At 38.8% G+C, this 576,716-nt stretch overlaps 9 protein-coding genes and 1 pseudogene across 14 annotated transcripts; 8 read left to right on the top strand and 2 right to left on the bottom strand.

Moving 5' to 3' along the window:
* Window positions 1-32,771: 32,771 nt before the first annotated feature.
* On the top strand, window positions 32,772-161,717 carry PRTG (protogenin; the record flags this gene model as incomplete). Its single annotated transcript, XM_082846412.1, has 20 exons — window positions 32,772-32,865; window positions 35,086-35,388; window positions 90,413-90,557; window positions 92,215-92,348; window positions 93,871-94,008; window positions 94,271-94,429; window positions 95,035-95,194; window positions 96,007-96,254; window positions 98,337-98,501; window positions 101,742-102,047; window positions 102,782-102,970; window positions 142,799-142,894; window positions 143,919-144,105; window positions 144,790-144,917; window positions 147,999-148,169; window positions 155,676-155,858; window positions 157,280-157,400; window positions 158,680-158,845; window positions 160,725-160,829; window positions 161,313-161,717. 20 exons carry the CDS (start codon window positions 32,772-32,774, stop codon window positions 161,715-161,717), a joined length of 3,603 nt encoding a protein of 1,200 aa, XP_082702538.1.
* Window positions 161,718-184,836: 23,119 nt separating this feature from the next.
* On the top strand, window positions 184,837-210,796 carry PYGO1 (pygopus family PHD finger 1). Its single transcript, XM_082846609.1, has 3 exons — window positions 184,837-184,982; window positions 201,244-201,329; window positions 202,380-210,796. The coding sequence occupies exons 1-3, from the start codon at window positions 184,934-184,936 to the stop codon at window positions 203,502-203,504; spliced, it is 1,260 nt and encodes a 419-aa protein (XP_082702735.1). The 5' UTR covers window positions 184,837-184,933; the 3' UTR covers window positions 203,505-210,796.
* Window positions 210,797-219,242: 8,446 nt separating this feature from the next.
* Window positions 219,243-293,698, top strand: DNAAF4 (dynein axonemal assembly factor 4). Its single transcript, XM_082846641.1, has 9 exons — window positions 219,243-219,380; window positions 219,774-219,921; window positions 227,300-227,433; window positions 258,589-258,820; window positions 276,630-276,775; window positions 278,074-278,183; window positions 290,239-290,392; window positions 291,800-291,905; window positions 293,464-293,698. Exons 1-9 carry the CDS (start codon window positions 219,258-219,260, stop codon window positions 293,571-293,573), a joined length of 1,263 nt encoding a protein of 420 aa, XP_082702767.1. The 5' UTR covers window positions 219,243-219,257; the 3' UTR covers window positions 293,574-293,698.
* An 11,814-nt stretch (window positions 293,699-305,512) lies between these two features.
* On the bottom strand, window positions 305,513-311,730 carry PIERCE2 (piercer of microtubule wall 2; the record flags this gene model as incomplete). 2 transcript variants are annotated; one of them, XM_082835185.1, is made up of 2 exons in its annotated part: window positions 305,513-305,860; window positions 311,713-311,730. In XM_082835185.1, 2 exons carry the CDS (start codon window positions 311,728-311,730, stop codon window positions 305,513-305,515), a joined length of 366 nt encoding a protein of 121 aa, XP_082691311.1. The 2 variants fall into 2 exon arrangements, with proteins under 2 accessions (XP_082691311.1, XP_082691310.1); XM_082835184.1 differs by lacking the exon at window positions 311,713-311,730 and adding an exon at window positions 311,540-311,572.
* A 445-nt stretch (window positions 311,731-312,175) lies between these two features.
* On the top strand, window positions 312,176-350,732 carry CCPG1 (cell cycle progression 1). Of its 3 annotated transcripts, XM_082846502.1 has the most exons (10): window positions 312,176-312,616; window positions 328,377-328,445; window positions 331,225-331,345; window positions 333,041-333,117; window positions 334,081-334,285; window positions 338,405-338,656; window positions 343,059-343,180; window positions 345,880-347,288; window positions 349,773-349,870; window positions 350,424-350,732. In XM_082846502.1, the coding sequence occupies exons 2-10, from the start codon at window positions 328,386-328,388 to the stop codon at window positions 350,438-350,440; spliced, it is 2,361 nt and encodes a 786-aa protein (XP_082702628.1). In that variant the 5' UTR covers window positions 312,176-312,616; window positions 328,377-328,385; the 3' UTR covers window positions 350,441-350,732. The 3 variants fall into 3 exon arrangements, with proteins under 3 accessions (XP_082702628.1, XP_082702626.1, XP_082702627.1); XM_082846500.1 differs by having other exon boundaries at window positions 349,773-350,732; XM_082846501.1 differs by having other exon boundaries at window positions 312,185-312,273; window positions 349,773-350,732.
* Window positions 350,733-350,754: 22 nt separating this feature from the next.
* Window positions 350,755-374,852, bottom strand: PIGB (phosphatidylinositol glycan anchor biosynthesis class B). Its single transcript, XM_082846691.1, has 12 exons — window positions 374,667-374,852; window positions 372,903-373,030; window positions 372,350-372,499; window positions 368,593-368,697; window positions 366,872-367,002; window positions 364,185-364,325; window positions 362,844-362,895; window positions 357,548-357,759; window positions 356,864-356,928; window positions 354,270-354,483; window positions 351,246-351,426; window positions 350,755-350,917 (listed from the first exon to the last, which is right to left on the bottom strand). Exons 1-12 carry the CDS (start codon window positions 374,797-374,799, stop codon window positions 350,780-350,782), a joined length of 1,650 nt encoding a protein of 549 aa, XP_082702817.1. The 5' UTR covers window positions 374,800-374,852; the 3' UTR covers window positions 350,755-350,779.
* A 133-nt stretch (window positions 374,853-374,985) lies between these two features.
* On the top strand, window positions 374,986-378,210 carry PIGBOS1 (PIGB opposite strand 1). The gene is made up of 2 exons (XM_082833065.1): window positions 374,986-375,217; window positions 377,316-378,210. The coding sequence occupies exon 2, from the start codon at window positions 377,371-377,373 to the stop codon at window positions 377,533-377,535; it is 165 nt and encodes a 54-aa protein (XP_082689191.1). The 5' UTR covers window positions 374,986-375,217; window positions 377,316-377,370; the 3' UTR covers window positions 377,536-378,210.
* LOC309968919 (methyltransferase-like 26) lies at window positions 376,025-377,309 on the top strand (annotated as a pseudogene). The gene is made up of 2 exons: window positions 376,025-376,031; window positions 376,141-377,309. The product of its transcript is annotated as a methyltransferase-like 26 (transcript).
* An 11,189-nt stretch (window positions 378,211-389,399) lies between the features above and the next one.
* RAB27A (RAB27A, member RAS oncogene family) lies at window positions 389,400-461,679 on the top strand. Of its 2 annotated transcripts, XM_082846672.1 has the most exons (7): window positions 389,457-389,503; window positions 431,586-431,625; window positions 435,923-436,097; window positions 444,274-444,359; window positions 446,548-446,651; window positions 451,791-451,914; window positions 460,853-461,679. In XM_082846672.1, the coding sequence occupies exons 3-7, from the start codon at window positions 435,945-435,947 to the stop codon at window positions 461,049-461,051; spliced, it is 666 nt and encodes a 221-aa protein (XP_082702798.1). In that variant the 5' UTR covers window positions 389,457-389,503; window positions 431,586-431,625; window positions 435,923-435,944; the 3' UTR covers window positions 461,052-461,679. The 2 variants fall into 2 exon arrangements, with proteins under 2 accessions (XP_082702797.1, XP_082702798.1); XM_082846671.1 differs by lacking the exon at window positions 431,586-431,625 and having other exon boundaries at window positions 389,400-389,503.
* A 7,867-nt stretch (window positions 461,680-469,546) lies between these two features.
* Window positions 469,547-494,308, top strand: RSL24D1 (ribosomal L24 domain containing 1). Its single transcript, XM_082839298.1, has 6 exons — window positions 469,547-469,668; window positions 486,387-486,500; window positions 488,202-488,274; window positions 490,962-491,025; window positions 492,747-492,832; window positions 493,801-494,308. Exons 1-6 carry the CDS (start codon window positions 469,588-469,590, stop codon window positions 493,872-493,874), a joined length of 492 nt encoding a protein of 163 aa, XP_082695424.1. The 5' UTR covers window positions 469,547-469,587; the 3' UTR covers window positions 493,875-494,308.
* The last annotated feature ends 82,408 nt before the right edge of the window (window positions 494,309-576,716 follow it).

The raw sequence follows: 576,716 nt of genomic DNA, 5'->3' as shown, positions 1-576,716 counted from the left end.
AGAGAAGCCACTGCAATGAGAAGCCCGCGCACCGCAACAAATTTTCAGATATATATTTTACTGAAAATTCAGGAAGTGATTTTAAAAAAAACATAAGGATTTAAAACTAGTTAAAAAAAACTTAAGGATTTAAAACTAGTTAAAAGCTAACCCAAGGATTCCTTAAGCATGTAGACCATAGTACCCCTTCAACCTGTTAGGTGTTCTACCAGCCTGAGGGGCACTGGTTTCCATTGACTAGCTTCAAACCCTGATGTGGACAGCAAGGCCCTTCACCGTCAGGCTCCCAATAGCCTTTCTAACCTCTTTTTCTTTCTCACCATCATCTTTCTCTACTCTCTCTCCCCAAAATACCCCATATCATAACCTCAACAGACTGGATTTCCTTAATGTTAGTGGGCTATTGCCCACATCTAGACCTAATGCTTTTCCTTCTGCCTTGAATGCCTTTTCCTGGCCCTCCACCATCAGCTACTTCTACACTTATAGTGCAGTCTGTACCTATGGACACCTCTTCATCTCTTAAGGCCTAGTTCAGATGTCTCTTTCTCCAGGAAGACTTCCTGGAGGATCCAGCCCAGCCCCTCCCCCAGAGTGAGCCCTCCATCCTGTGCTTGCGCAGCTAATAGACATTCCTCTGCTAGCACACTGGTCCAGCTGGATTGCAGCTATTTGCTTATACGCCTGTCTCCTTGACCAGTCTAAGAGATCACACAGGGCAGGAATGGGCTTATTCATCATGCTGATACCTGTGACTACAGTTTTGTTAAACTGAATGAATAACTGAATATACATTCCTTAGTTCAAAAACTTCCAAAGTTTTTCAGAGGCTCAACAGAGCATTTAAACTTCCCTGACTGTTAAGACCCTCCATTCACTAGCCCACCTATCCATCCAGAGTTCTTCCTCACACTGCCCAGCCTGCAGTGTCTACTCCCACCCTCACCCCAAGGGTAATACCTGATCGCTCCTACAGCCATCCATTTGTTAGCACAATTTTCTGAGAGGAGAAGATGCTCCTGTCTTTTTTCATATTTATCCAATCATAGGGTTGTTCATGGGGATGCTACTGAAAAATAAAGGTGAATCCTTTGCAGAAAGTATAAAAGGTCAGACCCTGTTAGGGAGCCCCACTGGGAAGGGGGCATCTGTAGACTGGGTCCCCTTTGTGACGAATTGCAGGATGGTCTGAGGGCCCGGGGAGAAAAGCCCTCTGTTACCCACCCACCCCCGCCCTCTGGTTCTCCTGTAACTGCAGCCGGAGTCTGCAGATGCCTATCTGTATAGCCCCGGGCAGCTGTCTCTCATCCCACAGCCTGCTGAAGTTCTTCAGAGGCTCTTTTGTGTCAACAAGCTCCTTTCTAGAAGTTAAGAGGGTATATTAAGCCATTCGCCTTTTAAATCTTAATGCGAATTGTCATAAACTTTGCCTTTCTCTCAATAGTAAAGTCTGAGGGGAGGGGACTTCTGAAGGGGGCTACTCAGGCTATTTGCCATTCTGACTATGACACCCTGCTAACCAGAGGTGGGAACCAGCCTTTCCAAGCAGATGGGTATATTTTTCTCTAAAATTTCCTTGCTGGTCTAGTAGTGCTTCCACTGGAGCCCCTCAAGCCTCTGAACATACCCTTTATGGAGGAGCCCCCACTGCCTGCTAGAGAGTGATTGACAGTATAACCGGGGTGTGGGCTCTGCAGAGGGACTCCCAGGGTCCTAGTCCTGCCTCTGCCACCTACTAGCTCTGTGATCTCAGGCAAGTCACAGAAACTCAGTTTCCTTCTCTGGAAAATGGGGATTGTAATAATGATGCTTGTTTCACAGAGTTGTGAGGTCTAGACAAGTCAATCAAAAGTGCTTAGCAGAGAGACCAGCCCTTGGTGGGCATTATACTTGTTAACGTGTATTCCCTGTGTCCTTCACTAAGGCACCAGATGCCTAGAAGACCCTCTGTGAACGTTAGCTGAAAAGGAGGGAAGCATTTTGGAACAATGGAAGGGGCACTTTGGAGAGAGGTCCTGGGTGTGAGCCGTTCATTTCTCCCTTCCCTCACGCTGGCTGAGTACGTAGCACACAGGCCAGCCAGACAGACATCCTCCCAACCCCAGGGGCCCTCAGGTCTAGAGGAGACAAGTATACAGACAGATCACAGATCCGACTAAGCATAGCAAGGGGTTGAGATTAAAGTAGAAAAGGGCAAGTGGGAGGGAGCAGCTTCACATGGGTGCCTCAGAAAGGAGGTGAATTCAAGGATGGGTACCAGTGGGATGCGGGATGTGGAAAAGCTGGTGGGAAGGAGAGGAGACACACATGTGGATGCCAGCACTGAGCTTTCACGCCTGCAACTTTGGCTCCTGGGTGGGCATGCTCCTCTCCTGCCTGAGATCTGACAGAAAGCTGCTCCTTTCTTAGGAGCCCAAGGAGAAGGGGTCCCAGGCCCCCCAAAGCCCACTATCCTTCCTGCCCTGGGGAGCTGAGTTGAGGGTACTAAATCTCCCTCTTCCTTGGGGACAGCCATTCGCCCATGGCCCAGAGACCCAGCTCCAAGGACAGAGTCAGACCCACCTTCTTCCCCTGCTCCTCCTGTTTCCTCCCTGCAGCCGCTTTCCTGCTGCAACGGGAGAGGAAAGCCCTTCTTCTCTCCCTCCCTGCCTCCCTCCCTCCCTCACCTGCCTGGAGAGCTGGCGCCAGAAGGGAACCCACAGGGCCTGGAAAGGTTTTTCTGGGACAAAAGCACAAAGACACCAGGGAACGTACTTCTGACCATTAGGGGCCTCTGGCGGGGAGCCCTGTCTGCAACTCATCAAGCAGCCTTTTGTTACCTGCTGCTGGGGGATTATTGACCCAATTGGCTATTCTGAGAGGTCATGGTTTAACATTCCTACCTGGCCCGGGGGCTGTGCTTTTCTGAGTTTCATTCCTACACCCGACATGAGAGTTGCATGTGTGAATCCATTAGGGGACACTGTTTATTTCTTTGATTAATGTGGGGCCTTCACGTTAAAAAGCTAAATCCAGGCTTGCAAATCATGCTAGTAGGTCACTGTCACTGTCCGGACAACAAAGCCTATTGCTTTTGCCCTGAAAAGGAAGAAGAGTTTAGAGAGCAGGCCCGTCCTTGGCTTCTGCTGACCAAACTGCTCCCTGCCTACTCCACCCCCACCCCCAATTACTCACTGATGGGAATACTCACACGTTGGGTTGTGTACTGACTATTGTAAGCGTATAGTTGCATGACTACTTGCATCCCTTCCAGAAGTAATCGCTCTCCACTCCCACCCCCACTACTGAATTACAGACAGCAAATAAACAAGATGCACTGGGGCTTCAGACACATTCATCCTCTGGTGGAGGAGGAGGTGGCTGCTGTGAAGAACTGTGCGCACAGCCAGCGCAATATTTATTTCGTTGTTTATTGGGCTGCGTCGGATCTTAGTTGTGGCATGCGGCATCTTTCATGGCGGCATGTGGGCTTCTCTCTAGTTGTGGTGCCTGGGCTCCAGAGGCGCAGGCTCCACAGCGTGCAGGCTTAGTTGCTCCGCAGCATGTGGGATCTTAGTTCCCCAACCAGGGATCGAACCCCTGTCCCCTGCATTGGAAGGTGGATTCTTAACCACTGTACCACCAGGAAAGTCCCCACAGCCAGCTTAAAGAGGACAGGAACAGGAGTTCCCGGAGACATACTGACAATATCCATACAAGCCCCTGGAAAGAAATTCGATCAGCTGTTCTCAGGTGGCAACTGTAAAATCAGAGAATAATAACTGATTAATAATAACTGATTAATTAATTAATAATAACTGATTAATAATAACTAATTAATAACTCTCAGTTCCCCATTTCTCTATTTATTCACCTATTTTTTTTTATAAATTTATTTATTTTTGGCTGTGTTGGGTCTTCGTTTCTGAGCGTGGGCTTTCTCTAGTTGCGGCGAGCGGGGGCCACTCTTCATCGCGGTGTGCGGGCCTCTCACTGTCGCGGCCTCTCTTGTTGCGGAGCACAGGCTCCAGACGCGCAGGCTCAGTAGTTGTGGCTCATGGGCCCAGTTGCTCCGCGGCACGTGGGATCTTCCCAGACCAGGGCTCGAACCCGTGTCCCCTGCATTGGCAGGCAGATTCTCAGCCACTGTGCCACCAGGGGAACCCCCACCTATTGTTAAACCAGTTTATCTTGGCATTGCCGCCTCCTAAAAGCCGGAGTTGAGCTAACCCCCCCTCCTCCCCAGCGATCCGGAGATGACAAGAACATGTGACCTCTGCAGAGCAGTCATATTTGGGGTTGTTTTTAAAGCAGGGGGATGGCCAGAAGGGTCCTTCCAGAGCAGGGGTGGGTAGGTGGTGTTGGGAACAAGCGTTGCAGACAGAGAAATCTGTTTATCTTCACACTCCAGAGAGGCAATCCCTCTTCCCGTGACAGCGGAGAGTACTGTAGCAAGCACATTCCAGGAGCGGAGAAGTGTGGACTCCCCGGCCAAGTGGCCTTCTCCTAATCAGCAGTGGGTCTCAATGAGATAAAATGGGGCGAGAGCAGCAGGAAGCCTGTTCCATCTTTCTCTCTAGGTCTTCAGAAGAAACTTTGATCAAAGGAGAAGTGGTATTTGTGAAGAGCCGAGAAAACTTGAAAGAAAATCGCAAGGGGCATTGGATATTTGTTTATATTTGTCTGGGTTTCTGGGGCAGTCTGGCCTGCAGCTATTCAGCAGCTCTGCCCTGGCTTCATCTCTCCACCCCTCACCCCATCAATTCCCCCCGACAGAGAGCTTTTCTGAAAGGTAAAACATTTCTTACAATTCTGTCATTTTTCCAAGTACCTGATCCATCCAAAATGTTATAGGCTAAGAAGGAGCTGTGAGGGTTCAATTGGATTTTACAATTTTTATTATGTATAAGAGTAGAAACCCTCAGGAATGCTCTTATCTTTGTCTCCAAGGCCTCAGAAAGGAAGGCTTGTGGACGCAGACTGGACAGAGAGAAACCAAATGCGTGTGTGTGTGTGTGTGTGTGTGTGTGTGTGCTGGGGGGGCATTTTTTTCCGATCAAAGAGTTTCATTTGGTGTCCTTCTTTCTCTCCTCTTCCCTTCCCCTCCCCCCTTCATCTCAGATCAGTTTGAAAAGGACTCAGATCTCTTTTCCCATACACACATACTGACCTGATAGTGGAGGAATGAGTGGGGGAGGGGTCTGTTCTGGTGTGGAGTAGAGCCAACTGAGCATCATCAGACTCTGTTGTAAAGACGATCCTGGGGCTTCCCTGGCGGCGCAGTGGTTAGGAATCCGCCTGCCAATGCAGGGGACATGGGTTCGAGCCCTGGTCGCGGAAGATCCCACGTGCCACGAAGCAACTAAGCCCGTGTGCCACAACTACTGAGCCTGCGCTCTAGAGCCCGCGGGCCACAACTGCTGAGCCCTCGTGCCGCAACTGCTGAAGCCCGCGCGCCTAGAGCCCGTGCTCCGCAACGGGAGAAGCCACCGCAGTGAGGAGCCCGCGCACCGCAGCGAGGAGTAGCCCCCGCTCGCCGCAACTAGAGAAAGACTGTGTGCAGCAACGAAGACCCAACACAGCCAAAAATAAAAAAGTAAATAAAATAAATAAATTTATAAAAAATAAAATGAAAAAGACGACCCTGGTAAAAGGAGACTGTGTATGATTGCTGGACAGCTTGGAGGTGCAAAAAGTAAAAACAAATGCCCCCAGACCAGACAGTAGTAGTGTTGCTCTTACTGCTTCACCCAGGACTCCTGATACTTGCCATGGCCTGAGTGTTTATGTTCCAGGCATTGTGTTCAGTACTGTGCACGAAGTGGCTCATTTCATGCTACTGACAACACTCCGTAATAGATTCGACCCCTGACTTCCAGATGGGGAAACTGAGGTTAAGGGACAGGAACTGGCCCAAGGCTGCCTGGCTGGCAGAGCCAGTGTTCACACCCAGGTCTGTCTCACTTCAAACCTTGGTCACTCTGCAATAAATGGTGCTGAATGGTGTTGCAGAGCATGGGCTCTAGGCGCCCAGGCTTCAGTAGTTGTGGCACACGGGCTCAGTACTTGTGGCTCGCGGGCTCTATAGAGCGCAGGCTCAGTAGTTGTGGCGCACGGGCTTAGTTGCCCCTCAGCGTGTGGGATCTTCCCGGACCAGGGATCGAACCCGTGTCCCCTCTGCAAAATGTGTTGATGTGCTTCTGCCACCACCTAAAAAACTGGAATCATCTGTCACTTCTTCAATAAAGCCTGATTCACATCTGGGACAAATATATTCTGGTAGTTTGGGGCTGACCTCGCCCTTGCACGAGTGTCAGAAAAACCAGTGCACAGCAACCGCGTTGGCCGCGCTGGCCCCGGCCGCCGAGGCGTCCGCCATTTTTGTCTTTTGCCACAGCCCTTGGTCAGTCTGCAATAAATGGTACTGAATGGTGATGTAGATATAAATCCAGGGCAGGGACTCCTCTGACAAGCGTTAGGCAATATACTGTCCACTACAATGCAATGAAATGAATAACATATGTTAGTAAACATGGAAGCCTTTGTGGGAGCAGAAGGACTATGGCTCGGCTGACAGATGGAGACGTTATTGTATTCCTCATGGACTGTGGCACATCTGGAAACAGAGGCCAGCCTTGAAATCAGATGTATTCCAGACATGTACAGGTCCCCCTGCCTCCCCCCTGGAAAAACCTTTGCTGGGCCCTGCTGTGCCCTCCAGCTACGAGCCTGTTCTCTCCTCCCTTGCCCTGCCAAACTTTCTGAATGAAAAATGGAGCCACTCAGCATCCTGCTTCCTCTTCCCCAGCCCCTGCACTCCAGCTTCCTCCCACTGCTCTCCTGAAACCTTGAAGAGGTCACCAGTGAACTACTCATTTCCAAATGCTACGACATTTGCAAATGCTCTGATGCTGCTTATCACGTTTTTTTCTCCCTTGATTCTGTGATTCTGTCCTGGGCGAATCCAATTCTGCCTTTGTCTCTTCTGTGATGTCAAAACACGGTCTTGGTGGACCAGGCTTTCTCCCTCTTCTCTTTTTTCTCCACCCTGTGCTCTCTTGGTGATGTCTCTGCTTCAGCTATCATCTGTGAAAAAGACATCCGAGGGGATTCTGTCGAAAGAGAACAGGATAGAACACTGGCCACTCCTCCCACACCGTCTGGGAGGTTTTTGGGAAGCCACATAATTACTTTCCTGTGCCTCACTTTCCTCATCAGTAAATTAAGGATGGCCATAGGTACTGCACAGGATCATCCTATATAAACTGTAAAGCACTGTGAAGATACTAATTATTGTGATTGTCATTATCTTTCTTTTCTCACCTTCTGCTCTAAAAATAGCACTCAGCAGCTTTTCTCCAGAAGTTGGAGCAGGACTTCTCAACTCCCAAAACTGCCATTCCCATCCCAAGGTGTATAAATATGGTGAGATATTAAAATGTACCAAGTGACATTTAACTGTGCAGACCCGCCACGAGAATTGTATGTCCTCCAGCTCGACTGAGCCCTGGCCACTTGCCAATAGCCCTCCCACAACTTCTGAAGCTCAATGCCCACACTGACTGCTGCTAACCTTCTCTCAGCTGAACTTTCCATTTTCTCTTCATCAACCCTCAGTTCGCAGAGAAGACGAGAGCACCTCAGTCTTGGAATTAGACGTGGGTTTCAATTCTAACTGACTCTCGTAAGCTGGATGACCACGGCAATGCATTTAGCTTCTCTGAGCCCCAGCCTGCTGGTTTATAAGGAGGAAACTGTAATTGGTTGAATGGTGTCCCCCCGCCCAAAGCAAATACGTGCGTGACTCAGAATGTAACCCGATAACTCAGGATATGACCTTATATGGAAATAGAGTAGTTGCAAATGTAAGTAATTAGGATGCTGTCATACTAGAGTAGGAAGGACCCCTAATCCATTTTTAGTGTCCTTATAAGAAGACGGCCATGTGAAGGCTGAGGGAAAACACCATGTGAAGGTGAAAGCAGAGATTGGTGTGATGCACCTACAAGCCAGGAACACCAAAGACTGTCAGCAAACCACCAGAAGCCAGGAGAGAGACGTGGAACAGACTCTCCCTCAGAGCCGTTAGAAGGAACCAACCCTGCCAACACCTTGATTTCAGGTTTCTAGCCTCCAGAATTGTGAGGCAATGAATTTCTGTTGTTTGTGATACTTTGTTACAGCAACCCTGGGAAACTAATACAGGCACAATACTCATCAGGGAAGAGAGAACAGATTAAAGTGTTAGGCTGCTAGTGTGGGATCAACCCTGCCCCACCCTTCTGGGCTCCATGCTGCCTGCCTTTGCAGTCAAACTCTATCTTCCCTGTGGTCCCAAAGGGAGGGCGATGTCTTTCCTCTGCTTGAACACATAATAACCACCACCCCAGCTCTAGCCCTGATTCTTCCTTTACGCCATAAAATCCCGCCAGCTGTGGATCTGCTTTCAGAAGCTGCCATGATGGCCAGAGCCATGCCCCAGCCCCAGGCATGTGCCCCTCCATGCCATCCCCCACCCCTTCTTACTTGACCCCCCTCCTTCCGCCTTCCATCCTACTGACTTAACTTCAATCACACCCTCACGTTTCCACCAAGATGAAAAGAGAACAATCCCTGGAATTTACAGCCTCCTTCCAACAGTCACCCTATTTTCTCTTTCCATGACAACTGATTCTTCAGTTATGTCATCCAAATCAGCAGCGGGTTTACGATCAACTTCTTTGTTGTGTATACTTTTGCCCCCTCCAGCCTTTACCTCTCCAGCCTACAAAACACGGTAGACTGAGTTACTAAGAATGAGAGCAACATTTTTTTTAATTTTTAAAACAAAGACTTGTTTTCATTCTCCAACTTTTGGAGATTGGTCAGTAATAGCTCTTCTCTTACGCAACATTTGCCTACTCTAGAGGTTAATTTATTCTTTCCCCTTTCTGCGGGGACCTCTGGCTGTGAGGTAGATGCTGCTTATGATTCTGCATAGCTCACAAAGATTCCTCCTTCTCTGAGGAGGGGCCCCGCCCCACAGGGCGGGCCCCAGAGGCCACATCCATACCATGTGACCCAGTGACCTTGGACGTAGCTGATTAATCCAGGGGTGCTCATCCCCCCTTGGGTCCCTCCCTAGAACCAGAGGTATGGAAGAGAGAGGCAAGGGATCCTTGGCCTTGTTGAGGCTAAGTCATGTCAGTAGCAGGACTCCACTGCACAAGCACCCAGAGATGTCCTGGATCCTTTCCTTCCTTTCATCTTAGTCTTTTTTTTTTGTTTGTTTCATTTTTTTATTGAAGTATGGTTGATTTACAATGGTCTGTTAATTTCTGCTGTGCAGCAAAGTGATTCAGTTATACATATATATATACATTCTTTTTTTAAATATTCTTTTCCATTATGGTTTATCACAGGATATTGAATATAGTTTCCTGTGATATAGAGTAGGATCTTGTCGTTTATCCATTCTATATATATTAGAGCTTACATCTGCTAACCCCAGACTCCCACTCCATCCCTCCCCCAACCCCCATCCCCTTGGCAACCACAAGTTTGTTCTCTATGTCTGTGAGTCTGTTTCGTATATAGGTTCATTTGTGTGGTACATATATACAATGGAATACTACTCAGCCATAAAAAAGAACGAAATAATGCCATTTGCAGCAACATGGATGCAACTAGAGATTATCATACCAAGTGAATGAAAAGTCAGAAAGAAAGGCAAATACCATATAATATCACATGTGGAATCTAAAATATGACACAAATGAACCTATCATCCGATTCTTTCCTATTCCAAAATAGACCCCACGGAGACTTCCCGGTCTCCTGTCCCACGTGTAAGGAGTCCTCTTTCCCGTCCACACAAAAAAGAAGAATGCTGAACAAACCGAAAATCAAGAACTCTTCTTAAATCCATCAGAGAACTGAGGTCACAGGGCAAACCCTTGCCCCCAAAGTTGAAGAGATAGACAGGAGGATACATAGAAACACGAGTAATTGGAGTAGAAGCCCAGGAGCATAAGGTTCTGCAGGAACAACGGCCAGTTTCCTTTTACCCAGCACTGACGTCTGGCTTTCAGCAAAACAGACCCTCTCCATTCTCGTTCTTAGTTTAACATACACAGTGTTGGCTCCTGTTGTTCAGCGCCGATGAACACAGCCTAGACATTTCTACATTCTTTCACATGGTCAATAACCACCAAGTGCCCACTAGGTGAAAAGTGGGTGCCAGCCTCGGTGAGAAATGTGAAAATGGGGGATTCCTCCTTTCCTGGGACTCACGACCAGTCGAAAGCAGATTTACAAAAATAATGTTCAATACACATTTGGTTGAGATCTTCCGCTAAAGCAGAGGCATCAGCCAGTGCTATGGGAAATTCAGCTTGTGGGTATTCAGGAAAGCTTCAGGAAAGCAAATTACAGTGAACTGGGTCTAAGAGGGTTTCAACAGACACAGGTGGGGTGGGGGGGTGGTCCTGTACATGGATGGAAATGAGGATGTGGAGAGTTTGGGACCAGAACGTGAAGGATAAAGAATGGGAAGGGACCGAAAGGGGTGGGGGATGGCCTGCCGTTGTGGGACCAGACTGTGATGAACATAATAAATTTGACAGCTTGGTGTAAGATGAACTAGAAAGAAGAGAGACGGTTAGGGAGGTCACTGAAGCAGATCAAAGAAGTTCTTAAAACCCAGACTAGATGGAGGTAGTGGGAGGGAGGAGAGAGACACAAGCTGTGTGGCAGGTAGGATGGTTGAGACTCACTAACTGGATGTATGTACATTAAGGGGACAAAAGGAGACAGAGATGGAGTCTACCTCCGCTGATCCGTTTCTTCACCCCTTACCCTGCCTAGACCTGGCGAGCTTCTGCACTTTGCCGTCTCGGAGGGCACCACCTCTTCTCTGAGCCACCATGGCCGGCCTGGCCTGTGTACAGGAAGATGTGGGTCCTGAGACCATCTTAGGGGGTGCATCCTTAGCAGAACCTCGCTGGCACAGGTCAGCATCAAGGGCAAGGCACCTGTCACTGTTCCACCATTTACGTGCCTTGCATTTTAATCCTATCCCTATTAAGTCACAGATTTTCCAAACTGTAGGTGATCTTGCAGATCACAGCATCTAATGCTCTCATTCACATCTGAGGAGACTGGAGTGCGGAGGAATTAAGAAGCCTGCCCGAGACTAGCAACTAACTGTTCTTAGGGTTGGGCAAGGAACCCCAAGCAGGTAACGTGACCGCTCTGGTTCTGAGCATCTTCATCTGTAAATGGAAATAAAAGTGGTGCTTATTTCACAGGGTTGTAGCTCGAATGAAATAAGACTGTAAAGGTAAAGTGCTGAGAGCAGTATCTGGAATATACAACAGATGTGGGCTATTACTATTGTTGGCTGCTCAGACATCATTATTGCTGTGTGTCACTTACAGCTTTGAACATATAAGTAATTCCCCCATTCAGTCAGCACCTATTTACTGAGTATCCACCATGTGCCAAGCACTATGCTAGGTGCTGAGGATAGAGTCAGAGCCTGCCCTCAGCTATTTTACAGGTCACTGGTTGCTGGTACAAAGCAGGTCAGGAGAGAGAGCTCCAGGAGAAGAGTGCTGCAGACAGCAGGAAAGTTTTCAAGAGAAGGCATTGGATCTCCTTAAAGAATAAGTCTGCAGCCTGGGGAAGAGGAGGAAGAGAGCCTCACAGGCATTGCAGCCTCAGGGATATCCTGGCAGAGGCATAGAGCTGAGAAGCGAGGGAGGCAGTGGTAAGAAAGGAGGCTGCAGAGGGAGCCTGGGGCCACAATGTGGAAGGTTCTTATAGGTAAATTGCAAGCTTCCGGTCTATCCCTTGGGGTAGTTAGCACAGTGCTTAATTCAAAAAATGACTTGATGGATTTCTCTTTCTCCCTTAGACACATATGGAGAAAAATGGATTCCTTCTCAGCTTCTGTTATCACCACTCTACATTTTTGATTCCCAAATCTGCATTTCCACTTCTCTTTTCTCTACCAGGAGCCCCACATGGCCAGATGGCTTTGTAGTTGAAATGTTTAATATTCCTACACCCCACTATTTCCCATTACGCCCTTACTCTTCCCTTAATCAGGCAGCTAGACCAGAGGATATTCAGTGCCTTAGTCTGTGGAGGAAAAACTTTTGACACTTAAAAGTTCAGGCCTTGGATGCACCCTCGGAACACAGAAAACAACAACAGCAACAGAAGTCCTGATGCATGCACCAGAGCTGGCTTGGAAGAGAAACAGTGATAAAAATCATTAGCAGGAGTGGGAAGCAGCCGCATAGCCCAGGGAGATCAGCTCGGTGCTTTTGTGACCACCTAGAGGGGTGGGATAGGGAGGGTGGAGGGAGACGCAAGAGGGAGGGGCTATGGGGATATATGTGTACATAGAGCTGATTCACTTTGTTATACAGCAGAAACTAACACACCATTGTAAAGCAATTATACTCCAATAAAGATGCTAAAATATAAATAAATAAATAAAGCTCAGGCTGCCCTCTCTCCAAAAACAATCATTAGCAAGGAGCTCTCTGAGAAAGGAGGCCTGCGCCCTGCCTGCCTCTTCTAACTTGGCCTGGGGTGTGTCGGTGGGAAATGGGGAGGAAAAGCGCAGATGGGTTTGGGCAGGCTGAAAGCAGAGGACACCCGTCCCCTTGTCCTTGGAAGATCCCAGAGGCAGCACAGCTCAGAGTGTATATGGTTGTGTGAGTATCTGAGCAGCTGGCACCAGGGTGGTAGAACAAGTTCCCTTGAGCCTCAGAGGCAGAGAAGAGTCAGGAACAAGAGACAGCTCAGCTCTGAGTTGTATAGAAGGGAGACTGAGCACAAGGTGGCTGTGTATGAGCCCTCCAGGGCTTATGCCCAGCCCTAAGGGAAAGTGGCAGAGTCCCCCTAAATTTCTGTCACCCTGAGGGAACAGGACTCATAGAAAAGTAAATTTACTTTTTTTTTTTTCTTTACACACCTGGGGTTTGGGGGATATCCCCAACACCCACCTAAAAAATTTAAATTTTAAACTCACTCTGTGTAATTTATTTCAATAAATGCTTCTTGGGCAGCCACTAATTGCAAGGCACCCAAAGGAGTCCAGTGGTGGGGACAGACACCCAAACATGTGCAGACTCAAAGTACAAGCAACATACTGTGAGTGCACGGAGGAAACACTCCTGCGTTCTGGCTGGCGGGAGGGCAAAGCCTTGAGGAAGCGGCTGGCATTGGCCTGGGGCCTAGAGACAGGGGTAGGAAATTGATAGGGAAACAGCAGTGGTTTCCTACTGTTGAAGAAGTTGGCAGAGCTTAGAGCACAAGGCTGGAGTAAGGGTCCACAGGGCACAAATCCCCATTGAGGGATTTGGCATAATACTAAGCTTTTAACCTAAATTCTCTTCTTTATCGTTACAATAATCCTAAATATCAAAATTATTATCCCATATGGGAGTATTGTCTTCCCACTTCTACTCTAATCCTAATAGTGTCTAAATAATTAGGATTTTTTTCCAAGATGTTCTGTATCATCCAAGGTGGGGTTTTTTTGGTCATGTACATATTGTTTTCTTAATGAAAACAATTTTATTTCTTTTTTTTTTAACAAAAATAATTTTAAACCAAGCCTCTGAAGTGATCTTGTCTTTAAATTTTCTTCCTGATCTTCATCCAGCTATTATAATTTCGTATTTCTTTTCCTCAATACAATTTCACACTAATATTTAATGGTTCAGGAACCAACTGACTCATTCCTACCTGTATGCCTCTCACCATTTGCTTCCTCCTCTAGGATTTCATTCAAGCTGTTTTCTCTTTCCTCCCCTGGAATATCCACCCTGACCTTGGTCACCCTAGCCACACCTGTGCATTAAATCATACCCATTCTTCAAGACCAGGCTAACACGCTGCCTCCTACATGAAGCCTTCAGGAAGTCTTCCCATCAGAATAACTCCCTTTCTCTTTGCTATCCCCGTGAGCATCGCTTCTGTGTCTTTACGTGGTTGTATTTAAGTTCTACATGCGCATATTTTTCTTCCTCTTTCACTAGATTGTGGGCCCGTGTCTTATATTACGTGTGTGTCCTCTGCATCCCCGTTGTTCACATTACAGATTTTTAATCATATAAATAAATATTTTTTTGAATTGAATCAGAGAGAAACAAACCCAAGTTTCTCCATCAGGTGTTCCAGGCCTTCCCTTCCCATATTCTGTTCCTCCAGCCTATACACTAGATTTTTGTGAGGCCATGATCATTAACGCAATCATTTCCTCTTCCCCTGGTCATTTTCTCCAAAAACGGAGGCAGAAGGAACTAGATGAACATCTGGCAGCCAGAACTGCCCTAGTCCTGCTCCGAGTCCTCAACAGGCAAACACCAGGGGGTGTGCGTGTGGGGTGAGGGGGAGGCTCTGGACTTCTAACCTTTGGAACCGCCTTCTCTGGGGGGACCCTGATGCTGGGGGCAACTGTGGTTTCAGGGAGCTGAGATCACTGCGACTGGAAGCCTGGAAAATACCCAAAAGTCAGACCTAAATTCCAGAAGATTTTTGAAAGAAAGGAAACGAAGTGCAGAGGTAGAGAGGACTCATGGTGAGGTCTTGCCGATTCCCTTTTGAAATTGATGGAGAGAGGTTAATGAGCAGGAAACGTCCCTGTGTCAGTTAAGTTATAGTGAGCAAGTCCATGAATTTCTCTTTGAAAGATGTCTGTCCAAATGTGCTTTAAAATGTTCACCAGGGGAAAAGACAAAGTTCTTTTAGTAAGAAATCGTTGTCCAAAGTGCAACATAAGCAATGGACGAGTTAGATGCCAGAGAAACCAAATACAACCATATGCTGAGCGTATCTTGTGTGCAAAGTCTTAGAAGCTTATATTAAAGTCCTTAAGTAGTTTGGGGCTGAAGGCAAAAGGTTAGCACTTGGGAAAGGTGCTCAAAATGTCTTACTCCACCTTCTAGAATACAAACAATTATACATAAAGAATAGTTTGCAAGAACAAGAGTAATCCAATGTCTTCATTCCTAGAGAGAGATTATGGAAAACAGAATGTGGCCTGTCTTTAATTCTTTATTTATCAGGAACAAAAAAAGCATAGGCATTTTAACTATCCAGACTAACAAAATAAAAGCAAGAATAACAAACAAAAAGCAAGAATGTATCATGCAGGGACTTCCTTGGTGGTCCAGTGATTAAGAATTCATCTTGCAATGCAGGGAACGATCCCTTGTCGAGGAATTAAGATCCCACACACCACAACTACTGAGCCCATGAGCCTCAACTAGAGAGCCTGCGTGCTGCAAACTACAGAGCCCACGCTGTCTGGAGACCATGTGCCACAACTAGAGAGCATGGGTACCACAACTAATGAGCCTGCATGCTCTAGAGAGGAGCCCGCGCACTGCAACGAAGAGCCCACGCGCTGCAACGAAAGATCCCATGTGCCTCAACTAAGACCCGAAGCAGCCAAAAAATAAATATTAAAAAAAAAAAGAATATATCTTACAGTCCAGGCTTCTCATATTGTTGATGAGAAAAAAATGAGTCCCCAAATGGTTGAATGACTTGCTCAAGACCATCAAAGACAGATTTAAACTCATCAACTCAGAGAAGCCAAAGGGAAATAATGCCAAGATATAAAATGATTTTTATATCAATAGCATGAGGGATGGGAGATCACCCCTGTCCAGTCTCCATGGCTTTGGCTACCCTGCTAAACGGGAAGAGGTTTGAATGCCAGCATCTGGTTGTCCATGTGCCCCTAGGCTGGGGAGGTCAGCCAGTGAGTCAGTTTCCAAATCATGCTGGTTTTTAGAAAATGGACAAGCAGGGAGAGACTAGAAAGAACGGAGGGAGGGACAGAAAGTTGAAGCCTTTTAAAAGCTCTCCACAAAAGGCAAAGAGTTCTCCTTGACCAATTCTGACCCCAACTGACCTCGTGACCTTGTTACCCAAGGTCAGCTTAACACTTTAGAAATGGTCCTGGCTGGCTCTGTAACCTCTGTCACTCACAACTAACAAATATGTCTTTACAGGGGTCACCTCTTGGCCAGAAACTGGCAGATTCTTTCCTTTCAATTCACATATTACCCCCAAAGTCTCTTTGGTTTCTATCAGGAAATTCAGGCTGTCTAATTTGAAACCTTTTTCGCTAACACAGGATGCTGCAGTAATTGTCACTAACACAGAATTCTCTAGAGAGTCTACATTAATACACAGTTTGGAAAGTTGAGTACATTTCATAGCGATACTCAGAGAACAAACATAGTGTATGTCCCTATGTATGTTCATGCTGCTACTCAAGATGGAGAGAGCGCTGAAAACTTAAATTTGAGGGGTCCAAATAAATCTTGTCTTTGGAGGAATTGTCAACAGTCTCTCTGATGCATAGAGATGCTTAGAGAAAAAGAATGGGGGCCTAAGTAAACAATCATCAGTTATTCTCATCACATTATCTCATGTTGAAAGATCAAGGACAACTTGTTTAGAGTGAGGGGCCTCCATGTGCAATTAGACAGTTTAAAAGACTGCAGGTACTGTATGCAACACGGTTTAGTTTTACTCAAGTTTCGATTTTATTCAAGGCAGGAGAGCAATCAAAAGTTATAACTAGTCCCCAGCCTTCAAGTTCCCTATAGTTACTGTAAAGATATCTTATTACTCAAGGGATTTACCATCGCAAGATTCTCTCTGGCTTGTCTTCCAATTCATGTAAGGTGCCTTCCAAATTCAGAAAGGGGCATGAGAACAGGAACATGGCCATCTCTAGAAGCTGGAAAGTGCAAGAAACGAGATTCTTGCTAGAGCCTCCAGAAAGGAAGGCAACCCAGCTGACACCCTGATGTTAGCCTAGGGAGACCTGTGTCACACTTCTGACCCACAGAGCTGTAAGATAATAAATCTGTTGTTTTAAGCCACTGTGTTTGTGGGAATTTGTTACAACAGCCATCCAAAAATAATACATTGACAAAAATCTAAGGATAAAAAACGTTTACTGTTATTTTCAGACACTAAATTGGGGGGGCGGGTAATTTGTTACGCACCAATAGATAACCAATACAGATGTTGATGCCTCAAAGTGGGCTGCTGACAAAATAAAAAACTTAAAATGTGAGAGAAATTTGGAGTCAGATAATGGGAAGAACCTTTAAGGACTTTAAGGAGAGCATTAGTAAAAGACTAAAGGGCTCTGAAGAGACTGTCTTTTGAAGCCTGGTGGCCTTTGAGAAAGCTGACACTGAGGTCTTACAGGCAAGTTGGGAAATTGTTATTAGAAACTGGAGGAAAGGTGTTCCTTGTTACGCAGCGGCAGAAATTTTAGCAATCCTGTTGCCTGCGGTAACAGGAAAGTAATAAATGTATCTAAGGAACTAGGTGCTCTAGCTAAAGAGGTTTCCAGACTAAGGGTTGCAGGTGCCTCTGGTTTCCCTTTGCTACTTCAGGTAAAATGTGAGAGAAGAGAGAAGGCAAAGAAAGGACTGTTCAACAGAAAGATCCCAGGAATTATTGGGTTTGAAAATGCACAGCCTTTCCAGGTGACGGCACATGATACTAAAATTAAGAAAACTAGTTTCCAGAGGAAAATAAAATCCAAGGCATTTGCGGGAAAACATGGTATATACAAAGATAAAGTTCGCTGTAGAATCCTTTGTTAAGACCTCATAAAAATTCAGGATGGTGCCTCAGAGAACCTTTCAGTTTAAAAAAAATGGGCTCCTAAGAAACTTAAGGGTGCTGCCCTTTTCCAATGGGATGAGACTTTGGGGGGCCTTAGATGGTGGTGAACATATTTTGCATGTGAGAGAGAAAGGAAACCCTGGAGGCCAGGAAGTCAGGCCATGGATAGCCACCTTGCAAGATGAACTCCCAATTATTCTTGTTTCTGTGTATTCAAGTCTTTGTGTAGTACCATCTTACAGTATGTCAGGGTTAGTCTACATGCCAAATACAATATGGCAGAAGTAATGGTGTGTGACTTCTTTAGCTGGGTCATTAAAGACATAATCACTTTTGCCTTGTTCTCTTGGATCATTCTGTTGTTAAATCAAAAAGTAAATACGGAGCCTGTGCTCCACAACGGGAGAGACAACAGCAGTGAGAGGCCCGTGTACCGCAAAAAAAAAAAAAAAGTAAATAAAACTAATAGACATGAGGCAATTGTTATTTGATAAGCAGAAGGGAAAGAGATTGGATGGCACTAGGTACTGGCTGCAAAAGGAGCAAAGGAAAGAAAACAAAAATACATTTTAACTATGTAGCAATTTTTTTCCTGGTACTTAAAAATGTCCTAATAGTAGTAATAATGATAGCTAACATTTTTATAATAATGATAGCTAATATTTGTTGAGTGTTTATTATGTTCCAGGAATTGTACATACATTCTCTTACTAATCCTTGCAACCCTAAAAGATAAATACTACTACTATCCCTATTTTACTGACCAAGACAGCTCAGGTTCAGAAAGTTGAAGGAACATAACCATGTCACCCGGCAGGTAAGCATACTGCCCCTGATAACCATTTTTCCTGTTTGCAGATACCAAAACTTTTTCTCTGACCAGACCATGATGTCTTGTGGACTTCTTACTCTCTGATAGCTTCCCAGGGTATTTGTTGGCTTTCTTTCTGAACTGGGCTATGGCAGAGACTATATGTTCATTAAAACCCATTTCATTTACTACTGGGAAACCATCTACTACATCTTCCCACCCACCCCCAGTTAGAAAGGTTTGGTCATGGCATTGAGTTCTGACCAATGGAAAAATGGGCTGCAGTGATGTACCATACTTCCAAAACTGGCCCATAAATACCTTCTGCACAGTCCTCTACTCTCTCTCCTTCTCAGTCTGCTGTCCAGATGTAGAATCCTCAGCAGAGGATTGTGAAGCCCTATCTGATGGTGGGTCCACAGGATGAAAGGATCCTGGGTCCCTGAATGACCACGTGGATCTTCATCCACTAACCAGGAATATTTACACTGGACATAGCTTAGCGTGAAATAAACTTTTATTGTGTTAAACTGTGGAGTTTTACAGCAGCTGTTGTTCTTTATTATACATAAAACATGGGCCTACCAAAATGGTATGCAGAAACAAAATTTGATCAATTCATATCATAAATTGCTCAGCACCTTCCTTATATGAAGCGCCTTCCTGTCTGGTAACAGTTGCTACAAATATCTAACAAATTATTTTAGAGTCAAATTCTTATAACCTAAGGTGACTGTTATATGCAACATCAATATCTAGAAGAGATGCATATAAGTATACCCTACAAATCAGTGAGTAACCCTATTTGTTAGGCCAGGTGGATTTGAAGCTTCCTGGTCATTATAGACATGGAATTGGATACCTGTGCGTTGATTCCAATAGTTCACAGGGAGGAAAGCTTGCATCAGATATTTTTCTGACGCTTTATAAGACAAGAATCCTCATTATATTCATTGAGAACAAAATCTGAGCTCTTTTGGAGTATTAAATGCTTGACTGAACGTGGAGCTCAGTTGCACATTATGTATGCAAATATAATATGGTTAACATTTATTGAGAATTTATTTGCTGTGTGCCAGGCACTCTGCCAAGCTGTTTATATGTATTATCTCATTGAGTCTTTGTAACAACTCTGTGATATAGGTACTAATTACTATCTACCTATCACAAGCAGGGAAACTGTAGTTCAGGGGATTAAACAACTTGCTCAATATCTGAAGGAAAAAAATTTGAAATCAAGTGGTCAGATTCAAGATTAGAGAATTCACTCTTGATAACTACAATGACTATAAAAATAAAAATGAAAATTTGGAAAGAACTTCACGTATATAGTTAATTTCATTTCAAATCAGGTGAAGTTTAGTAGTTAACATGAACTTTTTTTTTTTTTTGCCAAGTGTAGTCTAAGACTTGGATTTCTGTTGAACTAAAATGAACAAACAAACACAACCATTAGGCAAAAACAATTTAGTGAAAGAGACATAAGTCCAATAAAAGTTTGAATTTTTGTTTTGCTCTTATGAGTGTTCACATAATAACTTAGAAAACCATGGATGGTAGTCTTAAACCTAAGAGTGAGGCAAGAAATATATTTCTATTCTCAGAGTGGTTGGGAGACCAAAAGGTATTTATTTGGTGGTGAAATCAGAGACTGGCATCAAAAGTGGAGAATTCGTTGCTTAATCCTCTCTCAGCAAGTTGGGACCTTACAAACCCATGAAGTTAGACCTGTTTATCACCTTAGAACATAAAGTATAACATTTTGTTTTAATTTCTATGTCTTCTAAAACATTATCCTGTTTCCTCTCAAAGATTACTCATTCTTTGTCTTTTTTCTCTCTTTGGATTTTCCATTTCCACATCTAATTTATTTATCTCACTTTTTACATTCTTCAACAGACAGACATTTTTCATTAACCTGTTCTTTTAATTTATCTAGAGCAAAGAAAATGCTAAACTGATCCCTGATCAAAGAAAATCAGACTTCTACCCATCATTTCTTTAAGAAATAGGAAAAAGAAAATGTCCAATAAGTTTTTATTCACTGTTTTGTGATGAAAATTTTAAAAAGTACTACAGAATAGCTGGTAAATATTGTATGAGATCAAGTTTGTGAAAACATTTGGTAAACTATAGAAATTATATAAATGGAAGGCATTATTATATGGTATTTGTTTTACTTTTTAGAAAAAAACTCTTGAAATTTCTTTCATATTACAAAAATTTTAAGTTGAGATAAGTTAGTCAAAACTGAAAATAACTGTTCAAAACACAGTTTTCTCTCTAATTTTTTTAGTCACAATCAGAGAATCTTACAAGCTGATAAAAGTTAGTAAAATTGTTTTTTTCTCTTGAGAAATTTGCAACGCAGAAAGACCCCACTAGTTTTTGGAACGACAGATGAAAAATAACACACACCGAATGTAAACTGGTATAGCCACTATGGAAAGCAGTATGGAGTTTCCTTAAAAAACTAAAAATAGAGTTATCATATGACCTAGAAATTCTACTCCTGAGTATATATTTGGAAAAGACAAAAACTCTAATTCAAAAAGATACATGCACCCCACTGTTCATAGCTGCACTATTTACAATAGCCAAGACATGGAAGTAACCTAAATGTCCATTGATAGGTGAATGGATAAAGAAGATGTGGTATATATAAACAATGGAATATTACTCAGCCATAAAAAAGAATGAACTATTGCCATTTGCAGCAACATGATGGACCTAGAGATTATCATACTAAAGAAATAAACCAGTGAGAGAAAGACAAATATTATATGACATCACTTATTTGTGGAATCTGAAAAAATAATACAAATGAACTTATTTATAAAACAGAAGCAGACTCACAGACATAGGGGAAGGGGGGGATAAATTAGGAGTATGGGATTAACAGATACACACTACTACATATAAAATAAACAACAAGGATTTACTGTATAGCACCAGGAACTAATTATATTCAATATCTTGTAATAACCTATAATGGAAGAGAATCTGAAAAAGAATATATATGTATATATATGTAACTGAATCACTTTGCTGTACACCTGAAACTAATACAATATTGTAAATCAACTATACTTCAATTAAAAAAAAATCCACACCAAGTCCCATGATGAAATTTCAGAGCATCTTGGATAAAGAGATAATCCTAAAAACATCCAGAGGGAAAAATCAAGCCATATTCAAAGAATTAGGAATCACAATAATTTAAAGGACTCTTCGACACAAAATAATGCCAGAAGACAGTGACTGTCTTTAAAATTTTGAAGAATGATGATTTTCGGTGGAGAATTCTGTATCTTGCCACACTGCCAGTCAAGCATGAGAGTGAAACAAAAGCATTTTCAGGTATTCAAGGACTCAAATAATACCTCCCAAGCACCCTTTCGTGGAGATCTACTACAGGATATACTTTAGCAAAATAAAGGAATAAGCAAGAAAGAAGACATGGGATGCAGGAAACACAACTCCAACTCTGGAGAATTAGAGAGGAAAGTCCCAGGACAAGAGCTATACAGCAGCTGATAGAGTCATCAGCCCAGACTGGAGGAGGGAGATGGAGGCTCTGATTGGGGGATGGGGAGGGGTACACAGAACTGCTTGTTCTCATCATGAATCTTTATGTTCATGTGTTACTCTGATAACTTTTAACTTATATCCTGTCTTGGATTATCCTCTCTGCCACTTAAGCACATTCCTCCCCAGCCCAGTCCCGGCAGCACTGTTACAGCACATATCACAGAGCCTTATCAGCATTTGTTTATACGTCTGTCTCCACAGTTATGATGTGAGTTCAATGAGGGTTGGGGCTGTGTCATTTCACCTTGATTTTCTCAGCCTCCAACAGAGTGCCTGAGTATGTGTTTGCCCAATTAAACCAAATACTGATTAAGATAGTTGCCTGTAAGAAATTCTTCAAAAAGAGCATTTTATATTGACATGATAGGATTTCAAATCAGAGAAAAAAGTCTATTTCAAACAATTAACATTCTCCTGACATTAATATTAAACTCTCAACAGATGAAATGATTATGTCTACAAAATGCACTAATTCATTCATCGAATAGATACTGTGTCCACTTTATGCCAGAAAATCTTCAGCTTGCTGTAAGCGAGATAAAGTCCTCTAGTGGGAGAGAGAGGAAATAAATACAGCACGAATAAATATATGCAATAATGCTGTGCTAGGAACAGAGAATGACAGTGAGGGAGAATGGGGTTTTCCCTTAGATGGGGTAGCCAGGGAAGTCCTCCTTTTTCCCCTGTTCTTCCTTCCTCTCCTTCCCTCCACCCTATTAGAAAATGGGGCAGCCTTAGAAAACACACAGTGAGATTTTAATCTGGACTCCCGTGAGCTGAGCCAGATTCTTCAAGTAGAGATGGACAAAAAGAGGGCAGCTCCTCTCTCCTTCCCTCCATTTAAGGTGATAAAACAAAACAACCTTTATGGGACTCAGAAAAGGATTTCTTGCACCCTCAAAGGCTGTGAAGAGGCCACTGCGAAATCTTTTAAAAATTTAACACTCCACTAGTACAAAAGCTTTGAACTGAAAGCAGGTAGCCAGGGTACCACTCCACATTAGCTGCTGCCATTCAGTGATAAATGGGATTTGACTGGTATAAATGGGAATATGATTGCTTAGCGGACATCAAGCCTAAGTGAAACTTTAGGAGTCAAGCTTTATAATTAAAATCTCTTCTAATTCCTGAAACATTCACAATTAAGGGGGATCAATTTTTGTCAGTGCTTGTAGTAAGTCATACCTACCACTCCCAAAATATATAATCATACATATTCATTTTGGAAAATGAAAACATATCAGACTTTTCAGTCTTTGTTCACAGTTATGTTATCACTAAAAATGCTACAAGAGGGCTTCCCTGGTGGCGCAGCGATTGGGAGTCTGCCTGCTGATGCAGGGGACATGGGTTCGTACCCAGGTCTGGGAAGATCCCACATGCTGCGGAGTGGCTGGGCCCGTGAGCCATGGCCGCTGAGCCTGCGCGTCCGGAGCCTGTGCTCCACAACGGGAGAGGCCCCAACAGTGACAGGCCCGCATACCGCAAAAAAAAAAAAAAAAAAAAAAAAATGCTACAAGAGAAAGTTGCTCTACATGACTAAGTTAATCTTATTGGTAGACTATTTTAAAAATAATAAATATAAGGCAACTGCTAACCTGTTAAGTCATCAGTCATAGTTATTTTAATAAGAAGTTTGAACTTGCAGAATATAAATTATCTGAAAAATGCTAGCCAAAGCAAACAAATTATAATCTTTTTGTATGGTTATATATGTTCCTGCATTTATCTACCTTTTCTTCTCTAACTCTTATAGACAAGAGGTCTAGAAAACACCTTGCAGGGATTCAAAAATGTTTAAAAATCTTATACTAACTTTAAAGATTCTATGTCTACAATTACAATTATGAAAACTATTCTCCCCAGTCACCTTCACATAGCATCTATCCCTTGCCAATGATAGCCATACAATCTGCAAACTAGAGAAATATATCTGCACCTTTGTTAGCTGAAAGAATGTGTGCTTAGTGTCAAGGGTCTACAGGTTTATGAGCTCCTAGATAGAGCTGGTGAACGATTTAGCTACAGCCACACAGCAGACAGTAAACAGAAATTACTAAATACCACTAGTACTATTATTTATGGTAGATAGGAGAAGGAGTAACAGCAAACCAATATAGAGTGATGGGCTTGAAATTTCCCATTGATACAAAATGCGTTTTCAATGTGACATTAAATACTTACCAATTGATAGAGGTCTTTGAGGGGGTGCTCAAGAAAATTTTTGGTTCATAAAGTGTAACTCATTAAATGATGGGCTAGAAGTTGCCACTATATCTCTCTCTTTATGTGGGTCATCAACATTTCCCCTGGCAGGGAGGAGAGAGAGCTTGGTGTTTCTCGAAGCTTGAGGCTTGAAACACTGGCCAGGTGAGTTAGGGTGGGGTGGACACAATTCAGAAGCTTTTAATTGTGAACTACATTCCTTTCCCTACTTCCACATCAGCCCCACCACGAACATACCAGCCGCTGACTAGAGACTATCAGCACCATTCCACTTATCAGGAGACAGAGTGAAAAGCAGTTTATTCCTCCCTTGGAAAATGTGGGGACCCCCTGGTCCACTGTGTGCAAAGCACTTTGCTAGGTGCTATGTAAAGGTGTTCAGGCATGGTGCACTATTTGAGGACAGTCATAAAAGATTTATGAATGTACTAAATAAAAGCTTAGCATGGGTGTGTCTAGAAATGGAGTGCTGAAGTCCCTTTAGACCCCTGGCGTGCCTCTAATGAAGCATGAAGGTGTTGGGGCCAATATCTTAGTACACAGTGTTCCTTCCCACCAGCACCACTTTTCTCTTTTTCTCATCCACCAAACAGAGCATGAGTAAGAACACGCACCTCTTTAGTGGTTTAGGAGACCTGCAGCAGGCCTGGCTGGAAGATGTGGAATTTCTAAATCCCACAATTAGGCTGTGAATTTATTCCCCAACTTTTACTTCTTTGGTCTAAACCTTTTTTTCACCTCTTCCTTTACAGATCTCACTTCACAGATCTTCACTACACTTCCCTTCAGCATCCTCAAACTTTTCATTTTCTGATTGTTTTTCTTTCTTCCCCTGAAGTTGTGTCAGGCAGAGCTGGACATAGAACTCTTACATGAAGATAAGCTCCTTGCTGAAGAGGAGGGAATGATTAACTTTCAGGTGCCAGAAGTTATACTAGGCATCCCACTGCCATGTGTTCATGCACGTGCGTATTTTGCTTGTTATTTCTTAGACGCGTTGCCGTAAAACCCCTGAAATAAAAGTTCAGTTGACATTAAATCTTGTCTACTATAGATTTTTGAATATGATCAAAGACAAATATGAATCCAATGATAAAGCCACTCTTGGTATGTCTAAGGAAACAGACACACACAAAGCAATAAAGCATGGATGAGACAAGCCCATCTTTGAATTCTGCATTGTCATTGACTTGTTGTGAGGCCCTGAGTAAGTTTTTTAATCTCTCCAAGCCAAGTTTTTTAACCTCTGTAGAACGGATTAGCTATTGCTATGGCTGATATTACTTTGGCCTCCAAACATTTACCCTCTTGGTTATTCACTGCCTGCATTCTAGGTCTTGACTCTTAAAATGTGGAATTCAAAGATGATTATAATATGCTAGACCTAGGAGGACCAAAGTGACATATAATGAGACTAAACCTTCCTTGTCCTGGACAGTATGCATCTACGAACACAACACAGGTTTGCATTAGCACGACTGCAAACACACACATCGTCATCTCAGTTGTGATCAATATCTGCAGGTCATTTTCTCACAAACTGCAGATAAGTCAGTTTTCCCATGAGCAGCCCTGACTCCTGTCCATCAGGAGTTTGGTTAATTAAATTTGGTTAATTAACCATTTAATTAACCATTTGGTTAATTAAATTAACCAAAAAGTACGAGTTTATGTTTATCTCAGTTAAATTCCATACTATTTGATAAACAAGGGAGATGTTTCTCACCTATCACACAGTCCAGCTGTACCAGTTGTCTAAGGTTTACTGGTCCAAGTAAAGCAGAAAAAAAAAAAGGTGGTCTCAGGTAGACTGCGATAGGTGAAGGGAGTGCGCCAGCAAGAACCAGTGAGTTGTGTTATTTCAGAGCTTAAGAAATATGGACAGAAATCTTGGCTAGTAAAAAGGACCTTGTTAGATCTGTCTGTAGTTCTAACCATCAACCTCCAGCTATTACTCCTCTCTCCCTTCTACTTTTCACAGGACACTCAGAGCTCTAAGAACAAGGACTCTGAGTCAAGTAGACTTGGAGGAGAATCATGCTTTTGTCATGTATCTGCTGTGTGAAGCCCACTAAGCTACTTAGCCTCTCTGAGCCTCTGCTCATCTGTAAAATGAGGACAGTAATATTATACCTAGCCTATCTGGTTGTGAGGATTGAGTGAGATAAAATTGCTACAGCGCCTGGCACAGGGCACACAGAAGACAGTGCACCACAGGCCACTTGTCCAAAGGGCAGCTTTTTGGGAAATTATGGCCCCCTGGACAAAGTTCAAGCTCCTTAGCATGGCATGAGGCCTCTTTTGACGTGGTCCTGCCTCTTTTCCCTCCACTCTCCAATGTGGCCTGTACTCCAGCTGTACTGACCTAGAGCTACAGGTCAGTATCCTGAATATGCCTTGATCTTTTGTACTTCAGTGCCATATTCATACCGTTCTATCTGGAAGGCTCGCCCCAACCCAGTCCAACTAGAAAACTTCCACTCACCCTCAAGATTCACTGCAGATATCAGCTCCACAGTCAAGCATGTATTAGGAGACAGGTCTTCATGGTTCTCTTGCATTTCTGCACATCTTGAAAGAGAGACACAAGCTGCACTTTGTGCTGGACTATCTCTTCAAGGATATTTGTATAGCAAATAGCCATGGAAGACAGAGATAGTGTCTCCCTCTGGAGCAAAGGACAGGCATGCCTACTACCTATTATAAAAGGTTTGGGTTCCTAAAGCTTAGGGCTCCTCTCCTGTAATACAACCCACTGGGCAGGTGACATCTGGTCCTCTTTGTGCTGCTCTGTGGAATTTGAGGCTTAGGGAACTGATGCAAAATTGCTGGTATTCTGGCTACTGTTATTGCTATGTGTAATATACTGCTCTTCATCTCTGACACAGGAGTTTTGTGTCTTCCACCAGCATCCACAAAATGGTGGCAGGATAATTTGTTAGCTTGCAAGCAGGGTAAGATCTGAGACCCTTCATACTTCTTGGTAGCATGCTCCCTCCCTTCCCATTTCATTCCTCTGTAGGAGTGTAAATTGCTCCTTAAATTCCATTCTCAAATTATCATGAACATTGCAGACTTATCACAAAATTCAGTATCTGCGCCATTTTCTGATAACTGTATCTGCAATATCTATCACTGTCTATAACACACTGGATGCTCAGTACTTTGCTGAGTGAATGAATGTGGCTAGCTCTCAGCAGTTCCTCAGGACTCTTCCCATTGTTGGTGTGTATCCAAGGGGTTGCCCAGTGCTCGTGGCCTCAGTTCTAAATGTCCTGTGTTCGCTTCTGCTACAAACACTTGATCACCTCCTTCTTCCTGCCCTGGAATGGCCCATTCAGTTCTGGTGGCTGATGAGTTACTTCTGGCTCCCCTTTCCCGACTCTCTTCAGTTTCCTTGTAAATTGTGTACTAGTAACAAATCCTCACTTGAAGAGTCCCCCAGCACCTCTCTTTGAATTTCCACCTTCCAGAACAACTACCAGGACTGGAAAAAAATTCTATCATGCAACATATTAGTTATGCATCGTGTTACATGCAAATTAAGATAAATGTGTCCACTGCATTTTTTAACCAAGCCAATAGTAATAAATGTAGAATATATATGATCTATATATTCTTAGCAAACATGGGCTTCTGCTTTGTTGTTATCATCACTGCCTTTACTATACATTTACAACCTGCTTTTTAAAAACTGGTTAAAAAAAAAGAGAACACACAATGTGAATTTACTCGACAGTTTTAAGTGTGCAATACAGTATTAACTATATGCACATTATTGTACAACAGATTTCTAGAACTTTTTCACATTGTGTAACAAACTCCATAATCATGGAACCTCAACTCCCCATTTTCTCCTCCCTCCAGCCCCTGGCAACCACCATTCTATTTTCTGTTTCTATGAATTTGATTACCTTAGATACCTCATATTAGTGGAATCATGCATTATTTATCTTTTAGCAATTGACTTAACTTCACTTAGCATAACTCCCTCCAGGTTTATCCATGTTCTGGAATATGACAGGACTTCATTCTTTTTTTAGGGCTGAATAATATTTCATCATACGTGTTGTGAGATATATATATATTATTTTCCTTTATCCATTCATCCATTGATGAACATTTAGATTGCTTCCACATCTTGGCTATATGAATAATGTTGCAATGAACACAGGTGTGCAAATATCTCTTCAAGATCCTATTTTCAATTATTTTAGATGTATACCCAGAGTGGGATTGCTGGATCGTATTGTAGTTCTGTTTTAATTTTTTGAGGAACCGCCACACTGTTTTCCATAGCAGCCACACCATTTTTCAGTCCCATGAAGAGTTACCACCACTTTTAAAATAATCCATTTCAGAATGTTTCTGATGGCAAATATTAAGCTCATCAGTGAGTGATTTCTTTTCTTGTTTTAATTAATTAATTATTTTATTTATTTTTGGCTGCATCAGGTCTTTGTTGCTGCGTGCGGGCTTTTTCTAGTTGCGGTGAGCAGGGGCTACTCTTTGTTGCGGTGTGCGGGCTTCTCATTGCGGTGGTTTCTCTTGTTGCGGAGCACGGGCTCTAGGTGCGTGGACTTCAGTAGTTGTGGCACATGGGCCTAGCTGCTCCACAGCATGTGGGATCTTCCTGGACCAGGGCTTGAACCCATGTCCCCTACATTGGCAGGTGGATTCTTAACCACTGAGCCCACCACCAGGGAAGTCCCTAGTGAGTGATTTCTTAAATCACATGAAGATCATAGCATGTGATCCTCATCCAGGGCCTGGCCACCTAACCAACATAGTAGGAGCTCAACTCCAGAAAAATAAAATTGAACAACTCAGACTTTTGCTGCGTTTTCTCATTCTCTATGCTTCATAAGCATATACAAATGGTCCTATGAGTCCATAGAACCAGATAATGTTTAGAGGCCAGAGGGCTGTAAGATCATTTTGTACAGCTCCATAATTTGGTGGGAGAAGTTATGTCATTTTTCCCTCCGAAGGCTAGGAGTCTTGAATTTATTTAGAGAAAACTGATTCCTTTTTTTTTCGTTTTTTAACCTACCATCGTCAGATTTCAGTTCTCTTTTAACTATATAGGCTCTACCCTTTTTGGCTTGAACATAATTGTCCTTGTTTTAGAATATAGAATAGCCCTAAGCAAAATAGGGCTTAGGTAGTTGTTTATATCAATGAGATTTTTTCCTTCAAGGGGGTAACTTTGGGAGGTTAAACACCTAGGCTTTTCTTACCTCTTTCAGGACCAGCTTAGGAACTATTCCAGTAAGTCATTATTGTCACCATCAGTGTAATCACCAAACAAATTAATCAGATTTGACTCTTAAAAACCTGAGTATTGCAAAATTAAACCCACTCTAAAAGGACACAGATTTGGCACTAGTGGGAATATTTACTCACAAAATAATAATAGCAATTATTTATAGAGCTATGCACCAGGTACTTTCCATGCATTCTATCACAGTGCCCAATTGGTATTATACCTATTCCCATTAAACAGATGAGGTTTGAGAGCATAACTAACTTGTCTACATAAGACTGAGATTGGAACTCTAGTCTGTCAGACACTCAAAACTATGCTCTTGGGCTTCCCTGGTGGTGCGGTGGTTGAGAATCGGCCTGCCAATGCAGGGGACACGGGTTCGAGCCCTGGTCCGGGAAGATCCCTCGTGCCGCGGAGCAACTAGGCCTGTGAGCCACAACTACTGAGCCTGCGCATCTGGAGCCTGTGCTCTGCAACAAGAGAGGCCGCGACAGTGAGAGGCCTGCGCACCACGATGAAGAGTGGCCCCCGCTTGCCGCAACTAGAGAAAGCCCTCACACAGAAACAAAGACCCAACACAGCAAAAATAAATAAATAAAAGAGACTTAAAAGATACAAGTTTAAAAAAAAACAAAAAAAAAACTATGCTCTTAGCCATTGCAGTGTTACTTACTATACGCAAGGCACTGCAGTGGAATCTGTGGGGCATTGGAGAACTAGGTAACAAGTCCTTAGGTAGCTTATGCAGCCTACTACATGACATAAGACAAGTATTATACATGAAAGAAAGTGTAACCGTCCAAGAAGACATGTACTGTGTTATTTAAAGAAGTATGCTATAAATTCTGAAGCCGACAGGAATAGGAGGGAAGGGAGGGAGGGATGGAGGGGGAGAGGAAGAGAGGAAGGATGGAAAGAAGGAAGGAAGGAGAAAGAAGGAAAAAAGGAAAGAAAAAAAGAAGTTTAAATTTAAAGACATAAAGGATTATACAGTAGAAAGGGCAACAAATCAGAAGCCATGGATTCTGGTTTCTAGTTACCACTTACTAATAAGTGACCTAGGGTATACTGTAAATTTTATATAATATGGTATAACTACATCATCAGGGGAAATTTATTGCTGCCCAACATGGGACAGTAAATATATCAGAAAAGTTTAATCTCATCACACTATATATATGTATCATATATATCATATATATTGTTTTCACATTAGATGCAATGCTATGTTCTTCCCCAATACAAGTCAAGGTCCAAAGCCATCTTAAAAGAATCAAAGGCTCCTATGATTAATTGAAATGTTAAAGAAAAGGCAAAGTGGCAGTTTAAAAGAAGTTCTTCCCTTGCTTTTTAGCTTATCTCTCCCCTCCCCCAGCCTTTATTCTTCTGATTTACTCAAAAAGGAGAGCATAAAAGCATCTTATTAGCAATTCTTATCCAGGAAATATAAGCACTTAGGATCAATTGAAAGGGAACTGGGAGAAGGGGGAGTTAAGAGGGAGAAGACTGTCATACAATAAAAAAAATCTAGTTTAGTAGGCACACAGTTAAGAATATCACTTTGTGTATATCTGATTTATCAGATGTTTAAAACATCCCTGCAAATGTTTTATTACCTCTAAACATTTCCCCTTTCCATGAACCTTTACTCTGCTGCTTAGAAATACTTGAAATTCATCTTAATTATAAGTCAGCTTTTGGAAGCAATAGAGCTCAGGGTATTACATGCAGTTAAGTTGAAATTGTTAAGTAGACTGATCCCTATTATAGTAAGCTTCCGGGGGAAGGTTACTCCCAGCAGATGTACTAAAACTGTTGATTCCTCCTTTTTTTTTTTTCTCATAAGGAGGATTTTTGGAACATGCTAAAGGCAGCGAGTGTGTTGATGTCCTAGTGACAAAAGCTAGATTTCTGTCAGCTGCTTTCATTAAGGTTAGCTTTTAGCCTGTGCCCTCATCATGGCCATAGATTTAGTTTTGGGTTAGGAAACGCTAATCCACATGTAAATGCTCTCCATGATCCACACATGTTTAGCAGTCTGATTACATTTTTAATGTACCTTTTAACTCCTCTTGTTATCCTTCATTAATTTTAAGAGATGTGAACACATTCACATTTGTGTCTTTCCTAGTCAGTTTAACTTCTAACCAGGTAGTATCAACGCCTAGTTCCCTAGACCCAGCTCGGATAATCTAGAAATCTCATCTGGCCTCAACTCTCAGCACAGGGCCTTTTATGTGCACAGCTCTCACGAATTAAAGAACTTTAGGTTGAGAAAGAGATAACAAAACGTCTCCCCAAATGGTAATTGTTCATTTCAGGGCACTCTTCAGAGATGTTTTTATTTAAGCCAGGGCTGCATCTCACGGGGGCAGGGAGGACAGAAACCGTCTCCAAATGTCGGGGCTTATCTCCCGGAGATGCCTCCAGTGTAGCTGACAAATCTCCGAAGTGGGAAATAGTTTTCCCTCCACAGGGCCTCGGCGTGTGAGCGAAGGAGGGGGATGGGCAGGGGCCATCAGGGGAGAAGTCTCCGGCCTTTTCACGTCTCTCAACACCATCCCTCCCTCACCCCGCCTTCTCCTTCCCCAAATCCTAAACAAGCCCGGGGGTGGAGGGGAGTGGTCTGGGGCGGGTGGGGGGGGAAGAGGGGCCCGGGGGCAGGCCAGGCCGGGCCAGGAGGCTCGGCCTTTGTGGCTCTGTCCTCGACGGCGAGGGAGGGGGGGCGGGGAGGGGAGCCAGAGGGGGTGGGGAAGCGGGCCGGAGACCCTCAGCCGGGGCTTGACCCCCAGGTGCATTGTCCGGCGGGGCCCGCCCCCTCCCCCCGGGGCCGCGACCCGGCCGCCACTGGGCCTCCTCCCAGCGTCTCCCTCCGCGGCCGCGCCGACCTCGCGGTCCCCAGACCAGGGGCCAGATGTAGAAAGTAGTCCCGAGGCCGGCAGCGCCGGCGCTGTCCACTCCGCCGCCCCCGCCCTCTCCAGCCGCCGCCTCACTCCGCCCCCTGGCCGGACGCTCGCGCCCCCCGCCTCCTGCGAGCGGGTGTCCGTGCGCCGGCCTTGCTGCGCCCGAAGAGACCAGCCGCCGGCCGCGCCGTGCCACGCCACGCCGGTGCCCGAGCGGGAAGCCCAGGCTGCGTGCGTCCAGCCGCTGCGCGGAGAGCGCCCGGAGGAGGGAGTAGGCAGGCGGACAGCGGCTGCGGGGCGGCCGGGGAGCATGCCCACCCAACCCTGCTGAATGGCGCCTTCCCTGCGACCCCTCGCCCGGCCGCGGCCGCCAGGGATGCTGCTCGGCGCGCTCCTGCTCCTGCCGGTCCTCGGCCCCGTTCCAGGTGGGCGCGCTTTCTTCTGTGCCGGTGGGGCGTGAGAGAGCGCGCGTGAGCAGGGGAAGGAGGCAACTGGGTGTGTGTTGTGGGGGGCGGCGGGTCCTTCGCGGGGGCGCTGACCCCCAGTCTCTGCCCCTTCCCAGCAGCTAGTCGGGAGCTGCCGCTGGAGCGCGAGGTACCGGCGGGCTCTGCGGGGGCGCCGGTGGCGGTGGGCGCCTCTCGCAGCGCCCGCCCCTCCCCGCTGCGCTCCCCCGGCCGCGCGCTGCGGGCCGGCGCCCGCCGTCCACTCTCGCCCCTTTCTCCTCGCGCCATTGTCCGCGCTCCGGCCGCGTACTCGCCTTCGGGGCCAGCCTGGGCTCCGCGCAGCCCGCCCTCCAGCCGGGGCCGCCGCGGCCGCACGTGGCTTTATTTATATTGTTTCCTTAGTGGCAGCCTCGCGGCGCAGGGGGCGCCGCGTTTCCGCGCGGCTTCCCCTGTTTGCAGTGGGGGCTTCCCCACGTTTTAGGGCGGGGGAGAGAATAGGTGAACTCAGCGCCCAGGTCAGACCCCTAAGTGCCCTCACTTTCCCGGATCCGGATCGAACGAGGAGGAGACGGGAGGGGTGGAATTGGAAAGAGAAGAGGAGTGGAAGTTTTGTGGCCCATTTGTGCCCCGGAGGGGAGGGAGAAGAGTCCCGAAGCTGAGAAGGAAGGTATCTAAGTAGGGTTTATTTCTAACAGCTAGGGATTTGGGGGCAGGGCCTGAGATATGTGCAAATCTGAAGATCCCTCCAAACTCCAGGCTAGCCTTGAGCAAACTTGGATGAACTATTTTTCTCTTTTGACGTGTTGCTTTATTCTTAAAGAGTTAAAAATTGTAAAGTGGATGCGCGGTGCGGGGTGCGCGGGGAGAAGAGGTGTTAAGAATTGGTTGTTTTATTTGTTTACAAGTTACAAACCCCAGACTTTCGTGGGTTTTTTGTTTTGTTTGTTTGTTTCCTGGAGGAGTTAGTTTTCTATTAGCAAGAGAAAAGGATCAAAGTCAGATGTGACTCGGAAACACAATGGGCGCCTTCCGGAGTGGTCCTCGCTGCGCGGGGCTATTAGGGTCGCTCGTGTCGCCCTGGGCATCCATTAGGAGAAGTCGGCAGCCGGGGCGTGGGAGCGTGACTAGTGTGTGAGGTTTGGAGGACCTGCCTTGATGAGAAACAGAGATCAGTCCCGGGGATTGGTACTCATGAATTCAAGACAATCAGAAGGAAGATGAAATGCCCTCCGCCCCTAAACCCCTCATACTCTACTCGGCCCCAATCAATATGCAAGACTTAAGCTAACCTTTGCGCTAAATGCAGGAGGTGACAGGGTATTAGTTGGTCATCGGATGCTTTTTCCTGACGGGGACCCGGGACGATGTGTATGCCTAGCATAAAGCCTTTACTCTGCTCTGATAAAAATGTGTATTGGTTGATTAAGCAATCTCCCATCCCTGTTAGACAGTAAGGACCAATTAGTCACACATTTTTTTCCAACAGTTGGTAGTTCTAAAAAAAATGAAATAGAAGTTTCCTAATCCGATCACCCACTGAGTACAAGCAGCAAGAGTTAGCAACTTTTCAAAGTCAAATGTTTGTCTTTTAAATACCTACCATACTCTGCAGAAATTAAGTAAATGGGTCTCTTTCAAGGAGCAGAGACGAGAGTCCTTGCTATAAAAGGGCAGATATAAAAGTGCAAACTTGTCATCTGTCACAAAAGATAAACGCACTTCCCAAAGGAGTAGGTACCAGGGGTTTCAAAAACTCTTCAAGGGACAAGGAAATAAACTTGCTTGTTCACAGAGTCGGAATTTTGCTAATGATTTCTTGTAAAATTAGACTTTTACGACTTAACTCTGTTCAAGATCTTTTTGACAAGCTTGTAAAAGTAAGCAAACAGCTTGTGCTCAAGAGTTTTCCTGATGATTTTGAAACTCTAGCAAGGTACTTGAGGACAGAATTCTTAAAAGGGGTAAAAGTTATTGAAATCTTCCCTATGCTTTTTAGTATAAGATGTTGTAAAAAGATTTCTCTGATTTGTTGAGAAGGTTAGCTGAAACTTAGATTGGTTTATTAAGGTGTTTGTAAGTTAATTAATATGGTTTGTTAAACTTTGTCTCATTACACTCTGAATATGTGTTTTACAATTGTGTGTTAAGAAATGATTTTACACTTATAATTCTGGGTATGCCTTTCCCCCCTTTTCCTTGTAGGAGTATGGTGCTTTAGCGAACTGTTTTTTATCAAAGAGCCACAGGATATAACTGTCACAAGAAAGGACCCAGTCGTTTTAGATTGCCAGGCTCATGGAGAAGTTCCTATTAAGGTCACTTGGTTGAAAAATGGAGCAAAAGTGTCTGAAAATAAGCGGATCCAGGTTCTGTCCAATGGCTCTTTATACATCAGTGAGGTGGAAGGCAAGCGAGGAGAGCAGTCTGATGAAGGATTTTATCAGTGCTTGGCCATGAACAAACATGGAGCCATTCTTAGTCAAAAAGCTCATCTGACCTTATCAAGTAAGTGTTTAAGTTCTTGGTTGTTTGACGTTTTTCACTGCTACATTTTGATGACTTCTCAATTCATTAGCATGCTAACCTGAAAAATCACACAAACATTAAGAATTTTCCTGGAGACAGTAGTTGATGCTAACTAAGGCATGCAGAAAAATCTGAGGAAAAAAATATCTAAATTCGAATGAGTGATTTAGAACAGAAGTCCCATTAGGTTTAGAACACCAAAACCTGTAGAGGTGGCTTTGTATAAATTTGTTTCAAACTGTGAAAAAAGTTGGATGAAAAGTTTGACCAACACAACAAAAGTTGTTCTAAAATCTCATTTTTGTAAATTAGTAATTAAATTTTGAAAATCACAAGCAACTTTTTCTGCTTTGTAGATGGCCCTTAAGTGCTAAATCTTTCGTATAGCCCAAGCTTCCATTTCTCTGACTGCTTTAAGATCACCCATGTTGCTTTTTAATTGAAAGAGAGGGCATTGGTCAGTAACTCTCAAGCCTTTGAAGTATTCCTAGGCTTTTCCTGCTGGGAGAGAAAGAGATTAAGGCCATTTCCATATTATGCCTAATGGACTTAAACCAGATCTGCCCACTTTTTTCCAGTTGTCATAAAGTTTGCTGTCTAATGATTTCCTTTGTATTAACAACCCAGTCAGATCAACCATTTGTCCAAGTGACCCACTGCTTGGTGGTTGCCCTGGTAACTGTTGAGTGTAAACACGGGCCTAGGATAGTTAGAGAACTCCTTGTTTTCACTGAGGCTTTCCACCTCTTCAGGTGATCAAATACCCCACACTCAAGATTACAAAAGACAATGTAAATCTTAAGACAAAACAAAACACAGCACAACTGTATTTTAAAAATAGTTTTACGGGCATCCTAGCTACAAGCTTTTGTTAATCCACAAAAGATAGATTTTGCACTATACCTACAAATTGATCATTTACGAGATGAACAATAGGAGGAGGGAGCTCTTGAGATAAAGTCATAATCTTTAAGAAATAGTTTCTTCAGGGTCTCCACAGTTGAAATTCAGCTCTTGGTGGGGGTTTCCTAGGTGACTTTATTGTAGCAGTCCATGGCCATATTCATGCCATCCTCATTTCAGTAATATATTTTATTTGTACAATAATAATTAATAGTGGAAAATAAATTGCAAGCAAATATATTTTTGTATTGAAAAATGTCAGAAAAGTAGAGGTTTCCAATTCTAGTCCCCCTCCCCCAGAATAGTATAAACCTGAGAGAGTGTCTGATAAACTCCTTTTTTTTTGCTGTGAACATTGGCCAATAATCATCTTTTTGTGTTGTTGTTGAGTAGTGGTTTTTCAGTACAGTATTGTTTTCAGGATAGTGTGCTTTTTATGCTTATGTCCTGTTCATTTAATTTTTGTCTAATGTAAAATTGTTCTATAGAGTTGTAATTTTTCTACCTTTTTGGGTTTGTGGAATATTGTGTTTTCATATCCAGGAACTGTAACTTGTATTACCTTGCCAGAGAGGAGAGGGGCAGGATGGAAAGGTGGAGGGGGGCAGATGGGCTTTGAAAGATGAAGCATTTGTCATGACCACACGGTATTTCCAGGACCTCCTTAGAAGCCTGACAATTCTAAGGCACTCAGAAATACTTTGAAAATACACAGAGCTTTCAGTTTTCATAAATAAAGTCTGAACAGTATTAACATAGTAATAGTGAAACAATGTTAATATTGGCTTTTTGAGTAGCGTTAGATTTTGTATCTTTATAAAAATTATTAATGACAAATATTTTATTAGATGTGAATCATTTTGAAGGCTTTTGTAGTGAAGTATTCATATTTTAAGTATCAAAAACTTTCCAGTTAAACTATGTAGAACATTGCTTTGCTGTTAAATATCAACTGTAGTATGTTAGTTATAGGAACCACACTTTTCATATGCACACATTTTATTTAACTTGGAGGAGGTGCTTTGCTAGGAAATTGCATTCAGTATTGTAGATTTAAAATAAGAAATGCATAGTGGGTTTAGATTTTTCTTTAGAAATGAAATTTCTTAGAGATTTGAAATTCACCAAGTTAGTTCTGATATCTGAGAAGCGATGTCCAATGACATTGTCGTCTCAGATGACTTTATTCTGTGTTCAGGGTAAGATGTTATACGTATTAAACAGGAAGAGAATAGGCATTAAGTGGACATTCTGTTTTTGTGGGGTTTTTTTAAAAGGTTAGTTCTCTCCTAGTTAGAGAAAGCAGCAGGGTGCAGGTATGTTCTTTTTATTTTCTGGTCAAGGATTTTGTCAGCAAACATATCTTTTAGTTCTGAAGTGTAATAAGTAGATCTGCACCTGGAAATCTAAAACTTTAATCTGTGCAAGTTTTAGATTTTTAACACAGGCAATCAAGTCTTGGTTTCTAAACTTAGGAACTAGAAGCTGAAAGTTGCACTCTAGGCAAGAATTCCATTATTCATGTGTAAATTAGGAATTCACAGGGTTAAAAGGTTAGAAACTGGCCAGGATGAGGTTTACCCTTGTGATAAAGAGCAGATGACCCTCATTCATTGGCCGAAGCTTTCATGTAGCTCTTCTGCAAAGTTAGTTATTGCCATGAATTGTTCTTGAGGAATGCAGAAATTCAAATGTGAACAGGCCTTTCCTTAAGTGTCACTATGGAGCCTTATCTCCCAGGCACATCAGAGCTGGCTGTGGGGACAAGGTTCCTCCCCAAAGGCCTGGAGGCTTTGCTTTCCTGTTGTTCATCCAAGCACAAAAGGATTTGTCTAACTTAGTTTTTCTAAGGCATCCCATTTTTAAAGGAAAGTATAGGGTTAAAGTAATATTTAGTTTTTTTAAAAAGTTAATCCTTTTTATTGATAGCCATTTTACATTTTCATGTAATGGAATAGAAAGGGGAGTAATGTGGGAGGCTCTTTTTCTAGTTGTATACAATAGTAAGAACAGAATATTAAACCATTTCCCATAAATTTCAGTATTTTTAACTGAGAATCAAATTTTCACTTTCATAGGTGCTAAGTCTTCACTACATAAATAATCTAATTTAAATATTTTAGGAGTGAGAAGTAATCTATGACATCTTGACATTTCTTGCATTCTAATTGTTGAAGTAAGATAAATTTCATAGGAAAGCATTAGTGTGGTAAAACGGTCTCATATTTCAACAAGTTTAAATTAAGATGAGACATTTGAGAGAAGTAAAGGAGGAGGCAGGTTGTGTTGTGTGATGTGTAGAAGACTGGCCAGTAAGCTAGTGATTGAACAGGAAGCTGGTTGTTTATTTCCTTTCCATAAAAGGTGGAAATTGAAGTCTTAGGATAGAGGGAAAGGGAACATAAAGCTGGCTTATATTTGTTGGGTTTTTCAGGACTGTTTGCTTGGGTGCAAAATAATTTTTTAAATGAGCATTTGTAGCTGGAAGACCATAGGAATTATTATAACTTTATGATGGATTTTTTTCTCCGAAATTTTGAGATTAGTTTTAGCATCCATAAAATTGTTTTTTTGGGGGGTGTCTATTTCTGTAATTTTATGTAGCAGTAGTTGTTTCCTGTAAAAGGATGTAGGTTGTTTTCCATGAATAAAATGTTTATTACTTCAGTTTAAGTTGAGATGAAACTTGAGGTTTTTTGATGAGATTAATGAAAAACTGTTCTGTGAGTGTGGTTCCTAGCTTAAAGAGTAGTACATAAATTATAGCTCAAAGCTCATCTTGAAATGTGAAGCTGAAATATATTGAAAACATTTAGAGTCATGTTCGAAAGAAAAGAGGGTGGGTGGTATATTGAAAAGAGAAAGGTAAGAGCTATGAGACCATTAGCCTAGATTTTGAATTTTATTAATGATCCTGGACCCAAGATGGGCAGGAGTTTGCTTCATTGTCACTTTTTATTGAGATTTGTAGATGCTGTAAAGGACATTGTCTCTTACCTGTGTGCATGTTCACTTCAAATCAAGCTGTTAACAGTTACTTGCCCTAACTTAAGAGTGCTAACACAAAAGTAAAAGTTTTTTGATTTTGGAAAAATAAGACAGACTGAGATATTTAGAGAAACCAATCTGCCAACATTGTAGATAAGATTCAGATGGTGCTTTCTGGGTCTAAGAAAAATCATCTTTAAAGAGAAGGGGGTATGGTTCAAAAGTACATATTTAAATTAAAAATCTACTAGCTTAAAACTGCATAAGTTAAATCAGGGAAGTAAGAGCACATGTAGTTCTACAGGCTTATTTACAATGATACTTGGTTCTTAAAGTCTGTCTACCTAAAAGGTTTATCAGGTACCTGGTGATCGCTGGGTAATGGAACCAGTTTTTCCCACTTTGCACTTGATTAGTGAGGATCATTTCTCATCTGCAGAAACCTGTAACGCTATCTCACTGTTTTTCAAAGTTGTTGGATTTTTTATTTTTCAATGAAGCAGGGTCCACTGAGGGGTAGAATTATAATTTGCTTTAAGATGTATAAATGTGTTTGTTTATTTTATTTTTGTCCAGCTTCTTAATGGAATTTTGAAAGGGCATTTGGTATGGCCCTCTTGTGTCAACTATCTCTGATTATTCTAAAGAAAGGCCCTAACTCTCAGCACTTGTTTGCCCAGGCATTTGTTGTCATTGCTCCTGAATTTAACAGCTGGGCCTATTGATGAAGTCCAGAGCAGTTTAAAAGAATAGCAGAAAACAAATCTCTTAAGCAGGGTGTTAGGTTGAAGGAGTATTTCAATTCATAAGTACATGCATTTGAGGTTACTTTTTTGAAAACCCTAATATTCTTGACTACAATTTTGAGAGATGATTTTTATTTCTCCTAGGCAGAGGTGCTCAGTTAGGGTTGATTACTTTCAGCTTTTAAACTGGCAATTACTATTTTTTTAATGGGGATTTTATTTTTCTTTAATTTTTAAATTTTTAATTTATTTTTGGCTGTGTTGGGTCTTTGTTGCTGCATGCGGGCTTTCTCTAGTTGCCGCGAGCAGGGGCTACTCTTCCTTGAGGTGTACGGGCTTCTCATTGCAGTGGCTTCTCTTGTTGTGGAGCACGGGCTCTAGGAGTGCCGGCTTCAGTAGCTGTGGCTCAGAGGCTCTAGAGCGCAGGCTCAGTAGTTGTGGCGCACGGGCTTAGTTGCTCCGTGGCACATGGGATCTTCCCGGACAGGGCTTGAACCCGTGTCCCCTGCATTGGCAGGCGGATTCTTATCCACTGCGCCACCAGGGAAGCCCGGCAATTACTATTAATATGAAAATAATAATGTGAAGTCAGGCATTTTGCTGAGGATTATAGTTGAATTTGAAAAACAGCACTGATTATTGATATGTTTTAAGAGAAATTCTAAAAGTTGTACCCCAAATAAAGTTTTTGTTGTCAGGGCTATTTTATTTTTTAATTTATTTTAAAAATATATTAATTTATTTCTTTGGTTGTGCCAGGTCTTAGTTGCAGCACGTGGGATCTCTTAGTCACGGCATGTGGGATCTTAGTTCCCTAACCAGGGATTGAACCTTGGCTCCCTGCATTGGGAGCACAGAGTCTTAATCACCGGACCACCAGGGAAGTCCCAGTCAGGGCTGTTTTAGTACTTCTGAGAGTTTATAGTGTTCAGACTCTTTATTAAAACATTTTTAAAACTCTCATTTGGTAAAAAATCTTGGTAAATGAGAGGAAGAAGAAGATATGGTTGTAATCATTGAAGCAGTATTGGAAGTTGTCCTAACATGGTAATCTGCACAGAGCAAGTTCACAGTCAACAGTTGACAATGATGTACAAAAAAGGTAAAAGTGTTCCAAATTACCTTCAGCAGCTATAATTCTGAAGCCAAGTGAACTGCTTTAGGGATATGTATTGCAGAGGATAAAGGTGTCATCCTCACAAAGGTCTCTGACACTAATCTGACAAATACTTTCCTGACTTTTACATTCCTTGGTTTTTTTCTTTTTTTAACCTCTGGTTCTCAGAAACTGCTTTTGATGAGCTTTAAAAGCCAAATTCTTATAGACTGAGCAGAAGGCATGAATTTAAAAGGTTTGGGAATTTTTTTTTAAGTTTCTGGAGGGTTTGCCTTTTTCTTGTGTTCGTATATATATATTTTACAGCTTTAGCGTTTGTAGTGGCTAGATTAATCAAGTAACTATTGGAGAATGCAATCATTGTTCAGGGTCCTGGTTTCAAACTTGTATCCTCATTGGATTTGTTGTTAGGACTGATGGAAAGAAAATTTTCTTTAAAATTTTTGCTTTATGAAACTATAGTAAATCCCTGTTTAGAACAGTGTGACAGTTTTTTTTAAATGATATTGCTTTATATAGACTACTTTCTCTAAATAAATCATATTCCTTTGGAATAGTCCTCCAAAATGACCTGTTTATTGTTTTGTAGTCTTTTTAGTACTACTCAGAATGGATCTTCCACTCCACCAACATCTACCAAAAGAGTAAATAAAAAAATAATTTTTTTTTTCTTTCGGCTGTGGATTACATTTCTTAGGGTTTCTCAGCCTTGGGGCAATTGACATTTTGGACTAGGTAATTGTTCATTGCAGAGGCTGACTTTTGCAATGTAGCATGTGTAGCAGCATCTCTGGCCTCTATACACCAGATGCCAATAGCACCCCTTCCTAGTTGTGGTGACCAAAGAATGTGTTTTGGGAGGCAAAATCACCCCTGGTTGAGAACCACTGATGTTTCTGAGAGTAGTGCAAAACTTCTTTCCAAGTGTCACTAGGCTATTAGTATTTTAACTGTTTCTGCGTTAACTCGATATTCAACTTTTTTTGGTTTTAGCAGTGTTAAATTTATTGATTGGAGACTACTTACTATTTTTAGGTACTGTCAAGGAAGCTTGATAAAGAAATGTATTTGGATTGTTGTTTGTCTAATTTGGAGTGATGCCTTTCCATCCCTTTTCACACATAGTTCATTGAAAACTGCTACTAAGAGTTTACCCTTCTGTAGGTTCATTCATTTTGATTTCAATATTTCAGATCTTTTTGGGGGGATATCTAGTCTAAGAGTACATGCAAATTTCATTTAACTGTGTTTATGTAGCACCTTTTTTTCCTTGATGTGATGGACACCATAGTTGAAGAGATATGAGAAATCTCCATGTGTGGTTAATGTTAGAGAACATCTTTTGTGATGCTCTGCATGGTGAGAAGTAAAACTGTATGAGATTAACAGCCCAGAGAATAACATTTGCTGTGTGGTACGTTTTTCATTGGGTGAATGGTTAACCGAAATATTTTCAGCTAATTCAGTGGTACCATAGACTTATTTTGGGCAGAAGCAATTTCACTTCTGCAGATAATTATGCAAAGATGGTAGCATCTTGTGAGGGCATCAAGGGGCGACAGAAAGGAAAAGAATTAGACACTAAAGTATATTAACTAGTACCTAGAAAGTCACAGGCAAATTGAGTGGTTATTATTGAAATATTTGTTTTAGATTACTTAGTAGTAGTGGGCAGGGACTTCATAGTTTTTATCTTTCCCAGGATATCACTCTATGTGTGTGCTTCCGTTTTGATTAAGCTGTTTATGCTAGTAAAAGTTATGATTGTTGCTACATGCAGTTAGTCACCCGTAGAGGCCAGTAGCCACTGGTGGCTCAAGTGGGCAAGTTGAGATAGATGAAGGAGGAAGCAGAATATTTTAATGAGTGATTCTAGTGCTGAGCAAGTGTGGCTAAACGTTTTTGGCACCATGTGTTCTATGCCAAAAACGTTACTTGGAGTAGAACAAATCATCAGTTAGTTCAAAATAGAAGAGAAGAATGCACATTTTCATTATATTTGAGGAAAATAGTGTTTGAGTCAAAACAGAATTTTAATATTCTTGAGTGCTTATTTTCCTGTCCTTGTAGTCATTTCATAAAGAAATTATGAAGTTGACAATTTCCAACAGCTGGTAAATACTCTTCATGCTGCTAAATTTTTACTGAGTTGCTGGGAGGGGTGAGGTCGGAAAGCAGAAAGAATGACTAAAAGGCAGAAGAGCCAAGCATTAGTGCCTTCTCCGTTGTTGGTGACTTATACGACTTTAGACAAATCACTTAATCATTCTCATCCTTGTCAGATCCTTGTCTTATCTGTAAAAATAGGTACCTGGGGGGGGGGGGAAGGGAGGGATGGATATTGAGCAACACAGTGCCCTTAGTTTTTTAATTCTGTTATTGTAATTCTAAGTAAATGGCCAATAAATTATATTTTTTGTGAGGCTGAGCCCAATCACATTGCAAGAGAACCATTTAAGTCATTGAGAAAAAATTTTTAAAAGCTAGTCAGTTATTTAACTTTGTACTTTAAAGGATTCATACTCTTGCAGTGGACCTTAGGAAGATCTGCTTTTGGAGATGGGGAGGCCTTAAACCAATACTGATAATTTGAACTAGTACTGTTTTTAAGAGTCTAGAAAAATAAATTACTTTGTCTGGGATTGGACAATTCAGAATAGTTGTGCTGCTTTGAAGGTTGATGTAGTGTAGGAGAGGTATAACTTTACGAATATGTATCTGGTTCTGCTAATAATTAATAGTGTATTCTAATGTTTATTGACTCGGTGTTTAAAAGAATAGTGCTGGTTTCATCTTAAGAGAGTTTTGCTAATGTTATTAGTGTTTTAATAGAAATAGATTATACTGGCTTCCCCACTATGACCGCCAATTCCTGTTAAGAATGATAAGGTTTAATTTTTCCTCCAGCTTTCAAACTGAATTAGCTTGAGTCCCTCTGATTGGATTTAAAGTAATTTCGATTAAAGTACTGACCTCAAACTGGACACATAACAAGAAAAAAATGCTTTGATGTTGGTATTGCATTTTGGTATTTTTTTTAAAAAGGAGTTCACAAATTTTCTTAAATAATTTTATCAGCTAAATGTGTTCACTGTTTTCTTAATAAAAATAATTCACTTTTTGTATATTTAAGAAAGCCATATTTTCATGCCCTGACTTAGTAGTACTTTTAACATAATTTTAACTGAGGGACCAACTTCAGTAAAGCAGTAAGATTACCAAAAGTTTCACCAAAAGCATTATGAATGTTATCCCAGTGATGGAATATGATTTCTTCAAAGCCTATAAGTATCTTTACCTGGATGATTTACTGCATTTTTAGAAATCTGTGATAATTAATACTTGAAAGAAAGTACACAGACAGAAGAAACTTTGTGAAATTTAAGTTTAATTTTCAGTCTACCAGTTGTCAACTTGGAAGCTCTGATATGTAAGGAAAAAATTTTACTGCTTAGCACATGGTACAATGAGAAATTATAAGTGGATCCACAGTTGGTCAGTAGAAAGGTGATAATTTTCTTACCATACTAGAATCGACTCCACCATTCTTTTTATTTTTTTAATTGAGATATAGTTAATGTACAATATTATGTAACTTACAGGTGAACAACATAGTGATTCACAAATTTTAAAAGTTATACTCCATTTATAGTTATTATAAAATATCACCTATATTCCCTGTGTTTACAATATATCCTTGTAGTTTATTTATTTTATACGTAGTAGTTTGTACCTCTTAATCCCTTACCCTTATTTTACCACTCCCTGCTTCCCTCTCCCCACTGGTAACCACTAGTTCTCTATATCTGTAACACTGTTTCTTTTTGTTATATTCACTAGTTTGTTGTAGTTTTTAGATTCCACAAATAAATGATATCGTATAGTATTTATCTTTCTCTGACTTATTTCACTTAGCATAATATCCTCCAAGTCCATCCATGTTGTTGCAAATGGGAAAATTTCATTCTTTTTTATGGATGAGTAGAATTGTACGTATATGTATACCACATATTCTTTATCCATTCATCTGTTGACAGACACTTAGGTTGCCTCCATATCTTGGCTATTGTAAATAATGCTGCTATGAATGTTAGGGTTCATCATGTATCTTTTTGAATTAGTGTTTTGGTTTTTTTGGGGGGGGGATATATATATGCAGGAGTGGAATTGCTGGGTCATATGGTTTTTAGTTTTTTGAGAAACCTCCATACTGTTTTCCGTAGTGGCTGCACCAATTTACATTCCCACCAGTAGTGTACAACAGTGCCCTTTTCTCCACATCATCACCAACATTGTTCTTTTTGTTCTTTTTGATGATAGCCATTCTGACAGGTGTGTGGTGATAGCTCATTGTGGTTTTAATTTGCATTTCTCTGATGATTAACAATATTGAGCATCTTTTCATGTGCCTGTTAGCCATCTGTATGTCTTCTTTGGAATAATGTCTATTCAGGTCTTTTGCCAATTTTTTAATCAGGTTGTTTTTTTTGATATTAAGTTGTATGAGCTGTTTATATATTTTGGATATTAACCCCTTATCAGTCATATCATTTGTAAATATTTTCTCCCATTCAGTAGGTTACCTTTTCATTTTGTTGATGGTTTCCTTTGCTGCTCAAAAGCTTTTAAGTTTAATTAGATCCCATTTGTTTATTTTTGCTTTTATTTCCTTTACTTTAGGAGACAGATCCAAAAAACCACTGCTACAGTTTATGTCAGAGTGTTCTGCCTATGTTCTCCTCTAGGAGTTTTATGGTTTCCACTCTACCATTCTTTATCAGAACAGAAGGAAAGTGATTAATCAAAGTTTTTTCCTATTAGACAGCTTTCCAAAGGGAATGACATTTTTAGAAAATAAAAGACAAAGAAAATACATTATTATTTTCCACTGATCTCCAAACTTTTAAAGACTTGTTTAGATACTGGCTATGAACATTTTGAAGAGAGAACTTAAGATCTGTAAAACTTATCCTATAGTCAGTAGAGAGTCCTTGCTTCCTAATTTGACTTGCAGTATCATTCTGCCTTTCTCTAACATGAGTAAAGAGCACAATTTGTAGTCTTAGAAATTTCTATTTTGCAAATAATAAAGATGAAGCTGGAAGGAGTTAACTGCCTTATCCAAGGGCACAGCTGCTAGATCTGAGACCAGAGCTCAGGTTTGCTAATTCTTGTCATGAATTTGAAATGCTTAAATGAAGATTTTGTCCTGTGTATTGTGTGGAAGTGTGTCTTATTATATTCAAATATCTCCTCACACCCAGAATATAGAAAAGTGAATGTAATGGGATTGACCCTGAGGTTAAAGATACTTCTTACATTTCTTTTTTTTTTTTTTTTTTTTTTTGCGGTATGCGAGCTTCTCACTGTTGTGGTCTCTCCCATTGCGGAGCGCAGGCTCAGTGGCCATGGCTCACGGGCCCAGCCGCTCTGCGGCATGTGGGATCTTCCCGGACTGGGGCACGAACCCGTGTCCCCTGCATCAGCAGGCGGACTCTCAACCACTGTGCCACCAGGGAAGCCCTACATTTCTTAATATTTATGTTAAAAATATTTTATCATTGTGCAACTTACCCTTTACTGTACTTATATAAGGTTTTGATGTTGTTTTTGTTGATGTAGTGAAAATCACTAATGTGTTTATATTTTTACTGGTCCTGTAACACTTCATGGAACTTCTTTTCTTGTGGATAACTTCAATGTGGGGAGATTGAGCTCTTGTCCCTTTAGAGGCTCAGTGTTTGTTGATACATCTGTCCAAATGGAAGTTTCATCTAAAGCAGTGATTTTCAGTGTGTGTTTGAAGAACCTCCGATGGAGTGAGACTCTTTTGTAATTAAAAGGTTGGTTTTTTGTTTTTTTTCTTTTAATGAAAACTACTATTTATTTATTTATTTGCTTGCTTGCTTGCCATGCCGCACAGCTTGCGGGATCTTAGTTCCCTGACCAGGGATCCAACTCAGGCCCTCAGCACTGAAAGGGCAGAGTTGTAACCACTGGGCCACCGGGAATTACCCAAAAGGTTGAGTTTTAAATAAATGGTTGAGCATGTGTCATTATTATCTTATGGGAAGAGGGGCATAGTGACAGCCTATATCTAGCTTGAAAATGGTTTTTATAATGACAGTTTTATTGAGATAGAATTCACATACCACAAAGTTCACCCTCTCAAAGTGTACAAGTCAGTAGGTTTTGTGCATCTGTCACCACTGTCTAATTCTAGATTATATCCATCACCCCAGAAAGAAACCCCACACCTCCCAACTCTCCCCTCCCCTATTCCCTGGAACCACTAATCCAGTTTTTGTCTCTGTAGATTTGCCTTTTCTGGATATATTATAAAAATGGAATCATACAGTATGTGGACTTTTGTGTCTGGCTTCTTTCACTTAGCATAATATTTTCAAGGTTCCTCCATGTTTTAGCATGTGTCAGTACTTCATTCCTTTTTTGGGGCTGAATAAGAATCTGTTGTGTGATATACCATCTAGTCATCTGTTGATGGACACTTAACTTGGATTGTTTCCATCTTTAGGCTATTCTGAATAATTCTGCAATGAACATTGGCACATAAATATTTGTTTGAGTCCCTCTTTTCAGTTCTTTTGGGCATATACCTAGTAGTGGAATTGCTAGGTCATCTGATAATTCTACATTTAACCTTTTGAGGAGACACCAAACATCTTTTCATGTGCATATTGGCCATTTGTATATTTTCTTTGGAGAAATATCTATTCAAGTTTTTGGTCCATTTTAAAAAATTGGGTTGTTGATCATTGTGTTGTTGAGTTGTAGGAGTTCTTTATGTATTCCAGACAGTAAACCCTTATAAATTATATGATTTACAAATATTTTCTCCAATTCTGTATTTTTTTCATTTCACTTTCTTGATAATATTCTTTGATGCACAAAAGTTTTTAATTTCGATGAGGTCCAGTTGATTTTTTCTATTGTTGCTTGTGGTGCTATATCTAAGAATCCATTACCACATCCAGTGGTAGGAGTCCAAACTCACACTTTTGCATATGGAAATCCAGTTGTCCTACCACCACTTGTTAAAGAGAATATTGATTCCCCATTGAATAAACTTGACATCCTTGTTGAAATCAATTTGCCATAGGTACATAGGGTGTGTTTCTAAACTCTAAATTCTGTTCCATTGGCCTATATGCCTGTCTTTATGCCAGTACCATGCTATTTTGATTATTGTAGCTTTGTAGTAAGTTTTTAAATCAGGAAATGTAAGTCATCCAACTTTGTTCTTCTTTCCTAAGACTGTTTTGGCTATTCATGGCTCTTTGCAATTCCATATGAATTTTAGGATTGGCTTTTCCATTTCTGTTGGGTTGGCCAAAAAGTTCCTTCTGTTTTTAAATAAAAATAAAAGACACATTTTTCATTTTCACCAAGAACTTTATTGAACAAAATATTCACTGTTTTTGTTCCACTACCTTCTACCATTTTTCAGGCAACTTCATAATTCTGTCTTCCCAAAACTTTTAATCTTTTTTGAGCAAAGAACTGTTCCAGGTGCCTTTTACAGGGAATTGAAATTTTTTCCATTAACAGAATTTTGTAAAGACGAAAATAAATGGAAATCTGAAGGTGCAATGTCTGGTGAGTATGACAGATGAATCAGAACTTCCCAGCCAAGATGTAACAATTTTTGCCTGGTCATCAAAGAAACATCCAGTCTTGCATTATCCTGATGGAAAATTATACATTTTCTGTTGACTAACTCTGGATGCTTTTTGTCGAATGCTGCTTTCAGTTGGTCTAATTGGAAGCAGTACTTGTTGGAATTAATCATTTGGTTTTCTGGAAGGAGCTCATCATAGAGGACTCCCTTCCAATCCCACCATATACACAACATCACCTTCTTTGGTTGAAGACCGGCCTTTGTTGTAGTTGGTGGTGGTTCATTTCACTTGCCCCATGAATTCTTCCGTTCCACATTATTGTACAGTATCCACTTTTCATTGCCTGTCACAATTTGTTTTAAAAACAATGTTTTCATTACGTTTAAGTAGAGAATCGCATACGGAAATACAGTCAAGAAGGTTTTTTTGCTTCACTTATGTGGAACCCAAACATTAAAGCAATTCACATAACCAAGCTGGTGCAGATGATTTTCAGCGCTTGATTTGGAAATTTGAGTGTGTTGGCTATATTTTGCCTGGTATAATGTTTATTGTTCTCAATTAATGTCTCGATTTGATCTCTATCAACTTCAGCTGGTCCACCCGACCAAAGAGCATTGTCCAGCGAGAAATCTCCAACACGAAACTTCGCAAACCACTTTTGACATGTTCAATCAGTCACAGCACCTTCTCCATACACTGCACAAATCTTTTTTTGTGTTTCAGTTGCATTTTTACCTTTCTTGAAATAATAAAGCATAATAGGCTGAAAATATTGGTTTTCTCTTCCATCTTCAATATTAAAATGGCTACACAAAAATTCACCAGTTTGGTCAGTCTTTTTTTTTTTTTGCGGTACGCGGGCCTCTCACTGTTGTGGCCTCTTCCGTTGCGGAGCACAGGCTCCGGACGTGCAGGCTCAGCGGCCATGGCTTATGGGCCCAGCCGCTCCACAGCATGTGGGATCTTCCCGGACCGGGGCACGAACCCGTGTCCCCTGCATCGGCAGGCGGACTCTCAGCCACTGTGCCACCAGGGAAGCCCTGGTAAGTCTTTTTTTAAATGCAAGCTGATATGACAGCTGTCACATACAACCTAACAAAATTGTTTCGAATGAAGTTAAAGACAACTAAGTGCTACTAGAGCCATCTTTCGGAAAACAACCGAACAAACCTTTTGGCCATCCCAATACATAAATGAATGTGGCGTGTTGATATGGATTGCATTAAATATGTAGATTGCTTTGGGTAGTATTGATATATTAACAATATGAAGTCTTCCATTTCACAAACAGCATATCTTTCTGTTTATTTAGGTCTTTATTTTCTTTCAGCAATATTTCACAGTTCTCATTGTACAAATATTTCATCTTTTTGGTGAAATTTATTTGTCACTATTTTATTCTTTCAGATGCTTTTGTAAATAGAATAGTTTATTATGGGTGTATATACACACAATGGCTTTATGTGTATCATAAAGCCATTGTGTCAATCTTGTATCCTGAAATTCTTCTGAATTGATTTATTAGCTTTAGTAGCTTTCTTACAGATTCTTTGGAGTCATATATATATACATGTATATATAAAATCATGTCATCTGTGAATGATACAGTTTTACTTATTTTTCTCCGTTGGATGCCTTTTATATCTTTTTATTATCTAATTGCCCTGGCTAGAACTTCTATGTTGAATAACCTCTGTTTCCGGTTCTCAGAGCAGAAATATGGCTATTATTACTGCAAAGACTGCAGCATATGATGGGAAAATACTTATGTGTTGTACCTACAGGGTACCAACAAGGTTTACTTCAAGGAGTTTTGCAGAACTTGCAGAAGTCTTATAACCCTTACCAAGTGAAGAATATCACCTATCAAGTAAATCAGATGTTTGCATTTTGTGTCTGAATTCGGTGGCGGTAGAGTTTTAGTGTGTTTTCTTGAGTGTATTTTCTAAAAGAGGCTAGGTTCCCAATGACCTTAGGTTTTGATTGCTTTTTAGTAGGAGTTGTAGAAATAATACTCAACTAGGAAATGGGGCTTCAGTGAATGTTTCCTTCTGCCCTTGCAAATCTTGGTCTTATTAACCTCTTTTGAAACTTACCTCACGTGCATTATGGAAGAATATTTGCTTTACCTGCTATTCAGAGTCTACTGTAAATAAAAGAAGCAAACTGAAAAATAGACTACTTTTCTACCAAAAATGTGTGTGTATGTGTATGTGTATGAGAAGCTTTCTGTCTTTCACCATTGAGTGTGATGTTAGCTGTGGGGTTTTCATAAATGCCCTTTATCATGTTGAGAAAGTTCCCTTCTACTCCTAGGTTTCTGAATGTTTATTCATGAAAAGATGTTGGATTTTTTCACATGCCTTTTCTGTATCAGTTGAGATCATATAGGTTTTTTTCCTATGTTCTGTTAATGTTATATATTACATTGATTAATTTTTTTCTATTGAACCACTTTTGTGTTAAGATAAATCCTACTTGGTCAGTACAGTCCTTTTAATATGATGTTGAATTCAGTTTGCTAGTAGTTTGTTGAGATTCTGCATCTATATACATAAGGGTATTAGTCTGTAATTTTCTTTTCTTGTGATGTCTGCCTGGCTTTGGTATTAGAGTTGGCCTCATAGAATGAGTTATGAAGTATTCCTTTCTCTTCTGTTTTTTGGAAGAATTTGGGAAGGATTGGTGTTCATTTTAATTTAAATGTTTGGTAGAATTCACCAATGAAGCCATCTCGTCCTGGACTTTTATTTGTTGAGAGGTTTTTATTACTGATTCAGTCTCTTTGCTTAGTATAAGTCTGTTGTGATTTTTGATTTCTGAGTCATTTAGGTAATTTGTATGTTTTTGGAATTTATCCATTTCATCTAAGTTATCTAATTTGTTGGTGTACAATTATTTATAGTATTCTCTTATAATCTTTTTAAAAAAAATTTTTGTAAGGTCGATAATAATGCTCCTACTTTCATTTCTTATTTTAGTTATTTATGTCTTCTCTCCTTTTTTTTTCCTTTGTCAGTCTAACTAAAGATTTGTCAATTCTGTTCATCTTTTCAAAGAACCAATTTTTGGCTTTGTTGATATTATATATGTGTGTGTGTGTGTGTGTTGTATGTATGTGTGTGTGTGTGTGTGTGTGTGTGTGTATATATGTTTTGCTATCCTGTATTTCATTGATCTCTACTTCAATCTTTATTATTTTCCTCTTTATACTAGCTAGATTTAGTGTTTACTTTTTTTTCTATTTCCTCAAGGTATAGTTTAGGTTATTATTTTGAAAGCTTTCTTCTTTTTTAATGTACACATTTATAGGTGCATATCTCCCTCTGAGCACTGTCATAAATTTTGGTATGTTTTATTTTCATTTGTCTCAAAATACTTTCTAACTTTTATTTTGGTAATTTCTTCCTTGACCCATTGGTTAAGAATGTGTTGTTTAATTTCCACATATGTGTGTTTTCCAGTTTTCCTTCTGTGCTTTTACTTCTAGCTTCATTCCACTGTGATTGGAGAAAATATTTTGTATCAACTTAATACTTAAAAATGTATTGAGGGCTTCCCTGGTGGCGCAGTGGTTGAGAGTCCGCCTGCTGATGCAGGGGACACGGGTTCGTGCCCCGGTCCAGGAAGATCCCACATGCCGCGGAGCGGCTGGGCCTGTGAGCCATGGCCGCTGAGCCTGCGCGTCTGGAGACTGTGCTCCGTAACGGGAGAGGCCACAGCAGTGAGAGGCCCGCGTACCACACATACAAAAAAATGTATTGAGACTTGTTTTGTGGCCCAGCATATAGCCTATCTTGGAGAATGTCCCATGTGTACTTGAGGAAAATGTATCTTCTACTCTTGTTGGCTAGAGTGTCTTTATATGTCTTATTAGGTCTAGTTGGTTTATAGTGTTCTTTAAATCCTCTATTTCCCTACAGATCTTCTGTCTGGATGTTCTGTCCATTATCAAATGTCTTGTATTGAAGCCTCTAAATGTTATTGTAGAACTCTCTATTTCTCCCTTCAATTCTGTCAGTGTTTGCCTCATATATTTTGGGATTTTGTTGTTCGGTGCACATATATTTATAATTGTTATTTTTCTTGATAAATTGACCGTTTAGCTGTATATAATGTCCTCCCTTGTCTCTTGTAACAGTTTTTGACTTAAAGTCTATTTTGTCTGATACTAGCATAACCCCTCAGCTCTCTTTTAGTTACCATTTGCATGGAATACCTTTGACCATTTTTTCACTTTCAACCTGTTTGTTTCTTTGGATGTAAAGTGATTCTCTTGAAGACAGCATATAGTTAATAAATCATTTTTTAATCCATTGCACCAACCTCTGCCTTTTGATGGAGAGTTTAATCCACTTATATTTAATGTAATTACTGATAAAGAAGGATTTCTGCCATTTGATTTTTTTTTAATATGTCTTGCATGTTTTTTTGTCCCTCATTTTCTCCACTACTGTATTCTTTTGTGTTTAGTTGATTTTTTCATGGTGAACCATTTTGACTCCCTTCTCATTTCCCTTTGTGTATATTTTTTAGATAGTTCTTTGTGGTTACCATAGGGATTATATTTAACATTCTAAATTTATAACAATCTAGTTTGAATTGATACCATCCTAACTTTAGTAGCATGCAAAACTCTGCTTCTATGCAGCTCAGTCTCCCCTTTTATGTTATTGTGATATGTTACATCTTTCTATCATATGTGCCCAGTAATATAGATTTATAATTATTTTTATGCTTTTGTCTTTTAAATTATGTAGGAAATAAAAAGTGGAGGTGCAAACCAAAAATATGTTAGTTCTGACTTTAATATTTTCCTATTTAGTTACATTTACTGGAGATCTTTATTTCTTCATATGCCTTTGAGTTACTGTCTAGCATCCTTTCTTTTCAACATGAAGGATTTCCTTTAGCATTTCCTGTAGGGCCAGTCTAGTAATGAGCTTCCTTAGCTTTCGTTTATCTAGAAATGTGTTAATTTCTGCCTCATTTCTGAAGGACAGTTTTATTGGATATACAATACTTGGTTTATAGTTTTTTCTGTCACTTCATGTCATTCCACTGTCTTCTGGCCTCCATGGTCTCTGAGGAGAAACCAACTGTTAATTTTATTGAGGAATGATAAGTACACGACAAGTCTCTTCTCTCTTGCTGTTTTCAAGATTTTCTATTTGCCTTTGTCTTACAACAGTTTGGTTATAAGTATATTTATGTGCATACCTCTCTTAATTCATCCTCTTGGAGTTCATAGAACTTGGGTTTTCATCAAACTTGGAAAGTTTTCAGCCATTATTTCCTCAAATATTCTTTGTAGCCCATTCTCTCTTTCTTCTTCTTCTGGAACTCCCACAGTGCATGTGATGATCTGTTCAGTGGTGTCCCTTAGGTTCTTTCACCCATCTTTGTTTTTGCAGATCATTATGTTCTTCCCTTATGGCTTTATTTTGTTTTCTTTCATGTTTTTAAACATTCTAAATCGTTATCTTGCAGTTTTCTTCAACTTTACTGTTATCTCAAGTTCTCGAGGTGCCAACCTCCTTGTTTTCTATGTCTGGTGATTTTCCTTAGGGCAGATGGTTTCCTTATGTGACTTGTAATCTTTTATTATGAGCTCATCTTCACTAAGGCTTAATATATCCTATATTATGGAAGTGTTTTTTTCTGTTTGGTGCCCCACAGTTTCACTGGTCATGGACCAATTTGGGGACTACTTCTTGGCTGCTTTACATTATTTATATAATTTTATAATCTACACCAGTGTGTAGTAAAGGCCAGGGGTTTATGTTTGTCATGGGAAACATTTCTTCTCATCTAGAATAAACCCTCCTTGTTGCTAATCTTACTGGTGGGTGAGTTTTTCTACTGACTCTTTCTTCAGGTGCTTCTGGGATTTCAGCTTCAGGTCTCAGTTATTTATGTTGTGATGGAACAAAACTACTTTCTCTTCCTAGAAGCCTCCAGTGCCTGTAGCCACCTCTGGACCATCATGGCACCAGGCCAAAGTTTACTATTCTGTCCTTGCCCTTAAATTTTTGTTGGTGCTGGTGATGTTGTTTTGAATATGTTCTGTACAGCATTTCTACGTGGTTTCAGTGGGAGAGGGCATCTGTATTTACTCAGCCTACTGTTTTGTAGGAAATGAAAAGGATGGCATCTTGAAGAATCTCTTCCTACCTCAGAAACTACATGCCTGATCTTTGAGGACTTAGTTCCTAACTTCTTAACTTCACATCTCTGCATAATCCTAACTCTCTTCGTTTTATTTCTCATCATCCCTCCCAGCTACATTTCTGTCTTTCCTTCCTTGTTGTTTCAGCCCAGTCCTAGTTAGTGGGATTTTTCAGTGACCTTGACTTATATTCCCTTCCACTGGCAGAGCACCCAGGAAAATGCTTCGCACATTGTAGACATTAAAGCACTTACTGGTGTGTTGAGAATTGTGTGTTTAGGCTTATTTCTGACTTGGCACTGTCATTCATTGCTTCAACAAATAGTGATTGAAAGCCTACTCTGCTAGGTCCTGAGAATACCACAATTAATTAAAAAAAACAGTCCCTGACCTCAGTGATAGGTGAGTGGGAGCAAGGAATTCATAAAGAAATAATATTTAGAACAGTATTGTTGTGCAGTAGTAGAGTGTATTTTTGGTAGAGCTGCATATGTAATATTATTTTTTCCAACTTTATGTTGAAAAATTTTAAATCTATAGAAAAGTGGCAGGATAGTATAATGAACACCTGAATACGTTTCACTTAGATTCTTAGCTGTTTATTAAAATGTTGCCACATTTACTTCATCCTTCTCACTCTCTCTAAAAATGTAAGCTGCAGACATCATAACATTTCACCTCTAAATACTTCCCTATGCATCTCCAAGTCTGGGGTGGGAGGTGGGAGGTACTTAGGGAGAGATACTTGTGGTAGTGATGCCTAAGCTAAATTTTAAAGGAAAACTAGATTTTAGTTAGATGAGGGAGGTGATTAGTCCAGTAAGGTACAATAGTAAGAAACAACATGTTATGTGTGGAATAATAAGCTTTTTGGTGTTGCTAGAGAATATATTTCAGGGAAGTGAGACCCAGAAATGGAGTTGGAGATGTGGGCAGGATCCACTCAAAGAAAGGGCATTATATACCAATGCCCTTTTAAGGAACGTGGAATTTAACCATGTTCCTTAAAAGGAACCAGGTGAATGATGAAGAGCTGCAGGGGACTGGACTGGTCAGTTTGTGTTTTAGATTGATCACGCTGGAGTCTTGAGGACAGAACTCAGGTGCACAGGGATGGAGGCTGTGCCTGGTGAGTAGCATGGTGAGAGTTCCTAAGGGCCTGGACTGGAGCACCAGTAAGGGGGTGAAGGGAAGTCAGATTTAGGTTATAATTAGGATTAAAAATTGGCGGTACTCGTTAGATTTGGGGAATAAGGGAAAGGGAGAAGTTCAGGATAATGTTGATATTTCTAGTTTGGGTGACTTGGTGAATGGTGGTGTCACCAGCTGAAATGGAACACAGGAGGAGGAGCTAATACAGGGAACAAGATGATGAGTTTTGCTTGGAATGTGTTCATTTTAGGAATCTGTGAGATACCTGTGTGGAGCTGTCTAGCAAGTGGTCCAACAGAGCAGTTGGGAGTCAAGAGAGGCCTGGCCTAAAGACAGTGAGTTGAGCATCACCAGGACTTAGGTGGAGTTTAAGTGATAGGTAATTTTGAGCAGGATGGGTGTGCAGTGCAAGGAGCATGGGCAACCAGCAGAGACAAAAACAGTCCTCAGGCAGGTAGGTGGAAAACCAGGAGAATACAGAATCACAGAAGCCAAGGGAGAAGTTTCAAAGAGTTTATGAAGCAACATCAGATGCAACAAAGAGTTTCAATAAGACAAGACTTGAAAAGTACCCTTTGTTCCAGGCTATTAATAGGTCATTAAAGTCTTAGAGCAGTTTTGGAACAGTGAAAACAAGCACAGTTTTTTGGGGACACAGAATTTTTCCTAAACCTTATCAGTGGGATAATTTCTCATTGTTTTAATATTGTCCAACATTATTTTCAAATTATAAATAATACTTTTATGCTATGATTTAGCAAAATAGTACCATTTTATACTTTCCTGAAACTTTTATCAATGTCATGGTTATTATCAGAAAATTAAGTTATTTAACTAGTATAAATGGTTAGATTGCTATTGTATTTTATCTGAAATAACTATTACACATATACAGTTCTGCCTTGGGGGACATGCTCTTTAAAAATAATGATCAGTGAGTATATGAAACCGTTAATAGCAGTTCATCATTCGTTAAAGTTCTCTGTGACATCCATTAAATTGATGTTTGCTCAAAATATACACTTCTAAAATTTTAGCATACCAAGTCTTTAACTTGAGAAGGAAAGCTTGATTTTTAAACAAACTTCCCTGTTCTATATCTTCTAATATCAACTTTGCAGATAATGTTCATGTGGTATAACAAATGTAGCCATTTCTCAGTAACCTGTAAATATTTGAAATATTTTAGAAAGCCAACCGAGACAAGGAAAGCAATCAATCCCACAATCCCTGTACTATTATGTACCCTGTACTATGGCTTTTCTAAACAATTCAGTTATTCATTTTTAATAAGCAGCCCAACTAAGATACTGGTTTGAAAGTGTGTATATTTATAAAACCAGTTACATATGTATAATATGTGTTTGAGAAACTATTAATGAAAAGTAATTTGAGTCTTAAAAGGCCTATCATTATAAACATGGTATATCCGTAATATTTGAGAAGGCCAAATGAAAATGTTACATTAAAACTTGAAGAAATTTTTACAAGGAGTTTTTCTTTTAAGAAAAGGATTTCATGTTAACTTTAAAATGCTGGACACTTTACATATATGATAGTGAAAATTACAGTGATTTTTAAAAATACAAAACAGGGAAACAAAACTTTCATCTTAACGAAACAGCAGCATAGGTGTTAATAAGAGAAGGTCATTAGGCTCTTCAAACATATTGTGTCCCACTACGTAATAGTTCACTAGATTAAATGAAATTATTGATTTCTGCCTCATTACTGACATATATATATGAGCAGTTTCTTTGGCACCATAGCACAATGTCAAAGGTCTTTGGTCTTTTCTTTCTTTGGAAGAATAAAAGCTTTCAGATGGCAAATCCCAGAAACCTTCACTTTGTGGCCTGTCGCATAGAATTACTAGAGAGGCATGCTTGAAAGAAACGTCTCATAAATCAGCAGGAAAGAGCCTTTACCCTGTAAGTCTTCTTAAAATCATCGACTACTAGTAGAATTCCACTAGAGGATAATATTCTGCTTTACCCAAATTTTGATAGTTTTCAGTAGGAAACAGTTTGTTGTAACATGCCTCTTTGTGTCCTCTATTTTATGGGAAATATCATTTATATTTTTAGTTAAAGCATTCAGTTTGAAATGTTAGAATATTTCACCTGTGTTAAATATATACATTTTCTACTTTCCTGTAAAAACCAGGTCTCCATGACATCAGGATGGACCGGTAAAGAGTTAGGGATTTGGGAATTCCCTGGCGGTCCAGTGGTTAGGACTCAGTGCTTTCACTGCAGGGGGCCCAGGTTCAATCCCTGGTCGAAGAACTAAGATCCCACAAGCTGCGAGGCAGAGCCAAAAAAAAAAAGTTAGGGATTTGGATGTTTCCATCACTTAATTGGGTCATGTAACTAAAGCCCTTGCATCAATGACTGGATTTTCCACCTTTCATCAAGATGTTTTGGTATCATGTAGCTAAAACCACAATTTTTACTGTAGCTGGCACACCACTGTGCGCATGAGGATGTTACGAGACATGAATCCTATTGGAGAATAAAAACTCCTTTCAGTTTCATAATGGCAGCTTGAGTTTTAGGGATTAGCAAGTTTTATAAATATACACAGGCATACCTTGGCGATATTGCAGGCTCATTTCCAGACCACTGCAATGAAGTGAATATCGCAATAAAGTGAATCACATTAATTTTTTGGTTTCCCAGTGCAAAGTTCTTCTTACACTGTACTGCAGTCTGTTAAGTGTGCAGTAACATTGTGTCAAAAAAAAGTGTATATCATAATTAAATACCTTGCTGCTAAGGTATTGTTAGCTAAGAGTTCTTCATATCTTTGTATGTTTTGTCTAAATAGATACCAAAAAAAAAGAGAGAAAGGCGAAAGAAATGATTTTTTTCCTCCTAGTAGTATGGTCATTTAGAAAAAAAAAAAACTAGATTATACTCTTTTCTTCAAAAGTAGATCCTCTCAGCTCTTGACTTTAAGATGATTTCCATATTATGAAGATTTTGCAACACCCTATTGAAATGCTCTTGAAATTTCAAAACTTCTCCAGTGAATCCTTGCCTCCCATGCAACTAAGGGTTAAATACTAGTTTAGTCACATGGATTAAGGAGGTAGGAAAAGCTTATGTATTTGGCAAAGGAACTGTCATTCTTCAGCCCATGGGTTGTTTATTCTGAATAAAAGCTTGGTTTTGGCTAACAACAAATAGGGCTATTACGATTGATATAAAATTTTATTTGGAGAATCAGCTAATTGTCAGTCCAAATTCATTTACACATTGGTGGCAAATAATTTTTATTTTCAAGCAGAGTGCTATATTCTAATTATATGATAGCTTTTGGGTATATCTGAAAAAGCAAGATAGTGTGAACAAGTGTTGAGCATTTTAATAGCCATGCACTTGCTGAATAATTTACCTATGCCTTCTTCTTCAACTTGTGCCAGTTGAGATAGAAATAAATTGCTCATCTAAATGTTTTATCACAAAGTTTCCCTCTTAGTTTTTCTCTCACTTGGAGTTAGTGTTAATTGATATACCAAGCAGTTAAATTGCTTTTTGAGTTTCTTTCACTGCCTTTTTGGTGTAAAGATGAGCACTTCTTGACCTTAAAAACGTTATTTTTCCAGTTTGAATCCCCAATACTCAAGAGTTTTTTGGATAATTCCAGAGGACCCTGATGTTGGAATCCCAAATCAAAGACATTTATCCCCCTTTCTAAAGAAAAAGGGATTAGGAACTTCCTGTGGCTTTTGTAAACACTAAAAGCATCCTTTAGGGCTTGGAGTTGCCCTAAGGTCACTTTTACAAATGCTTCAAATACTCACAAGGCCCCAGGTCAGCTCTCAACTTCAGGCTCTTGCTTTCAGGGATAAGGGATAAAATTCCTAATAGTCTAATAGATTTGTGTATAGAATCAATGAATCAATCAGATTAAAAACATAGTTGGGATTATCTAAAGAGAGTGTTCTTATCCCTGAAGGCCAGTGGAAAATAGACTGAAAATTCAGGTTTATTTTCCTATGATTTTGCCACAGATGTGGTGGAAACTAATTCATTAGACAGGAAACAAATGTGAAAGCTTTGGCACTGAGATCTTAGGATGAAAATATTTTGTTTTAACGCATAGCCTGTCATTGTAGCCTCAATTAAACAATAGATACATTACTTAAAAGTTCATTTTTACATAATGTAAATATATAAAGACAGCTGATATGTAATTAAATGTTTTCGGTGTTAGATAATATGAAAAATATTCTATTTGAATAAATAAAAATAAATTATTAGATTAAAAATTACAATTGTATTCAGTGTTATCATTATAGTGTCTTGTCTGTGTATTATAAAGCTCTGCTCAGAAGAAGTTAAGGAACTCTCTAAATGGATTTTCCTCAGTAGTCTCCATTGTGGGGTTGTCATTTGAATTCATTAAACAGAAATTTTTTTTTTTCCTTGGCTGCATCGCGTGTCGCTTGCAGGATCTTAGTTCCCCCACCAGTGATTGAACCCTGGCCACAGCAATGAACGCCCCGAGTCCTAACCACTGGACTGCCAGGAAACTCCCTAAGCACAGAGATTTTTAAAGATTGCTTCCAGGTTTAAACTTTAGCAACATCAAAAGATGTTTATATATTTCTTTAAGGGGCTGCTGCTCAATTTTGATGCATAAAGACATGTTTTAGATAGGAAAGAAAAAAATGTATATCATTTCTTAAAGCTATTTTGTGTAGCTTTATTTTTTAAGTGTAAGTGGTTAAGAGATTTGAATAGTTGCAGTCTGAACTAGATCATGACACCTGAAACAACTTAATATTTCAAAGCTTATGTGATGCATAAGCAGGGGAAATAGTCTTTATTTAGAAACTTTAAGCTTTTTTCTCTACATAAAAAAAAAAAGAAGAGTAACTTTTTGTCATCATGGGGCAGTGAGCTCATGCTTTGGCATATTCTCTCTGCTCCATATACATAGCAATGATAGGTTAAATATAAGAATAGAAAATTGAAAGACATATCCTGGCTCAAAAACAAGAGAAACATCTACAGAGACCAAAACAGAAGAGAAGTGTAGCGGGTTATGTGGCCTGAAGTTTTAGGCTTGGCCTTAGTTCTGGATACAGAACGATTTAAAAATAATTTGCAAAAAACCTAAACTATGAAGAAAAAATTAATAAATTTTATTAAATTTTTAAAAATTTAAAACTTCTGAATTTTGAAAAGACAGTATAAACCAGGAGTAAAATGAGAAACCACAACCAAGATATGTGCAGTGAATCTAAATGACAAAGGATTTGTAACCAAAATATATGAATAACTCATATAAATCAATAAAAAAAGAGACAAACATCATAGTGGAAAAAATATGAACAGGAGGCAGTTCACAGATCGCTGATAAACATGAAACTATGCTTAGCTCACTTGAAATCGGGGAAATGAAAATAAGTTTTTAAATTATAATGTTTTATATCTAGATTAACAAAAATCAAAACACATGGTATTTTCAAATGATAGCAAAGTAAGCTGATGGTAATCTAAATTGGTAGAACTATTTTAGAGAACAATTTGGCAATATCTGGAAAATTTGAATATGTTATATGCCCTTTGAATCACCAATTTCATTTCCAGGTAAATATCATAGGAAAACTCTTGCCCGTGTAGGTAAAAAGACTTACATAAGAATGCTCCTTGAAGCATCCTTTGTAATAATAAAAAGTTGGAAATAACTTACATGTCCATCAATAAGAAAATGGTTAATAAATCGTGGCATACTATATACAGTGAAATAAATCTGTTAAAATGATTAATTATATATACATCTCAATATGGATAAATGGCAAAAAAAAGTTGAGCATAGAAATGAATTACAGAATAGGGTATGATGCCTTTGTATACAGATTGAAAATATGCAGAACAGTACAAACTTTGTTTATGAATACACAGATATTTAGTGATAGTGTAAAATATCCGTGGACTAATAAACACTAAATTCATGTTAGTGGTTACTTCTGGGGAGGGAAGGAAGAAGATCAGATCAGAGAAAGGTATACAAGGGGCTTCAACCAAATCTGTAATGTTTTATATTCTTTAAGAAAATTCTGGAACAAATAAAATAAAGTTAATATTTGATAAAGCTTGGTGGAATGTATATCAGTGCTTGTTGTTTTATAAGCACTTATATTACTCATTTTTTTTTTTTTTTTTTGCGGTACGCGAGCCTCTCACTGTTGTGGCCTCTTCCGTTGCGGAGCACAGGCTCCGGACGCGCAGGCTCAGCGGCCATGGCTCACGGGCCCAGCCGCTCCGCGGCATGTGGGATCTTCCCGGACCAGGGCACGAACCCGTGTCCCCTGCATCGGCAGGCGGACTCTCAACCACTGCACCACCAGGGAAGCCCACATTACTCTTTTATATGTATGAAATATTTTGAATAAACAATCTTTAGATGAGTGGTTTTAACTACATTTCCTTGTTTTGTCAGAGATAAAGTGTCCTATTAGTGGCCATCTGAAATTAGATTATCTTTTTTTTTTAAAGGATCAGTCTTTTTCTTTTTAATGTATTTATTTATTTGGCTGCATTGGGTCTTCGTTGCTGCACGCAGGCTTTTTCTAGTTGCGGCAAGCGGGGGCTAATCTTCATTGCGGTGCATAGGCCTCTCATTGCGGTAGCTTCTCGCTGCATAGCACTGGATGTAGGTGCTCGGGCTTCAGTAGTTGTGGCATACAGTCTCAGTAGTTGTGGCTCGCAGGCTCTAGAGCACAGGCTCAGTAGTTGTGGCACATGGGCTTAGTTGCTCCGCAGTATGTGGGATCTTCCCGGACCAGGGCTCGAACCCACGTCCCCTGCATTGGCAGGCGGATTCTTAACCACTGCGACACCAGGGAAGTCCTAGATTATCTTATATTGCTGTAAATATTTTGTTTGCTTAAGTTATTTGACAGCTTATCTTAAAATTTTATCTTTACTGTCTTTTTTACTATCTTCTAAGTCTTGAAAGTACCTTGAATTTGCTTTAAAATGTATGAAAGGATAAAAGGATACTAATAATCTGAAATAACATCTACTCTGATATATGTTGAAAAATTAAAGCCATAACTGTGCTTGGCACCAAATTGTCTTAAGTTGATTCAGCATGGCCTTTGAGTTATCAATCAGGTTGCCACACGTTTAATTCATTTTGGGAGGTAGCGCAAGTATAATAACCAGACCATGAACTATTATTTTGGTTGCCTTAATGATCAAATTGGATCAACAATTAGGGGTTGAATCAGCTACCTTTAAGTTGGCTGTTATAATATCCAAAGAAAGCAAATCCACCTGAGGTTTGTGTATTTGGTTGAAACGTATAGCAAAGCTGCATTCTGGAAAATCTTTGCTGGTACAGAAAACAACCGCCTATCTCTGAAGACTAAAGCTATTATTTGAGACAGGGGTCTTTGTCTGTCTTTGACCAATGGTCAGTGAACTCTAACCAAGCATTTCATTTCACCATCTTGACCATAGTCGGGGTTGCTAGTGATTGATTCATTAACTCTCTAGCGTTCACATTCTTATGTCAAAGACTTATCAGTATAGGGAAAAAAGGTTCGATGTGAGGTTATTCCTTTGATTTAAATGCCTAGGGTGAGTTGTGTGATTAGAGGTTACTCTGAGGCCTGAGAATGCCTTCATTGCTCCATTTTAGTTTGACCCAATTCAAGTCTTATATCCAGAATTATCTACCTTTTTCTTAACAGTTTCATCTCACTGTGATCTCTTCCTTCTCTCAACCTCTGTCTGTGTAACATTCATCTGAGAGCTGTCATCTACTTTTTACGTATCACTTATATCTGCATTCATTAAGCGGATGTTTTTTGTGTATATACACATAGATACATAGATAAACACATACATATACATAGATATACACACAATTACTAAAATTATTTTTATAATATATATACACATGTATATATATGAATGATTATAGGGTGAAAGATGGAACAAGGAAACCAATTATGGCAGGTTTCCAGTAGCCAGCTCAGAGATGGATGCATGCGTAACCATGAGAGCAAAAAAGAAAGTTTATCAGTTAGATTCACTACATAACAAACTATTCCTAACATGGTGGCTTAAAACTGTAAATATCTATTATTACCTACAAGTCTACCGATCAGGTGGATGGCTCTGCTGGCATGAGCCATGATTGGCTGATCTCAGCTGGGCTCACTCATGTGTTTACAATCAGCTGGCTGCTGGGAGGAGTGGTGCTGGTTTGTTCAGGATGATCTCAGCCTGTGTGGTTGCCTATTGGTTGGAATGATGGGAGAGATAGGACCACATGTTTTTCATCACCCACCAAACTATCCTGAGTTTGTTCACATATCTTGGCAAGTTCCAAGAGAGTGGGGGGAATCACAGAAAGCTTCTCAAGGCTCTGGCATGTAATTAGCATGCTGTTAACTTCTATTCCATTCTGCTGGCCAAAGCAGGTCTCAGGGGCAGCCCAGATTCTAGAGGCGGGAAAGGAGCTCTTTCTTTACAATGGAAAGAGCATGGATTTGGAAAAGTGAAGAATTTCAGGTACTTTCACAATCAGTATACTACAGATGGAAGGGATATAAGAGAAAGTGTGGGAAGGAAGATTTGTTGATCTCTACCCTTGAAGATGAAGATTTAGGGCTTTGTTTTTAGATGGTGACATCATTAAATCGGATTGGAAAGAAAGATGAGATTGGTAGCCAGAAAGAAAGTGTTAGGGGGTGGGGAGAGGTAGAAAGCGGAAAGAATAGGAAAGAATATGAATGAGTGAGAAAGAGAATGAATTTAGTCCTGTCATTCCAAGCTTTAGGTGTCTTTGGGACACCTTGATGGAGACATTTAGCCATATTGTTGGTAGAAGTGAAGATTTTCTAAGAGAAAAGTTGAAGTCCAGAAATACATAGGTTTAGCAGTCATTAACACATTAGGTGCCAGAGGTTGATGGGGTTGCTAAGGAAAAGAGTAGTGTACAAAGATAAAGATAAGAGAGCTGAAGACACAGTCTTATGTTTAAGGAGTGGGTGAAAGAAAAAGAGTCATCAACGTGTGTAAGGAAGTAGGAAAGAAAATAGTGATGTGGGTGTCAGACAAGGAGGGAGTCTGAAGGTGAGGGAATTCCACTGTTGTAGATGGTGTGGAGTCCGAATCAGCTGAGGATTGAGGAGAAGCCATTTGGTTCATCACTGATGGTCATGGTGGGGTTGAGCATTGAGTAGGAGATGTAGTGGTAGAGGAGTGAAGTGAGAAAAAGGCAAAGGGCTTGAGATGGAAGCAAGCCCAAGAGACCATCCGTATGGGATAGGAAAGACATGAGTATATTTGTAAGCTTATGGTACCTAGGGATGAGGAAGAGGTGGAAGACAGAAGTTGTAAACAAATCAGTATTATGGAGGAATGGGAAGGGAGGGACAGACTGAAATCCTTTATGTAGAATATTTCATTGAATCCTCACCATGACTCTATGAAATAAATTTCTCACCCTTTGATTAAGAAACTAAGACATAAAGCCATTAAGTAATTTACAGAGTCACAGCTGTTAATCAGTAGATTTAAATTCAGTTTCTTTCTGAGCTTCTGCTCCTTTTGTTTTGGTTTTGGTTTTGGTTTTGGTGTATTTATACATGTTTAAAAAAGCATATCTACTATATACCCTTTTAGAGGGGAAGAGGCAAGTCTACTGAGGGCAGGTATAAGGTTTCACTTTTTCTTCTATCTCCCACTGTGTCATAGATAAAATTTGAGGGTTTACTATATTTTTGATTGACAATTTTGATTAGATAATCCGTATGTTTAAATTGATCAGGAATTGAGTGAATGCATTGAAAGAGGTGTAACGTTTTAGCTTATAGGTCTTTAGAGAAGACCTTTACATCTGTTAAAAATCGAATGATTTAAGGACAAATTAAAAGTATTTAAACATCCTGTGGTAAATATCCTAGATCAAGAAAACATTAAATTCTAGATACTGTAATCACAACCTAAATTTTCAGAAAGAGAGGCCTTTAAAGTCAGAGCTCTAGATCCACATCCTCCAGAAAAAGACACAAACTGAATGAGTAATTTTAGTGGTTTGGAGTTAGCAAACATTGTTCCATGGGGGAAAATGTCCTACGAATAACAGTTTGCAAGTAGACCTGTTTAATTCATGTAGTAGCTAATAAATTATACACGTATGATGAAAAATATAGAATAACATTGCTATGGTAAGTGTAATTAAGTAGATTATTAACATTAAAACTAATAAGAAATAGTGTTTGACCATTGAGAATGAAGAAACTGGTGGAAATGTTTATGATTTTGAATAGGGCTTTCTGGAACTTTAAAAGGCTTTTGAGTATGCGGACTGATTTCTGTTTTTATTTTTGACATTACAGAAATAATACATGCTTACCATAAATATTGAAATAATAGAGAAAATTTAAGTTCTTAGTTCCTCCAGAGGTAGTCATTGTTAATGGTTATGTAGATTCTTCTCTAAGATCCCATAAGCTGCGTGGTATGGCAAAAAAAAAAAAAAAAATTTAGGACTTTTTTCTGTGTATTTACAAACATGTATGTATGTCCACACATGCAGGGGTTTTTTTCCCTTCAGTTTTTAAAAATTTTATTGAAATATGATTAATACAAAATAAGCTGTACATATTTAAAGTACACAATTTAGTGAATTTGACATCTCCGTGTACTGATGACAGCATCACCACAGTGAAGATAATGAATGTACTCGTCACTCCCAAAAGTTGCTTTGAACTTTTGTCATTCATGCCTCCCCCCATCTGCAGACAACCACTGATCTGCTTTCTGTTACTATTCATTAGTTTGCCTCTTCTAGAATGTTACGTAAATAGAATCATGTAATATGTATCCTTCTGTTTGTCTGGATTCTGTCATTCAACATAAATATTTTGAGATTCATCCATGTTATGTGTATAGTTCATTTTTTGTTGAGTAGTATTCCATTGTATAATATACCACTGTTTCTTTATCCATTCACTTGTTAACGGACGTTTGGGCTGTTTTCCAACAGTTTGGGGCTGTTGTACATAAAGCTGCTATGAACATTCATGTACAAATCTTTTTGTGGACGAGTTCATTTCTCCTGGTTAGATACCTAGGAGTGAAATGGCTGGGCTGTATTTTAGGTATATGTTTAACTTTTTAAGAAACTGCCAATGGTTGTAATCCCATTAAATGCGCATGAATTGTTCCTTTAACTTTTTTTCCCACATAATACACAAACATTTTATTTTTGTTATTGGCCTCCTTGATACTGTTGAATCATTACCGTGTCCTTACATCCATAACTACAGCCATAAAGAAATTTGATTAAACTATCTTTAGGGTCTCTTAGAGCTTAAAAAATTTCTGTAATTCTGTTAACTACTCATTTTCCCAGATAACCAAGGATTTAAAAAAAATCTTATTTCATAGCCCCAGCAGTGATCACTTTGAAGTAATCCTGGCTAGGCATATTTACTAGTATAGTCAGCTCCAGTACTTTGTCACCAAATTAAAATGTACTAGAAGCTATTGTCGTAATTGTTTAGCAGTGATTGGCAGAGCCATGATTTATCCCTTTGTTTTTAAATTTTGTTTCCCTTTATTTGCACCATTCATTCCTGATCTGTTCCTTCTCGTTGTCTTTTTACTTGTCTTATCTCTTGTCATGGAGTATTTTCCCCTGTACTTTTTCCATTTTGTTCTTTCTCTTTCCCCTCTTTCTCACTAATTCTTTTGCCTCCGTTTTCTTTGCCGTCTTACTCCAACTTTCCATAGATATACACACAGACTCCTATCAGCAAGTTCGTATTTGTGGGAAAGGAAACTTCTAAAGGGCCTCCTGGGCAGGAATAAAGACGCAGACGTAGAGAACGGACTTGACACAGTGGGGAGGGGAAGCTGGGACGAAGTGAGAGAGTGGCATAGACATATATACATATATACACTACCAAATGTAACATAGATAGCTAGTGGGAAGCTGCTGCATAGCACAGGGAGATCAGCTCGGTGCTTTGTGACCACCTAGAGGGGAGGGAAAGGGAGGGTGGGAGGGAGGCTCAAGAAGGAGGGGATATGGGAATATATGTATACATATAGCTGATTCACTTTGTTGTATAGCAGAAACTAACACAACATTATAAAGCAATTATACTCCAATGAAGACAAAAAAATAAAATTAAAAATAAAATTAAAAAAAATAAAGGGCTGCCTATCATGAAATAGAAGGGGTTGAAGAACACTGTCTTAGTGACCTCTGAGCACTGGTATATGTCCAAAAATCATTCAAATTACCTGATGCCACTGATGGTCATTTCTTTAAAAGAAACTCAGTGTTTCTATTAAGCCACGTGGAAAATTTGCATTAGGCTATGAATAGCACTCCACACCAAGTTGGGGGATCCAGCTTTACAACTGGCTCTGAATGTGGTTGTATTTATATCAGGGTCACGGTCCTATTGGGATATCAGTCTTGGACCAGAGGGCTGTGAGGACTGAATGTGGGTAGCAGTATCATAATTTTTCTGTCTCTATAAAAGATGCATTGCATAGTCAGACACATATAACTACATTTTTCCTGTTGTTATTAAGAAAATCAGTTTTATTGTCTTTTTCAGCAGGGTCATGTTTAAGTACAAAATCTTCTCTGTGACATTCACTGTAAGCCATCAAAGAAGAAATCGGGCTCTCTGGCTCTCTCCACTGTCAATAACAGGCATTTAAAAGCAGATTTTTATCAGTTAACTTTGCTGGAATGAATGTGACAGTTGACAACAGATGAGATATGAGCTGCAAGTTTCTTTGACCCCATTTCTATAAACTATGCATTGTTTTGAGTTGGCTTATTGAACATATTATAGGGGATTTCCATATGATTGTGGTCCAGAATTCTGTGCTTTTATTCTTCTTAGCTTAAGGTTGCATATAATTAACAAAAAAATATTCTGAAAGAATATATGCTTTCTTCATTTAAAAAATGGTTTGTGAACAGCAAATACAGACTGTATCTCCCCTACCCAAATAATTCAAAGGCTGTTAACAGGCCAGATAAGAGTTTGGGTTAAAGAAACTGTTTAGGGAGCATGGTTGCATAAACTTGATTTAAATCACTAGTTGGATATGGTTAGACATGGATATGGTGCTTTTGTCCTAAAGAAGGTGCATTCTTGGTGTTTGAGATAACGTTAAATGTTCCTTCTATCATTGGGAGCCTCTGTATAGGTAAGGAAGCACTTCTTAAAACATTTCAGCTTTATTGAGGTATAATTGACATATAAATTGTAAGATATCTAAAGTGTATGTCATGGTGATTTGATGTACATTATGAAAGAACTCCCTTCATCTAGTTAATTAACACCTCTATCACCTCACATATTTATCTTTTGTGTGTGTGTGTGAGAACATTAAGTTCTCCCCTCTTAGCAAATTTCAGTTATACAGCTTAGTGTTACTAACTAGAGCCACCATGTTCTAAATTAGATCTTCAGACCTTATTAATTGTATAGCTGAAAGTTTGTGTTCTTTCACCAGCCTCTCCCTTATCTCCCTCACTCCCCAGCTCTTGGCAAACATAGAAAAAGAGAGTAGAAAAGTGGGAAGCATTTTTATGAAACAATCATTCTCAAACATCAGAATCCAATAGGAAGTACACCATAAAAAGACCACATTGCATTTTTGGCTACTCATAGTTAATTTCTCATATTGCTTTCAAATCCAATCGTGTATATCTTTTGCTTAGAATATTTCAGTGGCTTCCAGTTGCCTTCAAAATGCAACCCAAATGCTTAGAGCCGTGCTTCTCAAATTTTAAAGTGTATGTAAGTCACCTGAGCATCTTTAAAAAATGCTGATTGGCATTTGGTAGGTCTGAAGTGGGGCTTCATATTCTGTATTTCAAACAAATTCTAAGGCTTTTCCAAGGACCACACTTTGAGTAGCAAAGCATTAGAGCATAAATTGGCAAGGTTCTTCATTATCTGGTCCCCCCCTGCTCGGCATCTACATCCTTTACTACTCTGTCGCTCCATATCTCCACCCTACCTCACCCTCTGACTCTTCTTCACGCCTTAAGTTCCTATCGCATGGAATTTCTGTTCTCTGAATGCGTTATGCTCTCTTGTTGCTCTGTGCCTTTGCCTACTCTCTACCCTTCGCTGGGACTACTCTTGATAATCCCTTGCTGCTTACTAGGTCTTCAACCCTCAACCACACGTCACCTCCTCTTCAAAGCCTTCCCTGATTCTCAATCTTGATTTGATGGCTGGGGGATGTTAGAGCATCCTGTGGGTTGTACTTTTTTTTTTTTTTTTTTTTTTTTGCGGTACGCGGGCCTCTCACTGTTGTGGCCTCTCCCGTTGCGGAGCACAGGCTCCGGACACGGAGGCTCAACGGTCATGGCTCACGGGCCCAGCCGCTCCGCGGCATGTGGGATCTTCCCGGACTGGGGCACGAACCCGCATCCCTTGCATCGGCAGGCGGACTCTCAACCACTGCGCCACCAGGGAAGCCCAGGGTTGTACTTTTATGGAGGGCTTTAACAGTGTAATGTTCTTAGATTCTGAGTGTTCTTTAAAGAATGGCAAGTGGATTTACTTGGAATAGACAAGATAAGTCTGTATTGGAGAATAATGTGGAAAGTAGGATAAATAATTGTACAATTAAATTGATGTTGCTGAAAAGTAAGTAGAGGGAGAAAGAATTGCTGATAGAAGATCCTAAAAGTCCTCACTGATGATTCTGAGAGTGATGTAATAGCCAATCAACTGAAAGGTTGGGGAAATATGTTTTTGCTGTTATTTCTTGGAAGTTTTAAAGGAGAACAAATTGGAGGAAGGGAAACTGCTTGTCTTCTGTGCATCAGTGTCTGTTTCCTACTGGGGAATAGACTCACAAGGCCAGATTTGTGTTACTTCTCTGAAGTGCTATGGTGGACTCCTTGTGTGGACTCCTTATGTCTCTCGGGCTGCAGGCTGGGTGTAATTCAAAAAAACAAAAAGGGCTTCCCTGGTGGCGCAGTGGTTGAGAGTCCGCCTGCCGATGCAGGGGACACGGGTTCGTGCCCCGGTCCGGGAAGATCCCACATGCCGCGAAGCGGCTGGGCCCGTGAGCCATGGCCGCTGAGCCTGCGCGTCCGGAGCCTGTGCTCCGCAACGGGAGAGGCCACAACAGTGAGAGGCCCGCGTACCACAAAAAAAAAACAAAACAAAAAAAAACACCATTTTGACTCATGTCTCCACTATTTACTAATTCTGTGACCCTGAGCAAGTGGATTAACCTCTCAGAAGGTATTTCTCTACTTGTATGTAGAAGTAATATTACTTATCTGTTAAGGTTTTCCTGAATATTGAGTTGATGTATATAAAATGTATAGTAGATTAATTCTCTCTTCTCTCCCTTTTAGTACTGTGTGGTCAAGCCTAATAAAAAAGTGAGCTACTGTGTCATTAAAAGACTCCATTGTGGGGACTTCTCTGTTGGTCCAGTGGGTAAGACTCCATGCTCCCAATGCAGGGGACTGGGGTTCGATCCCTAGTCAGAGAACTAGGTCCCACATGCATGCTGCAACTAAGACCTGGCGCAGCCAAAATAAAAAAAAATAATCAAAAGAAAGACTCCATTTTGTTATACACAGGTAGCTTAGAACTCAAGGTCCATTTTATGAATTCACTTTAACAAGATCATCTCGTGTGTGTATACATTTTTTTCTGTTATCAGCTAAATAGGCTTCGTCTTTAACAGCTCTTAGAAAATGAAAGAGATACCCAGACATTTCATAGTGATTGATTCCCGGTTTATGAATTGAGTTTCATATGTAGACCATTTAATTAATCTAATAAATTATGATTATGTAAACTTTAATGAATTGTATTGTTAAACAGGCATTTACTAAATATCCACTGAATGCCAGTTTATTATGTGAAAGAGAAAGGAAAACCAGGCCTTTTATAATCTGAGAAAGCAACATATAAAACAACAGTGGACAAGAATATTGTAAGGTTTATCAACAAATAATTTAATACACTGCAGTTCTTGAATTGTTGTAAATGTCCTTTAGATAATCACTTGGAAAAGCAAAACTAGCCCTAGTAGGAATATTTTTCCTTTAATTTTGGTGGATTTTGTGATTTTTTTCCCCCATTATAAATTTGTAAACAGATGAAGTTGCTAAGTGACATGAATTTTGTTACAAAACCTCACTCTTCTTAATGCTTTTTTGATCCTTCTGTTTCTCTGACTGATGCAAAGTGTAAAATTGCATGGAATGTTCTTCCTGCACAGTTGAGCTATTAAGCAGAACTAATTCTTTATGGAATGACAACAAGGCATAAGAAAGGCATTTCTTGGATTAGGCAATATAAGGCAATCACTTGGCAAACGCTGAAGGGGAAGTGGTATCGGAGAAGACAAAGCAACAGCACTTTTTCTCTTCCCCTTGAATTCATACGAGCCACACAAGTTGAACGGCTTTGAAGCTGGTTAATGTGGCTTACTATGCATGTTTTTTCTGTACCATTTCCTGCTTGTTTTTGCCAGCAGAGGGGCCAAGAATAATCACTTGATAAATGCATTAGCATGTCTCATACACTTCTGTGACCACACACTGTTGCTGGGAAGACAGATAATTTGAGAAGAGGAAAATCCCAGTTGGGGATGTCTTTCAAAGTGAGATCGGACTTTACTCCCAAACTAACAGGATTCTGTCTAGATTATGAGAGTACCATATGGAGACTGATTATTTTAAAAAAAACTTTTTTTAACTCAAGATTAAGTAACAGTTGGGAAATGTGAAAGGCAAAGTGAATAGTGGTTTATTTTCATTTTATCAGTTCTAGAATGGAAGACAAGGAATGTTGGTAGTAATTTTATGATGGTTAAACAATTATAGAAAACTGATTTTATTTCCTTGGATTTTTCCTGTCGACAGCATGCTCCTATTTATTTGCTTAGATGTGTGATTTTTCCTTCTTCCTAATCTCTTCGTTAAATTCCTACCAAGACAAACTCTTTCTCTTATAGCATCACATTTCCACATCTGCTTATGGTGTTCTTTATGATTCGGTCCTGAGAAGCCACCCTAATGGCCTGTTATTCTCTACTTACTGCTGATCTCTTTAGGGGGAAACACCATCAATTCAGCAGAACATAAGTCCAGGTGCAGCTAAAGAGAACTGTATATTAGCTGTAGGTGAAGATGCCAGAAGTGGTTGTGACTTCAACATTGAAAATCTTCATTCAAATAACCCTTTTCACCTTTGCTTTAGGAGAGTGGAAGTGCAAATGTGGCACAGATGCGTGTGCAGAACAACACACCTTTATTTTAGCATGCAGTGGGACAGTTTAATACTGAAGGAGGTCTCAGATGTTCAGCTGTCTTGGTCAAACAAGAATTCCAAAACCCTGTAGCTAATCTAGAAAATCTGTTTCTCATGTGAGATACTTTGGATCAAACCAGTTGGTTCCAGGACCAAATTCTAAACAATTTCAAGCCTGGCCTGATGGCATCTGTGTCAGGTTGAATACTATGAGATTCTCCAGGATGGGCTCAGAGTGCCAGGGGGCCTAGAGCTGACAAGTGTCTGCAGGATATGCTGGGTCATCAGCCTGTGAAAAAGGTCTGTGCAGGAGTTGCAGTCCTGCAGTGTGCTGCTGACATCAAGAGGCAGGGAGCTGGGCTGGGATACTTGGAAAAGGCTGGTTGTTCAGGTGTATGCCTGTGTGTGTGTGTGTGCGTGTGCGTGTGCGTGTGTGTGTGTGTGTGTGTGTGTGTGTGTGTGTGTGTGTGTATTGCCTTACTGACTCCCCACTCTTTTGGCCTCTCAGCAGAGGTGTGACTGCTCTCCCACCACTTCAGTAGGTGAAGGGATAGGAGGACTGTAGGTTCCTTATTCGTCCTGTTCCTCAGGAACATAGATTCATTTCTAGTTATTAGGATACATATTTTTCTATATACTTTTCATGTATAGTATTCTAAAGATAATGTAAACTTAGGTTCACCATGTTAGTCCTTCAGATTATTATTGTGTGCACATTATACTGAATGCACTCCAGATGAAGGGGGTGATGACCGAACTGAATGTATATGTACCCTAGGACATATTTTATTCGTGTGTTTCTCAGGGCCTTTTGTATCTATGGTGTTATGCCAGGAATATGAAGATGAAAAGACAGATTCTGCCTTGTGGTGGAAGCAGAAAGTAGAGCTTATAAAACAGTGAGACAAACAGGATACTCCAGGCTCCTGGGAGTGTGTAAGAGTTCTGTAGTTTTATTTGGGAAAATCAGGTGCGTCCTCATAGAAGAAGTGAAGATGGTCTGCAGGACTTGACATTTAAAATTGATGTGTACTGTCAACTTGCTTAATTTATAATTCTTTATTAAGAGTGATGAGAAAATTAAAAGTCTCTGTTTTATAAGGAACATAGCCTTTTTGAAATTTATTTTTTAATTTACATACAGTGAAAATTATTTGGGTCCACAGTTCTATGAGTTTTAGCATATGCACAGTTGTGTAACCTTCACCAAGCTCAGGATACGGAATGGTTTCATTGCCCCAAACCTTCTCTCATGTTGCCCATGTCGTCATACCCTTCCCTCCTCCTGACTCCTAGAAGCCACTGTATTTTGCATTTTCCAGTATGTCATATAAATGAGATTATACATTATGTTACCTTTCGGGTCTTGCTTCTTCCACTTAGCACAGTGCCTTGAGATTTAACTATTGAATATGTTGTTGAGTGTTTCAGTAGTTCTTTCCTTTTTATTGCTGAGTAGGGTTCCATAGTATAGATTTACTGCAGTTTATCCATTCACCAGTTGAAGTTGAAGGACATTTCGGTTATTTATGTTTGGGGCAATTATGTGAATGCACCTTTGATCAATTTTCTCGTACAGGTTTTTGCATAAACATAAATTTTCATTTCTATTGAGTAAATATTTAAGGTAAGAATGCAGTAAGTGTGTATATAATTTTATAAGAAATTGCCAAGTTATTTGCCAAAGTGACTGTACCAATTTGCATTCCCATCGGCAGTGTTTGAGAGTTCCAGGTACCCCACATCCTCATCAGTTTATGGCTTGTCTTTTCGTTCTCTTAGCAGTTTTTTTTTTCAAGAGCAGAAGTTTTTTTGTTTTGATGGAAGCCAATTTACAATTTTTTTCCTTGACGGATTGTGTTTTTTATGTCCTATCTAAGAACTCTTTGCCTAACCCAGGTCACAAAGATTTTTCTATATTTTCTTCTAAAGGTTTTATAGTTTTGTGTTTCACATTTAGTTCTGTGACCCATTTTGAGTTAATTTTTACATAAGGTATTAGGTGTAGGTCAAGGTGCTTTTAATGTTACAGGCACTGTCCTAAGTGCTTTACACTCAATACCTGATGAATTCATAAAAACTCTTTTAAGAATCCTATTTGACATAACAGAATGTGTTTATGAAGAATAAGTAGGGAATTCCCTGGCAGTCCAGTGGTTAGGACTTAGCGCTTTCACTGACGTGGGCCCAGGTTCAATCCATGCTCGGGGAACAGGCTGCACGTGCAAGCTGCCTGGTGAGGCCAAAAAAAAAAAAAAAAAGGTAACTTGCTCTGGGTTATACAGTAAGGAGTGATACAGCCAAAATCACGTTAATCTTCTCAGGGAGATAAGAGGCAGAGTTTTTTTGATGTAATTAAGGGGTAGGTGGTGATGTGGTTCACTGAGTTTACTTAGGAAACCTTTATCAAGTGCCTGTTGTATACAGGCCACTGTTCTAGCAATATACAGACGAGTAAGACATGTCTCTAAACTCAGGTAATTTACAGTTTAGGTTAAAAGTGACTGGGGACTTGAATAAATTGGAAGGGTAGAGCATTTCTGAAACCAATTCTTTTTTTTTTTTTTGGCGGTACAGGGCCTTTCACTGTTGTGGCCTCTCCCATTGCGGAGCACAGGCTCCAGACGTGCAGGCTCAGCGGTCATGGCTTACGGGCCCAGCCGCCTCGCGGCATGTGGGCTCTTCCTGGACCGGGGCATGAACCCGTGTCCCCTGCATCGGCAGGCGCACTCTCAACCACTGCGCCACCAGGGAAGCCCCTGAAACCAATTCTTAATATGAGTTAAGAGAATTGTTGAACAGTACTGAGTGGCCCAGATGACAGTGGGGACTTGATGAGCTTTGTGTCATTCTTTCCAGACAAAGAAATTGAGTTTGGGGAGTGCCAAGTCTGGCATTTGCCAGGATAGGCTTGATAAAATATCAAAGAAGCAAAGAATTCTCAGATGTTATTAAAGGTATCTTTCAATATGAATACAGTAGGAATAGACAGAAAAATAATCTAGTCTGTGGGAAGTTTGCATATAGCAGCTATTTCTGAAAGTCCCTGTTCCCAACTTTGTTACAGAGTTTCCAGCCTTCATTTTGTTTATATTTATTTGGAAACATTTTGATTTAAACATTTCCTTTGAAAAGCAAATGTATACGTCTTAGCACCTGGTTGTCAGAATTGCCATAGATTCAAGCAGGATACTAAATTCACCAGAAGTCAGATAATAAACCACTTATACAATAGCTGTTGCATACTCAGTATGGATTTTAAAAAACAGGTCGATATGCAAGATGTAGTGATCGCATTACATTATTTTTATTAAACAGATGAATTGTTTTCTGTAAAATAACTTTTAAAAAGTTCAGATAGCTTCTTGCCTAGTCTTAAGGCTATAATAAGTTTTCAACTTCTGTTTGAAACTTGTACCTTGGTTGATTTTTATCTCAGTAGGTAAAGCATCAGTTACCCTGGTTTGATTAAATGCTGGATCAGATCTCTTGTTTACTTCCTGTTAGTTGCAGGTCAGTCTTCAAGTTTGAAGACTCAAAGTGAATTGAACCTGATGAGGTAACAAGTTATAACTATGTTTTGATTAGTAAATCCTGGAGTAGACAAATGCATGATTTGAAAGACCAGTTTCATAGAAATGAACTTTAAGCTAATATACATAAAACTCCATAACTAACTCTGAAATTGTGGACATTTGAGTGTTTGAGATAGAAATCTCGTTTCCTTGATGAGCTATTTGTAGATTTCTCCAGAGCTACTGATTGGTGACTTAGAGCCATGGAAACAGCACAGAAGTATTGGAACATGACTACTGGCTACTTAGGACTCCCCCAGGAGGGGTGGGGTGGTAGCAACTGGTATAGTCCTTGACCAGCTGAGGCCTCCAGATCCCCTGGCTGATGTGCAGCGTTAAGACCACCAGTGTAAACCCTGCGTTCAGGTTCTCACCAACTGAAGTTTTTTCTGTTTAGTGAAAGAATATTTTAAATGTAATTTACAAAAGAGAATTATGTTTTCTTACATTAGGGAATAGTTTGTGAACTTATTTTAAATTACTGGAAGGCTTGTCATTTCAGATTGTGTATTCATAATTTTTAGTTGGTTTTAACATCAACATGTATCAAGTATTTTATTCATTGCAACTTGTAAGAAGCATGAATGGCGCATTAGTTTAATATTACAGTCATACATTTCCAAGGTGGAAACATTAATATGTTGGTTTCTGATCAAATAAAAGTTGGGAGAACATTTTCTTCTTAGCATTTTTTTTCCTCTTAGCGTTTTGATCCTTTTTTTTTTCTGACTGTAAATCATAGAAGCAGATGATTAAGTAGGCAGGTGAAGAGGTGGAAGTCACAAATAAAATAGGCACTTACGTTTATTGTGTTTGCAAGGTTGTTTCTGAGGACGGGTGCATGTTTCTTGAGATCTTGTTTCTCGCCTATTTTATAGAGCTCTGGCCTCTTAACAGCACTGCTTTAATGACTTCTTGTGGGGCTCTTGGTTTATGTTAGCACTGACTGGGGAGGGAAGAAAGAGGTCAGGTTTCACGAGAAGGCTGTAGACTTGTAAAATCATACCTAACTGGCAGAAATGAAGTCGACATCAAGGAGAAATCAAGATTTGCATAAGAATACAAGATGTTTTGCCTTGTAAATAAGTACGGAATGTTTTGATAATGCTGAAAATAGTTTGTCTAAAGTTTTAGGGGGGACTTAAGACTCATTGTAAAGGATGTATTCATTTACTCAGTTTAACACCACACTTAAAAAAATTAAAATAGAAAAACAAATACTTGCCGAGAAACAAAGTTTAAGACTGTCATGATATATCATATTTGTGCATGCTTTTCTGAAGTTTCTAAGTTTTGATGCACATTTTTAAGTAATTAATTTTTTTATTGAAAAGTGGGTTTTATTCAGATGGTTTTTTTCTCATCATTTTTCACATTGAAGGCACTGACTGGGGAGGGAATCAAGCATCCATAGATCATGGGTGATAGCTACCCAAAGAATGATAAGCTCAAATTACTAAAAAGGCAGATAAAAATTAAGGATGAAGGATTTTTTTTTTTTGGCCTCGTTGCGCAGCATGTGGGATCTTAGTTCCCTGACCAGAAATCAAGCCTATGCCCCCTGCAATGGAAGCACGGAGTCTTTACCACTGGACTGCCAGGGAAGTCCCAGAATGAGGGATTTTATCAGGTAGTGGAGCAATGGTAGAAAATTTATGCAGACTCTTCCTTCAGTCTATGCCCCGTAAGGCATATAAAATTTATTTTTAAATGTCATTAATTTTTCTTAATTATGTTGTTTTGTAGGAAAGAATATAAGTACGAAATACATAATTCCACAGCTAGAGATCCTCTTGTAATCTAGCCCCTTATTATTTCATCATCGAAGTAGGGGATTTTATCCTCTTCAAATAATTTATCTATTCACGTTAAAAATGGGAAAATTATTTCTGTTTCTTTACATTTAAAAAAATTGTATTTATTTATTTAGGCTGCATTAGGTCTTAGTTGCGGCATGAGATCTCTGTTGCATCTTGTGGGACCTTTCATCGCGGCACTTGGGCTTCTCTCTCGTTGTGGCACACGGGCTCCAGAGTACATGGGTTTTATAGCTGCGGTATGCAGGCTCTCTAGTTGTGGCGCACGGGCTTAGTTGCCCCGACCATGCATTGAACTGCGTCCCCTGCATTGGAAGGCAGATTGTTAACCACTGGACCACCAGGGAAGTCCCTGTTTCTCTACACTTTATGTACCTTTATGTAAAAGCTACATAGTCTGGCTTAGTAGAAAAAAAAGAAACTTTAAAATCTTAGAGTACCTCTACCTTTGTTAGGACTTTAAAATTTATTTTTACTGTAGAGTGGTCACTAACATCCTTTGTTTGACTTTCTTTAAGTTATCGTTCTGAAAGCAAAACCAGTGTATTCATAGCAAGATATCCTATAACTATTAACTACTTCTGGTACCACTGCTAGGAGTTTACTAGGTGCCAAGCAGTGCCTTAGTACCTGCTTATATTATTGTGTGTGTGTGTGTGTGTGTGTGTGTGTACACACATGTTTATGTATATATAATTTAATGTTATTCTTAAAATATTCTTATAAAGTATTATTATTATCCCCATTTTACTGGGGAATACTGAGGCATGGAGTTGGGTAACTTCTCAGGGGCACACAGCTCATGCATGCAAAGCTGTGATTCTAACCCAGATCTTTAGATTTTAATACCTGCACTCTTAACCTCAAGGCTATGCTGCTGCCCCACCTCCATAAATGCCCTGTATTGTACTGGACTTTTTCCTGATTTTCTTTAAACCAGCTAAGATTAAATTTTACCATAGTTTTAATATCATTTACCTCAGTTTTCTAATGCCTTAATTTCTGTCATCAAGAAATGAAAATAAGTTAAGATTGGAAAAACAGTAAACACTTTCTCCTAATCTCATTGCAACAGAGCCTCAGAAGTAGGAAATCCTTTTCTCCACTAATTTTACATGTTATACATTCTTATTTTCATAGGCCACTATTATAAAAACTTATGCATATCTTTCTTTAAATCTTAACCACAGCCTAACATGTGAACCATTAGTTTAAAAATCAGGATGGGGGGCTTCCCTGGTGGTGCAGTGGTTGAGAGTCCACCTGCTGATGCAGGGGACGCGGGTTTGTGCCCCAGTCCAGGAAGATCCCACATGCCGCGGAGTGGCTGGGCCCGTGAGCCATGGCCGCTGAGCCTGCGCATCCGGAGCCTGTGCTCCGCAATGGGAGAGGCCACAACAGTGAGAGGCCCGTGTACCGCAAAAAAAAAAAAAAAAAAAATCAGGATGGGAACTTTCCTGGTAGTCCAGTGGTAAGGAATCCACCTTCCAATGCAGGGGACGCGGGTTCAATCCCTGGTCAGTGAACTAAGATCACACATGCTGTGGGGCAACTAAGCCCACACGCCACAACTACTAAGCTCGTGCACCACAATTACTGAGCTCGTACGCCTCAACGAGAGAGCCCACATGCCACAAACTACAGAGCACACGTGCCCTGAAGCCCTCACGCCACAACTAGAAAGAGAAAACCTGCACGCCACAACTAGAGGTAAGCCCGAGAGCTGCAACGAAGAGACCGTGTGCCACAACGAAAGGTCCCACATGCCTCAACAAAAGATCCTGTGTGCTGCAACTAAGACCCGATGCAGCCAAAAAAAATAATAAATATTTTTTAAAATTTAAAATAAAAGTAAAAATCAGGATGAATAGATATTTGAAACTGTTGGCATTATTAATCTCTGGCCTCATTTTATAGTTTCCCAGTCTTCCTTAGCATGGCCATTTTCTTTTCGTTCTCATCAAATGAGGATCTGTGATGCAGATTCATCAGTCCATCCGATCTCTCTTCCTACATTCTCTGTTCAGGCACCATAGTATCCCCCAACCTTCCAGGTGTGTAGGCCGGAAACCTCAGAACCACTCGGGTCTTTCCTCCTGTTTCCCTTGAACACCTTGTGGCCACATCGTGTTGTTCAATGCACAGCATCTTTTGTATGTGCCCTGCCTTCCATTCCGGTCATCTCTGCCATCATTGAAACCCACAGCTGGTCTCTCCTCCTCTTTCTAATGGCCTTTTAACAGGTCTCCCTGCCTCTAAGCAGTATCTCTGTATAGGTATTTGACTGTTTGATGATCAAATGTACATGGGCTTAGAACTAGGAGAATAATAATAAAGGAATAGCTAATATTCCCATGAGGTAAACTAGTTTTTTTAAAATAGATTTAAAAGAAATGCTTGATTCCTCCACGGGTTCGATCCCTGGTCAGGGAAGATCCCACATGCTGCGGAGCAACTAAGCTCATGTGCCACAATTACTGAGCCTGCGCTCGAGAGCCCACAAGCCACAACTACTGAGCCCGCCTGCCACAACTACTGAAGCCCGTGCACCTAGAGCCCGCGCTCTGCAACAAGAGAAGCCACCGCAATGAGAAGCCCGTGCACCACAATGAAGAGTAGCCCCTGCTCGCCACAACTAGAGAAAGCCTGTGCACAGCAATGAAGACCCAACGTTGTCAAAAATAAATAATAAATAAATAAAAGATCTAAAATACTTAAAAAGAAATACTTGATTCCTAAATAAATTTTAGACTGATTCAATTTACATGCATATATCTATATTTCCTATCTTTAACAGATTCCTAGAAATGGAAATAATACTACTTGAGATGAGACCCATAGTTTCAAAATCCTAGTACACCAGAGTTTAAAGGTGTTATTTGTTTTGGAAATTTGGGAATTTAACACATATTCTTACCCAGCTAGAAAGCCAGTGCATATGAACCTCTATTTGAGTAGCAGAATTGCTTGGATGTAGAACCAGTAAGTTTTGCCTTCCACAGAAAGTTTGAGAATCTCAAGCTTTTACTGAGAGAATTCACATGGGATCTTTGGAGATTACCTGGATTCAGATCACACCCTCACCTCACTGGCTGCAGAACCTTAAGGAGGTTGCTAATCTCCTTGTGTCTCAGTTTCCTGAACTGACAACTAGGGTAATAATAGTTGTGAGGATTAAATAAACTAGAATATGTAATGTACTTAGCTTGCTGCCTTGCAATAAAGTATATGTTAGCCTATAGTTATTTCTGTCATCATTATAACCTCTGTTCTGTGCTTTCATAATATTCCATAATTTTCCTTCATAGCATTTATCACAGTTTGAAATTACTATATACTTGCATAGTCATTTAGTTAAATGCCTTTCTCCATTGCTAGACAAAGATCCCTGAGGGTAGAGCCTCTGTTAGTTTTGTTCATCATTGGATCCTTGACATCTTGAACATACTAGGCACTGAATAAACAATTGTTGCATGAATAAACTTAGAAGAGATTACTGTAGTCGAGAATTGTTCTAAAATAAGTGTGATTAAAATCCTTTTCTGGAATAGGGAGACAGTTAATCTGGCCCATTATTTTATGAATAATTGCTTGATTCAAAGCCTGTCAGCAAGGGTTAACTACACATTAAATGAATGGTTTGATTATAAAATAGTGAGATTGATGTTAATATATGACTCATGGAGATTAACTTGTGTCATAGTTACAATGTATACCTTTAATAGCATAAATACTCACTTTTTAATATAACTATTTTACACTGACTATTTAAATACTGTTGCATGCTTACCATATAAATAGTTTGGGAGTAATTGATGCCAGACTACTTCTTTCTTTGGTGAGGTGGGGTTGTTAAAAGCCTGCTGACAAATCTCATGTATTGAGAATGTACCCAGTGAAAAAGAGTTAAAAATACATAGTTAGTAGAAAGAAAGATATCAGTTCCTTTCGATGTAACAAAGATATATACGTACATTCAGTTTTGCTAGTAATTAGGCTAAGCAGTTTAAAGATTTAGAAGGAGGGTGACTAAGACAATGCTTTTGGACAGCATTTAAAATTGAATCACATTCTTTGTGAGATTGTGTTGTTCATGGTGGTTTTAGCAGTAATGGTTTGACTTACAAGAGCATTTGAATTGATAGATGGAGGCCACTTACGAGTCAAATGCAGCCCATATCAAACACTGTTGTATGTCTGGAGGATGTTTGTGAAAGGGGAAGAGGGAAAATGAGAGCAGGGAGACCAGACAAGAGACTGTTATAGTGATTCCATTGAGATATGTTGGGACAGGGATACAGGAATGGGTTTAATATATGTTTAGGAGTTAAAATCAATGGAAAGTGGTGATTGATGGAAGAGAGTGCAGGGTGAGTCACTGCACAGTGGTGTGACCAACTGAGGTAGAGATACAGGCTGGGAGGAAAGAAGATGATTTCATTTGGAACACGATGAGTTTGAAGTACGTTTTATAACTTCCAGGTGAAGAAGTCCAGTAGACAGTAGGAGCTATGGGTATGAAGCTCTGAGCGTGGTGATCTAAGCTGGAGATGTATTCTGGGGACTCTGAAGCAACAGGCGAATGTAGTTGAAAACTGAAAGTGGATGAGATCACCCAAGGAGAATATGGAGAGAGAAAAGAACAGAGAACTCTAGAAGGGAGGGCAGGAGGAGGAAGGAGAGCCTCAGAGGGAGTGAGAGAAATAGGAGTGCACAGTGTCATAGACACTGTTTCAATAAAATAATAGGGGAAGAAGGCAGATTAAATGTTTGAGGCATCACATCAGAGAGAAAGAAGGGGAGACAGCTAGAATTGACTATTCTTTAGGGAAGTTTTGATGCCGTGGGGAAGAGAGAGAGTGGGTAGCTGCTCGAGGGGTTTGTGTTGTAAAGAGAGGCCTGGAGTTTTGTTCTCTTTGTGTTTTGAGTTTGGGAGAGAATCACTTTTTTAAAAAATATTCATTCATTCATTCATTCTGCTCTGGGTCTTAATTGCGGCACGCGGGATCTTCCCTGTGGCATGTGGGCTCTTAGTTGCGACACGCATGCGGGATCTAGTTCCCCACCAGGGATGGAACCTGGGACCCCTCTGCATTGGGAGCGCAGAGTCTTACCCACTGGACCACCAGGGAAGTCCTTAATCACTTTTATAAGCTGAAGGAAGGAGTCAGGAGAAGAAGATTTTAAATATGCAGGAGAGAGAAATAAAAAACACAGATATATCAGGTTCCCAGAGGCGAGGGCAGAGGAAGCGGGTGGCACCCAGATGGAGGAGTTACAAAAGGAAAAAAGGAACTTATTTTTAAGGTTGAGACATGTTTGCCTCTTTCTCTTCAGTCTCAGAGGTACTGATGAAAATCCCAAGGAATATCTGGCTTGGTCTTCTCTGGGCAAAATCATTTTGCCAGCAGGTTGGTTCAGAAGAGACCAAGAAGTTAGAAATGTTAAGTATAAAGGTGTTTTTGAGGATTAAAAAAAAATCTTTATACAGTACTTGCTTCATAACTTGCTGAAAACCAGAGTGGGATCAAGAAATAGTCTTACTTGATGGATGTATTAACTAACTTTATGGTGGTCGTCATTTCCCAATATATACATGTATCAGACCTCAGACTTACACAGTGTTGTACACCTTAAACTTACACAATGCTATTTATCAATTATATCTCAATAAAGCTGGAAGGAGGGGGAAAGAAACTAGGTGAAAGATTGCCTAGGGCTGGGGTGGGGAGGGGGTGGGAAGATTAGGGAGTGATAACTGAAGGATATGGGATTTCTTTCTGAAGTGATGAAAATATTCTAGAATTGATTATGGGGATGGTCACAAGCTCTGTGAATATACCAAAATCCATCGAATTGTATACTTTCAGTGGGTGAATTATGGAATGTAAATCACATGCAATGTGAATTATATCTCAGTAAAGTTGTTTCATACACACACACACACACACACACACCCCACCAAAAGTAAATAAATATCCTTGCTGTATTATAGGATACATCCATTTATGTTTTAGTTCTCAGACTTTTGTGACTCCAAAGTTCTATCCCATTTGACCTAAAGTGACCTAAAGTGCAAAATTAGTTTAGTTTTTGTAGTAAAAACGCTTAGGTGGCATTTTTCACAGAACTAGAACAAAAAATTTTGCAATTTGTATGGAAACACAAAAGACCCCGAATAGCCAAAGCAATCTTGAGAACGAAAGAAGGAACTGGAGGAATCAGGCTCCCAGACTTCAGACTATACTACAAAGCTACAGTTATCAAGACGGTATGGTACTGGCACAAAAACAGAAAGATAGATCAATGGAACAGGATAGAAAGCCCAGAGATAAATCCACGCACATATGGTCACCTTATCTTTGACAAAGGAGGCAGAAATGTACAGTGGAGAAAGGACAGCCTATTCAATAAGTGGTGCTGGGAAAACTGGACAGCTACATGTAAAAGTATGAAATTAGATCACTCCCTAACACCATACACAAAAATAAGCTCAAAATGGATTAAAGACCTAAATGTAAGGCCAGAAACTATCAAACTCTTAGAGGAAAACATAGGCAGAACACTCTATGACATAAATCACAGCAGGGTCCTTTTTGACCCACCTCCTAGAGAAATGGAAATAAAAACAAGAGTAAACAAATGGGACCTAATGAAACTTAAAAGCTTTTGCGCAGCAAAGGAAACCATAAAGAAGACCAAAAGACAACCCTCAGAATGGGAGAAAATATTTGCAAATGAAGCAACTGACAAAGGATTGATCTCCAAAATTTATAAGCAGCTCATGCAGCTTAATAACAAAAAAACAAACAACCCAATCCAAAAATGGGCAGAAGACCTAAATAGACATTTCTCCAAAGAAGATATACAGAGTGCCAACAAACACATGAAAGAATGCTCAACATCACTAATCATGAGAGAAATGCAAATCAAAACTACAATGAGATATCATCTCACACCAGTCAGAATGGCCATCATCAAAAAATCTAGAAACAATAAATGCTGGAGAGGGTGTGGAGAAAAGGGAACCCTCTTACACTGTTGGTGGGAATGTGAATTGATACAGCCACTGTGGAGAACAGTATGGAGGTTCCTTAAAAAGCTACAAATAGAACTACCATATGACCCAGCAATCCCACTACTGGGCATATACCCTGAGAAAACCATAATTCAAAAAGAGTCATGTACCAAAATGTTCATTGCAGCTCTATTTACAATAGCCCAGAGATGGAAACAACCTAAGTGTCCATCATCGGATGAATGGATAAAGAAGATGTGGCACATATATACAATGGAATATTACTCAGCCATAAAAAGAGACGAAATTGAGCTATTTGTAATGAGGTGGATAGACCTAGAGTCTGTCATACAGAGTGAAGTAAGTCAGAAAGAGAGAGACAAATACCGTATGCTAACACATATATATGGAATTTAAAAAAAAATGTCATGAAAAACCTAGGGGTGAACCAGGAATAAAGACGCAGACTTACTAGAGAATGGACTTGAGGCTATGGGGAGGGGGAAGGGTAAACGGTGACAAAGCGATAAAGAGGCATGGACATATATATACTACCAAACGTAAGGTAGATAGCTAGTGGGAAGCAGCCGCATAGCACAGGGAGATCAGCTCGGTGCTTTGTGACCGCATGGAGGGGTGGGATAGGGAGGGTGGGAGGGAGGGAGACGCAAGCGGGAAGAGATATGGGAATATATGTATATATATAACTGATTCATTTTGTTGTGAAGCTGAAACTAACATACCATTGTAAAGCAATTATACTCCAATAAGGACGTTAAAAAAAAAAAAACGCTTAGGGGTTTCATAGACTTATTTGTCTGGGAAAGAGAGGGAATTGCTCAAAGGTAGTGGTTCAGAGACATCATATTGTTTGGTTGATTAGATGAGATTCAGAGTGAAAACAACTCTCAAGTGCCTAAGTGGTTGGAGGGAAATTACTCAAGGTAACAGAGTGATTATATTGTTCTTAGTAATCACAGCACTGATAAAAAGTTGTATAATATATAAAAAGCCCTCACTGTGTTGGTTTATTTAATCTTTATAAAAATCCTTTAAGAGAGGAGGGACAGATATTTGTCTCTAAAAATAATACACTGAAGTATGGGGGGCTGTTTAGAGTTATAGCAAACAAAATAATAAAAAGCATTATTTTCTTCTCATCCCAAGCCTTGGTATTTATACCTGGGAAACTCCCTACATTCCTGGTTACTTTGTTTAAAGACCTAATAGAATTGGAAAACAGTTTTTAAATTTCAGTTTAATTCAACAAGTATTGTTTTAGTGCCGAGTCTGTGCCATTCATTGACTTAAGGGATCCTGCAAAGAATATGGCCCACTACTCAGCCTCATTGAGCTCGGAGTATAGAATGGGAGAAAGACTTGTGAATAAGTGACTATAATACTGTGGGATAAAAGTAGCAATAAAGGTCTTCATTTTACAGAAGTAGAGAAGAAGGTCAGGAACAGCTTCCCAAAGGTTCAGACAAGAGAACTAGGCTTTAAATGATGATAGGATTTCACCAGCTGGACAAAGAGACCTAGGATATTTGAAAGAGAAGCAAAGCTCATATAAATGCTCAGAAGTGTGAAATATGGTATATTCAGAGAATTAGAAATAGTTGTGTCTGTGGAACATAATTTCAAGTGGTTGAATACAAAGTGACAGAGTTTTGCAGGGACTAAAAAATTCATCAGTAACACAAATCAAATCTGTATTTTATGACCATCACTCTGGAAGGTAACTCTGTTGTCAGGACAGATGTCACCTAAGACACTCCAGCAAGACTTCCAGGCAGTAGGTGATAAGGACCTGAATAAAAAAAGTACTATTAGGGATGGAGAGAAGTCAGATATGAGATGTATATTGATAGATAGAGATATGTCTCATATGTATGTGTATCAGATAAAACATACTGAATTAGGTGCTTGATTCATTGTAATGGGATAAAGGAAGAAGAAATTGTTCAAATAGATGGGGTTGGAGGAACTGCTGCTTTATGAAGAAAATTTAAACTATATTAGATATTTCAATCTGGGGAGGTAAATGCTGGGAAAGAGTAAGATAAAAATTCCCACTTTGAAGTCTGTAAATTGAATATAGATGGGATTATCAATGACAACTAAAGCTAAAGGTCACGTCCTCACACATGGAAAAAATAAATATGGAATCAAGAGCAATTAATAATTCATAAAGCAGGCATTAAACTTTTCAAAACTTAGGTCTTAATTCCCCCGAAATATGAATATATTCGACAAAAGTTTAGTTAATTAAATGAAAGAGAAGCTTACATTGTTATTTGTAAATAGATTAATATCCTAGAAAGTGATTACAGAAAAATTAAAAAGAAAAACTGTATTGATTTTGAGAGTTTGGTGTTCTTGAATAGTGATTCTTAAACATTTTACTCTCAGTCTTTTTTTTTTTTTTGAGGTACGCGGGCCTCTCACTGTTGTGGCCTATCCCGTTGCGGAGCACAGGCTCCGGACGCGCAGCCCCAACGGCCATGGCTCACAGGCCCAGCCGCTCCGCGGCATGTGGGATCTTCCTGGACCGGGGCACGAACCCGTGTCCCCTGCATCGGCAGGCGGACTCTCAACCACTGAGCCACCAGGGAAGCCCAGTCTCACTGTTTATATGCTTAAAACTTCTTGAGGACCTCAGAGCTTTTATTTATATGGGTTATATCTATTGATACTTTATTATTAGAAATCGAAACTTAGAAATTTTAAAAATATTCATTCATTAATTTTGAAATTAAAACATTGATCAATTATATATTAACATACACATTTAATGAAAAATAACTATTTTCCAAAACATTTTAGTGAGAGGAGTGACATTGTTTTGCATTTGTCCAAATCTCTTTAATTAGCTTAATAGAAGACAGCTGGATTCTCACACTGCATTAGGTCTGTTGCTTTGTCATCCATCATGTAGCTTCTGGAAACACTATATACTCAACAGAAATGAAAGTGAAAAAGGCAAAGGATGATTATCATAAAAATGCTTTTGACCTTGTGGGTCCACTGACAGCAGCAGTTTGAAAACCAGTGTTCTTAAAGAAGTAGGAATTTTCTGTTACCTACATAAATAAAGTATTAATTTACCCCCACTCCACCCTTCTTGGAAGTTGATACTCCTAAGAATATTTTCACTTTTATTCACTGACTTTGTTCCATACCTCTAAAGGCCCATGATTCATTTACAGATTAATGAAGTCAAGTCCAAGGCAGAGTTTGTTAGTCTTCTGTGACCTTTTACCCTTCCCAGTCTAATGAAGCATAAGGCATCTAGCCCTTATTCCTTCTATTTTTCTTCAGAATTTCTCATTTTATTGGTAAATTGTAAAGGCATATATATTTTTTGAACTGGAGTTTGAGGATGGGGAGTAAGACTATCATTGGGGCCCTTTCTTTATATCCTGGAAGACTTAGAGGGAAGGCAAGCTACACTATTACCTGGAGTCTGGACTCCATCAAAATGTGAAACCATGGACATGATGGCCAGTTCCTAGAGGCTTGTCTAGAATACTAAAGAAGAATTATCTAGAAAATATCAACACTTAAGACATATTTAAGTCTAAAGATAGTCTCTCGAGTCTGTGTACCTTTTTATTCATCAGGCACATCATTTGTCTTCACTCTTTCCTCTCTCATTCTGCTCCAGCAATACCAACCTCATTTGATTCCAGACATGGAGTGACATGTCTGTCTAATAAGAACCAAGTCTCAGTTTTCATTATACCTGTAGAATCTCTCCATTCTCACTGCCACCACCCAGTTCTTTCATTTTGATTTAAAGAGCCTGTTGGTCTTTTGATTTAAGGCTCTTTTTCTTCAATCCATCCTATCTAACAATACCTGATTAATTTTTCCCAGACACTACTGTTTTCATGACACTCCTTTGCTCAAAACTTTTCAGTAAGGCCTTAATTTGTACCATGATACAAATCTGTTTTATCTCTACTCTCCTTCCACTTTTCCATGAACCCTTTATCTGATTTATTCTACAATAGTTAGTCCTGGCTGTTACCGTAGAATCTTGTGAACGCAGGCTGCACATTTCTTACTTCTGTGCTTGCCTTCATGTTGCTCCTTTAACCTGGAATGTCCTTTTTTTCTCCTTCCATCTAAACCCAAAGGGTTCTTCAAACCTCAATTCACAACCAATCCCTGTAAAAGATTTTTACCTGACTAATCTGTCTTTATTGATTTCCCTCTCCTCTGAAATACAATAGTGTTTGAGATTTGTACTACACAGCTTAGTATATCATTACATACCATTGGTAATTGCTTATTTTTGTTTCAGTTATATTAATTTTTTTCTGAAATAGATCTGAGTTTCTTGAGAATTTCATTTTGGGAAAGACCAAACTCCTTTAGCTGGACAACTGCCCAGTGGTATTTCTAAAATTATTCCTTAATTTGTCTTTGTGCTTGTTAAGTTGAGTTGGCCTTATGTCTGGGCAGGAGTTCAAGTTTGATAAATAATATCTAGCATAATGTTATTTCCAAGTATAATATGGTAGTGCAGGTACTTATTCTGAATTTGACGAACTTTATCTTATAGCTATTTCTGCATTTGAAGTTCAGCCAATTTCTACTGAGGTCCAAGAAGGTGGAGTTGCTAGATTTGCATGCAAGATTTCATCAAACCCTCCTGCAGTCATAACGTGGGAATTAAATCGGACAACTCTACCTGTAACTATGGACAGGTAAATACAGCTTTTGTCTTTGAATATGATACAGGAATGACAAGGACTTCATCATAAAACTGTATATGGGGAAAGACCACTGTGGAGCTTATTTTCGTTTATGGTAACAATAACCAATTTCTTAAAGACATTTCAAACTTAGGCAAAGAATTAGATCATCAGTCTCTGGTACATGGGGCATAGTTCCTGGTTTTTTTGGTCCAGATCAGAATTCAGATACTCTACCTTAGTGCTTTGTTCCTTTCCTCAAACATCTTTTCCAATCATGGGACCACCTGAGTACCTGGATGGCAGCCCAAGGATTTAGGAAGCTGAATTACACTTTTAGTGCTGGGGATAATAGTGCTGGTGTAAGGGTCTCCCATATACGCAGTGGTGGTTGCCCACTTCTATCTCTGCCTTCTGCTTACCAACCCCCTCTACACTACATACACACACACGTGCACACGCTCGCGCGCATACACACACCTAGTTTGATTCCAATCCTGATGAGTAGTAATATTCCTTAGGAGGCAAAAATCCCTTGCTGAAATGGTAGAGAGAACTAAGATGGACAAAGTTATTCAAGGAAGAGCTTAAAAAAAAAAAACTTACATTCAGGTATATCTTGCAGAGTACATAGATATTAATATGCAAAAAATCAGGTATTTGAAAAATATCATACTAAACTCTAGACCACCAGTTAGCTATAATGTCAAGTGAGATTCTGTGTAAAATTACACTGATAGATTTCACAAATCACATACAGCGGGGGTCCCCAACCCCCGGGCCATGGACTGTTACCTGCCCATGGCCTGTTAGGAACCAGGCTGCACAGCAGGAGGTGAGCGGCAGGTGAGCAGCAAAGCTTCATCTGTATTTACAGCCGCTCCCCATCGCTCACATTACCGCCTGAATTCCGTCTCCTGAGCAGCATTAAATTCCCATAGGAGTGCAAACCCTACTGTGAACTGCACATGCGAGGGATATAGGTTGGACGTTCCTTATGAGAATCTACTGCCTGATGATATGAGGTGGAGCCGAGGTGGTGATGCTGGCACTGGGGAGCGGCTGCAAATACAGATTATCATTAGCAGAGAGGTTTGGCTCCACAGAGACCATAATAAATCAGTTGCCTGCAGACTCATATCAGAACCCTATCAGTGGTAAGTGACAATTAAGTTGCGTCTTACAGAGTAGACAGGACATAAGCAACACACTTCAGGTGTCGCTGTCTCCCACCATCCCCAGATGGGTCCATCTAGTTGCAGGAAAACAAGCTCAGGGCTCCCACTGATTTTGCATTATGGTGTGTTGTATAATTATTTAATTATATATTACAATGTAATAATAATAGAAATAAAGCACACAATAAATGTAACGTGCTTGAATCATCCCTGGGGGGACCGGGGAAAAAATTGTCTTCCACGAAACCCATCCTTGGTGCCAAAAAGGTTGAGGACTGCTGAGGTACAGCATAATTACTTATGTTTTAGAGAGTTGTAGTAACCCAAATGAAAACAATTGAATCAAGCTAATATTTTTAAAAGTCTTTAAAGTATTATTGCATCTGGCATTTTTAAAAGGTTGAGTATATGAATTCTTATCATAGAATATATGTTAAGATAAAATATAAAATCTACTACAGAGAGTTTAATCATCTTTCCTCTCATGACAGGGTAACTGCATTACCAACAGGAGTATTGCAGATCTATGATGTTGACCAAAAGGATGCTGGAAATTACCGTTGTGTTGCTGCTACTGTAGCCCACAGACGTAAAAGTATGGAGGCCTTGCTCACGGTGATTCCAGGTACCACACGTAAGTTGATTTTTCAGTTTTTAATGGGACCAGCTATTAATTTGCCTTCTCTGGCTATAATAGTATACCATAAAGTAGTACTTCAATTACATTTAAATTTTATTGTAATCTATTTGGAAAATGATCATTTTTATCTATTTAAGCAACCTTCTTCTCAAACTAACTTGTTTTATATGTCAATGTCAACATCTTTAAGAAAGATCGAATTTTTGTTTTGTAAATACTTCATTTTTGTTTTTAAAATATAAAATACAGAAAATCTCAAAAAAGAATAATAATCATCTATTTCCACTAAAATTGTCCATTGTCAATAAAAATACATTTGTTTCCAGTTTGGGTTTTTCTGTTTGTTGTTTTAAGGAAAATTATAATTTGCATTTGTAGAAATGATGCATGTTTTATTTTAAAGAGTAATGTCTGTTAAAGTAAAATAACTTCTTTTACATTAAACAGTGTAAAAAGTACAAAGATATATTTTAAAAATGTCCCTAGTTCCATATCCAGAGATTATCACTGTTAATATTAAGTGAACATAATTTCATATATTTTACCGTTCATAAATATAGTTAGAAGGGAAACTGGCTTGAGAGATGATATGAAGAAAGAAATATTTATTTTATTAAAATGGAATTATACATAGATGCTAGTTTTTTATTTTTAAATAATTAAATTTACTTGAATGTAGTGGAAGAAAACCAGACCTAAAGACATTGTTGAACTTCACATGAGTGTTTACTCTTCACAAGAGATATTACTTCCTAAAGATCCTTTAAGACTAAAAATTTTTTCACAGAAACATTGAGACTTAAATTAAATTTTTAATGCCATGTTTTAATTTTAGGTGGTATCTATTAGCTTCTTGGTATGAAGCATAAAGACAAAAGCACTCTCACACTTCTTTGTTCTCCCCACTGTCACATAAATTCCTAACAAGATTAGTGAAAGCATTAAGTCAGTGTTTGAACCTCAATTAAAAGTGGATGATATGGAAACAACCTAAGTGTCCATCAACCAGTGAATGGATAAATAAAATGTGTCTTATCCATTTAATTAAGTATTAATCTATTATTATTACTCAATAAAAGAAATGAAGTACTGGTACATGCTACAGCTTAGATCAACCTTGAACATTATGTTAAGTGAAAAGCCAGTCCCAAAAGACCACATAACGTATGGTTCCTTTTTTCTGAAATGTCTGGATTAGGCAAATCCAGAGACACAAAGTAGTTGTCAGGCTATGGGGAGAGGAGATTGGGGAGCGATTGCTGATGGGATGGAGTTTCTTTTTGGGGTGATGAAAATGTTTTAAAATTGATTATGGTAATAGTTGTATAACTCTGAAAGTACTAAAAACCATTGGATTATATACTTCAAATGGGTGAGCTATATCTCAATAAAGTTGTTTTTTAAAAAAGAAAAAAGTGAAAAACTTCAGAATAGATATTTTAACTCATTTCATTCATTATATCTTATTTATAATTTTTTCTTATATCCTGCCTTTTCCATCTCAAAGGTAAGGAGTCTAAATCCTTCCACACACCAACCATTATAGCAGGTCCACAGAACATAACAACGTCTCTTCATCAGACTGTTGTTTTAGAATGTGCGGCCACAGGAAATCCCAAACCAATCATTTCTTGGAGCCGTCTTGGTAAGTCTTAGGAAAAAAAAAAAGTCTTTTCCTTCAACTTTGTTCATACGGGTGAAACTGATAACATGTTTATTTTATATACAGCACACATGTTTGGCAATTATGTGGCTTTTAACTTTCTGGTATTTCAGTGTGTAGAGGAAAAGTTTTAGCATAGAAAATTTTAGACTTTTTATAATAATGATTGTTTGAATAGTGATCTTTTGACAAATTTTAGATCACATGTTACATTGTTTTAACTGAACTGTTCTCTTTGAAATAGATCACAAGTCCATTGATGTCTTCAATACTCGGGTACTTGGAAATGGTAATCTCATGATATCTGACATCAGGCTGCAACACGCTGGAGTATATGTTTGTCGGGCCACTACCCCGGGCACACGCAACTTTACAGTTGCCATGGCAACTTTAACTGTATTAGGTATGTTTTCTTTCCTTCTGCAATCAGGAGAATCTTACATCTTAACATTTGCTGTTTTATCTCGTAGCTTACTTCCACTTTTCTTGAATTTTGTAGTGTTGATATAAAATTGTAAACCAGTGATGAATTTTAGGAGGAAATTAAAGCCCTACGTTAAAATATAACTAGAATCACTGAAGTTACCATCCTGTTTGCTTTTATAACATTATGGTCCTTCTTAGTTAATTTAAGCTTCCTTTTTAATTTCCTTCTCACCCACCTACAAATTCATATACCCATTGACCAGTCTAAGATTTTAATCTATTGTCTCCATGCATTCACAAGTGGCTGTATATTGGGCTTGGTTAAGTTAGGATTATGGCACACATATTTTTAGTGTGTTTGTATAGATGGTGTCAATGGGGAAAGCCTGGGGAAAGTGGACATTAACTGAGCAATGCAGAGAAAAGACATCTGGAGAGATAGATAAATGTAGAGTGTAGACAGGAAGCTCAGAATGTCAAATATTTTCAGGGGTGGGACTTGCGTCACTTGCTGTACTCTTCCTTGACTCTATATCATTCCTGTTTGGACCACAAAAATATTTTCTTTTTTTTTAAAAATAGCTCCTCCTTCATTTGTCGAATGGCCAGAAAGTTTAACGAGGCCTCGAGCTGGTACTGCTCGATTTGTATGTCAGGCAGAAGGAATCCCCTCACCCAAAATGTCATGGTTGAAAAACGGAAGGAAGATACATTCAAATGGTAGAATTAAAATGTACAACAGGTGGGCTAAGTCACTTTGCTACTATTTTAGATAAGATATAATGGCTTTAGTAATTCTTATGTGAAACGGTTATAGTTATAATATCAAATACCTAAATTATCCTGGTATTTTAAACTGAAGTAAAATCAGTAAGAAATAAACTTAAGAGTGTAATATCAGCATGTCAAAAATCCTTTTGTATTTTATACGTGGATCGTGGAAGTGGTAGATTATAATGAAGTGAATGTTGAAACAGTTCCCCAGACCTGGGTTCTGGTCCTGGTAAGCCACCAGCTAAGTTATTAGCAAGCATGTTAACCCTTTGGAGTCTCAGTTCCTTGTTCCATAAAGTGAGGAATTTAGAAGGAAATAATTAAGTCTCTAAGAGTTCCTCCACAGTTCAAACTTAATGATTTTAAGAACTCATTTTTATTAGTATAAATATGAATCTTCTTGTATCACTCTTGTATGTTGAACAAAACTTTTGAACATTTTTGTTGACCTGAATTTTATGTAGCATTGCAATGTTACAGAAATTTAGATGCTACTACAGATTAATATATTTTCTTAGTAAAAGCCAAATTTTAAAAAAGAGATTAAGCTGTCACCTAAAGCAAACAGGATTTGGATATCTCAAGTACTTCTTTATATAGACTCAGAAAATAAGAGTAATTTTAAGCAATTCATATAGATTTTTTTCATAGGGCTGGTCACTCAGTTTTTTGTTCTTAATAACTTGTTTTTTAAAATTAAGAGTGCACTTAGTAATAGCTTAACTTTATTTTTATGTCATCCTTAGAATTTTCATTGAAATAATTTTTTTCTTTCCTCAGTAAATTGGTAATTAACCAGATTATTCCTGAAGATGATGCTATTTATCAGTGCATGGCTGAGAACAGCCAAGGATCTATTTTATCTAGAGCCAGACTGACTGTAGTAATGTCAGAAGACAGACCCAGTGCTCCCTATAACGTGCATGCTGAAACCATGTCAAGTTCAGCCATCCTTTTAGCTTGGGAGAGGCCGCTTTATAATTCAGACAAAGTTATCGCTTATTCTGTGCACTACATGAAAGCAGAAGGTAAGCAATTTGAGTACTGTTTATTTTTATGTGCTATTTACTGTCAGGGATTTGTTTTCAATATAAATGATGTCTCACATAATCCACAAAATATTTTTGAAGTTCTATGGCATTTACCTCTTTTAATAAAGTAATTACTATATCACCTGTGTATAAATTTTTTTGTTAAATTTTGTATTGTTGTGTACTTTATGTATATAAGTATAGTTTAAGATTTTCTGTCTAGAAATAAGTACCAACTCTGCATGCTAAAAGTTACAGAGTGGTGTACTTAGGAATTTCGTTTCAGCCGAGATGTAAATTCCTTCCCTAAGACTTAAATATATCAATTTAAGTATGCAGTTACATAGGAACAATGGTGTAACTGCTTAATAAAATAATAAGGTGAACTGTAGTCACTATAGCATGTTATTTTTAAAGGGGAAAGTAAACATTTTCAGATTCCCCGTAATATGATTTTATATATTTTGATTATTTTTCTGAAATCTCATAGAACTTTCTAAAAACTGAGCAGGATACTCTTTATTGATATCTCATTTATTATGTAAAAGTAGATATCAAATCTTTCTTAAAATTTTTATTCAGTTCCATTTCTGGAATCTTTTTTATCCTCATATTTTCTTTTGGCAAAAATTTAGAGGAAAAACTAGTTATAAATCCTAGAGATTTCACTATTGATTTCTCATGGAAACAATGGCAGAGGTTTACACATTTTAGTTATATACAAAACAGCCTACTTTTTATGTGATAGACATTCCAAACAAATTCAGATACCCAAAGAATGGTGATATAATAAAATTGTCTGTACAAACAGGTGGTTTGTTGTTGTTTGTTTTTTGTACTTTGAAGTAGTATTTTGAAAAGGAGTATTTTGAATTTAAATCAGGGGTCATGGTAGCAAGAAGAATGAAAGTCTGTTAACTGAGCATGTTGGAGTATGTTAATTCCCTTTTTAATGACTTAAGAAGGTAAAAGGAATGCTGGTTTTGGTGGAGACCACTCTTGTTCGCTATTATGGTTGTTTCATTAGAGCCCTCCACATGCGGCTCAGTGGTCTATTCAAAGGCAGAACAAGGCTTTTTAATTCGAACTCAAGGACCTTGTTTGGTAGGTCAGAAATCGTACTATGCAGTTCCTAATTAACGAACCATTAGCTAGTCTGTTGTGAAATGCCTGTAATCTTGTCTAATTAAAATGCTATCAAGTTAATTCAGAAATGTGGGAAAACTTAATAGTGGAATTTGCCTTCTGTTTTGTTTATAAATCCAGTGTGGAGAGAAGGGGCTCCATCCTTAGAGAGTTTTGATTAAGTTGACGTGCATTTACTGTGAATTGTTCGCAAAGCACAGTAGCTGCCAGTGCTCTTGTTCCACTTTACAAGTTTACTCTGTAGGAATTAAATCCCACAAAGACAAATCCTCTTCTATACCTTGCTATGCATATTTTATTAAGAATTGCTGAGAATTTTTTTCCTCTCTAGGGGGGGAAAAAAACCCTCATTGTGGAACAAAACATTTTGAAGCACATTCTGTGCCTCCCAGTTCTTTTGCTTTCAATATAAGTAAAAAGAACAACTTGTGTCAGTCAAATTTAATAGAATCTCTAGGGGCAAAATGAGATCTTTTGCAGGACAACTTTTGGTTTGGTTTGTTTTTATAAAGAGTAGAGCCATTACATTCCCTACTGTCTCTCCATTTATGTTTAAAAGAAAAAGGAAACCATGAGTTTAAGCAATTAAAATATACACTGTTAATGAGCTACAGTATTCTGTAGCATTAAACTCTGTTGTGTTACTGCTGTACATTGTCTCTGCTCTGGGTTTTGACTAGATGTTAAATGATGTTTAGAGAAGATTAATTGTTTTCAGTTTGATTTATTCAGGAAAAATTCAAACTAGTAATTTGTAACAAGACATGGTTACTTTTAGAAAATAAAAACCTTCCTATTCACATGTTTTAAAGGGTCACAAAAGATAACAGAGAGATCCAAGGACCAGTGTTTCATAGTGGAAGAAAATGGTAATGGTCTTGTTAATTTTATTTTGAATATTCATAATTTTTAGACACTGATTCCTTAACCTAGGTTTAAACAATGAAGAGTATCAAGTAGTCATCGGAAATGACACAACTCATTATCTTATTGATGACTTGGAACCTGCCAGCAATTATACTTTCTACATTGTGGCTTATATGCCAATGGGAGCCAGCCAGATGTCCGACCACGTGACGCAGAACACTTTAGAGGATGGTAAGAAAACGTGACTCTAGGTCATCTCAGCATGAATAGTAATATGCTTTATCATTTTCAATGAATATGTGTTCTAACTCAGAGAAAATATCCTGGTTTTGGTTTAAAAACAAAAACAAATGTGATAACCAGCAGGCTAATTTACCATTTCAAATCTTACTCTCAGTTTTTGGCAGTAACATGATGAAGAGCAGTTTCATTTATAATTCGTAATACAAATTTTAATAACAAAATTGTCCTTCTGTTTCTTCAGGTTCCTGGTTTAAATTGTAAATGCGTTGCAGGGTTTTTGGTTTGTTTTCTTTTCTTTACTGAGGAGAACAAAATGTGAGATTCTCTAGGTGGGAAAAAATATAATGACAGTTACATATTGAGTGTATGTAATGACTGGAGGTCAGAGGCATTGGACTTCTGAAACTGGGAGTTTAAGAAGTTTAGTACTTGCCAGCTAAAAAAATTCTTATAAAATCAGATAGCAGTTAGTTTATTTTTAGATACATTGTGCTTATTCTGCATAAGCAGGAAAGTATTGCCTGTTCAGTTTGTTACCTGGGGTTGGAAATTGAGTTGCTGTCCTTTTGAGGGCAGGCCTCCATATACTCTTACAATGGTGGGAAATTCTATCCATTAAAATAGTCCTGGAGAACTGTTTCTCTTCCTCTGACTCTTCATCTCTCTCTTCAGGGCCTCTCCATGGCCCATTTTTGTACTCTGCAGTGTGAAAGGGGGATTGTTTAACATATACTTAATTATACTATTCTTCCTTTACACATGTTTTCGCATCCTCAGGAAATGGTCCACCTTTAGTTTTCAAAACATTTTTATATAAATGATTCTCACATCTTTTTCTTTGTCCATTTGGTCCCAGATCTATTATATCTCTATACTACTACTTGTGTAAATGTTTATAAATTCAGACTTTTACTAAATGAAAAAATTGTCATTGATCTGGATGATGAATTCCACATTTCAGTTTTCGTTTAAGAGTCTGTTCCATTTTAGAGTGAACCATGACCTCTCTTGTTACCTAATTACATTTAACAACTTCTGACATGCATATCTAAGGTGAAACACAGGCTGGTGTTTGTTGTAGTTGTTTTGGGTTTGTTTGGTATATGAGGTGTATTCCCCCATACCCTTCAAGAAAATGTGTCTTAGTATAGCAAGCTACTGGTTAAAGCTTGCCAATTCTAATTAAGCTGTGATCTCAAAGTTTTTCTCCTTTTAAACCTTTCCTTAATTCTGCAACTTTTTTGTTTAATTTTCATTTTGTTTTCTGGATAACATACGGACTTCTGACACTGCTTTTCAATTTTCTGCATCAGTATTCCCCCATTTCCTCAGCCTGTACTTCTCAGACTGAGATGTGTGGGTCTCCTAGTATGCCCGTCAGATACAACTAACACTTTTGGAGTGTCTAACACTGCGTGTTCTAAAAACGTTCCCTCCATTTATATCCTTTAATCCCCACATAACCCTATGATAGAAGAACCATTGTTATATAAGAGATAGTAGGGTGTTGGGGATAAGAATATAGGCTCTAGATCTACTTCTTCACTTACAAGCTGTGTGACCTTGGGTAAGTGATTTGACTTCTTTGTACCTCAGTGTCCTCAGCTATAAAGTAGAAATGATAATGGCACTTTCTTCATTGGGTCTTTGTGAGAATTCATGAGTTCATACACATAAAGGACTCAGAAATGCTTGATTGGTTTTCCCTTTCCTACCTATTATTTCATTCATTCAACAAATATTTATTGAGTACGTGCTGTGTGTTATTCAGTATTTAGTAGTGAATGAAAGAGACAAAAAATTGTCCCATACCTTGTGGAGCTTACTTTCTGTTGTGGGAGAAGGGACAGAGGAACAATAAATAAGATAAACAATCAATGATATGCTCTGTTAGATAGTAATAAGTGTTGAGGAGAAGGGGAAAAAAGCAGAGAAAGGGATAAGGCTTTAGACAGAGATACCTCATGTAATAGGTGACATTTGAAGACCTGAAGGAAATGAAAATGAGGGAGCTGGCTAGGCAGATGACTGGGGGACGTGAATTCTAGGAAAGGACATGGAAATTGCTACGGGCCTGAAGCACAAGCACGGCTGGACTGGAGGGAACAAGCAGAAAGCAGTAGGAGATGAGGCACAGAATGAATGAGGAACCAGCCATATAAGTAGGTAGGGCTGTGTATGAATCCATAATGAGGACTCTGGCTTTTACTGTGAATGAAATGGGAGCTATTTTGAGCAGAAGAGAGACAAGATCTGACTTGCAATTTAACAGCAAATGTATTGGAGACTAGGTGGTGAACAAGAGGGCAGAGGCAGGGAAATCTGTCAGGAGGCTGTTGCAACAAAACAGGCCAAGGGTGATGGTGCAGGGACCAAGGGGGTGGCCGTGTGAGTAGTAGAGTCGTAGGATTGAACGTGGAGAGTGTATGGAGGAGTCAAGGGTGACACCAAGGTTTTTGTCTTGAGCAGTTGGACAAATAATTGCCATTACTTGAGGTAGGAAAGCCTGTAGAAGAAGCTATTCTTTTCATCCCCATTTTGTATATGAAGAAACCTAGACACAGAGAAATTAATTTGGCCAAGATCACACACAGACAGTAGTAATTGATATAACAGGGATTCAGTTACACAGAGACTAACTCCAGAACCCATCTTAGCTCTTAATATTAGACTGCCTCCCAGTTTACCTGGCTCATTTTCCTGGACTGCCTGTTGTATTCGAATTATTTACAGGGAAAAAACATTGTTTTCATATTAAGTGCCATATATTATAATTAGGAATACAAAATTCACACTAATTTTTAAGATACAACTCTTACTAAACACTTAAAATTATTTGTCAGGTTATAACCCTGGTGTCCTAAGCTTCTCCATTCTTCTGTAATTCTCTCTTCCTTGTTTTAAGGCATTTTGGTTAGGGTTACTGAGAAGTATTCTCATATTAAGTAAGCTCCTATTAATCCCAAAGAACATCAGAACAGTCACAACAACAGCAGTGAAAGCCTTGCTTTCTTTGGTTCTCTATATCGGATCCTCCCTCATTATTTTTTCCTTCCTCTTTCTGGTTTGTACTCTGCTTGACTGGAAACCTCAGCTAGGGCTGAAAGTATCTCTCTCTCCTTTATTATGTGATGTGTTGCTGTTAAGATACTTCAGTAAATACTGGTGTGCTAGTTGACAATTTTGATGCTAAATATTTATAAGCAACCTGTTTTCTTGTATGACTAGTTCCCCTGAGACCTCCTGAAATTAGTTTGACAAGTCGAAGTCCCACCGATATTCTCGTCTCCTGGCTGCCAATCCCAGCCAAGTATAGGCGGGGCCAGGTGGTCCTCTACCGCCTGTCCTTCCGCCTGAGTACTGACAACTCCATCCAAGTTCTGGAGCTCCCAGGGACCACTCATGAGCACCTGTTAGAGGGCCTGAAACCTGATAGTGTCTACCTGGTGAGGATTACTGCTGCCACCAGAGTGGGGCTGGGAGAGTCTTCAGTATGGACCTCACACAGGACACCCAAAGCTACAAGCGTGAAAGGTAAATGTTGACTACTGAGGAAGAATAACACAGTATTTTTCTTTTTTTTCTTATCTAACTTATGTTTATATTTTAAAATTTTGTCTTATGAATTGAAGTATTCCATCGATCATGGGCTTAATTGAAAAAAATTTTAAAGTTTCTATTGAGTAGTTTTTTGCATGGAGCTCATTAGTGTGTAAAACTTTTGGTTACTCTATGTTTACTTAGCAGATCCTTCAAAGACAGATGGGTCCAAATCAAATTGAATTACCAGAAGTTATATATTAATAGAGACCTAATTAATATCATTGCCATATATATTTTTTTAAATTATCATTTTAATAGAAAAACCATAATACTAGGAAGTTCCAGACCCGCCTCCTCTTTTACTAATGTGGAATGTAACATGACTGGGCTTTTTCTTGTTAATTGATTAATAATAATGCCTGTTCTATCACAGGGGAATATTGGATGGTCAAAATTAGGAAACACATACTGCTTCTTTGAAAACACTTAAAATACACATGTAATTTTGTTCTTATTTATATACCTTAGTTTTTTAGGTAGTATTTTATATTTTTAAGTCTGTCTCAAAATTTAATATCATTGTGGAATTTTTAATATTAAGGTAAAGTATAATTGTTGGAATTGAATTTTTATGCAGTTGTTGGTTTAAAACAGAGAGAGCTATATACTATTCTGTGTTTTCATGTGCATTACGAGTTTCTTATTCATCTGGTGAATTTTTCTAGCCCCTAAGTCTCCAGAGTTACATTTGGAGCCTCTGAATTGTACCACCATTTCTGTAAAGTGGCAACAAGATGCTGAGAACACAGCAACCATTCAGGGCTACAAGCTGTACTACAAAGAAGAAGGGCAGCAGGAGAATGGACCCATTTTCTTAGCTACCAATGACCTTCTCTATACTCTCAGTGGTTTAGGTGAGTGAACCTGTACTGTTTTTCCTTTTTTCCTTCCTCCCTGACCAATTGGGAATAAAGTTATAGGATATAAGGCAGAAGTAATGACTTAATGGTAAAAAGAAAAGAATTGACCCTGCTACATCATTGTGCATATTCTACTGCTTAAGTCAGTGAATGGTCCTTGACTCACCACTGTGAGTGAATCGGTACAATGTCAGATAACCAGGTTATCTTTCTATCTTCTCCCCACCTTTGGGCATCGATTTTCTTTCTAAAGTTTACTTCTGGTGGAGTGAGATCCTGATCAATTCTTGTGACTGTGTGGTGGATGTAGAATAGAAATGTAAAATTAGGAATATCACCAAATGATCAGATAATACACAATAATTTAAGTTTAACTTAGAAATTGCCTGAGAGTGCCAGGTAGGTGTATTATTTTGCATGTGTGAAAGATATGTAAATTATGTACAAAATAATGCTCTTACATATGACCCATGTAACTGTAAATATTTACTTTATGTAGTTCTAACCCAGGAACACTAAAGAAAAAGCACTTAATTTTGTGTTTGGGGTCACCAGAGTTCTGAAAGACACTTTTATTCCCTATTCATCCTCTCTTTGCACAGTGAGAGGATTTCATGATGAAAACATGTTTAGTAGAAAGTAAAGACACTTATAACTACAGTAAATGTGTGAGTATAAACGTACTCAAGGTGTAGAATGCACACTTAGCTATTTGTTGCTTGTGAGTAGATTTTTACCCGTAAGCACAAAGCAGCATCAACTAAATTCCTACTGGATTGTTATCACACCTTCTGCACATAATGGAAATTTTCAAGCACTCTGGCTTTCCCTGTAACAGACTGCCCTTTGGAGTGCAGGAAGGGAAGAGGCATAGGGGTCCCACAGGGGACTGCTTCATTATTTTCCCCTGGCCTCACAGCACAAGCTGTGAGAACAGCATTAGACCCAAATCCCTGTGCAGTAAGAAGCAGTGGTGGGAATCTGTTTTCAGATCCAGGGACGCAGAACCCCATCTTCCAGTTCTTTGCCGTAATTTTTCAGGTGCCGTTTTGCTCGTAATCTTGTGTTGGATTTTAATTGAATCTGCATTAGGTTAAATAAGTTTCACAGTTGATCCCTGTCACACAGCTTTATAAAGGACGAGGAGAAGTTACATATGTTCCAGGGTGACCTTCCTTAAGCCATTGATACTCAGATGACGTTAGCCCAACCTACTGTCAGCCATTCAGCAGCATTTATTTCTAGCCATGCCTTCTCAGGGTGCCCTCCCTTTCCACATGCATGTCATTTAGTCAAGAAAATTTTAGTCAGTATCAAGTTAAGAAACAGGATTTGAGACAATTTTTAATGAAAAATCAAACTCAGTACCTCCAATTTCTTCACTGATAAGGAAGTGTACGTACATTGAAGATAAAACAGTAGATTGTTAGACAAGTCTTATTGAACATATAGGTAGCTTATTCTAAACAGATGAATAATTTATTAGAAAAAAACAAAAGACTGCTGTGCTTGTGAAAAGTTTAGAGAAACATTTTATTAAAACTTAGCCAATTAAAAACAATTCTTTAAAATTTTTCTGCAGGTGGCATATATATGAAGAAGATCCATTGATTTTTGTTGAAATTTTTTGTAATCTCTGAATAATGGCTTTCCATCCTATATACCTTTATTTCTTCCTATGTTTTGAAAATAAATCGCATATATTTACTGCCTGTGTTTTTATGTCATAAAATCCTTTGCATGTGCCATTTGCAAAGGATTTAAAATCACTTTATAGTGCATAAAAGTAGGAAATGATTTTGTTATACTCAATATACCTCATCTATTAAAATAGCCGCGTGTCTCCTGACTGGAGTCAGACTGGGTGGCTGGAGTAATTGCAGTGCAGGGTTGCAGAGTACTCTCTCATAGCTGTAGGGCTTTCTTGTTAGATGGCCCGTTCCATACCCCTGGAGTTGCCGTGTCCAGGGCTGGATCGGCTGACTGGCAGGGATGCAGTTGTGTGGATTCAAGCACTGTGCAGCTGTTGACTGGATCACCTTTAAGATGCCTTCTAATCTTGAGAGCCCTAAGGTCTCATCTTCCTTTTCTACAAAGTCACTCTTGGGGCCTAGCCAAGCTTACAGCAAGCTGATGGATTTAACCCACTAAGCAGGCAAGTGTTAACAGCTCTCACTCCTTTCCGTCTTACTTTTGGCTGTTGGGAGAGCAGTATGTTCTATTAACTGGACAACTGACCATCTGTGACCATTTTTAGCGAGAGCATCTGGCGGTAGCTGCCTGTTTAACAGAGTGTGATATGTCTAGAGGGCAGTAGGTTAAGGGAACCCTATCTGTGTCTTACATGGTGAATACTTGCTTTTACTGAGCTTTTGCACATTAAAGATACTCTAACCGGAACTAGATTTACTAAGTGGTCTTGGAAATGAAATTTAAATGCTTTTGTTTGCTGATTCAGTGTCAATTTGAGTAGGAAACTGATGTCTCAAAATTTCATTTTCATGCTAATCCCCTTTCTGATTGCCCTTTTTGTTTCCACTTCAGGTAATGAAGTTTTCAATAAAAAAGTATGTTTTGGGGACACATTCTCCTTAGTAGTACATACAGTTCTTTGTTTCTGAAAGAAAGAAAGAGGTGAATGAGTTCATATATTTCAATTCATTTAACAAGCATTTTAAATTCTTTTTAAAGTAAGGCATTATAGCACTGGATTAAAAAAATGTAACAGATGTGACCACTGCTAAAAACAAGGATTAAACCAAAAGATTAAGTTGAATCACTTGTCCAATTTTCTCCCAAATTTCTGATTAACTAAATTTAATTGTACTTAGTAATGAAAGTTATTTTAGAACATTTTACTGTAAACCCTCAAAGCTCAATTCCCTGAGATATAGAATGTTTTGTTTTATAAAGTGGCTAAAAAAGGCTCTCGTGTCTTTATTAGTATAATATAAATATTGGCAGAGCAGTGGAAGTATTTTTGACGTTGTTAGTTTGTTTTAGTTTAATGATTTTAATATATACAGTTTGATTTTATTGGAAGTGGTTTACTTTGGGGGAGTTGGATAAAAAGCACTAGGCTTGTGATTTAATGTTTATTTGATTTGTTCTAAATTGTGGTTTGTGGTTTTCTTCAAGATTTTGCATCTTCGTAGTAATTATTTTCACTTAGTTTTTTTTCCTTGGCACTTTCAGTGTTTAGTTCAGTTTTAAATAGCATTTTTAAATGTTTCATTCATCACATAATAAACAGAAGCAAAATTAATAGCACACTTGTGTTCCCTGATAATAGACTGATTGAAATAATTTGTTCCTCCTTTTTTGGTCTGTTTATTTCAGAAATTGGCTTCAAATTCTGAAGTTAGAGTTTCTAATTGCAAGAGGACTGTTTTCATAAGCTGATTGTCAGAAACTGTTCTTAATTGTTTTGTCTGTGTAGAATAGAGTGAAAAGGGGGGGATTATTTAGATAGTGCTGTTGTTTAGCATTTAGGACACTGATGTTAGATAATCTTTAGCTTCTTCTTTGTCAAAGAATTTGTGCTATTAAATTTCACAGCGAGCATGATTAATGAGCATTTTATTTAGCACCAATTGTAAAGATCCAAAATATTTAAAATCACACCTTCAAAACTCAGATCGTTTTTTGAGAAATCTAAAGTTGTAACTCCCAGTTTCTGCTGGGAGTAGGAGTCTGAGGAAACAGTCCCTAGTTAATGATGTAATTTTAGAGTCCCTTAGCCAGTTTGTATAGAAGCATGGTAAAATCAAGTCAGATTTCTGGGTGTTATCTTTCACTATAGTAGAATAGGATTTGGTTGTGTGGCTACATATCTCAAGAAAGAAAACAACTAGCACTGGTGAGCCAAGTTGATATAGCTGGAGAAAGTTGTAAGCTTTCCTTTAGTCGAGGCAGAACAAGATTTTGTGGCATAAAAGAGACCACTTTGAGACCACTTCGAGCAGAGAGGGGTCATTGTGAACCTTACTATAATAGCGATTTTGTTTCGAAGAGAATTAGAATCACTCAGTTTACGAAATATGGAAGTCACGTTTTAAAGCAAGCTGAGGTCTTTTCAGAGACTGTCTTCCCTCACCCCTCTCACACAAGGAAGCCTTAGATAACACTCAGAAAATCTTTGGAAACATGCTACAGGTGAAAATCCTTATAATGTGGTTGGTCTGCAAATTTCACATAAGACGGAGTAAAAAATACACTATATTTTATAACAAAATCTTCCTAATTGTGAATAATTTCAAGTGTATAGTTCCATACTGACTTAGCCTATAAATTCATTTCAGATAATCTGGTGCTTTGATATTGACTACCAGTTTAAATGTCATTATAGATGCCAGGAGTCTTCCATGCTGAAGTAATGTATAGTCGACAACATAAATATCATTAAGCATTCTGTCCAGATGAGCTTTGACTTCATAAAGCAGCATTGGTTTCTGTGAGATCACTTTGCATTTATTTGTTAACAGACCATTTTTAGGCTTGGTGTAAAAATTCCATTAACATTATTGCTGTCGTTTACCACAGGAAAGATCTTTGGGGACATAACCTCACATTTTTTGCCTCTCTTCAGTTCTTCCTGTGCTTTACCACAGTTAATTTTCACTTTTAGTAGAAATAGTTGCTCTGAACAGTATCTGATTGTATTCTTTCATTCTTTTCAAATAATTACAAAATAAGTTCATTTAACTGAAGTCAGTAGACTTCTTAAAGAAATGATTTTGGAAACCATCTACTATGTAGGCCATAAAATTGACTGTGAGTACAAATTATAACATAACAAAGGGAACATTTAAAAAGTACTGTATTTCACTTCCTTCACTGTTAAATATCTTTTAAGTTATTATGTTGTGTTTAATCTTTTATCAAGACAAAACATGCTGAAACTTAAACACAGACTTTAGGGAACACTGAACTATTTATTCCTAATTTATCAAGAGAGTAAAAATTTTTGAAAATTCCCTTCTCTGCAATATCCAACAATGCCAAATATGATTGATATTCAAATCACATTTTAGAACCTTAATACTTAAAATTAAAAAAAAAATACTTAAAAAACCAATACCTCAAAAGAAATGGAGCATCCACTTCTAAAAATCCCATTACTAAAAACGTACTGCTACATAAAGACAATAAAAAGATTTTCATTTGCCAATTTGCAACTACCTCTAGTTAAAAACAGAATGTTTGCAGGTTGATGAAACTTTAAGAACTATACAAAATTTACAGTTAATCATCTGTTTATCTTTCCTTAAATTCTTCTTCTAGGATGAAAAGTAATCTTCCATTTTAAAATATTTTTAATGCTCTCTGGACAAAATTGGAGACCTATCTCTTCTCTCTGGAAAAAATCTTGCTCAACTTTTAAGTCTTAACTCTTCTGGGAATCCTCTTGTAACCCCAAATGGTGTCGGTCATTCCCATGGTGCGTCATCTACAGTGCTTTGTTATGGGAGGCACGTGGCACTGATAGTTAAAAGAAAAACATCAGTTGACTAAGCTTCATGTCTGCTGCCTAGGTTTAACTTACAAGCTCCACAGCTTATTAACAAATTAAATCCTCATTTTTTGCCTAATCTTTTAAATAGGGATAATAATAATAGTTATTTTAGAATGTTAGGAAGATTTAATGACATAATACACATAAGGGTTAACATTGCATTGTAAATTGCATTGTAAGTCTTCAACAAATGTTAGCTGTTGTAGTTGTTTTTACAATAACATAGTTCTCTTCCCAGGGTAGAGTCTGAAATTCTGTATTTAAAAAAATTTTTTTCCCATATAACTTACCATGATCATTAGATATGGAAACCACTACTTCTTGAGCTTTAATATGTGTATGAATTTACCCAGGGACCTTGTTAAAATTTAGTAGGTCTGGGTGAAGCCTGAAATTTTTGCATTTCTGCTCACTTTGAGAAACAAGGGTCTAGACCAGGGCCAGGCAAATTTTTTCTGTAATGAGTCAGATAGTAAATATTTTAGGCTTTGTGGGCTTTATGAACTGAATGTTTATGTTCCCACCAAATTCATATGGTGAAGCCCTAACCCCTAATGTGACTGTATTTGAAGATAGAGCCTTTGAGAGAGTGACAAATGTTAAATGAGGTCATAAGGGTGGGACCCTAATCCAATAGGGCTAGTGCCCTTAGAAGAAGAGGAAGAAATACCAGAGCTCTCTCCACCGTATGAGGCAATGAGAAGGTGACTGTCTACAAGCCAGGAAGAGAGCTCTTACCAGAAACGGACTGCTGCCAGACCTTGATCTTGGACTTCCCAGTCTCCAGAACTATGAGAAGTTAATTTCTGTTGTTTAAGCCATCCAGTCTATGGTGTTTTGGCATGGTAGCCTAAGCAGACTAATACAGTGGGCTATATGGTCTCTTCCACTGCCACTGTAGCACAGAGCAGCATAGAAAATTCATAAATGCATGGGTGTTGGTTATGTTCCAGTAAAAAGCCTTACTGTATTTATGGAGACTAAAATTTGAGTTTCATATAATTTGGACGTGTCACAAAATATTGCTTAAAATTTTTTCTGACCACTCAAAAATATAAAACCATTTTTAGTTGGCAGGTAACCCAAAGACAGTAGACCATATTACTATGGTTTGCCAATTCCAGTTGTAGACTTTATAGTCCTTATACTCTTTAAAGTGTGGTCCCAGGATCAGCAGCATAATCTGGAATTTTATTTAAATGCTGAACTTCAGGCTCGCCCTGTCCCTTCCCCAGACCCACTGAATCAGTCTCCATTTTAATATAATTACTAGGTGGCTAGTATGCACATAGAAGTGGAAACACTGGTCTAGATGACCTAGTAATATTTTTCCTAAATAGCCAGTGTTAATTCTTTATAACTTAATAACTCTTAGCTCTAGTTTGTTATTCTTGTTGGAAATCTTTCAGAAATTTGTTATTGTGCCTTCTAGGTTCCTGTATTTCTGACTCTCTTAATTGTCAAGCCAATTATAGTTTTTAATTATTGTTCCTACTAAACCTTTCTTTAGTCCATGTTTACTGTACTTCTTACTGCTTATCTTGCTTCTAGTCACACTTCCCCATACTTCTCAGCTTACACATGGAGAAAAACATGGCCTTTCATGAGTATCATCATTCAGTCAGTACATTTCTTCCCAAACATCCAAGGAGTGGATGAATCACAGGCTTTCAGGTATAATCTTCTCATTTGGGCCCTTCGTTTCTATATTTTGTTTGCCACTGATACTCATTCACAGATTCATTCTCAGGTATTTACCAAACTCACTATGTCGTAGTCCCTACATTAGAACACAGCCATATTTAATGTAGGCATAATCATAGCATTTGGGGAACTTAGGAGGAAGAATGATAATTAAATAAGCAATTAAAATAAGGTGTGATGAACTCCTTGCTAGTAGATGTCAGATTGCTGTTACGGCACTTGGCAGGGGCCTCTGACCTATTTTAGGGCTAAAATGGGGATAGCTTTCAAGAAGAAATAACATTTATGTTGAGATCTAAAGGAAGATTAGTATTAGGCAGGCAAAGGGGCAGGGGCAGATACAGGTTATGTGGAGCCTGATAAAATAATATATAATAAAATAAAGTAAAATAATATAAAAATACACTGTAGTACAGTGTCTTTAATAGACCCCATGCAGGTCAGGGGCTCTGAAAGTTAAGCTTCATAGCTTCAGGGTAAATCTGCCTTTACAAAGAGGGAATGGCAGAACCCAGGAAATACTCAGGGAATGCTGGAATTTATGTGGGACGGCCAGGAGGTGAGGGAGACCATGTTCTGGAGGAACTAAGTGTTTCTATGACCAGAGTGAAATTGGAGAGGCCTGCAAGAGGCCAACACCTGGTAAGGCATGTGAGGGAATTTGGGCTTTGTCCTAAGGCAGTGTGAAGCCATTAAATGATTTTAAGCAAGTCAGTGGCCTGATTAGATTTATGTTTAGAAATATCTTTCTGTTGCAGTGTGTAGAATATAATATAGAGAAATGAGACATAAAAGCAGCTCAGAACTGCTTCTTCCCTGAAAGAGGAGGTTTTGTGAACTTTCTTTTTACTTTCTGGTTCACACATGTTATAAAAGTCTATACTCTAAGTTTGCTGTAGTCCCTACTGTACATGGCAGTTTCCATGTACACAAATGGTAAATTAAAATTCCTTTAGAAAACAGCTTATTCTGTTGTTTTAAATCGCTTTATACTCAACTTTTGGGGATTATAATCATTGTATAATATAATATCCACCAGATCAGCAAATTTGGAAATTTCACTGTGCAGACCCTCTTCAAAAATCATTTACAAAGTGTTAGGTAATATTGATCCCATATCTGGAAAAAAAAAAAACAACTACCATTTTAACATATAAGGGAAAGGTATTTGGACCTTTGGCTTATGCCTCCCTTTAAGCCAGTTCTATAACTGTATTAGTTAAAGTGTTTTAATTTATGTTTCATTTGGGTTGAGTAAACTCTCAGGAGGCATCCAGTCATATATCTAATAACATATTCTATCCCCTGAGAAAACCTAATTACTCTTAATTTGGTCATCTCATTTTAGGTAACTGTGATAGTGCCAAGTTAATTAAATATTATGTTTTTAAATGATCAAAGAAATAAACATAGCCATGGATTCCATAAACCCATAACACAAACTGTTCTTTGAATCGACAGTATGAAGCCAGGAGCGTTTAATAGTCACTCGAAAGGAGAATATTTTTCAGACCACTCAGCTGCTATCATTGAGCTTTACAGTGGGCTCTAAGAGCTACAGTACTGTTTGTAAAGCCCTCATTAGCACTGTGTGAGTACAGTGTTTTATGGAACTCAATAGGTCTCAGATAAAGAGACTCCTATGCTTTCCTGGGGCTGGTCTCTTGGGCCCTACTAGAAGGCTTATAACACAGAAGCTCTTTGGCCTTGCAAATCAGTTGAACTCCATTTAGAAATGACTGATAATGGGCTGCAGTTACCGTTTAATTAGTGTAAATTAATTACCAGCAAATTAATTGCAAAGTCGAAACCATCCCCACAACATGCAGTTTTGACTTCTGTGATTTCTTCTCCTAACTCCTCATGAAGACATTGCCTAGAAGATAGTGCCAATTAGAAATGCAAAATTTCTAATTTTAGTGTTCGTACAATACACATTTTTCTCAGAAGTTTCTATGTATGTGTTCCCCATTATTTTTAAAATTTAAAAATTAACGTATATTGATTGAATGCACATACTCACCAGGCCCTGGATTGGGCACAAGGAACCTGAATGTAAAATGGCATGTTTGCCTCCGAAGTGTTTAAGTTCAGCCTGGAGGACCTATCAGCGTTCATAGGAAAATGTGCTGATAGACAAAATTGAGGTATAGTCAGACTACTCTGAAAGCACAGAGGATAAATGACTAATTTTACTGTATGCTAAAAAATTGCCCAGTAGAGAAATGGAGGAAAATCATTCCAATCATAGGAGCTTAAAATGTACAGAAATAAAAAGATTAAAAGAGGTAGCCTCATTGGTTTGCTATGGCTGAAACATGGGTTGCATGGGTAGGAGTTACGGAAGCTAAAACCATAGAGTTAACTAGGTCCCATGTTTTAAGGACCCTGTGTACCTTGATAAATTAGTTAGTCTTTGTCTTATCTTGTTAGTGGTGCAGAGCCAGCAAGTTTTTAAATGAGAAAATGACATGGCTTGTTTAGACAGATAACTGGTAATCGTATTGTAGAGGATAGGTTTAGAGAATGCAGTGAGCATAAGCCAGGGAGAGAGGGGGCTGCTGAAGACAGGAAATCAATAAAATGGTTGTTGAAATAATCTAAAATAATAAGTATAAGCTAAGATAGTAGTTCATTGGAGAGAAGGCAGGTATGAAGTTTTTCACACTTAGAACTTGACTGATTACATGTGGGCCTAATAGGAGACCTTCATATATAGGGATTCTGCCTAAGGGGTCTATGAAAAGATGCTCAACATCATTAGCCATTACCAAAATGCAAATTAAAAAATTTTAACTACAATAAGATGCCACTACATATCTATTGGAATGACTAAAATTTTTTTAAATGTCAAAACTGCCAATAACAAGTGCTGACATGGGTACAGAACACCTGGAACTCTTATGCATTATTGTAGGAATGCAAAATGGTACAGCCACTCTAGAAGACGGTTCAGTGCTGTCTTATGAAGTTAAACATGCCTGTGCCATGTGACCCAGCAATCTCATCCTATGTGTTTACTGTAGAAAAATGAAAACTGATGTTCACACAAAAACCTATACATAAAATGTATAGCTCAATTCACAGTCCCCCGCAGGCTGGAAACAACAGTTGTCCTTCAGTGGGTGAGTGGATAAACAAACTGTGATGTACCCATACCATTGAATTACTCCTCAGCAATAAAAAGCAATGAACTATATGGCTACTTGCGATAGTTTGTTGATGAATATTGACATTATGCTGAGTGAAAGAGTCTGGTCTCAAAAGGTTACATTCTGTATGACTCCATTTATGTGACATTCCTTTTTCTTAAAAAAAAAATTTATTTGGCTGTGTCAGGTCTTAGTTACTGCATGTGAAATCTTCGATCTTCGTGGTGGTATGTGGGATCTTTAGTTGCGGCGTGTGGGATCTTTTTTTTTTTTTAGTTGCGGCCTGTGGGATCTTTTAGTTGTGGCATTTGAACTCTTAGTTGAGGCATGTGGGATCTAGTTCCCTGACCAGGGATCAAACCCTGGTCCCCTGCATTGGGAGCGTGGAGTCTTACCCACTGGACCACCAGGGAAGTCCCCATTTATGTGACATTCTTGAGAAGTCAAAACTATAGGGATGGAGAACAGATGAATGATTGCCATAGATTGGGGTGGGAGTAGGATTTAACTACAAAGGGGCAGCACCAGCAGTTTCTTTATATGATGGAATTGTTCTGTTTCCTGATTGTGGTGGTGGTTACACAAATCTGTGCCTGTGTTAAATAGAACCATACATCCCCAAAATGTCAGTTTTAAAATTTAAAATAGAAGACTGAGGGTTTTGAGATAAGATGGCCAGGCTTTGAATTCTAGCTCTCCACACACTTGATCTTGGTCAAGTTACTGCACCTCCACGAACCTCAATTTGCACAATGTCCAGGATGTTGAGAATTAAGTGTGCTAGTACATGCGGAACCCTCAACAGGTGCACTGGTACATAGTAAGTGCTCAGTAACTATTAGCTGTTTGTAAATATGATTAAGTAAGGAAGAAGTTGGACCAGTTCTCAAGAGCTCTGGGTGGATGATACTTTAATTGGAGTAGAGCTTTAGGAGTTAAGACCAGGTTTGGAAAAGTGGGAGATATTAAGTTCAGTTTTGACCATGTTGAGTTGGAAAGGTTGGTGTTCTGGTGGAGATGTCTCTAGCAGCTTAATATATGGGTTCGATTTCAGAAGATCTGAGATTGTGAATCATTGGTGTGCAGTTTGGAGTTAAGCCTACACACTGATGCTGTCCTGCTGCAAGGGACCCAGCATCTTTCTGTCTTAGCTGCAAAGATTTGAGCAGAAGAAACCATTGTCAGCATAATTGTAAAATGAAAGACATTAGGTCATTTTCAGGAAAGTGGGGCACATCCAACAAATCTCATTGAAATTTCTCTTACTATGTGAAATTTTGAACATTCTCATTTTCTGAGTTGTCACTTTCAGTGCTTTCTTATTTTTTTTAATCATCTTCATAGACCTTAGGAAACTGAAATTCTTTCCATATTCTTTCCATATAGATGAGGTCATATTTATATTCTTAATTTGGTGCAATTCTAAACATTTATCAGTTTCTTTTACTTGCCACAAAAGATAGAGGAATTTTGATTAAGAAAGAAGCAAAAGGGATTAGACAAACCATTGCTGCTATATTATGGGAGAAATATAGTTGGCAAATTCCAGATTGTATCTTGCAGCAGGTCACAGAAGATATTTTGCCCTCTTCAGTATATGAAAGCCTTTTTGTAGCTTTTTTTTTGTAACTCAGTTGAATGTAATAGCAGTACTGTTAAAATTGCATTTCTGCCACTTAAATTCAGAGGATTGCAAAGAGCATTAAAATGACAGTGTCTCCTGAAAGAATAAATGCCTTTTACTCTGTGCTGTATATTGTACTGCATCAGAATTGTATCAGTGGCACGCTATGGGATGTTACACTCAACAGTTTTACTTCCTACTTTAAAAAGATTGTTTTTTTTTTTTAAAAAAAAGATTGTTTTGGTGAGAGAGAAGAAAGGCAACAATAAATGCCTATGTTTTCTTAAATATGTTTATCCATCTTTAAAAAGATATTAAGGTTCAACTGTCCATATCAAAGCCACAAAAATAATTGGGAAAAGAATTTCGATAGTTTTTCCTGGACTTTTATATTCTTAGTCTTGAACAGTCATTACCTTTCAAAATGCTCTAAACATGAAAAGCTCTGAAAAACATTTGTCTTGTTAGTAAATGAGGTATAATTTGTGAACAAAAAAGCCTACTCTTTTTTTTTTTAAAGGATAAAGCAAAGTTGTTTTTTTTTTCGAGAATGAAATTGATGCATTTGCCTAAATGGTCATCACTTTGTAGGTTTGAAGTTATATTACTGCTTTAGCAGCTGTGTGGCAAGTTTTCTAGCAGACAGTGGTGGTGGGGAGGGAAACTCGGTTGCATCTAGTTTCCCTTTGTAAAATGCCTGAAAAGTTGATATTTAGTAGTTTTCTTGAGAAAGCAGTTCATCTATAGAAGAGGAATTCTTTTAGTACCTAAATTAGCTTGCTGTGTTTCATATGCATATGTTTTGTTTTCTTAAAAAAAAAGGAGAAAGAAAGAAAGAAAAGAATAAAGAAAATCATCTACTCTAAAACTACATAGCACAGATAACCCTTTGACCTTTGTTGCTGGGGTAAAGATTTACAGTACTTGTGGAGCCTTGCTTCTCATGCCTGACTGAAAAGAACCCTAAATAAAGTAAGGCCCCTGTGGAGATGGGGAAAATAAGCAGGATAAGGAAGTTCCATTATTTCAAGTGGCAGTGTTTTTTTTACCAGTCTATAAAGTGAAATACCAATTGTGATGTATTTCCACTTTTGAGTCTGAGGTCACTTAAGTTTGGGGTCTGATGTTAGAGTAGTTAAGAGTTGGGGATGCCGGAGGCAAAGTGTCCTTCACTGCTTCCTTCACTCTCATCAAATATCCCTTCCTGCTGTCTCCCTCAAAGCAAATTTCCACTTGAAATATCTTTTCTTTAGGGAAAGCAAAACAACAGAAAACTTACAAAAAAACCCCAGAAACAGGCGCTATTGAAATATGAGTGAGAATGGGAATTGCCAATTGTTTCTCTCTTTGTGTGTTAAGTAGTCAAATTTTTCTTCAGATAGCAAATATAAAAAGTATATGAGAACAAAATTAGTCCTGCTGTTTGTCTCCAGGAGAAGTATTTTTTAAAATTTATTTCATTCAAGTATAGTTGATATACAATGTTGTGTTAATTTCTGCTGTACAGCAAAGTGATTCAGTTATACATATGTGTACATTCTTTTTCATATTCTTTTCCATTATGATTTATCATAGGATATTGAATATAGTTCCCTGTGCTATAGAGTGGGACCTTGTTGTTTATCCATCCTGTATATAATAGTTTGCATCTGCTAATCCCAAACTCCCAATCCATCCCTACCCCACAGAAGAATTTTTAACTTCATTCCAAATGACACCAAATTAAGATCTTTGAAGAAACTTTAATAATTTACTGTCTAATGATGTTCATATCTATTTAATAATTATTTAACTAATACTTTAATACTGAATCTTTAACCTTATGTATCTAGCTCCTAAAATATCCCAGTAGTCTCTAGAGCACTTTGTATTTACATTTTGAAGTTTATTTATTAAATTTATCTTCTGTTATATTTTCTGCTTCCTTTCTACATGTGCGAATAAAACCTCATTAAAATGGTAACAAATAAAAGCCATGTTTCTTTGGTATTAGGAAGATGCTCATAGTTATTGATCAGCTCTTGATTGTTTTATAGGCCAGAACTTTTCCAGTGGTAATTTTATAAATGAAGGAAAATTTTCAATAAGCTTTGCCTTTTTATTTAAAAATAAGAATCTGTAAGCATGGTAAAATGCTTGACATGAATTGCGAACAACAGTTTTCCTTACAGAAGGGAAAACTCTTGTTTTAGGAAATTAAATCAGTACTATCCATTAATCATACTGCATGTCAACCCTCAGACCACTCTGGAAGTTTCTGGTGAATGTAAAGAATCTTTAGATGTGTGAGGTCTTTAAAGATCTAAGTTAAAGGAGAGGAGGTTTTTTAAATACCACATTAGCACATGAAAGAAACTTCAGGGTGGATAGAAAAAAAACATTTGCTGCATAGCAGTAATTATACTTGGGGGTTTTGTTTTGTTTCTGTTTTAACCTTGTTCTTAAAAAAAACTTAGTTAATGCAAATGAAATGTTAAGCTTTGTACGAATTATACACACCATGAGGTGGAGGGGAACAAGCTACAAGACAGGCATTACTGGAGGAAAGTATTTTTTATCTTAGCCTTTAAAAATATTTTTGTATGTTTATTTCACAATGTACGTAATAGGACAGTCACACGTGTATATATGTTATGAGTATGCTTGCTGGAAAAAAAGTTACTAATGGAGGGTAAAATGAAAAAAATTTAGAGACCACTATTCTAAAATAGATGATTGGTTATTTCTAACTAACTACCACAGTTATGAAACGTTACCATCTGAGGATGAAACAGACATTAATCAAATCACCATATAAATTGTAATTGACAGCTTTTGTAAGTGCTGCGATGGAAAAGCGTAGGGAGTGATAAGTTATAGAGGACACCATATAGTTTGCGAGTGGGCATTGGGTTAGTGAATTGAGATCTAATACTGATACTGATGGTAATTTGAGATCTAAAAGATAATAGAAGTTAACTAGGTGAAGGACCTTAATGGAATAATGAAAGACTTAAAGGAGGCATGATGTAAACATAGTCATAGACTAATCATCAAAACAGGCTAAATACTGGTATATTTTCCTGTCTAAACAACTTGATTTATCAGTTCATTTGGATAAGCTGCTGTGATAACATAATCCAGAGTTTATTGAAATTGTACATTTCTCTTCCATTTTGAGATGTTTGAACTCTTCAAAGACTTTCATAACATCCCAGAACGTAGGCTGTCCTATGTAAGTGGAGGCTTCTTGAATTGGCCAAGATAGGTGACTCCATTGACACTTACTTTATCATAGAAACTAGAGCAGTTGCTTCAGCTGAAGGTAAAAATGGCATCTTAGCTTTCTCAGCATGCCAGGATGTTAACAATAACTTAGGAAACCTGTGCAGACAGTAGGCACCACATTGTGCCTGATTATCACAGTTTATACATCTTCCCTGGTAGATTCTGTAAATATAGCTAGTCATTATTTCAAATTTATATACCTCCTGCTTCCTTCTAAGAAAGATTTGGAGTAACTCAATACAGAAACACAAAATTCAACAAAATAAAGAAATAGGTGATATAAGGCCCAGTGTTAGTAAGTGTTTGGGATTAAAGAACACTCATATTAATAGTGGGAGTGTAAATTGATACACAGCTTTTCTAGGGATAATTAGGCAACACCAACAGGGGGTGGAATAATATACACTCTTTTACCCAGCAACTCTATTAATAAATAGAACCTGCCATAAGAAAGTATTATGAACATGCACAAACACTTAACCACAAGGATGCTCACTGTAGTGTATGGGGTCATTTATAATTGTGAAAAGCTGGAGAAAACCTATTCAGCTACAGAGGTTTAATAAAGTAAACTTGGTACATCCATACAATTTGAATAAATGTAGACATTAGAAGGAATGTTTTAGAATATTTAATAATAGGAATAGTTGTCCATAGGATATTAACTGAAAAACAACAGTTATGAAATATAAAATATACTGAGTATGGGTGCATATGGATAGGAAAGGGAATGAAAAAACATACAAACTAATGTTCACAGTGCTTATCTCTGGGTGCCAGTCTTAAGGATATTTTATTTTTATTTCTTTTGGCCTGAGTTACATAAATTTTCTGTAACAAACATGTATTTGATCATAATGAGAGAAAACAGTAAAGTATATTTTAATTGACTATACTTAGATGAAAAAATTGGAGCAAAGACAAATCAAGATTGAAAGAGTCAGTGAAACCAGGATAACGACTTCTTTGTTGCATGCTGTAAGATCCTGTACTGTTGCTAGAAATGCCTATGAATTTAGCTATGAGCTTCCTTGCAGCCAAAGCAAACCACAAACACTGGTAGCTGGGGGGAACAGGTTATTTTAATTATTAGAAGATTTTAATACACTAACTAAATTCCCAAAATACAGTACCTCCGAAAAACCATATGCTCACATTGTTGGAGAGTCTCTGTGAATCTGTATTGAAAACTATATTATGCTTGACAATGACTTAAGCTAATAAGGGAAGAAGATTCCTGTAGTTTCTAGGATCATTTAACAAGTTACAGCATTTTGGATGACCTAGAGATACTAACAGAGGAAACAATTAAAATAAATATTTTGAACTTTCACATTTCTCCATCTGGATGACCAAGTATGATGATTTTTAGTATGGTTTCCCTTTCTTGAATACACTCCCACTCTTTTCATAAAATGGCCTTTTGCCTCAGAGGAAAAATCAGGGCAGATGGGCCTTAATTCTGACCCTACAAAACTATAGAAACTATATTTGAAACACTCTTTTTAAAAGGCCCTTTTTTCTATGCGTCTATCCACTCTGAGAGATTACAGTGGTTGTTTTAATCATATTAATTCTACTTTATGGCCCTGATTTCTTGGTTTACTCTATTCCTAGGCTGTGTATATTACAAATTGGCATTCCAGTGTGAGTCATTGAGAATTAAGGAAACAAATATGCATTTGCATTATTTACGTACAGAGTCCCAGATATTTCTAGAAATCTTATAAGAACCCTAAAAACAAGTTGGTGCTTTTCATTGTCTTGTCAGGCAAGAGTTGAATACATTCATATGGATAAATATAGATAAATACAGAGATAAAATTGGCCACTAAGAAAACACTATTCTGGAGTTAGGAAAGGTTTTGAAACTATGATAGTTGCTCTTCAACAAGAAATATAACAAATTTGCAGTTACAAAAAATGTGTATTTTAAGTTATATTTCCCTTAATAAAAAAACTCTATATTAAAGTCATAGTCTAACCTGTGTAATATTCTTGCCAAAAACATTTAGTCTGGATCTGACAATGAGGAAACAATTAGATAAATCCAGATGTGAGATAGTCTATAAAACATCTGGACTGGATTCTTTAAAGATGTCATTGTCATTGTCACAAAAGATAGGAAAAGGACAGGGAACAATTCTAGATGAAGAAGCAGTGTGTGACCCTCAGTTGGATTCAGGAATTTGGGCGGGGGTGGGGAATATAAAGGACATTATCGATGGGAAATTTAAAAATAGACTATGTATCAGATAAAATTGTGTCATTGTTAAGTTTATTGGGTGTAATAATGGTATTGTGGTTAAATATGTTTCACCTTTTCTCAGGGGAAACATGTCCACGTATTTAGGTGTGAAGTGTATGATAATTCAACAAAATAAAAAGTGGTGTGTATATGTACCCTTGAGCACATGCACATACAGATAAGAGAATAAGAAATAAGGAAAATATATCAAAATGTTTAAAAAATAAAAGGTTAAAAATGCTCTGTGCTGTGTGTTTAATTAGTTTCTCCAAGTTAGGAATGGTTTTGCAATGATTATGCACGTGGTTAAAACGACAGCACTTCTGAAATAACAATTGATTATATAAAACAATTTTCTAGAGATGTGTGGGATATTTAAGTTATATCAATTGGCATACATTGTAATATAATTTTACCTACTGAGAAAAAAATACAGAAAATCAGTTTTTTATTCATACTATCCAGTAACTCTTCCAATTAAAGGTCACTTGAGGAACTAAAAACAAATTATTTCCTTAAACAACTAAATATTTCTTCTGTCCTTGGAATGTTTATAAACTGGTGTTTATAAAAATATATTTCTTTCTTTTGGCTGCACCGCATGGCTTGCAGGATCTTAGTTCCCCAACCAGGGATTGAACCCAGGCCACGGCAGTGAAAGTGCCGAGTCCTAACCCCTGGACCACCAGGGGATTCCCTTATAATAATATATTTCAGATTGAATATAAGAAAACTTAGGTCTTCTGTTGAATATTTTATTTCTCAGGAAATGTTTTTAGTTTAACTTCATATGCTCAAATTGCTTCAGATTCTCTATCATATGTGTTGAAAACTATTTAAAGATACACTGAATAACTTCCAAGCACCGCCAAACATCTTCAGTGTCTTTCAGTACCTGAAAGATTTAAGGTTTATAGAGAATTTGAGTGGACTGTTTATAGCCAATTAACATGGTAATGACCTGCACCTGCTTGTATCAAACTCCCAGAAGTCTCTTATCTGCTAACATTAAAATCAATTTTGAAGTGGTACCTTCAGCAAAGTTTAAGTAAATTGCTGTAGTATAGTACTTCTTGTGAGTTCTAAAGGAGGCATAAATAAGTAACGCAATCATGTTTTATCACTATGATTGATGAAGCTGATATTTTACCAGCTTGCATTTCCTACTTGAGAAGAAATTTAAGACTGGCTTCAAGCTGTCTACCTGCTTCTCTCCCATCTTGTAAGCATGCTTTTAACTGCCGAGGGCTGAGATTTGGAGGAATGGTTATCAGACCACAGATGTTTTTGCCATGAAACGGTGCACCTCCAGCCAAGTCACTGCGGTTCAGGAGATGATAGATGGTATTTTCATGTTGCCTCACAGAAAGGTCAAAATGGCATGGCGAGCCCATGACAGTGAAAGGGAGAAATGTTAGTCCTGGAAGGAAATTTATTTCATGGCTTCAGGGGAAGTTTGGTTGTCATGAATAGGCTCTCTCTGTCAGTCTACAAAAATATTGTTTGTAAGGCAATGATGTATGTCAAACAGACAGTGTCTGTGTGTTGGCAGACAGAGCAGCTAGTTAAACAAATGCTAAGCCAAGTATAGTAGCGCAAGTCAAGTACTTTGGATGCTTTTAGGGTAAGAATTGCTCTTGATAGAAATATCAACATAATCAAAGGAACTTATTTCACTTTCTTACGTAACGACTTTAAGTAAACTTCCTTTGTAAATTTTACAGCCTTTTAAAATGCACCCCCCATTCTAACACTTTTTCTGTGTTAAAAATTCTTATAATCAGCAATCGCTCTATTTTATTCACTTTTAAATTATTTAGGAACATATATGTGGACCAGCCTTATCAGTACGCTTCACATAAAGCTGTTATCAATTTTGAGACAGTTAAGCCCCTGCTTTTTTGGAGTCTTTGTTCTTTTTCTCTTCCCCAACCCACAGGAACGATCAACTATGGGCATAATTCCATTGATGGTGTGGTAGGAGAGACTCAGTGGCATTGCTCACTCATCTTACAAAATTAGACCATGGAAGTGCCTTTCTTCCATGGGGATTCCCAAAGGGAAAGGAATGCCATAAGAAAAGAGCATAAAAGATCAAAAACTGTGTTTCTTGGAGCCTCCATTGTCACTTTCAGATTTGTTTTTCAGTGTTTGGATGAAAATCAGATTCATTCATGGCAACGTTCAAGTAGAAGTCTTCAACTCCAAATATTTCTTATCCAGACAACCCAAAGTGTAATACATTTGTCAAAAATAAAAAATAGATTTTTTTAAAAGTCTTGAAAGCCTAATGGATGTAGAAAATGAAATCACATGATCAAAAAAGAAATAACGTGATCACAGTATTCGTGAACACAAAATAATTGGGAAAGCCTTATGCTTCTGGATTTTACAAAACAATCCCAGTCTTTTGGGGAAGGTTTTTAAATTAGAGATAACCAATAGGATGTACTTATTTTGGTAGGAAACTAATCTCAAATGTCACATACAAAGAACTTTCTTCCAAATTATCCTAAACTCAGTAGGAGAGGGGATGTTTTTACTGGGAGTGAGAGGTGTCATTTGTCTTAGGGCCCTTCAGGGGTGCCGGACAAAAGGGACTGAGTCTTTTCAGGTTTAGACAAATACTCTACCATCAGCTTCCATAGAGAGCTGTTCTACAGAACAGAGAGGGAAAGCTGGGAGAGTGGGGGATTGCCCATTCCATCTGCCATTCTGTCTTACACTCAGATAAATATTCTGGATTACCACAGAATACATTTATAACATTTTGGCATGGTGATCATTAAAAAAAATACTTTCTTTAAATTTTTAATGCAAAGTGAATTATGTTTATGATTAACAATCCCTTGCAGAAGTTCAGTTCATGAACAAAAGGAGAATGCACTTTTAATCTAGACTTAAAGTAAAATTTACACTCTTTTAGCTAAAAAACCTCTTTGTAAATCAGCATACTAGCGCATTTACGTAAGGCATTATTTCAACCATCATGAACTTTTTCCATTCTAACATAAGTCTGATAATACGAGACAAAGAAATCCCTCTTAGAAGAGACTTGGTCTCCTAATGGCATCATGGTTTAGAGAGAAGAGAAACACTAGTTTTACAGCATTTCAATAACTTGAAGCCAAATCACATCATTCAAATGTGATTTGTGTTTTTGTTACTGTGCTTACACATAGCATTTTAAAGTAGAGCATTTCACTCAGCTTTCCTTTCCCACGCATCCCCCTTAGCATTTTTCCTGCTCCTCTGCTGCTGGACCAGACTTGGTCTGGCCCCAGATTCTATGTCAGAGGCCATGACCCAGGTGTCATAGTGGTCCATACTGCTGGCCTCTTCTCTGAATAATTATATGGGGTATTGTATTGGAAGGACAGGCTTGGGGGCAGTGCAGTCACCCTGGCTAGCCAGACCAAGGAGCTCTCCCGTCAAACTGCAGGGAAACAATGGGCTGAAAAGGCTCACACAAAACCTTGTAGCACAAAAGATTAAATTAAAAATGGACATTTAGGGCTTCCCTGGTGACGCAGTGGTTGAGAATCTGCCTGCCAATGCAGGGGACATGGGTTTGAGCCCTGGCCCGGGAAGATCCCACATGCCACGGAGCAAATGGGACCGTGAGCCACAACTGCTGAGCCTGCGCGTCTGGAGCCTGTGCTCCACAACAAGAGAGGCCACGATAGTGAGAGGCCCGCGCACCGCAATGAGGAGTGGCCCCCGCTTGCCACAAGTAGAGAAAGCCCTTGCACAGAAACGAAGACCCAACACAGCCATAAATAAATATACATTAAAAAAAAATGAACATTTGGCCAGACACTAGGTTTCATCCCACAGAATGTCACCTTTCTCACTTTTTCTGAGCATTTCCTTCTTTAACAATGTTCAGACTTCATATGTTGACCTTATAGCAGCAGATTTTCAGATTGCTGCTTTTAGATTACCTTTGCATATATATTCTAATTTACTTGATTTTTTTTAATGCTTTGAGGCTGTCTTAATTGTGACACTTTGTTGCTAATATAAGCAAAGCTTTTCTTTAGCAGTGGTTTAAGTAAGTAATTTAAAGTAGTACGTAGTGGGTTTTTTGTTTGGCAGTGGCGCAGCATGTGGGATCTTAGTTCCCCTACCAGGGATCGAACCCGTGCCCCCTGCAGTGCAAGCGTGGAGCCCTAACCACTGGGCCACGAGAGAATTCCCACCTAGTGATTTTTAAAGTAATGCTTTTTGTTCTCTTAAGATGTTTTATTAAGCTACTCTAGCATGTTTCATATCTGTAAACTGAGCAAGTGGCAGGGGACTGTCCCAAAGTAGATGTGATTATTTTACCTTCTTTTGGTCCCAGGAGGATTATTTTCCCCATCACCTGAGAAGTTTCCATAACAAGATGGGGAATAAAACTCATTAAGTCTTTATGAGATTTGAATGTTAGAAATTATGTCAGAGGTGGACTCACTGCTGTGAGGTAAAAGTTTTTTCATGGTCCTGATCTCAGGTTTTCTCTTAATTTTATCTACCCCTGATCTGTCCACTTTGGCCTGGCTCTTTTCAAGCCTTCTGGAGCCTCACCAACAAGCAGCAGCCAAAAGAAACAAAGGCTTGGTTTTCATGACCCCAGTGTTATTGGTCCACAGCTAAACACTTTGTAAATAAATAATAATTTTCTATTGTGCATTCTTCAGGAAGCCAAGCTTGTAGAAATGTCAGTAGTATAGCAAAGAATCCATGAAGTTTGAATTGATGATCGTCTGTTTTACCATCTGAGTTCATCTCCAATCAGAAAACACTTGGTCTTTATAGTGTTTGGGTGAAGGTATGGTGTGGGAACTTCCTACGAAGTGAGCCTTTTAGTTTTTACCTTTTGTATCTTAAATAAAGCTGTGTAAGGATGGAACAATGATCAAAATCCAAAAGGATTGGAACTCTTAAATGTTTTCTCCTTGAAGTAAATTTTATTTCTTAATGGTTAAATCTCTGATTATTCTGCTTTTGTTCTACTGTGTAACAGATTACTTTGAATGTACATTAGTATCACCCACTTATTCAGGGCCTACTTCAGAGATAACCTAAATCCGGAAACAGGCCAAAAAATAGGGTTTAAGTCATAAAGCCATGCAGTAGGAGAGGATGACATTCTTTAGAATGTATTCTCTTAATTTTACACATGTTCTCACATGTTTTGCTCTCTGACTTCTAAAACATCAGTGATTATAGGGTCCCTGGCTTTATCACATAGGCCCAGAAGCACAGAATTGAAGCTGAAGGACAACAAAAACAAGTTTTAAAAAACCTAGCTACCCTATGTTGTAGAAGATATAATAAGTGAACTTACAGCCCAACTTATTTCTAGCATACTGAAGAATCAAAGAGATTTGAAATAGATTTTTGGGTATTTTATATAGAAAAATGGTTAATTTTTAAAGGAAAGCTAGTTTACTTATATAGAAGTATCTTTATAAAATTAAAATAATAATTCTTATTTTATAGAGTTGTAAGGATTATTTAAGATAATGCATATAAGTACATATTAGTTTGTTGGCATATAGAAGATAATACATTTTCCCAACAATTCTTTACCATTTTATTATTACTGCAGCTGCACAACCAAAAGCAAGTCTCCACGCTTTTCTGTGCCTCAATTTCCCCATTTATAAGATGTGGAAAAATAATACCTAATCTTCCTTCCTTCCCTAAGAACTAAAGATACTAATTTGAGATAAGATGTGCCTTCTATTTCCAGTTAAAGTTTCCTAATGTGCTTCATTTTGACCCTGCTAAATATAGCTGAAGGGGAGAAGAAATCTTTATTAAAAATCTAAGTAGGGCTTCCCTGGTGGCGCAGTGGTTCAGAGTCCGCCTGCCAATGTGGGGGACGCGGGTTCGTGCCCCGGTCCGGGAGGATCCCACATGGCACGGAGCGGCTGGGCCCGTGAGCCATGGCCGCTGAGCCTGCACGTCCGGAGCCTGTGCTCCGCAACGGGAGAGGCCACAACAGTGAGAGGCCCGCGTACAGCAAAAAAAAAAAAAAATCTAAGTAATCGGGGCTTCCCTAGTGGCACAGTGGTTGGGAGTCCGCTCTGCCAATGCAGGGGACACGGGTTTGAGCCCTGGTCTGGGAAGATCCCACATGCTGTGGGGCAACTGGGCCTGTGAGCCACAACTACTGTGCCTGCGCGTCTGGAGCCTGTGCTCCGCAACAGGAGAGGCCGTGACATCACGTGAGAGCCCTGCGCACCACGATGAAGAGGGGCCCCCGCTTGCCGCAACTAGAGAAAGCCCTTGCACAGAAACGAAGACCCAACACAGCCCAAAATAAATAAGTAAAAGTAAATTAAAAAAAAATTATCTCCATAGAAAAATCTAAGTAATCAAGGTGCTTCCCTGGTAGTCCAGTGTTTATGACCCACGCTCCCAATGCAGGGAGCCCGGGTTCAATTCCTGGTCGGGGAACTAAGATCCCACATACCACAACTAAGCACGGGTGCTGCAACTAGAGAAGCCCGCGTGCCATGACGAAGACCCTGCACAGCCGAAATAAGGAAATTAATCAATTAATTTTAAAAAAAGATAATACGTTTTCCCAACAATTCTTTACCATTTTATTATTACCACAGCAATTCATATTTATTGTAGAACAGGTAGAAATACAGGAACCAAAGTAGCTAAAAATTTGACCATATAGAGCTAGATATCACTGTTAACATTTTGGTACATAAGGTGATGCATTTTCATTCCCCTTTATAGCTCTTCCTCTGATGTCCCACCACTTCCTTGCTCCTTAACTCCATGTTTTCTGCTACCCCTAACCTCACCCCTTCCTGATTAATTTATTCTGTTAAAGGACCTAGATAACCAGATGTTATTCTTACCCTTGGTGACTTCTCTGCAGCTTTGTATATTGTCAGCCGACCTTCTCTTGGTTTCCATGGTATTTTACCTTCCCTGTTCTCCTCATGACTCTTTAAGACCACTTCTCTTCTTGCCCCCAGGTTTCTAGTCCTTGCTGTCTTTCCTCTCCCGTGGCACCCCATCCTCCATTTAAACGACTGTTGAATGTAGTTCTCCATCCTAACTGCTGGCTCCAGCTGACACTTTTAGTCGCCCGCTGGTCAGCTCCACTTGAATGCTCCTCTGGCATCTCTGATTTGGCATGTTAATGCCTCCATCAAGCATATCCTCTTCCATTTCTGTCGGTCAAGCCAGGCTGGAACTTGGGAGCTTTCTTGCTCTTTCTTCTCGTTAATCCCTTGCTTATACTCTTCCCATGACCTCAATCTCCTCTTCCCCACGCTTACTAGGCCAGATTCTGTTCAGATGTGCTTCTTCCATGAAGTCCTCCCCACCACCCAGACTACTAATAACCATTTCCTCTTTTGAATTCCCGTAGAGTTTCAACAGATCTTTGTAGCAGTCACTCCTGTGTTGCATGGTGCTTTTTTGTACCTTTGTCTTAGCTCCCCTAGTACACTATTACATAAACAAATTTGAGAGCAACTGATATATTTCAATTTCCTAATTTTAAAGATGAGGAAACTGAATTCCAGGAGACCACCTTTGCAGCCACACAGCTATGAAATCCAAGATTAAAATCCAAATCCCCCAATTTTCAAACCAGCCCCCTCCTCTACACTTATTTATTCAGCACTAAAAAGCACCTACTCGGGACTTCCCTGGCAGTCCAGCAATTAAGACTCCACGCTTCCAATACAGGGGACATGGGTTTGATCCCTGGACAGGGAACTAAGATTCTACATGCTGTGCAGTGCGGCCAAAAAGCAAAACAAAACAAAAAAGCAATAAAAAATAAAAAGCACCTACTCAGTGCCGGACATTCTTCTAAGCATTATACATATATAAACTAATTTAATCCCCATTTTATAGAAGAGGAAACTCAATGCAAACCCAAGTAGTCTGGTGCCAGGGTCTATCCTTTCACCATTGTACCATCCTGCCCTTCTTCATGAGAGGGAGGAGGGATTAGGAGTTAGGGGATGTTTCTAATAATTATATTATTACTACTGATATTTCTATCTCTACACTATTTTTATTGGTAGGTTATTATTATTATTGATGTTATTATCATACACTGGCACTACTTTAAGCACTTTATGGGAATCAGTTTATATCATCCTCCCATCACCTCAAGAGATAGATGCTTTATCATCATCATACCCATCTTACAGGTGATTTTAGCCAAGGTAAAGAAGAGAAAATAACTTCCCAAGTTAACACAGTATTGACCAAGCTAGAATTGGAATCCAAGGAGTCTGGGTCTGACATCTCAGCCCTTAACCCTCATGCTAAACCGTCTCTTAGGTTCTTAGTAGTGCTGAGTCATTGGGAAAGTTATCTTCTGTTTGTTTCAGCATCCTCCTCTGTTATGGGACAGGTGACAAAAACAGTACCTTACTCACAGGGTTTTTAAAGTTCATGTGAAATATTTCTATGTATGACAAATGCTGATCCAAGGCAGCCCCTTCTCCCTTTTACAGCTTTGCATCTCATGAAATCTTTAATTGGTGAAACTAAAGCAGTCACCCTAGTTCATGCATACCTGTTTTGAATTGCTCATTCATCAGTTTCAGCTGATATCTGAATAAGCTCTCACCTTAGTAGCTAGATGAGTCATCACTCTCCTTACAGGCTCACAGGTGCCATCTAGTGATAGAGAAGAGAAATGCAAGTTAGTCAGGTAAAACCCTGGAAGAAGGCATGGGTTTTTTTGTTGTTTTGTGGTGTTTGGAAACACGTTGCAGTGAAAAATCGGTATATTGTACCAAAAACTTTAGTAGGTTACTTAAGATTTTGCATAAAGATACAGTTAATTCACTGTTGTTAAATCCTGTGCTTTTAGAATGGAATTAAGACAGGTTCTTGATCAGTTTTAATCTGTGTGCATCTTTAAAAGACCTTGGCGTTACAGGGAGTCTCATTTTATTGATCTTTGTTCTTCTTGTTCTGAGTTGTTGTCACTGAAGGTAATAAACACCTAATTGTTAAAAATGGATATCATTAACAAATTCATTTGTTGTGTCCATCTGCTTGCTGTATCTAACACTAGTCCTCAAACTTTTCCATATTTTGTTTTTGTGAAACCATCTACTGTTCTTCCATTAGGAAAGAAATCTTCTAAGTTGCTTTCCAAAGCATTTATCATCATCAGGTTGTTTCTTTGTTAGCAGATGATAGCTTTTTCGATTAATATGGAAGACATGGGTGAAGGTGGACTTACACTGAGAGGATTATACTCCATGTGACATGGTTGCCAAAACAGCAAGTATTCTTCAGGGCATAAACACAAAACACAGCTCCTTCAATCATGTATACAACTCAGACACACACTTGAGAGCTTTTGCCACATTCCCTATGAACCAGGGAATGTTAATGAGGATAGAGGGTAGTTAGAGCTCAGCTTCAGTGTATGCTAATTGCAAATTTGCTGATATTCTGGATTCTAGACCTTGCTTGTATGAGCGAACAGCCTTCATACTCATTTGCCTTCACAAAGACGATTCCCAGACTTAAGTGCAGCGTAGTTTTGGCAGTGCCTTTTCTGTTCTCCCAGGCAACTTTACTCACATAACAAAAACAACAGTAATGTTGTGTTTACTAATTATAGGAGCTACCGTACAAAGTCCTTAATAGGCATGATTTCATTTAATACTGTTTAAATCCCTATAAGCCTCCATGTGTTTGTATTTTTCACAGATCTTTCCCTGTAATTGATATCTAGTCTTACAGCATTGTGGTCGGAAAAGATACTTGATACAATTTTAATTTTCTTAAATTTACCAAGGCTTGATTTGTGACCCAGGATATGATCTATCCTGGAGAATGTTCCATGAGCACTTGAGAAAAATGTGTATTCTGTTGTTTTTGGATGGGATGTCCTATAAATATCAATTAAGTGCATCTTTTTTTTTTTACATCTTTATTGGAGTATAATTGCTTTACAATGCTGTGTTAGTTTCTGCTTTATAACAAAGTGAATCAGTTATGCATATACATATGTTCCCATATCTCCTCCCTCTTGCGTCTCCCTCACTCCCACCCTCCCTATCCCACCCATCCAGGTGGTCACAAAGCACCGAGCTGATCTCCCTGTGCTATGCGGCTGCTTCCCACTAGCTATCTACCTTACATTTGGTAGTGTATATATGCCCATGCCTCTCTCTCACTTTGTCACAGCTTACCCTTCCCCCTTCCAATATCCTCAAGTCCATGCTCTAGTAGGTCTGTGTCTTTATTCCCGTCTTACCCCTAGGTTCTTCATGACATTTTTTTTTTTACATCTTTATTGGAGTATAATTGCTTTACAATGGTGTGTTAGTTTCTGCTTTATAACAAAGTGAATCAGTTATACATATACATATGTCTCCATATCTCCTCCCTCTTGCGTCTCCCTCACTCCCACCCTCCCTATCCCACCCCTCTAGGTGGTCACAAAGGACCGAGCTGATCTCCCTGTGCTATGTGGCTGCTTCCCACTAGCTATCTGTTTTACGTGTGGTAGTGTATATATGCCCATGCCTCTCTCTCACTTTGTCACAGCTTACCCTTCCCCCTTCCCATATCCTCAAGTCCATGCTCTAGTAGGTCTGTGTCTATATTCCTGTCTTACCCCTAGGTTCTTCATGACATTTTCTTTTTCTTAAATTCCATATAGATGTGTTAGCATATGGTATTTGTCTTTCTCTTTCTGACTTACTTCACTCTGTATGACAGACTCTAGGTCCATCCACCTCATTACAAATAGCTCAATTTCGTTTCTTTTTATGGCTGAGTAATATTCCATCGTATATATATGCCACATCTTCTTTATCCATTCATCTGATGGTGGACACTTAGGTTGTTTCCATCTCCTGGCTATTGTAAATAGAGCTGCAATGAACATTTTGGTACATGACTCTTTTTGAATTATGGTTTTCTCAGGGTATATGCCCAGTAGTGGGATTGCTGGGTCATATGGTAGTTCTATTTGTAGTTTTTTAAGGAACCTCCATACTGTTCTCCATAGTGGCTGTACCAATTCACATTCCCACCAGCAGTGCAAGAGTGTTCCCTTTTCTCCACACCCTCTCCAGCATTTATTGTTTCTAGATTTTTTGATGATGGCCATTCTGACCAGTGTGAGGGGCTACCTCATTGTAGTTTTGATTTGCATTTCTCTAATGATTAATGATGTTGAGCATTCTTTCATGTGTTTGTTGGCAATCTGTATGTCTTTTTTGGAGAAATGTCTATTTAGGTCTTCTGCCCATTTTTGGATTGGGTTGTTTGTTTTTTTGTTATTGAGCTGCAAGAACTGCTTGCAAATTTTGGAGATTAATCCTTTGTCAGTTGCTTCGTTTGCAAACATTTTCTCCCATTCTGAGGACTGTCTTTTCGTCTTGCTTATGGTTTCCTTTGCTGTACAAAAGCTTTGAAGTTTCATTAGGTCCCATTTGTTTATTTTTGTTTTTATTTCCCTTTCTCTAGGAGGTGGGTCAAAAAGGATCTTGCTGTGATTTATGTCATAGAGTGTTCTGCCTATGTTTTCCTCTAAGAGTTTGATAGTTTCGGGCCTTACATTTAGGTCTTTAATCCATTTTGAGCTTATTTTTGTGTATGGTGTTAGGGAGTGATCTAATCTCATACTTTTACATGTACCTATCTAGTTTTCCCAGCACCACTTATTGAAGAGGCTGTCTTTTCTCCACTGTACATTCCTGCCTCCTTTATCAAAGACAAGGTGACTGTATGTGCGTGGGTTTATCTCTGGGCTTTCTATCCTGTTCCATTGATCTATATTTCTGTTTTTGTGCCACTACCATACTGTCTTGATTACTGTAGCTTTGTAGTATAGTCTGAAGTCAGGGATCCTTATTCCTCCAGCTCTGTTTTTAGTTCTCAAGATTGCATTGGCTAATCGGCGTGTTTGTGTTTCCATACAAATTGTGAAATTTTTTGTTCTAGTTCTGTGAAAAATGCCAGTGGTAGTTTGATAGGGATTACATTGAATGTGTAGATTGCTTTGGGTAGTAGAGTCATTTCCACAATGTTGATTCTTCCAATCCAAGAACGTGGTATATCTCTCCATCTATTTGTATCATCTTTAATTTCTTTCATCAGTGTCTTATAATTTTCTGCATACAGGTCTTTTGTCTCCTTAGGTAGGTTTATTCCTATGTGTTTTATTCTTTTTGTTGCAGTGGTAAATGGGAGTGTTTTCTTGACTTCACTTTCAGATTTTTCATCATTAGTGTATAGGAATGCCAGAGATTTCTGTGCATTAATTTTGTATCCTGCTACTTTACCAAATTCATTGATTAGCTCTAGTAGTTTTCTGGTAGCATCTTTAGGATTCTCTATGTATAGTGTCATGTCATCTGCAAACAGTGACAGCTTTACTTCTTCTTTTCCGATTTGGATTCCTTTTATTTCCTTTTCTTCTCTGATTGCTGTGGCTAAAACTTCCAAAACTACTTTGAATGCGAGTGGTGAGAGTGGGCAACCTTGTCTTGTTCCTGATCTTAGTGGAAATGCTTTCAGTTTTTCACCATTGAGGACGATGTTGGCTGTGGGCTTGTCATATATGGCCTTTATTATGTAGAGGAAAGTTCCCTCTATGCCTACCTTCTGGAGAGTTTTTATCGTAAATGGGTGTTGAATTTTGTTTAAAGCTTTCTCTACATCTATTGAGATGATCATATGGTTTTTCTCCTTCAGTTTGTTAATATGGTGTTTCACGTTGATTGATTTGCGTATATTGAAGAGTCCTTGCATTCCTGGAATAAACCCCACTTGATCATGGTGTATGATCCTTTTAATGTGCTGTTGGATTCTGTTTGCTAGTATGTTGTTGAGGATGTTTGCATCTATGTTCATCAGTGATATTGGCCTGTAGTTTTCTTTCTTTGTGACATCCTTGTCTGGTTTTGGTATCAGGGTGATAGTGGCCTTGTAGAATGAGTTTGGGAGTGTTCCTCCCTCTGCTATATTTTGGAAGAGTTTGAGAAGGATAGGTGTTAGCTCTTCTCTAAATGTTTGATAGAATTTGTCTGTGGAGCCATCTGGTCCTGGGCTTTTGTTTGTTGGAAGATTTTTAATCACAGTTTCAATGTCAGTGCTTGTGATTGGTCTGTTCATATCTTCTATTTCTACCTGATTCAGTCTTGGCAGGTTGTGCATTTCTAAGAGTTTGTCCATTTCTTCCAGGTTGTCCATTTTATTGGCATATAGTTGCTTGTAGTAACGTCTCATGATCTTTTTATTTCTGCAGTGTCAGTTGTTACTTCTCCTTTTTCATTTCTAATTCTATTGATTTGAGTCTTCTCCCTTTTTTTCTTGATGAGTCTGGCTAATGGTTTATCAATTTTATCTTCTCAAAGAACCAGCTTTTAGTTTTATTGATCTTTGCTATCGTTTCCTTCATTTCTTTTTCATTTATTTCTGATCTGATCTTTATGATTTCTTTCCTTCTGCTAACTTTGTGGTATTTTGGTTCTTCTTTGACTAATTGCTTTAGGTGTAAGTTTAGGTTGTTTATTTGAGATTTTTCTTGTTTCTTGAGGTTGTATTGTATTGCTATAATCTTCCCTCTTAGAACTGCCTTTGTTGCACCCCATAGGTTTTGGGTCGTTGTATTTTCACTGTCATTTCTTTCTAGGTATTTTTTGATTTCCTCTTTGATTTCTTTAGTGATCACTTCGTTGTTAAGTAGTGTATTGTTTAGCCTCCATGTGTTTGTATTTTGTACAGATCTTTTCCTGTAATTGATATCTAGTCTCATAGCATTGTGGTTGGAAAAGATACTTGATACAATTTCAGTTTTCTTAAATTTACCAAGGCTTGATTTGTGAACCAGGATATGATCTATCCTGGAGAATGTTCCATGAGCACTTGAGAACAATTTGTATTCTGTTATTTTTGGATGGAATATCCTATAAATAGCAATTAACTCCATCTTGTTTAATGTATCATTTAAAGCTTACTGTCGATTTCCCCTTTTATGGCTGTTAGTATTTGCCTTATGTATTGAGGTGCTCGTATGTTGGGTGCATAAATGTTTACAATTGTTATATCTTCTTCTTGGATCGATCCCTTGATCATTATGTAGTGTCATTCTTTGTCTCTTCTAATAGTCTTTATTTTAAAGTCTATTTTGTCTGATATGAGAATTGCTACTCCAGCTTTCTTTTGGTTTTTTCCATCCCCTTACTTTCAGTCTGTATGTGTCTGTAGGTCTGAAGTGGGTCTCTTGTAGACAGCATATATATGGGTCATGTTTTTGTATCCATTCAGCCAGTCTGTGTCTTTTGGTGGGAGCATTTAATCCATTTACATTTAAGGTAATTATCGATATGTATGTTCCTATTCCCATTTTCTTAATTGTTTAGGGTTTGTTATTGTAGGTCTTTTCCTTCTCTTGTGTTTATTGCCTAGAGAAGTTTCTTTAGCATTTGTTGTAAAGCTGGTTTGGTGGTGCTGAATTGTCTCAGCTTTTTTTTTTTTTTGCGGTATGTGGGCCGCTCACTGCCATGGCCTCTCCCTCCGCGGAGCACAGGCTCCGGACATGCAGGCCCAGCGGCCATGGCCCACGGGCCCAGCCGCCCCACGGCATGTGGGATCCCCCCGGACCGGGGCACGAACCCCCGTCCCCTGCATCGGCAGGCGGACTCCCAACCACTGCGCCACCAGGGAAGCCCCTGTCTCAGCTTTTGCTTGTCTGTAAAGGTTTTAATTTCTCCATCAAATCTGAATGAGATCCTTGCTGGGTAGAGTAATCTCGGTTGTAAGTTTTTCTCCTTCATCACTTTAAATATGTCCTGCCAGTCCCTTCTGGCTTGCAGAGTTTCTGCTGAAAGATCAGCTGTTAACCTTATGGGGATTCCCTTGTGTGTTATTTGTTTTTTTCCCTTGCTGCTTTTAATATGTTTTCTTTGTATTTAATTTTTGACAGTTTGATTAATATGTGTCTTGGCGTGTTTCTCCTTGGATTTATCAGGTTTGGGACTCGCTGTGCTTCCTGGACTTGATTAACTATTTCCTTTCCCATATTAGGGAAGTTTTCAACTATAGTCTCTTCAAATATTTTCTCAGTCCCTTTCTTTTTCTCTTCTTCTTTGGGACCCCTATAATTCAAATGTTTGTGCATTTAATGTTGTCCCAGAGGTCTCTGAGACTGTCCTCAGTTCTTTTCATTCTTTTTTCTTTATTCTGCTCTGTAGTAGTTATTTCCACTATTTTATCTTCCAGGTCACTTATCTGTTCTTCTGCCTCAGTTATTCTGCTATTGATCCTTTGTAGAGAATTTTTAATTTCATTTATTGTGTTGTTCATCGTTGCTTGTTTCCTCTTTAGTTCTTCTAGGTCCTTGTTAAATGTTTCTTGCATTTTCTCTATTCTATTTCCAAGATTTTGGATCATCTTTACTTTCATTATTCTGAATTCTTTCTCAGGTAGACTGCCTATTTCCTCTTCATTTGTTAGGTCTGGTGGGTTTTTACCTTGCTCCTTCATCTGCTGTGTATTTTTCTGTCTTCTCATTTTGCTTATCTTACTGTGTTTGGGGTCTCCTTTTCACAGGCTGCGGTTCGTAGTTCCCGTTGTTTTTAGCGTCTGTTCCCAGTGGCTAAGGTTTGTTCAATGGGTTGTGTAGGTTTCCTGGTGGAGGGGACTAGTGCCTGTGTTCTGGTGGATGAGGCTGGATCTTGTCTTTCTGGTGGAATTACATCTGTATTTTCCTAATGAAAATAAATGAGGCTTAGAAAACTAAGAAACTTACCCAAGGCTACACAGTTGGTAAACAATGCATACAAAGTATTCATTTCCCAGTCTGTCCCCTTTGTTAGATTGAAATTAAAAGCAAGAGTTATAGCTTTCTAATGCTTGAGTCTTCCATACAGTGCCTGACTTTTAGTAGATACTTGATAAATGTGTATTTGATACCTGTGAAGTCTTTCTTGGCCAACCAGACTTCTGGTTCTGATTCCTTCTTATGTGAAACAAACTCAAGTAGAAGAACTGTAGTGAGAATGAAACAGAAGGGGAAGAAGGTGAGGCAGGTCCTAGAGCCAGTGGAGAAAGGTAAAGGGTATAGCCATAGTAGTGTTTCAGGAGGGAGAGCTTCATTTTCGGCCACAGGTTGACTCCCTAATAAAGAAAGATAGGTTAATTTGGCTGAGACCTCGATCACATTAACTTAAACTGACACTCCAGAGTTACGTATCAAAAGATTTAGTCAGATACGTGTTAAATTGATTGGGCTTTCTTTCCTGCCCCTTCATCTTTATATATTGCTAAACCTTTAAGCAAGTTTAACCATAAACCAAATGCTACCTATCACCCTCGAGACCATTAAGAAATTAGCCCTCACAGCAATCAGAGAAGAAAAAGAAATAAAAAGAATCCAAATTGGAAAAGAAGTAAAACTGTCACTGTTTGCAGATGACATGATACTATACATAGAGAATCCTAAAGATGCTACCAGAAAACTACTAGAGCTAGTCAATGAATTTGGTAAAGTAGCAGGATACAAAATTAATGCACAGAAATCTCTGGCATTCCTATACACTAATGATGAAAACTCTGAAAGAGAGGTTAAGGAAACACTCCCATTTACCATTGCAACAAAAAGAAAAAAATATCTAGGAATAAATCTACCTAAGGAGACAAAAGACCTGTATGCAGAAAACTATAGGACACTGATGAAAGAAATTAAAGGTGATACAAACAGATGGAGAGATATACCATGTTCTTGGATTGGAAGAATCAACATTGTGAAAATGACTCTACTACCCAAAGCAATCTACAGATTCAGTGCAATCCCTATCAAACTACTATTGGCATTTTTCACAGAACTAGAACAAAAAACTGCATGATCTGTATGGAAACACAAAAGACGCCGAATAGCCAAAGCAATCTTGAGAACTAAAAACGGAGCTGGAGGAATCAGGATCCCTGACTTCAGACTATACTACAAAGCTACAGTAATCAAGACAGTATGGTAGTGGCACAAAAACAGAACTATAGATCAATGGAACAGGATAGAAAGCCCAGAGATAAACCCACGCACATGTGGTCACCTTATCTTTGATAAAGGAGGCAAGAATATACAATGGAGAAAGGACAGCCTCTTCAATAAATGGTGCTGGGAAAACTGTATAGCTACATTTAAAAGAATGAAATTACAGCACTCCCTAACACCATATACAAAAATAAACTTAAAATGGATTAAAGACCTAAATGTAAGGCCAGACACTATAAAACTCTTACAGGAAAACATAGGCAGAACACTCTATGACATAAATCACAGCAAGATCCTTTTTGACCCACCTCCTAGAGAAATGGAAATAAAAACAAAAATAAACAAATGGGACCTAATGAAACTTCAAAGCTTTTGTACAGCAAAGGAAACCATAAGCAAGACGAAAAGACAGTCCTCAGAATGGGAGAAAATGTTTGCAAACGAAGCAACTGACAAAGGATTAATCTCCAAAATATACAAGCAGCTCATGCAGCTCAATATCAAAAAAAGAAACAACCCAGTCCAAAAATGGGCAGAACAGCTAAATAGACATTTCTCCAAAGAAGATATACAGATTGCCAACAAACACAAGAAAGGATGCTCAACATCACTAATCATTAGAGAAATGCAAATCAAAACCACAATGAGGTGTCACCTCACACTGGTCAGAATGGTCATCATCAAAAAATCTACAAACAGTAAATGCTGGAGAGGGTTGTAGTGAAAAGGGAACCTTTGTGCACTGTTGGTGGGAATGTAAATTGATACAGCCACTATGGAGAACAGTATGGAAGTTCCTTAAAAAACTAAAAATAGGGCTTCCCTGGTGGCATAGTGGTTGAGAGTCCACCTGCCGATGCAGGAGACGCGGGTTCATGTCCCGGTCCGGGAAGATCCCACATGCCGCGGAGCAGCTGGGCCCGTGAGCCATGGCCGCTGAGCCTGCGCATCCGGAGCCTGTGCTCCGCAACAGGAGAGGCCACAACAGTGAGAGGCCCACGTACCGCAAAAAATAATAATAATAATAAAAATAAAAATTGGCCCTGTTGAGGAGTGGTTTTTATGCTCCTTGTCTTGAGTTTTGAAGGAACTGGGACCAGCTCTTTCCCCTCTCTCTCATTCTCCTTCCCTCACTGGGTTTTGAGGAGGCTTGCACTGTCCTTTGTGGCTGCTCTTCCTGACTCTGCTGGTTCCCCCCTAAACCACATAGACTAAGTCTGCTGAGTCTTGTGTAACCAAGCACCACATACGTGGCAGTGCTTGACTCAAGAAAGGCTGTAACAGGCCCTGGGAACTGGCTCCCTGTGGCATTTCACAGCGTTGATCCTGAGTGTCTGCTTTGTCCCTTACACATCAGAGGGTCTTTGCAGAACTGTAGAGTTTTAAGACTTGTGCTACTTTGCTGTGGTACATTATTTGTGCATTTAACTGTACTTAACATATTGGTCCTAAACTTTATTTTTTTACTCTGTATCCTCAATTTTGTTAATTGTGCAGCTGTTCTCTGTTTTCTTTTTTAGCTGGTAACTTTTATTGCCTGGTAATGCTCATCTTAACATTATGTGAAGGCTCTGGTCCTTGGGTCCCCTCTTAAATTTACAAAAGTAGATGAAATTGAATTTCTAGCAAATTGATGAACAATAATGAGCCAGGGTTTTCTGGGGTCTCTGGATTCGCAAACCAAAATAATACAGTGACTAGAATTTGAAATTGGACTCATTTTTAAAGCCTAAGAGAGAGGAGTACATGGCAAATGCAGGTGACCCACAGCTCAGCTTGGCCCCCAACCTGGCACTTTTTTTTTTTAAGCGTGACAAAATGTTTATTATAAGTTCAAGCATGAATTGGCACCAGAGAGTCCATACGAAAGGGAATCAATGTAACATATAGGACAGAGGACTTGTTCAGACTTCACAACTCACTAGACGTAAGAATATATACATCTTTGATGAAGCCACAAGAATGTAATGTGTGTATAAAGGCTTTTGTCCGTAGTGGCACTTCTTATTGTTTTAAATAGATTCTTTATAGAGCATGAAGAGTAGATCACATGTGAACAAAGGTGAATGGATTTTTCCCTTTCCTTTACATTATTTTTCCTACCAGTATGTCCTATAATTTTATTTTTTTTCTACTGAAATAATTTCCAGTTATCCTGGTTCATGTTTTACTTTTTTTGTGTGGATAGAAAGGAATCTCGTGTACCCAGTGTACTCTATTTGCCTGCCTGATGGTTTGCCTCTTCCTGACCTCACATAAACTAGCAGGGGGAAGGAGCCCAGCATTGGAGACTGTTGCTCTGGCTACGTGGATGATTTCCAGGTGGGCGTCAGAAGAGCTGCCTCTTCTTGTGTTGGGCTTGCTGGTGTCTGTGCTGAGTGGGCAATAGCCAGGTGCTGGCCATGGTGAGGAATCAACTCTGTTCTCTCATCTTCTTAGGACATGTAAGCTGCTTCTGACTGATCAACAACAACAACAAAAAGGTTAATTCTGGATTTAAAATTTAGTGTAAGCAGCTCATTTTTTTAAAGAGGAAGAAGGGAAAAACGAATGAATTTTAGGGCTAAAAATAACCATTCCAGAGAAGTATTTATGAAGTATTGATTGATTGTTTGCACAGTGGAAAAAAGATTAATCTCTCCACCTCTAATGATAACCCTTATCAAAATCAGCTTTCTACGAGAGTTTGCTGTATCTGTGTCTGGTTCCCTGAGAATGTGAGTTACTTTGGGCAAATTCTGTTTCATTCTTCCTTTTCTGTATCTCCTAATTCCTGGTGTAACACCTCATCACACTCAGGAGGCTTTCCTAAAAGTACTCTTCTAATTGAATAGAGACAGAATAAAGAAATATGTCTGAAGAACTTCTGCAGAGATCCAGTTGAATTTCATTTATACCCGTTCAGAAGGAATATTTGAAATACGGAACTCAGGATTCAGTTGACTAATGAGTTCAGCAATAAGAGGAAAGAAAGAAGAAAACAGACTCAAATGAAGTAGCCATTGATCTGAACAGAAACCTTTTGAATCTTAGAATTGCAGTGCTGAATGTTAGAAATCATTTCAGTGATGAAATTCAAATGTGGTTATGTGTTCCTGATAATTACTTTATAAATTGAAAATATTTCTATGTTAAAATTCATTATAAGGAGACATACTTGCTATGACAAAGGCACATGTATTTGTGTAAATTTAAAGGCCCTGTACTTTGTCAGAGAAATAGCCACAAGTTCCCGGTTCAGCTTTGTGTGCCATTGGACATGCTACTAACACCTTTTTACCACAGTTTATCAAATGGGAATAACATATATCTTACAGGGTTTTGTGATACTCAAATAAGATAATGTATCTAAAAAACATTTTCTATAGGATGGTCAAATGTTGTTAGTCTTCCCATCTTTCTATCTAGAAAATACAGAAATGTTCTAAGTTGTATAAATTTTTCTTCTTGTGTAATTTTGTCAAAACAGATAGAAATAAAAATTTTATATTTTAGGACATCCTTTTAATGCATTTTAATATTAAATATTAAAATAAATCAGTTTCAAAAATATTTATACAAATTCTTAAATTACATTAGAGAATTTAATAAACTTTACATCTTGTTTTTGGATATTAAATGTTTGAATTCAATCTAGAATTATTATATTGTTGTAAGGGTTTTTTTTCACATTTGATATATCTATTAAGGATGATTGCTTTCCTTTGTGAAATTCCCTTGGATTTATTTATGTGTTTGTATTTTTATTATTTAGAGAAGTATAATATAGAAACGCATTAAAATTAGAAATAGACTTAGCGTATGATCCAGCAATCCCACTTCTGAGTATATCTCAAAAGGAAATGAGATCAGTACATCAGAGAGCTATCTGCACCTCCATATTCATTGCATTATTCACAGTAGACAAGGTGTGAAAACAACCTAAATGCCTGTTAACAGGTGAATGGATAAAGAAAATGGGGCATATATATAATGGAATGTTATTCAACTTTTAAAAAGAGGGAAATCCTGCCGTTTGCACAACATAAATGAACCTAGAGGACATTATGCCAAGTGAGATAAGCGAGAAAGACAAATACTACATGATCTCATTTATATATGGAATCTAAAATAGTTAAACTCATAGAAGCAGAAAGTAGAATGGTGGTTGCCAGGAGTGGGGGAAATGGGGAGATGGGTACAAAGTTTCAGTTATGCAAGGTGAGTAAGTTCTGGAGATCTGATGTACAGCATGACTATAGTTATCAAAGCTGTATTGTATACTTGAAATTTACTAAGTGTGTAGATCTTAAATGTTTTCACCACACATATACACACACACAAATGGTAACTAGTGAAGTGATGGGTCTTCTAATTCACTTGATTGTAGTGATCATTTCACAGTGTATGCCTATACCAAACATCAAGTTATATACCTTAAATATATACAAGCTTTATTTGTCAACAATACCTTAATGAAGCTGTGGGGAGAAAAAAGGAATACATTATTTCTGAATAGTTTTATTTTTGCCCTAAGCAAGTATTACTCTATAGTTAAATGTTATCATAAGCACTTACATTTAAATGTATTTATATCATTAAACTTCTTGAATATCTTCTAAAGTATATTATTTAAAATTGTAACCACTTAATTCCTCAAAAACCTGAAAAAAAATTTTGTTTTAATATGTACGGGATGGACTTTAGTTTCTTTATTGTGTTAGTTAATGAACACCAGTAGAGGGAGCTCCACCTCATCTTTCTTGATAAATTTAGCTCTCAACTGAAAATGTATGTTTGTGGAAAAGGGCACGCGGTGAAATAAACTTAAATAATACGTGGTTATAAACATTTTCAAAGGTACTAAAGAATGACAACTGTAATTCTTCTTACCTTTTAGGGGGAAAACAATCTCAGTTTGATTTCCATGCTTTTAAGTTAACTACCCTCAAATAACTAAACAGAAAACTTCTATGTAGCATAACCACTTGTAAGGAATCCATCAGGCAGCCCAAGCCTTTTAAAATCAAGAATCTATGTCTGGTCAGTTGAGGAAGAGGAGGAAGAACAGTGGTGGTAATGTTATTGTTTGAAATAAGGTTAAATAAAATAAAATTTTATCAATTGGTAGATAGTCACAATAGCAATGTCATAATAAGGCGAACTGCTGAGTCACTGTGTAGAACAAGGGGAGAGAAAATTTTCATTTTACTTAGAGCTCTTATGCATTCAGAAGGTTTTTAAACCAAAATCTAGAAAGGCTGTAGAACCTTTGTTCCTATCTAGAGGGCTGGGCCTAATTATTACCTGTTGGTTTCTTTATAGACCCGAGAAGAAAATACCACGTGAGATTGCTGGCTTACAACAACATAGAAGATGGCTACCAGGCAGATCAAACAGTCAGTACTCCAGGATGCGTGTGTAAGTAAGAGTTACAGTAGCTTGTTTCACAATGTAAGACTCATACTCTTTTTTTCTCTATTTCCTTCTTTAAATTTAAGTCTCATTACTACTTGGACACCTTGGTGGTTTTATTACTTTCATATCCTCCAGGATACCTAACGTAGTATCTTGAACAAGTACATACTCAGTAAATATTTAAGTGAGATGTATTTAATTATAAGAACCTATTTTAGTTTTGCAAGGAAGAGACCATTAGAAATTTAACTGTGGGGACTCCCCTGGTGGTGCAGTGGTTAAGAATCTGCCTGCCAATGCAGGGGACAGAGGTTCGAGCCCTGGTATGGGAAGATCCCACATGCCATGGAGCATCTAAGCCCGTGCACCACAACTACTGAGCCTGCGCTCTAGAGCTCACGAGCCACAGCTACTCAGCCTGCGTGCCACAACTACTGAAGCCCACGTACCTAGAGCCCATGCTCTGCAACAAGAAAAGCCACCACAATGAGAAGCCCGTGCACCGCAACGAAGAGTAGCCCCCGCTTGCCGCAACTAGAGAAAGCCTACATGCAGCAGTGAAGACCCAACGCAGCAAAAATAAAGTTTTTTAAAAAAAGAAATTTAACTGGGAAAATAACCCTAAATACCTACAAATACTAAGTTTTCTTTTATCTCCTTTAACCTTGAGGCTAATTATTTCATTCCAGTTGCTATTCAGTTTTATTGCTGCTGAGAGCTGTTTGGTTTCATTGCTACTAAAAAGGATGTCAGTCTAGTTTTAAGTCTACTGCTGGCTTTCTGAATGTCTTCGGCTGGTAGCTTGACTTCTCTGTGCTTCTGTCTTACATTCTAAGTATTGATAATATTTGATTCCTTATCTAACTTACGGAAGAGTCACTCAGGTTTGAATGATACATCTCTAGACCACTATGAACCTCTGGTGGAAGAAGGACCTAAAGGGTGGGGTGTTATGATTTTACCATTTTACCACTTTCTACATTAAATGTTACGCCGTGTGGTAAATTAACATTGTCTTTTTCAATAGCTGTTCGTGATCGCATGGTTCCTCCTCCACCACCACCCCACCATCTCTATGCGAAGGCTAACACCTCATCTTCCATCTTCCTGCACTGGAGGAGGCCTGCGTTCACCACTGCACAAATAATTAACTACACCATCCGCTGTAACCCTGTTGGCCTGCAGAATGCTTCTTTGGTTTTATACCTTCAAACGTATGTAGCTTCTATTAATGGTTGTTTTCTTTGCTCTCCTCCCCACTCACACTTCCTTCTTTACTATCTTGGGCCAACTTGAGCTTCAGCTGTAAGCATTTGTCTCAGAACTTATCTTACTGATGTCAGGGCAGGGGATTTTGCATCTTTACCATAATCAGTTCTGAAAACCGCATTTATTTTGAAATTTAATTTTCATAAATGATTTTTTTGTTGTTGTTTCCCCAGCCTCGTGCAACAAGATTAGATAAGAAACTATCGATATGATGACTTTCAAGTAGCTAAACTTAGCATATTTAAAGAAGGAAACAAGTCAATTTTCATGCTGGCATCAAAAAATAAAGCTAGTTATTCTGTTTTCTAGGTTATAGTTAGAAAGATGCCCATCATTATACTTGTAAAAGAGTGATTTGACTTAACAGTATTTCAGAAGAAATCCCTTTGATTTGGGACATTTCTATACTGTTAATTTCCTAGTTTCCTCTCAGAGAGGCAGTTTTTAGGCTTATTTCTATAATATCCAATGTAGCATTTTAATAATCAAATTAGATTGCTTTTTAATCTAAAAATTTTTTTTAAAGAAAATGAGGGAGGTAATAACAGTAACCTGTATTGATTGGAAATACTGGCAATCTTTTAGAAACAATGTGCTACCAGCATTAACTACTTTATTACTCATTATAGATCAGAAACTCACATGTTGGTTCAAGGTCTAGAACCAAACACCAAATATGAATTTGCTGTTCGACTGCATGTGGATCAACTTTCCAGTCCCTGGAGCCCCGTTGTCTACCACTCTACACTTCCAGAAGGTAAAGAAAGCAGCTCCCCTGTGGGTTTTATCTGGGTTTTATCTATGTATTATACACACACACACACACACACACACACACACACAGACGTCACTTTGAAGAAGTTACTACCCTGATTGCCACCTACCAGTCTACGTGTATGTATTTATTTTGTTTCTTAACTTTTGAAGTTTCTTTTCCTTTATTACAGTAAAAATATTTTTCCTCTCAATGTATTGCACAAGCAAGTGGGCTTAAATTTAGGGTCTCTTTAGGGGGTGCTACATTTTCTAAGAACAGGTGTGCTGTGCAAGGCTGCACCCAAGTAATTTAAAATGGAAGAAAGTGGGTAACATATTTAATGATGTTAGGAGCCAACATTAGAATCTAACGTGAGTGGTAGCTTGATTCTGTGCATAGTGCAGTATAGATGATACCAGATTGAGCACCAATTCTGTAGCTTACCAACGGCAGTTGCTAAAATATTCCATGTCTCTAAACCTGCATTTCCTTTTTTTAAAAATTAATTTTCATTGGAGTATAGTTGCTTTACAGTGTTGTTAGTTTCTGCTGTACAGCAAAGTGAATCAGCTGTATGTATATGTATATCCCCTCTTTCTTGGATTTCCTTCCCATTTAGGTCACCACAGAGCATTGAGTAGAGTTCCCTGTGCTATACAGTAGGTTCTCATTAGTTATCTACTTTATACATAGTATCAATAGTGTATGTATGTCGGTCCCCATCTCCTAATTCATCCAACCCCCCCCACCCCTGGTATCCATACATTTGTTCTCTACATCTGTGTCTCTATTTCTGCATTGCAAGTAAGTTCATCTGTATCATTTTTTTAGATTCCATATATAAGCGATATTTGTTTTTCTCTTTCTGACTTACTTCACTCTGTGTGACAGTCTCTAGGTCCATCCACATCTTTGCAAATGGCACAATTTCATTCCTTTTAATAGCTGAGTAATATTCCATTGTGTATCTATACCACATCTTCTTTATCCATTCCTCTGTTGATGGACATTTAGGTTGCTTCCATGTCCTGGCTATTGTAAACAATGCTGCAGTGAACATTGTGGTGCATGTATCTGTTTGAGTTATGGTTTTCTCCAGGTATATGCCCAGGAGTGGGATTGCTGGGTCATATGGTAGTTCTATTTTTAGTTTTCTGAGGAACCTCCATACTCTTCTCCACAGTGGCTGTATCAATTTACATTCCCACCAACAGTGCAAGAGGGTTGCCTTTTCTCCACACCCTCTCCAGCATTTATTGTTTGTAGATTTTTTGAATATGGCCATTCTGACCAGTTTGAGGTGATAACCTCATTGTAGTTTTGATTTGCACTTCTCTAATAATTAGCAATGTTGAGCATTTTTTCATGTGCCTCTTGGCCATCCATATGTCTTCTTTGGAGGAATGTGTACTTAGTTCTTCCCATTTTTTGATTGGGTTGTGTTTTTTTTTTGTTTTTGTTTTTTTGATATTGAGCTGCATGTGCTGTTTGTATACTTTGGATATTAATCCCTTGTCAGTTACCTTGTTTGCAAATATCTTCTCCCATTCTGAGGGTTGTCTTTTCTCTTGTTTATGGTTTCCTGTGCTGTGCAAAAGCTTTTAAGTTTAATTAGGTCCCATTTGTTTATTTTTGTTTTTATTTTCATTACTCTAGGAGATGGGTCAAAAAAGATCTTGCTGCAATTTATGTCAAAGAGTGTTCTGCCTATGTTATCCTCTAAGAGTTTGATAATGTATGGCCTTACATTTAGGTCTTTAATCCATTTTGAGTTTATTTTTGTGTTTAGGTGTTAGGGAGTGTTCTAATTTCATTCTTTTACATGTAGCTGTACAGTTTTCCCAGCTCCACTTCTTAAAGAGACTGTCTGTTCTCCATTGTATATTCTTGCCTCCTTTGTCATAGATTAGGTGAACATAGGTGTGTGGGTTTATCTCTGGGCTTTCTATCTTGTTCCATTGATTTATATTTCCATTTTTGTGCCAGTACCATGCTGTCTTGATTACTGTAGCTTTGTAGTATAGTCTGAAGTCAGGGAGCCTGATTCCTCCAGCTCCATTTTTCTTTCTCAAGATCACTTTGGCTATTTGGGGTCTTTTATGTTTCCATACAAATTGTAACATTTTTTGTTGTAATTCTGTGAAATATGCCATTGGTAATTTGATAGGGATTGCATTGAATCTGTAGATTGCTTTGGGTAGTATAGGCATTTTCACAATATTAATTCTTCCAATCCAAGAACACGGTATATCTCTCCATGCATTTCCTTCTCTCTAGAATGATGGTGAAGGTGTAGACTGCAGCTCTATTTTAATGATACTTAGAGAAAACAAAGGATACTTATTTAAGTGAGCATTGGGCTGTTTTGCTATGGTTTTGGCAATATTCCATATGTGAGGTAGTGCGCAAAACCAGCTCTTCACACCTTTAGCTCATATTGAACATGGGCTCCACTAAAATCCCAGGACTTCACTACCTTTCGTAAATATAAGGTATTAGTCTAAGATAGATATAAGGTAAAAGTAGATAAGATATAAGGTAAGGTAGATATAAGGTAAAGTCTGTTCTATAAACTCACTGATTCACAACGGTTTGGTGAGTAACTGAACGTTTCAGTCTCAGAAGTATTTTTTGAGTGGCTTCCTAGATCAGATTAAATATACATTCTATGCATTTTAGTAAGAAATGTAGTTTAGCTTCAGTACCTAATAGAGTGAGTAATGCACAGGTGCCCTGGTGGAACTGTAAACCTTTCTAGTTGTCCATGTGGCAAAACAATGTAAAGAGCCCTAAAAATGCTGACAACCTTTGACTTAGTAGTTCCTCATCTAGGAATCTACCACCTCCTTTATATATTTTAAATGTTTTAAACATTATAAAAATGAAATGAGTTTTCAGATAAAGAAGAGAAAAATCGTATTTTGATATTGTCACTAATGAGCTGTAAAAGCTGTGATTTTGAGATGTTTTTATAGTCGTTTCTAGTTTTTTAAACTCTTATCTCTGCCTGTCCAGGTATTTGAGTACTTAATGACCATTTTCTCCTAATAATACAATAATATTTTCTACATGTGTGCACAGCACCAGCAGGCCCACCAGTTGGAGTGAAAGTGACATTGATAGAGGATGACACTGCCCTGGTTTCTTGGAAACCTCCTGATGGCCCAGAGACGGTTGTGACGCGCTACACTATCTTGTATGCATCCAGGAAGGCCTGGATTGCAGGAGAGTGGCAGGTCCTACACCGAGAAGGTATATATCATCATAATTTACCCAAGGGCATGAAAAGTAAGGTTCTTAATGATAAGGAAACAAAGGGAAAGAGGGATCTAGAGTTTGTTTTGAATTTATGTTTATGAAGTAACAGATGATTAAGAATTTTAGTTTTGTTCAAAGGACATTGGGAAGCCATCAACATACTTTAAGCATGAGGCTGATTTCACACTTCAGAAAAATCACTCTGAGTATTGTGAATAGCAGAGGTTTGGTAGAGGAGGAGTAGGGGTAAGAGTAATGCAAGGAGACTAGGAATTAATTGTTGCAGTCCAGGAAAGAGAATGATAAGCCCGGGTTAGGGTGGCAAGGAGTGAGATGGAAAGAAGAGGGTGGTTGAAAGACAGTAAGGAGGTAAAATTAACAGGACTTGGTCACTAAGGGAGGGAGAGAGAAGGTAAGGAAGTGAGAATTGTTATAGATAATTACTAGATTTCCAGCAGTTGTGTGTCTTGCACTGGAGTAGCAAACACTGGAGGAAGACCTGGTTTAATGGAGAAGACCTTTGTACAGCTACTAAAATGGTCCACATTCAAATAAATTGACCCATATGAATACTAGGGTCCACTTAAGTACAGGGAAAAGCTGCTTAGGGCTTAGGAACACTGAATTTAAATTGTTTAATACCAATTTTATTTTGGCTGAGAAAAACTGTATTCTAGAATTTAACATTCTTACTTCATGCTGTTATAATATGCCCTTTTTAAATTTTGGAATCTTTCATTTGGACAGGTCTCATATGCCAGTGTTTGGATGGACCATCACATAAACAGTATAATTTCATGATTTTGATACTTCTTTTAACTTCTTATTGAATTATAGTTGATTTTGATACTTTTTAAATTCAGACATACATGCTAAGAACTGTTTTCCAGGCAATTAAAAGCTTAAGAAGGATTTTGAGAAGGAAATTTGTTTTCCAGCTACATATTCTAAACACTTTACAGTGCCAGGCACTTCCACATACATTTTACCTTTTAAGGGGAATATTCACCCAATTAAGAGAATACACTTTAAGGTCACTTATGTGGATGTAATCAATATAACACTTTTGTAGTTGTAAAATAAACAAATGGTAACAGAAGCTGGAGTTTTGATAGTTGCATATTCATATTTTTCATTAAGCGGGTGCCCCACTAAGTAATGATTTCCTAGTCACTGAACAGCCTGGAAAGTAATAATAAGTACCTCCCAGCAATACAATTTTGTGTTTTATCCATTATCTACTGCTCCCTAACAAACCACTCTAAAACTCAGCCATTTTATTTTCTCACACTCTCTGAGTCAGCAGTTTGGAGTGGGGTCAGCTGGGCAGTTCTTCTTTTGGTGTCTCCTGAGGTCACTCATGAGGCTCTGATCATCTCAGGGTTTCAACAGGGTGTGGGTGGCATAAAAACAGTGGGAGAATTCCAAAATCCGGGAGAGAGGAAAGAAGCCCCACATACAAAGCTTTGCAGACCTCTGCCTGATTCACATTTGCTAACATCCCACTGGCAAAACGAATCATGTAGGCAAGCCCAGACTTAGTGTGGGAAGAGACTGCCCACAGGTATGGAGAGATGGAAGCATAATTTATGCAGGGCTATTCATCTTACAGTCTGCCACAATATTCTTAAAATATATAATTCAATTTTCATTAATTAATTCCAAAATGATTCATTGACACAACATTTGATCAAGTGATTAACCTGATTTAATGAGTGTTATTATAAGTACTTATAAAAGAATTTTGATCTCATGAGCACATACTTCCTTTGGCTCTTCATTTGTACCTGCCTAAAAAGAAACAGTATTTAGTTTTGGTTCTTTTTAATGCATTCATTTGTCGGTTTCAGACAAGGCCCAGAAAACAACATTTTTTGCCTTATTGATGGCCCAATAGCAAAATGAATTGTAATTAGTTTTTACTTCTGTATAAGCCTTCCTAACTATATAATAAAGCATAGGGGGAAAAATTCTATTTTTGCCATTATGCTGCTTGTGTAAATTTAAGAAACATTATCAGTGAAAAGCTTTTGTCTCTTGTTAAATGTAGGGAACCTTTTTCATAGCTAATGCTAGTAATTCATAGAGAACAAAATAAACAATATAAGTAAAAAGCAATTGAGTTTACTTTTTTCAGAGAGAAAAATGTAAAGAGTTTGAGGGGGCTTCCCTGGTGGTGCAGTGGTTAGGAGTCCCCCTGCCAATGCAGGGGACGTGGGTTCGAGCCCTGGTCCGGGAGGATCCCACATGCCACAGAACATCTAAGCCCATGTGCCACAACTACTGAGCCTGAGCTCTAGAGCCCGTGAGCCACATCTACTGAGCCCCTGTGCTGCAACTACTGAAGCCCACATGCCTAGAGCCCATGCTCTGCAACAAGAGAAACCACCACAGTGAGAAGCCTGTACACCACAATTAAGAGTAGCCCCCGCTCACTGCAACTAGAGAAAGCCCACACGCAGCAAAGAAGACCCAACACAGCCAAAAAATAAATAAATAAAATAAATAAATTTTAAAAAATATAGGGGAAAGAATAAAGTGATGGAGGCAGCGGGGTAAGTTCTTTTGAAAGAAATGACATCTGAGCAGAGACATATGGATATCTGGGGGAAGTGCAAAGGCCCTGAGACAGAAGTGTGCTTGGCATTTTAGAGGAACAACAAGATGGCCAGGGTGGCTAGACAGAGTGAGGGGAAGTGGGATATGAGGTGGGGAGGTTGCCAAGGGAAGATCTGGTAGGCCAGACTTCCTGGACCACGGATTTTTTTCTAAGAGGGATGGAAGACATTGATCTCATTTACATTTTGAAAGGATTACTTTGGCAACCCCTTAACAGCCTACCTGAAAAATTGACTATAAGGAAGTAAGAGCAGAAATTGGGAAACCACTTACGTTTTTAGTTCTTCTTTTTCTTAAAGTATATTTTATTTTATTATTTATTTTTGGCCACGCCATGGGGCATGTGGGATCTTAGTTCCCCGACCAAGGATTGAACCCATGCCCCTCACATTGAGAGCATGGAGTCTTAACCACTGGACCTCCAGGGAAGTCCCTGGGAAACCATTTAATTCGCAGGTGTCTGTGTGAGAGCTAATGGCAGTTTGGACAGGGATAATAACAAGGAAGGTAATAAGAAGCTATGAGAACATAATTTGAAGGAATAGTCTACTCGATTTGCCACAGATTGATGTGGGGTATAAGAAAAAAAATAAACAAAATTGGTGGGGGAAATCAAAAGTTTGATTTTGAACATGTTACATTTGAGATGCCTCTTGGATGTCCAAGTAGAGAGGTTGAATAAGCGGTGGGAGGGTTAAGTTCATGGGAGAGGTATGGACTAGTGGTATAACTTAGAAGTCATCAGTATGTAGATGAAGTTAAGACTGTGGAATTGAAAAAACAAAATCACTTAGTATGGACAGAAGAGAGAAAGGTATGAGACTGCATACTGGGACTTTTCTCCAACTGTAAAATCTTACGCTTTGCTTTTTTAAAAATAAATTTATTTATTTAATTTTTGCCTGCTTTGGGTCTTCGTTGCTGCACGTGGGCTTTCTCTAGTTGTGATGAGCGGGGGCTACTCTTAATTGTGGTGTACGGGCTTCTCACTGCGGTGGTTTCTCTTGTTGCAGACAATGGGCTCTAGGCACGCAGGCTTCAGTAGTTGTGGCCCACGGGCTCTAGAGCTCAGGCTCAGTAGTTGTGGCTCACTGGCTTAGTTGCTCCACAGCATGTGGCATCTTCCCGGACCAGGGCTTGAACCCGTGTCCCCTGCATTGACGGGCGGATTCTTAACCACTGCGCCACCAGGGAAGCCCCCAGAGTCTAATATATTCTGAGAGGTTTTTTGTTTGTTTTTGTTTTTAGCATGAAACAGTGTTTTATTTTATAGGTTAAAAGCATTTGTAAGATTTGATAAATCTTTACTGAGTAGTTTATAAGTCAAGGTGCTCCAGAGAAAGAGAACCAGTAGTATTTGCATGTGTGTGTGTGTGTGTATGTATGTACAGATAGGTAGGTAGGTAGATAGAGTGGGAGAGAGAGAGAGATTGAGATTGAAGGAACCGGGGCTGCTAAATCTGAAATTTGCAGAGCTGGTCAGCAGGCTAGAAATTCTGACAGGAGTTGATGTTGAAGTCTTGAGTCTGGAGGCAGAATTCTTTCCTCTTCGGGGGTACTCAGTCTTTTTTCTTAAGGCCTTAAACGGATTCGATGAGGCCCACCCGTATTATGGAGGGTAATTTGCTTTACTCAGTCTACTGGTTTAAACATTAATTTCATCTTAAAAAAGAAAACTTCACAGCCATATCTAGACTGGTGTTTGAGCTAGCAACTGGACACTATAGCCTGGCCACGTTGATATATAAAACTGACCAGCATAAGTACCCATTAGGCACTACGCATTGCTCTGGACACTGGGGACACAGCAGTGAACTAAAGAGAGGAGGTCCCTGAGCCCCGTGAAGCTTGTGTTCTTGTAAAAGTCTGAATGTCATTTCCAGGGTGAGTTGGGGGTGGGAGGGGCAGGCAGAGGAGGAGCTGGGGAGGTTGGGGTCTGGGAAGCCAGAGAAGAGACACGTGACAGCATGAAGGTATGAGGTGATGATGTTAAGACTGGAGCGACAGCAGTGTGCCTGCAGTGGAAGGCGCTAATTGGAGGTGGAATGAATAGTAATTAGTATTTGGGGATGGACACCAGCTCTTCATTTTGCAGAGAAGAAAACTCAGGTCTGGAGAGGTGATATGACAAGTTAAAGATCTTGTGACATATGGTGACATTCTTTTCTTTTTCTATATATGTATTTATTTATTTATGGCTGCGTTGGGTCTTCGCTGCAGTGCGTGGGCTTCTCATTGCGGTGGCTTCTCTTGATGTGAAGCACGGGCTCTAGGCGCGTGGGCTTCAGTAGTTGTGGCACGCAGGCTCAGTAGTTGTGGCTCGCGGGCTCTAGAGCACAGGCAAGAGAGGAGATCAGAGGTGAGGAGGAAGACTTACTTTCATTGAGTATATACACTTGTGTCAGACACTTGTCCATGGTAGTTCATTTAATCCATATAATAATTATATGAGGTGGGAATTATTGCCCCCACGAGGAAAGTAAAGTTCAGTGACATGCCCCAAGTTGCAAATTACTTAATTGGTAACATGCCAGGACTTGATCAACATTGATCCAACGCTGAGCCTGTTAACACTGTCCGGTTTGTGAAACTCCTAGTCTAGCTAAAAGTTCAGACGTGTGTAAAAGGCTGTAGACTGAAACAGTCACACCAACTGGAATTTAGACCATTTGCTGAGAGAATATAGGGACAGTCAAATCACTTTAATATTTGGGAACTGGTTTAACTGCTCGTATGGGAACCTGAATGTTATAGTTTCCTTTTTTTGTCTGAAGGAAGACTTCCTGTGGGAGAAAGGGGAGTGTGCATACACACATATACACACACAGCTCATCCATTTGTAATGTTTAAATTAAGCGAAAGAATTTTAATTTCACCAGTGGTTGACTTTGCCAAACACTTTCTAAAATTAAATGTACAGTATTCTATGATAAAATGGAGACTCAATTTATATATATGTTGGTAAAGAAATTGAAATGTTCTTCCATCTAGCTAATGGTAACATGTCACAATACGTTGTTGCTTTTTAATTCACCTGCCTAACAGCAAGTGGCAGTGGAAAGACTCTTCCTGATTCTAAATAGGGGTCAGTGTGTTTATTCAACAGTTGTGTATTCAAGTAGCTCACACTATTTCTAGGCCAGGTTGAAACCGGAGCACATGAGAGCAAACCGTGTTCAGCTCCTCGCACTGCCACTGGGTTCAGCTCCCTCCCACCATGTGACCTGCAGAGGTAGCCTCTGAGTCATGGCCTCAGCTCTAAGATCACCCTGCATTTTGCTTGCATAATGAAATATATTGTAGCAAGTGCACTAGTGTAGCCAGCTCTGAGCTGGCGGTGACAGCTACCAGCTGTTGTAAGCTCTCTAAAACTATTTATTGTAAGGGTGCCCTGCATCAGGAAAAAATGAGAAGAAATTACCCCAGGGAAGCTAGGTTTCCCTGTGAATATCCACCCATAAATGCAGTGCAAGAACAACTTCCTAGCTGAATTTCTTTTATACCTGGTTTCTTAACATTAAGACTAATTCCTAGGGTGGGATTCCCTTTGTAAGAAAAATACTTCAGTGCCGTGGCAGGACAAGAGCAGAAAGACACCTCAAGAAATAGCAGTGCCCAAATAGGAATCCTTCTTGGCAGTCATGCCGTCAGAGAAGATACCTTTCAATATGAAATATATATAAATTCAAATGATGATTCCTTTTGGAGAGAAGTAGATGCTAGCCAGGTTGCTGGTGATAATTTTGATAGTTAATCTGGGGTCTTAGCCTTCAACACCCTGAGGTTCCTACATAACTTTGGCATCTTCTTGCCTGTTTATATTCAGGAAATCTTAGATAATGATTAGGAGGGTGAAAAATATATTCATACTTTCAAAAATAATTGTTGTTTCTAATTTAAGAAATAAGAACAAAATCATTTATCACAATTACTCTAAGTGGTTTAAACATTTCTAAAAGAAAAAAAAAAAGATACTCATTGGAGTTCCCTGGCAGTCCAGTGGTTAGGACTCAGCGCTTTCACTGCAGTGGTCATGGGTTCAGTCCCTGGTCAGGGAAGTAAGATCCCGCAAGCGGTGAGGCATGGCCAAAAAAAAAGAGTCTCACGTTGGATTTTTTTTTTTTTTTTTTTTTTTTGCGGTACGCGGGCCTCTCACTGTTGTGGCCTCTCCCGTTGCGGAGCACAGGCTCCGGACACGCAGGCTCAGCGGCCATGGCTCACGGGCCCAGCCGCTCCGCGGCATGTGGGATCTTCCCGGACCGGGGCACAAACCCGTGTCCCCTGCATCGGCAGGCGGACTCTCAACCAATGCGCCACCAGGGAAGCCCTGACGTTGGATTTTTTAAATCTACTTGTAATTGTTGAATCTGAGTTCATTGTGTTATTTTGTCTTTACCTATGTTTGAAATATTCCATAATAAAATGTTCTTAATGCTATTTGTATCCATACCTATGTAAAGAGTAAAAAATTACATATACGTTTATATATATTTTTTGGTAAAAAAAAAAAAGTGTGTATTTATATATATATATGTATCCAAACAAAAATACATGTTGATTTTACGAGCTACTCTTAAAACAAAATTACAGAGAAGGATTATATAGGGGCAGTGTGCATGGCACAATGTTAAATGAAAACTCTAGGATATAAAAATGCACGTAGTAAATATGTACTCACACATGTACAGTACACACACGTACACACACACAAATACACAAAAATGTTAACAATGGGAGATTGTCATTTTATTCATTTTACAGATGTTTTCTAATGTGTTATTTTTATAATCAAAAATATTTTAAAAATAAAGGACCATGTTTGTGTGATTAAAAGAATAAATAAAAGACAGTTTACTTAATTTGTAATTGATATATTTATAGGGGCAATAACCATGGCTTTGCTAGAAAACCTTGTGGCAGGAAATATATACATTGTCAAGATATCTGCATCCAATGAGGTAGGAGAAGGACCCTTTTCAAATTCTGTGGAGCTGGCCGTACTTCCAAAGGAAACTCCTGAATCAAATCAGAGGCCCAAGCGTTTAGATTCTGCTGATGTCAAAGGTTTGTATAGTGCCATAATCATTGATTTTCCTTAACAAACGAAAACACACATTGTTTTCCAGCTCCCCTCTGCTTCATTTCTGCTCCTCCCGTGACCATATCCCTAAACCCATACTCGGCTCCTTGAATTCTTGCTGGCGAGGTTCTGATGTTGTGGAGCTGCATGGCTCTCCCTGCACTCCTAGAAGGAGAAAACACTTCCCTCAGAACTAACCGCGGTTTTTAGACCGCTGTGTCCCAGTTACTTCTCCTCCCAGCTGTGCATCCACCAAGACAGATGAGCCACACCACCCCTGAGCTGATGGGAGCAGGCGTCTGGGGGTTTGTGGAAATAAATGGCAGTGATGGTTGTGGTGTTCAAGCTAAGAAGAGCATGGTTTTCATTAAGAGTTTTCCCCACCAAAACAACAAACAAACAAAAACAAAAACCCCATCCTCTCCAGAGTGAAAGTTATTTCTCTCCAGAAAGCAATTGGAAAAAATACCTTTAAAGAGCCATTCTCACTCCACTCAGAGTATCGTCCTATTGTTCTGAAGGACGCCGGGGCCCCCTGTGACCCAGGACTAGACATGTCCTTTTCCTCTCTCTGGGGGAGGGGGCCTGGGTGGCGATGCAGGGTGTGGCAGGAACAGCTTCAGATTGAGGAGATGCCAGCTGAATTCAGGGCGGAATTAAAGGCTCTTAGTTCCTCAGAGGATAGCTTTTCAGTATTGTGTGCGCTTTGGGGATGGACACTGGGAAGGAGAGAGAGAAACAAAGAGAAGGGCAGGGCAGTCAGATTTAAGCACAGGAAGGAGGTAGCCACAGTAGCTGCCATATCATCAGGGGAAGCGGAGAGCAAGGCTCGTATTCGCTTCTCAGATACCTTGCTAGCCAAAGTGCCTAGAGACCAGCTGCGCAAATGGCACCTGGGAGCTTGTCAGACATGCAGAATTGTGCGTGGGCTCTACCCCAGACCTCGTGAATCAGCATCTGTCTGCATTTTAACATATCCCCTAGTGACTCTTATGCACATTAAAGTTTGAGAAGCACTGCTGTGTAAATGAAAATGCATAAATGGAAAACTAGTCTTCAGTATACAGATCTGCTTTTAAGGTAATATGACATGAAAGCTACCCTTTGGCCTGTCAGTGAACATCTATGCCTTGTGCCTTTTAGCGTTATAAATTATGAACTGATGTTCATGTTTGATATAATAATACCTAGAACTCATATTTAGAATCTTCAATATGAGAAGATAAGCCAATTTTAAGGTCACTGATAAAAGAGTAATATGTCTTTTTTGCTTAGACACAGATACTGTCAAAAGTTTTCCTATGAGAGGAAGACACATTGTTGAAAAGCTAAAATCTGAGAATTATGATAAATGGAATCATTTACTTTTCTGATTGACTCTGAGTACATGTGTTTCCCCTTCCAGTTTATTCAGGCTATTACCATCTGGACCAAAAATCAATGACCGGCATTGCTGTAGGAGTTGGCATAGCCTTGACCTGCATCCTCATCTGTGTTCTCATCTTGATATACCGAAGTAAAGCCAGGTGTGTTTCCATTGCTAGAGATGTTGATGTGGTTAAAAAACATTTAAATTACAGTAACCACAGAAACAAATTGAAATCAAGTGCCTTTTAGAGTAACTGGGATTTTCCACTTTAAAATGAATGTATTATTACTTGGGTTCTTACAGCTATAGAGATGTGCTCACTTTGGAAGATTATTCTCTCACCATTTGAAAAAAATTACTGTACCAACAAAATACTCTTCAATGAGGACCTAGTTTTCTCATTTCCTTGGTATTTTGAGAAACACAAAGTATATCCTTTGGATTTTTAAAGAAAATAACCCACTTAATATGATGTATCTGCTGATTGAGGGATTCCTTACTTCCTGGAATATTTTCATATTTAAGTAGCCTGAAATGTCTGAGTCACTTGAGAGCTCTACCCTCACCACCATAGGTCATATGTTTGGGATTCTCCAGACATGGATTAAAACAAATGTAATAACTAGGGATTAGTTCTCTATAAACTCTTGTCAGGCAATTTTATGAGTGCTTTTGACTTCAGCTAAATTCTCAGCATTCAGTGAACCTCTCTGTTTCTAACCTTTTATATTTTGGCTTTTGCTTTCATTTATTAAGGTTCTTTATTTAAAAAAATCAAAGTCAAATACACATCATTTTTAGGTAATCTCCATCACTAGACTCTCTCCATTATCATAGGTTTTTCAGAGTTTATTCTATATGTTTTTGGTACTTGTGCATAGAAACACACTCAGAAAACATGTTAATGAAAGAATTTTAAAGTTTTTTGTATATGGAACTGGCTTAATTTTACTGTCCAAGTTTCTCACTTCAAGAATTTTTTAATGAAATCTTTATGTACATTGTTTTAGTGATGCCTAAATCTTGCATAAGTGCTACTGTAAATTTGTCATCATTAATTGTTATGTTAGTGTGACAATCTGCAGACCTGAAGGAGAGCATGTAAATTTTTTAAACTACCGTTTCTGCGTATATTATAAATAAGCGACAATAATAAATAATAGTACTTTATAAATATTAAGGTTTTTACTAAGTGTAAAGAGTAATTTTATATAAACAGACATTGGGACAAAAAAAACAAGCCTTCTCACATCATAAAAGTTTGCAGCAGTGAGTTGGAGTTATAATCTAATAGTTTCTAAAGATATTTGAGAAACAAGCATTAAGGAACTCCATTGTTTGCAAAGTTGTGAACTTCCCAGATTTCACCAAATTTGGTACGTTTACTTCTCTCTTCTTGTGGACTTAGAAAATTTCCTTTTCTTGCAATATTTCAGGAAATCAACTGCCTCCAAGACAGCACAGAATGGGACTCAACAATTATCTCATACCAGTGCCTCCCTAGCCAATGGAAATGAAGTAGGAAAGAACCTGGAAGGAGCTCTAGAAAATGAAGAGTCCTTAATGCCAATGATCATGCCGAACAGCTTCATCGATGCCAAGGTACTCTTGAGTTGAGCGACTGTTGTGCTACGTAGTCCTTCCTACCATTCATCTTATCTTTATGCATAAAATCTTTTTACCAAAAAATTGTATGTTGAGTGTATTGTGTCCATACTTCACATAATGAAATGTGAAACCGTTTCACCCAGATCCTTCCTTGCATACAATATGTGGGGAGAAGATAGGGATAGATAAAAGAATAAAAGATGAAGATAAAGAAAATATGAGAAAGTAGCATAAATTCAATTAGTTCGGATTATGTGGAGCTGAGACGTCTTAAATAAGGACATCAAGGTCATCAGTCCATATTTACTACAATTTGGATTGTTGTGTGTATACTGGATGGACGATTTTTTATTAATCCATTCTCAACTTAGTTTATTTGATTTTAGAACTAAATGGAGCATCAGCACATTCCAGGTGTGAATGAAAATTTTTTAAATACAGAGTATATAAATAGATGTCTCAAGATCCTACCCTGTACGGCCTTAGGAAGTTGGATATAGTAAAGAGATGTCATTGGAGGATAATACTTCATGTCCTTTCCACTATGTGTAATAATAGTACAGTGATAAGCATTATGAACACCAACTGAAAATTATTTTTAGTCACTTGCAGCATTAGATATCGTGCATTATTATAATAGCCCTCATAACGAATGTGCTGTAAATTAAGTATCTGCAAACTATAGCCCAGCCCAGGCCAGCCTGCAGTCTGTTTTTGTATGGTCATCTCTGAGCTAAGTATGTTTTTCACATTTTTAAAGGGTAGTTTGGGGGGAACAAAAAAGGAGGAAGAGGAGAAAATGCAACAGAGGGCATGTGTGGTCTGCAAAGCCTAAGACATTTACTATCTGCACCTTTACAGGAAAAGTTTGCCAAATCCTGCTATAAATTCTTCTTCCCCAACCTTTCCCTAAAATTTAGAATACCAAAAATATTAAAAAATTTCAGGCAATTTTGATGTTAAATTTTATATAATTATATTTAGCAGATGCAATTTACGTGTGTCTAGCACAGTGCTATATACTATATATATTATGGGTAAATAATAGTAAATTGATTTTTGCTACTCCTGTTGTCTTTTTGTTTGCAACTTAATTTAGCTTTTATTTTCTGATACAAATGTAAGCCATTTAATTTATTTCAAATTAATCTAGAACATTAGAACCTAAAACTTTTAAATAAGCACAGAAAGTACCAAAATACTGTTATATGTTATATATATATAACATATATATATATATGTTATATGTCATTCTGTTATTACTAACTTGGAACTAGACATGAGAAAGGATTGAAGAGAAGTGAAGTGGGGAGGAAGACATGGGAAGAGAGAGGGAGAATCTAAAATGAAAGGACACAGAGCAGAGTGGGGGCCTGAATTGAAGCAGAGAAGCCAGTTTGGAGGCCAGGTCTCTGAATTCCCTTGGGTTAGCCTAAGAGCTGATCCCCCGTCTATTGCCATTTTGTTGAGCATATGTGGGCCCATTTTTCCCTTCCTAAATCCTTTAAAAATTTTTCAACCATGTGGAAAGGTTGAAAAAATTTAATAAATGCACAAATAATTGTCAGTATCTTTTCATACTTTTGTATCTCTCTCTATATATATTTTTGTTTCCTCTGTCATTTGAAAATACGTTTTGGAATCCTTACACTTCACCCCAAATACTTCAGCATATATATCTGTCTTAGGAATAAACCTATTATATCTTTTTGATCACGAACAAGTACCCTGTATTTGTTGTGTGCTGCTGGTGTAAAAGAAGAAATAATAATGTCTGTGATCATTTTTTTCTTTTAACATTTAAAAATTTTGTGTACTACTTGTAATAAACTGAAATCTATAATATGTGCATTTTCCCCTTTTATATCTCCAGGGAGGAACTGACCTGATAATTAATAGCTATGGTCCTATAATTAAAAACAACACTAAGAAAAAATGGCTTTTTTTCCAAGATTCTAAGAAGATAAAAGCTGAGCAGGTAACTCACCCATTAAATGGAAAAAATCTTTTGCTACCTCTGGTATATGAGATGGTAATTTTAAAAAGAGGAAAATGTAAGTGAGTTTTTTTTAACTTCTTTGTTCTTTCTAGCCGTGATTTTATTAATTAGGGGCATGACTCTATGGAAAGCCATGGGGATTGATGACCGAAGTGACAATTGGAATAGTAATCAGAGCTGTGGTTTTCAGTGGGAGTTGAGGGGCAATGGAGAAAGGGATGGGGCAGGAGCCTTCATCAAAATCACTGAAGAAGCCTTTCGACATTTCACTTGCCCCAGTAATTCTGATGTGTTCCCACTCCTCGGAGAACCACTGACCTAGACAGTTCCTTCATGATGGTCTTTTACCCATGTACTCGATCAGTTTGCTAGCTCAGCACACACACAATATGCAAAACCAGATTTGTTATTTTTTAAGAGCACTCTGTTACCACTGATGGTGTTTTGTGTATTTTTACCCAGCCTCAAAGAAGATTTACTCAAGCGGTCTGCTTTTACCAGCCAGGCACTACCGTATTGATCAGTGACGAGGACTCCCCCAGCTCCGCAGGTCATACAGCCAGCTTCCCAAGACCCTTTGGTGTTGCAACTGATACTGAGCATTCAGCGAATAGTGAAGGCAGCCACGAAACTGGGGATTCTGGAAGGTTCTCCCATGAGTCCAATGATGAAATACACCTGTCCTCAGTTATAAGTACCACACCCCTGACCCCCAGTTCCTTCACTGGCACTGATTCGAGTGGGGATCCCTCGATGAGAAAGTGTGAAGAACATGCAGTGCCATCAGATGCTGAGCAGATTTCCTCTTCAGTTCCTCAGCCACCATCTGCCATGCTCTGCTTTGATAAAAAGGATTTTCCAATCTAGATAGCCACGTCCAGGTATTCTCACCTTTAAGTCTTTTCGAAGGACAGTGAACAGGGAGCCAAAGCCTTTTGTGAAAATCATGATATCTTATTGGGTATTTCACCTTTTTTGAATGTGTTTTTTTTTTTATCTTTAAGCTCACGTATTTTGAATGTTTCAGTGTCAGCAATGTGAAAAGAGTCAAGATATTTGACTGGATTATGAAATATATCACTGGAGCAAAGGGAAGACTTTTGAAAGCCCCTTTGCTGACTATCTACCTCAGTTTGCCACATGGCAAACTCAGAAGACAACTTTGTTACCTCATTTGTTGTGATAGTTTCTCAGCTACATAACTGATGATACTTCCTAGTAGCGTTTTGTTTTCATTGCTGTATGTGTAATGTGTGTGATCAAAGGAGTCATATAGGTAGATGAGTAAGAATGTTTATCTGAAGCTCTGATTTAAGAAACAACAGCAACAAACTATGACCTCTGTATGGTTTGGATAATTTAACACCTCCAACTGTGAGGACTGAAACCGCAGAGAAGAGAAAAGTGGGACTGTTGACTTTACTGAATGACCAAAACAAAAAAGCATATCTCTTTTGAGAATAGAACTGTTCAGTAGCATACAGGGACTCCTATTGCTTCTAGAGCCTTTATGTTTTGGGCATTAGAGTCTTGAGTGCTTTATCTGCTGTATCCCAAGTCTCAGCCTGCCTAGAAGCCGTGCCTTTTCTACCTGCTCCTTTGCCTGACAGTTGGCCAAAGGCTGCACTGTCTAGTTTGCAAAGCATCCTCAACCTTTCCAGAATTAGTTGCAAAACTCCTTGCAGGAAATAGACTTCCAAAGAGAACAGGTTAGGGTTGGTGTTTTGTGTTGTTTTTTTTTATCCCAGCTTGGCTTAAAGGGGTAAAGAAGTTTCATTAAATATTAATAATGAAGATAAATGCAGCAGTAGACAGTAAAATGAACTTGAGGTTATCACGGTAACAGTGCCTTCCGTTATATATTATGAAGTTCTTTGCCTTATACCTTTTTAATATTCATGAAGTTGTTCAGGATAAGAGTACAGAAAGTTGCCTTAAGAGTTTCTTGGATTTTATCAGTAACTCTTTTGATGTATTTTATCAAAGCATTTTGGTTTGTTTTTATGCAGGTTTTATTTAGGGATAAGTATTCAGATCTCTACCAACTTGGTTGTATTTTCTTGAATTCTTAAGAGAATTTGGTACTCTGTTTAATCTTCCTTCAGTGTCAATGCTGTGAATGAGGAATGCTAACTCCAGGAGTGAGTTAATCCTCTTGCTGGTTTGAAATCAGTAAACTGTTTACTTAGCCACATAGAATAGGCCTTCTTTCAGTAATGAGACAGTTACCTGTTAGGTGCCCAGCAGTGAGAGACAATAAAGAATTAAATACATGGTGTAGAGAAGGGACCCCCTTTTCCTTTTAAAAGTATTTCTTCAAATTATCTGGAAATGACTTTTGAGCCGCTTTTTAAAAGGAATCTTAATGGGTATCCCCCTTGAAACCTTTTATTTGTGGAAGTGGGGGGTCATGTTAAATGGTGTTCTAAAGTCAAAAAAATGTTACTGGATGACAGTCCCACCTCTATCATCTTCTACCCCAGTGTCTGATGACACAACATTTTTTGGTTGTTTTTTTAATCTGTAGTTTTGTGCCAAATTGGATGTGTTCAGAAGTAGACCAACGTTAATTGCTAGCATGCACTTCTGAACCAAATTCACAGTCCCCCATTTAGTTATCTAAGTATGGGCTTGATGGCAAAACAAAAAAGCAGAGCTTTAGGTGAACAATCTGAGGCCAGGAAAAATGCTGCTCCTGCCTTTATAGCTCCTGTTTATACTACCTCCTTTTAAACTTACTCTAGTGTTATTTTTTTTTTCCTGTACTCAGGGAACGTTTTGTTACTTTTGAGCTGCCTCATGGAAGCATGGGCAAATTGACAGGGTATGGCGTTTTGGGGTTCATAAGTAGAATTATGTGAGGCCAACTTTTATCAATATCTAAAACTAAGGACTACAGTGAGTTCATTTTATGTTTTTAAACTTTCGTTACAAGGCAAACAGAATCTAAAGTTGAAACGTCATCCATCATGTCTAGGACTCTATTAATTTGAATCATTTTAAAAGCCTAAAATGATGATCTGAAGTCCTTAAAGAAAGTATTTTGTTTGTTTTGTTTTTGATGAATAGGCCCATAGTTATTGTAGATCTTTAGGCTATAACTGTTTGCTAATTATACCAGTACATTCTTCACTCTTTCACCTTTTCATTTTGTTCTTATATAAGATTTTTTCATAATAATCCTATTACCAAAGAATTTTCAGTAGAAAGTGAAAATTTGACTATGATTTCCCCCCAAATTTAATTAACTAGAAACATCTATAGGTATGACACTTATACAAGTAGTTACTAACCCAGAATAATAGGGTTTATCTTGATTGTTGTAGTTAATTAGACTAGTAATATTAACTACCTTATTGTTACCGGAGCATTTAAAATAATTTCTTTACCAGCAGATAGTTCCAAAGAATTTCAAGTGTAATTTTTTTTCTTCAGCAAGTAAATCTTCAGCTCTACAGTATTAAAGTATTTTGAAATTGTTGAAACTACTTGTTGTAGAGAAAAAAAAGTCTTTTCACCAAAGAGAAATATTTTGGTCTCATTGATTAAGGTATTTAGTGAACACCAAAGACTTCTTTTTACTTGGCCAAAGCTAGCTTCTTTGAAGTCTTAAGTATGAAATTGTAACTAAAATGTGAAGGTTCTCTTTCATCTCTCATAGTGGTGTTACTTCATGGTATTTTCACTCTGAAGGGGCTAATATGCAAATAGTAACTATTTTCTTTTCCAAAGACTTATTTGCTGTAAGTACTAATACATGCATGTCATTTTTATGCCAAATATTACAAGATACTGCTCATCAGTATTTTCATACCAAAGATCATGCAAATATATAGATTAGCCTGTAAGTAAGTAAAGATGAGCAGATTTGAAATAAATTTATTTAGAGGCTGATAGGGAATCTAGCTTTAGTAGCAAAAGATATCAAAGGGCTAAGTTTACATAATTAAAAGCAATACAATTATATTGGTATTTATCAGTTTTTTAATTCACGTACTTTTTATCAACAAATTTTTAGAAAACCAAAGATATTTAAGGTTATGTCCACATATAGGCAGATTTAGTTGTACATTAAACCATTGTGTCTTGTTTTTATGTCAACCAAACTTGTCTCTCCAGAACCCTGTCTGTATACAAATAGCATACATGGGGACTTCCCATTAAATCTGCTGATTCAGCCACAGGATGTTTTTGCCAAACGATGTGATACTTTCCTAAGCACCTTGAGTGTGAGATGTCAACAGAAATATCAGCAGGCTTTTCCACTGCAGAGCATTCTGGCAACCCCTGAATCAGTCTGTGCTGTCTTCCTTCTGCCTAAAGTATTATGTGGTTAACTCTGAAGGCTTGAGGCAGTCCCTTAATAATAGGGATGTTCTCATCTCTGGGGAGCAATGGGATATAACAGGGAAAAGAATCATATCACTGTTTTAAGTGGCTGTTCCTTGCTCTTTAAAGTTGTCCATAAATTGAAATATTTTAATTGCATCAAGGGAACAAAAATCTTTTTCATGAAATCTGGAGTTTTATATTTTGATAAGCCTAAAAGTAAGGACACAGCTTTATCCACTAAGTGGCTTTAAAAAATCAGTTTTGGCACCCCAGGGAAATTAGATCCTCAGTGAAATGCTTTTCATTTGCTTTTGTTTCAAACAAGCGCAGTGCCAACGCTGGGAACAATGACAGTGATTTGCATTGGTGTGTCTTGGCTTCATTAAGGACATATGCCAGAAACTTGCTCATGTTGACAACTCAGGGTCATTGTTCAAGTCGATGAAGACACCTTTGGAAACAATTGAGTGTCACAAAAAAAGATGATTTGAAAGGGTTTTTTTTTAAACGCTAGAATATCCAGATGTGGTTCCATCTCAGCAGTGGCTGTAGTGATTCACACATACTCTTCTGTTTCATTGAATATAAATGTTTAATACTGAATGTAAAAAAAGAAAAAAGTGCCAGTACATCGAAAGAGGCATGATTTAAGACTAAACATGTATTTTGTAGACTTTGTTCCTGACAATTTGGCACATGGGTCTCTGGTAAAATTGCTTTGGTTTAATAGTCATAATTTCTGTGGGCTGTGAGCACAGAGCACAGGGTTCTGGAGATCACCATACACAACCAGTTGTCTAATTGTAAATTTTATTGATGTTTAGAAGAACACATACCTAGAATTCTGTGTGAAGTTGATTTATGCTCAGGACATAAGATCACAGGCTAATGCAATGTGTATGTTTGCAGGCTTTAATCTCCTCAGGCGGTTTCCCTTGGTAAGCCTTTGAAGGTGTTTAAGATTAACATGACAGCCTTGCATTTTTACCAGGCAGATACTGTATTATTTTCTTATTGCTGCTGAAATGAGTTACCACGAAGTTGGCCTTGAAGCAACACAAATTTATTATCTTACAGTTCTGTAGGTCAGAAGTCTGACACAGGTCTCAATGGGATAAAATCAAGGTTTGTTTCCTTGTCTTTTCTGGATTTTAGAAACTGTAGACCCCACCCCCTATTCTCTCTGACCCCACTTGCATTATCATATCTCTTTTTCTGACCCCAACGGGGAAACATTCTCCAGTGTTAAGGACTCACGTGATTAGTTGGGGCCCATCTGGATGATCCAGGGTACTCTCCCCATCTGAAAATTCTTAACTTAATCACCTCTGCAAAGTCCCTTTTGCCCTGTATGGTAACATATTCAGAGTCCAGGGATTTGGGTGTGGACTTCTGTAGGTGGCCGTTCTCTTACGTACAACAGATACATTATTTCTGTAGAATTCTGATCTCCATAAAATGTCTATAGCATTACAGAGATTGGAAGTGTGAAGCCATGTGCCCTTTAGTGATCTTCAAAATGTCAAAGTATGAAAACCTTGGCTTATCGCCTATTGAATGTTTACATTAAACTTTCTCTCTAAATCACTTGCAAAAACAGTTCGGCTTTAAACTTTTTGAATATGTGCTTTGTAAGTTAACATCTCAGCTCTATGTGTTTAACAGAAAGTTTCCTAATATTTGACTCTAACTTTATGGAATTACATCAGATATTTTTGAAAACTGTTCCTATTATAGTTGAGCTTTCTCCTTTTCTCTTAAGTGATTACGTCGGTGGGGTAGGGTTGGGGGAAAGACCTCAAACGTAGGAACTCAGATTAGATGAGCAGGACCATGCTCAAGTTCATTCTTCATTTTCTTTTAAAAGCATTTTGCAACATTCACCCTTTCTGACTTTTAAATTGGGTTTATTTCTTCAGCTTCACCAGCCACTGTTTGGTTTTCAGTTTGATAGCCTCTTGATTTTCCATCAGCCTTAGCAAGAACCTCCACTTATACTTAGCAGCATGTACAACTCCTAGGAAATTTTGTCTTTGTTTTCTTTGATTTCAATTGTCCCTTTTCCTAGAAAGCTTTAGATCCCACAGCTCTAGTTTGTTCTGATTCCTGGATCATGTCAAGTCAAGCCTTCTTTCAGATTTGAAGGATAATTTATAATTATACCCTAAGTTTCAGCATTTCTTCAATGAACGAAACAAAGCTATCTCCATCATGGGGTGGAGACCGTGATGATATTCTGAGTAAGGTTAAGAGTGCTGGTCATTTTTCAGCCACTTCTGACTCTACTCCTTAGGAAGGGATAAGGCCATTTACTGAGTGTATGCGATGTGCCAAGCACATCTTCATCCCTGCACACTGCTACATTCTGCAAGGCAAGTATTATTCCCATTTTAGAGATCAGGAAACAGGTTTAAAATGTCTAACTTGCCAAAGATCACAGCTAGTAAGTGGCTTAGCCAAGATACAAACCCAAGTTGGTCCAACTTCAGGGTTTATAGGATTTCTACTATGATAACATCATCTCAGCTAAGACATGATATTTAATTACCTAGGCTCATAGTGCCTTCCACTGTGTCAACACAACCTGTCCACACAGTCATAGCCAATCAACAGAGAGAAGTCTGTCTTAGTTACGTTCATTTATTCAAGGAGGAATTTAGGAGGCTGGGCTATAACTCACTCTTTGTCATCTCGTAAACTCCCTTCTTTCCTCGTTTAAAACCTTCTATTTCTCTTAGCCGAAACTGTGTCTGAAAGCTGATGCTTGTGCCTAGAGTTGCAGTAAACAAGGTAGGCATGGTTTCTGTAGTCCTTATCTGTTCAAGCATTTCCTTATTAGACTAGGTGTTCAGAATTTAATTTTATCTTTCGTAATTTTTCTGTAGTCCCCATATCTAAATAGAAATTTATTAACTAGAAAAAGCCAGGTGTGTAAGCAGTCATCCTTTCTTGCTAGATCTGAAGAGCATATTTGTTATTTGAATTCAACCTAATTAATTTAGGAGAGAGAAAAGTTGAGGAGAATCATATAGTAGGACAAGTATAAGGTTAGTCTTTGGCACATCTAAATTCTAGTTTTTGACCATTTTGCGAATTGTTTGGTAGGAAAGTTCTTAACCTATTTTTGTTCCTTTTCTTAACATGAAGTAAGGATACTTTGTTGTGCAGAATGAAGCAGTAGTACTTTGAAAACTTAAAAGTGTAGATAATTATAATCCAAAAGTCATTTCTATAAGGCCGTGAAACATATCTTAACAGATTTTTTTGTTTTACAGGGCAGCCTTTCCAATTACAATTTTGCCTGTGCTAAAATGAAAAATGTTTGCTTTCCTGTATACGCACCAAAAAAACAGAAGAAAGTGGTGGATAAAAGATGTAGACTGGGATTTAAACACTCATCTTTAATGTAGGTAAATCTGTAAGATGAATAGGGGAATTTACAGTGCTTTTGAGAGTACTAAACATGAAATCATCTTACCCTAATTTAAATCTTTCATTTTTTGATATCTTGGCTTTTAAAGATCTCTCTCTTAAGGAAAGAGTCAAATATCCCCAGAGGGTTAGATGGGTAAGACAGAAGTGCATTTTTAGGATTCTTCTCTAACAGATCTACTTTTTCAAGATTATGGAGCATTTCTAAATTTATTTAAACTATTTGGAATAAATTTTAGGGTAACACCTACTGGCAGCTAATTTTAGTTTACTCAAGTCAACCTTTAAGGCTATTGACAAGAAATATACGATTATCATCTTTTTTTAGAGAAAGGAAATACTTTACCTAACTTTTTCTTGAACCAGTCAATATCACTCTTAGTATAATCCATGAGATTCTGAACACCTTTCTTGATTTACTCAGGTTTATATCTTGTAAGTAGTTCATGGTATGTAGACACAGTCCTAACTTACAAACTTCATCTTTAAAAATGTATGTTACAGAAGTTTCTTTTTCTACAGAACTGTCTTTTGAAATAACAAAAATACTTAAAATTTTTACCTAAAACATTTTTCTCCCTATTACCACATTCTTCATTCTGTTTGCAAATGAAAATGATTACCGATGATTAGCAACATGAGCCTGTTACAGAAATTTGCAAAGCCTGAATACACACACATTGCCTTAGCCTATCAGTAGACTGGAGGACATATATTAAGTAAGTTTGTCTGTCTGTTGCTGTTGTTGGACAAAATTTTATGTCTGTGTATGTGCGATTTTTTTTTCTATTTTCTTTGAAGATGTGAATTAAATGAAAGTGTGGGAGCCAGTTACATTGTTTCATATTATGGGTGTTCTGGATCCTTTCACTCTGTATACAATTTTCTTGTAAGGGCAGCATTTGCAGACTAGCTAATGGACTCTAGAGCTGAGCTATTTTAATTTTATACTTGACTCAGGGGATCAGCTCTGTGAACTCCATTGCATGAAGAAAGCAAATGTTTACCTTGATTTTGAATGTACCTTTTTAATGTCTTCTTAAAACATATTTTGCTTAATAATGTGGGTTTGTTTTCCTTTTCTAGCATCATAGTAAGCATTGCCTAGTACTTTCCCCCTCCCCAGGATAGTTTATATACTATCCTACAGGTCATGCCAAAAATGAATAAAAGTTTAAATGCCAAAATGTTTATAAAACTGCTGTCTAAATACTGATTGATTGCACAGTTTAAATAAAAGTTTTCCTTAGTTAAAAAAAGAAATAAAAATGTTTTCTTTTACTCTTCACTTTTGGGTGATAGAAAATGAAAACTTTGAGTTTATAGAATGATGGCTTTCATATCCTGGGATGGGATGATCATAGAGTCTACTCCAAGCAGTAGGAATAGAGCCTATTTAACGCATCTAAGAATTGTTTTCATCTGACATTTACTGAATAGCAACAAGGAAATAACAATTTTCCCATTCCAGTAGATGATTGCTCACCTCAGGAACTAAATAGCCTAAAAGCTATGGGTCATCCAGATAGACACATTTCTAGTTCAGGTTAAATTTTTGGTTTTTTAATATTATAAAAAATGGTTAAGAAATATTGAAAACACTTCCACTTAAAAAATCTAGAAATAACAGGTAAAATATGACCCAAACAAGCTCTGTAAGATAGCTGAATTCTTATTTTTTAAAAACTCCCAATTTGGGAGGGGAACTGAAAAACAGAACAGGAACTTCTTGAAAGGATATTGTGCTGACTGTGGAGGACATGAAAGAAAGAATTGAAATATTAGAGAACAATAAACTATATATTTAAAAAAAAGAAAAGTACATTAAAAAAAAGAAATAAATGGAATTCCCAGAAATTTAAAAAAAAGTCACTGAATTTTTGAAAATCTGTTAAATAGCATATCAAATACACTGAAAGTATATTCTAAAACTGGAAGATAGATGTGAGGAAATTATCCAGGCTGCAGCACAATAGATAAACAGAAAATATAAAAGAGATAAACAGAAGATTCAATATACATCTGACAGTCATTCTAAAATGAAGGGGAATGAAGGCTACACAATTTTCAAAAATAATATGACTAATTTATGAAATCCTCAGATTCAGGAAGTATAAACCTCAGTCTAAAAATATAAAAATAAATCCAGGGCTTCCCTGGTGGCGCAGAGGTTGAGAGTCCGCCTGCCGATGCAGCAGACGCGGGTTCATGCCCCGGTCTGGGACGATCCCACATGCCGCGGAGCGGCTGAGCCCGTGAGCCATGGCCACTGAGCCTGTGCGTCCGAAGCCTGTGCTCCGCAATGGGAGAGGCCACAACAGTGAGAGGCCCGCGTACCGCAAAAAAAAAAACAAACAAAAAACAAAAGAAATCCAAACCAAGATGTCTTAGTGAACTTCAGAACATCAAGGCCAAAGATAAGAACTTAAAGGCAGTTATAGGGGAAAAAATGATAAATAGATTGCACTAAGAAGATTTCTCAATAAAAGAAGCAAGAAGATGGTGGGATAATATCTTCAAAACATCACAAAGAAAAATAACTGCAGTGTGGAGTTCTGTAACCAGATAAATTATAATTTAAATGTTAAGGTTAAGTAAACATAATTCTAGATACAGATATGAGTGAATTTACCACACACACACTCTTGCTAAATAAACAATAAAGGATATACTTTAGGAAGAAGGAAATATAATACACAAGGAAGATATGAGAAGAAGCAACAATAAGCGGGAAATACAAATCAAAAAGACAGTGAGATACCACTTCATATCCACTAGGATGACTATAATCAAAAAGACAGATCATAAGTGTTGACAAGAATGTGGAGAAATTAGAACCCTCATAGATTGCTGGTGGGAATGTAAAATGCTGTAGCCACCGTGGAAAATAGTTTAGCAGTTCCTCAAAAAGTAACATAGTGTTACCATTTGACCCAGCAATCTCATTCCTTAGATATATACCCAAGAGAAATAAAACATGTTCATATAAAAACTTGTACAGGCATATTTATAGCAGCATTATTTATAATAGCCCCAAAATGGAAACAACCCAAATATGCACCAACTGATGATTGGATAAATGGAATGTGGTATATTAACTTAATGGAATGTTATTCAGCAATATAAAGGAATTAAGTACTGATATATGCTACAACAAGGGTGAATTTTTTTTTAATGCTAAGTGAATGTAAGCAGTCAAAAACCCCAACATACTGTATAATTCTATTTGTATGAAATGTTCAGAACAGGCAAATCTATAGAGACAGAAAGTAGATCAGTGGTTGCATAGGACTGGAAGGTTGTAGTGAATGGGAAATGACCACTGGTGGATATGAGATTTCTTTTGGAGAGATGAAAATGTTCTGAAATTGATTGTGATAATGGTTGGACAATTCTGTGGATATACTAAAAAAAAGAGACTGTGCTCTGCAACGGGAGAGGCCACAACAGTGAGAGGCCCGCGTACCGCAAAAAAAAAAAATCCATGATGAGCAAAGAGAGAAATGTGGGTAAATCAACACTGACTATATAAAACAAAAATACTACTAACTAGTTTTATATTAAAACAAGGTAAAACTAAAATACTAGACAACAATGAGCCATAAAACTAGAAGAAAAATGAGCAGAGCCAAAGTATTCTATCATTCATTTTAAAAATAACTATGTTAAAATTTAAGATTAAGTGCTAAAATAATAGAAATAGAATGTATCATTTCTAAGTCTGCTAATTTAGGTGGAAAAGGAAATGAAGAATACATGATCAATTTAAGAGAAGGCAGTGAAGCAGATGGGAAAAAAGCAAAAGATAATGCTGAGAAAAAAAACAGAGTAATATGGTAGGAAAAATACAATTATACCTGTAGTTACAAAAAAAAAAGTAAACTACTCCTACTTTAAAAATTGGATAAAAAAAAATCTTCCTATATGTTGTTGCCACTTAAAACTTAATGGCCCCAGTCTCCCAAGGCAATAGAAATAAAAGCAAAAATAAACAAATGGAACCTAATTAAACTTAAAAGCTTTTGCACAGCAAAGAAGACCATAAACAAAACGAAAAGACAACCTATGGACTAGGAGAAAATATTTGCAAATGATAACAACCTGTTAAGGCTTAATTTCCAAAATATACAAACAGCTCAGCATTACTCGAAAGACGTATACAAATGGCTAACAAGCACATGAAAAGATGCTCAACATCCTTAGTCATTGGAGAAATGCAAATCAAACCACCATGAAATACCACTTCACATCTACTAGGATGGCTATAATAAAAACAACAAAATTGTAAAGGAAAATAAATATTGGCAAGGATGTGGAGAAACTGGAACCTCACACATTGCTAGTCGGAATACAAAATGGTGCAGCCATTGTGGAAAACAGTTTGGATTCCTCAAAAAGCTAAATGTAGAATTACCATATGGGCCAACATTCCACTTCTAGGTACATAGCCAAAAACATGAAAACAAAGACTGAAACAGATACTTGTACACCAGTGTTATTTGCAGCTTTATTCACAATAACCTAAAGTTAGAAACAACCCATGTGTCCATCAACAGATGAATGGGTAAACAAAATGTAGTGTGTCCATAAAACGGAATATTATTCAGCCATAAAAAAGAAATGAAGTTCTGATACATATTACAACATTGATGAACCTTGAAAGCATTACTGCTCCCCCATGAGCTAGTTTAGTAGGTAGAACTGCAAAAGAAGAAACAAAACTGTCATTACATGCATATGGTGTGATTGTCTGCATAGGAAATCCAAGAAAAATCTATAGACAAACTATTGGTCCAAACAGAAGATTTAAGCAAGCTTGTTGGGTATAGGATCAAAATACAAAGTACAATAGAGTTCCTATTTATTGGTAACAAACACCTACAATGTGTAATTTTAAAGAAAGGTATAATTTACCAAATCAACAATAACTAACGATTAAAAATATATCATACCAAACGTGTAAGACTTTTACAGAGAAAATTATAAAGCTCTATTGAAGGACATATTTGAAGAACTATTTAAAGAAGGAGAGAGCCCATGTTTATGGATAGGAACATTCACTATCTTGAAAATGTCAAAAACCCCAAATCTATATATTTAAGGCAATTCAAATGAAAATCCTAATAGGATTTCTCACAGAAATTTCCATATGAAAAAGATAATTTTGGATGCCTACCTAATCTAAATGAACAAAACACAAATAAATGAACAAAACATTAAAGACCTGATTGCAAAAAGCCCAGTAGAATTCTATATAGCACTTACTACTATTCTAAGCACTTTATGTACATTAACTCATTTAATCTTCACAACAACCCCATGAAGTAGATGCTATTATTGTACCTATTTTGCAGATGAGGGCACTGAGGCACAGACAGGTCAAGGAACTTTCCCAAGATTATACAACTAATAAATGTAGAAGCAGGATTTGAAGTCAGGCAGCCTGGATCCAGGTGTCTGAGTACTTAACCAGTATACGTACTGATTCTCTTTTACATGTATTTACACATATATTCAGATCAATATAAACTAAAGAAAATTGATAATTAGGAAAATAGCCTTTTGTTCTATTAGATCCTCCCTGACTTCCTCCAATCCTCACCGTTCTCTTTCTCACCCTTCTTCACTTCCAGTTCCCTCCAGCTCAGCCTTATAAGAGCTATCTACTAATCTCTGTGTAAGGTATAAACCAATTGTAAAGCCTTTAGAGCTAGGTAATATACATTTTAATAGATAACTCTTTCAAACCAGAGCAATTTTACAATCCAAAAGCATGGTGAAGAGACATCAAAATAATAGTGGAGCAACAAGTGGTGGTGAGGTTGACATTTGAGGGAAAGAGAGCCTGACTAAAATTCATTCAAATGAATGACCGTGTACTCTCAAACTGTGCATGTATACATGAGTGCACATGCTTATAATGTGTATGCATTGTTAATATAATTTTGAATTTAGAAATGAAAGCTGTGCTTCCACATTTTGCTTATTTTGTAACAAAAGCTGTAATAAAAATGGGAACTCTGGGAACCAGGGTTCTCATTTTAGGAAAAGAAGGATACAAGAAGGGAAACAGTAAAGGCAAAGAAGAACCATGTGAAATTGGTTTGGAATTATAGGTATTCATATGTATTGATATGAATTCATGGTTTAATATATTTAGATGCACCATATGAAACTGCATTTTTCCCCAAAAAAGAGTCTAGAAGCAGTGACAGTTTAGTGGCAAAGAGCACACCAAGCACTCAGAGTTTGTTTTCTAAATACCATTTCCCACTAGAAGGAATGAGAGCTCCTTGTGGGAAATTGTGTATCCTAGGGCTGGAGCAGAGACGGTATTCGATCCTGGAACACCTTGTTGCATCAGAAAGTAAGTGATAGCTCAAGAAATTATGGGATATGTTCAAAAGATTACAGGAGTCACCCAAAGGGGCTCCTATTAGCCAAATCTGGAACAAATTGAGTATTAAGATGAATAATGAATTACTATTATAACCCTTTGAATAAATGTATTCTGATAGGAAAGAAGAAAGAAAGGAGGTGAGGGAAGGAGGGAAAAAAGGAGAAAGGCAAGCTCTTTCTTACACTAGAATGCCAAGTAAGAAATGTAGCGGAATGGCAGAGTTAGAAATGACCATTTTGCAGCTATGATAGTAATAACTGATTCAGATAGGAATCACCAACTAATGGAAAAACTAGTAGATGAAAGTTTAATGAGGAAAGGGATATTTATATAGTCTCAAATTATTTTCCCAGAGAGTACTCACTAACTTTACAGTGATGATATCTTTATAGTATAGAAATCTATTGGACACCATTTTAACCAAGTGATCAAAGTTAACATCACCAATAATAAAACAAATTGATATCATGTGCCTCCTGGTGTGATACACTGAGTAGGACACAGACTCACTTATCCATTATTCCTGCCAGGAATGCAATAATCAGTCTAATCCTGAAAAAAAAAATCAGACAAGTCCAAACTGAGCATCATTACGCAAAAACAACTGTCCTGTACTCTAAAAACATCAACATCATGAAAGACAAGGGAAGACTGAGGAACTATTCCACACTGAGGAAGACCAAAAGGACATGATAGTTATATGCAATCTGGATCTTTGATCAGAGGGAAAAAACTGATATAAAGGATATTATTGGGAATATTGGTGAAATTTAAGTATGGACAGTAGGACTTCCCTAGTGGTGCAGGGTTAAGAAATTGCCTGCCAATGCCAGGGACACTGGTTCAAGCCCTGGTCTGGGAAGATTCCACATGCCGTGGAGCAACTAAGCCCGTGCACCACAACTACTGAGCCTGCACTCTAGAGCCCGCGAGCCACAACTACTGAAGCCCGTGCTTAGAGCCCGTGCTCCGCAGCAAGAGAAGCCACCGCAGTGAGAAGCCCACGCACCGCAACATAGAAGCCCACACGCAGCAACAAAGATCTAATGCAGCCAAAAATAATAAATGAATAAGGTTAAATAAATATGGATGGTATGTTAGATAATAGTATTTTATCAGTGATAAATTTCCTTAATTTGATCATAATTTTCTGATTATGTAAGAGACTACCTCATTATTAGGGAATATATTCTGAAGTATGGGGTAGAGGGGTATGATGGTTCAGAAGATGATTCAGAAAGTAATAATAGCAACACTAATAATGTGTGAGGGTAGAGATAGAAAAAAGAAAGAAAGCAAATAAGCAAGTGAGGCAAAATGTTACTTTATTTGGGTAAAGGATATATATGAGAGTTCTTTTTATTATTCTTGTACCTCTTCTGTAATTTTGAAAATAATTTAAAATTTTCAGAAGTGAATGTTCTGATATATTCATACAATGGAATATTATTCAGCTATAAAAAGAATTGAAACACTGATACATATACAGGATGATGGACCTTGAAAACATTATGGAAAGTGAAAGAAGCCAGTCACAAAAGGCCATATATTATATGATTACATTTACATGAAATGTCCAGAGTAGGTAAATTCATAGAGACAGAGAGTAGATTAGGGGACTTCCCTGATGGTCCAGTGGTTAAGAATCTGCCTTCCAGGGCTTCCCTGGTGGTGCAGTGGTTAAGAATCCGCCTGCCAATGCAAGGGACGTGGGTTTGAGCCCTGGTCTGGGAAGATCCCACGTGCCGTAGAGCAAATAAGCCCGTGCGCCACAACTACTGAGCCTGCGCTCTAGAGCCCGTGAGCCACAACTACTGAAGCCCACGGGCCTAGAACCCATGCTCACAACAAGAGAAGCCACCGCAATGAGAAGCCCGCACACCACAAGGAAGACCCAACGCAGCCAAAAATAAATAAATAAATTTATAAGAACAGAAAGAATCCGCCTTCCAATGCAGGGGACGCGGGTTCGATCCCTGGTTGGGGAACTAAGATCCCACGTGCCGCGGGGCAACTAAGCCTGTGTGCCACAACTACAGAGCCAGAGTGCTCTGGAGCCCACACACCACAACTAGAGAGAAGCCTGTGCACCGCAACCAAGAGTCAAAGCACCGCCACGAAGGAGCCTGCATGCCTCAACTAAGACCTGATGCAGCCAAAAATAAATATTAAAAAAAAAATTACTAGTGGCCAGGGGCTAAGAGGGGTCAGGTGGGTGGAGGGGTGCAATAGGGACCAACACAAGGTTTCTTTTCGGGGTGATGAAAATGTTCAGATTTAGATAGTGGCGATGGCTGCACAACTCTGTGAATATGCTAATACATACTAAAAAGTGAATATACGATACACCGAATTGCACATATTTAAGTGGTGAGTTTTATATATAAATTATATCTTCATTAAAAATTCTGGATACAAAAAAACGGGGGGACTCAAAGAAATGTTACTGTGCAAAGTTGTCATTATCTTGCCTCCCCTTTTCCAATCTTTCCCTCCCAACACACATACAAACTAAAAAGGCTTAAAATTGGCACATTTTCTGTCTTTTAAAAGAGATTTCATAAAATTGTTTTATATTTACAGTTTGTTGTTTTAACACCCAGATTTGTCATGTTTCTTAGGTAGTCCTGCCTTGCTGTGTTTCATTCAGAAATAAGCACATATCTTGCTCATTCCCACATGCTCTTAAAAAATTTCTCAAGCACCCACAGTGTTGCAGTCTGCCTATATTGGCAGTATTTATATCCTGAAAAAAAAATCTGCCTCTTTTCCCATTGCTGTAAGAAACAGAGCAAAACAAGGCAAAACTCCCACATTACTTTGCCATATTGGCTTATCAGCTGTCACATAAGAAGTATGTGACTCACTATGTCTTTAGAGTCGAAGATCAAACACAGGTGCCCCGCTGGAGGCACCTCACGCAACCATGTTTTAACCACGCTGCCCCAGGAAAGATTGAGGACCTTCCTTGATTATGTTAAACTCAAGTCTTGTGCTTATTTGCAAAGGGTATGTCAAGTTCATATGACAAACAATAATCATGATGAAGAGCTACATAGACACTTGTCCCCTTTCTTGTCTTGCAAGCCTCCTTAATATTTTATAAGAATTACAAATGCTCTATCAATCATTTCCTTTGTTATTTTTCAATAACAGTTATCAAGTAGGAATACTTCGAAATATGTCTTAGTCTGAAATAATATACTTCAGAATGTATTAGTCTAAACTTTGTATGACTGAAATTTTTTTAGGCTGTAAGAATCTATGACTTAGTTGACCACCTTGAACATGAGTAGTTAATATATCTTTTTTCCCCCCAGCTTTAGAGTAGTTACTATATCTTAAATAATCGATAGACAAAATTATAGAATGTTAAGACTTCGACACTGAATTCTTAGCAAGTATATAATTCACTCATTCATTCCAAAAAATGTTTATTGAGCACCTAATATGTGCCAGCAAAAATCAACACAACGCTTGCTCTCATGAATTTTAAAGTCTGGAGGTAAAGACAAAATGTAATCAGATAGTCACAGAAATTAATATGTAGTTTCAAACTGAGAGAAGTGATGAAGCAAACAACATGAAAAAAGAGAATCTGACGTAGACTAGAGAGAGCCTTCCCTGATGAGAGAAATACTTGAGTTGAGAATGAAAGATTAGAGTTTGAGTTAATTAGAGTAAGAGTAGGGAAAAGAGCATTCCTGCAAGAGGAAACAGCATTTGCAAAGCCCTTGTGGCAGGCGAATGTTGGAGGAAACATTTTTTCCCATTTATTAAAGTCTTTATTGCATTTGTTACAATATTGCTTCTGTTTTATGTTTTGGTTTTTTGGCCACGAGGAATGTGGGAGCTTAGCTCCGACCAGGGATCAAACCCACACCCCTTGCATTGGAAGGCAAAGTCTTAACCACTGGACCGCCAGGGAAGTCCCTGGAGGACACTTTTAAAAGGCCCGTGAGCATAAAGAGCAAGGGCAGTGGCACAGGATGAGGTTGGAGAAATCAGTGGAAATCATTGTATAAGCCTTATAGTCTGTGTTTAGGAAAAAAAAAATTTAGCCTTAATTATAATAGCAGTGGGAAGCCATTGAGGAGTTTTATGTAAAGTGATGACAGGATGAGATTTGTGTTTTAAAAAGAGCACTCTACATTCTGGAAAATAGTTTGGCATTTCCTTCAAACTAAAAATGGACTTACCATATAACCCAGCAATTGCATTCTTGGGCATTTTTCCCAGAAAAAAATGAAGAGTTATTTTCACACAGCAACTTGTACATGAATGTTCATAATGGCTTTATTCATAATAGCCAAAAAGTAGAAACTACCCATGTAGTACTTCAGCGGGTGAATGGTTTAACAAACTGTGGTACATCCATACCATGGAACACTACTAAGTAGTTAAAAAGGAGCAAAATATTGACACACACCATAACTTGGATGAAATTCAAGGAAATTATATTACATGAAAAAAATCTCAAAGGGATATATACTGCGTGATTTCATTTGTGTAACCTTCATGAAATAACATAATTATAAAAATGCAGAATAGATTAGTGGCAGCCACTGATAGGTTAGGGATAGGGGATGGGTGGATGTAAAGAGATGACACCAGGGAGTCTTGTTATCAGGGAGTCTTGTGCTGATAGTAAAGTATCTTGATTGTGGTGGTGGTTATACGAGGCTATACCTGTGATAAAATTGCATAGCCTTACACACACACACACATATACGCAAACCCATGCATGTATAACTGGTAAAATCTGAATAAGTTCTATGGATTGTACCAATGTCAATTTCTTTAAAATTTAAATTTTTGCTTTTTAATATTGTACTACAGTTGTATATGATGTTAACATTGCCGGAGGATGAGGGAAGAATGCACAGGACTCCCTGTTAAACTATATCTCAAAATAAAAATTAAAAAACAAAGAGCACTCTAGCTACAGAGCAGGAAATGGATTAAATAGAAGTTAAGGCTGATATGGAGGAAACTACTGAGTGATTATTATATTAGTCTAGGAAAAAGACAAATGATCATGGCTAGACTTGGGTGGTGGCAGTAGAGAGAGAGAGAGAAGAATGGACACATCTGAGAAATATTTAGGAGGTAAAAATTATGGAATCTGGTGATGGATGGGATATAAGAGGCTAGAGAGAATGAGCTCAAGGGTATTTTGAAGTGTAACTTTGCCCCATATTTCATAGCCTAGAAAATAAATATACATTTAGGGCAAGACAGCAAAAAATTGGAAGGCATCATCTCACGACAGAGCATATTCCACAACCAAAGGTGCTGTTGCTATGAGGTCACTTGGGGAGCTTTGCTAGCCTAAAGTACACAGTATTATTGTGTCAAAACTCAATTTATTGTCTCTCAACCCCAATTTACCCTTCATTGCCTGTTCTCCATAAATGAAGCTGAACACTTTAACTATTTTTCCTTTGCCAACTAGCATGATGTTATACTTTCTCAGCAGAGGGTGCTGGAGAGAGATTACAGGAGGAAGGGGCTTTTCTTTCTGTCCCAGTTGCTCCTCTTTGTAGGCTCCTTTCAGCATGCATGCCTCCTCCAGCGTCTGGCTGCTGCAGCACTGGCAACTTATCCAGTGCCAGGATCCCGCAATACAGGCAGCACCCAGGAACCAGCAGCTTCCACGGGGACTCCCCTCAGTGCACGGCTGCACTGTCTCCAATAAGTTCAGGATCTTAGCCTGGAGAGGGAGGGCCCTCTTCTCTGGGGGCTCTATCGCAGTTTTAAGGGTAGTAGCTCCTCCTTATATCTGCTTTTCTCATTCTCTTTACTCCTTACTATCCAATCCCTCCCTACTTCAACCTCCTGCTGTACTTAAGAATTCTTTGATTAAACTTACCCTGTTCAAATTACTGTATGACTTTTGTGTTTTGATTGAATGCTGACTCAAACAATCCCCCAAAGAGTGCTGTTTTGATTCCCTCAACATTGAGCTTTTAATAGCCCATCTATATTTGTCAACGAAGGGCTCCTGGATGTGGCTAACCAACGTACAGAGGTTGCTAAACTGACCATGGTTTCAATTATATCATGAAAGCATTCAAACCAATGTTGCAAATTTTCCAAATATCTAGAATTGGGTTTTACTTTTATTCAACTTGAAACAAATCTATGATTTTAAGTTTGAAAATAGAGTTTATAGCAATATTTTTTTTCTGAAAAAACGTTTGCATGTTAATCTAAACCAACTTATATTAGCATCTTTATGTTTAAAAGCTCCACTATGCTACCTTGCACAATATAAACAGGTAAAATTTGAGATGTAAAATATTAAAAGCAAAGACTATAAAATACTTCAAAATATAAGCAAACAAGGTTGAGTAGACTCCAGGCCAAGGATGGTGATGATAGAAATGAGTATTTCTTTCTGCAGCATGTGAAAATGTTGATCTTTTCTCCCTTTTCTTGATTGCCCTAACACTCCTGGTTTTTGTTTTTGTTTTGTTTTGTTTTGTTTTCATTCTTTCTCATTTTCCTTTACAAGCTCCTCTATTTCAGTCCACCCTTTAAAATGTCAGTGTTTCCCTGGATTCTGTTCTTGGCTCTCATTTCTCATTGGTGTTGGGTGAGTTTATCCAGACTTAGGTAATGTCTCCTTTATTTGTATCTGCAGCCTAGGCCTGCCTCCTGAGCTCCAAAGTCCTTTACATGATCCAGTTTCTAGTCTGGGGTCAGCAGATGACAGCCTATGGGTCAAATTCAACACAGTTTTTGTAAATGAAGTCTCGTTGTAACATAGCCACACCCACTTGTTCACATACGGTTCTTTCCTAGTATAATGGCAGAGTTAAGTAGTTGTGACAAAGAATGCATGGCCTACCAAATCCATATTTATTATCTAGCCCTCCACAGAAAAAGTTTACTGACCCCTGCTCTAGACTAAGCTGTGCATTCTACTGTGGTTTAGGCATGACTGAGCATGTACTACTTTTTTCTTTTTTTTTTGGCTGTGTTGGGTCTTTGTTGCTGCGCGCGGGCTTTCTATAGTTGCGGCGAGCGAGGACTACTCTTTGTTGTGGTGTGTGGGCTTCTCGTTGCGGTGGCTTCTCTTGTTGCAGAGCACGGGCTCTAGGTGCACGGGCTTCAGTAGTTGTGTCAGGCAGGCTCAGTAGTTGTGGCACACGAGCTATTGCTCTGCAGCATGTGGGATCTTCCCCGACCAGGGATCGAACCCGTGTCCCCTGCATTGGCAGGCGGATTCTTAACCACTGCACCACCAGGGAAGTCCGAGCATGTACTTTTAAGTAGAGGGGTAGGCCCTTTACTTGCATCTCTCCGTATGAGAGAACCATACTCATAACTGGAACTCATATCCAAGACCCACGGATAAAGAGTACAACAGCAAAGTGAAGGGATATTTTTGTTAGGAATTGTCATACTGGGAACATAAGGAGGATAACGCACGATGCTCTTTGCTGTAGAATCACCTAGAGAGCATTTAAAGACAGATTGCTAGACCTCATTCCCAGAGATTCTGATTCAGTACAACCGGGGAGGGCCTTGGGAATCTGAAATTTTAGAATGCTTTCCAGGTAATGCTGATATGTGGCAAATAGTCAGGATTTGGAAGTCCAAATGATCTAAAAATCCATGGCCAAGTAAGATGGTCTTTTTATTCTTGATGAATCATTAAAAAGAGGCCAATTCGTTTCTCTTCAATTTATATATTATTTATGAGTCTCTAGCTTTAGGGAATACAATAAAGAATTCAAAATCTCTTAGCAATGATTTTTCTCAACGACTTTTCTTGCACTAAGGATCATGTAATAAAACTCTACGCTTCCATACTGCCTGATATTTTTCAAAGTGGTTTCACATCTGCTCTCAGTGACCCTGTGAGGTAAAGTGAGGATCCAATACTTAGCATTCGCTTGAGTTTATCACACTTACCAAAACCCTGTCAATCCGTTGACCAAGGGCCACTTCCAGTTCTGTTATTCATGCATTCATTCAACAACAAAATTTATTTTGAACACTTGCCAGTCATTGTTAGGTACAAAGAATTGTGGACTGGATAAAATTCCTGCCCGCATGGAGCTTACATTCTAGTTGTGGGACGGGGAGCGGGGAGGGGGGAGCTCTCCTTATACGTGCCTTCTGTAAAAATTTCCCTAACCTGTCCTAGTCTGAATCTTCAAATTACGAATTTCCCCCAAAACTTATTAAATGAGAAAGGATAACACTTGTCCCATGGTCACACCATATCTTGTCATTTAAAGCTGATTCCTCTGCTGTGGTGCTTGTCTGTCACGTAGCCCTTAAGGCTGTAACACTGGCTTCATGTTTACATCTGTTCTGACATTATATGTGCAAGTGAATGAGTTCTATGGGTCTTGTCTCTGAAAGGAAGAGACTCCTATTTGTAGTTAGTTCTAAGCCCTCATATGATTAATGAGTGCTTCTCAGTGATTCTGGATCAAAATAATCAGTCTCACCTGATTGAAGATTAGACTCTGCACCTACAGATTCTCTTTAGTAGGATAACTGGAAACCTAACAAACAGGGAGAACAGTTTCATGAAAGTAAGCCAAAGAATGTCAGAGATAGTAGAGACCTCAGGGATGTAGCCCCACTGCCTTTTCAAGATCTGAAATCTGAGACTCAGAGAGGTTACCTAAGTTGCCTCAGGTCACACAGCCTAAACGATGGATGTGGAATCAGTAACCAAATACAATCTACAATCACATGGGGGCGGGGAGATCCTTCTCCTAAAATTTAACGTCTACATCAGGTCCCGGCGCCTCACCGCTTCCACCCATCCCCCTTTCTTGTATTAATTACGCATCGCTCTTTTTTGAAGAATCGGGTCGTTAAAACTTGCAGTTGGGGCATTCCACAAACAGGTGTCCAGATCACTGACACATAGTCGGGGAATCTGGGTCTCCACCTGCCCGCCTGCCCGCCGAGAACTCTCCAGCTCCCGCGTACAAAGTTTGCTCGGCTCATACATTCCTCTTTCAGATCCCTGGCCGCGAGGCCAAGATGCCTGCTGCGGCCTCCGAAGAAGTTCGGAGATGCAGTTTCCTCGCAGAAGCCGGGCCGGGGTGCGTCGGCCGCCGAGCTGAGCGTCCTCTGGCTCGGTGGCGGCGGGGGAGCGCCGGGCGCCTGTAGGCGCGGGGCTGGGCGGGGCGGCCCCTCGGCGCGCGCTGCCCGCCCCGGCTCCCAGGGCCGCGGGCCCGCTAGCCCCGCGTGGAGCGAGAGGCGCGCGCGGGCCGTGGGGGCTGGGCCGAGGCGGAGCGCGAGGCGGCGGCGGCGGCAGGAGACGCCGCGGGACTAGGCAGCGGCCCCCGCCCCCCAAAGTCCGTCCCCGCGCGGGGCTGGGGAGCTCGGGGCGGGGAAGCCGCGGGGCCGCGCCACGTCCCTCGCCCGCCCCAGAGCGGGTTTTGCAGGCGGCTCTAAGCTGGGGGCTTTTGTGTCTGCGACTCGGGAGCGGCGAGAGCGCAGACCTCATCCTCAGAGGGCGCTGTGAGTGCGCCGCCAGGGCCGGGCCGCCCGCCTCCCGCCTCCCCTGTCAGCAGCTCCTGAGGCGGCGGTGGCGGCGGCGGCGGCGAAGAAGAAGGAGTGAGAGGAGGCGGCGGCGGCGGCGGCGGCGCACTCGTCCTCCGCACACGCCGGCCCCGGGCGGGGGGCCGCCCCCAGGCCGCTCTCCCGCCGCCGCCGCTGAGCCCGGGTGGCCCCAGCACGCTGCCCGGCCGCCCCGAGGCCTCGTCCTCCTCCCAAACTTTGCAAAGTCGGCCCGCGTCCCCACCGCCCTCGGCCGCGCCTCACCTCGGAGGCTCGCCTCGCAGCCGCAGCGGCCCCGCGAGGAGGAGGAGGAGCCGCCGCCGCAGCATCAAAGAGACCGAATTCCCGCGGCCTGGGGGGGAGTCATGCTTTGCGGTCTGTAATGTCAGCAGAACAGGAGAAGGATCCCATTTCGCTGAAGAGAGTTCGAGGTAACCGAGAAGGGCGCCGGGTTGAGGGGAGCGGGGGGAGCGGGGCGCGCGGGGGCCGTGTGCCCGCCGGCCGGGAGGCAACGGGGCTCTGTCCGGGCCTAACTCCGCGCAGCCCGCGTCCCGCCTGCGCCCCGGGGCCCGGGCTGCGGTCGGAGGCGCGCGGCCGCCGCGTCCCCTGTGCCGAGCCCTGGCCGCCCCGACTTTGTGTTAGGAGGCAGTTGAAGCCGCACTCAGCATCCCTTCATACCCCGCTCCTCGCCCACCTTACCTCGTTGGCCAGACACAGCACAATAGGCAGCTCAGAGGGTGAGAAAGAAACACCCCCTGGCAGAGACCACGAGCGATGCCCTCCACCCCCCCCCCCCCAAAAAGTAAGTTGGACCGCACTGGAGTTGACGCTCTTGCAGAAGGTGTGCCGGGCCTCCGTGTCTCTCCCAGCCCCCCTTCCCATTCTCCAAAAGACAACAAACATACAGCTTTATTTTCCTTAGGCTTAAGAGGAGAACCTATATTCATTCAAAAGGCTTTTCTCTATTGGCTTATGGATAAGAATCAAATCGCCCCAAATCAGTTTTATACACGGCTGGCTTGCTTCTTCCTTGCACACTAGTTAGGAATTTTCCTGCTGCCTTACTATCTAAGAAGTATCAGAGGGAACGATGTGCCAGACAAAAGATAACGCATGTAAGTTCACAGACACCCAAGTGCCGTCTGGAAATTTGGGGAGTATCCTCCAGCTCTTATTTCCAGCTTTCAATAGGGTTCAGGCCGAAAGTCCCAAAGTTGAAGTAATACTGTTTGTTCAGTAAGCAAATATTTATTGAACATCTACTGTGTGCCCGGCACTGTTTTTGGCACTGGGATACCGCGGTGAACAAAGCAAAAAGACCATCTGCACCCAGGAGGAATGCACACTCTTGTAGGGTAAACAAATGATGAACAAATAAAAGGTATAGGATGCCAAATGGTAAGTGGTATGGAGAAAATCAAAGCAGGGAGAGTGGTTAGAAAATATGTATGGGGGTGGAGAGGTAGCAATTATGTATAAGAGGGCTCAGCTGGAAGATGATGTTTGAGCAAAGACCCAAAGGAAGTGACAGAGCAGAGCCATATGGATATGTGTGGGAATAGCAGTGTTGGCAAAAGGAACAGCAAGTGCAAAGGCCCTGGGTCTGGAATTTGCCTAGTGTGTTCAAGCAACTGCAAAGAAGCTATTGTGAGTGAGCAAAGGGAGAGTAGTGTGAGCTGAGCTGAAGTATGGGGTGAATGTGTATTGGCCTTGTGAGCCATTTAAAAGATTTGGGCCTGTACTCTGAGATAGCGCCTGGATGATTTTGTGTAGAAGAGTGAGTGATCTGCCTTATGTTTTTTTGTTGTTTTTCTTTTGCGGTGCGCTGGCCTCTCACTGTTGTGGCCTCTCCCGTTGCGGAGCACAGGCTCCGGACGCGCAGGCTCAGCGGCCATGGCTCACAGGCCCAGCCGCTCCGTGGCATGTGGGATCTTCCCGGACCGGGGCACGAACCCGTATCCCCTGCATCGGCAGGCGGACTCTCAACCACTGCGCCACTGGGGAAGCCCTGCCTTATGTTTTTAACTGGCTGCTCTGCGGAGAATAGACTGTAGAGAACAAGGGCTAAAGCAGGGAGGCTAGTTAGGAAGTTATTGAAATAATCCTTTCATCCAAACAGGATAAAGTGCTTTATAAATCAGTAAGTAGTAAGGTAAATTTCCAATTGACTTAAGTGATGTAGAGATCAAGGACCACAGCCATTCATCTATGTTTTTGTTCCTTGTGACTAGAGATTAAACCTATAGAACTGGCTTGTGACACAGTGACAATGTGATATCCAAATAACATCACTTGAGTATTTAGTTAGAGATTGATTTTCTTAGCCATTTAAGCAAAAACATAATTTAGAGCAGGATATTGTTTTTACAGGCTTAATAGCACAATCTTTCATTTGGTGAAGGTTTTCTATTTCAACTTTCTTTTCTCTTTGTTGTTATGAATTGCCAAAGCCTTTAAGGAATAGACCTTTCTGAGATAGTTATTTCTTTGATATGTTTGCCATGTTATTTTGCCTACTATTAAAAATTACTTTGGGGTTGAAGGAAAAGAAAGCTTTATCAAGTTTATACCTTTGAACTCAATTATCAGTCTTAATCAAATGTAATTTTAAATAAAATTGATGTATTTTATTGTGCATCAAGACTACAGATCTGTCTTTGTTTTATTACAACTGCTGGTTTTAAGTTTGATGCCCTAGTTGTTGGAAGTTGACTTAGGTGTCAGCTCAAGAATATTCTGAGAGTCAAGTACCAAAATAAAAGACAAAGCACTTTTTAAAATAAAAAGCCAATATGAAGAGGGGTTTTTATTATGTCATTTTGTACTAATTAGAACATTAATTTTTAAAACATTTTAAAATTATTTTATAATCCATAAAAGGTACCAGATTATCTACATGAGCTCTTCCGAAGCACAATTCTGCTGAACTTCACTGCCCTGGAGCTTCTAGTTATAATTTATATCATCAGACTGCACGTAGAATGTGGTGTTTGCAGAGCATAATCTCTTGAACAGTGCTTCTCAAACTGTTTCTTATCCAATGATATATATATAATCAGACTTTTTAATGGTTATGTATTTATTTCATGGGTATTATCAAAAATATAAGCTATCAAACCTTTTGCTTAGGATAAGACTAAGATGTAGATAAATAGACATATCTTTATATATAGAGAAAGACCTATATATTTTTTTAAATTTAAAGGAATTACTAGAAAATAATATTATAGACATAACTCAGATATGGCAAAATTATGACAATGTGAATGACTAAGGACTTCGTAGACCAAAAGCATCGTAATCCCCTAGGATGCTTATTCAAAATGTAGCTTCCTGGACACACAGAATCAGAATTTCTGAGAGATTTCTCTGCATCTTTAACAAGCTCCCCCGGTGTTCCTTATGTACACTAAAGTTTGAGAACTGCTGCTGGTAGACCTAGATTGTGAAGGTAAGTGGACTAGAGGAAGCTGATCGGTGGTTTTCCAAACTTGTCCTGATAGTTTATTTATTAATTTTAATTTTACTTTTTAAAATATTTATTTATTTGGTTGCGCTGGGTCTTAGTTGCGGCACGCAGGCTCCTAAGTTGTGGCTCGCCAGCTCCTCAGCTGTGGCATGCGAACTCTTAGTTGCGGCATGCATGTGGGATCTAGTTCCCTGACCAGGGATCGAACCCGAGCCCCCTGCATTGGGAGCCTGGAGTCTTACCACTGCACCACCAGGGAAGTCCCTGTCCTGATATTTTAATATTAGATTCACAATTGCTATTTAATGGCAAAGTATCTTACTCCTGTTTCCTACCAGTTCTTACCACTCCCCAAACCCTCAGCCCTGGGTTGTAAGACAGATCCATGAGGATAGGTGCAATATCTTGATTATCCTTCTGTTTCTTTCCTAATTGCCTTGCTCACAGTAAATACCAAATGAACGAATGAGTGAATACATGAAGGAACTGATTCGTATCGTTATGCTGCTTTCGGATTGTCTGTAGCCCCTCCCACCACTTTTACTTGCCCTTTTTCCTTATTCTAACCAACACTCCCATTATCCAGTATTTTTAGAACTCTTAGGTGTTGATCTGATGACGCTATTCATTCGTTTATTCAACAAATATTTGTTGGGCAGTTACAGTGCCAGACAGTGAGAATACATTGATTAAGAAGACATAATACCTGTCTTCAAGAACTTTTAGTGTAGTCTGGGATACTGACAAATAAGTAATCAATTACAAACAGCATGATAAATGCTGTGATAATCTACAGGAAATAAAGGAACGTATATAACCTATCTTTAAGGGAGTCAAGGAGGGCCTCCTGGAGGAGAGTTCTACGAAGTGGTGGGTGTTCCTTTGTTTTAAATGATGTAGAAAGAGCAGCAAGGAGGATGAGGGATGAGAAAAAGGTCTAGGAAGTTAGTGGTGATTTTGAGAAGGCATTTTTGGGAGAAAACTACATTTCAAAGTAGTGAATATTAAGTGGTGACGATATAATTTAAAAGAAGCTTGGTGATAGAAGGAAAGACATAGCCAATAACTTGGAAAGAGAGTCAAGAGGAAGTTTGTATGGGTTCTCTTTATTTTTTCTCCCTTGAAAAATGACAGACATATTAGTAGACAAACAAAGAACCTGATTTAGAAGGAGAGGGGAGAAACTGAAAAAGCAACAGAAAGAGAGGATAATTCATTAATAAAGCATTCAGTACGTGTTTTTTAATATCTGCCATGTGCTAGGTATTCGCTGTTGTGGAAGCTGGGCATTAGACAGACAAGACTCCTCATAAATCAGGTTTCTGCATATGAGAGAAGGAATAGCAACAAGGATGCAAATGAAGAGTTAGTCTTGGGGAAAAAAAGAGAAAATGAAGGAAGAAAAACAAATTTAGAGATGAATAAGGAAGTTGAAGCATTCATTTCAGATGAAATGCTTTTTTTTTTAAACATGCATGCCACATTTATTGTTTCAAATACAGTTATGTCTGATTTATTACTGATTTTGCCTGAAGAAGTTAAGACAGCAGACTTAATGACTCATATCAGAACTATGGTGAACACTATATAGTATCAAGATAACTCCATCTAGACTATGAACAAATGATAGTTCTTTAGTAAAAGTAGAAATTTCTCTAGTCATGAGGCAAAAGTGATTAAGTAGCTATCTGCTTTTAAAAGACTGTGCACCCTCAGATGAAACACTTTTAACCAGAGTTAGAAATGACATTGGAGAGGTAAGCATGTATTTTAGAATGGCATAGTAACACATAAATGTCACAGAAGTGCTAAAAGTAGACTGTACTAAAAAATATAGACCATCTTGATCAGAGAAGTGTATGGAAGATTTGGATTAAGATTGAAGAGGAAGCATAATTTACAGTCACAGAATTGAGGGAAAGAACTGATGAGAGAAAGTCTGCAGGAAAGGATTGGGGGTTTTTGTTGTTTTGTTTTTTAATTGGCATATGTAAGGGCTAGGCAGAGTGTCAGGGAAACGAGTTTGGTTTTCAACACATTGAATGAATATCCCCCTGGGATGTTGCAGTGTGTGCAACAGATACACGTGGTTTGGACTGAGGCGGGTGGTCTGAGCCAGAAATAGAGATCTGGAAGTTATCAGTAAACATGTGAATACTAATTGATGCCTTGGGAGTAGATGAGCTCACCCAAGAGAGTGAAGAGTGAGAAGAGAAAAGCATTGAGAAACGCAACTTTAGGAACACTAACATTTAGGAGATAAAAGGGGAAAGAGGACCCTGAAAAACAGAATGCGAAGGAGTAGCCAGAGAGGTAGAGGAGAAAACTGTAAGAGAATGGTGTCAGATATATAACAGGAAGAATAAATTTATGAGGGGGAGATAAATGGATTTTGTTGTTAACAAGTAGAATGAAAGGTGTCTATCTGTGAGAACTCCAGCCTGTTCTTTCTCCCATATTCCCTAACCTGATGAAGATCATTTATCTAGTGATCCAAACCCATGCCCCACTGCAACTCAGCACTGTCCCAGAGTCCCAGATTATCTGTCTCCTTAGTATGTTTTGAACCCATCATCTCCTCAGTCTTTCCACAACCACTTCTTTAGTTCAGGTTTTGATTATCTCTTTGCTTATTATAATAACCCTATCACTGATTTCAGTGGCCTCCCGTTTTGTCTTTCTTAACCCATTTTGCACATTGTTACTTACTGCTGGTGGTAAATAACTACCATCTATTGAGTACTTACCAAGCAGTTTGCTAAGTAATTTAAATGGATCATCTTGCTTAATCCTCTCAATAACCCTATAAGCTGGCTGATATCATCATTCTAGGTTTGTAATTGAGGAATTGATATTCAGAGAGGTTAAGTAATATGTGGTTAAGTAACATATTCAAGTTTACCCAGCTAGTAAGTGGCAAAGCTAGAACTTAAATTCTAGGGCCCCAAATCTTAGCCGGTATGTTCCATTGCTATAATTCTTCCCAAACACAATTTAGTCATGTTACTCTTTTTTGTAAAATTCTTCATTGGTTCCCCATTGCATTTAGGATAAAAATCCAACCTTCTTATATTAGCCCAATCCAACCTTCTTATATTTTTATTTGGCCCAGGCCTACCACTTAGTCCTCCATCCTTCCTATTCCATGAAATGCTTACCCTTGTCTCCCATGCTCCAGTTCTGAAATAGTCACATTTCCTCTCTAGATGTTGTCATGATCTCTCATGTCTTTAAATTTTTCTTTGCACATTCTGTTCCTTCTGCTAGGCATGCCCTCTTTTTTCCCGACTTTGGTAAGATACTCATCCTCAAAGCTTCAGCTCCACCAATACTGCCCATTATTCGAGGTATTGACATTATTGTGTAGAGTCAGCTTCACACTTGGATGCCATCCACCCACCCTTCTAAGCTTTACCTTTGTGAGCAGCCTTAAACCTCATGTACCTCAGGAATGCAAAGATCATTAGTTTGGGGCGAACAGCTGGCACAAGAACCACAAATATATGAAACTTTAAATCACTGATGTTGAGGGCTTTCTGAATTTAGTATTTATTACATACCCAGATTGATCTAGGTTTGGGGCATCACATAGCAGACACTTTCTGCCTTGCATTCTAAAAGGAAATAATGTCTTTTTCACTTCAATCATATAAGACCATTTTGCCAAATGCTTAATGGAATTCATACAATACTATATTCACATTTTTTTTTTATTTTTTAATTTTTTTTTTGCGGTACGTGGGCCTCTCACTGCTATGGCCTCTCCCGCCGCGGAGCACAGGCTCCGGACGCGCAGGCCCAGTGGCCATGGCTCACGGGCCCAGCCGCTCCGCGATATGTGGGATCTTCCTGGACCGGGGCACGAACCCGCGTCCACTTCGTCGGCAGGTGGACTCTCAACCACTGCGCCACCAGGGAAGCCCTATGTTCACATATTAATTCACAATATTTCCATTCCATGGTAGAGACCAGTATTACAGAAGTATGTGTTTCAGGTGAAGATAAAGCTGTTAGCTAAGATGTTCACATCCATAGTAAATGGTAGAGTAAACTGACATTATATCCCAGACTTCTCTGCTGTTGTGAAAAACCGATACTTGAGTGTCCACTGATTGTGCTGACACTGCTGGCTATTAGATATTTTGAGAGGATGATAAATACTATAGAAGCCGAAATGAAGTGCACTAGTGGTATAGTTTAGTCTAAAGGAAAGCAAAATGCAAACTAATAATTGAGTACCCATTGTGTGCCAGGCAATGTGTTAGGCACTGTCTTAGTCCGTTTGAGCTGCTGTAACAATACCATAGACTGGGTGGCTTGTAAACAACAAACATTTTATTTCTTATAATTCTGGAGGCTAGAAAGTCCAAGATCAAGGTGCCAGCAGATTTGGTGTCTGATGAAGACCCACTTCGTGGTTCATAGAAACAATCCTTCTCACTCTGTCCTAACGTGCGGAAGGGGCTAGGGAACTCTCCCAGGTCTGTTATATAAGGGCACTAACTCTCCCAGATCTGTTTTATAAGGGCAGAGCCCGCATGACCTAATCTCCTATCAAAGGCCCCATCTCCTAATACCATCATAATGAGGATTAGGATTTCAACATACGAATTTTGGGGGAAAACAAACCTGGGTTGAGTCATTTAATGAGCCTAGAATACATCCTTATACCACATACACATATTAAAATAAACACTTATTTGGAATAATGATGAAGCAAGTCTCTTTAAAGGGAAATGTTGATTATAAAATATTTTAAAATAATGTAGTCACATTACTTATGAGGACAGTCACTGTCACAAACCAAACCATTATTGTGAATAAAGTGAGTTTAACAAAGGAAAAATTTAAATATATTAAAGGCACACTGCTATCTAGTGTACAGAATAATGCCTTCACTCCCTTTTAAGGACATGGGGCCAGAATAGATTGAGTCTTTAATAGGAAGAATAAAGAAGTTGTAACTAGACCTAAAAAAAAAAAAAAATGCATAAAAGGCCTAAAGTAAATAATCCGCTCTTTACAAAATAAAAAGTACTTACAAATAAAAGAATGATTTTATACTTACAAACAGATTTCATATGAAAAGATCATTGATTTGTAGCGTCTTTAGATGGGGAAGAAATTGTATCATTTAGTAGGTTGGACTCTCCTCTAAGACTACAAGTAGAGAAACAACTTAAGCTTCCAGCTCTAAATAAAGGTTAAAGGGTGAAAGGAGAGGTAAAACTATTTTTGTGCTTAATTGAGATTGATTGGCATGATGAAAAGTGATAATATATAGATAAAATTCCTTAACTTAAGATGAGAGAGGTTTCTTTTTCTATTGTTGATATCACCCTTTCCCACTTCTCTTCCACCTTGTGCATTCGGAGGGCTCTGGGAAGGTAGGAGTGAAGAGATGAGTTGAAGAAATTCAATTATTAACAGAAGGATCAGAGTAGCCACCGTTACAACAAGATTTGGAAGTTCCCGTTTTCTTGGTTCTGTGCTCCACAACTCTCAACTTCTGGCTGAATGTTCATGGTTTACCTTGCAGAGTCAGCTGCAGCAGATATGTAGAGCAGATAGAGAGACGCTTTGGTACTAAAAGTTATTAAGGTAACCTAAATAACTAGCTTTATGACCACTACCTTCCCCTCCCCTTGCACTTCGTTTTTAAAGAGTAATAATTACAGAAATTCTTGGTAGCTTATATTCTGATTAGCCCCAATGACCATGAATCTGATCTAACATTACTTATTAACATCATGGAGATGACAGAACCACCAGTATTACATATAGCAGTGGGAGGGACCTAGGTGAGGCCAAGAGTCAGAGCCATTGGAAATGTTACATAGTTAACTTTTTAGATGAACAATAAGTGAGGCAACTGAGACCAGTGGGAACTTGAAGATTGTTTTATGGAGGGAAATATTAGACTCTTAAATAAAAAACTAATACTATAAAACTCAATTTTCAAAAAAGAATTTTAGGTGGTTTTGCTTACAGATTACTTGAAAATAATGAATGTATTTAACTGATTCCAAATGTCAGAGTTTTGCCTTACAGTAAATACAGGAATTATCATTAAAGTTTTAGAAAATGAACAGAGATGGTAGATACTAACCATTAAGAGTACGTTTTGTCCATCTTTAACTTACAGCATTTTAATAGTAAAATTATAATTATTCAGTAGTCTTAATAATGCTGTGAATGGTAATTTATATATTCTAGATTAGAGACTAATTTGTTAATAACTTTTTATTTTTTAAGAATTACCTTTTTCTGTTGATACTTTTGTTATAATGAAATACCCATAAAAAATGTTAGGAAGGACAGGACTTTGATGTTTGGACCTTTTGTTTATTTATATATTTATTATTTGACCTTAAGTCTATTACTAATTCTTTTCCACAGAATTTCTAGGTATTCAGATTCAAGAACAACACATTTCTCTGTTCAGTATGTTAGTATATACTGTTAAGGAAAACTGCATACAAATTGTTAATAAGAACTCATTAGTTCAGTGTATATAGGCTACTGAAAGTTATACATTGGTTAAGTAGTTTAGCCATTCCTGAACCATATGATTTTGAATGAATGACCTTGAGGAGTGCACTGGATCTCTCTCTTAGTTCTTTATTTACCATCTATTCCAATGGGATTACCATGTCAAATTAAAATTAAAAGATAGGAGTCCCTTTATCATTTTTTTATTAAAGATTTTTTTTAATGGTCACAACTATAATTTAATGAATGTTTATATTTTTCCCTGTTTATAGTTTTTGTAAAAAATTAAAGTTTATTTACAATATTATATTAGTTTCAGGTGTACAACATAGTGATTCAGTGTTTTTTATTGATTATATTAAGATAGGAGTTCCTTTAGTTTGAACCAAAAGTTTCCATTTTTGCCTTTTGTGGGCCACTGAGGAAGACAGTATATGTATAAGATCTTAGGGAGGCAAACTACTATATTAGAAGCAGATAAACCTAGTTTTATCCAAGCAACAAAACAAAAATAAATAATTCGAACTTCATCAAAATTAAAAACTTATGTGTTTTACATCTGATGATTCTAGTATCCTTAATATATACATAAAGAATTCTTAAAACTCAACAGAAAAGACAAACACTCTAACTAAAAAATAGGCAGAGAACTTGAATAGGCATTTCTTCAAAGAAGATAAAGAAATGGTCAATAAATACATGTAAAGATGCTCAACATCATTAGTAATTTTGGAAATGCAAATTAAAATCACAAGGAGATACCACTTCATACTTACTAGAGTCACTATATTAAAAAAAAAACTATAAATCTTAGGGAGAATGTGAAGAAATTAGAACTGTCAGACTTTAGAGGTGGGAACATAAAATGGTGCAGCCACTGTGGAAAACGGTTGGGCAGTTCCTCAAAATGTTAATCATAGGGATGCTATGTGACCCAGCAATTCCACTCCTAGGTGTATACCCAAGAGAATTGAAAACATACATTCATTTAAAAACATGTGCGTAAATGCATTATTCATAGTCCCTCCAAAATAGAAACAACCCAAATGTTCACCAGCTGATGACTGGATAAACATAATGTGGAATATTGTTCAGCCATAAAAAAGAATGAAATACTAATATATAAAATTACATGGTTGAACGTCAGAAATGTTATGCCAGGTGAAAGAAGCCAAACTCAAAGCCACCCATTAGGTGCTTCCCTGGTGGCACAGTGGTTGAGAGTCCGCCTACCGATTCAGGGGACACGGGTTCGTGCCCTGGTCTGGGAAGATCCCACATGTCCGGGAAGATCCCACATGCTGCGGAGCGGCTGGGTCTGTGAGCCATGGCCACTGAGCCTGCGGGTCCGGAGCCTGTGCTCCTTAACAGGAGAGACCACAACAGTGAGAGGCCCGCGTACCGCAAAAAAAAAAAAAGCCACACATTATATGGCTAACAGGTATGGGGTTTCTTTTTGGGGTGCTGATAATGTTCTGGAATTAAATAGTGGTGATAGTTACACAGCCTGGTGAATACGCCCAAAACCCACTGAATTGTATACCTAAAAGCAAAAGAAAAACAAATACTAGTTTTAGATTTCAGAGCTGCTTTTTTACCAGGGGTATGATCCATACCTTTACAATTCCATTTCTTTTTCTTTCTTTTTTTAAAATGGGGATGATTTTCCTCATAGGTTTGTTATGAAGATTAAGTGAAAGAACATAGATACAGATATAAACTTCTAAGATGGTAGGACAAAGCTACCGTACAGATTCTCTTCTAAATTTCAAGTGAAATGAAACAAAACAGTTTTAAAAAACAGCAAAAATGTCAGCGATAGCAGCAAACAAGGGAAGTGGCATTGCCCGGTAACATAAATCTGCAACAGGGTGAAATCTGGATCACTGTTTTAGGCTTCTAAAACAATCCCTGCCCCTTGGAAGCTGCTGGTGATTTACAAAATTTTGAGAATTACTAATAACCTCAAGTCTGGAGAAAAGCAAATTAAATGAGTAGTCTTGTCTTCTCACTCCTCTGAGTAAGAAAAAAATGAGTGAAACAGGGGAAGTTTTTGTTGTTGTTTTTAAAGGACTCTCTGACAGAAAAGAAGCCTTCAGGGATACAAATTGAATCAGAGGACTCAAGGGAATCCTCCCATGTGAATGGGTTACTGCACCCCCCTACTAGGTAGATGTGCATTTAACAAAATCTTAGAATTAAGAGCCTGGATGTTTCAAGGAAGCACAACAGGTTAATCTTACTAACATAGGCAAGCATTATAAAGAGAATATTAGCATATCCAGTCACATAAATATAACATTCATATAAAAATTAGTAAGTTGGGTTTACTAACATAGGAATGTCAGGCTGGGTTCAACATTAAAATAAGGTAAAGGGGACTTCCCTGGTGGCACAGTCGTTAGGAATCCACCTGCCAATGCAAGGGATACGGGTTCGAGCCCGAGTCCAGGAAGATCCCACACGCCGCGGAGCAACTAGGACTGAGTGCCACAATTACTGAAGCCTGCATGCTCTAGGGCCCACGAGCTACAACTACTGAGTCCACGTGCCACAACTACTGAAGCCCGTGCGCCTAGAGCTGGTGCTCCACGAGAGAAGCCACTGCAATGAGAAGCCCACGCACCACAACAGAGTAGCCCCCACTCGCCACAACTAGAGAAGACCCAACACAGCCAAAAATAAATAAATAAATAAATTTATAAATAAATGTATAAAAATAAATAATGTAAAGGAAAAACATCATATGATTATCTCAATAGGTGCAAGCCATCTAAGCCAGGCAAACAATCTTAGATAAGAATAAAAGGGAGTCAAAGTTATGCACATTAAATCAGAGCTTAAAGGGTCTGGGCAAAGTTACAAGATAAAAATAAAAGCATGATAATTATGTAAACATACTGTAGCAAACTAGTGAACTGACACAAAGAATAAGAAGAGAAAGAGCATGCAGAAGATGAAGAACCCATAACCTACAGGACAGAAGGAAATAACTCACATGTACTTCAAGTTGTAGAACTTAAATAAAATAAGAGCTCAAAGACAAGATAATATTAAAACACAGAAGAAGGGTAAATTGCAGACCTAAGGAAATAAATTGACTAAAACAACATATATAGAGAACAAATTAGAAACAGAATAAAGATAGTTAACAATTAAGTTACATAATAGAAAAACTTCAGATAATCAGATTAAGTGCAGATGAAAAAGACTAGTCAGATGAGCTAATAGGTATGGAGCTAAAAAATCTCCCCAGCATAATGATAATTAGTACCCCTGAAATAGAGCACTGAACAAATAGAGTGGAAAAAAAGTATTCAAAGATATGAGAAAAGAAAATTTACCTGAAATGAAGAATCTAGAGATAGAAAATACCCTGCTAAATTTAGGGAGGGAAAAAGAAGAATAAGATGTGATACTATACTATCCTCAACTTTCAAAGCAGGAAGTCACTTGACACCATCTAAAGTTTGAAAAAAGAAAAACCATAATTTCTCCAACTTAATGTTTTTCTTGTTGTCTTTTCTTAGCCTTAGAGAATTATTTTCAAAAATTTCTCTTTTGGTGAAGAAACATTTAGCATATTCTTCAGTTTAATTTATTTCTTTTTCCTTTATTAAATTCTAATAAAGTTAAAATTTAATGCTTTTATTTAAAAAATAATAGCCCATTTTTGTAAAGGTATTGCTATCACAAATTTATACACAGGAGGAAAAGTAGGTAGGTAGATAGTAAGCTAAATCTCTGGAATGATGTTAACGTAGGAATAATACTATTTTCAGCCTGGGAGGTGTTAGAAATATGTATCAGTCAGGGTCCAGCCAGGAGACAGAAACCAGACTAGCTATTTTTAAATTTATTTATTTATTTGTCCTTGGCTGTGTTGGGTCCTCGTTGCGGTGCACGGGCCTCTCACTGCGGTGGCTTCTCCCGTTGTGGAGCACGGGCTCCAGGCGGGTGCGCTTCAGTAGTTGCGGCAGGCAGGCTCAGCATTTGTGGCTCATGGGCTCTAGAGCGCAGGCTCAGTAGTTGTGGTGCACGGGCTCAGCTGCTCCGCGGCATGCGGGATCCTCCCGGACCAGGGCTTGAACCTGTGTCCCCCATGCCGGCAGGCGGACTCCCAACCACCGCACCACCAGGGAAGCCCCAGACTAGTTATTTTTAATGGAAAGAATTTGATATAAAGTATTGTTAACGGATATTAAACTGGCAAAATAGGATACTAAAGTTTTTACAGAGGTAACAACTGTGGGAAGCAGCTACCATTCTTAAGGCTGAAGGACATAGGAAAGAGGTTGGAATTATTAAAATATATAAACTCACAAGAGGGTCCCTGTGGAGTTTAAACTCAGGTCTCTGAGAAGGGGGTGCTGCTTAGGCTGGTATGAATGCCTGTGGGGTTAGAGGATGGGCCCTATGGGCCTGGGACTCAGACACCAGGTGCTGATGTCTCTGAGGAGGGCACAACCAGGCTATCTGGGATAATATGTGAGCTAAATAAAAACAGTATTATTTTGTTCTAGATGGCTAGCCAGAACAGGGAGTACCTTTCCACTTATTAGAAGTCTTCCTCTTTGTCCCTCAATAGGGCTTTTAAAAAGTTTTTGTTCATACTGATCTTGTGCACTTCTTAAATTTATTGCTAGCTATTTTAGTTTAGTTTTGTTCCTGTTAATGAAAGCTTATCTTCTACTTTATCTTTTAACTGGTTATAGTTTGTAATATGAAAGCTTTTGATGTTTAGATATTAATTTAACATCCAGAATCCTTACTAAAATTTTGTTATTGTTGTCATAGTTTTTTACCTCCACAATATTTAAACCTCTTCTGAATAGCTCTTACAGAAATCTGCTTTGCATTTTTATGTGTGGAACTATCGCCAGCATGCTGATTTCTCTTTATTGCCCAGTACCATTACTTTTCCTGAACTACTGTTGTAAAGATATCATTACTGGTCTCCCTGCTTCTACCCCATTCCCATCACCAATTTATTCTCAGCACAATTGCTAATGTAATCTTTTAAAAACATAAATCGTGTTACTTTCCTGCCCAAAATCCTTAAATGATCATCCACTGTTCTTAAAATAAAATCCAAATTTCTTACCATAAACTATAAGGCTCTATGTCTCAGTTGGCTCGCGCTGCCATAACAAAATGCCATAGACTGGGTGGCTTAAACAACAGAAATTTATTTTCTCTCAGTCTGGCGCTAGGAAGTCCAAGATCAAGGTGCCAGCTAGTTTGTCAGCTCCTGGTGAGGGCTGTCTTCCTGGCTTGTAGATAGATGCCCATCTTCTTGTTTTGTCCTCATATGGCCTTTCCCACTGTTTGCATGTGGGAGGAGGGAGGGTGGAAGGGAGGAAGGGGGTGTGGAGAGAGAGAGTTCACTTTCTCTTCTTAGAAGGCCACTAATCCCATTACCCTCATGACCTAATGTAACCCTAATTACCTCCAAAAGCCCCCACCTCCAAATACTATCACATTAGGGGGCAGAGTTTCAACATATGAATTGTGCGGGGACACGAGCATTTAGTTCATGACACTCTAAAATGATCTGGTCCCTGCCTGTCTCTTCAGCCTCTTCTAAAGGTGCTCTCCAGAGTTCCGTAACACACTGGCCTCTTTTAAATGTCTCAGACAGGATGACACATTCAAGCTCCTTTCTATTTATTCTCTCTGCCTAGAGGCTTTTCGTTCTGCTCTTCCTATGAGAGATTTCTTATCATCTTTTAGGACTCAGTTTAAATATCTCTTTCTCGGAATCCACATGCATGAGCAAGTCTCCTATAATTCTCTGTCAACTCATTGGATTTATTTATTTATTAATCTATTACAAATATGTATTATAGTTTATTACAAATGTGTATCTACATATATGTGTACATAATTTTATTCTGTCTGCTTTTGTATATGTTCAGAATTCTCTGTAATAAAAAGTGTGTTTTTTTAATGGAAGAAAATCCCATGTTTTTTTAAACTTCTTAGATTCACAGTCAAGCTTTTGCTTTTGCTTGATCATATTGAGAAAATCATACTCATATACATTGTTGTATTTTGACAATACCTTTCAGACTTAAGAGGCACATACCTCTGATGCCATAATTCCAGTCCTAGGAATCACTTTTACATGAGTGTAAAGACATTGATACATGGATTTTCGTTGCAGAACATCAAAGGTTTGAAAACAATCAAAATATCCATCAATAGGGAGGGGACTAGTTTAATGAATTATGGCATAATCATACTGTGAACTACTCAGTTATTAGAGAATGGAGCAGTTCTATATGTAATGACATGGAATGATTTCCAAGTAAGAAAGCAAGGTACAGACCATTGTTCCATACTAAGCATGCCATTGTTTGTGTACTCCCCAGAGATATACTGGAATTTATCTAGATTATCTTTGGAAAGATAGATCAGAAACTAGCAACAGTGTTTGCTTCAGGGATAGGAAACCAGATGACTGAAGGTTTGAGGGTGGGATGGAGAATTACTTTTTCACTGAAAGAATAATAAAAAATGCTATGGGGTAGAGGTGAATGACTGATTCTGGCTGAGATTATGGGGAAGACTTTTTGGAGAACAAAGATAATAAGAGCTTAGTATTGCTTTTATCTAATAAAAATAGAAAACATATTAACAGGGAGCTATAATACATATTGCTATGAGAGATATAAATTTCACTTATAAGTAGAAATACTATCTGGATTTATTTATTTATTTATTTTTAGGTGGTGATAGTGGACTGGATGGGTTAGGAGGACCAGGTGTACAACTAGGAAGCCCAGATAAGAAAAAGCGCAAGACAAATACCCAGGTAAATTGGCATTTTCTTTAATAACAGTTTTTCTTCACTGATATGATCAGGCTATGAGGTAAATTTAACTTTCGTCGTGGGTTTTGTTTCCTATCCTAATTCAGAACCTAGTAGTGACTTCTGCAGTGATTTGTTTTTTGGGTTTTTTTTTTGCTTTGCAGCTAGCGGCTATTATTGGACTGTAAGCCTAGAGTGAATATTGCAGGAAGGAAGTGTAGGCAGATAAATTAAAATGCTTACTCTTAAAGCTAATTTAAAAGGAATAGATGCCTGTACTTTTATGAAAAGATTTAAAAATATATGGACACAAGTTTAACTTGGAGTAATGTTCAACTATTATAATAAATCAGTAGTATGTACATATCATGAAGCAATCATGATGGAAGCATCTTTTGTCTGAAACCTTTGGTTGTAATAAACAGTTATAAATACAGGCTTTCTTGGTTTTATCCTCTGTAAGTTTGAAGCACTGTTTTTATTATAAAGACTGCAAGTAACTTTGAAATGTGTACAGATTACCTGTTTCCATTTTGGCCACACTGTTAAGCTTGCAGTTGTGACTAAAACTGGCAGTTTATTTTTCCAGTCTGAGGCCTAGGCCTTAGTGCTTTGGGAATACTTTAGTAGCTAACTCTCTGAAGTTAAGCTAGGGAAAGAAATTTAGATCCTGTTTACTGTTATTTCATTTTATGGCTGTTTGGAGGTATAAAGGTATTTTCAGTTAAAATTTTAAGTGAAAGATTCTAGAGTTACAGGCAAGCATATTCAATGAAAATTACGGTAATGAAGCTTCTTTTGAAGGCTGAGTACTTCTAGAGTTTGTAACAATTGATTTGAGCTCAAAAAAGTACACCTTATTTCCTTTCCTAAATGAAAGAAACCTACCCAGTTTTATCATTAAATATAAATAGAAACATTATTTGGAATTGAAAGGTCAGGTGAAGAATTAAATTTTTGTAACACTTCAAAAGAAATTTAAAACTAAGTTCATAAATGTTAACATTTATGACTTCTTTGATCAAAAACATGTATTTTACATTCTCATTTCAGGGGCCTTCTTTTCCTCCATTGTCTGAGTATGCTCCACCACCAAATCCAAACTCTGACCATCTAGTGGCTGCTAATCCATTTGATGACAACTACAATACTATTTCCTATAAACCACTACCTTCCTCAAATCCATACCTTGGCCCTGGTTATCCTGGCTTTGGAGGCTACAGCACATTCAGAATGCCACCTCACGTTCCTCCAAGAATGTCTTCCCCATACTGTGGTCCTTACTCACTCAGGAATCAGCCACACCCATTTCCTCAGAATCCTTTGGGCATGGGTTTTAATCGACCTCATGCTTTTAATTTTGGGCCACATGATAATTCGAGTTTTGGAAACCCATCTTATAATAATGCACTAAGTCAGAATGTTAACATGCCTAATCAACATTTTAGACAAAATCCTGCTGAAAACTTCAATCAGATTCCTCCACAGAATGCTAGCCAAATATCTAACCCTGACTTGGCATCTAACTTTGTCCCTGGAAATAATTCAAATTTTAGTTCTCCATTAGAATCTAATCATTCTTTTATTCCTCCCCCAAACACTTTTGGTCAAGCAAAAGCACCACCCCCAAAACAAGACTTTAGTCAAGGAGCAACCAAAAACACTAATCAAAATTCCTCTGCTCATCCACCTCACTTAAATATGGATGACACAGTGAATCAGAGTAATATTGAATTAAAAAATGTTAATCGAAACAATGTCGTAAATCAAGAGAATAGCCGTTCGAGTAGCACTGAAGCTACAAACAACAGCCATGCAAACGGGACACAGAATAATCCACGACAACCTAGAGGTGCCGCAGATACATGCACCACTGAGAAAAGCAATAAATCCTCTCTCCACCCAAGCCGTCATGGGCATTCTTCTTCTGACCCAGTGTATCCTTGTGGAATTTGTACAAATGAAGTGAATGATGATCAGGATGCCATCTTATGTGAAGCCTCTTGTCAGAAATGGTTTCATCGGATCTGCACTGGAATGACTGAAACAGCTTATGGCCTCCTAACAGCAGAAGCATCAGCAGTATGGGGCTGTGATACCTGTATGGCTGACAAAGATGTCCAGTTAATGCGCACTAGAGAAACTTTTGGTCCCCCTGCAGTGGGCAGTGATGCTTAATTACAGACATTAACTACAGTGGGTTTCTTTCTCCTGTGTATTACAGAGGTTCAGTGACACAGGATTTTAATGTTTTACATTATTTTTTTAAATGCACACACAAAAAAGTTATTTACCTTTTAGTTTTTATTAATAACCACTTCATTGCTAGTGCAAACTTTGTATTGTTTTTGTTTGCTATCTTAAATAAGAATAATGTATATGGGGGTGCATTAGAAAGTAATATACAAGTAAATTTTAGTTTGTAATCATGAACATAAAAGCCTCTTGAAGCTTCAAGATAATATATAGCAAATGTAGGCAAGTTTTGACTTTTAAAAGTTAGAATCATTGAAAAATGTATCAGTTGACCCTTGAACAACAGAGGTTTGAACTGCCTGGGCCCACTGATTTTCAATAAACACATACTATAGTACTACATGATCCACGGTTGATTAAATTCCAGGATGCGGAACCACAGTTTTGGGGGGCTGACTATAAAGTTGTATTCAGATTTTTGACTGTTAGGGGGTCGGCACCCCTAGCCCCCGCGTTGTTCAAGGGTCAAGTGTATTCCAGTGCTGAACTTTGGCAATATCAAATTAAATATTTAGTTCAAAAAATATTTGAGGATCCATTTAACATGTTTTCAGAAAGAATATATGTAGTTAAAACATGGAAGAAAGCATACATTTCAATGAGTGTTTTAAAAAATAATAGAGTATGACACCAGATTCGTCCCATATTAGGGTCCTTGAAATTAGTGACCTTCATATTATCAACTCAGTCTTTCCAGGATGTCTGTTTGTACAGATATGAGACAGATGTTAGCATATAGTAGATGTTCAATAAGTATTTGTTGATTAACTTGTGGATTGTACCACATGAAATTGCTAACATTAGATCAGTTGAAAATTGACTACAATTAGTAGAGTTGTCATAAAGGATTTTTTAGTTGTGCTATTTAGAAATATAACAGTACTATGCTCTTCACTCTTCAATTTGATTATTGAGTTGTTTTGTTATTGTTTTCCAGAGAAATAAATAATACAGTATCCTCAGAAGAATTGTGAATACTTTTCTTAATATCATTTCAAACCAGGGACATATTGCAAATGAGATAGGTAGAAACATCAATTTGGCCTTAGAGGGCTCTACTGGCCAAAGAGTGGTGGGTTGAAAAATCTTGTTCTGGGGATCTGAAAATTAAAAATGAGCCTCAGGGGAGTTCAAAATCCATTTTAAGCAAAGATCAATTAAGAGCCAAGATGAGAGCTTACTCACAGTTCGAGGCCCTGCAGCAGACAGGAGTTTCCGCTGTGACTGGGGAAAGAGTAAAAATGGACCTGAGAGTATTCTCTTGAGAGATGATTAAGAATGGAGACAGTCGGAGGTGCACTAATTAAGATTTGAAACAACAGAAGCCTGTTTTTGGAGTGGATCATAACCTGTGACCCAAAAAAAGGATTCTATATGACAATTGATAATAATTTATACAATGGTTGGATGTTGGTAAATCTCCCAAACTTGAACCATCGTTGTGACCAAAAAAGTTCTGAAGACTACGTGGTGACCTGCAAAAGGGATACTTTAAACCTTGGTGAAATGACAGCAGCAGCAATATTGCCAAGAAATTTAAATTATGCATGAAAATTTTGATTATAGTCCTTCGGTTAATAAACATGAACCCACACTTTTACATGACAGCACTGGTGTCACATGTCACAAGCCACTAAAGCAAAGTTAATTGAATATTCAATTCTGTTGTTTACAGTGTAGTCACCAGAACTTTATCCAGTGAACTGGTATAGTTTTCATCATTTGGAGATTTTTCTAAGAAACTTCATATTCTCCAATTGAAAAACAGTAATTGGAGGGTTTGAACAGTTTATACAGCCTAGCAAATGAGGAATTTTATAAAAATGAAATATTTAATGTCCTATTAGAAGAAAACTATTAATGCTTGTGATGTGTATTTTGTTTGAATAAAACTTATTTTTTTAAGTAGTGTTTTAATTTTGACCTACAGAAACAGCAATTTCATATGGTACAAGGCAATATAAGGTTTTCTCCATTTACCTGTGACTAGTTAGAGATGAGTACAAGATATTTTAAATATAGTTGTAATATAAATGTCTTTATAGTTTTAGGAAATGAAATGATATAAACTCTAATACTAGGTACTCCTTTGTGTGAAAACTTTACCAGTTGAAGCAGGTAAAAATGCAGTAGTTTGGGCTGACTCTTGACATTTGGTATGTTCAGTAGCATACTCGAAGATCACATTTTGCTTACATTGTAGTTTTTGTTAAAGATACATAATTTTCTAAATGTTTAAGGACTTAATTATGTTGTTTTTGAAATCCTAGTGACTGCAGATTTTTAAGATATGATGCACTGTATGCTATATGCCTAGTTCTAGCATCAGATCATGTTTTTTTTTTTTTTAATGACTGAATACAGTTAGGTAGATGCTGAGTAGAACCTTCCAATGTCTTCAGGAGTTAACACTTTACACGGTAGTACTCAAGTTGTGCTCATTGCTAAAACTGATTATGCAGTTTCTAAAGCCCTCTATTGCTTACACTTTTATTAGTAGTTTTGTGAAAATGAAATAACCTCTCCCAAGTTAGTCTAAAAATACTTGATTTATAATGTGATTCTTTTATTTTCCATTTCCAAGTAGTTGTTTTTAAAAACTCACCAACAAGTGAATTTTTATTCTTGTATTTAGGTCTTAAGAGCACCTTACTTAAATACGAATCTGTTAAATTTACAGAAGAAAAACCCATGGTTGATTTTAACAGTGAATCATAGGCAAACTACACTCATAGCTGTTGAATGTTTTCATGTATTTGAATTAATTTTCTTACTAGTTCCACATTTGTCTCTACATAACACTGTCAGAAGTTATCTAGAGGCTTTTTGGTAGGGAAAGTGATCAACTATAAGAATGGCCAGATATTAATTTGCCTAATGTGACTCAAAAAAGGCTATGATACAAATCAATATGGCTTTCTTAAGACAAATGATGAGCTGTCCTAAACATTTAAAAAATACTCAGTGAGGGAAATAACTGCACACAGGTGGCATAATCTTCCAGTAGCATCGCACCTTTTTTGGTGTAATCCTTTTCCGTCACTGAAAGGCCTCATCTCACATGCACACATACATGCAAAGACATACGTACATACAATTGAGCAGGAAATCTTGGGGTTTCTCCTACATTCTCAAGTTTTGCCAGAGTTCAACCTGGCTATCAGCAGCTAGGCTCTCTCACCAAGGCTAGGTTACTAGAAAGTTTTAAAGTGTCAGTTCCTTTCTCAGAACTTGCTTTGTTCATTTCACTAGAGAATTCCTGATCCACTTGCTTCTAGATGCTACTGGACTCCCTAATGCAAGACAGCTTAGCTTGCTATAGAAAAATAAATTATTTTTCAGATAGAGTGCTTGGAATTAGATTTGTGATCCATGTTTTCCTTTTGTGTGAAATACTTTAGCATACTGCTATTATGATTCTTGTTATCCAGACTAGAAGATTATGTACATAAAACTGAAGATTTTCTTGTACTAGTGCTTATTCTTCATAGATGAATACAATATAAAGAAATCCAGTTTGTGTGTGTGTGTGTGTATGTGTGTGTGTGTGTGTTTAGACTCCCAACTCTGCCTAGTGGTAGGAAAAAAACTTCAATAATAGGTTACCCTGAAATCTGCTGACTTTAATCATCCAGATAAAATATCAGGAGTTTTCTTCTAATATTCTTTTACATTTGTTTGTCTTGAACAAACTGAGTGCTAGTACTTATTGTCCAACATACTATGGTAGTTGTTTGTAATAGTAAAATATATATATAAGCAATGATTTTTAAAGGGAGCTTGAGAGTTTTTGGATTTCTTTTTTGCAGTGTATAAAGGTTTCATATGCATGAACATTTGTGCTATTTAAGATTTTTTTTAATTAAAAAAAAAGTTTAAAAGCATCCAGATTCCCAAAGTTCATTTGTAAATAGTGGTTTAGAACTCTGTATAAGGTGATTAGATTCTTAGGGAAGCTCATAAAGGCTTATTTACACCATCATGTAGTTAACAATGTTGTATCATACTGAGTGCTCAGTCCTCTTTAGGGAATCAATCAATGTAGGAAGGAGAAAGAAGCAGAGGTCTTTCCTTTTTTCTGATTTGGTTCAGGAAGGTTGAGTTGTTTGGTGTGTTTCCCAGTTGCCCTCTTCCCATCCTAAACTCTCAAGTGGAATGCTATATAAACCAACTTGCCTTGTGCCTTCCTGGATGCTCTGCACTTCAAAATTTCATATCTTTCCTCTAATCAGAATTCTCATTTCTTTGTTGGCTGTGGTTGGCTAGATTTTAAGGGGACAGTCTGTTGCAGCAAGATTTGAACAAAGATAATGAAGTGGGATTAAATTTCTCTTTTTTTAAAGACTTTATTTAGAATGAATCTTTAATATCTTTGATTTCATACAATATGACCACATTTAGGCACCATGGAAAGCAGTGTTTTTATCAAATTGATACGTTCTTGAGAGTACTTCCCAATCTCCTTTAGGTTGTGGAGACTTTTCACAATTTCTTTTCCTCTACTTCTGAACTCAGAGATTTTCTTCTCATTTCCAAATTTTATCAGCTTCCCCCTTTTCTCTATTCCATTTATCTGATAAAGCAGTATAGAAGTTATATCTGTAATTTTCCAACTCTTGGTACAGTGATGGGCTTAGAGGCATCCCTGGAGTAAAGGGACTAGGGATGGGATTAGTATCTCCCAAGACAAGGGGTCTAGGGCAAATAAAGGGAAGAAAGTTTTCATTGAAGACTTTTAATGAAACCCAATGGATAAGCTTCGTCTTTGTCATATTTTGTCGAAACACATTACTTGTAATTATATTAAAACTTATTCTAAATACCTGTACTTCTCTTGTTCTGTAGGTGATGTAGATGATGTTGCTTGTTAGTTAAAATACCTTTTATAAAAGAAAGTCCTGCTTCTTATCATGATGTATGTGACTTAAATGACTGTTTCATATTAAAACTATTTCTTCCTTATGTACTGCTTACATATACCTCTTTTTGGGATATTAGTTCAGTACTTTTATACAAATCTGAGTGTGTTCCACATTGGTGACATGTATTTTTGCAGTAAATTTTTGTTTTGTTCTTAGAGCATGTTTAAAGTAATACATGCGCTAGTGCTGTGATCTGTGGCAAAATTACTGTAATTCAAATTGGAAAATAAAATGTTTCCAGACTTTGTCCAACATTTATTCCTATGACAAAGGAAATTACTATGTAATACTAATTATTTCATATGCTGGTATGTTTAAGCTACTCTATGAAGTATGTGAGACATCAATATTTATGGGTTAGTAGATGGCCTGATGTCTTTGAAATGGGAGAGAGGGGTAAAATTTGGTGTTGGCAATTCATAGCACTCATAATACAATAAATACTTCTTAAAAATTTGATCTTCCTCTTACAGTTATAATTTACTAAGGAGTTATCTTAATTTGACAGTGCATATTCAATTTTTTTAGCCCATACCATTAAAATTATATATTAGACTTTGAACTTATTCTGATGTCTTCCAACCAAAAAAGATATCATTCACTCCACTGTAACCAAAATAAGTAGTAATATTAATCTTCATTTATTAATAAACTACTAAATACCATAAAACTCCTCTAATTTACTTACAATTTATAACCATTGATACAAGACTTGAATGTTTACTTTCTACTATCTGATGAAAAGATTTGTTAATAAAAGTCATAATCAAGATTTTAAAGAAAAATGTTTAATCTTGGGAAAATTTTAAGCTTCTTAGAGACACTTATTTCAGAATACTAGTTTAAAAGCATTCTTTTGTCATTAAACCTTAAGTACCCAAAAGAATCATAATAGATAATACTTGGAAATTTGTATATTTGAAATTACATGCTTAACAGAAAAAAAAAAAGAATGCTTGTGAGTGCTTAAACTGCATATCTTTTAAAATATTCAAATTTTTAGACTTTTATCAATTTAACCTGAATTAACAAGGTTTTACTATATCAGTGATGTATATTACAAGATTAATGTCTACCAATGTTATTCTAATGATCTCTCTCTATACAGCATCATTTTTGGCATGGTTGTTGTGGTATATTTTGTACATTTGATTGTTAGCTGTTGATAGAATTGACATAGCAATAAATCTGATTCAGTTCTTAAATTTTAAAAAATGCCAGATACAATACTGTGTCATAATCCCATTATACTTTATTTGAATGCCCAATGTTTTCATGGGTTTCTTTTTTTGTATTAAAAATTTAGTTTTACATGTTAGAGATTTTTTTTTCTGGTATTTTCATATACAATCTTTTAGAACTGGGTCTGTTTCTATTTGAATCATAGAAGTTGAAAGAAGTATTCGTATTAAATGATTCATGAATTGCTTTGTGGAAAAATCTGAATAAAGTATGAAATGCCTAGGTTACCCCCAAATTGTTTATTTTCTTTATGTGGTTAATGTACAGGTTACAGTTTTCAGGGAAATAAAATTGGCTTGGTAACTGATTGGATATAGTAGATAATGGATAGTTTAACTGTCTAAGGGCTTCCAAATATTAAACCAAATAATTCTCAATTCTGAATACTTTTTAATAATTACTATAAATAATGGTAAGCCAATTCTCATTTTTCTTTTTAAAATATTTAACTCTTATAATTTCTTCCTTCTTATCCTTTTTCTTTCTTCCTTAAACACCGTGCAAGAATTTTAAATTGGATGAGTTTAACTTATCTCCACATTTTAGTTTTTTATTCTGTAGGTAAATAGTAAGACGGGTAGAGGTTCTATCAAACAGTCCATGTTATTGTTGGCCATTCTTTTCAGGGATCATGCTAAATGTCATTTGTGCATTGTATAAAGAATGTTATCAGTATATAGACCTACTGTTAGTAGAAATTATGTATGGCAGGCTTTCTTGAATAATATGTATTGTAAGTTTGTTTCCTATTAGTGTTATGCTTCAGATTCTTTTAAATAAAGCTAGTTTTTAAAGAGAAAAATAACTGTTTTTTAAATGCTTGACTTTTATCAAGACAAGTAGGCGTTGAACAGTCTTGGCTTTGGGTAGGAGATGTCCTAGGAAACATTAAGCAGGGCAGTAGCGTACAATTTACCAGGAATTTACTTTTGTTGTTGTTGTTTATTTATTTATTTATTTATTTTTGGCTGTGTTGGGTCTTCATTTCTGTGCTAGGGCTTTCTCTAGTTGTGGCAAGCGGGGGCCACTCTTCATCGCGGTGCGCGGGCCTCTCACTGTCGCGGCCTCTCTTGCTGCGGAGCACAGGCTCCAGACGCGCAGGCTCAGTAGTTGTGGCTCACGGGCCCAGCCGCTCTGCGGCATGTGGGATCTTCCCAGACCAGGGCTCGAACCCGTGTCCCCTGCATGGGCAGGCGGACTCTCAACCACTGCGCCACCAGGGAAGCCCAAACCAATATTTTTGGACAGGTTTTGCTATATACAACTTGTTTTTCCTGTGAAGTTTATACATAACACTGAGTCCTGAGTTTCCTTAAGAAAATGTGAACATATCTCTATTTTGATTTTTACAAATTAGGACTCCCGTTTTTTAATAGAAAATTAATTGGAGAGGAGTGCTACAATCTCAGCAGCTTAGTGATCCCTGAAGTAGAGACACCGCTGTAGCAATATTAAGAAGAAACTTGCCTGAATGATAAAATTAGTTTTACAAAAGACATCCAAAGTTTGCTTGAAGCAACCATCAGGTGCCTTGAGTAAAAAGAGAATGCATAAAATGTGAATGTATCAGTTGATGCAACTTGGTATTAGAGGTAATACAAGTGACAAAAATACAAGATAAAATTTGAATGCACAAAAGATTTATTTAAATGTGTGGAAGGAATAAAAAACAGGAAAAGTGTATCTTACCTGTTGTAGGAAAGAGAAAAGATGTACAGAGACTTCTGATCAAATAACATGAATTGATGCTCTAAGGTATCCCTTTGTTTCAAACGTATAGCAATAATAAATATAAAAAGATACAGTTGCGTTCAAAACCAACATAAATACATCCCAGGACAAGAAATAAAGAAAAAAGCATAAATGATGCTGAAGCAGCATCCTGCCTGACTCTGAGTCCAAAGCAGAAATTTGCAGTCAAAAATTCTACCTGGCAGGGTAATGAGGTCTAAAGTGCTACTACATTTCAAAACTTAAGAGATGCAATAACACAATACTTAATGGGAAATGTATAGCTTTAGATAATTTTTAAGCCCAAAATATAATGCTAAGTGTTGATCTCAAGAGGATAAGAGAAGAATAAAAAATCCTAAGGAAAGTAGAAGGAAGGAAACAATAAAGAAAATAATAGGAAATAAAATAGAAAACAAACACTAGAGAGGAATAATAGGGCCACAAATAGGCGGTTTTATCTTTAAAAGATAAAAGATTTTATTTTATTGGGTTGGCCAAAAAGTTCGTTCAGGTTTTACCATAAGATGTTATGGAAAAACCCAAATGAACTTTTTGGCCAACCCATATTTTAAAAGATTAATAATATTGATGAGCCTCTGGTGAAACTGATTTAAAAAGAAAGGGCTGACAGAAATAACAGGAATGTAAAAAGGGCAAAAAACATAGCACTGCTTTAAGCCTGGAGGGAGCTGGGATTCCTCTGCACTGCTGCCCCACATGTGAAAAAGGTTAAAAAGCAAACCTAGCTCCAACCGATACCTGGGACTCCAGCTTATAGGCCTAACGTGGCAGAAGTGCACAGTTTTGTAATTTGCTCAGTTGATAACTGGTGTACAGTATCACCAAAGAATTCGAAACTAAATTAGCATATAACACTTGGCTGAATTGGAGTCCCTAGGACACAAGTTAGAGGCAACTTAAAACTGCTAGAAAGGAAAGGATGAACCTAGAGGAAAGAAACAAAAATAAAGAAAAAAAAAACCCACTCTAAATCAAAATTTCAAAACATATGAAGAAAACTAATGATAAAAACAGCCAACCAACATCTTTTAAAATTTTGATCCACTCAAGATGAAAATGACAGCATAGCCTGAAAAAGGCTTTAAAGAGAAGTACCATTCAGGATCCTGAAAGGTAAACTAAAGAATTAAAATTACAAAACCCAGTATGTAGATATTCATTCATTCAACATTTACTGAGTGTTATTTATATGTCAGGCACTGTTATAAATGCTAAGAATATAGTGGTAAATCAAACAGACAAAAATCACTACACTCATGAAGTTTTTATTCTGTAGAGACAGAAAATAAGTAAACTAAAAGTGTATTAGAGAATAAGTGCTAAGAAGAATAAAAAAGGGAATGGGATAGGAAATGCTGAGCCTGGTAGGGTGAGAGGTGCTAGATCAAATAGTAAGAGTATGTTTCATTTTGTAAGAAACTGCCAAACTGTCCTTCAAGTGGCCGTACCATTTTGCATTCCCACCAGCAATGAATGAGTTCCTCCACATCCTCACCAGCATTTGGTGTTGTCACTGTTCTGGATTTTGGCCATTCTAATATGTGTGTAGTAGTGGTATCTCATTGTTTTAGTTTGTATTTCCCTGATGACATATGATGTGGAGCATCTTATCATATGCTTATTTATATCAACTGTGTATCTTCTTTGGTGAGCTGTCTGTCAAGGTTTGGCTCATTTTTTAATCAGCTTGTTTGTTTTCTAATTGTTTCCATTTTAAGAGTTTATGTATTTTGGATAACAGTCCTTTATCATATGTATCTTTTGCAAATATTTTCTCCCATTCTGTGTCTTGTCTTTTCATTCTCTTGATAGTGTCACCCACAGAGCAGAAAAATTTTATTTTAATTAAGTCCAGCTTATCAATTATTTCTTTCATGAACCATGCCTTTGGTGTTGTACCTAAAAATTTATCACCAAAGTCAAGGTCATCTAGAGTTTCTCCCATGTTATCTTCTAGGAGTTTTATAATTTTGCATTTTACATTTAGGTCTGTGATCCATTTTAAAATCACTTTGTGAAGGTTATAACCGCTATGCCTAGATTCACTTTTTTGTATGCGGATGTCCAGTTGTTCCATTTGTTGAAAAGACTGTCCTTTCTCCATCACACTGCTTTTGCTTCTTTGTCAAAGATCAGTTGACTGTATTCCTGTGGGTATATTTCTGGGTTTTCTATTCTGTTCCACTGATGTATTTGTCTATCCTTTCACCAATACCACACTGCCTTGATTATTGTTCTTCAAACTTGATCTATAAATTTAATGCAATCGCAATCAAAATCCTAGCAAGTTATTTTGTGGATATTGACAAATTGATTTTACAGTTTATATGGAGAGGCAAAATACCCAGAATAGTCAACACATTACTGAAGGAGAACAAAGTTAGAGGACTGACACTACCCAACCTCAAGACATGGCACAAGGTTGGCTAAGTCTTCTTGGAGATTTCTAGGGTGGTAGTATGTCTGGCTTTATAGAATGAGTTAGGAAATATAGTCTCTGCCTCTATCTTCTGAAAGAACTGTAGAGAATTGGTATAATTTCTTCCTTAATGTTTGGTAGAATTCCCTAGTGACCCCCATCTGGGCCTGGAGCGATCTGTTCTGGAAAGTTATGGATTATTGACTCAATTTCTTTAATAGATATAGGCCTATTCAGATTGTCTATTTCTTCTTGTATGAGTTTTGGCAGATCATGTCCTTCAGGGAATTGGCCCATTTCTTGTAGATCATCAAATTTTGTAGGCATAGAGTTGTTCATAGTATTCCTTTATTATCCTTTCTATATCCATGTTGTCTGCAGTGATATCCCCTCTTTCATTTCTCATATTAGTTATCTGTGTCCTCTCCCTTTTCTTCCTTAGGTAACCTGGCTAAGGGCTTGTTGATTTTATTTTCAAAGGTTTGTTTTATTGATTTTTTTTTAAATTTCATTGATTTATGCTCTAATTTTTAATTATTTCATTTTTTAATGCTACTTTGGATTTAATTTGCTTTTCTTTTTCTAGCTGCCTAAGCTAGAAGCTTAGTTGATTGATTTTTAAATCTTTCTCTAATATATGCATTTAATGCTGTAAATTTCTCTCTAGTCAGTTAAACTCTGATAAAACCCTAGCAGGTTAGGCTCTGGTTAAATAGTTTCTCCCGAGGTCAGATCTTGCTGAGAACAAATGCTCTGGCATATTTCAAAATGGTTCCTTTTCCCTTCCCCCGCTGGGAGCATGAGAATATTTTTGTGCAGTATTCACTGTGAGAACCTGGTAGAACTTCAGGAAGTAAAACTCAGAAAAGGGTTGGGGGCTCCCTGATGACTGGGGTCCCTCTGGAGTTTTTATCTCTCAGACTTGCCCACAGTGGGCCTCCAGCAATTTGTCAACTACATTCAGGTTTTCCTACCTCGGCACTAGTTCCCACGGAGGTTTCTGCTCTGATTGGTTGTGATTCTCTATAGATACAATCTTTCCCATCAGGGGCGCAGGGGTTTGCCCTGTGACCTCACTTTTCTTGTGGAGCTAAGAAGAGTTGTTGATTTTTCATTTTGTTCAGCTTTTTACTTGTTGGGATGGAGTGGTGACTTCCAAGCTCTGTACATGCCAGATCAGAAACTAGAAGCACTTAAAATTTTTTTTAAAAACTGATATGCTAAAACAAGTCTAATAGGAAAAATCATTGAGATCCATACTTTGTCAATGTCAATCTAAGATATTTGGGCCAAAATAAAAGGAAAAGTATAAATGGATAGTTCACACTGTCCACATGAGCTCTACCTATATATTCTTGTCTAGCCGTAAATCACATTGTGTTTTTCTAAAGCGCAAATTTAAAATAGTAAAATAGCGAATGCATTTAAAACCTAGTACCTAGATTTTGCTCTTGAAAGCTATCCCCCGTTAAAAAGAACTAATGGTTCTTGGAGAACGACTGATTCCGTTTCCCAGAGGAGAAAAAAAAAAAGGAAAAAAATTCAAACTGGGTCTAAATCATTTTTCTTCCAAGAATAAAGGATTTTGAAAAGGCTTAAAAAAGTTCTGGGGTGGTGTTAAAAAAGTCATAAATCAGCCTTTCCCAATGGCCAAATTTGACAGTTTGACCATCAAAAAATAAACAAATTATAGTTAATTCATTTTAGGTGGAGAATAATAAATCAGATTTAATTTTTGCTTCATAATGTACATTTTCACTCCCTAAGAGCCTCACAATACATAAGGAGAAAATAAGGACGCTTCTCTATTATAGAGCTTGTTTTTAAAAATTTTACTTTAATTTTGTAATATTTGTTACATAAAAAATGATACAGATATTTGTATATGTACGTTATGAATCAAAAGATGAATAAGGCAAATCCATCACCAAAATTAGAGAGAGAAAAAAAAAGGCAATTTCTTTGATGGTCTCTGATGGCATGCTTTGTTGTAATGAACAAAATCAAACAAAAAATAATTTGGGGTGTTCTCTCGATTTTCTTAGGGAACCAGCCAATAGGACCTGGACCTCCTGTCTTCCAGTGGGAGGGGCTGCATCTGACGCAGCTTGCCAGGGTACTAGTAATTTTTTTCTTCCAACTAAATCTTTCCATGTGAATCAAGGTCTCCAGATATGGGGTAGCTGGCTTTCTCAGATAAGTCTTATAGTTTGCACCTAAACCAAGATTGCCTGGGTCCCAATAACTTCCCTCCCGAAAAGGTTCCTTTCATGTTTGCCCTATAAGAAGGGAGAACAGCAAGGGGATGGAATTCCTCTCCTGTAATGCAGAGCTACACTGCAGATGGAGCATAGTGCTCTGGCCCCAGTGTGTTTCTCCTTGGGATGATGGGAGAATGGGGAAACCTGTGGTTTTTCTTGGCTTTGTTTCTCCTTTCCTCCATTAAAACCTATCTCTTAACCTAGTGGGTCACAGACTTTGGTATGTATCAGCATTACCTGGTGGGCTTGTTAAAACACAGATTGCTGGGCCACAGTTCCAGATTATCTGGTCCAGCAGGTCTGGAGTGGGGTCTGGGAATTTGCATTTCCAGCAAGTCCCCAGATGATGCTGATATTGTTGTCAGGGGACCACACTTTGAGAAACTTTGTCTTAATTCATGCAGTGTGTCTATGTAGAAATCAGCTTTTCTGGCTACCACAAAGGGTGTCATTTGCAAGACTTTCACCTAGGAGTTAACCATTATCCTTTCTTACACCTTAACTTTCCTTTATAGTTGTACCACATATGTATAGATAGGAATCCTTAACCAACAGATTTGGTTTTCATTATTTTCAAGTTTTATACAAATGGCATTGTTCCTTAAGGGTCTTATAAGACTTGCTTTTTTCCACTCATCCATCCAGTGTAAAGTAAAATTAATTCATTTTTACTGTTGTATGATATTCTTTTGTATGAATATACCTATTGATAGATATTTGGCTTGTTTTTAGGTTTTTGCTAGAAGCTGCTATGAACAGTTACTTCTTTACCCAATCATAGAGTTACGCTCTCTTTAAGAAAGGACCCAATCTAGAGGAAACCCCCCCTGCCTTAGATCTTCCCTCCAGTTCTGACACCCCCTTACTGAGAATCAATGTGGTGTGCGCTCAATGACTAAATAAACTCAACTTGTTCAACTACAGGTGCCCCGTGGTTTTTGACTGAAGGGCATTGAAAAAATATATATCTTGCCATTCTTTATTGTGCCTTTTGGTGAGCACCAGTTCTTAATTTTAGTTTGTTTTCAATCTTTTTCCTTTAAGGTAAGTTCTTTTGATGTCATACTTAAGAAATGCTTTCTTACTCCAAGATCATACAAACACACACACGTATTTGTGTATGTGTATATATAAAATATATATATGTTTTAAGCTTGTATGTCTTTAGTTCATCTGAAATTCATTTTTGTGTGTGACACCATATGCATGTAGAGAGCCAATCCCATTTTTTCCCATATGGTGACCATTTCTCCTAGCACCCAATGTATTCAATAGTCATTCCTTTCTTTGCTTTTCCCCACTTATGTGCACAGTCACTTTTGCCATATATCAAATTTCCATCTACACTCGAGTTAGATTAAGATTTTTTGTTTTTTAAATCTAATAGGAAACACAGATTAAGACTTTTAAGACTGAATAAGTTTCAAGGCTTGTTAAACACTTTTTAGATAAGTACCTGTCTTGAAACAATGTATAAAGATTAATGGTGTTTTAAATTGGTATCAGCTGATGTAATGATTCAGCAATAAAACTGATCAAGTTTTTTTTAAAAAAAGACATAACTCAGAGTGTAAAAAGTTTCATAAGACTGGTAGTCAGGGGAACAATTTCACTACAGAGGTTTGTATGTGCTTAACAAAGTGATTGCTAACGAATTTTCCTGAAACTCCCAAACAGAACAAAGTATCCTTTTTATTTTCTATACATATATCACTTGTGTTTTTATATAGTGGCAGAATCTACACTTTAACATTTTATATAATAGGAATGCATAAACTCTGTCTTTTGAAGACACAGGAGAGTTTGAAACAAAATGGTAAAAGTAGGAATTGAACACAAGGGGGAAAAATGCCAAAAGCAACATAAAAAAGAATCTATAGGATTGATTGTTAGGTTTCTCCGATTAGGAGGACAAGGGAAAAGAAGTCTAACATGGCCCCAGTATTCAAAGTTACGGATCCTTGAGATGATGAACAGCTGACAAAATTAGGTAAGGTAGTGAGGGGTGCTCTGTTTGGGGGGTAAAAGATGATTTTTTTTTCCTCCCAAGTCTGCTGCTCCTTAGCTTTCCTCAAGGACTTTTTCAGGAGCTTTTAAATTTGTATTAATGACTTCCAAAAGTAAAATGTTAAAAATCCCCATTCCTAGGTGGCAAATAGTTTGTAGATGCTTAATTTTCATGTCCTTTTTTTTTTTTTTTAACATCAAATTCCAGTAATTTATAAACTGTGTCTCCAGAAAGCATCCCAAGGAAAGAACATTGGAATGGGAGTTAGGGGGTCAGGACCTTAATCACAGTTCAGCCGCTAATCCATGTGGCAATGGGGTTGGGTATATGGATCTCAGATTCCTTAAATACTGCATGTGGGAATACTACATGATCTTTAAGTTTCCTCTCAGCGCTAAAGTTACAAATCTCCTTAAACAACGGTAAAACATATCCGTGTCAATTCAACTTATCCTACAGTTGAGTTGCAGCCAAGCATTCGCCAGGTGAGTCATACGGTCGTTTCTCCCCAGTTCTCAAACCAAGGAAAGAACCCTACCTACATGCTTGTGACGGGCTTACGGTTGATAGGATTTTAAGGACAACAGTACAGGCAAGCTCCTAGGCCAGAAGGTCAGTATGAACTGGAAATTTCCAAAACAGGAACACCAAATGGTGCTAATTTCTACAGCCCCCGTCAGAACAAGCAAAAGGCAAGGGCTGCAATGGCGCGTGAACGTCGCACCTGCTTCTCGCGAGTTACGCTTTCCCACATCCTTTTATGCATTTTCAAGCGTGAAGCTCTTTTCTTGCTTAAGCGGAAGTGGCTCTGCTACCTCGCAGATTCGCTTGGACTGCGGGTGAGAGATAAGACCTCAGGTAACGGTAACGCTCCCGCTAGGGGCGCCCAGGCAGTGGTGACGGGAGTCCGCAGGTCGACCGCAGTGGCGCGCCCGGGGCACGCTGGGAACGGGGGAGGGTGGTGCCGCGGCCCGGCCTGACCCGGAAGGGCTGGCCTGTGGTAACCCCGGCTTCCCTAGCAACCGAGCGGGCGCGCGTCCTCCCCAGCCTCTCCGGACGCCTCCCGGGATGCCCCTGCAGGTTAGCGACTACAGCTGGGAGCAGACGAGGACTGCGGTCTTCATCTCTGTGCCCCTCAGAGGCGTCAGCGTCAGGGACGCGGACGTGTTCTGCACGGAAAACTATCTGAAGGTAGGAAAGCGAGTCGTGCCTGCCGGCACGGTGGGGGAGCCGGGGGTGTGGTCCGAAGCGGCTGCAAGGGCGCGGCTGTGGACCTGCAACAGGCGCGTCCTTGCAGATAAGCATCCTAAAATTTTAGTCCTATTAAAAATAAAACAAAGCAAAACAAACAAAACAAAATACGAATCCCATACAGGTGACACCTCGTCTGTAGACAGATGTCACCAGGTCAGAGATTATTTTATCCAGGATTTCCTCATATGCCGTGCTTTTATCGTGACCTGGAATATATTTATAGAAGGAATTTAAGAAAATGATTTAGACTTCTTTCTTATCACATTTCTTAACGGGTGTGTCTTTCATTTGTGTAACTAAATGGACTTCCGTTTTCCCCCTTTTGAATAGGTGAACTGTCCTCCATTTTTATTTGAGGTGTTTCTCTATGCTCCCATAGACGATGAGAGCAGCAAAGCCAAGATTGGAAATGACACTATTGTTTTCACTTTACACAAAAAAGAAGCGGCCATGTGGGAGACCCTTTCTCTGTCAAGTGGTAAGTTCTTTACTAAAAGACGTTCAGCTGGTTGTGCTTTTTATACTTTATACCATTTAAAATTTTCTCTTTTGAAATTTATGTTGCTATTCTAGGAAAACGAAATAGACACATAGCATGATTTAAAAGAGTTAGTGCTTCAGCTGCCTCTTAAAATAAATCACCTAATTCCTGAGTAATCGAATTACTCAAAAATTAGAGTCCGTTAATACTAGCTTTTAAAGGATGTGGGCTCCTATCTTCAGGGGATAAGGCCTCCCAATATGGCCTTTATTTAGCACTCATTTTGTATTAGGCATTAGTTCATCTGTTAATCCTCACAACAATCTATCACTTAGGTACCCCCCCTTTTTTTTTAAGGTGAGGCTACTGAGACACAGAAGGGTTGAGTAATTGCCAAAGGTCACACAACTAGTAAGTGACAGACAAGAAGTGGAGTCTTAGGGCTTCTCTGGTGGCGCAGTGGTTGAGAGTCCGCCTGCTGATGCAGGGGACATGGGTTTGTGCCCTGGTCCGGGAAGATCCCACGTGCTGCGGAGTGGCTAGGCCCGTGAGCCATGGCCGCTGAGCCTGCGCGTCCGGAGCCTGTGCTCCGCAACAGGAGAGGCCACAACAGTGAGAGGCCAGCATACCACAAAAAAAAAAAAAAAAAAAAAAGTGGAGTCTTAGCAGTTTGACTCTAGAGCAGTGTTTCACCTACGGAACTTTTACAGAATACAGATGTCTGAATCTCACCCTAGACCAATCAAATCAGTTTCTGGGAGTGAGACTGAGACCTAGGTACTGGTAGTTTTTAAAACGCTTTTTGGGAATTATAATGTACAGTCCAAGTTGAGATCCCCCATTCTCTGTACTCTTAATCAGTATTCTTCTGCCAAGATCAGCTTTGTGGGTCAGTAATTGCCCTATACTGCTTTAGCTCTGTTATCTTCCTCCCTGATCTAGTTGTCATGTTTTCTTGCGTTTTCTATCTACTGCCTGAAATTTCTCTTAGGTCTTTGGCGTTAAGTCTTGAGTTAGGACTATTGAGAAATGGGGAAATGGCAGCCATTCTTTATGTTAATGTTTTCTTGGTATCTTGCTGTGGAATTTAATTTTTTAATCCCTAGGACCAGGTGGAATTTTTCTCTAAAATGTGGTATTCAGCTCAGAAAATACTGGTTAAGGTAGGTTACCATAGCCAGCTTACTTTAGTTCTTTATTGAGCCCCAGAATAACTGAGGAGTTTTTAAAAACCAGATACCTGCTCTCCTACCCCTGCCTTCCTTTTTGATTCAAGTCTGAGATAGGGCCTGGGAATATGTCATGAAACACACCCAGGGTGTTCTGACTTCGTACCTAAGATTAAATGTAAATACTTTGATTTATTTCAGCTGTTGTTGATAATCTTAATTTTGAAGTTAGATGGGACCAGAACCATCTAATGGCTTCTTTTAAAATAAACAGATTGGGGGTTGAGAACTCCCCAGGTGATTATGATGCCTGGCCAGGTTTGTGAACCACTGACTTAAGTGTGTGTGTGTGTGTGTGTGTGTGTGTGTGTGTGTGTGTGTGTGTGTGTGTGTGTGTGTCTCTGTCTGTCTGTCTTGATTTCCCCAGGTAACGTTTTGTCCACCAACTTTTTAGGCTATAAAGAAAAGTCATATCCATAAACCTGTTACTTTCCCCTGTTTCTGACATGAAACACTTTCTTCTATGTCAAATTCCCTTCTTAAACTGGTTGGCCACTTTATTCAGGAGTGGGAAGGGAATTTTCTAATCATAACCTTCCTCTCTAATTTAGATATCTGCTTTCATTGCACAGGTGCTTGAGTCTTCTCTTTCATGGTTATATGGTCAGCTATTCCAAATTTTGACCATTTAAACTAGGGTTGGCAAACTTTTTCTGTAAAGGACCAGATAATATTTTGGATTTTGTGGCCTATGTAGTCTGTGTCACAATTACTCAGCTCTGTTATTGCAGAACAAAAGCAGCCATAGACAATATGTATTTATTGATGCTGAAATTTCAATTTATTCTAATTTGTATATGTCATAAAGTATTACTATTCTTTTGATTTTTTTCAACTATTTAAAACTGTAAAAATTATTCTAAGCTTATGTGCTGAAACAAATCAGGGAGCAGGTTGGGTTTGACCATAATTTGCCAGTTAGACTAATCAAAACAGTCTTAAAACTGACTTATATAACAAGTAATGAACATCGATTTTACTTCAGAAACCAGGTTTGAGATTCTTTTAGAAGTCAAACTCAGTTTCAGATGCAATTCAGTGAAATTGTTTAACAATCTGTTTTTCACATGCAGTATTGTGGAGCTCCAGTCTATACTCCAAGCCTGCCTCCCTGATTATTCAAAACATACTTGCTCCATTTTTTTCTGAAGTTCCTTCTTGATACATTTTTCGTTTCTTTTAGATATGGGGCATTTCACTTGGAAACTTGATTTTCTTTTAATTACTTCTGCCCCTGAAACTGGTCCAACTGTCTGCCACTCTGTTACTAAACAGGTGGTTTGGGGAGAGACTTCTGAAGTAATTTCAGTCCTAATTCCCAGCCAAGATCTTGGATGGGTAAAAATTCCATACTCTTTACTTATTTTTAACTGAAATTAATATTCCCTTCACCTATGAATGTAGACGACAAACAACAGTAGTGTCAATAAAAATCACAAATATGTTCATATCACAGGTACCTCTATCTTTTATATACACTACTTTGAAATTATAGTATTTATTAGACATTTTGCTATGTATTATTTAATGCATTAATAAAGAAGCACATACTTGTATATCACAGATTTATTTTTTAATATTTTGTGTTTTAATATAACTAGTTTTCTTTGTGTATTTTTTCATATATTTTAAAACGCTATGAAGGTGTGTATAAAACTTTACTAGTCATCCCTCCACTCCTGCCATTCTTTTTTTTTAATCAGAAACAGTGAATATATATATATATATTTTAACATCTTTATTGGAGTATAATTGCTTTACAGTGGTGTGTTAGTTTCTGCTGTATAACAAAGTGAATCAGTTATACACATACATATGTTCCCATATCTCTTCCCTCTTGCGTCTCCCTCCCTCCCACCCTCTCTATCCCACCCCTCTAGGTGGTAACAAAGCACCGAGCTGATCTCCCCGTGCTATGCGGCTGCTTCCCACTAGCTATCTATTTTACGTTTGGTAGTGTATATATGTCCATGCCACTCTCTCACTTTGTCACAGCTTACCCTTCCGCCTCCCCATATCCTCAAGTCCATTCTCTAGTAGGTCTGTGTCTTTATTCCCATCTTGCCCCTAGGTTCTTCATGACCTTTTTTTTTTTCTTAGATTCCATATATATGTGTTAGCATACGGTATTTGTTTTTCTCTTTCTGACTTGCTTCACTCTGTATGACAGACTCTGGGTCCATCCACCTCACTACAACTAACTCAATTTCGTTTCTTTTTATGGCTGAGTAATATTCCATTGTATATATGTGCCACATCTTCTTTATCCATTCACCTGTTGGTGAACACTTAGGTTGCTTCCATGTCCTGGCTACTGTAAATAGAGCTGCAGTGAACATTTTGCTACATGTCTCTCTTTTTTTTTTAACATCTTTATTGGGGTATAATTGCTTTACAATGGTGTGTTAGTTTCTGCTTTATAACAAAGTGAATCAGTTATACATACACATATGTTCCCATATCTCTTCCCTCTTGCATCTCCCTCCCTCCCACCCTCCCTATCCCACTCCTCCAGGCGGTCACAAAGCACCGAGCTGGTATCTCTGTGCTATGCGGCTGCTTCCCACTAGCTATCTACCTTACGTTTGTTAGTGTATATATATCCATACCTCTCTCTCGCTTTGTCACAGCTCACCCTTCCCCCTCCCCATATCCTCAACTCCGTTCTCCAGTAGGTCTGTGTCTTTATTCCTGTCTTACCCCTAGGTTCTTCATGACATTTTTTTCTTAAATTCCATATATATGTGTTAGCATACGGTATTTATCTTTCTCTTTCTGACTTACTTCATTCTGTATGACAGACTCTAGGTCTATCCACCTCATAACAAATTGGTACATGTCTCTTTTTGAATTAAGGTTTTCTCAGGGTATATGCCCAGTAGTGGGATTGCTGGGTCATATGGTAGTTCTATTTGTAGTTTTTTAAGGAACCTCCATACTGTTCTCCATAGTGGCTGTATCAATTTGCATTCCCACCAACAGTGCAAGAGTGTTCCCTTTTCTCCACACCCTCTCCAGCATTTATTGTTTATAGAGTTTTTGATGATGGCCATTCTGACCAGTGTGAGGGGCTACCTCATTGTAGTTTGATTTGCATTTCTCTAATGATTAATGATGTTGAGCATTCTTTCATGTGTTCGTTGGCAATCTGTATGTCTTCTTTGGAGAAATGTCTATTTACGTCTTCTGCACATTTTTGGATTGGGTTATTGATTTTTTTGTTATTGAGCTGCATGACCTGCTTGTAAATTTTGGAGATTAATCCTTTGTCAGTTGCTTCATTTGCAAATATTTTCTCCCATTCTGAGGGTTGTCTTTTCATCTTGTTTATGGTTTCGTTTGCTGTGCAAAAGCTTTTAAGTTTCATTAGGTCCCATTTGTTTATTTTTGTTTTTATTTCCGTTTCTCTAGGAGGTGGGTCAAAAAGGATCTTGCTGTGATTTATGTCATAGAGTGTTCTGCCTATGTTTTCCTCTAAGAGTTTGATAGTGTCTGGCCTTACATTTAGGTCTTTAATCCATTTTGAGTTTATTTTTGTGTATGGTGTTAGAGAGTGTTCTAATTTCATACTTTTACATGTACCTGTCCAGTTTTCCCAGCACCACTTATTGAAGAGGCTGCCTTTTCTCCACTGTATATTCTTGCCTCCTTTATCAAAGATAAGGTGACCATATGTGCGTGGGTTTATCTCTGGGTTTTCTATCCTGTTCCACTGATCTATATTTCTGTGTTTTTTTTGCCAGTACCATACTGTCTTGATTACTGTAGCTTTGTAGTATAGTCTGAAGTCAGGGAACCTGATTTCTCCAGCTCCATTTTTCGTTCTCAATATTGCTTTGGTTATTAGGCATCTTTTGTGTTTCCATACAAATTGTGAAATTTTTTGTTCTAGTTCTGTGAAAAATGCCAGTGGTAGTTTGATGGTGATTGCATTAAATCTGTAGATTGCTTTGGGTAGTAGAGTCATTTTCCCAATGTTGATTCTTCCAATCCAAGAACATGGTATATCTCTCCATCTATTTGTATCATCTTTAATTTCTTTCATCAGTGTCTTATAATATTCTGCATGCAGGTCTTTTGTCTCCTTAGGTAGGTTTATTCCTAGATATTTTACTCTTTTTGTTGCAATGGTAAATGGGAGTGTTTTCTTGGTTTCACTTTCAGATTTTTCATCATCAGTGTATAGGAATGCCATAGATTTCTGTGCATTAATTTTGTATCCTGCTACTTTACCAAATTAATTGATTAGCTCTAGTAGTTTTCTGGTGGCATCTTTAGGATTCTCTATTTATAGTATCATGTCATCTACAAACAGTGACAGTGCTACTTCTTCTTTTCCAGTTTGGATTCCTTTTATTTCTTTTTCTTATCTGATTGCTGTGGCTAAAACTTCCAAAACTATGTTGAATAAGAGTGGTGAGAGTGGGCAAACTTGTCTTGTTCCTGATCTTAGTGGAAATGCTTTCAGTTTTTCACCATTGAGGATGTTGTTGGCTGTGGGTTTGTCATATATGGCCTTTATTATGTTGAGGTAAGTTCCCTCTATGCCTACTTTCTGCAGGGTTTTTATCATAAATGGGTGTTGAATTTTGTCGAAAGCTTTCTCTGCATCGATTGAGATGATCATATGGTTTTTCTCCTTCAGTTTGTTAATATGGGGTATCACATTGATTGATTTGTGTATTTTGAAGAATCCTTGCATTCCTGGAATAAACCCCACTTGATCATGGTGTATGATCCTTTTAATGTTCTGTTGGATTCTCTTTGCTAGTATTTTGTTGAGGATTTTTACATCTATGTTCATCAGTGATATTGGCCTGTAGTTTTCTTTTTTTGTGACATCTTTGTCTGGTTTTGGTATCACACTCCTGCCCTTCTTATCACTCCCCTACTTCACACTCTCCTACCAAGTTTCCTCTCCCCTCCTGTTTTTTTCTTCTTCAAAGTCTAGATCCCTTCCTTATCCTTCTTCCCCTAAGATAATTTACCCCCTAATGGATCACAGCCTGCAGTTTCTAAAATACTGAGTGACTGAATAAAAAATAATTGTGAATGGTAAAGTCTGTATGTAACATGTCATGTTACTTTGTAATTTTTACTAAGGCTGGCTCTGTACTCTTCATATGTATCACTATAAATCACCATTTGTATTTTTGAAGGTGATTGATTATATCAGATGGTCTCAACCCATCTTCTCTTCTAGGAGACCCCCCAGAGATGATTTATTGTGATCAGGTTTATGAGCAAATAGCTCTAGTTTCTCAACAGAGAGAGAGGAGAATAAATGTATTCACTTTCCTCCCATCTTGTCCCCTCCGGCTCCCTTTCCCTCTCCCCCTCATTCCACAGTCCTCTCTCTCCCTCTTGTGACCCTCTCCTCCTCTCCCTCCCCTCTCTCCATCCTCATTCCCTCTGTTATTTCCCCTCTCCATTGTTCCTCTTCTCTCTTATTCATATCCTCCCTCTCTGTCTCTCTGTCTCTCTGTCTCTCTGTCTCTCTGTCTGTCTGTCTCTCTCTCTCTCTCTCTCTCTCTCGCTCTGTTTGTCTATCTCTCTCAGTGCACAAAGGCATGCATTCTTTTTCTAAATTTTATTTGTTTATTTATTTTTGGCTGCATTGGGTCTTTGTCACTGTACGTGGGCTTTCTCTAGTTGTGGGGAGCGGGGGCTGCTCTTTGTTGTTGTGCACAGGCTTCTCATTGTGGTGGCTTCTCTTGTTGCTCTTGGAGCACAGGCTCTAGGTGCGGGCTTCAGTAGTTGTGGCACATGGGCTCAGTAGTTCTGGCTCTTAGGCTCTAGAGCACAGGCTCAGCAGTTGTGGTGCACGGGCTTAGTTGCTCCCCGGCATGTGGGATCTTCCCAGACCAGGGCTCACACACATGTCCCCTGCATTGGCAGGCGGATTAACCACTGCGCCACCAGGGAAGTCCCAAGGCATGCATTCTTTATTAATTCATTACTATTACAGTTACTTGCTTACCTTTTAGTATTAGCTTCTTGACCAGTTTAATATTGGGATATGTTTTCACTTCTCCATGTGAGGTTGGGTCCAAAAACATCTTATCCCAGATCAGTATGTAAGCAGTTTCTCCTAAGTAAAACAAATTCATCATGATCCTAATTTATTGATATTCCTTATGTTTTAGTTGACAAAGAGATGATGCAAAGAATAAGGGAGAAATCTATCCTACAAGCACAAGAAAGCGCAAAAGAAGCTATGGAAGCAAAAGCTTCAGCAAGGCGGGAAGATCAAAAATATACACTAAATGTCATGATGAAGGTAAGTTGAAGATTCATAGGAAAGTCCTTTAATTAAAGATATAGTAATTGCAATGATAATTTGTTGCAACCACTGTATTTCCTCACCATTTTGTTTGTACTTTGGTTACAGGCCTTGCTGTGTTATGTAGGCTCTCTACTATTGATGTGTGTTTCTGAAAATCTGTATGAAAGTTGAGAGTATAAGGTTGAACAATAGGTTTACTTGTTTGAGGGAAAATGCTCTATTTCCAAGGGAATAAAACAGTTATAAGGTTTTATGCTGTAAGTGTTTTACTTCTTTTTTAATCTTGGAATTATTGGACATGATTATTTAAAACAAGAAAAGCATAGATTTAACACTAAATATTGACCAATTAATATCTTTTAACTGTTGAGCCTTTCAAGTTAAATCTTTAATCAGCAATATATTTTTTGAGATATAATTCACATACCATACAGTTCACCCATTACAGGCTTACAATTCAATGTTTTTTAGTATATTTAGGGTTGTAAAACCATCACCACAATCAATTTTAGAACATTTTCGTCACCCCAAAAAGAAACCCTGCACCCATTAGCAGTCACTCCCCATTCCTCTGAACCCCTAGCCCTAGACAACCAACAATCTACTTTGTATCTCTATAGGTTTACCTATTCTGACTAATTTTTACAAATAATTTGCCATCTCAAATTCTCATTTTTGGGCTTCCCTGGTGGCGCAGTGGTTGAGAGTCTGCCTGCCGATGCAGGGGACACGAGTTCGTGCCCTGGTCCGGGAAGATCCCACATGTCGCGTAGTGGCTGGGCCCGTGAGCCATGGCCGCTGAGCCTGCGCATCCGGAGCCTGTGCTCTGCAACGGGAGAGGCCACAACAGTGAGAGGCCCGCGTAGCAAAAAAAAAAAAAATTCTCATTTTTGACATTTTGAAATGATTAAGGAATCTATAATAAGCATTATGTCATCAAGAGTCCTATGGACTCATGACTGTTCTTTTGCATTTGGATCACTAGTATTGTTTTTATAATCAACAGCTCATAATTCCAAAGATTTCTCTGCTTCTTTTATCATTTTTACTTGACTTTTAAATGTCACCAATGGTCAATATACTTTTTTTTTTACTTAATAATTGAACACGTGGTCATCCGTCCAAAGATTCCTGCTTTCTGTATACTGATGAGTTCCACCTTTTCTTGATCATGTTATCAATGCTATCAAACTTTAAGCAAAATACTATAAAATTTGTGGCAACAAATAAGTATTTACTGAACTAATAAAATAGTTAAACAATGGCACACACACTGCTGCATTGGTAAACTTAACAAAGCTGAACAATTGATTGGCAGGCAGTACCACAATGCTATACCTTGAAGTTATTCGTCTACTGACATATGAAAGCCTGACTTTGGTAGTATTGGAAAGGTGCTTTAGGGGCATTAGTGTATAAAGAATGAAGCTATAGATCACATTGAAGTGATAGAACCTATGAAAGTCTATACCCTATACTACCAACTATTCATTTTGTCTGTCTCTTTCCCTGAGCAGTGTTGAGAGTTGAGACTACATTTTCTTTCATCCTTATCATAGCAGTTGCCAAGTAAATAGTAGGTGCTCAAACAGTTGAATGAATTAATGTGAATATATTGTTCGAGTACCCTGTAACCATAGTACAGTTCTATTCTGGTAGATAGATGTAGCTATTTTTACTCAGTCCAATATTAGACACCATTCAGAAAAGAGCAAAAAAGAACTTTGATGTTCCATTAAGAGCAAATGAAGAGATATGATGACAAAAGGCAACTCCTTATTAGCTTAAACCATAAATTAGCTTAAAACTTGAATTACATATACCACAAAATAATGGGGGTTTTTTAGTAGTAACCTTTTCTTTTAAAAATTAATTAATTAATTAATTTATTTATTTTTGGCTGTGTTGGGTCTTCGTTGCTGTGCGCGGGCTTCTCCCTAGTTGCAGCGAGTGGGGGCTACCCTTTGTTGCAGTGTGCGGGCTTCTCACTGTGGTGGCTTCTCGTTGCGGAGCACAGGCTCCAGGTGCATGGGCTAAGTAGTTGTGGCTCATGGGCTCTAGAGCACAGGCTCAGTAGTTGTGGCTCATGGGCTTAGTTGCTCTGCGGCATGTGGGATCTTTCTGGACCAGGACTCAAACCCGTGTCCCCTACATTGGCGGGTGGATTCTTAACCACTGTGCCACCAGGGAAGCCCTAATAGTAACCTTTTAAAAATAATTAACAGGGCTAGTGCTAAGACTCACTGTGTCAGTTTGCTATGCTGTATAGTATAAGTCTGCTTGGGCCACCGTAACAAAATACCAAAGAGTGGATGACTTGAACAACACACATTTATTTTCTCACAGGTCTAGAGCCTAGAAGTCTCAGATCAAGGTCCATTGGGGTTGGTTTCTGGCTTGCAGATAGCTGAGAGAGAGAGAAAAATCTCTCGTGTCTCTTCTTATTAAGAAACTAATCCTATTGTATCAGGGCCCCACCCTTATGACCTCATTTAACCTTAATTACTCCTCAGCAGCCCATTTCCAAATGGGAGTTAAAGCTTCAACATATCTGGGGGAACACAAACATCTAGTCAATAACACTGTATAAAAACTATCCAGAATTTAGTAGCTTAAAACATTTATTTTCTCACGATTCTATATGTTGGTCAGGCTGTTCCTGTGGTCTGAGGTTGGCTTGATTGTGGCTGGAATTTCTAGGATGGCCTTACTCACATGTTTAGAGCCTTGCCAGGGAAAGCTGAGCCCCTCTCCATGTGGTATGTCATTCTCCAAGAGGCTAGCACAGGCTTCTTTACTTCATAGTTAGTGTTCCTGCTGGCAAGAACGGGAAAGCCCTAATGCACAAGTGCTTTTAAAACCTCTGAAGTGGGAAAGCCCTAATGCACAAGCCCTTTTAAAGGCTCTGCTTTGTCACATTTGCCAATGTCCCATTAGCCAAATGTCCCATATATCCAAGCCCAGATTAAGGGTTAGAGAAATAGACTGCACCTTTTCTAGGAAAGAAAGATTAAGTCACACTGCAAAGGGGCATGCATATAGTTATGGGAGGAACTTGTGGTCATTTTACAACTTAGTTGGAATTGAAAATGTTAGGATTTAAACAAAGATAATTTGATTGATCCAGCAGGAAAAGTTCCGCGATAGAGCAGTAAATCCAAGCTCTGACTCCATCTCTCTGCAGCATCCTTAGCACTGCTTTTTCTTTGTGTCTGCTTCATCCTTAGGCTGATAGGGAGATGATCCACATCTTCACATAAGCAGGGGCCAGCAGGAGACAGGCTGTCTATTCTGTTGGCTCCCTTTCAAGCCCCATAAAACAATTGCTTTAGGTATTGTAGAATGATATTTCAAATGGTAATCACTTTTACACATGTTCAAATAAATCTTCAAGTCTGTTGCTTCAAACTTGGTTTGCTGCATCCACTTCTCATTATCTTTGCTGCTGATCTATCATTCATTTAGCAGACATTTATTGAATACTGTGAAAGGTACTGAGACAGAGCTGAACAAATCAGTCTTCACTTTCTGTTTACTCATAGTATAGAGAGGGTGACAGACAAGAACAAACAAAGATTACACCATAGTATGCATAAGAAGTCATGGGCAGATAAAGAGAAAACACTGGCAAAAGGTTGGTGTCTCAGTCTGAGAGGCTGGTCAGGAAATATGAAGCCATGTTGTTTGTGCTGAATACTGGAGAATAAGCCACAGTTACCTGGGGATAAATGGGAAAATGACGTTACAGTTAGTTTGGATAAGTGCCTGACAGAGTTTGGCACAACAAGGAACATTTGTTGATCAGAAATAAAACCTTGATATTTAGAAAAATCTCCTGAAGGGAACTCTTTAGGAATTTTCAGCAAGAATCCCAAAATAATTGGGTTTGTGTTTTGGAAAGCTCATTCTGGGGAGTGAGTTTGAGAGGTTGCAGGGTGGAGGCAGAGCTTTTGTATTCTTAAGACGAAAGGATTTTGAACATATTTATATGTTGAAGAAAGAAGCCAGTAAAGAGTGAGAGATTGATAATACAACTAAGAGAGAGGATTGATGATGAAGCAGTTTTTTTGTGTGTGGTGGGATGAAGGTTGGAACAGGTGAAAAAATTAAATCTTAGGTAATAGGGGATATTTTATCTTTTGACCCTAAAGGGCAGGAGTAAAGAATAACTAAGCATTTGGAAAATTCTTAGAGACACAGATAGTTAAAGTAACCCTTTGTTTCCTTGGTGAAGGTAGCAAGGTCATCTACCCAGACCGTGAAGAATTGAGGTGGGGTAGGAGTGATTAATGACAGGTTGGAATATTCATGGCAGACCAATCTGAAACATGCTTTTTTCCCCCTCTTTATTTTGGACTGCTATTGCCTACTTTTCCTGTTTTCTTTTGTTTTGTAGGTTGCCTTCTTCTATTTTGAATTTTTTGGTTTTATTTTGTTTTATTTTCTACTTTAGGGGACCCCATTTCCCACTAATTTTTAAACTAAACAGGTCAAATTTGAAGTGCTTTCTTCTGATATTGTTTTCTTAAAGTTGAAACTCGGAAACTTTAACTGTAAAACAACTTTGCCTGATCATGCAGATGAGGTATGAGTTGCTTTCTAGAGTTGTCTAGATTATACTATAGAGCCTTTAAAAAGCCCTTATCAGTGAAACCACATGCCCTGTTTATTAGAAGCATGTATAACTAAGGGATAGAAAGGCCACAAATAACTACTTGCTCATTTTTTATTCTATGCAATTGTAAATGTGATTGTTTTGTTTATTTATTTGGCCGCATGGCTTATGGGATCTCAGTTCCCTGGCCAGGGATTGACCAGGGTCACAGGAGTGAAAGTCCGGAATCCTAACCACTAGGCCCCCAGGGAACTCCTGTAAATGTGATTGTTTCTTAAATTTCTCTTTCTGATAGTTCATTGTTAATGTGTACAAATGCAACAGATTTCTGTATGTTAAATTTATATTATCCAACTTTACTGAATTCATGTATTCTAATAGTTTTTTGCTGACATCTTTAGGATCTTCAATAGATAGTATCATGCCATCTGCAAACACTAACGGTTTTACTTCTTCCTTTGCAGTGTGGCTTCATTTTATTTCTTTTTCTTGCCTGGTTGCTATGGCTAGGAATTTCCATACTATGCTGAATAAAAGTGGCAAGAGTGGGCATCCTTGTCTTGTCCTGATCTTAGAGGAAATGGTTTCAGCTTTTTACCATTAAGAATGATGTTGTCTCTAGGTTTGTCATATATGGCCTTTATTATGTTGAGATATGTTTGCTCTATACCCACTTTGTGGACAGTTTTTTTTTTTTTACATCTTTTTTGGAGTATAATTGCTTTACAGTGTTGTGTAGTTTCTGCTGTATAACAAAGTGAATCAGCTATGCATATACATATAGCCCCATATCCCCTCCCTCTTGCGTCTCCCTCCCACCCTCCCATAAAGCACTGAGCTGATCTCCCTGTGCTATGAGGCTGCTTCCCACTAGCTATCTGTTTTACATTTGTTAGTGTATATGTGTAAATGCCACTCTCTCACTTCATCCTAGCTTACCCTTCCCCCCTCCCGTGTCCTCAAGTCCATTCTCTACGTCTGCATCTTTATTCCTGCCTGCCCCTAGGTTCTTCAGAACCTTCTATTTTTTTTTTAGATTCCATATATATGTGTTAGCATATGGTATTTGTTTTTCTCTTTCTGACTTACTTCACTCTATAGGACAGACTCTAGGTCCATCCATCTCATTACACATAACTAAATTTCATTTCTTTTTGGGGCTGAATAATATTCCATTGTGTATATGTGCCACATCTTCTTTATCCATTCATCTGTTGACGGACACTTAGGCTGCCTCCATGTCCTGGCTATTGTAAATAGTGCTGCAATGAACATTGTGGTACGTGACTCTCTCTTTTTTTTTTTTTATTGCGGTACGCGAGCCTCTCACTGTTGTGGCCTCTCCCGTTGCGGAGCACAGGCTCCGGACGCGCAGGCTCAGCGGCCATGGCTCATGGGCCCAGTTGCTCCGTGGCATGCGGGATCCTCCCGTGCCGGGGCACGAACTCGCGTCCCCTGCATCGGCAGGCGGATTCTCAAGCACTGTGCCACCAGGGAAGCCCCCGTGACTCTTCTTGAATTATGGTTTTCTCTGGGAATATGCCCAGTAGTGGGACTGCTGGGTCATATGGTAGTTCTATTTGTAGTTTTTTAAGAAACTTTCAAACTGTTCTCCATAGTGGCTGTATCAATTTACATTCCCACCAACAGTGCAAGAGAGTTCCCTTTTCTCCACACCCTCTGCAGCATTTATTGTTTGTAGATTTTTGGATGATGGCCATTCTGACTAGTGTGAGGAGCTACCTCATTGTAGTTCTGATTTGCATTCCTCTAGTGATTAGTGATGTTGAGCATCCTTTCATGAGTTTGTTGGCAATCTGTATATCTTCTTTGGAGAAATGTCTATTTAGGTCTTTTGCCCATTTTTGGATTGGGTTGTTTGTTTTTTTGTTATTGAGCTGCATGTAAATTTTGGAGATTAATCCTTTGTCAGTTGCTTAGTTTGCAAATATTTTCTCCCATTCTGAGGGTTGTCTTTTGGTCTTGTTTATGGTTTCCTTTGCTGTGCAAAAGCTTTTAAGTTTCATTAGGTCTCATTTGTTTATTTTTGTTTTTATTTCCATTTCTCTAGGAAGTGGGTCAAAAAAGATCTTGCTGTGATTTATGTCTTAGAGTGTTCTTCCTATGTTTTCCTGTAAGAGTTTTATAGTGTCTGGCCTTACATTTAGGTCTTTAATGCATTTTGAGTTTACTTTTGTGTATGGTATTAGGGAGTGTTCTAATTTCACTCTTTTACATGTAGCTGTCCAGTTTTCTCAGCACCACTTATTTAAGCAGCTGTCTTTTCTGCATTGTATATTCTTACCTCTTTATCAAAGATAGGGTGACCATATGTTCGTGGGTTTATCTCTGGGTTTTCTATCCTCTTCCATTGATCTATATATCTGTTTTTGTGCCAGTACCATACTGTCTTGATTACTGTAGCTTTGTAGTATAGTCTGAAGTCAGGGAGCCTGATTCCTCCAGCTCCGTTTTTCTTTCTCAAGATGGCTTTAGCTATTCGGAGTCTTTTGTGTTTCCATACAAATTGTGAAATTTTTTGTTCTACTTCTGTGAAAAATGCCATTGCTACTTTGATAGAGATTGTATTGAATATGTAGATTGCTTTGGGTAATATAGTCATTTTCCCAATGTTGATTCTTCCAATCCAAGGACATGGTATATCTCTCCATCTATTTGTATCATCTTTAATTTCTTTCATTAGTGTCTTATAATATTCTGCATACAGGTCTTTTGTCTCCTTAGGTAGGTTTATTCCTAGGTATTTTATCCTTTTTGTTGCAGTGGTAAATGGGAGTGTTTCCTTAATTTCTCTTTCAGATTTTTCATCATTAGTGTATAGGAATACAAGAGATTTCTGTGCATTAATTTTGTATCCTGCTACTTTACCAAATTCATTGATGAGCTCTAGTAGTTTTCTGGTGGCATCTTTAGGATTCTTTATATATAGTATCATGTCATCTGCAAACAGTGACAGTTTTACTTCTTCTTTTCCGGTTTGTATTTCCTTTTCTTCTCTGATTGCTGTGGCTAAAACGTCCAAAACTGTGTTGAATAATAGTGGTGAGAATGGGCAACCTTGTCTTGTTCCTGATCTTAGAGGAAATGGTTTCAGTTTTTCACCATTGAGAATGATGTTGGCTCTGGGTTTGTCATACATGACCTTTATTATGTTGAGGTAAGTTCCCTCTATGCCTACTTTCTGGAGGGTTTTTATCATAACTGGGTGTTGGATTTTGTTGAAAGCTTTTTCTGCATCTATTGAGGTGATCATATGGTTTTTATCCAATTTGTTAATATGGTGTATCACATTGATTGATTTTCGTATATTGAAGAATCCTTGCATTCCTGGGATAAACACCACTTGATCATGGTTTATGATCCTTTTCATGTGCTGTTGGATTCTGTCTGCTAGTATTTTGTTGAGGATTTTTGCATCTGTGCTCATCAGTGATGTTGGCCTGTAGTTTTTGTTTTTTGTGACATCTTTGGTTTTGGTATCAGGGTGATGGTGGCATTGTAGAATGAGCTTGGGAGTGTTCCTCCCTCTGCTATATTTTGGAAGAGTTAGAGGATAGGTGTTAGCTCTTCTCTAAATGTTTGATAGAATTCACCTGTGAAGCCATCTGGTCCTGGGCTTTTGTTTGTTGGAAGAGTTTTAATCACAGTTTCAATTTCAGTGCTTGTGATTGGTTTGTTTTTATTTTGTATTTCTTCTGGGTCAGTCTCACAAGGTTGTGCTTTTCTAAGAATTTGTCCATTTCTTCCAGATTGTCCATTTTATTGGCATATAGTTGCTTGTAGTAATTTTTTATGATCCTTTGTCTTTCTGGAGTGTCAGTTGTTAATTCTCCTTTTTCATTTCTAATTATATTGATTTGAGTCTTCTCCCTTTTTTTCTTGATGAGTCTGGCTATTGGTTCATCAGTTTTGTTTATCTTCTCAAAGAACCAGCTTTTAGTTTTATTGATCTTTACTGTTGTTTGCTTCATTTCTTTTTCATTTATTTCTGATCTGATCTTTATGATTTCTTAACTTCTGCTAACTTTCGTTTTGTTTTTTGTTCTTCTTTCTCTAATTGCTTTAGGTGTAAGGTTAGCTTGTTTATGTGAGATTTTTCTTGTTTCTTGACGTAGGATTGTACTGGTATAAACTTTCCTCTTAGAACTAACTACTTTTGCTGCATCCTATAGGTTTTGGGTCATCGTGTTTTCACTGTCATTTGTTTCTAGGTATTTTTTGATTTCCTCTTCGATTTCTTCAGTGATCTCATGGTTATTTAGTAGTGTATTTTTAGCCTCCATGTGTTTGTATTTTTTACAGTTTTTTTTTTTTACTGTAATTGGTATCTAGTATCATAGCGTTGTGGTCAGAAAAGATACTTCATACGATTTCAATTTTCTTAAATTCACCAAGGCTTGATTTGTGACCCAAGGTATGTTCTATCCTGGAGAATGTTCCATAAGCACTTGAGAAGAAAGTGTATTCTGTTGTTTTTGGATGGAATGTCTTATACCTATCAGTTAAGTCCATCTTGTTTAATGTGTTATTTTAAGCTTGTGTTTCCTTATTTATTTTCATTTTGGATCATCTGTCCATTGCTGAAAGTGGGGTTTTAAAGTCCCCTACTATGATTGTGTTACTATCGATTTCCCCTTTTATGGCTGTTATCATTTGCCTTACGTTTTGAGGTGCTCCTATGTTGGGTGCATAAATATTTCCAATTGTTATATCTTCTTCTTGGATTGATCCCTTGATCGTTATGTAGTGTCCTTCTTTGTCTCTTGTAATAGGCTTTATTTTAAAGTCTGTTTTGTCTGATATGAGAATTGCTACTCCAGCTTTCTTTTGATTTCCATTTGCATGGAATATCTTTTTCCATTCCCTCACTTTCAGTCTGTATGTGTCCCTAGGTCTGAAGTGGGTCTCTTGTAGATAGCATATGTATGGGTCTTGTTTTTGTATCCATTCAGCCAGTCTATGTCTTTTGGTTGGAGCATTTAATCCATTTACATTTAAGGTAATTATCGATATATATGTTCCTGTTACCAGTTTCTTAATTGTTTTGGGTTTGTTATTGTAGGTATTTTCCTTCTCTTGTGTTTCCTGCCTAGAGGAGTTCCTTTAGCATTTTTTTTTTTTTTTGCGGTACGCGGGCCTCTCACTGCTGTGGCCTCTCCTGCTGCAGAGCACAGGCTCTGGATGCGCAGGCTCAGTGGCCATGGCCCACGGGCCCAGCCGCTCCGCGGCATGTGGGATCTTCCCAGACCGGGGCACGAACCCGTGTCCCCTGCATCGGCAGGCGGACTCTCAACCACTGCGCCACCAGGGAAGCCCTAGCATTTTTTTTTTTAAAGCTGGTTTGGTGGTGCTGAATTCTCTTAGCTTTTGCTTGTCAGTAAAGGTTTTAATTTCTCTGTTGATTCTGAATGAGATCCTTGCTGGGTAGAGTAATCTTGGTTGCAGGTTTTTCCCTTTGATCACTTTAAATATGTTCTGTCACTCCCTTCCGGCTTGCAGAGTTTCTGCTGAAAGATCAGCCGTTAACCTTATGGGGATTCCCTTGTATGTTACTTGTTGCTTTTCCCTTGCTGCTTTTAGTATTTTTTCTTTGTATTTAATTTTTGATAGTTTGATTAATATGTCTTGGTTTGTTTCTCTTTGGATTTATCCTGTAATGGACTCTCCGTGCTTCCCGGACTTGATTATTTCCTTTCCCATATTAGGGAAGTTTTCCACTATAATCTCTTCAGATATTTTCTCAGAGCCTTTCTTTCTCTCTTCTTCTTTTGGGACCCGTATAATTCGAATATTGGTGTGTTTAATATTGTCCCAGAGGTCTCTGAGAATGTCCTCAATTCTTTTCATTCTTTTTTCTTTATTCTGCTCTGCGGCAGTTATTTCCACTATTTTATCTTCCACGTCACTTATTCGTTCTTCTGCCTCAGTTATTCTGCTATTGATCCCTTCTAGAGAATTTTTAATTTCATTTATTTTGTTGTTCATCATTGTTTGTTTGCTCTTTAGTTCTTCTGGGTCCTTGTTAAATGTTTCTTGTATTTTCTCCGTTCTATTTCCAAGATTTTGGATCATCTTTACTTTCATTACTCTGAATTCTTTTTCAGGTAGACTGCCTGTTTCCTCTTCATTTGTTTGGTCTGGTGGGTTTTTGTTTTGCTCCTTCATCTGCTGTATATTTCTCTGTCTTCTCATTTTGTTTAATGTACTGTGTTTGGGGTCTCCTTTTCTCAGGCCGCATGTTCGTAGTTCCTGTTGTTTTTGGTGTCTGCCCCCAGTGGCTAAGGTTGGTTCAGTGGGTTGTGTAGGCTTCCTGGTGGAGGGGACTGTTGCCTGTGTTCTGGTGGATGTAGCTGGATCGTGTCTTTCTGGTGGGCAGGACCGTGTCTGGTGGGCAGGACCGCGTCTGGGGGTGTTTTGGGGTGTCTGTAAACTTACTATGATCTTAGGCAGCCTCTCTGCTAATGAGTGGGGTTGTGTTCCTGTCTTGCTAGTTGTTTGGCATGGGATGTCCAGCACTGGAGCTTGCTTGCTTGGCGTTGAGACGGAGATTTTTGAGAGAGCTCTCGCCGATTGATATTACCTGGGGCCGGGAGGTCTCTGGTAGTCCAGTGTCCTGAACGCGGCTCTCCCACCTCAGAGACTCAGGCCTGACACCCGGATGGAGCACCAAGTCCCTGTCAGCCACAGAGCTGAGAAGAAAAGGGAGAAAATAAAAGAAAGAAACAAAAAATAAAGTTATTAAAATAAAAAATAAAAAAATTATTAAAATACAAAAATTTAAAAAGTAATAAAAAAATGAGCAACCAAACCAGTAAACAAATCCAGCAATGATAACAAGCCCTAAAAAACTATACTAAGATAAACATAACAGTCAGAAACTAGTCAGTTGCATACAGCAAACCCCAAGTCTACAGTTGCTCCCAAAGTCCACAGCCTCAATTTTGGAATGATTTGTTGTCTATTCAGGTATTCCACAGATGCAGGGTACATCAAGTTGATTGTGGAGATTTAATCCGCTGCTCCTGAGGCTGTTGGGAGAGATTTCCCTCTCTCTTCTTTGTTCGCACAGCTCCCAGGGTTCAGCTTTGGATTTGGACCCGCCTCTGCATGTAGGTCACCCTCTGGCATCTGTTCTTTGCCTAGACAGGAGGGGGTTAAAGGAGCACCTGATTAGGGGGCTCTGGCTCACTCAGGCCAGGGGGAGGGAGGGGTATGGAATGCGGGGCGAGCCTGCAGTGGCAGAGGCCGGCGTGACGTTGCAGCAGCCTGAGGCGTGCCGTGTGTTCTCCCGGAGAAGTTGTCCCTGGATCACGGGACCCTGACAGTGGTGGGCTGCACAGCCTCCTGGGAGCGGAAGTGTGGATAGTGACCTGTGCTTGCACACAGGCTTCTTGGTGGCTGCAGCAGCAGCCTTAGTGTTTCATGCCCGTCTCTGGGGTCCACGCTGATAGCTGCAGCTTGCGCCCATCTCTGAAGCTCATTTAGGTGGTATTCTGAATCTCCTCTCCTCATGCACCCCGAAATAACGGTCTCTTGACTCTTAGGCAGTTCCAGACTTTTTCCCAGACTCCCTCCCGGCTAGCTGTGGTGCACTAGCCCTCTTCAGGCTGTTTTCACTCAGCCAACCCCAGTCGTCTCCCTGGGGTCTGACCTCTGAAGCCCAAGCCTCAGCTCCCACCCCCCACCCCTACCCTGGCGGGTGAGCAGACAACGTTCTCAGGCTGGTGAGTGATGTTTGACCTGATCCTCTCTGCGGGAATCTCTTCACTTTGCCCTCCGCACCCCTGTTGCTGTGCTCTCCTCCATGGCTCCGAAGCTTCCCCCCTCTGCCACTCACAGTCTCTGCCTGTGAAGGGGCTTCTAATGTGTGGAAACCTTTCCTTCTTCACAGCTCCCTCCCACTGGTGCAGGTCCCATCCCTATTCTTTAGTCTCTGTTTATTCTTTTTTCTTTTGCCCTACCCAGGCACGTGGGGAGTTTCTTGCATTTGGGGAAGTCTGAGGTCTTTTGCCAGCGTTCAGTAAGTGTTCTGTAGGAGTTGTTCCACATGTAGATGTATTTGTGGGGCGGAAGGTGATCTCCATGTCTTATTCCTCTGCCATCTTGAAGGTCCTCCCCTGTGGACAGTTTTTATCATAAACGGATGTTGAATTTTGTTGAAAGCTGTCTGTGCATCTGTTGAGATGATCTTATAATTTTTATTATTCAATTTGTTAATATGGTGTGTCACATTGATTGATTTGTGGATATCCTTGCATCCCTGGGATGAATCCCACTTGATCATGGTGTTTGATCCCTTTAATGTATTGTTGGATTCAGCTAGCTAATATTTTGTTGAGGATTTTTCCATTTGTGTTCATCAGTGATACTGGCCTATAATTTTCTTTTTTTGTGGTGTCTTTGTCTGGTTTTGGTATCAGGGTGATGCTGGCCTCATATAATGACTTCAGATGCATTCCTCCCTCTTCAGTTTTTTGGATTAGTTTGAGAAGGGTAGATGTTAACTTTTCTTTAAATGTTTGGTAAAATTCACCTGTGATACTGTCTGGTCCTGTACTTTTGTTTATTGGGAGTTTTTAAAATTAATAATCAATTTCAATATGAACCGAATTGGTCTGTTCATATTTGTATTCCTTCTTGATTCAGTCTTGGGAGATTTTACGTTTCTAAGAATTTATCTATTTCCTTTAGGTTGCCCATTTTATTGACGCATAACTGTAGTAGTCTCTTATGATGCTTTGTATTTCTGTGGTGTCAGTTTTAACTTATCTGTTTTCATTTGTGAGTTTATTTATTTGGACCCTCTCTTTTCTTGATCTGTCTGGCTAAATGTTTATCAATTTTATCTTTTGAAAGATTCAGCTCTTAGTGTCATGGATCTTTTCTGTTGTTGTCTGTCTCTTTCATTTATTTCTGCTCTGATCTTTATTATTTCTTTCTTTCTACTTTGGATTTTATTTGTTCTTCTTTTTCTAGTTCTTCAGTTGTAAGATTAGGTTGTTTACTTCAGATTTTTCTTGTTTTGTGACGTAGGCTTGTATCGCTGTAAACTTCCCTGTTTGAACTGCTTTTGCTGCATGCCATAGATTTCGGATCATTGTGTTTCTGTTTTCATTTGTCTCCAGGTATTTTTTGATTTCCGCTTTGATTTCTTCAGTGACCCATTGTTTGTTCAGTAGCATATTGTTAGCCTCCATATGTTTGTGTTTCTTGCAGTTTATTTTTTATAGTTGACTGCTAGCTTCATAGTGTTGTGGTCAGAAAACATGATTGATATGATTTCAGTCTTCTTAAATTTATTCAGACCTGTTTTGTAGTCTAGCATATGATGTTTCCTGGAAAATGTTCCATGTGTACTTGAAATGTTTATTCTGCTGTTTTTAGATGAAATGTTCTATGTATAAATATATATCTATTAAGTTCATCTGATCTAATGTGTTATTTAAGGCCAGTGTTTCCTTATTGATTTTTTTTTGTCTGAATGATCTATTGATTTAAGTGGGGTGTTGAAATATGCTACTTTTACTGTGTTAATGTCAGTTTTTCCCTTTATGTTTGTTCATATTTGCTTTATGTATTTAGGTGCTCCTATGTTGAGTGAACATATATTTACAATGGTTATATCTTCTTGTTGGATTGATTCCTTTATCATTATGTAAAGTTCTTCTTCATCTCTTGTTACAGTCTTTGTTTTAAAGTCTATTTTGTCTAAGTATTGGTACCCCAGCTTTCTTTCCATTTCTCTTTGTGTGAAATACCCTTTTCCATTCCCTCACTTTCAGTCTGTTTTTAGATATGAAGTGAATCTCTTGTTGGCACCATATAGATGGGTCTTGTTTTTGTACATATTCAGCCACTCTGTGTCCTTTGATTGGTGCATTTAGTTCATACACATCTAAAGTTATTATTGATAGGTATGTACTTATTGCCATTTTGTTAATAATTTTGGGGCTGTTTTTGTAGTTCTTTTTTAAAATTTATTTATTTTTGGCTGCGTTAGGTGTTCATTGCTGTGTGTGGACTTTCTCTAGTTTCAGCGAGTGGGGGCTACTCTTCATTGCGGTGCACGGACTTCTCATTGGGTGGCTTCTCTTGTTGTGGAGCATGGGCTCTAGGCGCACAGGCTTCAGTAGTTGTGGCAGGCGGGCTCAGTAATTGTGGCTCGCGGGCTCTAGAGCGCAGGCTCAGTAGTTGTGGCACACGGGCTTAATTACTCTGCAGCATGTGGGATCTTCCCAGACCAGGAGTCAAACACGTCCCCTGCATTGGCAGGCGGATTCTTAACCACTGTGCCTCCAGGGAAGTCCCTGTAGTTATTTTTTGTTCCTTTCTTATTCATTTGCTCTCTTCCCTTGTGATTTGATGTCTTTCTTTAGTGTTATGTTTGGATTCCTTTCCCTTTTCTGTGTTTCTATTATAGATTTTTGGTTTGTGGTTATGATGAGATTATATATAGTAACTGTATATGTATGTGATTGTTTTTAGCTCTCCCTCCCCGCACGTTTAATGCTTTTGACATTATCTTTTACATCTTTTTGTTCTGTGTATCCTGTAACTATCTATTGTGGATATAGATGATTTTACTACTTTTGTCTTTTAACCTTCCTACCGGCTTTATAAGTGGTTGATCTACTACCTTTACTGTATATTTGCCTTTACCAGGGAGGTTTTTTTTCTTTCATAAATTTCATATTTCTAGTTCTGGTCTTTTCTTTTTTGCTTAGAGAAGTCCCTTTAACATTTCTTGTAAAGCCAGATTAGTGGTGCTGAACTCTTTGCTTTTGCTTGTGTGTAAAACTCTGTATCTCTGTTTCAAATCTGAATGATAGCCTTACCATGTATTCTTGGTTGAAGGTTTTTCCCTTTCATCACTTTAAATATATCGTGCCACTCCCTTCTGGCCTGCAAAGTTTCTGCTGAAAAGTCATCTAACAGTCTTATGGGAGCTCCCTTGTATGTAGCTAGTTGCTTTTCCCTTGATGCTTTTAAGATTCTCTCTTTATCTTTATTTTTTGCCATTTAATTACAGTGTGGCTTGGCGTGGACCTCATCAGATTGATGTTATTTAGGACTCTGTGCTCCATAGACCTGGATGTCTGTTTCCTTTCCCAGGATAGGGAAATTTTCAACTATTATCACTTCAGATAAGTACTCTGCCCCCTTCTCTCTCTCTTCTCCATCTGGGACCTCTATAAGGCGATTGTTTGTATGCTTGTTGTTCTAGAGGTGTTTAAGACTGTCCTCATTTTATTTTTAATTCTTTTTTCTGTTCAGCTTCGGTGATTTCTACTACTTTGTCTTCCAGTTCGGTGATCCATTCCTCTGTATCATATAATCTACTGTTGATTCCTTCTAGTGTATTTTTTATTTCAGTTATTGTACGCATCAGCTCTGTTTGGTTCTTCTTTATATTTTCTAGCTCTTTGTTAAACTTCTCACTATGGTCATTCATTCTTCTCCTAAGTTCATTAAGCATCTTTATGATCATTACCTTAAATCCTTTATTGGGTAGATTGTTTGTCTTCACTTTGTATAGTTCTACTTCTGGAGTTTTATCTTGTTCCTTTGTTTGGAACATGTCCTTTGTTGCCGCATTTTGCCTAATTCTTTGTGTTGACAGTAGGTTCCCTACACACAAACAAGTTCCATTCCAAGAGCGTGTTCATAAGTCCAATTTTTTCGTAAGACCAACAAAGTTAGCCTAGGTACCCAACTAACATAATCAGCTATATAGTACTGTAATGTAATAGGTTTATAATACTTTTCACACACATAATACATAAAAAACAAAAAAGAAAAATAAAGAAAACATTTTTAATCTCACAATACAGTACCTTGAAAAGTACAGTAGTACAGTACAACAGCTGGCATACAGGGGCTGGCATCAAGTGAACAGGCAAGAAGAGTTACTGACTGGAGGAGGGAGAGGAGGTGGGAGATGATGGAGCTAAAGGATCGTCAGCAATAGGAGACAGAGGGCAAGCTGCAATTTCACTCATGCCTGACATTGATGGCACAGGTTCTGGTTCTTTGCTGGATTCAGTTCTATCTACCCTCTTGAAAAAACGATCCAGTGATGTCTGGGTAGTAGCTCTTTTTTTTCTCGTCATAGATGACATGGTGGCACTGGATTGCATTCTGAACGGCTGCTGCAACCTTTGTGTACTGTTCTACATTTGGGTCCTGTGCCTCAAAAACTAACAGTGCCTCCTCAAATAAAGAAAATCCCCTTGCCATTTCTTGCATCGTGAATCTCTTCAGTTCTTCAGTTACTTCTTCTTCCTCTTGTCTCTCTTTGTACTTTCTCTGGGCCACTGCTTTCTTGTCATCACCGCTGCTTTTACGCTTGCTTTTGGACCCTGGGCTTGAAATAAAGATACTGTACAGTAAAGTACACAAAAACACAACCACTGTAGCAGATGCATGTGCGTGGCAACGTACGCCCGGCATGTGAACTAACTCACGTGATTGTATGTGCGAATGCACGTTCACATCTTTTTTTTGTTTTTTGTTTTTTTGTTTTCACATCTTTGAAAGTTCTCAACTTGAAGGTTCGTATGTAGGGGACTTATTAAGTAGGTCATTTATATTTCCCAATCATGAAGAAGTTGGCTTGTGTAAAAGATGTCCTGGGACTTCCCTGGTGGTCCAGTGGTTAAGACTCTGTGTTCCCAATGCACAGGGCCTGGGTTTGATCGCTGGTCAGGTAACTAAATCCCACATGCTGCAAGTAAAGATCCTGCACACTGCAACAAATATCCGACACACGGCAATGAAGATTCCCACCTGTCACAACTAAGACCTGATGCAGCCAAATTAATTAATTAATATTAAAGATAAAATAAAAGACATCCTATGGGGCTCAGCAACATACTCCCCTTGTGTCACCGTAGCTATATGATCTAGGGGTGCCCCCTATGTGCCTTCTGTTGTGGCAGGGCCAATTACTGTGGGCATGCTGGTAGAGAGCGCTGGCCCCTGTGCCTGTTGGCTGCTAGGCCCTTCCTCAAGAGGCGGCAATCAGCTGATTATGGGCAGAGCTGGGTCTTGGCATGGTTGGATGCATGGCTTGGGCTGTCCCGGGATTTGTGCCAACCTGAGTGGGGCCAGGTCCCAGCAAGGCTGTCTGTGGGCAGGGCGTCCTGGAGCAGCTGGCTGCAGAGCCTGGGTGTCTCAGGATTGGTGCTGCCTGCTGGAAGGTGGGGGTGAATCCTGGGGGATCCTGGGTCTTGTGTCAGCCCACTGGTGGGTGGGGCCAGATCCTAAGGTGGCTGGCTGGGAGGCTATGGAGCCAAGGCTGGTGCCCGCCCATTAGTGGGGAAAGCTAGGTCTCCTCTGCAGTTGGCTGCTTGACCTTAGGTGTCCTGGTACTGGTACTGATAGACTGGTGGACAGGTAAGCCTCCTGCAATAATAATAAACTAGAGGGAGGACTCCAAAATGTTACCAGCACCAGTGTTCTCATGGTAGAACAAGCTCCCCAGAGTGGCTGCTGCCCATGTCTTTATCTCCAGGAGGAGTCCAAGTTGCTTCCTGGCTCTCTGGAAGGCTTTCCAATATCAGCAAGTGGGTCTGACCTAAGCTCTTTTCACATTATTGCCTCTGCTAGGTCTTGGAGTGTGTGAAATTTTGCATACTCCCTTTAAGAGTAGAGTCTGTTTCCTACAGCTCTCCGGCTCTCCTGCACAAAATCCTCACTGGCCTTCAAAGCATCATGTTCTGGGGGCTTATCTTTGTGGTGCAGGATCTTTGGGCTAGGGAACCCGATGTGGATTCGGACCCTTCTCTCTTTGGGAAGAACATTTGCAACTGTGTTTATCCTCGTGTTTGTGGGTTGCCTGCTGGAGGTGTGGGTCTTGACCATAGGTCTCTACCCCTTCTACCTGTCTCATGGTTCCTTCTATATATTTTTAGTTGTAGAAAATCTTTTCTGTTAGTCTTTAGATCCTTTCTCATCAATTGCTCTGTAAATAGTTGTAATTTTGGTATGTTTATTGAAGGAGGTGAACTCAGGGTCTTCTTCAAACTGCTGCCATGGTAACTTTTTATTTTTAAGCTATTTTTTTTCCAGTTTTTGAGGTATAATTGACAAATAAAATTGTAGTATATTTAAAGTGTACAATGTGAAGATTTCATACACGTTTATATAGTGGGAGGAATCCCATAGTCAAGTTCATTAACACATCTGTCACGTAACATAGCTACCCTTTTTTAATCTTTTTTTTTAATGTGAATCTTTAAGATCTACCCTCTTAGCAACTTTCAATTATGTAGTACAGTTTATCAACTATAGTTACCATGCGATACATTAGATCCTCAGCACTTGTTCATCTTATAGCTGAAAGTTTGTACCCTTTTACCAATATGTTCCCATTTCCCCCACTCCCCCAGCCCCTGGTACCACCATTCAACTTTCTGTGATTCTGACTTTTTCTTTTAAGATTCCACATATGTATGATTCAGCATTTCCTTCTTTTTTAAGGCTGAATAATATTCCATTGTGTGTGTTTGTGTACATTTATATACACATACATATAAAAAAAAGTGTACAATTCTTTGGCTTTTAGTTTATTCACAGGTTATACAACCATCATGACTATCTAATTCTGGAATATTTTCATCACCTCCAAAAGGTACCCCATACCTATTTGCAGTCACTCCCCACTCTTCCCTCCCCTTAGTCCCTTAAAATTCGTAATCTACTTTCTGTCTCTATGAATTTGCCTATTCTGGACATTTCGCATACAATATACGGCCTTTGGTGTCTGCTGTCTTTCACTTAGTATAATGTTTGTAGGATTTATCCATGTTGTAACATATCTGAGACCTTCATTCGTTTTTATGGCTGAACAATATTCTATTGCATGCGTATACCACAATTTGTTTATCCATTCATCATTTGGTGGCAATTTAGGTTCTTTTCATCTTTTGGCTATTGTGAATAGTGCTACTGTTAACATTCACTTGCAAGTATTTGTTTGAGTACCTGTTTTCAATTCTTTTGTGAATAAACCTAGGAATAGAATTGCTGGGTCATTTGTAATTGTATGTTTAATTTTTGGAGGAACCACCAAATAATTTTTCATAATGGGTGCACCTTTTACATTCCTTCCAGCAATATATGATGATTCCAATTTCTTAAACCCTTGTCAACACTTGTTATTTTCCATTTTGTTGATTATAGTCATCCTATTGGGTGTGAATTGGTATCTCAATGTGGTTTTGATTTGCATTTCCCTGACACTAGTGATGTTGAGCATCTTTTCATGTGTGTCTTGGCCATTTGTTTATCTTATTTGGAGAAATGTCTATTCAAGTCCTTTGCCCATTTTTAAATTGGGATATTTGTCTTTTTGTTGTTGAGTTGTAAGAGTTCTTTATATATTCCAGATACTAGACCCTTATTAGGTAAATGACTTTCAAATATTTTCTCCTACTTTGTAGATTATATGTTCACTTTGATAGTGTCCATTGGTACACAAAAGTTTTAAATTTGCACAGAGTCCAATTTGTTTATTTTTTTCTTTTGTTGCTGGTGCTTTTGGTGTCAGTCATATCTAAAAATCTGTTGACAAATCCAAGGTCATGAAGATTTACCCTATGTGTTCTTCTAAGAGTTTTATGGTTTTACTTATATTTAGGTTGTTGATCCATTTTTAGCTAACTTTTGTATATGATGTGCAGTATGGGTCCTGCCTCATTCTTTGGCATGTGGATATTCATTTGTTCCAGCACCATTTATTAAAAAGCCTTATCAAAAATCAGTCAGCTTGGGCTTCCCTGGTGGCACAGTGGTTGAGAGTCCGCCTGCCGATGCAGGGGACGCGGGTTCGTGCCCCAGTCCGGGAGGATCCCACATGCCGCAGAGCAGCTGGGCCCGTGAGCCATGGCCGCTGAGCCTGCGTGTCTGGAGCCTGTGCTCCGCAATGGGAGAGGCTGCAACAGTGAGAGGCCAGCGTGCCACCAAAAAAAAAAAAAAAAACATCTGTCAGCTCATAGATGTATGAGTTTATTTGTGGACTGTCAATTTTATTGCATTGGTCTATATGTCTGTCCTTATGTCAGTACCACACTTTCTTGATTACTGTAGCTTTGTAATGTTTTTTTTTTTTCCGGTACCTGGGCCTCTCACTGTTGCGGCCTCTCCCATTGTGGAGCACAGGCTCCGGATGCACAGGCTCAGTGGCCATGGCTCACGGGCCCAGCCACTCCGCGGCATGTGGGATCTTCCCAGACTGGGGCACGAACCCGCGTCCCCTGCATCGGCAGGTGGACTCTCAACCACTGCGCCACCAGGGAAGCCCCTGTAATGTATTTTGAAATTAGGAAGTATGATCCTTCCAACTTTGTTTTTTTCAAGATTATTTTGGTTATTCTGGGTCCCTCGTAGTTACATTTGAATTTAAAGATTGGCTTTTCCGTTTCAGTTAATATGGTAGTATATCCATGTGTTTTCTGATGATTTGAAAAAGGTCATTACATAAAATCTTATTTTTATAATTAAAAAAGTATAGAAAATGAATGGGGGTTAAGATCACTAGTATTTTTTTCTTTTGGTTTTTTTTTTTAATTTTTTACGTTTTCCCAACAATAAACATGTTTTCCTCAATAACAAAACATTTATTTTTGTAAAAGGAACAGTGCTTATCTTCCTATGATTATTTTTTAGACTTTTAATTTCTTTTTGTTCTAACAGGAATTACTAAAATCCTATGTACATCTACCAAATTTCCAAACATATGAGAAATTAACTTTAGCCATTAGCATGGTATCATGAGAAAAGGCAGTATCTTTGACACTTTCTTATATTTATACTTTGTCAAGTCTACTGACCTACTTACGTTTTGTGTAAATATAACCCAAATTCACAGCATCTGTGCAGAAATAAACTTTCAACAATCATATATATCCACTTTTTTGTTGACTATAAGCTCTTTCATCTTTTCCAGAGGTGTGGTTAAAATCTTTTTTTTATTTCCTATGTCCCTGGCCTCACAGAGCTCAGAGAAAGTCTATGGGCAGTTTCTCAGAGCTCTTACAACTTGAGTGCAAGACAGTCAGTCTTCTTCCACTACTTTCCCTAGGTCCCTGAATCTAGACCCTAATCAGCTTCTTGGGAAGTCACTGAAGGTTTATAAGTAGATAATTTTAGGGCAATATATATATTTTTAATTCTCTGTATATGGAAGTAAGTGGCCCACACTTCATGGAGTTAAGCTTGAGTACCAGTTGAGTTGTTCAAGTGGCTAGTATATGTATTATGGAAATAGTGTTATGGAAAAGAGATGGATAGTATAGGGTCACACATTTATAATACTGATTAGGTTTTTGTTAGCCTTGGAAAGAACAGAGTGTGGGAGAAGAAATACTTTTTTTTCAGAGAGAAGTTGAGAGATTTAAGTTGTTGATGGTTCCTTGTCATCTCAACAGCAAGGTCTTTTGAGATGGAAGTAGCTGAGTTCAATTGGACACCTCCAAAAAGGAAATTGTTTGCAAAAGTCTGTTATCAGAGGTGAATAAGATTACTATTGAACAACAAGGATAAGGTGAAGAGTAGGGTACAAGAGTATGATATTAATTCATTTCCATTAGTCAAAATCTGGTTTAAAAAACTAACAGTTGTTCTTCTGTTCCTCAGTTCTGTCAGATTTGTTCCTTGAATTTGAAGGCTAGTTTAATAGAAGCATTTTAACATATATGACATTAAATATGTCAGTACTATGTCTCTGTGTAGTAAACCCAGGTACTGACTTAAGAAAGATTTCTTCATCAATAAGCCAAAGCTGAATCTTTGAAAGATACCAACAAATCATGACAGGATTGTGAAATCATATAGTGTAAGACCAAAGGATTTTCTATCAAGTAATAACTTTTGTTCAAGGACAGGTAGAGCTAACTACTATAGTAAGAGTTTGCTCTTATCCTTGTCTACACCTGGAGTTTCCAAGACACTTACAAATTCTTATGCTTTATATGAAAGTCCAGATTTCAATTTAGTTAGGTTATTCTGCCTTTCAGTTTACTTATGTCCAAATTTGCTGGAGAGTTTAACAAGTTCCTCTCAGTTATTCATAAGTTTGATTTTTTACTTTGTGAATTAATTAGCCACTGGCTCTCCTTATAACTTTCAACGATATCTTTGGGCCACCTTTCACCTATTTGAAAATCTGCCAAAGGGAAAAGAAAATCTCCTAGTCTGCTTGGGCTGACATAACAAACAAGCAAAAAACACGGACTGTGTGGCTTAAGTAACAGAAATTTATTTTCTCACAGTTCTGGAAGCTGGGAAGTGCAGCATCTAGGTTCAGGCCAATTCATTTTCTGGTGAGGCCTCTCTTTCTGGCTTGCAGCTGGCTGCGTCCTTGCTGTGTCTTCACATGGTGGACAGAGAGAGAGAGAAAGCACTCTGGTGTCACTTCTTATAAGGACAATAATCCTATTGTATCAGGGCCCCACCCTTATGACCTCATTTGACATTAATTACCTCCATGTAAGCCTTATCTCCAATATTGTCACATTGAGTGTTAGGGCTTCAACATTACAAATTTTGGGGGACATGATTCAGTTCGTAGGGAGAAGAGAAGGGAACTGAAATGAAAATCAATTTTGTTACATTTTAGCTTTGAACACATACCTATATTATTTTAACTGGATTATCATTTCCACAGAATATAAACAAACAACTAAATAATTAAATTTCAGAAGTTAACAGCTTTCCAAGAGAAATTTTAACACTGTATGTATTAAACTTCAGACTGAATTAATACTTGAATTTTCTTAGCTTGAGGGAGCTCATTGTTAGAATGATATATAGCTCCATGTGGAAGTTGTTGACTGAAAAGATAAAACATAACTCTCAATTTTTAGGCTGTGTGTTACTCAGGGACCTCACTGAGGATTGTAGCCCTGGAAACAGCCTCTCAGATAGCTCTGAGGTACTGTCCCAGAGACGTAAAGAAAGAGCCAGGATATATGGGGGTTTTTGCTGAAAAAAACGAACAAACAAAAAAAATGTAGTTGAACATCAAAAGATTTCTGCTAGGCACAAGAAACAGACATCTCAAGTTAATGGTTTTAGTGCTTTTCTATGTATGGGAAGATGTTAGAGTCTGGGCTCATTGAAATTATTCCTTTGAAATGCTTCTTAACTGTCTAGGGCCAGTATCCTGTTTTTCTCCATCCTAATTTCCCCTCGGGGTGCACCATTGGGGCATCTAAGTGGCTGATGGCTTGATGGTGGACAACATTGTTTACCAGAATGACAGGCAACGTTCTTTGTTTACAGAAATAAAACTTTTTTGCCCCCCGCCCCCCCCCCCCACTCTGCACAGCATGTGGGATCCTAGTTCCCCACCCAGGGATTGAACCTGCACCCCCTGCATTAGAAGCCTGGAGTCTTAAACACTGGACTGCCAAGGAAGTCCCCACAGAGATAAAACTTTAAGATATTCTTAGGGGGCATTTTGCACAGTGTCTTCTTTTCCCATTAGAGCCCTTCACATATTAAACAGTTATTTAAAATTCCATGCCTAATAATTCTTACATCTGTGTTGTGTCTGAGTCTGGTTCTGATGATTGCTTTGTCTCTTTACAATGTGTTTTATCTTGCCTTTGGCATGCCTTGCAATTTTTTGTTGAACACTAGGCATATTGTGTCAGGTAATAGAAACTAGGGTTAATATGCTTTTAGTGAGTAGATTTATTTACTCTGACTGGGTTTTGGGTTGTGTTTAATGTTAGCAATGTTAGCTGTACATAACAGGTACCAGAGGCTTCAGATTCCTCTAGTGTTTTTTTGGTTTTTTGGGTTTTTTTTTTTCCCCTTCTCTTTTGAAGTTGGGATTTTTGGCTTCTCTGTCTACTCATCCTCAGAGAGAGCCTTTGTCATAAGCTCTTTCTTCTGTAATCCACTGTCATTATCCTGGAACCCTGTTGGTGTGGTAATAAATTGTAAGGGAGTGGAAACAATCTATAATCTTGCCATTAAGTCTCAGTCTTTTCATGGGCCTGTATTTTGGGCCTGTGATCTTCACAAGTGTTCCTCCAGTGATACAGCTTTTCTCCCTTGGCTCTTATTCCCTTCTCCAGCTGCAGTGTTCCCCGTGTATTTTCCTGAAACCCTGACAGTTCCCCAGTGGGAAGGGAATTCCTTTAGCTCTGACAAGGTCCTCTCTCCTGGAGAGTAGATCTTTGTTATGGAGAATACTCTGAGTATTTCTGTATTTCACAATGATTATTTTTCCCCCCTTCCTGCCAGAGTTCTTATTCATGGTGACCTAGTGGGGTTTCTGATGGTAAAGCTCACAAAAATACGGGTTCACCCTCCAAGATTGTGGCTCCCGAGAGTTTCTCACTGTCATGCTGGGCCACACTCAGACTCCAACATTTTGTCAAAATTACCGTTTAAGTGTTCCTACCAGTTTGCAGCTCTAGTTGCTTCCGCAATAGGCAAGCAGATCTTTTTGTCTTTCTGGATACACTTATCTCTGTGTTTCAGGGTAGCAGTTTGCCCTGTGACTCACTTCTCTGATGGGTCCAAGAAAATTTGGTTTTCAGTGTGTCTATCTTTTTTTTTTATAAGGATAGGAATGACAACTTCTTAACATGTCAGAGCTGAAACTGGAGCTCCCTTGTTGACCTTTTAGCTACTTACATGTGTATGTGTATGTATGTGTGTGTGTATATATATAATCTAATATAAATAAACGTAATTTTTATAATATGTATATTTTTTTAGGTTGTGAAAGTTTTTAATTGTTGTCACATGCACCTTTAACTTATCACAGTCTATAATCTACTTTAGGTTAACACTGACTCAATTCCAGTAAAATATAGCAACTTTGCTTTTTACAATTCCATTTTTCTCTCCTTATTTTTGGGCTATTGCCATTCATGAATAGGTATATGTACATGGATATTATAAACTAAACAATATGTGTTGGGACTTCCCTGGTAGTGCAGTGGTTAAGAATCGCCTGCCAATGCAGGGGACACAGGTTTGATCCCTAGTCCAGCAAGATCCCACATGCCATGGAGTAACTAAGCTCGTGCACCACAACTACTGAGCCTGCGTGCTGCAACTACCAAAGCCCATGTGCCTAGAGCCCATGCTCCACAACAAGAGAAGCCACCACAATGAGAAGCCCGCGCACTGCCCCCGCTTGCTGCAACTGGAGAAAGCCCGTGTGCAGCAACGAAGACCCAACACGGCTAAAAATAAATAAATAAATTTATTAAAAAAAAAAAGTATTGCTTTTTTCAAAACCCCAAGTTTGTAAATAAAGAGAAGAAAAGCAATAAAATATTTATTGTCTTTTTAAATTTATTTTTAATTGGATAAAACATAACATAAAATTTACCATTTTAACCATTTAGAAGTGTATAGTTCAGTGGTATTAAGTACATTCACATTACTGTGCAACCATCATCACCATCCATTTCCAGAACTTTTTCATCTTCTCAGACTGAAACTCTGTATCCGTTAAATAATAATGTACCATTCCACATTTCCCTAAGCCCCTAGCAACCAGCATTTTACTGTTTCTATGAATTTGACTCCTCTAGGTATCTCATGTAAGTGGAATCATACCATATTTGTCCATTTGTGCCTGGCTTATTTCACTTAGCATAATGTCTTCAAGGTTCATCCACTTTTTAGTATGTGTCAGAATTTTCTTCCTTTTTAAAGCTGAATAATGTTCTATTATTATGTATATACCACATTTTGTTTATCCATTTGTACTGTTTTTTTTAAAGATTTTTTGATATGGACCATTTTTTTTAAGTCTTTATTGAATTTGTTACAATATTGCTTCTGTTTTATGTTTTGGTTTTTTGACTCCAAGGCATGTGAGATCTTAGCTCTCCAACCAGGGATCGAACCCACACGCCCTGCATTGGAAGGCGAAGTCTTAACCACTGGACCCCCAGGGAAGTCCCTGTGTTGTCTTTTATACTTACCTATATATTTACCATTTACCATATTCTTCATTCCCACTTACAGATCAGAGTTAGTGTTTAGTGCCATTTCCTTTCTGCCTGAAGATTTTCTTTGGTATATCTTGTTGGACAGGTCTGTGGGCAATAGTTTGTCTCAGTTTTCATTTATCTTGGAATGTGCTTATTTCATCTTCATTTATGAAGAATGTTTTTGCTGGATCTAGAACTGGTAGTTTTAGTTTCTTTCTGTCAGTGCTTTGAACGTGTCATTTCACTGCCTTCTGTCCTGTGTTGTTTCTAATGATGAATCAGCCTTTAATTGTATTATTGTTCCCCTGTCCATGATGAGTCCCTTTTTTCTTGCTGCTTTCAAGATTTCCCTGTTTTTGTTTGGCTTTTGTATTTACTTAGCAGTTTGACTAAGTTGTATCTAGGTGTATCTCTTTGTATTTATTTTACTTTGGTTTGAAATTCTCTGAGGTATGTAATGTTTTCATCAAATTTGAGAAGTCTTTAGTAATTATTTCTTGATATATTTTTGGTTGAAAACTAGACATTTTAGTTAGTAGATTATAGTAATTCTGAGTTCTGTTTTAATTAATTGTTTATTTTTTAGTAACTTGCCTGGACTTTAACTATGGGATCAGTGTAGACTCCCTTGTGGTATACAACTGCTGATGTCTCTGCTGAGTTTTTTTAATTCTTGTCTTTTGGACTGGCTTCCTTAAGGGTCTTCCCTGTGTCTGCGTAACTCACTTGTTAGCTAATGATTTGGGCAGAGGTAGTAAATACCTTCAGCCTGAAAGGCTTCCACCCCGTTGCTGATTGGTCTGTGTGTGGGTTGGGAAGTACATTCACAGTTAGAGCAAGTTCTCAAGTATTCCTTGGCTTTGTTTTATGCCAGGCTTCCTTAGGTCTCCCCCAGAAATGCATAGCTTGCTGTTTAACCAGGGGTGTATGGTGAGCTTATTACAGACCTTGTATGGCTCTCTAATTTACATGATCTTTCTCTTAATTTTCTGACTACTCAGGCACTTACCCTGACTAGGACCTCAACCTCAGACCTCAACTGTAAATTGTCCCTCTTCATTCCCACCAAGGTTACCACTTTTCTCCACCAAAGCCAAAGATTTTCTCTGCCCCACCCTGAAATGAGTCCACCGTTTTTGCTAACAAAGCTGCTGGGTTCTTTTTCCTAGTTTCATGTTGGTAAAAATGTCAGTCTTGTCATCCTGGCTGGAGGTGGGTGGTTGGGAGTAACCTTAAGCAGGTCGGAGCCTCCCACTGTTCTTACCTATAACTTTAGCAGTTCTTCTAGAATAAACACTTATCAATTTGCAGGCTGCCTTTGGTTAATTCCCACTGCCCTGAATTGGTTGTTTTTGATAAATTTGTCTAGATTTATACTTGATCTTTATGGATGAGAATTGCCAACCTCTTCACAGCTCCATAAAACCTGCACATTTTCTTCTGTGGATGAATTTCACAGTTACTTATCAAGCTCCCTAAGAGTTCTTCTGGTATTTTGATTAGATTTACACTGACTTATAAACTAATTTGCAGAATATCAGAATATTGAGATTTTCTTCCAGGAATGTGGCATTTATCTCCATTTATTCAGACTTACATTTTATATCCCTCAGCAAAATTATTTAGCTTACATATAGGGCTGGCTCATATTTTGTGAAGCTTACTTGTAGCATTTTAAAAGCTTTTCTGGCAGTTACTAATGAAATGACTTTTTCCATTGTATTTTCTAATTGTTTATTGCCAGATTGTAGGAAAGTTAGTTTTAAGAGTTTGTATAAGTTGACCTTGTATGTGATTGCCTCGCTGAACTCTCCTTTTCATTCTAATAGTTTGTCAGTTTATATATTTGTGTTCTTTTAGGTAGTCTACCATATTATTTGCAAATAATGATGGTTCTATCTTTGCATAATCTATATTTGTATTTCTTAAAGTTTTTTCATTTAAAAAAATTATTTATTTAAAAAATTCTGTTGTGTAGGTTATGCCCTCTAGGAAAATAGTAAAGCAGTAGGCATATTGGCCTTAGGGACTTTACTAGAAATATTTTTAATGCTTCACCATGAAGTATAATATTGTGTAGGTCCTTTTATTGATCTAAAAATTTTTTTCTTAGTATCAAGGGTATTTTGACATGTAGTGAGATCATATTATTTTTCTCTTTTGATTTCCTAATATCATAGATAAGAAATACATCATTGATCAAGATGTATTATAATTTTAATATTTTCCTTGATTGAGTTTTCTAGTATTTTATTTATTATTTTTACACGTAATAAATGAGTTTGGCTTAAAAAGAACAATGACTGATAAACCAGAGATTCATTTCAAATTAAAATAATTATAGATTTCCCTTTCTTCAGGAATTTCGTTTAGGAGCTGCTCATTATTCTCCCATTACTTGTATTTGCTGTCTGTATTAAACTAATATCCCATACTATATGGCGTCCTTTTTTGAGCAGTACAAAGCACTTAAAATCCAGTTCCTTCAGTGTGGTGATTGTTTTTCTAGCTTTCTGAGTTACTACACATTCCTCCTTTAAGTGGTATATTCCCCTTATTATGTTTTTTAAAAAATAAGACCTTCAAGGATTGTTTAACATTTGTCTGTCTCTGTTTCTCTTTGCTGTATGTAGTCTGCCTTTATCATAATCATAAGGTATTGCCTTCTTCATGTTTTTCTGTTCATTCTAGTTCCTTCTGTCACCTGCTCTTTGAAGCCTTTTTAAATCCTTCTTCTTCCTCATTAATCCCTGAGGACTATTTTTGTGTTTCTAATATAGCCTATTATAAATTGCATATACATATATCTTTATATGCACACATGCGTGCGTGCGTGCACACACACGTATTTCCCTTAACTACATCTTGGCATAATAGAAGAACTTTCTTGTTACTTTTGGTTATAAGAACGGTCTTGTTTTTGGTAAGTAAGACTCAGTCTTATGCATTTTTAAAAACTTTTCAAAATTCATTCTGCATAACAGGGATCATGAGGGGTGAAGTTGTTCTGACTCTTCACATACTTTTTCCTCCTTCCTTGTGTTGGGGAACAGAGGAAGGAGGGAAAAAAGGCAAACATATTACTGAACTGGGGGAAGTTGTCATCTTCTTCTTTTAGGTTGTGGCTGCCTCTAGCTAACACTGACTGTTCATCATGGCCTATTATCAGGCATTTAAATGCTGGTTCATTGCCGCGTACAGATTCTTTTTGGCCCAACCTGTTGGCAGCTCAATGCGGCTCTCTGAATTTAGGACATATAGTAATTAGCATCTTTTGTGCTTAGTTTAGGCCTTAGGTGCAATTCTGGGATTATAAGAAACTCCTGTTAGTAATCTGTGAAATTTATTTTAAAATAAATGTTTCATGGTATAATAGGAAAATAAACAGTCTCCAGAAGAGGGTATTAACTCATGCAAATATTACAGAGTACCTCTTCAGTGCACGGTTTTCATACCTATAATGTTAATTCTATATCCTAAAATAATTCAGCCTCTAGGAAACTTTTTCCCTGCATGTCATTCTAGAGCTGTGTCAGATGTCCTATTTAAAAATAAATTAATTTAAATTTACATTAATGAAACGTAAATAAAATTACCAGTTCAGTTCCTCAGTCACACTAGCCCCATTTTAAGTGCTTCATTAGCCATGTGTGACTAGTGGCTAATGTATTGGATAGTACAGAACATTACTACCATTCAAAAAAGTTCTGTTAGACACTGCTTCTCTAGAGGATAGAGGTGAGAAATTTTTGTTACCATAGGAAGGTTAGGTACATGGAGTCGACCATATATACTAACCAGTTACTCTGTTTCACAGGGACTTTTTTTTCTTGCCCATGTGAGGGAAGTTTGTGAAAGGGAGAAAAATTGGCACACGACTGAGCAATGTATTGCTTTCAGATTCATCTGATATTTAGCTTTTCGTGTGGAAATGTCAAATAACTGCTATTGCAAACATAGTTGACAGCAGGATTCAAAGTTCAAACATTTCCACCCACCAGAGACGAACTCCCTAGTTCCTCCTTCCTATTCCCTTCTTATTATTCCCTCATTCCTCAGGTGAAGGTCGGCACAACTTCAGTCCTAAGACAAGGTAAGACTGGCATTGGTAGAAAGGCGAATGTTCGCATATGTGTATTTGTGTGTGTGTAAAGATTTGGGGACAAGTGACTTAACTTTCAGAGTAATAAATTCTTCCTTTTTTTTTTTTTATTAACCAAGCCCTTAGATATCATCTAATTGAATGCCTGTCCACATTTTACATGCAAGTAAACTGAGGCTAGAGAAAGTGACTGCCCAAGAACATATCAATAGTTAATGGTAAATCTGGAACTAAGACCTTTGTTCAGTGACACCATATCATTGAGCATTCTGCTAAATCATTTACCGTTCCCATTTTAATTCTTTATTCACTGCTAACTATTGCTGCAGATTTAATGACAAGTGTTTAAAGGTAAAAATAACTAATTATTATAATGAATTTCTTATTTTTAAAATATTGCTTTTTGTATGTTTTAAAGGATTTGGTAATTTTAATTTTTTCAGATTGAAGAAGAAGAGAGGAAAAGAATAGAAGATATGAAAGAAAATGAACGGATAAAAGCAACTAAAGAATTGGAAACCTGGAAAGAACATCAAAGAAAAGCTGAAGAACATAAAATAATTCAGAGAGAAGAAAAATTATATCAACAAGAAAAGCAAATTGAAGAAGAGAGAAAAAAATTAAAACATAAAGGTCTTACTAGGAATTCAGTATCTAGAAATCTTGCCACAAAAGGTACAGTGATTACTTAATATTTTCTGGGAAAGTGAGTCCTGTTAGTGAAGTATATATGTCAGTGTGTGTGTGTGTGTGTGTGTGTGTGTGTGTGTGTGTGTGTGTGTGTGTATGTGAATGAATCTATGAATCTATCCACAGTATTAGGTCATTATTTTGGTATATGAATTACTACAATACAAAGACTAAGGTGAAAGACTTATTCCTTCTTCTAGGAAGTAGTGAAGTTTTCATAATAAAATGAGCAAAGATTCAATATTGCTTTTACTCATGTGCTTCCTTTAGAAATTTATGCAGGTGTTGTTAAATATGTGTTTAACTCAGGTGCAGGAAGACTTGGAGTGAATTAGCAGTACCAGGAGCATTCATTTATTTCTTTAGAGATAAGAAAATAGGAATTTCATTAAAAGACCTTTTCGTCACATAACTCAGGAAAATAAGTACTGTTAAGCAAACTTCACTGTAAGCAGACAAGAACTCTTCTGGCCTTTGATTCTAGTGTATTCAAAAATAGGTGAGAGGGCAGTTTTCTTTATTGAAAGCTAAGAGTTTGTTTTTATCTGATTTTAGAATATTAAACTTTGTTTTGGGTTTATTTATGTTTAGTAAATGGAACGTTTTGTAGTTAAATCACTTACATAATAGTGACAACTAACATTTCTTGGGTGATTACTATATTCCAGGTAATTTTATTGATTGTATCACTCAATCCTCACAACAGCACTTTGGGGTAAGTGCTGTTATTCTTATTTTAAAGGAAATAGGTGTTTTGAAAGGATAAACAACTACCCAGTAAGCAAACCTATAGGATTTGAACCCAGATCTGATTCTGAAACCTATGTTCTTTTCAAAGGTTACATGTCTTTACTACTTTAACAGTGAGGTTTAGCATGTTAAGTCATTTAGAGTAAATATTAAGCAGTAGCTTTATTAAATTTATATATTTTGTGGTTTAATATTGACATGCAAGTTAACTACTACACTATCTCCTTCTTTAATGCCATTTCAACAAAATATTGATACAACTGGAGTATTTGAAAGCATTTCCTTCCTAATTTCAATTACTTCTAAACAAATAGGATGTTTTAAAACACTGGTGGAACCCAAACAAACTTTTGTATATAAGAGATATCCTGAAGATGTTTTAAAAAAATTCATCCAAGGATACAAGGGAAATTAAACATGGTGGAGGAAAAAAATGTATAAATCAGCTTTTTTTGGATTTTTTACTCTAGAAGTCCTTTTTTTCCTTATTTCAGTAGTATCATTATGGATGACTGGTAGCATCCTTTAGTAGGCTTTGGTTACTTTCTTCCATCTCGTCCATGCATTTAACAAATACTCATTTACTCAGTGTCTCCTCTGTACTAGGAGTTATAGAATATACAAATATGACTTAATGTGTGGCCAGTGCCTAAGGAACATAAAATTTGTATTTGTAGATACAAATAACTTCAGTTAGCTGGGATTTGTGAGTAACGGCTTAAAAAATTGACAAATGTCTCATTGGCCAGTAAAGTTAGACCTCTTAAAGAGGAAAACTTGGCTGCTCCTAAAAAGTCTAATGCTACTGTTTTAATGCCACCTTTAACTAAAAATGCTCATTTGATAACATTTTTAACTATAGAAAGAATATTGTATTATTTGCCCCAGAAACATTCTTGAGACAAGCTACTTTTATAGTATACTGAATACAAATGGTGTGGCGGGTGCTGTAGATTGCCTACTCAATATATACTCTCCTTTTCCTTTTTTACCAATAGAATCATGATTTGGGGGTGGGAGACAGAAGAAATGTGTACAGCTTAAAAACTTACCTCTTGGAAGTTTGAGTATTGATTGGATATTTGAAGAAATTAAGGAATAATTACATTTTTTTTCTTTAGATGTGATAATTTATAAAGTCCTCATCTTGTAGAGATGCCTACTGAAATATTTATAGGTAAATATAATGTCTGAGATTTGCTTCAAAATAATATGGTATGTGAAAGTGGATAGAGGTAAAGATGAAATGGTGTTGGCCATGAGTTGATAATTGAAGTCACGTCATGAATGCATGATTGTGATTATTCTATCCTGTCTACTTTTGTACGTATTTGAAATTTTTTATTATAAAATGAAAAAATAAGGAACAAAGCACAGTGATTCATTTTTACAAACAAAGTAATTTTAAATTAGTTTAAAAAAAAAAGGGAAAACAAAATTTACTTCCTCAGACTCTCTTGTAACTGTATGTAGCCAAGTGGCCCAGTTCTGGCTCTTGAAATGCAAGAAGAAATCTACTAAGGATTTATAGAAAAGTATTACTTTTCTGAGATAAATGTCCCCAGTTCCTTTCTGCTTGCTCCCCCTTTCCTTTTTCTACCTAAGATGAAGATCTTTGCCAAGAAGTGCATTAACACTTCTTGAGATCATGAAGAGGCATCCCATACATTAAGAATGATAGAACAGGGAAGAAGAAAGAGCCTGGGACATTAATGACATTGGAAAGCTGATAAATCGTGCTGAACTATCTTTCTTCAAGCTTGTTAAGTGAGAAAAATAAACCCATGTTTGGTTAAACCACTGTAGTCATGTTTTTTTTTCACACAGCCTAGAGAATTTTTGACTTCTGGAAATGGGTAATGGAAGGGAAGGTTGATTTAGCATTTGAAAATCATTCAGTATAATTATACTAACAGAACAAAGGACAAATGTGATTATTTCAATATTGCAAAGAGGCATTTGACAAAATCCAACACCCATTTATAATAAAAAATTGGACTAGAAAGAAACTTTCTCAACCTGATAAGAGCCTTCTACACAAAAATCTATAGCAAACATCATATTTACTGATGAATTAATGTGTACTTTGTCCCTTAGGTTGAAGAGCAAGGCAAGCATGTCTGTTTTCACTACCTCATTCAACATTATACTAGAGGTCCTAACTGCTGCATTAAGACAAGAAGAAGAAATAAAAGCCATGAAGATTAGACAGGAAGAAGTAAAACTGTCTATTTGTAGATGACATGATTGTCTATGTAGAAATCCCTAAGGAATCTACAGATAACTGCTAGACCTAATAAGTGAATTTAGCAACGTCTCAAGATATAAGATAGCAAAAATCACTTATGATTTTATTTATCAACAGCAAATAATTGGAAAATTAAACTTTAAACAATTTATAATAACACTAAGACACAAAATGTTTAGGAATAAATTTAATAAAAGAAGTGTAAGATCTCATCACTGAAAACTATAAAAAATTACTGAGAGATATTTTTAAAGGCCTAAACAAATGGAGAGATATAGCATGTTCATGAATAGGAAAACTCAATATTGTTAAGATGTCACTTCTCCTTAAATTGATGTATAGATTTAATGCAATTCCAACAGAAATACCAGTAAGCTTTTTATAGCAATCGACAAGCTGATTCTAAAATTTATATTAGAATGCAAATGACCTAGACTAGCTAAAGAAATTTTTAAAAATAAGAACAAAGATGTTGGACTTATACTACCTTTATACTACCTGATTTGAGGACTTAACATCAAGCTACAGTAATCAAGATAGTGTGGAACTGGTGAAAGGATGAACAGAAAGGTCAAAAGAATGGAGTACAGTGAGTAGAAATAGATCCTTACCTGTATGGTCCGATGCTTTTCATCAAAAGCAGAACAGTTCAATGGGGAAAGGAAAGTCTGGAACAATTGGGTATCTATGGAAACAAATGAACACTGATTCTTGCCTCACCGTGTACATAATATATACACAGAAGACAAACTACCCAATAAACAATTAGACAAAAAATTTGAATGAACTTTTCACCAAAGAAGACATATGAATGGTCAATATGCACATGAAATGATGTTCAACATCATTAGTAAGGAAATGCAAATTAAACCACAGTGAAATATAGTACATATCCATTAAGATAGCTAATATTAAATATTAGAGAGTCCATCAGTACAAAGTGTTATTGAGGATGTGCTACAATTGGACCTTGTACAATGATGGTCAAAATATAAAATGATACAACCACTTTGGAAGAGTGTCAACTGTCATATAACCTGTCATATAACTCAACCATTTTAGCCCTAGGTATTTACACAAGAGAAATGTGTCTACCTAAAAACTTGTATTCAAATGTTTACAGCAGCTTTATTTACAATAGTGAACAACTGGAAACAATGTCCATCAACAGGTGAATGGATAAACAAATTATGAAATACATTCATAAAATGGAATATTACTCTTCAATAAAAAGGAGACAACTGGGACTTCCCTGGTGGCCCAGTGGTTAAGAATCTGCCTGCCAGTGCAGGGGACACGGGTTCGATCCCTGGCCCGGGAAGATCCCACATGCTGCAGAGCAACTCAGCCTGTGCACCACAACTACTGAGCCTGCGCACGTAGAGCCTGTGCTCTGCAACAAAAGCCACTGCAATGAGAAGCCCACGCACCACAATGAAGAGTAACCCCTGCTCGCCACAACTAGAGAAAGCCCATGCACAGCAATGAAGACCTAATGCAGTCAAAAATAAACAAATTTATTTTTTAAAAAAGAGACAACTACTGATACACATGACATGAATGAATCACAAAATTATTCTGAAAAAAGCAAGACACTAGTCCATAGTGTGTGAAATTCCAGAAAATACTAATTTATAATGACTGAGAGCACATCAGTGGTTGCCTGGGGCCAGGAGTGAAGGGAAAGGATGAACTTCACAGGGTTATAGGGGACTCTTAGAGGTGATAGAAATTTTCTGTGTTGATTGTGATTTCAGGAGCATGTACATCTGTCAGAACTCATTTAATATACTTTAAAATGAGTATAGTTATTGTACGTGAATTATTTCTCAATAAAATTGAAAAAATAATGTTTATTGATTTTAGGCAGGAAAGCATCAAAGTGTGCACGATTTCCTCAAGTTCTTACTATTCCACAGAGTTATGCTTAGGGCCAGGCATAGTGAGGCCATTCCCCCAAAAGGCTCCAATTGAGGGTCCCTGCTCTTGTACTGTTGTCTATATTTATAAGGTACGAGGAAAGGGGAATCAATGAGCATTAATTAGTTACATGACTATGGGGGCTTTCTTGTCTTGTTAGAAACAGCTTTGTTCAAAAGGGGAAGCCGGAACTTCCCTGGCGGTCCAGTGGTTAAGACTTTGCCTTCCAATGCAGGGCATGCAGGTTCAATCCTTGGTCGGGGAGCTAAGATCCCACATGCCTCGAGGCCAAAAAATCAAAACATAAAACAGAAGCAATGTTGTAACAAACTCAATAAAGACTTTAAAAATGTTCCACATAAAAATAAAAAAATCCAAAAGGGGAAGCCTCTTGAGGTCAGTTACTGGTATCTGTTGAACTAGTTTTGATTTGCTGAGCTATCTATTTGCTAAGCTACTAAAAGCATTGTAGTGGGAGAGATGAGGCTTCAGGGCAGGTGGATTTGTCCCTTTTTAACTTGGTAGAACTAGGTACGTCTAAAGGTAGGGGCAAATGTAGGTCTGGAAAAAAATGGGATTGGTTGAAAGTGCGTAGGACTTTGATTACCAGCTCTCCTCCCGTACTACAGCAGATAACTGGAGGTTTACTTTCTGCACAATTGAGGACTGAGTGAGATTCTGCTCTGAAAATACAGAGATTGAGTGAAAGTCTGCATTGTAAAAATCTAAATACTGATTCAAGAGATCCCCTCCAGCTCTATTCTCTTCCCCATATGCATGCAGGAGCCCAGTGCACCTGTTATGTAGACTGGAGAATTCCTCTACAGGGAAGCTAACTAGTATAGGATACTAACTAGTATAGGCATTTATAATGGCCCCACTAGTTCACCATGCTGAAGCTCACTAGTCAACAATCTTTAGATTCATGTACACAAAACTTCCAGTCAGAATATTTGTACTTCATCTTTAATATGAACAGACAGCCAAGAACCAAACAGAAAAATGCAAATTGGAACAACCAAGTAATGCAGGGAATAGAAGAAAACTTAAAAAGAAGTATAATTAGGTGGGGCTAATGGCAGGTTCTGGGAGGGCTCACGCTGAGTACTTCCCAGAAATTCTGCCAGTGTCCTTGTCCCCACGGTGAGCCACAGCCACCCCCCGCCTCTGCAGAAGACCCTCCAACGCTAGCAGGATGGACACCAACCTCCAAACTTCATTCATATGTTGAACCTGAAGACAGTTGACACACCAAGAGAATCTGACAGAACGTCCTCACATGAGGGACTCCTGGTGAAATCAGTTTGTGGAAACAGTCACAGTGCATCAAGAAACCTTTACTATTCACAGAAAGATACACGAGATGAAAAGGCAGAGGGATATGTACCAGATGAAGGAACAAGATAAAACTCCAGAAAAACAACTAAATGAAGTGGAGACAGGCAACCTTCCAGAAAAATAATTCAGAATAATGATAGTGAAGATGATCCAGGACCTCGGAAAAAGAATGGAGGCAAAGATCGAGAAAATGCAAGAAATGTTTAACAAAGACCTAGAAGAACTAAAGAACAAACAAACAGAGATGAACAATACAATAACTGAAATGAAAAATACACTAGAAGGAATCAATAGCAGAATAACTGAGGCAGAAGAATGGATAAGTGACCTGGAAGACAGAATGGTGGAATTCAGTGCTGCAGAGCAGAATAAAGAAAAAAGAACGAAAAGAAATGAAGACAGCCTAAGAGACCTCTGGGAAAACATTAAACGCAAAAACATTCGCATTATAGGGGTCCCAGAAGGAGAAGATAGAGAGAAAGGACCCGAGAAAATATTTGAAGAGATTATAGTCGAAAACTTCCCTAACATGGGAAAGGAAATAGCCACCCAAGTCCAGGAAGCACAGCGAGTCCCATACAGGATAAACCCAAGGAGAAACACGCTGAGACACATAATAATCAAATTGGCAAAAATTAAAGACAAAGAAAAATTATTGAAATCAGCAAGGGAAAAACGACAAATAACATACAAGGGAACTCCCATAAGGTTAACAGCTGATTTCTCAGCAGAAACTCTACAAGCCAGAAGGGAGTGGCATGATATACTTAAAGTGATGAAAGGGAAGAACCTACAACCAAGATTACTCTGCCTGGCAAGGTTCTCATTCAGATTCAATGGAGAAATCAAAAGCTTAACAGACAAGCAAAAGCTAAGAGAATTCAGCACCACAAAACCAGCTCTACAACAAATGCTAAAGGAACTTCTCTCTAACTGGGAAGCACAAGAGAAGAAAAGAACCTACAGAAACAAACCCAAAACAATTAAGAAAATGGTCATAAGAACATACATATCGATAATTACCTTAAACCTGAATGGAATAAATGCTCCAACCAATAGAACACAGGCTTGCTGAATGGATACAAAAACAAGACCTATATATATGCTGTCTACAAGAGACCCACTTCAGACCTAGAGACACATACAGACTGAAAGTGAAGGAATGGAAAAAGATATTCCATGCAAACGGAAATCAAAAGAAAGCTAGAGTAGCAATACCCATATCCGATAAAGTAGACTTTAAACTAAAGACTGTTACAAGAGACAAGGAAGGACACTACATAATGATCAACAGATCAATCCAAGAAGAAGATACAACAATTATAAATATATATGCACCCAACATAGGAGCACCTCAATACATAAGGCAACTGCTAACAGCTGTAAAAGAAGAAATTGACAGTAACACAATAATAGTGGGGGACTTTAACACCTCACTTACACCAATGGACAGATCATCCAAAATGAAAATAAATAAGGAAACAGAAGCTTTAAATGACACAATAGACCAGATAGATTTAATTGGTATTTATAGGACATTCCATCCAAAAACAGCAGATTACACTTTCTTCTCAAGTGCTCACGGAACATTCTCCAGGATAGATCACATCTTGGGTCACAAATCAAGCCTCAGTAAATTTAAGAAAATTGAAATCATATCAAATATCTTTTCTGACCACAATGCTATGAGATTAGAATTGAATTACAGGGGAAAAACGTAAAACACACAAACACATGAGGGCTAAACACTATGTTACTAAATAACCAAGAGATCACTGAAGAAATCAAAGAGGAGATCAAAAAATACCTAGAGACAAATGACAATGAAAACACGACGATCCAAAACCTATGGGATGCAGCAAAAGCAGTTCTAAGAGGGAAGTTTATAGCTATACAAGCCTACCTCAAGAAACAAGAAAAATCTCAAATAAAGCGTCTAACTTTACACCTAAAGGAACTAGAGAAAGAAGAACAAACAAACCCCAATGTTGGCAGAAGGAAAGAAATCATAAAGATCAGAGCAGAAATAAATGAAATAGAAACAAAGAAAACAATAGCAAAGATCAATAAAACTAAAAGCTGGTTCTTTGAGAAGATAAACAAAATTGATAAACCATTAGCTAGACTCATCAAGAAAAAGAGGGAGAGAACTCAAATCAATAAAATTAGAAATGAAAAAGAAGTTACAAGACACTGCATGCAGAAATACAAAACATACTAAGAGACTACAACAAGCAACTCTATGCCAATAAAATGGACAACCTGGAAGAAATGGACAAATTCTTAGAAAGGTATAACCTTCCAAGACTGAACCAGGAAGAAACAGAAAATATGAACAGACCAATCACAAGTAATGAAATTGAAAATGTGATGAAAAATCTTCCAACAAACAAAAGTCTAGAACCAGATGGTTTCACAGGTGAATTCTATCAAACATTTAGAGACGAGCTGACACCCATCCTTCTCAAACTCTTCCAAAAAATTGCAGAGGAAGGAACACTCCCAAACTCATTCTATGAGGCCACCATCACCCTGATACCAAAACCAGACAAAGATACTACAGAAAAAGAAAATTACAGGCCAATATCACTGATGAATATAGATGCAAAGATCCTCAACAAAATACTAGCAAACAGAATCCAAAAACACATTAAAACGATCATATACCATGATCAAGTGGGATTTATCCCAGGGATGCAAGGATTCTTCAATATACATAAATCAATCAGTGTGATAAACCATATTGACAAATTGAAGAATAAAAACCATATGATCATCTCAATAGACGCAGAAAAAGCTTTTGACAAAATTCAACACCCATTTATGATAAAAACTCTCCAGAAAGTGGGCATAGAGGGAACCTACCTCAATATAATAAAGGCCATATATGAGAAACCCACAGCAAATGTCATTCTCAATGGTGAAAAACTGAAAGCATTTCCTCTAAGTTCAGGAACAAGAAAAGGATGTCCACTCCCACCACTGTTACTCAACACAGTTTTGGAAGTCCTAGCCACGGCAATCAGAGAAGAAAAAGACATAAAAGGAATACAAATTGGAAAAGAAAAAGTAAAACTGTCACTGTTTGCAGATGACATGATACTATAAATAGAGAATCCTAAAGATGCTACCAGAAAACTACTAGCGCTAATCAATGAATTTGGTAAAGTTGCAGGATACAAAATTAATGCACAGAAATCTCTTGCATTCCTATACACTAATGATGAAAGATCTGAAAGGGAAACTAAGGAAACACTCCCATTTACCACTGCTACAAGAAGAATAAAATACCTAGGAATAAACCTACCTAGGGAGACAAAAGACCTGTATGCAGAAAACTATAAGACACAGATGAAAGAAATTAAAGATGATACCAACAGATGGAGAGATATACCATGTTCTTGGATTGGAAGAATCAATATTGTGAAAATGACTGTACTACCCAAAGCAATCTACAGATTCAATGCAATCCCTGTCAAATTACCAATGGCATTTTTTACAGAACTAGAACAAAGTAATCTTTAAATTTGTATGGAGCCATAAAAGACCCCGAATAGCCAAAGCAGTCTTGAGGGAAAAAAATGGAGCTGGAGGAATCAGACTCCTTGACTTAAGGCTATACTACAAAGCTACAGTAATCAAGACAATATGATACTGGCACAAAAACAGAAACATAGATCAGTGTAACAATATAGAAAGTCCAGAGATAAACCCATGCATCTGTAGTCAACTAATGTATGACAAAGGAGGCAAGGATATACAATGGAGAAAAGACAGTCTCTTCAATAAGTGGTGCTGGGAAAACTGAACAGCTACATGTAAAAGAATGAAATTAGAACACTCCCTAACACCATAATGAAAAATAAACTCAAAATGGGTTTGAGACCTAAATGTAAGACCGGACACTATAAAACTCTTAGAGGAAAACATAAGAAGAACACTCTTAGACATAAATCACAGCAAGATCTTTTTTGATCCATCTCCTAGAGTAATGGAAATAAAAACAAAAATAAACAAATAGGACCTAATGAAACTTAAAAGCTTTTGCACAACAAAGGAACCCATAAACAAGACCAAAAGACAACCTGCAGAATGGGAGAAAATATTTGCAAACGAATCAACGGACAAAGGATTAATCTCCAAAATATATAAACAGCTCATGCAGCTCAATATTAAAGAAACAAACAACCCAATCCAAAAATGGGCAGAAGACCTAAATAGACATTTCTCCAAAGAAGACATATTGATGTACAAGAAGCACATGAAAAGCTGCTGAACATAACTAATTATTAGAGAAATGCAAATCAAAACTACAATGTGGTATCATCTCACACCAGTTAGAATGGGCATCATCAGAAAATCTACAAACAACAAATGCTGGAAAGGGTGTGGAGAAAAGGGAACCCTCTTGCACTGTTGGTGGGAATGTACAGCCACTATGTAGAACAGTATGGAGGTTCCTTAAAAAACTAAAAATAGAATTACCATATGATCCAGCAATCCCACTACTGGGCATATACCCAGAGAAATCCATAATTCAAAAAGACACATGCACCCCAATGTTCATTGCAGCACTGTTTACAATAGCCAGGTCATGGAAGCAACCTAAATGCCCATCGACAGACGAATGGATAAAGAAGTTGTGGTCCATATATACAATGTAATATTACTCAGCCATAAAAAGGAATGAAATTGGGTCATTTGTTGAGGCATGGATGGATCTAGAGACTGTCATACAGAGTGAAGTAAGTCAGAAAGAGAAAAATATTGTATATTAATGCATGTATGTTGAACCTAGAAAAATGGTTCAGATGAACCAGTTTGCAGGGCAGAAGTTGAGACACAGATGTAGAGACCAAGCTTATGGACACCAAGGGGGGAAAGCTATGGGGGCATGGCGATGGTGGTGTGATGAATTGGGCGATTAGAATTGACATGTATACACTGATGTGTATAAAATTGATGACTAATACGAACCTGCTGTATAAAAAAAATAAAATTCAAAAATTAAAAGAAAATAAAGAACTATAATTAATGTCCTCAGAGAGATGAGAACATATTTTAATCCTTGAACAACAACAAGTGGCTGTAATAAAGAATTTTTCCTAACAACAGTTTGGAAATTAAAATGTAATTTAAAAAATTAAAAATTAAATCAAATAGTTGTAATATTGTTAATTTTTTCCCAGAAAATAGAATAAGATGACAAAGAGATTTTATTATTTTATTTTATTTTATTTATTTTTGGCTGTGTTGGGTCTTTGTTGCTGCCCGCCAGCTTTCTCTAGTTGCGGCAAGCAGGGGCTACTCTTCCTTGCGGTGCACAGGCTTCTCATTGCGGTGGCTTTTCTTGTTGCAGAGCATGGGCTCTAGGCACATGGGCTTCACTAGTTGCAGCACGTGGTCTCAGTAGTTGTGGCTCACAGGCTCTAGAGCACAGGCTCAGTAGTTGTGGTGCACGGGCTTAGTTGCTTCGTGGCATGTGGGATCTTCCTGGACCAGGGATCGAACCCGTGTCCCTTGCATTGGCAGGTGGATTCTTAACCACTGCGCCACCAGAGAAGCCCCAACAAAGAGATTTTAAAATAGAAAAGATAAAACAACTAGAGTATCCATTCAGGTTGTACAACATTCCCATAATAGGAGTATTAGGAAGAGGGAAGGGAGAAACAGAGGAAAAGTAATAATTTATTAAAAATTCTTTTTTTATTGAGATTTAATTGACATTATGTTTCATGTGTACAATATAATGATTTGATATGTGTGTATATTATGAAGTGATCATCACAGTAAATCTAGCAAATATGTCCAGCACCATACATAGTTAAAATTTTTTTTCTTAAGATGAGAACTTTTAAGATTTACTCTCTTAACAACTTTCAAATACGCTATACAGCATTATTAGCGATAGTCACCAGGCTGTACATTTCATTTACAGGGCTTATGTATTGTATGAGTAGAAGTCCATACCTTTTGACCATCATCACCCACGTCCCACCCCCCACCTCTGACAACCACCAATCTGTTCTCTGTATCTATGAGTCTGTTTTTTTGTTTTAGGTTCCACATATAAGAAATAATTTTTAAAAACATTTTTTTTTAGTGAGGGGTGGTGGGAGAGATAAATCAGGAGTTTGGGATTAACATATACACACGACTGTATGTAAAATAGATAAACAAGGACCTGCTGTATAGCACAGGGAACTATATTCAATGTCTTGTAGTAATCTATAATGGAAAAGAATCTGAGAAAGAAATGTGTGTATATATATATATATTTGTTGTTGTTGTTCCTAATACTATTTTATTTTTCCTTGATCAACTATTGCAGCATTTTGCAAATTTTGTTTGTCTATTCAGAAAAGCAATTTTTGGTTTTGTTGATCTTTTATTGTTCCTTTGTTTTCTATTCCATTAATTCCTGTGTTTATTTTTATTTGGCTTCTTTTAGTTTCTTTGGGTTTTCTCTGTTCTTTATACAATTTGTCTGCATTAATTTTTGAATCTTTTAACACATGCATATGAAGTTATAATTTTTTCTCTTAAATGCTGCATTAATACATTCACCAAGTCTTGAAATCTTGTGTTTTCATTGCCATTTAGTTGCAAATATTTTGTAACCCATCATGATTTTTTTTGTCCTTGAATTATTAAGGAGATTTTTAAAAAAATTTCCAAATGTATAAAAGAGGAATGACAGTTGTTCTCATATTTTATATTATTTCGGTCATTGTGTTATATACAAATGTGTTTATAAATCATTTGTAGTTTGCTAGTGTGTATTTTTGTTTATTGTGAGTCCTTCTTTTGATATGGGCTACTTAGGTTTATTATTATAAATAAAATATATCCTGGGACCTTCCTGGTGGCACAGTGGTTAAGAATCCACCTGCCAATTCAGGGAACCCAGGTTTGAGTCCTGGTCTGGGAAGAAGCCACATGCCGTGGAGCTACTAAGCTCACGCACCACAACTACTGAGCCTGCGTGCCACAATTACTGAAGCCCATGCACCTAGAGCCCATGCTCCTCAACAAGAGAAGCTACTGCAGTGAGAAGCCTGTGCCCTGCAATGAAGAGCAGCCCCCGCTTTCCGCAACTAGAGAAAGCCTGCACACAGCAATGAAGACCCAATGCAGCCAAAAATAAATAAACTAATTAAAAAATAAAATAAAATATATCCAGACATCTTAGAATTTCCTTTTGCCCTCTTACTTTGTGATTTATATTTACCAGACTTCCTTTTTTGTTCTTTTTTCTATTTTTCTGCCTTGGATTAAATAATTTTTCTTAATTACGTCCTTTCCTTTGTACTAATTTGAAAGGTATACATTCTATTTTTGTTCTCTGAATGATCAATATTAAATTTTTTATAACTGTTTTGATACATAGATATAATTACAATTCTATTTTTAATGTGCATACTAAACAAAATTTAATCTCTACCATTACTTGTAAATATTAGAAGGAAATTTAATACATGAACTTCAGTCGTACCCATCCTCTATGTTACTGTCTAAAGATTTCATTCCACTTTTTGGCGGGAGGGACTCAACTGATCTCACCTTATTTTTAAACCTCTATATTTAGTCGTTAGTGTGGCTTTACCACATATACTCATTACTATTTCTGTTGACCCATATTTACTGCTTTTTAATTATCTTTGCTTCTTGCATCTAAGTTCTTTCTGGATCCAATTACCTTTCCTTTAAGTAAATCCTTTAGTAGTTTTTAAATTTTTTTTAACATCTTTACTGGCGTATAATTGCTTTACAGTGGTGTGTTAGTTTCTGCTTTATAACAAAGTGAATCAGTTATACATATATATATATCCCCATATCTCCTCCCTCTTGCATCTCCCTCCCACCCTCCCTATCCCACCCCTCTAGGTGATCACTGAGCTGAGCTGATCTCCCTGTGCTATGCGGCTGCTTCCCACTATTTGTCTATTTTACATTTGGTAGTATAAGTCCATGCCACTCTCTCACCTCGTCCCAGCTTACCCTTCCCCCTCTCCGTGTCCTCAAGTCCATTCTCTACGTCTGTGTCTTTATACCTGTCTAGTAGTTCTTTAATAAAGATCTGAACGTTAAGTTCAGTTATTTTTATTTTGTTATTGTTATTCAGTGATGTTTTAGATGGTTGTAGAATTCAAGATTGACAGTTATTTTCCATCAGTAACTTGAAGATATGTCTATTGTCTTCTGACTTTTAATATTGCTGCTGGGAAGTCTGCTCTTGATTTAATATTGATCCTTTGTAAGGTAAATCCATCCTTTGTCTCTGGTTGCTTTAAAATTCTTCACTTTGGTATATGTTGATTTTATTACTCTAAGTGCAGTTTTATATTTATTCATCTCATAATATCAGAAGTTGGAGTATAATTTCACTCAAAGAACGTATGTCTTACCTCAGTTCTGGGAAGTTATAAGCTATTGTTTTCAAATAGCAAATTGTTTTCAAATTGCCTTTATCTTCCTTGGCTGCGTTCTGTATAATATCCTCAGATCTGTCTTCTAGTTTGCAAATTTTCTTCAAATATGCCTAATGTGCTGTTAAACTTGTCCTAGAAGTTTTCAATTTCAGGGATAATATTTTTCATTTTGCAAGTTCTGTTTGCTTCTTTCATACCTGTTTGTTCTTTTTTCATTACCTTAGTTTTTCATTATGTATTTTAGCCTATCTTAGCTCTTTAAGTAAGCATGTTTTAAATTATTATAGTCTCTTTCAGATTGTTCTGGTATTTCAGATTCTTAATAGGCCAGTCCTCCTGTTTGTTGTGTCTGCTGACTGTTCTCCGTACTCTAAGGAAGAAACATACATTGTATCCACATGTGATTTGTAGTTTTTGTTTGTGTGCTCATCTTCAGCACGGATTATTTTTATGTGTGCATATGAGGAAATTTCATGTGTAGTGGTTTGCAGAAGTAGAATTACTCGAAAGGGATACCTGAAGTTTAGGTTTCTCATGAGAGACGTTTTTTCTTCTCTTATCCAGAGCCCCAGGAGGAGACATGCTTCACTTTCTTGGAGTTGTGGACAGAGATTTTATGTGTCCATTTCACTGAGAGTGTAGCCCTTCTCAGGCTGTAATTGCATTCTCAGCTTTCACCTCTGTACCTATATGAGCATTAAATTTCCAGTCTTTATCCTTTATATATAGTCTCTAATATATATATGTATAATATATAATATATTCATATATATAAAATTTCAGATACAGATATGGATATCTAGATAGATATATACCTTCATAGGTATACCTATATAGATATCTATATCTATATCTGAAATCTTCCAAATAGCTTTTTGTCAGCTTTTGAGATTACCCTGGCTATAAATTGCTGATAAGGCTTTTCTTTTGCATAGGTTTTGAACTGAACTATGTACTTGAAACTTTTGTTTATTTGTTATATTTTTATCAAGCATTTTATGTGTTCATAGCATTTTGTCTGCTTGTAAAATTGCTTGTTAAAGTTTGTAAAAACTTTAACCTATGCTGCTGAAAACAGAAAGCTAATTTCTTTTTATGTTTTTCTGTTTGTCTTATTTTACTGTAAGAGTTTGAAAGCTAGATATCCTATTTTTAATGTAACTCATGGTCACCATAATGATTTCCATAAGCATTTTCAAATGTTTATTCATTTACTTTTGTTTAACAAAATTAATAGCAAAGTAATTTTTAAATTTCTCATTATGGAAGAATAGTGCTTATTCCCTCCATGTTGTGTATCCTAGTAATCATTAGTATAAAATGCGAACTTATATACTTCATTTTTACTTTTTATTCTGTTTTCCTTCTGTTGTAGTAACATTAAAAAATCTTACAACATTTTTTCGTGTGTTTTAGAAAACCCATCCTTTTTCATTTTTACCCTCAGGTTTCCCACTCCTGAGTTCTTAATTTTATTTGTCCATGTTCTGGAACATTTCTTTGAGTAATTCAGAAAACATGACTAGATGGTATATTTACTTAGTTCTTACATATCTAGGAATGTCTCTTGGCTTCACAAGTGAACAACAGTTTACCAGGCTATAAAATTCTTAGGACATTGTGTTAGGTAGGTTCAAGCCAACTGCTGAAATAAAGAGGTCCAAAGTTACAGACCAAATAAGATAGAAATTGAATTCTCTGTAATCTAAGACTTATTATGTAACAGCAATCAATCTAGGCCTGATAGATGGCTTTGTTCCACGGGGCCATCTAAGCTGGTGGGGCCACATATATCATCACATCATTTGGCTTCCATTTCTGTGTCCAAGGTGGATGCTGCAGTTGGCATTGTTTTTTAGCCAGTGGAAGGGGAAAGAGGACGTCCATTGCAAGTAGATTTACATGTAAGATAATGATCCATAAGTTTTATACAGCACTTATATTCATATTCTGTTGTCTCAGGTTTGGCACATAACTACACCACTCTTAAGGGAGGCTGAACTTTGTTGAAGTTACTTTCTTTGTTTGAGTCCTTATTCTTTCTTTCTTGCTCCCCTCCTCCCTCCCTTTGAAATGTTAATTCATGCCATTTTCAATTTTTCTTTAAAATGGAAGTTTTATTTTTTTTTAATTTTCTCTCTTTTTTTCAGATATTTTAAAAAATATATAAATTTATTTATTTTTGACTGAGTTGGGTCTTTGTTGCTGTGTGCAGGCTTTCTCTAGTTGCGGCGAGTGGGGCTTACTCTTCGTTGTGGCTCACAGGCTCTAGGTGCATGGGCTTCAGTAGTTGTGGCACACGGGCTTAGTTGCTCTGCAGCATGTGGGATCTTCCCAGACCAGGGCTTGAACTCGTGTCTCCTGCATTGGCAGGCAGATTCTTAACCACTGCATCACTTCCAGTTCCCTAAATTGGAAGTTTTATATCTTAATTTTATGTATTCATTTTATATCAAGGATATTAACTCTCTGTCATGTTTCTGGAAAATCTTTTTTTAAACAATTTTGATATTTGCCTTTTAAATCTGTATATCATGTTTTTAGTACTCTTCCTTTTTAGTACCTTTCCTTCCCTTTATTCATATAGTTTATATTCTAACATATAGATTAATTTCTTCTCTTATATTGACTTAATAATTATTACATCTAACTACCTTTATACAAATGTATGGCCTTTCATTACAACTCTTTGCCTGTTCCCATTAGCTGTCTTTAATAGCTGAAAAACTTTTATATCATCACCAGGGAGCTTATAGAAGATACTGATATCAGAGCTTAAGGAAAATGATGGCTTTGCCTAGGTGCCCTCCTCTAGAGTTGATGTAGTTTAAGTTGCCTAGAGTGGCTTCCTCTATAGTGAATGTAAGTTAGACACTGTGTGGTTTAACAAAGAGAACCCCAGAAAAGTAGCTGAGGTCATTGAAAGAACAGATAATTAGCTGCCATAATTTCAATGAGGGATTTTACATGCCTTATTGTAGAAAATATGTTTGGATTATTTGTATAGGATTTTAGAAGTAGCTTTAATGTGTAATTACCTTAAAAGTCAGTTTGCTAACTAGGAAATGAGAGATAAATAACTTAGTTGCTAATATTGTTTTTGAAGGGAGAAATTCAGAAATTATATTTTTTGAGAAGTTAAAGGAAGACAGTATTCCTGCTCCTCGCTCTGTCGGCAATATTAAAATCAACTTTACCCCTCGAGTATTCCCAACTGCTCTCCGGGAATCACAGGTAGCAGCAGAAGAGGAGGTTGGTATACTTGCTGTTAGTTACAGTGACCACAATGAAAATATTTTTTATTCCATATATTGAAACTGTTACTGGGTCTGAATTTTTAAAGTATTCATTAGGCTAAAGATATTACTTCATGAAAAAATTTAATATTTCCTTTTGAGAAAAATATATTTTGCAGGATTTTTATTTCTTTTTTGGCTCCGGAATGCTGATGAGAAAACACTGGTTTAATATCCAGTGTTGTTGCTTATCCCAGGAGATAAAATGTTGCATGTGCATTTATTTTATCAAATACATCATTTTCCATAATAGATTTGTAAACTTTGGGTCAGTGTATGTCGCGGTAAGAAAAGATTTGTAAATTTATTATTTTATTACAATTAATTATTAATATCAAGTATTTCTAATGTGACATTTGGCATTAATATCTTTCATTCATTTATAAATTCCTGAGCTCTGGGATTTTGAATATTGTATATTTAGTTGTGTAAGCAGTAAGAACTGTTTTGTTTTTTTTTTACTGTAAGGTGTGAACTGATACCTCAATTGAAAAGTTGTGGAAATAATTGAATCTCCTTAAGATATAATGACACTTAATAAATATTAATTTTTTTCTTATTATTAATAGCATATTTCTATATTTTATTATTTATAAAAGTATCTCTGTAACTATAAAATTATAATTTTAAAAATCATTTATATATTTTTATAATGTAAAAAATATATATATATATACATTATAAACAAGAAAAATAAAACAATATTCACATGAACTCCCAGAAATTTGGATGAAATTTGGACTAGAAATTTTTATACATTTGATCTTAATCAGCTAGTGAAGTTTAAAAAAAAGCTTAAAGATGTATAAAAACTAGAAGTTTAAAATCACCACCATCAATTATTTTATCAGTCTGCTCAGACTGCTGTAACAAAGTACATAGACTGGGTGGCTTAAAGAACAGGCAATTACTTCTCACAGTTCTGGAGGCTGGGAAGTCCAAGGTCAGGACGCTGGGGTGGGGTGGGGTGCCAGCATGCCTTCTGGTCTCTTCCTCTTCTTATAAGGACACTAATCTTACGATGGGAGTCTCATCCTCATAACCTCATCCAAGCTTAATTATCGCCCAAAGGCCCCATCTCCAAATACCATCACATTGGTGATTAGGGCTTCAACATATGAATTTTGGAGGACACAAACATTCAGTCCATAACAAATAGTATTTCCATCTTGTATAGGAAGATGGAAAATCTAAAAGTAACTTTTAATAAAACAAGACTTTTGTGTCCTTCATTAAACTTCATTCTCATTTCAGTGGCTACATAAACAAGCAGAGGCGCGAAGAGCAACGAATACTGACATTCCTGAACTTTGTGATTTAAAAGAAGAGGAAAAGAACCCAGAATGGTTGAAGGACAAAGGAAAGTAAGTTGTTTGAACTCTGCCCATGAGATTTATAATAAATTTATGTAGATATTAATACATATTTTCTAGTTATCTTGACATATGTGTGTGTGTGAGTTTGGGGGAGAAATAATGCAAATATGCCAATTCTGTAGGTAGTGCTTCCATATTTAAAAAGTCAGATCTTATAACAAATAAGGCTCTTATTTTTATTACTTTTGTATTTATATGTCATGGAAATGAAAAATATCACGTCTTTTGGATTGCTTATCAAAATCCCTTTTTAAATCACTTAATGTTTAACATAAGTCCTTCATACTACTTCCCTTAAAATCATGGTTCTTTGGGGACTTCCCTGATGGCACAGTGGTTGGGAGTCCGCCTGCCAGTGCAGGGGACATGGGTTCGAGCCCTGGTCCAGGGGGATCCTACATGCCGCGGAGCAACTAAGCTCGTACGCCACGGCTGCTGAGCCTGTGCTCTAGAGCCCATGAGCCACGGCTGCTGAAGCCCATGTGCCACAAGTGCTGAGGCCCCAGTGCCTGGAGCCCGTGCTTCGCAACAAGAGAAGCCACAGCAATGAGGAGTCTGCACAACGCAACGAAGAGTGGCCCCCGCTCGCCGCAACTAGGGAGGGGCCTGTGTGCAGAAGCAAAGACCCAACACAGCCAAAAATAAATAATAAATAAATTTATTAGAAAAAAAAATCATGGTTCTTTAAAACTAGAGCTACTTTGGTTAGTCATATCCATCTTTAAAAGATTATCAAATTATCCTATAAATTTTCATTTTATATCCAGACAGTCCTTTTATTTATTTGTATGTGACTCTATGTGTAAACTTTTAGACAGTTAACAACAATGAATTCTGCTATATTCTGTGGTAATTCGAGTTCATATTTTGAGGCAATTTTGTAGATATTATTTATCTCATTTTATACACTTTTGTATTATTTTCCTATTGCTGCCATAGCAAACTACCACAAACTTAGTGTCTTAAAACAATACAAATTTATTATCTTATAGTTCTGGAGGTCAGAAGTCTAAAATGGGTTTTTCTGGGCTAAAATCAAGATATCAGTTGCAATCCTTCTGGAGGCTGTAAGGGAGAATCTATTTTCTTGGGTTTTCCAGCTTTGAGACTGCCCACATTCCTTGGCTCATGGCCCCCAACCAGCAGTTGCGTCACTCTGAACTTTGCTTCCATAGTCACCTCTCCTTGTCTGACTCTGGCTCTCCTGCCTCCCTCTTGCTTTTATAAGTGCCGTTGTAATTACATTAGTCCCACTTGTATAATCCAGGATAATCTCCTACTGCAAGATCCTTAACTTAATCACATCTGGAAGGTTCTTTCTAACTAAGCATTTTAGTTAATATATTCACAGGTTTTGGGGATTAGGATGTGGACATCTTTGGTGGGGAGATTTATCTGTCTAACCACAAAATCTGTGTTTTTCTTTTCTCATCTTCTCTCTGTTCATCCTTGGTCTTTTCTCGTATCTGATAACAACACCAGAGATTGATTTGTGGAGTTGAGCTGGAGTTAACAATTTTTCTGAAGTTCAGAAGCCTGGGGCTGACAGGTTTGTTCCTCTTACTCCCAACAAAAATCCCCTCTGCTTCTTCTCCATCTATTAAACCATTAAATAAATATCTGTTGATTACTTGCGGTTTGTCAGACTGTAGGCTAGGCTCTGAGCTACAGAGATCAGTAGAGAAGAGGGACATATACAAGTACTTATAACACTGTGTGGGAAGTACAATACATAGAAAATACAAATACTTATAACACTGTGTGGGAAGTACAATACATAGAAAGAACAAGGTAAATGAGAGTACAGAAGAGGGGCACCTAACCTTAAAGGAAGAAAGGTAGTTTCAGGAAGAGCTTCCTAAAGAATATAGCACCTGAGCTCCTCTTAATGATAAGGAGGAGTTTCAGGAGGAAGGACAGAAAGGCAATAGCAGAGGAGACAGTATGAGCAAAAGCTCAGAGGCAAGAATACTGTGATATATAGGTCAGGAACTGGGTAGTTTATTGCTTGCTGAAACATAAATTTGGTGCTAGGAATAATGCCAAATGAACCTAGAAAAATAGGCAGTGGCCTTGTGTTATTCTTACATTGTATTCTGTAAGGTGGGGAAAAATGTGTTGCAGAAACTATGGCAGAGGTCTTGAACCATTATGACATTGTTTTAGGGTGAAGAGGAGAGCAGTGTGAGAAATACTCAGGAGGTAAAATAGGGAGGACTTCTTGAGTGATTGTTGGGGAGTGAGAGAAGAGTAGTTGTGGGCGACTTTGGGTTTCTAGTTTCAATGACTGATTATATGATGCCACCAACTGAATTAGAGAACTCTAGAAGAGAGCCATTTAGGAGGGAATGTAGGTAAGTTCAGTTCTGAATATGTTGAGTTTGAGCTGCCTCTTGGTCAGTCTGGCTGACAGTGTCCAGCAAGTTTGAAACTCAGGGGAGAGGCCAACAGTGTATTATGGATTTGGAGGTTATCAGCATTTACGTAGCAGTTGATTTACAAGAGTAGGTGAGATATCTGAAAAGAGCACGTAGACCAGAGGAGTAGTGGCCTAAGGATAAAACCCTGTGACCTACCAACATTTGAAGACCTGGTAAAATAAAGGAGTACACAAAAATACTCCGAGAAGCCAATGGAATAGAAACTTTCAGAGTTTTTGTTTTGTTTTGTTCTTCTTTAAGAATAGAAAAGGTTTGAATAGATGTGCAGATGAGACAGAAGAGGTGGCTGAACTGTCCTCGAGAAGAGTGGAGAAAATTGGGTCAAGGCCAAAGGTAGATGGTTTATCCTGATTTTGTTTTTGTTTTTCCTCTTGTTAAAAGTTGCATTCTGGGTTTCCCAGGTGGCGCAGTGGTTGAGAGTCCGCCTGCTGATGCAGGGGACGCGGGTTCGTGCCCCGGTCCGGGAAGATCCCACATGCCGCAGAGCGGCTAGGCCCGTGAGCCATGGCCGCTGGGCCTGCATGTCCGGAGCCCGTGCTCTGCAACAGGGGAGGCCACAGCAGTGAGAGACCCGCGTACCGTAAAAAAAAAAAAAAAAAAAAAAAAAAAAGTTGCATTCATTTTTACACTTTATGATAAAGATATATCTTTTGAAAAAAATTTACACTGCACATCAATTTAAAGTCCCCCTTGGTTTTTTTGTTTTTTGTTTTTTTTTAACATCTTTATTATAAGTGCTTTACAATGGTGTGTTAGTGTCTGGTTTATAACAAAGTGAATCAGTTATACATATACATATGTTCCCATATCCCTTCCCTCTGGCATCCCCCTCCCTCCCACCCCTCTAGGTGGTAACAAAGCACCAAGCTAACCTCCCCGTGCTATGCGGCTGCTTCCCACTAGGTATCTGTTTTATGTTTGGAAGTGTATATATGTCCATGCCACTCTCTCACTTTGTCACAGCTTACCCTTCCTCCTCCCCTTATCATCAAGTCCATTCTCTAGTAGGTCTGTGTCTTTATTCCTGTCTTGCTACTAGGTTCTTTGTGACCTTTTTTTTTTTTTTCTTAGATTCCATATATATGTGTTAGCATACGGTATTTGTCTTTCTTTTTCTGACTTACTTCACTCTGTATGACAGACTCTGGGTTTATCCACCTCACTACAAATAACTCAGTTTCGTTTCTTTTTATGGCTGAGTAATATTCCATTGTATATATGTGCCACATCTTCTTTATCCATTCATCTGTTGAATGGACACTTAGGTTGCTTCCATGTCCTGGCTATTGTAAATAGAGCTGCAATGAACATTTTGGTACTTGACTCTTTTTGAATTATGGTTTTCTCAGGGTATATGCCAAGTAGTGGGAGTGCTGGGTCGTATGGTAGTTCTATTTGTAGTTTTTTAAGGAACCTCCATACTGTTCTCCATAGTGGCTGTATCAATTTACATTCCCATCAACAGTGCAAGAGGGTTCCCTTTTCTCCACACCCTCTCCAGCATTTATTGTTTCTAGATTTTCTGATGATGGCCATTCTGACTGGTGTGAGATGATATCTCATTGTAGTTTTTTTTTTTTTTTTTTTGTGGTACGCGGGCCTCTCATTGCTGTGGCCTCTCCCGTTGCGGAGCACAGGCTCCGGACGTGCAGGCTCAGCGGCCATGGCTCACGGGCCCAGCCGCTCCACAGCATGTGGGATCTTCCTGGACCGGGGCACGAACCCCGGAAGGATTGGGGTGGGAGTTGGAGTCAGTTATGGCAGAACAGGAGTAAGAAAGTGCAAAGGAATAGAGGGGGATGAGAGTAGGAAAGACCAGCAAATACGAACTTTCATGTGAGGACAAAGAAGAAGCATGCTTTTAGATCAGCCCAAAGATAGCAGGTTGATGGAGATGGTTAGAAAGTCCTTTGGCATAAGATGTTTTTGGTGCTGGGACTGGCTAAACATCTTAGACAGTGTTTGGTCTGGTCTTATTTTTGATATACTAATGCTGTGATTTCGATTTAAGTGTGGAAAGAGCAGATAAGATCATTGAGCTGAGGTTGGCATTTGACAAGTACAGCAAAAGACGTGTGTGTGTGACTGCTGGCAAAAGCAATGAATTGCCAGCAACCTCTTGCAAAAATGTACTTGGTTGCAGTCAGGTGTGACTGGTAGATTGTAATCACTTCAGTCTCTGTTGTTTTTTGTACCTTTTTGCCTCACTGCCTCCAATTAGGTAGAATAAGAAAGAGAAGCAAAATAGGAGAAGAAAAGAGTTAAAAATGAGGAGAGATGGAAGAAAACTTAGTAACTAGTGACACCCAGGGAAACAAAGTACAGTTAATCATAGTGCCAAGTACAAACAGATAAAAGGAAAGGTACTAATTATTAGAGAGAAATGTATCCTCTCTGGCAATGTAATGCAGTACAAAAGACAGAAACAGACATAATAGAACCCATTCAGAAGCAGTGTTGAATTTAAGCCAAAAGATAAAATACTTTCATCTCCAGAGGCTTTGTTTCATGCTAGCCTTCTATATTTACACAGGTAAAAACAATCCAACTGTCCTTTATTGTTTTTAAACCCGTGGGTAGAAGTGGACAAGACTTCCAAAAGAGCAATAGTTTGAGAAAACTGTTTATGGGATTGTATCTACTCAAAAGAGACTCTTAGAAAAAGCCATAGAATGTTTTCATTTTTTTAACCTAGCATTCTATTGCCAAGTCTTAGTTTTAAATGCCAAATCTGCCTTTCAGGAAAATTTGTAAGCTTAGGTAATTTTATTTGCTCATGAGAACATTTTACCGTTGGCAATTAACATTGTACCAGATAGCTTTTTACTGAGAACATCTCACATAAAACGGAGTTTCTGTGCTCTAATTTATATATTCGCATGGTGTGTTGTTATTTAACAGCCTTACATGACTCAGAACCTGTAAATAATAGCTACCCTTCCAGTCACTTATAATCATATAAGGTTAGATGAATTGTTGTTCTGTCCCACTGATGTTACTTTGTGCTTGAGTTTTAGCATGCGTTTTTTTGGATACTCTCTTAACCCCAGTCTGAAAGTTCCTTCTTCCCCCACATTAGGACCACTTGAATGCCATCTGCATACCTCACACTCCACAGCAAATTGTAATGTTAGATAGGAGGAAATTAAGGATATATAATTCTACAATCTAGCACCCAGCATCATATTACTGTTGTTACGTAAAATTACCTACATTAGTTCTAGTGTCTGAATTTTCTTTTTTTTTTTCTTGGCCTAAGTGTCAGATTTTATAGCCTGCCCAATACTCCAGTCCTTTTAAGACTGAGGCTCTGCTTTGCTTTTACTTATTCTCTTTCCACCCAAGTTAATTCTCTTCTGAACCCCAGCTTTGTGTGTGGGAGCCTGCTATTTGATGACCGACTAACCTAGTACCAACTTGTGCCAGTCTGAATTTCTGTTTGCTTGCTGTTTGTGAATTTTCTGTAGCTGGATTCTATCTGCCTGTCTGGATGTCCTTTTACTTCACGTTGGACTTTTTGTTACTGATTGTTAACCACCTGTTACCATCTTCTCCCAACACAGCATACAGTTTTACTTGCCAGATTGAATTTCTTTCTAACACTTTGGTTTGGATCCATGCCCTGGCAAGGACTGTGAAGAGTTAGCCTACCACAGTTTCATAGGTGCTGACAGAAGTCAGGAGACTCATGAGTCAAAGAGAAAGGACTTTACTGTTCAAGTCACATCAAACAGCATGACCTTCATGTTGGCTCCCTCTGCCCCTAAAGTCCCATGGGGCCAATGCAGAGGGGGACCCAGGTGGATGCTGTACACACAGTAGGTTTGGTACCATAGCTGAGAAGACCAAGCTTAAGGAACACAGTTTTTTATAGAGGATTATTAGCAAACCTGTCCAATTTTTGCCTCACAAGGTGATGATATCTTTATTATACTGAGCAGTGAATAAATCTATTCTTTGCCCCAGAGAGAGACACTATCTCTGTCTTCCAAGGCTGTGCACTATACAAACATCTTTGAAAAGATAGTCCCAAACAGAAGCTGTCAGTGCATCTGACATATGACACGCAGGGTAAAAGACCCATGGAGAATTGTCTCCCAGTATCCTCTTGTACTTGCCTACTTTCAGAACAGATCTGCCAAATCTGCCTTGCTCTGCTGCATTTTTTACAACTTTATTTGTTTATGGAGATAAGACAGTTTTCTTATGCTGCTACCTTTTGCCTGACTTAAAGAAGTTTAGAAGCCATATTCTAAGATGACTTCTTTGACATAATTATAATTTTGTTTGTTGATTGTATGTATTTTACAGCCCATAATATTCTGTTGCAGTACAGTCCCTATTATGGCCTAACTTGTCATTTTATTTTGTATGCAGTATCCTTTTCCTCCTTCCATCCTGAGTGCTAAATTGTACTGGTTGATGTTCCTTCACTAAGGTGCACTAATACTCAGTTTTAGAAGCTCTTGAGATACCAAGAATGTTTTCTACCCACATAAGATGCTGAAAGAAACCAGGACCTTAAAAGGCTTTTGAGGGGTAGGTGGCTGTTAGAGTCCTTATTACCCACAAAACAGAGCTGTTGTGTCTTGTATCGGAATATGTGTTACTCTCTGCCTCCATTGCTGTTTCTAAGCCCCACTGCTTTTTTTTTTTTAAATAAGCAAACATTGTTATAGTTTAACTGGCAGATTTTTTCTTACTATATATAAAATGACGGTGTGACATATAATCTGTAACATCTCAGTATACAAAGAACAGTACTATCAACGTACAAATTCTACATCTTGCTTCCTTTAGTCATTTCTTTTTTTTTAAATTAATTTTTATTGGAGTATAGTTGCTTTACAATGTTGTGTTAGTTTCTACTGCACAGCAAAGTGAATCAGCTATACATATACATATATCCCCTCTTTTTTGGATTTCCTTCCCATTTAGGTCACCACAGAGCACTGAGTAGAGTTCCCTGTGCTATACAGTATGTTCTCATTTGTTATCTATTTTATACCTAGTATCAATGTGAGCCCCACTGCTTTTGATTTCTCTTAACTCTTTTCTGCCCCTTTCTTTGCTTCCCTCCACATTGCTTCTTTCTTATCACTCCTGCTTCTTGTAGCTTCTCCTGTGCTGAACTGTTGCTCAAAATGTTTGGCCCTTTTGGCCATTGCCAATCAGAATGTTTCTTTCTTTACAAAGTCAAACCAATCAATCGTCATAAAAATGACAGGAGTGTTTGCAATTCTCCACGTCTCTTTTGTTCTTTCTGTACAGTCAGTACCATAAGGACTCAATATGTTTTGAATGAGTACTTTTGCATAATTCTTTTCGTTGGCATTGCTTTATTTGGAGCCATCAGGCGAGACTTACTGGTTATTAGCTTCTCTGTTTAAATTTGGTGTTCAAAGGCTACTGCCCTTAAGACAGGTTTAATTTTTTTTCCCTTTCCTTTTGAAATTCAGCTATTTCTGAGTTCAGAACCATTCTGAAAGCCATAAAGCAAATTATGCTTTATTGGATGTTTGTACTGGTATTGAACTTTAAAGAATATAATGTTCATTTGGATTTATATTTTAATATATATGTAAACATTAAAAATGTTTAATACTTCATATTTCTTGCTATTATGCCTCCTACAGTGGCTCTTATTTTTTTTTAATTTTTATTGTCGTATAGTTGATTTATAATGTTGTGTTAGTTTCAGGTGTACAGCAAAGTGAATCTGTTATACATATATATATATGCACTCTTTTTTAGATTCTTTTCCCATATAGATCATTACAGAGTGTTGAGTAGAGTTCCCTGTGTTATACAGTAGGACCTTATTAGTTATCTGTTTTATATATAGTAGTGTGTATATGTCAATCCCAATCTCCCAGTTTATCCCTCTCCCCACTTTTCCCTCCTACATGATACACTGGTTTGTTTCCTACATGCTACACTGGTTCTTTTAATACTGCTCATCGTAAGCTGTTCTTCCCTTAGAATCTGGGAGAATTTTTCTGTTAAAACTGTTACATTATAAAACTGTAAACTTATATTAAAGATGAAAAATGGAGCTCCAAACAAATGTATTAATATAAGGTTTATATAGATATAGACCAATGGAATAGATAGCCCAGAAACAACCTTCACAAACAACCTTCAATATTTGATGGAGAAAGGATGTTGTTTTTCAACAAATGGTGTTGGGAAAACTGGATATCCAGTTTTCATTTCATTTTCAGCCTTTATTCCAAAGAATGAATTTGAACCCTTACCTAACACCATATACAAAAATTAACTCAAAATGGATCAAACACCTAAACATAAGAGCTAAAACTATAAAACTCTTAGGGGAAAACATAGGATTCTTCATGACATTGGATTTGGCAATATTTCTTGGATGTAACATCAAAAGCACAGGCAACAAAAGAAAAAATGGTTATTTTGTAATGCGTCAAAATTAAAACCTTTTTGCATCAAAGACACTGTCAACAGAGTGAGAAGACAACCCATGGAATAGAGAAAATATTTGCAAATCATATATCTGAAAAGGGTTGATATCAGAATACATATAAAGAACTTCTACAACTCAACAGTAAAAAATAAACAGCCTGATTAAAAAATGTGCAAAGGACTTAAATAGACCTTTCTTCAAAGATATGCACATGGCTAATAAGCACGTGGAAAGATGTCAAACATCACTAATCATTCAGAAAATGCAAATGAAAAGCACAATGAGATAATACTTCACACACAGAAGGATGGCTATTATTAAAAAAAAACAAACAACAACAAAAAAACAGAAAATAACAAGTGTTGATGAGGTTGTAGAAAAATTGGAACCCTTGAACGCTGTTGGTGGGAATGTAAAATGGTGGTGCACAGTAGAGAAAACAGTATGGAGGCTCCTCAAAAAGTTAAAAATAGGCTTACCATATGAGGGAATTCCCTGGCAGTCCAGTGGTTAGGATTCCGTGCTTCCATTGCAGGGGGCACGGGTTCGAACCCTGGTTAGGGAACTAAGATCCTGCATGCTGTGCAGCATGACCAAAATAAAAAGAATTCCCATATGATCCAGCAGTTCTGTCTAGATATACACACAAAAGTATTGAAAGCAGGGACACAAACAGATATTTGTATACCCATGTTTATAACAGCATTATTCACAATAGCCAAAAGGTGAAAGCAACCGAAGGGTCTATTGATGGATAAATGAATAAACAAATGTGATATATCCATACAGGAGACTATTATTCAACCTTAGAAAGGAAGAAAATATTGTCACGTGCTACAACATGATGAACCTTGAAGACATTATGCTAAGTAAAATAAGCTAGGCACAAAAGGACATATTGTCCTTATATGACTCCACTTATATGAGGTACCTAGAGTAGTCAGACTCACAGCGACAGAAAAAGAATGATGGTTGTCAAAGGTAGGAGGGAATGGGGAGTTATTGTTCAATAGGTGTAGAGTTTCATTTTGGGAAGATGAAAAAGTTCTAGATATGGATGGTGCTGATGGTTGTACAAAAGTGTGTAAAGTGTGTATGCATTTAATGCCACTAAGCTGTACACTTAAAAATGGTTAAAGTGGTAAATTTTAAAATTAAAATTAAATTAATTTAAAAGGAAGGTTTGTAGTAGACACAATAGGTTATCTAGCCAACATTTATCATCTCCTTTTATCCTTGTTGGCGGAGTCCCTATTTTGTTTAGGTGTGTAGACCTTGCCTATGTGACTTAGGGTGGGGACCCTGTCCCAAGTTCAGCTATAAATTCTGATTGACTGCAACAAATCAGGATTACTTTCATTACACTGCTGGTGTGTGTGTGTGTTTTATGTATATGTGCAGTAATGTGTATTATAATATTGTTTATAAAAGCTAAGTATTGGGAAACAAAACACCTAGGTGTCTCTCAGTAGGAGGAGACTGGTTTTAGAAATCCTTGCACAAATGAGAGAGTGGTCTGTAAAAATCTCTGCAAAAATAGTATATCTCTATATTTATTAACATGGACAGATGGTCATATTGTTGAATTTTTTCAAACGTTCCCAAACAGCAGTAGTATATAGCATTGAGGAGTGAAACTGGAGAGAGAGAGAGAGAGAATGGGTAGAAGGATTGAGAACAGGAGAAACTGGTGGGTTTTTTTAAGGCAAAATTTTTTTTTTAAGGCAAAATATATATTAAGGATAGATATTTTTGGTCAGTGAGATGGGAAAGGAAGTGAACTGGGAGATTTCTGGGCAAGATTTTCTTGCTCTCAAGGAGCATATACCAGAAAATACCGTCCCATTTTCTTCTAATGAATATTGTGCCTGAATGTGGCACCTTGAACTATGCATGAGGAAAACCAGCTCCAGGATGAAGTAGCTGCTGAGTCCAGTAGGGTGGAGAAATGGAAGGAACCTGAGGCCTTGATAAGATCCTTGTTCTGCTGATCATATTGGGCATGGAGCCTTTCCCTCTGAACTTGTTTAATGTGAGGTGATCTATTTCCTTCCTTGTTTAAACCAGTTTGAGTTGAGCTGCTGTTCCTTGCAGTCAGAAACATCCTAGCTGAAACGAGACATTTCAGAAAGGTAAACTGTTCCCACAGAATTAACTTTTCTAGTTTGAGGAAGTTATTTTAAACTTGAGTCAGGCTTAGGTTAAATGTCACAGTGGTGTCATTTTACCTTTTATTCATGATTTGCTGTCTCCTTTTATGGGTCTACTTTTGAAGTCATCGTGTTTATTATTCTAGAATTGTAAAGTGTAGAGTACAATCGACTGGAAATGAATACAAAGTACAAAGTGTTGTTTTTATGGCACTTTTATATTTGGCAAAGTATTTTCTATTTTCCTTGGTTTATGCATATTTCGAAATACCAGGAACTGTACATGAAAAACAAACAAGACGCTTTATGTTTTAAATATATCCTTTAATTATGTACATCTCTTTATTTGAAGAGAATTTTGGAAGGTTTGAACTAAAAGAGTGTATTTATTAGGATGCTTTTGTTTTGCAAGTAACTGAGAAACCCAATTTAAACTGACTTAATGTTTAAAGGAATTTATTGGCTTATTTAACTAAAAAGCTAAAGGTGTGTTACATTTCGGGTAAAGCTTGATCCAACAGCTTAACTGCCTTTTTATCCTTTTCATAATTCAATAGTATCAACTTTATTCTAGTGCTAGCTGCTCCCACAGTATGAAAAATGGTCAGCAACAATTTGGGCTTATATGCTTTCTTCATTTGTGTCCAGCAGGGGGAGTTTTCCCAATTTTTCGTTCTCCAACTTTGGTAATAAAATCACAGGCTTCATTCTCAATAGACCAGTTTAGGTCATAAATCCATCCCTTTGTCAATCATTGTAGCAGGGTGGATGGAAATATGCCTGTTGGCTTAAGCTGTTGATTGGCTACCCTTGGAGGTAGAGGTAAGGCCAGTCCCGTTCAGATTACATGCTGATGTATGGAGGATAGGTGGGCTTAGTGCCACCCGCAATGTCCATTTTACAAGGAATGGAAAGAAAGGAAGCCATCCATCCCCTTGCCAAATATCATTAGATATTATTTCTGTGTTTCTCTTTTAGTGTTACATTGTTTCTCTTTTATGTTTTCATCTCATTAGCAAATTGTTTGCAACAGAAAACTATTTGGCAGCTATTAATGCGTACAACTTAGCCATAAGACTAAATAATAAGATTCCACTACTGTATTTGAATCGGGCTGCTTGCCATCTAAAACTGAAAAACTTACACAAGGCCATAGAAGATTCTTCTAAGGTATGTGTATCTATTTATTTATATATGGTGCTTTAAAATTGTTATGCTCCTATTTATTGGTTTAAATGATGCCCTTATCTTTTGTCAGTTAAATTTGAATAAGTGAGTTGCAAGGATTTTAAGAATCTTGCTTTTTACATCTTTTTACTAAAAAAAAATTCTTTTTTTTTATTTTGTCCATGCCACGTGGCTTGCAGGATCTTAGTTCCCCAACTAGGGATCGAACCTGTGTCCCCTGCATTGGAAGCACAGAGTCCTAACCAATGGACCCCCAGGGAATTCCCCCCCAAAAGAATTTTTTTTTAATGGACAAGGAACTAGTGTTTCTTGAGACTTCAAATTAGATTAGAGATCCCCTATCAATTGCCCTGGTGTATCAGTTGAAGTTCAGAAGGAAATTACGAAATGGTTGTCAGTTTGTGCTCACCTTTTTTCTTATTAAAGTTTTGCAGACTTGATGCGAGATAGAAGAACACTTGGTGTCACTACCGCTTGCACAGTAAAAGGATATCTCCATGATTATTTTTCCATTTTCAGAGTAACTTAGTATATTCTAATTTCCATTATGAATATCATGTCATTATCTTAAACTTCTAGTTTTTTCTGTTTCCCCCCCCCCCCATATCAAAGTAACTTGTTTTAAGGGAAATCACATGCAAAATCTCTTATGTGTCTCCTTGAGATTGAGGATATGGAGGAAACAATCAAGTCCTTGTATTTTTTTTTTTTTTTTGCGGTACGTGGGCCTCTCACTGTTGTGGCCTCTCCTGCTGCAGAGCACAGGCTCTGGACGGGCAGGCCCAGCAGCCATGGCTCACAGGCCCAGCCGCTCCACGGCATGCTTCCCGGACTGGGGCACGAACCCGTGTCCCCTGCATCGGCAGGCGGACTCTCAACCACTGTGCCACCAGGGAAGCCCTAGTCCTCATATTTTGATCTCATTAAGCTATTGAAGATGTGACAATATTTTTGTGATCCAGTTTTCCTTTAAGTAGCATAATTTCGGGCACAAACAAATATTTATTGAATGAATGAATAAACGGAATCACCAAATTTAAATATAAAAGCATTATATATAGTATATATAATACTATAATTAATAGCATTAATTAAATTAATGCTATTTAATCATCCCTGCTAGTAAAGGTAAAGCTGTAGAGGTTTCAAATGATAAACTAAATCATAAGTTTGGGGGCAAGGGTATGAATCTCATACAGGAACAATTGAACAAGTCCTAAAATTGTTCAACATAAATGTATGTATTTGATAAATTCCTGTCCTAGTTAAGCCAAAAATTTAGGTGGGTGAGGGCTTGAGGCTTGTTTTAAAGTTGAGTTTTATCATGTTTTTGCTCAAGTTTAAATTAGGAAATTATATTTTTCCCTATTTTTTTTTTCTTTTTGTAAGGCACTAGAATTATTGACACCACCTGTTGCAGACAATGCTAATGCAAGAATGAAGGCACACGTACGACGTGGAACAGCATTCTGTCAACTAGAATTGTATGTAGAAGGTAAGAAATGACAGAAATGTTTTAAGTTCCAAGTTATACTCTAAAAAACATGTCATTGCCATTATTCAAGATGACTCCATTATTCTATACTTTTAGCATTTAATTTATTCTTTGCAATTTCTGAGAAAACAAAAGATGATTTGAAATATTTTAAAAAATCATTGTTGTAGAAGGGAATTAACACAAGATATAAACATCTCCCTAGGTCTAGGGAGATGCTGTAGTATCAGACAAGTTTTTTTGTGGAAAGATGTGTGATAAATGAGTCTCTTAAGATATAATGGAAATTTTAAAATGAGCTTCTTTGGTCAGACACACAGACACTACATACATACATATATACATACGTACATTCATAAGCTCAGAAATAACTGATCTACCACAATGTATGATCAATTGCTTATTTTTGTGAGACCGTACTAAGGTTTGTAATTCAGTCTCATGTGTATGGAAGCCATATTTATTTCATTTTTATTGTTTTAATTTTTATTGTTTTTCATTTTTAATGTAATTAAGGACTATTTGCAGTTACTCATATTGCCCCCGAGTTTTATCTTCAGTGCTCTTCTTCCCATACTTCCCTACCCAGATTCCCGTTCAGTTTCCCTTTATTCAAGGCCTAAAGGCCTATTCCTGATGATGTCTTGCCAGGGAATTGGCTTTAGCTTATAAAGTTTTATTATTTCTGACTTGTTTGTAAGCTTGTTTCTGCCATTTTTAGGTTTTTCCAACCAAAGCATCCAAATTAGGTTTATATGCCTATCCTTTTTTTTAAGAGTCTTTTTCAGCTTCATGAGGATAAAAATGATCAAGACAGGAATGAAACACTGTAAGCATTCTTTAGGAATTGCAGCATCCTAGACTTTTTTGAGCTAAAAGGACCCTCCCTTCATTTTAAAGATGAGAAAATGGAGACTTAGAGACATTAAGTGATTTGCCTGAAGTGGCATGGCAAATCAATAGCACCTGGAAGTCAAGTTTCCTTAGAAATTCTTCTCACTGATATTTTTGATAAAGATTTAGATCCAGTTATATATTTTTAACAACCAGTCCACAATGCTTTCCTTTTTAACCAATTTTCCTCAAAGAAATTTTGTAGATAGGATAATTAGAAAAAAAAAAAGAGAGCACAAACTATAGTCTATAAATTATATAAAGTATGGACTGAGTCTACCAAAATTATTTTTTAAAATCTAGAATTTTGAAAGAAGATGACATTTATTACTTTTTCATTGAGGTGATAAAAATGTCCTTTTGATATATGAATTTTGAGTCTATTCATGCTTTAATGAATTTAAGCTGTTAGCTTATTTGTATTTCAGTTTAAAAAAACTGCTTCTTATTGAATCTTGAATGAAAGCATAATTATTTCTGAAATTAGTGAAAAATTTCTTCAGTCTCTTAGAGACCATGTATGTGAAAATGGGAATCTGACTAAAACCCGTTGCTTGTGCTGAACCATGGATTTAATGATTCTTTTTATTTTTAAAAAATATTGTTTAGATAACACAAGTATTTATAAAATATTCTATTCATCATCATTGCTATATAAATATAGGCCTACAGGATTATGAAGCTGCCCTTAAGATTGATCCATCCAACAAAATTGTACAAAATGATGCTGAGAAGATTCGGAATATAATTCAAGGAACACAACTAAAATCTTAATGACTACTAGAAGCAACTAGGTATTGTACTAGGTATTGTTCTAAGTTTTACAAAAATAACTGGAGGCATTAGGAATCTGTGCATATTATGGCTGATTATACAGAATCACTTTCTCTTTAGTTCTGTACAGGGCAGAATATTATAAATCTGTAGAAAATGAAATGTTCGATTTCAGTGGTTTTTGAATAAGTAAGTCAAAGTAAGAATAATCTATTTTAATTATTTGTTTCATATTACAACATAATTGTATTTTTTTGTTACTGAATTCATTTTGCCCTTATAACTAACAAAATATTTGTTGGTGTGATTACCAGGATACTTACTGATTCATTTTTAACAAAGAGAAGTTTAAAATAAAAGATTGTATTTATAAAGTATTTTTGTTTGTATTATATACTACTCTATTTAATTGTCTGAATGATTGGGCTTGGTATAATCAATACTGATGTTTTGACTTAGTTTCCAAATGCACAGGACCTTCTTTTAAAAAAATACTGCTCTGCTACCTGTTGTTTGAGGTTAGACCAGTTTACCCTAGTAAAACAACTGTTTGGGAAACCTTATCTTCAACTTTAGTTGTGGGAAGTGTTTGCCAAAGTGTCGATCATATTTCATAACACTATCTGGTGATGATAAATTTTCTAGTGAGATTTTTTTCTAGTACCTTCAAGTACATCAGGAAAAAAACAAAAGAAGGCAGCAGGGACTTCCTTGGTGGCCCAGTGGTTAAGAATCCGCCTGCCAATGCAGGGGACATGGGTTCGAGCCCTGGTCCGGGAAGATCCCACATGTCGCAGAGCAACTAAGCTCACGCACCACAACCACTGAGCTTGCACTCTAGAGCCCGAGAGCCACAACTACTGAGCCTGCGTGCCACATCTACTGAAGCCTGTGCGCCTAGAGTCTATGCTCCGCAACAAGAGAAGCCACCGCAATGAGAAGCCCACACACCGCAACGAAGAGTAGCCCTTGCTCGCTGCAGCTAGAGAAAGCCTGTTCGCAGCAACAAAGTCCTAACACAGCCAAAAATAAATAAATTTATTAAAAAAAAAAAGGAAGCAAAGGTGAAAATGTTAACTTCGAGTATTATGATACTGACACTGGATTGCACCACCACTTGTGTTGTATATCTGTGATGATGCAAGCATTAAGCAAAACCAGTACAGCTTCCCTTTTGCATACAATTGTTGTCACATTTCTCTGTGATTATATGTAGAAGATTTTTAGGAAAACAAAACAAAATTTTTCGGAGTAAGTTTTATAGTATTTGTTCATCAGGTGTCATTCAAGTGGTTCATAAAACAGCCTCTTTCTTAAAGAAAAAATGCAGTACTTTTTTGAATATGTAAGAGTATCCTAGTTCAGCAACCTTGAAATTTTTACTTCTATAAAGCAACTCTTGATAAATTCTATAGCAGTTCTGCCCAGTTATCAGAACTTCTGGTGAGACAGGATTGCTTTTTTCTTATAATCAACCCTTGTTTGGTTTTTTTGTTTTAATTAATTAATTTATTTATGGCTGTGTTGGGTCTTTGTTGCTGCAGTGAGCAGGGGCTACTCTTTGTTGTGGTGCATGGGCTTTTCATCACGGTAGCCTCTCCTTTGCCAAGCACGGGCTCTAGGCACGCGGGCTTCAGTAGTTGTGGCACTCGGGCTTAGTACTTGTGGCTCACAGGCTCTAGAACACAGGCTCAGTATTTGTGGTGCACGGGCTTAGTTGCTCTGCGGCATGTGGGATCTTCCTGGACCAGGGCTCAAATGCATGTCCCCTGCGTTGGCAGGCGGACTCTCAACCACTGTGCCACCAGGGGAGTTTCCCTGGTTTGCTTTTATTTTTAAAAATAAATGTAACCAAAATAGAGGTGGTTCTTCTGTTTGACACATACCAGTTTGACATTCAAAATACTTTAACCAAACTAGTCTTTCCTCATGCTCTTCCTGTTGCAGGAAAAATGGGGCACACGAGTATGGTCATGTCCCAGGTCTTGGGTGAGTCCCTGGGACAGGCCGCCGAGTGAGGGTCCTTGGCTTCGCGCAGGAAAGAATTCAAGAGTGAGCCATAGTAAAGCGAAAGCAGGTTTGTTTAGAGAGATACACATTCCATAGTCAGAATGTGGTCCGTCTCAAAAGGCAAGAGTGGTGCTGAGGTGTGGGGGGGATCGTTTTTACGGCTGGGTAATTTCATAGGTGGGAGGATTATTCCTACTATCTTGGACAAGGGGCAGGGATTTCCACAGCCCACGTTTTGGCCTTTTATGGTCAGCCTTGGAGCTGTCATGGTGCCTGTGGATGTATCATTTAGCTAATGTATTGATATTACAATGAGCGTGTACTGAGGCGCAAGGGCTACTGGAAGTTGAATCTTCTGCCATCTTGGACCTAGTTGGTTCTAACTAGTTTTTTTTCTGCATCCTCAATGGCTGTGTCATTCTTTTAAAGGTTGTGCCCTGCCCCCTTCCCTCCTGTCTCATTCCTATTACTATCTCAATCAGAAAACAAAAACTGGCCCCAATAGCTACCATAAGAGCAAAAGAATCTATTTTTGGAGGAGGTAGAAGAAGGGAGTCTTAAGTAATTATTTATTCTTTTTGACCCTATCCTCTAAGTCTTGGTTTAAAAGCAACAGACACTCATTTGTATTCACTTGACCTTTTTTTTGAGCAATCTTCTATTAAGGGACTTCTGTCTTAGACTGAAGTAGTGATAGAGTTAAAATATAGATATAGACATTCCCATTTCATTTATGATAAAAACATGTTTCCCAAATAATAGTGTGATCATTAAAGCTTATGAATAAAATTATTAAAAGAAAAAATTGTCATGGTAGTCCTTTGACATGACCAAGCCAAAGAAGGAAGGATTTATTACTTGCAGCAAGTAAGGAGAACACTGGGGATCTTTCCTGAGGCAGTGTCTCCCAGAACAGCAAACTTGGGGAAGTTTTAAGCTAAGGGTTCATGCATATTCATGAAGGAGCTTGAGCAGAGAATTCTGCATGGAATTGGGCAAAGGTCAACAGAGTTCCAAGCTTTAGTTGATTGAAGTCATGAAGGTCAGAAAAGGTCAACATCATCATCCCTTAGCTTCCAGTAGATAATGGTGGTTGAGCCCTGGAGGGGGGTTAAATTCTTCAGAACAGCTCAAGAAAGTGCTTCAGGCTAATCTTTACCATTGAAACAGATCTGGGAAGTCTTTCTTATCTGATTTGTTGTCTTTGTTGTTGTTCCTTCTCTTGCCTGATAAGAGTACTTTGTTCTTTTGTTCCCTTAAGATTATTATTACTGAGGGCAAGCACTGTGGCCAGGCTTAGATCACAAAATGGCTTAGGCCTAAAATGGCTTCTCTTATGTCAAGAAAACCATGCCTGGATCTCTTTCTCTGAGGACCCCCTACCATAACTGCTTATTACATAAATACACAGTGTACACATTAAATAAAGAAAACTTTTCCGCTAAGTTGGTAATAAATATCAAAGCTATATCACAATTTTGCATGCAAAGGAAAAACTGCTAGTTAGTCCATTTTGCAATTGATCCTTTATAGAAATAGGAAATGTTAAAAAACAGAGTTCAAAGTCTGAAGACCTAATTGGCCTTATTCAGTGATTCATACTTTAAGCAGTATCATATCTAGGAACTAGAAGCGCCCTCTGAAGGGTTGTACAAAAGGGAAGGTTTTTATAGAAAGAAGGGTGGGGCACAAGGGAGCTATTGATGAAAAAAAATAATGGATTATTTTTAGGCTAAGACATCTTTTTGCTGGGAAAGGTTTTGTCAGGCAGATTGATGCTTCTTCCTTTAAGGGTTGGCGGGAGTTGGAGAGGGCCCAAGTGACAGATTACCTCTTGGTGCTGACCAGCAAATTCCAAACTGATTGATTAAGATTACATTTCTAGGAAAGGTCAAAACTGCAGTTAGGTTAGGTATTAAATCATGGGCTTTTAACACAAGTGCTGCCATTTTGGGCCTGTGATTTTTCTCTTTAACAGAAATAATAGGAAATAGGAATAGGAAATAATTAGATTATTGTTAGACTAGATTTTTATTTTAGTTATTTATTATTTAAAATATTTATTTATTTATTTATGGCTGCATTGGGTCTCTGTTGCTGCGCGTGGGCTTTTCTCTAGTTGCGGTGAGCAGGGTCTACTCTTTGTTGCAGTGCGCAGGTTTCTCATTGCGGTGGCTTCTCTTGTGGTGGAGCATGGGCTCTAGGCGCACAGGCTTCAGTAGTTGTGGTGTGCAGGCTCAGTAGTTGTGGTGCTCAGGCTTAGTTGCTCCACAGCATGTGGAATCTTCCCAGACCAGGGCTCGAACCCACGTCCCCTGCATTGGCAGGCGGATTCTTAACCACTGCACCACCAGGGAAGTCCTAGACTAGATTTTTAAAAAGAATATTTCCTTACATGCCACTTGCCTCTTGACTGACAATCGCGTGAGAGTCAGCTAGGGTGGGTAAGTAACTAGTTTCACAAAATGTGTCTCTATCTCATTAAAGGTGCTTAAGCATTTTGTCAGGGATGCTCATTTCCTCCTTTCTTTCCAGAAAGAGAATTACATCAAGCAAAAAAAGGTTTGTGCCAGACCAGGTTTGGGATAACTTTTCTTTTACACATTTTAGCTCTTTACTGACTGAGGTAAAAGTATTACTCCTAATAGATAAATGCTGTCTAATAGTTAAATGGAAAGTAAACACATGTATTTAAGTAAACATATCCTGTTCCAGTTTCCTAGTATCACAAAATACTAGATCTGGACAGTAGTTACAGCAGTAAAAACAAGTATTACAGCAACTATTACAATAGGAGAAAAGAGCACTCAGTATAGAACTGGCTTCAATTCCTACTACAGAATGGACAGGTGATGATTTATAGCCAAGGAGCAATAGTGGGGTTGGGGGGAAGTGGGGAAGGGGGTGGCTTGTCAGTGGATAGAAAATTACTGAGAGGAAACATCAGGGGTAGGGAGATTCTGCCTAAACTAACCTAACAGGATTCCTGCTGAAGGCAGGCCATTTTGATCAGATATCACCTGGGAGATGGTGAGAGATGAGGAATTTGGTTAGATATTGAAGGTGATCAGATGTTGATGGTGGGATTGTGGTTAAACCGATTTAACAAGATTTTTTTTTTTTTTTTTTTTTTACATCTTATTCTCTTCAACTAATCAACATGACCACCGGTGACACAACACTGTTATTGACACACAACACTCAAAAGTGGGGCCTCTTTTCACTGCAGGGGAACAAGTCAGGTGAGTGGGGCTTCCCTCATGGGGGCAAAGGAGTCGGGGCTGCTCACCTGAGGGGCGGGTGTCATGGAACCCACCTCTTGGTTGTGATGGTTTCGAGTTTCCCCACCATTCAGGATTCATGCCCATGCTCCCTTCTGACCTCCATATCCATAGCAGTTTCAAGTTTCAGCCTAAGCTCAGATCAGTTTCTACTCTCCCCTTTGCTTTCACCAGTGACCCTGTGACCCTGTGTTGAGCTCCTCCAGGAGGGCACTTAAGAGTCAGGCTTGCCTGGAGTTGAAGGAGAGGGTTTAACAAGAGTTTTGTTACAACTAGGCTCTTAAGGACAAGGCCCCAAGTGTTACCCAAAAACTGGGTTCACCTCTTGGTGATGTCGAGCCAAAAGATGCAACCAAGGGAAAGAGCGGAAGAAGGACCCACTTATTATTTGCAATAAGTAGGGAGAACATGGGCGATCTTTCCCAAAAGAATGTATCCTTGAACAGCAAAATTAGGGAAGTTTTAAGCTAAGGGTACATGTATATTCATGAAGGGGCTTGGCTGGTGTATGCATATTTATGAAGGAGCTTGACCAGAGAATTCTGCATAGAATTGGGGCAAAGGTTGACAGAGTTCCAAGCTTGATTGAAGCTATGAGGGTCAGAAAAGGTCAACATTCGTTAGCTTCCAGTAGATCTGGTGTTTGAGCCCTGGAGGGGGTTTACATTCTGCAGAACAGCTCAAAAAAGTGCTTCAGGCTAATCTTTACCATTGAAATGAACTGAGTCTTTATTATCTGATTTGTTATCTTTGCTATTCTTCCTTCTCTTGCCTGATAAGAGTTCTTTGTTCTTTTATTCCCTTAAGATCATTATTACTGAGACCTATTCAAAGGCAAGCATTGTGGCCAGGCTTAGATCACAAAATGGCTTAGGCCTAAAATGGCTTCTCTTATGTCAAGAAGCTATATCTAGTTCTTTCTCCAGGGAACCCCTACCCCATCTGCTTACACAAGGATGAGGCCTAGTTGAAAAAGTGGCTCAGAGGAGCATGTTTAGAGTTTGGTCAAGGAGAGACCACTTGCCATTGGCAAGCCAGGTTCTTTCCAACAAACCTCATCTATGTGGAGAATAAAAAAGCAAAGGACTTTTGCACATACTATCTGGGGAAAAGGTTGGTATATGATCTCCCAAGAAGCCTGATAACAAGGGTGTGTTTCATTACCTTATTGAATTGATCTGGCTCAGTCTCACTCTCAAAGACCCAAGAGCACCCTCAAGAGCTGGCCCATCTTTAAGGATCACAGTCACATTAACCAAGCTCAGGAGACAAATAAAACAGATTGCCTACTTATTATTAATTCATAATCAGAAATTGACTGAGGATGTTCATTGTCACGGTAGGTTAAATGAAAATTCATTTCTCTTTATAAGCAGATTTGATATGGTAAATCAAAATAAAGTTGCTTGGCAAACAGGGACTCAGAACACGGATGATTAGTTTAATGAATGGAATGTTTCATGGCATCATATATGCAATTCTACATAACAGGCTTCCTTTTTCCTACAAAGTTTAGGATAATTCCCTTTGTTTATAAGCCTTAAGAGATACTTCACTGTAACTAACTCTGGTGTACTAACAATAAAACCAGGTTAATTCTTCAGGTCATGACAAGGTTACCAGCATCTTCTCTTTGAAGTGTGATTTGCCCTTTTTTTTTTTTTTCTCTGAAAGAACATTGAGTAATTTATTTAGTTGATGTTGTGATTTGCCCTTCTAAAATATTTTAAAAGCATATGACTCTAAGACCATCTTTCTCTTAAGATAATCTCTTCAAGGAGCTACTTTTGACAGTACTTAGAACATACTTCATTTTAGCCTTTTTATGACCTAAATGAACATGGTTTTTGTTTAATAAACGAACTGCTTAGTATAGTACCTAGAACATAATAAACTCAGAATAATTTTGAGCTATTATAGATAGTAAAAACCAACCAACATTATTTGGTCAAATATATTAATTAGATTATTGATGGGGTAAATTATATTTATGATAGTTTTTTAGATTATAGCTAAAAGAGGAAAAAGACCTAAACAAATTGGTAAAATATTCCTTTGGGAAGGTAAGCCTTCAGTTTCATTTGAAGCTGAGAGTTCATGCTGTATTTCAAGAAATGATCAGTCAATAAATGGAGGTAAAACTTCAAATATTCTGATAATTGTGGAAAGGAAGGAAAGTTTGCCTAAAGTATGTGAGTTTTCAAATTAATTTGCTTTAAGTATCTTCCAGGAGAATTGATTGTTCAAACTGTTATCTGAAATGGAGTCTTTCTTTTTGGAAAAATTACAGAGTAAGTTTACTTTTTATACTTTAGCATAGCATATTCCAAATATACTACTTTATTTAGTGTATCTCACAAAATAGTTAAATTAATACTTTACAGTCCATACACTAATGCTTTTTTTTAATTGTTCTTACGTATCCTAGTTCTAAATATACTATAAATTGGTGAATAATTCTGTGTTCATCCTATCTGTGCCTTTGATTTTATACACTTTAGCTTTTTTAGTCCATATTAAAGAAATATTACTGTGTAGTCATCTTTAGCTACATTTTCTCTATGGAACTGATTACTGTGGGTGAGAGGTTCTCCAAATGTGGTTCCATCAAAATACAAACATGCTATATTATGATCCTGTCTTTAAAAAGTAACCTTTGCCCCCATATCTGTTTCCAGCTATCACCCCATTTCTCTGTTCAGTATACAGCAAAACTAATAAAATGTAGTTTTTACTTCTTGCAGCCTTTTTTTAAATATATACACATAAAGAACTGCTTTTATTGAAAACAGTACAACATGAATCATAATGTTCAGCATTAAAAATGTTTCCACTAACGGAACATTTGAAATTAACATTGCATTAGAGGGGAGGGATAAATCAGGAGCTTGGGATGAACATACACACACTACTCTATAAAGATAGATAACCAACAAGGACATATTGTACAGCGCAGAGAACTCAATATTCTGTGATAACCTATAAGAGAAAAGAATCTAAAAAAGAATGAATATATGTATATGCATAACTGAATCACTTTGCTGTACAACTGAAACCAACACAACACTGTAAATCAACCATACACCAATAAAATTAAGATTTAAAAAAAAACACTGCATTAGAAAATTACAGAATATGGTCACCATGCCTATGAAAACTACAGTCAATTTGTCAACAAAACAGTTAAGCTTTGTTCACTGTTCTTCTCCCCCATATGTTTGTGGTTATTAAGACCATTTACGTTAAAAATGGATCAAGGTTTAGTGTCGGTTCTATAGATATGATGAGTATTTTATCCCAGGTTTCCTGGGACACCCCTGGTTGCAAATGACTGTATCCTGGTTTGGGGATGGGAGGATGTGGTCCACACTGTTGGCTTTGTGTGGTGAGGGTCTCCTGATCAAGGTGTGAAGGGGTTAGAATGGATCATTTGGATAACATCTGAGACAGCAACAGAACAAAAGGGTACAAGAACGAGAAAGCTGTTTGAGCGAAACTGGTGGCCCTTGAAGAAGCAGGCAAAGGTGTCAGGCAAGCATGAGGCCAGGATGTGTCTGGGCGAAACAACTTGAGGGTAGATCAGGCAACAGTCTTGGAAGAGGAAGTTGGTTTTCTTGACTCAGCAGCTTAGTCACCTTCCGGCATCATCAGTGTCAAATACTCTTTAGCCTTCAGGGCCTGGCCACGGGCTTCTGAGGTGGTTTCATCACCTCGGACGGTGGGGATTTTAGAAGGGTGGGCCTACGGGTTCATTTGTGGGAGAAACCTTCATTCCTTCTTCACATGAATCCATTCAAGGGCTTCCTCTGTGCCTGGCAGCCTGTGAGAAACTGGGCAGGACCCAGAAATGGCCAAAACCCAAATCTTTGCCTTTGAGGAGTTTTCAGTCCAGTGTGGGGGACAGGCCTATAGAGTAGTAAATTATAATCCCACCGTATCAAGGATTCCTATCTAGATAGAACCAAACACTGAGGGGCATAGAGAGGAGAGAGCCACTAACCACGGGATAGCTGGTGTGACTCAGGCCGGCCATCGTGTAGTGGGCCTCACGCAGTCCTTTCTAAGTCCTTTTCCCCCTCAGTGGGTGAGTACAGGGAATAACAAGAATTGTTCCTCCTGGGGCTGTATAAGTGCTTCTGAGAAGCCCCCTTATCCTTCCAGGCTCCTGTTGATCCTTTTCCTATTTTCTTCCCTTTAAGGACCTGTCAGAGTCCAGGCAGGAAACAGAGAGTACACTCAGCTGCGGTGTTTAAAAGGCTTTTTAGTGAAGTGACTATTTACAGAGGTTTGGGTAGCTTCCCAGAATTAGTAAGAGATGTTGTGCCCCCAGCAGCTGCCCACAAAGGGAAGCCTCTCGCCCACCTGCCCTGCAGAGACAGGGGAAGAGGTGGTGGTGGCGGCATCCAGGTGAAAGCCAGCATCCTGGGAGACGGGCTGCTGGACAGGAGCTGCTTGCCCACAGGGCACCATGCCAGGCATTGAGGAATTAAGGATCAACCAGCCAGACTTGGCCCTCACCTTTATGGAGCTTATGGTCAAAGCAGACTGTCCTGCAGGCCCCAGGGCTCTGGTGATTTCTGATCTCTCTCCCTCATTCCTTATTGGCCACGCCCTCTTCTTACCCCATGTGCTCTAGGGCCTAGGGGATACCAGCTGCAGGGCCAGGTGGTATACATATAGACATATATAAATATTTACATGCTAATAACATGCAAATAAAATATTTACATAAATAAAATTTATGTACCATAAATACATAAATGTTATACATATATGGACATAAGTATTTACATATAAATATGTACACATATTTTACATTTACATATTTACACATATGTATATTTATATGTCTCTTATACACACATGTATAACATAAACATATAAACATTTATGTTCTATAACATTTATATATAAATATATATACATATTTATACATATGTCTTTTGGTCTGTTTTCCCCTACTAGAATTTATTAGAATCTAGCCTCCATGAAGGCAAGCTCTTAGTGCCTAGAATAGTCCCTGGACTTTGATAGGCACTGAATGACTACATAATTGCATTCCAGACAATATGCTTGATTCCAAGATACTCATCCTTCCTAAGAATTTTAGCAAGAACAACAAAACAAAAGGCCTAACCACCTGTCATAGTAAGGAACTTTAGGTTAACCTCTAGATTCTACATAATAAAAAGTTGACTTCACTTTCTACAAATCAAGCACCTACAGTGAAGGGGGAAAAGGGTTTGTATACTTTATGCAGAGAAAAATCTGGTAAACTCAAATTCTGTTGCATCATTTACCTGGAAATCTTGTGCAGTGCCTTGATTTTTGATGTTTTAGAGGAAGTGAACAAAACTAATTTTTTTTTCTTTCTTGTGCCAAATATCATATTTTGGGATATTTGAAAGAGTTTCATGAGGCTGCAGTTTGAGCTGTTTCCTCACATCAAGCCATTTTTGTAAATAGAAGATTCAACTTTTCTGGTCCCCTAGTGACTCACAAGATTATTTTTTCTAATTGATGTTAATATCCTGAACCTGAAACCAACAGGGAAAAATAAGAACAGTGATTTTTTTTTTTTTTCCAGTAAAGGTACTCAGATCCAACTGAACAGGAGGTTTCAACAGATGGCAGCTGAAATAAATCTCTCTATATAGTGGAATTACAGAGTTTAAAGAATTGTATAGCCCATAATCTACCACTGCTCATGCTCTATGTTAAAGATGTAGCAAAGTAATTACATTTGGGGAATTCCCTGGTGGTCCGGTGGTTAGGACTCCTCGCTTTCACGGCCTGGGTTCAATCCCTGGCCAGGGAACTAAGATCCCTCAAGCTGCATGATGAGGCCAAAAAAAAAGTAATTGCACTTGTAAAAACGTGCAACATTGTCTCACATTTTCATTCTTGTATAAGTAAGGTTTCTTCTGCCTGGATGGACCTTTCCTTTGATTTGGCTTTACCTTCTCCAGAATGTTTCTTCTGATCTTGGTCTCAATTTAAGCAATTCTCTGTGTCTGAAAGACCTTTTACATAGTTTACATTACATAAATTATCATGTATTATTAATTTGCTACTCTCATTCCCCCCAAATATTGTTTATTGAAACAATAAACGACACTTTTCTATTTCTGTGTTCCATTTTCATTGTATAGCACCTGCCATAAGTAGGTGTTCAATAAATATTTGCTAAATGAATGAATAACAAGTCCTTTCTTCCACCAGTTTAGCAGTGTGAACTAACGTTCCCCAGGTTCTAAGCTATTAGTTGAAATAACAGAAAAGTAGGAAATTACTCATCAGAATCTTCCTTAATTCAGTTTTCAAAATTACAGTTTCTGTGTTCCTTTGTCTTGATAAATATACTCAGTAGACAGTTGAGATCCTGAAAGCCTTTTGAAGCTTTTGGACTACATGAACTAAATAAAGCTAGGTATAATAAAATGCTTTCTACCTTTTATTCTATTTTGAACACATTTTTATTTAAGAAGTCACTGTCATTCAGTTATCAGTTGAAATGCTTTATTTCTTAAAGGTATTTTTTAAAAAATAATTCAAATCTTTTTATATTTCAAATTAGCTATCCTAGCCTTAGATTTAAAACTCATTTTTCCTGAGTATATTTTCTCTTTATTTAAGAGTAATATATTTTCATAGAGTGTGTTGAAAATTAGGAAAATCAAGGGTTCTTTTTCTGTCAGGTGCAGTGTTTAGAGTGTTATTTTGATAAAATCCAGTAGCTCTGATATTGCTTGAAAATACTTGGTCCTTTGGAGTATAATAGCAGGGGAAAAACTGTGGCATGGTTAAAAATTCACCATAATTACTTGAATTGGTTTTATACATAATCATCTTAGGTTTTGATAGTGAGGTAGCTGTATGGAGTGTCTTTGGGTCCAACATACATGAAAACACAGGATTGCCAGGGTTCACACAAGGAGGCAGTTGTTCAGGTTTCATTTCTGTTTCTGAATTTGAAGCTGAAGTAATTTTCTTATCCTAAAAGATAAATGCATAAAATAATTCTCAATTATAAAGTTCTGAAAAAAGCAGAATTATTTAAACTTAGCCCTAAGCCTTTCTTACCCCACTACTCACAAAAAGTGACTCGAAAAAGATCAAAGACAAATGTAAGATCTGATACCGTAAAACTCCTAGAAGAAAACACAGGGAAAAAGCTCCTTGGAGTTGGTCTTGGTAATTTTTTGGATATGACAACAAAAGTACAAGCAATAAAAGCAAAAATCAATAAGTGTGACTACATCAAACAAAAAAGCTTCTGTGCAGCACAAGAACAGCAGAAGGAAGAGGCAGCCTTGGAATGGGAGAAAATATTTGCAAACCATACATCAGATAAGGGGTTAATTTCCAAAATATCTTTAGAACTCATACAATTCAATAGCAAAAAACCAAACAATATAATTAAGTAATGGGCAGAGGATCTGAACAGACATTTTTCCCGAAGAAGACATACAGATGGCCAACAGGTACATGAAAAGATGTTCAACATCCTTAATCATCAGAGAAATGCAAATCTAAACCACGATGAGATATCAATCCACACCTGAAGAATGGCTATTATAAAGTTAAGAGAGAATAAGAGTTGGCGAGGATGTGGAGAGAAGGGGACCCTCGTGCACTGTTGGTGGGAATGTAAATTGGTGCAGCCACTGTGGAAAACAGTATGGAGGTTCCTCAAAAGACTAAAAATACAGGACGTCCCTGGTGGCGCAGTGGTTAAGAATCCGTCTGCCACTGCAGGGGACGTGGGTTCGAGCCCTGGTCTGGGAAGATTGCACATGCCGCGGAGCAACGAAGCCCGTGCACCACAACTACTGAGCCTGAGCTCTAGAGCCTGCGAGCCACCACAACTACTGAACACATGTGCCACAACTACTGAAGCCTGAGTACCTACAGCCTGTGCTCCACCACAAGAGAAGCCACCGCAAAGAGAAGCCTGCGCACCACAACTAGAGAAAGCCCGCGCACAGCAACGAAGACCCAACGCAGCCAAAAATAAATAAATAAAATAAATAAATTAAAAAACAAGCAGAAAAACTAAAAATAGAACTATCATATGATCCAGGAATTCCACTTCTGGGTATATATCTGAAGGAAATGAAATCACATCTTGAAGAGATATCTGTACTCCCATGTTCACTGCAGCATTCACAATAGCTAAGACATGGAAACAACCTAAGTATTCATCAACAGATGAATGGATGAAATTTTGGCATATACACACACACACACAACGAAATATTATCAGCCATAAAAAAGGAAGGGATCCTGCCATTTGCAGCAACATGGATGGACCTTGAGAGCATTATGCTAAGTAAAGTTAAGTCAGAGAAAGACAAATACAGTATGATCTCACATATATGTGGAATCTGAAAAAAAAAAAAAAAAGTCAAACTCAGAGCAGAATGGTGGTTGCCAGGGGCTGGGGATGGGGGAAATAGAGAGATGTTGGTCAAAGGGTACAAACTTCCAGTTATAAGAAGAGTAAGTTCTAGGGATCTAACGTACAGTATGGTGACTACAGTTAACAATACTGTATTATATAATTGAAAGTTGCTAAAAGAGTAGATGTTCTCACCATACCCACACACAAAAATTTGTAATTATGTGAGGTGATGGACATATTAACTAATCTTACTGTTAATCATTTCACAGTATATATGTATATGAAAGCATCATGTTGTACCTTAAACTTACACAATATTATATGTCAATTATACCTCAATAAAGCTGGAAAAACAATAGAGAAGAAAACAAAAACTTAGCCCCATCTACTCTCCTTTTGGGAGTCATTTTCTCTGGAGGACATTGAAGAGTACCCATTCAATTATATATATCTGTACAGAGCAAACTTGTCAAAAGTATGTACAAGGTAGCTTTTTAAAATCCTGTACTAGAACTATGAGAATTTATAAAAACGTGTAACTTATAGAGTAAGACTGCAATAGGTCATAGTTCGAAGAGGACGTACAGCTTAATTTCAGAGTGAAAAGGGAACAAGATAAACATTCAGGGATCTTAACCTTGTGGGGGATAGCCATTAAGCAAATAATTATACAACTGACTAATTGTGGTAAGTGCTATGAAGAAAAAAAATTCAGGATATTTATGAAGACATATAGGGGGTTCTAACCTAGTGTGAGGGCCTAGGAAGGCCATTCTGGTGAAGTGTCGCTGAATCTTAAGACTGGAAGGCAAGCGAAGGAAAAGATAGAGGAGGGCACAAAGAAAAAGCATGGCCAAAGTGGAGTAAGTTAGAGTGAAAATGGCTGCAGATGAGAATAGAGGGGCAGGAGCCAGATCCTGAAGGGTCTGGTTGGCTATGTGAAAAGTTTAGATCTTTATGGTAAAAGCAATGGAAAGCTATTGAAGCGTTTTAAGGAGAACCATGTCATGATGTAATATGCTTTTTAGTAAGATTACTTTGGCTGCCGTCAGAGACTTGAACGGATGTGGAGAGGAGCTTCAGTGTTCCATGTGACTGACGATGATGATTTATAGAAGAATGGTGGTATAGAGAGACTAGTAAATAAATTTGAGACACATTTTGGAAGTAGAATTCATTGGACCTGGTGATTGATTGGATGTGGATAGTGAGGAAGAGGGACAGATCAAGAAAGACTCCCACATTTCTGGACAAACATTTGGGTAGATGGTGGTGCCATTTACTACAATTTAATATGTAATTAACATATATAATAAATTTAATAAATATTTAAAATATACATAACTTAGCTATTTGGGGAGGGAGGGAGCAAGATATTACAAAGAATGGGTACAAAAGTGCATATTGCTTTCTAGCAATGCATATAACATGCTTATCCTTAGTAAAGTCAAGTCTATAAAAAACATCAAGCTTCAATAATGAAGGTGAAAGAATTCAAATGGAACACACTATATGCACCTTGTTTATCACTCATTCAACAAATACTGAGTACCCACTGTGTACCAGGCATTGTTAGATGATGGAAAAATAGTGATCAACAATCTAAAGTTCCTAGAACTTACATTTTATTACCTAGAAGACAAGCACATAGGAAACCAGCTCGATAATGTTGGGAAACTGGTTATTTAAAAAAAATGTAGGTCTTCACCTTCAAATATTAGGTGTCACCAGTTCTGGGTTCTGATGTTGCCAGTGATAATAGCTGCGTGACTTTGATAAAATTATTTTGCAAGGATTCAAATTCCTTGTCTATAAATATAAAACAAAGGAGATGGATTAGTTTTTTTTCTTTTTCTAATCTGAGGTTATAAGGGCTCTCCAAATGTAGCAATAGGAAAGTGATTTTCAGTTATTTGAAAAACATGAAGGAAGTGTATATTTACTTGTGATAAGGCTCTTAAAAATGATTGTGGTGTCCATGTAGGCAAAAAATTTTGGTAGTTAAAAAACCCTCCAAATTTGGCAACTTCTGGAATACTTAAGATCTAAGTCCTTCCAGATCAGAAATTATATTATTATATCTAACCTCATAGAGATTGGCAGGGTTCTGTAACTCTGACTTTTTAAGGTTGCATTAAATAGAAGGTTGTTTATATGCATTAAAATTCTTTTGCTTTGAAGACTCTATAGTAGATGCTTGTGATTCATGAGGCTGAGACCCTTTAAGAATTCTAAATCCTTAAAACTAGCAAGCATATAATCTCAGTTTCTCCAACTCTAAAAATGGAGGAAAGAATATTGACCAAGTTGCTGTGTCACGCTTAAGTTAGGATCAAATCTGGGTCAGATTAGTTCGGTTCCTCTTAGACTAACTCAGCTCCCTCTGAATTCTTGGGTTATTCTACTTAATGTCTCTGCAAAGTTAAGTTCCCCACTGTCAGGAACCTATTTGTTTTGAAATCTTGAGTTCAAACCTGCAAATGTGAAGTATTTACTCCACTTTCTTTTCTTTTGTTCAGATTTGAAGAAGTATAATAGAGTGTTGGAGGAGTAGCACAGGCAAGAACTTTGTGGCCTAGATTCCAATCCTTTATCATCACTGCACCTTTGTTTTTATATTGTCTGTAAAACTGGGAAAAAAGGGGGAAAAAAAAAACAACCTGCCATAGTTCCTGTGGTTGTGGAAATGAAAGAAAATCGGATGTAAATGATACGCTGCTATATAAATGGAACCAATTTTTAACATTTTCTTTTTTGCAGGTATACTTCAATGCATGTGCATGATCTTCCAGAATTCAGTTCTGAAATTTACAGGTTAAGAAAACGTTACAGTAGTGTGCTACCATTTACTAACATTCATTATCTTGTAGGAAGCTGGCAAAGCTGGAAGTAGAACTCATCAGTTCTTGCTGTTTATTCTTTTTTGACACTGCTTATTGTTTTAAATATCAAGAGCACAGACATTGGAGAATAAGTAAGTCACCAGAATCCTACGGTATCACAACAGGTCAGCTTTTCTCAAAATGTCTAGGTTCTCTCAGCACATGGAAGGCTTCTTAGGTGGAAGGTGCTGCCCTGTGACTTGTGAGAAAAAGTACCAACCCTAATTTACTTTATGGACACCAGTCAGGTTGCCCAGGGCAACCTCAGTCCCAGAGGTTGTGACTTTCAAATCACCTTCTGCAACTGGCTCTAAAATTCTGATTAACTTTGAATTATTAACTCTGAATTATTAACTCTGAATTAACTCTGAATTAACTTTGAATCAAAATGGAATACAGAAAACAGAATCCAGTGAAAATAGAAGACAAATTTTGTTGGCATAATCCGTACCACACAATCTGTAAAAGTTAGTGTCTACCGAAATCTTTTAGACCTCCAGGACAATTCACAAATGTTTACGGACTTGGAAACAAAATACCCCTTGCTTTTACTTTATATCCTAGGCCCTCACTGCAACTTTCTTATTTGGGTTTCGACCTCTTCAAATCTGGTATTCTTAAAATGTAGAGTTCAAAACAGATACAATCAAAAACAAAACAGCCTAATATAAAGAATAATAAAAAGATTACTTTAAATTCTCTGCTAGGTTATACATTGGGTCAGCAACTGTTACTGAAGGAGAAGAAGGTTAATGAAAATTATAAATGAATCTTTTAAAATCGATTAAGTCTAAAATTAGACTGTGCAAGTGCCTTGAAAATCTACAAATAGATGGTATTAGCTTCCTTACTAATTTAATTTTCAGGCTCTCCTAGAATGAGAAAACCAGGCCACTTTGACTTTTCCAAGTCTTTTGTTATAAACACACACACATTTTTATAAAGATAAATAACAAGCTACTGAAATAATAAAAATGCCCATTATAGAAGCTGTAATTATAAAATTAAAAAAAAATTTTTTTTTTTGGTTTTGTGTCACAGTTGATGTTAACTACAGTAACAACAAAAGCAAAAAAAAACCCTGTAAGTCTAATTTTGAGGCACCCTTTTGTTTCCCCTCAGGCCCACCATCCTCCTTGTTCATGTTTTTCTTAATTTATCTTTTTCTGGCCACAATTAGGTGACAGAGAATTAAACCTTAACTTTCTACTGTTTCCATCAACAGTGAGTATAAATGCACCATATACTTTTTTCCCCTCATATCCTTTTTTGAACAAGACACAATGTAAACAGATGTCAAATTAACAAGGTACGTTTTTCTTGTTCAAAACCATCACGGCATTTTGCAATGGGGCATGAGTTGCATACCATCCCCAATCATCTTTATACCTTCAGAGGCAATTCTGGCTTAATGCAATGCATGTTACATCTGTGTAGCCCAGCGGTTGCCTACAACGGTGGGGTTTTTTTGGAGGGTGGGGGTGGGTGGGAGTGTGGGGTGCCCAAGTTTATAGTAAAGAGTACCGACAGTCAAAAACATCCAGCCCTCTGCCCAAACCCACCCAGTCGCCCTCGGTCATTCTCGATATCTTCTTTATTTTTTCCGGCAAACGCAGTCTTTTCCTGCAGCGGATGGCAAGGCCAGCAAGCGCCGACTTTTACTACACCCAATTAAAGCAGCAAAGAGAAGGCGAACCGTCGGCTGGATGGATACGTATAAACTAATCGGCCTAATCCCGGGAGCCGTCCTCCAGGGTGGAATCCTTCGGAGAGGCTGTAGCAGGCCGTCTCCACAGTAACCGGCCGCGGCGCCTCTGCAGTGCCGGGGCCCGGATGTTATGAGGATCACGGCCCCGGGGCCCAGCTTCCGGCAGCCTGCCGGCGGCGGACTGCGCTCCTCTTCGGGAGTCGTAGTTCTTCCCTCCGCCGCCGCCCGGTATAAGGCGCGGGCGGGACTACGAGTCCCGGCATGCACCGCGGCGCCCCGCCGCCCTCCGCCTTTCGGCTGCGGTCGCCTTCGAGCAGGTTGTTGTTTTTATGAGAGGCGTCACTGCTGTCGGAGCTGTGACCGCCGCCGCCGCGACAGCTAACGCCGTCGGGCGGAGGTGGCGCTGCTCCTTCAGGTACGGCCCTGGGGGAGTTTGGACCCCAGGAGGGGAGTCCGGGCCGACTGTCGGGGTCCTGGCTTAGCCGCCTGGCGGAGGCGGTTGCGGGGTTTCCGCTGAAGGGGGGCTTGACCCTAGGCGCTCGGTGTTTGCGGCCGCCTGGGTGGCCTCCTCGGAAGGCGAGTCTGCATCCCCCGTGGCGGAGCCGGTCCGGTGGTCCTGCAGCCTCGGTTCCCTGCGTTGCAGACGCGAGCGGTGTGCCGGGAGTGTGGGGGAGCCGACAGCCCAGGGGACGCACCCGCCTTCCTCCGCTGGGCTGGCTTAAGGCTCTCCTCGGTCCTGATTGATGAGAATCCATATGGTAAGATGTTATGTGCGTCACTCCGCCGGGTTTTCAGCCGGCCGGTCTTTTTTGGTGACGTTTGAGCCCCGTGATGACAGGAAGAGAAAGATTAAATAATGTGTTTGAGATTTCTGCTTGTGAGCCTGGCTGATAATGATCAAATCTCCCTGTCTATCCTGTTCCGCCTCCACCGGTCCCCTTCCTAATCGATAAGCCCTCCGTAGCAGCAGGTCACACCGTGCCTTGTACGCGTTACTGTTTATCTTTATTTAACGAATCAACTTTTTGCCTTTGGGAGCGCCAATTTTAACGAACTCAGGCAATTAGGTACTTTGTTGAGTGGGTGAAATTTGCCCTCAGTGTGGCTTTATTAAAAAATGGAATGGAGCCTTCTTGTAGCTAGAATAGGTAATTATTTTAGTACTGCGAATTTTAGGAGGTTTGCCTCCTCAAATAAGGTCACATCTACTGGACAGTACTTGAAATGTCATTATTAGCGCATCGTATCTTTGGCTTAACGTTTGAATCTTATTAGGCCCCACCTTTCTCAGGGGGGTATTTATCACACCTTGGACGCTAGTGTGAATGGTTTACTATAATTCCCTGAGCTATGGTCATAAAGGGGAAGGGAAGGGAGAAAGTGAGGGTATTATTTTAATAAATAATTTTTAATCCTTTACGCAACCTAAGGATGGGATTCTAATTAAAGAAGCTATTAAAAATCGCTCTCAAATAATATTTGAGGGTGTGGGAAATACTAGTTTTTAAATGAAAGTAGGTTAGAAAGTAGTGTAATACTAATTTTGTTAACTAAACCATAGGACTAGAAGTGATTCGATGTCTATTAGAAACAAGACTCAAAGGAGTGTAATAGTTATAAAGTGATTAGATGGTGAAACTACAAATTATTTTTTTCTTTATACTTTTTGGTATTTTCCAAATTTTCTATAGGAAAAAACCTTAATTTAAAGAAAAGGACACAGGTGCAGCAATTCCAGTTATACAGACTCTTTAAACATTAATTTTAAAAAGCAAATAACAACTAAAAACAACATAGGCAGAGCCCCTGTTACTGCATCCACGGACTCTGTGAATAACAAGTTTAAATGTATGTAAGTTAGTTGTTGAGAAGTGACAAGAAATGCATTGGTTGGACTGGAAAGGAAACAAAAAACTATGACAGTAATTCTTAGCATTTGTACATCTCGTCTTATTTTGATCTGTTTTCTTTTCATTTTGTACAGTAAAATCAAGATAAGATTGCTTACTTTTCTTCAATTAAGGGAGTGCAATCTTGATTATTACTGTAACTCAAGGTGACAAAGCATGGGCATATTAATCTGAAAAGATCTGGGATGTAGCAGGATTTTTCATTTATTATTTGTAAACATTTGCCAGTGGAAATAAAGAAGTTAAACATTATTATAAAATGGGGGCTTTAAGCTTGTTTTCATCAAGTCATTTCAAGTATCAATACTATGTTTTATATGACTGATATTTTGGATTATGTTTTTGTTTCATTTTCTATTATGGATATGTTGGATATGGTTGAGTAAGTAGCATATTTAGCCCACATTTTGTTTTCTGTCATAAAGAAAGGGCCACATTGTTCTTCGATAGGAATAGTCCATGTATTTTTGCAGTTACCAGTCTTGAGAAAATGGGGTTTACCTCAATTCCAAGTGTCCATTAACTCAATAGAATAGCCATTCTGAAGCTTTGTTTTTATTTTTTTGCTTTTTAAGCTGTAGAAGTCATACTTTGTTTTCTTAGGTTCTTTTCTTTGGAGCATTGCTTCTCTCCCCAGATTTCAGTTTCTTTTCAATATTTTCTATTGTTTTATTTTGTGTATTTTGTGCCCTTTGTTGGCTCAATATCTCACTAAAAATTTGGGTTCATTTACAGGGCATAAGAAACATTCATAATTACTTAACATGTTTGATTTACTAACTGGTTCCACAGTATTGTGTAGGTTGTGTAATTGTATTTTACCTAAGTTAAATATTTAAAAAATTAGGTGAGTTTGAACTGAGAGCTTAGAAGTAGTAGTTTCTGACATGTAAAGAATATGGACACAGTGCAAGGCCTGTTAAGCCCAGGGTATTTTAAAACAGAAAATGCAGACTCATCTAACAATGCAGAACTACTAGAGGCTGAATTGCTTTTGTGTTTGAGTGGTTAAGATGAGGAAGTTGCCATATTGTAGGCGATAACTTACATTTTCAAGAATTTTCTTCCTGGGAGTTGTGCAGTTTTTGTTTTGTTTTTAAATTTATTTGTAAAAATTTGTTAAACAGTTTTTAAAGGTTACTTTCCGTTTCCAATTATTACAAAATATTGGCTCTGTTTTCCATGTTGTACGATACATTCTCGAGCCTATCTTACACCCAGTAGTTTGTACCTCCCACTCCCCTACCCTGTATCGCCCCCCCCAACCACTAGTTGGTTCTCTATATCTGTAAGTCTGCTTCTTTTTTTGTTATATTCACTAGTTTGTTGTATTGTTTATGTTCCACATATAAGTGATATCTTACCATGTTTGTCTGGTAGTTCTGCAGTTTTGACTAAATTAAAATAGTTAAAAAAATGAGTTGGTATAAAAGGTCATGTTCGATGTATTGCACTAGATAAACTTGAAAATAAAAATCTCAGTTTGAGTTCTAAGGTGAAATTTAACTCTGTAATATGGGGAGGATTGCAACTAACTGATAGATTGAGAGGATTTTTTTTCCAAGGGGTGTTTAAGGTGTGGAAACCTGCTTAAGGGCTTATAGAGTTTTCTGGAGGAAGTATTAGCAAGGAAGTATTAGTATTAGCAGTAAGTCAGAAATCTAATTTTTCTTCAGTATTTGTCCATAAAGCAGTTTCCTAAAACCTTATTTCTGGTTCATGTTGCCAGCATGATGAAATGTGAAAAAAGAATTGGATTGGGAGTCAGGACGTTTAATGATGTTGACAAATAATTTAACTTATGAGCTTCTGTTGTTTCCATTTGTACCTAATAAGTAACAGCCATTGCCATACTTCATGGGGTATGTGTGAAGATCAAATCAGATATAAAAAGTCGTATCACTTTGTAAGTGGCAGAGTGATCTACCCATGCAAAGTATTATTGGCCTGCGTAAGTAACATTTACATAAAGCATATTATACATTTGAAGTGTGATGACTTAATGTGATATATATACTTTTGGACTGAGAAGTTTGATGGAAAAAAGTCATATGGGAGCTTCATTTGATTTTTTTGATAGTGCTTTTTGCCTTTTACTAGGTTGAAGGGAACCTGGCCCCTTTCCTGACTGTGACTTTGTACTCTACTGCATTAAAGGTTTGGAAATTGCAGTGTGCTTTTATGGTTCAGCCTTTAATTTTGGTTTTGATTTGTTTTAATTGCACATCTAAAGTATAAAGAAGATCTTCAGTGTAACTTAACAGTAGGAAGTGGATGTTGTTTTTAATGTTCTAAAACAGTCCTTTAAGTTGATTTCATGAACAGTGAGTCTACACAGAATGTCAAATTCCAGGTCCTCCCAGAGATACATTACATGTGTAAGCATTTGTCTTTCAGGGAAAGAGATAGTTTAGAGCTTAGACACTCCTTCTGGGGAAGTCAACCCTATCTGTATTACATACAACATCTGCCCCTTGAGATTAACTTCAAGTTGGGTTGACATATAGAACATTCAAGTAAAAAAGTCTTTTAGAAACTTACAAATCAATTCTGCGGACTTTATGAGAGCAAATATAAGCAAAAGTGAAAGGCAAAGAAACATATAATATATCATGGGTTGGTAATGACTGCTTCTATATTTGATTAGTTGATAACTCAAATAACATCTTTACTAACATTTTATCTAATATTACTACTAGAAAGTAACAATGGGTGTGTACTTGTCTATTATGTACTTAAAAAAATGGAAAACAGAATAAAAATATATAAAATTCCTTTGTTTTCCATCTCTCTGGCTTTTTTTCCCAAATGAAAAGTAGAAGAGAGTTGTAAAAAAAAAAAAAATTAGGACAGATTATCCTTTTGTGGAAAGTATGTTTAAGATAAACAAAAAATATAGATATATGATGAATACATATATTTTAACAAGTAAAATTATTAAAAAATTTTTTTGAGACTAGAAAAAACAACATCAAGCTAGATCCCATTAGTTTTACTTATCTCTGAAAGGGGAAGAGGAGCCAACAGGGCCTGGCAGTGCCCAAGTGAGGGTCGTATGGCGCCTAGTCAAGCTTCTACATTTACTACTGGCTCTTTCAGGCTTTTCCAAAATTAAGATGTAACAATCCTGGAAAGTCAGGATTCTTTTCAGAATGGGAACACCTGGTGAAAAGGTATTTCCATACTAACAGATATCTTAATTTCCCCCCAGCATTTTGAATCCATATGGTTTACTGCTTTGTGTCAAACTTTTAATCAAAGGTGTAGCTTCTTTTAGATGGAGGCAAAAAGGGATACTTTTATCTTCAAATATGGCAGTAGTTGCTTTTGTTTCCCAATATGAAGGATGTTACATCATAAAAGAAATCTTGTGAAGAAATTGTGTATTGACTCACTTCTTGCAAAATTTGTTTTCTAAACCAAAAAGTTAATTTACTGTATGTAACAGTATTGCTGCCTCTTTCTGGTCATGGATAAAGTGAAATTACTACTATTGGAGATTTTTTTCCAGATACCTATCTTTAGCGATATCGGTGTTTAAATGAAATTCCACTCCATTAAAACTAGGAAAGCCTGTTTGCTATGGACAGGTTATCTTTGAATCCACTTAGAAGATGCATATAACCAAGGGGCAGGACAGCCATTGGACCCACATCTTGATGCCATAAATTACTACACTGTGGACTCTTCAAATCCCTGGGTTATGCTCTCTCTTCTCTAGCATCAGTTTTCTCCAGTAAACTTTTGATACCTCAGATATAAATGTTTTAATATGATTCCCTTTAGTCCTTTAATTTATTCTGAAGAGACTGGTCATCCAGAAGATGATTGGATTTTTGTCAGTCATTCATTTACTTAATATTGGGTTTGTCTTTTCATTTAAAAAAATGTATATTTTTTTCCTGCGGATTATGAAGGTAATAAATAGCTCACTGAAATTTAGCAGACATAATACGTGTAATTTTAGTTTTTTTAGATTTGAAAGATACTCTTTAAAATTAGACTAATGCATATAAATTAATATCAGTAGGGTTTATTATACATATCATTTTCTGACTTGCTTTTTTCACAGAATATATTATTGATGTCTTTCCATGTCAGGACATGTTGATCTATTTTAAATTTTTAATGGCTGCATTAATAATAGATATTATACATTTTAATTTTAATAAACTCACTCTTGATAGACTTTTCACTTTCTAATTTTGTACTATAAAAATTCAACCATTCTTACACACATGTATATGTATTTTCATATTCATGTGAGTATTTCTACCAGATAAATTCCTAGAAATGAGGTGGATAGGAAATGAAATAGAAATGATAGGTCACAGGGTATCTGCCTGTAAAATTTTGTTATTACAAAATTACTCAAATGATAATAACTATGCATTTTTACTGTTTACAGTACCTATTTTTCTGTATCTGACCTATTAACCTGTTTAATCTTTGTTGATCGTTTAGGCATTAAAATAATCTTGCTACTCTTTGTGTATCTTTCGTAGTAAGGTTGAGCATTTTTTTCCTTATAAGCCATTTTAATATCTTCTATAAATTGCTTACTCATATTCCTTGATAAATTTTCTATTCAGTTTTTTAACCTTTTTCTTACTCATTTATTGGTGTACTTTAAATGTTTTGAAAACTGTTATATATGTCACAGGTATTCTCAGTATATCATTCTTATTTTTATGACTTTTGGCAAACAAGTTTATGATTTTTATATAATAAAAAGCTTTTCCTTTACAATTTCTAGGTTTTGTGTAAAGCTTAGTAAAAAGGTCATCTTTACCCCAGGATTGTAAAACTTTTCTGTTTTGTTTGAGTCTTTTTGTGTGTGTGGTTTTATTTTATATGTTTAAATCTCTGGGCTGTATTTTTACCAGGTGGTCTTAAGGTTTTATGAAGCCTTATCTTAATAATGCCGAACTTTCACAAGGCAAACATGAGAGATGACATCAATCTGAAAGTCTTTTGCAACACCACATTTATGACGTTTAATGGAGAGTATAATTCCTGAGTGATGCAATTTGTCAAAAAACTGATTTTTTCCCCCTTTGGGAGGTAGGAGGGGAAGAACAATGAAATTTACTGTCTTTAAATTCAGAAGCGTTTTATGTGAAAATGGCTCTTATCTTTCGCATCTCTTTCATTCTCTACCTTTCACACCAACCATAGAAAGGCTCTGCTGTTTTGAGCATCCAGAATGGCAGCCAGCACTTTAGTTCCATATTCAGAATTACCTGTCAGATCATTTGTCTCTTGATGCTGTTTGGAAGCAATTTAGTTTGGCCTGGGCTTCGTGAAAATATGTTGCAGGATTTATCTGCTATAACAGTTAAAAAGCCATACAAAAACTTACTCTTTTTCAAATAAAGAGTTTACCTGACCATTCTAGCCAATAAGCCTTGGAATCAACTTCCCTAAGGCAGTCTTTTTTTTTTCCCCCCACAGCACAGAGGCCTAGTGGGTACTAGGCACTCCTAGGCTAGGCTTATTTATTGCCAGAGTTTGGGGACTGAAATAAGGTTGACATTGTAGATGAAAAAAAAAGTATAAGCTGAGCCTTCACTTAAGATGAGACTATTTGGAAAAAAGAAAGCAACACAGTGAAAGGTTCTTCCCCCACCACAATGAACAGGATTGAAGACCCTTTAATTCCGCAAAGAGATACAGTTCTCACCATTTACTCCAGAAGTGTTTGTCACAGTACTTTTTAAAATGTAAATTTGTGCCAAATTACCATAAAGCATAGTGACAGTAACAGTTTTAGATCCTTACTTAGACAGAAAATCTTAGAATTTCTTAAGCTTTTCTGTTTCAACCCCTTCATTGTGGTGCTTAGTGATTTTAGTGGCCCTAGCTCCCTTTTGAAAATAGGCAGGAATAAAAAAAATTCATAATTGTGGTACATTTAAAAGAGGCAAGCTTAAGGGGTGGGGCTAGACCTGAAATTAGACCTGTAGCTCATTACTATTTCTGATCCTTCAATTCCTGATCTGAGTAAAAATGCTTGTGTGTCCTTTTCTATAGATAAAATAGAATATTAAGCGATTAAAGATGAGAGATTATTATGTATGTATTGTATGACTTCTGACTAGTAGAGAGCAGTTAAAATTTTTGTGCAGTTATAGAGACATTGAAAATTAAATTGAAACTTCTTATCAAAAGCTTTGAACTTAACACTAACTAGTAAAGTAACTCATGGATAAAAGTAATAGAGGCTGCTCTTAGGCAAGCTATGCTAAGAAGTACAGAACTTATGCTGAGAAATAAGAAATAAATGCGATACATTCAGGGGAAGGAGAGATCAGTGTGTCAGAAACATGAAGGAAAACTTCATGGAGGAGACTGAGCCTTAAAGATGGAAATCAGAAGAAAGGAAAGGAGGAAAGCATTCCAGGAAGTGTGACTTGAGTAAGTGAAGACATGGAGGTAGGGCTGTGCTCCTCTACTTGTAGCAAGTAGATTACTTTGATCAGATGAAATAGCCCTGGAGGAGAGAACTAATCGATTGCAAGCTAGGCTAGAGCCAGGTAGTGGAAGCATTTGGATGTCCCCTTAAGAAGTTTGACTTTATTGTACAGAATACTTATTCTCAAGGTCATGGGGAGACTTTTGCACAGGAAGTTTAAAAAAAAATTTCTAGCATTTGGAATAAGTACTGCATGTAACCTGCAGTCAGTTTCATTGTTGCCTGTATGTAAGTGTTCAGGGTGGTTGTGTGTGTTTAGGGAGGGACGAAGCGAAGAGTTGCAAAATAGCACTGTAAAAAGTGGTGAGTACCATTGTAATTAAAACAGCCTTGTTTTGGTGCTGGAATATAGATCATTGGAACAGAATGGAGACTACAGAAACTGATTCATAAATGTATGGGACTTTATGTGACAGAGAGTGGCATTTTAAATCATAGAAAAAATATGGAATATTTAATAATTGACATAATTTCTACCTCACACTAAAAGGGAGAATACCCAGATTCACACATTAAATAGCTAAATGTAAAAGCCAAAACTGAAAAAGTATTAGTAGAAAATATAGGAGAACTATTTACAATCTTGAGAGTAGGGAAGACTTTCTAAAGCAAGGTGTAAAATATAGGCTATAAAAAATACCTTATTCTCCATCCTCAACATTTGACTGCATAAAATTTAAAGACATCTATGATAGAAGATATTTTTTTAAATTGAAGCATGCTAGAAAAAAATATTTGCAGTAGGTTTAGCAGTGAATTCATTCATGACCCAATTTATGAAGAACTTCTGAAAATCAACAGAGATAGCCCAATAGGAAAGTGAACATGTGAACATTAGATAATTCATGGGAAATGAAATAAGGATAGCCAATAAACATAGGAAAAGATGCACAACCCCACTGAGTCATCTGGGAAATGCAAATTGAAATAGGAGATTTACTTTTTTTTGCTCATGACATGATCAGAAATTAAAGATGGTTGTTACATTTTTGGTGAGGTTGTGGAGAAATCGGTACCTTCTTGTGTTGGTGGGAGGTCTTCCCTAACAACCTTATTTAAAATTCTGATCCCTACCCCCTACTCCCTGCATTCAGTTTTCCCCCTTTTTGCTTTATTTTTCTCCACAGTACTTGCCACCAACTAACTTAACTACATCTTCTGCTTCTTTATTTCTGTGGGGTTGTTATTGGACAAAAAATAGAATATAAGAGACATTTAAAAAGTTTTTATTAGTTGGGATCTTGGGTCCTCTTTCCTTTATCCAACAGTCTGGTTTAAAGCAGGCATTTCATATCCTCTTGGGGAGATGAAAGTTCCAGAACCTCTGAAAAGCATGATAGAAGTAGGTTCTTGAAAGCTGTCTAGACTGACTGATTCATCTTTGATCACATTTACAGTACAGCAGCACTTTTGGGACCTTTGGTCACAGCCCATTGGTTGGCTTACCTCGGAATTGTAGACGTGTGGGAGAATAATGCCCCCATTCTTCTCCATCGTGTCTAATTCTAGAAGATACAGTAATGGAAACCGTACCTTTTCCATAGTAAAATGTAGCTACTCAGGAATGATGAGGGGCGCCATCATATCAGCTAATATTCACTCCAGTTGTATTTTATGAGGTAAAATTAATATTGTTGCTCTGTTATTAGTTTTGACAGCTGCCACCTAAAGTGTAATTTTAAATTACATCTTTGGTCTGTATCTCTCCCCTAAATTCAGTCTCCAGCTGCCTACTTGACGTTTCAACTTGGACGTGATAATAGCTGTCTCAAATTTAATATGTCCCCGATGAGTTTACCAATTTTCCTTTCATAACCTGCTGCTTTTGAAGTCTTCCAGTCTTAATGGCCTTTCCATTCTTGTATTTACTTAGGAGGGGGGTCATCCCTCATACCTTGTATTCAGTACGTCAGGAAGCCCAGCTGGTTATACCTTCAAAATATAGGTATAATTTGCCCACTTCTTACTGTCTTTGCTACCACCCTGGTCCAAAGCACCATCATCTCACGTGGATTACTGTGGTAGCTTTGCAAATGGTCTTCCTGCTTCTGCCTTTGCCCCCTCACAGTGCTGTCTCAATAGGGCAGCCAGTGTGATCCTCAATTATTCCTTTCCTCAAAATACTTCTGTGACTTTTAGTTTCACTCAGTAAAAAGTCTTAGGATCTGTAAGGCCCTACATCATTTGTCTCCCACTCCATTATCTCTCTGTCCTCATCTCTTTCCACTTTCCCGGTAGCCCACTTCTCTCCAACCACACAGGCCTCCTTGCTGTTTCTCATAGATATGGGCTTGGTTCCAACTTTGTACCTACTGTTCCTTTGGTCTGAAACACTCTTTACCCAGTTAACTGCACGATGATTCACTCACTCATTCAAGTCTTTGCTCAAATATACCTTCTTAAGGAAGCTTTCGCTGATCATCCTTTTTGAAATTAAGCCTCTCCAACCCAGCATTTTCTATTCTCTTTTCCCATGCTTTCTCTGTAGTAGGAAATATACCATCAAATACACTGTGTATTCTACCAGGTAATGTTGTTTATTGGATGACTCCAGTGTGAAAGAGGAAGTGCTTAGGAAAATTGAGATGATTTTTTTTTCCTTTGGCCACACCATGTGGCATGTGGGATCTTAGTTTCCCAACCAGGGATTGACCCATGCCCCCTACATGGAAGCATGGAGTCTTAACCACTGGACCGCCAGGGAAGTCCCAGAAAATTGAGATGAATTTAATTCAGACTATTGCAATAGGAATATCTCAATGAACCGAGGAGTTTTATAGAGGCAAGTAAACAAGGGACTCAGAATGGGTGGAAGTGAGTCTTACCTGGGATTTTTTGAGGGCAGGTTGGTCCTTTGCAGTTAGCTATCAGTCAGAACACAAAACAGGATGGGGAAATTTCTCAACCTTCCTTGCTTTCCTGGAGCACAGGGCTCAGATGAAGTTCAACCTAGTCAATTACTGATAGAATTTAAGCTCCAGGAAGGCAAGACTCTTATTTGTTTTGTACATTGGTATATTTTCAGTATCCTGCATGTGCTAAGAACTCAATAAATATTGAATGAACAGATGGATAAAGGAGTAAATTAAAAATGGTACTAACTGTAGGCCCATCTGCTGGAGAGTTTGATTATACTAGTGTAGTATAATCCTTCTACCTTAAGTAACTTCATAAATGAGATACGAACATCCATGTAATAAATTTACATCCTAATATGACTAACGTGCTATATTCTATGTGGAAAACCGTATGTTTATAATGCTTAGTGTCAAATTCTCTTCCATAGAGTTCTATGAATAAAATCTTACATGTTGTGAAGAAATGTCCCATAGGATTTCTTATGAAGTGAGAATCAATTTAAATGATTTGTCTCTGTTCTAGAGGCTATTATTATAGGATTTTGGAGTTTATCTTGAAGGCACTGGAGACCAATTTTAAGTGATTGATTAAGTGATCAGATTTATGTGTTAGGATAAACAGAGTAGGGACAGCATTGGGAAGGAGTGACTGGAGGGGAATTTGAAACTGCAGGCAGAGATCTCTTAGAGAGCCGTCACTGTAATACAAGTGGGAAATGATGAAGTTGGGATAGGAAGTGAAAAAGGATTTAGACCTGATTGGATTTTTGGGTCAAGGCAATTCTAGTTATCCCAAATGTAGTTATCCTAAATCTAGGATTTTTGACCTGATGTTTGGTGGCTTTTTCTTGCAGCCAGATTATTTTTGGCTAATGCTGTTCTCTGAGATGATAGAAACAGGAAGAGGAGCAGGAAGATAATCTTAGTTTTGTAGATGCTTTATTTGAAAGGCCTGAGAAACCTACTAGTGATCATCCAAAAAGCAATGGGGAAATATATGACCTGAGATTGGGGTAAAGAAGCTACCCTGAGGAATAAAACGAAGCCTGAGTCTAGAAAAGGGCTTCAAGTTTATCATCTTCATAAAGTACCCTTAGCTTTATAACTTTGTATGATTTTTTATGCCTTTGTAACTTTCCCATAAACTGTTTATTTCTAAGTTATTATTAGTAAAGCCCTCAAAATGGAACAGGTTTTTGCATTTACCTTTGGTCAGAATAATGGGGAGAGGAACTTTATGGATTCCTCCAGAATTTTGAGTTCCTTGAGGAACAGTTTAGAAGTGTGTCAGTAACTGCATCATCACCCAGAAATGTTTACCTTTTTTCTTTATTGAGTGCTTAATATGTGTTACCGGTCAAGTAAACAAGCAATTACAGCGTAGTATTGTATTTTAAGTAGTAGATTAGGGAATATACTAGTCTTTGGGGATGGGGTCAGGGAATGGTTCACGAAGTGATGCATTAGCTGAGATAGAAGAGTGGGCACAGGAGTTTGGGTAGAAGTAAGGAGGTGAGGAACTGAGATCAGAATATGCAAAGCCCCTGAATTAAGAGAAAGCTAAGCTTTTTAGCAGAATTGAAAAGGTGGAGGGGAGAGGGAGGGGATGGAGGGAGAGAGGATGAGATGCTAGAGACAAAACACTTGATATTTAAGGCCTGTGGGCATTATCCTGAAGACAGTATGAAAATCTTAACATTTTTAAGGAATGACAAAATATTACCATTTTAAGAAGATAACTGGCTGTAGTGGGGAAGTTCAAATACAGAGGCAGCTTTCAGAGTCAATGTGTCTAGGATGGGGCTCAGAAATTTACTTTTTAAAATTTTGATTTAATTTCAGTGCACCCAACTTTTTTTTTGCGGTACGCGGGCCTCTCACTGTTGTGGCCTCTCCCGTTGCGGAGCACAGGCTCCGGACGCGCAGGCTCAGTGGCCATGGCTCACGGGCCCAGCCGCTCCGTGGCATGTGGGATCTTGCCGGACCGGGGCACGAACCCGTGTCCCCCTGCATCGGCAGGCGGACCCTCAACCACTGCGCCAGCAGGGAAGCCCTCACCCAACTTTTTGAAAACACCTGAATTAAGAGGGTTCTTTAGTAGGGCTGTGAATTTTGCTTACCAAACTCTTACTGTGGTGTTATGGCCAGTAGGGGAATCTTTTTTTCCTCATTTGGGCTAGATGTGAAGCCTGTTCTTCCTCCAGGGCAAGTAAACAAAGAAACTGGGATCAGATTAAAATGGGCTCCTTGATTTGAGAAATTCAAATATGATAAAGTCCCAGTTTAGCAATGTATGTAACTTTCTTTTGAAATCTTGTTTTTGCTTATCCCCAGAGCAATTAGAGTTCTTGATTGGAAAACAAAAGCTGGGGACTATCTATTTAGAACTGTTTAAATGGAAATTTCCTAGATAAGAGCAGGAGATATATACACATTAAATATCCCTGATCAGGTCTTGTATCCCAGGAGTTTTGGAAGGTTATGTAAGTCTGGGGGTGAGATGGAGCAGCAGTGAGAATGTGGGCTGCTAGAGGAGGTTAGGAACTGGGGGTTTGCAAAGGGAAGAGGAGCTTTCACATGGTGAAGAATGATTGCTTTTTTTTAGGCCAATTTTCCTTTTTTTAAAAAAAATGTTATTGATTTATTTTTGACTGCGTTGGGTCTTGTTGCTGTGCGCAGGCCTTCTCTGGTTGCAGCGAGTGGGGGCTACTCTTCATTGCGGTGTGTGGGCTTCTCACTGTGGTGGCTTCTCTTGTTGCAGAGCACGGGCTCTAGGCTCACGGGGCTCAGTAGTTGTGGCTCACGGGCTCTAGAGTGCAGGCTCAGTAGTCGTGGTGCACAGGCTTAGTTGCTCCGCAGCATGTGGGATCTTCCTGGACCGGGGCTGGAACCCGTGTACCCTGCACTGGCAGGCGGATTCTTAACCACTGTGCCACCAGGGAAGTCCTAGGCCAATTTTCTTAATCGTAAAGCCCTACCTACTTGTTCCATATAGAATGGTTTTTCCAAATACCAAGTCACTTAAACCAAAATATACTACACTTTCTCTTTTCTTTGTTATTCTTCTTGGTTATTCAGTCCTTTAAAAATCTTTCCTGTCTGTCTTCCTAAATCTCTCCTAACCCCTCCCCATCCTATTTATCCTCTCCCCCTCATCAATACTGGTTAAATTTAGGTGCTCATCTTTTTCATGGAATATTGCATTGATTCTTTGTATCCCACAGGTCTAGGGCCCTTTAGTTGTTTCCCCATTTTAATATGTGCCCTTTGAAAGATTCTGATTTTCAGATGTCTTCTTTTAATACTTCACTCATGCTAAATTAATTGAATTTCTTAGAAGTGTCATATTCTTTAACTTTTTCTGCCTTTATTTTTGTAGTGCTTTTCACATTATCTCTTGGGAAATCCTTCCAGTGTCGTCATATTTTCTCTTTTGGCAATAAGGAACCAGAACTTAATTTTTTTGTGATAGCTCTCAATTTTAAAATTTTGGCAACTAATTCAGTTAAAAAACATGCTGTCCAGCATGTCAAAAACATTACAACCTCATTTATAAAGCCTGCTTTGACCATTTTCCTTTCTTCCTGCAAAGTTAACTGCTCAGTCTTTGTGCAGTCTAATATGTTAACCCACAACTTTGGAATTGTTATAAAATAATTCAAATACAAATAGTAGCATCAGAGTTTTTAACTCATGAAAACTGGTTCAATGAGAAATTGGGCTTTATGTAGTCAGTTTAATAAGGAATGGTGAAATAAAATTGCTATAAAATTGGTTAATATACTATAGGGAGGGTATTTAAGCCTAGCCTTTGGGATAGTATTCTCTACTGGACAGAAAAAAAGTGCATTTCATTGTAATAGTTTTTGTTTTGTTTTTACAAATTTACCTTTAAATTTAGAAACTGCCTGGGCCCTAATTAGTTGTAAATGGGAAATCAAACAATCAGATGACCTCAGGTGAAGTTATTGTAAAATGTTCTATCTCGAGTGACATTAAAAGTCACACAGTCGTCTTTAGGTCTTATTTTAGATTTTGAATAATTTGTCTGAAAACATGCTTATTTTATACTATCAGTGACCAGCCACCTCTCTGTATCTTCTCTTTTTAAAATATTAATTTACGAGAGTTTCCAGAATCACTAATAGATGGTCCACATCTATATTTTTTGCCCTGTTTTCATTTGTGCACTGGTTCCATATTAAATTGTCTGCAGTAGAGTTCTGTTAGAACACTAACCATCAACTTGGATATAATGGGTTCTCAGTATATGTGCAATAATAGAAGCATTTATAAGACATATGTATAGAACAAAGTCAGCAAGATACCATTTACTTTAATGAGCTTAATTTTCTTTTTTTTCTGGCATGCGGGCCTCTCACTGTTGTGGCCTCTCCCGTTGCGGAGCACAGGCTCAGCGGCCATGGCTTATGGGCGCAGCCGCTCCGCGGTATGTGGGATTTTCCCGGACCGGGGCACGAACCCATGTTCCCTGCATCGGCAGGCAGACTCTCAACCACTGTGCCACCAGGGAAGCCCAATGAGCTTAATTTTGAAGTTTAAATAGGAGTTTCAGATAGAAAGGGTAGAACAAACCGGATAGAGTGACCAATGTGTGCTGGTTTAGGACTTGAGTCTATCTAGGTTATTGCCAATGGCCACAAGTTTCTAACCAACTTCTGGTCTTTTTCTTCCCCTGTTTTAATGTAACTGAAGTGTTACCAACATGGTTATTTTCCTAAAAACCATTTGATCACATTCCTTCCCTGCTTGAAAATATTAATTGCTTCATGTTGACAACAGTAGATTTCATTTTGCTGGGCCTTGGAACTCTTCTCTTTCCCCCACCTGGTTTCTTCAGCCATGATTTTCACACCGTACTGTTCATTGAAAACATAGGCTTTTGCTCTGGCTGACTGTTCCCCATTTGTCGTTCCCTCAGCAGTTGACTTCCTCAGAGTCAGATTGTGTTCATTTACCTTTGTTTCTGCCTGGCCAAATCCTACATTTTCTTTCAGATCCAGCTTGCCTCTTCATTCCACAGTACGACCGTCTACACTGTTTTGGCTCAGGAGGATCTCCTTGTCATAAAGTTTGGTTGTATTTGTTCATATGGATATGCAAGCATATCCTGTCTGGTAAATCTATGGGTGGGTTGTCTCAGTTTCACCTGGAAGGCAGTAAGCGCCACTTTTTGTACTTGGGTCACATATAGTACTTCCTATAGAATTTTTAAAAATGTGTCCCACATATCAATATGTTTTTGTATTTGTAGACCTGAAAAATGTCTGAAAATTCCAGTGACAGTGATTCATCTTGTGGTTGGACTGTCATCAATCATGAGGTATGCTACTGAATACTTTTTATAAGGCAGTTTGTAATATTACAGTGTTAACAGTGATGTAAACTGGGTTCTTTGAAGGCCATTAGTTTTTTACATTTAAGCATAAGGTTCCATTGTCTATAGCTTTTCCCACCTACATTTCACTTCACTGCTGAAAACTCTTCACGAGCCAGCATGTTATTGGACATTGCTTTCCTCAGCTTTGAGACATTAGGCAGGTATTTACTGAGGGCTTATTATTGGTCAGGTCCTGTGCTTTACTTATGTTCTCATAATTTTAAACAACCCTCTGTGGTACAGATTGTTTTCATTCTCATTTCATAGTTGAGAGGACCAAAGCTTACGGAGATTCAGTAATTTGGCCAAGATTATGTAACTAGAAAACATCAGAGCCTGCGTTTAAACAGACCAAGGAGCATGGAGAACATGTGTTCCACCCATGTTATGTTATGTTACGTTACGTTATATTATCATTTCAGAACTTGATGGAAAAAGGACTATGGCTAGAACTCTTAAAAAATGAATTTGATTATAGAAATGTGATGTTACATAACTAGTACATAATAAACAGTAATTTATTTTCTCACACTGGTAATATATATTAATTACAGAAAAATCATAAAATAGTGATGTATAGAAGCAGTAAGATAAAAACTATACCTATTTAAAGTGTTAATGGATTTATCTATAATTTTCCTGTTTATTTTTAGACTCAAGCCTCACTTATTTTCCTTCATCAATAAAAATTTTAAACGCTATTTTTTATGATTCCTTTGATAATTTAATATTTAGACAATTGGTTAGTCATGACTTCTAGAAAACAACATTAACCAAAGTTTCTGCAAGAAAGTTTTAAAATTTATTAGCAGCTGTAGCAGTTGAAATGAATGTGGTTTCTTTTTCTTCTTTTTTTTAATAAGTGACTTTTCTATTTTTAACCTGTTTTCTCCAAAGCTTAGATCAACTCTCATAGTAACAATTTCTCCTTCAAGGATAATTAACAGTGTAGAAGTAAGGCAGCTGTGGGAGTCTGTAGTGTGAAACAAGATAGCAGACTTTACTGGCATTTAGCCAAGTGTGTCATTTGGGGATTCTGTATTAGAAATACCTTGTCACAGAGTTGATCATATTTGTACCTTTATCCTTCTTCCTTCCATATCTTGTTATCAGGTTCTAATCTTTCTTGCTAATGTCTCTTACATGTATTTCCTTTTCCTTTACCATTGCTACCATTCTGATTTAGGCCAGATCTGGTCTCCCCAGTGACTCACAATTCAACCCGAACCTTGTGTCTGTTACTACCATTCTCCTGCCACTTTAGGCAATCCCAAAATCTTATACTCAGAATTCTCTTTAGGACTCAACTCAAGCCCACTGCTTTAATGACGTCTCTTAGTTTTTGCTGTTGTGAGTTATGTATATCAGGAGAACTCAGACCTTTGATTTCATGGATTACTAAATTATAGGAAAATTGAGGGAGGGGCCTGGAGAGAGACAGAATCATTAGTGGATAACTTATTTTGCTAATTAACATGAGAAAAAAACCCTGTTAAGATCCACTTTTATTAAAGAAAAGACAGTCTGACATCAAAGTAAGAAGGAAAACCTTGGAAGAATAAAAGAGTCTGAAATTTTATAAGGAAAGTTTACTCCATTAATCTAATAGGTTAATTTTAATCCTTGCCCTTAAACCTTTTTAGTCATATGTTGCAATAATAAGTAGTTATTTGCTTGTGGCTGTTTCTCTGAATAGGCTATAAATCTGAATTTTAGATTTTAGTTTTTCATACCCTGTGACACTAGCAAAATGTCTTGCCTAGAGTAGTTCTATAAGTGTTGAGTAGAAGCAAATTAATAGAAATAGCTAAATTTAGAAACTTATCCTCTGGGATTCAGATTTATTGCTTGGGCTTATAGCATAGTTAGAATGTTGGACTTTTAGACTGACTTCTTTTATTTTATTGTTTTTAAGATTTTAAAAAATTTATTTATTTTTGGCTGTGTTGGGTCTTTCGTTGCTGTGAGTGGGGGCTACTCTTCATTGTGGTGTGCGGCTTCTCATTGTGGTGGCTTCTCTTGTTGCAGAGCATGGGTTCTAGGCACGCAGGCTTCAGTAGTTGTGGCATGTGGGCTCAGTAGTTGTGGCATATGGGCTTAGGTGCTCCACGGCATGTTGGATCTTTCCGGACCAGGGCTCGAACTCATGTCCCCTGCATTGGCAGGTGGATTCTTAACCACTGTACCACAAGGGAAGTCCCAGGACTGACTTCTTTTAAAATCTAAACCTATGGCTCCCCTGCTGTAGGTTTTATGGACTAAATTGAACAAAAGGAATAGATACTGGACTTCCCTGGTGGTGCAGTGGTTAAGAATCCGCCTGCCAATGCAGGGGACATGGGTTCGATTTCTGGTCCAGGAAGATCCCACATGCCGTGGAGCAACTAAGCCCGTGCACCACAACTACTGAGCCTGTGTGCCACAACTACTGAAGCCTGTGCCCCTAGAACCCATGCTCTGCAACAAGAGAAGCTGCCGCAGTGAGAAGCCCATGCGCCGCAACGAAGAGTAGCCCCCGCTCGCCACAACTAGAGAAAGCCCACACGCAGCAACGAGACCCAACGCGACCAAAAATTTAAATTAAAAAAGAAAAAGGAATAGATACTGTTCCCTTTGGAGTATAGCAGCATCTGTGACTTTTAAAAATGGAAGCATCTACATGTAGTCACATCCAGCTTTGGGCAGCTGATAGACGAATAACTGATTAACACTTTTTATCTAGGGGTCTGATACAGAGATGATGAATTCTGAACATGGTGTAGCCAGTGACAGCTGTGAGCTCACCCCAGAATGTTCATCTTTATCACAAGAGGAGCTACAAGTATTGCAGTTAGAGCAGGGAGGTAAGTTTAAAAAAGTCTGATTTTTCTTTTTTTTTTTTAATAGGATATGTGAGCAACATTATGAATCTTGCCTTCTTTCTAGGTGGGCAGCCTTTCTGGCTAGTCTAAATCATCAAGTCACACTGAAAGACTAGAATTTTCGTGTGGATTAGGTGGGCAGGCCTAAAGAACCCGGTGGCACCAAATTGCCCAGGGGGTTTGTTTGTTTGTAGCTATAGTACGTACTTGGGCCTCCATATGACTCTTTGATACTGCTAGTGTAAACAGTGACTAAATATTATTAACCTTGATTAAGACTAGTGATATACAAAATTATTTATTCACACAAAGGATTTACTAAATTCTTCTCCAGTTACCACACTTCAGAGTACCTTTGGTTATAGGTGGTAAATGGCATTTAACTACTGTATTTCATTAATGTTATATATTCTTCTGTGGGATTTGATGCCCATATTAATTATATAGAGGATTAAGAAACCCAAATAATTAATACATCTTCATATTTAAAAATTACTTCTTAAATTTTCTTTTAAAAATTGCATTAAAACGTAACAGAACATTTCTCCGTCAGGAGAATAAAGTGCATGTGTCAAGGCCAGAAATATAAAAGATTATACCTGTTAATCTTGTTTTCAGCTTAAGTGTTGATTGCTATTCTCATTTGAACAGTGATTCTCATCTTTCATGGGTCAGAGATCTCTTTGAGAATCTGAAAGCTGTGGATGGTCTCTCCCAAGAAATGCATATATTTAGATATTTAAAAAAAAATTTCCATACTTCCTCAGGCGTCCTTGGACCCTAGTCCACCTTCGTTGAGGAGTCTTATCTCCAAATTAATATTCTGTTAGGAGCTATATAACACACACAAGTGATGTTTGGGTTTTTTTCCCTTTGTTATTTTGGAGGGGTTAAAATAGAAAAACAAATGATGAGCAAAAAAATTCAAAGCCATCTATAATTCTTTTTATCTGGAGGTAACATTATACCAACAATGCTTATACTTTGCTATGCATAAAACCTGATGCTTATTGTATACTGTTTTAATATTTTTAGCTTCTATTAACATTTTATAGCCTTTGTCATTAAAAATATGACATAAAATCTAATTTGTGTATTGTTTTTTGAGAGTTTCTTATAAAATACATATGCAGCTGCTATGGTGATATTATCTTGTTTTTCTGTGTTCTTTTGAGGCCTTGTTTTTTATAGTCCACTTTTTATTGTAAAGATTTGTAATTTGAAGCCATAGTTTTGATTCTTGTGTTACTAGGCGTTGACAGTCATTAGAATAGTGGTACGTTTAAGAATTATGAATAAACTAAGAATTCAGGAAATGTGCCGTCAATTATCTGAGAATCAGTTTTCCATATTAACAGGTTTTTACAAACACCTTGGCTTAAGTACTTTGGAATTGTAATGTAGAGATTGTTTATTTAGGGATTATGGTTTTTAGTAGATTTTTAAATGAGTTCAGTTCAGTACCTAAAATTATCCCCTGACAATTTCAAATAGTTATATTTGAAATACAGAGATCTTTTTAGTAACAATAGAGTGACTGTTATAATTACATGTGGCATTTCCTTAAATCCACTTTAAAAATTAGGAATAGATTTTATCTGCCTATATTATATAATATATGCAGACAAAAAAAAAGGTCGATGAAGTGTAATTAAATTGATCTTTGCTTTATGTCAGAGAGCAGCCAGAATGGCACAGTGTTAATGGGAGGAGCTACTTATCCAGCTTTGGAGGAAATGAAGTCAGCACTCGAGGTAACCTTGTGTTTTACTATGTGGATATATGATAAACAGTATTTATTAGAGAATACTAATTAAAGCTTCCATTTCTATTTGTGTGTTCTGTTCCTATTTGAATTATAAATATCTTTTGTTGAAAAATTTGGGATTCTGCAGGTTGGTCAGTTTTAAGATTAAAGTTAGCTTCCATATAACTCCTAATTAAGTGAGCTATCTTTTAATTTAGAAAAGCGATTTCTTGGTAATGTGTTAAAGATCTATTCATTTCACCTCTAATATTTTCTTTAGAAATATGTTGCTTTCTTGAATTATATTGAGAAATTAAGGGTTCATATCTAAAATGAAGGTTAGTTTTAAAATTTGAGAACAAACTTTGTCCTTTGGCATTTTACTTGACTTCCAGATAAAACTAGATAGCTGGATGATCTTTACATTACGTAGCTTTTGAAGTTTATCAGGAAAATTTAATCAGTCTTTTATGGGCTCCCTGACCACAGAATATGCCCAAATAAACCCGTAGAACTGGTGAGAAACAAATCCTCTCCTTTTTGTGGACATTGGGTTGGAAAGGTGGGTTTGTTTCTCAGCTTCTGCAGCCCACGAATGAATGGTAGACAGCAGTTTGATTTAATTCTGAAAGAGAGAGTTGCCAACAGGTTTGATGGTATTTTCAGACTGAAAGATAAGCCTACTATTTGTTTTTGTTTTTGGGCTTGCCACACGGCTTGTGAGATCCTAGTTCCCTGACCAGGCATTGAACCCGGGCCCCTGGCAGTGGAAGTGCAGAGTCCTAACCACTGGACCGCCAGGGAATTCCCTAGGATGAACCTACTATTGCGTAATCCTTTCCTGTTGGGCAGGACTTATTTTAAACCCAATCACCATACTACTTAAGTCCATTATATACTTTGAACTGCCTAGAAAATATAAGGCCCATAAATAATTGTTGAATTTGTCTCTAAAATTATGATTCTTCAGGGAGAGGAAGAAAAGTTACCTGATGACAATCTCTATTTTGGAACTGTCAGTGATGATTCTGATATTGTTACACTTGAGCCACCTAAGTTAGAAGAAACTGGGAGTCAAGAAGAAGCAATAATTGTTAAAGAAGCACAGAGTCCGGAAGACTTCAACATGGGCTCTTCCTCTAGCAGCCAGTATACGTTTTGTCAGCCAGAAACTGGTAAGAACTACATAACGGATACGCTGATAGGAGACTTAGGACTCTTGTGACCACATTTTATATAATGGCTTGATTTCTGACCCTGAATTTCAAGTTTTGAATATGTTTGGGTAAAACTCATGAAAATTTTTTGTAAAATCTACTGTTATATCTAGTGTTTTCCTAGATCTAGGGCCTAGAGCACGGTAGTCCAATAAATACCATCTTTTATCATTGAAAGAAGAGAAAAAATAGCTTCAAGGAGATTTGTTAATGTCTCAAACACTCCAAAATGCATTTGACAGTTTTTAGGTCTTTAGGAGTGGGAGATTGAGCCATTATACTTAAAAAAGTAGGACAATGTTAGTAAGATTTTTAGTTACAGTGGTACAAATTTTATATTATAGAAATAGTGAAAGAAACTTTATTGAAGCCTTCCAGATCCATTTAATTATTAGTCAGTCAACAAACATTTATTGTGTGCTACCATGTGCCAAACAGGGTTTAAGGAACTGGCAAAACAGCAGCATCCTAAAGCCCCTGAACTTTGGATCTTTCACTTTAGATTGAGTTATGAAAATGTACCTATTGTAAATCACATTCTTAATGCAGTGAATGCCTATTGTTCAGACAGAATCATTTGGAGGTAAAATGTGAGTTACTGAGCTAATTCCCTCTACAATTCTTTGGCACAGTTTTAGGGACATATATAACATCTTTCAGGGTAATATAAATATTTAGACACAAAGTTACAGAAAATCTAAGAAAGAGATCTATAATTAACCCACGGTGTTTTTTTGTTGTTGTTTTTTTTTTGCGGTACGTGGGCTTCTCACTGACGCAGCCTCTCCCGTTGCGGAGCGCAGGCTCAGCGGCGTGGCTCACGGGCCCAGCCGCTCCGCGGCATGTGGGATCCTCCCGGACCGGGGCACGAACCCGTGTCCCCTGCATCAGCAGGCGGACTCTCAACCACTGTGCCACCAGGGAAGCCCAACGCACGGTTTTTAACCCCCAATTATAACTTAGGGTGAATTATGTGAGAGATACCTGGGACATTGCTAGTGATAATAAGAGTTTCCAAATTTAATGCAAAAACAGGAACGTGTAAGGCTTCCCTGGTGGTGCAGTGGTTGAGTGTCCGCCTGCCGATGCAGGGGATGCGGGTTCGTGACCCGGTCCAGGAGGATCCCACATGCCGCGGAGCGGCTGGGCCCGTGAGCCAGGCTGCTGAGCCTGCGCGTCCAGAGCCCGTGCTCCGCAACGGGAGAAGCCACAACAGTGAGAGGCCCGCGTAACTGCAAAAAAAAACACAAAAAAAGACAGGAACGTGTAGTATTTATTTCAGATCATTTTCTTAGATTTTACCATTCTTTGTTTAATGTTCCAGAATCAGACAGTGGAATTTTTCTTATTCTAATTTAAGCTAGTAAAATTCAAGTAGAGGTTAAACCAGAAGCTGGTTTAATTTAGAAATATTTGTGGGCCAGAATGTATAGTCAGATTGAAGCCAGGAGCATTGCAGAAGAGTCAAAGCAGACATTTAAGAAACGATGCCACACACTGTTGATTTTTTTTTCCAGGAACTTCAGTACTTCAGATCACATTAATCTAGTTTTTAATTTCCTTTCTGAACTTGGATTTCTTGGGAATTTTACAGATTCAGTTAAGCAGAGTATTTTTTTAGGTGTATTTTTATCCATTGCTGTCCCTCCCAAGGGAATTAATTATTTCAATAAAGAAAATGTTAACAAATAATCAAAAATGATTTTGGACTATGTTGAAAATAGTATGTATACATCAATTATCAAGAGTTTTTGTTCTCTTCCCTTAGCCTGTATTTTTCTTCGTTGGTTAATTTCCTGCTACCTATTGCTTTTTTTTTTTTTCCTTTCCCTTTCTTCTCCATCTTTATAGGATTTCAACTTCATTTTTTTCTTTTTATAAATTAGATTCTATGGCAATAATCTTTTTGTTGATTTAAGAACATTTCCCACTCCCTCCATATGACCCTCTGCTCCCCTAAGGAACCAGAATTGGTAGCTGTAGAAAAGTTTGTATTGTGTGTATATATATATATATTTTTTGTATGTATGTTTTTTAAAAAGGCATGATTATTAGATTTTGATGGAGCACAAGTGATAATGTTAAGTGATAATTAAAACAAGTGTTTTTCAATTCTCTTTTTCCTTTTTATTCTTTATAATAAAGCTTTATACATCTTTTTTCCTGTTTATTCACAAAAGAAAGGTGGTGGGAGAAGCTGTGGAAGATTCCTGAATGCATAAGGGGATGGGATGATCAGCTGAAACACCATGTTCCTAGCCAACTCGCTTTCCAAGGTGGTGTGACTAAATCTGATCAGCTTTTCTGGAGCTGAGTGTGCCTAGTCACATTTACAATTTACTTAGTGCTTTGAAGATATCTGTTGTAATCTGTGATACTCTGAACAGGTGTTCAAAATTGATCTTGTAATAAAGCTGGCTAAGCTTATTGCATGCCTTTGCATTGCTTGCATCTTGGACTGTGTGCCAAATTATGCTTTAAAAGAAGTTTAAAAATCAAAATATTTCAGCTATCATACTTATGGGTTAAAAAAGATGGAAGCATTAGATAAGGATGCGAATTTGTTCATGTGGGTTAGGCTGGTTTGTTTACTTAGACTGTATAATGAAGGCAGTAAGTTAATGTAGAATTGAAAATTTAAGAAATTTTGACAAATGGTTTGTTTTTATATTTACCCATCTTAATAATGTCAGAAAGTCTGACTTAAGTACTCCAACCATGATCATGAATGCCTTTGTATTATGTAATGCTTTGTTTAAGTCTTCCTTTCTTTCTCTTTTTCCAAGAAATGTAACCTCACAGCTGAGGCGACGACATCTTGGAAAAACTAGTGATCAAGAATAACCAGATAAACATGATGGGCATAAGGGTTATGACCAAAAGATCTCTCAGTGGCATCTATTATCACTAAATATTAGGAATATTCATTCATTCAGTAGTGCCTTCTGTCTTTGTGTTTTTTGTTGTAAGTGTGAAAGTTATAAATTCTCTATGATACATCTTTTAGAAGTACTGTCTAACCTAAGTCACCAGCTTTGCTGTGGCATGGATACCCTGTCTTCTGAAGAACTGTTCTGCTTTTTCGAAGCATGAATGTTTGTTGTTTTGGAGCTCTTTGTATCAAATTCATGTTCACATTTTATCCTTACTTTTAGTGCTTTTTTTTTTTCTTCTCTCTGGCCTATGGAAATTATTACTGAGTCATCTAATCTTCTGTGTCAGCATATAGTTTATTGATATATGGAACAATGTTAAGAAATTATATACTTGAAAAAGCTGAAGATGTTTTTTTCCAATGAATATGCTTCTAGTCCTTGAGATTTCTTGTGGAATTTTTTTTCCAATTTGTTGTTCTTTATTATTCTTTTCATAAAGGAGCAGCACAAGACTAGTCCTTAATATCGGAGATAGCTGTTGTGTCACTTCCTCATGCTGACATATTTACTAGAGGGTAAAATTAATAACCTTCTAGTAAGAGTGGCAGTCGAAGGGAAGGGCTCATCTGACTTCTGGAAACCTGTGTTAAACTATAGTGCTTTGAATCTTGATTTTGGGCTCATAGGATGGAAACAAAACTAGGGACTAGTACACTCAAGGAAACTTTTGGTAGTTGTTGTCTTTTTTAAGTCTCAGGAACTGCTTATATACTTCCCTCTGTTCCTTAAACAGCTGAGCTTAAATTACCTCTATTTGAAATTAAATGAAGAGATAGAGGTTTTTTTTTCCCCTTCTAGAAACAGTATTTGTTTGTGGCTCTAATAGCAGTGAAATTTAATAGGCTATGAGAATGATTGTTCTAATGGTGTAAACTATAAGGGAAGTTAAAAAAAAGAAAACAACCAAAACCAGACCCTCAAAGGCACAGAGTATAGTTAACAGTTTCTTATGTATCACAGTTGAAATCTTTGGCTTTATGTTGATAAACTTGAAAACTTGAGTTTTTGTTTCTATTCTGTTGTTTTTGTTCTTGGCTGTTGTATGTAAAAAGGCATGTAGGGATGGCATTCTAAATCATATTTACTGGGAAGGCTTTTCTAAAATATTTAATATTTATCTACATTTTTCTTTTTAAAATAGTATTTTCATCTCAGCCTAGCGATGACGAATCCAGTAGTGATGAAACCAGTCATCAGCCCAGTCCGGCCTTTAGACGACGCCGTGCTAGGAAGAAGACTGTTTCTAGTTCAGAATCTGAAGAAAGGTTACTTGCTGAACAAGAAACTGAACCTTCTAAGGAGCCGTGTAAACGTCAGTTCAATAGTGGTCTCAATAAATGCGTTATCCTTGCTTTGGTGATTGCAATCAGCATGGGATTTGGACATTTCTACGGTAAGTATTTGAAAATTTGTTATATATAAACTGGTGGTAAAGAGTAAGGAATTCTGGGATCCTTTTTCAGTGTCTTCCTTAAAATATATGTCCTTGGAAAGCTTGTACGTGTTTGAGCCTTGGTTTGCTCATGTGGAAACTGGGGATAGTGTTGCTTCACAAAGCTGTTTGCACTGAAATGAGGTAGTATTTAAGAAATGTAAGGATTGCTCATATATATATTTATTTAAAGAAAATATTAGAAGATTAAAAATCTGAAATGCTCATTACAGGGCAAATCGTTTTAATTTAGAATCACAGTTAAACTAGTTTTAACTGTGACTTTATTAGGAGGATTATTTAAATTCCACTTAAATAGTTACATATGAAATGTCACAATAATAGGTGCTCATTATTTCTACTTTTAGGTTTCATGAAAGCACTATATTTTGTGACCGTTGTTGTTACTTCCATGATTCACATGACTTAAGAATTCATTTGTTTTATACTTTGCTCACTATTATCCTTGTTAGTGTTTATTTACATTGATTAATAATTTTCTTAATGCAAAGCCTTTAAAAGTATCCTGGGTGAAAAGAGGAAGGAATTCCATGTGGTGTTACTTTTCTTTTGGGAGCCTAACCATTCAATCTTATTTAAGGTATATATTTGTACAAAGATAAGGCTGAGAACTGAATATTCATTCTTTTTGCTTTATTAGAATTTTGAAAAAGATACTTTAAACAAATGTCTTAGATCTTGTCAACTTCACAAATTTCAGTTTGCCTTGTATTAACTACTTTTAGGATTTTTGCCTACATAATCCACAGTTTAGCTTTCTGAGTAAATCTGGTTTTGCTAGTTCCTTCCAACAATGTGTTCCTTAAGATTGAAGAATTATATGTTCCCTTTGTTGATTTGTGGAAAAGATATTATTCAATATAGTGTAATGTTAGAAGAAACTTAGTGAAGACAATCCTGTTTAAAGTCAGAGTCAGTAAAATGTGTTTCTTCTTGTATTTAACTTTATATTAATAAAAATAAGTATTTAGACTCCTGGTGGATGTCTGCTTGAATTTAATACTGGGATCTTGTAATTTGTATCCTCCCTTGAAGTTCGTTGTAATGAGATTTGACTTGAAATACATACTTGTTTATTATCTAGCTGGAGCAAATATATGAATATGTTTTTTTGAGCTTGGTTTTTTCCCCTTGCAGGTAAACATGGAGGTAACAAAGGAGAAGGTCTTACTTTAATCTTCTTTTCTTACTAAAAAAAAAAATTGGACAGTGATTTAATGTTAATCCACATTGCATTAAAACTCTACAAATTGCATGACCTTTAAGTATTTTGTAGAAAGATCAATTTAGGAGTGTTTTCAAAGTTGAGAAATTATTGCCCTGTTATTTAAGAATTTTGTTTACTTGTAAAATTTACTTTATTAATTGTATTTAATAAATATTTTCCTGTAGTATTTCAAATTAGCTTTTCAGAATAGGAACAACCTTCATAATAATAGGTCCATATAATAATATGATTGGCTCAGGGAACATAAAAAAACTTAACCTGAATGATAGCTTTTCAAGGTCACTTTTAAAGGACATCACATTTTTTTTTCTTAATTGTGGCACCGATCTCAATACTTTAAGAGCTCTTTTGAGTTGATTTTAGAGCCAGCTTGAATTTCTCAGGCACTGTGAAGTCAGTCGTTGCACTCCATAATCAGTCATTTGCTTTATAATCATTTAACAAGAACTACTAAGTTAATCACTCAGAACATTCACCAACCTTGGTGATATAAATTTGGAGTGTCAGATCTATCTTGGAAGGAAGAGAGAACTAGAAGGACTGAGGATAGTAAAAGAATGTACTATAGGTATTTGGCACTGCTTCAGGTCCTGAAAGTGCTTACAAAAATTTTTTTAAAAATTCTTGATGAAGCACCTGTTTTATTCTTTCTTTTACCTGTAGACTATCCATGTTCCAAATCAACAGCGGAGTTCAATTGATTGGTTTCCTCATGGAGTTGCTTTAAGTATAGGCTGTCCTGCTTTTCAGCAGACATTTCAGTATAACAGTATAACTAGGTGCTAAGTTATGAAGCACAGACAAGAATCATAGCTCAAACTATGACACTGAGTCACCCTAGAGATGGTAGGATTTAAGTTGGGTCTGGACTTACACTATGTGGAAGGAAAGTAGAACATTCTAGCAGTGGAGAACCTGATAATCTGAAAGTAAACTTGCTACGTTTGGGAGCACTGAAAAGACTGGTAGGATTATAGCAGAATAGATATTTAGAGATAATGGAAAATAGGTTGGAATATGTGGGATGCTATTATATTGTAAAACATGTTGGAATCCGAGTAGGAGAGTTTGATTTATAGAGTGAACTGAGAGCAGTAATTTTAGAGGAAAAGTGCAGGAAGATAAATAGTGTGGGAAAAATTAGAACAGTTAACTAGAAGGTTTTGTAATTCAGGTATTCAGTGATCAGGACCTTGATAGTTCTCGTGATGGTGGGGATGGAGAGAAGGCTGGTGAAATAACGGACACTGAAGTAACAATGGAAAACAGAACTTTGAGCCTGGATGCTTGAGATATTGGTGGTTTACTTTTTAAATTCCAAGAAGTGTGTTAGCTGCTTTACTTTTGGCGTTGGGGGAGTTAGAGGGGAAGAGTTTTGCTAGTTGAGAAAGTTAATAGACGGTGAGCACAGTTCGGTTTGTTTTTACCCAACTTTATTTTAGAATAAATTAGGGCAGGTGCTGAAGTTCAGTTTTTTGTTTTTTGTTTTTTAAATGAAGACACCCCCAAAATTGTGCCTAGCAGGCAGCTGGATATATTGGCTGCAAGCTCTGGTGAGATTGAGACTCTTTACCTGTAGAAGAGAAGTCTTACAGCAGTGGTAGCAAAAACTGACAGTGGGTTAATGTGATTAAGGTAGGCAGATTTGTGGATATAACCAGAAGGCCTTAAACCCTGGGTTGTAACACTTCATAGTTAGGCAGCTGAAGATGTAGAGGGGGAAAAGAATACCTAATTGTTTGTGAGATTGATTGACAGAGGACACATTGATAGTCATCAAACATATGCTATGTAATGGTACTGCAAACTCAAATCTCAACACATTAGTTTTAAGTTATTTCCCAGTGGCCAAAGGAATTCATTCTGTTAGCAGTTTGAAAAAAAGAAGTTTTCAGTTGCCTTGGGAACTATAGATAAATTTATTTCAATATTTCAAAAAATCTGAGATTCTTTTGAGTAATATTGAAACAAATTTGCCATGCAAATTTGTGATTTTTTTTTTTGATAAGTGAATTCTAACAGGATATCATAGCTGTTAACTGGTAACAGTTGTCTGTAACTTGGCAGAAGTTTTCTCTTTAGTGGTTTTCAAGATGTACTGAAGAAATGAGTTAATTTTTCAGAAATCAATTAACTATTAATTATTATATTCTTTTTTTAATTCAAACAGAAAGTCACAAAAATTATAATCATCCTCATCAGTTCACTCAGTCCCATATTCTTTCATTACAAAATTCTGTGATGTCTTTTACATAATGGTATGCCACTCAGTAGATGTAATATTATGGTTGCCAAATGCATTTTGCCTTCTTTTTGATTTAGTGTTGTTGTTTTTCTCGTGCATGAAGCATGTAGCAGCACGTGAACAGCATGTCTTGGCAAATTAACATTTTGATTTTTAGGATGAAAATATAGCATCCTGGTTGATTTACGATTTCTTTATTACTGGGATAGGGATGGTGATACTCCAGTACAGACCTAACTAATGCAGAGTTCTTAAAAGATCTGGCTTTGAGAATGGTGGGTAATTATAGTTAGCCAATTATTTTTCTTTCTATTCTTTTTGGGCTTGTGCTATATCATTTAGGCAAAATACAGTGAGAAAAGCTAGACATCTTCATTTTTCCTTAGTTACTTATAACCTGTGAATAGACTCCATGGTTTGTACCTTTCTCTGTTGAAGTGGGGAATGCAACACTTTATGTACCTCAGCCCTTAAAAACAACAGTAAGACAGAAACTTTACATAAATTTTTTTGTTTGGCAAGGTAATATGGTCTGGCTTGTTTAAATCAAAAGGATAGTGAACTGCTTAAATATCCCTGGTGTATGCTAAATAAAGTAAAAAATATATTAACCTACTTGGCCTGATTTATAAATTAACATCCATGTACCACCATTTGATGAATGACACTGTAAGATTTTACTTATTCCTTCTTTGTTTATATAATCAGAATTTTTATAGAACTGTGAAATGCTGGTATTTTGAAGAAAATGATCCTGTCTGGATTAAGCAGTTAAATATATGCAAAGTAAATGTTTTATTGTATGTTTAAAAATATTGGTAATCATGACATTTATGTTATATATCCCTAATAAAAATTTTTATTTTTAGGCACAATTCAGATTCAGAAGCGTCAACAGTTAGTCAGAAAGATACATAAAGAGGAATTGAATGATATGAAGGATTATCTTTCCCAGTGTCAACAGGAACAAGGGTCCTTTATAGATTATAAGGTATGTGCTAGAAATAAAATTTTAAAATTCTGTTAGCCAATAATTATGCTATTCAGATATAACTACAGTGCAGATTAGTAAATCAGTAATAATATTGGTAATTATTGATTGAGTACTTACTGTGTCCTGGGCACTGTTGTACCTCACATACAGTATTTCTCTTATTTCTCACCACATCCCAGTGAATTAAGCAAGTATTAATTTCATTTTATAGTTGGGAAAGAGGCTCAAAAAAGTTAAGTAACTTTCCCAAGTCTAGCAGCCAGCAGAGCTGAATTTAATTCTGTTTATCTGACTCCAAAGATGTTATTCCGAATCACTATATTATAGTTAACATTATTTTAATTGATATTATCTATGAAACATTATTATTATTAACGTTATTTTCATAGAGCCAAGCAAAACATTTTCATTCAGTGAGAGAGAGAGAGAGGAGAGTTTGTAGCTTCTCTAAGGAGCCACCCTTGATCAAGGGAAATAATCAGCCAGTCCTTTTTCTCTGGTTTCATGTCAGTTACGAAGAAAGAGAAACCATGTTACACTTTCATACCTGAAATTCACCTGGCTCCAACAGGACTGTGCTGTCTATTCTGGGTTTATGAGGATTAGCAAAATACCTGGTCTCCTCTCTAGTTCTTGCCTAAGAAGGGTGTAGGGATTACAGATAAACTCAGGGTAGAAAGGTAAACTATTCCTTTTTCCTTCCATTTCCCTAAATTTCCTTCACAGTTTATTTATATATTCTTTATAGGGTTATGATTGTATTTCTTTGGAAGGCAGAATCCCACTTAACATCTGAAATATATCTTTCAGGGAGGGACTACTGAAGTTAATTGTAAATAGTTTAGTTTTCCCTGCCTTGAGCAGAGGATGTTATAAAAAAGAGCAGCTATTTCCTTCTTACCATCATGGTTTATGGTTCTATAGAATGATGTTGGCTGTAAGGAGACTCGCCCTGCATAGATGTTTGCTGAGTCAGTTCTTGCATACCTTTTGTCTCCAGCTGTTAAATGTAGTTTGGATTTTGAAGATCATCATGGAAGACCTGTCCAGCATCTGCTTAGTCACTTGATTCAAGATTTTAGAGTTTACTAGATACAGAATATTGTACCCTCCAGTCATTCTGTGGTGCTCCCCGTGCTTGTGCATTTAAAGATAATGTTACATTAGTCTGTTCTACTCCATAGTTCACTTAAAAAAAAAATTGAAGTGTAGTTGATTTACAGTATTAGTATCAGGTGTACAGCATAGTAATTCATGCTAATTCATAGTAATTCATAGATTATACTCCATTAAAAGTTATTACAAGATAATGGCTGTAATTCCCTGTGCTATAGGATATATCCTTGTTGCTTATCTACTTTATACATAGTGGTAGTTTGTATCTCTTAATCCCGTATCCTTAATGTGCCCCTCCCCCTTCCCTCTCTTCACTGGTAACCACTAGTTTGTTTTCTATATCTGTTTCTGTCTTGCTACATGCATTTGTTGATTATTTTTTAGATTCCACAATAAGTGATATCATACAGTATTTGTTTTTCTCTGACTTACTTCAGTAAGCATAATATTCTCCAAAGTCCATTTCTGTTGGGTAGATGAAACTTGTTTTCTCTCACTCAGGGAGAGCAGATGAAATGACTGTAAGGAAATTTTAAATTTTAATTTGTTCTTTGAAGATTAATGAGCCAGACAGTGAAATATCCATTTCAGATATTTATTTTTCAAGTGGAAAAATATCCTCATTCAAAGGATTTTTTTTTTTTTTGGTCTCTGTAATTCAGATATTTTTCTGGTCTGATTCAAAGGGAATAGTCATAATATTTGTAGTAAATTAAGCAAAGTTATATCGTTTTGCTGATTTATGAAGATATTTTAACTGACTAGATAGTGCTCTAACAATTAACTGACTGGATAGTGCTATAACCATTAACCTGTTTAAGCATATTGTTTAATTTCTTGCTGTTGTGATGAAAGTTTGTTACTAATACATGTATTGAAAGAAAGATCATTCAAGGCTACCTAGCACTGCAGCAGAATTCTCTAAACCTGACTGGACATAATTTCTCAGCAAGAATGTTGACTTCAGAGTTGCATTGCTAATCTGGTTACAGTCTCTTCAGAAAATTAATTGAAATTGGAGAAATTAGTTGTAAATGTCACCAAGATTCAGTGTGTTCTCTAAAGTATGGGAGAACTTGTATAACTTATGTGAACTTAGAGATGTTAATTTGCGTACGACCAAGATCTTTCAAATAGGACTAAGATTATTGAAATTTTTTTCCTTCAAAGAGTGCAGTGAGTATAAACAGAACTTTCTGAAGCCTGAAGTCATCTCTAGCTGTAATTTTACTTTTTATAAGAGATAATCGCCCTCACCCAAGGATCAGAGAACCTTTAGTCCTTCCTACATTCTCTCTAGGAGCTTTCTCAGGAGAGATTGGAGTCCTGTAGTCAAAAGATAGAAGGCTGTCTTCCTCCAGTGTGCTATGTTTTTCTTTTGATGAAGCTCTTTGCTGTGCATTTTCCTGCATATGAACCTTGTATTTTCCAGTTTTCATATATTGAAAAAACTACATAAAGGATAGTCTCTGCAGAAATAGACACTAAACATTTATGGGGTATTTGTTGTATCTTAAAGATTTAAATTCAGCCTTTAAAGCTCTTGATATTTTTCTTTCTTATCTTTCAAAAAAATTTAGTCATTGAAGGAAAACCTTGCACGGTGTTGGACCCATACTGAAGCAGAGAAAACGTCCTTTGAAACTCAGAAAAGGAACCTTGATACAGAAAATCAGTATCTAAGAATATCTCTGGAGAAGGAAGAAAAAGCCTTATCTTCATTACAGGAAGAGTTAAGGAAACTAAGAGAACAGATTAGGATATTGGAAGATAAAGGGACAAGTGCTGAATTAGTTACAGAAAATCAGAAACTTAAGCAGCATTTGGAAGAAGAAAAGCTGAAAACACAAAGCTTCCTTAATCAAAAGGAGACTCTGTTGGCAGAAGCAAAGATGCTAAGGAGGGAACTGGAAAGAGAACAACTAATAACCATGGCTTTAAGGGTGGAACTCCAGCAGCTAAGCTCTAGTCAGTCATATAGCAACCCAGACTCTCCCAGTGTAGTGACTGAAAAAAAGGAAATAGAAGTGTTACGGGAAAGACTCACTGAGCTGGAGCGCAAGCTAAACTTTGAACAGCAGCGTTCTGACTTGTGGGAAAGACTGTATGTTGAAGCAAAAGATCAAAATGGAAAACAAGAAACTGATGGAAAAAAGAAAGGGAACAGAGGAAACCACAGAGCTAAAAATAAGTCAAAGGAAACATTTTTGGGTTCTGTTAAGGAAACATTTGATGCTATGAAGAATTCTACCAAGGAGTTTGTGAGGCATCATAAAGAAAAAATTAAACAGGCTAAAGAAGCTGTAAAAGAAAATCTGAAAAAATTCTCAGATTCAGTTAAATCCACTTTCAGACATTTCAAAGATACCACCAAGAATATCTTTGATGAAAAAGGCAATAAAAGATTTGGTGCTACAAAAGAAGCAGCAGCCAAAAAACCAACAACAGTTTTTAGTGAATATTTATATCCACAGTATAAGGCACGTACACAAAACCAGAATAGTAGAGGCCCTACTACGCAAAGAGAGAGAAGGAAAGAAAAGCCTCATTTTGAAGAATTTGGAAAAAATACAAATTCACAGAAGTGCAGTGCTGAGCATGCCTGTGGTGAAAATTATAATTCTTTCAGAAAGGCTTGTTCTGGTGTATTTGAATGTGCTCAACAGGAATCCATTAATCTTTTTAATGTTAAAATGTTGAATCCTGTAAGGATAGATGAATTTAGACAGTTAATTGAAAGGTATTTATTAGAAAAACTGGATAGTTTTCATCATTGGAAAGAACTTGATCACTTCATCAATAATTTTTTCCTAAATGGTATCTTTATACATGATCAGAAGCTCTTCACTGACTTTGTTAATGATGTTAAAGATTATCTTAAAGACATGAAGGAATATCAAGTAGATAATGATGGAGTATTTGAGAAGTTGGATGGATATATATATAGACACTTCTTTGGTCACACCTTTTCCCCTCCATATGGACCCAGGTCGGTTTACATAGCACCATGTTATTATTATAATAGTTTTTAACATTTATATTGGATAGCATTTGTATCATTTGATAAATTTCTTAGAATGTTACTACAGTTGACCTGTAAACAATGTGGGGGTTAATCTGCATATGACCTGTAGTCGGACCCTCTGTATCTGCAATTCCTCTGCATCTGTGGATTCAACCAACCACAGACCATGTAGTACTGAAGTATTTACTATTGAAAGATATCCATGTGTAAGTAGACCCACGCAGTCCAAACCCACGTTGTTCAAGGGTCAGCTGTATTTGTAAAAGTACTTCTTGTAAACAAAAGTACTATTTGTAAAAGTACTTTATTGCCTAAGAATTTAGGATAAATTAAATTGAAAGATAAAATTTTAAGTTAAAATCTATTACAAACTGAAAATTTCATATAATCAATTTGACTTGAGCGAATTGTTTAATTTCTATCTTAAAAATCAGTTAAGGATATATAATCCTATTTTAGCCTATTTTGTTTCTTCTCATTATACTTTATGAAAAGATAATCATTTTAAGTGAAATTATTTTCCTTTAATTTTTTATTTACTCACTTTGGGAAGCTAGGAGGAAAAATACAGATTTCACTTTGAAATCAGAATAACGATTCAGTGTCCCACTTACTTTCATTTATCTATTCCATTTACCAACTAAATTATGATATCTAATACATTTATTACAGAATTATTGTTGGTAAAGGTAGAGGTATGATCAAAGTGGCAAACTTAGCAAGCCAAAAGTTCTAATGTGTGTGCTTTATGTATAATCTCTAAAAGTAATATTGTATCCATTGCATATCAGCTTTCTATTCTGTAACATGAAACTAACCTAATCTTCTTAGCTTTATTTTTTTACCTTTTAGAAAGGGAACTAACTTTGAGATAGTTTTATATATATATCTTTTTGAGTAAATGTAATGTGTCTATAAAATAATGAGACTGATTTTGGTGTCTTTAGTCATTAAATACATATCTAGTGCAAAGTACTGTGAGGCTGCCCTGAGGAAACAAATGAAAAATTCTTGCTGTCAAAGAGCTCACAAGCTTTTGGAGAATTAGGTCAGTACAAGGAATGCAGTGGAGGTATGGAGGCATATGTATATGGTGGCCTCAGTCTGGAGATGTTTGGGAAGGCTTCATAAGTGAGATGGCCTTTGAACTGAACTTTTTAACAAACTTTTGAAGGAGAAGTGAGAACTTGCCAAGCAGATAGGGTGGGACATTCCACTCAAAGGGAACTTCATTTGCACAGATTTGTAGATATGAAGACATGCTACTTTAAGGAGGCAAGGTAATGCTGGGGTGTGAACAGAAGAAAAGATTCAGAGCATGAAGAACCTTCACTTTATGCTGAAGGACTTGCTTTATTGCATTTTGGGTCACGGGCAGTAGCCTGAAGGGTTTGTTGGAAAGGGTTGAAGCTAACTGCTAGAAAGCGGTCTTTTGAAACAGTATAGACATGAGCTGATGGGTATCTGAACTAGGGCAGCAGCTGGAGTAGAAAGGAGGAGGCAGATTTGAACAATATATAGTAAGTAAAATTGGTGGTATTTCTTGTGAAAGGGAAGTAGAAAGTAACAATGATTTCCAGATTTCTGGGTTGGGTCACTAGTTAGATAGTGACATCAGCTACACTAAGGAGTACCATAAGGTTTTGCATAAGGGGAATTGGAAATGAGAATTGTGTTTGGAGGGTACCTGTTGACATACAAGTAGAGAATTAGTTGGCTGTTGGTTATATGACTGTCTCTAGCCCAGACTCCGTGCGTGTGTAGACAGTCTAGGCTGGACGTATTTATCAGACTCCTGGGGAACACCAACATCCAAGGGGTTGTAGAGAAAGAAGGCTGAGAATGAATGGCCAGAGAGTGGCATCATGAAAATCCAAAGATCTTCTCAAGTAAAAGGAATATTGCAGTGTTAAATGCTTAAACAAAACAAAACAAAAAAACGGAAAAGACTGGATTTCTTGGCTGGGAATTGGATGGCCGTGGATGGCATTGTGGAGTGTTTCAGTGAAGTAGTGACAGAAGCCTGATTATAGAGATGGAGAACTGTTCATGTAGACATTGTTTATAAGCCTTAGCTTAGAGAGAGAGACTCTGTAAGAGATGTATATGTATTCATGAATGAAGCCACTGGGGGGGGGATTAATTTTTATAGGAAAGGAGGAAAAATAATGGAAACACATCTCATTATTTTATTGTCACATTTCTACTTATCTATTGAGTGTTTTCCCTCTTTGCCAGCACAGTTTGTCTATTTTTTCTTTCTATAGGATAAAAGTATAAACTCACTGAATCTTTTTCGTATGGTTATAGTAGGATTATACTTCAGATTAATTTAACATCCTTTTTCAGTGTTCAGATAATAGATTAATGGAGAAAAACTTTAAAATTGTTTCTTGTTTAAATAAATTTAACTCTAACATGGATGAAAAATGTGTTTACTGCTTTCAGTCGACCAGATAAAAAGCAACGTATGGTAAATATTGAAAGCTCCAGGCATCGAAAACAAGAGCAGAAGCACCCTCAGCCACAACCTTATAAAAGGGAAGGTAAATGGCATAAATATGCTCGCACTAATGGAAGACACATGGCAAACCTTGAAATAGAATTGGGGCAATTACCTTTTGATCCTAAATATTGACCATCATGATTAAGTTAAATTAGAAAACTGTAACAGAAACTTGGATGCTTTCTATACTGTTTGGTGTTGAAACTAAGATGAAATTATCAAGATAACAGTGTCTTTTTATCATTTCTAAGTATCAGTTTGATGATTTTATATTATTACTCAGAAGCATCAAGCAAAAGCTTACTAACTTGCATTTTCCTGTAGTTTAGCTTTGCTGAATCTTTTTTGGCACTGGAAATGTTCAACTGTAGATTTATATTAAGGAAGCCAGGCATGCAACAGATTTTGTGCATGAAATGAGACTTCCTTTCAGTGTATGAGCTTAAAGCAAGCTCAAATCATACATGACAAAGTGTAATTAACACTGATATTTGTGTTAAATTTCCAGTAGAGCTTGAAAAAAGTACATTGTGATGGAATTTCATCTCTAACATTTTATAATCTTACACTTCTTGTCTTTTTGTGGGTTCAAGAGCCCATTGACTTGTGAAGAATTTGCTGCCTTACAAGCTTGCTGACTTGTTCTCTTGTGAAATTTCTTGCACATATGAATATTGTGGAAGAAACAATAAAACTACACCACGAGGAAAACTAAAGGTCTTTATTTAAAATCTGGCATTTGCATTATTAATATATGATTTTATATTTTGTGATATTTTTCATATATTTCCTCAGTAGTGATATTTGGTAAAGCAGTTCATAGTGGTTTTTTGCTAGTTCCATGAATTTTACCCAGTATTTACTAGCATATTTAAGCAGCATCTGGATATTTCTGCTCAGCAATGTCTATTTCTCTGAGAAAGATCTAAACAAAGTCAGAATTTCATGTTCATGTTTGGTTGAGTTTCCCTTTTAACTTCCGTTCATAGACGTATATGTGACTTCCAGTTCGACGCTCCGGAAAGTGAGTGTGGAAGAAAACAGCAGTTCTCTCATACTTGTTTGAAATTAGGAAAGGATTTATTTCCTAGAAGTAAATAAATGTTTAAGTAAATAAAGGCTGCATTTTGCTGAGTACTGTTTCAAGAATTTAAGAATGACCTATTTGTTCTTCTGAAATCCTTTTCTTAATAAAACAATGCAATTTCTTAATAAAATAATTAACTCATGGTAAGTAACATATATTCCTTGGTAGTTATAGAACTAGGGCTGATTTGGACTAGGGAAAAGACCAGTTATAAAATATGGGTTGAAAGGGACCATAAAAAAAGTGATGTTGTCTATTTACCTGAGTGTTTGCTAAACCTGAGGTGAAATAAAAATACTGAGTTATACCTTTTTTCATGTTCCCTTACCTCCTCCAAGATGCTGAAGATGATCAAGTGAGTAGGCAGCGTTGAATCATTTTGAAACTCTCTATACAACCACTTTAAGGGATTTAGATAAAATATATCTGCTTCAACAAGATAATCACTTTTTCCAGTCAGGTCTGGGGGACACTGGAGAAATCTCATTGGAAGTGGGTGATGGACATGGCTATAAAAAGAAAGTTACCATTATAGTTACAAGAAGTAAAAAAAAAATTTTTTTCGTGAAAGTTTTCAAATTACTCTTAAGATACGCTCACATAACAAAATGTGAAATCTGAATCTAAACTAGGTTCCAGTTAAGGTGAGGAGGCACACCTTTAATGCAGTTTTCTCAAAAATGGAGAATATGATTCTCACACTGTGTACCTGTGCAGTAACTTCAAGTCCAAACTAAAGAGCAAAACTCCATTTCAGGGCAGGAAGTAGGTCAGCAGCCTGTGGGACTCAGTAGTCTATAACATTAGTATGCTGTTCCAGGGATGCATGGGGCCTTTGGGACCGGGTATGTTGCTTGTTAATAAGAGTAATATCTGGCAAAGTAGAAAACTGATCATGAACCAGAAAGGATTCTTTTCCTCTTTCTGCTTTGAATCCTTACATGACAAGTTTTTCCTTTTTTTTTCTTAAATATTTATATAAGTAAGATTTAGTAATAGAGAGCAACATGGGTTCACTGATCAAAATTCAAATAAGTAATGGTTTTACTGTGGCATAGAAAGACTAGAGTGTATGTAAAAAAGATGGACTGATGAATCATAACAACTTAAGCCAGTTACTTGGGCCATGCAAAAAGCCATGTTTACAACTTTGCCTCAGGAAAATTAATATAGGGACTTCCCTGGTGGCGCAGTGGTTAGGAATCCACCTGCCAGTGGGACACGGGTTCGATCCCTGGTCCATGAAGATCCCACACGCCACGGAGCAACTAAGCCTGTGTGCCACAACTACCGAGCCTGTGCTCTAGAGCCCATGAGCCACAACTACTGAGCCTGCGTGCCACGACTACTGAAACCCGCGTGCCTAGAGCCTGTGCTCCGCGACGAGAAGCCACCACAATGAGAAGCCCGCGCACCACAACGAAGAGTAGCCCCTACTCTCCACAACTAGAGAAAGCCTGCACGTGGCAACGAAGACCCAACACAGCCAAAAATAAATAAATTTATAAAAAGAAAAATTAATAAGTGATAAAAGTTTATTTTTATCTATGAAATGCATACAAAATAAATTTACACAAGACCTTAATACTTCATGACTGGGACTTCCCTGGTGGCTCAGTGGTTAAGAATCCACCTGCCAATGCAGGGGACACGGGTTCGAGCCCTGGTCCAGAAAGATCCCCCATGCCATGGAGCAACTAAGCCCGCGCTCCACAATTACTGAGCCTGCGCTCTAGAGCCCCTGTGCCACAACTACTGAGCCTGCGTGCCACAACTACTGCACCTGTGTGCTGCCACTGCTGAAGCCCACATGCCTAGAGCCTGTACTCCGCAACAAGAAAAGCCACTGCAATGAGAAGCCAGCTCGTCACAACTAGAGAAAGCCCACATGCAGCAACAAAGACCCAACAATGCCTAAATAAATAAAGTTATTTCAAATACTTCATGACTTTTATAATTTTGAAGATGAAGGTTTTGCTTCAAGGGGAAAGCAGAAACTGAGAAAAAGCTGCCAGCCTTATATTCCAAAGTAGGTATCAGACTTTTTTTTCTTTTTTTTGTGTGCTCCATTTTGCAAGTTGAAAAAATGTAAGAGAAGAACTAGGTGAACTATACAAAGCCTAAGATATCAACCACTACAACCATGTATGGGAGAGCATCTTGGTGCCTCTAGAATTCCTGTTCTCTTCAGTGTTAACTCTACTGAGAGCATGGATGGAGAGTGAATCTCCCTCTCGCAGCTCTAGTCTTTTTTATATAGTATAGGATCCTCAAGTTAAAGGGATACTTGGGGTCTTAAATCCATCTAACCTGTGGCTTTTGGTAGACATTTCCAAATTGCATATTAATGATTGGCATTAATGATTCAGTTAAGTACAGTATTCCAAAAGTGTTAAATTACCTTAAAATGACATCAAGTTTGATATTAAGTTGACTGTGCACATGGAAAAATAACTTCACATTGTTTAAAGCCAGATAGGTAAAGAATTTTCTAAAGGAAAGCTGTTTGCTTTGTCCTTTTACCCTTATTGGGCAATTGAAGTAATACAGCTTCCTGAAATACAAGCATAGGGTCAATGATGTCTTTTTTTTTTTTTTTTTTTGCGGTACGCGGGCCTCTCACTGCTGTGGCCTCTCCCGTTGCGGAGCACAGGCTTCGGAGGCGCAGGCTCAGCGGCCATGGCTCACGGGCCCAGCCGCTCCGCGGCATGTGGGATCTTCCCAGACCGGGGCACGAACCCATGTCCCCTGCATCGGCAGGCGGACTCTCAACCACTGCGCCACCAGGGAAGCCCAGTGATGTCTTTTTAAACGTCCTGCATAATTAAAGGCAGTTTCAGTGTTATTTCCCAGACACACTTAATCCAAGCATTAGGATATCATCTAATTGAATTCCCTAATTTTTACAGGCAAGACAGCTGATATCCAAAGAGACTAAAAATACTGGTTTAAGACCAGGGCAACAGTACAACAGTAAATCTGGACTTGAATCCAGTGTTTTGAGATTATTTCAAAATTATGTAAATAATAAGATGTACGATAGGTTTGTACGGATCAATGATAAGTGAATTTCTTTACTAAGAGTACCATCAAATAAGCCTATATGGTATTTTAAACTACCTTTAAATAGTATAAAATATCATATAGGCTTTTGATCAGATTATTTAAATGTAAGTTGTTTTGAAAAAAGAATATTAAAGTTTATTTAAAAGTTGTATATGATTTTCATTGACATAAATAGCAGTTTCAAATTTCTTATAATCATTTGATCAATTAATTTAAATCCAGGAATCCAAAAGGAATTTTAAAGTAGTTTTCGTAATAATAGCATATAATGAACAAATTTTATTACCTATAATAAGGAGTAGAGTGACAAGGCATCATCATAAGTACTGAAGCTGAAGATATATTTGTATTGTTGTAACAGAGTTCTTGAATATTAGTCATGACATCAAGAGTACCTCGTTGATGAACTAAACCAGTATAGAGGGCAAAGAACATATTTGATAGAAACAGGAAACTTAGAGCTGGTTTCTTCCACAATTTCAGGTTGTTTAGGGAGTATCCTATATAAAGATAGACACACTGAATTGTAACACTGGTAATGTTTTGTTTTATAGCTAAGCAAATATTAACTGCAAATTATATTGGTAATCTTTTATGGAAGTGTAGTATAAGCTGTAATGCTGTCATGGACAAACAAGAAATCAGCAATACGTCATCTTTGTAATTTCTCTGACCATTCACTGTCACTATCCATTATCATCCATGTCTTGACCTTTTTCTAGAAAAAGGAATTGAGGTATAGCAGAAAGATTATGGCTAGAGAGTCTAACAGAAACAGATTTGAATTCTAGCTCTGGAATTAGTTTCCCTATCTTCCCTAACAGTACCTTTTTCAAGTATTAGAAAAAAATGTTATGTCCAGTGCCTGTCCTGGTACATAGTTGCTAAACAAACAGGACTTGTATTTATTCCATTTACCTATCACTTTAATCTCCAAGCACTAGCAATGGATGTGTACATACAGGTCTCAGTAATTCTGGAGGAAGTATAACAGAATATCCTCTTAGAAAAATACACCACTAAGCTCCTGGGAGATTTTCAGTGGTCAGTTTATGAGTGTGCCATGGATCTCTTTCTGGAAGAGAACGATTTATGTTTTATTATTATTTTTTTCTTTCATTATAGTGTTGGACAATTTGGAGATGCTAAACAATTTTTCTTTTTTAATTTTAAAAGTAATTCTTGTATGTGGCAAAACAAAACAAAAAAACCACTTTGCTAAGGAAATCTATATTTTCATTTTCCATAGTGAGAAGTCAGATAATGCCCAAAACAGTAACCTTTAAGAGCATTATTAGCATTTTATTTAGAGAGGGAGACAAATAACAAAACAACCACCTAAAAGAGTGTAAGTGATTGCCTCTGAGTATGGTAATGGGAGGGAGGGCAGGGGAACCACCGTTCTTTAAAAATCCTTATCTGACTTTTGAAACAGTACCTGTGCAGTTTTGCTAAAAAGATAAGCATATGGAAAAACAAAGTGGCCTAATCAGAGACCAGCAAGTCTGCACTGGCCACTGTAGTAAAAACAGATTAAGCAGAAACCCAACCCAAGATCCTGCCACTTAAAGACTTACTCTTTTGGAGTGGGAATGAGAATTCAGACAACTCAGTCTTTAAAACACTCTGTAAAGACAGAGCAGAGAAGTGGAATGCTGGAAAAACCAGATTATAAAAATGGAATGAAACCAAGTTCGTAAATTAACCAAACCAAACATGTGCACAGAAATATTTGTCCTCCAGTAGTCTGGCAATGCTTACCTGGGTGAAAAGCAAACAATTATAACTCTAACTCAAGTTATTGTAAAAAAAAAAAAAAAAAGTTTAAATCTGAATAGTGATTTGTGAACATATTTGCTCTGCTAAATGGTCCCACTGTTCTTAAAACTTGCCAAATAGCTCTTAGATGCTTATATTTTTATTTGTGCCTGCATTTGTATATGAAGTAAGACTATAAATAGGACAATAACTTTGGTTTCAGAACTTTAGATGTTTCAAATATATAGATGTGTATGTTTGTGTCTAAATTGAAGAGACTACATCTGAGATCTGCAGGAGATCACTTATACTTGGTCAAAGAAGGCTGCTTAACTCGATGGGTTGTTCGGAGGTTTTTTTTTTTTTTAAGTAAAAAGTTTGGTACCATTAACTTCCCAGTTTTTCTGAGCCTCCAGGCCCAGTTGATTACTCATTTCTTCCCTCCTTAGTCCAGTGATTTTTTTAGTGATTATTATTTGAAGGAAGCCAACACTCATTCTGAATTAAACTTGAAGTTAATAAAGTTTTAATTCGTAAATTTTCCAAACCAACCAATGAAAAAATTCATATTTTCCAGAGCCGAGTAATATAAGACTTTTTAGCAGCCATAAGTAAAAAACTTACTGAAAAAAACCTAGTGGAAAAATGGAGAAAAGATTAAAAACTAAGTCAGAGGTGTGAATCACTTTAAAAATTGCATATGCATTAGAGTGAGTCTTGAAGGGATAGATGTGTGTAAAGCATTAAAAACTAGTTTCAGTGTACATTTTTCATTTGTGGAATGTAGAACTTTGTAGTTTAACCATAAATTTAAATTAGCTATTCTAAAATAGACATGTTGTATTACTTTTTAGTGAAAGATTTCTGACAGCCAGAAACACCACCACCAAAAGGTGTTATGGATACTGGATCCTTATGTTTTTGTCTCACAGGACACAGGAAAAAGGATATTTAGGCTGCAAAAAGGGAATGCTGCAGTAATATACTCAATTTGTAATTAAGGAGCAATTCTTATTTAGCCTAGTAGAAAATAAATAATATTTTAGAGTTTAATAAGCATTGATTGTCTTTTAACTGTTTCTTTATAATTGATTTTTTTCTCTATTATATGAAAATACTTACCACAGAACACCATACAAAATGGTAAAACTGGATAGATAAATCTGAATTCTTTGTGGCTCAACATGCTATAGTAAAAAAAGATATTCAAAGAAAATATTATTTTTTTATATTAAATGATGGTTTGAGAAGTTAATGTATTTAAAAAGAATATAATTAACCTGATCTGTTTTTGTAATTACTGAGACTGAATTTCATGCTTTAGGAATCAGTCTCATTCTTCTTTAGTTATAAGGTGATGATGATGTGTTAAAAGTAATCCTAACATTTGATGTCAATGCGATATTCTAAAGTACAACTGCATTCTAAAAAAAGGATTTCTATTACCAATCCAAGTAAGTTATTTTACTCAAATTTCAAATAAAGGCGCATACATTTTCAAAATATTTCTCTGGTCCTTCAATACTTAAAATTTTGGCAGTTTCTGTTTTTTAAAAGCAAATACAATTTGTTCAACCTCTTTAAAAATTGAATGTATCCATCCATATTAAGCAAACTGTATCAGAAGTATTCAGTCTGTCTGAGTACCAGCATAATTATTACATTTTCCATCTGCTAAATAATCCCCACTAACAAATCATAAGAATTAATGCACCTACAAAAGATAAACAGTTTACCTTTTAAATAATTTAGTTAACTTCTTGGTAACATTTAAGTAGTGAACTATTTGAATAAATAAAATCTTACCTATAAACTAGCAGTGTCCACAGCACAGTCACCAAAAATATCCTGTACCTCTTTGGGGCTAGAAGGCAGCCATGAATAAAGAAGGGTAAATGAGTACCCAGGACAGCTGGAAATCCTTGACTGAAGTACCAGTGCCATGGATGAGAACCATAAAATGATCCCACATTCTGCAGCACGTTAAATTTCAAAAAATTATATTGAACCAGAGTCCACTGGCATCATCGAAGGAAAAAGAAATAGAAATGTGTTAGTGCCAAGTATGAATCTTTGGCATTAGGGAATTTGGCTGAATCATGAAATTAAATCAGAGTGAAGTCTAAACACCAGACCGTAGTTTACATTAATAATTTTGAATATGAACTAATTTTAAAAAAATAAATTTATTATTTTTGGCTGTGTTGGGTCTTCGTTGCTACTCTACGTTGCTCTGCATGGGCGGCTTCACACTGCAGTGCCTTCTCTTGTTGCGGAGCATGGGCTCTAGGCACACGGGCTTCAGTAGTTGTGGCATGCTGCCTCAGTAGTTGTGGAGCCCAGGCTTAGTTGCTCCGCGGCATGTGGGATCTTCCTGGACCACAGCTTGAACCCGTGTCCCCTGCATTGGCAGGTGGATTCTTAACCACTGTGCCACCAGGGAAGCCTGAACTCAGTCTTCTTTATATATTCTTTTCCATTATGATTTATCATAGGATACTGAATATCGTTCCCTGTGCTATACAATAGAACCTTGTTGTTTACCTATTATCTATATAATAGTTTGCATCTGCTAATCCCAAACTGCCAATCCTTCCCTCCCTATTGGCAACCATAAGTCTGTCCTCTATGTGAGTCTGTTTCTGTTTTGTAGATAAGCTCATTTGTGCCATACTTTAGATTCCACATATAAGTAATACCATATGGTATTTGTCTTTCTCTTCCTGACTTACTTCACTTGGTATGATAATCTCTAGTTCCATCCATGTTGCTGCAAATGGCATTATTTCGTTCCTTTTTATGGCTGAGTAGTATTCCATTTGTGTGTGTGTGTGTGTGTGTGTGTGTACACATACCACATCTTTATCCATTTATCTGCAATGGACATTTAGGTTGTTTCCATGTCTTGTGAATAGTACTGCTGTGAACATAAGGGTGCCTGTATCTTTTTGGATTAGAGTTTTGTCTGGATATATGCCCAGGAGTGGGACCGCTGGATCATATGGTAATTCTATTTTCAGTTTTCTGAGGAAACTCCATACTGTTTTCCACAGTGGCTGTACCAACTTACATTGCCACCAACAGTGTAGGAGGGTTCCCTTTTCTCCACACCCTCTCCAGCATGTATTGTTTGTGGACTTTCTGATGATGGCCATTCTGACTGGTGTGAGGTGATACCTCATTGAAGTTTTGATTTGCATTTCTCTAATAATAAGCAATGTTGAGCATCCTTTCATGTGCCTGTTGGCCATGGCTTCTTTAGAGAAATGTCTATTTAGGTCTTCTGCCCATATTTCAATTGGGTTGTGTGTTTTGTTGTTGTTGAGTTGTATGAGCTGTTTGTATATTTTGGAAATTAAGCCCTTGTCAGTCTCATTGTTTGTAAATATTTTTTCCCATTCTGTAGGTTGTCTTTTCATTTTGTTTATGGTTCCTTTGCTGTGCAGAAGCTTTTAAGTTTGATTAGGTCCCATTTGTTTATTTTTGCTTTTATTTCTGTTGCCTTGGGAGGCTGACCTAAGAAAACATTGGTATGATTTATGTCAGAGAATGCTTTGCCTATGTTCTCTTCTAGGAGTTTTATGGTGTCATGTCTTATATTTAAGTCTTTAAGCCATTTTGAGTTTATTTTTGTGCATAATGTGAGGGTATGTTCTAAATTCATTGATTTACATGCAGCTGTCCAACTTTCCCAGCACCACTTGCTGAAGAGCCTTTTTCCCATTGCATATTCTTGCCTCCTTTGTCAAAGATTAATTGACTGTAGGTGTGTGGGTTTATTTTTGGGCTCTCTGTTCTGGTCCATTGATCCATATATCTGTATTTGTGCCAATACCACACTGTTTTGATTACTGTAGCTTTGTAGTATTGTCTGAAGTCTGGGAGGGTTATGCCTCCTGCTTTGTTCTTACGGATTGCTTTGGCAATATTGGGTCTTTTATGGTTCCATATAAATTTTAGGGTTATTTCTTCTAGTTCTGTGAAAAATGTCATGGGTAATTTGATAGGGATCACATTAAATCTGTAGACTGCTTTAGGTAGTATGGCCATTTTAACAATATTAATTCTTCCAATCCAAGAGCATAGGGTATCTTTCCATTTCTTTGAATCGTCTTTGGTTTCCTTCATTAATGTTTTATAATTCTCATTGTATAATTCTTTCACCTCCTTGGTCAGGTTTATTCCTAAGTGTTTTATTTTGGGGGGTGCAATTTTGAAAGATTTTTTTTTTTAATTTATTTTGGCTGTTTTGGGTCTTCGTTGCTGCATGCGGGCTTTCTGTATTTGTGGCAAGCAGTGGCTACTCTTCATTGTGGTACGCAGGCTTCTCATTGTGGTGGCTTCTCTTGTCGCGGAGCACGGGCTCTAGGCACACGGGGTCAGTAGTTGTGGCTCGTGGGCTCTAGAGCGCAGGCTCAGTAGTTGTGGTGCATGGGCTTAGTTGCTTCTCGGCGTGTGGGATCTTCCCAGAGCAGGGCTTGAACCCATCTCCCCTGCATTGGCAGGCAGATTCTTAACCACTGTGCCACCAGGGAAGTCCCAGATATTGTTTTTCGACATTCCCTTTCTGATATTTCATTGTTAGTGTAAAGAAATGCAACTGATTTCTGTATGTTGATCTTGTATCCTGCTACCTGCTGAATTCGTTTATCAGTTCTAGTAGTTTTTAGGTTTTTCCATATATAGTATCATGTCATCTGCATATAATGACAATTTTACCTCTTCCCTTCCAATTTGGATACCTTTTATTTCTTTTTCTTGTCTGATTGCTCTGGGTAGGACTTCCAATACTGTGTTGAATAGAAGAGGTGAGAGTGGGCATCCTTGTCTTGTTCCACATTTTAGTGGGAAGGCTTTCAGCTTTTCACCATTGAGTATTATATTGGCTGTGGGTTTTCAAATAGCTTTTATTATGTTGAGATATGTTTCTTCTATACCCACTTCGGTAAGAGTTTTTTATCATCAGAGGATGTTGAATTTTGTCAAATGCTTTTTCTGCATCTATTAGGATGATCATGTGGTTTCTGTCTTTTTGTTTATGTGGTGTATCACATTGATTTGCATATGTTGAACCATCCTTGTGAACTTGGGATGAATCCCACTTGGTTGTGGTATGATCTTTTTTATGTGTTGTTGGATTTGGTTTGCTAATATTATGTTGAGAATTTTTGCATCTATATTCATCAAAAATATTGCCCTGTAATTTTCTTTTTTGCTGGTGTCTTTGTCTGGTTTTGGTATCAGGGTGATGATGTCGTCATAGACTATCTTTGGGAGTGTTCCCTCTTCTTCAGTTTTTTGGAAGAGTTTGAGAAGGATCAGTATAAGCTCTTCTTTGTATGTTTGGTAGAATTTGCCTGTGAAGCCATCTGGTCCTGGACTTTTGTTTGTAGGAAGTTTTAAAATTACAGATTGTTTCACCTCTAGTGATTGGTCTGTCCAAATTATTTCTTCTTCTTTTAAAAAAATTTTTATTGGAGTATAGTTGCTTTACAAGGTTGTGTTAGTTTCTACTGTACAGCAAAGTGAATCAGCTATACATATATATATATATCCTCTTTTTTGGATTTCCTTCCCATTTAGGTCACCACAGAGCCAGCACTGAGTAGAGTTCCCTGTTTTATACAATAGGTCTGTTTCTTCTTGATTCATTTTTGGTGGGCTGAATGTTTCTAGAAATTTGTCCATTTCTTCTAGGTTGTCAAATTTTGTTGGCATATAATTGTTCATAGTATTCCCTTATAGTTTTTTGTATTTCTGTGGTATCGGTTGTTATGTCTCCCCTTTTATTTCTTATTCTGTTTATTTGGGTTCTCTCTCTTTTCTTCTTGGTGAGCCTGGCCAGAGGTTTGTCAATCTTGTTTACCCTTTCAAAGAACCAGCTCTTGGTTTTATTGATTTTTTTCTATTTTTTTAAATCTCTATTTTATTTATTTTCTCTCTAATCTTTATTATTTCCTTCCTTCTGCTGACTTTAGGTTTTGTTTGTTCTTCTTTTTCTGATTCTTTTAAGTGGTAAGGTTAAGTTGTTTATTTGAGATTTTTCTTGTTTTTTGAGGAAGGGCTGTATCTTGGTGAACTTCCATCTAAGAACTGTTTCTGCTGCATCCCATAGATTTTGTATAGTTGTGTTTTCATTGTCATTTGTAATAACAATGAAATCATTCTTTATTAATTTTTTTATGTTCTAAGTACTAATGTGTTTTTTGTTAATTTGTGAAACACTGGGTTCTTGAGATTCAAGCAAGTATGAATAAATGTTATGACAGTGTTAAGTTTTACATACAACTGGACGTAAAGAGAATCCTTAAAAATAATTTTTATGAGTATATGTGTTTGGTACCCATATTAAAATTTTTACTGTTCTACCTTATGGCATCAGATATTACCTATTACGATAAAGCTTTGAAAACATTGCAGTTTGAATTATAGCATAAAGTAGGTAATGACAGCAGCAGCTAACATTAAGTGCTCACTTGTGCCATGCAGTGTTGTAAGCGTTTTACATGTATTATTTCATTTAATCTTCCAACCGTAAGAGACAGGTATCACAATTATTTCCAGATAAGGAAACTGGCAAGAAAGATACACAACTTGTCCAAGGTCTTACAGCTAATAATGAGGGCACTAGGCCTCAGACAGTGGCATCTGATTCCAGAACCCATGAGTGACTTAAAAACAGGGAACTTAAAAACAACCAAAGGCATTACCAATAGTCATAAGATTAAAATGCCAAATCAGATGCTTAAAGAATATTGTGGTTAATTTGAATTCTGAATAATTGAGGTCAATTAAAATCATTTAAAAATTAACCTTTATTGTTACAAACCTGACAGAAATGTTCAGACCTGACAAAAATGCCTGAAAATGGATTCTTGAACTTCAATTAGGAATATACAATTCTGTTATATAGAAAGTACAGCAAAGTTAACCAAAGGCATATGCTAGTAGTTTTTTTCTAATATATCCCATATCATTAAAAAAATGATTTGATTATGCTCCCAGATATTCATGGATTAAAAAGTAAGGTTGAGTTTTTAGTGTTATAAATGATTACATTAAAATAGTTTTTTTAAATTAAAAAAAACATAATTTTACTTACTTGACCAAAAAAAATACGATCAATTATCAAAGAGAAACTCAAAGTGACAAATCTGAAAAACAAAATAAAAGGGTGATTAACATTCAGAAGTTGCTGAAAATCCAACAGTGGCATATGGCTTTGCAAAGTGCCCTGCATCAAAAGCCAGTTTAAAAATGCTTTAAAAGTTTTACCAACTGAATATCATTTTGAAAGATCTTTCATTGAGAGAAGCTATATTTAAGCAAACTTTTTAAAAGTAACAAACTCTGTATTATCTATTGCTGCATGACAAATTACCCCAAAATGTGGTAACCAAAAACTATGAACATTTATTATCTCAGTTTCTGTGGGTCCAGAATCCAGGCGCAGCTTAACTGGGTGTCTCTGACTCAAGGTCTCATAACTTGTCAGGATATTGACTGGGGCTGTAATTTCATCTGCAGGCTCTCATGATTTTTCCCTATAGCACTTACTGTCATTTGAGAAACATGTTAATCATATGTTTCTAGCTGTCTCCCCCCCCCCCACTAGAATGTATACTTCATGAAGGAATGGACTTTGTTTTGTTAAATTGCTGTATCTCCAGCATCTGGAACGACACCTAGCACATACTAGGATTAAATAAATATTTGCTGAATGAATGCATTACTTCCAAAACAATGCTAATAAATCTGAGAAATGACAACACTGGCAACTTAGCCACCGGATGATTTTGTCCTTTTTTAATAGCTACCAAAAATAACCTGTACAAAGTGAATACTAGTATATTAAAAAGATCACTGTTTTAAGATTCAAAATGCATTCATCCCTTCAATAAATAATTATTTTGGATATTCCACTAGATACCTGGGATAATTCTGATCCTAGGAGCTCAAAATGTAGTTAAGAGGACCTGGGTTTCAATCCCATTTCCATCAGAGCAATCAACGCAGTGACACTGGCTATAATTCATTTTTAATTTCACCAAGCCCTCCATTTTCTGTATCACAAAGTAAAAACACCTACATTGCCTAGATCCAAGAATTGTGAAAATCAGGTAATATGTGAACACATATATTATAAAGCCCCATACAAATGTGAAGGAGTCAAGTATCTCTAAAAAAAAAAATTTGAAAAATATTTAAGAAATAAAGCATAGGAAAGTTCTAATTTAGAAAAATTGCCAAGATCCTCACTTAAGCAAATTAAAATACTTAAGAATCACAAATAAAAATATAACATGTAAAATTGGAAATACTATGTTTCCTTGGTCTGACAATTCTCATTGACGTTAGAAGATGCAACTGACTAAAAGATGTAAAATCTTGTTTATAATTTATAGGTTTTTAAAATTAATATATGGATTGTAGCCATACTTACCCTACAGGTAAAAACTGATGTAGAATAAGATCAAGCTTTCTCTGTTCTTGCCAGAAATGTCTGAACAGCAAAGGTATCCACAGAATAACAGCTGTGGGACGAATTATAAAGGCAAGTGCCACCAGGGATGAGTACTTGACACTGTAAGCAAGGAAAAGGTATTGTCAAGACAACTAGAAAATGAGTTCAGAAGTTATCTATTTACGCTGTGGTATAACATTTTTTTTTAAAACAATGAGAGCATTTTCCTTTTGGTATAAATAGCTATGTGAACTTGGGGAAGTTACTTAAACTTCTGGCTCTTAATTTTTCTCATCCATAAAGAGAGGTAATATGTAAGGTCTTTTCCAGCTTTAATATTCTAGTATTTTCAAGTAAGAAGTTATTCTGTGTCCTAATGTTTATCTTGTTTACTGAAAGGTATACCATCTTTTAACCGTACAACTCTGCCAAGCGCTTTCCTGGTGGAAAAATGATCAAGTCTCTCCTAAAGAGATAAAAGAGATAAAAGACAGTCCCCATTTTATAAGGAAAATCTGGGCACATGTGGTTTTGTTTTGAATGTAAACTGGTAATTTTGTCCAACTGAAAGATGTGTATATACACCTGATTTTTTAAAAAAAAATCTTACTTATAAAACCCTATATGATCATGGATAGAAATGTGGGTTTTTACTATTAGGATTTCTCTCAATAAAGGGTTGAAGGCGAGCACCTGATAATTTAATCATGAGGACTACAGACAGTGGTAAAATAAAACAACTTTATGGTACCATTACATACCTATTAACTAATAAGTAACTATAAAGAAATTTCCAATGTTGGTGAAGATGTAAGAGCAGGGATTTCAAGTTCAAATGCTTACAGAGACCAGATAAGTAATAAAAATTGTGTGATAATGGCTGCATGGGGGCTCTGATATCATGAAGGAATCCTGGCCCAAAATGTTAACAGGCCTTACATTTTTTTTCAAGAGGAACTAGAAATCCAGATTTTAGGTAAGATCTCCCAATTTAAAAACTTTGCCAAGTAGTTAAAAAACAAACACTGTGTAGGTGAAATAAAACATTTGTGGCTTGGTCTGACTTGCAGACAGCCTAATTGCAAATTCTGCCATAGTGAAACTACCTAGGGGATGCCCAGATATATCTAGGCCTACCTAACCTAACTCCAAATTTTCAGACTTGGATTTCTTACTCCTTTCTGAATATTTCTACATAAATTTCTTACTGGCATTCAAAATCAAACTGTATGAAATAAGCTCCACACCTTTCCCTCAAACCTATTTAGTGTCTAATGTTTAAGTTAATGGTATCACTCAGTTTCTCAGTCTTAAAATTTGGAGTCACCTTAAATAGAAACTTTTCATCCCACACATCCACTGTGTTTCCTCCCCATTCTCATTGCCATCATTTTACATCAAGTCCTCTCACTATTCTAGAATCTTTTCACAGTTGTGTCACTTGTTTGGAATCTTTTCATAGTCTTTTTTTTTAATTTCCCAGAAATATTACTTAATATCATTGTCAATCATCAGTACTTACTGAACACTTACTTTGTAATAGGTCATGTGCTATACGCTATATACTGTCCATAGAGTCTCATTTAATTCTTGAGCGCTGTTTTAATATTCTCATTTGATAGAAATCAGTGTTTAGATATCCTCATCTATAGGTAACCTAAGTGAATGCCTATTCTTGCAGTCGAGAGTCTAATGCAGAAATGATCTTATTTGACTTGATCCTCCCAAAAACCTTACATATAAGGGAGAATGGATACTAGATTCCCAAATTTTCTTAACTAGATTCCCAAATTTTCTGGCTTATTCCCTTTCGGTATATCCTAAATACTGCTACTAAATCAGATTATGTCATGCTTCTCGAAAGCTGTGGTAAGCTGCTACCTATAAAGTCCAAATTCTGGAGAAAGGCAAAGTTCCATTCTAGCCTCATCCCTCATTCTTCTCTTCTCCCACACATCCTACCACACATTAGCTCCTCTGGACAACCTGCCCAGAATACAATGAAGCCCTTTTATAGCTCTGTGCCTTTTCTCATGTTCCCTTTGCTTGGTATTTTATACCAATTTATATAAACCCAAACCAGGTCCATATGTTTTCTATTTGCCCATCCAGATATGCTCTCTACTCTTCACCTGCTCAATATGCAGGGAGGCTGACCTTTACGGACTATATCAATGGGCTATCTTGCTTTTTGGCTTCTCATTAGTATTGGTTAACAGCAGGGCAGAAGAGTCAGGGTGTTTTATTCACCCTGCTCTTTCCTTGCTATGGTTAAAGGCTGGCTGTGCCCCTCTCCTGTTGGGGTCCTCTCAAAGTTACAGCTCTATGGATTTCAGTAACTTTCCTCTCCTTGCTCCTTGAGGCCAAAGGGTAATTGAAACTTCCTGTTGTGACTAGCCCTTGGGTACTATGGTATCCCCTTATTAGCTTTTCCAAACATTGTTTACACCTTTGTAAACAGTCCTTTTATTAAACTCTCCTTAATTATCTGGTTTGAGTATATCTCTTTCCTGCTATAATAAATACATCAACTGTGAATTTGTGGTTCTAATAGCCTTCATGAGCATTAGGGGGTCCACTGGACATTGCAATATATTGATAATTTAAGATTTTTCAAAAGCATGCTTTAGAGTTTTGTACATAATTATAACAGTACTGTTACTCACCTGTTCATAAACTTTGAACCTTCCAAAGGATAGTAGAAAAGAGCAGTTATAGTGAGAACAGTTTCCATGGTGTTTGTAAGAGTTCTGGTACAGCAATACCACGTGAACCAAGAGCATAACTGGCAAAAAAACTAAGAACAATTATAAGCAAACGTATATGGAGTGGGAAATGGAAAAACTTAGTATTCTAAGGAAAATAGCAAGCAAGTCTAAATAATGTTAAAAGTGGGCATGTCCAAACATTGTTTTTAAGAAGTTATATCAAGCACATCTATGATACCAGGTCTGTATTTGTTAAAGTTAAGTTTATACTTTCAGGTACATTTTTGTGGCATTGCATTTGATTTAAATCTCACTTCACACTAATAAAAGACATAAAACACAGATTCTTTGATGGTAGAGTTCAGAGAAGAATGAAATTCATAACTAGAGTCTCACAATCAGCATTCCTCCAATTGTCTTATATTACTGACAAGTATTTTGACTGATTTTTATTGACCTTGCTTGGAATGTTGTCCTATTTCTTGGTGGAAAATTTAAGACAGCGTAAGAGAGAAAAAATCATGACTATCAGGAAACATCATTAAATTTTAATTTGGAAATGGACTAAATTAATAAACCACTTTTTGGTAGAACATGCAAACAGAAGCATCATTCAGTCTACAAAACAAATGCCTTAAAAGAAACTTATTAGTTGTTGCAAGGGTATTAAACATCGTACCAGCTTCCTATCTCTTCAAATACAGACTTTAAAATATGTTCCCAATTTTTGTGAAGTTAAAGGCTCTTCCTGAGCTAGAAGATCCTAGTGCTGCTACTTTGGAGGAAGGATTTCAAAGGCATTATGCCTTTGCCATTTTAGGTTCAGCCTTCGACAGTGTGTATTAAGCACAAATTAAAGAGATTGACTTAATCCTTGAATCAATTATCAAGGACTCAATCGCTAAAGCAATCTGTCTTTTTAATGCAAATCAACACACTACCTGCAGAAATATGTCCTATTAATAATAAATTGTTAATATTAATTAACAATATTTCAGAAATGTGTTGGTACATTGGTTACTTGGAATTTGGAACATATTTGCTAACAGAAATATAAAAAAGGCAGTAAGATTTCTAAGTTGGCTCATATAAGCTTACTTATGGTTTAAATGGGAAAATCCATTCAAGATTTGAATGGGAGTTTGAGAATCTATCTCCCCACTGTGAAATGAGCCAAATGACAAAAGACAGTCTTCTATACCACATTCTCTTACAAAGTCCAGCTATTTCTACCATTCTAGCCAGAAGAGAAAGTGCATCAGTGAAAAGATAATGTCTCAGGTAGCTGGAGGAAGAGTGAACAAGGGTTGTAAACAGCTGAGGTGATCTGTGAGGTAGGCAGTGGTTTAGAACTATTCCTACTGAATATTATGGAAAGTGAGGCAAGGACTCAGTTCTGAGTCATGGTGCTTCCCAAGGCTGGGTCCTAGGGTTTAGCCTCTCATAGTGTTGGAGGGTATCAGTGGCTTCTGCCACCTAGGGCTCATTCAGAAGGAGAGAGATAGCATGTCCACTTGCATTTTACTGTTCTTAATTATGGAAGTACCCCTATAAAGTTGTACAAATTACCTTCTGAAACTGTTTTGGGAGTCAATCATATTGACTGACCTGTTGCATGTGCTTCATGCTTGTAGGAATGAAGTAACTGACATACAGTTTCTAAAGTGTTTAGGACTTACCACCCATCTTGCCACTTGCTGATTTTCTAGTTGCTTCATTAATGAGTAAAGCCTCAAGTCTGCTATAGCAGACAGAAGTGCTTGGGCAAGTCTAGGAATCCAAATCTTCATTAGTTAAAAAAAAAAAAAAGATATTAAAAACATCTGTTGGTTCATACTTTAAAATCATAAGAAATCAACAAGCTGACCCAACTATCAATCGAAAGCCATTCTTAGTTTTAAAAAAAGATGTATTATTCCATTCTTCGGCAAAAATAATTTATACCTTAAAAATTACATTAATTTTCATGGAAATACCAAAAGGTAGTTTTCGCATTCTCATTCTCTCTGTAATATATATATATTACAACACTACTAATTTTAAATAGCCAGCAGACCATTTCATTGTGTGAAGGTTCTATTTTAGAAGCACATATAGTTCTTTTCAGTAGCATAACAGTAGGTAATTTTTTATGAAACATTTACCCTACTGTATGCTAAGTATGATACTAAGTACTTTATGTATATCAGCTGATTCAGTGCTTCTAACAGGTACTGTTTTATAAATGAGAAAACTGAGGCATAGAGAGGTTAATTTCCCCAAGGCTGCAGAGCTAGTTAGTGTGGAGGTCAAGATGCAAACCCAAGACAGCCTGACTCCAAAGCTCTTAGCTACTAAGTTACATTGCTCCCCTATCCTACGACATAGATAATAAAATAATGTTACTTTTTTTTAAAGCTTTAAGTAATCTATAATTACAGAAACATGTAACATGGTATCCAGTCAGATGACACTAAAGAATAAATTTAAGAGTAAAAAGAAAGAGTAAATGTATTATAACTTAATTACAGTTAATGATTCTAATGTTATACATTAGCATCTTTGAGTTTTAAAATGTGTCACAGTTATTAACAAAGTAACACTTGCTGGTAGATCACAGCTTAATTTTAGTTTGCTCAAAAGATGTGTTCTAAAAATTTATATGTAAATCTGTATTTTTGTTGGATCAGACTTCACTAATTTTACATTATAATTAGAGCCGCTTTACTTTCAGTTGTCAGTGGCTTCTAACACTTTAGCTTTACATCCTTTATCAATAATCTGTAAATAAATGTTTAAATCTTAGAGTTAAAGGTACATTGTACTTCATAATTCCACATAAACTGTGCACTGTAAAATACAGTAAGAGGCACCTCTGTACTCACCTTCTGTTTGCCCTGCATAAGAATCTGTAAGCTTCCTCCTCACCTCCCAGGTATGAAAGTACTTCATGTAAAAAGTTAATTTTGCTACAGACTTAATAGGAGCTGAGTGTTGAGGTAGCCACTAAAAGACTAAAAGGATTCTTGTACACTGAGAGAAGTATAGTATTTATGATGTTAATGGTCTCACTATATTCTGAGCTAGTTACCCTAGCTTTCAATATTGTGTTCAGTTTCGAGACCCACATATTAAGATGAACATTAATAAATTACAAGATGTTTAGAGGACATTATCTGATTATGAGGTTTAGAACTGGAGATTATTTATCCTGGATAAATAAAACTTTTTTGAAGGGTTGTCATGTAGAAATCTTGAATTTAAGAGAAGGTAGATTTTAGCTCAACACAAAAATAAGTGGAGTTGTAAATTCCCAGTTATTAGCAGTCTCTCCAGACTTTTAAGATATCATTTTCCAGGTTATAAGGACCTGACCAGAATTAAACAGTTACACATGGCTTCTGGAAAATAACAGCTAGGGCGGTGGGGTAAAGAGGAGCAGGAACATGCCAGGGGTAAACCCCGAAGGTGAGGCCTGTGTTGGCGGCTTACCTTTCTATACTCCTGCTCTTTAAGATCCTCCTCCCTTAAGCTCTAGGAGCCACATGCCCTTGTGCCATCTCCTGACTGTTCAAAGCCCCCACTGTGGTACTCCCACAGGTCTCCCTTCTTATCCCTCTTTCTTCTCTCATATTCTAAGCCAGCGCTGTCCAGTAGAAATGCAATGTGAGCCACATACCGAATTTTAAATTTTATAGTAGTCAAAAAGTAAAAAAAAAAAAAAAAAAAACTCTAACAGGTAAAATTAATCTTAGTGCTTTTGTTTAACTCATTATATCTAAACTATCATTTCAACATTTAATCTATATAAAAGTTACAGAAATAGTTCACATTCTTATTTTGTATTAGTTCTTTGATGTCTGGTATGTATTTTACACTAATAGCACTTCTCAATTTGGACTAGCTGCATTTCAAGTCTTCAGTAGCGTGGCTAGTGGTTACCATATTGGACAGCAGAGCTTTAAGCCATCCCTAGTTCTTTTCACACACCTTACGCAGTTTAGAGAGAAGCTATCTGGAAAGAACACTAGGCTGTAAATAAGTAGACCTAGGATCTAGTTTTAGCTTTTAACATGCTGTGACTTTGGTCTATTTTCTTCATCCCTTCTCTGACCCTTCTAGTTTCAAAATTGTACAATCTATATTTTAAAATAATCAATATGAGAGTATGAATGACTGATAGCATCATAATGGTTCTCCATCTGCTGAAGTTCCAGGTAGGATAGAGGTTTTTTCAGGGGTGGAGGGGTATTGGGAGTGGGGTAGGATGGGGACGAGAGGAGGTTTCCTTTAAATCATAAAATGGCCAGGTGGGTCAGCTACACGTTGAGGGCAGTGGATAGATCGTGGAGGAATAGGAAGTTTTTCAATCTTGAAGACTCCTTCATTCATAATATAACCTACTTTCTGGGATGTTATATATATTTGCCCTGTTTCAAGTCTTTATGAATATCCTTCTTGATCTAGAAGCTAGTGGGTAGCCCTGAGAGAAGGAAAGAGAATTCATAGTTCCTAACTTCTACATGTGTTAATGGGAGAAACCCTGCTACTCTCAATTTTCCTTCCCTGTGATATTCCCAAATGAAGCATCAATTTTACTGATATGGTCCTGTTTCTCGATAATGGGTAATCAAATATCGTTGCAAAGGGGAGGGTACAATACAGCCTAAGAAAACCAAACCAAAACAAAACCCAAAACTCCAGAACCTCAGTGTCTTTCCAGGCTTCAAAAAACCCTTCAGGATTTAGACTGCCTTTGGAATTCTGGGCCACTTCCCTAACAGAAAATGGGGAAGGCCCAAACTTCTGAGTCCAACTTGATGATAGCTTAAAGATATTGAGAATGAGGTTAGAAAAACTTTTGCACCATTAGTTCTTTTGTATCCTCTCCTGGTGACTGACCCCCAAAGTTCATGATCTAGGGATTACAACCCTGCTCACTATTGATGGCTAATTACTACATAGCACAATGATTGTATATATCACTATATTTTTGTCAAATTAATTTTCCTAATTTGTAATTTCAACACTAAATCCTGAGTGGGTTTACATGTATTTAGTCTTCATAGGCTCATATAACATGATCTTCTGCTCACAAGTTAAAAAAAGCAAGATACAACACTGCTCTTAAGTGATCGTTTTATGACGGAAATTTACTTCTAAAGTACAAATAATATATAATGTAGTCATTCTGAGAATCTGTATATCTTAACAGGATTGCTTACAGCAGAACACTTTCGTGCTCAGTCTTGTGTTTTAGCACATATTGAACAGTTTACACATCACAGTATGTCTTTGAACCCTGGGCTTCCCAGATGCGGTCTGAGTTTAGCAACAGTAGTCTTTTAAAAACAAACTTCATGATACCAATATTATCATTTAGTTAATATACATTAACCTTAAAGGGATGGAATAAATCTGTTAATGACTATTTTGATTACTTTTATTTAAACTTACCAGCAACTGAACACTATCTTTCCCCAAAAGGTGCAGAATCTTGTATATGCTTGCAAAGATTAAGGGGTAAGTGTAACCCCTCAATCTTTCTCTCCATTCCCAAGTCAAATAACCATAATTAGTAATATTAAGGACTAATGTTAAATAGCACTGAAACAAAACCTCTTTTCAGTTCTATATATAAAACATTTTTATTTTTTGGCAAAGAAGCTTAAAAAAATAGTATTTTACACTGGATATCTGAAGTAAAAATGCGGTTGGCCAACTAAACTGTTAACTTCTTCATAGCAGGAATGCATTTTTTACTTCATCTATATCCTCCACATTACTGAACCCTTTAGGAATATATGCTAAAGGCTGAGTCAGGTACACTAACATCAAAGAAAGATATAGAAGAAATATTAGCATAAAATAATGGCACACTTTTATAAGTTAAAATTATTTGGAGAAAATATGGAAAATTTATTGAAAATATGTCATGGAGCTGACACAATTCCTAAGATGAATACACATTTCTAGTCCAGAAAAGAAACTACAAAGGATATTTGAAAACCATGTGATGTGCAACTTCAAGAGACTGCCAATATTCATCTGGAACAAAACTTGTTTGGACTAAAAAGCAGTTACATATTTGTAATGCTATGGTAAACAAGACCAGATAAATGTTTTCACCAAGAAGATCTGAAAAAACAACAACAACAAAAAATGAACAAACAGGTAATTGAAGCACAAAAGTCAGGCAAATTTCAGTTGGGGAACTAAAATCTGCTGCTCTAGTTGGCCCCTTGCTCAGGTTCTGTTAAAGCAGTGGTGAACTCTGGCCCCTCCACACTACTCTCAAGGCAGACCTGGGTGGAAAGTTAGACAAAGGCCAGAGCTTCACCAATCTTTCTGGCAACTTATTAATATAAAGAGAATATTAAGATACATTTTGAAAAAGATTGGGTTAACTAAGGCCTTAGGCTAATTAGGTTATCCTATATGTATATCTAATGAAAGAAACCAGCTAACAAATTACTAACATAGGAAGGGACACTTTGTATAATGTGCATATACTAGCATATAAAATGGTCCTCTATGCATTTTAAAATAGTCCTTACTGATACTTTCTATATGCTAGGCACTGAGTTCGTTCCTTTACATGCGCTATCTCATTTAGTCCTCAATGCTATGGGGAAAATATCATTAGCCCTATTTTATATATGAGGAAACTGAGGCTCAGAAGTTAAACTGCCTTCTCCCAAGTCAAACGGTTGTAAATAAACAGGATTCAAAACCGGGTCTGTATGTTGACTCCAAAGCCCTGCTCTTAATCACAAATGGACTGCCTGTAGACAATATTTTTTTTAATGTGAATTTAGTTGCCAACATTTAAAAATCAGGTTTTATATTAACATCTGTATTGCAGCGTATCAAAACTCTAAGATCTGGCAACACAGAGCTCAACTGGGAACAACTGGCTGGTACTGAAATATAGGGTGCTTTGACTTCTTATGTATATAATATTTAGCCTTGCCTGTCCGGCCTCCTGAGGACTTGAGTTTGCAACCTGCCTCTGATCCACTGTGAGTCTTCGCTAACATTCCGGGTTCCTGCCACTCTCCTTCCTTCTTCTCCAGGAACACATTTTAAATGTTTCTCAGACAACTGGTACGTTCAACACCACATACATGCCCCTTCTGAACTTTCATCTTTCAGAAACAAACCTCCCGACTGCACTGTATCTGCTGTCCGAAAACCTTGTTCTTTCCTTTCCTTCTCTCTAGTCCGTAGACTCAGGCAGAAGAAACTGTACTCAGAAGTGGCCCTTGAACAACCGCCCTTGGCACATAAGAGGCGCACAATAAATACTTAATGAATGAGGAGCCCATCTTTATAGTAAATACCCCTCCGACAGATCAAAATTCCACTTGCTGGGATGATTTTTCTCCTGTCAACATTACATGAGGACCAAAGAAAAGGCGGAGGGGGCAGTGAAGAAAAAGCAGTGCGGCGGGGGGTCAGACCTGGTCCCACTCCAGGAATCAGCCCCTCCGTAGCTACGAAACCTCGGGAACACTGGGCCAGGGTGACGACCCCCTCTCTGAAAAGGGGATGGCCACATCATGCCTACTCACTTCACACGGCTGCGGGGAGGACGGCACAAAATAATGCAGAATACACTGCCGCGCAAACGACAGGGATCGAGGATCCCTTCTCGAAAGCAAAGTGATTTCTTCCCTGCCCCCCCCCCCACCCCAGCAGATGGAGCCCTCGCTCAGTGTCGGCGATTTCCCGCCACCGCCACTCCGCTCGTCTTCCACACCCACTCACTCACCTCCGCCGTGCCCAGTGCTCTTCTGCTGGCTGAGGTACAAGGTGGACTTTCTCGTTCTCAGCTTCATCTTCTCGTGGGAGCGGTTCTGGAGACCACGGAAAAAGAGGCTGCCGCCGCCGCCCTCTCGCTCCATCCTGCATCTGCTTCTAGGTCTGCTGGGGACAGCCAGCCGTCACCGTCCCCAGCCCTGGGTAGCTGAAGCAGCGCGCTCTTCCGCCCACTAAGTTTGGCCTTTGCGAGCTGCCGTCTCTGGCAGGCGCGGAGGTAGCCGGGAAAGGCTAACTTGGTTACGCCCACGCCAGCGGCTGGTTTCTGCTGCGCGTCCCTGTGGCGCAGTGCTGCAGGTTCAGGCAACGCTTCTGCGCTTCGCCACGGGCTAGTCCCTGCTTTCCAGCCTACGTTTCTTTCTCGAGGGATTGTTGCCCTCCTTTGGCTTCGTGGTCTCTGCGGCTGGCGGTCCGGAAACTGCAGAAAGGAGCCGGATCTCGCCTCTGCGGGGCAGGCGGGAGGCGGCGCGGAGCCTGAGCAGAACTGTCAGAGATCTCTGAGTGGTAATGATAATAGTAGTCTTCATTACAAACGGAAGTGTTGGTGTAACATTGTACTCTTTGGGTGATCTCACAATAAGTATTTGTTGAACGACGTAGGCAGGGTAGGGGTAATTTAGCCTGTGGGAAATGAGGCCCCCAAACGTTAAAGGACTTGGTCAGGGTTACTTAGCGAGCTAGTGGCAGAAGGGGAACCTTGCCGTGTTTGTGTGGTTTAATTGTCTGTTTTCCAAGGAGCTGACTTGCAAATGTTTCCTTTTCTTACACCTAGCGGTCATTGAACGAAACCAAGCTTGGCGAAGTTGTCATTTATCCAGTTAGCTGTAGAGTCCAAGAGAAAACAGTCTCTCCCCCACCCCAATTAGTTTAAATGACAATTTTAGCAATATATTAAGAGCAAGCTACTAATTTAAGCTCCTATTGATTTTTGTGACCTTGGCAGCTGTTTAGGAGGCTGTGAAATATTGTAATAAAGAAAACGTGTAAATTCTTCGCTCTGCTTTCCTCGTTCATAAACATCTGCTTAGGGTCTCCTGCAACTGTAGGACTTCTCACAGACTATAGACTATAGCAAGGAGTATAATTTTCTGAGAAGTTCTAGAGCCTTAACTCCTCAATTGTTAAAAGTAAAACCAGCCAAATCCTCATTATATTTTTGTCAAAAATAGATGGCAAATGACTTAGAGGTGATGTCAATATGTACCTACTACAGCATCAAAAGGAACTAGAAAATCTTCTAGCTTGTTTTTAAAAATTGTTTTTAATCATACATATTGCCAAAAAACATAAAATAGTAAAGAAAGGCTAATAATGAAAAGTAAGAAATCTCTTTCTCCTACTTCCAGACGGGATTGGCGATCACTTTCAACTTTTTTGGGGGGCTGTTTCTTTCAGTAGGTTTGGTATGCCTTTAAAGGCATAAAGAGTATGCTTCTCTCCTCTCTCACACTATTGCCATTTAAAAAATCATCCATTAAAACCACTGAAGACTCCCGACGGGCCCCGCGGTACTGCACCACCACTCCCGACGGGCCCAGCGGCGCTGGACTACCACTGCCAATGGACCACGCCGCTCAGGACTAGAAAGACGCTGGTGGCGGCAGCCGCGGAAAGGAACAAGGAACCCATCTTGCGCATGCTGCGGCTGTGTGCGGTGGCCGCGTGCTCGAGCTGGCCTCGGGCTCTGGCCAGCACACGGCCCACTTCGGGCGGGCCTTCCCCCATGCCGAATGGCAGCCGAACCACGTGGATCAGAGCTGCCTGGACAGCATCCTGGCCACCACTCAGGCCCAGGGACTATCCAACGTGAAGGCCCTGCTGTACCTGGACGTGAGGTGAGATTGGGAGTAGTGGGGTGGGATCCTGCTGCAATCTCTGGATCTGCTACTCTGCATCGACATGAGCCACATCAGCCCCCTGAGCTGCACCGAGGGGCTCTTCAGAGCAGCAGGACACCTGCTCAAATGCAAGGCGCTTCTCATCACCTATGGGCCCTGTGCCATCAACGGGAAGATTTCTCCCCAGAGTAACGTGGACTTTGACCTGACCCTCCGATGCAGGAACCCAGAGTGGGGGCTGCGGGATACAGCCCTTCTGGAGGACCTGGGCCAGGCCAGTGGGCTGCTCCTGGAGAGGATGGTGGACATACCAGCCAACAAGTGCCTAATTTTCCGGAAAGAGTAACCCCCTTCTCCGCCATGCCTGTGTCCCTGGGACAAACCCAGACCACCAGCGCCTGCCACCCTGGGCCAGACTATGGGAACTAGCCCTCCCCACACTGGGGATTCTTAGCCAGTGGCCACAGGGCTGCTGAGATCCTGGGAATAAAGTGTTTCCTGCTGTCCAAAAAAACAAAAGCAAAAAAACCCCCAAACCACTGAAAACGTTCTATAATAGGATTTAGCTTTATTTTACCCCATCCCCTAACCGTCATTTCTCATATTCCCTATGTATCTGGATTCCTATTTTAGTTACATCAATAAGCATATTTACATATTATGACAAAAATACTGTTCTTGCAGGAGCAAAGTTGTGACATGAAGTCTTTATAAAGGATATTGTGCTAAGTTACTGCTTTGCTTCCCATTTTCTTTGTATACAGATCTGAAGAGATATCCTGGAAACCACCCTTGCACTGTGCGGTGTTTGTTGAAAACATGTTTGGAAGATTGACTTTTCCACAACTGCTTTTTGCTACCATCCTTGGAATTGCTGGAGGAATATATATTTATCAACCAGTATTTGAACAGTATTCCAGAGATCAGAAGGAATTAAAAGAAAAGTTGAAATTGGTACAAGACTCAGAAGAGAAGAAAAGTTAATACTACATGGAGTCGAACTGTAATTGCTTAAAGTTCCATTGAAATTATACATTGACTATAAATAATCTAGTAAAAAGTTATCAAATGTATTTTAATTGTAAGTAAATCATAGATAATGATTTTAAATTAGTTTTAAAACTAGCACTGTCAATTTTAATGTTTCCTGTATTCTTATTTGCCATTTTATGTCTTTTCACCAGGACAGATTAGTACTTTCCTTTTAAGCAAAAATGAATGTCTTAAGGAATATTTTATTTCCTAGTTGAAGCTTCTTTTTTCTGGGAATGTGGCCTATACATTGGCAGTGTAGACTGTATAAACTAGCTGGGAATGTTGTTTACAGTTGTGTTTGTAGATTAAATTAACCAAGTTAACTTCAGGCAGGATGCCCCTCAGTTAGCCTACAATTAGCCTGCTTTAATATACTTTAGAAGTCTTTCAATCCCAGCCCTTTCTCATCCCAGGCAGAATGGAGGAGTAAATTGAGAATTGGGGTGGCTCAGATCAAATGGAGGTTTTTGAGAAGGTAGGTGGTGTCACATTGGGTGGCAAACAAGCCACAGCTCTGTTTACTTAACCCACCAAGCAAATTTGCATTATAATGGTGGTCAGGGAGGAGTTAATTTATTATGAAGCTATTCACATAGTTAAAGGGTTTTTTGGAAATCGCTAAGAACTGATGAAAGCTTAAATGTAATCACATATGTATAAAATGCTTTAAATCAACTCATTTCTTATTATTGATTTTTTTGAAAAGTAAATTCATTGTAACTTAATCTAAACTATGTTGAGACCAGCATAGGTAATTTTAAAAAAAAAATGTGAATAAGAAATTACAGAGTAGTACATGTTCACCTCATTAAAAAAACCCAAACAATACAGAATGAACAAAGTGAAAATTACGGTTTTTCAGTATACATTGATTTAATTAGCACCTTTAATAGTTTGAGCTTTTGAGACTGTTTTTCTTCTATGCACACTGAAAAATATATGTAAATTTAAAACACATACCAAGTATCTACTGTGTGACAGGCTTGGCTTGTCTGTCGGTAGACTGGGGTTCTGTTCTGTGTGTCTTCTCATTGTGGGCCCCAGGCTCAAAGAGTAGCCCCTGTCTAGGATATGACAGAGTTTAGGATTAAGAGAGAGAGAGAGACTGAAAGGAAACATGAATTGTAAATGTCTGCTCAGCTGTGGCAAATGTCTCTTCAGAGTCTGCTGGTTTAGAGCATGTCACAAGGTCTTGCCCTACGGTGAGGCCAGGGAAAAAGACTCTTCCCACAGGATACACAGTCAAGTGTATTCCTGCCTGTGACCATAGGCAAGAATATATAATCCTGTTATCCAAGGAATGATAATCTTATTTAACATCATGCGAAATTGAACTGCTTTTGATCCTCCTTTTGAGGATTGGTTTGTCAGTTCGGTAGTCACATAACAAGTGCCAGGGAATGAGTTGTTTTTTGTTTTTGTTTTTTCCAGTAAAGGTACTGCAGCCATTCAAATCAAAGCCACAGTGAGATGCCGCTTCACATACACTAGGATGACTACAGTCAAAAAGGGCAAATAATGAGTGTTGACAAGGATGTGGAGAAGTTGAAACCCTCGTATATTGCTGGTGAGGATATAAAACAGTGCAGCTGCTGTGAAACAGTTTGGAAGTTCCTCAAAAAGATAAACATAGTGATACCATATATGACGCAGCAATTCTGCATTTAGACATATGTCCCAGAGTAGTAAAAACGTATGTCTACACAAAAATTTGTAAATGAATGCTGATAGAATCATTATTATAATAGCCAAAAAGTGAAAATAACCCAAATGTCTCAACCAGTGAATGGATAAACATGTTGTGGTATATCCACACAACGGAATATTACTCATCTATAACAAGGAATGAAATACTGATATGTGCTGCAACATGAATAAACTTTGAAACATGAAAGAAGCTGAGCACAAGAGGCCATATATTGTATGATTCTATATGATGTGTCCAGAATAGGCAAATGTGTAGAAACAAAGTGTATTAGTAGTTCCCAGGGACTAAGGGGAAGAAGAGATAGGGAGTGACTGCTAATGGATATAGGGTTACTTTTTAGGTTGATGAAAATATTTTGGAACTAGATGGTGGTGATCAATGACAGCTTTGTGAATATATTAAAAAGCACTGGGCTTTCCTGGTGGCGCAGTGGTTGAGAGTCCGCCTGCCAATGCAGGGGACACGGGTTCGTGCCCCGGTCCGGGAAGATCCCACGTGCTGCGGAGCGGCTGGGCCCGTGAGCGATGGCCGCTGAGCCTGCGCATCTGGAGCCTGTGCTCCGCAACGGAAGAGGTCACAACAGTGAGAGGCCCACGTACCACAAAAAACAAAAACAAACAAAAACCACTGAATTGTACACTTTAAAGCTTTATTGTGTGGGATTATATCTCAACAAAACTGTCAGAGAAGAAAAAAACCCACTGCATCCAGAAAAGCAGCTGCAGTTGAGGTAGTCCATTGTTTCCTGCCATAATCCATCTAGCATGTGTGTGTGGTGTAGAATATACATAACATAAAGTTTACTGTTTTTACCATTTTTAAGTGTACATTTCAGTGGCATGAAATATATTGACATTGTTGTGTGACCACCATCACCATCCGTCCCAAGAACTTTTTCTGTTTAGTTTTTGCAGGGCGCAGAGAGGTGAATTGAATGGTGTTATAGAGAGAACCCCCCCCACATATACTTCATATCTTTGAAGGTGGCATTAACGTCTGCAATTTTTTGCCTGAATTGCTTCTAATTTACTATTGGAGCCAGGGAAAGCAGATTTAGGGGCTTTCAGTTGGTCCTTTCTACAATAACGATGTGGTATGGACTGAATGCTTTTCCCCATTCATATGTTGAAGCCCTGATCCCCAATGTGAGGGTATTTGGAGGTAGGGCCTTTAGGTGGTTAATTAGGTCATGAGGGTGGAGCCCTTATCAATGGGATTAGTTCCCTTATAAGAAAAGATACAAGAGAGATGTTGTTTCTCTCTCTTGCCCATGTGAGGATACAGCAAGAAGGTGGCTGTCTGCAAATCAGGAAGAAGGCCTCATCATACACTGAATCTGCCAGCACCTTGATCTTGGACACCATAGCCTTCAGAACTGTAAGAAAAAAAAATACCTGTTTTTTTAAACCACTCATTTAATGGTGTTTTTTTTTAATAGCAGTCTGAGCAGACTAAGGCAGGGGCTCTTCCTTTAAGGTCAGTGTGAGGTTTCTGCCAGCTACTGAGTATATGTATGTATCCTATGGAATGTATCCTATGGAATGACAGAGTGGGTCCTGTAAAACAAATTTGGGCCAAACCTGCACATATCTTATCACCCTCACAAGCCCCCACTCTAAACTGAGGGACTGTGGTAGCATTTAGAGCCTCCTTGTACCAGTTTCAACTCAGATCTTGCAGTCATCAGAGTCTGAATTCCTCTTTCCCCAATGCACATTTATCCTGGTTGAAGGCCTTGGTCTCTTGGTAGGAGCAGAGGAAAGTTTATGATATAATTCTTGTGGCATTGGTATAATTCTTGTGGTATTCACCTTCCTCAGGTGAATACAGCTTCTTCAGTCATTGGCTCTAAGTCTGTGAAATGACTTAAATCAGGAAACTGGTGAAAGACCATGATTGCCATTGTGGAGACTGACAGCCTTCTGCTCACTAGTTCTTGATTTTCTTTAAAAAATATTTGAGTCAAGAAACACCCCTTCTCTCCTGAAAACAAAAACACCCCATCTATCTTTTCCTTCAGAACACCATGACCTGTAGGCCACCATCACAGATCTCTGTGGGTCACAGATCACCCTGGTTGCACCCCAGCCTGGCTTCCCATTATAGTACTTATGGCCTGCCATCTGTTCTTTGCCATTTGGGCATTCTTTTGTTTCTAACTGATACTCAGGAGTCCTGTTGCAGCAGCATCTTCTGTCAGTCTCAGCTCATAAAGGACATCCACCATTGTGCTTTTCAGAGATGTCAGTGGCCTCCTCACCAGTGCCTCAGTGAAAGATGTATCATCAGGGCCTTCCCAGGTAACATAATCAGGTGGTGGTTCTGCAGTCTCATCACAAATCCATTCTAACTCCAAGATCAGGAGGGCAAGATAGGGAGAATAAGAGAATTAAAGGGGGAAAGCCTAAACAATGGTAGATTTTCAAGGGGGCCACTAAACTTGATCCTATGGGATTTGCTGAAGAGAATTCTAAAAGCTTTTTAGATATTATTTTGAAATAATTTCAGACTTAAATAAAAAGTGCAAAAATAGTACAAAGAATTTTCATATACCTGTTATCCAGATTCCACACATGTTAACATTTAACCGCAGTTGCTTTAATCTCTATATATGTGTGTGTATGTCGATGCACACACACACATTGTTTTTCTAAACCCTTTGAGAACAATAAGTTGCCCATGTGATTCCCTTTTACCCCTAAGTATTTCAGTGTGCAATTCCTAAATACAAGGATATTCTCATTTATAAATATAGTATAATAATCAAAATCAGGAAGTTAAGGTTGATAGGATATTATCATCTCATCTCAGATTTTATCCAAATTCTACCAAGTCCCATTAATGTCCTTTAGAGCAAGACAAAATTTTTTTTCTGGTCTGGGAACTAATTCACGATTACACGTGAGTTTAGTTGTCATGATTCTTTGGTTTCATTTATTCTCATTCCTTAGTCACTGCCTTTCACGATCTTGAAATTTTTAAAGAATACTGGTCTGTTTTGTAAAATTTCCCTTAATTTGGGTTTGTTTAATGCTTCCTCATGATTAGACAGATTCAGGTTATACCTTTTTGGTAGGAATACTGCAGAAATGATCTGTCAGTATGATTCACAGATTCCTATTTTGTTCAGTGAGTTACAGTCTATTACTGTCACCAGTGCTAGCCACATGATTTGTGGGGCTTAGTGCAGAATGAAGATGCACAGCCCTGGGTGAGGATGAGAAAGTCAATCTCCTCTTCTCATGGACCCACCACTCCAACCCGTGGTGAATGTGCACCCCCCAGGGATTGTAGCCTCCATGCTGGGGTGCTCTTGATTCCTGGGTGGTGGTGGCAGGAGCCCCCTGCTGAGTGGCACATAGAATGTACTGTGGTGCTACCAGACTACGGTAGTGATACCTGCCTTCTTGCCCGCCCCATGGTGCCATGGGGCATGGGCTCAACCCTGATCCCTTCTGCTCTCACATCCACGCTCCTGGCCAGGTGGAAGGTGATGGCGGAATGTGAGCCTCCCCCAGCCAAGGTGACTTAGTCACTGCCCTGGAGTAAGGTAGTGAATGCAAGGCTGGGTAGGGCCCAGGGGACCAGGGGGTGAGGAGTGGGCAGTGGCAGGAGTCAGAGCCATGTGTCTGCAGAGGCTTCAAGCCTCCAGCATCCTCCATTGTGCCATCAGATTTCACTTATAAAACACGAATTCAAAGGTAAAATTATTAAGAATTTTAAGACAGTGACTGCAGAGCATTAAAATTCTGAGTGCAGGGCCCTGTGTCAAGTTCTAGTTCCATGCCCATGAAGACAACCCTGACAATCACTACACGTTCAAATTGTCCCAGATTTGGCTGGTTGGAGTCCTTTCAAGCTGGCTCCTGTATTCTTTTTTAATGTTTATTTCAAATATAAAATGTAATGTTTAAGCATTTTCTGAAAATAATTTTGTAGTTTAACAAGTGTAAAATAAGACTTCTTAAAAAAGTTTACAACTAGGTATAAAATAAGAATATACTTTGACATTCACAGTGGACATTTTTGAAAGGTAAGTTTTGTTAATGTAGCTTATAAACAAAAATATATTGACAGTCCTAGTTAAAATAAGCAAGCTCTTAGCTGAGGAATAATCCTCCCCCAGATGGGTCTGTGTCCTTTTGATATGTCCTTGTCATTCTCTGAGCACTTCTTCACTTTCTGGCTCATCCTTTTCTTAGACGAAGCTTTGACTCTAGGAGTTTGGTTCTTTTTTAAAAATTGAAACAAAATTCACATAACACATTTTAAAGCATACAATTCTGTGGCATCTAGTACATTCACAATGTTGTGAAACTATCACTTCTGTCGAGTTCCAGGACATTTTCATCACCCCAAAAGGATGATGTACAGTAAACAGTCATTCTCTATTCCTCTTCCCTGCAGCCCTGGCAACCAGTCTGCTTTCTGTCTCTATGGATTTACCTTTTCTGGATGTTTCACTTAAATAGAATCATACAGTATGTGACCTTCTGTGACTGGCTTCTTTTACTTAGTATACTTTCAAGTTTCATTCATGTTGTAACATGTATTAGTGCCTCACTCCTTTTTGTGGCCAAGTAATATTCCATTGTATGGATATACCACAATTTCTGTATCCACTCATCCATTGATGGATGTTTAGATTGTTTCCACCTTTTGGAACCTTTTGGAGTAGTGCTGCTATGAACATTTGTGTACAAGTATTTGTTTGAATACCTGTTTTCAATAATTTTGGCATATTTCTAGGAATAAACTTGTTGGGACATATGACGATTCTCTGTTTAACTTTTTGAAGAACTGCCAAACTGTTTCCCAAAGTGACCACATCATTTTACATTCCCTCCATCAATGTATAAAGGTTCCAGTTTCTCTATATCTTACTAACACTTGTTATTTGTCTTGTCTTTTTTTTTTAAAGTTATGAAGTGGTATCTCATTATGGTTTTGATTTGTGTTTCCCTAATGACTAATGCCATTGAACATATTTTCATGTGGTTGTTGGCCACTTTTATATCCTCTTTGGAGAGATGTCTATTTTAGTCCTTTGCCTACTTTTTAATTGGATTGTCTTTTTGTGGTTGAGTTGTAAGAGCTCTTTATATATTCTGATACTATATTCTTATCAGATATATGGTTTGCAAATATTTTCTCCCATTCTGTGGATTGTGTTTTCACTCTCTTGAGAGTATCCTTTGATGTGAACAAATTTTAAATTTTGATTGTCTAATACAGTTTTCTTTTGTTGCTTCTGCTTATGCTATCACATGTAAGAAACCATTGCCAGATCCAAGGTCATGAAGATTTCTGCCTATGTTTTTTTCTATGAGTTTTATAGTTTTAGTTCTTATGATTTAGGTCTTTGATCTATTTTGAGTTAATTTTTATATATGGTGTGAGGAAAGGGTCCAACTTCACTCTTTTACATGTGAATGTCTATTCTCCCAGCGCCATTTGTTGAAGAGACTGTTCTTTCCCCATCAAATGGTCTTGGTACTCTTTTTGAAAATCAATTGGCTATAGATTTATGGGCTTATTTCTGGACCCTCAAGTCCATTCCACTCATCTATATCTCTGTCTTTATGCTAATACCACACTGTTTTGATTACTGCAGTTTTGTATTAAGTTTTGAAATCAGGAAGTGTGAATTAACTTTATGCTTTTTTTTTTTTTGCGGTATGCGGGCCTCTCACTGTTGTGGCCTCTACCGCCATGGAGCACAGGCTCCAGACGCACAGGCGCAGCGGCCATGGCTCATGGGCCCAGCTGCTCCGCGGCATGTGGGATCCCCCCAGACCAGGGCATGAACCCACGTCCCGTGCATCGGCAGGCGGACTCTCAACCACTGCACCACAAAGGAAACCCTATCTTTATTCTTTTTCAGGATTTTTTGGGGGGCTATTTTGAGTCCTTTGCAATTTCATGTGAATTTTAGCATCAGCTTTTCCTTTTCTGCAAAAATAGTGTTGAATTCGATAGGGATTGCATTGAATCTACAGATTGCTTTGGGGAACATTGCCATCTTTACAATATTATGTCTTCCAATCCAACAACATGGTATATCTTTTCATTTATTTAAGTCCTCTTTAATTTCTTGCAGTAGTGTTCTGTAGTTTTTAGTGTATAAATCCTGCATCTCCTAAGTATTTTATTCTTTTTGTTGCTATTATAAATGGGATTTTTTATAAAAAGTTCCTTTTTTGATTGTTCATTCCCAGTGTATAGAAATACAACTGATTTTTGTGTATTGATCTTGCACCCTGCATCTTTCATTTATTAGCGCTAATAGTTTTTTAGTAGATTCTTTAGGATTTTATATATAAAAGATCATGTCTTTGGTTCCTTTTGTTGGAAAAGGGTATTTAGAAATCAAGATCTGAGTGCTAAGTGTGTTCATAGCTACTATGATATACTTGCTTCTAGGACCTCTTAGCAGATGGAGCTGGAAAATATATACGTAATACATATCTATACATAACTCTATTTCTCCATATTAAAAATCATGAGTTTGTAGTGATACCTCCCATTTCAATCCTATTAATGTAACTGGAGCTGGGACTCTGCATGTTTCAAGCAGCAGCCTGCAGTGTCAGAGAAGCTCCAGAGCTGGAAGCAAGAGGTGTACTGTGACCAGTTCTGTGGCTGGAGTAAGAAGTGGTGTGGGGAGGATTTTGAACTGGTGCACAAGATGGGTTTAATATACTTAGTTTCTGTAATAACTTGCTCTCTTTGTTTTCCTCTGGACACACTTTTCTCAAATTCCTTTTTGGATTTCCTCTGCCAATGCCTTAAATACTGAGTGATCCTCTGGGTTCTGCACCAAGCCCCCTCTTTGCCCTCTCAGCACATTTTCTAGACTAGCTCATTGCCTCTCATGTCTTTGAGTCCCCTTGGTAATAGCTCCAGTTCACGTCTTCTGTGCTTCAGACCAACTTATTCAACTACATACTAAACAGTTTCACTCGGATGTTCTGCTGGTGCTGGTATGTCAGAGTTGAAATGTCCTAAACTTGTTTATTATTGCCTATTTCACTCTCCTTCCCTGTTGCTTTCTTCCTTTTGCTCAAGGGTTCCTAGTTGCCCAAACCAGAAATCTGGGCGTCTCCATGGATTCCTCCCTCTTCTTCACCCCCTACAACAAAGTCTTCCTCTTTTTTTAAAATTAATTAATTAATTTTTATTTTTGGCTGTGCTGGGTCTTCGTTGCTGCACATGGGCTTTCTCTAGTTGCAGCGAGCGGGGAGCTACTATTCATTGCGGTGCATGGGCTTCTCACTGCGGTGGCTTCTCTTGCAGCAGAGCACAGGGTCTAGGCGCGCGGGCTTCAGTAGTTGTGGCGCATGGACTTAGTTGCTCCGCGGCATGTGGGATCTTCCTGGACCAGAGATTGAACCCCTGTCCCCTGCGTTGGCAGGTGGATTCTTAACCACTGCGCCACCAGGGAAGTCCCTAACAAAGTCTTCTTGATTCACTCTCTTAAGTATCTCAAATCTGTCCATTCATCTTCATCCTCAGAGCCACTGCCTTAAACCAGATATCCCTCACTTGGACTTCAGCATGCTAATTGGCCTTCTCAGCCCATTCTTTGCCTTATAGCCATTAAGAAAATGGGTTCAGGGCTTCCCTGGTGGCACAGTGATTGAGAGTCCACCTGCCGATGCAGGGGACATGGGTTCGTGCCCCGGTTTGGGAAGATCCCACATGCCGTGGAGTGGCTGGGCCTGTGAGCCATGGCCGCTGAGCCTGCACGTCTGGAGCCTGTGCTCCACAACGGGAGAGGCCACAACAGTGAGAGGCCCACATACCGCAAAAAAAAAAAAAAAAAAAAGAAAATGGGTTCTAAGTTCTGGTCCTGGCTTTGCCACTTATTAGGTATATGAACTTAGGTTGCTTAATCCCTTTAAGGCTCAGTTTCCTCATCTGTAATATGGGGACAAGAATAGTGCTTATTTTATAGGGCAATAGTGAGACGTAAATGAGGTGATATATGTAAAGTTCTTAGCATATTGGCTGATTCAGAGTAAATGGTCAATAAATGTTACCTAATATAAGCATTCCAGGGTTCTTCATATTCCAGCCTCTGCTCATTTCTGCAGTTTCTTTGATTGCTTCCTTCCACTCAGTTTTTCAGCTTTTCCGAACTTCTTTCAGTTGCTCCAATATCTCATTCTCTCTTTTTGCCTCCAGACCATTCCTCTGCTCTCTTTCCTAAAATTCTCTCCTCTGTCACTTTCCCCTCTTATTCATCCTTCTGAATCTATACATCACTATCTCTGGGAAGTCTTGACTTGGTGTCACTTATCTGTGTTCCAGTTACACTCTTTAACTTCCCTTATCAAGGATCGTATCTCACTGCACTGGAGTTAACTTGGGTTCTCTGAGCGCAGGATCCCTGAGGGCAGGGACCAATTTACCTCGTTCACTATTGCCTCTCCAGTACCTAACACAGTGCTTGACTCACTGAATGAAATGAATGAATGGGTGACGACGAATGGGCCACAGTATCGCTATTTTCTGATCTCCTGCCTGGTAAACTCCTGGTGACAGCCCTGCCTGGCTGCAGGAGTGGGGAGGGCTGAAGGGGCAGCTCTCCTTATATGAGCCATTAGCGGTTGCTGCATTGTTGGCCCCCCAGATCTTAGCTGATTAGTGACTCCTAAGACTTCCTCTACACATGAATATCGGGCTACTTTTCCTGTCCTAACCTCCATCAGCAACAGTTTGATGGCCTTTCTCTTCCCTGGAAAACATCCCTTGAAAGCATCACCCTATGGTGAAATCTGTTATCCCTAACTTTGAGATCACTGTGTTGTATTTAGAACTATTAAATTGAATGTATATTCAATATTTGGCAATTTCATATAGTTCATCCTATATGTGAATCTGAGAAGCTAATTGTACTGTAGTGCAAACTGTGAGTAGTTATAGACTGAAAGAATGATGGAGTTGGGCAGGTCGCCCTGAGACAGCTGGAATTTGTGGTGCAAGAAGAATCAGTGAGATAGAACAGATAGTAAGAGACAGTAGACTAGGGCTTCCAGTCATTTTCTTTTGCTTAGAAGTAGAATTATTTGGTTCAGAAGTGCTTTGCCGGAAAGCCCACGGGGCAGGCCCCAAAGCCACTGTTCAGACCCCCAGGGCACTGGAGGAGAATTCGGCTGCCTCTCAGTGGGAACCTGGTGGCCCCAACCTGCCTCACAGCCACAGGTCCAAGCGGCCCACACAAAACCGTCGGCACTGAGAGAAGGGAGCCGCTGGGGGGCAGCAAAGGCTCGCAGATTTCTCCGTACAGGGGCTATTCTTTCAAGTACTGTACTTTTTTTTTTTTTTTTAACGAATTGCTCTAATACTTGGAAATTTAACTGAGAGCGATTTTATAATCTGAACTAGACTGTACGAGTAGAGACCCCGTTTGTCATTTCCTTCCAAAAATATATTTTTTTCCTGCCAGAATTCTACTACTCTCCCCCCGCCCCCCCTTCCCCCGGTCATTTTCAAGAATCCCTGAGCTTTTTCTCACTCCAGGAGGGCCATGTCCAGGCCCCCTGAGTGAGGAGCTGGCGGGGCGGGATGGACAGTGGCAGAGCCGGATGCCCAGCGCGGATCCGGTCCCTGGGGAGCCGGACCAAGGGGGCACTGTGAGCTGGAGCGCCCCCGGGCCTCAGGAACCGCGGGCAGGGCTGACTTTGCTGCCGCTCAGCACCTCTGCCTACAAGGTGGACACACCGACCTGATGCCCTGGAAAACACCTTTAGAAAATGGCTTTTAGGGGAGCAGATTTGGCGAGAGGCATCAAACTACCTTGCAGTGCCCGATCCCGTGGCAGTTTGTAAGTGTCACCACTGTGTCTCAGAACGAAAACAACCCCCTAAGGTTTCGCGCCTTCCGGGAAGCGGCAGTGGAGACCCAACTTGGATAAAAAAGAGGCGAATGGGGCCTTTGCGTGGCAGGTGCGGCGGGGCTGGGGGCGGCGCACGGGGAGGGCGCCCGCAAAGCGCTCTCGCAGAGTTGGGCGGGGGTGCTCGCCGAGGTGACAGGAGGAAGCGGGAGGTGGAGGGTGGAGAGGAGGTCCCGCCCCCACCTCGCTCTCCTTTACGGGAAGTGATGTGGGGCCCGACGGAAAATACCCGCCGAGGACCCAAAAAAGGCCGTCAGCGGGTGGACGCGGCGCGCGCAGAAGGAGCGGCGTGGGGACCGCGGGCGAAACAGGTGAGGCGGCTGGCGCGGGCGGGGGAGGCGCGCTTAGGCCCGGGGCTCCTGGAGGCTCCAGTCACCCCGCGGAGCTGAGCGACGGAGCGGGCGAGCGCAGGGTCTGGCCCTGGGGCGGGGGGTGGAGCTGCAGCTCCTTCTCTCCCCGCCTGTGGGCGGCTGAGCCCACCAGAAAAGCTGCTTTGCTTCTCCCAGGCCCTCAGCACAGACCCCACGATGACAGTGACGGGGGTGAGGGTCAGCTTGGGCGAGGTGCTGATTAGGTGGAGTCCCAGGTTGGGACGGGGCTGAGGTCACCTCCGGGCGGCATCCAGGTGCGAGGCTCCCCATCTCGGGGTGGGAGGAAGGAAACTTCTCTGGCAGGAGAGGAGGAAGGTCCCAGACCTCCTGCACGCCCCCCCCCTCCGCCCCCCAGCCCCCCGCCGTTCTTTCCTCCCTCCCTTTGTTGTCGGTTGAATGATTTAACATCTTGACACCTTTGCTGGTGAGGGTCTGGACGGGCAAACTGCACGGGTGGGAGAGGGTTCTCTCTTTCCCTGCCAATCAGACAGAAAACCCTACCAGGCAGCCAGGCTCTCGGGTCTTGACTGGTGGTAGGGCTGGTGTGATGACTCGTTTGGTAACCATTGCCAAAGCTTTTGTCTCTGTCCCAGTAGATCACCGATTAAGCAAAGTCAGGCCTGAAGTGAAGGAAAGCTTGTGAGCCCTTGACTTCACCTTCCCAGCATTTCGGCTCCTGCGGGCCACATGACTTCCTAATCTCCTGCCAGGGGGTCCTCTTTCTTACCTCTCTGGGCTAACAGCTGTTTTTTCCTACTGGATGTATTATCACTTTTGGGTCAGCTCATCATTCAGATGTTGAGAAGGGGAGGAGTGTTATGCTGTATAAATTTTCTATAATTATTGGTGATATAACTTGTTGGTGCTTCACTGTTCTTGTTCCATTTATTTATTTATCTTAACCTTCTTAGAAACTTGCTTTAGGGGGAAAACACAGTCTGGAAAACAGAATTTCTGCAGATGGTTACAAATGAAGAAAGGTTAATGTAGTGCTAGAAAGACTTGACTGACCATCATTCTTTTCTATATTTTATGTTAGTTTTCATTCCTACTTTCTTCCTTTCTCCCTCACTTCCTTAATTTCCATGGCCTGCCTTGATTTTTAACTTTGATGAAGTACAATTAATTTATTTTTTCTTCTGTTGCTCTGCTTTTGGTGTCAAATCTAAAAAAGCATTGCTAAATCCAAAGCCATGAAGATTTATGCCTATGTTTTCTTCTAAGAGCTGTATAGTTCTAGCTCTTACATTTCCATCTTTGACTCACTTTAAGTTAATTTTTGTATATGGTGTGTGGTAGGGGGTCTAACTTAATTTTTTTGCATATGGACATCCAGTTCTCCCAGCACCATTTGTTGAAAAGATTATTTTTTCCCCTTTGAATGCTGTTGGTGCCTGTGTTGAAAATAAATTGACTGTAAATGTGAGGGTTTATTTCTAGACTCTCGGTTCTACTCTACTGATCTGTATGTCTATCCTTATGCTAGTATCATACTCGCCTCTTTATTAGCTGTGTACATGGTGAGTTTTGAGATCGGGAAGTGTGAGTCCTCCCACTTTGCTTTTCTTTTTTGAGACTGTTCTGGCTATTCTGGGTTCCCTGAATTTCCATATGAAATTTAAGATCAGTTTCTCAATTTCTGTTGCCTTGGTTTTAAAAGAGATCTAAGGGTCTTGAAGTGGGCAACAGTCTCTAGGAACCAGACTCTTGATTTTCCTCTTCCAAACCTGCTTTCGCTTAGTCTCACCTGTCTCCGTTAATGGCAACTTCACTTTTCCAGGTGCTCAGGCTAAACACCCCAGGGTCACCCCTGATTCTTTTCTTTCTCTCACACTCCACATCTAGTCCCTCAGCAGATCTCATTGGTTCTATTTTGAGTCTATACCTAGGATAGGAAATTTCCACAGTTTCCCCTGCTTCCACCAAGTTCCTTTCACTTCTGTCGCCTGGATTACTCAAAAGCCTCCTACAGGGCCACTCTGCTTCCACCCTCACCACTCTACAGTCTGTTCTCAACGCAGCAGCCAGAGTCAATTATGTCTCTCACTCCGGTGCTCAAAGCTCTCCAGTGGCTTTTTATCTCAGAAGGAAACCAAAGTCCTTACTGTGGCCTGCAGTCCCCTTACATGGTGTGGGGGGCTTCATCTTCTATCACTCCCCTCTTTTCACACTCTGCCTCAGCCACACCTCAGGACCTTTGTATTTGCTGTTTCCTCTGCCTGGAATGTTCTTCCTTCAGATGTCTGCACAGCTTACTCACTCATTTCTTTCAAGTCAAAAGTCATTTCTTTAGAGATGCCTTCTTGTACCATCCCATCTAAAATAGCATCCTTCACCCCCCATCCCCGCCCTGCCCCATCTTTTTCTTCCCCTTTCCCTTGCCTTATTTTTCTTTAGAGTATTTATAGCACTCACTGTCATCACACACACACACACACACACACACACACACACACACACACACACACACACACAGATGTTGTACACAACATCTATCTCCCATTGGTGGAATACAAGCTCCATGAAGGTCAGGAATTTGTCTTGTTCACTATGGTGGGCATAGCACCTAGAATGGTTTCTGGCACATATTAAGCCCTAAAAAATCATGTTGAGTGAATGAAAAGGGAATGAGAGGCTGAGAAATGGGGATCACTCTGCTATTTCTTTCTCACTCTTCTTCCCACTTTATCCGAGAAGCAATGTCCATAGCTATACCACAACTCCTAAACCTCTCCTCTTCTGTTCTCCTATTTTCCTCAAGATAATGGCCTTACCCTCCTTGGAAAGGGAAAGGTCAAACAAGCAGAAAGGTGAGGACTTTGGGTCCTTCCCACCGTGGCAGTGGGGAGCCCTCTTCTCTGGGTGGGGGCATTCAGCATCTGTCTCCAGTGATTCGGTCTCTTGTGCTGATCCAGGGAGAGAGTGAAATCCCTTGGAAATTTGAGAAAATGGAATTTCATTTCCTAATGAATATTTTGCAGTACAGTGAATTTAATCTTTTTCTGACTTCTAACTGAAATTGCCAGTTCTGAGACTCATTTTGGCCTTTAATGATGTGACGACTTTAGACTGTCAGCTGATTATGTGTACGTGGCCTTAGACAAAAAAAGAAGTGTTCAATAAACTCTTGCTGAATGTACCCATAAGTTAATGAATAAACTTGGATTTGTTTTCCTCATTAGAAACCTCTAGTCCATATATTTAATTTTTCTTAGTGTATAGATATAAGTATCTGGTCTCAGTCCACCTCATCCTGCTGCTCCTGATAGAGCAATATTGGCAACAGTTGAGAGGGGTTTCCTGCGGACCTCTCTCAGTGAGAATTGAATTAACTGGCCCAGACAGCACAGTAATCAATCTTCTGTGTTATTTTGAAAACTGAACTAGCCTTCCATCGTTATTTAAACTTATCTTGGAATGTGCCCTGTCTATATCTTCACTACAAACTATGAAAAAGGATTATTTTTGTGTACATGGAATATATATATATATATATTTTTTTCTCTCTAATAAATTATGATAGGCTTGATACCACCTGAAAAACCAAACAGAGCTCACATGTTTAAAGTGTGAGTCCGTAATTAACTGGATGGGTGGGAGAATCCCTCTCACGATGTATATGTATATCAAATCACCATGATATACACTTTAAACATCTTACAATTTTATATGTCAATTATGCCTCAATAAAGCTGGCTCACAATAAAAAAAAAAAAAAAAGTGATGCCCTAGGCAGCAAGATTGTCTTGCCATTGTTAGAACAAGATTGCCTTCTGAAGAGAGGAATCTTTCCCTTTCACTGCCTTCGCTTTTTATACTGTGTGCAGGTTTTGCTTGGATCATATTTATTCCTCTGCCTCTTGGTCAGGAAGTTCCAGTTTATGGTCTGGTTTCCCTTAAGCTGATTATCTTGGGAGCAGACGTGAGCACTGAGTTGGAGGAAGAGATAAAGGGTTTGTAATTAACTTTATGTCCAGAGGGTGAGAGGTGTGGAGCTGTGAGCATCCAGCTGGTTTTGGCCTCCTGTCTGGTTGTGCAGTACACCACATTGTTTTTCTTGTATGATTGAGGTCTACTAACACTCATATTTCACTCACTGTTAAAGAAAACTTGATGCCTCACTTACTCAAAAGAAATGTTGAAAGTTATTCTTCCTTGCCTGTTTTTGTTTTGTTGTTTGCCTCTGTGTATGTTACCCATGAGAAGGCCTCCCATTTGGTGCCTCAGCCACACTTGGCACCACCCACAAATATGAAATCAGACTTCTGAGTCTTGAAATTGAACTTTTAACGTGGGGTCAGAGGTAGGGTGCCAGATTTAGCAAACTGGAAAAAAAAAGAAATTTGCATTTTGGATGACCAACAACTAATATTTTACTATAAGTATGTCCCATGTAATATTTGGGATGTACTTATGCTAAAAAAATTAGTTGTTTTTATGAAAGGCAAAATCAACTGGTGTCTTGAATCTAATCTGGTAACCCTGGTTTGGTAAACCTAGGTTTATGCACAGGGAATGCATTGATCATGATAATGTCCAAAGAACACCTGAGCTATGGCTCACTTTGGTGATTGCACATGTGTCCATCTTAAGGAAGGAGGGGGCTTATAAACTCAAGGAGTATTAGAACTAGAAGGAAGTAGAAGATTATCTTACTCTAGTGTTTGGTAGTTAAGGAAATTTTTATCCAGAGATGTTAAGTCATTTTCTAAGGTCACACAGTTAGTAGCAGAGCCAGAACCGGAACTCTGGGTCCAGTGGTTGGTCTGCTACATAATGTCTTCCCTTAAGAGATCATGTGTAAGTTGCTTATGTTTTCGTGCTGACCTTTAATCACTTCTTTTGCCACCCTCCCATGATCGCTCCATTCTCCTGCTGTCCTTCCAGTCCCTAGATCCATTATGTGGCAGGCAAAGCCATCCTCATGGATACCCTTGTCTTTTCTCTGAGAACCATAGGACTGTTTAGAGCCACCGTAGGTTGTATTTCTGTGGTGATGCCAGAAAGCCAGAAAGCCTGTCTTTCCATGTGTTTTTATTCCTTTTAAGGTCTGGTTAATATTTCTGTTACCTTTGAGTGTTCATTGTAAGATGCTTTGATTTAGGAGGACTTGCTGAGAACAATTCCACAGCCACCAAGTACTGTCTCACTGTAAGTCACTTGCTTTGTGTGGCCTATTCCTTTGATACTCCGTATCCTTTTGTATTTTGGTAGAATAAATATGGAAGCTACATGGTAAGGACCAATGCAGTAGATAGGTATATGTGACTTCCTATTTAGAGATGTGTCCTTTTAAAACACTGGGTTATGTTCTTACTGTTTAAAAGTTATTTGTACTTATTTGAGAAAGCAGTCTTGAAAACGAATATGCTTCCTCTGACTCTCACGAGAATACCATATTTCAGAGCCACTAATCCTGTTTTTTCATAGCTTTGTTGATTAATTCATATAAAGCCTTACCAGCTGCCAGGCCAAAGCATAACAATAAAATCGGTTGCCAAGAGACTGAAAAATCTGTTCATTCTTAACTAACTGCTGCTCATCTATCTTGCTCTGATCCCACCTCATGGGCAGCTGGTCAAGTCTTATCTGAGTATGGCTGGTTACTTATCTCCTGTATATTTGTATCATTTGCAACAAAGACAGGGTCTCAGTCAGCTAATAAAACTTATGGTAAGGTATTGTTTAAATTCTTGCTGTGCTAGCCCTAATACGGGAAGGAAGGAATGAGACATACACCTGAGAATTTTAAAATATAATCCATGGTTGTGGTCGGGATTTCTTTGTTTCCTGCAGTGTGTGAATCATTTTCATAATGAATCTCACCACCGCAAGGGAGCAACCCCAGGCATGAGTAAAAAGGTCTAGCAGCCCTTGAAAAGATAAAGTATCGTCCTTCTAGTCAGATACTGGAGACCAAATGTGGCCAAACAAGCTGCTGGCTGTTCCAGGCTGGGCTTCCTTCATCAGAGACAAGGTCAGTTCTCCATTGCCCCCACTCTGCTTAGGCACAGAGGGCCGTGAAGTGGGTTGTGGTATTTCCTCAGGGAGTGACTCATCCCTGTGTTCCACAGCTCCTGCTGGAATGTGGAGGAACCAACACAGGCAGGAATTAGTGGATTGGTTTTTAGCTTCTAACACTGCCAATAATTAACTAAGTGATATTACACCAGCATTCTCAATTGGGCTGGTTCCGACTCGCTCCTCCCGCAGAGGGCACTGGGCAATGTCTAGAGGCACGTCTGGTTGTCACACCTGGGGAGCTATTGCTGGCATTTAGAGACCAGGGGCGCCTCTAAACATCCCACAATGCACAGGACAGCCCCTCATGGCAAAGGGTCAGTCCTGCCCACCATGTCAGTAGGGCCAAGGCTGAGAAACCCTGCGTTAGACACATCGTTGAACCTCTCTGGTGTGCGGTTTCCTGAGTTCCACATTCTCTCCATCATGTAAAGTTAACTAAGCCTAACTCCACCTCTCTTGCCTTTCTAACCTCTCCCTCACCCCAATTCTAAGTCATTAAATGTGAAGTAGGACCCAGGCATCTATATGTGTACATAGTTTTTAATCCCCACCAGGGATGCTGGTGGGCAGTTGGGACTGAGAACCCTGCCCTCAGGGATCATGGAGTGAGGTCCTCACCAAGGTGCCAGGTGGACCATTTGAGGGGAGTGGATGGTGTGGGGAGAGCCTGCCAGTAGGAAGTGAGAGCCGGGTGGCAGGGCCTGGCTGCCGTGTGACTCAGCGCAGGTGGAAGGCTGCCAGAAGGGCCGCAGGGAGTGCTGTGACTGAAGGCTTGGTTCCTGGATTCCTCAGAGATGGGGCCCTCAGCCCCTCGGCCTGACGAGCTCTCGGCTTCCTGGGAGTGTCTGCTCCACAGATTCCCAGCTGGCCACCGTACCCTTGTGCCAGAGGTGCCACAGACCTCAGAGTTTCCCAAGGAAATAGTAGGACTGGCCAGTTTCTTCATTAACACCCCATTTCCTGCTTAGCTAGAGCCTCTCTGAGAGATTAAAAGTCAACAGCAAAAACCCCAACCCTGAGTCAGCAGCCCATTTTGCCACCCAGATAAGGTGGCAACAACCTCACTTGTTACACTTATGGCATCGTGTAATTTAAGGGCTGGTAGGCACCTTAGAAACAAGGGGGCCCAGCCTCCCCTCCACCTCAGAGGTTCAGAGCGGTCCCCAAGGTCACATGACAAATTGATGGCAGAGACGGTTCTAGAAGACAGGTCTGCTGGTTCTTTCTATGCCCCTGTGCAAATGTTTCTTAATTGTAACCAGCAGTGTCTCTTCCTTGAACTCTTCTGAAATATCACAGGAATTGAAGCAAGTATATTAATGATTTTCCCCTATGTTAAAGCAGTCCAGAAATATCTGTCTGCTATGGCTGTGTGCCAGCTGCCAGTTAAAGGCCACCATCATTTTTTTGCCTGTACTATTGCTTTTCTTCTTCTTCTTCTTCATTTTCTTTTTTTTGGCCACACCACGCAGCATGTAGGATCTTAGTTCCCTGGCCCTGGGTCAAACCTGCACCCCCTGCTGTGGAAGCGTGGAGTCTTAACCACTGGACCACCAGGGAAGTCCCTGCTGCTTTTCTGGTCCCGTTCTGTGCCACCCATAACCCATTCCTCACACAAAGCCAGTGATCTTTAAAAAATGTAAATCAGATCATATCCTTCTTCTGTTTAAAATTCCTCAGTCGGGGCTTCCCTGGTGGCGCAGTGGTTGAGAGTCCGCCTGCCGATGCAGGGGACACGGGTTCGTGCCCCGGTCCGGGAAGATCCCACGTGCCGCGGAGCCTGTGAGCCATGGCCGCTGAGCCTGTGTGTCCGGAGCCCGTGCTCCGCAACGGGAGAGGCCACAACAGTGAGAGGCCCGCTTACCGCAAAAAAAAAAAAAAAAAATTCCTCAGTCACTTCCCATTGCAGTTGGTGTAAAATCCAAATGTTCTAACTGGTCTGGAAGAGTCTCCGTGATCTGAGCCCTGTTGACCTCCTTGACCTCAGTTCACCCCTGTGCCTCCATCTTTCAGCCTTATCTACTTCCTTTCTGTTCCTTAAAAATGCCAAGTTCTTTCCTTCCTCAGAGCCTTTATACTTGCCTATAATTCTTTTCTCTAGATCCTCACCTGGCTGGTCCCTTGCAGCAGAGTAATCCCTGATCACTCTGTTGAAAGTAGTCTCTAGTCAGTCTCTACCCTATTATTACACTATTGTCTTCACAGGACTTAGTACTCTTTGAAATTATTTTATCTCTATCTTCACTTATTACTGTCTGTGTCTTCCTACTGAATTGTTCTGTCTATGAGAGCAGGGACTTTTTCTGTTTTGTGAACTCTCTATGCTTAGCACCTAGAATAATGCCTGGCACATGGTAGATGCTAAGGTAATAAATGAATGATAGAGTAACTAGGGAGTTGGTATTAGAGAAGATTGCCTGACAGATTGTCCTATGTAATTCCTATTTTTTCCTACATTGAGCTTTATTTATTTATTTTTTAAACTTGTTTCTTTTTTTAAAATTAATTAATTGTTGACTGCGTTGGGTCTTCGTTGCTGTGTGCGGGCTTTGTCTAGTTTTGGCGAGTGGGGACTACTCTTCCTTGCAGTGCGCGGGCTTCTCATTGTGGTGGCTTCTCTTGCTGCAGAGTACGGGCTCTAGGCGCGCAGGCTTCATTAGTTGTGGCACATGGGCTCTAGAGCGCAGGCTCAGTAGTTGTGGTGCACGGGCTTAGTTGCTCCGCAGCATGTGGGATCTTCCTGGACCAGGGCTCGAACCCGTGTCCCCGCATTGGCAGGAGGACTCAACGACTGCTCCACCAGGGAAGCCCTGGACTTTATTTTTTGAACTAAAACTGGAATGCCAGTTTGATACATGAGAAAAGTGCAACTGTTAAGCAGACTAGATTCCTTTCTTTGAAGATGAATGTACTCACTTCCTCTGGTAAAAACTCTGTGGGAAGCAAGTATAAAAGGACAAGGGTACTTGGTAAGCACAGACTCAGACACAGGGACTTAGAAATCAAACAGGTCCAAGAGCTTTAGTGCTGGATGGGGCCTGCAAGATCACCATGGGAATGGTTCCTCAAAACTGGCTGCCCATGAAAATCACACAGGGAACTTTGATTTAAAACATACTCACGCAGGGACTTTCTTGGAGGTCCAGTGGCTAAGACTCTGCGCTCCCAATGCAGGGGACCTGAGTTTGATCCCTGGTCAGGGAACTAGATCCCACATGCCGCAACTAAAGATCCTGCACGCGGCAACAAAGATTCCCGTGTGCCACAACTAAGACCCGGTGCAGCCAAATAAATATTAAAAAAAAAAACACAAAACCTAAAAAAACATACACATGCAAAACCACACGTTTTTCAGTCTCTCCTTTGGAGATTTTAATTTGCTATTCTTGGCATTAAGGCTGGGGAATCCATGTTTTATCTAAAATGCTGCTGTAGTGATGGCTGGTGCACAGCCAGGTTTGGGAACCAGTGACTGAGCCCACTTCTGTTCCCAGGTGAATACACTGAGAGGTTCAAAGAGATCGCCTGTCTCACTCAGGGGTACCCACCTGGGAAGCTGGGAGATGGCACTCAAATCTCTCAGCTTTCTCTGCGCCTTTCGAAAAATGTAGTGAGAAAGAATCTCAGGGACAGAGGTGGCACAGCCTTGGAAGTTGTGGGTTTATTAGTTTTTTCTTTATTGACATGTAACTAACCAGTCTGGTGTCAAACAGGAAATGCATGTAGCATCGTTTTCCTTGATTACAAACTGTCAGAACAATCTGATTTTAGTGGAGCGATGATCAAAGTGTGGTTCTGGGACCAGCAACACCGGCACCATCTGGGAACTTGTTAGAAATGCAGATTCTCAGCCCCGGCCCAGAACTACTGATTGTGGAACTCTGGAGATGGCCCAGCAGTCTGTGTTTTCAAGCCATCCAGATAATTCTGATGCCCACTGAAGCTTGAGAACCACCATCACAGGTACTTTTTACAACCCAACCATTGGTTAAAGAAGCTGGCCTTGGCCTTCTAGTTGGTGACGCATTAACATGCAGGACTTAAGCTAGCCATCTGCTTTCCTTGGTGAAGTTTGTTCAAAATAGGGACTTTTGTTATAAATCTTCATTAGACTGCTACACAAGAAAGGGGGGGATGGGTTAATACTTGTTGAACACCTGCTGCATGTGAGGCTCTGTGCTGGAAGCTATTACCTGTTGTCTCATTTAATTCTCACAACCATCCTGCTAGGTAGGTATTATTATCCCTATTTTACAGATTTGGAGTCTTGGGGTTGGTGGAGGTTAAACGTGGCCTTTCCTCTGGGTTATTTGCCCAGAGATGGTTGTGCGTTTTGCTGTCTGTGGTCTCCCCTCAAACCTCTTTATGCACAATCAGGAGTCCTCTGGGAATCTTGTTATAAATGCACATTCCCTAGCCATCCTCTCGGAGATCCTCATTCAGGGGCCTGGGTGGATTTTCTTCAGGTGCTCCAGGTGATTCTGCTGCCAGTGGGCATCAGACCATACTTGGAGAAGTTCTCTCCTGGATCCAATCACTCTTGCTTCAGTAGTTGGACCAGATGTCTCTCAAGGCTCCTTGGAGGTTCTGTGGTTCGCCAGTGTTTTGCTCACAGGCCTTGGGCACTGGGTGGGGGCACTGGCAGAAGAAGTATGAGTATGGGAGGTGGGAGCTTGGGAGCCTGGACAGAGAAGTCTCTTACATGCCTGGCTGTTCATGCTCTCTGCTGCCTCTTAGAGTGCCCAGGCCATGTCTTGGCTTTGAGTAACTTGTGATCCTTTCAGTTATCTACCCCAAATCGTGCAACTTTTCTTATAGCAACTTCGCCCTTGTGTTGGTAGACTGCCCTGATGTGAGCAATTTCCTTTGGCTTTTGAGGTCAGAATGGCATTTCATCTGTTTGTTGATAAGATCCCTTATTTTTCAGGCATAGAATGGACATATTTAGTGAATGAATTGTTAATCCATTAGGAGACAATGATTTGGTGCCATTATGAAGGAAAAAAGTGAGATGCAAATTAAAAAAGAATTTCATCATGTCTGATGTCCTTCTTTGTGAGTTGGAATGCTGATTTCTGTCCAGAAGTTTAGAAGCAACTACTAACATAAGTACTAACATGAGTACCCCAGGGCTTCTGTAGTAGAAAAGATGCATGGAGAAGTCAACATTGTTGAAATATTACATTTCTTTAACAAGCCTTAGTCCCTGAAACAAATTGTGTAGGAAAAGGGTGGAAGGAAATTCATGAAAGCAAACATTTCAGCTTCCTGGGATCCACTGTATATAAGGTTAATTATTTTTCCAGTAAGTAAATAACCAAGGTACAGGTTAAGTTTCTAAGGATAATTTATTTTGCCACTGATATCAGAGTTGGTAATAACAATAGGTAACTGAGCCCAGTAGCTAGAGCTATCATTTATTGAGAGCTTACTATGTGTCAGGAATTATATGAACATTCTCTCACTTAATCCTCAATAGACTTTCAAAGTAAATATTATCCTTCATTTTACAGCTGATGAAACAGGCTTAGAAGGGTTAAGTAATTTAACCAGTGCTGGGACTGGGGTTTCCAGGTATGCAGGACTTTCGGTGCTAAAACGCAGTCCCAGGTAAACTGGGATGGTTGGTTTCCCTGAGTGTCACCCAGCTCACTGACCTACAGTTGATAGTTAGAAAGTAAGCCCAAAGGGTTCTGAATTGTCAGATAGATGATTCGTATATGGAAACATGCAGATTTGCCCCACAGAGAGACCGTCAGAACATTTTGTGGTGCCCATTTTTCTCCATTTTATACATAATTCTAATCTTGGTTATTTGGTTTCCATGTGCCTTGTCAATTAGAAGCTGCACATTGGCGGGGGAAGGGGTGACCGTAGAAAGGCACACTGATTATTGTGGTGAGGGACAGGTGGCTAACTGACAGAGAAGGTGAGGACAGGGAGAATGAAATGTAAACTAATAAAAGACAAAATCAATACAGTGTCAGGAGGCTTTTATTATAGGGGCAAACATACCTTAATAAGAATAGCTACTTTTGAACATTTACTATGTGCCAAACACTGTTTTAAGCACTTTATAGGTATTACATAATTCAATTTTTACAAAATAATCCTGTTATTATCCTGGTTCCACAGATGAGGAAACTGAGGCACAGAGAGGTTAAGTAACTTGCTGAAGGTCACACAGCCAGTGAGTGGTAAAGCTGAGATTCAGAGCCAGGCAGCCTGTCTCCAGGGCCCAGATCCTCAGCATCCTGTTTCCATGTAGGCCCTAGATCCTGAGGATGTAGCACACGTCAGAGGTGTTTATTGTGATGGCCTGACTCATCCAAGAAAAAATAATTTAAGCTTGGGCATTACATTTCATTTTGTATTAATTAATTTTAAAGATTTTATCAGGGCATAGTTCTACAAGGCCTGTTAGAAGCCATCCGAGCCCCCGCCCCCAGTTCATTTCCTGCTCCCCAGAGTCAACTGCTTTCAGTTCTTGCAATGAATTGACTCTTGCTGGTTGATATATCCCCTGTCTCTAAATGACGTACTTATATTTCTATGGCCGGTTTTTCAGTTTGAGGCATTTTCTGTTGATGCTTTACTATGGAAGAAGAGAATTTTAGCTTGTTTTTCCACCTATACCCCTACCACACACGTATACCATTTCCATCTCCTCCTTCTCCCAACAGGTACAACAGAGTTTTAGCTAGATTGACATGTCATGGGCTCCTTTGTATCTTTCAGCGTCCCTCCTGGGTTGGGCAGATTCTCCCGAGAAGAGCATTTGAACCCACCTGCCTGTGGACTATGCCTGCCTTCTGGAAGTCCAGTGTGTAGGTGAGGGTGGAGGTGTCTTCATACTTAGCAACTTCTCAGTGCCTCCCGCTGCCTCCACTGAAGTTGGTATGACTCAGAGACCCTCTGAGAGTCTGGTACTCGGAGCTTTACTCTCTCCAGAGAATAAACCTTCGACTACTGCCAGAGCTGGAGGAGTCACAAGGCTGGCAAGGGTGGGGCTTGGGGGTGTAAACAGACTTCCACCATTTTTAGCCCCACTTTACCCTCTCCCCTCCCTCAGAGGTGTTTGGGGCCCCAACTGCCTAAGCCTTTCTGGAGATTCTGTGATGAGTTGCTTGTTGGCTTTCTCTAATGGCAGGTAAAGAGTCTGCTTTCCTGGGTCTGCTAATTGATTACCTCTTGTTCATCTATTCGATACTTTCTAGCTTCCAACATTTTCTTCCTGTTGTTTCCACTTACGTTCTCTTTGTTTTTGTAAGTTTATGTCTATAAGCAATAAAATTCTCTTCCTTGTTATACTAGTGAGATTTGGGGAGGTAATAGAACTAAATGTATTTAGTGTTCCATCTGTATCCTGAAGCCTGAAAGACATTTGAGAAAGCTTTCAATGCAAAGTGGTCTAAAAAAAGGTTGTGTTGCTCTAAGACTTATAGTTCTATGAAAAATGGGGTCGTTGAAGTTTTACTTGCTACTGAAAGTGTCGTTCTAGGACTAGGAGCATCATTGTTACCTGGGTATCACCTGGGTGCTCCTTAGAAATGCAGAATCCTGGGCCCTACCCAGACCTATTGAATCAGAATTAGCATTTTAACAAAATCCTAAGATTCCTAAGAACCCTGAAGGCTGAGAAGTGCTAATATGAAACTTTACTCAGCTTCTACTGTAATTTAGAATAAGCTAACTGTAATGAATTTTAATCTGGGATTTAAACATTTTGGTACATTCCCTTAATAAATTATTCTCCACATTCTAGAGGTTGCTGTGAGAAAAGAGGAGTATATAAGTTTTCCTTTATAAACCACATAAACCGAAAATTCCGTGTCATTTAGCAGATGATGTCAGACTGGTTATGTTCAGTCTTTTTCAGTTGCTCACATTTCAGGTTGGTGATGGGATCGTGTAGATTGTATCGGTGGAGTCTTCAGTCACACTTTGAGTGGTCAAAGTGAGCGGGTGGCTTCCCCTAGAGGCAAAGGATAGAGTGATTCGTTTTACACCCAGCATCTATCCCGGTGACAGGCTTGTCTTCAGCTAGTGATTTGTGGGACGGGTGAGTCAGATAAGACACAATTCCTGTCTTCAAGATATTCAGGGACTTCCCTGGCGGCCCAGTGGTTAAGACTCCGTGCTTCCACTGCAGGGGAGCACGGGTTTGATCCCTGGTTGGGGAACTAAGACCCCACAGGCCGCGCAGCACGGCCAAGAAAAAAAAAAAAAAAGATATTCACCAACCAGCAAGAAATAAATTGGATAATTACCATCCAGGGTTAACCTGTTCTAGGAAGAGTGAGCACAGAGAAGGGGCATCTAATGCAGCATTACTGGCAGAAGAAGGAGCCGAAGGACTAAGTCTCTGGGTGGGTTTAGAGCAGGTGCCCTCTGGGGAGTGTATCAGAATCACCTGGAGGGCTTGTTGGCTGCCCCCATCCTTAGAATTTCTGATCCCATAGGCCTGGGGTGGACCCACAAATGTGCATTTCTAACAGTTTCCCAGATGCTGCTGATGACTGCCCTCCCACTTTGAAAATCACTGGTTTAGAGAATTACAACTAGTTGTGGTGGCTGGAGTCAGGAGGCAGGGATGACAAAGAAGGCAGAGGCCTAAGGAGTGGGGATGCCACTGCGGAGGTGGTGGGGAGCCGTTGGCTGGCTTTACAGAGGACGGTGATGGACACCCACTTACCTTTTGGAAAGATCACTTTGGCTGAGGCGTGGAGGATGGGTCCGTGGGGGGGGCCAGTTGGGGGCCAGAAAGCCGAATGTGTGGTTGATTGTAGCCATCCAATGAGAAATGATAAACACTTGGAATAAAGGCAAGAGGAGGGAGGAGCCTTAGAACTTGGTGGCTAATGGAAGTGGGAGGAGCCACTGAGCGCCAGTCAGATGTCTGGCTGGGTGTGTGTTCGGACTGTGTTACTCAAGACACAGGAGGAGAGGAGGGTCTGAAGCAGGGTCTGGAGAGGAGAGCACAGGAGGTAAGTGGAGGGCAGGACATGTTGAATTTAAGATGCCGGCAAGATATCTGGGTGGACCGCGCGGTAGAGAGTTTCCCTCGTGAGTCTGGAGGCCGGAGTGAGAGGTGTGGGAAGTCCCGTCACTTCTGCCACTTAACACTGATCTCCCGTGGTGTTTGTTTGGATCAGGCCTTGTATTTGTAAAGAAACAGTATTAATATAAACCTTCAGGGCCTTGAGAACGCAATACCTTTAAAGATGTCTTTTCAAGAAACATCTAATTTTTTGATGGGGGGAAAAAGAAAAAGTTGAAGTGTGAGTCTTCTAACGTTGGAAGGCGGTTAATACAGCCACCTTCTGTCTGAGAGACCAGGAGATTGGGTTTTAGTAAAAACTTGAAAGGGGCAAAGTCACTTGACTGGTTTGCAGGCCATATGACGAACAGCTGAGACTAATTAGCTGGATTGTGGGTTTTTACAGAGATGCCTGATTTTGAAAGTTGATGGAGCAAATTGCTTTTCAAAAGACTCTTTTGAAAAACTTTTACAAGTAGGCGATTCTGACTTTCACATCTTTGTATTAGACAAAAAGTAACTTTTTAGAAGAGGACATGTGAGTCCAAGTTCTCTAATTGTTGAAGTATTGGGAACGCCAGTCTCTACAGTGTTAGGAAAATTAACCAGCGATTTATACTTTATCAAGGTATGCTTTTGCTTTTTTTGGTGGTGGGGAGGGAGGTAGAGTTCTGCCATGCCAATTTTCAAGTACTTAAAACACGTGCAGTTTAACATAAAATGCCACTGCACATGTTAATTTTTTTTTTAAACAAAGACTTCAAGACATCTGCTAAATTTCTTGGGTTTAGTTTGAAAAGTGCATTTTCAGTTACCAGAGAGTGAGTATGAATACTGACTGCATTCTTCCTTTCTTTTCTGTACTTTAACGAAGTAACAGAGGCTTTTATTCTCAGATAATATGTTGAGTAAGAGAGCCGATTATGGAATTGAATTGCTCTAAGAGTCTCGCTCATCCTCTGAGCATTTTATCCACAACAATTCAAGCTTATTGGGATTTTGTTTTCAATATTGTTAGTAGCTCTAGTGGAGGATTATATAAGCATGTGTTTTAGTATAAGGTGTATTTCTTCTGTCAGTTAAATTTGCCTTCAAATTATTCATTTTGTGATGTTTGGAAACAGCATTGTGAGGAAAGGTCCATCTATTTTAGAGGTGCTTAGTGATAGTATGCAGGAATGAAAGATCTGGGTGATGAGTATGATGGGGTATCTTATTAGACAATTCTCCCTACTTTTAGATATGTACCAGTTTGCTGGGACTGCCATAACCAAGTGTCACAGACTGTGTAGCTTAAATAACAGAAATTTCTTGTCTCAGTCCTGGAGCCTAGAAGTCTGAGATCAAGGTGTTGGCAGGGCTGGCTCCTTCTGGGGGCTCTGAAGGAAGGGTCTGTTCCAGGCCTCTCTCCTTGGCTTGTATATGGCTGTCTTCTCCCTCTGTCTCTTCTTGTCATCTTTCTTTTCTGTGTGTCTCTGTTCAGAAATCTTATTATAGGGACACCAGTCACACTGGATTAGGGCCCACCCTAATGACCTCTTTTTCACTTGATACCCTCTCTAAGGACCCTCTTCCAAATCAGGTCATGTTATGAAGTACTACGAGTTAGGACTTCAACATATGAATTTTGGGGGAACACAGTTCAACTCATAACAGATAAATCTGAAAGATTTCATTACATCACACTTTGCCTCCACGTGCATGCAATAGGTATTTATTAAGCCAAGTGCCTAGACTGTGTTGGGTGTTGAGTGTGTGAAGATAAATAAGACGCGGTCTCTGCCCACTAACATTGGTTTAATCATATGTATGGATCTAACTTCGTGAGTGTGCGTTCACTTATCTCTTCCATTGAGTCGGGGCCACTTTCACTGTTGGAGACGCAATCAGCATCTTGGCACAAGGGCACCTGGAAGGGCTCCCTTGCTCCAGAACACCCTCAGGATAGGTGAGGAGAGTAGAAGGACCCTTAACATTCATCTAGTCTGACCTCCTCATTTCACAAATGAAGAAACTGAGGCTTCAAAGTGCTCAAGTCAATGGCTGATGAGTGTCAGAGCCCAGGCAGTGTCCTGACTTCCACCCCAGTACATCATTTTGTTTTTTTGGTCACAGTTCATGCTTTCACCTAGGAGTGAACCCAAAGTCTCATCAGAAATCAGATGAGAGGGGGACTTCCCTGGTGGTCCAGTGATTAGGGCTCTGCACTTCCACTGCAGGGGACCATCCCTGGTTGGGGAACTTAGATCCTGCATGCTACGTGGTGTGGCAAAAAAAAAAAAAAAAAAAAAATCCCATGAGAAAGAGACTTGATAAAAAGCCGACATTCTCTGTTGAGATTCTTCTAAGTACCAAAAAAAAAAAAGTTTTGAGGAGGAGTGTTTATTCATGAGGGCATTTCATCCATAGAATGTCCATTTTGTAGTTAATACATCCCGAAGGAGTTTGCTCCCACCTTGGTGAGTTTCTGTCTCTTTCCGCTTTCCCTTTATTCTTTCCAGGCACAGTGTTCAGTGACCCAGCAGCCATTAGAGTACAAACAACATTTTTTCTTCTTTCTTGCTGCTGCTGCCGCCCACAAGACAGGAACTGTGGTAGAAAGAGAATGCTGATGCAACCTTACCGGCCAGCAGGATAGCGCCATGGGAACCAGGACCTGCGCCTGTTTGGCAGGGCTGGGAGCCCAGGGCTGCCTCTGCCGCTGTTTCAGCATCTGCCCTTTCCAGTCCCTCAGTACCTGAGTGCTCACGGAGGACATGCTCCCCACTTCCCTCTGTTTCTCTTCTCTCTTTTGCTGTCATTCCCTTCTTCCTCCCTAGGAACCTGGTTGATTCATAGCTTGAGCCAGGGTGCAGCATATGTGATAGCTGATGAGTCATGGAACAGGCCCATTAAAAACAAAAGCTGATTTTTGCAGAAGCCATCGTTCTCTGGGGCTGTCTTTGCAAGAGGACACCTTCCTGCTCTCTCCGGCGCTCCCGGTGTTGCTGTGGCGTGGCCGGGGCCCTGCCCTCTTGGCAGAGCAGAGGCTGGGTTCGGTGGGGGTTGGAGGGTAGGGAGGTGATGAGATGAGGGCGCTGCGTGAGAGGTGAGCTCGCACTGCTGCTGCTTCTCTGGAGGCAGGAGCCGCTTTGCTCAGACACAGATGCAAATCATCCAAGAGCTGAGAGCATCGATTTTGTTGGGCTTCTCTTCTCCCTGATGTCGTCTGTAAAGGGTTCCTTTATTGTAAGTGCTGGATTTATCACTCAGCAAGTATTGAATGGATCCTCTGCTTTCACAAGAAGGAGAGAGTCCAGACGGCTTTAAGCTGGCACCTCTCTGCGGTGGTGACTGACCCAGCCTATGGACTGTCGTTTGAAAAATTTCCTTCCTAGTGTCCTTGGATCTCTCTGGCTGAGGCTTAACATTTTGGCTCTTCACTCTAAAAGGCCATCTTATCTCTCCCATTTTCTCAGTAAATCAACTGTGTTGATGGCTTTAAAATCCGTCGTGTTAACCCTTGTTTTTCTTTTGAGCCCTGTTTCTGTTTTCCACATGCCAATTAAACACAACTCCCTGGATGTCCCTGAGACATGAGGGACATTTAATTGGTCTTGTCCCATACAGTATAACGTAGTAGTTGAGAGTGTGTCTGGGTTCAGATCTTGGCTTTGCCTTTTATTGGCTGTGTGACCTTGGAGAACTTACTTAGCCTTTCTGTGCATGAGTTTTTTCTCATCTGTAAATTAGAGAATGCATAGGGTTGTGAAGCTCTAATGAGTTAATATTTTAAAGGACTTAGTAGTCAGTGAGTGTTACTTATAATCATCTCAAACCAGCTTTTCCTCTCTTAGTTAATGATAATACCTTTCAGTCAGTTTTGGTTATCTTTAACTCCTATACCAGTCAGTAAAGAAATTATACTGATTTTCTGCCTCCTAAATCTATCTTGAATTAATCCCTTCTTCTTCATCCCACTGTCACCAACACATGTCACTCACTGTCTCTCCTCATAGCTTCCTGGTCCTCTGTGTATTCCCAGTCTCCATGTGGCTGCCAGAAAGATCTTTCTAAGACACAGACCTTGTGTTCCTCCTCTTCGTAAAAGCCTGTAGTGGCTTTCCATTGCCCAGAGGACAACACAAGACTTCCTAGTGCCATATAAGAGTCCTTTCAGGCCCAGGTCCCAACTCTCTCCCATCTTTTCAGCCTGTTGGGACACCTCCTGTCGCCTCCCCATGCAGCCCTATAGCGGCATGCATCTGCTGAGGTCCCCTAAGTGCATCGTAGCCTTTTCCCTCTTAGACCTTTGCAAGTGCAAATGCTCTTTCCCGACTCCCACCCTGCCATTCAGTCACCCCAGCACCTGCTCCCTTCTCATGGCTCTAAACCTGGCCTGTGTTTTGTACTTTGAATGTCAGACAACCCTTACCTAATTCCATCAAAACTCGGTTACACCTTTCGGATTGGCATCCGTGATCATTTTGGTTGATGGTTTCCATGATCTTTAAAGGATAATGCTTATTTGACATATGAGGTGAAGTCCTTTACCACATCATATGTGAACTGTGTAATTTTTGTTCATTCACATTTGTCACTTGCGTCTCTGTGTGCTGATGTAAGTCCTTGGCTCAGGTGCCTCTCTGTGAGGCGGCATAGTGGGCTCCCCGCCCCTCTGGCCCTCTCTGCCCCAGGCCTCCTGGCTGCCCAGCGTTGTGTGCATATTTCTGTAACGTTCTTGTTCCACTGCATTTTCATTGTTCATTTCCATGTACAGCGCTTCTATTAGACTGTTGCTTTTCTAGAGCCTTGTTCTAGGTGCTTAACATAGTGATAAGCGCAGGGCCTGTTCTCAGTGCTAACTTATTACAGGCATGATGTTTGAACTGATCTGCTCATCAGCCACGACCTGAATTTCTATCATTCATACCAGGCTCTCCCTCCTCAGTGTCTTCAGGCTTTGCTGGTATATCTTTGGATCATTGGTGTAGGATAGTCCACTTGTCAAATTTTATTTAAAATTATTAACACCTTTTGGATTGATACTTATATATCATTTTGCATTTAGTTCTGGTTATATTTAAGGACATTTGGTATATGTATATTTCTTGGGAAATACTTCCGTATCTGTCACAGCCATTCTCCACATCATCCTATCCTTTATAATTTTTCTGATTTTGCATTTGCCTTTTTTGTTTTTTTGGCGGTGCCTCATGGCATGCGGGATCTTAGTTCCCTGACCAGGGATCAAACCCACGCTTCCTGTAGTGGAAGCACGGAGTCTTAACCACTGGACCATCAGGGAAGTCTCTGCATTTGTTTGAGCCAAGTCTTCCTTTATTTATTTATTTATATAAATTTCTTGAGCCAAGTTTCCCTTTATTTATTTATTTATATAAATTTACTTATTTATTTTCCGCTGCGTCGGGTCTTCGTTGCTGCCCGCTGGCTTTCTCTAGTTGCGGCAAGCGGGGGCTACTCTTTGTTGCGGTGCACGGGCTTCTTGTTGCGGTGGCTTCTCTTGTTGCGGAGCATGGGGTCCAGGCGCAAGGGCTTCAGTAGTTGTGGCACGTGGGCTCAGTAGTTATGACTTGCGGGCTCTAGAGCGCAAGCTCAGTAGTTGTGGTGCACAGGCTTAGTTGCTCCACAGCATGTGGGATCTTCCCGGACCAGGGGTCAACCTGTGTCCCCTGCTATGGCAGGCGGATTCTTAACCACTCTGCCACCAGGGAAGTCCCCCCAATTTTTCCTTTAAAGCCACTTAAAAGTGTGTTAAAAAAAATAGATTGCCATCTAGTCTAGTTTTTATAGTTCCGAAAAGTGTTTAAAAAGTAAAAGTGATTAAGTGTTTATAGAAATCACAGAATGAAGATAGACTGTTTTTTGTTTTGTTTTGTTTTTGTTTTTATGGTGTTAGAAAACTTACTGCTGGCAATGGCCCTGGGGCTCCTTGGAGTCAGGTGCGAATTACAATTCTATATAGTCTTGTGATGTTTAATTTACTTTTCTTAGGATGAAAGACTCTAGAAGTTTGTTTGAGAGCTACTTGCTGATTTCTATTTAACTGCCCTTTTTCATCTAACATCCCTGGTAAAATAGGTGTATTTCATGGAGTTAAATACAGACTTTAGTATAATTGTATAGGCCAATTGAAAAACAAAAAAAAAAACTTGGCAGTTTTTTCAAAAGTGCATCCTAAATAATTAGCCAGAGTTTAGAAATGTACCTTCAACTTCTTTAATTTTAAAATGAAGATGTCACCTTTTTTAAAATTTTTTTATTTTTTAAATTTATTTTGGCTGTGCTGGGTCTTTGTTGCTGCTTGGGTTTTCTCTAGTTGCGGTGAACAGGGGTTACTCTTCGTTGCGGTGCATGGGCTTCTCATTGCGGTGGCTTCTCTTGTTGCAGAGCACGGGCTCTAGGCGCGCGGGCTTCAGTAGTTGTGGCACGTGGGCTCAGTAGTTGTGGCACATGGGCTTAGTTGCTTTGCGGCATGTGGGATCTTCCCGGACCAGTGCTTGAACCCGTGTCCCCTGCATTGGCAGGTGGATTCTTATCCACTGCACCACCAGGAAAGTCCAAGATGTCACCTTTTTTTTTTTTTTTTTAATTTTTAAATTTTTTGCGGTACGTGGGCCTCTCACTGTTGTGGCCTCTCCCGTTGCGGAGCACAGGCTCCGGACGTGCAGGCTCCGGACGCACAGGCTTAGCGGCCATGGCTCACGGGCCTAGCCGCTCCGTGGCATGTGGGATCTTCCCGGACTGGGGCACGAACCCGTGTCCCCAGCATCGGCAGGCAGACTCCCAAGCACTGCGCCACCAGGGAAGCCCCAAGATGTCACCTTTTAAAAAGTGATAAGATCACATTAAAAAAAAATTTTATTGGATTATAGTTGATTTACAATGTTGTATTAGTTTCAGGTGTACAGCAAAGTGATTCAGTTATACACATATTCATTCTTTTTCAGATTATTTTCTCATATAGGTTTTCATAGAATACTGAGTAGAGTTCTATGTGCTATACAGTAGTTCCTTGTTGGTTGTCTATCTCATATATAGCAGTGTGTGTATGTTAATCCCAAGCTCCTGATTTATCCCCCACCTTTCCGCTTTGTTAACCATAAGGTTGTTTTCGATATCTGTAAGTCTGTTTCTGTTTTGTAAATAAGTTCATTTGTATCATTTTTAAAAATTAGATTCCACATATGAGTGTTATCATATATTTGTCTTTGAATTACTCCTCTTAGTATGATAATTTCTAGGTCCATCCATGTTGCTGCAAATGGCATTATTTTGTTCTTTTTTAATGGCCGAGTAATATTCCATTGTATATATGTACTACATCTTCTTTATCCATTCCTCTGTCGATGGATATTTAGGTTGCTTCCACATCCTGGCTATTGTAAATAGTGCTTCTATGAACGTTGGGATGCATATATCTTTTCGAATTATGGTTTTCTCTGGATGTATGCCCAGGAGTGGGATTATTGTATCATATGGTAGTTCTATTTTTAGTTTTTTTTGTTTTGTTTTTGTTTTTTGCGGTACGCGGGCCTCTCACTGTTGTGACCTCTCCCGTTGCGGAGCACAGGCTCCGGACACGCAGGCTCAGCAGCCATGGCTCACGGGCCTAGCCACTCTGCGGCATGTGGGATCTTCCCAGACCGGGGCATGAACCCATGTCCCCTGCATCGGCAGGTGGACTCTCAACCGCTGCGCCACCAGGGAAGCCCCTACTTTTAGTTTTTTAAGGAACCTCCATGCTGTTCTCTGTAGTGGTTGTACCAGTTGACATTCCCACCAACAGTGTAGGAGGGTTCCTTTTCCTCCACACCCTCTCCAGCATTTATTGTTTGTAGACTTTTTGATGATGGCCATTCTGACTGGTGTGAGGTGATAACCTCATTGTAGTTTTGATTTGCATTTCTCTGATAATTAGTGATGTTCAGCATCTTTTTATGTGCTTTTTAGCCATCTATATGAAAAGCACATTTTTTGACTAGTAGAGGGAGATGGCAGATTGGGTAGGATCTAGTGCATAACAAGAGAGGTATAGTAAGGCAAGAAAGATGAGGAACCTGTTTCCTACTCTCTGTCACAGTCTTTTCTCCAAGTATCTGGGGAATACATTGACTTTTTTTTTTAAACCGTAGCCTTCAGGGTGAGTCCCACAGTTGTGTGTGTGTACGGGCAGTGGGGTGGGATGAGGGGAGAGTATGGATGAGGGTCTTTGGATCTTTCAGCTTTTCTCTTCTCTCCTGTTCTACACTGTTGGGCTGTAGAATGCTTCCTCCCAGGGAATCCCAGCTTTAATGTACTATTTAGGGCAAATTACTTAGAGAACTTCTCCATCTCCAGACACCAAACCCTTTGTACACTTCCTCTCAGAACCTACCTCACCTGTATCTAGGTTAGGTGTTAATCTCATGTACTCCTTCCATTATGCCAGCCATAGGTACTAACCACACTTGGAGTCTTGCTTCCATGGTCAGTGTTCTCCGTTAGATGGTAAATTTGGTGGGGGGTGGGGGCAGGTGCTGTATCTGTCTTATTTGCATTTCTATCACCTTGCACTGTGTTTGCCTGTGGTGGGCACTCAACTGTTAAATGAATGAACAAAACAAACAGATAATAACCCCTCATTAAAACAGAACCTGTCCAGTCTTTTCTAGAGGTATAACCTCCCTTGAGGCAGCATTCCACAAATCAGATTTGTTCATCCTGTTTTAAGCAAAAGGAAATAACTATATTTTCCCCTCTATCCTCAGATTGTACAAATTAGATGATCATTGTGGCTGGTCTGGTTTAGGTTCGGAACCAAGGTTTTGAGGCATGGGCTGGCCCCTTTGGCTGGTAGTGTTGAATTGCAAAATATATATAAGCGTCACTTTTTATCTCTCTTAAGATGCTTGCCATTTTTGAAATCTGTCACCCTCATTGCTAGGTTTTATAATGGGGGGAGCGCTTGAACCCCAGTACTTAAAGTCCAACATAGTACTGAAAAGAAATTCAAAAGACAACTAATGATTTTCTGATATTTCTCTAGGGAGTAAAAGACTATTTCAGTTGAAAACTTTCTGTGATAATTACTTCTGTCTCTAACTGACTGCATCTTGAGTAACGTTTTTCTTTTGGCTCCAAGCTAGAGCAACCTATGTACACGTGATGTGTTACATTTGAAGATTGATTTTGAGTAAATCCTTTCAATTATGTGATACTTATTAGGTATTTCATTTTTTTATTCATTCAAATATTTATTAATGATTCTGAGAACTATAGCCTCCTCTCCTCAGGGATGGACATGGAAGAAACAGTGACTTTGAAAGAGAAGTCTTGGGTAGAGAATATAGGTAAAGAGGAGAAGTCAGGAAAGTTAGAGAAAAAACTAGAAGAAAGGAAAAATAAAGATCAAAGGCAGAATAGTGCTCACTTCGGCAGCACATATAGTAAAATTGGAACGATACAGAGAAGATTAGCATGGCCCCGGTGCAAGGATGACACGCAAATTCGTGAAGTGTTCCATATTTTTTTGTTATAAAGCAGAAACTAGCACACCATTGTAAAGCAATTATACTCCAATAAAGATGTAAAAAAAAAAGGCAGAATAATTATAAAAGCTTGTAAATTAACAGATGGAAGGAGAAAAAAAACCCACATAATTTTCCCAATAGATTTAGGAACGAAATTTGATAAAATTGATATGCATTCATAATACTCATTCTTAGAAAACTAGTAATAGATGGTGCACTTCCTTAACCTGATAAGAGCGTGTACCAAAAACGTATAGCAAATGTTATTCATCACAGTGAAATGTTAGAATCAAGACAAGATTTTTATTCAGTACTTTTGGAGGTCCTAACTGGTACAGTAAGACAAGGAATATAAATAAAAGATATAAAGATTAGAAAAGAAATATATAGAATGTGTATATATATATATATATGTGTGTGTGTGTATATATATATACTACATATATATTATATATATTTAAAAGATGTCACTTATAATAGTCACAAAAATATAAAGTACCAGTAAATCTAAAAATGTACAAGGTCTTTATGAAGAGAATTTACTTTGACAACATTTTTAAAGGCGTTAAAGAAGACATAAATAAAGGTAGAGATTATACATTACATGGATAGATTCAATATCATGAATATGTCAGTCTTCTCAATTTGATCTATAGATTTAATGTACTCCAAATCAAAATTTCCTTATGATTTTTGAGGAACTTAGATGGAAGTGTGGAAGGTCAAGGATGTCCACAGTGAGCTAGAGGGGCCTGGTCCTTCCAGATATAAACAGTAAATATAAAGCTGTATTATAAAGCCATAGTAGTAGTTAAGACCATATGACATTGGCCCAGGGATAATGAAAATGACCAAAGGAACAGAAGAGAGAGCCATGAAACAGATCTAATCAGATATGGTGACTCACTAGGGAAAGCATAATTTTTCTCAATAAACGGTACTATGATAATTAGGTGTCCTTCTGGGGAAACTAATGAAATTGGATTCCTACATACACCTTAAAAATTCCCACTGGATTGAAGACTTAATGTGAAAGGCAAAATCTTTTAGAAAATAATGTAGAAGAATATCTTTATTACTTTAGGTAAAGAAGGATTTCTTTCATGATATGAAAAGAACTATCTATAAAAGTTTGATAGATATGACTACTGGAAGATTGAGCCATTAAGAAAAGTGAAAAGACAAACAACTAGGTCCTACTGTGTAGCACAGGGAACTATATTCAATATCCTGAGATAAACCATAATGGAAAAGAATATAAAAAAGACTCGCGCGCGCTCTCTCTCTCTCTCTCTCTACATAAACTGAGTCACTTTGCTGTACAGCAGAAATTAACACAAGATTGCAAATCCAATTATACTTCAATTAAGAAAAAAAAAGTGAAAAGACAAACCACAAACAGGAAGAAGATATTTGCAACCTCTGTAACTGACAAAGGACCAGTCGCCAGAATATATGAAGAACTCCTTCATAAGACAGGAAAAGACAACCCAATAGAAGAAAAGAAAAAGACAACCCAATAGAAGAAAAAGACATAAGAAAAAGACATAAGAATGTCTTTAAGAAAAAGTCCATAAGAAAAAGACAACCCAATAGAAGGAAAAGGGAAAGGACATGACTATGCTCTTCCACAAGAAGAAATCAAATGGCCAACAAATCAAAAAAAAAAAAAAAAAGAAATTGAATGGCTCAACCACATTAGCAATAAAAGAAATGCTAATTTAGATTACAGTGTGTTACCATTTTGAGAAGTCTGACAATAAAATGTTGGTGAAGATGTGAAGTTGGGAGAGTACAGCAATTATGCTGGACAACAATTTGGCATTGTCTTGTACTGAATATTATTGAACGCGCACATACCTATGCCCCAGGAATGTCACTCTTTGGTATCTACCCTTCTCCCCTGGTATGTTCTAAATTGGTTCAGATGTGTTGAGACAGTAAACGCTTCTTCTCTCAGGGTTGTTGGGCAGGGCCTGGCATTGCTGGAATGCCCAGATCTGTGGCCTTCGATTATGAACAGTTGACCCAGTTCGTCAAACAAATAGCATGAAAAAGGTTGCCAAACAATTTCCTGGAGAAGCTCTTGCTGGCATGCATCAGGAGACGGTGCACATGCATATTTATAGAAGTGTTGTTTTATTTTAAATGAGAACAAAAACATGGGGGACATGGTCTAGTTAGCTAATTCTCTTCTGAAAACCCACAGCCATTAAGTAATTAGAAAAGGGTTTGGGCTTGTCATTTCTTAATATCAGCGGTAAAAGTGGTAATTATTTCAAGCCGAGTGAGAGAGGCAGAGAATGAGGCTGAAGGAAAATGATATACCCCTGGCCATTATGTATTTTTATTAACATGTAGTCAGATGGGTGGGATATGGGATGATGTTTTGAATCTGAATTGGTGCCCTAATAAAGGCTCCCCAAAGGAGAGAACAGTCTAGAGGCAAGGAGATATCCAGCTGTCCTCCTTGACATTTCCCTTTTACTTACTGTCAGATACTAGAGGCATGATGTCTGCAAATGAAGTTTCATCACAACAGCAGGGACTTCCCATCATGTCCCATGTAATTTAGTTTGAGTGAGAACACCCTGCTGTGATCCTTGGTCTTGTGTGTTCCCTCTTCTGTGGTTTGTACAGTCATGGCCTTCTTTTTGGACCTTTCACTGTTGGCCCCTCTGCCTCTGTCCCAAGGACAGAGATAAATGTGGGACCATAGTGAAAGGGGATGGTTTTCAAGCACTTCTCTGTCATGTGGCTTTGTTGACCCCTAACTCTCAGTCTGTCCCAATCCAATCTCATCATCTTTTCCCTCCAAAAATCTGGTGGCCACCCACAAGAAACTTCTGCCCACTTCAGCTCTCTCCCTTCCCAAACTTCAAATATCCTGTTTCTGTCAGCAGCCCCATTTTGCTGTCTTGGTCACCCCGTTTCATTCTTGGCAGTACTTTCTCTTTGCTGCTTCCTCCTCTACCCAGTGAGGCACTGCATTTTATTATTATTATTTTTTTTTTATACTATAACCATTTTATTTACCATCAAGAATCCACAAAATCAATGCAGATGTCTCTTGGATCTTTTCCATCTCATGCTCATGTCTAGGCTCTCGTCTTTAAGGAGTGAGAGGTGACACGAGGGACAGCTGCCACCATGACCCCATTTAAACGTCTCGTGGCTAAACTCTTCAAATGTAGAATGTTTGTGTAGGGAAGAGACCATTGAGTTCAGCCCTCTTATTTCATATTTGAGGAAACAAGGCCTGGAGAAGGGGTGGTGACCCATGCTGGATCACACACAGATGGTAGCAGAGCTGAAACGAGTACCCAGCACACCGACGGGTTCGTTGTCCAGCCTTCTTCAGCTTGCCACATTGCCTCATAAGCATTCCTTTGAATTTATAGCCAGTTTTATAGTTATTTGTGGATTTGTCTTATGTTTCTCTGACTGTAAATTTTGAGGGAAAGAACTATATCTTATTTACATTCGTAGCCTTTGAAGTAGTTAACAGGGCTTCTCAATACTTGTTAAATTGCAGTCAAAACATGTTCTTGCACCAAACATTCCGTCTTTCCTACTCACCACCACTGAGCTAAATCCCTTCCGGCTTTGAAGGTGTTCAGCTAAGGCCCTGGTTTCTGCTTGAAGCCTTGGTCAGATTGTGCCCTGTTTCTGACCTCTTGGGGTCTTTAATCCTCCCAGTGATCTTGCTAGATAAACACTCCCATATTGAGGAAACAGGCTGGGAGAGGTTACATGACTTGCCCGAGATCACACAGCTAGGAAGTACGTTGCAGAATCCAGGTGTTCTGACATCAAGCCCATTTCACTTTTTTTTTTTTTTTTTTTTGTGGTACGCGGGCCTCTCACTGTTGTGGCCTCTCCCGTTGCGGAGCACAGGCTCCGGACGCGCAGGCTCAGCGGCCATGGCTCACGGGCCCAGCCGCTCTGCGGCATGTGGGATCTTCCCGGACCGGGGCACGAACCGTGTCCCCTGCATCGGCAGGCGGACTCTCAACCACTGCGCCACCAGGGAAGCCCCCCATTTCACTTTTGATATCCTGGGCTGGGTGACATTTTGCCTCCTGATTATCTTGTCTTATTTGTCCTTTGTTGGAAGTGAGTTCATTTTATTTGCTCATCCCAATTACGAAGTTCTTGAGGGTTCTCATATTTCTCTTGTGCCATTTGTAGTTGCCAACACAGTACTGGGCACATAGAAACTGCTTATCAAATACTGCTGAGTTGAATGCAAATATAATTTAATTTACCAAAAAAGAGCAGCTAGGGACTTCCCTGGTGGCTCAGTGGTCAAGAATCCGCCTGCCAATGCAGGGGACACAGGTTCGAACCCTGGTCCGGGAAGATCCCATATGCTGCAGAGCAACTAAGCCCGTGCGCCACAGCTACTGAGCCTGCGCTCTGGAGCCCGCGAGCCACAACTACTGAGCCCTCATGCCACAACTACTGAAGCCCGTGAGCCTGTTGCCCGTGCTCCGCAACAAAGAGAGGACACTGCAATGAGGAACCCACACACTGCAATGGAGAGTAGCCCCTGCTCGCCAAAACTAGAGAAAGCCTGCGCGCAGCAACGAAGACCCAACACAGCCATAAATAAATAAACTTATTAAAAAAAAAAAAAAAGAGCTGCTATCATTGGAGCTCCAAGACACCTTATGAGTCATTCCTGAATGAAATCAGCAGGGAACAGAGGGAAACAGAGGAAGGAAAAGGCTGTCAGAGAAAGCCAGATGGTAGACACAATTAGCAATTGAGTGACAGCTGGCCTGTTTTAAGTCCAGCGGTGAGGTGTGGAGGGGAAGCGACACACAAGAAGAACAGTCCCGGCCATACGCAAGTTTACTGGGGAGCTGAGGAATGGGAGAGGAGTACTCAGAAGTAGTGTAATACCCGTCCAAGTTAACCAAGATAAAGCACTCATACATATTGAGAAAACATTGGTTAAAGGAATATCCAGAGCATGATGTGGCCTAGGAGGACTGGTTTCCAGGCTGAGAGTGGACTGGGTAGAGAAACTTTTGGCTTAGTTCGTGATCATACTGTTAGTTACTGAGACTGTGAGAAGAGGAACATAAATAGGTGAGGATGTTGCCATTGAAACAACTTCCCTTCCCCTTTCTCTACTACGGCGATCAGTAGAGTCTCAGTCCTGAGCCCTGATGGTCAGGAGTGAAGGGAACTCAAATGATTGCACGTGTCCTCTGTGCACAGAGGTGTGTTGTGATGGCCAACTCCATGGCTTTTCCGATACTGCTTCATTTCACTTTCTTCTCTGTGTATTTGCCCTGTAAATTAGTGAGGTGCTTTAGAAATTCCAGTTCTTTGGTAACTAAACTGTGTTCCCGATTCTGCCTTTTTCCCAAAATGGTCATGAAAATCCACTGACAGACCTCATGCCCCAGAATTTGGTTTGGAAAATCACACTGCATCTCCTGAGTAAATAAACATTTTGCATCTTAACAAAATGTAAAACCTCTTGCACTAGAATGTATGTGGTAAATGTCCAGTTTCCTAATAGAAGCTTGTTCTCTTGCTGATTCATAGTTTCCTTGCTAACACAGAATCTTTATTTTGTGTTATATAAATCCACTTCTTACTCATCCCCCCCCCAAAAAAAAGAAAATAGGAGCTTGGTTCCCATAGGTGTCCTTATCCCAGGCTTGGCTGATGACAAAGACAGGTATGGCTTTGGGAACCAAGTTCTAACCTGGATGCTTGACTTTTCCATTTGCCCAGGGCAGCTGGAGGAAACTTAGTGAAGGAACCTGTTTGGGTTGATTAGGGAGCCTTTGAAATTGGATAGGTTAAGCAGGGGAGAGCAAGTAGATGGAATAAATTGCCCTGACTTAGAAAGGAAGAATCTCTCTGGCTTTTGATAAAGTAACAACTACCTGGGTCTTTTCTAGGTGTTGTTCGTACTGGCTCTGATGAGCAACTGGTCTTCCCAGTCTGTATGGCTAGCTGTCCTCCTGAATTCCTCAAATCCACAAGCCATCTCTCCCCTTTTTGATCTGCTCCTTACTTTTTTGGTGTTTGACTTTGATGTGACTTTGTCCACCTGTCTGGGACCTCCATTTGAATCTCCCCCTTCTGGCCTGAAGTTGGTTCTATGCCATCTTCATATGAGGCTGCCTGCTCTGGTAGGGAACACTAGGGATTGCTCTGTTCCCGTCTTCCCCATGCCCTTTCCTCCTTCCCTGGAACTTTCTAATGGTTCTAAGTAGCAGTCCTTTCTTTTCTTTAAAAAAAATTAAATTAATTAATTTATTTATTGGCTGCTTTGGGTCTTCATTACTGCGTGTGGGCTTTCTCTAGTTGCGGTGAGCGGGGGCTACTCTTTGTTGTGGTGCGCGGGTTTCTCATTGAGGTGGCTTCTACTGTCATGGAGCACGGGCTCTAGGCACACGGGCTTTAGTAGTTGCAGCACGCAGGCTCAGGAGTTGTGGGTTGCGGGCTCTAGAGCACAGGCTTAGTGGTTGTGGTGCAAGGGCTTAGTTGCTCCGCGGCATGTGGGACCTTCCTGGACCAGGACTTGGCATTGGCAGGTGGATTCTTAACCACTGCGCCACCAGGGAAGTCCCAGTAGCAGTCCTTTCATATGAAACATTCCTCATGACATAGCCATTAGCTGGAACAAGGGGTTCTATGGAGAAAATACAATACTAGCAATTTCTTTTGAATTTATAGAAAAAAATCAAGTTAGTGGAGAAAATTTTAAGTTTTTCTCCCATCAGTATTTTTTAAAATTTATGCTGCTTTGTGTTATCCTGTGCTGTACTTTAGTACAAAGTGGCTTCTGACGTAGCACAAAATAACATATTCTCAGTTATTTTAAGTTTGCTATATCAACATTTCATTGTGGTCTTCAAAGCATATCTTGACTTTTGAGGGTTCCACCCAAGCATAGGTTGTCGAGTCCATTGAGACTGACATGGCTATGCTTTATAATGCCCTTTGGGAAAAGATCACCAGTGTAGCTGGTTATAAACATCCTCCCAATAGTTCCCTTTTTCAAGAACACTGGTTTTCTGTCCCAAGGGCGATGCTGCCCCTTGCTTCACTTCTAGCCAGTTTGATCTAGATTTTCCCTGGACTATTCAGCCTTAGATCCACAGCTCTTCTTTCCCTTTGGTTGACCCAGTGATCATTGTCCTTTCCTACAGACTTATTCTGTGAAGCTCCAGGTAGCCCTTCTTGGAATTCTTACCAGGGTCACCCAATACATTCCAGCTTTTCAGTCCCAGATAAGAAGAGTCCTAAGGTTGTGGTAAGGGGATGAGATTTGAGAGATGGCATTTTTAGGAGATGCTGAATAAAAAAGTGTAGCGTACCTTGTAATGAGGTGTCAGTTTGAGGTGTTTAGGCAGGCAGGAAGTGTTGGGTACAAAGCTGAATGTAAACGAGATGATTCAGAGCCATTGAGGTCGAGCTTTCCACGTTGATTTTCCACATGTGTACAATGGAGCACTTGTTAGGACTTTGTTGGGTCCACAGGCCTTGGAGGTGGGGTCTTACCTTCCCTTCTTTTACCAGAGTGGTTCTACTTTCACCTGTTTTATATGTTAAAGTGCCAGGTAAGATTTCATTTGAAGAACCTTGCTAAAGAAAGTTTGCAACCAGCTGGACCAGAGCAGTTTTCTGAGGGAGCGAAAGATTTGCTGCAGTGATACTATGTAGCTTTTCTGAGACTATGCAAGAGTATTCAGCTGGCTGTGAAAACACTGATCTGCTATGAACAAGAAGTAACCCAAGCTTAGCGTAGCTCTAAGTCAGAGAAGAAGCTCCCCAAACATAAAATTATGTCTGCAGTGCTCTATAATAGAATGTTAGGATGCAGCATACTGTGTTCATTCCTTATTGCTCAATTGTCCTAACTGAGTAAAAGCCAGCATGTGCTGAACAGATGTGCCTGAGCCTTTCTGTCATTTACTGAGTGTGGCTCACATATGCTTCCTTAAATATTCTCACAAGAGTGGACATGTGAATCCACTCCAAACTTTTTTTAAAAAGGAAAGAGAATGACAAAAGCCTAGTGCAAATTATAGCCTTCTCAATTAATGACAGATTTATAAGAATTCCAAATAATATGTATGCACTAAAGGCAGAAGCAAATAACTTAGGCAGTAAGTGAACAATTTGGAGGTCTCTAAATGTGGTATATAACTCGTTTGGCTGTAACTTTTTATTCCAGTTAAAAAAAATAACAATAAAGAGAAAAAGGACATTTGAATAAAAGTTTATAGACTCCTAAAGAACCTCAATTGGTCCCAGAGCTCCAAAGACTTGAGGCCTCTCTAATAAGAACTGCAGTGCCTTATTCTTTTATGATTTGCTATATTCATCTCGTTTAACACATTGTCTTGTGCTTATTTTCTAAAAATAAATACGATCCAGTTTTTTCTCGGAACCTAACAGGTGAAGTAGGAAAACATAAACAAGGATATATCAGATTGAAAAATACAAGTAACTAGCTTGAACTAGTACATACGTAATTCTGCATACAACAAACAGGGAATATAGATCCTTTTTACGCAACCAGGGGACATTCGTAAAACTTAACAAATCCCCCCAAATGTGATATTAGGCAGCATTTACTGATTCAAAGGTAAGAAAATTAGAAAAAACAACAACAATCGCAAAAAAGCCAACTGTGATCTGACAGGCTGATTTAGAAATAGGCTGGATGGCTGCAAGTACCTCAGTCCTCTTTTGCATAAGTAAACCCAAGGCACGCCCTAGTCTATAAAAAGCTGTTGATAGAAATGCAAACAGTCCCTGCTAAGACTGCCTACTGCATAGGTGGAACAGGGCAAGAATCAATAAGAAGTATATCAGATTGGACCTGCACCACAGGCGAGTTTCTCTTCTTTCCTTTTGATTCAGCTATTAAAGAATATGATATTTAGGGAGCAGTTAAACATGTATTGTAAGTATATTAAATGGAGAGAGTGGACCTGATCGAGGACCAGGAAGACCTATAGCTGGCTGTTTAGAGCTTATTGACACCAAACGAGAGAGGCTAAGAATCCTAGTACTGTTGTTTTGTGGTGCTAAAACATCAGGAAATAGTTTGATATTTCTGAGCCTATTTTACTGTTTTTAAAAGAACTAAGTTAACACATGGTGGAATATTTACAGACACTAGTTTTTTTTAAATAAATTTATTTCTTTTTTATCTATTTTTGTCTGTGTTGGGTCTTCGTTGCTATGTGCGGGTTTTCTCTAGTTGCAGCGAGCGGGGGCTACTCTTCATTGTGGTGCGCGTGCTTCTCATTGCAGTGGCTTGTCTTGTTGAAGAGCACAGGCTCTAGGCACGCGGGCTTCAGTAGTTGTGGTGTGCAGGCTCAGTAGTTGTGGCTTGCGGGCTCTAGAGCACAGGCTCAGTAGTTGTGGTGCACGGGCTTAGTTGCTTCGCAGCATGTGGGATCTTCACAGACCAGGGCTCGAACCCGTGTCCCCTGCATTGGCAGGTGGATTCCTAACCACTACACCACCAGGGAAGTCCTCAGACACTAGTTTTTTAAACTCATGATTAACTTGTGTCAGTATGCTGCCTTTTCATCAGTATATGGTAAACCCCAAACTGGCACAGTGGAGAAGCACTTGGGTTTCTGAAACGGCTCTGTTCCCAGACTTAGCTGGGGGAAGACTTTCCTTATTGGAAAAGCAGAAGTCCCTGAAGACAGAGTAGCAAATGAGCTTATGGAGGAGAGTCCAGTACCTTGAAATTGATATAGCAGCTCACTGTTACAAGGAAAGCACCAGTATTCATGGACTGGTGTTGTTGGTGTGAGGTCAGTTTTTGCACACACAAACTGGAGTTTGGGAAGAGTACGTGGAGATGAGGGACAAGAAAGAGTAGGGAGGCTCAGGGTAATGGATAGAAGTGGGACTGTTAGAACCCAACATGGGGGTGTTGGAGGGTGGATAGGAGACTATGGAAAAGAAAAGCAGCTGTGCATGGGACTTCCCTGGTGGTGCAGTGGTTAAGAATCTGCCTGCCAATGCAAGGGACAAGGGTTCGAGCCCTGGTCCGGGAAGATCCCACGTGCCGCGGAGCAGCTAAGCCCACGCGCCACAACTACCGAGCCTGCGCTCTAGAGCCTTCGTGCCACAACTACTGAAGCCCGCGTGCCTAGAGCCCATGCTTTGCATCAAGAGAAGCCACCACAATGAGAAGCCCGTGCACTGCAAGGAAGAGTTGCCCCCCGCCCGCCGCAACTAGAGAAAGCCCGTGTGCAGCAACAAAGACCCAACACAGCCAAAAATAAAGACAAACAAATAAATAAATTTATATTAAAAACAAAGAAAGAAAGCCAGCTGTGAAGAGATGGACTCCTGTGTGCTTTTGTAAGCCAGACTGCACCTGAGAAGCATATCCCTGGGGGTGGAGAACGGCTGTGCCCTGGTGTGGTCAGCATGGGTGAGGCTGTGGTGTAGGCAGGACGAGGGAGAGGTGAAGCCCTGTCTGGTGCATCTTAGTGGCCTTTGTAAGTATCTGTGTGCCAAACTGATGCTTCATCTTAGCCTTCAGAGTAGGGTGTGTGGGATAGGAGCCCTCACCATTCACAGTTTCTGTAAGTATACAGTTACGGTATCTCATCACAGAAAAGGTGAGGTATGGTCTATGCCCTTTGTTTAAGAAGTCAGGGAAATGGTTACAGTACACTGTAGAAGTCACCCTAAAAAAACAACAGTGAAAATAATATCCTGGTGTGCAAATGATTGGGTCTGGAAAGGCAGGGTGGTGGTATATTCTGGACACACTGTCTCTACGGGGTGAATAAATATAGAGCACTCATTTTAGTTTTTAAAAAAGGCAATGGTAAAGGAATCCCTCTCCTCCCCAGCTACTGCCAACTCAGGGACATTAATCTAATTGTTTTTATTATTTGGACAGTCATCCTCAACAGGTCTTGATTCTTCTAATTCACAATTGTTTTTCCATCCTAAAATTTTTCTTGGAATGAAAGAAGCATCATTGCTCCATCACAAAGTGAAGTGATTCTTTTCTTGATTTGGTGCATTTCCTCTGACAAATCAACATCTTTCCTGTGTTTCAGCACATGAAAAACTTTGAGGCAGGTGAGATGCAAGAGGGCAGCTAGGTTGTGTTGGTCAGAGGCCTTTACAACCCTCGCATATTCCGGGAGGACCAGGCTTGGCCAGAATCCCTGACTCCATTTCTAGGTCATAAATGGAAAGGTGTTCCGTGTTTTGCAACCTTGGAAATGTGCTTTTTTTTTCTTTTTGAATTTTACTTTATTTTTTTACACAGCAGGCTCTTATTAGTCATCCATTTTATACACATCAGTGTATACATGTCAATCCCAATCTCCCAATTCATGGAAATGTACTTTTCAATTTCAAGTCCTTTGAGTGCTACTTGGTTTGTAATCCTTCCAGTCCTGGCTGCGGTAGCAGCACAGTCACTCCTAATATTTCCACCTTTGAGTCTTGGGCCCAGGAGTTTGGCATCACTCTGACATAACCAAAGGCTCTTCACTTCTACCTCTTCAGAACTTAATAGCGGAATTCCCTCTATGAATCAGTTGGTCTTGCAGCTACCTTCCAGGTAGCTTAGGTCATTCCTTCTGTTCCATTTTCGGAAAATATTTTTACTCCATCCTTTAGGAGATTTATTAGGTTCAGTGTCCCTCTTAAGGAATAGTGGAAAAAGCACCAGTCTTAATGCCATAAGGTCAGTGTTCAAACCTTAATCTCTCGTAGTCATAAGAACAGCTACGATATATTGATCTCCATCATGCATTTTGCTACTCACTTTACACCAGTAGGTGGTGGTCCCCTGTTTGAATTGAGGAGACCCTGACTCCAACACCTATGTCTTACTGTTTTCTATGTGCTCACAAAAAGCAACCACTGAGTGGGAGTAGACTTTACACGTTTTGCACTTCTGTGGACTTCTTGGAGAATTCCAAGAATTCTCCAAGAATTTCCTGCTTTACGGTGTCATTAGGAAGCACGTTTAGTCATGGGTGGGACATTCCATTGCAGGGACATGTGGTTGTGGCCATTATGGGGCTACTTTCAACTTATTTGAGATATTACTCGGCAAACCAAACAGCCACTCCTATTGCCACTGTATTGTCTATATTTTACAAAGGACAGTTTCTGTCGTACGCCTTTATTCCTATTACCCTGTGTCTATAAAATAAGATGTACTTGTCACAAACTGTAAGTAAATAACACCCAGTATTTACTTTCCATAAATTTCTGTAAACAGTTATATTCTGATCGTAAAAGAGGCGTGGGCAGCAAATAATGCCTTTTGAGTAAATGAATCGATGATCTCCATATCTTACAAAACCAAAAAAGCCAGTATCTCATTTGAGTCGCTGACAGTGGTCTTCCAGAAGAACATTTTCTACTTTCAAGAATCATTCCAGTGCCCACTTCTTTCTTAATGTGTAGTTGCTTGTATTATTTGACTACTGGCTTATGTTAGTCACCTACTGAGGTGATGGTAACATTTCAGAAATAGTAGGTCAACTCCTGGATTGAGACTGCTTATTTTTTCTTTTTTAATACTCATAAGGAATTGCAAATGGCTGAAGGATGCTTTTACAAATGATATATTTGGATGTCCTGGTAGTATTTGGGAATGTATATTTAATTCAGTAGTGTTTGTAGATAATTTTATTTTTTCTCTGAATAACTTACTATGTTGGAATATCATCGAATACTATAATTTAGTCTTTTCACTTTGTGTAATTGGGGAAAATGGAATATTCCTGTGTAAGAGGCACATTTATAAATATTAAGCCAAATTGTATGTAAATTTAGATTGTCAGTTTTTAGCTATGTACCTCTCTTCTCAGTGTTAAGGGTGGATCTATTATATTACTATGAAACAGATTCCAATTTCTGTCTATTCAATGCCATTACATTTCTACTTCTCTCTACCTAAGATCTTGCACAAACAACATAAGCTCTTTGTTTATAATTTCATCTATTCTACTGTCAACCTATTCAGGAGGGCAGAAACCGATCTACTCACACTAGATCAGAAATTGAGAAGAGGAAGGTCACGTGCACAGAGGGCAGAGGCTATCTCCTCTTGTGGAAATGGGGAGCCCCACTCTTGGGCAGTACACATCTTGCTTTTGCAGTGAAAGTAAATGTATGTCACTTCAGGGTATAGCAATTGCAGTGATCTAAGATAGTTGTAACCAGAGCTCATCTGGTAAACACAAGTTGCCCCTGCTCATATCTTGGTACATTATAAAATGCTGCTTTTTTTTTTTTCTTGGTTTTTCCTCATGGCTTGTGAGATCTTAGTTCCCCGACCAGGGATCGAACCCAGGCCCCCTGCAATGGAAGCATGAGGAAGCTGAAACTTCCTCATGCTAAGCTGAAACTTAACATTTAGTTGTCTTTACCTCGTGGTGGTAAGCGGTGGCGAGACAACCACATATAGGACTGCAGCATGGGTTTGGGATTGTAGTCTGCTATGGACTAGAATTATTTTCTCCTGAAAGATGGAATGATTCCGTTAACTCTAGGCTTTGACTAAGTGACTGTAAGCTCAGATAAGGAACCTGTCACCACCAATACCCTGAAAAATCTCTGTCAACAATTTGAAGACCTGCCTGTTCCCTGAATACTTTTATTTCCTAGCAGCTTCCTGCTAGGAAATAAAATCACTGGACCACCAGGGAATTCCCCATTATAAAATGCTTTTATAATGAACACTCTAGCTCTGAAATTGCCAAAAATCACCCAGTTAAAACTCACTGTTGGGCTTCCCTGTGGCGCAGTGTTTGAGAGTCCACCTGCCGATGCAGGGGATGCGGGTTTGTGCCCCGGTCTGGGAAGATCCCACATGCCGCGGAGCGGCTGGGCCTGTGATAGATGGCCGCTGAGCCTGCGCGTCCGGAGCCTGTGCTCCGCGACAGGAGAGGCAACAGTGAGAGGCCTGCGTACCGCAAAAAAAAAAACCCAACTCATTGTTAGATTGGAATGCCAAGGTAGCTTTTGTGATAGAGACCTCTTAAATGATTGCACCTAAATTGACTTTCTTTCTCTATTTTTTCTAAAGGTTCAGGTACTGGTTACATTAAGAATAGGTTATAAAATTACATGCCTTGCCTAATAAGAACTTGATGAGGCTATATGTTAGTAATAGTATTGCTAAAAAGAAGTTTCTGTTGTTGAACACTTAACACAAACCAAGCAATGTGCTAAAACTTTCTGTGGATTATGTCACTTCATCCTTAAAGTAACCCAGTGAGGTTAGTAATGTTATCTCCACTTTGTAGTTGAAAGAGAGGAGACTTAGTTTGAAGAACTTGGACCAAGTCACACCAAGAAGAGTCCAGAATTTGAACCCAAGCCTACGTGCCACCACATTAAGAAAACAACGTTCTCTTTATGTTTTACCCAGACATTAAGTTGCACTTAAGGATGATAAAATAGAACCATGTCTACTACCATTCATGACACATAGTAGTTGTTCAGGTAATATTATCCCTCCCTGCTTTTTTACTCTCTGTATTAAATGTGGTTGATAGAGGGAAAATTGGGCTTTTAAAAACTGGCTTATCTGGAGTAGATTTTGAATGATTCTGCCTAGTGATTGGGGATCGTAAGGTTGGAATCTTTGACTGAATTTAATAGGAAGTTTCATGGAGAATTTGGGCCATAGTGTGTGTGTGTGTGTGTGTGTGTGTGTGTGTGTGTGAGAGAGAGAGAGAGAGAGAGAGTAAGAGCTTTCCCCTTTGCACTTAACTAAAATCAATTTCTTCTACCTTATTTCCTGAAAAGCAATTAAAATATATTTTATTTTTTAAATAAGGAAGAAGATCATTGACTTTCTCTCACCAGGCAATTATCACCACATGGTACATGTTGAGGAAGTAGGTGTTCCTTGCTTTCTGTTGTTAATCTGTTGAGAGTGAGGGTGTAGATCACTTTGAAAAAATATTTGTGTAAGGAGGAGAGATAGATATGAGATGAATAAGAAAATCTTTTGCCTATCTCAAATTGAGGGCATTCTTGACTTTAGAAGACATTTCCTTGAGGTATTTAGTTGCTACTTCCTCCAGGAGGTACAGTGTTTAAAGAAGTGACCTTAGGTTCAAGTGCTCTCCATAGATTCTTTTTTTTCCTTTTTTTGATAAAACTTATTTTATTTTATTTTTTACATTTTTTTGGAGTATAGTTGATTTACAATGTTGTATTAGTTTCAGGTGTATAGCAAAGTGAATCAGTTATATACATACATATATCCACTCTTTTTTTTTTTTTAAGATTCTTTTCCCATATAGGCCATTACATCTCCATAGAGTCTTTTTTTTTTTAATCTTATTTTTCGATTAGGGATTCAGTTCTTTCTTCATTTCTAAGAAAGAATATTGCCTTCGTATTGACCCTTCAGAGCTAGACTGCTTGATGATGCTAATAGCAGTTAATACTTATACAGGACTTACTGTGTGCCAGGCACTGTTCTAAACTAAACTTTATATGTATACTCAATCCTCACAACAGCCCTCTGAGATAGGTTTACTGTTGTGCTCCATCGAATCTAAAATGTGTTGATGCTGCATTCTTGATTTTGCTTAGAAGTTGCTAATGAAAGGTTTCACACAACTGTATTTCCAGTGCCACCTTATTTCATAACAATTGTAAGATGTCATGGGTGGTAAGACTGTGAAATATAAGATGCACCCCACTTTTAAAGAAGTTAAGAAAGCAGATACTTGATAGTAGTAATAAAATAGGTTATCATTCCCATTGTTAAGATGGGGATCCCGAGGCAAAAGACATTAAATTTTCTAAAGTGACATGACTGGATTCATATCCAGGTGATTCAACTCTAGAGTCCTTGCTCTTAACTTCCACTTTTTTTTATGCCTCTCAGCAATTCATTGGAATTGAGCGCATGTTAATATGTGGAGAGACTGCCCAAGACCCACTTCTTCATCCTTTCATTGTGGCATTCATGATAGACTGGCACCGAGATTCCTCGGAGGGAGGAAGTGTGTGTGATGTATGTATCACCTGCCTTTAGGGCTGTGATGAGGGCTGTTACACTAATGCAGGTAAAGTGCCTGACATGTGGGCATCTTACTTATTTTTAGCAAGAGCAGTGCAATTGGGAGGCCTTGATGAACTAGCTTCCCAAGCATCAATAGTCTGGAGTGCTTGCTGGAAATTGTGTGCACAAAATGTTGTTTGGGTGCCCCAAATTCTGCACTGTGTATTTTTACTGTTTCCCTGTCTGCTCTAAAATGCCAACATAAAAATAATTTGTTATTTCCATAATTGGGGAGTGGAGTTTTTTTTTTTTTCTGAAGAACAGGTTCCAGAAACACCACTCAGGACTTGAGTAACAAAAATAAAAAGCAAAAATAATTTTAATTTTTTTTTAATTAAAAATTTTTTTAAATGTTTATACTCTTTTTAAAAAATTTTTTTTTCTTTTTTTAAAAATAAATTTATTTATTTTTATTTTTGGCTGCGTTGGGTCTTCGTTGCTGTGCACGGGCTTTCTCTGGTTGCGGCAAGTGGGGGCTACTCTTTGTTGTGGTGCGTGAGCTTCTCACCGCGGTGGCTTCTCTGGTTGTGGAGCATGGGCTCTAGGCACGTGGGCTTCAATAGTTGTGGCACGTGAGCTCTAGAATGCAGGCTCAATAGTTGTGGCGCACGGGCTTAGTTGCTCCGCAGCATGTGGGATCTTCCAGGACCAGGGCTCGAACCCGTGTCCCCTGCATTGGCAGGCGATTCTTAACCACTGTGCCACCAGGGAAGCCCTGATTTTCTTTTTTTTAATGTGGATCATTTTAAAAGTCTTTATTGAATTTTTTACAATATTGCTTCTGTTTTATGTTTTGGTTTTTTGGCCCGGAGGCATGTGGGATCTAAGTTCCCTGACCAGGGATCAAACCCTCACGCCCTGCATTGGAAGACGAAGTCTCAACCACTGGACTGCCAGGGAAGTCCCAAAAATAATTTTTAATAATATGAAGATGGTTCTACGTGAAGACCTACCAGAAGCTGAAACTTAACATTTAGTTGTCTTTACCTCGTGGTGGTAAGCGGTGGCGAGACAACCACATATAGGACTGCAGCATGGGTTTGGGATTGTAGTCTGCTATGGACTAGAATTATTTTCTCCTGAAAGATGGAATGATTCTGTTAACTCTAGGCTTTGACTAAGTGACTGTAAGCTCAGATAAGGAACCTGTCACCACCAATACCCTGAAAAATCTCTGTCAACAATTTGAAGACCTGCCTGTTCCCTGAATACTTTTATTTCCTAGCAGCTTCCTTACTCTTTAGAATTCTGGTCTCTGTTAACCCAGACCAGCCTGGTCATTGTGACCAACTTAGGGCAAACTCTAAATAGCATTCCAATTTGCTAAAGGTTCCCCCCAGCTGAAATCTCTGTTTTATTGTTGGATTACAGATCAGTGTTTTGCTGCCAGGTCCTTGAGATAAGGCAGGAGGTGAGTCCTCAACCAAGGAAGCCTGTGTCACTCATCATACCTTTCCCTGTTGTTTATCGTATTCTCCTCTGCCAGTATCCCTTCTCCCAACCTGTTTTCTGTACTCTAACACGTACAAACTGTTCAAGTGTAGAAAGAGACTGTACTGTGATGGAGATAAATATTTGAGTACAGATTGTCTACAGCTGGGGTAATTATAAGGAAAATTTTAAGTTTGTTGATTTGGTATAAGTTTAAAAGCACCAAACCATTGCTTTTGGTGCTTCTGAGTATCATTTTATATTTTTAGTCTTGAACTGTTTGAACATCTTATCAGTCAACTTGGACTGTTTTGAGCCAGTTTTTACCTTCAACTACAAGCAGTTTGATAAAATTAGAGCAACTGTGACCCAGTTGGAGATAGATTTAATTGGTCAGCACTAGCTTGATTCAGTAAAATATGCTCTGAACCAATCAAACCTTAGGTGAGCCAGTCAGAACCTACTTGTCCAGGTCAGAGCTTATTTGAGCTAGCTAAAACCAGTGTGAAGCAGTTTGAGCTCTTAAAACTATACCTAAATGATTTTGGTTAGATACATGTGGGTTTTTTTTTTAACATCTTTATTGGGGTATAATTGCTTTACAATGGTGTGTTAGTTTCTGCTTTATAACAAAGTGAATCAGTTATACATATACATATGTTCCCATATCTCTTCCCTCTTGCGTCTCCCTCCCTCCCACCCTCCCTATCCCACCCCTTCAGGCGGTCACAAAGCACCGAGCTGGTATCCTGTGCTATGCATATGCTTCCCACTAGCTATCTACCTTACGTTTGGTAGTGTATATATGTCCATGCCTCTCTCTCGCTTTGTCACAGCTCACCCTTCCCCCTCCCCATATCCTCAAGTCCGTTCTCCAGTAGGTCTGTGTCTTTATTCCTGTCTTACCCCTAGGTTCTTCATGACATTTTTTTTTCTTAAATTCCATATATATGTGTTAGCATACGGTATTTGTCTTTCTCTTTCTGACTTACTTCACTCTGTATGACAGGCTCTAGGTCTATCCACCTCATTACACATAGCTCAATTTCGTTTCTTTTTATGGCTGAGTAATACATATGGTTTTAACTAAGTGGCTTTAGATCAATCAGAAATGGTTTTGTAGGTAGAATGTCTCTGAACTTAACTCTTTCACTCTGAACCAGAATGAACCTTTGAGATCCTTTTAAACAAGTATGAATTTTTTAGTATGGATCAGAGTGTTTTATACAATTTAAACCCGTTCTTAAGCTGGTCATAACTCTTTTGAAATTGACATATCTACTTAAAATTAATTGAAAATGGTTTGAACCAGCCAAAAAAGAAGGTGACGTTTGCTGACTCCGTAAACTACTCTGAGCCAGTCAGCAATCTTTTGTGCCAGAAATACATGTTTTGAGCTGCCCAGAGGCAATTTCAGAAATTGTTCTAGGTCTTCAGAGCCTGTCTGATGTGTCCAGAATGGGGAGAAGAGAGTGAGCCAACATTTACTGAGTACCCAGCTTATGCCAAGCATTGTGCTGGGCACTCCACAAAGAGTATCTCATTCAATCCTTAGAACAATGCTGGGAAGTAGTGTGCATTTTCTTTTTCATGGAATGGAAACCTGAAAATCCAAGACTGAAAAACATCTGAGTAGCCAGTATGTGGGAGATATGGAATCCAATCCAGCTCTGCTTGACTTCAGAAGTCACATGTTTCCTGTTAGGCTACCTTGTATGATATCCCACCTGGTCACTTTTAAATCCAACATCCATTTGTAAAAACTTGAGTAATGGCCACAAAGCTTGAGGTAGAATGGACATTGGACTTGAAGTTAGGAGACACATGTTCTAGACTGTGCAAATGAGTTAAACTCTCTGGGTTCTGTTTCATTCTTTAGCAAACTGAACCCAGAAAATGGAAGGTCGGAGCATTTATTTTCAGATCAGCAAGGCAGATAATTGTCTGAAGGTGCAGTCTGAAGAGTATAAAATATGATTAATTTCAATGGTGGTGTCTGTACCTTCAGTTGTGGTATGTTGTTAACACTTCCTTTGTGATGGTTTGGTTTGGGAACAAACTGTTATATATTGCTGTCATCACGAATAGAAGACAAAACCCATGAAGATCATTTGTAGACTTACCTGTGTAATTCTTCTCCCATGATAACTAAACATATTAAATTTTGGTGCAGCAGAGATAGGTTCATCAGTCTTTGAATTCCACTGAAGTAGGTTTAGAGAATTCTAGAAGAGTATGCCATTGGTGACAACATTTTCTCCTGTACCTGAAATGATACAGAAACTACTTATAAAAATGACCAACTTTTTTCAAAATAAAAGTAAAGAGGAGGGCTTCCCTGGTGGCACAGTGGTTGAGAGTCCGCCTGCCGATTCAGGGGACACGGGTTCATGCCCCGGTCCGGGAAGATCCCACATGCCGCGGAGCGGCTGGGCCCGTGAGCCATAGCCGCTGAGCCTGCGCGTCTGGAGCCTGTGCTCCGCAACAGGAGAGGCCACAACAGTGAGAGGTCCGCGTACCACACACACACAAAAAAAAGTAAAGAGGAAATAAGGTAGCCACAGCGACTTCTTGCATCATTCTCCTTGCAGAATTTGGAGTTGCTTTCAGCTTCCTCATTTATTTGGACGGGAGCCCCCCCCCCGCAAATGATTCAATGTTATCTGGACCTACTTTTCAATTCTTAACTCTTATTTATGAATAACTTGGAGCCGAGTGAGATGCTGTGATAAAACGTACTAGAATCTTTATTTGTATCCAAGTGGTCATCTTCTGGAGAGGCATTCTGTTACACACCATTAATGCTGGCAACCTGTACCTGTGCGTACAGAAGCTGTAACGTAGGAAAGCCATCATCTGTACAGTGTCACGCCTTATAGTGCGCAAATTAATGCCAAATGTTTGTAGTGGCTTTGCCCTTGTCGACTGACCAGCCATATCTGAATGTGAGGCCACAGCTCTGCACTAAGGGACTCTGTGGAAGTCACTGAAGCAGCTCTTGGGGATCAGAATTCAGGATTTTTGAGCATAAGGTGGGTCACCAAATTGAGGATAGGGTGGGGGAGGCAACCTTGAAAATCAATAAATGTCCTTGCCTGAGCTTTTATGAATTTTATGGATCTATAGAAATAATCCTATAGGAAGCGTTGAGAATTGTGGTAAAGTTTCTGGGCAGGAGATGGCTGGGTGAAAAGGGGACAATGAGAGGAAAATCAGCAGCATCTAATGTAGGGCATATGATGTGTATGTGGATGGGTGAATATGTATGTTGAATGGGCAGGTAGAGTTGTCAGTGGTAACGGAATAGCTGATTGTTTTTCTGATTTTCAGGAGGGTTTATCGGTATTAGAAATGGGAGGATAAAAAGAAGTAAGCCTTCCCTGGAGACAGACTATATTTCTAGTCAGACTGATATTTTGAATAGTTTGAATCTATTTAGAGGATAAAAACAATCTTGAAAAGTGCTGATTGCAAAGGATAGAAAGTAACCATGGTTAGGTCTTGCTGTAAAACCAAGAATATTTCTTCTCAAAGGTAGACTTCTGGCCAATATTGAAGAGCTGAATTGGAAGCATTTCCTGTAGAATACCAAGGCAAATGTAGATAAATGAGCCCTTCATGGTGGAACTCAGTTCTCAAGTGAGCAGTGATATTCTAGAAAGATCTCATTTAATATGTAGTAACAATAATTTGTAAGGAAGCTGCAGACCAAGTTTTACTTGTGAACTTAACATTATCTTTGAAGGAATGATAATCACATGTGAAAATGAATAGGATAAATGAAATTGCCTCAATGTCCAAGTAAAAAAAGAAAAGCCAAGGATGCAGCACTAGGAGACTTTGAAAAAGGAGGGGCAGTTGGAACCACTTGCACTCTAAGAATTTTTGTTATTCCTGTAATATTCTCCTTCCTCCTTTCTTTCTTTGTTTTGTCAACTCTTGTTCTACACGGTCTGCGTATAAGCCTTAGTGACCATTATCTTCTTGATTTTCATTCTCACTTGGAATTTTTGTCTTAACAGTACTATAATATGCACGATAAATTTAACCTAAACTGTTAGTTGTTTACAAATTCAGTAGCAGCTCATCTAGCAAATGATTAAGTCCTTGGGATAGTGAATCATGTCTAATCCTCTCTTCACAGAACCCTTAGGCACATGGGTGTTACGTAGAAGTACTTGATGAACTGGATATTAAAGGAAGTCATTTAATTCATGGAAGATTCTAATATTTTCTAATCGGTTTTTGGTAAATATACATTTGTTTGTATTTTTCAGGTGAACCACTGAGTTCTTCATTATGTCTGATGGAGACTATGATTACCTCATCAAGTTTTTAGCTCTGGGAGACTCTGGAGTAGGGAAGACCAGTGTACTTTACCAGTACACAGATGGTAAATTTAACTCCAAATTTATCACAACAGTCGGCATCGATTTCAGGGAAAAGAGAGTGGTAAGTTCTGTATCCTTCTATATAAAAACATAATCTGAGTCAACATTTGCCTGTCTGTTTTGTTTACTTTGTAGGAATTAGGAGGACAAAGGTTGGAATCTAAAATTAAAGGGTACATATGAGAGTGTATTATGTTCAGTCTGGGCAATGTGATTAAAGGCTGTAACTGAGGACACCTCATATAAAACCAAGCAGATAAAATAAAAGTGAAGATTTAAAAAAATTTCCTTGATACTCTTTTGGCTGGTATGTTCCTTCTGATTTCCACAAAGTTATTTGTGGAATTTGCTTCGTACCTTTGTTATGAAGCTTGCAATCTTCCCTGCTCCTCATACCCCTGTTTTGTGGGCTATTTCTTCCATTTTTGATATCATTTTTAATGGATTTTCTCTTAATTAAGGCCTCAGCTATAGCATGTGGAACACTAAGTGACAGAACTCATTGGTCCCACCAGGAGTGTGAGGTTGGAGTAGGGATGGGAATGGCGGTAGGGCATATGGATCTGGGAGGTAACCAAGGGAACGGCAAGGTTCTGCAGAATAAGGGAAGAGGATATTTTAAAATATTTTTATTTAATTTATATTTCAGAGGACAGCAAGACAAGTTATTTTGGGGTAGGGAGGAAGGCAGGAGGTTAGTATGTCCAGGAACTACATTTCTTACCGAAAAAGCAGCTGTTCCCATGAAGCAGATCAATAAGTAGTCAGGAGATTAATGACAAAAACCCTGCAGTGGAGAGTATTCTACTTGGGAAAAATGAATGGTGTCTGGCTTCTAGGACAGAAATATTCATTCCCTCTGATCCACCCTAAGCCTTCCACTACCAGAGAGTCTGTTTCTTTTTCTTTCTTTTTAATTATTTTAAAATTGAGGTATAGTTGCTGTACAATATTGTATAAGTTTCAGGTGTACAATATAGTGATTCACAATTTTTAAAGGTTATATTCCATTTATAGTTATTATAAAATATTGGCTATATTCCCTGTGTTGTACAATATATCCTTATAGCTTATTTATTTTATATATAGTAGTTTGTACCTCTCAATTCCCTACCCCATCTTGCGCCTCCCCTGTATGCTTGTGATTATATTTATTAACTAATCCCCATTTTATAACTTTGTTTTTAAAAAATAACTTTATTGAGATATAATTTATATAAAATTCACCCATTTAACATGTACAATTCAGTGGTATTTTAGTATATTCACAGTTGTGCAACTGTCACCACTACCAAATTTTAGAACATTTCATCACCCCAAAAGAAACCTCATATCCTTTAGCATTTTTCCATTTTCCCTCCCCCAGCCACTAATCTACTCTCTGGATTTGCTCATTTGGATTTATCATGTAAATGGAATCATACAATATGTGGCCTTTTGCGTCTGGCTTCTTTTACTTAGTGTAATGTTTTCTGCATAATGTTGTATCATGTATCAGAACTTCATTCCTTTTTATGATCAAATAGTATTCCATTGTATTGGTATACCACATTTTGTTTATCCATTCATCCATTGGTGGACATTTCAGTTGTTTCACTTTTTAGCTGTTATGAACCATACTTCTATTAATATTCATATACATTTTTTGGGTGAACTTACGTTTTCAATATACTTATATAGGCTTGGAGCGGATTTGACTGGCTATATGATAACTCTCTGTTTAACTTTGAGGGACTTTCACATTTTTCAGAAGATGCTGCCCCATTTTACATCCTCACCAACCGTGTGTGAGGGTTCCAATTTCTCTATATCTTCACCAGCTCTTCCTGTTGTCTATTTGATTGTAGCCATTCTAGTGGGTGTGAAGTGGTACCTCATTGCAAGTTTGACTTTAATTTCCCTAATGATGAATGTTGTGGAACAATCACCTTTTCATATGCTTAGCGGCCATTTGTTTATCATCTTTGGAGAAATGTCTGTTCAGATCCTTTGCCTATTTTGAAATTGGTTGTTTTTTTGTTGTTAAGTTTTAAGAGGTTTTTTTTTGTGTGTATTCTGGATAAATGTTCTTATCAGATATATGATATGCAAATAGTTTTAGCTTTTACATTTAGATCTGTGATCCATTTTGAGTTAATTTTGGGGTATAGGGTGAATAGGGGTCCAACTTCATTCTTCTGCATGTGTATATCTAAGTGTCCCAGCACCATTTGTTGAAAAGACTATTCTTTCCCCTGTTGAATGTTCTTGACACTCTTGTTGAAAATCAGTTGACCATAAATATAAGGGTTTATTTTTGGACTCTCAATTCTATTCCATTTATCTATATGTCTATCCTTATGCCACTATCTTGATTACTGTAGCTTTGTTGTAAGTTTTGAAATTGGGAAGCACGAGTCCTCCCACTTCGTCTTTTTTCACGATTGTTTTGGGTTCCTTGCAATTTCATATGAATCTTAGGGACAGCTTGTTAATTTCTACAAAGAAGCCGGCTGAGATTCTGATAGGGTTTGCATTGACTCTGTAGAATAATTTGGTGAGTATTGGTATCTTAACACTATTAAGTCTTCCGATTTGTGAACGTGGAATGTTTTCCTATTTAGATCTTCTTTAATTTCTTTCAACAATATTTTATAGCTTTCAGAATATGTTTTATACTTTTTAATTAAATTTATTCTTAAGTATCTTAATCTTTTTATGCTATTATAAATTAAATTGTTTTCTTAATTTTATTTTTGAATTGTTCCTTGCCAGTGTATAAAAATACAATTTATTTTGTAAGTTGAGCTTGTATACTGGAACCTTACTGAACTTGTTTATTAGTTTTAATATAACCTGTACATGTGTGTGTAGGGGGTGTATGTATCTGTGTGTGTCTTTATTCCTTAGGATTTCCTATATACAAGATAGGAAAGAGACGTTCGGAATTCCCATCTTCTGTTATACTTCTTCCTTTCCAACTTGGGTATGTTTTGTTTCTTTTTCTTGCCTAATCGCCCTGATGAGAACCTCCAGTAAAAAATCAAATAGAAGTGTTCAGAGAGAACATCTTTGTCTTGTCTTTTAGGGAGAAAGCATTCAGTCACCATTAAGTGTAATATAAGCTGTGCATTTTTCATAGATGCTGTTCTTCAGGTCAAGGATGTTCCCTTCTATTCCTAATTTGTTGAGCATTTTTATCATGAAAGGTGTTGGACTTTTTCAAATGCTTTTTCTGCATCTTTTGAAATGGTCGTGTGGTTTTAGTCCTTTATTCTATAACCGTTCTATTCCATTACAAATCAATATTGGTTGATTTTTGTATGTTAAACCAATCTTGTTGTTCTCGTGATAACTTCTACTCAGTCATGGTATATAATCCTTTATATATTTTTCTGGATTCTTTTTGCTAGTATTTTGGTGTCTGTATTCAGAGAGGATATTGGTCTGTAGTTTTTCTTCCCCTCGTATCTTTGATTTTGGTGTCAGGATAATATAGGCCTCATAAAATGAGGTGGGAAGTAGTTCCTTCTTTTCTATATTTTAGAAGAGTTTGAGAAGGATTGGTGTTAATTTTTCTGTAAACATTTGATCAGATTCATCAGTGAAGGCATTTGGGCCTGGCCTTTTCTTTGTGGGAAGTTATTTTTATTATGAATTCAGTCTTCTTATTGGTTATATATTTCTTTAGATTTTCTATTTTTTCTTGAGTTAGTTTCAATTGTTTGGGTCTAGGAATTTCTCCATTTCTTTTAAGCTATCTAATATTTTGGCATACAATTGTTCATACTATTCCTTTATAATCTTTTTACATATGTAAGGTTGGTAGTGTTGTCCTTTCTTTCATTTCTGATTTTAAGAATTTGAGTCTTCTATTTTTATCCTTGATTAGTCTAACTAAAGGTTTATCAATTTTCTTGATTTTTTTTCAAAGAAAAGTTCATTTATTTCTACTCTAATCTTTATTATTTCTTTCCTTCTGCTTGCTTTGGAATTAGTTTACTCTTATTTTTCTAGTTTTTTGAGGTTGAAGTTTAAGTTATTGATTTGAGATCTTTCTTGTTTTTTAATATAGGTGTTTACTGCTAAAAATTTCCCTCTGAGCACTGCTTTAAGTTCACTTGATATTTTTTGTATGTTGTGCTTTTCATTCATCTAAAAGTATTTTCTAGTTTCCCTTGTGTTTCTTCTTTGACCCATTGGTTATTTAAGACTGTATTGTTTAATTTCCACATATTCATGAATTTTCCAAATTTCTTTCTGTTAATGATTTCTAATTTTACCACATTGTGGTTAGAGAACATACTTTGTATGACTTCTGTTTTTTAAATTTATTGAGGCTTGTTTGATGACCTAACATATGGTCTGTCCTTGAGAATGTTTCATGTGAACCTGAGAAGAATGTGTATTTTGCAGTTGTTGGGTGAAATCTTCTGTAGATGTCTATTGTGTCTAATTGGCTTACAGTGTTCTGCAGGTCTTCTGTTTCGTTGTTCATCTGCCTGCTTGTTTTATCCATTTTTTTTTTTTTTTGCGGTACGCGGGTCTCTCACTGCTGTGGCCTCTCCCGTTGCGGAGCACAGGCTCCGAACGCACAGGCTCAGCGGCCATGGCTCATGGGCCCAGCCGCTCCACAAAATGTGGGATCTTCCCAGACCGGGGCACGAACCTGTGTCCCCTGCATCGGCAGGCGGACTCTCAACCACTGTGCCACCAGGGAAGCCCCTGTTTTATCCATTATTGAAAGTAGTATTGAAGTCTCTAAATATTATTGTCAAATTGTTCATTTCTCTTTTTATCCCTATGTATCCTTAATAAATCAGCCCTTTTATCATTATAAAATATCCTTCTTTGTCTCTAATAACTCTTTTTGTCTTCAAGTCTATTTTGTCTCATATTAGTATAGCCGCTCCAGCTCTCTCTTTGTTATTGTTTGCATGGTATATATTTTTTTCATCCTTTTCCCTACACCTTTTTGAATTTAAAGTGTGTCTTTTGTAGATAGCATATAGTTGGATCATGTTTTTAAATCCATTCTACCAACCCCTGCCTTTCACTTGGAGTCTTTAATACATTTATATTCAATATAATTACTGATAGAGTAGGATTTATATCTGCCATTTTGCTACTTGTTTTCTGTGTATCTTATCTTTTTTCTGTTGTTCTGTTATTTCTTTGCAACTGTGTTACATAGATATTTTCTAGTATACTATTTAAATTCCCTTCTCATTTTTTACTATATATTTTTTGAATTATCTTCTTAATAGTTCCCCTAGGGATTACAGTTGTCATCTTAATTTTTAACAATCTAGTTTGGATTAATACCAATTTAATTTCAATGCCATACTCTGCTCTTATGTGGCTCCATTTCCTACCCCTTACTTTGCACTGTTATTGTCATACAAATGGCATCTTTATATACTGTGTGCCCATCAGCACAGGTTTATGATTATTAATTTATGCAATTGTATTTTAATCAGATGGAAGGAAAGAGTTGCAAAAAACCATTTATACTGTCTTTTATATTGACCCACGTAGTTATCTTTACTGGTGCTCTTTATTTCTTTGTATGGATTCGAATTACTGGCTAGGGTCCTTTCATCTCAGCCTGAAGCTCTGTCTTTATTATTTCTTGCAGGGCAGTTCTGCTAGCAATGAATTTTCTGTTTTTGTTTATCTGAGGTTGTCTTAATTTCTCTTTTAATTTTAAAGAATAGCTTTGCTGGATATAGGATTCTTGGTTGACAGTCTTTTTTCTTTCAACATTTTTTGTCATCCTACTGCCTTTTGGCCTTCATTTTTTTTGATGATAAATCAGCTCTTAGTCTTATTGGGATCCCTTGCCTGTGCTGAATCACTTTTCTCTTGCTGCTTTTAAAATTCTCTCTGTCTTTTGATTTTGACAGTTTGGTGGTGATATGTCTAGTCAGTATCAGCAAGCTTATCCTTCTTGGAGTTTACTGAGTTTCTTGAATGTGGAGATGAATGTTTTTCATCAGATTTGGAAAGTTTTTGGCTATTATTTCCTCAAATATTTTTTCTGCCTCTTTCTATCTCTCCTTTTTTTTATTTTTATTTTTTTTACGGGATTGCTAGTATGCATATATTGGTATGTTTCATGGTGTTCCATAGGTCTCCAAGACTCTCTTCACTTTTTAAAAAAAAATTAGTTAATTTATTTTTGGCTGTGTTGGATCTTTGTTGCTGTGCGTAGGCTTTCTTTAGTTGCGGCAAGCAGGGGCTACTCTTCGTTGCCGTGCGCAGGCTTCTCATTGAGGTGGCTTCTCTTGCTGCCGAGCACAGGCTCTAGACGCATGGGCTTCAGTAGCTGTGGCGCACGGGCTCAGCAGTTGTGGCACGCAGGCCCAGCTGCTCCACAGCATGTGAGATCCTCCTGGATCAGGGCTCAAACCCACATCCCCTGCACTGGCAGGTGGATTCCCAACCACTGTGCCACCAGGGAATTCCCTCTCTTCACTTTTATTCATTCCTTTTTTTTTCTTTTGTGAGTAGACTAGGTGATCTCAGTTGAGCTATCTTTAGATTCAGTGATTATTTCTTCTGCCAGTTCAAATCTCCTCTTGAGCCCCTCTAGTGAATATTGCACTTCAGTTATAATTTTTAACTCCAGAATGTCTGTTTACTACTTTTTATAATATCTATCTCTTTATTGACATTCTCTATTCAGTGAGGCATTATTCTCATACTTTCCTTTGATTCCTTAGACATGATTTCCTTTAGTTCTTTGAACATATTTATAATAGCTGATTTAAAGTCTGGTAAGTTCAACATCTGGGCTTCCTTAGGAATGGTTTCTTTTGGTTGCTTTATCTGTGTGTGTGTTCCTATTTCTTTGTGTGTCTTATAAATTTTGTTGAGAGCTGAACATTTACATTGATAGAATGTAGCAACTCTGGAAATCAGATTCCTCCCCATTCCCAAGGGTTTCTTGTTTCTCCCGTTTATTTTTGTCCTCACTGTTTGTTTAGTGATGTTCTTGGGCTAATTCTGTGAAGTCTGTATTTCTTGTTACGTGCAGCTACTGAAGTCTCTGCTTAGTTAACTTAGTGGTCAGCTAATGAGTGGACAGAAAGTTTCTTAAATTCTTGAGCCAGTATATCTCTCAGCTTTCTCTGAGGGACTGCGTGTGTGTGCTGGGATGTTTGCTTAATGCTCCTGCAGGCAGTTTACAACTCTGCCTTAGCCTTCACTTCTGCTTGAGAAGAGTCTCAAGGTCAGCCAAAGGTGAGAGATTAGGGCATTTTTAGGTCTTTCCTGGACATATGTACAACCATGCACATGAGCCTGGCCTAGTAGGTTCCAAGGAATATTGTGAAACTTTTCAAATCTCTCTGTGGACATCTCATATCTTATCTTTAAGATTTTGGGTTAGATTAGGTCCAACTGGTCTTGCTGCCTTTGGTAGCTGTGATGTTAAATAATTGCTGCTGATTGCTTTCAATAAATGGTCTAAGGATAGGGTTTTCTCGTAGAGCAAGTTAAGTCAGATAAAATAAAGACAAGACTTGGGAATGGAGCTTTACAGGCAGATTTCAGACACTACTCTGGGGATGAGGCTTTTGGGGAACTCCAAACCTGTTCTGCCTCTCCTTCCTACAGTGGTTGCTGCACTGATGGTTTTCACAGCTACTGTAGTTGTGCATCTGTTGGTTTTCAAGGCTACAGTGGAGCTGGGGAGGGGGAATGGGAATAGGACAAGTTAAAAAGGCACAAAATTTACAATTTTTACTGATATTCAGCTGTTTTTCTTGAATAGGTGCTCCTTGGAATGTTGCAAGCTTTTGTTAATTTTTAGGGTTTGGAAAAAGTTGATTTTGACTATTTTTGCCAGTGTTTTTATTGCTTTCATGGAGGAAGAGATTTTCAGAGGCCCTTCCTATAAAATTGTTTTAAGAGTACTTTTTAAACATAGGATGGGGAGAAGGTAATATTTCCTGAAACTAGTGACCTGAGGGGACTTTGAGGAAAGGTGAGCTGATTATTATTTTTTAATACAAATTATGTATTACTTGTATATTTTGTAATATATTTATAAAGATATATAATGTACATACATCATTTAATACAAATTATTGTGTTACCCAAAGACGATTATTTGGAATAAAATACAAATAAGATTGTATTCCAGATGGGATTTCCTTTAGAAGTTTAGATGCTTAGGGGAGTTGTACTGAATAGGAAAGTGAGAAGAAGTTCTCTCAGAAGTTCTCTTTTTCTCTTTCATTTTTCCATTTTAGGTGTACAGAGCCAATGGACCAGATGGAGCCATTGGCAGAGGCCAGAGAATCCACCTGCAGTTATGGGACACAGCAGGGCAGGAGAGGTATGAGATCTTCACTTACGTGCTCCTTACTGGAGGAAAGGGGAAAAACAGCTGCGCTCTTCACACAGTGACCTGAGCAGGAAAAGGCCAGCTGATTAGTTGATTTGCACCTGGATAAGACATGCTGCCAAATTAGCAGGAAATGTATCAGTCTGAGCTGATAATGGTGGCTTTATTTCGTACAAGGTCAAAGGAAAAATGGATCCTTTTCAAAATGGACCCTCTTACTTATGGACTTTTTTCTTTTTCTCCCACCCTTTTTTTAGATCTGTATACTTTTCTCCGTTTGCTTTTGCTGTTCACTCAACCACAAAGAAAGCCGTAGAGTTGTATGCGTTATTCTTACCTGATTGTTGAAACCTAGTAGAAAATCTCATTGGAATTAATTTATATGGTCAGAGGTTGCATGACAAAAATGTCACATGAAATCTTCATATGAAGTTACTTTTTAAAAATTGCAGTAGGGCTTCCCTGGTGGCGCAGTGGTTGAGAGTCCGCCTGCCGATGCAGGGGACATGGGTTCGTGCCCCGGTCCGGGAAGATCCCACATGCCGCGGAGCGGCTGGGCCCGTGAGCCATGGCCGCTGAGCCTGCGCGTCCAGAGCTTGTGCTCCACAACGGGAGAGACCACAACAGTGAGAGGCCCACGTACCACAAAAAAAAAAAAAAAAAAAAAAATTGCAGTAGAGTTGATTTACAGTGTTGTGTTAATTTCTGCTTATGGTAAAGTGATTCAGTTATACAAATATATACATTCTCTTTTATGTTCTTTTCCATTATGGTTTATCACAGGATATTGAATATAGTTCTCTGTGCTATATAATAGAACCTTGTTGTTTATAATAGTTTGCATCTGCTAATCCCAAACTCCCAATTCATCCCTCCCCCACCCCTCTCCCCCCTTGGCAACCACAAGTCTGTTTGAAGTTGCTTTTAGTTAACTATAGCCATGTTATCTCTCACAATTTCCTTGAAGGATTTTGTTTGTTTAACTTTTTATCATGGGAAACTCCGAGTATATGCAGAAGTAGAGAGGAGAGTACAGTGAACTCAGGTACTAATTCCCTGGTTTCAACAGCCATCAAGTTGTGGCCCATCGTATTTCACGTATATTCCTCACCTTTTCCCACCACCCCCACCGCCCAATTATTTTGAAGCAAATCCCAAATAGCAAATTATTTCATTCGTAACTATTTTGGTACATATCTCTGAAAGATAAGTACTCTTTTTGTAAAAACATGGATTAGAAATAATTGAGAAAACTTAAAAGAGCGGATTAGATGACAGATTCGTACCAGTATTTTCTTCCCTGGAGCCTTTGCCTGACAGTTGCAGGCTTTGCATAAAAGCAAAATAAGAGAAAACCTGCTACTAGAGGGGGAGAGAGAGGGGAGAGAGCAGGATAAATCCTTGGTGGAGAGAGTACCAAGAAAGGGGAGACTGAGGCAATACTATCCCCACCTTAAAGCCAAAGAAATGGTTCTCAGAGATAAGAGATTTCTTTAGAGACTGAACATTAAAAGGTCATGGAACACATTGTGATGTTCAATCAAGTCAAGCTTTCACAGGACAAAGAAGACAAACACAGCAAGCACCGTTGCTTTTGGCCTATTTAACTCTTAACTGTACAATAAATTCTTGTCTGAGACTAAGGAATCACGAGCTAGTTCTTGTCATCCCTGTCCAGCAGGCTGGGTTTTTAAATCACACGGCCTATTAACACATAAACTTTTATCAGTCAGATAAATAACTGTAATGTACATGTTTGGAATAGCATCATCTAACTTATTTAAAATTTTTTAAAAGTTTACACAAATGGTCTTTATTTTAAAAGAAAATTGCACGTTTAACTTTGGATAATTGTTGGCATTTTCGAAAGTCTAGATTTGTTTTCACATATTCTTTCTTGCTCTAGATAACTACTTACTATATTTTGTATGCTATCCAATATCATTGATTATGTACATAATTCTACACTGTTGAAATTATCTATTAATGTAATACAGTAAATCTTGCACAAATAAGATTTATGCATGTATAATGTGAAGTTACTAGAAACAGCGGCATGTTATTAAACATCTAACTTGTTTTTGATGAACTATTGTAAGAGGCTGAGGGCACTGCTGGTGGCTTTATCTCTCAAGAGTGGGGCCATGGTTTAGGTGACCAATCTGCTTTATGTTCCCAGGTTCCGCAGCTTGACAACCGCATTCTTCAGAGACGCTATGGGGTTTCTTCTGCTTTTTGATCTGACAAATGAGCAAAGTTTCCTCAGTGTCAGAAACTGGATAAGTAAGTGTTAATAGTCTCCCTGCCTCTTGCTTCCCACTCCCTGCAATAAAATCCCTTTTATATTCTACTTCTTTTGTAAGTTGTTCTGTAAGAGCTCCTAGTGCTGTTTAAGATGCTGTTTAAAGGAGCAAGGCTCTTAGTTTAGGGGTGAAGATAACTGAGATACTCTGCTTTCCCTAGTCATGCTCACTTTCATTTGTTGAGTGCATCCTGCACTCTAGATACAAGGAGTGCTTTCTACGTTATCTCTTCATCAGTCTTTTCCACAAAGGGGACTCTCATCTGCATTTTATAGATGAGGAAATAGAAGCCTAGAGAAGTGCTATCAGGTATTTTACCATCCCAGGGTTTAAAACGTATATTACATTGACCCTTTTGGAAACTTAATGGACCCCACCCCTGGCTCCATGTCTCTTCTGTATTTCGAGGCCCCTTTCTACTTTTAGGGCCAGAGCATTTACCAGGAGGATCCCGTCATAGAAACCTCTAGAACTGCATTGGCCAGAGTGGTCCCCAGCAAAATATATATGAACCTGCATTTTGGCTCTTTGGAGACAGCCTAATCTCTTACATGATTGGTTATAGTAGCCATTTAAAATACTGCTACTTGACCAAATGTATCATTTTCTTGCCTTGCAAATGTACATTTTCCTCTGTTGGTTGTATTAGTGTTACCTTAGAGAATCTATTGAGAGGGCTGTGATGTTAAATTCTTAACATCCAAATCTTTAAAGTGAAAACACTTATTTCGAAACACCCACTACTTAAGAATTTGGAGTTTTTGTATTATGAAAGGGTAATGGGCTGTGGTTTTTATAGTAGAAAACCTTATTTTAAAAAATGAGGGACCTCCCTGGTGGTGCAGTGGTTAAGAATCCGCCTGCCAGTGCAGGTGACACAGGTTCATGCCCTGGTCCAGGAAGATCCCACATGCTGCGGAGCACCTAAGCCCTTGCACCACAACTACTGAGCCCACATGCCACACTACTGAAGCCCGTGAGCTTAGAGCCCATGTTCCACAACAGAAGAAGCCACCGCAATGAGAAGCCTGTGCACCACAGCGAAGAGTAGCCCCCGCTCGCCGCAACTAGAGAAAGCCCGCGCGCAGCAACGAAGACCAAGCACAGCCAAAAATAAATAATTTTTAAAAATAAAAAAAAAGAGTTTTTAAATAAGTAATTTATTAGTGCCTTGTGGTTTTCAAAGCATTTTCACATAGTTTGTCTCTGATCCCCACGTGCCCCCTGTGAGCAGATGCAGGGAGGTGGTGTGTCCTAATTTTAGGATGAAGATGCTGAGCCTCACAGAGTAACAGACTTGTCCAATGACATGGACCTTATGGCTTTTGATTCAGTGGCCTTTTTTTCCCCTTGATTCAGTGGCCCTTTATGTTCTTTCTCAACTAAGTTGATCACTAAGAGTTGAAGAGCTATTTAATACTTTAAATATAGGTTCCCCAATTTAGTCATGTTTACTGGGCTTCACTTCGTTAAATGCCTGCCTGAGTCACACACCCTTACAATTGAAGGGTGGTGGCTATTTCTAATCTCTTATCCTCATTCCTTGCTCATCATTCTCGCCTCTGCATCATCGGAACAAATTCTGGGGCTTTCTTAAGTCAAGCACTTTATAAGGATTGTTGTTAGAGATGGGCTTATAGAATCTTAGCATCGAAAGAGCATCAACCCACCTATTTTTCACTGGCAGAAACGGAAACTCTGGACAAGATAAATCTTGTCCATTTGGGCTTTATGGCTAGTTAGATGAAGAACAAAATCATGTGAAATTATGTGTATGTATGTATTATTTTATGTTTTCCTTATAGTGTAAAAGAATTCTTTTTGCCCAGTTAGGTAAAGAAAACATGCATATTGGAGATTTCGCATCTTCAATGGAAAGTATTCTCCTCCCTCCAGCCCCGTTTTTAAAAAAATGGTATAAGGTTCAGTGTCAGAGGTGGTAATAGCAAATCTTAATTAGGAATAAAAATTTGTTAATTATCTATACATTTTATTTTGCCTCTTCCTGTTAGTATTTTGACTATTAGAGGGATCATTCATTTCTTCTTTTTTTTGGTCAAATTAAAAAATATATATATATATATACACACTAATGGTGATAGAAGAACAGAGGCAGTGTTGCATTGAGCAGGTAGCTGAGTCCTGGGCACTGAAGGCCCAAGGGGAGGAAGCAAGTCTGCCCCCTCCCTTTGCTTCTCTAGAGCTGCATTGCAGTCCCTTCTCCCTTGACCCAAGATCTGTCCATGCCATCTTGGGCAAGGGGTAAGAGTCCCAAGGTGATCCCTGCTGAGTTTAGGAGACTGAATAGAGAGCTGTGTCCTCTGGGCCTGAATTTGAAATCTGAGAGCAATCAGATAGTTTTTATCACTCACCTGTCTTTCTGGAGCTTGTAGGAGGAGCCAGTCATGCCCACAGGCAGCGTGTTTTGTGGGGAAACTCTAAAGCAGCCTATATTTCTAAACTTTTCTTCTGTAGCCTCACATAAATGGGACAAGAGCCCAGCAGGTATATTTTTAACGTATTTTTGCCTTTATATTTTTATTCCTGTTATTCCCTCTGTCTGAAAAGCCCTCCTCACACCCACTCCCATTTCCTTAAAAAGTTGAGTTTTACTTTTTCTTTAAAATATAGCAAAATATGGCCTCCATGAAATTTTCTGTGATAACTTTGTTGGATTAAATTCTTTCTCTCCTCTTAACTCCTATTACCTTTTGTACTACTTACAGGGTCCGTATCACATACCACCTCTAGTTGTAGTTATTTATGTATGTGCTTTTTTCCTTGGTGATATTTTTTAAAAGAATTAATCAATTTACTTAAAAAATTTTTTTTATTTGGCTGTGCCGGGTCTTAGTTGAGGCATGTAGGATCTTTAGTTGCAGCACGCAAACTCTTAGTTGCGGCATGTGGGATCTATTTTCCCTGACCAGGGATCGAACCCAGGCCCATTGCATTGGGAGCACAGAGTCTTTAGCCACTGGACCACCAGGGACGTCCCTAATTTACCTTTTTTTCTTTTGTGGCTGTGTTGGGTCCTCATTACTGCGCACGGGCTTTCTCTAGTTGCGGTGAGTGGGGGCTACTCTTCGTTGCAGTGCGTGGGCTTCTCTTTGCGGTGGCTTCTCTTGTTGCGGAGCACAGGCTCTAGGCACACAGGCTTCAGTAGTTGCAGCACGTGGGCCCCAGTACACGGGCTTCAGTCGTTACAGTGCCTGGGCTCAGTAGTTGTGGCACGTGGGCTCAGTAGTTGTGGCTCATGGGCTCTAGAGTGCAGGCTCAGTAGTTGTGGCACACAGGCTTAGTTGCTCCACAGCATGTGGGATCTTACTGGACCAGGGATCGAACCCATGGTAAGTAATTCACAGATTTTGTAGAAAAGTTGGGAAAAAAGAAAAATTATCAGTTATCGTACTTCCCAGACTCCTCAAAGTAAATACTATTAAACATTACTACTGGTACTACACAGCAGCTCTAAATTCTTTATTATATTAACTTAATGATTGTCAAGTGCAAGCATGCATCTAGATCCCCCCAGAGGGCTTGTTAAAACACAGATTCCAGGCCTGAAACCCAGCCTTCCTGATTCAGTAGATCTGGGGTGGTACCTGAGAATTTGCATTTCTAACAAGTTCCCAGGTGATTGTTAGGCTGCTGGTCCATGGACCTTACCTGAAGAGTTGCTGAATTAACTCATTTAATCCTCACCTAAACCCTATGAAGTAAGTACCGTCATTATCACCATTTACAGATGGGGAAACTGAGGCACAGAGTGGCCACATAACTTCCTCAAGGCCACACAGCTAGTAAATGGCAGAGCCAGGGTTCAACCTTAGACACCCTGAGTCCTGAGTTCATGCTCATAACCATGACACTGAATAGACATGGTGTTAACAGAGCGCAGAGTCTCTCTGGAGACCAGAAAGGTTTCACAGTAGAGGTAACTGAGAGGCAAGTCTTAAAGGAAGGGTTGGGATTCCCTGAAGGAAGGTTGTGTTTGGGTATTCAAGGGTGTGGGGACAGCATGTGTAACAGCCTGGAGGAAAGAAAGGTCTCGGCTGTTGTTGGAAATGGTACACAGTTTGGCCTTGCCTGTATGGGTCTTATTTCCCCTAACTGTCCCTTGAGGGCAAAGGTCAGTGCCCTGAATTCTACACCAAGTATCAGGCCTCCCTTACTGCTCAGTAAATACTTGCCGATTTGACTTTCTCCTGATAAGATATAGCGAACATGACTTTATAATGAGGAACTAAAATGTCAACACTTTTCTGGTTAACCATGATAAAAAATAAATTAAGCCACACATTTTTGAGGATATCTTATTGTGCAAGTTTGAGTTGCTTTCATTTCATTGTGGAGTGTGATGAGGAAGAAATAAGGCTTTATTTTCCTTCTTTGGGAGATTAAGCTCTTTAGCTTAGTTGAATTTCCCTTGATTTAACTGCTATTAAAAATTATTGCCTGTTTACAGGTTTTCAGGTGAAAAGAAATAGCAGCTATGGAGTAAGAATTGTAGTCTCCTGCTTCTTGGTTCTGGTGACAGAATCATTTACTACTTATTCTGGGTTTTCTGTCTTCATTTGATCCTATATTTTGTTTGTTTTAGATAAATTGATTCTGCCTTAGGATAATAGGAAAATGTGAAAAACATTTCAGATGGAAATAGGTTAGTTTATAGAAAGACAATTTGTTTTAAAATGTCATTGCTATGGAGAGAAAATATACGACAAACAGAGCTTTAAAATTAGCCATAAGCACTAGTAAATCCTCCAAGTTTTTTTTTTCAAATGGCCTTCATAAGAAAGACAGCTATGTTGTATGTGTATGCATGTGTGTGTGTGTGTGTGTGTGTGTGTGTGTACATAACTTTTGGAGAGAGAACAAATTCTCCCATTCCTCTCCGATATAAATAAGCTGGGGTATGTGCATAAGGGTAGGATTAGTTTTACATCTCTGCCCCATCCATTTAGTTTTATAGCTTAGGGTCTTGGTGCTTTGAAAGAATTATATCAGTTCCTTATATCTGTGTATCCATTTACAGTTTCAAAGCACTTTTGCATGTATTCTCCACTGATCATAGACTTACATTACTTACCTATAATAAATTTTCTTATATTAATAGGCCAGCTACAAATGCATGCATATTGTGAAAACCCAGATATAGTGTTATGTGGAAATAAGAGTGATCTGGAAGACCAAAGAGTAGTAAAAGAGGAAGAAGCCAGAGGACTTGCAGAGAAGTATGGGTGAGTATTTTTGTGGAGGAATCTACAGGGCAAGTTTCCAATGCAAACATTTGCATATGAATGGATAACAAAAAGGGCAAAAGCAAAAAATTGAAACACTCAGATGTAGCCCTTGGGGGGAGGTGTCAAATACCTACTTTGCATATTAATATTATATGATATGGGAACCATAGCAACAGCAGTGGGCGAGGGCCCTCATTCAGTGCTTCAGTACCGTTTTTCTCAGTCTCTTGGTGTTTGAAGAAAGACAGCTTTGAGGTCAAATGCCCTAACTATGTAAGGCCTCCTTTCCAAGATGCAGGTAAGAGACACCCAGGATAAGGAAATTCTCTATATTCAGCGAGGAAATTTCAAAGCCAGTTCCTATGCTGCTGTAGAGAGCTCCTGCAGACAAGAAGGCCTTATTGGCTTTGGAATACCTGTGCTGGGAGAGGACTGTGAAGATCCCCTTTGGTTTAAGCTGTGTTTTTGTGCTGGAGAATCAACTAAATACTGTCTTCCTCCTTTAGCTCAGGGAATAGGTTCGTAGTAGCAGCAGCATTAACTGGACATGAGAGAAGGGGTCAGCCGCTGCTAATTAAGGTGTCTGGGGCACGTCTACAAAACAATTTGTGCTTTACTTTCTTTCTGCCTCTAATATAATGAGAATGCAAATGTGTATGTATTAATTACCTTTAATATAAGTGGGAGGCAGCAAGTAGGGTAGAGAAGGAAGGGGAGAGAGAGAGAGAGAGAGAGAGGGAGAGAGAGATATGGTGTGGGGTGTCAGTAGGCTGTGTGTAGGGGCGTTACCACGTTGGCGGCCTCTGTTAGGCAGGCCCGAGGAAGCCGGAGGAGGCCTTTTCCCTTTTCTTTGTGTGACCCCTGCTTTGTTCTTCCTTGGGCTGATTGAGTTCGGAAAGCACTCAACAATGGGGTTCAAACCGGGGGTGGGCGGGAGTGGAAGGCCCGGTGGGAAGGAGCCAGAGTTTGGAGAGCTTTGAACACCAGGTAAGAAGAGTGGACCTGATCTCCCGGGACACAGGAAGTTGCCGAAAGCCTTCAAACGTGGAGGGCTGTTATGAGTACTTTCCCAGGTCAGTCTGGGGATGACGAGTGGGGTGAAGTGGAGAGCTGTCGGGCAGCCTTTGTAAAGTGTTGCTTTGTGTCTGACTCTGGAGCCCACAGGGCAGGCAGTCAGAGGGGAAGATGGATTTGAAGTGGCGGAGAGCCAGAACCAGCTGGGACCCGTAATGATGGACTGAAACTTGTATCAGTTCTTATGGCTTCTGACCTGGATGGTGTGGGTGTCCTACAGAAGCCAAGACCCTTTGCCACAGAGCTAAACACACACACCTGGCCCAGGAGTTGGAGAAGCTGAAGGAGGATCTAGGGGAAGGTGGAAAGGGGGCAGGTCTGGTCACTGGTCTGTGCCAACGAGATGAGCTAGTGGAGAAGCGTCGATGTATGAGCAGAATGGCTGCTCCTTCACTTCCGCCCTCTGCATTCCCCCCGCTGCATCTCTCTGTGGTCTACCCTGACTGGGAAGGGAATTCTGGGAAGTGTTGTTCAATCTAGCCAAGCTGACAGATTGCAAAGCCACCACAGGTAGGGAGTGGGGGCCGGGCCCTGGTATCTTTTAAAAGCTCTCCATGTGATTTCTGTGAGCAGAGGTTGAGAACCTCTGACGGAGGTGATTCTGAAATGGAGGCTGACAGAGCCCTGCAGGCGATTCTGATCACCTGATATGTCCCCTCCTCTCATGAGAGGCACTTTGTGTAAAGTAGTGGAAGGAAAGAGGGAGGGATCAAATATCATGGAGGATTCTGAAGTGTTGAAGCTGGGCGCTGTGTTGCAAGGGGGTGAGGAGGAAGTAAGTGATGAAGCAACGGAAACTGTGGACCATGCTTTTGAGAAGTGTGTTTGCAAAGACCAAAAAAAAAAAAAAAAATTGGGCAGCTAGGGGAGTTAGCTGGATCAAAGAAGCACATTGTCAAGCTTTGTGGGGGAGTCTGGATTGATTTCTTACCCTCTGGCCTTCTTCAGCCCTTTGCTTGTTTCCTCTGGGCAGGTTCTTAGGATCCCATCTCCTGCCTGGTATGAAAGAGCCTGGCATTGCTTTCTGACTATATGGGGGCTCTGGGGATAACAGGGATTGTCTTCCCTCTGTGCCCAGGTTGGAAGATCTGGAGAGTATTTCATAAGAGGGACTCAATGTAAAGTTTCTGAGCTGAGTTAAAATAAGGAGAGGAGAGATTAGCAGATAAGATAATTGAAATTATTGAAGAATGGAAAGGGGTGGAAACGGACATCCCTCAGGATTTATGAAGCATAAAATAGACTTCTGTAGGCTGTTTGGCAGAGGAAGGTGTAAAGGGGAAATTTGGTTCACATGCATTTCACAAATTTGAACATATAAGTTTAATGATTATTTTCACAGAAATCTTTTTTTCATTTTTAATAATCGTAATATTTTCATTGGTTGCACATGCACTAGAGGACTATGTTGGTTAGTCCATCTATGTGCTAACACTCAGAAAACAGTAGTTTACGGCATATCTTCATATCTTTTGTATGTTGTCTGATAAATTTGCATTTTTTGTTACTACTGTATTGCCTTCTCAGTTCATAAAAATGGGTCATTGGTTCACAGGTGGTTCTCTGAAATATACATGCATTTGGAGAGTGAAAGACTATGTCTCAGAAAAACTTTGCAAACCTAATAAAAACATGTTACAGTGCAAATATGGAACATAAATCTGTGTCTGCTGGGACAAGTAAATCTGAGAATGAGGGCTTCATGCAGCAGCCCAAAATAGAAAGGGTGAATTGGATGCATGATGATGAATATTCAAAAAATTAGTTTTAGTAGACTAAGAATCCCTTCACCCCTAATTACCTTTTTTTTTTTTTTTTTTTTTGCTATAAAACGTGGTTAAATTGTAATGTGAAGCTCTTAGGTCACTTCCTAACACAACAAAGCGATGTGCCCCATAAAGCAGTCGAGTTTTTTAGAACAACTACAAAATAATGCTTTCTAGTATGTAATATTGAATAATATTGTCAATGAAATCGGAGAAGAGAGCAAAACAGAGGGTTATTCAAATTTGTACTTCTGCCAGTCAAAACTATTATAGTTCACACTGTTGCTGAAATACTTTTAAAAATAGCTACAAAGTCAGTGACAAATATATTAAAAGAGAATGCAACATTGACAACATTCGTCTTTTAGATGATACTGTTGAATCTCAGACTTTAGTGTGCTCCGGCTTCACCTGAACGCTGTCCCAGTGAGTTTCTCATTTAGTACGTCTGGGATGAAGCCCCACATTTTACATTTCTAGCTGATTCCTAGATGCTGCTGCTGTTAGTGATTGAAGATAACACTTTGAGACCCACCTGTGTAGATGTCAAGTTACTATGAGCTGTGCATGCTGGCAGATATTTTCCTTGACAGCAGAGCTGGACAAAATCATTATGCACAGACTATGAAGCAGGTGTGTACTTGTGCCATGCTTGGAGAAGGGAAATGTGCTCAATGACTTAACATTGGAAAATCCGTGCTAAATCCAGGAGGATTTTTTCTCTTGCACAGTTAATGACATCAGCTTTGATACAGACTGGGCAGGGACACTGGGAATGGTACCAAAGGAGCACCAGCCACAACTGGGTGGGAAAGGACTTTATTGTGAGTGAAAATGGTTGCATCTAAGCATCCTTCTACCCTCTTTATTCACAGAAGATAGTTGGTGGTCAATATAAGCCTTTTGTTTTTGATTCAGGGTCGAGGGAAATAGAGAACATTATGAATATGATGAAAGTATGATAATTGAAAGTATGTATTTCACATGTGCTGTGCAAAGAAAGAGTCAGCAAATTTTTAAAAAATGAGATATAATTGATATATAACATTGTATTCGTTTTAGGTATACAACTTAATGATTTGATTTATGTATATATTGTGATATGATCACCACAGTAAGTTTAGTTAACATCCATCACCACATGTAGTTACAATTTTATTTTCCTTTTTTGTTTTCTGGCCACACCTGGTAGCGTGTGGGACCTTAGTTCCCAGACCAGGGGTGGAACCCGTGCCCCCTGCAGTGGAAGTGCAGAGTCTTAACCACAGGACCACGAGGAAAGTCCCATGTAGTTACAGTTTTTTTTTTCTTGTGATGAGAGCTTTTAAGATCTATTCTTAGGGGCAGCAAATATAAGACAACTTTGTTCCCCTACTGGAGACTGCTGGCTAGTGATGAGAAGGGTGCTCAAGAGTTTCTTGAATGAAAGATGTGTTAAAAACATTGATTTACAACATTAGTAATACGAGTACAGACCATTTCTGGGATTTCAAGTGGCTTAGCTCAGCATACTGCTGTCAGTGTCTTATCTAGTCTGAACTAGATGAAATGTATGAATAGCTTGATCTCTAATAGTTTTTTATTCTTTGAAAATTTGTGGACATCCGACCCTTATTCAAGAAATAAATTAATGCCGTATCATTGGGCACATTTTAAAACCACACACATAAGCTGCAACTAAACAGATAAGGCTGATTTCCAGAGCCCCAAAGACTCAGTAGAGGACCTGAATTTCATTTGGGCACAGTCTCCCAGGCTGAAACAGTTTATACCCTCACTGTTTCCTGTAAATGCTTGTTCATTTACCAGCCAACAGGCCATGAAGAGCAGTGAGACTTGCTTCTTACCTTAGTGAAAAATATCTTCATAATTTCTGGATCCACACGTGAGCCAAATATCTAGAACCATTGGACAGAATCACCAAATACACTTGCTTTCATTCCTGGGATCTAAGATCTTCTAGTGTTGTAGAAATAAGTCATGGAAAAGAAAACATCTAAAAATGTGGGTCCTAACCTATGACATGAGCTGGATATAGGTGTCTCGGTGAAAAGCTTCAAATGATAATGCCCACCCTAATTTTCGTTTTGCGCATTATTTTTTAATTTAGAAATTTGTGATTTATCAATTTATTAAAAGCACATCAAAATTTGTATTCTGCATGTGTTCCAAAAGGTCATTAAGTGCTCGTTTACAGATTGATATCGATTAGCTGCACATGATTTTTTCAAATGTTTGGCGGTACTGCTCCCTAGTCATGCTGCTCTAGCACCACCATGTGGCGAGAAGGAACAACACACCTGTCTCCATGCTTAAAAGGGGGACAATTGAACCTCTTGAATTTAAGCTAAGATTACTGAATTTTTGCCTAGAAAGTTTTAGGAAAAGCAGAATATTATTTTTAGAGAAGAAGAGAACCCCATTAGATGAACACTGATTGAGCACTTGCGGATGCTAGGCTTGTGTTAAGCCCTTTACATATATTATCTTATTGCCTCCTTATCAAGACCCCATGAAGCACTGTTAACACCTCTTTACAGACGCGGAGAACTGTTCAGATAAAGTAGCCCGAATGCCTTCTAAAAGTGAGCATCAGGAAGATATGGACATAAAAATATGACTGACTCCATCCACTAGACTTCCTATGCCCTTAGGACAAGCTGAACAAGTCCAATTTTCAAATGTGAAAACAAGGCACATTTCTGTGTCTGGGGCATCATTTTATGCTGGAACAGAAGTCTTAATTCAGGGTCTTTGATGTGCATCTCATCTAGTTTGCTTTTCGTCTGGCAGCTCAAAGAACTGAGAGTAGAGAGGAGTGATCTCTAGCATTCATTTATTCCTATAGAAACAAAAACCGTGTTGCCCCAATTGCTCAGAAGACTCTGAATAATTAGTCAAAAGATTTTAAGGCTGTTAACCTGACTCCTGGTCACATCACCTGAAGATTCACAAATGGCCAGTAAATATATTTTTAGTTTGTTACTAGAATTTGAATTATAACTCTAAACTATATCTCATTAATACTGTACCTATTTTAATATGAGTGACTTAAAAATGTACACCTTCACTCATATACCCTGAAATTATACCAATTAAATATTTGCTGAAGTTAGTAAATAGAGAATAGCTCATAGTTCTGCTAGAGGCACCAGTCATTTATACTTCAGTATTGATCAGTAAAGTAAGATCCATTTTCTCTCAGCATTTAGTGATGATCACTTCGGGGCAGTAAGGAACCTCTTATGGTTTGACAGGGACTGGAGGGAGACAAATGCTTTGAAGCATGAAACATTTTGGCTAGGACAGATCTGAGTGAGCCATCTCTGACGTAGGGAAGCATGGTTCAGTTTACCAGAATTTAGGGCAGGATTGTATATCAGCTACATTGTGGATTAAATCAATGCTTATGGGCTAGTCTGGAAATTTAATGTTTGTAATCTTGCTGAGGTCTCTTGGAGCTATGATTTTCCATGATTCAGTGACATCGTTTCTATGTGTCCTAAGATTTAAACAACAAAATTAAAAACAAACTTTTGTAACCTAACCCATTACTGCGTTGGAAATAAGGAATGTTTGTCAATGACACATTTGTCAAAAATTACGCATTTCTAAGTGCTTGAAATGTTAACTCATTTAATCCTTAATAGGAAGATACTGATATTATCTGGTTTTATGGATAAGGCAACTGAGGCACAGATGTAAATAGCTTGCCAGGGCTACACAGTCGGTAAGGAGTCGTACTAGGATTTGAATCCCGGCAGGCAGGCTCCAGAGGTTATGGCTCTTAACTATTCTCCAGACTGTCTGTAACTTCCATGCATAGGTTTTATTATTTTTTAAAAAGTATTTTCAGCTGTTCTTTCTCATTTATGCCTTAAAAATTATTGTGAGGTAATTACCAGGAGCTGAGATGGAAGAAACTATGGAAAATAGAAATAGCTTAATGGAGACCCTGTTGAGGAATTCATTGAGGCTGAGGACTCTATAGCTGGAAGGATATTCTTAATTGACTTGGAGGAAATTTTAAAAGTAAGATGTACACTATTATGACTAGTATTTACAAGAAAGTTTACTGCTCAACTACTTTTTTATTTGTGTATTTCCAATTTCAGCCCATTATTCTCTGAGGGAGAGATGAGTTTTTCAGTTGCTTTTCCATTAAACAATAGCTTTCTGAATGGTGATAGAATGATCAAGCCTTCTCCTTAAGTATAAGAAATGTTCTGCAGATATTAAATGATTCTTCATGGGTATAATTGAGAAAGAGCACGATGGAGAAAACCTAAGTATTTAAATTTTGAGAATTCTTAATCTAAAATGCAGCTCATGTAAAAATGGCAGCATTACAAAGTGTCCCCAGGACTTAGCTCAATCACATAGGTACTTGATAAATAAGTATTTATTCAGTCCCCACAAAGAATGTCTTCTTCAAACTTGGTAAAGAAATACTGCATGTGACCAGGGGGATGGGAAAGATGTATTACCTTCATTTTGTGGCTAAGGCACCAGATGAAGAGGTAGGGAAAAAAGACTGACAGTAACCAAAGAGATATCCAGGCAAGAGGTTTAAAAACTACTGAGATGATGTAATTTGCCCAGTGGACCCTTCTCTGATTAAGATATTTTAGAGTCAGCATATGAAGGGCTATGAACATGGTCATGGTAGAATCAGTGGAGCAACCATGTCCTTCAGAACTCACAGATAGGTAGATAAATCCTCAAATGAAGTGATGGTTCCTCAACCGGTTTTTCAGAGCTATACTCAAACAGGAGAGGATTGTAGAGTCCAGTTGCAAGGCCTGTTACCTCCCACAGGAAGCGAGCAGATAATAAGGCAACATCTTGAGGAAATCATAATGGACAAATAGCCTTCCATCCCTACACATGTGCCCCTAATGTGCTTCTTGGTGACACAGGAAGCAGAAAAGTTGTGAAAAGATCTGCAAAAGTAGTAAGAAGGTTAAAACAAATCTGTAAACGCTCTCCTGTGGAAGCTGCTCCTAGCCAGGAAATGAAAGAATAACCAAAGTTGTAATCAGAGTCATTGATGTAGTGTTAACATGCCATGAGAAGACAGGAAAACAAAGACATTCTTCAGGAAAAGTATTGTAATAGAGCTGGATGTTAAAGTCTCTATAAATGTAAGGAGTATTTTACTGAATTCAATTGCAGGGCTCCCAGAGGTGCTAAAACAACTTTCTTTTGTAGATTTTACATCTAAGAGCATTTTTGGTCAGATTCCTTACTAAGTGGTGGGAATGAAATCAACAGTTTGAAGAAAATACAATTTTATCACTTTTTTCATGACTTTATTAAGAAGGAGGAAGAACTTGGCAGGTGATTGATTAATCCCCTTGCAAAGACTGACTAAGTATGAAAGGTGACCACCATGACAAGACTGACGTCTTAAGAATATGTGAAAAGTAGCCTTACAGTTTTGAAATGATGCTTTGTGAGTTACTAAAAAATTACACCTAACCTCGGGTCCTGGGATAACAAAACAAACATGCTTAAGATCGATAATACCTGAGGAACTCTGAAGTGCTGTGGAATTCAGAATGTCTTCAAGTGTGTGGTCCAGGAATACAGCCTGGAGCTGACAAGTGGCAAAGCCTTTGACAAATACAGCCAGGGACCTCTGAAGTCTCTCTTATATCAGCTTTTTTTTCTCCCCCGTATGTATCAAGTGAAACAGAGTTTTCTGTTTTGGAAATCCTCATGCAAGTATGCATATTTGGAACCAGTGGAGCCTATAGTTTAAGTTGGTTACACTAGAATCAAACAGCTGTGGATTCAAATCTTGGCTTCGCTACTTTCTAGCATAATGAAATTGGGCACGTTGCTTTATCTTTCTGAGCTGCAGTTTAATCATCTGTTAAATGGGAGTAAACACTTCCAGTAGTTTTACGTCTGTTAGGAATTCAGTGTCAATTATTTTATTTTTTACTTTTTAATGTGGCCTGTGTGGCAAAATGCTTTTGTTGTCTTGTATATTTGTATTCTTCCGATTTTTTAAGTTGAATTATCAAGAGCAAAAAGGTCACTGTCCTTTCCCTCCACATGTTGTTACCCGAGTTGTCACTGTCTTCCAGAATCCCCTACTTTGAAACTAGCGCTGCCAATGGGACAAACATAAACCAAGCGATTGAGATGCTCCTGGACCTGATAATGAAGCGAATGGAACGGTGTGTGGACAAGTCCTGGATTCCCGAAGGCGTGGTGCGATCCAACGGTCACAGCTCTGCAGATCAGTTGAATGAAGAAAAGGAAAAGGGCTCATGTGGCTGTTGAAGAGTCCAGCGAGCTACACAGTAGTTCAGGTGGCCCATGTCTGTGACCTTCTCTACGGTGATACACGCACGGCACAGGGAGAAATTAACGGGCATTGTGTACAAACTGCTTCTCACCATCCCAGTTAGACCTATCAGTAGAGCATCCAGTTTTAAAATTACTTTGCTGCAGCTTTGTAAATATTTCTTTAAGATTCAGCCTGAGAGTTAGGAGAAATATTTCACATAGCCAAAAGTGCCTTATAAAACCTTAGCCCATGGCAGTAGATCATTCAAGTAGTCAGGATTTTGTAGCCACAGAACAGTGCATTTCTTATGTAGAATGACTGAAGATACTGTCACCTGCCTTACCATAGATAGGCCTGGAGTCTCACATTCAAGATCTTAGACGTAATATCAGTGTTTAATCCAAATTTGAAGACCCTTACTTGCACCATAGGGGACCTTCTAAAATGCCATGTAAACCATTTGAATGTTAAATAAGAATATACACAAATGATGCTTCAATGTCTTTGAGTATTAATTTATGTAAGCATTCTGTTTAAAATGAAATAGGGCAAATTATTGCCCATATCTACAGACCTTGGATAAACTGGATCAAGAAATTATATGCTCATTGTGACTGTTGCTGGTGGGAAAGGGCTTGGGGGTGAGGCCTGGGGTGGCTTGATGTTGTATAAGCAGCTGAAGGGGGACTTCTGGCTCCCTGCTAGATTCCCGTTGCTCCGAAGGGTTGATTGAAGGGCCAGGGAGCTAGATTTTTATGGCTTTCGTTCACTGTGATCTGTGCATTTATACTTGGCCTATGTGCTGACCCCATCTGAACATAGCTGGTGCTTATGCCGAAGTTATTTGTGATAAGTAAACATTTAGCTTCTTTTTCTTCATATTTATAATGTTGGTCTGGCATCCTCAGGCTGCAGTTTCAATTAGCTTGTGAACGACTCATCTTGTTTTCACCCTCAGTCTCTATGTTGTTGATCTTTGCAACTTGTTTTGTTTTTACATTGGTGGAATTGAAGGAGATATCTTATAATTACATAAAATATCTGTTTACTATTTGGTGGAAGATGGATGTTTGTGTTTAAGCAGTTACATTTGTACTCTAGCTCAGTATACGAAAAATGGAGTGTTCTGTAGCCTGTAGTTTTCCTTGAGATCATGGGCATTTACTGTACTTGTTGGGTCTTTCCAAGGTCATGTACTCTTCCACATTGCCAAAGTGTCTTTTTAGCAAATTAAAGGTGGTTTCAAAATATGCTTCATGGCAGTTGCTTACAAAAATCAAAGGGGAAAATTCTTATTTATTAAAGTAGTTTAAGTAAAGTAGATTAAAATTTCCAAAGAGCTTAATGGCTATTTAGGAAGAAACACCCACCACTCATTATAATTTAAATAAAGAATAAAAATGAATGTATTTTGTGTTGGCAAATGTTTGGCATAACAGTAATTAGAAAAATACAGCTATGACGGAAAGTAATTACCTTTATGATGATTTTCAAACGGCTTTTTGTTGAGCATCTGTCCTGGTTTTTCTTTTGCCATTGCCCTCCCACCATCCCCTTAAGAAACTTAGCTGTGTTTACTAAGATCTTACATATTTCTATCCGTGAAATGAGGACCTTTTTAAATACTAAGGATTCATTGAGTCCTATGCATTTGAATTGTGTATCTTGGTGAGAAAAAGATCCAGACATTTCAAGGGCAGGGTCATCCTCACAGGCAGTGCCTTCTAAAGTTGCCATAAGGCTTAAGTGGAGTAAATGATAATTTTATCGCTACATATCAGGGAACATTTTATATGATTCATTTGTATAGTTAAAAGGAAGACAATATCAGTATGTTCCAACCTATTTAGGAACCAACTGAGAAGTTAGCTACAGATTCCATCGGCCTTAAACATAATACACAATTAAACATATACACGATATTGGCACATGCAAGAGCCATCTTTAATTATTGATGTAAATAACCTGTATTCTCTTTGGAAAGCATTTGTTTAAATTTATATTGAAGTACCAATATAAATTTTTGTGTGCGTCCATGTATTTTCCTATTGACAGGCTTCTGTAAAAGTGAAGTGTATCTTCAGTGAACTGTGTGCCAATTAAGCTTATAATAAAAAAGTGGTTTAATCTGTCCAGTTTGGATGTGAACATAACTTCATTTCCCATCACAATAAAGTTTCAACCAGAAGTCATAATGCTAAAGGAAACCACATTCAGAGACACAAATTCCATGAGGTGCGTGATGAGGGACCAGCCAAGACAACATATTCTGGAGAAGATAATTCAAATATGTTATCCTCGAACATTTATGGAGCATCTGCAGTGCAGGAAATGTTGTAGTAGCTGTCCTCAGGTGAACAAAGCAAGGATGGTAAGGGCGTGAACTAAGACTGGGACTGAGAGATGGGTGCAAGAGGCATTGGGAGTGGTGTGGTACTTGACTGGATGAGGAGGGAATATGTGGGGAAATGGACACTCTTACCTTATTTCCTACCACCACTGTTCACCCCACTTACTCCTCCACAGGCATACGGGCCTCCCTGGAGCGGCCAAGTATGTTCCTGCCTCAGGAATATTTGCTGTTCCCTCTACCTGGAACGCTAGTCTTCCATATATCTGCATGGCTCCCTCTCCCATCCGTTAAGACAGTTCAGATGTCACGTTGTCCAAAAGGACTTTACTGATCACCTTATTATAAAATAGCAGTCGGGCTTCCCTGGTGGCGCAGTGGTTGAGAGTCCGCCTGCTGATGCAGGGGACACGGGTTCGTGCCCCGGTCCGGGAAGATCCCACGTGCCGCGGAGCGGCTGGGCCCGTGAGCCATGGCCGCTGAGCCTGCGCGTCCGGAGCCTGTGCCCCACAACGGGAGAGGCCGCAATAGCGAGAGGCCCGCGTACCACAAAAAAATAAAATAAAATATCAGTCACTCCCCCTCATGGCCCCAACCAGATTTTCACCTGCTGCCTTGTTATCCTGCTCTGTTTTTGTACATGTCACTTATTACCACTCAATATATTTGTATGTTTGTCTCCATCCACTAAGATATAAGCTCCATGAGGACAGGGACTTGGGAAGTTTTCTTCAAAATTGTGTTGCCCCTACCTGGAAAAGACCTGGTATACAGTAGGTACTCAAATGGTTATTGGTGGACTGAATAAAGGACTTAAGATGCAGCAGGGTCAAGTGAAAGAGTTTTCAAAACAGGAGTCACTATTAATGTTCAAAGACAGGAATAGAATTTGAAAGTAACCACTTCAAAAATGTGTAGAAATGCTCTCATATAATAAATCCATATTGGTTTATTATGAGAAATTAGGAAATTTGAGAAGTATATTCTGGTGTTTTGAAGTTGATGTCAAGATAGCTAATAATCTATTGAAGAAATGTTCAATGAGGACGTTTTGGCCGCTCCACGTTGCATGCAGGATCTCAGTTCCCTGACCAGGGATCGGAACACGTGCCCCCCCACAGTGGAAACACAGAGTCCTAACCACTGTACCGCCAGGGAATTCCCAATAAGGAGTTTTTTTTTTTTTAATTGAACTGTTGTTGATTTACAATATGTGTTAGCAAAGTAATTCTTTGCTAACATTATGCATACATTATATATGTATATGTATAATATACATATGTATATTCTTTTTCAGATTCTCTTCCATTAGAGGTTATTACAAGATATTGAATATAGTTCCCCGTGCTATATAGTAGGTCCTCGTTGTTTATTTTATATATAGTAGTGTGTATATGTTAATCACATACTCCTAATTTATTCCTCCTCCCTCCTTTCCCCTTTGGTAACCATAAGTTTGTTTTCTATGTCTGTGAGTCTGTTTCTGTTTTACAAATAAGTTCACTTGTGTTATTGTTTAGATTCCATATTTAAGTCATATAGTATTTGTCTGCCTGGCTTACTTCCCTTAGTATGATAATCTCTAGGTCCATCCATGTTGCTGCAAATGGCATTATTTCTTTCTTTTTTATGGCTGAGTAATATTCTATCATATATATATTACCACATCTTCTTTATCTATTTATCTGTCAGTGGAGACTTAGGTTGCTTCCATGTCTTGGCTACTGTAAATAGTGCTGCAATGAACAGTGGAGTGGAAGTATCTTTTCGAATTAGAGTTTTTGTCTTTTCTGGATATATGCCCAGGAGTGGGATTGCTGGGTCATATGGTAGCTCTATTTTTAGTTTTTAAGGAACCTCCATACTGTTCTCCATAGTGGCTGCACTAATTTACATTCCCACCAACAGTGTAGGAGGGTTCTTTTTTCTCCACACCCTCTCCAGCATTTGTTATTTGTAGACTTTTTGATGATGGCCATTCTGACTGGTGTGAGGTGATAACTCATTGTAGTTCTGATTTTCACTTCTCTAATAATTAGTGATGTTGAGCATCTTTTTATGTGCCTGTTGGCTATCTATATGTCTTCTTTAGATAAATGTCTCTTCTGATCTTCTGCCCATTTTTGAATTGGGTTGTTTGGGTTTTTTGATACTGAGTTGTAGGAGCTGTCTGTATATTTTAGAAATTAATCCCTTGTTGGTCACATCATTTACAAATATTTTCTCCCATTCTGTAGATTGTCTTTTCATTTTGTTTATGGTTCCCTTTGCTGTGCAAAAGCCTGTAAGTTTGATTAGGTCCCATTTGTTTATTTTTGCACACTAAAGAATGTTTTGCTTGGCTTTTTATAAGCTGGAAAACTCTATATGGTATTTCCAGGTCTTCTATTTTTGGCAATATGGGTGAGTATAGAACTGGAAAACTCTCCCAATATAAAACACTTGATAATGCTGGATAAAATATAATGAACATTTTTTTAATGAACTCTTGATCTCTTAAGAAAGTAAGGGAAATACCCTGAGACCATCCCTCTTTTTCCACAAAACAGACAACAGCAGCAACAGCAGCAACAACAATGGCAGCAACAGAGGGAACTTACAACAAACTGATACTGAGTGTGGTTTGCTTTTGGTTTGGTTTTTTCCAGCATCAGTAATCTAGGTGCTTGGTTTTAATGGCTACATGCCATCATGGGAGAAAGCTTTGGATCTGTTGGAGGTAGGATACTGGGGTGGAGGGGCCCCTACCTCCAAACACACACAAAGCCAGGGCCTGGTCTATGTCTTAATCTTCCCTGAGCATTTATAACCATAAGTATGCTTTTACACAGGTTTGAAGTTCAAGTTTACATTAGCCCCCTTTTCTGGGAATGTCTAAGCCAAAAAATGAACATAAACTAACATAAAGTGATTTGTGGTTGGTAATACCTCTGGATTTCTTGGGAGAAGCAAAGTAAAATCTCTTCAGAGAAAACATTTTCACCCGGAACTTACAGGATTTTTACAGAAAACACCCTGCTAAGAGTGAGCTCACTATTTAAAATGAAAACCCATTCCTTCCTCACCCCCTTCAGCCCCAAACATGAGCAAGGGCCAGTGAACCAAAATCCAGCAGATAATATAGTTATCAGATGGAGACCATAAAGTAAAGATGTTTAAAATGCTTACAAACATAAAAGGAATGGAAACATCTGGGAAAAGGAGACTTTATTAAAGATACAAGACTGGTTTGAATTTTAGAAAAAGACTTCCATATATGGAAAAATGTAGCTATTGATGTTCAAAATGGAATGGTCAGAAGTTAAATGGCAAGTTTGACAGGTGAAGAGAAAATTGGTGAACTAGAAGATAGACTGGAGGAAGTTATACAGAATTCAGCAGACAGGGATAAGGTATGAGGGAGGTTAAGAGAGATAGAGGAAAGATTAAGGCTCCAACTTATGTCTAATAGGAATTCTAGAAGGAGAAACGGGAGGACATAGAGGAAGAGGAAATATATGAAAAGAAAATAGCTGAGAATTTTTCAGTAATGGTGACATACACCTTCAGATTCAGGAATCATTAAGTCTCAAGCAAGCTAAACAAAAAGAAATAGTATTTCCAAGATTTCAGTTCAGTCTGTTGGACGTGAAATACATGTTTGTTGTTGTTGTTAACCCCTTCCTCTGTATTCCATTATAATAATTGGAAAGAAAAACATTTTCTAAGACTGGCTACTCACCTATTCAACCTAGAGCGAAGCACTGAGTATGCTCATAGGCTGAAGGGAACAGAGTCTCAAATGAAGCCTTAAGGTGTGGGATTAAGAACACAGATAAGGGATAGGGCCCCTGACACTGAAGGTAAGAAGTGAAGCTGGGTTATCATGTTGGTGAGAAAGGCAGGAAATTTCTTCTTGAAGTAAAGGGATAAAACTGAGAGAGTTGGGAAGGAACTGTGTAAAGAGCTTGGGAAGACTGATGAGGCTCTTCTATAATTATTGAGGGGGATGAGAGAGGGAGAAGATCAAACAAAAGTAAAATAATTTTCAGTATCTTGGTTGCCAGTGAAGTGTTGGGAAAATGTTTATTACTGAAATTTCTGATGTGTGCCTTTGTTATTAACATTGTTCTGGAATTGCATGTCAAGTGATTAGCAAAGAAAAATAAATGCAAGTATCAGATAAAAAGAAAACACATGTATTCACAGATTATAACTAGACAAACTGATTCTAAAGTTAAAGAAAAAACTTTAAGGAATAGCTAGAGAAACAAGGAATAAGAAGGCCAAGGAAGGAAGAGGAGGACTGCTGGTAAACCCAGTTATTTAAAAAATTACAATAATTTAAACATTTTGGAACTGTCACATAAATAGATAAATCAGTTGAACAAAGTAGATAGACCCATGGAGAAGTGATATTTTGAATTAGTGGAGGAAGCAATGCCCTTATTCAACCTGTGGTACTGGGGGGAAAAAATGCACCGGAATCCTATGTTATTATTTATACTTAAGCAAATTCCAGATTAGTTGAAAATTCAAATGTGGAAAATGATACTATAAAAATAATAGAGAAAAATATTTGAAAAACAATTTTGAAGAGGGAAATGCAGTTTCAAGCAAAACACCAAATCCAAAACCACAGAAGAAAAGATTAATTTGGATACATACAAATAAGACATTTCTGCACAGAGAAATGCTATAAGCAAAATTTAAAATATTGATAAATTGGGAAACAATTTCTGAAAGTTAGAGCAAAGCTCTAAATTTCTTAATATGTAAAATGCTGTTAAAAATCAACAACACAGTAGAAAACTGTGTGAAGGACATAAACAGGCAATTCACAGAAAAAAATAGATGTCAAACATTTGTAAAGATTCCTAACTCCACTCATAATCAAATAAATGCCAGTTAAAATAATAATAAAATTTTTAATCTCAGATTGGCAAAGATCACCTTCGACAAAGACGTCGTGAAGTAGGCATCTTATTTGTTCTTGTTGAGTGTTAATTGGTAAAACCTTTTGGAAGGCATTTAGTATTATCTACCAAATTTTAAGTGTTATAGGCCCAGCAACTCTATACCAATAAACTCTTCTGAAAAAAAAAAATTAGTAAGGATGCTTATTATCTCCCAAAGATAGGAGACAAGATACGAAACAAATTTCCAAACACAGGCGACCAATTAAGATGATACCCTCCTACAACTGCGCTTATGTAACTATGGAAGACAATGCGAAGTATTCACTGATAATAAAATGTGTATTGGATGCCTAATTACGTGCCAGGAACTGTTCTAGGTACTGGGAGTATAGCTGTAAACAAAACGACAAAAATCCTTGCCTTCATGGAGCTCACATCCCATTGAGGGGAGGCAGATAACAGCAAGATGCAGAAAAGGGTGAACAGGATGCTCATCAGTGTTATCAAGAAGAGGGAGTGGAGACACGTACACACAAATGTTTGTCTATGTACAGAAAACCTCTGATAGGTAATAAAAGGACGTGACTGCTACTGGAGAGGAGGACTGGAGGTCTGGGGAGAGAACTTAAGTTTTACTGTGAAGAAAAAAAAATTTTTTTAACCACATATGTATATTAATTAAAAAGCGCGGAGGTGGGGGAGTAAAGGTGGAGACCACCACTACAAGTCTTTAAAACACTGCCGCTTAAGTCCTCCGAACCTGAGGCTCAGCTGCTTCGGTTGCAGCGCGTGGCAGCAGGTTCCCGCCGCGGACATCAGGCAAGTCGGCTTGGGACTGGAATCATGGGCGGGGCTCGGGCCGCAGAGAAATGAGTTCCTGGAGACGAGCCACGTGTGGAGAGCCGTCTTGGGAAAAGCACAAACCAGAAACAAGATATACAAGACGTGAGTAAATGCTGACGTCGTACGACACGGTGAGGAGGAAAACTAGAGGCTCGGACAGCCAGTTCAGAAGCCTGCGTAGAAACGCGCACTCCACCAGCGGGCGGCCGCACTCTGAGCCTGCGCCAAACGGCAGCGCTTTTGCCGGCGTGCCCGCGGGGTGGCGCTGTCACGTCCGGCTAGCTTTCCAGGGGGCCCCGAAGAGCGAAGGAACACCGCCTTTTCCGGGTGGAGAACCGGAAAGAGAATCACTTCCCGTGGCGGGGTCACGTCACTTCCTCTTAAGCGCGGCGTCTGGCCGGGGCGTACGCACGAGCGGCGTCCGCACGAGCGTTCAACATGAGGATTGAGAAGTGTTATTTCTGTTCGGGTCCGATTTACCCAGGCCACGGCATGATGTTCGTTCGCAACGATTGCAAGGTGAGACGGCCGGGAGTAGCGCGCGCTCCGCTGCGCTCCCGCCGGGCTGAAGCCGCGCCCGCTCGGCGCGGGGTTCCTCTGCCCCTGCGTGGGGTTTGGTCTAGGATTTCGGCTCGTGGGGCTGGTTTTGCTAGCGGCTCCGACCTCGACCTCCCTCTTGGGGAAGGTTCTCCTGCCGGCGTCGCGACCGGAGCTGGTCACTAGACCGCCGTTGGGCGAGGCTGGCTGCCATGAGGTTGAGGAGCGATTCCAGCCAGCGCCGACGGGGAAGCTGGGAGTCTGTTTGCCCACTTTTGCACATGGGCCACGTTCTTCAGTTCGGTAAACTTTGTTGAACGCATGCCGGGTTAAGCATTGCTGAGGTCCGCGTCTGTACAGATGAATAAGACTTGGGGTCGGCCATAGTCTGTAGAGGTTGATAGAAATGTTGCATATGGCTTAATAATAGAGTTATGTATTATGAAGCTGTTGGAGGTGTTTTGGAGAGGGTCGTCTGTAGAAAGGCACAGAAAGGAAGTGACGTTTATCCTGGATCTTGCATTTTGCTTAAGAACGTGAGGAGAAGGCAATCTAGGTGGAAGGAAAACGAACAGTTTGAGCAAAGGCACAGAGGGGAGCAGCTACTTCTCTGTTTAGGGAAGTGACGGATTGCAGATGGTAATAGAGGCTTGGGGTAGGGCTATAATGGAGTGCGGTTTTCACTGAATGTGTATCACTTTTTCATCATCATGAAGTCGAAAGATCATAAGTTGGGGACCGTCTGTATAAGGCCTCTGTGAAAGACTTTATGAGTGATACATGAATTTGCCTTTCATACCGGAATGGATCTCATTCCTCTGTTTAACACATTGTTTCTCAGAATTAGACCTCTTTTGTATTTGCTTCTGAATCACTGGACACTTGTAGAAAATACTGATTCCTGGTTTCCACCAGATCTATTGAATTGGAATCTCTGGGGAGAGAGGAAGAGGAGCTAGAAATCTATATTCATTGAGGTGATTTTGACATGCTAAAGAACTACAGTTCTTGTTTCATCACCTTATGTCTGTATTCTACATGAAAAATATTGACCTCACTAAATTAGGAGTAAGGGGTCTTGCCAAAAGTGTGGGACCAAAGCGATGTTTGAAAACTTGAAAGAGCATGTAAAAGATTTTTTTTTTTTTTTCCCCCCGGTACGCGGGCCTCTCACTGTTGTGGCCTCTCCCGTTGCGGAGCACAGGCTCCGGACGCGCAGGCTCAGCGGCCATGGCTCACGGGCCCAGCCGCTCCGTGGCACGTGGGATCTTCCCGGACCGGGGCACGAACCCGTGTCCCCTGCATCGGCAGGCGGACTCTCAATCACTGCGCCACCAGGGAAGCCCAAAAGCTTTTTAATTCCTGCTCTCAGGAACATGACAAAGAATTTATAGCAATGAATGAAATGATTGTCAGGTTGGGGTGTAATTCACAGTGGGCATTATGGCTTTGTGGATGATTTGGTCATCATGACTATGATTTTTGTCCATCAGTGTTTGTCAGCTGGGTATGGGAATTAGAAAGGATGATGGGAGCTATCTAGAGTTGTATGTTGATCTGGCAGACACAGTGGAAGTTCAAGTTGATGAGGAAGTCTATATTGCTAGCAAGGATAGTGTTGAATTAGCTGGGAGCTAGCTTGCTGTAGGGAAGACCAGTGTATCCAGAACAGAGTTGATTGGGGAAATAAGAAGTAGAGGCCCTGAAGCACTAATGAAGAACAGGTGCCTCATTTTTTTCTTCGTTGATGATTCCGAAATCTTTATCTCCTTAGTTTCAGGTGTGAATTTTCCGCTTGACAGGGAAATCCTGTTTGTACCTAACAGTGAGCCTACTGAGAGTGTTCCTTATTACCTCAAATCTTTTTGCTCTCTGAATTAATACTGTCATCCACCTAGACAGTTCTGCTAGAAACTGAGAGTCATCTTTGAATCTTTCACCGTTTATATCTAGCTATAGGTTCTATCCATTCTGCCTTTGCAAGGGAGAGTGGTGTCTTAGCTTTCTTTCTGCCCACCTGCCCTGGGTCCAGATTAGGCACTTGTCGCTTTTGTAGCCTCCTAACTAGTCTTTCTGCATTTATGCTCTTAGCTTTTGGGACCATCTTTCATAGAAACCTCCCCTCTTATGCTTCTCAGGTAGTTTCTTAAGAGTAGAATTAGTGTATTACTGCTCCATATTTTCATAGTTTGCAAACAGGAAAAATATACATACTCTTAAGGTGTGCTTAATAAATGTTTGTTGAATTAGTGGCATAAGAACTTGAAGATGTGGCATAAGAACTTGAAGGTGTTGGAAGAACTTTGAGGCTCAGATGGATCATTTGTGTGCATGTTGAAGACTGAGGATGATGACAGAGGACTAGGTTAAAAGGGAAATTTGAGTCTTATGAAACTTTGTCTCACACATAATCGTTTACCACCTACCCCACCATAGATTTAACCACTTCCTTAATGTGTACTTGCATATTACTTTATACTTGATTATTGTGTATAGTTACATCCCATTGTTTATATCCTAGTCGGTTCTTTATCTCTCTTGTTTGCAAAATGAGATTTTACCACGTTGCTAGACTAAGCTTCTCAACGTAGGGCGTCATGTTTTAATTATTCTTGTATCTAGTACAACATCCAGCACATAGTAGCTGCTCCTTATTTGGAGATTGAATCCCCATCCCATCTCAGTGACTCCAGTCTCTTCAGATAATTCATTGTGCTTTTCAGGTGAGGTCTGTTAGATATGGAGTTCAAGTAGACTTGCCTGTAACTTCCCATTGGCTCTCTTTGGAACCGAGGAGACCTGGGACAAGTTCAGGTCTCTCATTAGGTATAGTTCAGAAGTGGGGATTTGTTTAGGAGTTATCTAGTAGGTATTAAACATTGAAGGCTTTTACTTAAAAAAGGTAATAGTACTTTGGCTGAAAATACTCAAAGAAATTTTACCAATAATGATTTTATAGTGAGTTATTCCAGAAGACTACAATATTCTCCTATTTTCTAGTTGGTTTGAAATTAATTCAAGAATGTAGACATGCTTTTACTCGAGTCTCCCAGGAGAGGGCTCTCCATGAGGTCAGGGCTTAGATCAGATTGATCTGGTATTGACCATTTCTAAGAAAACTATGTCCTAGTGTGTTTAGTGACCTATTTGAAGGTCTCCATAGAACAAAGTGTATATAAAATGAAAAGTATTTTGGTTTGTGATATATGCGTATGTGTGTGTGTGTGTGTGAGTGTGTGTATGTTAGCCTGAAATGGTGATATCTTATTTTGACCTTTTTTTTTTTAATGGGTCACATTTTCTAGGTATGATAATTTAACTTAATTTTCTTTGCCAAGATCTACAAACTCAATTACTTTTTCTCTTCAGATTTCCTCTAGTAATACACACAAATTTCAATGTGTTCTAAGACAAAGTAACAAAATGATGCATTTTAGACTTATAAAATGAGTCCCAATAAGCCATTTCAGGAGCATGTTGAATGATCATTAAATTGTAAACACTATTAAAGGATCACATCTTTTGGGATGAAAGTGAAGAATTAAAGTAGTGAAGAATCTTCCTAGTAGATCTCTGAATAAATACTTTAGAAAACAAATCTATTGTCAGTTTTAGTTGCTTTTTTGAAATTATTTTGTGCAACGGTGGAAAGAACCAAAGGAAGTTTCAGAATGGTTGTTTGAAACTTTTAACCCCCTCCCCCCATTGAGGTATTTAGAAAGTGAATTTTGAGCATTATTCTGAATTGCAAAGGGATTTAAATAAATGACTTTCCCTAAAACTGTTCCCTTCATTCAAGATCATTTGTAAGGTTTTACTATTATTCTATAAAAATGGTCGGGTTTTTTTGTTTTTTTTTTTTTGCGGTACGCGGGCCTCTCACTGTTGTGGCCTCTCCCGTTGCAGAGCACAGGCTCCGGACGCGCAGGCTCAGCGGCCATGGCTCACTGGCCCAGCTGCTCCGCGGCATGTGGGATCTTCCCGGACTGGGGCACGAACCCGTGTCCCCTGCATCGGCAGGTGGACTCTCAACCACTGTGCCACCAGGGAAGCCCTACAAATTTCCTTTTTAGCACTGCTTTCCCTGCATCCCTTAAGTATTGGTAGGCTTTGTTATCATTTTCATTCATGTCAAAATATTTTCTAATTTCCCTTGTGATTTCTTCTTTGCACCCTTGATTGTTTGAGTGCATTGTTTAATTTCCACATATTTGTGAATTTTCCAGATTTTTTTCTGTGATTGATTTCAGTTTCATTCTTTTGTGGTCAGAGAACATACTTTGTATTATTTTAGTCTTTTCAGATTTATTGAGACTTGTTTTGTGTTCTAAAATTGTGGTCTGTCTTGGAGAATGTTGCATGTGCAGTTGGGAAGAATGTATATTCTACTGTTGAGTGGAGAGTTCTACTGATGTCTATTATGTCTGGTTGTTCTATAGCATTGTTCAAGTCCTCTGTTTCCGTATTGATCTTCTTTTTGTTCTGACCGTTATTGAAAGTGGGGTATTGGAAGTTTCCAATTGTTACTGTTGAACTATTTCTTCCTTCAATTCTGTTGGTGTTTTTTTTCTTTTGGTGCATATATATATATATTTTATTGAAGTGTAGTTGATTTACAATGTTGTGGTAGTTTCTGGTGTACAGCACAGTGATTCAGTTATATATTATACATATATATTACATATTTTTTTCATATTCTTTTCCACTATGATTTATTACAGGATATTGAATATACTTCCCTGTGCTATGCAATAGGACCTTGTTGTTTATTCATTCTGTTGGGTTGGCCAAAAAGTTCGTTTGGTTAATGAATACATTTAATAAAGTTCTTGCTGAAAATGAAAAATGTGTGTTTTATTTTTACTTAAAACCGAATGAACTTTGTGGCCAACTCAGTGTATATAATAGTTTGCATCTGCTAGTCCCAAACTCTCAATCCAACCCTCTCCCACCCCCACTCCCCCTTCGCAACCACAGGTCTGTTCTCTATGCATGTGAGTCTTTTTCTGTTTCATAGATAAGTTCATTTGTGTCATATTTTAGATTCCACACATAAGTGATATCCTATGGTATTTGTCCTTTTCTTTCTGACTTACTTCACTTAGTAGGATTATCTCTAGGTCCATCCATGTAGCTGCAAATGGCATTATTTCATTCTTTTTTTATATTCCATTGTGTATATATGTGTGTGTGTATACATATATATGATATATATATATCATATATATATGTCTCTCACATCTTCTTTATCCATTCTTCTATCTATGGACATTTAGGTTGTTTCCATGTCTTGGCTATTGTGAACAGTGCTGCTATGAACATAGGAGTGCATCTATCTTTTTGAATTATAGTTTTGTCCGGATATTTGCCCAGGAGTAGCATTGCTGGATCATATGGCAACTCTGCTTTTAGTTTTTTGAGGAACCTCCATACTGTTCTCCAGTGGCTGCACCAATTTACTTTCACACCAACAGTGTAGGAAGGTTTCCTTTCTCCACACCCTCTCCAGCATTTGTTATCTGTAGACTTTTTTTTTTTTTTTTTTTTGCGGTACACAGGCGTCTCACTGTTGTGGCCTCTCCCGTTGCGGAGCACAGGCTCCGGACGCGCAGGCTTAGCGGCCATGGCTCACGGGCCTAGCTGCTCCGCGGCATGTGGGATCTTCCCGGACTGGGGCACGAACCCGTGTCCCCTTCATCGGCAGGCGGACTCTCAACCACTGCGCCACCAGGGAAGCCCATCTGTAGCCTTCTTTAATGATGGCCATTCTGACTGGTGTGACGTGGTACCTCACTGTAGTTTTGATTTGCATTTCTCTAATAATTAGCCATGTTGAGCATCTTTTCATGTTCCTGTTGGCCATCTGTATGTCATCTTTGGAGAAATGTCTGTTTAGATCTTCTGCCCATTTTTTGATTGGGTTGTTTGTTTTTTTGTTATTGAGTTGTATGAGCTATTGGTATATTTTGGAAATTAAGCCCTTGTTGGTCACATCAATTGCAAATATTTTCTCCCAGTCTGTATGTTGTCTTTTCATTTTGCTTATGGTTTCCTTTGCTGTGCAAAAGCTTGTAAGTTTGATTAGGTCCCATTTGTTTATTTTTGCTTTTATTTCTATTGCCTTGGTAGACTGACCTAATAAAACATTGGTACGATTTATGTCAGAAATTTTTGCCTGTGTTCTCTTCTAGGAGTTTTATGGTGTCATGTCTTATGTTTAAGTCTTTAAGCCATTTTGAGTTTATTTTTGTGTACGGTGTGAGGGTGTGTTGTAACTTCATTGATTTACATGCAGGTGCATATATATATATATATTTTTAAAACATCTTTATTGGGGTATAATTGCTTTACAATGGTGTGTTAGTTTCTGCTTTATAACAAAGTGAATCAGTTATACATATACATATGTTCCCATATGTCTTCCCTCTTGCGTCTCCCTCCCTCCCACCCTCCCTATCCCACCCCTCCAGGCTGTCACAAAGCACCGAGCCAATATCACTGTGCCATGCGGATGCTTCCCACTAGCTATCTACCTTACTACGTTTGTTAGTGTGTATATGTCCATGACTCTCTCTCGCCCTGTCACAGCTCACCCTTCCCCCTCCCCATAACCTCAAGTCTGTTCTTTAGTAGGTCTGCGTCTTTATTCCTGCCTTACCCCTAGGATCTTCATGACATTTTTTTTTCTTAAATTACATATATATGTGTTAGCATACGGTATTTGTCTTTTTCTTTCTGACTTACTTCACTCTGTATAACAGACTCTAGGTCTATCCACCTCATTACAAATAGCTCAATTTCGTTTCTTTTTATGGCTGAGTAATATTCCATTGTATATATGTGCCACATCTACTTTATCCATTCATCCGATGATGGGCACTTAGGTTGTTTCCATCTCCGGGCTATTGTAAATAGAGCTGCAGTGAACACTTTGGTACATGACTCTTTTTGAATTTTGGTTTTCTCAGGGTATATGCCCAGTAGTGGGATTGCTAGGTCATATGGTAGTTCTATTTGTAGTTTTTTAAGGAACCTCCATACTGTTCTCCATAGTGGCTGTACCAATTCACATCCCCACCAGCAGTGCAAGAGTGTTCCCTTTTCTCCACACCCTCTCCAGCATTTATCGTTTCTAGATTTTTTCATGATGGCCATTCTGACTGGTGTGAGATGATATCTCATTGTAGTTTTGATTTGCATTTCTCTAATGATTAATGATGTTGAGCATTCTTTCATGTGATTGTTGGCAGTCTGTATATCTTCTTTGGAGAAATGTCTATTTAGGTCTTCTGCCCATTTTTGGATTGGGTTGTTTGGTTTTTGTTACTGAGCTGCATGAGCTGCTTGTAATTTTGGAGATTAATCCTTTGTCGGTTGCTTCATTTGCAAATATTTTCTCCCATTCTGAGGGTTGTCTTTTGGTCTTGTTTATGGTTTCCTTTGCTGTGTAAAAGCTTTGAAGTTTCATTAGGTCCCATTTGCTTATTTTTGTTTTTATTTCTATTACTCTAGGAGGTGGGTCAGAAAGGATCTTGCTGTGATTTATGTCATAGAGTGTTCTGCCTATGTTTTCCTCTAAGCGTTTGATAGTTTCTGGCCTTACATTTAGGTCTTTAATCCATTTTGAGCTTATTTTTGTGTATGGTCTTAGGGAGTGATCTAATCTCATACTTTTCCATGTACCTGTCCAGTTTTCCCAGCACCACTTATTGAAGAGGCTGTCCTTTCTCCACTGTACATTCCTGCCACCTTTATCAAAGATAAGGTGACCATATGTGCGTGGGTTTATCTCTGGGCTTTCTATCCTGTTCCACTGATCTATATTTCTGTTTTTGTGCCAGTACCATACTGTCTTGATTACTGTAGCTTTGTAGTATAATCTGATGTCAGGGAGCCTGATTCCTCCAGCTCCGTTTTTCGTTCTCAAGATTGCTTTGGCTATTCGGGGTCTTTTGTGTTTCCATACAAATTGCGAAATTTTTTGTTCTAGTTCTGTGAAAAATGCCAGTGGTAGTTTGATAGGGATTGCATTGAATCTGTAGATTGCTTTGGGTAGTAGAGTCCTTTTCACAATGTTGATTCTTCCAATCCAAGAACATGGTATATCTCTCCATCTACTTGTATCATCTTTAATTTCTTTCATCAGTGTCTTATAATTTTCTGCATACAGGTCTTTTGTCTCCTTAGGTAGGTTTATTCCTATGTATTTTATTCTTTTTGTTGCAGTGGTAAATGGGAGTGTTTTCTTGACTTCACTTTCAGATTTTTCATCATTAGTGTATAGGAATGCCAGAGATTTCTGTGCATTAATTTTGTATCCTGCTACTTTACCAAATTCATTGATTAGCTCTAGTAGTTTTCTGGTAGCATCTTTAGGATTCTCTATGTATAGTATCATGTCATCTGCAAACAGTGACAGCTTACTACTACTTTTCCGATTTGGATTCCTTTTATTTCCTTTTCTTCTCTGATTGCTGTGGCTAAAACTTCCAAAACTATGTTGAATAAGAGTGATGAGAGTGGGCAGCCTTGCCTTGTTCCTGATCTTAGTGGAAATGCTTTCAGTTTTTCACCATTGAGGATGATGTTTGCTGGGGGCTTGTCATATATGGCCTTTATTATGTTGAGGAAAGTTCCCTCTATGCCTACTTTCTGCAGGGTTTTTATCTTAAATGGGTGTTGAATTTTGTGAAAAGCTTTCTCTGCATCTATTGAGATGATCATATGGTTTTTCTCCTTCAATTTGTTAACATGGTTTATCACATTGACAGATTTGCGTATATTGAAGAATCCTTGCATTCCTGGAATAAACCCCACTTGATCATGGTGTATGATCCTTTTAATGTGTTGTTGGATTCTGTTTGCTAGTATTTTGTTGAGGATGTTTGCATCTATGTTCATCAGTGATATTGGCCTGTAGTTTTCTTTCTTTGTGACATCCTTGTCTGGTTTTGGTATCAAGGTGATGGTGGCCTCGTAGAAGGAATTTGGGAGTGTTCCTCCCTCTGCTATATTTTGGAAGAGTTTGAGAAGGATAGGTGTTAGCTCTTCTCTAAATGTTTGAAAGAATTCACCTGTGAAGCCATCTGGTCCTGGGCTTTTGCTTGTTGGAAGATTTTTAATCACAGTTTCAATTTCAGTGCTTGTGATTGGTCTGTTCATATTTTCTATTTCTTCCTGATTCAGTCTTGGCAGGTTGTGCATTTCCAAGAATTTGTCCATTTCTTCCAGATTGTCCATTTTATTGGCATAGAGTTGCTTGTAGTAATCTCTCATGATATTTTTTATTTCTGCAGTGTCAGTTGTTACCTCTCCTTTTTCATTTCTAATTCTATTGATTTGAGTCTTCTCCCTTTTTTTCTTGATGAGTCTGGCTAGTGGTTTATCAATTTTGTTTATCTTCTCAAAGAACCAGCTTTTAGTTTTATTGATCTTTGCTATTGTTTCCTTCATTTCTTTTTCATTTATTTCTGATCTGATTTTTATGATTTCTTTCCTTCTGCTAGCTTTGGGGTTTTTTTGTTCTTCTTTCTCTAATTGCTTGAGGTGCAAGGTTAGGTTGTTTATTCGAGATGTTTCCTGCTTCTTAAGGTGGGCTTGTATTGCTATAAACTTCCCCCTTAGAACTGCTTTTGCTGCATCCCATAGGTTTTGGGTCGTTGTGTCTCCATTGTCATTTGTTTCTAGGTATTTTTTGATTTCCTCTTTGATTTCTTCAGTGATCACTTCGTTATTAAGTAGTGTATTGTTTAGCCTCCATGTGTTTGTATTTTTTACAGATCTTTTCCTGTAATTGATATCTAGTCTCATGGCATTGTGGTCAGAAAAGATACTTGATACAATTTCAGTTTTCTTAAATTTACCAAGGCTTGATTTGTGACCCAAGATATGATCTATCCTGGAGAATGTTCCATGAGCACTTGAGAAAAATGTGTATTCTGTTGTTTTTGGATGGAGTGTCCTATAAATATCAATTAAGTCCATCTTGTTTAATGTATCATTTAAAGCTTGTGTTTCCTTATTTATTTTCATTTTGGATGATCTGTCCATGGGTGAAAGTGGGGTGTTTAAGTCCCCTACTATGAATGTGTTACTGTCGATTTCCCCTTTTATGGCTGTTAGTATTTGCCTTATGTATTGAGGTGCTCCTATGTTGGGTGCATAAATATTTACAATTGTTATATCTTCTTCTTGGATCGATCCCTTGATCATTATGTAGTGTCCTTCTTTGTCTCTTTTAATAGTCCTTATTTTAAAGTCTATTTTGTCTGATATGAGAATTACTACTCCAGCTTTCTTTTGGTTTCCATTTGCATGGAATATCTTTTTCCATCCCCTTACTTTCAGTCTGTATGTGTCTCTAGGTCTGAAGTGGGTCTCTTGTAGACAGCATATATAAGGGTCTTGTTTTTGTATCCATTCAGCCAATCTGTGTCTTTTGGTGGGAGCATTTAGTCCATTTACATTTAAGGTAATTTTCGATATGTATGTTCCTATTCCCATTTTCTAAATTGTTTTGGGTTCGTTATTATAAGTCTTTTCCTTCTCTTGTGTTTCTTGCCTAGAGAAGATCCTTTAGCATTTGTTGTAAAGCTGGTTTGGTGGTGCTGAACTCTCTCAGCTTTTGCTTGTCTGTAAAGGTTTTAATTTCTCCATCAAATCTGAATGAGATCCTTGCTGGGTAGAGTAGTCTTGGCTGCAGGTTTTTCTCCTTCATCACTTTCAGTATGTCCTGCCACTCCCTTCTGGCTTGTAGGGTTTCTGCTGAGAGATCAGCTGTTAACCTTATGGGGATTCCCTTATGTGTTATTTGTTGTTTTTCCTTTGCTGCTTTTAATATACTTTCTTTGTATTTAATTTTTGACAGTTTGATTAATATGTGTCTTGGTGTATTTCTCCTTGGATTTATCTTGTATGGGACTCTCTGTGCTTCCTGGACTTGATTAACTATTTCCTTTCCCATATTAGGGAAGTTTTCAACTATAATCTCTTCAAATATTTTCTCAGTCCCTTTCTTTTTCTCTTCTTCTTCTGGAACCCCTATAATTCGAATGTTGGTGCGTTTAATGTTGTCCCAGACGTCTCTGAGACTGTCCTCAGTTCTTTTCATTCTTTTTTCTTTATTCTGCTCTGCAGTAGTTATTTCCACTATTTTATCTTCCAGGTCACTTATCCGTTCTTCTGCCTCAGTTATTCTGCTATTGATCCCATCTAGAGTACTTTTAATTTCATTTATTGTGTTGTTCATCGTTGCTTGTTTCATCTTTATTTCTTCTAGGTCCTTGTTAACTGTTTCTTGCATTTTGTCCATTCTATTTCCAAGATTTCGGATCATCCTTACTATCATTATTCTGAATTCTTTTTCAGGTAGACTGCCTAGTTCCTCTTCATTTGTTAGGTCTGGTGCATTTTTACCTTGCTCCTTCATCTGCTGTGTGTTTCTCTGTCTTCTCATTTTGCTTATCTTACTGTGTTTGGGGTCTCCTTTTTGCAGACTGCAGGTTCGTAGTTCCCGCTGTTTTTGATGTCTGTCTCCAGTGGCTAAGGTTGGTTCAGTGGTTTGTGTAGGCTTCCTGGTGGAGGGGACTAGTGCCTGTGTTGTGGTGGATGAGGCTGGATCTTGTCTCTCTAGTGGGCAGGTTCACGTCTGGTGGTGTGTTTTGGGGTGTCTGTCGCCTTATTATGATTTTAGGCAGCCTCTCTGCTAATGGGTGGGGTTGTGTTCCTGTTTTGCTAGTTGTTTGGCATAGTGTGTCCAGCACTGTAGCTTGCTGGTCATTGAGTGAAGCTGGGTCTTGGTGTTGAGATGGAGATCTCTGGGAGATTTTCACCATTTGATATTATGTGGAGCTGGGAGGTCTGTTGTTGACCAGTGTCCTGAAGTTGGCTCTCCCACGTCAGAGGCAGAGCCCTGACTCCTGGCTGGAGCACCAATAGCCTTTCAGCCACACGGCTCAGAATAAAAGGGAGAAAAAGTAGAGGGAATTAGTAGAAGTATGAGGAAAGAAAGAAGGAAAGGAGGGAAGGAAGGAAGGAAGAAAGAAAGAAAGAAGCAAAGAAGGAAAGAAGGCAAGAAGGAAAGAAAGGAGGGAGGGAGGAAGGAAGGAGGGAAAGAAGGAAAAAAGAAAGAAGATACAGTAAAAATAAAGTATAATAAAGTTATTGAATTAAAAAATTCTTATTTAGAAAAAAAAAAGGGACGGAAAGAACCTTAGGACAAATGTTGGCAGCAAAGCTATACAGACAAAATCTTACACAGAAGCATACACATACACCCTCACTAAAAGAGGTAAATGGGGAAAAATCCTAAATCTTGCTCTCAGAGACCACCTCCTCAATTTGGGATGATTCGTTGTCTAAAGGAGGGAAGGAAGGAAGGAAGGAAAGAAAGAAAGAACGAAGGTAAAGTATAATAACGTTATTAAAATTAAAATTATTAAGAAAAAAATTTTTTAAAAAACCATGGACGGATAGAACCCTAGGACAAATGGTGGAAGCAAGACTATACAGACAAGATCTCACACAGAAGCATACACATACACATTCACTAAAAGAGGAAAAAGGAAAAAAATCATAGATCTTGCTCCTAAAGTCCACTTCCTTAATTTGGGATGATTGGTTGTCTATTCAGGTATTCCACAGATGCAGGGTACATCAAGTTGATTGTGGAGCTTTAATCCGCAGCTTTTGAGGCTGCTGGAAGAGATTTCCCTTTCTCTTCTTTGTTCTCACAGCTCACAGGGGCTCAGCTTTGGATTTGGCCCTGCCTCTGTGTGTAGGTCGCTGGAGGGCGTCTGTTTTTTGCTCATACAGGACGGGGTTAAAGGAGACGCTGATTCGGGGGCTCTGGCGCACTCAGGCCGGCGGGGAGGGAGGGGCATGGAGTGCGGGGCGGGCCTGCGGCGCCAAAGGCCGGCGTGACTTTGCACCAGCCTGAGGCCCACCGTGCGTTCTCCCAGGGAAGTTGTCCCTGGATCCCGGGAACCTGGCAGTGGCGGGCTGCACAGGCTCTGCGGAGGAGGGGTGTGGAGAGTGACCTGTGCTCGCACACAGGCCCCTTGGTGGCGGCAGCAGCAGCCTTAGCGTCTCCCGCCCGTCTCTGGGGTCCGCGCTTTTAGCCGCGGCTCGCGCCCGTCTTTGGGGTCCGCGCTTTTAGCCGCGGCTCGCGCCCGTCTCTGGGGTTTGCGCTTTTAGCCGCGGCTCGCGCCCGTCCCTGGAGTTCCTTTAAGCAGCGTTCTTAAACCCCTCTCCTCACGCACCAGGAAGCAAAGAGGGAAGAAAAAGTCTCTTGCCTCTTCGGCAGGTGCAGACTTTTCCCCGGACTCCCTCCCGGCTAGCCGTGGTGCACTAACCCCTTCAGGCTGTGTTCAAGCTGCCGAGCCTCAGAGCCGGAGCCTCAGAGCCTCAGCTCGCAGCCCCGCCCGCCCTGGCGGGTGAGCAGACAAGCCTCTCGGGCTGGTGAGTGCCGGTCGGCACCGATCCTCTGTGCGGGGAATCTCCCCGCTTTGCCCTCCGCACCCGTTGCTGTGCACTCCTCCGCGGCTCCCAAGCTCCCCCACTCCGCCTCCCGCAGTCTCCGCCCGCGAAGGGGCTTCCTAGTGTGTGGAAACTTTTCCTCCTTCACAGCTCCCTCCCACTGGTGCAGGTGCCGTCCCTATTCTTTTGTCTGTTTTTTCTTTTTTTTTTCTTTTGCCCTACCCAGGTACGTGGGGAGTTTCTTGCCTTTTGGGAGGTCTGAGGTCTTCTGCCAGCCTTCAGTAGGTGTTCTGTAGGAGTTTTTCCACGTGTAGATGTATTTCTGGTGTATCTGTGGGGAGGAAGGTGATCTCCGCGTCTTACTCTTCCACCATCTTCCTGAAGTCCAGCCATATATGTTTTAAGTTATATCTTCATGTTGGATTGACCCTTTTATCATTTTATGGTGTCCTTTTTTGTCTTTTATAACAATTTTTCTTAAGACTTATTTTGCCTGATATTAGTATAACTACTAATATAGTTATACTATATAAACAGTATAACTACTGTTATGCTGTCCTGTAGACAGCATATAGATGGATCTTTTTTTTAAAAAAATATTTATTTTTGGCTGCGTTGGGTCTTTGTTGGTGCATGCGGGCTTTCTCTGGTTGCAGGGAGCAGGGGCTATTCTTTGTTGCAGTAAGTGGGCTTCTCATTGCGGTGGCTTCTCTTGTTGCAGAGCACGGACTGTAGGCTCATGGGCTTCAGTAGCTGTGGCTTGTGGGCTCTAGAGCGCAGGCTCGGTAATTGTGGTGCACAGGCTTAGTTGCTCCGTGGCATGTGGGATCTTCCCGGACCAGGGCTTGAACCTGTGTCCCCTGCATTGGCAGGCGGATTCTTAACCACTGCACCACCAGGGAAGTCCCAGGATGGATCATTTTTAAAATTCATCCTGCCAATTTCTGCCTTTTCATTGGAGAAGTTGATTTATTTACGTTTAAAGTAATTACCAGTAAGGAAGGACTTCTGCCATTTTTGATATTTGTTTTCTATGTCATGTCTTTTTTGTTCCTCAATTCTTATTACTGTCTTACTTTATGACTGCTTTTTCTGTAGTGTACTGTTGCGATTCCCTTCTTGTTTCTTTGTATATTTTTAGTTTTAGTAACTTTCTTAATGGTTACTCTGGTGCCTACAATTAATCTTAATTTCCAGTGATGTAGATTTATAATTATTGTTTTATACAATTGTCTTTTAAATTAAATCTTATGAAAAAAGAGGAGTCACTAACTAGAAATTCATTAATACTGACCTTTATACTCACCTATTTAGTTACCTTTACTGGTGTTCTTTATTTCTTCTTGTGGATTCAAGTTACTGCCCATTGTCCTTTCATTTCGGCCTGAAGGACTCCCTTTAGCATTTCTTGTAGGGCACTGGCAACAAACTCTAAATTTGTTTTTATTGAGGTGAGATTTACATAAAATAAAATTTACCATCTTATTATTATTAAGTTATAATTGACGTACATTAGTTCCATGTGTACAACATAATGATTTGATATTTATATATATTGTGCAATGGTCACCACAGTAAGTCTAGTTAACATTTGTCACCATTACCTTGTTACAGAATTTATTTTACTGTGATGAGAACTGTTAAAATCTACTCTCTTAGCAACTTTCAAATATGCAATACAGTCTATTAACTGTAGTCATCATGCTGTATATTACATCCCCATGACTTATTTTTTTTATAACTGGAAGTTTGTATCTTCTGACTCCCTTCACCCCCATTTTGCCCACCTCTCCCGCTTCCCTCAGTCTCTAACAGCCACCAATTTATTCTCTGTATCTGTGAGCTTTGTGTTTTTGTTTTTTTAGATCCCACATGTAAGTGATATCATACATACGGTATTTGTCTTCCTCTGTCTGCTTATTTTACCTAGCATAATGCCCTCAAGATACATCCATGTTGTTGTAAACAGCAAGATTTCCTTCCTTTTTTCTTTGGCTGTGCCACGTGGCTTGTGGGATCTTAGTTCCCCAACCAGGGATCGAACCCGGGCCCCCTGCCATGGAAGCACCCAGTCCTAACCACTGGACCACCAGGGAATTCCCAAGATTTCCTTCTTTTTTATGGTTGAATAATGTTCCATTATATATATATGTCATATTTACAGTGGCATGAATAGTATTTCATTGTATATATACACCACATTTTCTTTGTCCATTTATCTCTAGATGCACACTTAGGTTGTTTCCATACCTTGGCTATTGTAAGTAATGCTGCAATGAACATAGACATGCATATATCTTTTCAAATTAGTATTCCTGTGTTCTTTGGGTAAATACCCAGAAGTGGAATGGCTGGATCATATAGTAGTCCTGTTCTTTTTCTGAAGCATTTCCATAATGTTTTCCATAGTGACTGCAGCACTTTACAATCCCACCAACAATTACAAGTGTTCCCTTTTCTCCACATCCTCTCCAACACTTGTTACTTCTTGTCTTTTTGAAAATAGCCATTCTAACTGTGGTTTTGATTTTCATTTCTCTGATTAGTGATGTTGAGCATCTTTTTATGTACCTGTTGGCCATCTGTCTTTTTTAGGAAAGTGTCTATTCAGGTCTTCTGCCCATTTTTTAATTGTATTGTTTGTTTGTTTGCTATTGAATAGTATGAGTTCTTTACATATTTTGGATATTAACCCTTTATCAGATATATAATTTGCAAATATTTTATCCCATTCAGTAGGTTGCCTTTTCATTTTTTTTGTTGTTTGTTTTTGTTTTTGTTTTGCGGTCCTCTCACTGTTGTGGCCTCTCCCGCTGTGGAGCACAGGCTCCGGACGCGCAGGCTCAGCGGCCATGGCTCACGGGCCCAGCAGCTCCGCGGCATGTGGGATCTTCCCGGACCGGGGCATGAACCCGTGTCCCCTGCATCGGCAGGCGGACTCTCAACCACTGCGCCACCAGGGAAGCCCCAATGGTCGTTTTTAACCATATTTTTGGGGCCCTCAATCTTTAGTTGTGATGCTGTTTTAGTCAAAAAATAGTTCAATTTCCATTTTATGTGATATGTCTCACACATTTCTAAATGGTGTTTTGAGTAAGTAGAAGCAGTTGTGAGAACGATTGTTGCTTCTCAGACTTTATAGTATATTTTGTTTGGTAGGATAACATCCTATGGTATAACATTTTTTAATATTGACTTTTCACTATTTAACACTTTTCTTGTAGGTGTTCAGATTCTGTAAATCCAAGTGTCATAAAAACTTTAAAAAGAAGCGCAATCCTCGCAAGGTCAGGTGGACCAAAGCATTCCGGAAAGCAGCTGGTAAAGAGCTCACAGTGGTGAGTACGGTTAGCTATCAGTATAGTTTTTACAGTTTTCAAAATTTTAACTTCTGGGTGGGAGATGTGATTTCATTAACTCTAACAAGGCTTCCTATAGAATTGTTAATGAGTGACTTATTTGCATCTGGTAATCTCATTCTCACATGATCCTCAGAACCATAAATCTGTAGAATTTTGAAAAGGAAAAAAATTCCTAATCTAGTTTGTAAAAGTGATTTTTCTTATTCTCGAAAAGTATTTTTAGCTCTTGCAACAAGGGGAGAATTATTTAAATGGATTGAAGTTGGAAATTGCTACTTAAGGATTTTGAAAGGAGGTTAAGAGATTAAAGGGTTTTTGACTAGCAGTGAGGACTCAGATGAGATTTGTAGTAGACTCATTTATCAGTTTCTTGATTTCTTTAGCAGGACTGTGTGTCTGAGAGCAGAGAGCTTAGTTCATAATGGCAATGTAAGGAGGAATAGTGAGGAATCAGGGGTGAGGGAGTTCCATGGGGCAAGCCCCCACCATCATATTGCTGTTAATTGAGTTGGTGTAAGGACCTGGTGAAGCTTATCTGCACTCGATCCTTAAAAAGGGAGGAGGGGAAGCTGCTGCACAGGCTACCTTTGAGGGAGGGAGAGCTTTCAACTGTCCCCTTCCGCTGGACTTCCTCTTCCCCCAAACCCATGACTCTTTCCCACCTCGCCACTCCTTAAAGACGGTATCTAAGTAGTTGCTGTGAAGCCCTTTGCTGTCTTTCTCGACACCTGAGGTTCTTCAGTGAACATAAAGAATATTTTTTGACAACACATAAGGCCAAATCATAATTGTCACAAAAGTAATTTTCACTGTGGACGAATAGATATGTTGCATCTCAAATACAGGTGGCAACTGTATGAGTGAAGAAAGGATGCCGGGTCATAGTCATTTGCTGGTGACCACTTACCTTATCATGGCTGAGGTTACTGTGATCTGAACAGAGGCATGTGTATATAAATGAAATAGCCACGTGCAGAGTTAGTGCTGTTCCATATGCCAGAGTCTGATAGCTTTGAAAACTAAGAAATATCTGTAGTTTTTCCAAAATTATTTTGCATGTTTTGAGATAAATAGGATTGTTAATTGTCAAAATATCAACTACATTTGGAGGGGACTAAAGAATTTCAGGCTGACGCTTTCATCATGCAGAGTAGTACCACATTATTTGAAGATGTGGTTTCAACTCTGTGCTGTAACACAAAGGTTTATAGGTATTGAAATATATAAACATGCTAGGTATTTTTGTTGAACCATATGCAGTTCTCAGTGTTTGACTTTTTGATCTATGGGAAAAGGAAATTTCATATGGTTCAAACTAATATAAAGTTTTCTGGCTGTGAGTCTCATCTAGGAATAGGAAATAAGGGAAGCTTTTTTAGTTTGTTTATAATCCCCATGATTGTTATAGGCCCCTATGAGGGATGGTGGTGATCCTCTCCCCTCCCCTCCCTTTGAGAATCACTCATACATAGACGTTTTCAATAGGGCTGTCTTGTACATCGTGGTATTTAAAGGAGAAAAAGTTTGAAAACTTGTATCCTCTGGGATCACCCCGGGGGAAATCTTAATATGTGCCCATAGCTTGAAACACTTAGAACTTTGGTGAAAAGGAGAAAAAGTTTTAAGAAATGCTTCCTTTCTACCTCTCTTAAAACCGTATTTCTCCTCTTCTTACAGGATAATTCATTTGAATTTGAAAAACGTAGAAATGAACCTGTCAGATACCAGCGAGAGCTGTGGAATAAAACCAGTAAGTCACAAGGACTACCGGGGATTTTCAGGAGACACTGGTTTGGGATATTACCATAACTTTAATATCAGTTGGTTGTTTAAATATTAGATTTCTTTTCATCAGTTAGCTTTTATACTTTCATCCTTATTTTAATGGCTCTGTTGTATTTGTGGGTTTTTTTAATAAGCTATCCCAAATCCTTTTCAGAATTGGCTGATGTATCCATTATAAAAATGACATAATTATTAAATTTGATATTATTTGAAGTGCCTACACAGAAATATAAAAACATTCAAATATCTGGGGAAAAAAATAGAGATGTAGAATACTTTTGGGGGGTGAGTGTGGCATAGTTAAAATATACAAAAAACCTAACACACTTTACAAGTTTAGATAATTTGGTTTAGGGATAGAAGTATTGTTTTCTGTATACCTAATAAAACTTAGTGATTCTGTAAAGTTAAAAAGTACAGCATGTAAGGTGATAATTACAAGTTTTCTAAGAGAACTTCTAAGTGCTCGACTTGGGTAAAAATGAAGCTATAGGCTACTGAAACTAAAAGTAATGTTTAATTCTTATCTACCTACCTACCTACCTCTCTGTTTTGTTTACTTAAGTAAGCAGAGGGTTTAATTTAAAAAATTCTCATGTAGTAAAACGTAGTTCCTTAAGCTAGCTTGTAGATTCCACTATGTCTCTGTGTGTTTGAGGCCCTCGGCCCTGCCTTTTCTCCTTCCCCCATGCCTGCTTATGCAGCCTTTAGCCATTTCTAGTCTTGGGTGTGGAGGTGATGTAGTTTGTTAACTAGAAGTCTCTAAGACTTAGAATTCTATATTGGTCTCTAATGGATTATTGGCAGGGCATACTTTTCAATACCTTTTTACCAGTTAGTCACAAGACTTCAGAGGAAGAGTTGGAAAGTTATGGGCCTTTGTAGTAGCATTTAACACCCTCTAAAGCCTTGTTTATCTTCCTGAACTGTGTGGAAAAATCAGAGTCCCAATGGGGAATTGCCTAAGTATTCTGCCCCTTGGTGTGCTTGTTTGGTTTATCTTTTTAAAAAATAAGGTCTTTTCCTTCTGTTTTGTAATTAGCGGAGGAGTTAATTTCTGATTAGCAGTTGGTTTTATTGGGTTTATTTAGTAAGGAAATAACACTGATTCAAACGCAAGGATTTCTGAAGAGATTAATAGGATTTTTTAAATTGAGATTATAATTGACATATTAGTTTCAGGTGCACAGCACAATGATTTGATATTTGTATATATGGTGAAATGATCACCAAAATAAGTCTGGTTAATATCTACACCATACATAGCTAATTTTCATAGGATTATTAAATTGATTCCTAAAGGTACTCTTGGCAGGGACATTATTGGAAGATCCTAAAGCGTTTCTGGATGCCACTGAGTTTTATTTCACTTTGGCCTTTGTTTTCTTTTTTTGTTACTACTTGAAGATAGCAGGTCCAGACCATTTTTACCTATAACTACTTTTATTTGATGGGTATTCAGCTTGATATGGAAACTGAGGTACATATTTTAGTCATCTGTGGATCTTCAGTTACTAAGATCCTCTGTGCTGGTATCATGATGTTTATGTTGTTCCTGAGAAATACTGTGTGTTCTCTAAGATGTTGTCTCCTTTACCAATAACCACTGACTCTAGCATACAAAGATGAACAGGGCATACACAGTCCCTGATCTCTCAGTGCATTTTACTGAGTACTCTATTTTATTGTTTCTGTTAGACAGTAATTGGTTTAGGTATTATCACAGAGTCTCATTCATTTGCCCCACTCAGATCCACAGACTACACTTTAAGAATCTGGACTGGGAATTGTGCTATTTAGTATGGTAGCCACTAGCCCCAGGGGCTACTGAGCAATTAAAATGTGACTGGCCTGAATTGAGATGTTCTGTAAATATAAAATACATGCTGGATTTTGAATACTTAGTATGAAAACAAGCATAAAATATCTCAGTAATAAATTTTTATATTAATTACATGTTGAAATGACAGTATTTTGGCTATGTTGGGTTAAACAAAATCTAAAATTTAATTTCAAACTGTTCCTTTTTACTTTTTTAAAAAAGTGGCTACTAGAAAATTTTAAATTACATATGTGATTTATCTTACACTGGACAGTGCTGATATAGATTCTAGAGTAGTTGGACTCAACTCCCTTATAGCCAAGGCTCCTCTACACATTTTCTGAAACAGTTGGATTTTAGTGGTTAAGAACGTGGCAGATTGATTGGTTCATTCTACCAGTATTCATCATGTGCAGATCATATCCTAGGCACTTGAAGAAAAAGTGGCTTTTATGACAAGGTAGAGTCTATTTATGGAGACGACAAGCTAAGAATGGGATTAATTGCCATTAATCCAAGTTCTCTGTAGAATAAAATTTGAAAAGTGTTGGACTGGTTTCAAGTACAAGAAAAATTTAGTAGTAAAGGCTTTTGCAAAATAAAAGTTAGAGAAATGATACATGGGAAAGAGTCAACAGTGATATCAGCCAAGGGTGCATACCTTTGTCAGCTATTTTAGTAGGAATTGTTTTTGAGGTGAGTTTTTTGTTGAGTTTAATCCACTTCTAAGCCACAGTAAAGTAGTGATTGTTAAAGCTCCTGTTGGTTATAATCATCCTGCTTGAATGAATGTACATAAATTTGTTAACATTTATGAATTTTTTTTGTAGTTGATGCAATGAAGAGAGTTGAAGAGATCAAACAGAAACGCCAGGCTACATTTATAATGAACAGGTATGAATAGTTAAAATATCTTTATTTTCATGTAACTTCAAACTTTCAAAAACTGGCACTGTTAGCATTTTGCCAAATTTACTTTAACTCTGTGCGTAGTAAGTTGAAGACATGATACCTTTTCCTCCTAAGTATGCTTCTCTCTCTCTCTCTCTCTATATATATATATATATTCTAAAAATAATATGTTCTTTTTCTCTGGGATTTTAAAATTGAGGTGTAATTGACACACAACATTAGTTTCAGGTGTACAGCATAAGAACATGCTCTTAATAACCACAGTATAGTTAAATCAGAAGATTAACACTGCTAAAATACTATAGACCTTACTAGATTTACCTGTTGTTCCAATAATGTCCTTCATAGCAGAAAATCCTGGATCATACATTACATTTAGTGGTCATATCTCCTCAAGCTCCTTTAATCCAAACAGTTTCTCACCTTTGTCTTAGCTGACATTGGCCTGTTTGAAGAGTACAGGTCAGTCATTTCATAGAATGTTCCCCGGTTTTTGTTTGATGTTTTCTTCGTGATTAGATTCAGGTCCCTTTGGCCAGAACATCATAGAAGTGTGTCCCCTTAAGCACCCCAGCAGAGGCACCTGTTGTCCCTTACTGGTGATGTTAACTTTCATTGCTTGGTTAAAGTAGTGTCTGCCAGTTTTCTCCACTGGAAAGTTACTGTTTTTTCCCCCTTTTATCAGTACGTATCTTGAGGGAGACACATTGAGACTCGGCAAAGAGCCTGTTACTCCTCAAACTGATACCTACTGGTTTTCGCATCCACTAGAGTTCTGCCTGAATCTGTTACTACTGTGATTGTTGCCAAATGGTGGTTTTTCTGATTTCATCATTTCTTCTCTATTAGTTGACCTTCTTATCTAAGAAAGAGTATTTTCCTTTTTCCCCAGTTCCAAAATTTATTCTTTTATTCATTTATTCACATCATATCTGTGTGTATTCATTAATTCTTATTGTATTCAATGAGTTATAATTCTTTGTCATTATTTTGATGTTCTAAGTGCCCCAAGTTGGCCAGTGAGAATTCCTTCAGGCAGGCTGTGTGTCATTTTGACAGTTCCTCACCATTCTTTGCGTCCTTTCTTGCCTTTTGCTTTATGGCTAATAAGATTTTCCCTGCCCCAGCTTGGAATTGGCCATTTCTTTAGAAGGGGCATCGCTTTTGATCTAGTCACTATAAAAGTCATAGAAAAGCATGCGTCAACAGCTTTCTGGCTTAAAAAAAAATTTTTTTTTTAAAGCATTACAAAAAAGGACCCAAATGCTTGAGAACTAGTCTGTTAGCTTTTTTTGTTGAATGTCTTGTGTTTTGTGCTCTTGTAATTACTGAATGATTTAAAAAATTAGGTAACACAGAGACTACAAATCTTTCTCCTCAAATAGAGAACACAGACACTTTAATAATTAGAGATTCTTACTCTGTGTAATCTCTGAGACTTGTTAATTCTTTGTTTCAATCACATCCCTTCATTCACTGAGCAAATATCTTTTCAACCCCTGTTTTATTCCTGACTAGGTGCTAAGAATACACTGAATGAACAAATTGGGAGTGCAGGAATCATGTTTAAGCTAATTAGGAACAAGAAATGAATTGTGTTCCCATTGCTCATTTGTGTGGCTAACTTAATACAATTTTTACAAATTAGGAATTAATGTCTTTTAAAGAGATTTTAGTAACTGAAATTTTGGCCTTTGTCCTAGGTTGAAGAAAAACAAAGAACTACAGAAAGTTCAGGACATTAAAGAAGTGAAGCAAAACATCCATCTTATCCGGGCCCCTCTTGCAGGTAAGTACTGCATAGTGCAGGAGTTCTGTGCCTTAAGTAGAGAAATGAAAAATCTGGATTGTTGTGGTCCATGTAATTGGGTACCCACCAACTTTTTAAGGTTGAATCTTTTCATGTAAATGTTCTCCCTCATTTATGATATGACTGTTTATAAAAATAATTTAGTCAGTGTGTTTCCCAGTTCCAGTCAATTTATTGCGTATGGTGTTTCTTTTCTCCCTTCATAAAATCCTAGCTTCCATGAAATCCAAGTTAATCAAAACGATTTGAGTAATAATTTAATAGATGATTTTGCCTCATACCTGTTTTGATTAAAGGATAATGTTTTATATTAGTAGCTCTCAAACTTCATTTGGTGTGGGAGTTACTTGGGGGACTTAGTATGTCAACATAGAGGTCTAAGCCCCTTGAGTTTGGACCTCTGTTCTTTACTAGCTCTCCAGGTGAGTCTGATACTTCAGTTTGAGAACTACAGTTTTGTATTAAAAACCCTCCTTGTGCTTATGTAACTTAGTTAGGCACTCACTTGAGCAGTTGCTTGTGTGCATAATTTCTTTTGTGAGATGCTAGGAAACCACTCTTTTTACTCAGCTGGTGCCAAGTACAATCTGTTAAAAGGAGAGAAATTTTGGTGAGATATAGCTATGCCTAAACCTTAGTATAGTCAAATCCTGTAACCACATATTGGGTAGATTTATGCAAAAGTCCTAGCTAGGTTGTTTTTGTACCAAATTTAAAAAAAAAAAGACAAAATCCTGGAGCATTGTTTCACATATAGATGATATGGACTGACAGACACCCCAAGAACAATAGGAATGAACCATTGTTACCTAAGTTTTTAGGTAACCCTCTTTGAGGTAGGTAGTACAGTGTTAAGAGCAGAGACCTTGGTTCAAGGTGGCCAGGGTTCACATCCCTGCTCTTTGTCAAGAGTTTAATTTCTTTCTTTCCCTTTTTTTTTTTTTAAGGCAAAGAAAAGCAGCTGGAAGACAGAATGGTGCAGAAATTACAACAGGATGTGGACATGGAAGATGTTTCTTAGAACTCTTACTGTCTGTAACCATTTCTATAAGTGCATCTGGAAATCTCCTTTGGACACAGAACTTCTAAATTATTGGGGTTTTTTTCATATAAGGTCACTCATATGAAAGGGGATTAAAGTACTTCCTTCCTACATTGGTCTCTGCAGAACAGCAGATGTGGATGCTTGATTGCATCTCAACGGTAAGCCTTCACTGAGAGATACACTTTTATAAGTCATGAAAATTGTTTGTAAATACAGAAGTGAATTGTGGACATAAAATGGTCATGCCATTTGGTTAATGGCACTAGGCAGCATTTATGTAACAATTAATGACAAATTCATGACGAGTTATATATAAAATAAAATTTTCATTGCAGTAAAATATTCCTTTCCTAGAAGGGATACAGCAAGGAACTAACAATCTGTATGATAATTAGCCTCTAGTAATTTCTTTGGATGCTTCTTAGAAGAACATAATGGTCTAATATATTGAAGCCTAATTATGTTGGACCGTTTTGATCTGGTTTTAACTATTGTGATTGATAGGCATTTGTGGATGTTGGGGGTGAGTTGAATAGTCTGTTCCTGAAATGGCACTATATAATTTCTACTTTGGAGAATACTCACTTCTAAGTTGAGATTCCTAGTAGAATAAGCTTTATTTTTCTAGGCGTCCAGTACCTATTAAAATTTTTTGTGTGGTTTTCTTTTTAAAAACTCCTTGTTTGTGGAAAATTGGATGTATGGGTAACACATTATAGATTATTGCACATAAAATTGTTTCTGAAGTGCCTACGTATTTATTATTTAAAAGTACTAAACAAAAAGTATGAAGTTTGCTCACACATAAGAAGTAGGAGATACATTTAGAGAGAAATGTTTTCTTATTTTTACATTACTTATGAGTAAGTATGTTTAGAGTATTAGGTAACTCAGATTTTTTTTTTTTTAGGACAAAATTTAGAATAAATTCCAAGTTTTAAGGTTATATAATTATATAGTTATGGCTAAATTTTTATTTTAGTATTAGATAGTAAAAAAGTGGACTGATCACTGGACCACGTGTTAGAAGACCTGAATCCAGCTTTTTTCTTATTGATAAAATAAAGCTCATTTGTAAACAACATTATTGATGCAACATTGAGGGGAAATATGTATGTAAAGACATTTGTAAAATTACTTGAAGTTTTCATTGCATTCTATATAAGTAAACCTTAGTTTCTTAGTAAGTAAGTTTTACTGAATTTTAAGAAACAAATTTCCTACTGTGCTAGTTAGGGAGCAGCTTAGCTGTTGCTTTGAGATCATTAATTGGGGAAATTGAGCTGAAACAAAGAGCTGACACTGTGTCTCAGGTTTAACATTCAGGCAGTTCTCTTAGCTGTCAGGATTTCATATTATTGTGAGACGCCAGAGAAGTATTTGGGTGCAAATGCCATGATTTTATCCACCCACAGCTTTTTAAGCTTGGTGGGACCGAGTTGTCCCTTTAAAGTTTGCCTGAGAGTGGCGAGGTTCAATGGTTTTAGGCTACTATTGTTTTAGCTTGTCTGGTTGAGACCTCTGCTGGGCAGTTAGCATAAACATAAAAGTGTAAATTGTCCACTCCACTCACTAGAGAGAATATATTCTCTCATTGTTTAAGAACAGCATAGGGCTGGAAGTCATAGTTTTTTTTTTAACATGTATCTCTTAAAAAACCTTGTAAGATTGCAGAAAAAAATTCTCACATGAAAAAAAAATCTCATTTCTTAAAAATGGAAACCCTAGGAAGATGTTTACCCTGTAGAAGAAAGTTTGAGAAGGACTAGCCTATTATCTCATGAAGAAGACAGCATTTTTCTAATTTTATAAATGGCCAAGTCTCAGGTATAAAATCTTGCCCCTTAATCACACGGAACAGAAGATGGAAGAGGCAGGGATTTGTGTTCTTACCAGTCTGTTTCCAGCATTGCCCTGCGTTTATATGGAAGGGATTGATCTAGAGCCTCGCAGATCCCATCTTCACAAGTCCAGGTGTTAGCTGCAACACTCACTTGACTATACTTTGGTTTCTTCATCTGAAAAAAAAATGGAGACAATAATATAACTAACCTCAGGAGTTTTATGAGGATCTAATTAGTTAATACATGTAAAATAGTCATTTCAACTCCACCACTATAGTAAGGTACTGTTAAAATGTTAGCTATCGGGGCTTCCCTGGGCAGTGGTTGAGAGTCCGCCTGCCGATGCAGGGGACACGGGTGCGTGCCCCGGTCCAGGAAGATCCCACATGCCGCGGAGCGGCTGGGCCCGTGAGCCATGGCCACTGAGCCTGCGCATCCGGAGTCTGTGCTCCGCAACGGGAGAGGCCACGACAGTGAGAGGCCCGCATACCACAAAAAAAAAAAAAAGTGTTAGCTATTAACAAACTGAGTAACAGCAAAGGACTTTGACTTGGAAGAAAGATGGAAGGTCTTAGGGTTGGGGCTAGCTGTGCTAAATTGAGTGCAGTGTACTTTGTCTACAAAGTGATATGTGTGGCTTAAAATGTTAATTTTAGCCTTTATGTCAGCTGGCAAGTTCAGTTATTAAAAGCATCTCATTCCACAAAGATTCTCTGCTGTGAAGACTGGAAGGGGGAAATACATTCCTGGTTCATCAGCATTAGTTTAAAAAATGAATCATCGCCTGTAGTTTTAATGGCTAATTTACATGATACAAGGGAAGTTATTTTTTCCCTCTGTTCTTTAGCTTACATTTTAAATGGAGATCTGGAAAAAGACATCAGACTTTAATCACTCAATATAAATTCCAATATTGAGTGAACACTACACCTTGTAAAAATTAACTTAGCAGCCTGCTGAATTGAGAGTGTTGAAAAACTAAGGGAAAAATATATAAAAAATCAGTTTCAAAGGCTATAGGAAGAATTTTCTAAGGTGTCTATTCTTTACTGATACATAGCAGAATGGAAAAGTTAACCCACATGGTTTACCCTGCATGTGTTTACGCTGAGCGTATCCATCAGCCTCGTGTTGATTGGAATCGTTTTTGTCCGTTGAATTTCTTTTTAAAGGAGAAGTGACCTTTTTCTTATCTTTTCTGACATTCTGGATGTAACAATCTTTAGTTTCTGGTGCCATGGGGTGAGTCTCTAACTTAAGCTCTCCTGCTTGAACACTCTTCCCTAGGTTTTTTTTTTTTTTTAATCTGCCTCCTTAATTAATTTATTTTTGGCTGTGTTGGGTCTTAGTTTCTGTGTGAGGGCTTTCTCTAGTTGTGGCAAGCGGGGGCACTCTTCATCGCGGTGCACGGGCCTCTCACTATCGCAGCTTCTCTTGTTGCTGAGCACAGGCTCCAGACGCACAGGCTCAGTAGTTGTGGCTCACGGGCCTAGTTGCTCCGCGGCATGTGGGATCTTCCCAGACCAGGGCTCGAACCCATGTCCCCTGCATTAGCAGGCAGATTCTCAACCACTGTGCCACCAGGAAAGCCCCCTCCACCCCCACCCCGGGTTTTGTATCTTAATTCAAGCTATCATGCAGAGGTTGGAGGTGATGCTTCTACCAACATAGTAGAAACACTCACTACAGTTACCTGAACTGATTCTCTAGGCTCCCATCGATTCTGTGTCTTTCCTTTGATCCTGACAATAAATTCCTTTTGCCAGTGTTTGTAACCAAAAATTTTGATTGATAGACATCCCCATCCTCTCCAGCAAGTCCAGGCAACCCATTTCTATCATAATCTATTAAGATTGCAGGGACTGTTTCTTATCCCAGACACATATTATGTACCTGGTGCATGGAAGGTGCTCAATAAATGTGACTAAATGTAGCCATTTGCTAGGTTTACTCCTGCTTATCTTTAAGATAGCCAGTAACTTGAAAGATACAAAGAATCAATTAGCAGCAGAGAGATACTACATTAGGAAAGGAAGCAGCCTGTCTGTGACTTTAACATTAATTGTATCTGCACTGCTGGGAAGACTTGCTGAAGAACAGTGCTTACCTTGGGTTGCAAAAAACTGATTTTGCTGCTTAGGTCTAACCGCCTAGTCATGGTACACCAACCTCCATTTCTGGGTCTGGCTGGAGCATTCACAAGTCAAGAAATCCCGGGAAGAACTGAGCGTGAGCCATGGTTTTGGCAGGTTTCTTAATGTTTTGTCTGGAACGTGCTTTGCTGGTGGAAGTAGAACTTTACTTCAGGAGCCACAGAGTCTAAAATAGAAAGAAGGACACTTGGGAAGAATCTGTTAAAAGAGTACTGCTTCTCTAAAGGGATGTTAACCAACCAAAAAAATACAGGAGACTGGTCCGTTAGCATTTTGAGGAACTCTGTTTTGAGAATGCCAGATTTTAAATACTTCATTTGTTTAATATATTCCAATAAAGTGTATATATGTTTGGTTCGGCACCAAGCCTTGGACTCTTAAGAGGAACACCAATGAACAGTATGCCATTCTAGTCAGTGAGTTAACCTCACACTGTTTTCCAGTGTACATTTGATGATATTGTTACATATTAACTCTTCTGATACAGAATGATGTAGGCAGTGAGCAAGTAAAGGCAGTCCAGCTGATTAAAAGGATTCCCCATTCCAAAGCAAATGATCCTACATGCTTATACTGTGTTAAACTACATTGTTGTCCACTGAGTTTCTCTTCAGTACTCTGATTCTTCATGCTGCCGAAACACCAGAGCTAGTAGCTTTTTGACTTTGTAGAGACAGTTTCCCCATTTCTAGAAGATAATATACAATGGAAATAAAAGTTCTGTAGGAAAAAATATCTAGGTCCTAACCTCTCAGGTCCTTTGATCACACGTTTGCCAAGAGGTAGTACCACCTTATCCCAGAGTTGTGAGAACTCAGTGATACAGGAAATATTACAGCCAGGTACACTGCATATATTATCTCATAATATTCACAACCCTTTAAGTTAGTCCTACATTTTGCAGATGAGGAACATTAGAATATGAAAATAGCTTCATCCATATGCTTGTCACTAACAAGTAGCAGAGCTTAAATTCAAGCTCTGACAATCACTAGCTGAAATCCTAAACAGCATCTAGCATGTTGGTGCTCAATATACATGTGTTTATTCATTCAAGGAAAAAAATCTAGCAGTAAAAAAGTATCCAGGAGAAAAGGATAGATTTCATGGAGTAGTTTAACCTATGACTCTAGAATGAACACTTTCTTACCAGTTCTTCCAGGACTGACAGGTGATCACCTATCCCAGGTTGAGTATAATTCAGACAGCAAGTTTAGGGAAATTGTTTTTTTGAAATTTACTTCAAAAATTAGTACAGCAGTACAAGTAATTACAGTATAATTATTGGAGCAAGTGTTCATTTAGCACTACAATGCATGCTAATCTTGTTATCCAAAGAAGATTTTGAAATTCAACACCTGATTCAATTGAGCAACTTCAGTATTAATTTTAAATGTTTATTTTGTGTCTGCTATGTGTGAGGCATGGCTTGCCTCCCTTAGCAAGTTAATTCATGTTATATACTTGACAAATCTGAATCATTGCAAAGTGCATTCCTCTAGTTATAGTTCATTTTATAGGACTTTAATTCTAATAGCTGTTGCTCTTGGGCCAATTCTTAAATTCTCTAAGACTGTCAGGATTACTGACAATAGAGTTACGTCTTTGTCCCAGGGGCTGAAAGTCCTGATGCTGACAAGCTTCAGGTTTCATCTAAGGTGAGAGGTGGGATCTGAGGATGCCCAGTGTACTATTTGATTCGTCTTTGTAATAACTGATGTGGAAAAGAATCTAAAATCATGTTCTTGCAATGCATAAGCACGCATAATATTTTATTCCCACTGTCAGTTAAGTGGAACCTCATAAATAATGTGGGCCCTACTAAGCAACTGTATTCCTTTTTCTTGATGCTAAGTCCCCACGGGAGATTAGGGATCCAGGAAGATTTGATCAAAACAGTTGAGGATTAGCTACAATAGCACTCAGAGTGGGGGCCTCAAGCCTGATGGCACAAGAGAATCATCTGGGGCAATTTACAATTATCAGTGCCAGGTCCCTGCCCCAGAACGATTAAATGAGAATCTGGGATTGAGGCCCAGGCATTGGTATTTTTAAAAAGTTATCAGGCGTTAGGGTCAAGAAAGATGGTGACAAAAGAGGTACCTAAACTCTTCTCCCATGGACACGCAGAGCAATCAACTCTGAAAGAAATTTAGAAACTAGCTGAATGACTTGTATACACTGCTGAATGAACAGAACCCACACTGAAATGGATAGGGAAGGCTGAGACACACTCACCATAAACCCCACCCCCAGCACAACACCATACATTTAGGTAGAAACTCCCAACTTCCAGCTTCTCCCTGAGGATTAGAGGGTTTGAACCTACCATCTGGTGTCCCAACTTTAAAGATGCTCACCTGAGGAGTGGGTCCTCCAAAACACCTAGCTCTGAAAGCCAATCAGGCTTGCACCCACAAGACTATAGCAAACAAAGGAGCAGTTGTTAGTGGGTGTGTGAGCACTTGCTGTGGCTATATCCCCTGGGCTCTGTGTGGCAGAAGCAGGCAAAAATCACCAGTTTCCCAATCTTTCTCTGAAAGGAGTGTATGTGCATACTTTGAAAGCTGCTGCCTTAGGGTCAGGCTTCTACTTTAGGACACATCTAGGCACTAGCTGTGTTTCCTGGAGACAGGAACCTGTCGGACACCTCCTCTGTTATAGCCTCTCCCTATAGCCCCTCAAACTTGCCACTGTCACCATGGAAGGAGCTTATATTCATATCTGTGCCCAGTTTTTGCGCTGCTGCCTGTGGGATGGGCCCTTAGATTGCCTGGCTCTGATAGCTAACAGGGCTTGCATTCATGAGTCCTACAGGGTAGTAACAAACACAGAAGCAGTTCTTAATGGGCACAGAAGCACCCCTTGACCCTGCATCTATATATGCGGGCCTAGAGCAGAGGGAGCAGGTGAAAATTCTTATCTCCCAGTTTCTCCCTAGAAGGGGCTTAACTAAAAACTTTCCCAGCTGCCGCCTAAGGGTCTGCCTTCTAATCAGTATGCATCTAGGTTCCGGCTGAGATCCTCCACTTTAGGACATTGAGAGATCTTGGTACACCCTCAAGTACTGGGAGCCATTCAGAACAAAGAAGGCAGCTTGGAAGATCACAGAGGTTTGAGAGAACCAGGAGCTGGGGCCAGGCTGATAGATGAAGTTTATCTCCTACACAAGACCATTCTGTCAAGACTGGGAAAGGTGGCTGTTTTATCAGAAATCAACATAAAAGAATCAAGAAAAATGAAGAAATAGAGGAGTATGTTCTGAACAAAAGAAGATAATCTCTAGAAAAAGATCTTAATGAAATGGAGTACCTGATGGAATTCAAAATAACAGTCATAAAGATGCTAATTGAGGTCAGACAGCAATGCACAACAAAATGATAATTTCAAAAATGGGAGAGAAAATGCCGAAAAGCACAAAAATCACAGAGTTGAAAAATATAAATTGAACTAAGAAATTCAATAGAGGGATTCAAGAGCAGATTAGAGCAAGTGGAAGAAAGGACCAGTGAACTTAAAGACAGGGCAATGGAATTCATCCAGGGACGCAAAACCCAAAAAGTATGAAGAAGGTGAAGATATCATAAGGGTCTTATGGGATATCAACCCTCATAGCACAGTTATATGCATTAAAGGGGTCCTAGAAGGAGAGGAGAGAGAGAGAGAGAGAGAAAGCTTATTTTCAAAAATATTGGCTGATAACTTCCCTGATCTGGGGAAGGGAACAGACTTACAGATCTATGAATGCCAGAGTGTTCCAAATAAAGAGGATTCGGAGAGACCCATTTAAGGCATATTATAATTAAACTGCCAAAGGATAAAGAAAAGGAAAGAATCTTAAAAGCAGCAAGAGAAAAGCAACTTGTTTCGTGCAACAAGTTGTATATGTACCCCCATAAGACCATCAGTGGATTTTTTAGCAGGGACTTTGCAGGACAGAAGTGGGTGGCAGAATATTTTCAAAGTAGAAGAAAGAAAAGAAGGAAGAAAGGAAAGGAAGGAAGGAAGGAAAGAAAGAAGGAAGAAAGAAAGAAGGAAAGAAAGAAAATGTTGCCAATGGAGAATATTCTGGCAAAAATATCCTTCAGATTTGGAGAGAGAGTTTTCCAGACAAACAAAAGCTAAAGGAGTTTATCACCACTGGACTGGCCTTACAAGACATATTGAAGTGTTCTTCAAGCTGGAATTAAGTGATCCTAATGAGTAACGAGAAACATAAGAAGGCATAAAACTCACTGGTAAAAGTAACTATATAGTTCAACTCAGAATACTGTAAAGTTATAACATTGATGGGTAAGTCACTTATAATTCTACTATAAGGATTAAAAGACCAAAGTATTAATAATAACCTCAATAATTTGTTAATGGTTACACAACATAAGACAAATTGTGACAAAAATGTGGGTGGGGGAGTGTAAAAATGTAGAGCTTCAAAGTTATGTTATCAGCTTAAAATAGACTTATATTTTATGTAAGCATCATGGTAACCACAAAGCAAAAACCTATAGTAGATGCAAAGAAGATAAAGAGAAATGACTTTAAGAATACCACTACAGAAGATCATTAAATCACAAAGGAAGAAACCAAGAGAGGATCAAAAGAACAAAGCAGTTACAAAACAATCAGAAAAACAACAAAATAGCAATATCAAGTCCATTTCTAACAATCGTTACATGTAAATGGGCTATATTCTCATAAAAGACAAAGTAGCTGAATGGATAAAACAAACAAAACCAAAACCAAAGATGAAAAAAATCCAAGACCCACCTATATGCTGCCTACAAGAAACTCACTTCAGGAAATTCCCGGGTGGTCCAGTGGTTAGGATGCCATACTCTCACTGCTGAGGGCATGGATTCACTCCCTGGTCGGGGAACTAACACCTCACAAGCTGTGCAGCACAAACAAACAAACAAAACAAAACACACACACAAAAACAACAAAAAACAAACAAAACCTCACTTCAGCTTTAAGGATACACATAGACTGAAAGTGAAAGGATTAGAAAAGATATTCCAAACAAATGGAAATCAAAAGAAGGCAAGGTAGCTAAATTTACATTAGACAAAACAGACTTTAAGTCAAAGACTAACAGGAAACAAAGAAGGTCATCATATAATAATAGAGGGTTCAATTTATCAGTAGAACAAAACATCAGTAAATATTTATGCAGCTAACAAAGGAGCACCTAAATATATAAATTCAGTGTTAACATACATGAAAGGAGTAATATATAAGCAGCACAATAATAGTAGGGGAGTTCAATATCCCACTTTCATTAAAGGATACATCATCCAGACAGAAAATCCATAAAGAAATACTGCACTTTAAACCACACATTAGTCAGATATATCTAATAGACATTTATAGAGCATTCCATCAAACAGCAGCAGAATACACATTCTTTTCAAGTGCACGTGAAATATTCTCCAGGATAGATTATGTTAGGCCACAAAGCAAGCCTCAATAAATTTAAGATTGAAATCATATAAACAAACACAACGAAAGATCAGAAAGAGAAATTAAGGAAACAATCCCATTTCCCATCACATCAAAAAGAATGAAATACCTAGGTATAAACCTACCTAAGGAGGCAAAAGACCTGTAGGAGCGCACATGGGCAGCAGCAGGCACTGACTGCTGCCTCTGCTATCCCAGGAGTGCACGGCCTGTCGCCGCCACTAAGAGACACAGGAGCAGGCGCCAAGCACTGCTCCTGCTGTACTGGGAGTGCGTGGGCCGCTGCCACGGCTGGGAGACCTGTGAGTGGGTGCCAACCGGTGCCCCTGCCGTACTGGGAGAGCGCACAGGCCGCCGCACCTGCACACCACCTATCAAGGGGATAATGGCCAGCACACACTGAGGAAAGAGGCAGCAAGCACACACACTAAAAGCAGCCCCTTGATTCTGGACAAGATGGGAGAGTAGAAGGACTTCAGCTCACCTCTGCTTATGAAAACACCGAAATCACAGCTAGGTGCTGAACAACCATCAACAAAAAAGACTGGAACCTACCAAAAAAGATATTTTACACATCCAAAGACAAAGAAGAAGTCACGACGAGACAGTAGGGGGCGCTTTTGCAATATAATCAAATCCTATACCTGCCGAGTGGGCAACCCACAAACTGGAAAATAATTATATTGTAGATGTTCTCCCACAGCAGTGAGTGTTCTGAGCCCCATGTAAGGCTCCCCAGCCTGAGGATCTGGCACTGGGAGGAGGAACCCTGAGAGCATTTGGCTTTGTAGTCCAGTGGGGCTTGAATGCAGGAGCTGCACAGGACTGGGGGAAACAGAGACTCCACTCTCAGAGGGCACACACAAGATTTCATGTGCACTGGGACACAGCACAAAGCAGTGACTACATAGGAGCCTCTGCCAGACATAACTGTGTGTCTTGCAGGGTCTCCTGGGGAGACGGGGGTTGGCTGTGGCTCACTGTGGGGGGAAGGACACTTGGCCCCAGGGAATATCAATCATCATGAGCTCTCCTGGAGATCACCATTTTGGCACTGAGACCTGGCCCAAGTCAGTAGTCTGCAGACTCCACTGCTGGGATGCCTGAGCCCAAACAGCAAGGAGTGGGGGCACACAGCCCCACCCATCATCATACAGGCTGCCTAAAGATGTACTTCGCTAACAGCCACCTCTAAACACATCACTTGACATAGCCCTGTCCATCAGAGGGACAGGACCCAGATCCACCCACCAGTGGGCAAGCACACCAGTCCCTCCCACCAGGAAGCTTACACAAGCCCGTGGACCAACCTCACCCACCAGGGGGCAGACAGCAGAAGCAAGAGGAACTACGATCCTGCAGCCTGTGGAAAGGAGATCACAAACACAGAAAGTTAGATAAAAGGAGATGGCAGAGAAACATGTTCCAGATGAAGGCACAAGGTAAAAACCCAGAAGAACAATTAAGTGAAGTGGTGACAATCTACTTGAAAAAGAATTCAGAGTAATGAGAGTAAAGATATCTAAGATCTCAGAAAAAGAATGGAGTCACAGACTGAGAAGCTAAGAAATGTTTAACAAAGAGCTAGAAGAACAAACAGAGGAACAATACAATAACTGATATGAAAAATACACTAGAAGGAATCAATAGCAGAATAAATGAGGCAGAAGAACAAATAAGTGAGCTGGAAGAGAGTGGTGGAAATCACTGCTGCAGAACAGAATAAAGAAAAAAGAATGGAAAGAAATGAGGACAGTCTCAGAGACCTCTGGGACAACACTGAATGCACCAATGCATTCTAGGGGTCCCAGAAGGAGAAGAGAGGGAGAAAGGGCCCGAGAAAATATTTGAAGATTATAGCCAAAAACATCCCTAACATAGGAAAGGAAACAGTCGCTCAAGTCCAGGAAGTGCAGAGAGTCCCATACAGCATAAATCCAAGGAGGAACATGCCGAGACACATATTAATCAAACTCACAAAAACTAAACACAAAGAGCAAATATTAAAACAAGGGGAAAGCAACAAATAACATACAAGGGAATCCCCATAAGGTTATCAGCTGATTTTTCAGCAGAGACTCTGCAGGCCAGAGGGGAGTGCCATGATATAGATAGATAGATACAGATACATATTGATACTTATTTTTGGCACATAACAGATTTTATTGAGGCAGTTTGTTATTTACATACTCATAAGGGATTTTAAAAAGACATTAAATGGAAGATGTTCTCAACAGACAGAAATAAGATTCAAGTCTATTGTTCCAGTTTATAGCTCACATATAAATAATGGAATAAACATGATCTGAAAATAGTTGCACAGTGCATGCTTCAAAGCCAGCCAATGAAAAGCAACATCTCCCTTTTTCTATGGCTGATGGCACTCCAAAGACATTACCTTTTCTTTTTTTCTTTTTTAAGGAGACTGACCTCTCAGTTACACTGGTGTTTAGCACCATTGCTGGGTCTCCCAGGTCCGCAGTTTAACTTTTATTTGCAGAATACCACTGTGGTTCAAGACATGGCATTCCAGTGGGCTTACTACTCCCAGCAGCACAGGACTGCAGAAAGTGCCTTCACTCTCAGAGTGAAATTACAGCTTCCCATGCTCGAGCTCTGAGCACAGCCTCATAAAGTCAATCCCTATCACACTGCAAGGGTGGGCATGAGAAATCTCACTTTTCAAGGGCTTAGAGGGCAGGAAGGGTTTGGGACTCCATGCATGCCTTTCTGTGCTTTTTAGAGGTTCACACACCATATGCACCTGGCCTGTGTCTGGAAAGGGTTGTGGCAGAGCCCAAGCCCAGCCCTGAGCCCAGAAGAAGAACAAAGGGGACTTGCCCGCCTTTGCTCCTGGGGGCAGCATGTGCCCAGTTGCCAGCCCCACCCCTCTTTGGCAGTGCACCCTTCCCCCACTACACGGCCCCCATGGCTGGGCGAAACGGTGGCCACGCCACAAAATGGCAGCTGCGTCACAAGACGACAGCTGGGCCAGGCCCCAAGTGGGCACTGGAGGGGAAATTAAAGGTGCTGCAGAGAAATTAAAGGTGCCATGGATCCCATCCCTAGTGCAGCAATGCAAGCCTGAGCTTCCTCTTGATGGTGGTCAGGGGCCCCAGCCCTCCTTGGACACAGGCACGCCTCCATGGCCACGTGGAGACACCCTGGCCTTCCCATACCACCCCACCCAGCAGCACCATCCTCTGCCCTCTCAAGTCCAAAAGACTTGGCAACTTTGTACCTGGGCTGCCTTTTCCCTTCCAAACAGCCCCCTCTTCAGGAGGCTCTTACTTAAGGGCATACAAACTGGACAGAACTGAGCATGGCACACCTGCTGGGTGACACTTGTCTGCCAAGGACACCCTTTTGGTTGGACGTGGGGAGGGAGCACCCCTTTCCTAGGGTCTCCACACTTGCAGCTTAACTCCAGGCCACCAAAGTAAAGATAGAAAAGGGGAATCAAAGAGTCCCCTGATGAGCAGAAATTAAGGGAAAGGCGCCAAAGTCCCATAGCAGGCCTTCAGCAGCCATGTTGAACTCCAACGCACTGAGTCCACACCCAAGAGAGCAGTGAAGAGCCACCAGTGGCCCACTGCATGCAGGCACTTTAGAGCATGGATGTCAGCTTTCACTCCACCATGCAAACATCCAGTGAGTGTCTTAGGATTTTCATCGTTCCCTCCTGCTCTCTCCCTTCTCCCTGTGGTGAGGGGTATCAGGGGGTGGGCACAGGCAGAAGGAGCAGCTGCTGTCATCCCCATGCTTTTTCCTCAGGCATGAGGGTCTTGGTGGGCTTGGGCTTTGCTTTGGTCATGGCTTGATGGATGGAGGCAGGGCAGTGGCAGTGTGCTTTCGACTTTTTGCTTTTCCTTCTCTCAAATGCTTGCTTCCCTGCACTCTCCATCCCCCAGCTTCCCTTGAGCTCTGACTTTCCAGAAACTTCTCAGGGAAACTTAGCAAAAATCTGCAGGCTCTGACACCACCTCTCTCCTGGAGCATGCACGATGCACTCACATGATATATTTAAAGTGATGAAAGGGAAGAACCTACAACCAAGAACACTCTACCCAGCAAGGCTCTCGGTCAGATTCGACCGAGGAATCAAAAGATTTACAGACAAGCAAAAGCTAATAGAATTCAGCACCACAAAACCAGCTTTAAAACAAATGCTAAAGGAACTTCTCTAGGCAGAACAGAAAAAGCCACAAGTAGAAAAAAGAAAATTACAAATGGGAAAGGTCACTGGTAAAGGCAAACATACAGTAAAGTTAGGAAATTATCCACACACAAATATGATATCAAAACCAGGAATCATGAGAAAAAGAGAGTACAAATGCAGGATACTGGAAATGCATTTGAAATTAAGAGACCAGCAATTTAAAACAATCTTGTTTATATATAGACTGCTATATCAAAACCTCATGGGAACTGCAAACCAAAAATATGTACTAGATACACACACACAAGAAAGCAATCCAAACCCAACACCAAAGATGGTCATCAAATCACAAGAGAAGCTGAAAGGAAGAAAAAATACCCACAAAAACAAACCCCAAACAATTAAAAAAACAGAAATAGAACTTACATGTTGATAATTACCTTAAATGTAAATAGATTAAATGCTCCAACCAAAAGACATAAACTGGCTGAATGAATACAAAAATAAGACCCATATATATTCTGTCTACAAAAGACCCACTTCAGATCTAGGGACACATACAGACTGAAAGTGAGGGGATGGAAAAAGGTATTCCATGCAAATGGAAATCCAAAGAAAACTGGAATAGCAATACTCAGACAAAATAGACTTAGAAATAAAGACTGTTACAAGAGACAAGGAAGGACACTACATAATGATCAAAGGGTAAATCCAAGAAGACATAATAATTATAAACATATATACACCCAACATAGGAGCATCTCAATATATAAGGCAAATGCTAACAGCCCTAAAAGGGGACATCAACAGTATCACAATAATAGTGGGGGAATTTTACACCCCACTTACATCAATGGACAGATCATCCAGGAAGAAATTCAATAAGGAAACACAGTCCTTAAATGACACATTAGATCAGATGGACTTAACTGATATTTACAGAACATTCCATCCAAAAGCAGTAGAATACACATTCTTCTCAAGTGCACATGGAACATTCTCCAGGATTGATCATATGGTGGGCCACAAAGCAAACCTCAGTAAATTTGAGAAAACTGAAATCATATCAAGGGTCTTTTCCAACCACAGTGTTATGAGATTAGAAATCAACTACAAGAAAAAAAAACCCTAAAAAACACAAACATGTGGATACTAAAAAATATGCTACTAAACAAGCAATGGATCACCAAGGAAATCAAAGAAGAAATAAAAAAATACCTGGAGACAAATGACAATGAAAACATGACAATCCAAAACCTATGGGATGCAACAAAAGCAGTTCTAAGAGGGAAGTTTATATCAATACAATCTTACATCAGGAAACAAGAAAAATCTCAAACAACCTAACCTTACACCTAAAGCAATTAGAGGAGGAAGAACGAACAAAACCCAAAGTTAGCAGAAAGAAAGAAAACATAAAGATGAGAGCAGAAATACATGAAATAGAGATGAAGAAAATAATAGAAAAGATCAATGAAACTAAAAGCTGGTTCTTTGAGAACATAAACAAAATTGATAAACCTTTAGCCAGACTCATCAAGAATAAAAGGGAGAGGGCCCAAATCAATAAAATTAGGAATAAAAAAGGAGAAGTTACAACACAACAGAAATACACAGGATCATGAGAGACTACTACAAGCAACTATATGCCAACAAAATGGAATACCTAGAAGAAATGGGCAAATTTTTAGAAATGTACAATCTTCCAAGACTGAACCAGGAGGAAATAGAAAATATGAACAGACCAATCACAAGTACTGAAATTGAAACTGTGATTTTAAAACTCCCAACAAACAAAAGTCCAGGACCAGATAGCTTCACGGGTGAATTCTATCAAACATTTAGAGAAGAGTTAACACCTATCCTTCTCAAACTATTCCAAAAAATTGCAGAGGGAGGAACAGTCCCAAACTCATTCTACTGAGGCCACCATCATCCTGATACCAAAACGAGACAAAAATACCACAGAAAAAGGAAATTACAGGCTAGGACTTCCCTGGTGGTGCAGTGGTTAAGAATCTGCCTGCCAATGCAGGGGACATGGTTTCGAGCCCTGGTCCAGGAAGATCCCACGTGCCGCAGAGCAACTAAGCCCGTTCACCACAACTACTGAAGCCCATGCACCTAGAGCCTGTGCTCTGCAACAAGAGAAGCCACTGCAATGAGAAGCCCACTCACCATGACGAAGAGTAGCCCCTGCTTGCTGCAACTAGAGAAAGCCTGCGTGCAACAAAGAAGGCCCAGTGCAGCCAAAAATAAATAAATAAGTAAATAAATAAGAAAATTACAGGCTAATATCAGTGATAAACAGAGATGCAAAAATCCTCAACAAAATACTAACAAACCGAAACCAACAACACATTAAAAGGATCATAAATCAAGATCAAGTGGGATTTATCCCAGGGATGCAAAGATTCTTCAATATCTGTAAATCAGTCAGTGTTGTACACAACAAATTGAAGAATAAAAGCCATATGATCATCTCAATAGATGCAGAAAAAGCTTTTGACAAAATTCAACACATATTTATGATAAAAGCTCTCTAGAAAGTGGGCATAGACAGAACCTACCTCAAGATAATAAAGGCCATATATGACAAACACCACAGCAAACATCATTCTTAATGGTGAAAAACTGAAAGCATTTCCTCTAAGATCAGGAATGAGACAAGGCTGTCCATTCTCGCCACTTTTATTCAACATAATTTTGGAAGTCTTAGCCATGGCAATCAAAGAAGAAAACGAAATAAAAAGAATCCAAATTGGAAAAGAAGTAAAATTGTCACTGTTTGCAGATGACATGATACTATCCATAGAAAATCCTAAACATGCTATTAAAAAACTACTAGAGCTCATCAATGAATTCAGTAAGGTTTCAGGATACAAAATTAATACACAGAAATCTCTTGCATTCCTATACAATCACAGTGGAAGTTCAGAAAGAGAAATTAAGGAAACAATCCCATTCACCATTGCATCAAAAAGAATAAAATACCTGCGAGCTATTTTACCTAACCTACCTAACAAGGCAAGAGGAAACTATAAGACATTGATGAAAGAAATCAAAGACAACACAAACAAATGGAAAGATATACCATGATATCAGATTGGAAGAATGAATATTGTCAAAATGACTGTACTACCCAAGGCAATCTACAGATCCAATGCAATCCCTATCAAATTACCAATGGCAGACTGAGCTGGAGGAATCAAACATCCTGATTTCAGTCTATGCTACAAAGCTACAGTAAACAAAACAGTATAGTACTGGCACAAAACAGAAATATAGATCAATGGAACAGGATAGAAAGCCCAGAGATGAACCCACACACCTTTGGTCAATTAATCTATGACAAAGGAGGCAAGAATATACAATGGAGAAAAGACAGTCTTTTTAGTAAGTGTTGCTGTGAAAACTGGACAGCTACATGTAAAAGAATGAAATTAGAACATTCCCTAACACCATATACAAAAAAACTCAAAATGGATTAAAGACCTAAATGTAAGACAGGATGTTACAAAACTCTTAGAGGAAAACATAGACAGAACACTCTGACATAAATCGAAGCAAGATCTTCTTTGATCCACCACCTAGAGTAATGAAAATCAAAACAAAAACAAACAAATGGGAACTAATTAAACCTAAAGGCTTTTGCACAGCAAAGGAAACCACAAACAAAGTGAAAAGACAATCCACAGAATGGGGGAAAATATTTGCAAACTAAGCCACCAACAATGGATTAATCTCCAAAATATACAAACAGCTCATGCAGCCCTATTTATATAAAAAAATTAAAAATAAAAAAATGGGCAGAAGATCTAAATAGACATTCCTCCAAACAAGACATACAGATGGCTAAAAAGCACATGAAAAGCTGCTCAGCACTGCTAATTATTAGAGAAATTCAAAAACTACAATGAGGTATCACCTCACACTGGTCAGAATGGAGATCATCAAAAAGTTCAAAAACAATAAATGCTGGAAACATGGATGGTCCTCGAGATTGTCATACTGAGTGAAGTAAGTCAGAGAAAGTGAAATATGATATCACTATATGTGGAATCAAAAAAATGATACAAACGAACTTATTTACAAAACAGTTACTGGGGGGAAGGGTGGGGGGAAGCGATAGTTAGGGAATTTGGGATTGACACGTATACACTTATATTTAAAATGGATAACAAAAAAGGACCTACTACATAGCACAGGGAACTCTGCTCAATATAATGTAACAACCCAAATGGGAAAAGACTTTGAAAAAGAATAGATACATGTATATATGTAACTGAATCACTTTGCTATACACCTGAAACTAACACAACATTGTTAATCAACTATATTCCAATATATACAAAAAAACAACAATAAATGCTGGAGAGGGTGTGGAGAAAAGGGAAACCTCCTACACTGTTGGTGGGAATGTAAATTGGTACAATCACTATGGAGAACAGTATGGAGGTGCCTTAAAAAACTAAAGCAATCCTGGGCATATATCCAGAGAAAACCATAATTTGAAAGGATACATGCACCCTAATGTTCACTGCAGCGCTATTTACAATAGCCAAGACATGGAAGCAACCTAAATGTCCACTGACAGAGGAATGGATAAAGAAGATGAGGTACATATATACAATGGAATATTACTCAGCCATAAAAAAGAGTGAAATAATGCCATTTACAGCAAACATGGTTGGACTTAGAGATTATTATACTAAGGGAAGTAAGTCAGAGAAAGACAAATATCATATGATATCACTTATATATGGAATCTAAAAAAAATGATACAAATGAACTTATTTACAAAACAGAAACAGACTCACAGACATGGAAAACAAACTTATGGTTACCAAAGGGGAAACATGGGGTGGGGGGACAGATAAATTAGGAGATTGGGATTAACATACACACACTACCATAGATAAAATAGGCAATCAATAAGGACCTACTTTATAGCACAGGGAACTCTAATCAATATTCTGGAATAACCTATATGGGAAAGAATCTGAAAAAAGTATATATGTATATGTATAACTGAATCACTTAGCTGTACACCCGAAAGTAACACAACAATGTAAACCAACTACAGTCCAATATAAAATAAAAATTAAATTAAAAAAAGAAATCATATCAAGCTTCCTTTCCATTCACAATCGTATGAAATTAGGAATCAATTACAAGAATCTGGAAAAAAAACCGCACAAATATAAAGAAATTAAACAACATGCTCCAGAACAAATGGGTCAAAGAAAACAAAGGGAAATATGAAAAATATTTTGAGACAAGTGAAAATGGAAAGACAACATACCAAAACTTATGAGATGCAGCAAAAGCAGTTCAAAGAGTAAAGTTTATACAGTTTACCCTTGAACAACACACGTTTGAATGGCATGGGTCCACTTAATACCTACAATTTTTTTCCAAAATTGTTGGCTCTCTGTATCCACGGGGTCCACATTTGTGGACTCAACTAACTGTGGATTGAGTACTATGTTTACAACCCACGGTTGGTTGAATCCTTGGATGCAGAATATGCAGATACAGAGGGCTGACCATGGGACTTGGGCATCTGCTCATTTTGTTATCCTCAGTCTTGGAGCCAATATCCCATTGATACTGAGGGATGACTATAGTATTAAATGCCTGCATTAAGAGAAAGCAAGATCTCAAACAACCCAATCTTACATGTAAAGGAATTAGAAAAAGGATAAACTAAACCAAAAGTTAGAAGGAAGAAATAAAGCTCAGAGTAGAAATAAATAAATTAGAGATTAAAAAGACAATAGAGAAGATCAATGAAACTAAGACCTGGTTTTTAAAAAGATAAACAAAATAGACAAACCTTTAAATAGACTGACTAAGAAAAGATGGGATTTAAAATTATAATTGCAAGAGAAGACAAGACAACTGATACAACAAACACAAAGAATCATAAGGCAGCAAAAGCAAAAATCAACAAGTAGGTCTACATCAAACTAAAAAGCTTCTGCACAGCAAAGAAAACCATCAATAAAATGAAAAGGCAACCTACCAAATGTCAGAAAATATTTTCACATCATATGTGCAATAAGGGGTTAACATCCAAAGTATATAAAGAACTCATACAACTCAGTAGAAAAAACCTAAATAATCATATTAAAAATGTGCAGAGGATCTGACTAGACATTTCTTTAAAGATAACATACAAATGCACAACGGGTACATGAAAAGGTGCTCATTACTACTCATCCTGGAAATGCAAATCAAAATCACGAGATATCACTTCACACCTGTTAAAATGGCTACTATCAAAAAGACAAGAGATACGGGGCTTCCCTGGTGGCGCAGTGGTTGAGAGTCTGCCTGCTGATGCAGGGGACGTGGGTTTGTGCCCCAGTCTGGGAGGATCCCACATGCTGTGGAGCGACTGGGCCCGTGAGCCATGGCCGCTGAGCCTGCACGTCTGGAGCTTGTGCTCCACAACGGGTGAGGCCAACAACAGTGAGAGGCCCGCGTACAGCAAAAAAAAAAAAAAAAAAAAAAAAAAAAGGACAAGAGATGGAGACCAAGATGGCAGAGTAGGAGAATGCTGGTCTCACCTCCTCTCACGAGCACATCAGAACTACAACTGCATATAGAGCAACTCTCACTGAAATTGACCAAGGAGCTAGCAGAACAGTTCTACAAGCAAGGCTGTAAAGAAAGATCCACATGTACTCGGGTAGGAAGGGAGGAAAGGCAAAATAGGTGGGACTGGTACCCTAGTGGGGGACAAAGAAGAACAGAGGGCTATCACAGGCTCAGGGATCCTCCCTGGGGAGTGAGGGGTTCGAGCCACATATTAGGCACCCCAGCCCTGGGATACGACACTGGGAAGATGAGCCCCTTTGCTGTTTTGAAAATCAGTGTGGCTTACTGGAAGAGTATATGAAACTGAGACTCTGATCTTGAAAAGCACATGCATTAATTTGCTTACTCCTAGTCATAGCAGGAAGCGATCAGACTGAAAACTGCCTGGGGCTCTGGTAGGCTTGCCAAGACTGCCCCAGCACACCCCCACCCAGCCCATACCAGGCACCTGCTCCAGCCCCTCTTGCGATGGTGCTGCTCTCCACTAAGGTGGAGGCTGCTGTTGCCAAAAGAGTGAGCACACCTAGAGGGAATGGAGCCAGCTTGGACACAGCTCTGTCTCTGGCAGCAGTGGATACAGCCATTTCCAGCTTGCACATTCTGCCCATGTTGAGGAGTAAAACTAGCTCCAGGGTGGAGACCAACGTTGCCAACAGGAGTGAAACAAGCTCAGTAGTGTGGCACCAACCCCTCCATTCCTGACCCACCCTCTAACAAAGGTGTGAACATGGGGGAAAAGTGAAACCAGCACCGAAGTACAACCCCATGCCCTCAGGCCCCAGTCACATCCCAAATCAAGGCAGAGATTGTCATCATTCCTGAAAGAAACCCAACTTCCTCAGAGGTCCTGCTCCAGCCACTTGGCCCCCGACCCTGACCCTGATAGGATGGTGATGGCCATCGAGCATAGGAGAAACCTCAGCTTGCACCTGGCTCTGGTGTTAGCCATTCCAACTCCAGCCCCCACCTCCCACAAAAGTAGTGGCTGCCAGCACATCCTGGGGTGAAAGATGCAGCTCATGCTCATTTCAGATCTAGCTCTCTCACCAAGCCACTGGGCAAAGGCAGATGGCATACACAAGCTCTCACAGAAGGACATGCCTTCAAGACCAGGAGAAGTAACCCTTTCACATAATTTCATAGAGATAAAGTTAAACAAAATGAAAAGACAGAGGAGTATGTTTCAAATGAAAGAACAAAGAAATAACCTTTAAAAAAACCTAAGAAAACAGATAAATAATTTACCTGATAGAGTTCAAAGCAATAGTAATGAGAATGCTAACTGACCTGGGGAAATAACAGATGAACACATGATAATTTTAACAAACAACTAGAAAATATAAAAAAGAACCACTCAGAGCTGAAGAATACAGTAACTGAAATGAAAAACACACTAGAGGGAATTAAAAGAAGATTAGGTGATACAGAAGAGCACTTAAGCAATCTGGAAGATTAAATAATGGAAATCACCCAATCAGCACAGTAAAAAGAAACAAATTTTAAAAAATGAGAACAGTTTAAGGGACCTCTGGGACAACATAAAACATACTAACCTGCATGTTATAGGGGTCCCAGAAGGAGAAGGAGAGGAAAAGGTGTAGAATATTATTTGATGAAATTATGGCTGAAAGCTTCCTAAACATGGAGAAGGAAACAATCCAAGAACAGGAAGCACAGAGTTCCAAACAAGATGAATCCAAAGAGATTCACATCAAGATATATCATAATTAAATGTCAAAAGTTAAAGAGAGAATTCTAAATCTAGTAAGAGAAAAACAGAGTAACATTCAAAGGAACCCCCATGAGGCTATCAGCTGAATTTTTAAGAGAACTTTGCAAGCCAGAAGGGATAGGCATGGTATATTTAAAGTGCTGAAAGGAAAAAAACCTATAACCTTGGATACTGTAGCCAGCAAGCCTATCATTCAGAATTGAAGGAGAAGCAAAGAGCTTATAAGACAAACAAAAACTAAAAGAATTCATCACCACTAAACAGACTTTACAAGAAGTGTTAAAGGGTCTTCTTTAAGTGAAAAAGAAAAGGCTACAATAAGAAATTATAGGAAGGGAAAAATCAGACTGTTTAAGGCAAATATATACTAGTGGCAGTGGATCAACCATTTAAATAAGATAGTATGATGGTTAAAAGACAAAAATTGTAAAATCAACTATAGCTAAAATAAAGTTAACAGATACACATGAAGATGTAAAATACGATATAAAAAATATAAAACATGGGGTGGGGAGCAAAAGATGTAGAGCTTTTAGAATGTGTTTAACCTTTTAAATGGCTATTAGTTTAACGCCAGTTGATATAGTACTGGTCAATGTATATGAACTCCATGGTAACCACAAATCAAAAATCTACAATGATTTGGTAAAGTAGCAGGATACAAAATTAATGCACAGAAATCTCTGGCATTCCTATATGCTAATGATGAAAAATCTGAAAGTGAAATCAAGAAAACACTCCCATTTACCATTGCAACAAAAAGAATAAAATATCTAGGAATAAACCTACCTAAGGAGACAAAAGACCTGTATGCAGAAAGTTATAAGACACTGATGAAAGAAATTAAAGATGATACAAATAGATGGAGAGATATACCATGTTCTTGGATTGGAAGAATCAACATTGTGAAAAGGACTCTACTACACAAAGCAATCTACAGATTCAATGCAATCCCTATCAAACTACCACTGGCATTTTTCACAGCACTAGAACAAAAAATTTCACAATTTGTATGGAAACACAAAAGACCCCGAATAGCCAAAGCAATCTTGAGAATGAAAAACGGAGCTGGAGGAATCAGGCTCCCTGACTTCAGATTATACTACAAAGCTACAGTAATCAAGACAGTATGGTACTGGCACAAAAACAGAAATATAGATCAGTGGAACAGTATAGAAAGCCCAGAGATAAACCCACGCACATATGGTCACCTTATCTTTGATAAAGGAGGCAGGAATACACAGTGGAGAAAGGACAGCCTCTTCAATAAGTGGTGCTGGGAAAACTGGACAGGTACATGGAAAAGTATGAGATTAGATCACTCCCTAAGACCATACACAAAAATAAGCTCAAAATGGATTAAAGACCTAAATGTAAGGCCAGAAACTATCAAACGCTTAGAGGAAAACATAGGCAGAACACTCTATGACATAAATCACAGCAAGATCCTTTCTGACCCACCTCCTAGAGTAATAGAAATAAAAACAAAAATAAGCAAATGGGACCTAATGAAACTTCAAAGCTTTTACACAGCAAAGGAAACCATAAACAAGACCAAAAGACAACCCTCAGAATGGGAGAAAATATTTGCAAATGAAGCAACCGACAAAGGATTAATCTCCAAAATTTATAAGCAGTTCATGCAGCTTAATAACAAAAAAACAAACAACTCAATTCAAAAATGGGCAGAAGACCTAAATAGACATTTCTCCAAAGAAGATATACAGACTGCCAACAAACACATGAAAGAATGCTCAACATCACTAATCATTAGAGAAATGCAAATCAAAACTACAATGAGATACCATCTCACACTGGTCAGAATGGCCATCATCAAAAAAATCTAGAAACAATAAATGCTGGAGAGGGTGTGGAGAAAAGGGAACCCTCTTGCACTGCTGGTGGGGATGTGAATTGGTACAGCCACTATGGAGAACAGTATGGAGGTTCCTTAAAAAACCACAAATAGAACTACCATATGACCCAGCAATCCCACTACTGGGCATGTACCCTGAGAAAACCATAATTCAAAAAGAGTCATGTACCAAAATGTTCATTGCAGCTCTATTTACAATAGCCAGGAGATGGAAACAACCTAAGTGTCCATCATCGGAGAATGGATAAAGAAGATGTGGCACTTATATACAATGGAATATTACTCAGCCATAAAAAGAAACGAAATTGAGCTATTTGTAATGAGGTGGATAGACTGAGAGTCTGTCATACAGACTGAAGTAAGTCAGAAAAAGAGAGACAAATACCGTATGCTAACACATATATATGGAATTTAAGAAAAAAAATGTCATGAAGAACCTAGGGGTAAGACAGGAATAAAGACACAGACCTACTAGAAAATGGACTTGAGTATATGAGGAGGAGGAAGGGTAAGCTGTGACAAAGTGAGAGAGAGGCATGGACATATATACACTACCAAACATAAAGTAGGTAGCTAGTGGGAAGCATATGCATAGCACAGGGAGATCAGCTCAGTGCTTTGTGACCGCCTGGAGGGGTGGGATAGGGAGGGTGTGGAGGGAGGGAGACACAAGAGGGAAGAGATATGGGAACATATGTATATATATAACTGATTTTGTTGTAAAGCAGAAACTAACAGACCATTGTAAAGCAGTTATACTCCAATAAAGATGTTTAAAAAAAATCTACAATGGCTAAACAAAAACTATAAAGAAAGGAAACAAACATATCACTAAAGAAAATCATCAAGCCACAAGGGAAGAGACCAAAAGAAGAAGAACAGAGAAGAACTAGAAAAACAACCAAAAAGCAAATAACAAAATGGCAATAAGTACCTACCTATCAACAATCTCTTAAATGTCAATGGACTGAATACTCCAATCAACAGACATAGGGTGGACCCATCAGATCAAGATGGCAGAGTAGAAGGACCCAGAGCTCACCTTTCCCACAAATACATCAAAAATACATCTACGTGTGGAACAATTCTCACAGAATACCTACTGGAAGCTGGCAGAAGATCTCATACAACCAAAGCTTCAATAAAGATCCCCATGTAACTGGGTAGGACAAAATGAAAGAGGAAAGGTTCCCTCACCATGGGGACTTCCTTCACCAGCTGGGAGGTACACCAGGACAGATAGGGAGTTTCAGAGGCTCTAGAATAGAGTGCAGGAGCTGCCGTGTGGGAAAATAAGGTAGAGAGAGACCAACATAGACCGTCCTGGCCACCTCACTGCACTTCCCAGCCCAAGATGTGTGCCTGCTGGTGTACTCAGTGGCTGGGTGCTGAAACTTGGGCTACCCTGGACAGCCCTGGGGAGAGGATTAGGTTTGAATGCACAGGGACAGGCCAAAGAGGCTGAAGTCTGGTCCACAGCTGGTGGGATGGAGTATAGGTCCACCATAGGAGACTCATTGTCAGCGTGTGAAGACAGGGGTGTGGGGCTGCCCCAGCAGTCTCATTGTCAGTGCACTCACAGCAGGGCATGGCTCTAGCTACTGCAGACATTGGGAGTGTGCAATCACCAGCAGGGTTTGGGAGTATGCATGCACCACTGGAGGGTCATCCAAGCCAATCAATGGTGCTTCTGCAGTGGAGACGTGTCCACTGCCAGCAGCAGTGGGCTTTGTGGGTGCACGCACACAAGTGGAGGTGGGGCTGAAATCTAATCCAATTACTGGGGCTCCCACAGGAGGTGTGGGAGCATAGCTTTGGCTGATGTTTTTGCCAGTGGCTTTGTGAGTGCAGTGCCTGAGGGATGTCCAAGCTGATTACCAGTGCTCTCACAGTGGAGGTGGGTCCCAAGGCAGCACCAGCAACAGTATACTTTGTTGGCATGCATGCCAGGTGTCAGGTGGCATCAGAGTTGCATGTCCTGGTTGAAAGCTCCTGGAGAGGAATACAGTGACTCCTTTCCCAGTGGGAGCACTCCACTCCTGCCTAACTCACATTATAGTTTGGAATTGGATCTGGGGGCTTCTACTCCAACAACTGGGGAGCAGACCCCATGAAACACACCCCATATTAAGGGAACAATGGCCAACACACCCTGAGGAAATATGTGGCGGGCATCTATACCAAAAACAGCCCTCACACCAAAAATATTGTCTCGTGCAGCCTACACAGGGAGGCTCCCACATAAAACAGATCTTCAAGACTACAGTAGATAACTGTTTCTCCTTAATTCATAGAGTCAGAGAAATAAGTAAAGTGAAAAAGCAGAGGTGCTACTCCCAACTAACAATAGAAACTCCCTGAACAATGAAACAGACCTCTCCAGTCTACCAGACCCCAAGTTCAAAAGTGAGGTCATAAAAATACTAAAGAAATTAAGAAAGATTATTGATAGAAATGCAGATGACTGTAACAAGGAACTAGAAACTGTAAAGAGGAGCCAATCAAAATTACACAACTCAATTGCTGAGATAAAAACCAAGCTAAAGGCAATGAGTAGCAGACTAAATAAGGCAGAAGAATGAACAAGTTATCTGTAAGTCATCCAATCAGAACATCAGAGAGAAACACAATCAGAAAAAAAATAATGAATGCAACATATGAGATGTATAGGATAATATAAAGCATGCTAATCTCCATGTAATAGGGATCCCAGAAGGAGAAGAGAAAAGGGGATCAAAAATGTATTTGAATAAATCATGGCTGAAAACTCCCCAAACCTAAACAAGGAAACATACCCAGGTACAGGAAGCACAGAGGGTCCCAAACAAGATGAACCCCAAAAGACCTACAACAAGACATATCAATGAAAATGGCAAAAGTTAAAGATAAAGAGAAGATTCTAAAGGCATCAAGAGAAGAAGAAACAGTCAGTTACAAGGGAACCCCCATACGCTGATTTCTCTACAGAAACTTTGCAGGCCAGAAGGGAGAGGCAAAATATATCCAAAGTCCTAAAAGTCCACCTAAAAAGAAAATTACAGGCCAATATCTTTGATGAATACAGATGCAAAAATTCTTAACAAAATATTAGCAAACCAAATCCAACAACACCTAAAAAAGATCATACACCATGACCGAGTGGCATTCATCCCAACTTCACAAGGATGGTTCAACATACACCAATCAATAAATGTGATACACCACATCAACAAAAAAAGACAAAAACCACATGATCATCTCAATAGATGAAGAAAAAGCATTTGACAAAATTTAACATCCATTCATGATAAAAACCTTCACCAAAGTGGATATAGAGGGAACATATCTTAACATAATAAGAGCTATTTATGACAAACCCACAGCCAATATAACACTCAATGGTGAAAAGCTGAAAGCCTTCCTGCTAAATTCTGGAACAAGACAAGGATGCCCACTCTCACAAATTCTATTCAACATAGTATTGGAAGTCCTAGGCACAGCAGTCAGACAAGAAAAAGAAATAAAGTGTATCCAAACTGGAAGGGAAGAGGTAAAATTGTCATTATATGCAGATAATAGGATACTATATATAGAAAACCCCAAAGAATCCACACAAAAACTACTAGAACTGATAAATGCACTCAGCAAGGTAGCAGGATACAAGATTAACATACAGAAATCAGTTGCATTTCTTTACACTAACAATGAAATATTAGAAAGGGAATGTAAAAAAATATTTAACTTGCACCAAAAAACCCAAAACAAAACTTAGGAATAAACCTGACCAAGGAGGTGAAAGACTTATATGCTGAGAAGTATAAAACATTAAAAAGGAAATTAAAGATGATTCAAAGAAATGGAAAGATATCCCATGCTCTTGGACTGGAAGAATTAATATTGCTAGTAGTATGCTATTTAGCCATACTACCTAAAGCAATACACAAATTTAATGTGATCCCTATCAAATTACCCATGACATTTTTCACAGAAGTAGAACAAATAATTCTAAAATTTATATGGACCCATAAGAGACCCAGAATTGCCAAAGCAATCCTAGGAAAAAGAACAAAGCAGAAGGCATAACTCTCCCAGACTTCAGACAATGCTACAAAGCTATAGTAATCAAAACAGCATGGTATTGGCACAAAAACAGACATATGGATCAATGGAACAGAACAGAGAGCCCAAAACTAAACCCACACATCTATGGTCTATTAATCTTCAACAAAGGTGGTAAGAATATAAAATGGGGAAAAGTTTCTTCAGTAAGTGGTGCTAGAAAGTTAGCTGCATGTAAAGCAATGAATTTAGAACACACCCTCATACTACACACAAAAATAAACTCAAAACAGCTTAAAGACTTAAATATAAGACATGACACCATAAAACTCCTAGAAAAGAACATAGGCAAAACATTCTCTGACATAAATCATACCAATGTTTTCTTAGGTCAGCCTCCCGAGGCAATAGAAATAAAAGCAAAAATAAACAGATGGGACATAAGCAAACTTAAAAAGCTTTTGCACAGCAAAGGAACCATAAACAAAATGAAAAGACAACCTATGGAATGGGAGAAAATATTTACAAACAGTGAGACCAACAAGGGCTTAGTTTCCAAAATATACAAACAGCTCATACAATTCAACCACAACAGAAACAAACAACCCAATTGAAAAATGGGCAGAAGACCTAAATAGACATTTCTCTAAAGAAGCCATGGCCAACAGGCACATGAAGAGATGCTCAACATTGCTAATTATTAGAGCAAGGCAAATCAAAACTTCAATGAGGTACCACCTCACACTAGTCAGAATGACCATCATTAAAAAGTCTACAAATAACAAATGCTGGAGAGGGTGTGGAGAAAAGTGAACCCTCCTACACTGTTGGTGGGAAAGCAAGCAGGTGCAGCCACTATGGGAATTAGTGTGAAAGTACCTCAGAAAACTAAAAATAGAATTACCATATGATCCAGCAATCCCATTCCTGGGCATATACCTGGACAAAGGTATAAATCAAAAAGATACATGCACCTCTATGTTCATAGCAGCACTATTCACAATAGCCAAAATATGGAAACAACCTAAATGTCCATCAACAGACGAATGGATAAAGAAGATGTGGTGTATACACAAACACACACACAACGGAATACTACTCAGCCACAAAAAAACCCAAAATAATGCCATTTGTAGCAACATGGATGCAACTACAGATTATCACATTAAGTGAAGTCAGAAAGAGAAACACAAATACCATATGATATCACTTATATGTGGAATCTAAAGTATGGCACAAATGAATCTATCTACAAAACAGAAACAGACTCACAGACAGAGAACAGCATAGTGGTTACCAAGGGGGAGGGATGGATTGGGAGTTTGGGATTAGCAGATGTAAACTATTAAATATAGGATGGACAAGCAACAGGGTCCCACTGTATAGCATAGAGAACTTATATTCAATATCCTGTGATGAACCATAATGGAAAAGAATATTAAAAAAAGAATGATTATATGTGTATAACTGAGTCACTTTGCAGTACAGCAGATATTGGCACAGCATTGTAAATCAACTATACTTCAATAATAAAAAAAAGAAACAGAAAAGAATGACACAGCCGTTGAAGATATGACATAAACCGGTTAGAACCAACTATGCCCAAGATGGCAGAAGATTCAACTTCTGGTAGACCTTGAGCCTCATTATATGCTCATTATAAACTTTAACATGCTAAATGACAACTACAGATACCATGACAGTTCCCAGGCTGACCAAAAAAGGCCAAAAGGTGGGTGGTGGCCCAACTCCTGGAAGTCCCTGACTCTTCTCCAAAATAGTTGGAATAATCCTCCTACTCTTTAGTGCATGAAATTAGCCAGCACATAAAAACTAAGCCCCCCCTTAGCCCGGGGCCACTTTCACCTTCTGAGACAACCATATTCTACCTATGGAATGTATATCTCTCTCAGTATACCTGCTTTCACCTAAAAAACGAAGTCTACAAATAACAAATCCTGGAGAGGGTGTAGAGAAAAGGGAACTCTCCTACACTGTTGGTGGGAGTGTAAATTGTTGCAGCCACTATGGAAAACTGTACGGAGGTTACTCAGAAAACTGAAAATAGAATTACCATATGATCCAGCAATCCCACTCCTGGGCATATATCTAGACAAAACTCTAATCTGAAAAGATATATGCACCCCTATGTTCATAGCAGCACTATTCACAATAGCCGAGACATGGTAACAACCTAAATGCCCATCAAAAGATGAATGGATATAGAGGATGTGGTATAAATATACAGTAGAATACTACTCAGCCATAAAAAAACACCAAAATAATGCCATTTGCAGCAACATGGATCCAACTAGAGATTATCATACTAAGTGAAGTAAGTCAGAAAGAAAAAGATAAATGTCATAGGATATCACTTATATGTGGAATCTAAAATATGGCACAAATGAACCTATCTACAAAACAGAAACAGGCTCACAGACATAGAGAACAGACTTGGAGTTCCCAAGGGGAAGGGGGAGTAGAGGAGGGATACATTGGGAGTTTAGGGTTAGTAGATACAAATGATTACATATAGAATGCATGGGCAACAAAGTCTTATTTTATAGCACAGGCAACTGTATTCAATGTCCTGGAATAAACCATAATGGAAAAGAATATAAAAAAAGAATGTATATATATATATATATGTATAACTGAGTCACTTTGCTGTACAGCAGAAATTAACACAACATTGTAAATTAACTATACTTCAATTACAAAAAAATACAAAAACCAAAGTCCTGAAACAGAAAAACCTGCAACCTAGGATACTCAATCCAGCAATATTATCATTTAGAATAGAGGGAGAGATAAAGAATTTCTCAGACAAGCAAAAACTAAAAGAAATACTGAAAAGTCTTCTCTAAATAAAAAAGAAGAATCTACAGTAAAGGGAAAATCACAATAGGAAAGGCCATATATAAATATGGCCTTTCCTATTGTGATTTTATATATATATAAAGTAGATAAATAAGCCCATATATTGATTAAAAAAACAAAAAAACTCTGTGAAAGCGATTATAACTACAATGAACAGCAAAGGATAAACATGAGAATGTAAAATAGGACATCAAAATCACAAAATGTTGGGGGAGTAAGAAAGTGTAGATTTTTTAAGACTGTGTTTGACCTTACATGGCTACAAGTCAAGAGCAAGCAGATATAGTTATGGGTTAACATACTTGAAAATCACGGTGATTACAAATCAAAAACATACAATAGATTCAGAAAACCTAAAAACCGTAATACAAGAGAAAACCATCAAACAGCAAAAGGGAAAACAAAAAGAAGAAGAAAGGAACAAAAACGAAATACAAAATCAACTGGAAAACAAGGTTTAAAATTGCAATAAATACATACCTATCAATAATTACTTTAAATGTCAATGAAGTAACTGCTCCAATCAAAAGATGTAGAGTGGCACACTGGATAAGAAAACAAGAACCTACAATAGGCGGCCAACAAGAGACCTACTTTAGGGCAAAGTATGCACACAGATTGAAAGTGAGGGGATGAAAAAAAATATTTCACACAAATGGAAATGACCAGAAAGTGTGGGTAGCAATAGTCATATCAGACACAATAGACTTTAAAACAAAGGCCATAAAGAAAGACAAAGAAGGACACTATATAATGATAAAAGGAAAAATACAAGAAGAGAATATTACACTCATTAACATATATGCAAACAATACTGGAGCATCTAAATACATAAAATACTAACAGACATAATTGGAGAAATTGATGAGAATACAGTAATAGTAGGAGACTAACTCCCACTGACATTAACTGACAGATCTAGACAGAAAAATCAGTAAGGCAACAGAGATTCCAAATGACAAAATAGAACTGTTATCTACAGGACATTACATGGCCCCCCACCAAAAAAAAGCCCAAACAGAATACACATTCCTCTCAAGTGCATTCATTTCAAGGAACATTCTCTAGGATAGACTGCATACTAGGACAGAAAATAAGTCTCAACAAATTTGAGAAGATAGAAATTATTTCAATTATCTTTTCTGACCCAAACAGCATGAAACTAGAAATCAACCACAGAAAGAGAAATGAGAAAAAAAATGATTACATGAGACTAAACAACATACTCCCCAAAAAGCTAATGGGTCAATGATGAAATCAAAGAGGAAATTAAAAAACTACCTTCAGACAAAGGACAATGAAAACACAACCATACAAAATCTATGGTATGCAGCAAAAGCAGTCCTAAGAGCAAAGTTCATAGCAATACAGGTCTTCCTCAAAAAAGAAAAAGCCCAAATAAATAACCTAGCCTACCAACTTAAAGAATTAGAAAAAGAAGAAACAAAACCTAAAGTCAGCAGAAGGAAGGAACTAAAGATCAGACAGGACATAAATAAAATTGAGATAAAAAATAATAGAAAAAATTAATAAAACCAAAGTTTTTTTTTTTTTTTTTGCGGTACACGGGCCTCTCACTGTTGTGGCCTCTCCCATTGCAGAGCACAGGCTCCGGATGCGCAGGCTCAGCAGCCATGGCTCATGGGCCCAGCCGCTCTGTGGCATGTGGGATCCTCTCTGACTGGGGCACAACCCGTGTCCCTTGAATCGACAGGCAGACTCTCAACCACTGCGCCACCAGGGAAGCCCCCAAAGTTGTTTTTGAAAGGATTTACAAAATCTAGAAACCTCTGGCCGGGCTCACCAAAAAGAAAAGAGAGAGGACCCAAATAAACGAAATAAGGAATGAAAGGGGAGAAATAACTGATAATGCAGAAATACAAAAAATCATAAGAAAATACTATGAACACTTATATGCCAACAAAATGGATAACCTAGATATGGACAAGTTTCTAGAAACATACAGCCTGCCAAAACTGAATCAAGAAGAAACATAAAATTTGAACCGACTGTTCACTAGAGGTGGTCTAGACTCTGTAATAAAAAAAAAAAAGTCCTTGCAAACAAAGTTCAGGACCAGATGGCTTCACTGGGGAATTCTACCAAACATAGAGAGAACTTATACTTATCCTTCTCAAACTCTTCCAAAAGATTCAAGACGAGGGAACACTCCCAAAGTCACTCTATGAAGCCACAATCACCCTGATAACAAAACCAAAGGCAGAATCAAAAAAGAAAATTACAGGCCAATATCTATGATGAATATAGATGCAAAAATCCTTAAGAAAATATTAGCAAACAAATTCAATAACACATAAAAAGGATCATACACCACAATCAAGTTGGATTTATTTCAGGGTCAGAAGGATGGTTTAACATACACAAATCAGTGATACACCACATCAACAAAGGTAAAGACAAAAGCCACATGATCATCTCAATAGATGCAGAAAAAGCATTTGATAAAATTCACCACCATTCATGATAAAAAATCTTCACCAAAGTGGGTATACGGAGAACACATCGCAACATAATAAAAGCCATTTATGACAAACCCACAGCCAACATAATACTCAATGGTGGAAAGCTGAAAGCCTTCCAGCTCAATTGTGGAACCAGACAAGGATGCCCGCTCTCACCACTTCTATTCAACATAGTATTGGAAGTCCTAGATACAGCAATCAGACAAGAAAAAGAAGTAAAATGTACCCAAACTGGAAGAGAAGAGGTAAAATTGTCATTATATGCAGATAATAGGATACTATATATAGAAAACCCCAAAGAATCCACAAAAAAACTACTAGAACTGATAAATGAACCCAGCAAGGTAGCAGGATACAAGATTAACATACAGAAGTCGGTTGCATTTCTTTACACTAAGGTATCAGAAAGAGAAAGTAAATATCAATCCTGTTGGGCTTCCCTGGTGGTGCAGTGGTTAAGAATCTGCCTGCTGATGCAGGGGACACAGGTTTGTGCCCCGGTCCGGGAAGATCCCACATGCTGCGGAGCGGCTGGGCCTGTGAGCCATGGCCGCTGAGCCTGTGCGTCTGGAGCCTGTGCTCCGCAATGGGAGAGGCCACAACAGTGAGAGGCCCGTGTACCACAAAAAAAAAAAAAAAAAAAAAAAAAAAAAAAAAAAAAATCAATCTTGTTTAAAATCACATCAAAAAAAAAAAAAAACCTAGGAATAAACCTAACGAAGGAGGTCAAAGACTTTTATGCTGAGAACTATAAAACATTGATAAAGGAAATTAAAGATGATTCAAAGAAATGGAAAGATATCCCATTCTCTTCTATTGGAAGCATTAATATTGTTAAAATGATCAAACTACCCAAAGTGTTATGCAAATTTAATGCAATCCCTATCAAATTACCTATGACATTTTTCACAGAACTAGAACAAATAATTCTAAAATTTATATGGAACCACAAGTGACCCAGAATTGCCCAAGCAATCCTGAGGAAAAACAACAAAGCAGAAGGCATAACCCTGTCAGACTTCAGACAATACTAAAAAGCTATAGTAATCAAACCAGTGTAGTATTAGCACAAAAACAGACATATAGATCAATGGAACAGAATAGAGAGCCCAGAAATAAACCCACACACTTACCATCAATTAATCTTCAACAAAGGAGGCAAGAATATGCAATGAAGAAAAGACAGTATTTTTTAAATTAAAAAAAATTTTAGGACTTCCCTGGTGGTGCAGTGGTTGAGAGTCCACCTGCCGATGCAGGGGACATGGGTTCATGCCCTGGTCTGGGAAGATCCCACATGCCACGGAGCAGCTGGGCCTGTGAGCCATGGCTGCTGAGCCTGCGCGTCCGAAGCCTGTGCTCCGCAATGGGAGAGGCCACAACAGTGAGAGGCCCGCGTACTGCCAAAAAAAAAATTGTATACAGCAGGTTCTTATTAGTTATCTATTGTATATATATTAGTGTATATATGTCAATTCCAATGTCCCAATTCATCCCACCACCACCCACCCTCCTGCTTTCCCTCCTCGGTGTCCATACTTTTGTTCTCGAGAAAAGTCAGTATCTTTATCAAGTGGTGTTGGGAAAGCTGGATAGCTGCATGTAAATCAATTAAGTTAGAACACTCCCTCACACCATACACAAAAATAAACTCAAAATGGCTTAAAGACTTAAAGACATGACACCATAAAACACCTAGAAGGGAACACAGGTAAACATTCTCTGAAATAAATTGTAGCAATATTTTCTTAGGTCAGTCTCCCAAAGCAATAGAAATAAAAGCAAAAATAAACAAATGGGACTTAAAATATTTTTCACAGCAAGGGAAACCACAAATAAAACAAAAAGACAACCTATGGAATGGGACAAAATATTTGCAACCAATGCAACTGACTAAGGCTTAATTTCCAAAATATATAAACAGCTCCTACAACTCAATATCAAAAAAACAAACCACCAAATCAAAAAATGGTTGGATGACCTTAATAGACATTTCTCTAAAGAAGCATGGCCAACAGGAACATGAAGAGATGCTCAGCATCACTAATTATTAGAGAAATGCAAATCAAAAATATAATGAGGTATCACCTCACACCAGTCAGAGTGGCCATCATCAGAAAGTCTACAAATAACAAATGCTGGAGAGGGTGTGGAGAAAAGGGACCCCTCCTATACTGTTGTTGGGAATGTAAATTAATGCAGCCACTATGAAGAAAAATGGAGGTACTTCAGAAAACTAAAAATAGTTTTACCATATGATCCAGCAATCCCATTTCTGGGCATATATTTGGAAAAGATGAAAACTCTAACTCAAGCGGATACATGCACCCCACTGTTCATAGCAGCACTATTTACAATAGCCAGGACACGGAAGCAACTTAAATGTCCATTGACAAATGAGTGGATAGAGAAGATGTGGTACATATATACAATGGAATATTACTCAGCCACAAAAATGAATGAAATAATGCCATTTGTAGCCACATGGATGGACATAGAGATTATCATATTAAGTGAGTCAGACAGAGAAAGACAAGTATCATATGGTATCACTTATATGTGGAATCTAAAATAGTACAAATGAACTTATTTACAAAACAGAAACACACTCACAGACATGGAAAACACACTTATGGTTACCAAAGGGGAAAGGGGAAAAGGGGGGAGGGATAAATTAGGAGTATGGGATTAACAGATATACACTACTATATATAAAATAGATAACAAGGAAGTACTGTATAGCACCGGGAACTATATTCAATATTTTGTAATAACCAATAATGAAAAAGAATCTGAAAAAGTATGTGTGTGTGTGTATATATATGTATATATGGAACTGAATTACTTTGCTGTAAACCTGAAACTAACACAATATTGTAAATAAACTATACTTCACTTAAAAAAAGATATACCTCGGGTAATTGAGAAAAAAAGAAAAAACAAGATCCATCCTTATGCTGCCTACAATAGACTCACTTCAGAGGTAAAGACACACAAACTTAAAGTGAGGTGATGGAAAAAGGTATTCCGGGCATACTAAAATGACAAGAAAGCTGGGGTATCAATATTCATGTCAGTCAAAGTAGACTTTAAAACAAAGTCTATAACATAAGACAAAGAGGTAAATTATGTAATGATAAAAGATCAATACATGAAGTGGCTATAACATTCCTATACATATGCACATAATATAAGCACACCTAAATACATAAAGCAAATATTAACAGACATAAAGGGAGAAACTGACAATACAAAAATAGCAGGGGCTTCCTTGGTGGCACAGTGGTTGAGAATCTGTCTGCCAATGCAGGGAACACGGGTTCAAGCCCTGGTCTGGGAAGATCCAACATGCCACAGAGCAACTAGGCCCATGAGCCACAGCTACTAAGCCTGCTCATCTGGAGCCTGTGCTCCGCAACAAGAGAGGCCACGACAGTGAGAGGCCTGTGCACCACGAAGAAGAGTGGCCCCCGTTTACCACAACTGGAGAAAGCCCTCGCACAGAAATGAAGACCCAACACAGCCAAAAAATATAATAATAATAAAAAAAACCAGCAGGGAGTTTTAACACCCCAGTTACATCAACGGACACATCATCCAGAGAGAAAATCAAAAAGGAAACACTGGCCTCATATGATACATTTGACCAGATGGACTTAGTAGATACCTACTGGACAGTCCATCCAAAAACAGCAGAATACACATTCTTTTCAAGTGCACATGGAAAGTTCTCCAGGATAGATCACATGCTAGGCCACAAAGCAAATCTCAAAATTTAAAAGGATAGAAATTATAGCAAGCAAGTTTTCTGACCACAGTGGTATGAAACTAGTAATCAATTGCAGGAAGAAAAATAGGAAAAACACAAACACTTGGAGACTGAACATCATGCTACTAAAAAAACAATAAATCATTGAAGAAATTAAGGAGAAAATCAGAAAATACCTTGAAACACATGAAAATAAAAACACAACTTTCTAAATTCTATGGGATGCAACAGAAGCAGTTCTAAGAAGGAAGTTTATAGTGATGCAGGCCTGCCACAAGAAACAAGAAAAATCTCAAACAATCAACCTAACCTACCACCTAAGGAATTACAGAAACAAGAACAAAGTCCAAAGTCACCAGGAGGGACATATTAAAGGTCAGAGAGGAATTAAATCAAATAGAGACCAGAAAAACAATGAGAACAAGAATAAAAACAACAATAGAAAAGATCAAAAACATCAAGAGCTATTTTTTTAAAAAATATAAACAAAATTGATAAACCTTTAGCCAGGTTCATAACAAAAGAAAATCCAAATAAACAAAATATAAAAGAGGAGAAATTACAACTCATACCACAGAGATACAAAAAATTTCGAAGAAAGCACTATGAACTGTTATATGCCAAAAAAATTGGACAAACTAGAAGAAATGGATAAGTTCCCAGAAACACACAATCTTTCAAAACTGAATCAGGAAGAAGTGGATAACATTAACAGGCCAACTACCAGTAATGAAATTGAATTTGTAATAAAAAAAATTCCCCCAAAGCATTCAGGACTGGGTGGCTTCACAGGTGAATTCTATCAAACATATAAAGAAGAGGTACTACTTAACCTTTTCAAAATATTCCACAAAATTGAAGAGAAGGGAACACTCTCAAATTAATTCTATGAGGCCACCATTAGCCTGACACCCAAACCAGACCAAGACAGTACAAAGAAAATTACAAGCCAGGATCTGATGAATACATAGATGCAAAAATCCTTAACAAAATATTAGCAAACCAAATTCAACAATACATAAAAAGGATCATACACCATGATTAACTGGGATTTATTTGAGGGTTGCAAGGATGATTCAATATCCACAAATAAATCAATATGATACACCACATTAACAAAGGATCAAAATCACATGATCATCTCAATAGATGCAGAAAGCACTTGACAGAATTTACCACCCATTCATGATAAAAACTCTCAATTAAAGGGAGTGTAGAGGGAACATATCTCAACATAATAAAGGCCATCTATGACAAACCCACAGCTAACATTGTACTCAATGGTGAAAAACTGAAAAATTTTCCTTTAACATCAGAAACAAGGATGTCCACTCTTGCCTTTTCTATTCACATAGTATTGGCCACAGCAATCAGATGAGAAAAAGAAACTGAAGGCATTCAGATTCGAAGGGAAAAAGCAAAACTGTCACAATTTGCAGATGACATGACACTATATGCATAAAACCCTAAAGTCTCCACTAAAAAAATATTAGAATAAATGAATTCAGTGGAGTTGTAGGACATAAGATTAATACACAGTAATCTGTTCTTTTCTCTACACTAATAATTGACTATGAGAAAGAGAAAGCAAGCAAACAATCCTGTTTAAAATTGCATCAAAAATAAAATGACTTGGAATAAACAACCACAGAGATTAAGACCTTTACTTTGAAAACTATAAAACATTGATGGAGGAAATTGAAGATGATACAAAGTAATGAAAAAATATCACATGTTCAGGGATTGGAAGAATTAATATTGTTCAAGTGTCCATATGACCCAAGGCAATCTACAGATTTAACGCAATCCCTATCAAAATACTCATGACATTTTTCACAGAACTAGAACAAATAAGCCTAAAATTCCTATTTACCTACAAAATACCCTAAATAGCCAAAACAATCTTAAGACAAAAGAACAAAGCTGGAGTGATCATGTGCCCTGATTTCAAACTACACTACAAAGCTACAGTAATCAAAACATTATGGTACTGGCTCAGAAACAGACACATAGATCAATGGAACAGAGAGATCAGAACTAAACCCACACATATATGGTAAATTAAACTACAACAAAAAGGAAAAAATATACAATGGGGAAAATACAGTCTCTCTTCAATAAATGGTGCTGGGAAAATTGGACACCCACACATAAATGAATAAAATTAGAAAAATTTCCCACACCATGTACAAAAATAAACCCAAAATTGTAAAGACCTAAATATAAGACCAGAAATCATAAAAATCCTGGAAGGAAGCATAGGTAGTACACTCTGACATAATTCTTAGAATTTTTTTGATCTGTCTCTTCAGGCAAGGGAAACAAAAGCAAAAATAAACAAATTAGATCTAGTTAAACTTAAAAGCTTTTTCTCAGCAAAGAAAACCATGAACAAAATGAAAAAACAACCTACTGAATGAGAGAAGATATTTTCAAATGATATAACTGATAAGGGGTTTACATCCAAAATATATTTAGAATCTCATAAAATTCACTATCAAAAAACAACCTGATTTAAAAAATGGGTGAAGACCTGAATAGATATCTTTCCAAAGAAGATGTACAGATGGCCAAGAGGCACATGAAAAGATGCTCAACATCACTAATTAGGGAAATGCAAATCAAAACCACAATGAGATATCACCTCATACCTGTCAGAAAAGGCTAAAATCAACAAGACCACAAATAACAAATTTTGGCAAGGATGTGGAGAAAAGGGAACATTCATTCACTGTTGGTGGGAATATAAATTGGTATAGCCACTATGGAGGTTCCTCAAAATATTAAGAATAGAACTACCATATGATCTAACCATTCCACTCTGGGTATATATCTGAAGAATAAAAACACACTAATTTAAAAGGATATATGCACCCCCCCCCCCATGTTCATAGCACCACTCTTTATAATAGGCAAGATACAGAAACAACCTAAGTGTCCATCAACAGATGACTGGGTAAAGAAGATGTGATATTATATATATATGACATATATACAATATATATATAACATATATACTATATATAACATATATACAATATATTATACATATAACATATCATATATACATTTTACATATATAATATATAATACTCCATCAGAATATTAGTCATAAAAAAGAATGAAGATTTTCCACTTGCAACAATATGGATGGATCTGGATGTTATTATCACTAGTGAAGTAAGTCAGACAGAGAAAAATAAATACTGTATGTTTTTACTTATATGTGGAATCTAAAAAACAAAAAAATGAAGGTCACAAAATATAGACAGATACATAAAACAAATGAGTGCTTATCAGAGGGCAGAGGGGTGGGGAGAGCAGCAAGACAGGGGAAGGGGATGGAGAGGTACAAAATACTACATATAAAATAAGATAAGGAAGTAATATACAGCACAGGGAATATAACCAATATTTTATGACAACTTTAAATGGAATATAATCTATAAAAATATCTAATCACTATGTTGTACACCTGAATTAATATAACATTAGTTATATTATAAGTATAAATAAATTATACTTCAATAAAAAACAAATAAAAGAGCTAATACATAAATTCTGGTTTGGTTGTGGAGAAAATCCAACATTTGTATACTGTTGGTTGTAATTAAATTAAAAATAGAACTACTACATGACCCAGCAATCCCACTTCTTGGTATATATTAAAAGGGAACAAAACCATTATGGCAAAGAGGCATCTGTATACTTCCATGTTCGTTGCACATTATTTACAATAGCCAAGACATAGAAGCAATCTAAGTCTGCTGACCATAAATGTGTAAGGAAAATGTCAATACACACACACAAAGAGGAATATTATTCAGCCATAAAAAGAAGGAAATCTTTCCTTTCGTGATAATGTGCATGGACCTTGGGGGCATTATGCTGAATGAAAATAAGCCAAATAGACAAATACTGCATGGTATCACTTATATGTAGAATTGAAAAAAGAGGTGAAACTCATAGAAACAGTATGAAAGTGATTGCTGGGGGCAGGGGAATGGAGGAAATAGGGAGAGGTTTGTAGAAGGGGACAAACTTTCCGCTATAAGAGGATCTAATGTAAAACATGGTGACTATAGTGTCTTAACACTGTATTGTGTAATTGAAATTTGCTAAGGGTAAAACTTAAGTGTCTCAGTCACACACACAAATGGTCAATATGTGAGGCAATGGATGTGTTAATTAACTTGATTGAGGAATCCCTTCATAATGTATGTTTATGCAGATTAAATCATCAGGTTGTATACTTCACATATATTTCAATTTTGTCAATTTTAACTAAGGAAAGCTGAAAAATGCTATCAGATGATCCTGATGTGTTCCCAAGGTTGAGGACTAACCTCAATAACATCTAGAATTTCTTAGTTTAGGCAATTAATGCAAAGTTGTTTTCAAATAGTGCCTTTTCAAGAGGAATTTTACCAAACACTCTAATTTGTTTCATGTTATCAAGTGGCTTTCCAAAATAATGGTAACATTTTTAGCATGATGTGTGTATAACTTCAACAGCAGTTATGTAATTTTCCAAGTACCTCATGACTCCACTATGGTAGTTAACTGGATAATTGTGGCTCGCAGGCTCTAGAGAGCAGGCTCAGTAGTTGTGGCGCGTGAGCTTAGTTGCTCCGCGGCATGTGGGATCTTCCCGGACCAAGGCTCGAACGCGTGTCCCCTGCATTGGCAGGTGGATTCTGAACCACTGCACCACCAGGGTAAGCCCTTTAATTCTTACAATTATGAATGGCCTAGCTAGGACTCCTTGAATCCTACATGAGGCTCTCATCATATTCTTTATCTTCCACTTGTGTTTCTTCCACGAAGTAGCTTATCACAAAAAATAAAACTTACCTTTAAAGAGAGGTTAAGAGAATGTATGAGTGGAACAAGTTGGGCATTTTGTTTGAGAGAGATGTATTGTACCATCTGTAGGTGGACGGAGCCAAAGGATGGATTATTACTTGAAGCATTTTTCTCATACCCTTGTTATAATCAAATTTGTATTTTCTCAATCACTTTGGGGTACGGGGTCCACTAATTAGATATAAACAGGTACAAAGTGTTAGCCCAGATGAACTATTCAAACTCATTGTGGAATGTTTCCATCACAAAACATCAACGTTTAGTCAAAATGGCATCTTCCAAATTTCTTAGTCTTGATTTACAATAATATTCAAAGACACCACTTTCTGTCTTTATTTTCTTCTCAGTAAAGAAGCTGTAAAGTCATGAGGCAGTGAATAGGTATTATCTTCGAAAGAAACAACAAAGCTAGGGAGACTCACTAAATAATTCATCATTTCCCTACCTCCACCAAATTCTCTTCATTCCAACTGCAAACTTGAAACTGAAGTGTTCAGGTCTTGGACTTTTAATCTGCCTCTTAATACACTTCCTTCTTCTCTGAAGTCAAAGTACATTTATAACCTATTTATTACTTCAGAATCAACCTTAAACGTACTCTTTTTGGATAAGCTTCAAAATTAGCAGTTTGCAAGGAGTTTGAAATTTTAACTGCCATCTTTCACGTATCCATTCATCTATTTAATGGATACTGAGCTGCAACTATGTGCCAGGCACAGCTCTAGACAATGTGTGGATATTGTAGCATATAGAAAATAGAGAAATGAATCCCTGAACTCACGGTGCAGAGTGGGAGAGAATGTCCCAGGTAAAGGCTGACACCAATCTCAAACAGAAAATAATGCAAGGGTATGTCAAAAGTTTTAAAATAAGAGGACATTCACAAACAAAAAAAACCAAACCAAAAAAAACCACCCATCTTGACCCAGAAATCTTAAGAAATATAACCTAAGAAATAATTTGCTGCCAGCATATGTATGTACAAAGATCTTCATCATATTTTAGCACAACACTGAAAACAAGGACTGGTTAAATAAATTAAGGACGGGTTAAATAAATTAAGGACAGTTTACTAAATTATAGCGCATCATGTAGTAGAATATTCTGAAGCCATTAAAAAAGATGCCACAGAAATGTTTCTTATTACACAGAAAGATGCTTATAATATATTGTTAAGTGAAAGTTGAGGGTTTCAGAAACAGACTCACAATTACAAAGAACACACTAGTGGGGAGAGGGAAAGGGGGAGGTGCAAGATAGGTGTAAGGGTATAAGAACTACAAACTACTATGTATACATTACATAAGCAACAAGGATCTATTGTACAGCACAGGGAGATACAGCCATTATTTTGTAATAACTTTGAATGGAGTATAATCTATAGAAGTATTGAATCACTGTGTTGTACACCTGAAACCAATAAAAGATTGTAAATCAACTATACTTCAATAAAAAAATTGGGGGGCTTTTGAAATTGTATGATGTGACTCCACTTAAACAGTGGTTTTCAGCTGGATACTATTTTGCTTTTCAGGGGACATGTATCAATGTTTAGAGACATTTTTGGCTGCTACACTGAGGTGATGCATCTCGTGACTAGAGGTCAGGGATAGACAGTCCCCCACAACAAAGAATTATTTGATCCAACATGTCAGTAGTGCTGAAGTTGAGAAACCCTGCTCTTAAATAATTACAGACAACATTGAAGGGAAACACATTTTGGATAAATAGGGTCATGGATGTTTTTTCATGTTATTTTTCTCTGTGTGTTTATCTGCATTTTGTTTTAAATGAGCAAGTATTGACTTTGTAATTAGAAACAAAAAGAAACTATTATAAATGTGGTGTTAAATCTTGGACTCATTATCTCAGCCCAGGAATTTTTTTTTATTAAAAAGTTCAGGCATTTCTGTTTTCCTACTGCTCTTCTGGCCTGTACACACCTGATTGCTGGTATCTGTGATACCTCCATTTCTCTGATGGACATGGTTTACTCCTATAACATGGGTTGAGGGACTTGCCTGCTTAGTAATGAGCTATATCCACCAAGGAAGTCATCTGTTCATGCTTAGAATATCATGTTCTTAGACATCCGTGAGTTCTATTCTGAGGAAGTCAGAGGACTGTTTCATCCCTCATCACCAAAGTGCACAGTGAATGCTTCAACTGCTGAGAACTCTACTTTGGCAGGTCCAATCCAGGCTTATCTCCCGGAAAGCTGGGGTCTAGGTAAGTCTTTTTTGGTTGAAATATTGTAGCTACCACTTTTTAAGCCACCATGGGCTTAAAAAGATTAGCCATAAAATACCTTTAATGAGTCCCCAGATTTTATCTGCAGGGAATCCAGGGCCAGTGGCATTATGCTGGTTTCTAGAAGTCTACTGTGGTCTCTGCAGAAATTCTCAGGTGACCACCTGGGATTTTTATTACTTTAAATGTGCATGTTTTATTCATCAGAGAATTAACTGTCTCCATTCTTTGATTAAAAGTCACATTACCTTGAGCTTCTCTGTATCCCAGTATCTGTCTCCACTTGTCAAATCCCAACTTTGCTTCAAGACCCATCTCAAATATCTGCTCTTACATAAAGCTTTTCATGACCACTGCTATTGGAAATATTTTCTCCATCCAGTTTACCCTAACTATGCATTGTTATGACTTTTTTTGGGTATTTATCTCATGTAGTATTATAGACAGTAATAATCTTACTAAAAACAATCTTCTTGAAAGGCAGGGTCTATTTCCTTTCTTATATACACCAAAGCACATAATAGATACCTGTTAAATATTTGTTGAATGGAAGATGATCACAGTGTCCACAGAATGTTTCAGTGCCAGACCCTTTGCAAAAATGCATTATAGTTGCTGTTCCCCTAGATGAATCTCATCTCTACTATGGTAACAAGTTTAGCTTAAGAGGTCTTTTTTTTTTTTTTTTTTTTTTGCGGTACACGGGCCTCTCACTGTTGTGGCCTCTCCTGTTGCGGAGCACAGGCTCCAGACGCACAGGCTCAGCGGCCATGGCTCACGGGCCCAGCCGCCCCGTGGCATGTGGGATCTTCCCAGACCGGGGCATGAACCCGTGTCTCCTGCATCGGCAGGCGGACTCTCAACCACCGCGCCACCAGGGAAGCCCTAAGAGGTCTTTCTGAGTAATCCATTTGATTTTGAGGAGTATTGAGAGAAATTACAGAACTACCATGAAGTGCTGGTGCCCAGCTAGAGAGTTTACTGGTCCTAAAACATTCATCCATCCATTCAACAAATATATAATGAACACCTACTATGTACCAAGCACTGTTCTGAGCACTGGAGATACAGAAGTGAATAAAACAAAGTAGAAAAAAAGTCACGTTACCTTGGTAGGACAAACATCGTTGAGTGGGCAAGGCAGATCACATGTTTTCTCTTTCATTGGACTCCTCATTTTTCTAACCGGAGCCTGCATATCCTGTGCTAGGAGAGCTTCTTCAAATTAATTTACTGTCATTCTTGTAACATACCCGTTTATTGGGGTCCACGAATGTGTGTACTCCATTTGATCTCATCAAATGTTTTCCCTGAAATAAAGTGTACAATTATCTCATTAGTGAATGGTTTGTTTCTGTAGGTAAGCACCAGTTTATGATGATTCCATCCACACTTGCATCACATTAATTTATTTCCCATTTAATCAGTGTTTAAACTGAACTAGGATCAGGCTGAACAAAACACACAGTTTTGCATAATTATAGTAGAGCAAATGGAAACAGTCATAGGATTTTAGCGTTAGAAACCTTACTGTAGAAGCACAGATGGATTAGGAGATGTTGATAAAAATATGTCCAGGAATAAATCCTCTATAAGCACTATATTAAATTCCCAATGCCTGCATGATAATTAACTTTGCATTAATTACTTTAAGTTTTCTTCTGCTGTCTACAGCTCTGAGTAGAAATCCTGCAGATTGAACAAACTGTCAAGGCACATCTTGTCATGTTCCATTAAGTGAAATCATTAGATAGTTCAGAAAGGCATTTCTTTCCAGACTTGCCTAGGTGGTAAGTTCAGTATTTATAGCTGTTCCTCTCATCTTCTCTAACCTTTTCTAAGCCAGTGTTGTGGAAGTACGGGTTTGCCTTGTGGGAAGATGAGCTACCTTAGAAAACGGATTTGAGATGGAAGCTTGTCTAGAAAGTCTCTAGATTAAGAATTGCACTTGCTGGTTTTATTTCCTCAAAACTACTAAGAGGCTGAACAAAGTGTTCTTCAGGCAAGGGACTTCCTGAGCTGTAGTCATTTGTTAACTGCCTAAGTCTTTGTCTTAAATATTTTCTCCTTCTGCTCAATAAATCATTCCAAATACTGTTGAAGTCTTACTTTGCACACTGTCACCCAATTTCCCTCCTTCCATCACCAGAGAACCACTCTTTGAAAGTGGATGTATATCTTTCCAGGCACGTCTTCGTAACTGCATGTCATTAGTGTATATCCACAAACAATGTATTACAGAATTTTACATGTATATAAACTTTAAAAAAATGATCTCATACTGAAGGTATCCTATAATACATTTTATCATTAATTTTTTTTAAGTTATAACTGTGTCATGCACATGTAGATCTAATTTGTTCATTTAAATGATGTGTTATATTCCATCATAGGAATATATGGGAATATACCACAATTTGTTACGCATTGCCCTAGTGAGGGAAATTTAAACAAATGCTTAATTTTTCACTATTGTAAACAATCAATTAGTGAAGATCCTTTTATCTACCGTTTTGCTGAGATTTTAATTTGAGAACGTCTGACTATAAAGCCTGTGCTCTCCCCACCATATCAAATTGACTCTCGAGTGATATCCTTCTATTATAGTTCACTTAGATTTGGTAGAACCCATTAGTTAAGTATTAAAACTTGGTAATACCATTTTATCTCCAGATTGGAACCATTTTACTAATTTAATCAGACATGAAGAACAGATTTAATGTCTAAGGCTAAGACGTAGAATACTGAAGTCACTAGCCACATGTGGTTACCTGAGCAGTTGAAATGTGGCTAGTGCAAATTCAGATGTCCTCCAAGTGTAAAATATGTACCAGATTTTGATGAAAAACAGAATGTAAAATCTCATTAACACATTTTTGGTATTATAATGATAATATTTTAGATATATTAGGTTAAACAAAATATTTTTTTAAAATTAATTTCATCTATTCTCTGTTAATATGGCCTCTAGAAAATTTAGTTACAGATATGGCGATCGGAGAGTGCTCACAAGGGATTAGACTGAAATGACGGAGTCTGTACTTCTGGGCGCCAGATGGGGGCAGCAGAGAGTTGCGAGAATCAGGATTCCAAGTAGGGTAACACCAGGCAAACGTGCTGTGCTAATAAGCTGAGAGGCTCAGAAAGGCAGAATGTCAGTGAAGGGGTTAAATAGGGCTACAGTCAGTATAGATCCAGGGATTAGATCCTGGATTCCGATTGGGAGGGATTGAAGCCAGGGCCATCTACAGGAGAGAGTCCTGCTTAAAAAAAATGAAAGTTCTGATACAGCACGGCTTTGAAGTCACACGATGCTGTTTGAACACTCACTCTGAACTCAGGCAAATTATTTGACCTCTGTAAGACTCAGTTTTCACATACGTAAATTGAGGATGATAGTATTTATTTTTTCAGTTGATGCATATTAAGAACTTGTCACATATACTGAATGTTTGCTATTATATTTTGAGTCATTGGGAAAGCATCAGAAGTGGTCTGCTCCCTTCTGAAGTAGTAGATACAGGCTACAGTTCTTACCATGCACAGGTTTAACGTGACCCATACAAAGCTTAACGTGAAGTTCTCTCAGCTGAGAAGTGATACATTGGAGTTCTTACTATCTTATCTCCTGCCAAGCTAGAGCCTTAAATTTATTTCCTTTCCTGGCTCTAAGTTGGGGTAATGAATGTATTTGTTCGTCACAGAAGTTTCCAAGTCTTGTGTTAAGTAAGCATTAGGGATGCAGAACTTAGCAAAATGTGGTTAAAATGTTTACAGTTAAGTCAAAGAGATAGAAGGTTTGTCACCTACCGATGATACAATGTGATGGGAGTCAAAGTTGAGTTATGAGAAAATTATGAATTCCCTGGGGAGGATGCAGAGGGCTTCAGTGATGATGCTGAAAAGTAGAGGACATTATTGAGGTGCTTGTCATTCTGTCCTGTTTCCCCAATCTCCTGAGGTCCAATGTCCTTCATCTCTGCCAATGATCTCCATCACCTACCAGCAAAGTGTCACCCTAGAGTGCATCACCAACAGAAACTGCCCCATTTTCTAAGATCTGAGCTCTGATTTTCTCAGTAGTGCCCAACCTCCTGTCTCACCCTCCTAACTCCGTTCATAGGTGGTCTCTAAAGTGGGATGTGACCATTCAGGGACACATGCATATATGTGTATTTTGAGAGTCAGCACAATTTTCTAGTGCTGAGGTACATATAATCACAGAACTCTGCAGCCAACTGCCTTAATGTATTATTCAGAAGTTGTGGTTTCTAGTGGATGAAACCCAACTCATACTAGCTTACGGAGAGAGAGTACTTACTGAAAAGATCGTCTATGTCGCTAGCCTAGGTATGTGAGGTCTAGGTCACAACGATATTGTCAGCGAGCCCTCACTCTGCCTTCTCAGCTCTTTGTATTGGGCAAGATGGCAAATAGAGTCCTGACTCATACTTTTCCAACTTAACACCCAGGGGCAAAAGACTCTTTGGCAGTAGCAGAAAAGTCCCAGGGGAGACTGACTCATCAGGTTGGATTCCATGTTCATATCTGAACCAATCACTCAGTCCAGGGAATGGAATATTCTGGCCACCTGGATTAGATCAGGTTCTTGGGGAAAGGGGGTGATATGGATAAATCCTATGGGAACCATATGGCAAAGGTGTCCCCTAGGAAAGAGGAAGGGAGCACAGGGAAGCGGGCAGACAGGACACATAGCAGCCTAGGTGAGTGTGGGACTTACTACCCCAGGACAAACAGGTCAGGATAGGAAAGGTCCCATCCAAAGATGTTACGATCCATAATCCAATGAGTAACTTTTCCTAAACTTTAAGTGGGCATGAGAAACAGAAGTAATAAGCTGCTGGGCTTACTCACAGGCCAAGGAAAGTTTTATGTTAAATGTGCAAAAAGGAACACTACCGAGTTTAGGTGAACATGATCTCTGATATCCCCAAATGAAAGAGGCTGAGATGTAATTTCTGTTCAGGACTTCTGAGGCAGGAGATAGATGGGCCCCAGGCCGAGCAGCTGGAGCTCGTCCCCTGTGGACACATACTCCATAACAGCAGGATAATAGGAGAGTCCGAGCCCTGCCCAGATAAATAGAGACCCCATATTTCTCATTCTTGAAGTCAAGGACACCTCCTGGACTATGCATGCACAGAAAAGGCTCCTTGAAGCTCAAAAGGTAGGGGGCGCCACCCCATAGTAGGTGATGTCAACCTACCCATAGGCCTCTTCGCTGGAATCTGTCTTGGCTAAGAGATGCACGCACACGTGGGAGGACCCCAAGATATACCAAATATGGACTCAGAACCAGGCAAAGCCACATGACTGGCCAAAGGAAACCCGGAAATAATGCCCCATGTAAGTGATTTAACGTACCATGAGGGCGTGACTCTGAGTCCACCTGTCTATCCACACATACGCTTTTTCCTCCTAATAAACACAACTTGTTTCACTACTTCCATCTTTGTGGGAATTCACTTCCGCAAAGCCAAAGGGCCAGGGCCTTGTCACTGACCACTGGTCTAGTGGCTAGGATTCAGCGCTCTCACTGCCGCGGCCCAACCTCAATATGTGGCCGGAAACCGAAATCCTGCTTCAAGCTGCTGCAGGCCGAGACCACCTGAGATCACTTCCAGTGTACTTTCTCTGAGTGTATCCTGTGTTGTACATCAAGTCAGAGGCTTTGGGGTCAGAGTGGCCTTGCTTTTCATCTTGACTCTGCCACACGCTAGCTGTGCATACGCGGTCCTGTTTACCAGAACCTCCGAATAGCACTTCTATCATCTGTACCTCCCTGGCAGAGCTGTGGCGAAGATGAAATGAGACTACCTAGCACAGTTCCTAGTGCTTGATAAATAGGAACTATTAGGGTGATGCTGCTGATGCTTTTGTTTTCCTTTTCAACCAGTTTGGCCAAATTCCTATGGTGAAGGATGCAGGGCTGATTCATCTTTGGAAACCCCACCGAGTCCCCAGAGAGCCTGGCGTAGTAAATGTTCAGTAAATACTTGAATGATCAATGAGGGAGTCACTGTAGCCTATTCTGTTTCCAATCATTCCCAAGGGGCTCTATTGTGAAATGCTGCTCAGACTTCCAGCTCTGCCAAAGGACAAATTATTCTTTGACCAAGAAAATTACTTCTTAGTACTTTCCCTCCAGCCTCCTGAAATGTGGGCCAATATTACGGCAGGGAAACTTTTCAGAGTACTGAGACTCCTGCATTGGCCTTGCGAGAAAGTGTTAGAATTTTTCATGGCTTATTCTATTGCTTTGTACAATATTTTGATCTATATTCCCACACTGACCACGCAAGACCTGAATGAGCTGTTCTCATTAACCTCAGCAAAGACCCTTCCCCGCTATGGACGGGACGAAAAGGCTGGCATGGCTTGGGATGGTCTGGGCTGCTTGAAGACGTAACTTGGGAACAAAGGTTGTGAGTTTTCTCGGGCCAGCTTTGGACTACTGTGACTCTCAGTGTGGAGGAAGTTGCCATGGAAAATAGTTATTTAAAAAGACAGGCTGTTCTTTTGGGAAGTAGTGATCAAGAGAAAGGGGTGTACCTTTGCCTACATGCTGCTGCAGAAATCATTTTTGACAGCTTTTATCTGCCCAAGAACCTGGTAGACTGGAGCTTTTTCCAACAGTGGAAAAAAGGGGTAACTTTCCCAAAATGCTATCAGAAATTCCGGCCTCAGAAAGTTATTATGGAGTCACCCAGGCTCTCATCTCAAACCCCAAATTGCATGCTTACTGAAGACAGAGCAATGATACTGGAAGGGCTGGCGAACTGCCCAGAGAACACTCCTGTCACCTTGGTTTTGAGAGTAAGACAGACAGATGAAGTTGGTGATTTCGGGGCTAATTACCGACTTCAACCAAAGTCATTCTGGACTTTTTTGTTTAAAGATCAGAAAGATTCTACTTGGAACAAGGAAGCTCCTTGATCTAGTCCTTAGAGATGTAGTCCATCAGTCCAGGCACTGAGCAAAAAATGGCAAAGACCGAATTGAAACCATGAAGCTGATGGGCAGTATTCAAAAGTACAATTCAGGAGTGATGCCATAAAAATGGTGGCATAGGAGGCCCCAGCCTTTGTTCCCCAACAAAGATTAACAGTTAGACAGCCATCCATGAACAAAAAGACCTCTGAGAGAGCTCTGGAATCCACTTAAACTTTAGCAACGCAGTTGAACAAACCCCCCTGAGAATAACAGCTCAAAAAGGGAAAGAAGACAGCTTCATCATTTGTGTGCCTCATCCCATCCCCAAGCTGGAACTGCTCAGCACCAAAAGTGAACTTCCCAGGTAGGGAGGGCTCCCATCCCTTGGAAGAGTTGCAGGGGTGAGCTACCAGCTTCCCCAGCCTTTCAGACACTGCGTGAATGTCCTCCACCAGTTTCACCCCACTCCAACTGGCAAAGCTGAGGCATACAGAGACGGCTAGGAACAAAGAAGGGAAGCAGGGGCTACTAGGAGCAACCAAACAGCAGGAGTGATCGTGTCTCCCAGTGACCTGATCTGCAGACAGACCTGGCAGCTCTCCCCACTAAAGAAACCAAGGGCCAGCAGAGCTGCCTGGGACCCCCTGCAGATTTCACCAGCTTTTGCCCTACAGGTATTCACACCTTCACTGATACCAGCTGCCTGAGTCCTTGTCTATTCGCAACCCCTCCCCCCAGCCCCCTCTGGAGCCCAGGATCTGTATTGGCAGCCAGCCCAGGCCGGTGCAGCTATACAAGTGCAAGACATCAGCCTAGATTCCTGCAGCTGATCCCCGCTGCTGTGTGTATACTCAGGGAGAGCCCCTTCAGTAGTGTGCTGGCCTTACACTCAACACTGGGCTTCAATGCAGTGCGTGGGCCCAAGGGGACACTGTCCAGCCATGGGAGATAGTCCTGCCTCCCACACTCCCCCCAAAACCTCACAATACACTCGTGGGCCTGGAGAAGCCCTTTTCTTCTGTCCCTTGCTTGCACTGTACTCACCTGCAGCTAGCCCTTCCAGCTGTGCACCTGCCTAGCCTCGGCCTGACCCCCATAGCTGGCCACCACTGCTGTGCACCAGCAGTGAGACGCCGCAGCCAAGGCATGCGTAACGATAGCCAGGGTACCTGCACCTGCCAGCATGCCCAGTGGCTGCAGCCTTTTCTGTCTGCTCTGGCCCCCACCACTACATGTGTATGTCTGTGACCAGCCCCTGACACGACACAGGCACTTGCAGCTGGCCCCTGCAGCTGAGGGTATGCACACCACCAGCTCCAGCTACCTCTGCTGCCTGTCCTGGTCCTTAGCTCCTGGACTTGGAGGCACTGCTTAGGACCCTGATAGCTACTGTAGCCACTGTGGACACCCACAATGCTCACCAAACTGTGTGGCTGTTGGTGCTCTGGACCCCAGGAGGCTGAGTAGAAGATTTGTCACAGTCCCCTGGACCCACTGCTGCTATACCCCTCCCCTAACACATGGTACCCTGCACACTGCTCCTGGGGTCACTACATGCTCCAGCATGTCCCTACCTGCAGGTAAAAGCCTTCCCTTACCAAAGTTAGTCCATAAAGTCTGGAAGAGGTGACTGCTTCTTCAAATGTGCATACACCTATACAAGGCTACAGGGATCACAAAGAATCAGAAATAGGACTCCACCAAAAGATTACAGTATACCTCCAGAGATGACCCCCACCCCCCAAAGGGAGATCCAGGAATTTCCTAATAAAGAATCCAAAATAATTGTTCTAAAGATGCTCAGAGAGCTACAGGAGAACACAAGTAATTTAAGGGTATCAGGAAAACAGTACAAGAACAAAATGAGAAGTTCAACAAAGAGAAAACATAAAAAAAGAAACAAATAGAAATTTTGGAGCTGAAGAATGAACTGAAAAATCAATAGAAAGCTTCAACATTAGACTTGACAAAGCAGGAAAGAATAATTGAGCTTGAAGATAGATCAATTGAAAATATCCAATCAAAGGAGCAAAAGGAAAAAACAAACAGTACAAAGGACTGGATCAAAATGGCAGTGTAGGAGGATCCTGAACTCACCTGCTGCCATGGACACACCACATCTACAGCTACATAGAGAATAGTTCCCTACCTATGAAAGAAATCCAAAAAGTAACTGAACAACTCCTCCACGTCAGGTGAGTAAGAAAAAAAACTCACATCAAAATGGGTAGGAGAGACTGACACAATCTTGCCATGAATCCCACCCCTGTCACAGTGACTCACAATACGGAGGGAACTCACAACTCTGAGTTTCTCTCTGAGGAGTGAAGGGTTTGAAATTGCCACCCCAACTTTTAAGACCTGCAGCTGAGAGATTGGGCCCCCGAACATCTAGTTTTGAAAGCCAACAGGGCTTGTATGCACAAAAGCCACAGGACTAAGAACTGGTCTTAAAGGCTTGGGCAGGGCACTCCCAAAGCCCCAAGCGCATACCTCCCCTAACTCTGCTGCTGGATCCTGGTGTGTGCTCCTGAATGCCTCTGTGAGAGCAAGCTCCAGTAGGGAGGGAGAATGCTTAGGAAACAGGTCATGGATGGTTGGCAGAGGAGAAGCCAAAAATGAGCTATAGGGCTTCCCTGATGGTGCAGTGGTTGAGAGTCCTCCTGCCGATGCAGGGGACACGGGTTCGTGCCCCGGTCCGAGAAGATCCCACATACCGCGGAGCGGCTGGGCCCGTGAGCCACGGCCGCTGAGCCTGCGCGTCCGGAGCCTGTGCTCCGCAACGGGAGAGGCCACAACAGTGAGAGGCCCGTGTACAGCACAAAAAAAAAAAAAAAAAAAAAAAAAAAAAAAAGAGCTATAGCACCACCTTGTGGAATACAAAAGACAAGTTTCAAATGGCCAGCCTGGTGAATATTAAGAACCAAAGAAAGTATAAAAGCTTAGTTAATGTGTCTGCTACTTCGAAGGTAAAAGAAGTGAGTAACTGCGAACAATATGAAAACTCAAGGAAATATATTATCACAAAAAGAAAATAGTAATTCTTCTGTAACCATACTCAAAGGCATGGAATATTGTGGCCTAAATGACGAATTCCAAATAGCTGTTGTGAAAAACTTCAACAAGTTACAAGAAAATTCAGGAAGGCCGTTCAATGAAATAATGAATAAAATTAATGGAAAGGAGTTCTTTACTAAAGAGAATGAAAATATAAAGAAGAACCAAGTGAATTCTGGAGCTGAAAAATTCAATGAATGAGATTAACAGTGCAATACAGAGCATCTGTAGCCGGGCAGAGCAGATGACAGAAAGCAGTAGTAACTCGGAGTGTAGGAATATAAAAATAGTTCCCTCTCATCTTCTAACTTTACTGAGATTTAAAAAGAGTGAAGAAGGCCTACAAGAGCTATCCATTTCCATCAGAAGGGCAAACATTTGAATAACTGGAGTCTGGAAGAGAAGAAAAGAGAAGGAGAAGGGGGCAGAGAGTTTAAAGAAATAATAGTGAGAACTTGCCAAACCTGAGGAAGGAGATGGACATACAAGTCATGAAAAAGACAGAAAACTATCCCATTCACATTAGCATCAAAAACAATAAAATACCTAAGAACAAATTTATCCAAGGAAGTGAAAGATCTGTACAGTGAAAACCACAAGACTTTGCTGAAAGAAATAAAAGATACAAACAAATGAAGGGACATCCCATGTTCATGGATTGTAAGAGTTAATACTGTTAACATGTCCATGCTACCCAAAACCATCTGTAGATTCAACACAATCCCTATCATAATTACAATGACATTTTTCACAGAAATGGTAAACGTTTTAAAATTTGTATGGAGCCACAAAAGATGCCAAATGGCCAAAGCAATCCTGAGAAAGAACCAGAGGCATCACACTTCCTGACTTCAAACTACACTACAAAGCTACAGGAATTAAAGTATGGGGTAGGCATAGACACATAGACCAATGGAAGAGAATAGAGCGCCTAGAATTAACCACCCAGCCCAATAAATATTTGATAAGGGAGCAAGGAACACCCAGTGCAGGGAGGATGGTCCTCAACAAATGGTGTTGGAAAACTAGATAACCAAATGCAGAAAAATGAAATCAGACCTTATCTTACATCACACAAAATTTACTTGAGAGAAATGGGTGAAGGGGATCAAAAGGTAAAAATGAACACCACCCTCTGAACACCTCCCTACATGAGTCATCTGTGGGCTGCTTATTTTGTTTCCCAGAGCTTAATTCCAAAGCTGCATTTCTTCCCCCCCACCCTCCTTTCCTCCTTCCCTTACCATGTCAATAGTTAAAAAACTACTTGGGAACAGTGGATAACGAAGGAAGGGCAGGTAGGGGGAGTGATATTCTATCATCAAGGAAGCTGCAAAAAAGATATACTGTGGTCGAAGGAGAAGACAACAAGAGTAAAGATAGACACACATTCTGTTCCAGTTGTATTTCCTTTCTTTATCCCTTAAATGATTCTAACAGAAGTTGGGCTCTGTCTTTTCCCTTTCTCAACTCCTATCCTGGCAAAGACTGTAAGGTTATCTTGCTGGTACAGCTCCTGAGGTTAGGTAAAGACCCAGGGAAAGCAACAAGATTCCAGCATTCCGTTTTTGACCTTAGTCTTGATGCAGAACTACCTCTTTCACGTGTGTGCTATTTGGTAATTGTGAGATTCGTTACAGTATGGAGAAAAGAAAAAATTAACTTGAAATGGATCAAAGCATTAAACTTAAGACCTGAAACCATAACACTCCTAAAAAAACAGGGAAGGAGCTCCTCAATACCAGTCTTGGTAAAGACTGTTTGGACATGACACTGAAAGCACAAACAGCAGAAGAAAAAAGTGAAAGTACGTCAAACTTAAACACTTCTGCACAGCAAAATAAACAATTGTCAAAATTAAAAGGCAACCTACAAAACTGGAGAGAATTTTTGCAAATCATGCATTGGATAAGGGGTTAATATCCAAAATTTGTAAAGAACTTATACAACTGAATAGCAAAAATCCAATCCATGAAAGAATGGGCAGAGAAACTGAATAGACATTTTTCCAAAGATGGTATACAGATGACCAACCGGTACATGAAAAGATGCTCAACATCACTAATCATCAGGGAAATGCAAATCAAAACACAGTGATCTATCACCTTACATCTGTCAGAATGGCTATTATCCATAGACAAGAAATAAGTGTCGGCAAGGATGTGGAGAAAAGGGAACCTTTGTGCACAGTTGGTGGGAATGTAAATTGGTGCAGCCACTGTAGAAAACGGTATGGAGTTTCCTCAAAAAATTAAAAATAGAACTACTATATGATCCAGCAGCTTCACTTCTGGGTATATATCAAAAGGAAATGAAATCATTAGGTGAAAAAGATATCTACACTTCCCTGTCCATTGTAGCATTATTGACAATAGCCAAGATATGGAAAAACCTGTCCATCAGTGGATGAATAAATGAAGATGTGATATATACATACACACATACAAACATAATAGAATGTCCTTCAGCCATTAGAAAGAAGGAAATCCTGCCGTATGTGACAACATGGGTGGAACTTGAGGGCGTTATGCTAAATTAAATGTCAGACATAGAAAGATAAATACTGTATGACATCACTTACGTGTGGAATTTAAAAGTCCAAGCTCAGAGAAACAGAATGATAGTTACCTGGGGCTGGGGAAAATGGGAAGGTGTTGGTCAGAGAGTACCAACTTCCAGTTATAAGATGAGTATGTTCTGGGGAATCTCACATACAGCATGATGATCCTAGTTAATCATTTTATATTGTATACTTGAAAGTTGCTAAGAGAATAACCTTAACTATTCTGACAACAATAAATAAATGATTACATGATGCTATGGTGGTAATCATTTGGCTAAACATACACATAACAAATTGACATGCTGTACATTTTAGACTTGCACAATATTATGTCAGTTATATCTCGATAAAGCTGGGAACCCTCCTCCACCAAACCCAAAGAAAAAAAGTACAATTCAAATCATGTTTTGTTCAATGGGTGGGGGATAGAAAGATTCTACTGGAAATATTAGGCATTCCTTAGGTCTGAACTGCAGGATAGGAATTATGTGTGAATTTGGCAACTTACATTTGCTCCATTGCTGGGGAAGAGAATAAATAATAGGGCTTGCATGTATTGGGCAGAAAATAAGGGCTGGAAGCTCCTGATCCCAGCTGAGGAATGGTAGGCAGTGGAGGCCATGACTTAGGGCCATAAGTACAGTGGAAAGGCTGCACATCTCTCTGGCTGATCTTACCATGCCAATTTGGACAGATGTGGAAGACAATACAAGTGGAGCTCTGAGGCTGCTGAGGCTACTGTTAACCATGGGCTCAGTCTACCAGTTGGGACGATCTGTGTCCAAGGCAGTGATGAAAGCTGGACAGACAATATTCTTACCAGTAAGAGAAGCTAAGGAGGTTAAGATCGATTCTGGTCAAGGTCTCTAATGGAAGTAAAAAAGGAATGGCTGGGCTTCCCTGGTGTTACAGTGGTTCAGAGTCTGCCTGCCAATGTAGGGGACACGGGTTCGTGCCCTGGTCCGGGAGGATCCCACGTGCCGTGGAGCAGCTGGGCCCATGAGCCATAGCCGCTGAGCCTGCACGTCCGGACATGGCTTACTTTTCTTCTTCCTCTTTTTTCCCCCATCTCTACTTTTAGTTCTATGAGGGAAAGGCAGTGGCCTTTCATACATGGGTTAAAATTACTCAGATATTGAACGGAAAAACTATGTGAAAGAAAATAGTGAAATAAACCTATTTATAAGGATTTGGGATATTTCCCATCAATGAAGTATCAGGAAACAACTTCAGATTATATGCATAGAAATGGGGCAAGTATGATTTAGGTTATGGAAATCTTTGGAAGTAAGTGTCTCTCCACTACCATGAGATTTCACTCAGAGATGATAATCTGGTATTTGTACAGAGCTCTAAACTTTTCATAGCATTTTCATACACTTCTTTCACTTGAGGTGCATGACAATCCTGTATGGTTTGTAGAACACGTATTATTCCTCTGTGACAGATAACTAAACTGAGACTCACAAAGGCCCAACAGACTAGCTCAGGATCACATATCCAGTTAAAGGCAGAGCTATGCCCAGAAGGGGACTCTCAATACTGTTTGCTCTGTTTTCTCTAGTTCTGTTTTAGCACGACCTGCAAATGACATGTTATGCTTTGACGTGGACCAGTTTTTGGATGACTCAGACGCTCAGAAAATGTGCTGGATCTTCCTTGGTGGGTGATTCCAGCATATTATGGTGTTTAGAGGAACAGCTAGGGGCTAACAGTGGGAGCAGAGTGGCTGCTGCTTCTTTCTTAGGCGAAGAACGGGACAGTTTAAACTGACTTGAAGGTGAAAACTGCCTCTTGAAAAATCTTTGTTTTGTAAAAAGAGAGACCATTTGGTTGCAGCCTTGTGCAGGGATAATTATGGCTTGAATCAGCTGAACTTTTGGTGGATACATTTATTTCCACAAAATTATACTTGGAGAGTTTTAAATGACCACAGTTTCTCAAAATATCGGCAAGTAGAAAATGAACAAATCAAATCCCAATTAATTTTCTGGATCTAATATTGCAATGATGGTTTTTAGTCAAATAAAAATATATTTACTCAGAACATAGGGCTTCCCTGGTGGCGCAGTGGTTGAGAGTCCGCCTGCCGATGCAGGGGACGTGGGTTCATGGCCCGGTCCGGGAAGATCCCACATGCCGTGGAGCAGCTAGGCCCTGTGAGCCATGGCTGCTGAGCCTGCACACCCGGAGCCTGTGCTCCGCAACGGGAGAGGCCACAACAGTGAGAGGACCACGTACCGCAAAAAAAAAAAAAAAAAAAAAAAATATATATATATAATTATAATTATATAATTATTATATATTATATTATTTATAATTATAATATATATAAATATATAATTATATAATATATAATTATATATTATATATAATATATAAATATATAATATATATATTATATAATTATAATATATATATAATTAATATATATTTATATATATTATATATATGTATTTACTCAGAACATAAGTACACATAAGGAGAATGGGCAAAGACAGCTATATTAGAATTAATTTTTTTATGTTTCCTTTACTGTTATTTATTTTCTGCATCAAAAGATATCCACTAGGTACTCTTTCCTGCAAAAGTAGGTAGGGCAAGTATTCCTGTTTTTCAGAGGGCACTTATTTTGTTTTCCATTTTTAAGGCTACCTTAGAGTTGAAAATTCATGTCTTCAGCTAGGGGCCAAATTTGCCATAGGGCAATCAATGTTTCACATCCAAGAAGGGACATTTATTTATAGTGATCACTGCCATGGCCCTTGGGGAAGTGTTTAAGATAAAATATTATGACTCTGTCCTTTTCCTCAAGACCAAGAGCTGGTTCTCATTAGCTAATCCTCCAACAACACAGGCAAGGGACTGGACCCTCACTGCATCAGTCATTTGATCTGAACTAGGTTTCAGATTTTCTCACCTGTTCATGACTTTATGGAGAAGCTTGAAAGACTTCTCTTACTTGGCTTGATTCGCAGAGTGGTCTGGACTCTGCTTATGAGTTGACCTGGTGGGGACATTGGTCACAAGGATCTGAAGTATTCCTCTGGATCAACTGAATTATACGTGGTATATACTGAGAGTGGCAGAAAGCATCTTAACAGGGAAACAGGTAGCAGGAAAAAAAAAAGGTTAAAGAAATGAAGTAAGCACAGTGATTTGTCAATGTTGAGACTGATTCTTACAGGTCAGAATTTCAACATGGCACTATTGACATTTTGGGCTAAATAGTTCTTTGTTGTGGGGATACCCTGTGCACTGTAGGATGTTTAGCAGCAACCCTGGCCTGTACCCATATGTGCCAGTAGTACTCCTCCCCACTTGTGGCATCGAAAAATGTCCCCAGACATGGCCAAACATCCCCTAGAGGGCAAAATTGCTCCCTATCGAGAACCACTGTTATAGGCTAACATAGCTGTAGTTGATGACTAGTAGGTTGTGATATAATCAGCCTTAGGTTTGCTCTTTAGATGCTTCTGGGAGCATGACCGAGTTGAAGGAGCATGGGCTTTGCAGTCAATCAAACCTGAGCTTAGATCCCAGTTCTGTCACTTACTTGTCATGTGACACTGGGTAATTTAATCTCAGACTCTTCACCTGTAGTGGTAACAGTGCCTATCTCCCTGGGCCATGTGACAGATACTCTCAGCATTGTGCCAGGAACAGTCAGGGCTTACTAGATGTTAGTCTCCATTCTTCCCCCCTTTCTTCTTTCCCTTCACCCAAGGTGGGCTGTGAAAGCAGGGAAACCAAGGGACTGAGCAGGTGGAAGTTCTGGTCCATATTCTATGCCCTTACCTAGTATCAGACTTCTTGTGAGCTCCATAAACTTTAAGAAGGTGAACATTCGAGGTTTAGCCATAAGGAACACCTAAAAGCTTGGCAACTGGAGATGTCTAGGAATATGTATGTGTTTATACATATATACAACACACTGCTCAAGTCATTTGCTGTGTGCCTTTGGGCCACATCTCCACTGGCATCCTGAAAAGTGATCCACTTTGGGAAACTGAGGCAACAAAAGAAAGATATATCCTCAGACCATTCTACAGATCTGTGGAGTGACTGGGCTGATGGTCACACTTCCTTATGGACCTGACCCTACAATCCTGAAAACTTATCAGCTCTGACCACTACTGCCAACCTATAGCAAGCATACAACTCTAACTCTGGACCCTGCCCACCAGTGTGGACATAGTGCTTTTGCTGCACAACACAGGTGGGAGGATCTGAGCTGTGGATGGCTGAAGGAAAGGCAGCTTGTTAGACACTGCACAGGGAGGGGAGAGGCTGTCAGCATGAGAAGTGTGGGAAAAGGAACATCACGACACTGCCTCAAACGACACAGCACTGAAGGGCTTGCTGGGAAGCTCCACAAATAGAACCACACTGCATATGGGAACCAGAGATAGGATCAGGAGACATCAGGTGGGGAGACAGTGGACTGTGTACCAGTCTGTTTGCCTTCTCAGCATTTTTTGCTGCTTAATAGCAGTCTGCCAGTCACTGCCTATTTCCTCAGTTTCTACCTCTATAAAGCTTACTCTGCCTGCTTCTAAGGATGTTGTTAACATCAGATGAGGCAACACACATAAACGCACAATTGAAGCCCTGAGCATGGCAGGTGTTACTTTTCTATATGAGGCCCAAAACAGTCAAGAAACAGCACCTGTTGCCAGTATCACAGTAATGGTGACTAATGTAGTAAACATGTGCCAGGAGATTTACATGAATCATTGGTATCTCTACAACTCTGTGAATTTGATATTTTTATTCCCATTTCACCAGTAGAGTTAAGTGATTTGTTCGAGGAACTCAGTCCTGCCTATTTCCAGAGATTGTACTCTTCTCACTACCTTACGTGCCTCCCCTAAAGTCTTCGTACATTCATAGGCTGTCAGTACGGTGAGACTGAAGTATGACTCTTATTTTTTTTATTTTTATTTTTTTGTGGTACGCGGGCCTCTCACCGCCGTGGCCTCTCCCGTTGCGGAGCACAGGCTCCGGACGCACAGGCTCAGCGGCCATGGCTCACGGGCCAAGCCGCACCGCGGCATGTGGGATCTTCCCGGACCGGGGCACGAACCCGTGTCCCCTGCATCGGCAGGCGGACTCTCAACCACTCTCAACCACTGAGCCACCAGGGAAGCCCTGACTCTTATTTTTAAGCTTTCCTTTCTTCATAACTACTCAGTCCAGTAATTTGCCACCTTAGAAATGTACACAAGCTTTGATCTAGTAAAGCTGTTATAAAAGCTTCAGTGTGCAGACTGGCCTTCCCATTTTCCTGAGTATGTGAGTTCTAGCAGAGCAGGATTCCGGCAACCTTGCCATGGCCGTGGGAGCAGCTTAGAAAGCCACCTGTGCAGAGAGTCCCCATTACACACTGAAAACCACAGCAGTTGTAACAAAGCTAAGGATTAGGGATAGTGGGAGGATGAGGTCTTTTTTTTTTTTTTTTTTTTGTGCGGTACGCGGGCCTCTCACTGCTGTGGCCCCTCCCGCTGCGGAGCACAGGCTTCGGACGCGCAGGCTCAGCGGCCATGGCTCACGAGCACAGGCTCCAGACGCGCAGGCTCAGCGGCCATGGCTCACGGGCCCAGCCGCTCCGCGGCATGGTGGATCCTCCCGGACCGGGGCACAAACCAGCGTCCTCTGCCTCGGCAGGCGGACTCCCAACCATTGCGTCACCAGGGAAGCCCGGATGAGGTCTTTGATCTCTGTATTATCGTTCTATCATTGCTATAACAAATCACCACAAATTTAGCCACTTAAATCAACACAAACATTATTTTACAGTTCTGTAAGTCAGAAGTCTGACGTGAGTCTCACTAGACTAAGGTCAAGGTATCAGCAGGGCTACATTCCTTTCTGGAGGCTCTAGAGAAAAGTCTGTTTTCTTACTTTTTTCAGCTTCTAGAGACGGTCCTCATTCCCGGGTTCACAAATCTCGTCCTCCATCTTCAAAGCTAACAGCTCTCCGACTGGCTTTCCACCATCGCGCCTCTCGCTGACTGACGCAAGCAGCGAAGGCGTTCTCCTTATAAGGGTTCAGGTGATTAGATTGGTTCCACCTGGGTAATTCATTCTCCCCTCCCCTTCTCAAAGTCCTTAACCTTAATCATATCTGCAAAGTCCCCGTTGCCACATAAGGTAGCATACTCACAAATTCTGAGGATTAAGATGTGGACATCTTTGGGGTATTATTTTGCCTACCACAGTCCCCATTCAGATTACAAGTACAAGAGGCATAAACAGGTTTGGGAACAAACACAACTGACTCTTAGTAAACATACAGCTAACTTATTAGAGGAAGCAGAAGTGTGTGGGCGTACTAGGGAGTGGCTGACTAGCCCACAAAATGTGACTGTTCAGTATGCATTGTCATCTCTGTTTTATAGACAGAGCTGGTTAACATGGTGAAATGTTAAATGGGCGTCAATTAATAAAATGTCTACTGCCATTTGTTCGGCAGGGCAGGTTTGGGAAGCTGAGTTTGATAGTGTTGGCAGGAGCTTGAGTGCTGCTGTTTTAGCCTCGAGGGAAAAAACAATTAAAAGCTATCCCTTGAGGCCACATAGGAGTGAAGCGAGAGCACCTGCTGGCCTTCAGGGCTGGGCACCTATTGATTTTGAGGTGAGAAGCTGGGTGGTTGTTGAAAGCGAATGATAATGGGGCTAAAGAGGAACAGGAATAAACAGATCTTTACAAATTTGAACTTGGCTCAGTAATTCTTCTCTATGAAGATGTCTTTTTCCCTGTCCTCAGCCAGAGGTTTTAACATTTTGAGTTCCGAATTCTCCATGTATACGTCTCACTTGCAGCTCTCATAACATGGAGTTATAATTACTTAGTTTTATGCTCAGACTGGGTGCCCCTTGAGGACAGACCCTGTATCTGATCTACTGTTGCATACCGTGATCTGGTTCAGCGTCTGTTACAGAGTGAGGGAACGAGGGCGTGCAAAATCTAGAGGATTTACACCCATGGTTACCGGTCGGGGTCATACATAGTCTTCCAAAGAAGAGGGTCCCACTTAATGCCTCATGAGAGGCTAGAAATGGTGCTTGGCAATGGAGGTTTAAATTAGGATCAGCTTTTGGGACTTCTTGGTGGTCCAGTGGTTAAGACTCCACATTTCCACTGCAGGGGGCATGGGTTCAATCCCTTGTGGGGCGAACCAAGATGCCACGTGGAGCAGCCAGAAAAAAAAAAAAAGAAAAAACTTAGGATCAGCTTTTATTGTTGGCGGGGAAAGGGCTGTCTTCCAGATCGTTCTGTGGGGGATTGTAGGGTTCTGTTGTGCTGGCTGGTTTTCATTACGTCTTTGACTGGTTTAAAAGCAGATTCAAGTTGACTAGTGCAGCAGAAACTGATAGAGCTAATTGCCCAGGAGGCGGCCAGCAAGATTACTGTGTGATGATGCAGTTGTGTAATCCTTCTAGGCATAGGATTGCTAGTTGTGGTGATTTGCAATGATCACGTAAGGCAGTGAAACACCTAATGCCCCATTTCTCTTCAAATATGTTTAATGAAGTAGACATGGCATCATATTAGTAGAATTAAACAGAGTTGCTTTAAAATGTGTGTTTACTGTTTTGGGCTCAGTTATTTCAGGGTCTGTTCCTACCAAGTTACTTTGCCAATGGTGCAAACCAGCTCAGACTATTGTTCATAGAGCTGGGATGGTCTACAGTTGTGGTGTATGGATGGTAACCTTGTCACAATTGCAGGATTGATACTAGATTTCATTTCTTCTACCACTTTAAATTTAGAAGTGGTCTAAACTCATTGTGGAAGTCCTTTGGAAATAGTCCAAATATGTTTTGTGTGGTCAGGAGGAGTGGTCTCTGTTGAATGGTACAGAAATTGGTGGAAAGTACCATGTCGTTTTATCACAATTCTTGGTCTGCTTGCTCTTGTCCTCAATTCATTTGAATATTTCTCTCAGGCTGGTTAATGCTACTTCATCTATTTCATCTTGGCCTGTGGTGTTTGATTTGTATGCATTCTCAGAATAGTTTGGCCTCATGGTAGTTCTGAGTCAAATGCAGCAGGAAAGGATGAAAAATAGCTTTACTTTTGCAACTTACTTTCTTAATCAACATTTATGAGTAAAAAACTAGAAGAAACCATGAGTGACTCCCTGAAGTTTGTCCTGAGGCTAAATCTATTAATCCTTTGGAGAGAGCCAAATCTGAGAATTACCTGCAGCAGCAAAATGCTACAAAAGGTGAGGCAGTTGTTATGTGTATTGGTCAAGGTTCTCCAGAGAAACAGAACCAATAGGATGAATTTAGATATTTACACATTTATACATTTATCTACCTATCTAATCTATAAAGAGGTTTATTGTAAGGAATTGGCTCATGCAGTTATAGAGGCTGAGAAGTCCCTAGATCTTCAGTTGGCAAACTGGAGACACAGGAGATGCTGTGCAGTTCCAGTCCCAAAGATGGCAGGCTCGACATGAAACACCAGTCTGAGTCTGAAGTTTGGAAAAGACCAATGTCCCAGATCATTAAATCAGGAGGGAGGAGTTCCTGCTTATTCAAAATTTTTTTGTTTTATCCGGTCTTCATTTGATTGGATGAGGCCCCACCCACATTAGAGAGGGCAATTTGCTTTATTTAGTCTATCAATTCAATTGGTAATCTTATCCAGAAACGCCCTCAAAGACATACCAAGAATAATGTTTGACCAAAGGTCTGGGCACCTTTTGGCCCAGTCAAGTTGACGTAAAATTAATCTATATGGTATGCAAGAAAGTGTTCCTTCAAGAATCCCCTGATTCTGCGAGAATTTGGTTCTACAAAAATTAAGAGCCTCAGGTGACACAGATTCTTTTTCAGAATGGAAAACAAGCATAGATCTCTACTTATCCGTGCGTCAATTTTAACTGGATAACAGAAGATACCTGATGATCAGACATTCAGTCAAGAAAAATAGAGGTGACAACTTTAAGATACAGCTACAGCAAATTTAAGTTTGCTTTTTAAGATAAGAAGGCAGCTGTCAGATACCACTTCTAGGATAGTAGTGTGAGGAATTCTGTGGACCCATTCCTCAGTGAAATAAGTATACCTACTGAAAACCATAAAATAAAGCCAAACTATTTTAAAGCCTGGAAAATTTCCAAAGGGCATGCAGTAAATGAAGAAACATTTGTTCAAGAAAATATCTGAAACAGAGTAAGATTAGTGAGAGTCCGTGGCACTTGAGCCATGATCGGCTCCCCTCACCACCAGCTTGATGGAAGCACTACTTCTGGTGGGTGTGACTAAGAAGATGGGGCTCCCTCTCCTCTCAGCTTCTGATCAGGGGATGTGGTATTTACCAGGAGGGGCAGGTCTCCAGCCCTTTTCATCCCCTCAGTCTCTGAGTTGAAGAGGCTAATTTACTGGTGAGAGAGACTGAGAACTCAGGTGGCTCCCTTCATCCACCCAAGCCCTCACTCATTGGGCAGATCTACCCCAGGTGGGACAGGATGAGCATATTTGTCCCCAGTTTCCCTGTCCTGGCTCACTTGTAGAGCAGAGGTTCCAAGCCAGGAGAGGTAAGTCAAGGAGGCCAGAGGCTACCACACCTGCCCAGTGCCTGGAGAAGGAGCTCAGAAATTTTGCCCAAGAGGCAAAAGATATATCTGAAGCTCTCCACAACGGGACTGAATTTATTTGAAAAAGAATGTGGGGAAGTTTAAACCTGGGATGCTCTCCAAAATATGAACGTTTTGATGGTAAGCAAATAAGAGGAGGCTGGTAGCTCTTACAAATTAAAAGCAACAAACTAAATCACAGACAAGTTATTTTAGCAGTGAGAACTGGAGAGAGACCACTAAGAAGATCCTTCTGCAGGTCAGAACAAACCTCAAAAACTGGTCTCAAAAATGACTACTGTCTGAATTTAATTGGATGAGATTGCGGAGCAATTTATACCCAAAGCACTGTTGAAAACAATAGCCCTATGGGCTAGTGGAGCCTAACGATTGGGTGTGATACCAAGTGAGGCAGACATCTTAACAGAGAGACTCTCAAAGACGGCTCTGCTAAAACCACTTTCATCCAAAAGGCTTCATCTCTGGTGAGGTATCGGACTTCACTAAAATAGTATCCAAGTGTCCAAACACAGAAAAAGGCAAACATGCACAAAAAAGAAAAATCCCCAGAGATGGGGGATGAAATCAATATCCAGAGTTTCTAAAATGTCCAGTTTTCAACAAAAAATTATGAGAGATGCGAAGAAACAGTGTGACCTATGCACAGGGAAAAAGGTAGGCAATAGAGACTGCCTGTGGGAGGGCTCAGACATCAGATTTAATAGACAAAGACTTCAAATCAGCCATTATAAATACGTTCAAAGAACTAAAGGAAATCATGTATATAGGAGTAAAGGAAAGTATGAAGACAGTTTCGTCAAATAGAGGATATCAATAAAAAGATATGAATTATAACAAAGAATCAGGACTTCCCAGGCAGTCCCAGGCAGTTAAGACTCTGTGCTCCCAATGCGGGGGAAGATCCTGCATGCCCCACGGTACAGCCAAAATAAAAAGAATCAAATTGAAATTCTGGAGTTGAAAGCACAACAACTGAAATGAAAAATTCACCAGAAGCGCTTGACAGTAGTTTTGAACTGGAAGAAGAAAGAATCATCACACTTAAAGATAGCTTGATAGAGATTATATAATATGAAGAACAGAGAGAAAAAAGAATAAGGAAAAATGAAGAGAGCCTCAGAAAAATCTGGGAAAACACGAAGCACACTTACGTATGTGTAATGAGAGTACCAGAAGGATAGGATAGAGAGAAAGGAGCAGAAAATATTTTCAAAGAAATAATGGCTGAAAAATTCCCAAATTTGATGAAAATGATTAACCTACATTTCCAAGGAGCTCAACAAATTCCAAGTGGGATAAACTCAAAGACTCACACCCAGACACATCATTGCAGAAATGATGAAATCCAGACAAAGAGAAAATCTTGAAACCATCAAGGGAAAAATAACTTATGTATGAGGGAACACCAATAAGATTTGAAGTACATGAATCATAGACTTACAGAGCTGCAGCCTCAGAAAAGAACTTTCACATATGGTGAATCATGCGTCAATACTTTCTAATGTTGTGTGCATTGCAGACATCACGGTCCTCTTTCTCTTTGTACCTAGCTTCAGCCTCATATTCCTCGCAAACAGCCATCCATGCACCCAGTGAGAGTCAACTACTTCATGCATACGAGATGAAATGCAATATTTATCATCCCAGCCTCATTTCACAGACGAGGAAAATCAAGGGCTAGAAGTAACACAGAGTTAGAGGCAGATGCAGAAATAGCTCCCGAGACTCCTGACAGCTGGTCCATGTTACCATTCTGCAGTTGTTCAGATCTACCAGCATCACAGGTCCTTTTAAATTTCTATCTGCAGCATCACAGGTCCTTTTAAATTTCTATCTGGGGAGCTTTTAAATAACCAACCAACCTTGTTTGTTCTATTCCATATGAGCAGAGAGCTCTAGGACTGGAGCATTCACGCTTGAAAAGGAGTGATGAATCAGCACCGAGAGAGGTTGTTATATATAGTATATTAAAAAAAACCTCTCTCTTATATTTCAGGTTTCCCTGGGATTCCCCTGGGGTTCAAGGCTATGTCCCTGAAGTTCTCCTTTCTGTCTCCCCCCTCCCCACCCCCGGCAGGCACAGGGGACATCCTGCTGGTGAGGCTGTGCATTACTGTACCCCAGAGGCAGTTCTAAATGTCCACAGGTAAAGCCTCCCACCTGTCTCAAGTTTTGATCTTCAAAACTAAGAACTGGCAGACCAACAGGTGCATCAGGTTAGCAGAAATTGACAACTGAATGTACCTCATGCCTTAGAATTTTATTTATTTAGTTAGGTTTTCTTCTCTCTTTCCTCTCTTAGTTTGAAGAATCAGCTCTGAGAGCCCGGCGGGCTTGGTAAATCAGCTACATAACAGTCTCCTGCCCCTGCCCGAACTGATTGGGAGATATCAGTGGTTGAGTTAGTGTGAATCACAGCTTCCAAAGAGAATCCAACGAAGTCTCTTTCCACTGTCCCCACTTACCCATTTCTCACGCAGTTCTCTACCCTATGCAAGTCCATCCTACATCCCGGAAATTTCCCTCATGTCACAGGTCTACCTGCTGTGCAGAGTTGATGTTGGCATTCCAGAAGGCTAGGATTGCAACTGTTTTCCTCTTGTTTATTGTCACGAATGTCAGGTGATGTCACACTGCCTTCGACTCTTCAACCTCCTACTCATCTGACTGATTTTGCTGAGAGACCAACTTCTACTGAGAACTGATAGATAATAACTGTCTCTAAGGATTGCCTAGAATTACTTTATAAATACTTCAGGGCTACATTTTATTTATTATTTTAGCTAAATCCACTCAGATTGTTCCCACAAACACAGCTGTGTGATATTTGATAAATGGAAATGTAAAAATCTGTCTCATCTATTTGGTTTCTTTTAGATGCTATTCCTGCTTCTTTTCAGATGACAGTCCTTTCAGCTGGGAGCGACTTGCAATATTGATCCTAGGAAGGCGGCCACCACCAGTGGCTTCAGACTGAACCCACGCCTCTTCGCATTGAGATCTGGTTGTCTCTTCCCAAAGCCCTGCTGTATTAGTCACTGGAGGGTGTTTATGTTTTTCCAGCTTCCCTTGAGTGGTGTAGCCAACTGCCATGCAGCTTTTGTGCACCTTTGCTATGGTGTAATTGCAAAACTATTGTTTCATTCATTGCATCACTCTGGATTGCCTTTACCTTTTGTTATACTTATAAATAAAAACATAAATTATTTACAATTTACAATTCAGGGAATGGTTCTTTGCTGGGTCTCTCTTTGGGGCAGTTGTGGAAATGTAGTGTAGGAGCAAGTGTTTGCTTTGTAAGAAATCTCTGAGAGTGTTTTCTGAGTTAAGTTAAATCCTGGGCCACTGAGTCTCTTCTGAAGTTAGGGGAGTGTTTCAGGATTTAGTGAGGCCTTGGTGAATGCTGAAGGATATTAACTCCACCCAGACTGTAGTCTAGTTTCAGCATTTCCGTGATGAATCTCTGGACCAACCTAGATGACAAACTCAGAATCTTTTAGCGTTAACACAAGACAACAGCAACAAACATCTTCCTGATTGTATAAAATAATCAACAGTTGAGGTAAAAAATTTCGTAGGAAAAGTGGAGGAGGTGATTTGTGTCACATATCTCATCATACCCACTTAAAAAAAATCCCCTTTGGACCTATTTGTTCTCTTCCAAAGCCCTTTCTTGGTTGCTTTGCCTTCAAGGGTTTGCTTCTTTTTTCCTTTTCTGAGCAGCATTTGGCCTCTTCTCCTGAGCTCATTGGTTGATGTTGCCCAATCCCCTTATTGTTAGTCTGGCCACTAGAGTTAGGCCACTAATACTAAATGTTATCCTTTCCACGCAGGTTGTCTCTTCAGCCCAACTCATCGGTACCTTGAGATGGAGGAAGAAGTCCTCCTTACTCCAGCTTTTTCTTTAACATTTCTCGAACTGAAAATCTTGCTTTGCCTGTTAGTGTGTCAGAGTAGTCCCTAGACCTAGTACTGTCATTGGCTTACTCTTCCAGTTTCCTAAAATGCCTTCTCTTTCTTATACAATCTTCCGCAAGTGCCCTGGGACCTGGATTAGAAGAGTATGAGTGATGCCGATAGGGAAATCATTTTAAAATGTTCCTCCTCCCTGACAGTTAACCAGAAGCTATGAACTAAGTTCGAACCACTTGGGCTTGGGTTGAGAACTCACAGGATGTGTGATGAGAACCAAGCTGCCTTGACAAAATCAGAACATCTGGTTGTTTGGACACCCCGCATCTTCCGTACTCAGCTAGAAGTGCTTTTGATCACTCTTGTCTTTTTGTGAGGTGGAGATGCTTCTGTGAGCAACTGTTGCCACCGTCATTGCCATACAACATCAAAATGGGCCAGAAAATTTGCTGACATGTCTGTGTGGGTGAAAACAGATGCGGTCACCAGCTTCTTAGAACATCTGCAGGGAGAGGCATCTCCATTAAACACTTTAATGTTCAAGTCAAATTTAGAAGCTAAAACCTCTATGATCCAGGGTTTAAAATTAAGCAGCTGGTGGTTCACAGTTAGCATGTCAGAGACCCAAGGAACTCATTCAGTGAAGACTGGAGAACTAGAAGCTCACACCTGAGTTTGCCTAATGATACTGATGATGAGTGTCTTAATCTTAATGAAGATGAGATATGACATATAGCTACAGGAATATGGCTTTGAAAAAAATCTTATAATTATTTAAAGAAGAGGGGCTACTTAAAAAATAAAAAAAATTTTAATATAATTTTTAAAGGTTACTTTCAATTACCAGTTATTACAAAATATTGGCTCTATTCCCCATGATGTAAAATACATCCTTGAGCCTGTCTTACACCCAATAGTGTGTACCTCCTACCCCCCTACTCTTATACTGCCCCTCCCCAACCCTGGCACCCACTAGTTGGTTCTCTATATCTGTGAGTTGGCTTCTTTTTTGTTATATTCATCAGTTTGTTGTATTTTTTAGATTCCGCATATAAGTGATATCATACAGTATTTGTCTTTCCCTGTCTGACGTATTTCACTTAGCATAATGGAAGAGGGGCTACTTTCTAAAGGTCCTTAACAAAATAGGTTTAAAGATAGTATTTTTCTTGTGTAAACATATTTCATTTCTATACATTAAAGTATAAGATTGAGCCATGTGATATTGCAGTAATTGCACAGTTTTTGACTTACAAAAATGGAAATTCCATGTATTTCCTAAAAGCCTTCTGGTAGCTCTGAAGGGTTAGGAGGATGCTATGAATGCTCTCTGTGTTGAAGTTGCTGAGCCTCTCCTGACTTGGTATGGAAAACACTGAGTATCTCATCCCCAAATACCAGTTGCTGCCATGAACTAATCTTGCTGCAGTACAGTAGTTGAAACACAGTAAAAACAAGAATAATAACAACATGCATATGTGTATATTTTTTAACAAGAAGTACCAGACACGCTTCTAAGTGCCTTACCTTTATAAATTTACATTTAGACCAAACAACGACCCTATGGGGATAATTATGTGATTCTCTTTTTTACGGAAGAGGACACTGGGGTGCATAGAGGATAAGTAATTTGTCTAACATTCCATAGCTAGCGCATGAGGCAGTCAGGATTTGAACCTACCAATGTGTCTCTAGAGCCTGAGCCATCCCACACTGTAGTATATGGTAGTAAGCTACACTCTTCATTGTAATAGTCTAGGAAACAGCACATGGGGACCTGACTAAGGCAACAGCAATTGGGACAGAGATGAGGGGATTGATATGACAGGTATTAATAGAATTGACAGGATTTGGTGCTAGACCATGAATTCGGTCTTGTACATGTGTTGGGTTTGAGTTATCGGGGGAACATGAGGGTTGAGATTTCCTAGCAGGCAGTTGAGTAGGTAGATCTAAAGCTCAAGGGAGAGGATAGGGCTTAATAGGACTATTAAGAAGTCATCAGCATATAGGTAGGAGATGAAATTGTGAGCATGAATATAATCACCCAGAGAGAGTGAGCAGCATGAGGGAAGATTTCCAGTGTCTGCCTTAGATTGGGCTCCCCAGGAGCAGAGTCCTAGAGATGGAGATTTGTGTAAAAGTGACTTAATAGGCAAGACAAGTAGGGAAGTAGGGAAGTGGGTCAGGAAAAGGAAGGAAGTAAAGCAATGGATGCAATATTAAACTTCCACGGAGGATGACTTTGCTTTAAACCCAAGGGGAGCTCTGGTGACAGCGTAGTTCTCACTTGAGAGATGTCCTGATTTGGGGCCAAGAGAGATGGAATATGTATACTCCTCACCTGTCAGCACTGGCCAGTGGCTGCTTTTGGTGATGTGAATTCCCAAGCACTTCCAGGTCTAAGTACAGACAAGCAAAGTGGACTCTAGCACTCTCGGGCAGCGCTCCATCAGAAAGAAGTGGGAGCAGACTGTTGGGAGTGTACTAAAATTGCAAAAGGAATCTGTTGGATCACTGACACTGTCAGCCAAATGACAGAATCCCAGGACGTGTCAACATACCAGGGCCATCCAAGACAGAGGAGTTGAGTCAGCAAATGAAACTGACAAGTAGCAGTCAGGGAGATGAAAGGAGAAAGCTGTGATAGAGGAGTCAAAGAATAAGAGTTTCAAGGAGAGTGAAGTGGCTGATGAGTCACGTGCAGCAGAGAGGCCCAGACTTCAAGCAAAATCAGGGGAATGGACGTTGGATTTGACAATGGAGGTCACCAGTGATCTTTGCTAGGCAACATGGGAGTGTTGGGGATGCAGTGTTGGAAGCCTTCGGTGGTGAGTGAATTGGCATAAGAAAGTAGAGGTAATTTAATTCTCTTGAGAAAGTTGGCAGTGGTGGAGGAGAGCTATAGGAGGGTAGGTTTAGAGAGTTACACAGCTGAAGGAGAGTTTTGAAAAAACTCTTGAAGGGGTTAAGGAGGAGAAGGAAAATGGAAAGTAGAAGATTATAAAGTTAGGTTGCAATCTTAGAGATAAGATATGGGAAGAAAGAAAACTCTTCCACTGGTAGTGGAGGAAAGCATGGTGAACTGAGTTCAGATACTGATACATACACTGGTATGGGGACAAGAAGATGGTGGAGTTCATGTCTCATGTTTCAATCTGGGTTCAATTCTCCTTTCCTTCTGGGTCCATAACACCTTTCTTCTCTGTGTCTTCTGCTATCTTTTAAGTTACAGTTGTTGGAGCTTTGTTTTTCATATTATTGTTTTTTATTGTACATGAGTTGGCTTATGATTCAGGAAGCAGAGTGTTTCCAAAATTTTATTTTATATAATGATCTGTTGGTAAAAGTTCAATAAATATCAAAGGAGTAGAGTGTTGTAACACCCAGTTGTTATTAGTGGGGTTCATTATATAATGCAAGATTGTTTTTACTTAAAACAGTTTTTTTCCGCTGAAGATTCTAATTTTCATTTGACTTGTAATGATTTTCATACATACATGAAAATAAATAACAATCCACAATATTATTTTGATATAAATTTTAATTTTGGATTCTGGCTGTTTGAAAATGTCATAAGCCAATGAAACCAGTAGCCTATGAATTTTGTAGGTTAGTCAGTATGTAACTGGTAAGTTGAGCTAGCATGATGCATGGGATGTGGCCTATGATTGAGACACACCTTTATTTTTGTCTCCCATCTTCCTTACGAAATTTATTGAGGGAGAGTAATCTGCGCCTGCCATTGGATGAAAATTCTGGCCAACCCATGACCCTTCTCGTTACTCTTAGGTAATAACACGGTCATAGTCACTTTAAGTTGCAAACGTAATCTCAGTTCAGCAGTTGGATTGCCTAATGCTAGGGAATAAATAAACAAACTCTGACAGTTTAAAACATAAAGTAATTTCACCTAGTAACATTAAATTCTTATTATGACATTACATTTTCTCCCCCCTGCCCCCCATGCTAGCTGTTTGCAGGGGGAAAGGGGGACACGGTTCTTCATTTTTCACAAAAGTGAACGATGTTTATTCAGCCTTGTGGGTAGCGGCCTTTGGCTTCCAAGACTCACTAAAAATGTTCCTTTTTTGGAGAAATCTATTTCTTCCTCCTAGAGAGGTGAAATAGTATAGTCTGGTTAAGAATATGGAATTTTGCATTAGATTTGGGATGACGCTTCTAACTTGGGGAAGTTTCCCTCCTCTAAACTTCAGTTCCTCAACTGTTAAATAGACATACCTCATAGAATTGTTGTGAAGATTAAATAAGTTCAGGAGTGAGAAGAGCCCAGTGGAATGTCTGGCAGGTATTATCCACTCCATCAGTGTTTGCTATATGGCCACTCTCCGGGTTTCAAGCCCACATCCCTTCCTGATTGGCGTAGGTATTTCTAGGGCTCTTCCGTGTCTGGTGCTTCTTGACTTCTGGGTCCACAGCATCATTAGTCCGGGAAGATGATTCCCCTCAGGCCTAAATTGGGGCAGGTGGCTAGAAGCAGATCCTGTCAGAGCCCATCCGTATCCCACTGGCATCTCTCATTGCTGCGCGCTCCCACCCAGCCTCCAAGCACCAACCCCATGACTCTGCCCGAAGGCTTCCTCTGGCAGCTGCAGCCTCCTGTGCATGGGGCACGCCATTTATGGAAGGAATTATGTCCTCAACCAATGAATACCTCAGCTCCTTTGCCCCTTGGGTGGGATAATTCTAAGGCACATGTTCTATACTGTTTCTTAAACTTTTCTGGTGGGATTGAGCTCAATTAACCATAGTGGTAAACTGCTTGACAACACATTCTGTATTGGCTCCCTTCCCTTACCTGTTGCAGGTGAGGCTTATTAGCATGCACGGTGTTTATTAGGGAGTTCTTTCAGGATCAGCACCTGTGGGAGGGAGGAGACGGAAGCAGAGTAACAGAAGAAGAAGCTGGACCACAACACAGTCCAAACAGAAGCCTCGGCCGACCCCTTAGGGAACTCTGGAGCTGGAGAGGCCCTGCAGCGTTGTCTCCAGTTGGGGTGAGTAGGTTGGATGTTTATAACCTCACAGTGATTAGTCAATGGGTGTGGGCTGTGCCTAGAAGGAGGCCTGACCTCGGGAGAGGCAGTTGTCTTCAGCCAATATGATCTCCAAAGGGGCCGGTAACTGAGGCTCTGCTGTAACACACACAGCCTTCCTACTTGGAGGATCTGGGCGATGCATCAGAGCCCACCAGACCTAGGCTTCCCACTCCTTGCCAGTGTTTTCTGAGAGAATCTCCTAAATAAACCCCTTGCGCTTGAATCCTTGTCCCAGTGCCTGCTTCTGGGCGGACTCAAGGCAAGATAGGGCTTTCACAACACTATCTGGAGGGCTTGCTATGTGTCCACTGTGGCTGCCAGGCGTAGAGAACTGCGATGCGACTCCTGCCCAGGGAATCAGAAAAGAGAGACTGCTTAGCTGATGGGGGCAGCAAAGAGGTTACTGCGTAGGGATTAACCTACACCTCAGTGTTTGTTGGGGCAAAGGAGAGTGACTGTGAGTGTCTCCCATGGAGTAGAGATGGGCCTTGGGTGAGAGAGAGCCTGTGTGGGCTTGGCTAGGTCCTGGTCAGCTAGTAAAGGGACTCCTGTAGCAAGAAGCTGACAGTGGACACCAGATTCCTGGGGGCTGTGAAAGGAGGCACGTGTGCCTACTCAGTGTAATAAAACCAAGAAGATTAAAAAAAAAAGCGCCAAATCCAATTCCTTCTACCTACATGAATTATAGAAAACCTAATTTATTTGCTCTATAAAGTAACAGTGTCCAGGGGTTTCTCTGGATTGCTAATCTTTTCACATTCACCGCTCCAGCTAATTGCATTCTGGCAGCCAATCCAGAGAACTCTTTATGTGGAGGACTAACTTCCATTTCAGGGTTATGCTTCCTGATTTTACATTCCCTTTCACTGAACCCACCATAGAGAATAATAGGATAATCAGGGCTTCCCTGGTGGCGCAGTGGTTGGGAGTCCGCCTGCCGATGCAGGGGACACGGGTTCGTGCCCCGGTCCGGGAAGATCCCACATGCCATGGAGCGGCTGGGCCCGTGAGCCATGGCCGCTGAGCCTGCGCGTCCGGAGCCTGTGCTCGTGAGCCATGGCCGCTGAGCCTGCGCGTCCGGAGCCTGTGCTCCGCAGCGGGAGGGGCCACAGCAGTGAGAGGCCCGCATACCGCAAAACAAACAAACAAACAAAAACGAAACAAACAAACAAAAAATAGAATAATCAAAGTTGTGCTACCTTTGGTCGTGATTATACTAGTATTATCCTCAATCAGGGCATCACTAAAGTCCCTAATACTGATTTATGTTTTCCAGGGTAGATGTCACCAAGCAACAAATTTTATAACAGTCCAATAATTCTAATTATATGGTCAAGTATTTGGCATCCTATTGTTTTCCTATGTTGGTCAGAACAGGTTAATTGGAGCCCCAAGGTGTTCAGTCCTAATGCATTATAAGTATTCAATCTGCTTCGTATTCCTCTTGACTAACAGTATAAATATGTCAATTTGGAACATCACTGAAAACCAAATTCAGCTATGCTGCAGGAGAAAAGATTTATTTTTTAAATTAAAACTTGATTCCACACCTCTCCAACTTTGGTATTAATATTATACCTGATTTTCAGAGATTTTGATTTCCATGGACAGTTATATTAATCCCCAGGTACATCAGAAATATTGAAATATTTGAAAGCATCAACTTACTCCCAATTTGCCTTATATATTTATTTTTATTTTTTTTCATTTTAACATCTTTATTGGAGTATAATTGCTTTACAATGGTATGTTAGTTTCAGCTTCACAACAAAATGAATCAGTTATATATATACATATGTTCCCATATCTCTTCCCGCTTCCGTCTCCCTCCCTCCCACCCTCCCTATCCCACCCCTCCAGGCGGTCACAAAGCACCGAGGTGATCTCCCTGTGCTATGCGGCTGCTTCCCACTAGCTATCTACCTTACGTTTGGTAGTGTATATATGTCCATGCCTCTCTCTTGCTTTGTCACAGCTTACCCTTCCCCCTCCCCATAGCCTCAAGTCCATTCTCTAGTAGGTCTGTGTCTTTATTCCTGTTTCATCCCTAGGTTTTTCATGACATTTTTTTTTCTTAAATTCCATATATATGTGTTAGCATACGGTATTTGTCTCTCTCTTTCTGACTTACTTCACTCTGTATGACAGACTCTAGGTCTATACACCTCATTACAAATAGCTCAATTTCGTTTCTTTTTATGGCTGAGTAATATTCCATTGTATATATGTGCCACATCTTCTTTATCCATTCATCCGATGATGGACACTTAGGTTGTTTCCATCTCCTGGCTATTGTAAATAGAGCTGCAATGAACATTTTGGTACATGACTCTTTTTGAATTATGGTTTTCTCAGGGTATATGCCCAGTAGTGGGATTGCTGGGTCATATGGTAGTTCTATTTGTAGTTTTTTAAGGAACCTCCATACTTTTCTCCACAGTGGCTGTATCAATTTACATTCCCACCAACAGTGTAAGAGGGTTCCCTTTTCTCCACACCCTCTCCAGCATTGTTTCTAGATTTTTTGATGATGGCCATTCTGATTGGTGTGAGATGATATCTCATTGTAGTTTTGATTTGCATTTCTCTAATGATTAGTGATGTTGAGCATTCTTTCATGTGTTTGTTGGCAGTCTGTATATCTTCTTTGGAGAAATGTCTATTTAGGTCTTCTGCCCATTTTTGGATTGGGTTGTTTTTTTTTTGTTATTAAGCTGCATGAGCTGCTTATAAATTTTGGAGATTAATCCTTTGTCAGTTGCTTCATTTGCAAATATTATCTCCCATTCTGAGGGTTGTCTTTTGGTCTTCTTTATGGTTTCCTTTGCTGCGCAAAACCTTTTAAGTTTCATTAGGTGCCATTTGTTTATTTTTGTTTTTATTTCCATTTCTCTAGGAGGTGGGTCAAAAAGGACCTTGCTGTGATTTATGTCATAGAGTGTTCTGCCTATGTTTTCCTCTAAGAGTTTGATAGTTTCTGGCCTTACATTTAGGTCTTTAATCCATTTTGAGCTTATTTTTGTGTATGGTGTTAGGGAGTGATCTAATCTCATATTTTTCCATGTAGCTGTCCAGTTTTCCCAGCACCACTTATTGAATAGGCTGTCCTTTCTCCACTGTACATTTCTGCCTCCTTTGTCAAAGATAAGGTGACCATATGTGTGTGGGTTTATCTCTGGGCTTTCTATCCTGTTCCATTGATCTATATTTCTGTTTTTGTGCCAGTACCATACTGTCTTGGTTACTGTAGCTTTGTAGTATAGTCTGAAGTCAGGAAGCCTGATTCCTCCAGCTCCGTTTTTCGTTCTCAAGATTGCTTTGGCTATTCGGGGTCTTTTGTGTTTCCATACAAATAGTGAAATTTTTTGTTCTAGTTCTGTGAAAAATGCCAGTGGTAGTTTGATAGGGATTGCACTGAATCTATAGATTGCTTTGGGTAGTAGAGTCATTTCCACAATGTTGATTCTTCCAATCCAAGAACATGGTATATCTCTCCATCTATTGTATCATCTTTAATTTCTTTCATCAGTGTCTTATAATTTTCTGCATACAGGTCTTTTGTCTCCTTAGGTAGGTTTATTCCTAGATATTTTATTCTTTTTGTTGCAATGGTAAATGGGAGTGTTTTCTTGATTTCACTTTCAGATTTTTCATCCTCAGTGTATAAGAATGCCAGAGATTTCTGTGCATTAATTTTGTATCCTGCTACTTTACCAAATTCATTGATTAGCTCTAGTAGTTTTCTGGTAGCATCTTTAGGATTCTCTATGTATAGTATCATGTCATCTGCAAAGAGTGACAGCTTTACTTCTTCTTTTCCGATTTGGATTCCTTTTATTTCCTTTTCTTCTCTGATTGCTGTGGCTAAAACTTCCAAAACTATGTTGAATAAGAGTGGTGAGAGTGGGCAACCTTGTCTTGTTCCTGATCTTAGTGGAAATGCTTTCAGTTTTTCACCATTGAGGACGATGTTGGCTGTGGGTTTGTCATATATGGCCTTTATTATGTTGAGGAAAGTTCCCTCTATGCCTACTTTCTGCAGGGTTTTTATCATAAATCGGTGTTGAATTTTGTCAGAAGCTTTCTCTGCATCTATTGAGATGACCATATGGTTTTTCTCCTTCAATTTGTTAATATGGTGTATCACGTTGATTGAATTGCATATATTGAAGAATCCTTGCATTCCTGGAATAAATCCCACTTGATCATGGTGTATGATCCGTTTAATGTGCTGTTGGATTCTGTTTGCTAGTATTTTGTTGAGGAATTTTGCATCTATGTTCATCAGTGATATTGGCCTGTAGTTTTCTTTCTTTGTGACATCCTTGTCAGGTTTTGGTATCAGGGTGGTGGCCTTGTAGAATGAGTTGGGGAGTGTTCCTCCCTCTGCTATATTTTGGAGGGGTTTGAGAAGGATAGGTGTTAGCTCTTCTCTAAATGTTTGATAGAATTCGCCTGTGAAGCCATCTGGTCCTGGGCTTTTGCTTGTTGGAAGATTTTTAATGACAGTTTCAATTTCAGTGCTTGTGATTCGTCTGTTCATATTTTCTATTTCTTCCTGATTCAGTCTTGGCAGGTTGTGCATTTCTAAGAATTTGTCCATTTCTTCCAGGTTGTCCATTTTATTGGCATAGAGTTGCTTGTAGTAATCTCTCATGATCTTTTGTATTTCTGCAGTGTCAGTTGTTACTTCTCCTTTTTCATTTCTAATTCTATTGATTTGAGTCTTCTCCCTTGTTTTCTTGATGAGTCTGGCTAATGGTTTATCAATTTTGTTTATCCTTTCAAAGAACCAGCTTTTAGTTTTATTGATCTTTGCTATCGTTTCCTTCATTTCTTTTTCATTTATTTCTGATCTGATTTTTATGATTTCTTTCCTTCTGCTAACTTTGGGGTTTTTTTGTTCTTTCTCTAATTGCTTTAGGTGCAAGGTTAAGTTGTTTATTAGATGTTTCCTGTTTCTTAAGGTAGGATTGTATTGCTATAAACTTCCCTCTTAGAACTGTTTTTGCTGCATTCCATAGATTTTGAGTCATCGTGTCTCCATTGTCATTTGTTTCTAGGTATTTTTTGATTTCCTCTTTGATTTCTTCAGTGATCACTTCGTTATTAAGTAGTGTATTGTTTAGCCTCCATGTGTTTGTATTTTTTGCAGATCTTTTCCTGTAATTAATATCTAGTCTCATAGCGTTGTGGTCAGAAAAGATACTTGATACAATTTCAATTTTCTTAAATTTACCAAGGCTTGATTTGTGACCCAAGATATGATCTATCCTGGAGAATGTTCCATGAGCACTTGAGAAAAATGTGTATTCTGTTGTTTTTGGATGGAATGTCCTATAAATATCAATTAACTCCATCTCGTTTAATGTATCATTTAAAGCTTGTGTTTCCTTATTTATTTTCATTTTGGATGATCTGTCCATGGGTGAAAATGGGGTGTTAAAGTCCCCTACTATGAATGTGTTACTGTCGATTTCCCCTTTTATGGCTGTCAGTATTTGCCTTATGTATTGAGGTGCTCCTATGTTGGGTGCATAAATATTTACAATTGTTATATCTTCTTCTTGGATCGATCCCTTGATCATTATGTAGTGTCCTTCTTTGTCTCTTCTAATAGTCTTTGTTTTAAAGTCTATTTTGTCTGATATGAGAATTGCTACTCCAGCTTTCTTTTGGTTTCCATTTGCATGAAATACCTTTTTCCATCCCCTTACTTTCAGTCTGTATGAGTCTCTAGGTCTGAAGTGGGTCTCTTGTAGACAGCAAATATATGCGTCTTGTTTTTGTATCCATTCAGCCAATCTGTGTCTTTTGGTGGGAGCATTTAGTCCATTTACATTTAAGGTAATTATCGATATGTGTGTTCCCATTCCCATTTTCTTAATTGTTTTGGGTTTGTTATTGTAGGTCTTTTCCTTCTTTTGTGTTTCTTGCCTAGAGAAGATCCTTTAGCAGTTGTTGTAGAGCTGGTTTGGTGGTGCTGAACTCTCTCAGCTTTTGCTTGTCTGTAAAGGCTTTAATTTCTCCATCAAATCTGAATGAGATCCTTGCTGGGTAGAGTAATCTTGGTTGCAGGTTTTTCTCCTTCAACACTTTCAATATGTCCTGCCACTCCCTTCTGGCTTGCAGAGTTTCTGCTGAAAGATCAGCTGTTACCCTTATGGGGATTCCCTTGTGTGTTATTGTTGTTTTTCCCTTGCTGCTTTTAATATGTTTTCTTTGTATTTAATTTTTGACAGTTTGATTAATATGTGTCTTGGCGTGTTTCTCCTTGGATTTATCCTGTATGGGACTCTCTGTGCTTCCTGGACTTGATTAACTATTTCCTTTCCCATATTAGGGAAGTTTTCAACTATAATCTCTTCAAATATTTTCTCAGTCCCTTTCTTTTTCTCTTCTTCTTCTGGAACCCCTATAATTCGAATGTTGGTGCATTTAATGTTGTCCCAGAGGTAAAGATATTGGCAGAGTTATGATTAAAATACTACATTCCCTTAACGTTCAATTAAAAGTGAGACATAAAGCAACAGAGTACCCATAGTATAATGCTTTTAAGAGGATTCATTATCTGATCTAAACTATTAAAGTATTAGCAAGGAGGTATATTTCCACTGAATTACTTAACAATGTATTCCTATAGTACAGCTAAGAGATGCACACACATCAATGGTTATCATCAAAATATAAAAAGGAATACATCCACATACTTCCCTCCCTTTTATACTTCCTTCTGCCCCTCTGCTGCCAACCTAATGAACAAGTCCTGGTGTACATTTCTCAGATGGTTTAATAATTCCATGTCCAAGATGCTACTTTTTTACCAATTATAACAAAGATATTTACAAATTGGTTAATTCACTAGCTCTACTTTTTATCATACATTGTCACCTCAGGACTCCTAAAAAGCCTAGATGTTGCAAAATAATGAATGAACCTTGTCCATAGTAAGCATTGGTACTTTACAAAAATGCACATTTAGACCTATGGTTATAACCTAAAACTGTCTTCTAGATATGGAGATATTAGCTAAGAGCCCTTCCCTTCACCCTTCCTCTCACCCATCCTCCAGCATATCAGCAACTAAGTACAGGACTATATCTAGCTCCAAGAGGTGGATTAACATAGACGCTCCCAGAAGACACAGCCCTTCCTAAAAACCAACAAAAGGGCATTTATTAAGGGGTTATTTTACTACCTCTACTTTTAATATACTTTGGGCATTAGGGTTTGCTTATTCTTTAATACACAGCAATATTAACTAAAACACACAAATAGAACAATGGTTAGACAATCTGAACTTGTCTAAAGACTCATGGGCACAGATCCCTTCTCTGTACTTCCTTCCCTGTCTGCTCCCCGCCTCCCCACCACCCAGTGAATAGTCAGCTTATGCTCCAAGACTCAGGTTTAACAATTTCCACTCCCCCAATACAACCATTCCTATGAATTAACAGAAAAAAAATACTTTAAAAGGTGTTATTTTTAACTCTCTATTTTCAACATGTTGTGTACTTTTACACATCTAGAAAGATTAGAT

Source organism: Leucopleurus acutus, assembly GCF_964270905.1.
Source record: "Leucopleurus acutus genome assembly, chromosome: 1".
NCBI lineage: Eukaryota > Metazoa > Chordata > Mammalia > Artiodactyla > Delphinidae > Leucopleurus > Leucopleurus acutus.
The sequence above is the reverse complement of the archived record's forward strand: the minus strand, read 5'-3'. Positions and strand labels throughout refer to the sequence as shown.

Excerpts from the sequence above, each read along its gene's own strand:
- PYGO1 (XM_082846609.1), top strand. The coding sequence starts at position 184,934 with ATGTCAGCAGAACAGGAGAAGGATCCCATTTCGCTGAAGAGAGTTCGA. Across the intron at positions 184,983-201,243 it reads TTCGCTGAAGAGAGTTCGAG|GTGGTGATAGTGGACTGGAT; the intron begins GTAACCGAGAAG and ends ATTTATTTTTAG. Across the intron at positions 201,330-202,379 it reads AGCGCAAGACAAATACCCAG|GGGCCTTCTTTTCCTCCATT; the intron begins GTAAATTGGCAT and ends TTCTCATTTCAG.
- PIGBOS1 (XM_082833065.1), top strand. The coding sequence starts at position 377,371 with ATGTTTGGAAGATTGACTTTTCCACAACTGCTTTTTGCTACCATCCTT.
- RSL24D1 (XM_082839298.1), top strand. The coding sequence starts at position 469,588 with ATGAGGATTGAGAAGTGTTATTTCTGTTCGGGTCCGATTTACCCAGGC. Across the intron at positions 469,669-486,386 it reads TCGTTCGCAACGATTGCAAG|GTGTTCAGATTCTGTAAATC; the intron begins GTGAGACGGCCG and ends CTTTTCTTGTAG. Across the intron at positions 491,026-492,746 it reads GCTACATTTATAATGAACAG|GTTGAAGAAAAACAAAGAAC; the intron begins GTATGAATAGTT and ends CCTTTGTCCTAG.
- CCPG1 (XM_082846500.1), top strand. The coding sequence starts at position 328,386 with ATGTCTGAAAATTCCAGTGACAGTGATTCATCTTGTGGTTGGACTGTC. Across the intron at positions 338,657-343,058 it reads GGGATTTGGACATTTCTACG|GCACAATTCAGATTCAGAAG; the intron begins GTAAGTATTTGA and ends TTTTATTTTTAG. Across the intron at positions 347,289-349,772 it reads TCCCCTCCATATGGACCCAG|TCGACCAGATAAAAAGCAAC; the intron begins GTCGGTTTACAT and ends TACTGCTTTCAG.
- DNAAF4 (XM_082846641.1), top strand. The coding sequence starts at position 219,258 with ATGCCCCTGCAGGTTAGCGACTACAGCTGGGAGCAGACGAGGACTGCG. Across the intron at positions 219,922-227,299 it reads GACCCTTTCTCTGTCAAGTG|TTGACAAAGAGATGATGCAA; the intron begins GTAAGTTCTTTA and ends CTTATGTTTTAG. Across the intron at positions 227,434-258,588 it reads CACTAAATGTCATGATGAAG|ATTGAAGAAGAAGAGAGGAA; the intron begins GTAAGTTGAAGA and ends TAATTTTTTCAG.
- PIGB (XM_082846691.1), bottom strand. The coding sequence starts at position 374,799 with ATGGAGCGAGAGGGCGGCGGCGGCAGCCTCTTTTTCCGTGGTCTCCAG. Across the intron at positions 372,500-372,902 it reads TTGAAGTTGCACATCACATG|TGCTATTTAACATTAGTCCT; the intron begins GTTTTCAAATAT and ends GTTTTGTTTCAG. Across the intron at positions 362,896-364,184 it reads CATCAGTTTTTACCTGTAGG|ATTTGTCACTTTGAGTTTCT; the intron begins GTAAGTATGGCT and ends TTTGTTTTTCAG.
- RAB27A (XM_082846671.1), top strand. The coding sequence starts at position 435,945 with ATGTCTGATGGAGACTATGATTACCTCATCAAGTTTTTAGCTCTGGGA. Across the intron at positions 436,098-444,273 it reads ATTTCAGGGAAAAGAGAGTG|GTGTACAGAGCCAATGGACC; the intron begins GTAAGTTCTGTA and ends TTTCCATTTTAG. Across the intron at positions 444,360-446,547 it reads GACACAGCAGGGCAGGAGAG|GTTCCGCAGCTTGACAACCG; the intron begins GTATGAGATCTT and ends TTATGTTCCCAG.